The sequence below is a fragment of the Grus americana genome, chromosome 2 (assembly GCF_028858705.1).
Source record: "Grus americana isolate bGruAme1 chromosome 2, bGruAme1.mat, whole genome shotgun sequence".
NCBI classification, from domain to species: Eukaryota; Metazoa; Chordata; class Aves; order Gruiformes; family Gruidae; genus Grus; species Grus americana.
In genome coordinates, this window is record NC_072853.1 from 2,323,905 (window position 1) to 2,900,620 (window position 576,716).

General features: G+C 44.7%; 2 protein-coding genes and 1 long non-coding RNA gene across 4 annotated transcripts; 2 read left to right on the top strand and 1 right to left on the bottom strand.

Annotated features, from left to right (window-relative positions):
- Positions 1–11,207: 11,207 nt before the first annotated feature.
- ARC (activity regulated cytoskeleton associated protein) lies at positions 11,208–17,423 on the top strand. Its single transcript, XM_054817879.1, has 3 exons — positions 11,208–14,493; positions 15,079–15,247; positions 15,652–17,423. Exon 1 carries the CDS (start codon positions 11,716–11,718, stop codon positions 12,928–12,930), a length of 1,215 nt encoding a protein of 404 aa, XP_054673854.1. The 5' UTR covers positions 11,208–11,715; the 3' UTR covers positions 12,931–14,493; positions 15,079–15,247; positions 15,652–17,423.
- A 101,886-nt stretch (positions 17,424–119,309) lies between these two features.
- LOC129203420 (uncharacterized) lies at positions 119,310–121,327 on the top strand. Its single transcript, XR_008576021.1, has 3 exons — positions 119,310–119,397; positions 119,575–119,658; positions 121,200–121,327. It is a non-coding gene; the product is annotated as an uncharacterized LOC129203420 (long non-coding RNA).
- Positions 121,328–192,564: 71,237 nt separating this feature from the next.
- ADGRB1 (adhesion G protein-coupled receptor B1) lies at positions 192,565–476,397 on the bottom strand. 2 transcript variants are annotated; one of them, XM_054816237.1, is made up of 33 exons: positions 475,732–476,397; positions 394,563–395,483; positions 351,989–352,147; positions 343,459–343,566; positions 337,431–337,595; positions 335,739–335,903; positions 332,140–332,304; positions 329,641–329,805; positions 325,741–325,842; positions 324,061–324,167; positions 323,101–323,295; positions 321,989–322,057; positions 318,072–318,180; positions 317,045–317,188; positions 313,585–313,660; positions 309,278–309,380; positions 308,037–308,080; positions 279,540–279,681; positions 260,425–260,528; positions 252,647–252,749; positions 248,531–248,681; positions 244,213–244,282; positions 237,339–237,405; positions 232,549–232,634; positions 227,039–227,137; positions 219,077–219,248; positions 217,783–217,878; positions 214,897–214,951; positions 210,422–211,101; positions 209,119–209,154; positions 207,544–207,648; positions 205,697–205,750; positions 192,565–195,447 (listed from the first exon to the last, which is right to left on the bottom strand). In XM_054816237.1, exons 2-33 carry the CDS (start codon positions 395,308–395,310, stop codon positions 195,250–195,252), a joined length of 4,842 nt encoding a protein of 1,613 aa, XP_054672212.1. In that variant the 5' UTR covers positions 395,311–395,483; positions 475,732–476,397; the 3' UTR covers positions 192,565–195,249. The 2 variants fall into 2 exon arrangements, with proteins under 2 accessions (XP_054672212.1, XP_054672213.1); XM_054816238.1 differs by lacking the exons at positions 205,697–205,750; positions 227,039–227,137 and having other exon boundaries at positions 214,912–214,951; positions 279,540–279,678.
- Between the last annotated feature and the right edge of the window lie 100,319 nt (positions 476,398–576,716).

Below are 576,716 nucleotides of genomic sequence, written 5' to 3' on the forward strand. Positions count from 1 at the left end.
GTGGACAGGCAGGGGGGACATCCCGGAGCACAACAGCACTATCATGTTCCTATCTCATGGTACAAAACATGCCCCAAAAATCAGTGCACAACCCTTTAGCCCTTTCTCCCACACCTCCAGTAGACCTGTAATCCACGAAGGGATGACTTTGGTGGACTAGGTGAGTAAGACTACTCTTCTATTTCCTATGGATAAATACTGGAGCAATAGGTTTTTTCATATTTTTCACATCATCTATTTCATCCATGTTTCTAAATAAAGCCTAATAGAAGCTACATGAGTCTTAGCTGTTGGGTGTTTGGGGTAGGGTTGGGTATTTTTGTTTTTTTTTCTTTTGTTTTTAAAGAGTATCTAAAGAATGTGTTCCAGCTGCCTGGAAGGAAAGAGCCAGAAAGAAAAAGAGAACAAAGGAAAACAGTGGAGATATTTAATTGAGATAATTTTAGCTGTTCTAAATGCCACAGGCAATCTGCACAAATATTTGGAGAGAGCAGATGAGGAAGAAAGAATGAAAGGTTCTGTGCTGGTCATTCAGTCCCCAAATTAAGGGGAGGAAGGTGTCCTTTCAGAGATTGAGCAGGACCCTACCTAGTAGCTCTTCGGTAATTGCCTTTTGATCCTCCATGGTCTCCTCTGCACTCTACCAGACCTAACAGGGCCTGATGGGGAAACTCTCTGTTTATGGGGCTGAGCAAAGATATAAGGCACCCCTCTGGGTGAGTGAACAGGGGTGGCCAGCCTGGATGATGTGAATTCAGATCCCTTCTTGGTCTGGACCCTTGTGTCTTAGGTGAACACCTGATGAGGCACTTCTGGGTCTGTACAAGACTTGGTCTCTCCTTGTGGGATCCCTGTGCTTTGTGCGTGACTGAACATGTGCAAGTAAGGAGACAGTGTTAGCTTTTCCTGTGAGATATGGGAAATGGGGTATGGCCTGGGATATGCATTCCAAGATTTAAGACTGGCAGGTCTATACCTTGGTCTGGCCTGATGGATGTTTGATCAGTTATCCAAAATGGTAAAGCTCTTGCAGAAGATGGTTAATTATCCATGTGGGGGTCCAAGTTCTTCAGTTGTGAAGAAATCACAATTCATGTCCTCGTTAAAAAAGAGGTATTTTGAATGTGGTTTTCTGCAACTCCCAGGAAGGGCACCCTACCCCATGACTATTCTGGACAATGACAGCCTCCTTGTTAATACTGTAAGTGATAAGCATGATTTTAAGACACCCCCTTCCTTCCCCCAAACTAGAGCTTTGGGGTAGAGGTTGATGTTCAGTCAGCTTCTGCACAAGTGCTGGCAGAAACATGGGAGTACCCTGATGAGATTGTGTTGCCCTCACAAGCCTTGACATAGCAGAGAAATGGTGCTTTTCACATCTATCACATGCAAAAATTGGGGAGACGGAAGATTTAGGAGAGCAAGCAGTGGATGGGAAGGAGGGGTCAGCATGTGTTCATCGTGGGGGCCATAAAACACTAAATCTTAGGGTTTTCCCCTCCTTCACAAACTCCCTAAGCATCACTTCAAGAGCTTTCCTGGCTCTGAGCAAAGCAGCACTGCAGGTGCTTTCTCCCCTTCCCCAGTGCAGAGCCTGGGGAGGAGGAAAAATGGTTATAACCCCCCTGGAGCAGGCACCACATTTGGGGAGCCGTGCCCACAGCATTCCTCTTTTAGCAATGCCCCGGGGGTGCTGCCCTGGCCCGTTTTCACCCCCTGCAAAGCTCACCCGGCAAGCTGTCTCCCTTCCCTGTTTGCAGGCAGGTGGGGGAAAGGCAGGAGCGTGCGGCGGATCCGATCTCCGGCACACACGTTGCTCATCCTTTTTGTCTGCCCTTCTCCCTGATCCCACTCAACCCTTCTCCCACACACACCCACCCACCTCGGTGTCTCATTCAGGGATGGCTCAGAGCACTTCAGGTAGCCGCGGGGACGGATACGAACCTCTGCCAGGCTTCTCGTTAAGGAACCATTAATATGGAGCTGCTGCCTTTCCCTCCCCTTCCTCCCTGCAGCCAAACCCGACTGCTGAAAAACAGAAAATGGGGGTGTGAGGTGGGAAATCCAGGACACCGCATCCTCCCCCACAGCGTGGGCTGGGGTTTCTTTGAGAAGGTCAGTGGTGAGGCCACCGTCTGTGTCATGCATGGAGAAACGGCATCCATCAGCAAAGAAGCATTGGCTCGGTTGGCTGGATGCCCCTGGATCTCCCCCCAGATCCTTCCCTCTCTCTGTTGCAACATTCCTGCGAGGACCCATGGAGAGCTAAAGCCTATTGTGCTGGGAGCGAGCTGCCACCGCCTGCCCAGCATCCTCCGGTCTGCAATCAGGAGCCTTGGAACAAGGCAGCGCTGCCTGTCCCAGCCCCAGAGCCCTGCAGCAGGACCGCCTCTCCCCAGGTCATGTCTGCGGGACATTATAAAAATCCTTCTTCAGTCCTTATGGACCTTTCACTAAAATCAGGCATAAATAACCCTGGCTACAATTACAGCCTCTGATTTTTTTTTTATTCCCCCCCCCCCACCCCTGCAGTTTTGGCCTTGCTGAGGTTGACCATATCTGTGGGGGAAAATCTTCCCTTCTCAGCAGACTTCTATCCAGGTGGGACCAGCCCTCCTGAGAGACACCTCCATGAGAAGAAGGGAGATTGAGTAAATTCCCACAATCATGTGGGGAGGCACTAGCAAGGAAAAGACCTGTGTCAGGATCACTTCTGTCCCAGACGTTGCTTCTTAATCCTCTGTCCTTAAAGGATGCCTCCTTCCCTGTCCTTATCCTCCTCATACTGTCTCAGAGCAGACTGCAGCTCATGTGGGACCTGCAGCCCCTGCCCCGTGGACCTTCCAGGTCTCAAGCCTTAAAGAGGCCCCACACATATACCTTCACTTTACCTCCCCGATTTGCTGTACGTTCCCAAATACACACCTTTCTCAGTGCAGAGATGTGAAGCCTCTGCAGAGCTTTGCTCCCATGGACCTGATGTTCTCCAGCCTGAGACCACCAAGCAGTTGTGTTCAGTTTGGGGGTAGTGATGTACGGGAGAGCTCTGGCATTTTGTTGAAGTTTTTTTTGGTGAAAGGAAAGCTCCTGCAGAGCTTTACATAGCATCTCGCTCCCCAGCTCCTGCTAGCCCTGATCTAATATGTTTTTTAGTGATGTTTGGGGGCTCGTACATTTGGAAAGAAGAAATTAGTACAGTCTGTTGCTTGCTTCTCACGTTCCTCTGTTCCCCTTGAGCTTCCCTGCTGTCCCTAATTATCCATCTCTCATTTACAGGGACTTAAATAATGGAAATGGAAAAGCTAGTTGAATTAGACTGGGATGAGGATGCACTGAATGAGGCTCCCTTCCCTTCAGAAGTGACCTAACATTACCCTTTCTGTTATTAGTGATGCAGGCTCCCCATTACCACACGAGGCAGCTGCTCTGTTGTTATCTTGAGCCGAGGGGACACAACTTCTGCACTGACTCAAGCTGTGGCTCCCCATGGCTAGGAGAGATTAGCACTGAAAAGCAAGGATGCTTAGGGGAAATCCTTTGTTAACAACAATGCTTGGAGGAGATAAAAATAAGAAAAAATAGCTTAGAAGAAGCAGCAAAAGGAAAAAAGTTGAGAAAAGGTAAATTGAGTCACCACTGAACAATACAATTGCTAAAAACAGGTGAACGGTGGCCTAATTTATGGCTTCACGGTGACGATGGCTGTGAGAGCAGCTAGCTGAGAACAGACAGACGTCAGCATACAGAGCTCTGGAGACACAGGTTTGGCTGGCAACAGCAGCCACGTGTCCCACTGCGACCATGGAAAGGCCCTGTGTCCCTTTGGTGCCCTTTGCAATGCCTTAACGGAGCCCACTGCAGAGCCAGACACACATTCCTATAAAGACAGAGGCAGAACATCCTGTATCCCACCATTGAAGGAGGATGTTGATGGTCCAGAGGCAAGGAAAACATTGTCCAAGCATTACAAGAAACAAGCAAGTAAAAAATGTCCACAAAAATGAGTTATAATAATGCATTTAGTGTTTCCTTTAGGAATGTCCCAGCACTGAGGAGACCTGGGTTGAAACCCTAGTGCCAGATTAGGCAGAACATGGCTTTGAACCTGCCTGGGGTGTTGTCTGAAGACACTTCTGCTACCAAATCCTAGCCAGGTTGGCGTAGGCAGGTTTGAACTTGTTTTGGGATTTCAGTCTGAGTGAGAGCAAATAAAGCATTTAGAGGGGATTTATGTGTGCCTAAAGAGAAAAAAAAAAAACTTACCTACCCGTCTATTCAGTGAGGCAACAACTGATCCATGGTTCAGGCAGAGAAGAATATTTTTGCATGAACAGAAGACTAGACTACACACATTTGCAGGTGAAGGGATCTGGACCTGAATAATGAAAAAAGATCCTGCTTAGTGCGTCCCCATTATGAGTCTCTAACCCAGGTTAGGGGAATTAGCCAGAAGTTAATAGGGAATTTGAGAATAAGGTTAGCATGGATGTGTCCAAACAAACATGGCCTTTGTTGCCATTGCACGTCTTGGAGGATACCTACAATACATGTATAAAGAGGCTTCTGCATCCCCTCCAAATCTGGACTTGCTTTCGCTGAGCACTCCTTAGCTCCCTCTGACATTTCCCCTCAAGGGAACAGAGCTGTTGCCACTCAGAGGAGGGTTAGGACTATGTAATTTGATGGCAAAAAGGGGCTGTGGTGGATTCTCCATGGGTCTGTGACTGGCTACTAACAACCACAGCAAGACAATATTTCTGTTGTGGCCTCTCCTCCTCTGAAAGGCCCCCAGGAGGATGCAATAGTTGAATGTTGGGTTTGTGGGGAGGAGAGAGGCCAGCAGCAGGTGAAGTCAAGCTTGCCATGGGAATCTCCCATTGCTTCCTCCTCCCCACTGCCTGTGGCAGGGAGTCTGGAGCTCAGAAATCTTCCCATGATCCAGTCCAGCTTCACTGATGGAAAACCAGGCTCCCACCACCCCTAGTGCCCTTTTCACATCCCCTAGTCCAGGAGAAAACATATGTGTAGGTGATGAGAAAGTGAAGGAGGGGCTTAACACAGTCTCACCCGTGGGAACAGCATGATGTGTCTGAGGAGCAGGAGCAGGTAAGCTATGGGCCAGTCTGAGCCACTCTCTCCTCATGCGAGTAGGCGATACTGCTAAAGATGTGTGGCTGCACAGCTTCTTCTGGATCACCACATGATCAAGGATATGGTTTGATGACCCGGCAATCTGCCACCAAAAAGGACAATGTCCAATTTTCCCTGTGCTCCTCTACCATCACCGCTGGACCTCATGTCACACTGCCATGGGAGTGTTAACATGTGTTAACATGTAATCTAGATGACAGAAATGGTAAAGCCGAGCCAGGGCTGCAGCGCAGGGTGGGACTGGCTCTGTGGATCGCAGATAATCCTTAGCTCAGCATGGGCACATCATCCTGGCAGACGGTGGGGAGCACAGCTCTCCTGGACCGGTGGGACTCTGTCAGCCAAGCCACACTGGGAGATGAACCAAGGCTGTGTGCTTCACAGCCACCCCACCGCTTTTCCTTATTTAGCAGACCTGTGATTTTCACTGCTTACTGCTGAGGAGGAGTAAAAATGCACTAAATTCAGAAACTTTTACTAGAACACTTAGAGGGGCATGCTAAAGGGGGGAAGATGGGGCAGAAGAGTCAAGTGTCCGGCCAAATGTGGGCCAGATTCAGCTCTCAGCCATGTGGCATAAATGCAGATGAAATTTCAAAAACCAGGTATGAATCAGGCCTTTCGACATTGGGCTTGCTTATTTTGTTAGCAGCAAATACGCTCTACCAGCTCGTCAGTGATGTGCATGGGAGGAAAATGAAGTTCATTTGGAGATGTCGTTCTATTTGTGTTGACCTCATGAGGGTCATTACAGCCAACACCAGAGTTCAGGTTTTTGCCGTGGAAAATACTGACTCCTCCTTTGACTTAATTTAGCCTCAGAAAGGCTTGAGGAGGCAAACGCAGCACGAGGAGGCACTCATTAACATTTCCTCTTCCCAGTGAGGAAACGAAAATAACAAACATGCCATGAAATAAGAGGACAAAAAAGCTATAAAATACAGGAGATATTTTTAGTTTGAAAACAAAGCACTCTATCTTCCCCACAAAGTAGGGCTTTTCAGATGAAAAGAAAAAAGGAGAGAACTTACAGGTTCCTCCGCACCAAAAGGAGTAGCACTAATAATAATAATTATAATTATTGCGATTATTGTTAATATTGATAGCAGGCTCCCCTCAGTATCCCACTTGCTTCCCCACCCTCCCAGCACGTGATGTGTGGGTCCCAGCCGTGGAGGACAATGGGTGGCCAGGAACAATGCAACCACTGACGTGAACCGTGTTTTGAATGCGAAACTCTGCGTTGTGAGTGCCAGCTTCAATGCAATAAAGTGTTCCAGGGCTGGAGATGGATGAATAGAGATGTATGGTGTAAATTAAATGTGTTATTCTTTTTCTTCTTCTTTTTAAAAAAAAAAAAAAAGAAAAAAAAGCCCAGCACCTTGGTTTCCCTTAATTTTATTCTTAAACGTTAAGGGTTTGCTACCAAACAAATGCCTGGCCAGCTTTGTCTGTTAATCTACAGGAGAATCGATAGGAATTGAAAGAGCATGGAGGCTGAGGGGAGGGATTGTGCTTTCTTTTTTTTTTTTTTTTTGCTTTTCTTTTTTCTTGTAGAAGGAGGAAGCAATTCTGGAAGTGAAAGGGAAAATTCTAGCACAGCAAATATGGGATAACAGAAAATCCCTTGTTCACCAGTAGAAAAAACTAGTTCCTGCAAGAGTATGGGATTAATTGCACACTGGCCTTCAGACTTCTAACTTTAGGCACATCATATAGTCCTTGGTGAAAGCCAGGGTCCTCCAGACAGTGATTCAGAGAAGGAACGCGATGCACATCACAATGCTTAATTGGGGAGGGACCCTGGCATCACAGTAGGGTAATACAGCATCTAGCAGAGCTCTTCTGAGCATAAGCCACTAAAAGACAGCACAACTCAGCTGCACCATAAACTTTCCCAAGCCCTGGGATCTCCCCCTTCTCACCCACCCACTAGGTTCATCTGGCTCACAGCTCAGGCTCATCTCCAAGAAGTGGCAAGACATGACACTTGTCATAAGGTAGATCTGAGCTAAATACTCATCCGGACGAGGTGACAAAGGGACATCAATTGAAAAAAAAAAAAAAAAAAACCTGGAAAAAAAACCCAAAACCAAACTCCATCAAGTTTGCTCTAAGGCGAGGTGCAGCAAAAGCCCACATCCTGAATGGCTGCAAGGGGCAAGTCCCACCAGGCTCTGGGTGCATCGTGTCCTTGGCAAAGCACCGTTGTGAGAGTGCTCGGGAAGGTGCCAGCGCTGGCCACGACTCAGTGTCCCTTTCATCCGGTCCCCCTCCCTGCAGTGGGGTTTTCTGTTGCTGCTCGCTACCAAGCGCTCCTTTTGTCTGCCTGTAATTAGTCTGTTGGCTTTTCTCTTTCTCTCCCCTCATTTTTTTTCTTGGCCTGATTCTAATTACTGTGGTTTAAAACTTTTCAGGAATCTCTAGGGAGACAAGCCACGTTGACACCATCCCTGCTGAGCTATGAGATGTGGCTTTTGCTGTTTTTCTCTCCCTTCCTTGCTCCTTCACAGCTGTTTTGGAGGAAACTACCCATGCTCACTGCTCACCCTTTTTTTCCCTCCCTCATAATCACTTCCCACCTCCCTTTCTGCTCTTTTTGCCCCTCTCTTGTCTTGGACCTCCTGTGGCCACCCAGAGCACCACACACCCTGCAGTCTCCTCCATCCATCGCATCACCAGCTCCCCTGAGGCCAGGCAGATAATTTCAACAGGACTCTGGCTGCCTCTTTGTGAAGCCATGGGATAAAGCTGCTGTGGCAATGAGACCCTCCTCCCCAGCCTGCTCCACTCCATGACTCCTGTCCTTCCATGCCTGTCTGCCTCTCTGAGCCCGGAAACTCTCTGTCTGCCTCAAATTGCCTCTCCCCGTCAGCTGCCAGCACTCTACATCTCCCTCCTCCATTTGCTTCCGGCTCCCCTCTCTCCTCCTCCTCTACCCACGCACCTTTCTTTAATTAGAAATACAATGAAAATGCTTATCACTATGCCTTAATCAGCAAGTCATTCCCCAGCAGGTCCAGAAGGAAAACCCCCGTTTCTCCTCGTCTCTCCTGTCTCCCCCACCACCTCCGCAGAAGAAGAGCACACAGATTAGGAGGAGAGCTCTGTGGAAAGGTTGCTGAATGAGATGAACCTAGAGACCTGGACAAGCTGGAGAAAGGGCCAAAAGAAACCTTATGATATTCAACAAGGACAAATGCTGTGCGTGGGAAGAAAGAGTCCCTGGCAGCAATTGACTGGCTGGGGCTCAGAAATGGACCTGAGAGTGCTGGGGGACAGTAGGCTGAGCATGATCCAGCAGTTTGTCCTGGCAGAAAAAAAGTTATCCTGGACTGTGGGAGCATGAGCACAGCCATGAGATCAGTACAAGTGATTATCCCCCTTTACTCAGGGCGTATCAAACCATATCTAGCTGCTGCAACGAGGTTTAGGCCTCTTAGCACAAGACATTGGTCAACTGGAATGAGTTCAGCACAGAACATTGAGATGATCAGGGTTACAGCACTTGCCTGGGACCTGGTATGGAACTAGGGCTTGTCCATCCTGGAGAAGCAATGGCTTCGGGGGGGACCTAACAGCAGTCCACCCTACCTGTGGGGAGGGTATCAAGGAGATAGGCCCTTCACAGAGGTGGCTGGTGAAAGGACAAGAGACATTGGGCATAAATTGAGTCAAGACACTCAGTCTGGCTATAAGGAGAAAGGTTTTCCATCTAAGGACAGCCATGCAGTGGAGCAGGTTGCCCAAAGATTGTGCAATCCCCACACCTGTGGTTTTCAATATCTGAAACCTGAACTGCCTCATCTGACCCAGTAGCTGACCCAACTTAGAGTAGGAGGTTGAGCTAGAAACCTCCTAAGGTTCCTTCCAGCTTTAATAATCCTGAAATCCTATGACCAGACCTAAGCGCCAAATGAGGCCATTCAAACACTGATGAATCCACACACACTGAAAACTAAGGGAGAAGGAAAAAGAGGTAGGTAGCAGGGGCTGGAAAGCAACAGACTTGGTGGAGTAGGTTTTACAGCCAGTTCATCCCAGACTCTGGATTTTGATGAGACAAGGTAAGGTTGAAATCAGGTCACCTTGCAAAGTTAAATCCAATCTATAACCTGTCCCTATCCACTGGCGACCTCCTAAGAGCCATTTCTGGGGATCCTGGGTGAAAAGCTTTCCGGAGAATAACTTTGCTTTAATCCAGAGATACACAGATAGCACCGTCTCTCCCAATTCATGTGATCTCTTACTGGCAAGGCAGGTTTAAGGTGGACTCTGTGGGGCATAGAGACCGCAGCATAAAAGGCTCCAGATCTGTCCCAAACCCTCAGATGATTGATGTTTGACCATTTCTAAACACAGACACAGAAGCACAAAAATCTCATGCTCAGGAAAGCTGGGTGAAAGTGGAAAAGTAAGCAAGGCAGAGGGCATAGCTCTCTGCCGGTCATATCACTATCATTATATGTGTAGGGAACAAAGTGGCACTGGGAGGGTCTGCTGGTTTAGGAACCCTGCATTTGCACCCTCTGGCTTTTGCCTTCTTCCCCACCCACTGGCACTCCCCACCTTCAACCAAATCGTGCAATCCTTCTATGTCAGCTTGCTGCTGCTCTAAATAACTCTCCCATTTCCCCTGAGAGCTGTACAGCCAAAGCGTTTGTCTATGTGCCATCACCTATTAGGCACCAGACATGGGTCTTCCTGGAGCACATGGAAAAGGGAGTCCTGACCCCTGTCCTTGATGCCCTTAACCACCGTCTGTGTGCTCCAAGAGGACTCTGCTTTAACCAAATGCACGGGGTCGCTGAGACCTCCTTTCAGCAGGACCTCACTGAAAGACCAGCCATCTCCCCTGGATTTCACTCTTACCAGGCTGGCTACAGTCCCACCAGGACACATGTGGCCATGAGCCATGGGACTGCAGACCCATCCTAAGCCTCCCTGGCACACTGCCCACCACCCCGAGCGGAGGCAAAGCACCTCCCCACTGGCAACAGTCTTGAAACCCCTTTGTAGGTGATATTCATGAATCAGCATCCCATTGCTTCCGGCCACTGTCACTGAGAGGGGATGAGAAGCCCCGGATGTCCTCAGAGCCTCTCCGAGGGTGTTCCGGCGGGGAACTCTCTAGGATTAGGGAATCCTTTATCTCTGGCTTATATAAGACCCGGGGACTCCTTTTATGGTTGGCTTTTCCTGCTTTGTCAAGAGCAAAGAACAAATGTAGCTTCATCTGCGTTTGTGGGTTGGCTAACTGATTAAGCATCTGATTCAAGCTAAGTACGGAACAGGCTTTTGATGGGCGGATTTAATTTGGTGTAAAAATCAGGATGCCGTCCCCCTCCCTTACCGAATATTCCCAAGATAGCGGTTGGTCTGGTGCAATTAACCAGTGGGGATGACTCCCACCTACTAATGCTTTAGAAAGTCCAGAGTGCTCCAGTTTGTAAAGAAGTGACTCCTTTGAGCGTTTCCCCCCTCCTTTTTTCTTTCTTTCCTTTTCTTTTCTTTCTCTCTCTTTTTCTTTTTTTTCCCCCCCCTGCTGATTTACCACCATTTCCAAAGCATTTGCATTAGGAGTGAGCACACTGTGTGTGAGTGTGTGCGTGCACGCATGTGAGGGTGTGCGGGGGCCCGTGGGTGTCTGTCTTGGTGTGACACACTGAATTCCTCCTCATCTCCCCCCTCTGCAAGTCCTGCCAGGGGAAGCATGCTAATGATGACCTTGCTGAGTAAATAGTTGTGGAATGAATAAGTGTTTTTCCTGCAATCTGAAAGGCGGAAGGTGCGATTACTCATCCATCTATCCAACTGTCTCCAGCACCTTTCAAGTGCTTCTCGCGTCGAGTCTGGGGGCGTGAGCGAGGGGGTGGGAAGCGAGGGGAGGCTGCCAAGATCTGGGTTGCCACAGACACCAGCCTCGCTTTTCCTCCAATGAACGCTGCGCTGAGAGTGCGAGAGGAGGCAGGGCAACACCCACATGTTGAGCTGTGTGGGGTATAAGTAGATGGAAGAGCCTGGACTAGTGGCAGTTCAGACAGGGAAGAGAAGCAGCTCTTTGCATCTCTAGTGAAAGCGCTTTTGACTCGTCAAGTTTACCAGAGGAGAAATCACCGGGATTTTTGCAGCAGCTTCCAGCTTCTGTGTGCATCTCTCTGTGTTTTTCTCCAGCGAGGACTCTCTGCCTTTCGAGATTCTCAGCTCCGGACAAGCAGGTAGCGGGCACGCGTGCAGGGCTGGACTTCTTAGTCAACTCCTCTCCTGGTTCCTGGAGGATCCTGGCTCTCTCTGGGACACCCTGAGCACGTGAGACCGGCATTTCCACCTGGGCACCGGGAGAAATTTGCCTGCAACTCTCTCTGGGATCCACGGGGACCGAACAGCTCGCTCTGCGGTGATATCTGATTTGGTTGTGTTTGTGTTGAAAAGTCCTTTGAGGGGGGTTTAGAAGTCTGCGTGTGTCTTTCGGGAAGTGTTGTGGTGGGGTTTTTGAGAGCCAGCTCTAGCGCCAGGGCTTGCAACCCAGTTCTTTCTGTGTTTGGCACTCACACAGTCGGAGCCATGCAGCTGGATAATGTCACCAATGCTGGCATCCACTCCTTCCAGGGGCACCGTGGAGTTGCCAACAAGCCCAATGTGATCCTTCAGATAGGGAAATGCAGGGCAGAAATGTTGGAGCATGTCAGGAGGACCCACCGACACCTCCTGTCTGAGGTCTCCAAGCAGGTGGAGCGCGAGCTGAAAGGCTTGCAGAAATCAGTGGGGAAGTTAGAGAATAACTTAGAGGACCATGTCCCAACTGATAACCAAAGATGGAAGAAGTCCATCAAGGCCTGCCTGGCCAGGTGCCAGGAAACCATTGCCCATCTAGAGAGGTGGGTCAAGAGAGAGATGAATGTTTGGAAGGAGGTCTTTTTCCGTCTGGAGAAGTGGGCGGACCGTCTGGAGTCCATGGGAGGCAAATATTGTCCCGGGGACCATGGCAAGCAGACTGTGTCCGTTGGGGTGGGAGGCCCAGAGATAAGGCCAAGTGAGGGAGAGATTTATGACTATGCCCTTGATATGAGCCAAATGTATGCGCTGACCCCTCCACCCGGGGAGGTCCCCAGCATCCCCCAGGGCCACGATTCCTACCAGTGGGTCTCTGTGTCGGAGGATGCTCCAGCCTCCCCAGTGGAGACTCAGGTCTTTGAGGATCCCCGGGAGTTCTTGAGCCACTTGGAGGAATACTTAAAGCAGGTGGGTGGAACAGAGGAGTACTGGCTGTCTCAGATTCAAAACCACATGAACGGCCCAGCTAAAAAGTGGTGGGAATACAAGCAGGACTCTGTCAAGAACTGGGTCGAGTTCAAGAAGGAGTTCCTGCAGTACAGCGAGGGGACTCTGACTAGGGATGCTATCAAAAGGGAGCTGGATTTGCCCCAGAAAGAGGGGGAGCCCCTGGACCAGTTCCTTTGGCGCAAGAGAGACTTGTATCAGACCCTCTATGTTGACGCTGATGAGGAGGAAATTATCCAGTATGTGGTAGGCACCCTCCAGCCCAAACTGAAGCGCTTCTTGAGTTACCCTTTGCCCAAGACTTTAGAGCAGCTGATCCAAAGAGGGAAGGAAGTCCAAGGCAACATGGACCACTCTGAGGAGCCCAGCCCGCAGAGGACCCCTGAGATTCAGTCAGGAGATTCTGTGGAGAGCGTGCCTCCCTCAACCACTGCCAGTCCCGTGCCAAGCAATGGGACTCAACCTGAGCCCCCCAGCCCACCAGCTACAGTCATATGAGCTAGTCCAAGGGAGGCAGCAGTCTGGGTTAAATGAAAGGGAGAAGGGGGCATATTTAGGAAGCTTCTCCTTGGGGAGAGGTTCTGGCTGAGACGAGACATGAGGTGTGCTCAGTCCAACAGCCCATAGCAGAGGAATTAACTTTGCTTGTGGGGGGAGGGAGGCTATGGGGGAGAGGCACCTTAGGAAGTGGTTGCCCCCCTCACCTGAGCCATGCAATACGGTGGTGCTGGAGATACTACTTGCACCACTGTGGGGAATGGACAATTTTATGACATCCCTGACAAGAAACTAGAGACAATTCCCAACTTCAGAGACAGCCGCTGAGCACTGGTGGCTTTCAAGGACTTTATACGAGTACAGCAATTGGCTGAGGGTTCCTACCCATCTGGATCTCTCCTTCTCCTTCTCTCCTTCCTCTTCTGAAGAGCTGTCCCTGTCCTGAGGAGACATCTTTCTTTTGACCCTTGCCCATTCCTGATTTACCACTGGGCTTCTGTTCACATGGGAATCTCCTGTTTCAGTTGTTCCAAAGGATTGAATATACATTTTTTTTTCTTTTTAGAAGAAACTCTATGACTTCAGGAACTGAAAACTTTAAGAATCTGGGTTATTTTTAGTGTTTTTTGTTTCACTGCACCTAATACCTGCTTTAATGTTTTTCCTCTCAAGAGGCTCTTACTAGTTTACTTCTTGTCTTAGTTTCTGCTTATTCCAATCAAGGCCACTGCAGTGCAGAGGCAAATTTCACCCTTTGTCTGCACATTATACTGTGCATTCAGCAGGAAACAGAATTTCAAATTAAATTCTGAACTCATTTATTAAAGGGGGAGTCTGCTTCCTTTCAGAGAAGAGAGGGTGTCAGGGCGTAGAGAGGAGGCAATTTTGAGGGGGAGGGGGGGTAAGGGAAATAAATCCTTATACTTTGAATGAAAAAAACAAACACATCCTAAATCCAGAGCAAAATATCCCCAGAGCAGCAAACCGAGTCCATGCTGATGTGTGGAGACAACAGGAGCTTTTGCCATGTAAAAGCAAAAAGAAGTGAAGAGAGGAGCTGTGTGTCCCAGCACAGTTTCAACCTGTGCATCACAACAAAGAGTTTCTACTCACACAGACAGACTTAAAATGCTCTTGGAAAGCCTGGCACCCCTGTCCTGGAGCACCTGAGGACAGAGCATTGTGTATTCACAAAGAACTTTTTGCAACATCTCCTTGCTGTGGATGGAGACGGACTTGGACTTTATGACATTTTCCATGTTGAGACAGTAATGCTCAGCGTTCACCTTGCTTTCGCTAACACCTGATGATAGGACTTTGAGATGAAGCTGTTGTAAGACATATTCAGGGAGTTTGGCTCTTCAAACCTTCTTGAGGCTGGACACATCTTTGAGTATCATCTGCATTCACCACCAGACCAAATAAGCAACACCTCCGCAAGAGATGCAGCAGGGATGCAGCATCAGGAATGCCCCTGAGATGCTCCTGGCACTACTAGAGCAGTGACATGTGGCACTGGTGGCTTGGAAGGCCTTTGGCATGCCTCCTTCCAAGAGGCTGAAGGTAAGGCAGCTCTCTGATATTCTCCTCTCTGCACTCTTCAGACCTAATTTAGCCATAGCCCGTCCAGTAGGAACCTTGCACTGGGATAAAAAAAAAAAAAAAAAATCTGTAACGTGACATGAAGCATTGTAAGTGACAGATTAGGGTTGGGAGAAAGGGGAAGGGAGAGCCAACCAAAGGGAATAAAGGACAGTGAGCACGAAAAGTTTCCAAACAGGACAGTATCTTGCACTTTCTAATTAACATGGGGAGGAAATGGGAAACTTCTTCATTATCCCAGTCCAAGGACCTGCCTCGTGAAGCCCTGGGCTTGAGTCCCCGGCTGTGACAACACATCACAGGTCCATGCACAGCCCAAAGGAGATGCATGTCTGCTCTGCACCCTTGCTAGAAGTGAGTCAGTCTCAGGAAGGGCAGGGGCTCTCCTCTCACTTGTTCAGAATGAGTTAATTTGGCAGTGGCTGTCTCTGCAGAGAGAAGGGAGCATTCCTCATTAATGACCTGGGATGAGTGGTGGGGGAGTGGGTGTCATTGCTGAGGATGAGCTGGCCGTGCATTACAAGCATTTTCTTCTCTTGGTTACAGTGACTCACTCAGATCCTCCTCTGAGAAGGAATCACTTCACAGTGCTCGGGATTCGGAAGGAAAGCCAAAGAGAAAAAGCTTCAAAACCAAGGATTCAACATCAGACCTGCTGTCACAATCCTCAGCCACCGACTGCCGGATCCACTGTCTGAAGGAAAGACTGGCACTGGTAATTAATCACCTCTCATCTTACCCTTGTGGGCCTTTTGTAGCCTCCCCAGTGCCCTGCCCCGAGATATTGAATAGCCCAGGTGCAAATATCTATGCTGGTCTTGAGACCTCAGCCCCAATGGTTGCAAGAGGCTGGCAACATCAGATAGGTGGGATTTCAACTTCTTGATGTAGGAACCCAGGCACCAGCCCCGATAATTAATGTTCTGGGGACAGTGTGCATCACGCCTTGCTTTCTGCTGGACCCTTGGCAAGTGCTTAGACACTAATACCTAGTGGGACTTCCAGGCTGCAGAAATCTGGTGTGCACAGCTGAATATAACCCCATGTCCTGAGAAATCCCCTGTACTCTCCACTTGGGATATCTAACCTGAGGTGCTGCATTTTTTTTTTCTTTTACAGAGATCCCTGCTGCTGTTGCTGAGTTTCCTTCTCTGTGTCCAAGAGTCCAGCTTTCCCAGGGGAGAAGCAAGTGCTGCAGGAAGACGGAGGGCAAATCATGCACCAAAGAGCCTCCCATGCAGTGCAATTCGATGTTCAAGGTGCTGAGAGCCAGAATGAAAGGGGGAGCCACTTCCAACAGGGTGGAGAAAACCTGGTCCAGGTACTCCAAGAACAGAAGAAAGTGCTGAGAATGAAAAGAGAAACGAAGAGACAGAACAGAAGAACCAATTCTGGGATTTGGGGACAGCAAGGATGGTGGGCTTGTGCTGACTGTCTGTTGAGATGATACCATACCTCTGCAATTTGGGGCCACTGGGACTCACCTAAAGAAATCTTCACTAGATTATCAGTTAAAAAAAAACTTTCCTGATTAACTTTGCCAAATGACTGACCCTACCTAGGCTATGAACCCTCCATGCTGTTAATGCTGTAACTCATTTTTCCTGAGTTGAGGGTAGCTTCATTTCATGCGGGTATCAGTTTTCAAACCTCAAAGGGCTGTGGAGGTTCGGAGAAGCATCCTGCGATCCAGATGCTTGTCTGAACTGCTTGAGCCTGCACAACTGGGCGAGCTGTCTTGCCAGAAAGGAGAGTCTTGTGAGACAGCAGGCGCTTCCTGGATCTGCATGGGCCAGAGTTACTGCAAGAACTGGGGTTCTTGTGCTGGCTTTGACGTGACTGTTTCCATCCAGACCCAGGGAGCACAAAAGGTGTGCAAAAGACAACAGCTCGAACGAGTTGAACAAGACAGTTTTGGTTCACATCTCAGCTGAAGAGGTCCAGTTGGTTCCTCTCTCTTCCAGAGCCAACTGTCCCGGGTATGCGTGTGTGTGTGCGTCGCTGCGGGTGTACGTGTGTTGAGCAACCAAATCCACCTAATCAAATTCTGTCGTGTTTTGTTGCGTTTGAATTAAGCCAATGGGACCTAATGCGCATTCCAACAATGCTCAGCAAAAATGTCCAGGACTGGAAAATTATGTAAAACCACATAAAGGCAGACTTCACAGGCATCATCCCAAGGTCAAAATGATGTTTGATTTTGAGGTGCTTAATTTCCACAGTCCCTTTCAAGGGACTTGACTGCCTCAATAGACATTTTATTTTTCCATAGACTTTCCTGCCTTTTTAATAAATTAGCCTGTCTGTGCTACTTGGTCATTTGGTCCTGAGGTTTATACATTTTCAACTGGCTTTTTGGAGTGTGCAAAACTGAATCTCCTGGACTGATTTTATTTCATTTATTGCTCCTAGCAGATTGGAGCTTTACTTGTAGCACCCTGGTTTATATTACCAGCCTCTCCAGGAAGGACTGGTAGTTTATTTTCCTGGGGCAGAGTCACGTGAATGAAGATGTGTGTATGTGTTGTGTCTGTGAAATTTTAGCAGATTTCAACCACTGGATTTTTTTTTTTCTTAGGCAATTTTACATTTGACTCTGGCAAAACTACATTAGAGTTTTTATTTTTACTATAGATATTATTAATTCAACCAACCTTGTACAAAAGGCAAAGACATTGAAACTCTACAGGTTATAGGGGTTGAAGCCAAAAGGTCTTTGTAAGCCGACATCACTTGCCCTAGATCTGACTGTATCAGGCAGTTTATTCCTCATGTGTCATGTTGGAGTTACAAGATCACACTAAGCCACTAGAACCTGTCAATAGAATAGTGCTACACTCTATTTGCTATTGTAGCAAAGCCTTTTGTAGATTTATACAATAAAACTTTGAAATATCTGCTTCAATTGTTTTATGCCTTGCTTTCTGGTCTTTCTTTCTTGGTTCATGGGAGACATAAGTATCCACCACTCTCTGAAGATTTGGTCTTGTCACCCATTTGGGCTTTTTTGACTCATGAAGTTTTCTTTCTCAATAAAAGCAGATGATTGACATAAAAATGAAATGTACTGGGCTTTTGGAGAAGAGGGGTTGGATATAGAAAATATGGAGGAGTTTTAAGGGGGCTGTTCAGCATCTCAGATTGAGTCAAATGTAGCCCATGAAGCTGGGAGAAACAGTCCTTTGTGAGACTGTGGATTGTGCAGGGCTCTTGTTGGGTACAGCCAAGAAAAAAATCTATTGAAACAGAAGGCAATGCTTGAAAGGTAATATGCATGGAAGAGCTGAAGCAAGTCAGAGCAAGGTAAAGAAATCCTTAGGCCTGAATCAGGTCTACTTGATATCCAAAGGGACTTCAGCAGTTAGAAGAGCCAGCACACAGCAGCACAGAGATACAGGAACTACTATCGGGCTGGTGCTTTGCTGTCTGAGGCATTCCCCTAGAGCAAGGTTCTTCTCCATTCCTTGGGTTCATTACCTATAAAACACCTCTGGGTCATCAGGGCTGGAGGAAGGAAACATAGCAGGGGAGGTAGCTCAGAGCGTTCTAAATTGTAATGAGTATTTTTGCAATAGGTTGGGCCCATAGATCTGACCGTGGAGACCTTCAGTCCATGGGGATGGAGGGGTCTGCTCTGCCTCTGCAAATCCCTCCTCTTCTGAAAAGGTTTTGCACTCAGGTGATTTAACCCCCTTTCCTGCTCTATCTCTGATCTCTCTCCAATGAGGACAGTGTTAGGACTAACAGTCCATGGTGATGCAACTGGTAATGTACCCTGGGGGAGGTCAGCTGGAGAAACAAATGGGCTCATTGCTTTCACAACAGCCACTGAATGCCAAATGCACCTCCCAGATAACCCTTTTGGGCTCAGGTTGGAAAGGCAGAACATGGTCTGATGGCCAAAGATGCCTAGTGGACAGCTGCTGACCCGTGTGTCTTCACCTCTTTACAAGCTCATTCAACCACAAACTCTTATCAAGAGAAAGAAACCTTGAAGATGCAATTTGGGTCTGCAGCTGAACTCTGCCTTTCTGCCCTTGACTATTGTCATCAGTAAAGAGGTGAAAAACAAGCATTGAGGGGACAGACCAGCAAAAGAAGTGCAGCCACTGTCATCCCATCCTGGGACAGCATAGGAGAAACTGGGCAGGAGAGCAGGGTTAGACTTTGCATGGTCTATGGACATAGACAAAACGATGGGTCTCCTGCGATGACCAACCCAGTGCCTTGCAGAGCAAAAAGAAAGAGCTGCTCTGCTGGAGCTGCTGAGGTCCTCCAGCAGAGGGGGGCAAAACTCCACTGTACACTGTGGGAATTAAAATTAAAATATGCTGTAAAGAGAAAAAATCTGTCTTTGTCATCATCCATCCCCACACGGCCCATTCCTACAGCTTCAGCAATACAAGATCAGTGGTTGCTTCAGTGGACGAGGTCTGAGGGCAAAGAGAGAAGGGGTGACGAGGAGTCAATGAAGAGAGGTGAGGAGGACTGGCGGCCAAGTTACGGTGGAAGAAGATGAACAGGATGGGGATGCCCTGCTGAGGGAGGTGGGAAAGGTAGATGAGGCCGGGAAACACCTGACTGTGCTGGATAAACTCAGAAGGTTTCCAATTTTGTTCCAGAGCCTTCCAGATTTTAATCTAATAATTGTTATTTACTTTCTTTCTGACAGTTCCAAATGAAAATCTGTAGGGAGTAACTGGGCATACACCTTCAATTAACAAAGAAATGCCTTATTACTGCTCCTGGCTCTATCAGGAGGGAGTGACCTGGGATACACAAAACCCACCAATGGATTAACTGCCTCAAACTAGTTTGAACACTCTCCAAAATCAAAGTGGGAACCATCCCTGTGTTTGATGGGACATGATCCAAAATGCAGAGATATTCAGAAGCATCCTTCCACTGGTGGAGAAGGCATGTGGGGTCAAGTGCTTATAGAATTGAGAAAAAGTCATTAATTCATACTTGACTTTTTTTTCTTCCCTTCTCTATTTATCGTGGCTATACTGATGAACTTCTTAATTTGCTCCTTCAGGACAGCTTAAAGAAAGTGTTAAGATGGACCTTCTCACAATATTGCCTTCATATATGGAATATCCGTTCTTTTTTTTTTCTTTTCTTCTTTTTTTTTTTTTTTCTTTCTCTCTCCTCTTTTAATCAAAGTGATTGCACAGGTCGGTCATGTAAATCATATTTATTGACTTTTCAGGCAGTCATGTGTTTGTGCACAGCCTAACTGCTCCCCTGGAGCCACTTTTTCCAGCAAAGCAATGTGTAATTGGGGAGGCTGTGAAACTTTCATTATTGACACAATCAGCTATAATGGCTCCACTTATCACGTCAATATGATGCTCTGGTGAGGTCCGGGTGCTCACTTTGATCATTGAGCAGGATGTTATCTTAGACCTATTCCCACAAATGCTAATTCATATGAATTGCAGGCAGGTGACATGCTTTTTACAGCTAATATATAATCATTGAAAATTGAAAGGAGGATTGCCATGTGCAAAATCGGGCTCAATTCAGCAGTTTTAGGTGAAAAAAAAATGTAGGTTATAATTATCAAAGGGGCAGTCATTTTCATTACTTTTTAGGCTACACTTAGGAATTTTTAGGATCCAGTTTCTGAAAGTTAAACTGATCATGCAGTGTCAGTGGGTTCTTCAGTCTTCCCCTCTTGTGTGTGCATTTACTTCCAACCTGTTAACTTGTATCGTGCAAAACCAGAGACTCCCAAAGTCACTAAAAGCTTCTATGTTTCTGATAGGGAGTTGCTGAATAGAGGACAGTTGTTCCATCGTTCCCACGCAGGCACAGACTGAATGTGCTCAGTCAATATTAGATAAAAGAGTTGAAACAGAAGCCATAAGTCCCTAGAAAATCAGATTACATTCAGTCCTGAAGCTTACAGACCCACTTGCTGGCATAAAGTGTTTCTTTTCTTTTTTTTTATTTTCAAAAGGAATAGAATCTTGACATTTTCAAAATGAATCTTTTTGACTTTTTTGGTACTAAAAAGCATCATGTAAAAACTGATTTCAACTTGAAAAACCATGAAAGAAAGACAGAAAGAAAGAAAAAAGATGAGGAAACTCAAAAAAGAAATGGAACAAACAGTTTTGGAACTTGGAGGCATGTGCTGATTTGGTGCAAGAAGAAATCTCTCTTTCATTTTTTATTTTATCCATTGAGATATTTGAACAGTTTCACTTCTGACTTGATTTTGCTGCATTTTATCCTCTCCTGATTTGACTGTTCAACTAAAAAAACATCCATTATTTCCCTTGTTGCAAAACATACACCCCCTGTGCTACTACACTGCACACTTCCACGGCTCAGAATTTCTAGGTGTCACTGGAATAGTGTGAATCCTTTCCTAACCCAAAATGAAGTTATTTTTCCAACAGGATGGAGGAACAACCTCTCTTTGTAACCAGGATTACAGAGCTTATGTTACACGCTTGCAAAATTACAGATCCACTCACTGGAGGGCCCAAATTCACTGCCAATTTTGAGACCTGCTGATACCTGTGAATATTGAAATACTAAGATCAATTCAAGCAATTAGAGCCATTGCTCAACAGATGTAACCAAGCAAAAGGGAAACCATTGTAACTTAGAAAATAATTAGTTGTAAGATAAGAAGCTCTGGAACAATCTCATTTTAAACAGCTCGGCCTTGGAAGAACAGATGTGCAAAGATAAGAAAGTTACAAGGTGATCACAAAACCAGCCTTGAGGGATAAGGTATACGTGATACCAGGACTGAGGCTGAAGGCCCCCGACGACCACCCGGAGGTGCCAACAAACATGTGCGAAAGACATTAGCATATGCTAACGAGTTCCCAGAAAATCCGTGAATGTGATAAGCACTACTCGGAAATATACTGAATATGTATATTAACATAGTATAAATACTTGCTAGTTTTGTCTTTTGGGTGCACATGTTAGGTGGAGTTATCCCCCGTGCACCCAGTGCTGCAATAAAGAATGCCTGCTTTCTAAAACTTCAAAATAAGTCATAGAGAGTGAATTATTTTGCCACTTTCCGGTAACACCACGGAAGCCAAACTTAAGTCTGTCACCTCAAAGGCTGTCCTCAGCTTAGGCAGTGACATCGGTGCAGTACTTGAGGTAGTCCATGCCGATGTTCAGTTGTAGCCTGCCCTGGAATTTAGGGTCCATTTGTGCTTTCTTCATCTCAAAGTAGAAACGAAGGGAACAAGAACAACGGGAATTGCCAAGAGGCTCTGGATAGCGAAGCTGTGCATGTTGTGCTATAGACTGATGGTGATTGTGGTTTGTATTGTCATCTCCCACCAGCTCAGGATCTCAACATGTCCTATCCACCCCATGCACTCATCTAGCCCTCCATCCAGCTGGCTGTGTTGTGTCCCTGCATCACAACCATGGTTAAGGGGAAGATGACAACAGCGTAAAGGAGTCCTCAGAAGGCAGGCACAGTAAATACCAAGCAAAGCACTTTTTCCCCACCTAGAGTCCCCAGTTACCTGCATCTTGCCCAAAAATTCTCTGTAGAGACTCACAAAGCATTATGGGGATTTTTTCATGCCATATGGAGTAATTGATCCTGGAAACCTGGTGAAGAGAGGGCAATACCAAAGCAGGCTTTCTAGATAGCACAGGGGTTCCTTTAGCAATCTTATGGTGGAGGGAGGCCTGGGAGTGACCTTATGTACCAACCATACCCAGAGCAGGAGAGGAAATCCTGGGGTCATTCTATCCACATTCACGTAATTAGCTGGCTCCTGGGCTTGTTACAACCTGAAGTGGTCACCCTTCTGCCCCGGTCCCTATAGCTTAGCAGACCTCTCAGCAACCTGATGGTACCCAAAAACTGACTAACCTGCAATCAGTACCCCATCCAAAACCACACTTTCCACATCCGGTCCTGACCTACCATGCTCTACTAGGAAAACAGAAACAAATTTGCCCAAGGACTGCCCTGTGCCTAGGCAGCTTTTGGGGCTAGCATGGTTAAAGTACCCCTATAACAGTGGCCAACAGCACCCAAAGAACGTGACGGACACTAGCACATCCATTTGACATAGTAGCTGGCTAAATTTTCCAAGCAAATAACCCTCTTTCTGGTTACAGAGTAAGGTTTGGCTTTGACACAAGCCTGGAGCAAGACCTAACTACTGTATGCCTGTGACTACCCTTTTTAGACATGCAGACGACATGCTCTTGTGGTGACGTGAACAACTGCTGAGCTGCTGTGCACGTTCAGGCTGAGCTTGGACATTGAGGGACTTCTCCAGCCAGTGAAAGGCCAACAGCTCTTTGTTACAATCTGCATGCCTTCCAGTCCTAGTGTCACTGGGGACATCTGGGATGTGGTTTCCACCTAACACAGATCATTCTCATTTCATAGATGAGGAAACTGAGGCACATAGCTGAATTATTTGCAAGTGTTATAAGCAGAGAACAGTGTTTCCCAGGATAGCACCTCCATCACTGCTCTGTGCTTTCACTGCTCAGCTATCAGTTTCCTCTACCATCACTATCACCTATTTCTTATGGCCATTTAAGGTTCCTAAATCTCCTTGCAATCAAGTAGAAATTGGACTTTAATTTACCCTGTGCCAAAGGCCCTCATCTCTGAGTCCTCTACACAGAAGCTTTTAGAAAAGTGAATCCAGGCTGAGTCAAGGCATGGCTGTACAGGAAATTACTTGGAAGACTTTAAGGTCTGTATCTTCAATCTTCCTCAGAATTAAGGTGACCTTAATGCAGCGTGGCTCACTTCCCTTTGGCTTGATCAGACTGGCATGTCTGGAAATGAATTAACGCCTCCTTTGATCCTCATTAGGTTCATACACACCGACCATTTAGGCCAGCCTATGGTATCCACCGTAAAAGTCAATGCCATAAGCTTTCCTGCACATCTCTCTAGATGCAAATGTTACGATAGGTCTGGCACCTCTCTGCCTCTCAGACCCATCAGGAGGGCATGGTTTCTGAGGCTGGCCACATCTCTTAGTCCTGCTCAGGCTGATAGGCACCATGGCAATTGCAGACAGCTGCCTCCAGCATCATGGACTGGGCTGTGGGTCTTGGCCACAGGCAGTGGCATTCAGGCCATCAGTGACAGTCCATTCAGAAGTGATGGTCCCATGGAGAGCTGTAGACTATCCCTAGACTATCCTAACAAGCTATAAAATGGAAGCATTTAAATCTCCTTCTGTGGGACAGGAGAGACACTATAAAATCACAGAATCGTTTTAGTTGGACAAGACCATTCAGATCATCAAGTCCAACTGTTAACCTAGCACTGCCACATCCACCATTAAACCATGTCCCTAAGCACCTCATCTACACATCTTTTAAATACCTCCAGGGATGATGATGCCACCACTTCCCTGGGCAGCCTGTTCCAATGCTTGACAACCCTTTTGGTGAAGAAAATTTTCCTAATATCCAATCTGAACCTCCCCTGGTGCAACTTGAAGCCTCTTGTCCTCTTGTTCTATCGCTTGTTACTTGGGAGAAGAGACCAACACCCACCTGGCTACAACCTCCTTTCAGGTAGTTGTAGAAAGCGATCAGGTCTCCCCCCAGCCTCTTTTTCTCCAGGCTAAACAACCCCAGTTCTCTCAGCTGCTTTCCATAAGACTTGTGCTCTAGACCCTTCACCAGCTTCATTGCCCTTCTCTGGACACACTCCTATAAAAGTCTCCTTCCTATGTAGATGGTTTCTTCTTCCTTGTCTGTCAAAGAGAGTGCTGAGGGGACTGGAAGGCTGAAAATCTGCACAGAAATTGCTGGAAAAACAGGCATCCGATCCCAGCCAATATCTTTGCTAAAACCTACTACCAGCAAATTCTGCTCCCTGACACGATGGCCACTCTCCTGGGAACCACGCTATGATACCAAGAGAATAGGCACCTTCTATTCCTCTTTTCCTCTGAAAGTCAGACCCACAGGTGGCTCTCCATGACAAGATCATTCAAATCTTCCCAGGTTCTGCTTTGCACAGGGTATCAACTGCATCACAGTCATAAAAATGAAATACAGATTCAACCTTAGATCAAGCAAGCACGCACAGACTGACGCAACATTGCATGATGTACGTACAACCCAAGCATCTGGAACTGCAGACAAAGGCCATGAAAATTCAGGAAATGTTGCTTCCTGTAGGCTTTTCGTACATAAGATATGAACAGCTGGTAAATGTAATTTTTTAGTATATGTCACATAATCTATCAAGATCATGCAAAATCCATATTTTTTGCGACCGTTTTCACTATTTTTTGTTGCTTTTACCTTAACCAGACTAGATAAAGGGACTGGGCTTTTGACAGTCTAGATGTCACCTCCTGGACCAAGCTGGATGGCCCAAAAGGACACCACCAAGGGTCTCTGCAAAACAGAGGGACAATGGTACAGCTGATTTCTCCTGGAACGACACACAAGAAAACTGGGACGTTTGTCACCTGCATCAGCAGAAATCACTGTCTGGCAACCCTTCTAGCAAGAGAGTGGAGCTGTGCTGGCTAAAAATATGCAGTGTGAAATAGGGCCTAGAAGCAATAAAAACAAACAAGAAGAGTCCGCCTGGTAATATTATTTTTCACTCATTTTACCCAGTCAGCTCACCCAGAGATGTCTCTTCAGGGACCGGACATACTTAGTGCTGAATGTCCACAACCAGCATCACACCGGGGTCATGAGATCAGACATGAGGCCCATTCACCATCCAAGAAAGAAGTGGCTCCACTCAAAGGGCGCAATTCACCACAAATCATGCAATGTATTCGGGGTACAGAAAAAAAAAAAAAATCAAATTGTCTGGCCCTTTCCACACTGTCATGGCTTTCGGTGACTGCTTTTTTCTGCTTTTGTGGAAGATCCTTCCAAAACTACTCCCACAGCTCATTCCCTCACAATTCTGATTTTCAGAAGCAATCAAGCAGTTTTGTTTTTCCTTCCTACTCAGTCTCTTCTCTAACAATCAGAGTGCAAACTAGCCATTTATCTGCAGTTTTACCTGGCTGCTGAAATCAAGATGTGATCACAGACTCCAAAGCTGTCAAGCCAGCACCTTTTCCACGGCCTCAGAAAAGCTTGGGCGGGGGGGGAAATAAAAACATTTAAAATAAATAAAATAAGGAAACCCTGTAAAGCTCAGCCCCCTGCCGTGAGAGACTTTAATAAACATTCAGAGCTTGTTTCTATGACGCTGAGGCTCTACCTCTTAGAAGGTACAAAGTGTCAATCAGGATTGTCGCTGCTGGAAGCAGGGACCCAAGTCTCTATGGAAACGAGACGGAGGTGACGGTGCCTATGGAGAGGCTTTCTGCATAGATTCCCATCCTGAAAATTTATATTTGCTAAAGATATTAATACCTCTGTAGTTCTGGAAAAGATAAAAAATGTTATAGCTTCCCTGGACTGAAGACCCTGACATTGTTGTCCCCTCTCCCTCCTTCTCTCCCCTCTAGGTTCAGTCAATGAACTGGTTTTACTTATTTACCACCATATTATAAATGATTACATTATTGATGATGCAGGTGAAAAATCAATCTAATGAGTTTCCCTCCATAGAGGATGTCAGGATATAGCAAGGATTTGCAGCCTCTCAGGATGGATTTAAACAGGGAGGCACAAGCAGAGGGTATGCTTTGGGAACAGGCAAGATCCCCCAGTGCAGCATACATATTTGTGGGGGGACATGATAAAGAAGTCTCCATACTAGAAGGAATATTATATCATGACTGAATCCAGCCCTGACTTCTCTGAAACAAAGCTCCAAATTTGCCTGTTAGGCAAGTAATCTCAGGACCCCCCAGTATCTCATCCTGAGCATCCCCCCGAAGAGCATCCCTCTCACAGTTCCTTTGCTGCTGCTTTGCTTTTCTTGCCGCAAGCCAGCCAGGAACCAAAGCCATCAAAGCTGCTCCGTGGGTGGGTGGTTTCCCTTTCTCTTTTGTTGCTCAGTTGCTTGTTCTTGGGCTAGACAAAAAGAGAAATTGGTGAGTTATTCAACATCATAACTGGATCTGAGGAGCTGAAGGCCTGAATTTGCCACTGGAAGAAGTTAATGAGTTGTTCTGTGCTTGCCATTGTGGAGTCTGGGATCTGAAACGGAGTCTGGCCGTGCATGGGATTGAAAGAGTAGAGATGCATCTTCAAATTAAAAAGTTTTCACTCTGTAACAGCAGTAAATATGTTGGGAGCAGGACTGTGCAGTGCCAAGGGAGCATGAAGGGGAGATAGTGAAGAGTCAAGCGTCACACTTAAGCTTGCTAGATATAAAAAGCAGTGTGACGTGGCTATGACTAACATATAGTGAAGGTGGAGATGACTGTCCACTAGGACCTTGGCCCTGCTCCTCACAGACTCAGTAAGTCCCTGCCAAAACTGATTGAAAGTGAAGCAGGAGTTGTCATTCCGGGGGCAGTGGTTTAATAAATGTCCCTGCAGGAAATGTTGAGAATGTTGTCAACTGTGAATCCTGCTGCTCTTTGGTCCTGAGACACAATGAGTCATAACCCGTCTCCTGCTAAAACCTGGCAAAGACTTTCTTGTAGCTCATCCCATGCTATGAGAAGGGAAGTGGCCACCTACCCATTTGCTGTGTTATCTTCTGCAAGAATGCCAGATGATTTGTGCTACCATATCCAGTGGCATTGCAGAGGGAATTCTGGAAAACTCTGCTTCACTTGTTGGAGGATCACACAACCACAGAGACTTGCCAGATCATACTGTCCAGGTGCTTCAAGAAAACATTATTTGTTTGCCACACTGCAACTCACAGATCATGTTCTACACCATTTTTAAAGCTCTTCTACTGGTGGAGATCTCATGCTTTCTCCAATGAATTTGGCTCAAGGCTTCTTTACCAATGACTAGAGAGAACAAGATAGCCCCTCCCTGCTTGCAGAAACCTTTCCTGCACTGAAAGACTCTTACTGTGAAGGCTCATGGCACTGAGAGAGTTGGGGTTGTTCAGCCTGGAGAAGAAAAGGCTCCAGGGAGACCTTACAGCACCTTCCAGTACCTAAAGGGGCCTACAGAAAAGATGAGGAGGGTCCTATTTACAAGGGCATGGAGTGACAGGATGAGGGGTAATGGCCTTAAGCTGAAGGAGACATTTAAATTAGATATTAGGAAGAAATTCTGTACTATGAATGTGGTGAGACGCTAGACCAGGTTTCCCAGAGAAGTTGTGGATGCCCCATCTCCAAATTTGAAGTGCAGCACCAGTTTGGTGACACCCATGTAACCCAATCTGAAAACTGAAGCTTCGATGCTATAACTGATTGTTCAGCACTTTTCCCACACTCATTTCAAAGAAATCAAGTGTCATCAACCTCATTTAGCTCACAGCCCAGAAAGCCAGCTGTGTCCTGGGCCACATCACCAGCAGCGTGACCAGCAGGTCAAAGGAGGGGATTCTGCCCCTCTACTCCATTCTGGTGAGACCCCAACTGGAGTACTGCGTCCAGCTCTGGGGTCCCCAGGACAAGAAGGACATGGAGCTGTTGGAGCGAGTCCAGAGGAGACCACGGAGATGATCTGAGGGCTGGAGCACCTCTGCTATGGAGACAGGCTGAGAGACCTGGGGTTGTTCAGCCTGGAGAAGGCTCCGGGGAGACCTTATAGCAGTCTTTCAATAAGCAGGGACGGGGGGCTAAGAAGAAAGATGGGGACAGACTTTTTAGTAGGCCCTGTAGTGATAGGACAAGGGGTAACAGTTTTAAACTAAAAGAGAGTAGATACATACTACATGTAAGGAAGAAATTTTTTGTGATGAGAGTGGTAAACCACTGGCACAGGTTGCCCAGAGAGGTCGTAGATGCCCCATGCCTGGAAACAGTCAAGGTCAGGTTGGATGGGGCTCTGAGCAGCCTGATCTAGTGGAAGGTGTCCCTGCTCATTGCAGGGGAATTGGACTAGATAACCTTTAAAGGTCTCTTCTGACCCAAACCATTCTGTGATTCTGTGGTTCTATATCACCTCTCAGGGTGTAGTTTCAGAATACGGGAAATTGGGTGGCAAAAATTGGTGTAAAAAATTCCCATATTCCTTCCTATGACTGACGCCCTCTCTTTCAGATCCAGGAGGCTCCATTTGACTCCTTCCCTGCTCGCTCATGCCACTTTCCATGGGACCATGCTTTAAATAGTGTTGCTGCTGTGATCCAATCTGTTTTTATCGTATGGATTTTATTAATTCATTAAACATACTTACCGCACCAGGACTTTCTCATTGCATATCCCTTTCTTGTCTAGTCTGTTCTCCCACTCATCAGCCTTATTTTACACCCCAAAATGTCCTCCTTTGGATTATATAAAACTCTCAACTCCACTGAGACCTGCTCTAGGTCTCCTCAGTAGGTCATTAGCCAGAGACAGCATCAGCTATGATTTGGGGCAGTACTCGTCTGTACCCTACAAGCAAATCCCTCTGCTGCAATGGCGAACACCCCTCTTGAAGAAAAATGGACCTCAGAGAGTAAGCTTCTCCCTTCCTAAGGCTGAATTTCACTGAGGGAATTACATCACCACAGAGGACCATCACTGAAAATTCCCCACCTTCCACCTGTATCTGTTCTCTGCATAATTCAAGAATATTCTTCTCTCCATGATTTGCTGGGACTTTTTCTGAACACTGAAGCTGAATTTTTAACAAGTGCACTTTTGTGTGATGAAGCTGGAGGATTTCTCATACGGGTGAGCTCAAATGTTCGCTAGGGAATTATCTATACCCTAGGACAAGTAAAATAACACAGAGGACAACTTATCCCTCAGGCAGGACACTGCTGGGAGTGCAAGGGACATGAATGGGTTGAAGAGCTAATCAGATCTGAGTGCTTCCATGGCTGCTGTTGCTAAGGAGACTGCTTCCTTGGCATCTACATGATGAGTACTCCCCTACCATTAACTTCTTTAGAAATTAGTCTCCCAGGTACTAAGTGATGAGGAGAAAGTAAGTCAGAACCAGAATTTTAAAAGGGAAAAATACCATTATAGACTCCAACAAGCAAACAAACCCAAAGCTCTTTTCACATGCTTTTGATTAAGCAGGGTTTTCCACACTGCTGCTCTTGTCATGCGATGGAGTCTCTGAGTCAAGATGCAGAGTGAGGATGATGAAGGGAGATGCTGAACCACTTTTTTCTATGTGCACCAAATATATAGGTCAGTAGCTGAGCACCTCTGCATGCAGGTGGAATTCATGCCTTTTCTACTCTTCCCAGCAAGACATCTTAGTTAGCTGTGATAAGCTCAGGGGGCTAAGGGAGAGGAAAGGTGTCCACACATTTACCCTCCACTCCAGAGACATACACACATCAATAGAAAGATTCACACTGTGTGAAACAGCCTTTGGGTCAAGGTTTTGCTCCTTCCTACTTCTAATGAAGAGGTAATTACACATGTGCTGTAGGTGTGGGACTGACTATAACCAGCTCAGGACTCAGTAGAGATGTAGGACAGGTATGGCTGTGCCATCTGTGGGAGATGAAGCAACATGACTGTGGAGAAGTTACTTAGGAATTCAGACCTGAAATTGCACCACAAGGGGCTTTTAGACCCCAGAGAACCTATTTCTGTAAGAGGTTTCCCCAAAAGAGTCCTGGCCCTGGAATGCATCGGGTTGTCTTTTCCCACTCTACTGCTGTTACTAGCCTTTAGGCCAGTTCAGAAGTCTTCTAAAAAAGCAGCTATCCTGGTTAATAGTTTATCCCTAGAATTTTTCAACTTATCTGGAGTAACATGCTGAGCATTTTAGAATGTCTCTAACAAGTGGGTCCAAAGGCATCCTTAGAAAAGAGCACTTTGGACTCTCTAATGTATGTATTTATCATTTCTTTGGGTTTGGATTTTTCCAGGGAAAACAATGCATTTTTCTGCAACTTTAGCCTGCCTGGGTTTCCAGTTTTAATCAAACACATCCATTCTTTCACCTCTAATTCTCAGCAATAGTGACCTAATTTGCATTCTGCTCTTTTTCTATAATGACATAGTAAAAGCATTTTCTCATTATTTCCCTGACTTTATCCCCTATTATTAATGCTGTCATGATGACTCAGTTCTAGACAAGGATTTTTGTCTGAGAACTCCAGGTTCCCCACCAGTACCTGAACTGCTGAGCTGCCTGTTTGGTCTGATATGAGATGCTGCTTTGTTGACCTGTTGATCACATACCTTTTCTGCTGTGGATCTGCTGGGATGGTTTTCAAACTGGGAAAATGATGCTGAAAAGTCTCCACACACACCGACTCATGAACTAATCACAGTAATGCTGAAAAAGCTGTTTGTGTTCAAATCACAAGCACCCAGGCTGGCCATCTGGTGTCTCCTTCAAACCCTTCTCACCCTCAACCTGCTCTAAGTCAGATGATCTGGGAAGGAAAAATACCCTAAAAGTGACTGGTTTATCCTCGGTAGTCTCACCACAAGACTGAAATCAGCCTACTTGATTTTCACTGTGGTAGCAGCCAAAAAAATCAAATAGTCAAACGGGGGTGGCAGGATGGGTTAGGACTTTCCATTTGCTGACTATGCTGATAATTTGCCTTGGCTGAATTTGCTTTGATTGCCTGTGGGTATTTAGGGCATAACCCTCTGAATGCAATTTCACACTAGCACACCTTTGTCCTGTGCAGGACACGAGGATGTTATTATCTCCTCAGATAAATACACCTTCAGCAGCATAGGTGGGGAGTGGGTATCGGACAACATCTCCTGGTAGCTGAGATCCTTCATATATTGACTGCAAGGAGGACCTGGTGGAAGGAGGATCTTCATAGGTAGGTCGTAGATAGAAGATTGTAACAGCTGTAGGATAGGAGTAAGGTGGGCAGGCTACTGGTTGCTGCATGGCTTTGCAAAGCCATGCTCAGAAGCTCCTGGTGTTTTGCTTCATCCCAAGACTGGGTATTTAAATTATTCAGCAGCCCCATGCCAGCTCAGCTCTCTCTTTAGTGTGGAGACATAAAGCTAATACCAGTGGGCTTGCATTGCAGCCACACTTGAACAACTTATGACGAACTGCATGTAGCCAGAGGACCACTGGTTTCTCCCCCCTCACCCTACATGGAGGGAAAGAGGAAATAGTAGTTTGAGAAGTCAGAAAAGGAGGCTGAAATTTGTCTAGAAGTTAACCACCTGATGCAAATTAGACATCGCGTTTTTCTCTCTGGACAACAGAGAAATGCATCTCCCAAGGACCTTTTGTTCCACCTCATAAATTTACCTAAGGATGCAGTGAGTTTTGAAAGGTACCGAGTTCTCAGCTTTTCAGCAGCTAAACCTGGCTGAGAGAAATCCCATTCCTAGAGTCAGTTCCCATTGAAACAAACCCCTCTCTCTTCTTCTCCTACCTTGGCCTATTCAAACTGTGAGGTCATACAAATATATATCTATATATAGTACCAGTTGGTAGGAGGCCTTTATTTCTGCTAGGCCTCCAAGCACAGCTGTAATACACAGAAAGATGTCTTGTATTTTATAGTTTTCCTGTAACAAAAGATACCCTGCTTCAGATGCTTTCAATGGCTGCAGGACCTAATTAGTGGACTGACTCCTCAGCCTTTGACTCAGCTGGTGAAGAGGTCCTAGTTCAGGTCAGCCAGCGGCATGTGGGCACCCGAAACAAGAGAAAGTCCGTGATGTTGCACCGCAAATACCTAATATTCAGTCCTGGCTACGTGAGATTGCGAAATGGAAGGTGACTGGAAGCTTCGCACTCTCACTTCATTAGATTGCTTCTGCAATGTGAATGGATGTGCTCCTTGACAGACCAAAGCAATACATTTGAGGTGCAAGATGACAAACACCTAGTTCTGGCAGGGATTAAGAATTGCCTAGGAAAGTCTAAAACTCTCCTCTACATCCCTTTAAAACAGACCAGCCCAACTCTCCTGCTTGGAATTTTACAACCTACTAATAAAATCTTCCTAAATAGCCTCACAGGCTGTAGGCTTCCCGTTTTGTCTCTGAGGCATTCTTTGCTTCAGGGGGCTTTTATTTGTCTGTTCCTTTGAAGCTCACCGTCTGCTGCCTGTTCCTGTCTCGCTCTGCTCTCTCTGCCTGACATATGTGAAGCTTGAATACTTTCCCTCACAGATACTTCCTGCTTACTGCAGTCTTTAAAAATAAATCAAGCCAGGCAATAGTCATGATTAATGGCCTCATGCAAAGACAGAGCACCAGTCAGTAATCTATTACCCAGCTTGTCTATACCAACACTAATGGCTGAGCCCCCCCTTACAGTTATCTTTTCTTTTTTAGTATGTGTGCATTGCCTTTTTCTGGTTTTCTTTCTCAGATGTCTCCAGCAGTCCATCGTTATACTCTGAAACTCTTCCCTCCCTCCCCCTGGGACAGATGGAGCTTATCAAAATGATAAAGGGGAAAACAGGCGACATTAGTTCAGCTCTGTTAATGAAAAAGCATCTCTGGACTTAATTGGATATGTGCATGTGGAATAGGGCTGGCAGGAGAGAAAAGGGAAAAAGACATCAGGATGCTCCTTCCAGGAGGAGACAGGGGGTCTTACCCCAGTCCTAGGAACTATAACTGCTGTCTCTGTTCCCTTCAGAGCTGTTCACCAAAAAGGGTAGATGACAAAACCAAGCAGAGAGCGCCCCATGGATGCTCTCAAGTTGGACATCCCTTAGCAAAAAGCCTCAGAGCAGCAACAACAGCTGATAAACGATGTCATTTGAGAGCCTTGGACATCCCTGGCCGTGGTCCAGACCCATCATTTCTTGTTTGTCTCCCCGTTTTGCCTTGTCCTCAACTGGGCAGGAGAAAGAGCAGTGTAGGAGCAGATGGAGCTGCAGAGGGAACAGGCAAATCTTCCCTGAGCATGAGGCCACATATGGGCCACCACAGCAGGAGCTGAATGGAGCGCCTGAAGGGGTTACCTCCTTTGCTAGTTTTGCTGCCATGCTGCTTAGAAACCTTGGAGAAATAGCCTCGTTCCCCAGGTCTTCATTTCCTCCCTTCATCTCGTCTACTCAGATGGCTCTGTAGGGTGGAAGAGGACCTTTTCACTGCACACAAGCTGATCCAGCAGAGACCCGATTTTGTACTGGGCTATGAGATGGTCCTGCAACACCGCTAGCAGCAATGCTATCCCTGTCTGTAAGTGGAAGGACAGTCACAGACAGCAGAGATGTTTACATTTTATGATACAAAAAACTAAAGAAAATCCCTGGCTGTAAAAAGCAACAAAAAGAAGTAGGTCTGCTGTCCTTGAGTGTGACCCAGCACTATTCAACTTCACAGCCCGTGTTGGCTTTTTTTAGTGCAGCCTTATCCACCAGCCCCTTGTTCAAAGGAATAATTGTCATCTGGGGCTTATAAGGGAAGTATTAGGCCCTTCACTGGACGTGTGTTCTGGTCTTTCTTACCAACAATACATGCTGGTATGAAAAGGCAAAAAGGGGAAAAAAAAACCAAACCAACAAATAAACCCAACAAAAATAGACTTAGACTTTATTAGAGATATGTACAGAGGTTACCTAGAAGCAGCAAAGTGACTTTCCAGTGAGTGGACAGCCTGTGAGTTAGCAGAAACCAAGCAGAGCTCAGTACACAATAACTAAAGAGCTTCCATTGTTTTTAAGGTGATTTTGGTGGAGAAGACAAGAAAGTTAAGAAAATGTTCCTGTTTTGTCTCCTTTTCCTACTCATCTCCTCTGGAGAAAAATAAAATTGCAACACAAATGCATGCCACAGCCTAGATGTACTCAATTCTTACTGCAGATTTGGATTAAATTAAATTAAATTAAAAGGCAAATTTTGCCTTGTTCTGCCAAGGTAGCCATGCTCAGCTGGATATTGGTATAGTTAATATAACATCAAAGGGATCCTGTTTTGCAAAAGGCATTCCAGTCTAATGGGTAGGAAAAAGGAAGGACATGGAAACTGAAATGAAGCAGTGGCCAGGAGGTGCAAACTCATCTGTTAGCCAGAATATTCTTTCTTGGCTGAGTCCTAAACCAAAATTGAGTCTAGTTGCTGTTGTTTTCTGAGTTGTTTTCTGAGTTTTCCACAATATTGTACGTGTATGCTCTTTCAGCTTCTTTCAAGAGAGTCATTCAGAGTGCACAGTGAAAAGGCACTTAATAGTTAATCAAAATGTTTTGAAGACAATTGATATTCAAACTTACAAAATTGTTTTCGGTTTGGTAAATTGTAGGAAAAAGTGCTTAAGGGTAAGGTTTGTATTGAGAATCTGGCCTTCGAATTCTCCACTTCATGGTTTCTTTGAGGAGGAAGCACAGTCAACATGTAGGTGCACTAATGAGATAAATACGAACAGGAATAGTACACTCTGTTCCAGGCTGGATATAGACATTCTCGAGGAAAGAAAAATACATGTTGTGCTAATAATTTGTATGTCAGTACCCAACACACACTTCCAGCTGGCATCTTATGCGTACAGAGAGATAGGGACTGTTTGGTAGAAGGAAAGTTGGTAAAACAAATTATTATTGTTGCAGCCTTCTTAAATTTGTCAGATCTCAGAAGAAAAAAAATAATAAAACAACGTGCACACTATTTCCAATCTGAACTTTAGATTTTCGTCCCTAAAAATTTGTTTGATTATTTTTCTCTGCTAGGTAAAACTTCATCATCTTATGCCTGCTTTAACTAGTGAGCTTTCTAGAAAGTCTGCTATAAAACTAGAGTTAATTTTACATTAGGTGATGGTATGTCATTGTCACTAGCTCTTCACATAACATTTTTTACTCCAAATGGAGGAATGAATGTGAGCTCAGCTGGCAGTTACACAGAAGAGTCACTGATTCATGGCTTTCCTTGCAAAAAATATTCTGTGCTGACTCTTGGGAGTCAATTCAGTTGCCACCCATAACCTTCTTGACTGGTAAATGCAGGACAACACAATATCCTTGGTATTTTAAATGGTATTCGACAACTGAATGAAGTGTTTGTCCTCCACTGACTGCAACAGAACATTTATGAAAATATACAGCCAAAGCTCACTTCAGCTGTAAAAGTCAATAAAGGTAAATTCATTCTCTGTAGAGCTGAATCAGGGTGTTGGGGTAACATTATAACAACAACAACAAAAAAAACCACAAGAAAAATAAAAAAAAAGGTGGATTTGAATTTCATTTTGTGAACAAAGAGGTGGATTTGACTCATCTGCACTAGCAGAGGTCATTTTGAAGTAGTTCATTCAAAAGACCATTGCAGGTCATGGGCTTCGTATCTGAACTGTTTTTATCCAGCCTGAGCAAAGTGCAAAGCCAGAAAAGACTTGCTGACTTCATCACAGCCTCTCCTAACTTTTGCAAATTTTGGCCTGACCTACTTCATGATACAGGTTATTAAATTCTCCCAGCAATTCCTATATCTACCCAACAGAGAGTCCTTCTGTAATAATTATCTTTTGAAATACCCCCAGCCTTTTCAGAAAGACCTAGCCAATAGAAAAAGATATTCTGTTCCCATGGTTATTTATCCTAATAACCTATGTTTGTACCATACTTTTAGTCTGCTTGTATCTATGCTTCCAGGCCCCAGATTTGGATCCAACTTTACGTGATAAATGAAAGATCCCACACCCCACTGCTCTGCTAGCTCCCTCTGTTCCTCATGGGACCTGTCTTAAGTCCAGTTTAGCATTAAATTGTGGCCAATTGACCCATGCCCCCTACACCTCTTAAGGCAAGTTAGAGTGAAAAGTTACTGGGAAAACCTACTGGTTACGTATAGGATTTAAATCTCGTTGAAAGTGCTTAGCAGGAGTTGGTTGGAGTGGCCTTCAGGTGGTGCATCCTGTTTCTAATGGGAGAATGCAGATGAGTAAAAAGGGATGTCACTGCCGAGCTGTATCCCTCCCACAATAAATGGGATGTGAAGGAGGCTCTCCTGAATGCTTCACAGACCAAGCGCTGCACGGCTTGACACTTCCTGAACTTTGCTTTTTAATTGCATTATGTGATCACTGTCAGCTCTGGGCATCCCAGGTGTGTTCAGCTGAAGCGTAGCTCTTCCCCAGAACTGCTCGCCTCCGTAATAGCCCTGCCACCTCTCATTAGCACCTTCCCAAAGGTAATCCAAATGGACACCGCCATCCTGGTGCAGCCCAACATGGGTCATTTCCATGAAACAGCAGAATTCATTATGAATGAGCGCTGGAGAAATCCACAGCAGGCTGAAGATGCAGAAGCAAATGGGGAGAGACTTTAAAGCACACCTCATGCATCTGTAATACAATTGCTTGCCAAAGGGAATGACAGCTTTGATGTGATTTTTCTTTTTTTTCCCCTTGGTACAGTAAGTCCCAAGCTCCAAGCACAGCACCTTCCATAGGCTCTGAAATGAAGATGAAAGCAAATTGTAACTCAGTCGCAGGTTTGCAAAGAGGCAGAGCTCGGCAGCTGAGGTGGCACCATGCTTCGACATTCCTCTGGACTTTCCAGACTGAAAGTGTATTTTTTAAAAGGGAGGAAGAGGCAGTGAGCCATAGCTGCTCGTGGAGGAGGTACTTCTCTTTCCACTTATAGCCAAGCCTGAGTGCAAATTGCCTGTGACGCTACTAAGAAGCGATAAGGGAAAAGAAAATTATATATGTATATAATCTAAGAGGTCCTGTGGATAATTTGTATTCTTTAAACTTGCATATTGGGGAGTTTCAAGGAAATCTTTCCTGCTCTGGAGAGGCAATGATCCAAAATTATCCAGGCTAATCGGGTCAACCCAATAAATAAAGAAATACAAAATTTTAAAGTTCTTCCTCTCTACTTCAGTAGGGTCACATCATATCACAGGGTCCTTGGACAAAGACTTATCCCCAGGTGAGATTCCCTTGCATAACTGTAGATACTTTTGTGATTGTTTTGCTGTGTAATTGATTTGCATTGGGTTGCAATGATGTTAGACGTAGAGAGTGTGTAGCCTTTCTTTAGCATGCAGCTGGGGCAGCGGACTTCTTCTTAGGCAGCAAGTGAGTGTCCGGGGATAGTTTAAAGTGTCCGTGTGGCCTGAAAAGGGACCCATTTACCAGGCAGCTCTGAAAGGGACTTATCAGGAAGGAACATCCCAAGCAATTAACATACCTACTTCTCATTAAAATGTGTCGCTTCAATGCAATAAAAGGGAGCCTCAACCCCTACCAGCAAGGCAAAGGTATTGTCCAGGTGTTAGCAGTACTTACTGCCCGCACCAAGCTCTTGCTCAAAGCTCCAGCAGGAATTTTGCAATCCCCTCTCCCAGCCACCCTGCCCAAGTCCCGTGCCTGTTATTTCCAATTTGCCCATTGGGAAGCCAATGCTCAGAGCTGTTTCTCCGTCTTTGCTTTCAAGGGCACTATGCCTAAATTCCTGAGCTCCAATACACTGTCTCCTTGCAGAACAACATCTAACTGCATTGTTGACCCAGCAGAAAGTCAGGATCTTGCAGCTTTTTAGATACCTGAGGGTGCAGAAAGACCCACACTTGCACTGTTTTGCTTTTTTTTTAGTGCTAACACAGAGAGATGGACTCTAGGAAATGACCATTTCTCTCTGCTGCCTCCAAGTGTGGACAAAGCCAAGATCTCCTTGTGGATCTGTGTCAAATGCTTACCCCAGAGCAACAGGGCATCTTTTTTTTTTTTTTTCATGTTTGAGGGAGGAAGAAGGACAATCTTGGATGAGTTTAACACCTAGGGAATAAGCAGCAAAACAGTCATCTGCCACTTACTCCCTGTGTGGCCTATACGAAATGCTGTCGTACCCAAGTTCAGCACCTGTGAAAGGAGAAAAATATGTGATTCAGCTCTAACACATGTAAAGAAATGCATTGCAGACCTCTACTGCTTAGCTAGCCCCCTTAATAGAGGGAGAAACCCAGGCATTTTAAAACATCATTCATCTCTCACTTTTTAGCTGGCTACTTTAGGACGAGAGGAATTACCCTCTGGAAGTGCCTGTTGATTGCAAAGGGAGTTCAGGGTGACTGTCACAGATGGCTCCATTTGTCTGATGAATCTCTCCTAAACTGCCTCATTACATGTGCACGCAGAGCCCGGCACAACAGGGCCCCAGTCAGAGCTACATGCTACTGTAATATTTATAATAATAAAGAGAAGCTGCTGCTGGGTGCAAGCTGTGTGTTTGGCTGCCCTGTGTGGTAAACTGGTACCTCAATGCCGTGGCTGCTCCTGTTTGCATTCCCCTTGTTCACCACCGAAGCAGCCTTCACGGAAAGCCTGGGAGAACGTGCAACACAAACTGTACACAAAATATGGGCACGGTTTCAAGCTTGCGTTGAATGAGTTCATTAGGGCTTTGCAGGACTTCTCTGGAGAAGGTGGGCACCACCACACGCTCTTAAAGGTTTGTGTTCATAGCAGACACCAGCAGACAGCACATTTAGGAGACAAGGATCTTATCCACGGATAACAAATAGGATTCACTACTCACTGCTGCCGGGGAGCCAAGTTGGTTAGAAGTGGGCAACTCTTTTCGCCTTGATTTTGAATGATTAAAAAAGTTCTCGATGGTTCTGCCCTAAGTCTTCGCATTGACTTGGTGGGGTGCATCTGTCTGTAGAGTCCCAGGACATCAGTTTAAAGAGCAGCCCTGAGCAAGCACTTGTGCCTAGGCTGTACCAACAACAGGTATTACCACTACCACCATGTGAGCACAGCTACTCTTCCACGGGAGAAGACATAGATGTTGCCAGCTTGTGTCAGCTCCTTCCTTCCTGTGTGAGCTTGCTCCATGAACAGAGCCAAGCCCCCTCTCTTTTGCTTGCTTCTGCCTTTGAAATTCCTCCTCGAGCTACTGTTTATTTACAAGCAACTGTTGTACAAGTGCTGTTTAACTGCAGCACTGCCATTACCTCTCCGCTGTGCTCTGGGATTTGCTTCGTGGCATGGAGTAAACCATTCTTTTACTCCATTGGTCTCTGTGCCAAGCTATCTCACTTTAGCTCTCTCTCTGCTCCCCCATCGTGGTTCTTTCACTCGAGATCAGACCCACGCGCTTGGGCTGGTGGATGTGTGGTCTGGGCTTTATTGAATGAATCTCTCTGAACCTCTTATAACTGCTCCCAGCACACCGTTTATGAATATGCATATGCTCAGCGACTGCTTGCGATCTATAAAGCAAGACCACAGTGCCAGTCAGCAGCTGCTGCCGAGCCGGGTTCCAGCCTTCTTCTATAATTACACCCAGAGACGGGTTGTGTCAGAACAACTCTCACTCACAAATTAGGACGTTTCTGATTTTTCAGTCGTAAAGAGGGATTTCACTTATCATTGCCAGCAACGGTATTTCAGGCTTAGCATTACTCCCCTTTCAAAAGCGGTGAATAACAAGGTGCCTGTCGCATCCTATGCATCACAGCAGTAATACCCCAAAATACAAACAGTGCAGCAAGGGGCATGGCAGCAGTCTGCAATGAAATGACGTGACGAGCATTGGGCTGCAGTACTGCTGGGCTCAGTCAGCCATCGATAAGTTTGCTATGCCCCTACACCCACAAGTGATAAGACTTGAAAACAAATAAAAGAAATATTGACTCTACCTTTCATTTGTTAAGCCTGGAGGATTCAAGACAACGCCTATAGCCCAAGCATAGAGAGCCGTCTCGAAATGGTATCAGTCACTGACTATGGGCAATAATGTGCTAGGAAAGGACACAGATAGTGCTGCATCAGCTGCCTTGGATGTCACAGCGTAAAGATCAGCTATCTGAGCACTTATCTGACTGGGAATTAATTTTGGGTCCAAGGGCAGGATGGTAGACCTTGCATTTCTGTACTGAGACCTGAAGAGCTTCGCTTCTGCTCTGTCATTTCCTCAACAAAATCACTTGCTTGTATTCCAGCTTGTTTTGTTTATTTGCTTTCTGTGAGAAAAAGAGCAGAAGCTTCTTCCTTTTTCTGTTGTTCTTTTTTTTCTTTTTTTCTTTTTTTTTTCCCCTGAATTCCCAAGCTATAAGTCAGGCTTTAAAAAGAAGCGAAAAATTTACAAGGCTTAAGATTAAATATCAGAGTCGGCAAGAACAAAGTTGTAGCTATCTTTGGCATATGATACCCCTCTGTCCTGCCAGCTTTCCTCTACTCTCTTGCACAGATGATTGTTTATTACATCTGGAATCACAATCAGGAGAATTTGGGACTTCCAGAAACCTCCTCTGTTTTCAGAAACTGGAGTGATGAACAGCTGACTTTTGATTCAGGTGTTTCTCTGTCAACTTAATCAGACAATTTACTTAAACACCTTCCTATCAAAAAGGATGTATGGGAAGCATTTTTTGCTTCAGCAAACCAATGTCTTTCAGTGAAACACAGTTTTATCAGCTGCAAAAGCTGATCAGGAGAGCGCTGGCAAACTTGAATCCTCTTCTCTGCACTAGACAACCGTGGGGAACAGTAAGGACTGAACTCAAATTGTTTACCATGGGGTGTCTGATTGTACTGACTGAGTAGGGATTCAAGGTCTGGCCTCTGTCTTTGTCAGACTCATTCATCAGTCTCAAACTTTACACACAGTAGTAGGCTCTTGACATCTATTAGCCATTTGCAGTAAGTGGTCTGAGTACGGTCTTAAATACAAAGAGCATTAAATTCTGGCAGGGAACATGAGATCAGCGTATATGGATAGTAAAGCTGTGTATCTAGAAGCAGAATTCACAACATGATAGAAGAGCCAAGTTCAGACCTATTCTGGTTGGACTCAGTGTCCATTTCAGTTCCGGCTATGGACCATGGTATGATACCGTTCATCTACAAGTGATTTACACCCCTTTACAAATGATTGAGCCAAAACCTTTAGCAATAGATAAGAGCTGGAAATGACTCACAGTAATGAGTGAAATGACTGAGGTAATTTCATGCCTAGTTTGACAGAGGGTCATCAGGTGCTCCATGGTGATCATTACTTCACCATAGTCTAACAGCCTAAATTCGACTGAGCCCAGGTACCCAACTCTATTTGCGCTCTGAGTCAGACCCAAGTATGGAGTAAAATATAATAGCTTAAACCATCTTCAAGGTGTTTCAGTAGAGGTGAACCTCACAAAACTATCCATGCCAGCCCATCTGACAGATGGCAACTCAGCAATGCATTGGATGACACGCCCCTACTATTGATTTTAATGACCGAGAAGCAAAGGGTGCTATGTGTTATGCCAAGGCACTTCTCTTGATGTCCTGTTCTTCTATGGATCCTTTTTCACTGTAATTAACCTTCAAGGATGCATTTCTGATATCATCACATCGGTCTGGTCCAGAGCTATTTAATTTTGCATTTGCTAGTAAACAAGTAGAGACAAGAATTTCAGACAATGCTGTCTGCCATCATTTCAGTGTTTCAGAGCCACCCTTCATCTTCTTGTCTTTTGCTCCTAAAGATCTGATCTATGTTTCATTTAATAATAAGATTCACCCAGCCCTATGCTGCCCATTGTCAGATGAAAGTCTGCTTGGTACCACCAAGCATTCCAGCTTTGCCTCACTGTGCTTTGTTGTTTCATCTACCCCTGACTGCCTTGACAGCTTGCTTTACACTCAGTGCCACAGTGCCATGTCTGAGGTCAATGAATATTTCATCCCTTCACCTTAGACCCATTGTCCTTTTCAATATCCTAGAGATTTCAGGTTGCTTACTGTTCATTTTATCTTACTTACACATTAGCAGCTGAGTTTGGCTAGCCAGATCTTCATCTAGTTTCTGATCAAAGTGCGCTGTTGCCCTGTGCACAGTGGTATTTCACTTCGTGGATGGGAGCAGAGGTGCACGAGAATTTGAACAAATTTCCCTCCGTCCTTTGCTAGGAGGAAGTTAGAGTTCAATATACAATTTAACACCATTTTGCTATTATATGTAGCCTGCAACAGCACTGATTCTGAGGACTTACAAGTCTGTATGATACTGAACCAGAACAATGAAAGTAGTTCCAAAGCTAAATACACATCTTCTTGCTATCCTGAGCTACAAAAACCCATTGTCATCGAATTCTTAAAGCCTCGTACTTCCCAGGTAGGAGTTGTAGTGGTCATTAGCAGATTGCACTGACAGTTCACATATGGGTAATGATGCATCACTCACTGTACAAAGGTTTGTCATTGGTCCATGAAGAATCATCACAGAGCCAGAGAGAGCCCTGCTGGAACGCTGCAAATGGAGAGTGTTTTTTCTGCATGTTCTTACATACTGAAGAGCATCTCCTGAAGAAACATGCTTCTCAGCTCATAACATTCACCTCCACGGGGAAGATGACTGTTGCTGACACAAGAATCCAATGCATGGGGCCAAAACAAACCTGATCATGAGGTTTGCAGGGTGAATGTGCTCCTCCAGGTACCATCACTGTTAGTACATCCAGTCATCCCAGATGCTATCCCACCTGCTAATCTTTGCTTTGTGTCAAGGCTGGAGGAATATAGGTAGAAAACAGGTTTCTCATCATACCTTCCCACCTCAGTCACCCACTGGAGGTATTTGGTGAGGCTATATGGAGATCTGGACCTCTGGTCCTGAGGGATGTCTTTCCCAGAACAAGTCGAACAGGGTAACATGGACAATTTTGTCAGCTCCCCCACACTGAGCTTACACCAGCTTTAAAAGATTTACATGGCACTCACAGACGTGAGGGAACACCATCAGGGCAATGGAAGCCTTCTTGCTCTTTCTGGGGCCACCATACTTGAATCAGAGAGAGCAGGGATAGATGTTCCTCCCCCTCCAGCTCCCTCCCCCTTCCTCACTCCTTCACTTTTCAAGAAAAGCAATATGATCCCTGATGGTCCCCGGCCCTGCTGCTAACATCACCCTCTCCTCCTTGACCCACACTCCAGCTGCTGTTCATTTGCAGTTACAGTCCTGATCCACACTCCCAGCCTCTGACCCTTGTTAGCCCAAGCATTCACATCAGCACATTTCTTTGGGTTTCATCTCCTTTCCCAGGCTGCGTCTTCAAAAAATAGGAGATAGGGAAGAAAAAAAAAGGTTTTTCAGATGGGGATTGCTCACTATGTGGGTGGAGTTCTGTTACTTCAAGCATCCAACATTAGTTTACTGCTTAATGAGGTACCTAATGAAGAGTAGGTTAATTTTTAACCCTTTGAGTCTCTCTACTTTTGGATTTTTTTAATTTTCTTTTTTTTTTTTTTAACATAAATGCAACAACGTGTATATGAAATACGGTGGGAAAGGGCAGTTGTGTGCAGTGCCTTTAGTCTGAGGAGAGTTAATATCAGAATAAATACTACAGACACTCTCTGCCATCCATGCAGAGAGACCAGCAGCTCTCTTGTCCTAACCTAGGTCCCCATGACAGTGGGTTGAACTGCTCTCTCACAGTACATCCCTCTCACCAAAGATGATGGAAAGACCATGGATGATTTCTTCAGATCAGACACTGAATTTGTAGGTTAAGGAAATAACTTATGGTAGCTAATAGGAAATTAAATTAATAGAGACATCCACAAATATGGATGCCTAGTCACGGGCTATCCTTAATATAAAAACTAATGAGACAGCATAGATATTCCTGTTGGTTTACACTGCATTTATAAGTAGGCAATACCATCATACACAACAAGTATATTTTTCTAAGCTTTCACACTCGAGAGTAATCTGTAGAACCTAAGAAAACTTCCTCCAGCAGGATGCTACCCTTGATGCCTCAGGACAGCATTTCAGCTTGCAGTGTACCTGTTTCAGCCTCTGAAGAAGGCAGATCACAGCTCCAGCCTGTCATGGCAGCTCTTCTGGTCCTACATTTCTGACTTACCATGGAGCAATAACACGAGTCCTTGGTCATGTCCCATTGCTGATATTTGCTGAGTGCTGAGGGTGTGTGCCGTCTCCCACAGCACAAGACTACAATTTCTTCTTGCCTTAGACCCCTGAAAACACTCTCCTCCTCCTCCTGCACCAGTAAAGGATGCAGCTTGTGAAGCATCTCCCAGCCCTGTGGCTTGTTTCCCCCAGTATTTACAGCCTCTTCCAGTCTTTACAACACACCCTCAGAGCATCTCTCCTTTCTGGTTATGAAATAGCTGCTATTGGCTCTTTTCCCCTGAAAAACAATCCAAGCCCAGAGGGGTCTCTCGGCACTCAGTAGAAAACATTGCTGTCAAAAAAGTATTTCTAAATGCAAATTTAGACCCATCTCAGGTCTCTCCCTGCTGGGAAAAGCAGTCAGATCTCCCTTCTCCCCTTCATTACAAAGCCCTGGGCATTTCTCACACCTCTTCAATGGGGTTGAATGGGAGCTGGGAAGAGGTAAGATTTTCCCCATCACAGTTTTATTTATGAACTGGCAACGCTTCTACTGGCAGGAAGATATGCAACTGGGAACAATGGATGTCTTGGAGGGCTGAGTCAGGTCGTGTCTTTTCCCACCCTAGGTCTGCCCTCGCTGCATCTTCCTCTGCTCTCCCAGCTCCTCCTTCCTTTGCCTGGGGTTGCACTTGAACTTTCTCTGCTCCCCATGGTGGCACTGATGCAAAGCAGGTATGAGCTGCATGTTTTGCCCTCAGCTTTTCCTGGAAAGAGTACGAAACTATTGAGTTTCAGCTCAGCACTGATGTCCAGACTTACTTTTCTTTCCTGGTTCAAGTCTACATCTTTACCCTGATGGAGGATTTGAGTCTCTAGACTGTGCCTGGCAGCAGGACGTTTATTCTCTGTGGCTGAAAAAACTCATAAAACAAAGACTTGAGCTTGGGACAAGCTTTCTTGATCATGAAAACTCTTGGAGAATGGATAAAATGAGAATTTTCATCTCTGTGGACCGCAGAGCATTTTGGGAAGATCAAAATATCCTTTTTCCTCCCTCCTCCTCTGAAGAGATGACCTTATTTATCCTCATTTAACTTGAGAGAAAACTGAGACACTGATTAAAGAACAAGATAAAAAATAAAAGATACCTGTCTATAGAGCCAAGTAAGCAGAATTTAGACATCTATATTCAAGAATCTTTTTGAAAAAAAGGCTTGCTTGACTTGCCTATGTGCTTGAAATGTCTTGGTACTTAGGTTCTGGTGTCTACAGTTCATTAGTCACCTAATCCTAAGCTAATGAGAACTGAAAGCACTGACCATATTAGATGGGACCCAGATGAAATGGTCTTATAGTACCAATAAGTCTGAGCTTCATGAGGCATTTGAGCCTTCTAAGGGATGGCACTGAGGAACAGCAGTGACTGCACACTCATATCTCATGTGACCAGCTGATAAAAGACAAAAATTAAATGACTTTCCTTTTTTCTTTTCCCAAGACCTTTGTTTTCACAGAAATTGAACTGTCTGGTGGGAAAAAAAAAAAAAATCTCTTCCAGGATCATTTCTAGAAGAGTGGAGTTCAAACCAACAAACTTTACTCTCAAATTGGAATGCTAGTTTTATTTATCTTAGTTGCAAAAGACAAAACGAGAAGAAAATGTCACTTCTGAGTGAAAGGCTTCTTTTTCCTCTTGTGCTATTAATAAATCATAACCTAACTCATAATCATAACCTTTTTGCTAACAAAGCAACCAAAATGGCTCTGTAAAAATGCTTGCCTAATTAAAAAGGGAGGTTTCAAATGAGCTACAGTCATGGGTTCATCTGTTTGGGGACAGACAGTTCCACCGACCTGCTGCCAAGCAAGATGTCTTGTGGAGAGGTCTCTGCCTTGCTTCCCTGGGATCTGCTGGAATGTCTGACACATCAGTCTGTTGGCAACTCTTCCCTTTCTCCTTTTCCCATGTATTTTCGGTGGCCACTGCATAGCGACCTCCATGCAAAAAAGGGTGGCAGATAGGTGATTATTAACTGCAAGAATTAGTTTTTATTATGCTGTAAGCAAGGAGCCAGGAGGACTTGAGAGCTGGCTCATACATCTAGCGTAGGTAGGTAACATGGGACCTTGGACCTCAGGTGAGATGATCCTGTGACTCCATGTCCTGAGATCCTCTCTTCTCAACTGAAGTAGCGTGTGCTGGCTAGTTGCAGATGTGTTAAAAGAGAAAGGAGTCACTAATATCTGACAAACTTGTTGCACCAACAAACACCACCTTGAAAATGTTCTGCAACTCCCACCAGCGTTTCTTCATCTTAAGTACAGATTTAACAAAGGGTTAGAGTTTGTTAGTCCAAAACATGGAGGTATATGCATACACATGTACAAACACAAAAGAGAAATATTTCTATAATGCATAGGTAGGAGTTAAGGTGAGAACGATACAGCACAAAGGGAAAAAAACCCAAAAACAGTGCCCCAAAACAGTGCTACAGGAAGGAGCATCTTTGGGCAAGTCACAGGGATTAATCCTTCCTATTGTTTCTCTATCCATTTTCAGATCATAACTTTGCCGTTGTCTTGAGAGGGCTTCACACAACAAAGCTCTTAGTGAATTATGTTGCCATCAACATGGCTGCCATCTACCTACCATCTCTGTGATATCCTAAATGGGCAAGTCCCCTGGGGACAGGAGAAGAAGTCATGAGCCACAGCTGCAGCAAGGGGGGATGTAGACATGAGAGGAAACACCCTGCAAAACAGTCACTGCATAGGTGGGAAAGGAGATGAACATCCATGAGTGGAGAATTTAAGGAAAAGGTGGGGAAGGAGTTGAACTTCCATGAGCGGGGAATTTCAGGAAAAGGTTGGGGTAAAAGTTCTCACGCTGGAGTGGGAAGGATGACCCTTCAAGTTTTGATTTAGTTTTAAAACAAAAGACAAGCTTTGCAGTAAAAACAAGAATTGGCAGGTAAGTCACTGAATTAATTTGCTGTCAAGTAAAATAGGCCTAAGCATGGAGGTCATTTGCTGTTCTTATTTCCCTCCACCTATGTAGCTGCTTATTATTGTGACTGCAATGTGTGTGTGTGTGTATGTGTGTGAGAGTGTGTGCCAGGGTAAGAGGAAGAGGTCAGAGGGTTTTCCTCCTGCAGTCGTTTTGCAGATCCCCTTTTAAACCTCATGAATCTGTTCAAGAAACAGTATGTTAAGCCACTCCTCTGGGTTATTCCATGCCTTATTTCTGTGAATCGCAAGTTGAAAACAAGGAGAAGAGAAATAAGCTGGATTTACAAATTAATCACAGGGCAGTTATGAACCATAACTACTTTGAAGGTATGAAAAAGGTGAATGTGATGCTAATGCTGTATCAGGAGAGAAAATTGTTGTATAAAGAGAAAAGCGGTCAATGGCTCGATGTCCAAGTGGAGACCAGTGATGAGTGGTGTTCCTCAGGGGTCGGTACTGGGACCGGCACTGTTCAACATCTTTGTCAGTGACATGGACAGTGGGATCGAGTGCACCCTCAGCAAGTTTGCTGATGACACCAAGCTGTGTGGTGTGGTTGACACGCTGGAGGGAAGCGATGCCATCCAGAGGGACCTTGACAGGCTGGAGAGGTGGGCCCATGCGAACTGCATGAAGTTCAGCCAGGCCAAGTGCAAGGTCCTGCGCATGGGTCAAGCAATCCCAAGCACAACTACAGGCTGGGCAAGGAATGGATTGAGAGCAGCCCTGAGCAGAAGGACTTGGAGTGTTGATTGACGAGAAGCTCAACATGACCCAGCAATGTGCACTTGCAGCCCAGAAAGCCAACCGTGTCCTGGGATGCATCAAAAGAGGTGTGACCAGCAGGTTGAGGGAGGGGATTCTGCCCCTCTACTCAGCTCTTATGAGACCCCACCTGGAGTACTGCGTCCAGCTCTGGGGTCCTCAGGACAAGAAGGACATGGAGCTGTGAGAGTGAGTCCAGAGGAGGCCATGAAGATGGTGAGAGGGCTGGACCACCTCTCCTATGAAGACAGGCTGAGAGAGTTGGGGTTGTTCAGCCTGGAGAAGAGAAGGCTCCAGGGAGACCTTACAGCACCTTCCAGTACCTGAAGGGGCCTAAAAGGAATTTGGAGAGGGACTGTTTACAAGGGCATGGAGTGACAGGACGAGGGGGAATGGCTTTAAACTAAAAGAGGGGAGATTTAGATTAGATATAAGGAAGAAATTCTTCCCTGTGAGGGTGGTGAGGTGCTGGAACAGGTTGCCCAGAGATGCTGTGGATGCCCCTGGATCCCTGGCAGTGTTCAAGGCCAGGTTGGATGGGGCTTTGGGCAACGTGGTCTAGTGTAAGGTGTCCCTGCCCATGGCAGGGGGGTTGGAACTAGATGATCTTTGAGGTCCCTTCCAACCCAAACCATTCTATGATTCTAAGCTTTTGTATTTGTTTAAGCTTAGAGCTTATTGGGAATGTCACAAACCAGCCCATTCACCTTGACTCAGGCAAGATGAGTGCAACATGAAATGCATGCAGGAAAAGCCTGCAAAAACTGTCAGAGCTATGAAGAGGTTCTTTTAATAGAAAAGACTAGAAGAGCCTGGCTTGAACTGAAAGCTGAGTAGGAGTATGCCTGGTCTACAGACTCTTCCTCTAGACAAGCAGCAGGGAGGAGGAAGAATTATTTTAGCTGCAGGATAAAGCTGGCACCAAGACAAAGAGCTAAAAACTCATCTCAAATGAATGTTGGCTGGAAATGCAAACATTTCTAAGCACCAAAGCCAAAGGAAGTTTTGGAACATCTTCACAAAGCACCCAGCAGGTTTAGGGTGGCATGTGATCCACTTGTAAGCAGGATTATGAAAAAGCCATGGAGTTCAAGGTGCAGAAGACTCTGTCTAGTCATACATCTGTCTGAGAAAGACGTCTAAGCCAAATCTCTCTGGAAATACATGGGAGGAATCCTCAAGGATTTGGGAATTCTCTCTTGTCTTTTTCCTGGGTCCCATTCCACAATGACAGGAATCTTTCCCCAGAGCTGGCTGCATTTCAGTGCTGGGAGCGTATACGTGATGCTTAAAAATTTCCTTTGCAAAATTTCCTGGAGATGTGAAAATATAAACAGGGGTTTATTTGCAATCTATAAACATTTGTAGTCCACAGTTTCCCCATTCACAAGCTTGCTTGAGTTTACAGGAAACAAATATTGCAACAGTGTTTTCACCATTTCTTATTAGGATTTTTATAATGTTGCTTTCTCACCTTTTTTTTTTTTTAAAAAAGTAATCTAAAGTCCATTTATAAATTTTAAGAATGCTATTAGCAATGACAACAATAAACCCCTCTTATTTGTGTAAGGCCTGGGTAAACATATTCTTGCTGCTCAGAAGCACAGCGGGTACGTTTCTTCGGGGAGTATTGAAATAAGCCTCAGCACAATCTCTAACCTAACTAGCAAACTTAAACAAATTCTGCAAACTGAACAGTTTTATAGTTCCTCCAAGGCAGATAACAGTAAAGGTGATTCTCATTTAAGGTGACTCATCTGCACACTGGACCTACATCACCCCAAAAAACAAGAGTCCAGTCTGGGGAAGTTGGAGATGGTTAATATGCTGGCCTGTTTCCATAGGTAAATTGGCTTTTCAGTCATCGTGCTTACAGAAGGACAAGAATTCTTTTGCAATTCATCAGATTTGTTGGTTAAGCCTCTGCAAGAGCTAAAAAAGTAAAACCTGAACAGTTAAAAGGGAGGGTGGAAGGAGCAAGAGTCACTCACTGTGTGAAAAACCTGAGTAATTTGGTTGTCATTGTCTTCTGTGCAAAGATTACATCCACCACTGTTATTCAAAAATACATTTGTGGGGAGGGGAAGAAAATTTATATTCCTAAACCTACTTGCTGTTTACTGAGGGAAAAGAAAATGTTATAGCTAGGGTCTTTCATTGCCCAAAGCTTTGCATTCATCATCATGAAAAATGGGAAGGAAAAAGGCAAAGAGCCGCTTTGTCTGTTTTTTCTTTCTGTTGAGGGTGTAGACTTGGGGGGTGTGCATGAAATAACTCTTGCAATGTGGTATAAAATATCTAGTGCAATGAGGTCCTTTGCTATCATGCATGCTGCAAGAAGTCATAATACATTCCCTATTTGCAAACAAGAAATAACTTGACAAAACTCTCTAGAAAATGTCTTTGCTTTTGCACAATACTAAGAGGGATCCTGCCCACCTATGACTCCCAAGCACTGCTGCAAGAAAAAAAAAAAAAAAATTGAGGGATGGAAAATACCATTTTTCAGCAAATCAAAGTTTTCATGCAAACGATTCATATCTGTCAGAACTCTTCTAGTTTTAATCAAAAGCAGGAATGCCTGAGAACTGGATTTAAAAGATTTTGGAAAGAGATAATTTTTGAGTTTAAAAGGTGAGCAGATTTTATTTTTGGAAGCTATATAAAAAAATTACTTTGCTTTTCCAACACCTGAAGCATGGGTGAAGCATGTAAGGAGTTATGGAAGGAGGGCTTTTTGCATGGAAAACGAGGAAGTCTACATAAAGAAACACTGAATTATAATTGAGTTCCTTCCAAATCAAATTTATTCAGCTTTTCTTTTTTTTTCTTTTTCTCTCTCTCTTTTTTTTTTTTTAAATTCTGAATCCTTTTGATAGGGGGGAACCTCCAGAAATATAAGCTGGATTTGCATATTCCTCCTTACGTGTATTTGCAAAACCAAAATCTAACTGACAAGCATTAAAAGCAACAAATTAATAAAGAAGATAACCCAATGTTCTTTCCACTCTTTATATAAATAAATCCCTAAGATATGGAATGGAAATCTGTGGTAACATTCTCTGTAGATATAAGTACGGGGCAGTGAACATAAAGGAAGATTTAGATATAATCCACCATATGCACAATGACAGGTCTCCCTGGTAAGCCATCCACGCTGAGCAAAACCAGCCTTAACTGTAACTCACCATAAATGTAATGACACCCTAACATATGTTAAAATGCTCTGTAATACAATGCAGCATAAGTACAGAGACATACTGAATTGCCATGACACCAGATTGGGCAAAATCCTCTTCTCTTAGCAGATTAATGTATTAATTCTGTAATGAGCACAGTAGCAATGAATAATGCTTCTATAAAGACACGAGCACTGCAATGACATGCAAAATCATGACCTGTGCTGTGTTTCTCCAGTGTACCAATTGCTAACTCAACATAATTTATGGATGACAGTTGAATTCAGAGGTCCCACCAATTTTTAAAAAGATGTCTATCTCTGGCAAGGTTGGAGTGTATAAATCACATGGAAGCTTTAAATATCTAGCGTGCCACGTACAAGCACACATGCAGACACACAGGACAGTGCACATGCACACAGCACACAATTTCTAACCTTCCAAAATTTGGGGAGATTCCCAGATTCACACAGATTCACTCACCCCCAGACACAGACAGAAGCATACCTGGAGCTGTATGAAAGCACCATGATCACTGACGTGCACAAACAAGGCCACAGGTAGGAAAACACATATGTGCATCCACACATGTGCACACATGCTAACAGCTGTGCAGACCCCACAGATGGATTCCCTTCCATCCCACTCCAGCCCCAACATGATGTACAAACCCAAGCGCTGGCTCTTCTTTCAGTGGAACAAATGAGGAACAACCCTGGAACAGCCAATGTTGCTACACAAAGAACTGTTTATCAAACTACAGTGGGGAATTGGGGTCCTGGTGGTCACATCATTAAAATTCCCTAGAGCCAGCACCAAGGAAAAAACTCATATATTTTATTGTAACAGAGCCTACAGGAAAAAGCAAGACTGCAGGGAAAATAGTTGCAGCATTTCTTTATTTCTCTCATAGAACATTTCAGGGTTTCTTCAGAACCAGCACCTTTTTCAAATGAAATGTAAAAATATGAGGGCTTTGGTAGAAGACTGAAAAATGTCAAGCGATGGTTTGGGATTGAAGGAGAAGGAGGGCTGTTTGTTTTGTTTATTAAAAAAGATAAATCCCCTGAAAGGAGACATTTCTCATAGAAATATCACTTCTTCAAAACCAGCCAAAGAAGCCATTTTTTCCGGTATAAATACTGAGATCAGCCTGAAACTGGGTTTGAGCTGCAAGTGCCAGACCTACCTGAGCCACCGACCTACCTACCACCCAGAGAAACCATTTAACTCCTTAGGCTGAAGTTATGCTTTGCTTCATCTGTTGACTTTCACACAGCTCACCCTTACTCATTCACAAGCTTCTCTGGAGCCATGCCTGGACCTCCCACATCTCTGCAGTCCAGTTGCACAACCCATCTCCTGCTGCAGCCCCCATGCACCCCATACAACTGCCCACTGGAGGAGAGAAGGCAGCAGGAATGGCCAGTTTCTGGATGTGCCAGCTATCCCTCTGCCATATCTTGCCAACCTGATGGAGCACACAGGCTGCTCTCATGATTTTAAAAATAAGTATTATGGTTTCAGACATGAAGCTTCACTCTTCTCCTGGCAATGGGGAAAGATTCTCTCCCTCCTGGGGGTTGTCCCCGTCTCCTTATCTTCTTTGTCTCCATACCTCCTCCGTGTTTACCTTCTTGTAGAGGATGGGAGTGCAAGAGTACATGCTTGACACTGACCTGATAATGTCTGGTTTCCACCTCCAGTTAATGAATATTGCACCATCTTTGTTATTAGAGAGCCACTTGCTATTCAAACCCAGCTCCCCAGAGACCGTACTCTGCATGCACCGAGCAAGTCAGTTCTCAACCTTCTCCTCAGAGCGGAAAGCAGGCCGAAATGCCTCAAGATGTTTACTTGTAACACCTGAAGCTGTGGTTAGGAGCAGGTGCAACTAACCGATTTCTAACGTGACCAGTGTGGAGTTTACACAGTTTTGCTGGCCTGGAACACCAAAAATGGACATTATCCCCTTTTGTCTTTTCATCACAGAAAAGACACCTTTTCCAGATGGTTGCAATATCCTTCCTGATTTTCTCTCACCCCCTGGAAGCCTGTCAGAAGCTGTCACAGCAAGTGTGGTTGTGATCCCACCTGAACAACAGAGAGAAGTCACGGCATGAAGTTTTGTCTTCCCACCCTTCCCTGAACCTAGCAGTGAGACAAGTGAGTCCAGATTGTGCTCACAATTAAATAACGCTTTCTAGCATGGGGTTATCAGGACTGTCTAGTTAATCAGTTCAGTCGGGGCAGAATGCAGTCTGGTATGTAAGATGAAATGAGGGCACGCTATGATACGAAATAATGCCACAAAATGGGCTACATTCCAGTCCAGTCCACAACACTGCAATACCGCACACCACGACACACCTGGATGCAATGCAGTTTGTTACAGTGCAATATGACACGGCATATTAATGTGAGATACAATACACAATATAATACATATTTCTGTTTAAGCGTGAGGAAAATGGCAGATTTCCCAGTTCCAGTTCCTACCCTGCGTTTCCTGGAATTTCCCTTTCTTGTAGAAGAAGAAATATCCAAGATGAAAAGTGCTTCAAGACTATGGAAAAATAGCTCACGGGGACTGCGCAAGTGATGACGCATCGCAAAATGAGATCCAACGTGCAGCTGTGGGCATCACTGTCATCCAAGCATCACACAATTCCTTGATCTGCTGTCAACACCTTTCACTTCTTGATCATATGGAAGATGATTTAGATGCCTCCGTGCCCCATAAGCTCTGAAAATGCAAAGGATATCCAGAAAAGCTGGCATGGTGTACTTGTATAGGATGAAACGTCAGAGGGAAAGGTAGTTAAAAATTATAGCAGAAATTGTGAGGAAATGGAGGTCTTGCAAGCACTAGAATGGATTCCTCTTCTGGGTCCTAATTACGATTTGAAAAATCTCTGTGTGTTAATGAAGAACAGTCATGTCAAAATGTTGCTTGTGCCCATTGTCATTTAAGAGACTATCTTTCTGGTGAGAATTATTATAGGATATTAATGTGAAGTGTCTGAAAATCACATTGGAAGAGAAATTCTCTCATTGAAACTGGAGAATGAGGAGTTCATCAGAGAACCTGGTTCACTAGCAACATCGTCCTTTTCTCTAATGCTTTTTCTCCAACAACCTCTGTCCCTTTTACTTTCATGTGGAAAAAGGATTAACTAATTGAACTTAGACCCTAGTGTGGTTGGCTTTGACCCTTTAATTGCCTCCTTTGTGTCCTGAAAGTGTAGCTTTGCTGTCTGCAAGGATCTCCCTTCAAGGTGTTGCATCTAAGGCAGGACGTATATATCAGGCTTAGTGGGTTTGTAATGGTGAGGTGTCGTTCTGAAATGCTCTGGGCTAATCAGAATCGGTGTTTTGGACCATGCCTGCAAGTTTGACCAGAGTTATTTTATCTGCTCCTGAGACAACTGCCAAGAGTCTAGCAAGAGTCTGCCAGAGATCTGGCGACTTTTCATTTTATGTCACCAAAGACTACCAAAAAAATCTGAATTCCTTTGAATGTCCAGCCCACGATATCAAAAAGTTATATGGAAGTGAGACACAAGAGCAAATTTCTGGGCCTGTATCAAGTGTTCTGCAGGTTGTGCTAAATGTTCACCCACCACCATTTGCAGCTGGAAACCTCACAAAAATCCTGGCCAATAAATACGTAAAGGAGAGCACTCAGATGTGTCATTAGTGGTGAGGCTTAATAAAAAAAGGAGTTGATAAAACAGTTTTCAGGTATGTAAAAGCCTTTTGCTGGGACAAAGGGAACAGTCCAGAGCGCAGGTCCTCAGGGGATGGCCCAGGAAATGAGAAAATTTACATTCAAGCCCAGGAGATAAGCTTGAAAATTCTCAAAATCCTTTCATCATGAAGGCTAATGAAGCAGAGGAATTGATTATTGGAAAGGGTGGGAACTGCTTAGCATGGTAAGAATAACAGCACATCCTACGCAAGGGGATCAGGGTGGACCTAAGTGGAACTGACCGTGCCTGCAAAGCCTGGAATAACCGACCTCAGGAGGTACTCTACATCTCTCTGAATTTTATTTGATTTCCCCGGGGCTTTGATTGCTCTCAGTCTTCCAAAATACTTTTGCATGCTGTGCTCCTATGAAAACTGAGAGATTTAATTCCCTCCTTCCCAAAGAAGGTGCAGGTGCAGAAGGTCATACTGACACACGCAGGAAGGCCCATTTTCCTCACCAAAATTAGTGATGTTACCTTTTTTTTTTTTTTTTTTTTTACCCCAGAGACTCTGGATTATGGATTTTCCCCTCAGGCTGTTGTTCTTGTTCATGCAGACCAATCCAGCCCAAAGCCACTGTAACCATGCACAGTACATGTGAAAGCAGACCAATCACAGGGGTATAATAGAGCTAAAATAATGCATATTTTTAGCTCTCCCAGCCTAAGAAGACAATAATACATATCTGAAAAATACTAAAATGGCTCCTTTCCATTAAGAAATGGTGGGTGCTTGTTGCAGATACAATGTTTTAGGTTAGCTCATCCACCATCAGCAGGATTTCTGTTGCCTGCGTTCTCTCACTCTCAAGGGTGTGAGCATTTCCTAGCATCTGTACTTAGAATTTTTGGCAGTCAGGGTTAACTGCCTTCAGATCACCCTGAAATTCTCCTTTGGAGGTAACTAGCAAAATTGTGAAGTTTCCAAACAACAATCATTTTGCATTTCTCATTTTGTTAAAATCTGGCAGTGGGTAAGGCAATACTCTGTATCTCCCCCAAAGATGTTAAGACTAAACTTTTTTATGTTTTGGGGTTCTTTTTTATTAACAGTGGAAAAAATAGTTAAGGGAATGTAATTTCTTGTATACTGAGTTTATTGCAAAGAACAATTTAACGTGAGTTTCTTGGCTTGTATGCACATCTATTTTTATCCTTCTGTTCCACTTTGAACTCTGCTGGGAGAAATCTGTGCCAATATTGATTGCACCATGGCAATTTTCTACTTTGGAAATTCATCAAAATGAATTATAAAGTTATAATAGTACTAAACACGTTGCTCTTGTCCCACAAAACAGGAGAGAGACCTGCAAGCAGGTGGGATTCCCTGTTTACTGTAGCATTTATTAGCTGGCACGTCTCCTAGACTGTCTATGTTTAATTCAGGCTGTTCTGCTTCAATTCACTGGCATAAAAGAGACAACCATAAAGCATCAAACCACTAAGAGAAATACAGAATTTCATTTTCTGTAAGCAGTCACTCTTGTACGTGCTTCTTGGGGTGCACTGAGTACCGTGAAAGCAACCAGATATACATAGAGTTGGTAAACCAAGACATCTTGAGGTACAGCGGTCACCGTGGTCATATGTTTTATGCTGCTGTGCAGACAGCCAGAATTGCCACTCGGTGGTAGCACCCCAGCAGCATCAATGACATGCAAAGAAGAGGAAACAGAATTGGGATCACTAAAAACAGCACTCCTGTAAATGCTGGATTTCTTTTCTTTGTAGGAAGGACAGAGCAAGTCTCTGAAGGTATCATCCTTAGTTTTTTGTGCAAAACGACGAGTTGGATATTTTTGTTTATTTTGATAGACCAATGAAGGAGTAAAAAGAAGTTGGAGTAGGAACTCTGCTGCTTGTTTTTACAGAGGGCATGGTTAGAGAGATGCAACAATATGAGAGCATGAGAAACAGATGATTCTTTGGGCATACTATATCCTGTTACCTGTTGTGTGAATCACTTTTGGGTATGGCCTTTGGATGTCAAAATAAAGTACTGTTAGACTTCAAAAACCATGACCTTTCTTCCTTGCATTTAGAAGATGCTACAATATGAGCTTAGAGAAAGTTCTTTGAACACTGTGTATTCTCATTGAAACCACTCTAATCTACGAACGGCTCCACAGAACATTTTGTGTGAGCTCAATATAGGGAGACACACATAAGGACAAATTCTGGCCATTTCATGGTCCATCCTGTTTCATTCTGAGATGTTTTGGCCTGTGCTAACTAGAGTTTGCCCAGGACAAACCCAAATTCTGGTTTGGGGAACAGCACAGGCTAAGGACTGGGACCACTAGATGTTTTGGATAAGGTCCCCTTTGTTTGGGAGGAACAGTTTTTGGGAATACACATATGAGTTGCGCTGAGCTGAGTCCTTAGGGACTGAGAAAGAGTCCTGGTAGATACAACCTTGTGTTTAGAAGTACAGGTAGTTCCCCCTTTCCATATGTTTGTCCACTCTATGTACAATTCTCCAGCAGGTGATTTTGTTATTTAACATGGACCGGATATGGCCAGTATGCCACCAGTTAAAAACTTGGTCTTCAACCACTCTGGCTAGCCCTTTGCAGGGATGCTATCACCATCGAAGAGCAATACGCTAGTTTAGAAGATGTTGCCTTTAAATGAACACAAGTGGTGGATTATCTTAACTCTGTTATTACCTCTTCCTAAGACTGTAGTCTTTTTCAGTTCCGATAACCCTGACACAAGCTATCACTTTTTTGTTTGCTTGAGTTTTCTGAAGAGAGGATACCAAGGATTCAGTGGAGGCTTCCCCAAGCCAGCAACCAAGAGGCAGATTCTCAGAGTGAAGAGATACAGCTCACTGATCTCCATGCTATTACGCTCAGTTACACTACTGGATGATTTGAAGTCCCATGCTCAGCCAGATGCTACTTTTTAAAGATTTCCATTTTGAGATTAAAAATGTATGAACACTGAATCCAGGGGTGAGAAGCAAACTTGGTCCCCGTGAGTCAGCAAAGATGGGGTTTGCAGCTTGCCTGAGCACTCAGAAATCTCTGAAAGGGGGGGGGGGGGGGAAGGGGGTGGGAATGTGAGAAAGAGATAAAGAGAGAAAGAGTGGAAGAGAGGACGAGAGGAAGAGAGGAAGAGAGGAAGGAAGGAAGGAAGGAAGGAAGGAAGGAAGGAAGGAAGGAAGGAAGGAAGGAAAAGAGAAAAGTTTTATGAATGAAATGAAATGAAATGAAATTAAATTAAATTAAATGCCATCTGTATAATACTGCAGGAACCAAAGCAATTACTCCAGTGAATCATTATTTTTGCATTAGACCAAAGGGCAGTTTTCACGTGCTGGTGTCTCACAGGGGCTGGAGCATGTAACAGATGAGTCTCTACTACAACATGAAAGAAATTAAAAAAAAAGAAAAAGCAAAGCTCACAAAATCTACCAATTAAGACTCAACACAAAATGTACCAAGCTGTTAAAATTATTTGAGACCCATGGAGATATTTAGAGAAATAAACTCAAAACCATATACCTTTTCTGCAAACTTTTAGGTACAGTCTTTTACATGTATCAACACTATCCCTACAGGCTTTTCCAGCTAGCCCTCGATCTTCCCTACTCCACAATGTTGAGAATTATCCTTGAGCTACAAAAAGCAGATTCCTATGCTGCCACTAACTTAAAAACCCTGGACACCTCCTGTTTTGCCGCTTGGCTCACAGTCATAAACTACAGCTTTGGCACAGTTGACTTCAATGATAATAGACAGATGTCACTTGTCCTGATAGCATCTCAGAGAATGAGACTTGTCTAGCTGAGCAAGGAGAGGCAACCTGCTGACCGTCTCTAGAACATGGTAGAACTGGTGATAAGATGGCTGGAAGGGCTTGGAAAGGCCCTTCGGTGCCGATGTGATGGGGCCTAAAGTGAGACAACGTTTTGAAGTGGATTCTCCCAAACTTTGAATTAAAGTGAGGACACAAAAAAAAAAAAAAAAAAAAAAAATCATTCAGCTGTCTCTGCATCTCTAAAAGTATTGTTTTCCTGAACTCAAGTTAGATAAATATGTTGTTTAAACTAATATATTTGGATTTGCTGGGGAAAAGGGAAAAAAATTAGGTTTGGAAAAAAAGATGCCCTTCAACCATTGTCCTAGAAAACACAGGTCTTTTCCTCCTATCATTAGCCCAGCAGTTTCCAGTATTTTCTAGATTGCAACAAAACTGCATTTTGGGGTCCCTAGGGAGAAGCCTCTTTCCTTCCATATTTCATGAGGCTCGGTCACACATTTTCTGTGAGCTTCCTTGTTTCTGCTCATTCTTGACTTTCTCACCTGACCAGGTCTCCTCTGTTTTATCTCTGTTTTCAGTCCTCAGATGGAAGTGGAAGATTCCTTTGACAGAGTGTTCAGCAGACAATTAGTCAAACAAATTTGTTTTCTTCCAGCTTCTCTGCCCCAAACTTTCTAAGAAGCATAAGCACTGTGAACAAAGGAACACAAGAATTGCTCTTTCACACCAGGGACTCATAACCTCTTTAACATAACAGCCAGCTAGCTTTTCAGAACAGAAATTTTGCATAGTGTTGCTGCAGTGGCTTTTGTTTGTTGGACACCTAAAAATTATTCTCAGTTTTAAATATCCGTGTACTGGTTTATATCCCCACAGTTTTGGCTTATTCACTGTCATGCAGACTGGTCTATCATCCTTTCTGCTCATCGACTGGTTTTCTTGCAATCATTTCCCAAGTACCATTTCATGCTTTTTGGAGAATACCTAGTGGTTCACGCACACCACAGGTTGGACGACACTGATCTACCAATCAGCCAGACCTACAAAGTATCTGCTGTTATCTTCATAAACATGTGCATTACCCTCAATATGCAGTTATGTTTCTACTAGGATTTCCAAAAGGAGACTAGAGACTTGTCTTTCATCTTAGGAACATGTCTATCAAAGAATATATGGTTCTTAGTCCTCCATTGAATAGGACCAAGATTAGTGGTCAGAGCTTTTCTCTCCTATCATTTGATGGGCAGAGTGTAAAGTAAGATTTGTTATCCTTATTTGAAGAGGTAAATTATTTTACTCACCTTTTTGTGAGTTATCAAAAAAGAGAAAAAGAGAAAAACATTGGTATTATGAGCATCATAGTCAATGAAGTTTAGCTCCCTAGGGACTTGAGTCTTGTTGAGTTTGAAGCGTGTGGAAATACAAAGCCTGAGAACCTTTGAGATCTCTGTTCCATCGAGATATCTGAGCTGTGATTTGCAGTCCTTGCCAGAGTATCCAGGACTGTGGTAATACAAGACTGCAGACATTTGGGTCCAGATCGAAACAACTATAATCTAATGTCCTCATGTAGATGACAACCACAGTTACAGGAGATCTTGTCAGTGTAGACAGCAATGGTGAGACTGTCCAAGATCCCTCTGTATTCATCATAAAAAGGCCCTCTCCAGTGGGTCATTCAGCCCCTCTTAAATTTGGTTCTTCAAGCCCTTGGAGTCTATAATCTATCCAAATTATTCTGATTTGGAATGTATGTCATTTTAGTTACAAAAGCATCTAGACTTGGAGCAAAACCCAACCCCAGTGCAGTAAGTACTGAACGAACAGATTGTTCCTGCACAAAGCAGTTTGCAAACAGTGTTAAAAGACACAGACAAGCAGCCAGCCATGTTAGCACAAAAAGCAGTGATCTCAGCACACCAATTCCCCTTCTGGTACAGTTTTCTACGGGCATTGGCCGTGATGACCTCACTGAAATGTAAATAATGCCAGGGCTTTAGCAAGAAGATGCAAGCATTTTTGTGAATGGTCGATGTGGGGCATTACTTCAACTCTAAAATGCTGATATGAGTCTGAAATAGATTTATGACAAAGAAAGAGGTTTAATCGCATTTCATAAAGCCATGTTAGACATCTTAATTTTAGCTTTAGAAGCATTTGTTGCTGGTATCAGCATTCAGCATGTCAAAGCTTTGGTGAGATCTTGGCCACAGACATCCTGTGTACTGAGCATGTGAATAAGCAATTTTTTTTCATTACAACATTCTAAAAAAGTAGGTGATCACCAAGATCATCTAACTCCTCTCTCGTGTATCCACTTTGCAGTTGAATCTTTTAATGGCTTTGACTGTTCTTGTGTTTATTTGATGGACAGGCAGGGGGAAGACATTCAAAGGCTGCATGCTGCAATCTCCTAAAATGCAAAATGCTTCCACAAAGACGAAGGCAATCTCTGTTCTCCTGAATTTAAATTCCAGACAGTGAAATTATGAATAAGAAATTATAAATAAGAAAACACTACTAAGACAAAGGACTGTGATGTGCTAGAACTGTTGCTTGAACATTGGGCACAATCTCCATTGTTAGGGAATTTCAGAAGCGTGTTAGTTAGAAAGTCTGTCAGGAAAGGAGTAAGGAGAATTGACCTCGCCTTGGAGCAGAGCAGGGACTAGAGGACCTCCTGAAGCTGCCCAGTAGGCCTATTCTCCATGGGATCGCCGAGTTATTCAGGTTGAAAAGAGCCTCTGGAAGCTACCAGGGCACACCCCACCCCCAAAGCTACTTTGACACTGAATCAGGTAGCTCAGAGTTGCCCAAGTTCTGGTATGTCCAAGGAAGGAGCTTCCACAACCTCTCTGGATGATCTGTTTCAGTGTTTGATCTGTACCTTGTTTTTCCTTATATCTAGGTAGAATGTTCCTTGAGGTAACATGTATGTTGCCTCTCAACCTTTTGATGTGCATCTGCAGGAAGAGTTTGGCTCCATTTTGTCTATAGCCACCTGGAAGGTAGGTATAGACAATGAGAAGATCTACCCTTAACCTTTCTTTTACAGGATGAACAAAGCCTGTTTTCTCAGACTCTGTTACTAGATCATTTGCTCTGGCCCTCAGTTATCTCAGTGGATTTGCTCAAATACGTTCATGGTCTTCCTTGTAGTGAGGAGTCCAAAATTGGACAGAGAGTTCCAGATACACTCTCACATGTGTCACATAGAGGACAATAATCCCTGAGAAGGTGCTGGAGTAAATCCAAATCATATCCAAACACCTGAAGAACAAGAAGGTGATCAAGACTAGTCAGCACGGATTTGTGAAGGGGAAGTCATGACTTACCAACCTGATAACCTTCTACAGTGAGATGACTGGCTTGGTGGATGAAGGGAGAAAAATGGATACTGTTTATTTTGGCTTTAGCAAGGCTTTTGATACTGTGTCCCATAACATCCTCATAGACAAACTGATGAAGTATGGACTAGATACATGGATAGAGGTGGACTAAACAGTTCTTGTCCTCCGTGTACTTCAAAACGGTTTCCAGGATTAGCTGCTCCATCATCTTCCCAAGAATGGGCCTGAGTTACCCTTCTTGTCCTTCTTGAAGATAGGGGTGACATTTGCTTTCTTCTGCTCCTAGGAACCTCCCCTCATCAACATGACCTTTCAATGATGAGTGAGAGTGACCTTGCAATGATATCAGTACCCATGGGTGCATCCTGTCATGCATTTGTGTATATCTGGTTTGTCTAAGTGCTCCCTAACCTGATCCTCCTCCACTGAGGGTAAGTCTTCCTTGCTCTGGTCTCAGGAGGCAGGGATTCCTGAAGGCCAATCTTATCTACAAAGACTCAAGTGAAGAAGCCCTTGAGTACCTGGGCCTTTCCATGCTCTTTGTCACCAGAGCCCCTGCCCTGTTCAGCAGCAGGCCCACATTTTCCCTAGTCTTGTTTTTGCTGCTGATAGGCCTGTAGAAAATTTTCTTGTTGCCCTTCATGTCCTTCACCAGATTTAACTCCAGATAGGCTTTGATTTTCCTAACCCCATCCCTGCATGCTCAACCAGTGTCTCTATATTCCCCCTCTATTACTTTCACTGCATTCCTCAGCTCTTTTTTATTGATTTCTTCTGCAGACAGAGCTACGTGGAGATCTCCAACACAGGGGAGCACCACTCCAGCACCAGAACTCATATTTGATAGCCCAGCTTGCCAGCATTTTTGCAGCTATGCCAGCTTACATCACATATGGAGTCTTCTTCCATGTGAAAACATGGAAGGCAGGAAACCTCACTGCATGGAGCTGGGAGGCAGACTTGGTTTTGACGTTTCCCACCAAGAGGTCACAGACTTAAAGGAAAAAGGAGAGACACAGGATAAGGGCTGGAATCGATTTCTCACCTTGGGATGGAACGACAGGAGTGGTTTGTTCTGTGTGAATGTTTGTATAAAAGACCCGCTGGGTTTTATGCCATCTCGTCTATACCAAGAATGATACCTGTGCCACCCTGCACACCCAGAATTTGAGGTCTCAGACAGAGGAAAGGTTGGGAAATTCAAGGGGCAGGATATTTCCCTTGCTTTTCTTTTTAAATGTCTTGTTAAAGAAAAACTTCTGATTCACTTTTTTTTTTTTTTTGTGGGGAAAGATTCCTGTATCAGGACTTAATCATGCTTTGCTAAATCTTTTCCTGGTCAAAAGCATCACCACCATAATTTAGCTTTCAGCTTAATCATCTTGTCCTCTCACCTTCCACCATAGTGCAATATTTTCCAGCATGTAATGCCTCATGTCAATGCTCTGAGCCATCAGAATGTCAGCAAAGGGTGCTGGAGTGCAGATGTCAAAGCCTGACAGTCAAACCTGGAGCTTCGGGTTTACTTAGGCTTACTGGATCTATCATCTCTATCTCCATGGCCTCCAGGGCATCAGGTTTGTATTGTCATCTTAGCAAAGTGTTTAGGGTATTTAAGCACTGATTTGACAATACACTAAGACAGCCACCGCAGCTCAACCCTTCTGGGTTTATTAAATAAACTGTTCTACGCTACAAGGCTCAGTCCTGTGAAGCTTCTCAGAGTCCACCTGATGGGTTGGCCCTGGAAACCACTTTCCCTTCAGCACTGATACCACTTGCAGGTCCCTTTCATAGATAATAATCATCATTTTTGAAGCTCTGGCCTTTAGTCTTTCCAAGACTTAGCTGCCCATCTCCATGAGGAGGCAAAAGTGTCTTTCCTATGTTTCTCCCGTTTACACAGGCTGTAAATTTTCTGCTTTCCCAGGATATCTTTACCCAGTAACTATACTTATCGGACTTCTAGCAAGGATTGTTAACACCTCCGGCTTGCAAAGTCCCTGAACTCAAGATTGCTGGGCACTGGTCATATGTAACTCATGTTTCTGCCCAATACTTATGTTTCTTCCTGGAAATCTGCAGTTGCTCATTGGATTGTGGAGATAGGATACTGTACCAAAATGATGACTCAGTATGATGACTCTTACATTCTATAGTACCCAGACCTTGGATGACATGCTTGAGAGATGTGTTAACTACCACAATAACAATGATACAAGGTGCATATGTAATACATACACACATACGGGCACACTCAAGTTCAACTCTGAGATATTTCTCAATGGGCAGTAAAAGACAACTCAGTTTCTCATGCTCTGATTTATTCTGATGCCTTCTTCCTTTTCATCTCCATTCATCAAGGCTTGAATGGGATACCAGCTTTAATAGATGCTAATTAGCAATATAAACCATACACCATGCAAATCAATAGCAGAATAATACTGAAAAAAGCCCTGTCATAATAACAGTTGAGTCTGATGACTGAAAGGGGAAAAAATGCAGTAGGATTCTTAATACTTGAGTGCAATTAAGAAAGAAAAGAGAAATGATTATTTTCCTCATGTGAATTATAAGCAATTAAGCAGGGCATATAATAAACCTTGGGACTGAAATCACTTTGGCTTTCTTGTGTCAGCTCTTCTGCTCCACACTGTGTTTCAGGGGGCTGCATTAGCTGAAACACAGTTGGGTGTGTTTATTGTCAGCTTTTGTTTGATTATGTGCTTGAATAGGAAAGCACAGCTCTGACTAGCATAGATTTACTACAAGGAGAAGTGGAAATAGGAGACACATTCTGGATTCAGCTCATGGCCATCATTTCAGTGGGTGCAGATGTTTTGCTTTTGCTTGGAGGATTGGTATGTGGTAATTGGGCAAAGAACGGTAATTAGTCAGTCTGTGTGGGAGGTGATTTGTCTGGATACCACCACAGAGAGCTAAGGGAATAGGTCCCGTAAGGCAGAGAGCCTTGAGTAGATCATATGAACTCCCCTTAAGTTGTCTGGACAACTGGTTCAAACAGCAATGCCTGCACCGTAAACACCTAAAAATTGTGGTATCTTCTCCCCCCAACAAATCCTTCCTACTCATGTGAGTGGAAGTATTGCCACCCATTTGAAAAACAGGCATTTTCCAGGGAAAAAAGATCACTTCCGAACATACTATGAGATTACAGGTGCAAATCAGACCATATGATGTGATTGCCCATCTACAACCTGTCCTGTGACTGGATATGCACACACAACACGAAGAAAACAGCTGCCTTTTCTTGTGTTGTGACATACGTACATTTTTGTGGTGGTGGGATGATGGAGTAATTTAGAGTCAATAGGAACAGAACTAAAGAGCTGAAGAGAGCCCCGTTCAGGAGCCAGGCTCACCTTGCAACGTTTTCACAAGAGCTGTGCTTGTGGATAGGAGTGATGACCTCCCTTCAGCATTACCTGTAGTTACCTGCTGGATGACCATTATATTGGAAGAGTACTTACTATTAACTGCTCTGTGGTTAAAGGAGGTTTTCATGTCTTCAGGGGAGCAGGAGCAGGTTTGTCGGCCAAAAAGAGACCATTAATTGAATTTCATTTGGATACAAGTCTGTCCTGAAGTCTTTTGGTCAAGAGGGGATAAGTTTTTGACTTCAATCAAAGTACTGGCCATGCTGCAGGTATCAGCTGCTGAGATTGTTCTGACCTCAGGAAAAACACGAAATTCCTGTAAATCCAAATGTTAAAGCTAATCAGAAAAGAAACAACTTTTTCTGTGAAGCATTTCAAGGTGTTGTCCATTTAAAAGGTGTGAGAACAAACATGGTCCATGTGTGTGTGTCTGCCTGCCTGCCTGTCTGTCCATCTGTCTGTCTATCTACCTACCTACCTATGCAGCAATTTTTCCTCAAGAACTTCAGAAAATCTTCTATAACACTTTGCATCAGCTTGGGAGGGGGAACCTCACACCTCATACCATCAGAAAAGAAATATCCCCGGCCCCCTCTATCCAGCCTCCTGCAACCCAGATTTGGCAAGTATGATATTAATTTCCTATAAAACTCCCTGTGAAAAGCACCAGTTCCCTCTATATATGTGTGTGTGTGTATATGTGTGTGTATAAATATATATATGCATCTGTATATATACACACACACACATACACACATAGGTGTGTATATATATATTAAGTCAGTAAGGCTCTGAATAAATTTTTTGGGAGGATGGCTTTCTGCTGCAATGAATGTTGCTCTGGGGAGTTTGACCAATTTCCTTCTCTGCCATTAACTCCCTGACATTTGGCCTTCGTGGTCCTATTTCTGAGGTGGCTCTAAAATGGACTCAATGTGCTCAAAGCAGCTCTTGGAGCCCTCTTGCCTTTCCCAGGCATCAGAGTAGGCTCCAGCCACAAGTCTTTTACCGTACAATCCTTTTTATTAAAAATAAGGCTACAGATGGCGTTGATTTCCAAGTCAGCCACTGAAAGCCAAAACTATTTTTTTAATAATTTCTATTTAAGAAAAAAAAAAAAAAAGGATGATGAATTATGATCAGATATTCTGGGAAAAAAAAAAAAATAGATATTTCTGGAAAAGGCCAGAGTTCTCCACAAAAATATAAAGTGTTTAAAAAGACCATTATATAATATGAATGTCTACAGTGGAATACATTAAACTCTTAAGCAATTCAGGCTATACTTTCTTTCACTTCCCACTGCTCCTAATAATACTCTTTGTTCCACTCTAAACCAATCTTTCTCATTCTTTGTTGTTTTTACGTTCTGCAAATGCTTGTAGACAGTTCTGGTCCCCTTAGTCATAGATTAGACAAATTGTGCATATTGTTTCCTTTTAATCCTGTCTCCCTCCTGACTTTTTAAATACTTCTAGTTGTTCTACACCATCCTCTGCAGTTTACCCATACTTGCCTGATATTTTGATGTGCAAAACTAGCACAATTCCACAGTGGGAGTCAGATGACACTGGTACACTCAGTCCTTTCTGTTCAGTAGCAGTTTTGGGAGAAGTATCTCATTTCTGGTTGCACCAGAGCATATGATTTTGAGAAAGCTGTTGAAAATAGATCTCTAATTAGAGACAAGGCTTGAGGCATAGGTGATTCCTGGCAAAGGGCTGGTGTTTGAGTGAAGACATCTGCAGGGGCGAGGTGTCAATGGATCGATCTGGCCTCTCGCTCCAAAACTAGGTGGGTACAGTGTGTCTGGATGTGTCATCAGATAGGAAGTCAGGGACAACAGCAGCATTCCCAGTGCAGCCTGACCAAGACATAAAGACAGCCTTTGCATTTCTGTATTCACAGTTGGACTTGGGCCCTTGCAAGCAGCCAACAGTCTTTCCTTCCACAAAGTAATGTATTTGGCTAAAAGGAAGACTTTTTTTTTAAAAAAAACCCTCAAAGCTTGAAATTCACCTCTCTCCTGACATCAGCTCTGGATTCTTTCCCCCCCCCCCCCCAGCAGAAAATGTCCTTTGGTAATGCTGTCTAATGGGAGGTGCACATCTGAGACTGCACAAAGTGCTGCTGCATTGTATTTATGGAGAAAGTAAAGATGGGATGAGTCATGTGGTCCAGTTTCCTTGACTTTCAAGACAAACTGGTTTTCCTGCTTTTTATACAGCAGCCAGAGCACCTTTGTTTGCTGGACTCTCCTCTTTGGGAGGGGTAGAGGTCTCAAGAACTTGCTACTGATTTTTAAAATGAATAGTTAAAGAAATCTATGACCTGGGATTTGACTGCAATGGTGATAAGCTATGACCAAAAAGGAGCTTGTGACGCTGAGAACTATTTAAAAGTGGTCACTTCTCAGCTGGTTACCACCTTCCACTCAAAACACAGTAGCTGGCTGGGTCAACACTGGCTGTCCTTTACATTGGAAAGAAAACCTTCAATATGGTTCAAATTACCTAATTATACTTCCCTTTCCAACAGACTTAGCGTACATGTGGCCACTTTTTATGTCTCAGCTTAGCCAGGTAAACATGTATAATGGTTTCAACCACTCTAACATTAGTCTGATTGTACCTAGACAAAGCGAGCTGATGCAGCTCACTCACCTGGCAGAAAAACATTTGGTTGTTTTACCAATCTCTTTTTTACTGGCAGTTGAGTGAGCTAAATCAGATCACCAAGGGGACTGGTGAGCAACGTTCAAAGGAATCTGTAAGAGCAATGGGAAGAAGCAAGGGGATGTGGAAGGTTGCAGGACCTTCTTTGTTGACCAAGAGTTGATAGATTGCCTCAGGTCATCTCAGCCAACTGAACCCAAAGGAAAAGGAAGCAGTTGCCGCTGATAGCTACTGCTCTGAGATATGAGGATAACATTTCCACTAACAGCAATGCTCTGACGCTGCAGTGCTGTATGAAAGACTATCAATAAAAGACACAATCTCAAATAATTTGCAGCATAAAAATTATGATGTCACAGATGCATTAAAAAAATAAAAATAGTTTTTTGGGTTTTTTTAGTTTAATTTCACAGGCTGGTGCAAGGAGAGGCAATATTTACAGAGGGGAACCCAAGGCAGAGGGTAAGAGGGCTGATAAGTAAGTGCGGCCACCTTGAGATTCTCAGCCCAAAAGCAGAGCCCGGAATAGAGGAGCTGAAAGACAAAGAAAGAAGACTTGATGTGCTAAGGAGTTATAGGGGCAAGGCTGGAGGTTTGGAGGTAGAGTTGATGGCCTGATCTAGCCTGGGTCCTCTCTCATCCATCACCTGATTAGTTTTATATATATGTATGTACACCGTTATAGAAGATTTATAGTTATACTAGTATACATATATTATTACAGACAAACATTTCAGTATCCTTAAAAACTTTACCCTGCTAAAGACTGTCCCAGACTGGTAACAAAATAGGTTCAGGATGTCTATAATTATCAGCTGCTTCTGCCCACGTTCCTGACTGATGAAAAGCCATCACGGGCTGTGGTTCATATGGTCCTGAGCCCTGGCTAATGGGCCATGTTGACAGACAGAGGAGATTTGCTCAAGCTTGGCACTGCCAGTGTCCAGCCTCGTGCTTTTGATGGATGCAAAACACTGTTTCATCACTGTCCATCACAGGGATGTGGCCTTAATGACATGATCCATTGTCATAGGAGACAACAGTGCCAGAGAAGGGAGTCAAACACCAGGGAATTGAGTACCAACCTACCACTAAACTAATGTTCCTCCTGCCTTTTATTAGCTTAAAGACAGATATGGAAATTAAGAGCAGGAGGGCAAGTCAGGGGCTGTAGATGTTGACCTGAACGGTGTGATTGTCAACCCCAGCTCCTTGAGCTTTTTGAGGACAGGTGGCATCTGGATGTGGGTGGACTCTGGTGACTAAGAAAGGTGTTTTTCAGAGCTCCAGCTGGTGAGGAATGAGCTGCGTGAGGCTCAGAGTAGCAGATACAATGCCAAGGAGTTTCCATTGGGTAACCGGTCTACATTTGGATTGCTTTGTATGAGAATAAACAGCCGGCATAAAACAACCTGCCAACTTCCCATCAACACTATATCCTTTTAAAGCATTTTTTTTTTTTTTTTAACAGCTTCACATGCTCCCAGGCAGGATCGTGTAGCAGTTTTGAAATCAATGAGGCATTTGCCATTTCCCTCTCACCTTGCCCGCCTTTGGGTTGGCACCACACCACAGCTCAGGTTTTATGCCTATGGATCTCTCTTGCTCGATCACGAAAGAAAATGCCACTCCGGCTCATCCTGGCTGGAGAAAGGAGAGGGGGCAGGGAAGTCTCTGATTCCCATCCTGGCAGATTAGTCATGAACTCAGAAAGAGATTTTAGAGGATATGGGCAGCCACCACCTAGCAAGAGCAAGGGCAGAGCCACAGTCCAAATTCAGGCACCTTGGAGGAGAGCTCCTTCACAAAAGGGCACTCATTCAGAGGGACATCTCCAGGATCTTATGGAGCACACCAATCTGTACAAAAATTAAAATATGTGCTAAATACTCATCCCATATCCAGCAACTGGGATCTTAAAGCAGGAGAGAGGCCATAGCACTCATCTCCCATGTGAGATCCATGCTCGCTGGAGCTGTTCAGGAGGCAGCAATTGCCTGGGATTCTCTTTCAATGACTGGGACTTTGCAAGTCTGAGGGTGTCAGACTGTTACCCTCTATCAGCTTGGGAAGGTCCAAGCAAGAGTCTACCATTTTAGGTGTAGGGTCTATTGAATTGTATTTTTGTAGGAACCCCCTTTCATGAATTGTGGGGACCACAACTGGACACTGCACCAGGTGCAGCCTGACAAGCACTGAATAGAGTGGAATGATCACATCTCCATCTCTACTAGCAATGCCCCTGCAGATGCAGACCGGGATCCAACTTGTCTTTCTTGCTGCAGCGGTGCACTGCTTACTCATGTTCAGCTTGTTGTCCATCAGGACTAGCAGGTCCCTTTCAGCGAGGCTGCTCCCAGCCACGCAGATCCTGTACTGAGCTCTTTGGTTTTGTTGTCCCAGGTACAGGACCTTGCACTTGTCTTTGTTAAACTTCACACACTACTTGCCCACTCTTCCCATATGTCCAGATCTCTGTAAGATTCTTTCCCTTCTGACATGTCCACATTCAACTCGTGCTCCCACTGTTAGGCAGAGATATGTGACTTTAATTAGCTAATTCTTATTAAGAGAAAGACTTTATTTCAGAAGGCTCCCTCATTTTTTCATTCATTATTTGGGGGTGGGGGGAGCAGGGGTTTTATTTATTTAATTCTGTAAGACATGGAGGTCTTTAAGTGTTCATCAAGAGGTGTAATTAAGTCAAAGACACTTGCTTTCTGGTCTCCAGAGTCTTACCTGCACAGGAAGACAGGGGAGAGACCCCTAATTTTGGACGGGGTCTTTAAATCACAGCCCTGTGCAAACCAAACTGCAGAGAAGAAGTTTCCCATTTTTTTTATCACATGTCTCCACCTGAGGTACAAGTGCCAGAGGCACCTGTCTACACCGCTGCCCATCTGAACGTGACCAGGGTGCTGGGATGTCCCTGCCAGACACCCAGGGAAGCAGCCGGGGACAGCCAGCACCGGCACTGGGTTGTCTGTCTATGAGCATTGCTGCCCTCTCCTGGCTTCAGTGAAGATAAAACCAGAGGAAATCGGCTCAGGAAGGACGAGGGTGGCAGCAGGGTGTGCGGGGATGCAGGGCAGATGGGAGATGCACAGCCTTCTTCTGTTTTTCGGGGAAATGGGCTCATCCGTGCTGCCTGCAGATGCTCAGCCAAAATCATCACAGCCACCGGGTTCCTGCCATCCAGCTCTTGCTTCCCAGCATTTCTGTTGCTTCATAGGGACGTTACGATCTATTTGCAGAGATCTCCCAGGCTCTTCCAAGATGGGGAAACGGGGGCTGCAGGTGGTTCCTCATGAAGGTGGGACTTTTGCCTTGCACAGGTTTGCACAGCTGTCAAGCAGTGGGACTTCATAATGACTTCACAAGCATGCAGCAAGGAATTTAGAGGCTTTCTTCTGTCAGCAACTGCTCTCTGTCCTAGAATATATCTCTTCTCATCTCTGGGCTTCTCTACCTCAGTTGCTGAATCTCTACAACTGCAGGCTAAGGTCTAGAAGAGTAAATAAAATAAGATAGCATTTGTTCTCAGTCCCTGAATCAAAGTGTCTTAACAAAGATTTGGTCCATACGGACAAAATCTCACCCTCCTTTTCAACCTTAAATTAAGGGATCACATCCCTAGCACCTCCTGGGACTTATCTCTGGCCTGAGATAACTCACAAAGTAGGCCAGAACATCAACAGAGAGAGGTTGGCAGGGAAAAACCTTTGCAAAACATCCTGAGGGATTTGCTTCCAATGATGGAAGAGGAAATGTGGAAAGCCTTATTTGGGTCTGACAAGCTGTTGGCTCAGAAAAATCATACATTTTTCTGAACTGTTAACATGAATCTCTGGGAAGATGTGCTTGCTCTCCAACTCACGTGGCATTATCTCTGGAAGAGAATCTTCCCAATCAAGTGGCCTTGCCTGATGGAGAAATATTACTTGGTGCACTGTTCTGTGTCAATGCAGCATGAGTGAGGGGGGCAAAAGTGTCCTGCTGTGGTGCCAGATTATCCCTTGACAGTCTGTCCCTGACATTAGCTAGGTGATGTCCAAATCTTCAGAAAGTCAGCTTTCACCTTAACGAAGTTCACCCCTGTGGAAAGTAACTTGATTAACTTAATCTTGGAGACCCCTCAGATGAAAACCAAAGAGCTGAAATCCTCTCCCTCTCCTTTCCTTTGCAAGGAAAGAAATAAAACTAACATTTGGAAATAGGCACCCAGCTACACTAACAACCATTTTATCTTAAGTCAAGCAATTAATGCAAAGTATCCTACACACACTTGAACCCCACTGAATGAAGGCCAGTCAAAAGAGAAGATAGCTATTTGAAAAAGAAGAGAGGCAAGTGGATAAATGATAGCTAATCACATGAAGAATGAAAGAAAAATGAAAGGGCAGTTCTGAAAAATAAGGAAAGTATCCAAAACCTATTCAGGAATGCTTAGATTCTGAAGACCTTTGTATATGAGCTGGCATCTCTTGATCTGAGTATGAGTCATGTCCCTAGCCTGCAAACAATATTTTATCTCTCTGAGTCAAGTGTGCTTTTCCAGGAAAGTGTCTCCACCAATCCCAAGTAAAACGTATTTTCTTCCAGCACACTTGCTTATTCAAACAGTTTGTAAATGAGGGGAGAAAATTTCTTCCTGCAGCAGCTATAAAGACTTAGAAGTAATGCAGAACTGTCCACATCTAACAGTGGGTCAGCTGAAGCCAAACTCAGCTCTCTCGGGGTTTGCTCCTTTACCCACCGACACACAGAAAATGCCAAGTGCTTCTGTTCCTGGCAGTGCAGCCAGCAATCGTGATTCCTCGGAGCTGAAAATAGGCCGATGCTGGCAGCAGCTGATGCTTTTGCTCACAGTTCCCGACTGAGTGGGCTACCTATAGAAAGCAGATGGCCAGGGAGGAACTCCAGCAATTTGCTACAAAACAGCTAAAAGTCCCCTTCACCCACTGCTCTGAGAGCTCATGATTTCATGACACCTAGTGGGCAAGCCAGGCACAGTGACTTGTGTGGAAAGAAATCCTTTGAAACACATCAAATAAACTGGGATTAAATGGGCATTGCCATACAGATCCCCAGGGAAAGGAAAGGAAAGGAAAGGAAAGGAAAGGAAAGGAAAGGAAAGGAAAGGAAAGGAAAGGAAAGGAAAGGAAAGGAAAGGAAAGGAAAGGAAAGGAAAGGAAAGGGAAAAGAAGAAAAGAAGAAAAGAAAAGAAAAGAAAAGAAAAGAAAAGAGAAAAGAGAAAAGAGAAAAGAGAAAAGAGAAAAGAGAAAAGAGAAGAGAAGAGAAGAGAAGAGAAGAGAAGAGAAGAGAAGAGAAGAGAAGAGAAGAGAAAAGAAAAGAAAAGAAAAGAAAAGAAAAGAAAAGAAAAGAGAAAAGAAAAAAGGAGAAAAGAGCAGTTACAACCTCATCCTCGTCACAAAATCACAGAATCACAGAACGGTAGGGGTTGGAAGGGACCTCTGGAGATCATCTAGTCCAACCCCCCTGCTAGAGCAGGATCACCTAGAGCAGGGTGCGGAGGATTGCATCCAGGTGGGTTTTGAATCTCTCCAGAGAAGGAGACTCCACAACCTCTCCGGGCAGCCTGTTCCAGTGCTCCATCAAGTTTTTTCTCATGTTCAGATGGAGCTTCCTGTGTTCCAGTTTGTGCCCATTGCCCCTTGTCCTGTCACTGGGCACCACTGAAAAGAGTCTGGCCCCTTCCTCTAGACACACACCCTTTAGATATTTATAAGTGTCAATGAGATCCCCTCTGAGTCTTCTCTTCTCCAGGCTAAACAGCCCCAGCTCTCTCAGCCTTTCCTCACACCAGAGATGGTCCGGTCCCCTCATCATCCTCGTAGCCCTCCGCTGGAGTCTCTCTAGTGGTTCTTTGTCTTTCTGGAACTGGGGAGCCCAGAACTGGACACAGCACTCCAGATGTGGCCTCACCAGGGCAGGGCAGAGTAGAGGGGGAGGAGAACCTCCCTCGACCTGCTGGCCATGCTCTTCTCAATGCACCCCAGGGCACCATTGGCCTTCTTGGCCATGAGGGCACATTGCTGGCTCCTGGAGAGCTTGTTGTCCACCAGGACTCCCAAGTCTGTCTCTGTAGAGCTGCTTCCCAGCAGGTCAACCCCTAACCTCTACTGGTGCATGGGGTTGTTCCTCCCTAGGTGTAGGACCCTACACTTGCCCTTGTTGAACCTCATTAGGTTCCTCTCTGGCAGCTCTCCAGCCTGTCCAGATCTTGTTGAATGGCAGCGCAGCCTCCTGGTCTATCAACCATTCCTCCCAGTTTTGTATCATCAGCAAACTTACTGAGGGTATGCTCTGTCCCCTCATCCAGGTCATTGATGAATATGTTGAACAAACATTTTCATGGGATGAGTATTTAGCACTAACTGACACTGACAGATACAATGATACTCAGCTGAGCCCTCTTCAGCAGTCTGCCCTGCGTCCTGGTTTGAAGTAAAACTGAGCTCTCTGAACATGGACATCACCCACAAGGGCCAAAGAAAGGAGAAAATTTCCTAGAAGAGACTTATGGGCTTGTTTTGCCTAATCAGAGAGAGAAACCAAGATTGCTACCTTACAGGCAAATTGTGACATCAAAACATGTCACCAAAATGTGCAATGTTTCTGCATCTGGCTTTAGAGATAGATCGTAAAGAACTGAATTCATTTGCCTGCTCATAGGTTTGTAAACCATATTAGATTCATCTGCGCTAGTTTAGATGATTTCCTTAGGATGAGGTGCCTCGTTTCCTAAAAGTACTTAATTCTCTCCATTTACTTAAAATAACCCACCTCTAGCCATTTATTTGGATGAATATGTCAACATCTGGCCAGATGAAACCCATCTCAATGGACCAGAGCATGCAGACCTACCTGCTTAAGATCTCTGCAAGCTTTACTGTAGGACCGTGCTATCTTTTACTCAGCTGTTTAATGAACTTGATAGATGGTAAGGAAAATGGCTGAATGCAAGATGGATTTGCAGGTCTGTGGTCCTCCAGGGTTCTGCGGTGGAGTGGAGGGGGAGAGTCTAACCCAGATGCTGCCAGTTGAGGCTTTTTCTTAGCAGAGTAAATCAACAGTTTGAAAAAGATTCTGAAGATGTGAAGGATGAAATCAGTGATAAGGCAATACAGTGAATTGAGAGAGGTTCAGTTTCATGCTTCAAGTACCCCAGTGTGTGGACATCACATCTTGCTGTTTCTTTCTTCTGTCTTTTAGCTCTGTGAGTATCTCTAAATACCCTTTCTCCCTTTCCAGTGGCTTTAATATATATCCACACTCTTTTCTTTCCTGCTTAGAGAATTACTTACCCCATTCTTCATCCTCCTGTAAGGACTTAGGAGCAAAGAATTCATTCAACTGCAAAAGACAATTTTTCACCTCTACCCAAAGATATTCCCCAAACTACCTAATTGAAAGAATCCCACGAGCTCCTGTTTGCTTTCAGAGATCACCTCACTGATTGCTGCTATGTTGTCTTTCTTTGCTTTCTGAACCTGGCTGTTCCTTCCCGGATCTGCTCCTGTTCCGGGATTTCTGAGTTGTAGAGAAAAAGAAAAAAAATTAAACCCCTGACTTTCTCCTTTGAGCCAAACACAAATTAGGCAACTGAGCAGACAGAAATGTTCACTGGTCCAGGGGAGAGTGGATTTGTAATCTAAATTACTGTGGAATAAAAGCATCATCCCCACTATGTTCTCTAATTTAAACATTTTCTTCCCTTTTTGTTTGACTAATTCAGTTGCCTTTGGTCTAAGGGCAAGGAAATCTCATTTGCATATTTTAGAGGACATTAATTACAAGTCCTTTCACTTCAAACCCTGATACTCCTGCACAGACTAGGAGCCTCAGTCTGACTGCAGTCCGGGTTCCTCAGAGGGTCGTTAATTATTGAGCTTATTGAACTATACCTGAACATAATGAGCTCAGGAATGAGCAATGCCTCCCCGGGGGTGCAGCTGGAAGGAGAAGAGGGGTAGTGAGAAGGGGACGAGACACACAGCAGCAACCCCGCTTTAGAAGAAGGTGTGACTGTGAGAGGGACAGAACAAGAGTCCTAGCGGATTATTATTATTGAAGTGCCCTAATCCTGTTCCAGATTGCCTGTCCCACAAAGCCCGGGAGTCACTAGATTCAGGACAACTTCACTTTTTGGCTTTGTGCGCAATTGCCATGGCAAAAGGCTGATGAGACCCTAGCATAAAGTGCCTCGAGCATCCTTTTTCTTACCCAGGCCTTCTGCTGCACTGACAGGGGAAATGCAGGATGCTATTTGTCCCATAAATTGGCCTATGGTAAATATTTTGAGTCTTCGTAGTGCAGGCATGAAGTCTTATCAGTTACTGCATCTATGGAGTTGGTGGCCTCATGCACTGTTTCAGATGTGGTGTCCCACATTCCAGTGCTGGCGACCATTTGCTAGCTGACCTGTTGTATCATGTTATGTCAACAGTCACTTCTTGTGTCATATCTGTCCAAAACTTCTGAAGAATTTGCCTAGTGAAGAACAAACTCTTGCTTTTTTTCCTGTGGAGTAAGTCACCCTTCTTAGGTTGGTATTTTCTGGGCTCCATTGTAAGGTGAGGAATGGTTTTCAGAACAGGTTTAAGCCTCACCATAATGCTTCCATTTTTCACCCATGTATCTGGGGTTTCACCCTGCAGTTGCTCAGGCTCAGAGGTTACTTCTGGGCTGGTCTATTAAAAATTGCCAGCTCTGTTCTCCAGCTTTAAGGACCACTGCACAGAATAGGCTTATGATCATGATACAAACTTCCTTCACCCATTTCATACCCTGGAATTGTCTAGAAGAGTTTTAGCTCATGAAGGAAAAAAAAACAAACCAAACCAAAAAACCCCAACAAACTCCAAACATAAAATGAGCCACTCCAATAATGTAATAGGGCAGAAGATTGACTTCTACACTTTGGGAACATCACTTGAACTCTTCTCATGAAGCCTGTAGTCTGCTTGGGTTCCCTTGATTCAACCAAACCATTCAAACAAACTTGAGCTCATTTTGTGATACTGAAAAATATTCAAGCTCTCCCCTTTCTGGAGAGCTCCCTGGCTCTGATTATTAAATATTCCAATAAATGCTGGTGCAGAGTGGATGAGTCTGGACTTTAGTCTGGACCTGGAACCAACCTGACCCGACACATGGATATAGATTTTGTGCTGCAGGTTGTGAGAGATTTCAGTTCCTTAGGAAACTGCCCTATCTGAAAAGTTCACTTTAAGAGCCTTGCTCAATGCCATTTGGAAGATAGACCAAGACAGATGGAAGATGTCTTAAGAGGTCATCTGGTCAATCCCCAAGTAAGATAGGATCTACTCTTCTTGTGCTTCATTCTCCTCATTGTTAGAAAGTTTTTCCTGGAGATGCAGAGCTGGGTTTTTGGTGTCAATGACTTCTGCCAAGTCTCCTCCAGAAGATGGCAGAAGGCAGGACTTGCTCTGCAATGCATCTGTCCTTTGGCAGTGACAGTAAGCTCTGGGGTTTATTTATGGAGGTTAGTTGTGGCAGTGCAGGGAAGGCTGAGGGACATTTGTATGGCTGTCTGTGGATAGCAGTTAAATTTAAGGCTCTGCTGTGTTTTATTTATGGCATGTTTCCAGATGCCATGCATAGAAATCATTTGCTTAATAAATAATACAAATAAACAGACATCCAAGTGCCTTGTGCTAGCAGCCTAGACAGCCACACACTGAGTGACAGCCTGCCAGAAAGCTGGAGGTTTTCGAGCAGTTTTGTCTTGAGATCTTCCCCAGGCCATTACGGTAATGAGTGACCAAGGGATGGGCAATTCCTTTTTCAGAGACCCTTCAAGTATCACAGGGGCCAGTGAACAGCACATTACACTCAGTGCTAGAAGACATGGTTTCAGTGTCCTTTGGTACTGATGTTAACCTTGGGAAAGTTAGTCATGGTACAAAAATCTGGGACTTTTAAATATACATTTGAGCTAACCTCCCAGGGCTCTGTATTATCATTGCAGAAGTGGTTTATCAAGCCAGTTAGTTGGCCTGATCATAGGTTCCTAGCATTATTTTAGGTGCCTCAAAGTGTCCTGCATGGGCTGCAGGAGGGAATGGGTCTCCTCCTGGTTCTCTGTCCTGTTGACCAGCAATACATAGATGTATTAGCTATCCTTGGTTGCCTACAGTAAAAACTGGTGCCTGGGCAACTGAATCGTACTCAGTAGACTGTAGAGATTTATCTCATCCTAAACTAGACATGCACTGTGTCAGGTGATTCACACCCCAAACTTCATTCAGTTTGTTGATTGGATTGTCTTTAACTGTAATGAGAATGAAGATAATTAAGCGAATGGAGACAACTAAGTTACAGACACTCGAAGTTGTACAGATGAATCTTACTCTTTGTCTGTGCCTCAGTTTCTCAGCGGTAAGAGGAGATTAATAGCACTTTCTTATCTTGTAAAGCTAAATAAAAATGCCAAGGTATTCAATACTAGGAGAATGAGATCAACATGTGATAGCTTTCCTCTGTCATGACTTCATGGATTGAAATGACCCGTTGGGAGAACACCCCAGGTCTGGCTAAGAATAGGTGGATAGGAAGGTATTTTTAGCATTTCTTCCTCCTCACATACTTGCTCTGGATGGAGTTTCAGAGTAGAGTTTTTATTCCCTTCCGTCCCCTCAGAGAAGACACTATTTCTCCATCCATATGGATGAAGAAAGAGTCATCATGTCAGGAGCAGAGTGACAAGAGTAAATGGATAATAAATGTTTTTACATGAACTGTTCCAGCTATTGCTGTAGTGAAATTATTCCAGGAGACAGCAGTATCAGCACAAACTAATTTGTAATCTTCATGAGTGCATGTCCTGAACACCAAAACACATTTTAACACTGGGACAGGAAGAGTTTAAATGCTTCTGTGGAGTGTGGAAGGAGTGTGGGACAGAATAAGGAGAGAGAGCTTGCTGAGAAATCCCTGAAAAAATGAAGGACAGTGGATAGAAAGTAAAAACAGAAAAATAGAGGATTTTCTTTTCTTTAACATGTCATGTCTACTCTGTAGCCTTCTGCCTCTGTTTGAGCTAAATGTCTAGAGTCCCCAAAAATGGAGGGCTCTTCGGTGCAGCCTGTGGATTTTATGTCCAAAATTCAACATTCAGTGGCTCTAAAGGAAGCTTTTGGTAACTAGTTCAGATGGAGACCTCTATCTAAAACTTCAGAACAATCGAAGTTGGATATCACCTTTTGAGGTATCTAGTCCAAAATCCTGTTCCAACCAGAGCCAAGCAGTTCAGGTCACCCAATTATTTTTCCAGTCAAATATTTAATATCTCCAAGGATGGAGACTCTACAGTCTCTCTGGATAACCTGTTCCAGTGTTTGACCATCCCCAGTACGCCAGGGTCTTTTTTGAACTAGAGAGCCCCAAACAGGACACACTAGCTGTGTTCCTCATTCGATCCATAAGCAGCAGTAGGTCAGTAACGTGCCTGAGTCTTTGCAGGGTTACTCATATTCACTAAGGACTGTGACAGTAGAAGATATGACCAGTTCCTGGTGTTTTCCTTGCCCTTCTGGCCCTTCTCTAATGTTTGGCAGTGAATGGCAGCTTCTGTTGATAGTGTCATCAGAAAGGCCAAATAACTTTTTAAATATAAGTGTTTATGATAATTAATTGGATAGTGATATTGCTAGTCACTTTCATACACGTTCATTATCACTTGGCCTCTCTGATATAGGTTAAAACCTGGATGAATTTAAATTAATGGATGGTCTAAGTACCATTCATCATTGATCAGCAGAAGCCTCTGGATGCGTCAGAAGCAGTTTCCTTCACACCATGAAGGAGAGGGAAGAGAAAGTTCACACTTTAAACTTCCACTTCAAAATACTTAAAAGCCAGATTAGAAAGAAAGCAATAGGTGGTTTCTTTCTCAGCTTGAAACCTGAATGCAGAACAAAATAATCTAATTTCATATTTGAAGGTACAGCTCACTGAGTTATTCAGTAATCAAGACACATTTGCTGGCTTTCCTTCACTTTCATGTATGCATATATGTAAGTGTGTGCCTTAAATCACTCTAATGATTAAAGAAGCGGTCAAAGATTTGGCCAAGCTCTGTTCCCAAACCACCATATCCAGGAGGTGGTAGCCTGACTCCACTGACGTCAATCAACGCTTTTGCAGTGGCTTCAAAGGAGCAGGCATCTGCTCTAGTGTGCACTCAGGGAAGAAGAAACGCTTTGCTATTCCCCGGTGGGATAGAAGCGGACACATTCGTCCTGCTCTTTCGACCACTCTGAAGCATCCTGGCTGCTTGTTTATCCCAAGCTCGGCTAACTCCCATCCGTGACAACTGGTCTGGGAGAACTCACAGTGTGTTTCATACAGCCCCTCTGCCAAACTCTCCTTTTCTGACCAGTGAAGGGTGAATGTTTTCTTCTCTGGGTGATTAAAAAACAAAGAGAGGCAAGAAGAAAAAAACAGTGACAAGATGAAAGCCTGAGATGGTGGAAGAAATTCCTGCTGCTGAAATGTCTCTATGGTTAACTGTTTATGTGCTATAGACTTTTGTCTTGAAGGGGAAAATAGTCCCACCTTGGTACGGATATCAGAGCTTTTCACTTCTCCTGGCAGTGACCCCAGGGGGGAAAAAAGGAAAGACTACATCCCCCAGTTCAGAGCCACAGTGCCCATGAGACCAGAGCACTTCAACAACTGCCCTTCTGCTAAGGCTCCAGCCGCATGGCCGATGCCCGTGCTTACCTGCATCTACTCCCGTCTCTGTTTTAGGAAGACTGTGATTTAAGATCAGTATGAAACAGTGCACGGATCATCCAGCTAAGCTTAAACAAGCTGATAAAATCACCTAGGGCTCTGAGAAATGTGTCTCAAGGGTGTTGGTGACACCAGGGCTGCACCCACAACATAGATGTGCCAAGGTGGGAAATACGGTCACTCTGAATACATCTCCTGTCTGATGGGGCTGAGCAGCTTCCAGCACCAGACCAGTAGCAAACTTGGAGATCTCTGCTCAGCACTGCACTGGTGCTGTGCATATCCCACACAGAACAAAATACTGCATTTCCACTTCTTGGTTTTCCTTCCTGGGAAGACCAAAGTATCTTCTGCCAGCAGTCTAAGGAATGTTTTAGGAAACACTCAGGCTCCAAGGGATGAGTTTTGAGTGAGAAACTATTTGAGAATATGAAAGGTCCTGTGTACTGAGGAACTGGTCACTTTGCTCCAATGAAGTGGAAATAGCTTTTCTTTCTTGATGTTGTCTGCATTGGCCACCGAGCAGAAAGGCTGGAAATAGAGTCTGGAATTATTTGTGCTTATATAATCAAGTCACATCTATGCAAAATTGCTTCTTAATGACTCATCAAACTGCACTGTTTGTCTTCTCCTGCCGACCAGCTGACTGAGAGCAGTTGTTAGACCTCAGATTCCTCCCAGGCAGCCTCTATAAACCTTTTAGTTTTATTAGCTGTTTATAAATTATATCAAAATGCATCAGGCACCCGCGGTTGCGAAATACCGGCAGTTGCTACATATAATAAATAACTGAGCATTGGATGAAAACATACATATACATTTTAAAGTGCACCTGAGGCATATTACAGTCATTGCATAATATGTTTTGACTTAATAAGAAGATGCACTTTGCGTAAAGATAGTGCTTAAACTAGCTTTCACTGACTGATTTATTAAATGTAAATGTTTACACATCCAGTTTATGTCCTGGGGCTAGTATGAATAAAGTCAAAACAACCTTCTAGGGGGGAATGCATTTCACTGGGTAAGGTAAAATCCTCTTCACACTTGCAGTGATGTAAAGCTGACACATTTCTCCTGACCGCACTAGAACTGCAGTGAGTTGTCTTTGATACCAGAATGGTGCTTAACACAGGCAAAACAGATGCACGCAACCTCAAAATGCACATTTCTTTTCATTTTACAGACAAAATAATTAGATGTTTGAACAGCTACACGGGGAGATGATAGTTTCCCTATCATTTTATTTCATCAAGGTGTAATGACCTAAACCCCCCAAAAAAATGAGAGAAAAAGAAATCCTTTTACAGTCATAAAATCAGACATTATGGGCATGATTATGTGTATAGATTGTATAGATACATGTATATGTGTATATCTAGAGAGAAAGACCGAGAGACAGTTCTCAGAGGGTCAAATGAGATGAAACTAATCATTCTTGCTAACCCTGAAATCTTTGATTCTAGGCTGGACAAGGGAAGTAACTCTTTCTTACTTTCATGGAAAAGATTTGCTCCAGGTTTAGCTCGTCTGTGGACTTTTGAATGGATGGAGTCCAAATCCCTCTGGAGAGATACCCACTGATTTTGGCAAGGTTTCAGATTCAATTCAGTGTCACTAAATGGGAATTCAGAATAGGTTCACTTTGCTTTACTACTGATCTTTTCAGAATTGTGTGCTTGTCTACATATTTTGGACATGTGCTCGTACTTATACACTTAATGATGCCTTCCACTTCTGGATCTCAGATTACTGTACAGTTACGGATTAATGTCTCCTCTGAGGTACGTACAGTGTCATTAACTGTGCAGCATTACTCATCTTTATGTGTTAACTTGGTACAAATCTTTTCTCATGCAGTTGACAAGATCTGAGGTTAAGGACATACTGGTGGATGTTAATTAGAATCTATATGACCCCAAATTCATCAGCCCTTATCCCAACATTTTTATTTTTAATGATTTCTTTTAATAATTGGCTAATGCTTAGTAATTGTTTTAAATTGCTGAGATACTGTGATTATTAGTTGAACTGGTAAATCAGACATCTCCAAATTTTAAATTTCAAAACTGCTTGAGTTTTTCATTGTTTTTTGGGGGGGAGGGCAACATAATTCCATCATCCTCATTCTTTCTCTGCATGCTCAACTAATTTAAAACTCCCCACTTTGTCACTTTTTTTTTTATTTTTTTATTTTATTTTTAGGAAAGTTGCACTGTCAGAATTACCAGCTGGCTAAAGAGCCACTTACATACCCACTTCCCTCTGTGCATGAATACTATTCTTACCCTTCCTAGTGTAACATATCTCGTGGTGTTTTACTATTATTCTACCCTTTTACTGATTTTTTTTTTTAAATAATAAACCTCTGATTCCTCAGAATTGTGAGGGATATTCAGCTAAAACAGGGATAGCCGCTCTTCAGAAATGTCAGGAAAGATCCTAAACAGAATGAATTTCTCGCTGTGTAGGTCTCCAAGGTCACAGCCCTGCCTTGAAGAAGAGGCAGATGAGCACTGGATGGAGCAATAGATAAAAGCTGCAGGACTGTCACGGCGCACAAAGATATCAGAGCTAGCTTAAACCAGCCATGCAGCACAAAGCTAACAGTATCTGCAAAATCCCACAAGAAGGATAAATTAGCTCATGCATCGTTCCATCCTGGCTCAATTAATACTTTGATATTTGAGTTAATGAATTTAAAATAAACTTGAACACATCTCGAATGTGCTGGGATTTGTGGACCTGGTTCCACTTTTTAGCTCTCTGAAAGACGCCCTGTATGACCAAGTGCCTCTCTGTGTTTCGATTATCCCTCTATAAATGGGTATACTGGCACTTTTTTCAATACAGCACCGTGAGAATAAACTGTACATTGGCAGCATGCTTGGGTAGTCAATAAAGAGCAGATAATGCCTCAAGATAAAGAGGAGAGCAACTGGTTTCATAACTGAATCAGAGACATAGATCAACTAAGCCACAGTGGAGAACTGGTGTTGTGCTCAGGGTTGGTGGCCAGTTAACGAAATCAATATTTACATGGTGTTCTTATGAGTTTTCTTAAGCTTTCAGCAATGCCTATATATTTTGGAAATATGCATGGACTCTGAAAGTATAGTGACACACTGCTGTACTCATCTCCTGCCCTTCCAGTTTCTAGCAGGGAATTAAAGGTCATGAATGGTGCTCCCATGTATGGGTCATTAGATTGCAACTATTAAAAAACCTCAAGGTGAGACTTTATGGGAGAGGAAAGGTGAAGAAAAAAACCAAGAAACCAGTTTCAGTCATTTACACTCTTATACACACATACACATAAGCATCTTGTCTCTATGTCTTGTCCATGTCCAGCATGCAAGACACAAAGATGTTTGCATCCAACTGCTCTGCCCATGACAACACAGAGGACAAGGGGCATCAGTCTTAGCACACGACTCTTACCTCCTGGGTCCTTCTTTTGGTTGATGACCACATACTGGGTTTAAATGTGCCTTTTTATCCCTTGCAGGATATGAAAGGCATCAGGATCCGTGTCTCATCAGGATTTACTCACTCCTTTATCCCTCATCATGGGTTTCCAGAGAAGCTCCATGTTTAAGGCTGGGATCTGAATGACCGGGTAACCTAAGTGTCACTGACATTTGCCATCCTTACAGCCCTTCTTCCGGACTTTGCTCCTTTTGTTGCCTCTACACCTGATGTTTCCAGCCATTCTCCATTGAGATCAGTGTCAGCATTTCTATCACAGCTCTCTATGACAAGTCAGCATGTCATTTTTATTTTGCTGAGCAAAGTTTATCTTATCAGAGATACAGGAGGGGAGTAAGAAAGAGGCACATGGCTTCTCTTTCTAAATTCTTTTAGGTCCTTTCTGAGATGAGATATCAATCAAAAGTGACAGGAGGACCCCAGCTTCTCTGGGGCTCAAGATAGATTTTCTCCTTTGTTAAACCAACTTCCCTCTTCTGGGATGAGAATGGATAGCCTTTGCTGAAGAGTGTGTAGCACCCTCCTAACCCCGTTTCTCTATCCACTACTAAATTGAGCATGCTAAAGCATTGTTTGAAGATGGGTAAGAGAAGAAAAGGGGCCGCAGCCCAATCTCTTGCGTCATGGTGCTGCTGAAGAAGAGATAAAGCTGTGGTATCAGCAGTGGGCACAGACTCAGCGTGGTGGGTTGACCCTGGCTGGAGGCCAGGTGCCCACCAGAGCTGCTCTCTCGCTCCCCTCGTTCACTAAACAGGGGAGAAAAAGTACAACAAAAAGCTTGTGGGTCGAGATAATGACAGAGAGAGATCACTCACTAATTATCGTCACGAGCGAAACAGACTGAACTTAGAGAGGGAATTCATCTAATTTATTACCAAGCAAAACAGAGTAGAGGAATGAGAAATAAAATCAAATCTTAAAACACCTCCCCCCACCCCTCCCACCTTCCTGGGCTCAACTTCACTCCTGGCTTCAACCTCCTCCCCCCCTCAGTGGCACAGGGGGACGGGGAATGGGGGTTGCGGTCAGTTCAGCACACGGTGTTTCTGCCACTTCTTTGTCCTCAGGGGGAGGACTGCTCTCATCGTTCCCCTGCTCCAGCATTGAGTCCCTCTCATGGGAGACGGTCCTTCACCAACTTCTCCAACGTGAGTCTCTCCCACGGGCTACAGTCCTTCACGAACTGCTCCAGCGTGGTCTCTCCCACAGGGTGCAGACCTTCAGGAGCAAACTGCTCCAGCATGGGTCCCCCACGGGGTCACGAGTCCTGCCAGCAAACCTGCTCTGGCGTGGGCTCCTCTCTCCACAGGTCCACCGGTCCTGCCAGGAACTTGCTCCAGCGTGGGCTTCCCATGGGGTCACAGCCTCCTTCAGGTGCCTCCACCTGCTCCGGCGTGGGGTCCTCCACGGGCTACAGGTGGAATCTCTACACCCCCTCATCCTTCCTCCATGGGCTGCAGGGGGACAGCCTGCTTCACCATGGTCTTCACCACGGGCTGCAGGGGGATCTCTGCTCCAGCGCCTGGAGCTCCTCCTCCCCCTCCATCTGCACTGACCTTGGTGTCTGCAGAGTTTCTTACATCTTCTCACTCCCCTCGCCGGCTGCAAAAGCTCTCTCTAACTGTTTTATTCCTTCTTAAATATGTTATCACAGAGGCGCTGATTGGCTGGGCCTTGGCCAGGGGCGGGTCTGTCTTGGAGCCGGCTGGCATTGGCTCTATCAGACACAGGGGAAGCTTCTAGCAACTTCTCACAGAAGCCACCCCTGTAGCCCCTCCCGCTACCAAAACCTTGCCACGCAAACCCAACACACTCAGAGAGGTTGAGGTTGGCAGAAACCTTTGGAGGTTTTCTTGTCCAACCCCCCTGCTCAGACAGGGCCACCTAGGGCAGGTTGCCCAGGACAATGTGCAGACGGCTGTTGAATATCTCCAACATCAGAGTGCTGTACCCAGTCTTGCCCTGAGCAGGACTATCAGAGAGAAAAGGAAGGGAACTCATAGCTTGTAAGTTTTTCTAAATTACCTCTTGGTGGATATCTGATGTTTTCCTGTTGTACCACAGCCTGAATTGTCTACTCTGCAGAGAGCCATTTCCCCCAATCCCTTTAGTGGAAACACAGACTGTGAACCAGCTGCTGCCTTTGCACTGGGAAAACCTTCATCTTTAAATGAAGGATTATGATTCTGAGGTCTGAGATGTGAATTAAACTCTTGTTCCAGGAGCCCTGGCACAGAAGCACAAAACACCATCGTCTTATTACAGTTGGACTCAATGATCTTAAAGGTCTTTTCCAACCTAAATGATTCTACGAGTCTATGATTCTATTTAAATGTAGGCTGTGGTAGAAAGGGGCAGAAGCTCCATAAGAAGATGGTACAAATTAAAACCAAAGAAATTGCATAAAACCACGAAACAGCAATGGGAGACAAGAGAGAGAGTCTGATAACAGGGGAAAAAAAAAAAAGGAAAGGAATTTAAAAAACCACAACCACAAAAAATAACACCTATGGCATCTGCACTGTTGCTCTAAGCTGGTATCAAAACATCTTTCACCCTTATTAGGCTGTTGACAGACTCCGTGCTGGCTTGCTGGGATAGATTAGTGTTTGAGTTAATGGTGCCAATTAGCTACTGTTTACAGCCTGCCTGGACACGGATCTGTCTGGGAGGAAAACAGACCTGGTGGGTGCTGGTGACACAAAGTGCCCTGGTTTTTAAATCCCTGATGATTGCACAGAGGGATGCCGTCTCCATTATGCTCATTTCTGCCTAGACTGCTGTCAATTTACAATTAAAAAGAAGGACTTCATTGAGCTTGCAGTAATTCCAGGCTCTGCAAGAGACACAGGCAAGTCAGCCAAGAAGCCTGAACTACATACATTTTTTTTTTTTCCTTAGACATCAGGAAAATTCATAGGTGCTTTTTTTTTCTTTTCTTTTGTGTGTGTGTTTGTGTAGAAACAACTAACATCCTCCTCTTCCCCATAGCTCCTATCCCCACATTGTGTTGCACAAACCACAGTGTGTGCCAGATGTTTGGTGGAACAAAACAGGACTCTTTGCTCTCTGAAACGCACAGCATCTGCAGCATGATGCTATGACGATATGTCATCATCAACACTGTTATCAGCAATGTTATTACTTCGGACATCGTTCTTGGTATTTTTACTTTTCTGGAATGCCTAGAGTCTGACCTGTGTGGTTCCATTTGGATAAAATGTGTATTTCAAACACGAATCTTGTTAATTTCTTGTGTTGGGGTGATGCCTTGGATCCCCTGTAGTCAATGAACTCTCTGTGCAGCATGCTGTAAAAAAGTAGAAAGAGATATTTGTTACCCCAGTCCCCTGAGTTGCCTCCATGTCTCTGGTGTGTCTGAAGTGAAAAAGTGGAAGCAAGACCCCTCAGTAGAATATATTAGGACCCCCAAATCTTTCCCAGAGCCTCCCCTGTCAGGTACGTCAATCCTTTTTTTTTTTGTCACCAGCATCATGGGTCTCTCACAAGTCCCTCAAAACCATATTTCTCCAAGTGACATCATATCATTCCATCACCATCTTCATCAAAATACAGAAGATTGCCAAATTCATCCTCTGCCTCTCTTCCAGCAACTGAGGTTTCCGCAGGGCCCCTATGAATGAGTCAGGACTCTCTCCTTCTCTTTCCCCACAAGAGAACTTGTGTCCTCTGCCCACACCAGTTCAGGAAGTCCTACTGATGCCCCTTTGCTTTTGACTTTGCCACAACAGCTTCTGAAGAGTTACACTGACATTTCCCCAGGGACTAACTAAATTATTTACTTTTATTAGAGTTATTGACATTTTTCACCAAGAATAAGAGCAAAGACCTGGTCCTGACCTCCAAAATAATTCTCTAGCAGTTTCTTTCAGGCTGCAGGAGTGACGTCCCTCTGCATCTGTAATTTTCCCATGTTTTGTGGAGATATTCTGCAGTCTCCTCAGGTTTCCAATGCATGGATCCATGCCTGTTTGCACTCCTGAGTACACAACCAAATCTCAGAAAAGGTTGTCATCTCCTGGAAGGAGGGGCACCAGCCAGCATCACCTGGGCCATTTGCTGGCTGTTGTAGAAAAGTACTGTGCCACCCCTGTCACACCTAGACAGCCAGCACCCATTGAGTTGTGGGTCTGTGGCTTACTGCTGAAGCTCTGTCATTCCCCTGCTCTCGCTCTTTCTCTCTCAGGCTTGAATAAGTTGTGACTGATTTGTTTTTCACCCATTTCTACTTGCTTATCTGTAAAGCTGTCTAGTGAAACTGCTCAAAGACAAAAATCTAGAGGCTGCATGCAAAGTGAATTGTGCTTCTTGAAGAAATGGAGCGATAAGGTAGAAGCAGGGAAAAGAAAATTCTTAACAGGTTTTTTTTTTAATGGTTTTGTCATGGTTTAACCCCAGCCAGCGACTGAGTACCACACAGCAGCTCGCTTGCTCCCCGCAGGGTGGGATGGGGGAAAGAGTCAGAAGAGTAAAAGTGAGAAAACTCGTGGGTTGAGATAAAGAAAGCTTAATAAGTAAAACAAAAGACACACATGCAAGCAAAGCAAGACAAGGAATTCATTCACCACTTCCCATGGGCAGGCAGGTGTTCAGCCATCTCCAGGAAAGCAGGGCTCCATCACACGTAACAGTGACTTGAGAAGACAAACGCCACCACTCCAAACATCTCCCTTTTCCTTCTTCTTCCCCCAGCTTTATACACTGAGCATGACATACCATGTCATATACTATGGAATATTCTTTTGGTCAGTTGGGGTCAGCTGTCCCAGCTGTGTCCCCTCTCAGCTCCTGGTGGGGTGGGGTGAGAAGCAGAAAAGACCTTGGCTCTGTGTAAGCACTGCTCAGCAGTAACGAAAACATCCCTGTGTCATCAACACTGTTTTCAGCACAAATCCAAAACATAGCCCCATACCAGCTACTATGAAGAAAATAACTCTATTCCAGTCAAAACTAGCACAGGTTTATAGAGAGGAAAAAAAAAAAAAAAAGCAAACTCAATTTTCTAATACACAGGCTGTGTCTGGACTATTCATAGCTGCCAGTGAACAATAAAGGGAGGAAACGCAGTGAGGTGGAATAGACCTAAACACAAAAATTTTCCATACGTTTCAGGGCTCATCAGGGGCTGTTTAAGACCAGAAGAGATTCCTGCCTACATTCCCTGTGCAGAAATCCATGAAACATTCCATGTCTTCTGCCCTTATGTAACCAACTGCAGCCCAAGGTTAAGAAAAAGAGAGATGGCCAGAGAGGAAGGTGGAAGGAGGGAGGTGCTGGCAGCTTCAGGTGGTGCTTCTGATCTTCTTACAATGGTGAAATGGAAGCAGGAAGGCCTGGGGACAATTGCATCTGCCAGCAAAGTTGGTTCTTGGCTGCCGTTCCTGATCAGAGACTCCTCCTTCCCTGTTCTCCTGGTAATTACCCCCCCCCCCCCCGAACAAGTATCCCACTGTCAGTGTGTTATTTGTTCATTTAACACTGCCTGCCTATCTCCTTTTGTTTTTCCTTCCCCAGTTTCCACTGTATCTCTTCCCCTTGTTTGTCCTCAGCAGCTTTTGTTTGAATTAAATCTCTTTTATTTGGTCTCTGGGGGGAGGGAGGCTGTTCAAGCTCCGTTTGCCTTACAGCAGAGGCATAACAAGATGGGATGTGTTAGGCCAGTGGTATTTCATCCGTCAGCACTATTAACTTAGAAGCAGAGTCCTTTGATTTTCATTCTTTCCATGTTTCCTCCTCATCGTATAACTAATTCTTTGATTTTCCCTACATCACTAACTCAATTTTTACACATTGCCCCCCCCCAACCAATATTTTGCAGCATCTATAAAAGATATTTATATTCTAATTATTACTGGGGCCCTAGCATAACTTCTAAGGAGATTAAACATCAAAACTATTTTACATAGTGCTGCTCCTGTGAACAGCTGCTAGCAAAGGTTTATAGGAAACTTCGCCAGGAGCTTTGCTTAATCCCAAATCATACGGCCTTCCACATGGACTCAGGTGTATGGACACACCTGCCAACACATCCACGTGTTGGCATGCACGTGGATCCACGAGACACGTACAATCACGGTGATGCACGCATGAAGAAGGGAACGTGAGCGTGCGACTCACCGGCACAAAAAGCCAAGACCTCTTTGTGAAGTTTTCTGGTGTAGCTTTGCAGGTGAGAAGTGGGAAGGAGTGGCAACAAGGACGAAAAGGCTATTCAGGTAGATCCTATCAAATACCGTCTGTACCAGGATGAAAAACCTTTCCTCTTACTAGCTGCATTTCCACTAGAGGGCTGGAAAAGCAAAGCTTGTGCAACGTGCAATGATATATACATAGAAACCTCATTTAGTCCTTGTGCTCCTGCAGTTATGCAAACAAACCCTTTTTAATTAAAAAAAAAAAAGACTATTTTAAGTATTTCCTTACTTCATTTCTTAAAATGTCAGCCAGAAACCTTTGCTATGTGTGTCCAAGATGGCATTGCAGGCAGAACTTATATGACATCAAGCAGAGGTTTTGGCACATTGGAAAAAAAGCATTTGTGTGAGGCAGTGTCTCATGGGCCAGAAAGAGGGTAACATCTTCCTTATTGTAGACGCATCTCTCATTCCTGTCGATCCATGCAGCCATCCATGCATCTATCCATGTCCTCCAATGCTCTTATTCTGTCAACTTACCTATTAATATTCCTAATTATTTAAACAAAATTAGTTCCTACCATCTGTTTGCCTGCCTGCTCGTTCCACTGGGATTTGACTCCAAAGCTGGTGTTGCTGTTGTTCTCCTACCGAGCTTTCTGCATAAAAAAGGAGCTTTTGGGTACATTTGAAGCTTTTTTTTTTTTTTTTTTTAAAGGACTGTTACAGATAAACAAGTCTTCTTTCTGACTAGTCTTGACCACCTCTTTGAAAGTAAATGGATTCGAAGTGATGCTTTGGCTTCAGGCAGGTGCTATGTCTAACGTTAAATTTGAGGACAAGGAAGGCTGTTTATCTCCTAGGGGCTCTGGAGAAGATATCACTGGGAGCTACTCAGAGGCTGTATTTCTGAGCGGCTAAAGGGAAATGAGAGCAATGAGTGCTCTCATACCGTATTTCCTCATTTTCAGGGTTAAAGGAGTATCTTTATGAGGGCCACTCTCTTCACTGTTAAACTGAGCTGTACGGAGAGAAACCCTGTTTACCAGCAAGAAATAAAGAAGCGTTGCTAATGAATTGCTGCTCTATGATTCCTATTCCCTTAAGCCTTGCAGTTAATTATGATATTAACTGTTACTGTTATATTATGCTGACATTTAGAGTACTCCAAAATTGGCACAACGTGCAAAATGGAAGAATTAAACACAGAGAAGCTAACGAGTGATGCTTGGGCAAGGAGGGGGATCACCCTTTGCTGACAAGAGAGACTGGCTGAGCTTTTTCTTTATTTGCCTGTGATGTACAGCTTGTCAGAACTGGCAGGTTTTAAGCAAAAATGATACCATAGTGGAAGAAAAGGGTAGAGAAGGAGGAGATGCCATTTACATTAAAAAAAAAAACAAACCACTAACTAAATAAATCTATGAGCAAGCACTAAATATTCTTGTTTAGGAACCACACAGCTCAAGTTGATCTGTAAGAACTGCAGACTGTACTTTTTTTTTTTTCTCCCGTTCAAAGCAATTAATTTGATGAACGTGAACAAAGTGGCAGAGAAAAAAGTTTAACCACAGAAAATAATAATAAAAAAAAAACCGCCTGAAGCTTTTGAATCTTATATAGATTTCAATTTCTCTGCTCGCTTGCAAACTCTCTGCTGGTGAAATGTGTCTGCAAATCCTGGCAGAGGTGCCTGGTTCTCACCTGATACTGGCAGATGGCACAGGAACATGGTCTGCCAATTTTGGATGTCAAGGTAGTGTAATCACTCCTTTACTAGCTATGAGGCATGGTCTGTAGGGGAAAGTGGGTACTGTTCAGATGACGGAAGAAGGAAGCAGCTCCAAAACCAACATCCGTGTCCATAGTTTGCACAGCAGGTACCTCATGGTTCCCCTGCAACTGACACCTTCTGCGATAACAGGCAATTTTCTCCTGGCTGTCGGTGAGCAGCTGGTGGGCAGAAGTTTCTACTGCAGCTTGAAAGGTCCTGCGCTCAAATGCATGTTTCAGCTTATAAATGGTCTTGTGTTCCGGATGTCACAGGAGAATGTCTTTCCAGAGAGATTAAAAAAAAACCCAAACCAACAAACAACAAAATACTTTTCCAAAGGAAGAGTTCAAAACTCCTGTTTCCTGAGCCATGCAAAATTTGACTTGGCAAAGGTGAGGGTGTGTTATAAACAGTGATTTGGATTCAACACCCTCCCCACTGCCAGTGCAGGGAGACAGAGAGGTCCGTTGGAGGCTTGATGATACAGATGTTCCCCATATGGCATTTTCCCTGTTTCTAAGAGACATGGGTGGAGAAAGCAACACACAGAGTCTTGGGGGTTGAAAGGCAAAGCTGTACCTCTGCACCTCTCCTGCCTTTCTTGCCTCTGCTTTCCCTCTTGGTTTTGCCCTTCTGTGGTCTGACAGGAAGGAGGGAAGGAAGGAAGGAAGGAAGGAAGGAAGGAGGGAAGGAAGGAAGGAAGGAAGGAAGGAAGGAAGGAAGGAAGGAAGGAAGGAAGGAAGGAAGGAAGGAAGGAAAGTTAGCTCCATAGCTCCTTGCAAAACTCTCTGCCTTGTCTCAACCTCCTCTAGGCTGTGAAGCATCAGGCTGACATGGATATCTGCTGACATCTCCATCCTTGGTTTCCAGCTGCAGTCGTTCTTTCAGCTGCCCTGCTTCCCCTAGCTGAGATGTCACTAGAAGCTCATGTCTGGTCTCTGCTCCACAGACCATAATCCATGTTCCCACTATGTCCCAGACAGGAACATATCACATCTGCATATAGCCTAGTGTCACCACTGTGCTCTAGTCATTAAACATAGATTTTAATTTGCTTCAGGAAGATGAGCTTTCCAGTGACTGTGTGTTCAGGATGATGTAGCCCTAATGTGACCAACTCTGTTTCAGGAAGGTGTATTGACTGATTTTTCCCACCAGTATAATGTCAGAGAGGAGACAGAAAGATCAGCAGGGATTGGCTTGTTTATCAAATTCTACCCTCTGAAATTTGCAATTAACACCAGTTCCAGAAAGTACTTGAAAGAGCAGGTATGTAAATGAGTTATAGCAAAATACAAAGTTTAACCTGGGTTTGGACAGCTCTGAGTTCTCTTTACGATTTTACTCCTAGCTCTCATGTGACCTCGTTCTGCTCAGTTCCCTTTGCCAGAGTTTCCCCCCGTGTAAAAGGAAATCTTTACACTTCCATCCCTTCCTTGACACTTCCCACTTTGACATGTTTTCAGATGAAAAGTGCAATTCATTCTCATTGCTTCCCAATGGATTTCTATGGGAAGTCCAAGCCTTGCAAGAGCAGATTCTGGATGGGGAGTGTATTGTCTCTGGCTGAGATGGAGTTAATTTTCCCCAGAGCAGCTCTCATAGTGCTGTGTTTTACATTGCTAGCTAGAAAGGTGTTGAAAACACACCGGTGTTTTGGCTGCTGCTCAGCAGTGCCGGCACACATCAAGGCTGTCTCTTCAACATTCCACCCGTCACCAGCAGGCTGGGGGTGGGCAAGATATCGGGAGGGGACACAGCCAGGACATCTGACCCCAACTGACCAAAGGGATATTCCATACCATATGACGTCTGCTCAGCAATAAAAGCTAAGAGAAAGGAGGAGGAAGGGGGGGAGGGGGCGCATTCGTTATTTACAATGTTTGTCTTCCAGAGAAACCACTGTGCATACTGAAGTCGTGCTTCCCAGGAAGTGGCTGGACATCACCTGCTCATGGGAAGTAGAGACTGAAACTTTTGATTTCCTTTACTTCCGTGCATGACCTTTGCTTTTGCTTTATTTAAGTGCCTTTAACTTTTTCCATTTTATTTTCTCCCTTCCCTCTCCTTCTAAGGAGGGGAGTGTTAGAGCAGCTTGGTCCAGTGTTAGTCCAGCCAAGGTCAACCCACCACAGGGACATACCTGTAAGAAGTCCATTTCATCTTTCATCCAGTTTCCTGGAGTACAGTCAAGGATAGTGCTTTTGTGTGGATGCTGTGAAAGCCTCCATCCACCATGAGACTTTTAGCAGTCCTGCATGACTGCATCCTGAAAGGTCCACTGAGGAGAGCAAGGTACCCTTAAACAGTGGATGGAGCTGGATTGGGTCTACTGAAGGCAGCCAGGGAGGTATTTAGTTGCGTTTAGTGTAGTAATGTATGATACATCTCTCTAATATATTCCAGCACTTCTGTAGTGCTGTTGCCTTCAGCTCCTTATTCCCTGTTGTCCAGTTGCTTCCACCTTCCTACCTTCTCTGATGACTTCCCTTCAGACTTTATTTTGCTCTTCCTGCCTCCCTGTCCTTGCTTCAGTGGAAATGCAATTCACTGTCCCATTAAATTTAACAAAATTCAATGCAACTTAATTCAGGTCTGTTTTCAGTGTTTTTTCATTCAACTTGCCCTAATTCAATCTATTTCGACTAACTGCAACACAGTTAAATGCAATTCCAGGAATTTCATTAAAAATAATTTGCTGCAGAGGAAATAAATAGTATTCGCTCAAAACAAACAACAATCGATGCAATGTGATTTGGTTAAATGCAATTGCATTCAACAGAAGGAAATTAAATCAAAGCTATGCAGTGTATTGCAATTAAAATTCATCCCTGAAAATCAGGTCAAAGTTTAATTAGTGCCAGAGAGGTTTTGTTTAGCTTTGTTGAATGTATTTCTGTCTGGGACAAATTAGGAGCCCTCGATATACTTCTCTATAACACTGCCATTGATGCATCATTTTCCTCCCACATATTGCTGTTGAAAGAGTCATTTTACACATGTTGACCCGCGAGGTTACTTCCAACCCCATGTTCTTATGTTTTACGATTCTTTCTGTCTCGACAGCCTATTGCCTGGAATTGCTTCCCTGAGCCGCTGCGAACAGTGCAGGACGAAATCAGAAGCAGCTGTGATTAGGGCTTGCAAAATCCAACCTGAATGTTCAGGTCCGTGAAGAGGACGGACACCGCCTGTTTGGCTGGCCAAATATTCAGAGCTGCACTCCGCCACCTCTCTCTGCTCCCTCCTCTTGAAGAACAGAGGTGAGGATAAAAGGAAATTTATTTGAGAATTTTGAAAATTAATCTGAGTTGTATTAGTCCCCTGTCAGGAGAGCATCCTGCCTCAGAGATTTTCAGCTCAATCACTGCTAACACAGAGAAATGTCTCTCCTGCTACTTGTGCATGTGAATTCATTTATAGAAAGCAATGCTTGTGCCCCTACTTGCTAGGGAAAATAACAGGTCTGATGTGTACTTGCACCATTTGAGGTCCCAGCTGGTGCAGCTCCAAGATATTAGCCTGGAGTCTGTTCGTCAGCAGATTTAGGAAAGGGACTCATCTCATTTGACTTACATGGAAGTTTCCTTGTGAATGATTTGTCTTATCTTAAATTAGATACGGAAAACAACCCAATGTGAACTGCCTAGAAAAGCTTATTTCTCTCCACTGACTCAGAGGACTAGTTGAGATGTTAGATTACAGTTGCACAAAATGAATGGCATTCTGGATGCCTATTTTTCTTTATGCTCCCATTTACTGTTGGTTGAAAGGTGAAGATTCCATACTCTCCAAAATTTTTTTATGTATATATTATTTTCTTCTCTGACTGGACCAGACTTTGAATAATTAATTCAGAAATACATTTATGGCCTGAAAGAAAAATTGCAGCTCTATAATATGTATATTATGATATGATTAATATAATGTAATGCACAGCTGAAATGAAAAGGGAACATCTGAATACACTAAAGGAAAAATTATTCCATCTGAAATTGTTTCTTTAAAAAAATCACTAAAAATCATTGAAAATAAAGTACTCCTGCAATACACTTCAATATTGATGAAACAACAATTTCAGATGGACATTAGATCAAATTGTCTTCGAGTGGCTCTATTTACAGTGCTCTGGTGGAGCAACAACACAAAAAGCATCTTTTCTGAGCATTGTAAGAAAAGCTGTTTATTTAGAGAAAAGATCTGCCTCACTTTGTGGCAAAGGGGGAGAAAGGAATCAAGCAAATGCTGATAGCACTGTACAAATGACTTCTCGATTTTCTAGACTTCGAAGGAGCCAAAAAGCAAAGAAATCTACACTGCTTGATTTAGAGTTTTTCAGGCTCTGACGGAATAAAATAAAGGAGTGAAATACAGCACGCAATTAGGAATGGAACTGATGAGGTTTCCTTTCTCTCTGGTCTCTGTGATTCCTACAACCCGTTTTAACTCCCTCCCAGTAGCTCAAGAGGTTACTCATCTGCAGTGAATAGCAAGAAGGAAAAGGGTGATGAAAAAACAGCTACTCCGTGGTGTGATTTTCACAACTTTGCCTGCAAAATGCAAATAATAATTGCAAGGGTTGGCGCTTCTTGAAAGTCATCACTGTCCTCTTGCAGTCTTTCCCTTGCTGCAGGAGAGACTGAGCAGGCAGACGATGCTGCGTTACAGGATGGACTTTGTATTTCAAAACCAGACGACTATGACCTGTAGGAAATATTCCTGCGAGAACAAAGCTGTTGTGATCGGAAGGTTTTTGTGCTAGTCATAAGAAAAGGCTCTGTGGGGACAAACCAGCTTCACTGCCCCAGCACCAGTGTGGTGGCCACCGTTGTGTTCTTCTCCCTGAGGCAGACATGGCCTTGCTCCCTGAACTCCTGACATATAAAAATGGCACAACCTTTGGAGTAGATAGCTTTAGGCAAAAGCGAGCAATGTGACCACTGGAAGTTGCACAGGGTCGAACATCCCACACTCCCCCCTTGCTGCTCAGCATTGCTTTCCTACTAGTCAGTTACTCCTATAGTAAGACACTGAGGGGAGGTAAGAAGGGGTCACACTGTGGGAGGGTGGGAATCAGCAGGAGCAGGGGTGGGCGTAGAAGAAAGCAGATTTTTGGGGAATATTTTTTTCGGGAAGGTGTGGAGGGAGAGTTTTATGTAGATGACAGGTTCTGGTTTCTGTAAAAATTGAAAAAAAAAACTATTTAGCCAGGGAAAGCTGTAGCAGAAAGTGAATTCAGCTCTGTTTTCTGTTAGGAGATGTGTTTTGTGATGACTCAGATGGAAAGGAAAATTGCAAATTATGTCTGTAGTTTGTTTGTTTCCTTTAATTTTATTTCTTTTATGCAGTGATATACATGTTTTGTTTACTTTCTTCCTCTTTCTTCCCACTCTTGAATGAAAACTTACAAAGCTAGGACTTGGATTAAACTCCATAGCATGTCTTTCAGTAAAAGGAGAGGTAGGAGAAAAAAAAGGATTTCCTGAAATGCTGTTTACAAAGCCTTTGAAAACTTAGTTATACTTTTGCGGAATTCTGGAATCCTTTTGCTTTGCAGGTTTTTAATTGGGGTTTGAGCTCATCACACCTAAATTAAATACTGAAAAAAGAAAAAATAAAAAGCCCCAGCTTCCTAGAGTTACTAGGTAAATTGACACTGTAAAAAACAACTCAGGGTCAGACTGTACTCATTAGTTCTGCAAATTAGTGAGCTCAGCATTACGCCATCCAAAATGAAATAAGGTTAAAATGTGCTGGTTTAATTAGATTCTCATGTGCTAGGAAAAGTATTTTTCATGGAGAGAATCAAAATATAATGACTATTAGATAGACTCAGATTTCCTCCAACCAAATTGGACAAATTAACAGGGTTTTGAAGGTCTCTGTGCAATCTTTTAGCTGTGTACTATATGTATGTTAAGGTGGAGGGAAATGTTCTCTGCTGATGAAGACTCACCCATTTTATGGGATCAGATCAAGATTGTAAATCACATTCATTCCTCCTCATGCCAGAATCTCACATTTCTTTTGGTCTGACACTCATTATCAATGTAACTCATTTTCCGTTAGAAAGCTATTAGCATTTGACTACTTATAATGAGCTGTGCTGTACTAAAAGAGATGTGGTAGGTGCAGAAATGATTAATATGGTAAGGAGACAGGTTTGTAGTAATTATTTCTTACTAGGTGGCCTCAGGGCCTTGGACAAGATTCCTGTTGAGCAAAGTTCTGTACAAACATGGGACCAGAAGCGAGGTCCAATCATACAGCACAGGCATGAGCTGAAAGAGGGATGATTTCGGAAAACAACGTTGAACATAATCCCATGATTTGCAGACTGCCCGATTGGGCAAGAGATACCCTTTGAGTCAGGGTTTTGTGGGTTTTCCCTACTCATCCAGATCCAGTTCTTGTCCTTGGTGAGCCCAGGATAGGCACCTCTCACCACTGTACAGCAAGGCTGAACCCATGGAGGAGTTAAGAACGGGTAAGCTATTACCAAGGAGGGCTTCTTGCACGGTTGTGGTGGTGTAGATCAGCACAGGAGAAAGTCTGGTCCTCACCTTGTGTGTGATTGCAGTCCCACTGGTGTAGGGAGCAACGTGCTTTGGAGCAGCCTATTTCTGTCCACAGCATTGAAACCAGTGGAGAAAGGAGCTGGTTGTGTTGGAGGTAGGTGGCTTAACGCTCAGTTTGCATCAGGGAGAGAAAAAAAATTAGCTTTGGACAATCTAATCTCCCTTTCACAGCTGCTTCCACCTCCATCACAGTAGGCAGTCCTAAATCCTGTCGCCATTTGGTTAATGTGTGTGGAGGGGGTAAGCTATGTGTGAAAATGCAGAACCTCATGGATTCCTGAATTCCTGAGGTTCCTCCTTCATTTAGGTGCAATGCAGCCCCATGGTGACTTTTCCAGGTAACTTATCCAAAATCACCTACAAAGAAAATGTGATAGTTCAGTATTTTCCTTCTAGTTTATCCTTCATCGTGTACACTTACACAATAGCAAGTAACACATGTACTTCTTGTTTTCTCCCCTCTTAGATTAGAGCCACAAGGCTCACATCCACATAAGTATTTAGTAGACAAAGGATTTCAAAGGGGATTTAGCTCCTTAAATAGGAATTAGGTGTGTGGATTTCTGGGACTAATATACTACAGCACAAAGTGATTTATGAAGACAACAGAGGCTGGTTAATTGAGGAGACAGCTGGTCCTTTGATTTTTTGTGTGCAACTTCCTGGCAGGGATTCATCCACTTCCATTCATTCCTCTAATCTTTGTTTTCCTAGTCTTGTTTTTAAGATCTTTCCAGCACCCCAGCTATTGCTTCTTTCAAAAAGCTAAGTGCTCAACTCAGTACAGGGAATTCAGCTTCCTTTCACAGATCATTTTCCCTGCTTGTTCTTTGCTCACCATTTCAGTTATGAAATATAATTTTTTTGACCATCACTGAACATCCCTAATGCTCTGACTACAGCACAGGCAATTCTAGCACTTTTTGGTAACATCCAATGTCTATGAAACATGAACACCAGAGGAGAATAATGAGTTCATGTATTTATTGCATAGTTGCACCACTATTAGTTCTCGGAGATTGCTCAGTTTATTTTACACAGTCTTCTATGCAAACCCAGCCAGAATTTCCTGTCTTTTGGGGACTGAAGTTCATGATGAGTTCTAGGAGGTGAAACATTGAGGAGACCCTTCTGCAGCCGTGCTCCAGGTGCACATCATCCATGGAGCACATCCCTCATCCTTGCTCTGGGGTCTGGTGGTTGGCACGTCCCAGCACATTTCTCTTTCAGTCCTCATTTCCATTGGATGTGTACATGAAGACTACCCTGAATCAGTGCTATAATGACAAACTCCAGGTGCAGATCCATAACCTGGTGGCTTATCCACTGAATACTGCTAGTAGAATACCATTGGATTTGGTTAGACAGCTCATCCAAACTCCTTATGACGAAGTAGTGGGGCTTTATGGGGACTGAGATGCAAGAAGATGCTCTGACAGAGACTTCATGTCTCATTAGACAGCTTGCAGCCTTGGGTGGTTGCAGGCAGAGCAGAGCACGCTGCAGTGTGCATCCTCAAGAGGAGAGGGCAGTCACAGCTTTGTTCATAACAAATTAAGGGCTACTGCTGAAGGCTGAATGCTGTTAAACAGGAACTTCCTTTCAAGCACATGGCGAGAGAGCAAACCATCCCAGAGTTGGTTTGAAACCTAAAAAAAACTTTTTGAGAAGCTTGCCTGACCTACATAGTTCAGAATATGAAATCTTGCCTCAACAATATCCAGAAACTAGCCCAGTTATTTCTGCTTACACTACATTGAAAACTTTTTTCTTTTTAGAGAAATGGATAATCTTCCCCTAACTGATGGGAGAATTTTTCATGTCCACTGGTTGTCTGTTCCGAAGGCTGATTTAACTTAATGATTAAAGATATGCACCTTGACTTCAGTTTTACTTTTACTGACTTAAATGTCCAACCACTGGAACTTGCTATGCCCTTTTTTGCTTGACTCATGAACAAGTATCTGATAAGTAATTAGAACCTGTAATCTAGTAATCTGCTAAGCTTCATGTCACTTCTTCACTAAAGAAATCATGATCCTGATTGTCTGTCACTGAAGAGCTTAGTTTTCAACTTCAGATCAATCTCTCTGAACTCTTCCCAACAACACCTTGAAGGTCAGACACCAAAACTGAACAGAGCTCTCCAAAAACCAAATTTATTTGTACCACATTCACTAGAATCAAAAAGAAATCACGGTCTAACATTTTGCTTTTGGCTTCAAATTGAGACTTAAGGAGATGAAAGAAAAAGATTCAAGTTTTTTCTGTTGGTGCATAAAGGATGGAAAAAAATGTTTTTCTATACCCATGGTGGATAACATGGGAAGCCATGGACTTAAACTTCAACATAGAGGATTTGAGTTAGGAAAAGCTTTCCAATCTCAGGGAAGTGAAATCCTGGGATGAATCTCCTGGGAAGAACATCTCCCTCATCTGCATGTTCAAAAGCAGGTTAGATAGATATCTGCTGAGATGGGGGGGGGGTGTCTGATCTTGCCCTTGTGCTGGCATATGGACTGGGCTACTTCTCCAGCTGATCTTCCTATGGCAACACAATGCCTGTCTGAAATAGCATCCAAGAGGAGACAGACATTCCACAGTTCCTCTAAAAAGGTTTCAGCAGAGACTTCTTGGCTGTCGTGGGGAGTGTGTCTCTTGGCAGGGGACACAATCAAGGCTGGGTGAGGGCTAAGCCAAGGAAAAGTCCACCCAAGTATGGTGCTGACCACTACCAGCAGCTTGATTTTTGTGAACATTCACTGGGAAATAGCCAAAGCAAAAAGAACTAAAGTAGCTGAAACTGCTAATGCTGCAATTGGTAATTTATTGCTCTGAGAGGGCTTTGGACATCCTAGTATGCTCATTCAGGTGCTGCATCCACTAATTTATGCTCTTGGCTCCTCCACTCTTCTCCCAATGTGTCATAGATGTAATAGATGGATTTTTCATAGGCTGCATGCCTGCTGTCATGAGTGTTAGGCACTAAAACACGGGATGGCAGAGATTTCACCATGGACAGTGAGGTATGAAGAAGGGACTGGAAAAGGAGAGCGACAGAAAGAAAGGAGTTGCTGGAGGCACGGTGTTACAGAAAACAAAGTTTCATAGGACAAAACTGACCCCTAAGGTTTGGCAGTAGTCACAGGGTGGTGTGGAAAGAGAGTCTCTAGGGAAATCTTGCTTCCCTGAACCCCTGAATGGTCCATTCAAAGGCACATCTTCCGAGGTGCTCTGTACAAGACGGCACTGAGACGCACATGTAAAGCACAGACTGATTATTACATTGGGCCTCTGTCCTCTGCCCTTGTTCCCTCATACACTTTGACAAATTTTATTATGTTAATAATTTTTTTCTTTTTTTTTTAAAGAGGTAGGAGAAAATGATGGAAGCCGTAGCACTTCCTTTTCACAGAATCACAGAATCACAGAATGGTAGGGGTTGGAAGGGACCTCTGGAGATCATCTAGTCCAACCCCCCTGCTAGAGCAGGATCACCTAGAGCAGGGTGCACAGGATCGCATCCAGGTGGGTTTTGAATCTCTCCAGAGAAGGAGACTCCACAGCCTCTCTGGGCAGCCTGTCCCAGTGCTCGGTCACCCTCAGAGTGAAGAAGTTTGTCCTCATATTGAGATGGAACTTCCTGTGTTCCAGTTTGTGCCCATTGCCCCTTGTCCTGTCACTGGGCACCACTGAAAAGAGTCTGGCCCAATCCTCTAGACACCCACCCTTTAGATATTTATAAGTGTCAATGAGATCCCCTCTCAGTCTTCTCTTCTCCAGGCTAAACAGCCCCAGCTCTCTCAGCCTTTCCTCATACGAGAGATACTCCAGTCCCCGAATCATCCTCGTAGCCCTCCGCTGGAGTCTCTCCAGTGGTTCTTTGTCTTTCTTGAACTGGGGAGCCCAGAACTGGACACAGCACTCCAGATGTGGCCTCACCAGGGCAGGGCAGAGTAGAGGGGGAGGAGAACCTCCCTCGACCTGCTGGCCACGCTCTTCTCAATGCACCCCAGGGCACCATTGGCCTTCTTGGCCACGAGGGGACATTGCTGGCTCCTGGAGAGCTTGTTGTCCACCAGGACTCCCAAGTCTGTCGCTGCAGAGCTGCTTCCCAGCAGGTCAGCCCTTAACCTGTACTGGTGCATGGGGTTGTTCCTTCCTAAGTGCAGGACCCTACACTTGCCCTTGTTGAATTTCAGTAGCTTCCTCTCCGCCCAACTCTCCAGCCTGTCCAGATATTAAAAATGTCCAAATTTTAAAACATTTAAATAAAAATGCTCAGTTTCCAGTTCAAAACCTTGTCATTGTGACATGGTGCAGACAAAACCATAAGCGCAGTCAAAGAAAATCTGCTGGTTAAAATGTTCTAAAAATGAAACAAGTGCCAATAGCTTCACTATTAGTTTTGTTACATTTTGAAGAAAAAAGACAGCTATTTATATCTTTTCTATGGCCATGTTTTCTATTCCACAAGCTGTCCTGATTTTTTTTTTTTTAAGCTGGAAAAAATCAAACACGTTTGGTGAAGAAAGGGAGGAGGAGGAAGGTGGGATAGTGCTAACTAATGACAGCCTTTGGCCTAGAGAAAAAATGCCGGAGTACAATGTACTGAGGAATGAGAGGAGCTCAGAGATGTCCTCTTAGTGCGAGGACATTCTTTTTCCCACTTTCTGTCTTTTTTCTAAGAAGGGTTTATCCTCAGTTTTTTTGCTGACCTGATGAACAGCTCCTTTACCATCTCACCTGACTCACCACCCAAGCACCTGAGAGGGTTCCTGGCCTGTCCAGAAAAGTGCTACTGTTCAGGTCTCTGAGAATTCTCTCATGTGGATGTGTGATTCACAGAAATTTAGTTAAATTATTTTTTCCCCAGAGTAATCATATTCTAATCTCATAGTATAATGTCAAAATCCTTTGGCATTTATGCATGCACAAAAACCCAAGTGATTAAGTAGAGTTCAGTATTAAATTGCATCTGCATAATTGCTCTTTTCTTCTTTGTGTCTAGTTACATGATGCACTGTACAATTTTCAATTTTCTTGCCCAAGAAGATATTGTCACAGTGCCTGTGGGATGAACTGAGGACAAACTCAGACCCCTGAGAACAACAACTTCCTTCAAGCGTGCAAAGTTCTTCCTAGGCCTAAATTGAGGCTGCTTGAAGATGTCACACTGGCAGGAGAGTTTGGTGACCCCAGGCAATAGGAGCTTGAGTTGCATGCTGGGATCAGGATCTTCCTCTCACATCAACATCTTGCTGTTTGCCAAAGAGATTTAGGCATTTCATGTACCAGGTTCTGGCTGCTCCATGGGGACATTCATGGGATCATACATCCCACTAGATGCTCCAAAACGATGTCAGCTGAGCCATGAGAATGGATTTGTCACCACCAAGGGGTACCATGGCTAGTGCAGTCACATTGCTCAGAGGAAGCTTTATCACTGGACAAGATTTAATGAAAACATTTTGGAATAATTGGAGATTTGAAGAAAACTAAAGCAGTAAAGCATCTTTAGGAAAATGTATTTATCAATAATTAAATTTTTGTTGATTATTTGATACCTCCAGTGTCTCAGCTATTTCCTGAGGCTGGGTAATTAGCCCGCATGACCTATAAGCATGCACTGAATATTTCTTAGACCTACATCTTTCTCTTCCCCTTATGAAAGATGATTCTGAGACCAAACTGTGTTCCTTTCTTAGGTCAAGTTGGCATGACTCCCTCCCACCTCACTCTTCTGTTCACCTGACCCTTCTTCCTATGTGGTGGACACAGGGACATTACACACTAATGCATGGGGGGAGGAGCTCTTTTCTTTTCCCTTTCCCCCTTTTTAATTAACATTTCTAGCACATAATTTAATTTACACATTCTCTCCACTGGTTGGCTTCTACCGTTACAGCTCTCTGACAACAGATTGATAAAACTTAACCTTACTATAACGAGAAATATTAACTGCACTTAAAGTTTTGCAACTGTTCTCTTTCTTTGAGCATCAGATACAGACTAAAACTGGTTTAAAACCAGTAAGCTCTTCCACTCCAGAAAGCATGAGAAACCTCTATTTCTACAATCAGAAAATTCAAGCTGATTATTAGGGAGGAAAAAGCTTTTTTCCCTAGAGGGGTAAGGCAGCAGTGCAACAGGCCACCCAGAGATCTTGTGAGATCTCATTTCTTGGAGATCTTAAGGATATGACTCAACAAAGCCATGTCTGACCTGACCTAGCACTGACAATAATCCTGCTTCAGGTCAGAGGTTTGATGAGGGACTTCCAGATGTTTTGTCCAGGTAGCACTTTTGGGATGGGAAGTTCTAAACATCCATATAAGGATCCTAAGTAATTCAGTGTCAGGGTAGAACCTTTGGCTAGATATTCAACTATTGTGTGTCCTGAAGCCCTAGTTTATCACCATTGTAACTCCCACTCTAGGCTTTCCTATGTTTTCTTCTGTTTCACTGCCCATCAAGTTTCAGATACAGCTTACACCACCCCAGACCTTGGCTACAAATGAATGCCTTGGTCTATCCTACACCCTGTCAACTCCTGTTTTAAATCCCAACTGTTACACTGGCATTTTTACCAGCACTATCTAAAAGTGGCTAAGGGAAATGTTTCCTGTCTAGGTAGTGAACAGATATAGAGCAGTCCCCTTGCAGATCTCTACAGTCTTAATTTAGGAACCTAGTCTACCGTAGTTAAAGGTGAGAGGCAGCCACAACCAGGGGTGATTCAGAGGTGCCAGGAAGAGTGTTTCTGGGTATCTTCATCTGAAGGATTATCTTCACCTCCACTAGTGACGGAGTCTACACAACCAGCTTAGAGTCTGTGCGTATATTCCCCCCTTAAAGACATTTCTCTCCAGACCCCAGGCCTACAATGTGAATCCCTTTCACTGAGAAAGGCATCACAAAACCAAGCCTTGCCTTTGCTGCCAGAGGCAGCATTGCAAAAACAAGCCACAAGCCCATGGCAGGCATCTTACAGCAAGGTCCTTGTGTAGGATTGCCTACACAAGCCATTTGGGATGCAGGTTGGGGCTGCTCCCAGTCAGTGTTATAAAGCATTTTGGTCTGCCAGGCCTTTACCTTTTTTTGAGATCTAGCTCTGATCCCTTGGAATCATCACTTGCACCAGTTTTACAGCACTGTGCCCTGTGCGTGTGTGTTTCCATGCTATAACCAGTTAATATTTCCTCATATGAGGCATGTGTTTCTGTCATAAGAGCATTTGGCAGAGAAAAAAAAATGATCCCTCCACCCCACTCTGGGTTTGAACTTGAATTATCAACACACAGAGTGCAAGGCAGCAGCTGCACCATCATTTCTAACCACAAAGATTCTAACGACCACGGCCGTTTTTAATAATAAGTAGGAGAGTTTAGGGCTAATTATAACAGGCTGCCTAATTTCTATCTGGAGTCACAAAATCAATATTAACTCCTTGCTTCATTAAATAATTGCAGTTGTCAATAGCTGGAGCTGTTCCATCTGCAGGTGTGCTAAAACCGTGTTGATTTAGTGGTTATGTTGCTCCAAAGCCTTTTTGCAAGGAATGCAGCCATATAGTTGCCATCTCCTGCACCAGAGAAAGAGAAGGCATGAGGAGAAGCAGCATCTTGGGCTGCTTTGACAGAAACATGATTATGTGCTTGGGCTGCACTGAATAGGCTGCTGAGACAGATGCTAGGGAAGGAGACAGCTGATCAAATTTTCTTGAATTGCTTTAAAATGAGAACGCACTGTTGGGTAGTCAATGCATGTTGAAGTCTGTGCAACTGTGCTCCTAAGAGTGCCTAAACTGCATTGTCCTCGAAAACTCTAGTGACTGGTGTGTGGTCAGATCACTCCTCTCTTTGCCTCCACACCTGCAATATTGCATGGAGAGATGGAGGCACTAGCAACCTTGGTTTAAATGGGAGAAAGTTTTGATTAATTTGGCCAACTTCATCACAGAAGTAAAAGCAGCATTTGAAAATGGAACATGTATTCCATATTCTGGTAGCCCTAGCAAAAAAAAAAAAAAAAAAGAACTTCCAAGGGTGGCTAAATGACGAAAAATCTCTTTGAAAAACATGGGATTTTTTTCAGGTATTGCGTGTCTACTGGAAACAAGAAAGACGGATTAATAGCATGACTTGAAAACCTTCAATTGCTCTTCTCTACACTAATCTTTCTCAGCATTTGTTGTCTTGCTCCTACTGACTTGAGGTGCTCTAAATCTTTTTAACCTTCCCCTAAAATCCAACTGGATTTACATGTTTTTGCAGATATTACCCTTCCAGGATTGGTAGGAGACAGTCTAATAAGAGGAGTGGAGATAAGTAGATTCCCTACAGACAGCTGGAACTTGCTCTGATCTGAATGTGAGGAACAAACTTCAAGCCTGCAGATGACAATGCGTGGATAAGTTTGAACTGATTAGCTCCAGTCATCCTAACTCCCAGGAACCAGGAGTTCTGGAGGTGAGCACCATCAAGGGGAATGGCCTTAAGTGAAAGTGATGGAATGGCCCCACTAAGATGAAATATATTTCTAACATTAAAGTAAAAATGGAGATATCTCAGGCTGTGGGATGTTCTCCTCCTGGCTAGAGACACTAGAGGTTTCTGCAGTTTGTGCTGGTTTTCTGCTCTTGTGAAACCGAACTTCTTCATGAAAGCATTTATGGAGCTTCTTCAAGAGTCTCCCTTTGGTACTGAACAGATAAATGCCTCCCCAGACTGATCCAAACCACAATCTGTTCTCCTTTTGAGCTCCATGAAAGTCATTAGGGTTTCTCAAGATATTTACACTAAAGCGTAACAAACATCTATTAGGATTAAGTGATGATTGTAACAAGCTGAACTGCCTTACAAAATGGACAGCAGGGTCTATCAGCTTTCCATCTTCCATCTAGATGTTTATGAGTCTGTTTTTTAGCAGGACCAGTTGGCCAGGAGCTGCCTTCCTACGTAGATGTCTAAAAACCTTAGGTCGATTCCTTCAGGTCTGTACCAAGGCAGACCAACCATTTACTGTGAACAGAAGTCTTTCTTTACGGGAACAAAAATCCAGCAAAGCACTCTGTGTAAACAATATGAACACTTTAATCAAATTTTGACTAACACAGCTCCAACAAAGGAAGATACCTGACATTTTCAGGGAGTAGTTGTCATGTAAAGGTGTAACGAAGGAAAGTCAAGGAGTATCATGTTGGAACAAAAGAGACAAGTGTCACCTTAGCATTGACAGCTTGTAACAGCTAGTAAATATTCCCTAGCTATCATCTTAAAATGAGCGCTATGGTTGCTCCATTCTCAGTGTGCCTTAGGCAGCCTAGTAGTGAAGGGTATTAAAGCATCTTTTAAAATACATTTCCCCCAAAATTACTTGCCTTTGATGGGACCTTGAATAAAAAATGACTTGGAAACAAGGAGAATTATACATCTAAATTCAGCCGCTGTTTTGAGCTTTTTCAAGTGTATGAAATTGGAAGAGGAGAGTTCATTCTTCCCCACGGGGAAGGGGACTTGCCAGCATTACTAGCAGCTGATGTGCTTGGAAGAGTGGTTCATAGCTGACCAATATGTTTGCTTTTTTATTGTGCTCTCTAGCCGTCTACCAGCATCTGTCATCTTTTCTGTTGTGGATTTGGTTTGAAAAGTTTTTGTGGTAGAGGTTTTTGGTTCATTCTGCACGCATTCAACAGAGATTACAATATTCCCTGCTGTAGCTATGGTGTGTGACCAACAATCCTGTGATTAGAAGAGTTTATTATCAGGAAAAGTAGTTTCCAAGATCTGTAGTATAAAGATGGGGAGATACTGTGAGCCTTGCAATCTCTTAGGTCTTCAGGGATTTTAAAGAAAACAAAGGGTTGTATACTAGAGTATGTAGGTGCCTGTGGAGATCGATACAAGGATGTTACAGCGTGAGCAGCCATAGGAAATGCAAACATCAATAGGAGCTTGAGCTCAGAATAAGAGACTGGTGAAAGATGTTAAGAAGTAGAAGACAAGAAAGGGAAATCCATTCCTGGTAGTGAAGAGATGACAGAAAAAGACATATCTGAAGGAGGCAGAAAGACCACAAAGGCATTTTTACAGCAGATAAAGGGCATCAAAGACTCAAAGCTGGTGAGTGCAGTTAGAAATGAAACTGCAAGCGTCCACCATGTGGAGTGCTGCAATTAAGGAGAAAGAAGACTGCGTAGGACTGGGAATTGATAATCACGTCTGAAACATGGAGAAAGTCCTGGTATGACCCAGATCTTAAAGGGCAGAACCAGGTATACAGCAAGTTTGGGAGCATCTCAGGCATGATATTGCCTTACTTCTTTTACGTGTATGAGTAACTGTAGCTCCCATGTACTCTGAGGTCTGGGTGCAGGCTCTCTGTGGTTCCAGATCATTTTAATTATGGCATGGTGAAGTCACATCTCTTCTCCAACCAGTTTTCTCCATTAAAACAAGGAGTAACTGTGTCCTCTCACAATGAAGAAGAAGCCAGAGGAGACTGGGGAATGACTTCTGCAGGGTAAGGAGCAGGAGTCTGAAGACAAATACAAGGACACTATTTGGTGATTGTTATACAATATGAGTGAGGAAAGTTAAGGCTTGATTGATCTACATCTGGATGTAGTACTGCTGCCTTGTTTAGTAGAGTGGGTCAAATACTGTCCCTTTAAGTCCTCTGTAGGGATTAAGGGCAGAAGACCCTTTTACAGACATCAGCTTTGCAGGGTCTCAGGGCTGGTGAGGATGGCATGGGCTCTCAGAAGCTCTGTGAAGCTCCAGGCCTACACAAGCTATAGGGCTGTTGCCCTGAACATTTCTTCATGGGAAAGAAGAAAGCTGTAGAAGCAGGACTCCGGCAAAAACATTCTCTCCCCCTTGAAAAGGCTTCTGGTTAGATGCCATGTTTTGCTGTTTTCTATGGAATTAATATATAGTGTTGTGAGGGGAAAATGAAAACTCCCTGAGTCAAACAAATACACATACACTCTGTTAACCCTGTTGAGAGCATCGAAACACAATAAATTGAGCAAGGCCACTTGACCTCTTCACTCACCTTTCTACCATCTGGATTGACAGAACCGGGTAAGTGTCTGAAATAGCATCCCCAAGCTCTTCCCCCATGGGTATGTGATAGAAAACCAGGGAGCAACCAGCTCAGCTACACAGTCCTCCGTATCCTGGTTGTCAACCCCAGGCTGTGCACCCATCCAAGCCATGTGCTCCCAGCCTTGTCAGTCTTACAGGTGTGTCTGGACCCAAACAGCTCCTCAAGTTGTCCAAGCAGAGCTCAAAAAACGACACCGCGCAGCGAGCAAGGAACGAGCGTACTCAGGCTTGCAAGGCACTCGCACAGATGGTGCAATTAGGGAGAGCAGCTATGCTGCAGCGTTCAGTATGGTCACCCTCAGTTCCATATGTGTCCCGTCATCTGAAGTGGGCTGGCGGCCGGCCAGACATCCTCTGTGTTTGTGTTTCCCTGGCACATACCGCAGAAATAAGATTAAACAGCTCTCTGCTGGGGCTGCTGGATTCTAAAGGCTGGGTCACCTGTGAGACTGGAGATGAGGACCCTTACCTCCTGAGATCCAGGTAGCCTGAATGTGTATCCTCTCTGGGCTTGATTTACCATGTTTATTGCTTTGTGGGCAGTGAGGATCAGTGTGGATGAAGATGATGTCCCCCCACCTTTTGACAGCTGAGAGGTAAACTCCCTCGTATCAGTGAAATAGTCAAGGAATGACAATACAGTACAAAAATAGTGAACCTGCCACTTCTAGGATACAGATGACGTACAGCTGTGGAAAAAGATGAGGATTTTTGAAAGTTGTCCTGTTTCTTTTAATTTGGCCCAAATGAGAATGAATGAGTGGACACAACCTGTGGGCACAAGTTCTGCACCAGTTGTTGAACGCTCCTACCTTTCTTCACCAGGAGACAGAACAAAGCTCAGGCATATTTGCCCAGGTGTTTTAAAGAATGAGCTGATAATTTGCAAACAAATACGCAAATCCAGTCTGGCAGATGAAGCAGCAGAAGTGTGGACAAGGGATAAAACTGTCTGAGGGGGATGGAAATGTATCAGATGGAATTTCCTGAAGGAGAGTGACACTTTAGGGGTCAAACTGATTCAAAACTATTTAGAACCTGTGCGTCAATGCCACGGGGACAACTACTGTGAAGACCGACAACCAGACTGGGCACGCAGAGGCATCAAAAGTCTCATAGCACAATTTTCCATTAAATTCTCCTGTAAGCTGGCTGGTTTGTTCATTTGGCTATGATACGTTCTGGGAGTGATAAAAGCATTATTTGAGGATCCCAGGAGCTTCTGTGCTGAAAAGTAAAGGTTTCCATTGTGAATAGGAGGATGATGGTGGTGATTGCTCAAGCGCACATGTAAGGGCAAGCAGAATGATTCAGGGAACTCATGGTCTTAGTTATGAGGAAATATTACCCAGATGTGACCTTTTAGTTAGCACCTCAGATGAATAAAAAGACGCTTTGCTTCTAGAAGATCTTGATGGTTAGATCTCCAGGACCTTTCATAGCAGTAACTAATTCAGAAATAAGACCTAATGGGTGAAAGAGGAAAGAGACTGTCGCTATCCTCAGAGCAAATCATAGTGAATTATTTTGCAGCAAATGCCACCAAGACTCTCAGATCTCATACCATCCACCTCAGGAAAGCAAATGAGCAGGTTGGTGGCCACATCAGCCCAGTATGTAACTGCCTGGGACCTGTGGTGAGTTGGAGTTGGGTCAGACCAGCACTGCGAGGAGGTGTTCTCCAGCAGGAAGGGCTCAAAATGAAGTCCTGCTGGAGGTGAAAGTCACTGACCAACGCTCTGGGTAGCTGGTGCAGTCATGCCATTTTACCCCTACTGAAGATCTGTTCCACAGAGCCATTATCCTAAGCCATTTATTGCTGGATTCAGCCCAGGAGACGATGAGCTAATATGATCTTTTACGTAGGGCTGGCTAAAACACACCACACCATGAAGACACACCAGGTACTTTGCTTCCAAAAAAAATTCAGTTTATAACTTTCTCCAAAACCAGCAATATAATTTTTCTGATTTTTTTTTTCCTTGAAATAGTATTACTGCAAGGTGATGATCCCATCCTTTTCCAGAGACTATTACATTTTCTTGTGGAAAAAAACCCCACCACTCTGTAAACTGCAGGGCTGCATGGAAGTATCTAAACATAAAATATTATTGTATAAGCAAGGTACCAAACCAGACATAACAAGGTGAGGACTTGTAAAATAATAAAACTTAGGTGGGAAACCACTGAGAACAAAAGCAAATGTAAAAATGAGAGGATGTAAAAGCTGCGATGAGCGTACATAGACCTGGAACAGAGATGCAGATACTCATCTTTTTCAAGGACTGCAATCCAATATTAATAAAGCTTTTCCAGAGAATGAATCTGCTTTATGAAACTAAAAGTTCCCAGTGCAAATAAATATTTCCCATTGCTCACATGTTCCCTTTCCACAGAACCTTGTCTAACCTAGTAGCCACAGAGAAATTTCTTTAAAGATCAAAAAATACTTTCTGAAGAAAGATCTTAGAAGACAGTACAATCACCAGGTGACACCTGCTACACCATTATTCAGAACTGAGAAGTCAATGGTACTGACTTTATCCTACAACACCTTTTCACTTCATGCCTATAGGATAGGATCTGACAGGAACTGTTTTCTACATCTCAAAGTAAGGAGGAAAAGAAGACACCCAGCCACAGAGAGGCAATGGTCTGGACTGGGAAATGACCCCAGGTCTCCTTACTCCTGACCCTGTGCACTGGCCACTGCTCCAGGCTTCATCTCTGTGCTAGTGGAAATGGTGTTGATGATAGATTTGGTGAAAATCTTTCAAACACAAATCAGTTCTGGGTGTTTTTTTGACAATATTCATAGAAGTATTTTTATGTTTCTCCACAAATCGTCTTGGGACATAGTGGAGATTTTACCCTATCAGTTTTTTCCTGAGTTTTATTCCCCAGTTGTCTTAATGTCCACAAGACATGAAGAAAGTTACTGGTAAACAAATGCATCTCTCCAAAATCAGTGCATTGTGTTAAGACTGGTGCAGGGACTGAAAACGTGTTGGTTTCCTTCAACTTAGAATCCCACAATCCCCCATACCTCTTTCTTTGACTGCTTTACAGATGCTGCCCTCTTTGAAATTCAGCCTTTAGAGAGCATGTTTTGTTTCCTGAGATACTTAATGACTTCTGATCCCAGATAGCTACGTTTCTATCTGCTATAAAGTTTGATTTGAGCAGCCATCAGCAGTATTTGCAATTTAACGCATTGCCAAGACGTTTAATTGACAGTAACTTTCTGAACTCAGCAGTGGAATAGTGAAGCATTAGATGGGAGAACAATCTGTGGACAATAAGAAAGTGCTGCAGCCTTTCCCTATTCAGTTGTCTTGTCACTTAAAGCTGTCACTCAAAATAGCCAGTCATCTCTCTTCTCCTCCACTGACTTAATTGTGTTCACGTTGGAAAGGCTAATTAGCTTCTTGTCAACCACTGGCTCTGCCTGAGTCTTGAACAGGGGAGCTAAAATCAATTTATCTTTCCAACAACATACACCAGGAAGGGATAAGGAAGCTAGCAACAGAATGCGTGGCAGGGAATACTTAACTCCCTTAAAACAATTATACTGAGAGCTTGGGCTGGACTCTTGCAAGTCTATGTCAGTCTTTGATCAGGAGAGTCTGGACTGAATTATTCTATTTAAAAGAGAGAGAAAGTGAGGCACAAAGCAGATCTCATGGCCAGCCATCGGCAGAAACACGAGTTCATGTAAGTCGTCATGGGTAGCTCCATCAGCGCTGCTGCCTTCATTAGCTGATGGGGTTGGTCTAAGCTGTAGGTGTGTTCTTCTTGAGCTCAGATAACAGGCCTGAACTGCAAAGCCCATAAAGTAAAGGGTTTGCCGCTATGGAGAGCTGAGCATCCCAAAGATCCACTATGAAAGGCAGAATCCCCAGAGAAGTCAAATGATTTCCCCAAAATAACTATTAGATGATTATTTTTTTTTTTTCTTGAGGGACTTTTAGAGTTGGCACAGCATTACAAGGCACTGGGTTGTTGGTTTCATCTTGGGGAATTCTCTGAGCCCAGTGTGGTCTCTTGGACAGTTTGGGGAAAAAAAAAAATCCTTCTAACAGTCCATAGACAAAGACTTTTTTTTTTTTTTTTAAGGAAATAAAAGCAAATGGTCATTACAAGAAAAAAAAGAAGTTACATTTCATGGAGTGCCATGTATAACAGTAAAGGTTCACATTACCTTAAGTGCTTTCTCTCTGTTTTTGCTTCATTCTACAAGTCCTTCAGGAAAGTTACTTTAAGAAAAGACTGGTTTTGAGTAGATTACAAATACTGTTCAATACCTGGCTTGCCAGATCCAGGAAACTTCCCCATGCTATTGTCATTAAATTCAAAATGGGTATTAAGTCCAATTTTTGAGAATTTTTCCTACTGGAAGTCATTATTTTTTAGTGCAAATGTTCTGAAAATGGATGATTTTTGTGAGAATTAATTACTTGTTCCCCATATTACTCACCGTGGGCCCATTTTCCTCAAAGGAAAACAAAAAACCCTGTTTCCACAAGGCTTCAAAACAGTGCTTATGGAGAAATGGCCTTTCAGTTTATTGCTGGGTTCAGTTATAGCCCAGGGTAATAAAACCATTTCAGCTTCAGAAAGCAAAAGATCCTCACTGTAGTCCCTCCCAGGTAAGGCTCTAAAGCGAAGAGGGGACTTTGAACTGCTGTACACTTTCTGAACCCTGGAGCAAGGTGAAAGGTATCAGCCTGCAGGCAGGATTGCCTCCCCACTCTGGCTTTTCTTGGTCAGAAATCTTCAGATGACCTTCAGCTTCCAGATAGTTTGGCTATAGAACCACAGTTAGTGCAAGAAAACTACACAGGACCATTTACATCAACCTTTCCCCAGGTGAAACTTTTTCCTGTGCCCTATTTAGATTCTTCTGTGCTCTATTTAGATACTTCCACAATAGCTTGCAAAGGTGGAAAGAAAGAGACAGAGACATTCAGCTCATGCAAGATGCATGGTTGCGTTTGCTAACAGGAATGGTGATTGCCCCACTTATTTCCTCTGGAGAGGTGCAAAGTGCCACATACTCATTTAATATTATTTTTAACTTTGAGTGGGTGCCTGCATCGCATTGCTTTCAATGGGAAATGAACAAGTGTTTAGGCATTCTTTCTGAATAGGAAGGACCCAAGCCCCAGATCTGGGGATTTAGCTTAATTTGAAATACTTGTGAGCCCTGACAAATAAAGAATGGGATTTATCATTTTCTTTTTCAATTGCTCTGCTTCTGCCTCTGATGTCACTCACTATGACACATGGGATAGATCCTCAGCTTATTTAAGATCTCAAATGTGCACAGTCTCCAAAGGTTGTTATTTGATGCTGCTGTTTCTGCTTTCGTTTGTTGGAGTGTATAATTTAGGCAGAATATCTGGTACAAACCCAGACTTAGTGCAGCTTAAGCTCATTTACTCCCCACCACTCAAATTTCTCTGGGGAGGAGAGCCGCTGAGTGTATTCACAGCTCTGCCCTGAATTTAGACACACTGTGCATCTTGGATGCCCCCGTTCACCCTCAGTCTGCCTTCTCCCTTTTAGGCTACACTCTCCTTTGGGCAGATGCCACCAGTTGTGTTCAGTCCTGACACCTTTCAGGGTAGGATCCTCATGTAGACATTTAACTTCAGGTGTCTACAACACAGGTGTCTTAATCTGAGCCAGTTGATCAGGTTGCCAGTATGGGCAATGGAGATGCAGTCAACAGAGTGTAATTCACTGTGTGCTTCTTTTGGCTGACTGAAGAGTAGCCATTTGTTTCAGGATAAGCTGAATCATGCCCTAAAATCCATCATCTCCACTGATTTGCTCTCTGTTGACTACGAGGAGTGATTTGCTGTATGCATGTAATGTCTGTGTGTGATGGGCACGCTGTTAAATGGAATAAATTCTCACCCTTAAAGTCTTGCTCTTCAGCCCAGCGTCTGGCCAGGGAGGGGCTGCACACAACAGGCTCTGCGCATGACTTAACAACTACCTTGGGTTTCTCAAATAACCTCCTGAAATGAGTAGTTAGGTGGGTCTGGTGCTGCCTACTCTAGTGTGGCTGGAGAAATGCCCAGGTGAAGTACCAATGTACATTAGGTCTTTATCTGCTATGGAAAGGGAAAAGCATCTATCTCTCTGCTTGAGTGAAAGAGACTATTTAAACCAGCTGAAGCCTGCAAATTTGGAGAATTAAATGGCAGACCATGTAGGACTCACTTTACACTTACCTGCAGAAGCATCTGCAGCTACAAAGAGGTTATCTTCCCCGTGCTCAGGGCCCAGAAAGGACTTGTGGACAAGCTATGCTTCTTTTGTCCCTGCAGGAATCCTGTTGGCTGCAGATGGGTTGACCATGGCTAAACCTGATTTGAATTGCTGGTTTCCACCACAGCCCTAGGAGGTTTTCCTTCCTGCACACCATGCCTTCATGCACTCGCAGTTTCACCCTCTGAGCTCAGCGTTGGGAAGAATCAGGGGTCAGGCCCTTCAGTTAGTTCAGAGCTGAATTGGAAGTTGGAAGCATATCCTTTCCCTTCTTGAGCCCAGTGACATGTAAAGGAAAAAAATTCTTCTCATGACATGCCAGAAGCCCTTGACTTCCTTCCCTGTTTCAGTTATGTGAGAAACGTGGATGTTGTGTTTTAAGAAACCCTGCCTACATACCTGTGAAAAGCAGGACAAAAGGTGATTTTCAAAGTCCTTTAGGGATTGTGGTGGTTCGTTTAGTTCCTGCTCTTTCCATTTGAACACGATGGGGCCCAATTCAAAAAGGAATATTATTATTTCTTTTTCTATAGGTACCAGTCAGCTTTGATTTACCTAGATGGAGAGGAGTGAGGCAACTCTTTGTCTCCAGGGAGGACCACAGGAATCCCAGGAGCTCTAGGAGAGGACATCAGCAAGCTCTTCTCTGGACTATTTCTGGCCCCATATTTCATACATAAACCTTCTGGACAGATTGACCCTTGAGTTGTGAACCAACAGGCAGAAAATGTAAGGGATGAGCCTGGTGGTAACAAAACCAACCAGCAGCTGGAGGGGTCCCACCAAACAGCCCTCAAGGACTGATCACAGTTATTTGAGGCCTGTTGTCATGTTGACTGAATTCTGACGCTGATGAGGTGAAGCTGGTGGGGGTATACCTCATTTTGGTGAACTCTGTCATCAGAGGGAGTGTAACGTTCCCAGGAACTGAAGGATATCTACTTTTCAGCAGATGCAAGCAGTATCCTCCAACCAGGGGACATGGAAAGCTATGAGACCCCATACACCAGCCTATCTCATTTTTCATACCCAGGGCAGCAGAGCAGCTGGATGAAGTAGCAGGCTCAGTCCTGTATGACAGTAATTTATGCCTTGACATATGGGGAAACCTGGGCAATTTAGGATTCATCTACTGCAGATGTGACTTGCTCAAGCAGGACCCCACTTTTTGGAAACTGAATCGTCTAAATGACTTTGTGGATTATTAACTTGCTTTCTCAAAACATTGTCTTCAGTGCCTATGCTATAAAGACCTCTTTTGCTTTCTTTTTGTTTTATTTTAGATGATGCTAAAATATGCATTTTGCATGGAGCAGAAGCAGCAAATAAACTAAACAGCAGTATCAAGTAATACACCCGAGCTGCAACAACTGCTTCAGTGCTGTAACACAGACTTCCCTCCCCTGAATAGTGCTATGGTCTCAAAGTCTCCAGATCACTCAAGTTTCACCTTACTACTAAGTGATGAATACTAAAAATATAGTAATTATTAGTTAACAAATGGATATTTGATACCTATAATATAGCAGCGTCTTGCAGCTCCAGGATTTCACAATGCTCTGGATTTACAACGCAGAACATAAAGATACTCCCACCTTAAAGATGTGACCACCAATTTACTGTCAGGTGGGTGCAAAGCAAACAACAAAACAATATTGGCAAAATGGGTCAGCATCCACTGGTGGTTTTTATAACCACCTCATTGGAAGATCTCTCTACCTTCAAACCCTCTGTTTCACATGTTAATCTCAAATTTCAGCTAATAATGCAAACCATATCTCTTCTTGGTATATCCAGAAAAACTACTCCCACTCTTTCCCTTTCACTACTTGGTACAACAAGCAAACACACTCTGATCTGAGAGATCTTGTCAAGAGCAACAGACGGAGGGTCACTGAATGTGCTATGTTTATAATTTCTTCCCCCACTCCTTCCAGCGTTATCTCTCCCCCATCTAACATTTGGCAGAAGCCAGGGTGAAGAAGAGGACAGAAAAACATGATGGTGTTCAGGCCATTTTGGTGCTGTGAGGATATGAAATATTATGGTGCTGGAAAGATAGCGCAAAGGTCACCCTCCCTTCCTCTCTCCCACCTCCACTTCTGTGCCAAGAAATGCATTATAAATCTCTCCCTCATCTATAAATTAAGGACTGTTGTTTACCAGTAACCTCCTTTCCTCACAGAGTTATCAGCAGCCTTGCTTAAAACTGGATATTCGCAAACTATTAGGAAGTTTAATCTTATTTTCCAAAGGTGTATGAATAAATTACCACAAACAGAGATGGAGCAGGCAGCAGACGGGTACCCGCGAGTGGGAGGTGAGTGCCACATGCACGCTCTCGTGCTGTACTTTGATGTTAGTGCCCGAGGCTCCTACAGCTCATCTCTCAGGTTCCAATTCAGACAAATGCTGGGGTTTGTTATTATTATTATTTTATTTCCTGGTAATGTTTTGTAAATCAGAGTAGCAACATGATAACAGCCAGCTCAGCGCATTCAACAATATGTAAATATTTTCCCATGGGAAATGAGGTAGAAAATTCATGTCCACAGATTTCAAAAGGTCACTTAAGCATTGGTGTGTAAACACCAGCAATCTGCATCCCAGATGCCTTCAGCGATAATTCTTGTTTAGGTGCTCACCAGGCATGGAGACCATGGTAAGTGAGATGCGCAAATGTGAATGACAAAGAGATGGAGGGCAGACTGAGATGGAGAGCATGAGAGACCATGACACCGAACAGCAGAGGTGAGAAAGAGCTGAGCCACAAGAAGGGTGGTTCTTCAAACACAGAGTTTGGTGGTCTGAAGTTAAGCTAAAGGCACTTCCCAAAATACTCATCTGTGTATGTCACAGGTTTTTTCACTCCAGGGCATTTCCCACCTTTTATTTAAATATTTTCTGCCTGCTTTCTTACCACACCAGGTATGCAATCTGCTCTGGGGTGCAGAAGAGGTGCAGAAAAGGGACTACAAACCTTCAAGAAAATCTGCTCATGCATAATCCCAGTGGGCAGCTGCCTTGATTAATAGAGGCAACACAGTTTCACCCAGGCTCAAGGTACTTACCCCCAGTTCAAGGGATGGCTCCATCACCTCTGTAGCTTACCCTTTACACCACCCAGCTTCCAGAAGAGATGGTTACCATGCATAGCAAATACTTTGTGGGGTGACCTTCGTGCTATGGTCCAGATTCATGATAATTGTTAATTTTCTCTCTCTCTCCACTCTCTCTCAGCATACACACGGTATGTGGGCTTTCTCCTGCCACTTGCATGCCAAGGGCTTTTGAAAGCAATACTCAATGATGTCTTACATCAAGGTGAGTACAACAGAAAGGTTTTTTTACTAGCCATGCTTATTTGTCATCACTGCTTGACTTTGTCCTTCCCCATTCCTTGGTCCAAGAGTTGTCCGATTTACTTCTGATCTCTGTTTGGGCTTTGGTTACCCACAGCCTTCCAAGCCTTGTCCTTCACTTGAAGATACTTGGAATATAGTCCTCCTTTCTCTTTCCACTGTCAGTGCAGAAGTAACCCTGGATGTGTTGTCACTTTGCTCTCTAGAATTGAGCATCACAAGCACTTCTGTCTGCCCATTACTTTATAGAAGGTTGCTTTCTACACAGAATCATAGTATCATAGAATCATTTAAGTTGGAAAAGACCCTTAAGATCATTAAGTCCAACCATTAACCTAACACTACTAAGTCCACCACTAAACCATGTCCATTAGCATCATGTGTACCCTACAGAAGGATATATCTTTGTTGAAATGTTTATTTAGGGCTCAGATTGGGTCCATCAAGCTAAAACACCTCACCGTTTCATAGTCTATGTGTTGGCTTGAGCTAAGAGCAAGAGTGACTCACTGGGAAGGAAAACGCAGGCAGAAGACACTGCTAGAACTCAGTTCCTGGTTCCGAGGCTATGTAAAAACCAACTCATCCAAATTGTGTTCAAGAATACTCAAAGCCAAACTTGGACCTCAGAGTGGGGACATGAAGTAGGGGGCAGTGAGGGAAGGAAGATGCAGCTGACATTGAAACCTCATCTCTGTGACTTCTAGAAAAGCTGCAGTGAAATGGTGGTATTTCTTCATTTGGAGTATCAGAAGCACAGCCATGGAAAGGAACAAGGTATTGCATGTGACGATCTCAAGATCTTAAGAGCTGGGTAGGTGGGTGGATGGTCCTGAGGTCCAGGACAGTCTCAGCTATCTTTGTTTGTTTGTTTGTTATTTAGATGGAATGGTTAAAGATGAATCATCGTGGTTGGTGTTTCCCAGAGAGGAGAACGTTTTGCACTCTACATTCTGTACCTGATTTATTTTAAAAATTCTGCTGTGTTTTGACAGGGTTTATTTTGACTGACACATTTTATTTTCTTCATTGACTCCGATTTACATTTTCTACCCAGGTGGCAACTCATACCCTCTTTATGTTGTACGTCATTTTTTTTAAAGGCTATTTATTTGCAACTCTGAATTGTGATCTATTGCCATCATTTCTTCTAAAGCAGATTAAAAAGATTAAGAGGACTGATATGACAAGAAAGAGTGCCTCTCAGAGAGTGAAACCTTCAGCCTTCTTTGGCTGGATGCAGAATGTTGACTTGCAGGAGGCAAAAGATAAGAGCGGCTTTGTGTGTGCCTGTGGTTGGTGGTAGAATCTTCACCTCTCTGCTTCTGCTCACTGAGGCAGTGGCAATATTTCCCCTTGGATTGGCAAGGATAAATGTACAAAGAGGCACAGACCACTGAGTGGTGGTCCTGGGACCATAGGAGCTGAGAAGATGTGTGGAAGGTGTTGATACATGGACTCATATATTTCTGTAAGATTAATTTTAATGCTTTCTTTAATCAGGTACTGAAGTGGAAGTGCCTAAGAGAGTGTTCTTAAACAATGTGAAAATGTTACAGCATGTTGGTGGATACAAACCTTTGTCCTTCCATCGAGCTGTCTGGCAAAGCACGGCGCAGAGGACAGCAAACCCCACATCACTCCTGTGAAGTCAGTTATTATTGCAACAATTTCTGGATTGGGGAATGGGACCTCAGACTCGTTCAAAGTGACTAGCTTCAAGATTATACCAGTAATAAGTATGAGTTTCATGCAACCTGATTCCCCCTTCCTAATGTCCTGACAAAGAGCTTTTACATCCTTCCATGTAAGTTTTAAAATAATGTCAATATTGAACTAACATGCTGGATCTCTTGCTAGGCTTTTCTCTCATGATTTTTCCCCTCTCTCTCCTTTTCTCTCTTGACAGAGGTACATTTCTTTTATCAAAAAAATTATAACAAAGCTGGTAGAATTTATTTTTAAGAATCAATGTTTTAGTGATGGGGAGGGGGAGAAAAAAAAATATCACTTTTCACTCTTCTGCCTTTTGAAGGGAAATACAGAAAACTGCAAGTTACCTGCCCCGGAGTCAGGAGCGCGTCTTTTACCATACAGATAAAGAAGTGCCACAGGTTGGTCTCTAATATTTTCCTATCACAAACAGTCATTTTTGGCAGGCATCAGCCTTTGATAGCAAGTTTTTTTCTTGAGAACCCCTTTGGGCTGTATTGTACCCATTGCTGTACTGGTCTGACAGCATGTACCCCTTCCAAGACTGCCTTGATGGAGAATTATCTTCTTACCCATTATCCTTCTTGACTGTAAGACTTTGCGTTCATGCTTGAACATGTAGAGTCTCCCCAGTGCTCCCATGATTCTTGGCCACTTCGGTATCTTGGGAATGTAATGCTGGTAAGAAACTTCATACATAAAAATCTACTGTTCTTCAGCTCTGCCAAGGCTGGGGAGAGATATGAGACAGGGCAGGACCATCTCTGCTCAGCTTGGTCTACAGGCAGGTCCCAGAGCAGGCAGATGACCACTGCTGATTCGAGATTTCCACCAGAATCTTTGTAAAATGATTGATCAAATCCTTTTTAAGTCACCAAAGAGAGGCAGACACTTGCTCATCTCACAAACTTTCCCTTTAATAATATTACAGCAGCTGATGGTAAAATTAGAAATGGTTTTCATCCAACAAATGAAATACCTAGAAAGGAGACTTACTGTTTTTATAGCTTCAAACCAGGTTTGAAACACCATGCAGGCTGGGTAATGATTACATTTTCTGACTTCTTGATGAAAAACTTGGCTAATTTCACAAGTACTTATCCATCAGACATATCTCATAGCTCAGTGTTCAGTTTTACATCTACATCTATGCTTCTGTACTTCTATGTTCTTACAGCATAACTCCTAAAAAAAACCCCCAGTAGTGCCCTAGTTTTTCAGCTACTAAAGGAAAGGACTTCATCATACTAGCTGAAGTCTGATTTATTAAGAATTGCCTACAGGAAGATAAACATCAAACTGCTTAACAATTTAAAAAAGCACACAAGATAGTCGTATTGAGAGGATGCATCGTTACCTGGGATTCCTCAGTATTGACTAATGTGTGCCACAGTAACCTGATGGCATGTGCACTGCTGAAGTGAAAAGATGACTACGATAACATTAAGGATCATGTGCTGCAAATCTCTTCGTTATGGTTGTCAAAAGTCCCTGCAGAACTTGTTCCCTGTATTCTCACTCCCCTCCCAATGACAAGCTTTGACCAAAGGAAGCATATAACTGAATAAACTTTTTTTTTTTTTTTTTTTTAAATTCTGAGACAGAAGAGATCCTCTTGCAAAATATTTTCCCTTGGGATACATTAATATTTAAGAGACAGATAGAGGGAGAAATCCATTTTACATTCCTTCATTTTAAGACTAATTTCCTCCATCAGGATAAACAAAGGGACAGAATGGAAGAACTCATTTTTCAGAGCTGAATGAGTTTTGCACCAACGTCTTACGTGCAACAGCCCTCTCCAGAAAGAAAGGGTGAAGAAGACAAAGAGAGAATTATAAAGGCAGTTCATGAAAGAAAAATTCAGTGAGAAAATTAAGATCTGTATGAACACAATAAGCAGGAGGAAGTCTTGCAAGGTCATGGTGTGCTCTCTCCAGGACTGAGGACTCACAGCAACCATTGGATGTGAAGTAATGCAAAAAAAATTATTTAAAAAAGAACAAAACCAAACCCAAAAACTCACAAAACCAACATGCACAGACACAAATAGAAAACAGAAAAGGGCACCCAGCAAGAAAGCAAATGAGTGGCACAGCTTATCTCTGTGGGATGGCCACATTACTGTGCTGGCTGAAACACTTTATTTCTGCTCTGCAATGCACAATTGACATGAGTGAGGAGACACTGAAAGCTGCTGGCTTAATCCTGTGGTGGTATTGGTGCAGGTCTGAGGACTGCAGTATTATCAACTGATAATAAGGTTTTTGGAGAGTTTGCTAGCATTGGTATTGCTGGGTAAGGGTTGCTTCTGGGTGTAAACCTGCAGCCGCACAATAGAGTTGACTGCTGAGCCTGGGTGAGCGCAGACAACCAGGAGTGAGGATGTGTAAAGAGGCTGGGAGATGTAATGGAAAGGTGCAGGATCTAAGGGTACAACGCAAAATGCAGCATGAAAGAAGGAGAGTTGCACAACTAGCCCTTACATGTCATGGGTAATGGGAATGAAGGGAAAGGAAGAGTCCACCAAGAGAGATGGCTGTCTGCAGACAGCTGGTGAGTATCAAGCAAGATCAAAGTTCTACCACTTCATGCAACTTGTGTAACTTGGCCTTTCTTCATTGGTGTAAAATGCACTTTTTTTCAGACCTATGGAGTACCCTGGTGAAGTGTCATCAGAAACTAACCCTATGGAAAATATCTCTATTCCATGGACTAACAATTTCCAAGATGATATGGTGTCTTTCTGTGATTACCAAGTTTTTGCATAAATGGAAGAAAACCATCCCCACTAATTTCAAGCTTGCAGGAGTTAGAACTCTTGCCTTTCAGCTCCTATGAGTTGTTTTTTTTTTTGGATAAAAGGTTTGTGTGCTGGGGAACAGAAAGGAAGGAATTGGAATAGAGATCCCTCCGTTGAAAACTGTAGAACAGTCTCCTTTTATTTTCTTTCTGTTTTTTTCCACGTGATTGGAGTTTTTGTTTGTTTGCATTTTAATGACAGGGAACACTTTCATAGATTTTTAATGAGCATGCAGGTTTGGTGGTGGAAGAAGGTGTTATTTTTAAACTGATGAGAACACTGAAATTTTGAATTTTATCTGGCTTCAGCCAGTCCAACTTTAATGAAACTGTGGGCTTCTTTTAACCTGGAGAAAATTATTTCCACCCTCTCAGAATAATGATGAGAATCAATTCCTCCAGTTTTTCCAACTTCAGTATTGAGGAATATTTTGATTTTTCCCCATCTTCCAAGGTAACTCTTGGCAGTTTTTGTCTTGTTGCCTCAGTTTGGGAGAAGTGTGGTGTCAACATAAGACGTTTCACTTTCTATCACGCACTGAAATGTAGTACTGTTCGTACTGAAATGAACAAAAACAACAATAAAAAAGAGGGAGAGGTGAGGGAGGATACAAGCAAACGTGCGTCAAAAATAAATCTGTATTGAAAAGCTTGTTTACCATTTCTACATGGAAACCCTTCTTTTCCAAGATAGAAAGCTCATCCAGAACTCAGAAGCATATGAGATCTCTGCAAACTGAATCAAGAGGCACTGGAGTTGTGAAGGTGTAGAAATCCATGTCATATAGCACAACAGTGCTCTGGTTTTGCCTTGATGCCTGTCCTGGTTTTGGCAGGGATAGAGTTAATCTTCTTTCTGACAGCTGGTGTAGCGCTGTGGTTTGGATTTAGGATGAGAATGATGTTGATAACACACTGATGCTTTTAGTTGTTGCCAAGCAGTCATGGACTTTTCAGCTGCTCGTGCTGCCCTGCCAACAAGAAGGCAAGGGGCACCCAAGAAGCTGGGAGGGGACATGGCCAGGACAGCTGACCCAAACTGACCAAAGATATATTCCATACCATACGATGTCATGTTCCGTTTATAACTGAGGGTGGGCTGAGAGGTGTGTCAGCTGGGGGCCTTGCGTAGCAGCTGGGGGTCTTGCGCAGCATCGACTTTGGTGTGATGGCGTTTGTCTTCCCAAGTGACCGTTATGCTTCCTGGAGCCCTGCTTTCCTGGAGATGGCTGGACACCTGCCTGCCCGTGGGAAGTGGGGAATGAATTCCTTGTGTTGTTTTGCTTGCACGTGTGGGCTGGGAGGCTGGGCAGCTGGGGGGGTCTTGCGTAGCATCGACTCTGGGTGGGAAATTGTGCTGTTCATCACTTGTTTTGTATTATTATTATTATTATTATTACTATTATTATTATTATTTTTCCTTTTTTGTGTTTGTCCTATTAAACTGTTTTTATCTCAACCCACAAGTTCTCTCACGTTCACACTTTTGATTCTGTCCCGTCCCGCTGGGATGGAGTGAGCAAGAGACTGCGTGGTGCTTAGCTGCCAGCCAGGGCTAAACCACGACAATGCTTTTATTTCCACCATAATAGCACCCAGATGAATACACATCATGTTTATGAGTATTTTCTGAGGTGGCAGGAGATATAACTCACAATCTAGAAGCACGAAAGGTGCTTTTCAGAAGTCCCAGGCTGCATTTCCATGTCACATCCCTAGTGCACAGCATCCTTCTCATCTTGGGATAATTCAGAACTAGACTTTTCCCAGTGTATTGGCTGCTGTCAAAAGTTTCACCAACGTTCAAGACAAAAGCAGATGTCTTTTGAATTCTTCTTTCTCTTAGTATGCTAGCCTGTGAAACTGCAAAGAGTGATTTTTAGAAGGATTTTTCAAAGGATTGCAAGCTGATCTCTCTCCATCCCAGGCACTGGGACAGCAGAAGCAGCTGTAAGGGTCCTGTCTCAAAATGAAGCAAATACTGACACAACAGAGAACACAAACCTTTGAGCATCTGGAACATTTGAAAGTCTGTAAAGTCCATCTCAGAACAGGAGATCTGGAAGCTTTTTGTCTTAACAATAGAAAGCTAGAAAGTTACCTGATCACCATATGTAAGGATGAACATTTCAGAAGACTTATAGAAAATTCATTGTTGACTCAGAAGGTTTAATTTCTAGGAGGTTCGTGGCACATGACCCAGCTCACCTTTAGATGACATTAAGTGCATAATAGAGAGATCTGAATCTCCACTAGCAAAAAAAAAACAAAACAAAACAAAACAAAAACCTGAAGGTGTGTGCAAGCTAACAAAAATTAGAAACTTTGCATCTAGTATAGAATACAAAAGTGTTAAACAGATGGATATTGAAGATCGGTGCAATCCCAAGCACAACTATAGGCTGGGCGAGGAATGGATTGAAAGCAGCCCTGAGGAGAAGGACTTGGGGGTATTGATTGATGAGAAGCTCAACATGAGCCGGCAGTGTGCGCTTGCAGCCCAGAAAGCCAACCGTGTCCTGGGCTGCATCAAAAGCAGTGTGACCAGCAGGTCGAGGGAGGTGATCCTGCCCCTCTACTCCACTCTGGTGAGACCCCAACTGGAGTACTGCATCCAGCTCTGGGGGCCCCAGTACAGGAGAGACATCGAGCTGTTGGAGCGAGTCCAGAGGAGGGCCACGAAGCTGATCAGAGGGCTGGAGCACCTCTCCTATGAGGACAGGCTGAGAGAGTTGGGCTTGTTCAGCCTGGAGAAGAGAAGGCTCCGGGGAGATCTAATTGTGGCCTTCCAGTACCTGAAGGGGCCTACAGGAAAGACGGAGAGGGACTGTTTATCAGGGAGTGTAGTGACAGGACAAGGGGTAATGGCTTTAAGCTGAAGGACGGTCGATTTAGATTAGATGTTAGAAAGAAATTCTTCCCTGTGAGGGTGGTGAGGCACTGGAACAGATTGCCCAGAGAAGCTGTGGATGCCCCATCCCTGGCAGTGTTCAAGGCCAGGTTGGATGGGGCTTTGGGCAACCTGGTCTAGTGGAGGGTGTCCCTACCCGCAGCAGGGGGGTTGGAACTAGATGATCTTTGAGGTCCCTTCCAACCCAAACCATTCTATGATTCTATGATTCTATGATTCTATGATATGTGTGGTCTAGAATTCAGCTTCATGTTTCTAACCACTAAGGCAACTATTCATTGGAGAAGTCAATGTAGGGAAAAGTTGTTCAGCATTGCTCAGAATTTTTCAGTATAAGCAACTCTTAAAAAATAAGTGTTGTCTCCATCAGAAGGTAGTGGTTCCATATAAAAACTCATGGATGACTTCAATGCTCCACACTATGCCCCAAAGTCCTTTCAAGCTTTAAGATGTAGTACTTAATTAACTTTTCATTAGTTATGGACACAATAATTGAGATGAAGTACCTTCTCCAGAACCAAAGGATTTTGATATCAAGCAGTGTAAATTTCTGCAGAAGAGAATTATTTGCAGACATGATAATTCCTGAAATAACTTAGTGGTTGCAGGGACATCCCACCATGGATACTCATTATAAGTGTTAGTGTTCCTTCAAAGAGATCTCTGAGGTTTTTTTTTTTTTCTTTAGAGGGTCTGGCTGTGTACTTCTCTGTGTTGCTTTTTGTAGTGTAATGAAGAAGGTGAACTTGACGAATGCCTCTCCGTCCCTGTTCTCCTGCTCTCCAGAGACACATTGTCCACCTGTGGGGAAAGAACTCCTCCCTTTAGCAAGCCTGAGCTCGGTGTAACATGCATCATTCACTTATTTCCTCTCATCCTGTTACCATCTCAAGGTAGGTTATGAGTGCAGGTCCATGTGTTGGTGTTCCAAAGACAGAGAGCTCAACAGTTCTATACCCTAAATAAGGTTCTTCATGATGGCTTGGGAAGGCTCTGGTTTGCCAAATGATGACCTAAGTACCTGGAGTCTAATTTTTCCTGTTGGCAAAGAGGAAAAGCAAGTAGAGAGATTAATTTGAATTTGAAAATTTGAGAATCTTTTGATGCTAATCTAGCCTCCCTGATACTAAAATGAGATATTCACTTTGAATTTCAATGTCATATAACCATCTTGGCTGGTTGCCTCCTACTGACTCTCTGTGAATGGAAATCCCTCTTTGTTTCAGTCCAGATACAGGCATGAAAATATTTTCCAGTTGCAGTTGATCAGGGAAGCCAGGAAAGCTCTAGAAACTAAAGATTCCTTCACTTTTTATTCCGTGGGAAATTTAAACCTGCTTACTAGCCTAGATACAGTCTGTGATGACATTGCAAACCTGCTTAAGAGCATTAGACAGTATGCCAGCATTTATCCACTCAGCAATGACTCTTAATTCCCATTACATTCAAATCCCCATCTTTTGCTGCAGCTTGATTACAACGGTGATTAATTTTAAAGTCAACATATTTACCCAAAATACAACATCATTAAAAAGACTAAACATAAAACTGCATATTTACAAATATCTTAACTTGATGTGATTAAAACAAACAGCCTCCTCTATCCTTGTTTGGATATACGCAGATGAGCCCAACTTCTTTTTCACTTTTATATTTTCATGCCAATAGATGGCACTAGCATTTTCTCCATTTCTTAGTACAACGTTAGATTTCCATACAGTATCTCCTGCCCTTGCTCAGATTTTCAAAGGGTTGAATTGCTCATTTCCGAGGGGATGTTTTATCCTTGGAACATATATAATATCACTCCAGTTTTGCTTTCAGCTAGTAAATTTCTGCATACTTCATAAAGCCTCAATGCCACGAGACTGACTTTTTCCCATTGTGAAAACAAAATGAATTTAAAGTTTTCATTTCCATACTGATGGGAGAGTTCACCATGAAAACGCCTGTAGGGTCTCAATATAGGGTGCCTTAAAACTTCTATGGCTTTTACTCCATTATCAGTATGAAAATAGAAGTTGCTCCTTTTCAATTATATTTTTATTTGGAGAATGATCAGTGGGATGCATGAAAAGCAGAGATATTAAAAAGTGCGAATAAGATTCTGAGTTTATTTTACTCTCCCCATAAACTTGAGAACTGGTTAAGATTCCCTTTTCATACCATATATGCCAGTTCAGCTTTTCTAATTAAATCCATACTTTAGGAAAATGGATTTTAACATTGTAGTAGGTGGTTTTGTTTTTTTGCCAGTGTACAGTCCTCTTGAATTAAAGTAAAATTTGGCTAGTGAATGTCATCCCAAACAATTTTTTGTTTCATTTCCCTGTGCTTAGGAAAGGATGCTGTTGTGAATGGCTCGTCCAGCGCGAGAGAGGCTCAGTGGAATTGTATTTCAGAGGGTATCAAGAGTAAACAGGGTTTAAATTAAAAAGGCTATGCAGTTCATGACCTTGCTGGAGAATCTTTGTAGGAACAGTGTCATACAAACCTAAAAGCTTGCTCCCCCAGTTCCCCAGCTGCTAACAGAAGTGATATTTCTCAAACTTGTGAGGTTATGGTGAGGATAAAGAGAATTACAGAAATGACTTTCCCTTTTTCATATCTGCTACATACTGAAGAGGATTCAATGGGAAATTAGGTGAATCCATCAACCGGGACAGACCATGGAGTCTAATTAAAAAACAAGCAAATCTTCTTATATACATACATTGGTCATGCTCCCTCCACTCCCACCCAGTCTACATGGATTTAGGAAACAGCCGTAAGTTAAATCAATGACAGGTCAGCGACAGGAAAGTCCCCCTCGTGTTGTTCTGAGATAACATCAGGTTGTGGTTAATGAGTTATGACATGAACCCAAAGGAACAAGTGAGCTCTGGACCCCGTGACATTTATTCTCATCAGATCTCTGTATTACTGATAGATCTGCTTCAATATGTTGAGCAATTGTCAGCTGACCCAGGGCAGCAGCATTTTGAGTTTGCAATTTTATGCCTTTAACAATTGTGGTGTCTCCATTTGCTAACACAGAACTAATTAATATGCCAGTTAAGGCACCTGGGCTTTGACATGGGAGCAAGCAGAAGGTGCAGAAATTAAACCACTACAATTAATTATGTTTGTCTCTCAGAGTAAGGCATTGGTGTCCTGGGATTTTCTGTCTGTCTTCGTTCCCTTTGTTCATCTCCCTTACTGGTAATAGCACAACACTTGTAGAAATTAATTTGGTGGAAATTGATTAAAGGTGGACATTGTTTGCCCATGAAAGTAATTGTGTGTGATGCCTGGTCATGGGAAAGACATGCATATATAGATGCAGAAAAGTGCACATTAATCTTCTTCTCTTGAACTGGAAGTGTTAGGAGGTGGGTCAAGGAGCTGAACTCAGCCAGAAAGCATGGAAAGGAAGAGAAATAAAATGAAGGTTACATAGAAGGAAGGTGAGTTCAGCAGCAGTATCCAGCAAGAGAATTCCATAAGGCTGAAGGGTTACACCTGACTGAGCCAAGTCAGTAAAACCCATTTGTACTGGGTTGCAGATTTTGGTCTAATGGCTGTGCCTTGAGGTTTCTTGTAAATAATAGGAGTTTTGGCTTTGGCCTTCATTCCTCCTCCAGTCTGTGCAGGTAAGACTGTACTGTCCAGGGAACAGGTCAAACACATCTACCTGAGATTCATTCTGTTATAACCTGAGTGGGAACAGATTTTTACTTTATTTTTCCTTCTGATCTTATACCACTAGAAGATCAGTATGAGAGGAATCTCTCTGGACAGATGATTTCCCTGTTGAGCATCCCATCCTTGGTACGCCCTCAATGGGGGAAGGAGAGCTCTGTCTTCCTCCATCCAGTTTTCATCCAGTGAAAATGGAAGTAGGAGATGAAAGAGTCCAGGATTACAGCTGACACCAGGGATTACCCTTTGCAATTTGACATCACACCCATGAGCTGTTGCAAATGGTTTTAGCCTTATAGCCAAGTATTATCAGAGGCAGTTACAGATGAGCACTCAAGCTGTGTACAAGAAAACAGGCAAGTAAGGAAAGCCGATTTTAGAAAAGCACAGAGGCAAAAAACATGCAAAACCTAAGAGCTGAAATTACAGATGGGGAGTAAGCAGACCCTGTTCTGATAGCTGAGATCCCCATTGCCTAATAAAACTTCAGCAATTTTTCCATTACTAGTGGAGTCTGAGATCTCAAATGAAAAAGAAAGCAGAGCAAAAAGCAGAAAGAAGAAGTTGGGAATGCTGCAGCTCCATGAGGAATTTTAAAAAATTGGTTCATCTCTCTCTAATGTCATTATATCTTTCTATTCCTTTAATATCGGTTCTTTTCATCATCCAGACAAACTAATCTGAAGTATTTTAAATATTTTTTCAGACTACCATCTGTTTGCATAATAATTTCCCCCAAGTCCTTATAAGGACTGTAATAATCCCTTCATGTTAACTTTCATTATTTGATTTCCAACTTCCTCATCTCCAAAGCAGCGACATGGGGGAATATGTGTATTAACAAATTGCAGCTCCCAGGAATTGCTACTGAAAATAATAATCCAAAAAGCATAAGTTTCAACTATTTTTATCAGGGCAAGAGTATTCACATAGGTATGTTTCTATCAGCCTAGGTTGGAGTCATGAGAACATAAGGGCAGAGGAACTGGTTCAGACCAAGCACAGTAACCTGTCTCCAACATCAGACAAATCTGGATATCTGGGAGAGTAAGAACAGAGCAGGCAGAGATGATACATACTTAATTTTCTTCCATCCTCCAACCATTTTCAACTTCACACCAGAGCCTATTGTAGCTTATCCATTTATTAATCTGCTACAGGACTATTTTCTGAGTGTTCATGCAGCCTCAAAGGATGGCTTGAACCCAAGTTGTCATCTTGCAAGCACCAAATCCTTTGTCAAGGAGCTCTTCAGATCTATAGCTGTGCTGGTTTTGGCCGAGATACAGTTAATTTTCTCCATAGTAGCTTGCATAGTGCTATGTTTTGGATTTGTGCTGAAAATAGTGTCGATAACACAGGGATGTTTTCATTACTACTGAGCAGTGCTTACACAGAGCCAAGGCCTTTGCTGCTTCTCACCCCACCCCACCAGCGAGTAGGCTGGGGGTGCACAAGGAGTTGGGAGGGGACACAGCCGGGACAGCTGACCCCAGCTGACCAAAGGGATATTCCGTACCATATGACATGGTATGTCATGCTCAGCATATAAAGCTGAGAGAAGGAGGAAGGGGGAGATGTTCGGAGTGATGGCATTTGTCTTTTCAAGTAACTGTTACACATGATGCAGCCCTGCTTTCCTGGAGATGGCTGTACACCTGCCTGCCCATGGGAAGTGGGAATGAATTCCTTGTCTTGTTTTGCTTGCATGTATGTCTTTTGCTTTACCTATTAAACTGTCTTTATCTCAACTCATGAGTTTTCACACTTTTACCTGTCTGATTCTCTCCCCTGTCCCACTGAGGGGGAGTGAGTGAGCAGCTATAAGCACCTAAGCAGGGAGTGTTGCTTAGCTGCTGGCTGGGATTAAACCACAACAGCTTCTTTTGTTAAAAATCATGTCTTTTTGTTTATTTTTAATCTGGCTTCCAGTCACTTTTTTAATTCACCTAGTTCTAGCAGAAGAGATGGTGTCCAGTCAACCCTCATCCAACTTCTCTAAAGGCTTATGATCTTGTAGCAGTAAAAAGAGGGACACATGTTTCTCATGGAAAAGACTAAAAAGATGAGATGTATGCAACTGAAGAGCATAGTTAAAGGTTGTCATATGTAATAATCAGAATGGTTCAGGCAGGCTGTACTATACATACATCATGCAATAACCTGTCCAAACAAGGGGGACATTTGGACTTACTACAATATTCAAGAGAATACTTAGCTGAGTGAGTCTTCTGTTCTTATTCTCTGCTTCCCATAGCAATTAAAACAAAAACAAAAACAAAACACCTTCAAACTATTTTTCCCTCCTGTAAAAATGAAGATAATCCTAAATATGTCAGACCTGTGCTGAGACCACCAAAATGTACACATGAGACACTATTACAGCATTTGCCTCTGTCATACATGAAATAAAGAATGTGTGCCCTGTGCCCTACCTTCCTGGACTCCGAACTCGCAGTAATATGAGTGCTTCCACACTTCAGTAACATTACCTTTGATGTTCACTTTCTAATATTGGATAAAAGATTATATGAAGACTTTGCCTTTCAGATTCCTTTTGCTGTGTATTATAAATTTGCCTGCTCTGCAGAAGAGCAGAACAAGGACTTTGTCCTTTTATTCTAACTGTGAGACAATGTCAATAGATAAGTGTGTGTTAAAACTTCAAGATCATATTATTTAGACTTAATTCAATTAAACTTTTTTGTGCTTTTGTTGGCAGTTTTCTATTAAGGTTATTCAGTCGAACTCATACTTAACAAGAAATAGCTGCATGGAGTCTTGCTACTTAATATATAGGAGTGCTTCAACTGCCAAAGTCCAAGGTGAGTCAAAGGAAATGACTGCTCAGGTAGATAAAAGGACATGCCAGCAAATAACCAATCTCAGCCAAGTCATTGCTGCCAACCTCAAACAAAGATTCTTTTGTCAGTCAATTGTTTTATCTGTAGCTTCTCTTTACAGGTGCCCCGGCCAGTTGCAGAGAAGGGTGAAACTGCACGGAGTTCAAGAAATCTCAGCAGTGTAGCAAGGTCTGTAGAGCACCACGTATTCTCCCAGACACAAAATTTATCCTGGGCTTTAAGAACAGCAAATAAGTTTCGGAATCAATGTAAAAACCATCATAAAATATTATAGGAAGAAGTCTTACATTTCCCAAGAACATCTTGTACAACATCTGATACGACCACCCTCAGAGCCTACCTTGACATCAGATCTGAGCGAGGCTAATGAGCTTTGTATTTTGGATGTGATCTACCACCTGGAAGACACCACCTGGTCAAGAGAAACAAGCAAGATGGGGGTATCAGGTGTGCCTGAGGCCTAAACAGATTTTGAAATGAACTGCAATTACCTAGGACTCCAGCCTCAGTTTTCTGGACAGAAGAAAATAAACAGGCAGAAGCTGTTTGCACAGCTCTGTTCAAGAATGAAGCTCGCTAACAGAGAATGCCAGCATCTTCTAATAGCTGTGTGGGCACTCATTTCCATCTGAACAGACGCGGGCATTGTGGACGATGATACTGTCATGGACAAGCCTCCCAGACCTATTGGCATAATTTCTACCACTTTAAAAAGCCCAAGAATTTTCATGTTATTCATGTATCCAGTGAAGGTCATGTCACACAGGTGAATCTTTAAATTTAGATGGTGACGTAGAGGAGCATTTGTACATTATTATAGATGGTGGGTCCATGCGCTGGGGCTTAGAAAATCACTGAGGCAAGGAATACATCGACTACAGCAGGGAAAAGCTTTCAATACAGCATCAGCAAAAACAGGAATCCTTGGCTGCTAGCCCAGGTATATTAACACTATTGCCAAGTGCTGACCTGTCTGTAACAAAGACCTCTGAGTCTGCCACAAGTGTAGTTAATTGGATGGAAAGATCTCTGTTGATTTCAGTGGGATCTGCATCAGGACTCTCAATGTGAAGGGGGGGGGTCACTTCTGAAGTGACCTATCAGGGCCAGAACAATGTCATACTCAATCTTGGCTTTCATTTGCTTCAGATCTGGAACTGGAGCAAGCAATAAATATCTTCAAATATTAGCGAAAATCTTCATTTAAATGAATTTGGGATGTTTCTGCCAATAGACATTTGCAGTGGCTTGGTTGATGTCTCTGCAGAAGTATTTTCTGTTTACCCATGCATATTTCTATTCCTGAAAAGATTATCTGTAGGGATGTGAAAACAGTGATGTCTAGAAGCGTGCCAAAGACCAAACATTACAGACTTCGAAGTCCAGACACTGAGATGCTTCAGCCATCTCCAGGTCCCACTTTGTTAGTCTCGCTATGCTATTGCTTTTTTTTTTTTAAATTTTTAATTTTCTTGAAATGAAGATATTCTGTGATCTAAATGGAAAGCAGAAACAATATTACCTAACCAGTAGCCAACCGTGGATAGGCCAGGGTCATGAATAAACATACAGTCTGGGCTGGGTTTGCTGGCAATGGATGCAATGCAGGTAACACTGAGATCTTATTATGTCAAACCACTTTCAGTGATATGTTCACTGTGGCGCTGCTGCCCCTTCAAGCTCCATTTGAGTCTCATTTAATCTCAACAAGTTTAAAACTGATCAGAGAAGATATTAAAATTGATGAAGAGATGCTGTTGATACTAGAAAGAGATATTTCAACATGGGCAAGAACAGACAAATACCATTGCGTGATGAGTGCCAATTGTGTTCAGTCACGTACAGGATAGACTCTGAGAAATCTACTTGTCGACATCTATGCAGTATGCTTTTTCCAAAAAACCTGTGCTGCTTTGGAGAATGAAGAGTACTAAACAGAGGATTGTCATGCAGTCTCCTTCTTTAGAGGAAAGAATAGAGTGGGGAGAAAAAGAAAGGAATGCAGAGCAAAAGACTGTCCCAAGAAAACTGTCATGGTGAAGCATCCTGGTTTCGGCTGGGGTTAAACCACGACGAGAACATTGACTTATACAGAAGCAGATCAGGTAAATATCAAGGAACATATGCAGGGCAATAAACTCTGTCATAAAATAGGGCTAAAAAAAGAACTTCCTGGAAAAAGAAACACAGATGGTTTTATAGTCCTCCTGGCTCTGGAATGTGTGAATTAGAAGTTCTTGTCTCTACCACAAAGTATGTTAGAAACATTTTGTAAATCTCTTTAATTTGATTATTTCTTTGGAAAGTTATTTATTGACAATCTTTGCGCTTATGACCAGACTAGTAGGATATTAGGACATTTGGATGGTCCATCACCATGTTGCTGAAGACACTAGCTCCTGGAGCTTACATGGATCTTCTGTAGATTGTGGACAACATCAGACTAATTTGTGTGTGTGAGTGTGGTGTAGAGATTGAATGCTATGAGAAATGAGTAGCTTTAAATTTCTGTGTTTTGTGATCAAGATCTATATTGAATCTGCTTGCCAGTTTAGCATCTTGAATGCCCCTACTCATGAATGCTAAAAGAGTAATTATTGTAGTAGAAGGGCATTCTGTTTCACATTTCCAAGTTCATCTGTGATATGCTGTTAAACACAGATTGAAGTATAAGATGTTATTACTCTGGAACCAGGAAGAGATAAAAGGATGGCTATACCTGATCTGACTTTGAAGTGTGATTAAAAACAGTTAAGAACAAGAAGAAACGTGGTTCCCTGATGCTCATTTCAGGGGTAAAAAGTGAATCATAGAGTATAACAGAAGAATATTCTCTTATTAGCAGAAGTTATTCAAGGGTTTGATGGAGATATGCAACAGGGATGTGAATTGCAAGATCAAGTGATAGATCCAGGGCACCACAGTTTAAAATCCCATTGTGAGCTTCTTAAAATGCTGTTTTTTCTTACATGCACTGAGCACTTTTGAAATCTAAGGATGGAAAAAGCATTCACTACTATTATAAAAGAATCCTCAATAATTGATTCACTATGCTAATCCTCCTCCAAAATCAACCAACATTCTTCTTTCAGTCTCTGTTGCTTTAATCTAGTCGCAGAAATGTGAAAAATGCATTGCTTACAACCATTCTCAACAGAAAAAAACACCTGAGCTTCTCTTTCTAGTTTGTCGATTTGTTCTTAGTGTGTGTTTTCAACTATTTTATCATCTTCTTCTTTGATAAGTTTCAGTTTATGTTGAATGGGATTGTCTTCTGGCATTTTACTAGATGGCCCTGCCTTTGTGTGACTGGCATTCAAAAATGAAAAGCCAATCTTTTCATTTCCAAATTTCAAATAACAGAAATGACCTGGATGCAGGAAGATGGTATTTTTGCAGCTCAGTGTATTGGCAAAGTCTTTATTCGTGTGGTAGATCATCCATCACTTTCATACCACATTGACCACACCATGAGTATTGGACCTCCAATGATAGAATTCCTGTAAAATTTGATCATACAGAAACTTAGAGAGTGCACCCAGCTCTCCTCCTTGGGGAAAAAAAAAAAAAAAAAATATAATCACTCTTAAACCAAGGTAAGTTTTGCCATATTGAATCGGACCTGTGGTCTTCAGGTCCCTAGATTAGAATAATTACCTTAGTGAAGGATATAGCATGTATTTTTGTAGAGAAACACAGAAAGCAATCTCTTTTCAATGTATTGTCCTACCTTCATTTTTGCTACCTGAGGAAGATGGTGTGACTTTGTGTTGGGTTTGCGTGGCAAGGTTTTGGTAGCGGGGGGGGCTACAGGGGTGGCTTCTGTGAGAAGCTGCCAGAAGCTTCCCCTGTGTCTGACAGAGCCAATGCCAGCCGGCTCCAAGACGGACCCGCCCCTGGCCAAGGCCAAGCCAATCAGCGTCTCTGTGATAACATATTTAATAAGAGAAAAAAACAGTTAGAGAGAGCTTTTGCAGTCGGAGAGAGGAGTGAGAAGATGTAAGAAACTCTGCAGACACCAAGGTCAGTGCAGAAGGAGGGGCAGGAGGTGCTCCAGGCGCCGGAGCAGAGATCCCCCTGCAGCCCGTGGTGAAGACCATGGTGAAGCAGGCTGTCCCCCTGCAGCCCATGGAGGAAGGATGAGGGGGTGTAGAGATTCCACCTGCAGCCCATGGAGGACCCCACGCTGGAGCAGGTGGAGGCACCTGAAGGAGGCTGTGGCCCGTGGGAAGCCCACGCTGGAGCAAGCTCCTGGCAGGACCTGTGGACCCATAGAGAGAGGAGCCCATGCCAGGGCAGGTTTGCTGGCAGGACTTGTGACCCCGTGGGGGACCCGTGCTGGAGCAGTCTGCTCCTGAAGGTCTGCACCCTGTGGGAGAGACTCACGCTGGAGCAGTTCGTGAAGGACTGTAGCCCGTGGGAGGGACCCCATGCTGGAGCAGGGGAATGTTGAGAGGAGTCCTCCCCCTGAGGATGAAGAAGCGGCAGAAACACCATGTGATGAACTGACCGCAACCCCATTCCCCGTCCCCCTGTGCCGCTGAGGGGGGGAAAGGTTGAAGCCGGGAGTGAAGTTGAGCCGGGGAAGATGGGAGAGGTGGGGGGGAGGTGTTTTAAGATTTGATTTTATTTCCCATTCCTCTACTCTGTTTTGCTTGGTAATAAATTAGATTAATTCCCTCTCTAAGTTCAGTCTGTTTTGCTCGTGATGATAATTAGTGAGTGATCTCTCCCTGTCCTTATCTTGACCCACAAGCTTTTCGTTATACTTTTCGTCCCCTGTCGAGGAACGAGGGGAGTGATAGAGCGGCTCTGGTGGGCACCTGGCCCCCAGGCAGGGTCAACCCACCACAGACTTGCTGAAGTCCAGAGACCTGTCAGGAAAGCCTACATCCCAATGTGGTGATCTAAGCACTAGACCATACCTTTGGGTATCCTTGTTTTTTCTTTGTTTTTTTTCCCCAGGAATCTCAAATTTGGAGAAAAGCAAATAGTTCCCTTGCTGAGGAAGTCTAGCCATGGAAAAGGGCATATGTGCCTCTAGAGTCCATACTCTAGAGGTAGTAGGTATACATGAATAAGGCCACATCATTTGTCTGGGAAACAGTGACAACTCCCTGGAGAGCTTCATAAAGCATAGCTTGTGCCTATAGCACAAGTAATGTTGGGCTGGCAGCCACAGCATCTGCAGCAGCTTCTGTGGACCTCCAAACTCAACAGAAGCCACTGCTTTGCAGAAAAGCAAGTTCTAGCAACCATTAGACCAGACATATCTTCATCATTTTGCATTCATTGGGCCTCTGCTGCATTTTTTCCACCTCATCTCATCTCATCTCATCTCATCTCATCTCATCTCATCTCATCTCATCTCTAATTTATGAAAGAAAAATAGTCTGGCATGTCACTCAGGGAAGGTTGTTGACCCCTGTGTCAGACCATGCTGCTTTGCACATGCTGTACACACCAGGAACAGCTGAGTGGCAGCTAGCTGAGGGAAGCACATTACTGTTCACAGTGAGGGATGTACATCTAATACAGGAACTGAATTTGAAGACAATATAGGCAGGCTGAGGCTTCCCAGTCCTGTCTTGTGGGTTTGCAAATCTTTGATAGGGAAAATAAAAAATCTGAGCTCTTTAGTTTAATATTTGCCAAATAAAAGCAAGATGAGCTCTTGCTGCTTGGTTGGCAGAGCAAGGACTCGGTGATAGAACAGACAAAATCACTGAGGTGAGACTCCCTTCAATTGCACTTGCAAGTCAAGTCATGTATATGAATTGTCATGCTGTTATCATGTTTAAAGCCAGTACTGTGGATCCCACTTCTTATAATTTCTCTGCAAGAAAGCAAGAGCAAGAGCCCATTTGTCAGTTGTTTACTTTGTCAGTTGAACTATTTCCAACATCTCTCACTTTCTTCAGTTTCTTTAAGCAATCATGTGAATTTAAAGGATTTGATTGCAACTCAGACACCATTTTATAAGACCAGAAGTCATAAAGTAAACCTTATCAGCGTTGGTAGATACACTGCAAACCTTATTATATTTTCTGGTCCCTTTAAGGGTAGGCAGACTAGAATGGTTTGGTTGGGAAGAAGAAAAGTGAGAGAAAGGAATACACAGAAAACCAGGTCGGGCATGTTTAATTATAGAATCATTTAGGTTGGAAAAGATGCTTAAGATCATAGAGTCCAATTATTGCACCCTGTAGATTCACAGACTATAGGAATCTGCTCATCATGAAAATGCAAATGACTCATTCTGTTTGATCTGAAGGGAGAGAAAAAAAAAAAACAAAACGGCAGTCAAAGAGTTGCCAGAGTTGACAGGAGTAGTGTTTAAGCAGATTTAAGCATCACACACAACTAGTTTAAAATAGGGACTGAGATTTTTATATTAACTCAACTGTCATGTGAGGAAGAGAGGTATTCTGATGGGGAAAGGGGAAGAAGATGTTAGCTGAAGGCGGGAAGGGGAGGTAGTGTTAGTCCTATTGCTATAGAAAGGAAGGGATACAGCAACTCTTTTTCTTGCCATATGATGTTCAGCATACCTGAGGGACACCCTACAGTCATAATGGTCAAAGACTAAATTTCTCAGAAAAGGTATATCAAAACTTATTTGTCGCATGCATATTTGCTTTCAAACATGAGCATACCTGTTGTAGGAAGGATGGGACTTCGAAGGTATCTGTCTGAAAGGCCACTTTCTTGTGCAAATGGGAAAGGATCTCAAGAGGCAGCTCTAGGATTGTAAGGCAGGCAAAAGGATTATTACCCAAATTTCAGATGGGAATTAATCTCTGAATTTCATTGCTGCCATGCTTTCGTGAGGCAGGAAAATCACTCAGGCATAGTGCACCACTTTGGAGAGGGGCAGCTGCAAAGCCTGGACACCGTGCAAGTCTCTTTGGGGGTGTTGATGAGACCTCTGCCTCCAGGTGCCTTTCACCATTAGGGAATATAAATAGGACTCTCACTTATAGATTCAGATCAAATTATAAGAGTCACAAATCTCCACTCTTCACACCCCATTCCCAGCCTCTGGGAATTTGATTGCAATTTTATGGCCAATTGAAATATCTACAAGGATTTTTTCTGCCTTTCTCTTAACTGAGTCAGAACGACAGCTGTCAAAGAATTATTCAATTACAGTGTGACCATTTCCCTGTTCCTGCTCTGGAATATTAAAAGAAAACAAAGGTTAAGAGAGGTGATGAATGAGAGGAGAAGAAATAAAAGATCTCAGTCAAAGGAAAAAACAAACAAACAACTCCTCCCGTAATAAAAACCAAGTGGTTTTTTGTTTTGTTTTACTCTGGGCTTTTTTTAGTGCCAGACAGACCATTGCTATCGAGATTGCATTTAGATAGAATCGACCAATCATGATCATAAAATGATGTCTTCATCCCAAAGAGACTGCAAATCAGCATATAAATCAAGGAGAGTTTGGCACCTAATTTCCTCATGTGTTTCTTAAATCTTTCCATAGTGGGTGGTGAGTTCAGCTGCTGTACCACTGTGATATTTGGCTGCAGGGCATCAGGGCATGAAACCTCATGGTGAAGGGAACCACCAGTCTTGGTGGCACCTGAAGATCTCAGATACTCCCACAAGCATCTGATTTCAGTCTTATGAGCTAGCAATATCCCACCCAACTGAGAAAGCAGGGTTGTGGATGAGTTCTTCATAAGGAGGACAGATTCTTTCCTCAGTCCATGGATGGATTGGGTTAGGGTACCCTCCCTGGCTGGGTTCTTCATTCAGTCCTTGGTTTCAGTAGAATTCACATTGTAAAGCCAGAATGACATTTTATTTCTTCTCTGTCAGAAAGATGCACTAGGTATTACAGCAGGCCTGCTCTTTCATTTCCTACAGAGAAACCCTGCAGGACTATCTTGGGCAGCCTAAGTGGAGCAGACAGCTTCATAAACTCATTCATGATTGACTTGGCACTGAGCGAGCTTGTCAGGAGACATAGTTTACTGTAATCAGTACTCCCTGGTAGACTGCTGAGCTTGTCTCAAAATAGTCAAAACTCTACTATTGCCCATTTAGTGGCCCGGATGAGATAAGCAGAGTCTTTGGATGCTTTTGTGTAGTCCCTGACTGAAACCACACACCAAGTGAGCATACTGACCTCTGTTTTTTTCCTGGACATGTTTCAAATAGGGCATCACCTCCTTGCAGGTTGCCCTAGGCACAAGCATCTCTGCTGTGATTTCACTGGTCTAGGCTCCTGGTATTGCATTCTGTGTGGTGAGAGGAGGCAATAGCAAAATTGGACAACCTCCATATCCATTTTGCTAACTGATTAGCTCAAGAAAGCCAACTGTGTCCTGGGGTGCATCCAAAGAAGTGTGACCAGCAGGTTGAGGGAGGTGATTCTTCCCCTCTCCTCCGCTCTTGTGAGACCCCACCTGGAGTACTGTGTTCAGTTCTGGGGCCTCCAACATAAAAATGGTTCATGAACCTGTTGAAGCAAGTCCAGAGGAGGGCCACAAAAGGATGATCAGAAGGCTGGAGCACCTCTTCTATGAAGACAGGCTGAGAAAGTTGGGGTTGTTCAGCCTGGAGAAGAGAAGGCTCCAGGGAGACCTTATAGCAGCCTTCCCAGTACCTAAAGAGGCTACAGGAAAGCTGGAGAGGGACTGTTGACAAGGGGGAATGGTCTTAAGCTGAAGGAGGGTAGGTTTAGATCAGATATAAGGAAGGAATTCTTTACTGTGAAGGTGGTGAGACACTGGAACAGGTTGCCCAGAGAAGCTGTGGATGTGTTCAAGGCCAGGTTGGATGGGGCTTTGGGCAACCTGGTCTAGTGGAGGGTGTCCCTGCCTATGGCAGGGGGGTTGGAACTAGATGATCTTTGAGGTCCCTTCCAACCCAAACCATTCTGTGATTCTACGATTCTATGAATGTCCTGCAAAAAATGCCTGCAGGAGACAGACTGAGTCTTTTCTCCTCAGTTCTGCAGGCAGTAGGTTTGGAGGTGGAACTGGGGGGGGACTCGAGCAGGGGCTTTTTTTTCTCCTGTTATTCTCATTTCTAATCTTTACTTGGCATCATGTGAAGGATAAGGGCAGAAAGACAGACTGACCAAAACCTATGACTTCTAAACTGTGCCCTGCATCCCTTCTGCCTACCATGATTTTCTCAGGCTGTGACTGAGTTTACGTCCTCAAATTTGACATTTATAACTATATATGACAACATGAAGAATTGTTCTAGAACCAATTTTCTACCATCTGGGACATTCCGACAATATCTTTGTAAAACCCGATAGAAGGTGTATGGTTATGAACAGCCTTTAAATACTGTTGCATATATTGATAACATTTTCTGTAGACCTGTCCCTTAGCCTTGTTGGTATGAATTACAGACATATTTGGGTGACTGATCCACACAGCCAGAGATATGCACAGATACACAAGGCCAGAGCATCTCCCTGTTTTCCCCAGGACCTCATTACAGGTCATGGACATTTTATTCTGTAGGTAACTGGCAGCAGTTAAGAAATATTGCCACAGTACCTGATATCTAGTTCAGCAGCCCACAGATTTTAAGGCTGGATGGAGTAACAAACTCATCCTTTTAAACCTCAGCTGAGAGCCATGAAGAAATGGAGTCCCGGAAATCAGTAGGCATCAAATTTTTATCCAGGGACCTCTCGGTCTTGACCAAGGAATCGCTTGCAGGATGTCCATACTGAATCCAGCTCCACAGGGTTTTGAGTTATGAAAATACATCTTCCACAGGGCTGTGCAATTTCTCAGCCTCTGTCAGTTGACTTCCCATTGTAATTCACTGCACGTTCCTAATAAACAAAATGTTCTTGTTGAGAATTAACAACATGGGGCCCAATCCATGTGAAGGCAAACATCAGGAGTGTGAAAAATCCAAAGCATCTGGCATGCTTCAGCAGGTTACTGGGCTGCCCAGGCTCTGTGTCTCTCTTCTTCTCCGGCCTTTTTTCTTTTTTCTTTTTTTTTCTTTTTTTATTCTTTTTTTTTTCCCATTAGAAGAATATAAATAACTGGGTAGAAACAGAACATAGTGTGCCACTGTTCAGTCAATTAGAAAGGTTATGTGCCAAGAGAGCTCAAACAAGTGGGATAGGTTTGCTCAAAACCAGAAATTTGAAATCACTGAGTTTTAATCAGCCGAACAGCAAGTTTCACATAGCTTTGGGTCTCACCTTGGAAAAATGAGTAACTTATGTCTCTCGAACACTCTTCAAATTTGGGGTGGTAATGGGGATTGTAAGAGACCTTTTTTCCTCCCAAAGAAACATTTGCAATTTAATAGATTTTGAGAGTCAACAGAGCCACTGGAATCACCTATTTGTGTGGATCCATCCTTCCTCCACCCGTGGCCAGTGCTATTCAGCTACTAACATATTGGTGACAAACTCCCATCATTTTTCCTTATGGGTCTAAACATTTGTATTTCTTCTATTTACAGGCTGCCTGGTGCTCACAACTGTTATGGACAATGTTTTGCCCAAGAGTCATGGCTTGGGAATGACTGCTTTCATCTGACAGCCTGCATCATGTAGGTTCAGTTATTCCTCCAGCAAATCCACAATGCCATGAAATAAAAACTTCATCAAAGGCTTTCAAACAAAGAGATATCATCTCTGGCTTGGAAAGTACGTAGAGGGCAGATTGCTGGAGGCTGGGAGAGTATATTGGTGAGGCATCAGCTTTTTCACTCTTCTCGAAGCATCTGCTGCTGCTCACTGCAGGGGAAAACACAATGGAGTAGACCAAGCTTTTGGTCTTCCCTGGAGCATCTGTTCTTATGTTCAACTGTAATATCACTCTGAGGTACAGTAAGTATTTTCATGTTTAAATGCAATTATTTCATAAAGACTTCCTTCTTCTTGCAATGAAGTCAAAATAACCACCTTTTCTTGCAGGCGTTTCCAGTAACCCAACGTTGAAAGTTCAGTCTCTCAATTTAGGACTTGTCAAAAAACATTTTTTCTGGAGGTGCCAGTATGCACCCGTGCAGAAACACACACACACACACACACAGAAAAAAAAAAAAGTGGGAAGTTCACAGTAGCCCTTTGCCAATTTTTGTTTCAGTTAACTCCTGGAGAAATTGCCTCAGAGTCATATATCAAAGCCTAAAGAAAGTGTTCAAGTTTCCAAACTGTACCAAGGAATAGCCAGAAAAGTTGTCCCTTGGAGGCTTCTTCAAAGAGCAAATAAAACTCAATATTTATTCTTCTCAAGAAGAGGAGTTGAGATCAGACTAGGGTGGCTCACATCGTGGGAAAAGGGGGTTTGGAACGAAGGATTACCTGGAACAGCAAACTGCTATGTGAGCTCCAGGAAGCTGGGAGCATTTCTCCTGCTTTCAGAGCAAGCAGGGGGCTGGAGGAAGGGATGCTACTGGGGAATTGGACTTTCCAGCAATAGGCAGAGCTTCACAGCTCTCTGCTCCTCTCGATATCTGGCCAAGTGGTTCTCCATCACTCTGCCCTAGGCACAAGGGCTGCAAATCTTTGGCTGTTTTGCTGCTTCTGGGATTTGGCCTTTGCCTGTGCTTCATCCCATATGCAGCCTGTCCTATCTGCCTTCCTCTGCCCAGTTCCTCGAAGATCTGTTATTTGCTCTGTGCTGAAGGGGAGAATTGTTATTTCCAAGTGTCCCATCCCTTGATTTATCCACTGTTTTTTACACACACTTGCCTGGAAGGACCGCACTGTATTTGGGTATGAGGATCTCCAGGAAAATCAGTTAGCCTAGCAAAACAAGCAAGGGATTGACCTGCCAATATCCAGTCTTCTTCATTCCTCATCCCATTAGATATCTTCCAACAAAATACCATATTTCATCATTATTTTTTGTTATGTCAAATTAGTTCCTTCCTTCCTTCCTCATCCTCCCTTGTTCAGAACCAGTTATGCCCAAAATTCTGATAAAGCATTGCAATTTCATCTCACAAATCCTACAACCACTACATGGGAATGTAATTTAAATTATTTCTGTAATCCATGAATATATTACTGCGTCTGAAAGAGCTAGGATGGTGTCGAGAGGATTGTTGGTGACTGTTAGGTTCTTTATCTGCTAATTATAATGTAAGTCTTAATTTTTGTTGCAGCACAAAACCCAACACAGTCTGGCACATCTGGAAAACATAACCAGGTTTGGGTGAATGTGTGTTGCTAACCTTTTTCTGTCTGCACATGATATTAATTGGTTTTTTTCCTGGGGATCTCTAGCCCTTCAGCTCAAGTCATAACTTTTCACTCTATTTGTTTTACAGGTATTTCATTCAATTATGGTCTGTTGGCCCAAAAGACATCCATTACACACCCAAAACATAGGTCGAGAAATGACTGGGGGAAAAAAATGAAATGTTTCGATTTCTGAGCTTGGTTTTAAAGTTGTCACTTCTGCGTATAACAAAGTTCCTGGTCATGGCATTGTTTCACCATATTGAAAAGATATTGTGTGTGTTTGTTGGAGATTTTCCCATTCATCACATTTATTGTTTTTCTTGACTTGCTTTCTACCTGCTTCCAAAGAGATAAATGAGTCTAAAGGGCTGTATTTTAAAAGGAAGGAAAAAAAGAAGGGGAAAAGTAGAGTAACCATCATTGACCTGTAAACAATCTTGAGGGTCTTTCACATGAGGGTAGGACAGGAATAACAGCTTCAGAAACAGAAACTAGAAGGTTGCAGAATAGAAGAAAGAACTTCCCCCCACCCCTTGGATGAAATTACCATTGAATTGGTTAAAAATCTTCAAAAGGATGACATTTTTGAAACTTTTTTGAAATATCACTATAAAGGTGACATTTTCTAAGAAAATAGACTACTTTTTCTGTTTGATAGTACCTGAATATACAGAGCATGATACAGCCAAAATACTTATGTTGGAGGAGACAGGCAGAAAAGGAAAGAGTCACCAGCGCTTGTGTTCTCTATCTTACAAGTGGCAACATGCAAAGAGGGAAAGATGAAGGACTAGCAACCTGCACTAGTCCCTCTGGTAAATCTACCCTCACTGAACTTGGAAAAATAATAGGATCATAGTATAATCATTGCAAAATGTAAATGTTCTTGGTTATTTTTCTTTTGTCTTTTAATTAAAAACAAACAAAAAAAAAAAAAAGAGAGAGAAAGGAATAAACCAAGCTAGCTGCTCTGTTCAAGATCTGCTTCACCCACTGGAAATGGTTGCCTGTTCCAGAGTCTGACTCTAATCATCTCTCCCAGGGTAAGCCTAGATCTCTTCTAAATGCACACCTGGACTCAAGGTCGAATTTGTTCTGCACTTTTCTCATATAGTGCAGTACAGTAGACAGCAAACCAAATACCATGTGCTAATAACCAGCCATCACACAGCAGGGTCCAGCTGCCCAGCAGCCCACATCCAGAGAATCAGGTTCCTCTTTTAGTATCACGCTTTCTCCTACTGCTGGGAATCTCCTGATGTGCACATTTCAGCCAGCTAATTACTTTGTCCGTGCACAAAGCATGCATGAAAAATTCAATCACCAGCAGAGCTACATGTTCACTGGATATTCTTCACCTTTAAATACCATTTTCAAACATTTTTTTTTTGGTGTGTCTGTCCTTTACACAATGCCACAAATGTCTCACGTAGGCTTTTGTTAGTCTTCGAGAGGCTGTGCACATCATGCCTATTAGACCATTATCTTCTGCTTATCAGTCACACTCTCTAGTCCCTCATTACTACAGTTGCAGTGTTACTATAATTAGATTTCACATTTTTCAGACCTTCGTAGCAGTATTTTAGTTTACGAATTGAAGAGTTCGTTCATGCCAAAATGTTGTCTTTCGTTATCAATTTCTTTCTTTTTTATTTTTAATTTGCCCAGTGAACCAAAATATCAATTATTTGCAGAGCTCTAATTTAGAGAAGAAATTAAGAAATACATTTGTAACAGTGTGCTATTAGCTATTTAATCTGCTTAACCAATGCTGTGATGGATTCTCCACCCCTGTAACTCTTAAATCAAGAACTTCCCCCCCCACACACTTGTTATAGTGGATTTTTCTTATTTAAAAGTTAAGCTTTAGTATTAGCATGACTATTAGACTTGAAGCAGAAATTAGTTCTAAAAAAATCCTATTTCCTGTCTTGGCAGGCAGGAATCCAGAGTAGGCAATCACAGCACTCCCTTCAATCAAATAATCTGAGAAGTAGTTTACATCATTTATGATGGTGTTACATCTTGACCAAGTGTCCCCATATGCTCCAGGCACTATCGGTGTACGACCGCTGGTCCCCAAAACTCGGGTGATCCCTCCAGCTGTCTCTGACACCAGTTACCTTAAAGGTAGGATAGGCAGAAATCAGCAGCGTTTCCCCTGAAGTGAAACAGGAGACTCCATTGCCAAGGGCAGATCTCCTCTGATCTGTTTGTTTCTGTGGGGATCCTTTACTCCTGCTTTCTACAGCTTTCTCCTGAATTAAGACTCCTAATGAGCCCTAATGCAGCTGCAATTCAACTACTGCAGATGATTTTTCAGATCTGTCTCCCTTCTCATTCATGGTATCAGGGCTGGCAGGGCTGAAATATTATAAATTAGCAGCATTTCTTCAACATGAACTTCTCACGCGGGGTCTCAAGTCTGCAGGGTCTTTTCAGAACTGCCACAGGCTCCTCTGAGACAAAGGCAAATCTAGAGAAGCATTGGAAGTTCATAGGCTTTATGTCCATCATCTCCGTAAGACTTAGTTACTCCAGGCTTTCATTGTGAGTATACGGGGAACAGCTAGAGGCTCTCCTATCTCCAGGGAAATATCTAAAGTAAGAAAGATAGAACAGACACTTTTAGGATATGACTATTTTGTCTAAAATGAAAATTGAGGGTGACTAGCCCACGTGCAGAAGAGGTAATCAGAGAGATTCAGACTTCCTCTCTTAGTTGTCTGCCTGTAGAAGTACTCAGCAGATTTTTGGGGGGTTTTTGCTTTTTTCCCAAAAAAAATTATTTCCAAAATGTTTGAAAGAATAAAAGATCAGATTGCCCAAACTGAATGTATTCATATATCAAAGAAACTCAGATCATATAAAGTACATGGTCCAAATTCTTAATGTGTTGAAATGCTGCAGAGGTCTGAATGGAGATTCAGTATTACTGTGACTTTCTTTTTATGCTTTCCAAATCTGCAAAGGATATCTCCAAAGGTTTAAAAAAAAAAATCCTAAAAATGTTTTGCTAATTGTTCCATCATGATTGTGTACAGATAGATCAAAACTGAGGGAAAAACCTAGCTGTTCCTTAGTCATCATTACTATTGTAATTGTGTGCAACTTCAGCCACATCTTGTAAAATTGTAGTTCAGGCATCGTAGAAAGCTCTCCCGTGGATCAACAAGAATTTGGAAAGAGGTCTCTACTGTTACCTTTGACTGTTTAGAGCAATACACAGAGAGTTTATCAGGAAAGATTCAGAACTGAGATCTCTTGCATACCCTCTATCGCCACGGTGCGATCTCTCGTACTTGTCCCAGCCCTCGCTGCTGGCTCTGACCTGGAGGTACTTGTGCTGCTCTAAATCAAACCAGATTTTCAGATGGGATCAGAATCATGTCATGAACAAAATCCCAGAAGCTAAGGGTTTCTGTCAGAAAGTCATCACTCAGTCCATAAAGCATTTGTCACAAATCTAGCTGCTAGGAGCTTAACATCGGGTAGGAAACAAGTCTTTCCTTCAGTCATCCCAAATCTGGGTTTGATCAGGTTCAGTCCCAAGTCAAGTTCTGTGTTTGCAGGAGTGAACCATTCAAACGGGAGATTGCTGTTCCCACAAACTTCCAGCCACATGGTATCTTGTTTACCTTCAGCGAGGGACTGGTGGGAACTAACTGATCAAACTCGTGTCTACCATCAGTCCAAGCATGATAAGAAATGAAAAACCAAGCTTACCCAGTGACAATGCTGAGGATGGCACTCATAACTTCGTAAATATCCCATCCCTGTTGTGGGATTTACAGCTTGCAGCACAGCACTCTCCAGTCTGCGTCACAAAGATGGACACTAAAAAACTAAGTTGAAGAGAGTCAAACCCCCCCCCCCTTTTTTTTTTTTTTTTGAGGGAGCAAGGAGCAACTAAGATTTGATGAAAATAATATTTCTTTTTGTTGACTCTTCTCCTCCTCTTTGCTGAAAATATGATGGGACGGGAACGCAGAAGAGAAGCTGTGTTTAATAACTTACAGTACGGAGACTAAGGAGGCTTTGACCAAGGCTACTGCCTCAAGACACTGCTATCATGTGTTTAATAAATGTTACTAATATCACATCCTTAAAAGCCAGAGAGAGCTGCCCCTTCATTTTAGCCTGAATTTACCTTAAATTTTTATCCTGAGGTTAGTCAAAACTTGACCCAAATATCATTGTAGGACTCACAGCTCTCTCCGGAGTTCCCGTTTAGCAAGAGCTGAGTTCTAGGTCAGTAAGAAAACTTTTCAAATTTCATTAAGAAAATTTCCCATGTCTGCTCTTTCACTATAATTTCACTTGCCTCTGAAATACTGGAATTCACTCTTTGCTTGAGGCAAGATACAGGAACAAATGGACCACGGTCTAATTGAGTCTAATAAATCCTGTGTTCCTCAATAAAATATCATGCTTTTAGTCCCCCGTTGTGTCTCTGAAACCATGCTGTGCTTTTGAGACTGGAGAGCTTATTGGAAACCAAAAGTCCAGGAGGTTCAGATGCACAACAGAAATGTCATTTGCTTAACTACAACTTGGCAATTTTCACTTACAATTCTCAATAACTGACCTTATTTTCAATATCAAGTGTAAAATTATTACAAGGAATACCAGGAAATCACAGAACAAAAAATGACATTGTTTTCTCTGTGATTCACATCCCTTCTTTTGTTGTGTTTTCTGTGGTGGTGGTGGGTTATGTGAAGAAGATTAAATGATATTCTCTCCAGGGGAGTGTTTTTAATTATGTATTTCTTCCACAGCGGCTTTGTAACAGCAAGTTTCACAGTGTTTCACAACCCTTTGATGGGTTTATCCTCATCGAACCTGCATGAGCCCAAGATTTGGAATCTGCACTCACCTGCCTTGTTATCAGGACGATTTATGGTGAGACAATGGCAGCACCACAATTCACAGTAATTGGTCCAGTGGGAAATTCACCCTACAAGACTGCTGGTGAGAAAACCAGCTCAGACACTGTGTCTCACTGAAATCCAGACAGGCTGTGTAAAAAAACCTGTGGTGGCACTGAATTATGACCACCCAGGTCTTTCCCAAATCGCTGCGAGGTCACTGTCACCAGACAGGAGAACATTCATCACATTTATGACTTATGTTTGCCGGCACAGTAGTAACATGGCATATCTTTGGTAGATGTTAACAGCATTTTTTACCTCTGCCAGAACAGACATTAGCAAAAGTGATGGAGAAAAGGGAGCTGGCAGATCTAGTTGGATCAGTCTGAGGAGTTGCTACCCTACAGTTGTTTCCAGCATCCCCGCTGCCCTGGAATGAAAGACCATCCCCACCCATCGCAGGGCAAAGCCAGCCAGCTCCATCTAAAACTCCCCAAGCCCTGACAGGCTGCCAATAAATGTCATATAAGCTAATGAAGCATTTCACCAAGGGCACAAATATCTAGCAGTGAATTCTCCTCTCTGCAGGAGAAGCTGGCATGTATATTCTACCTCTCTGTTCTCCTCCACTGGGATGAAGCTCAAGAACAAATACTCTTCCTTGCTGCTAGGAAAACACCACAGGATCTTTGTTCCTAATCGTAACCCCTCTGCAAGACAGCGGTGGAGCAGACTTCTTTTGCTACACTGGCTACAAAAGCAGGTCAAAACCAATGCCACCAAGTATATAGGAATGGGAGTCTAAATATAAAACAAGACATTAATGAGGAACGGAGGTGGACGGGTAAACATCAGTAAACAATACTGTTACTTCAGCCTCCAGGCCGACTTTCTACCGTACTTATCTCTTCAGAGGAGAAGCTGGATGGTGAACAGCAGTATACAACACCCTACCCTGGTGTGAATTCCCCTAGGCTGCATTTCCAAGGTGTGGTTATCCATAAATGTTATGCATTGTTATGTACCTTCTAAAGCACAGGCCAGGGCATTTCCTTCAGCACAGCCCGGAAGAAGTCAAGGTTGCTGAGGTTATCAGCATGGCTCACCTGAAGAACCTCTATCCATCACCTCTTTCAACAACGACTGTGGGTTGCTTTTAGTGTACTTAGTGCAATCTGTAATAAAATCTCGCCTAGAAGGTACTTCATCCTCCGGATGCCTTGAGTACTTGTAAAATGAAATGACATTTGCATGTTTCAACAAAATATAGAAAAATGTCAGCTATACATGCTAATATAAGCAGGTAAGGGACAATTTAGATGATAGGGACAGACCTTGTGTCCAGTGCAAAATCAGATCTGGTTCATTATACCTTTTCCTGGAGATTCAGCGCAGGATCAGTGAGGCTAGGCTATTCCTATATCCAGCTCTTTGCAAAGCCACAGTGAGTATTTATGGTGATGGAAGGTCTTACACTACCTCAGTGACAATTGCATAAGCATGCAGACCTACTGCAGAGCACCCCACCAGCGCAAATAAGCTGCTTAGCCTGGTGCTCAGTGCAGAGACATCCCAAACGGCTCAGCAGAATCAGCTTGGGTTGGCCAAGTTTATTAGTTTCTGTTCAGCTCCAGCCATGTCTCATCCAAAATCCAATTCTGTCAAGGATCTTTTGCAAAAGTAGTTCGCATTTATTCTTCTCAAACTCTGCTGCATCCCTTAATAATCTTTCCTCTTTCCTGTCACTGAGGGAAACTTCTGTGTTTGCTTTACACGGTGGTGCCAAGAGACATAATTTTCACAATGCCAGATTTTACAGAGACCAGGAAAAAATACCTTGCTCCCCTGCACCACCCTACTTTTTAATTTCAGACAGACTTTAAATACTAATAATGAGTTCTTTGGAATCTGAGCTGCCAAAAATAGTGTGTTTATACACTGACAGTGAAAAGATGAAGTTAATGAACCTGAAGTGAAGTTTTGATCCATCACACTAATAACAGCAGCATCATTCTTTACATTTGTCAAATGCCTCCATTACAGTAACATCTCACAGTCATTAGTGCATTCAGCTCAACTGCCTTAGGAAAAATAGCCTCCATTTTATCTATTAATATTTAAGGGACAAGGAAGTTAAAGGACCTGTCAAAAGCCACGGAGGGCATTTGCGCTGTAGCTGGGAGCTAAATCCAGAAATCCCAATTCTTAGGTTAGCACTTTAAGCATATGACAAAATCCTGTTCACTTTCAGTCGTTAACATACAAAAAATACAATCAGAAAATGTCAAGATGCTGTGGTGTTGTCCTTTCTAAGATGTAGCTTGGCTACTAAGAAGACCAGACTGGAAATGTTTGTCCTTGGAAGAGTGCTTATGCTTTAGTATCCAAGAAGTGCTGAAGGACAGGAACAAAGGTGTTGCTTGGATATTTTTCTATAAACTTTTTAAGGCTGCAAGAGAGGAAACACTGATGGACTTTTGAAGACATGTTCAGTGGGATTCAACTCAAGGACAAGCCATGGTTATTTAGGTTTCTGTATGTTGTTATCAACATGTATGTCAGGTATCCAAGCTCCAATATACATCTGATCCAAATAGTCAGAGAATCCTAGACAACAGTTCAGTTCACCCTGAAATAGACATCATAGATAAGATCCAGTTGTCTAAACATAGACATCTAGTGGCATTTGCAACATCCTTGGATGTCTCTGATGGTCAAATCAAGCCTGCTGACTGTACTGATTAGGTCTTCACTCTATTTCAAGCTCAGATACCAATGCATATGTAAAAGGCTACTTGTTGACACCAACATTTAAGTATTTCTGCCTTGACATGAATACCACTTTTGTTTGATGCACCTAATTTCAGTTTAGGAAAGTCTAAGAACCAGCAACTGAAATAAATTCCTGAGTGATGACCATGTTCTTTCAGGCACATTGGGGGTACCTACTTGCTTTGAAGCATTTATTCTACTACTACTGAGCAGGTTTTCAGGCAGCGCACCTCCAGTTTGAAGGGAGCCTTAGCCTCTTTCCAGGTTCTATCTGGCAGAAGTTTCCATCTACAATCAGATGCTTTTAACTGTTGTGTAAAGGGCCACCACAACCTGGCCAGGACAGAATCCCAGGCTTGATGGACACTGAGTGAACTACTACATCTGTGGCTAGCCAGGGAGGACTGCTACCTAGAATTAAGCTCTCAAGTGAGTGATCTGATTTCCCTCTTATCAAAGATTTCCATTATGTCCCCTAGGAAAATGTAGGCCAGAAATGTATTGGCAAAGTACTCCATGGAACTGCTCTTTACTGTGAGGAGAGACAATATTTGCACAGGCTACAGCAAACAGCCCAAAAGTCCATTTCTGATGCTATGATTCTATTTCTGCCCAATTTGTGATGGCAAATATCTGGCCATTTTTAATTTCCCATTCAGAGGTGATTATCTAATGGTCACCTTCAGAGCAAATCTGCAATGAAGCTTGAATTCATACAGCTGGATCAACGGTGAGAAACAAAAGATCATGCTGTCATCAAGGCAGATGAATTGTGTATCTATTGTCCTTCACACTTCCAAGCTGGTCAGAAAACGGTAGGCATAACTTCTGACCAGTTCCTGCCTCTGCTAACCCATGATTCTCTGGAATGGAATCAAAAGAATTGCCCAAAGTTATCTTTTTTTTTTTTTTTAAACAAAACAAAACAAACAAAAAAAAAAACAAAACAAAAAAAACACAACCCTGAAATTTCAGTGATAAACTGGAAGGGTCACCAATTACCTGTTGGTCAAGACACTAAGTGACACATGAAGACTTGCGCAGCCTGGCCACATATATCCTCCCACTGCACTTCTCAGCTGCTGCTCTCTGTATTCTCATCTTCCCATGTCTGTTCCGCTTGCCAGCTGTCGCTGAAGATGACACAGCTTCGTTTTGCTTTGGAGAAGACTGAATATGAGGTGGGTACTTGGAAACTTTGGAAAAACGAGGTTTTTAAAAATATCTGTTCAGGAGAGTAGACTGTATTCATTTTTATGTGTTCTTTTTTTAATGTTAGTTTTTCTGCCACTCAGAAATTTTGGCAGCTGCTTGAACTCCACTCATGAGGGCTAAAATGCTTGCTTACTCTCACTGCAGTTTTATTCTCCCAAAATATATTTTAATATAGTTCAAATATAACTTCAAGGAAAAGACACTTTTTCCCGTTATCCATCCTGACAGGGTAAACTTAAAGGAGCAGGACTGAATCCAAAGAGATCTATTTCCCCTTCAGCACAATTTGGACTAATAAATGATAATGAGTGATATTTGCAGCTTGCCTTTCAGCCTTTTGATTGCGAAATAAGGGAGAGCACTTAGCCTCTGCCACGCAGGTGTTGAATCCAGCTGTTCACACGAGTGATTGCTTCAAAAGGCCGTTGCCTGAAGTATGAGTACAAAGCCACTTCCCATTTAGACACCTTGAGCACAAACGAGAGATCTGTGGATGGAGATCGTTAGCTTCACTCCACATTAAACCATTTGATGTATGAATGCATGAGTAGAGAGGCAGGGGGAAAACAGACCACTAAGACCCAAGAGACTTAGTAATTTATACACAATTTTTTCTCTCTGGAGAGTTTTGCTGTAGGCACCATATAGAATAGGATGTTTTTAAAAGGGACATAGGACATGAAATCCTATCGTCAACCCTTTTCCTACCAGTATCCACAATCCTCTAAAAAAAACCGTAAATCTCACTGGAAATCATTTCTCCTTCTTTGCAGGGGCAAAGAAATCTGACTTGGTCAGCCATTTCCCCATCCATGGATATGATGATCACTGAAGGATGGTCACTGAACGGTTCAGAAAGCAGATTTCCTGAATATATACTTTTTAAATTTTTTTTCCTGACATAACAGCCATGTTTCCTCTGTATTGCTTATTCCAAACTCTCCTGCCTCAAGCAATATACAGGCGTAGATGATAAAACTCTCTTCATTTCCCAAAGCTTCCTAGCAAAGTCAAATAATGTGTTTAATAATTACAACTACCAGTGATTAAGATACATAAAAAATAATACAGTGCCAGTATAAGCCCACAGATTGAAAGTAGGTATCCAGAGACCGTTGTTTGGACCTCAAAATTTTCAGCTACGCAACTAGGGACATCACGAGAAGCTGAACACTAAAAGATTGGACAACACAGGACTTCTCAAATGCATGCCCACAGAGCTGAGTGCATCCAAGTCCTACAAGCAGAAGTTTTTGCTGAACAGGGAATCTTGTAGGGACAAATGGATTAAGCTTAGTTGAAATTGTCCAAGAACAAAAATTAACAGCCTAAACATATTGAGCCAGAGACCAGAGTCAGCCAATTATATCTAAATATCAGCTCTATAGCTTCCCTTTCTAGAAAAAGGATTATTTGGAAGGGCACGTGTTTGCTGATTTCCTGGTTATTCAGCACCTAAGCTTGTAAATCTGCATTACAAGATTGTTCTGATTAGCTGGGGAGAGGTAGTAATCTCCTTCATTTGCTGAGCAAGGACTGATTTCTTTACAGACCTAAGCAGAAATTGCCAGCATCTCCCTCTCTCAGTGGGATTCCCAAAGCACCTAGGTGATCCGAGCAGCTTGTGCAGCAGGAAAGCACTGGATCCAGTCCTGGAGGTGCTTGGCAGAACAAGTACTAAAAATATCCTCAGACAAACATAAAAGGATATTCTGAGTAGAGGTAGAACACACTCACTGCCTGAAATAATAGCGATCCCTAACCAGTCCATAGCCCCTGGCTGTGTAAGGGAGATCCCAGCTAAGAAGGGCCTGAGGGAAGGTTTAAGGTAGCTTGGGTAAAAAGGACATGAAGTATAAGATGCACCACATTTGAAATGTTGTGGTATTAAACAAAAGGCAACACTTCCATAGGGTGTAAAGCACTGATCCAATGGCCACCGTTCTTGTAGCTTACAATGATGGGCTATCTTAGCTTTGTATTTTGTATTGTAGCTAGCGGTGTGCCCCAGGGGTCAGTGCTGGGCCCAGTCTTGGTCAACATACTCATCAATGACCTGGATGAAGGCACAGAGTGTAACCTCAGCAAGTTTACTGATGTGTGTTGGGTTTGCATGGCAAGGTTTTGGTAGCGGAGGGGCTACAGGGGTGGCTTCTGTGAGAAGCTGCTAGAAGCTCCCCCTGTGTCTGATAGAGCCAATGCCAGCCGGCTCTAAGATGGGCCCACCCCTGGCCTAGGCCGAGCCCATCAGCGCCTCTGTGATAACATATTTAAGAAGAAGAAAAACACTTAGAGAGGGAGAGCTTTTGCAGCCCGAGAGAGGAGTGAGAAGATGTAAGAAACTCTGCAGACACCAAGGTCAGTGCAGATGGAGGGGGAGGAGGAGCTCCAGGCGCCGGAGCAGAGATCCCCCTGCAGCCCGTGGTGAAGACCATGGTGAAGCAGGCTGTCCCCCTGCAGCCCATGGAGGAAGGATGAGGGGGTGTAGAGATTCCACCTGCAGCCCATGGAGGACCCCACGCCGGAGCAGGTGGAGGCACCTGAAGGAGGCTGTGGCCCGTGGGAAACCCACGCTGGAGCAAGCTCCTGGCAGGACCTGTGGCCCTGTGGAGAGAGGAGCCCACGCCAGGGCAGGTTTGCTGGCAGGACTTGTGACTCCGTGGGGGACCCCACGCTGGAGCAGTTTGCTCCTGAGGGTCTGCACCCCATGAGAGGGACTCCATGCTGGAGCAGGGGAACGATGAGAGGAGTCCTCCCCCTGAGGATGAAGAAGCGGCAGAAACACCGTGAGATGAACTGACCGTAACCCCCACTCCCTGTCCCCCTGTGCTGCTGAGGGGGGGAAGGTTGAAGCCGGGAGTGAAGTTGAGCCCGGGAAGATGGGAGGGGTGGGGGGAGGTGTTTTAAGATTTGGTTTTATTTTCTCATTCCTCTACTCTGTTTTGCCTAGTAATAAATTAGATGAATTCCCTCTCTAAGTTCGGTCTGTTTTGCTCGTGACAACAATTAGTGAGTGATCTCTCCCTGTCCTTATCTCGACCTGCAAGCATTTCATTATGCCTTTTCTCCTGTTTAGTGAATGAGGGGAGTGAGAGAGCGGCTCTGGTGGGCACCTGGCCTCCAGCCAGGGTCAACCCACCACATGATGATACAAAACTGGGAGAAGTGGTTGATAGACCAGAAAGCTGCGCTGCCATTCAGTGAGACCTGGACAGGCTGGAGTGCTGGGTGGAGAGGAACCTAATAAAATTCAACAAGGGCAAGTGTAGGGTCCTGCACCTAGGGAGGAACAACCCCATGCACCAGTAGAGGTTAGGGGTTGACCTGCTGGGAAGAAGCTCTACAGAGACAGACTTGGGAGTCCTGGTGGACAACAAGCTCTCCAGGAGCCAGCAATGTGCCCTCATGGCCAAGAAGGCCAATGGTGTCCTGGGGTGCATTGAGAAGAGCGTGGCCAGCAGGTCGAGGGAGGTTCTCCTCCCCCTCTACTCTGCCCTGGTGAGGCCACATCTGGAGTGCTGTGTCCAGTTCTGGGCTCCCCAGTTCAAGGCAGACCAGGAACCACTGGAGAGACTCCAGCAGAGGGCTACGAGGATGATGAGGGGCCTGGAGCATCTCTTGTATGAGGAAAGGCTGAGAGAGCTGGGGCTATTAAGCCTAGAAAAGAGAAGACTGAGAGGGGACCTGATCGATACTTATATCTAAAGGGTGGATGTCAAAAGGAAGGGGCCAGAGTCTTTTCAGTGGTGCCCAGTGACAGGACAAACTGGAATGGAGGAAGTTCCACCTGAATATGAGGAAAAACTTCTTCACTTTAAAGGTGACCGAGCACTGGGACAGGCTGCCCAGAGAGGTTGTGGAGTCTCCTTCTCTGGAGAGATTCAAAACCCACCTGGCTGCGATCCTGTGCAACCTGCTCTAGGTGATCCTGCTCTAGCAGGGGGGTTGGACTAGATGATCTCCAGAGGTCCCTTCCAACCCCTACCATTCTGTGAATCTGTGAATCTGTGAATCTATGAATCTGTGAGTCTGCGATTTTGCAGAACACAAGGGATCATCTCTTCGTGTCACCCTAGCTTCATGCTGGGTCAAATGCTGTCTGTCTTACCAAAGCCAGCCTAAAGCGGTCATAATCTCCATGCTATTGTGTGGTGATCCAAATCAGATGTGTCCTGGAATGTGATCCAAAATGACATCAATCCAGAATTAACAATCACAGCTTGATACATCAGTACTGAGTCCAGTTCTGTTGTCAACATCTTTAAACAAGATGCTGAAAAAAACCCAGAGTGTGTACAGAGAAAGGTGCAAAAATTATTTGAGGGCTGGAAAAATGCTGTATCGTGGGGGGAAAAAAAAAAAAGGAAGTCAAAGAACTCAATCTGTTTAGCTTAGTAAAAAGAACATTCATTAGAATGCATAAATACCTTTGTGGGGAGAAAATACGGAGTCATTAAAGGATGTTTAATGTAGCAAAGAAAGGGAGAACCAGAACTGATTGCTTGAAGCTGAATTCGGACAGACTCCAATCAGAAATAGAGACCTTTAACTGAAATGAGAGGGGAGATCACTGCTGAATTTGACAGTGAAGTGCAGGAGGTGAATCTTTGAATTGATCTAGAATTGATCTAGAAAACAGGGTAAAGGGATATGTACGAGTGGTGTTGGTTGCACAGCTCTGGATGCTTCCCTCAGGTTTTATTCAATGCCAGGCTCAGTAGTGCCAGGCACTAAGGAGAGAACTAAATGATGGATTTTGTCTTCAGGGCATTTACAGTCCCGTTATAGGACAAGAAGGATCCCACTGGAAAACCACAAGGAATAAAACAAAAAGTGGGCGTTGCGATGGTCTGTATCTTGGCAATTCCAATGTTCTGTTTTCATAAGTAAGCTCTGTACATATCTATTATGCATTTACTAATTACTGTGTGCCTTTCCAATTCCCCTGTAACTAACAGAACAGAACAAAATTGGAAAAGATACAGAAAAAGTCGATGGGAATTACCACAGAAGTGGAACAATCTCCTTGCAAAGTATGACTAAATAAATTAGGCTTCATCATCCCAGAAAATGAGACTGTTGGGAACTGACAGAGGTCTGCAAAGTCTTGAGTGGTATCAGAAAGGGAGCAACTGTTTATTCATCTTTTTCTTTTTAAAACAAAACAAACCAAAATGAAACAAAACAAAACAAGAATTATTGGGAGTTCTGAAATGGAAATAGCAGATGGCAGGTTCAAAACGAGCAAAAGAAAGTACTTCACACAGCAAAAACTTAAGCTACGGTATTTCACAGCATAGGACATAATAGCTGCTAAATATTTACACATCTTCAAAAATTGATTAGGCAAATTAATGGAAAAAAAAGTCAATCAGTTGATGACTACTAAATATAATAGCATACACCTCCAACTCCAGAGATCTCCATAGGGTAGAGCAGCATGTTGCAGCGTGCCTCTCTCTGTCCTCAAACTCTCCCCTTGGCATCTGCTGTTGACCACCGTTTTCGATGCATCCACACCACGTTCCTCAGACAATGTGAAATCACACTGCCTGTGCTTCATGGCTAATGACAGCAATGTGGGTGTGCTCGAGGTCACTGCAGGGCTTCAGATACCAGCTTAGAGGGGCTTCTGGTATTACCCAATAATAATGCTTTTACGTTCCCAGTCACTGCCAAAAAAATTAATTTGGAGATGGTTGAGCGCAGGAAACCTACACGTTTAGCTGCTTCTTGCCAAAGACAATGGTGTCATTTTGTATCAGTGTGAACACAGGTCATTGCAAAATTAGCACAACCCAGGTTTGCTAATGCAATTCTGTCTGGAAACAGCTGTAAAAGATGCATGGCCTCCATGCTGATCAAATATGTCAGAAAAGGGGGAGAATAATCTTCCCAGACAAAGGTTATGTCTAAACAAGAAGGCATTACAAAAAATGTTTATCTGCCCATCTATCAGGAAAAAACCACAAAAATACTCCATAAGTAAATGAAAGACATAAAGAAGTGAAAGGGAGGATAAAAAGTAAGTATCCATTTATAAAATATAGGCATATTCCCATAAACAAAAGTGAATCAAAGTATAAAACCTTTTCAATAAAAAGCTTAAAAATCACTAGGCATCACCCCCCTCTAATTATAATCACATCCTTTTGTCTTGTCAACCAACAATCATGATCTATCTATTAAGCTTTTAGGCTGCCTCACATTGCTAAAGAGTGGCAGGCTGTATAACATTTTGAAAATGAGCATATAAATAAGGGTTCTTATTATTTTTAAAAACAAAAGTGTGTATTGCAACATTGTAATTCTGTTTTTTTTTTAAATTGAACTGAACTGCAGCTGACAGCTCTTAGAAATTAATATATTTATAAGGATGCACTCCAAAGATCTGCAAGACATACTACTACCCTCAAATAATCCTAAATCCTAAGTCATTCTTCCCTGCTAATGCATTTTGCTTCCCATTATCAATGACTTATTAAGGAGTTGTTTGTGTCATTTGTATTCTCACAGAGTGTATTACAGATGGTTTATTAAAGAGTTATATAAGTCATCAATGTCAGGTTACAGTTATGCATTATTTTCTTTGCTCTTTTCATGAGCAGCTTCTCTTAAGGAAGATATTTATATTTTAAAAGTGGAATCCCAGGTCTGAAAGACTGCATCAGTTCAAGATGTGTACTACATAATGTATACTGGTTGCAACCCCTCCAGAATCTATTATTTCATTAATTCTGATCTAAAAGCAGGAACAACCCCTGTGATGATGCAGACTGACCCTTCCTCATCTTTCATGCCTGGCTGAGATGGATGCTGGGTGCGTTACATGATACAGCAGATGTGTATCATGAGAGGAAGAGAGGATGACATGCTGAGGTCTCTACTGGTGTCTGGACAATTCTTTTTCAGGGTGTTTTTCTAGCCCTTGAAAGCATAAAACACCTCCTGGAATTCCTTGGTGCGTAATGCTGCAGGATGAATCCAGCCTGCTTCTCTATCTAGATATGAATAGAAGAAGATTAAAGCAATTGGATGTCTACCTCTTTTACTTCTGTACGATGCCTTCTGGAGGCGAAGCCAGAGCCATCTCTTATCCCTGAGGACTTCAGTTTGAAATGCTGACAGGTCCAGGTCTCTGATGGCTGTCAGTAGATAATTCTGGGACTCTACTGAGGGACACTTTTAGCAGAAAAGATCCATTTGTCAGACTCCCAACTTGCTACAAGACTTGGCTGATCCATTAAGAATTATCTGCTATAGCTCCTGGCTCCAGACACCTGCTCAGCAAAGTGGTCACAGCAGGATGGGTACCTCTAGAAGTCCCTTGTCTGAGTTATTATCGAGGTGGTGATGGTCATGCAGGAACGTTCTGCTTTCTACAAATTATCTATGCTATAGCAGCCTTCACTGGTCTCCCATGCAAAGAAAAGCCATGAAGTATTGCCCTTGTGGCAATGGTAAATGACCTCACCTGTAAAGAATATGATTTATTTTTTTTTTTGCCTGCAACTTGCCGGTTATCACTTGGTTTATAGCTTGAAGCCTGAAGACTTACTTCCTTTTTAAACAGTGATTTTTAATTAACCTCACTTACTTCCAACACTGTGTTAAGGAATCCTGAAGGCTCTTTGCACCCTGCTGTAATACATATTTAAATTACCAGGAAGAAAACCGTATTGTGAATTGTGCTTATGCAGCAAAATGACTGTTTGTCAGAGCATATCTAGGTACAAACACAAAATGTCCTGGGTTCCTGCTGGGGATTTCATCAATAGGACTGGGACCCCTGTACCGTGTCTCCCTTTCCAACTTCCCAGTAGCAGATTGCTGCTGATTCCTTAAAGCCAGGCTTCCTTCCAAGAGAGGAAGCTGTGGCAAGAACTTTCTTCAGTAATGAGACCTGCAGGGAGAGAGTTTTTTTGTGCTGTTTAAACACACATTGCCTGTAACTACTAACAATCAAATTAAGTGGCACCTCTGTTGGAGTCAGCAGAAAAAAAAAAAAACAAACCCACAAGTTTCATACCTTCTGTCCACACTTTTTATGTTCTGCTTCTCTTGGGGGCCACAAAGTTCCCTCCCATCAACAGAGGAATGAGAAAGGAAACCCATAAATCGACTGCTCACATTCTCGTTTTGGTCTGCCACCTCGGTACAGAGAAAACATAGAGAAGCACAGAAAAGCAAATGCATGCAGCACCTAGAGAGCTGACTCTGCATTTCCCAAAGTCTTGTGTTGAAATACATTTCTCTGCTGGGCTGTTGCTTCTCCTGCTGCCATCTGAACCACAGCTCGGGAGCGTTACGTTGGAAGGGTCCACCTGGGTCATGATCTGCTGTCTCCTGGGGCATGTGGTACCATGTCATATGAGCCCAGTTGCCTTTCAAGTATTCAAGATTTTGGTTCTACTGGGATCCTATTCCAAGATTTGTCCCCTCTGATATCCAGGACTCATCCTTTAATTTCCAGCCAAACTTTCTTTATGGCCTACTTAGACCTTTTTCTTCTGCCACTGTTGATTTTTCCATCATGTAGCTCTTCTCCCTCTATGTTCAATAATCCTGGTGTTCTTATACCTGATAACTATAGACCTCGTTTTAGTGACCTAAGCAAGGTCAGATCTCTTTGTTTCTTCTTCAAGAGTTGAGCTTTTCATCCCCTGAAAGACCTTGATTCCCATTTTGCATGTCCTCAAGTCTGTATTATTTTTTCTTGTTCTTGGGCGATAAGACATATACATAGCATTTCTTGTATGTATTCACCAAGAACAGGACTATATACCACAGCTCTGAGAATTATTTCCACTAAAGAAACGTCTCCTAATACATCCTCGTCCTTGCTGGGCCACTGTAGTTGGGATCCTCCATGCAGTTTGAATTGCTGTCACTGTATGGCTTGGCTATAAAAATGCATCAAATAGAGCTGGACTAGGGTCTTCCTGGCAACAACGTTTAGGACTAAGTAAACCAGCATTTGGAAAATGGCCTGTCTCTAGTTTTTAACCATCTAATCAAAGATGAATTTCTCCTTGGCTGCCTCATATAAAAGCACAGGCAGAGATGGAGAATGGACCAAAGTTTTAGAATTCAGAAAAGGACCAGACCCACAGAGGTATTTTAATTTCTGCTGAAGTAAAAGAGAGTTAGGCATCAAATTGGCTTTGAGATTCTGGATTTGGTCTCTACACTCCAAGACATTATTTTGAAAGACATTTGCTCACATTTTTGAAAGCTCTTTTAAAAGCTTATCAAGCTGAGCACTGCCACAAAAAAGATCCTCCAAATCATTAGCCATTTTTAAAAAATATTAGCCCTCTTTATGGTGGCCATGCTGACACTGCTCACTGGGTATCTTCGGTGTGAGAAAGAAAGTAAAATTTAATATATCTAAGGTGAGGGTAGGTGTTTAAAAGGTTTTGAGGAGGAAAAGTTATTTAAAAGTGTGCATCATTTTGATGTAAAAAAATAACAGCAGTCTATGGAGCCCTTGAATATCCCTAAGAACGCAATAATATTGAGATCCCTTAGAATTTGGAGACAGGATGTAAAACATTAAAAGTACTGCTTTGCAATGAAGTATTGCAGGAGACTTGATGACACTGGCTCAGTCTTTTTCACAGTTAATGAGCAATAATCAATGCCACCATTTTCAGTGGTGAGGTGCTCTTTGCTGTCTCCCTACTTGACATCCGCAGATAGACTATTTCCTCCACGCTTTATTGTTTTACATATTTACAAAAAAATTAGGCTCCATCTGCAGCTTGTGAGGCTGCAAAAGGCAAACAATTCCCCCCAGATTGAGAGCAATAATAGGTTGTTCTCCATGCAAATTGGGCAAAGCAAATGCTGGGTAATTGGCTAAAAATGAGACTCTGATGATCTCTGTTCCAAACTGTCATTTAAGACAAACAAATGTATTTGCATGTGAGGAATACTGCCAGTGTACAGCTGGAGGAGTCTTAATAGTTGGGCTATCATGTATTGATTCAGGCTAGACGCCACCATGCAGATGTGGGGTGGCTGGTATGTTTGTGATCAAATTGAATTTGCTCCATACTTGTAGGGGAATTGGGGAATAATGGAACACAGCCCCCGGCAGCCCCTGGGGAGCAGAAAGCTTTTGTGCTTATAGATATCTTCAGCAGAAATGCAATGGCTATCCTTGGTCAGACTTAAGGTATGTCTAGTGATACAACTTGTCTCTGCTGACAGTCAGAGCAAACACTTAAGAAGGTTATAGAGTCGTATTTCCCTAGATATTCCTTCTTAGAGTATGACTTAGGGACTTTCTTTGCTGTTGAGGGACACGTGCTCCAGCCAGACTGATCAAAGCCATGTGCTGAGGCCAAGGTAATAAACCTGCTAAGGAGTAAGGTTCACATTTTCCATCTTTTTTAATGTGTTCACACATTTTTCAGATTAGATCTTGGTTGCAGATCACAGCCAAGGAGACCTTACATCTGCCCTCAATATACCTTGTAGATACTTCCCAAGAATAATAAAATCATCTTTCCAGTTCCCTGACTGCTGTTTGATCAGAAACAGGGATGCCAAAGGCTATCACTGCAGACCGCTTTGGAGAGGTGGAGGTGGTGTTACCCCCAAAAGCAAGGGGAAAGCTTCAGACGCAGCCCTGAGAGGCCGGTCTTCAGCAGAAACCCTTGCCAACTTCTGACCTGAAGAAACGTCAGGTGAACAACTGGTAGAGACAGAGGCCAAACAAATTTGACTAATCAGTCTATTAAAGCACCTACACTCCATCGCAACCAAACGTTCCCAGTTTCTTCTAATGAAGGCAAACCCAAAAAAAGAGAGGCATTTGAGGTCAAAACCTAGTGACAAGCAAATGAGCATCAGATGTGAACAAAGTCCACTCAGGAACGTATATCCTCACAATCTTTGGGGAGATGGTGCTAAAAGCACAGCAGGACACTTATCATGCCATGGGTAAGCAGACTGACCCCAATCTTAATTGGATCTAGGCTGACCAACCCTCTGAAACAATAGTATAACAACTTGGGAACGTGCACTGAATGTGCTGCTTTGTTATCAGCAGGCAGCTGTTCAGCTGTGATTCATAAATCCTCATCAGACGAAGAGGAGCCACAGAACGGACTAGTTTGGTCAGTTCGGTTATAAAACACCTGCTTGTAGCCAGGGATCGGGCAAGTTGCAATCGCAGAAGTCTAGTGCTGCAGTTAAGGTGAGTTAGCTGTTGTAGTTTTTCAAAGGCTTGTTTTTGAAAGGTACGCAACTTTGTTGTTGTCATTCTGCTATGGATTGCCTAGAAAGACTGTTTAAGTAGAATGAAAGCTTTCAGTTAGTGCAGTAGTTCTTTTTCTGCCAGGGATCCAGGTTCAAATATTAAAGCTCTGTATTATCTTATCCAAACAGACAAAATACCGTGGGTTTACATGGCACAAGCAGGGCTAAAATATCCAGGGAAACTTTGCTGCTAGAGCAGTGCAAAGGCAACAGATATCTGTTAGTCCTGGGACTGAAAAGTAGAGGGTGTTTCAAATTAAGAGTGAGGAACAAAGCCCCACTGAGTGGAGTGAGTCTACTTTCCTAAGCTGTATGGTGAAGATGATCTCAGCAAACAGTTCACGTTGATGCATTGTACAGAAGCATGTAGATGACAACACATACAGACTTACCTAGCAGACTGTTTGATTCTCTGTTCTGCTAAGAGATAGCGCTATTTTAATTCACATTCTTCCCATATTATCTGTCATCTTACCCTTCTCACCCCCTTCTCCCAGTGCTGTTTGCTGACAGCACTGACCTTTTGCAGCAACTCAAGCACACAAGGGGTGGACCTCACAACATGCAAAGACAGAAGCAGAGTTAGATTTAAGTGTAGGGATTGATCCTTGAAATACATCCTTGAGATACAGCCACGTTCTGTTTTTTTTGCATAATCATATGCAGCAAGAAGATAAAGATAATATGGAATAAATAAACAAGTGAACACGCAGTTAAATAAAATGAAGTATGCGTGTGCATGTGTGTATGTGAGTGTACACAAAGATCCAAGAAATAAATAACAAGCATTCATGAAAATAAATATTTAAGCAAAAGAAAATAAAAAATGCAAGGAACCATGTGACAGTCCCGCAGCTCGCTCTGAAGACTCTGATGATGTTCTCTAGTCACTTCTATAGGCTTAGTTTAGTGATTTACTCATAAGAAGGTGGACTTTAACAGGTTGAGCTACATGTCTAAATACAGATGCTAAATGAAGTCAGATTATGCGTGTACACAACATTTCACACTGACCACTTCCCCAGACCAGCCCCAGACTTTTGAGCCTGGTCAGGTGATACAAGGATAACAGCAGCATATTTCTGGTCTAAAAAGTTCAGAAATTGTATTTGTACTTTCTGTTCCTCTGAACTCCCCCTAATTCTGACCTCTCTGCTTCACAATAAACTCATGGAACTCAGGCTATAGCAGTATTTGCACTTTCACCTGTCCATCCAACATGCAAAAAAAAAAAAAGAAAGAAAGAAAAAAAAAAGAAAAAGACATAATTGTGGTTTATATAATCACACCTAATGTAACTAATCAAGTAAATGGACTACTCGCATTGACCTCTTTTTTTGTCCCCATTTAGTTAATACCTATGAATCCCTCAGCCTTTTATTCTTTAAAGACACAAGCAGTAATAAAACTTTATGCCCAGAGAGAATATTCTGTCTCAGCTTTTTGGCTGTTGGAAGGTATCCAGGCCAAGAGATGTCTCTCGGTTTTTAGGGTACCTAGAGCAATGACATCTATGTGATAATTGATGAACATTGGCACCACAGGGTGCACAGAAGCAATAATGGAGGACAATGGCATCATGTGTATGGCAAGAGCTATAATAAGGAAATTCTTGAAGATGTTGGAACAATTCATTCCTAGGGCTGTGTCAAAGCTTCACAGAGGCTTCACCCCAAACAGCAGCAGGAGCCTTACAGAGGAGATGCATATTAGAGCTTTGAGTCTACTCCCAAATCCAGACCTGGACCCAGATCCAAACCATAATCATTTAAATGAGTTCTATGAGACCCAGGACTTGAGGTCTTTAAATTGGAGCTATTGGGTATACTGAATATGATCCCTTTCAGGACTCAAGATCTTGCTCATGCAGCATGCATCCTCTTAGGATCTCCCTTTGGATCAACTTAGGCTCAGCCTTAGTTTCAACAAATTTATTACAATCTGTTCCATAAGCATTTATGGCTGGTTTAGCCTCAGCTACAGCCTGGCCCAGAGGTGTGTGGTCATGGCTTGCAGCAAGTTTAGGCCAGCTTTCAAATTCAGCCCTCACCATGAACAAATAATTTAGGATTTGTCATTACCTGTGGCAGAAGAGCTAATGCATCATAGAAATGTCCCTATTCCCCATTGAAAGCTGTTGACTACAGCAAGCCTGGAAACTGAAATGACATTGAAGGTCTCAGCCGTTCCTCTGACCCAGCACCCTGTCTAAAACATATCTTATCACCAAAGACAAAGCTACCCTAACAGAATCATGGAGATGTTGGACAAATCCCCTTGGCTGCAGTCTGCTGCCTTCTGAAAAGCCTGATGGAAATATTTGTGGGGAAATAAGGCCACGGAGAAACACTTGTTTTCCAGGCAATCGGATACCAGGAAAAACATCAGCGTAAAGCTATTTGTTATGCCTGGTTAAAATAGAAATAAGTCACAACAGCAGGACACACTATCAGACAAGAGGCCAAAGAATAGCACAAGAATTGTGTCACTTCTCATGCTGAGAAAACAAGCTGAACCCAACCTCTTGGTCTGTTTAAATCACAGCATTTCCATGCAGAGGCAAGGATTAACTGTTCCCTTGCAGATCTTCAGTACAGCAATCACGTAATCCCTCCACCTCCTCATATTAAAGATCTTATCTTTTCTATAGCTGAGGGTCAAAAGTTTAGTGACATTAACTTGACAGAATATTGTTCTTTTATTTATGGGAGAAGCTGTCGTGCTTAAGCTCCAGATGTAACTGCTGGAGCACATAGCTGCAGTCACATCTAACAGGGCTGTAGCCCTCTTCTCCTTCGTTGCCCTGTCTGCAAGAGTAGAGAGAAATACAGGGAGGGCGAGCAGAGCCTCTGTTCTGGATATTGTAGTGTTACAGTCATAAAACAAGTCTATTCTTGAAGCTGGATCTGTCATTCACGTTATAAACATTGAAGCCAATGTTATAGGCACAAAACTTGGAGGTCTTTAGATGAGGAATTGCTGAGCATAATAAGCACACTGCAGCTGCCCAGATTCATGCATAACTGAGCAGATCCAGGAGTAGAGGATTCAGGATCACAAATATTCCCATGATTCCCAAAGATTTCTTCAACAAATTTATCTAATGATGGCTACAGAGGTGAGCGTTCATGGGTACAGCAATGCCCAACTGTGGCACAGCCATGCCCAAAATTTGCACATATCCTACACTTGCTGAGGCAGTAGAAATGCTGATGGAAGGCAGAGGAAAGTGTTATTTTTTCATTTATTTTTGTGACAAAGAATTATAAAGTTGGGAGCGAGCCTTTGCAATGCTGGTCTATGGTCTTTCATCAGACCTGCCAATTTCTTCAGGTAAACTTTGAGCTGTCTCATGGGCAAAATGACTCCATTGCTGAAGACTTTTTAAACTAAATTAAAAAATGCACAATGTCTGTCTAGTTCAGAGTAAGAGGAGGAAAATGGACCATTTAAGGTGTTTCCTCATACTCTCAGGCTTTTTGAAGGTGGATAGAAGTATCTGCAGAGTATCTTCTGTTAGGATGGATATGGATATGTTCTTTATGAACATCAGCTTATTGAACCAAGCTGTGAACTGGACACCTGTGAGCTGTGAACTGTGAGACCTATAGCAACCACTTCTCAAGAAGCACAACATCGCTGCATGCTGCATAGCTGTAGTGATAATGTGAATTGTTCTTGCCTGTGCAATGGAATTTAATACATTAGGGAATCTGTCATGTCTCAAATTCCATGTGAAAGCTAAAAGGATACCAAAGACTATGACAGATTTTGTTGAGTAGCTGGTAGATCTGTCCTGGAGGGATAAACACTCTCCATAAAGTACCTGTGTACTTGTTTTTAAAAATGTATACACCCTTTAGTTCAAAGGAAGACACTGAGAAGTGGAGGCCCTTCTTTTCTTTCTCAAAGAATAATTTTCAGTGCTTTCTGCAGATGGTCAGATTCTGCATTTACCAGCTTGCCTTGGGGTTTTGCATCAGTGTGGGATCCCCCCAGGCAGAATTACCAGAGGTCATGGTCATCATTTCAATGATGAATGGGATTTCTGATGCAAAGCCCTCCTCTAAATGTTTATCTCAGTGACAGGGTACACTGAAGGAGGTGGTAAGGGGCTTAAGGACTCATGAAAACATGAAAACTCATGTTCCCAGCCTAATACAAATGAAGTAGCTCAACTGAAGGACAACATCACCCTGCTGCGCCTTGTCTTACAGGTTAGCACAGACCAAATCCACAGAGGAGTTTTGTCTAGCAGGATACTTTCTGAACCAGAACCTCCCAAATTGACCCCAGTTTTCAGCTCCTAACAAAATTGTCCTCTCCACTTTCATAGCTGCCTCAGAGCTTATTTCAGGTGGGTTTTTTTGTTGTTGTTGTTGTTTGTGGTTTTTTTTTTCCATATGACATGCCACTGCTTGGAAATGGTGTCTCTTCTTTTAGCTCCATGAAGGTCATTAATTTAGAGGCCAATTGAATCTCTGAGATTCTCCCTGCTTTTAATAGCTGCTTATTCAAATGCTACAGTTCTGCAGGTAAAAAGGCAACTGAAAGCTTTCTCTTCTCACCTTATTTCAGCAGCCAGCAACATAATGGAGAGACATGGGAACAGAAATCCATAAATACTTGGAATTAGAGCCAAGTATTGTCGCATCAATGGCCATTGCTTTTAATTCACCAGTTCCCAGAGGATTATCCCAACTGCTTCTTGTATGACCCAGCTTCTCTTTGTGCAATTGACTCAGCCCAAGAGGACGTTTTAGATGACATTTATTATTTACATTTTTATATCCCTTTGGAGATTCCTTCCCTTTCCACTGTGCCCCCACATCTTTCTTTTAATTTCTGTCCCAGCTTTCTCACTGTGCTGTATCATCATGACTGTGAGAGCCAGAGCTGAGGAATATACACAAGACCAGTGTTTTGAGTACTGCAGGAGAAAAACAAAAATGGAATAGCTCATGTGTTGAAATTTTAGCTATAACTGGGTGTACTAAAGTCTGCTCAGTGTTTGTCAGTGAAGCAGCTTGTATTTTCATGTAGACTTTCTTCCCAAAGGACTTTGTAGTAAAGATGATTTAGTGGGCAACACTCTTTCCTTATTCAGTCACAATGAAATAACATTTTGCTGGACATAGTGTTTTCACGATAATATAAGACCACGCTATTCCTAGTCTGCAGCCAGTTTGCCTTTTTTGTCATGCATCTCACAGTTCCATTTGCTTTCCCGCAGGTATGGATAGCAGCGTTAATTTTAGCTCAGAGGTGGCTGTTGTGAGGGGTAAGAGCATGTGGATGAGGAAGAGCATAAAGTTATCTAAGAGTAACTCCCAATTACAACTGAATGCAAAATGGTTTTCCGACTCTGAATCGTGTCAATAGCCTGTCTCCAAATCTTCCTGCCCTTTCCAGGAGTAACCCATGCATGTCAGTGTTCTTGAGTGAGGAAAAAAATAACTAATTTTCTTTGCTTGAGAAGTGGAGAAGTCACAGAGTCACAGACTGGTAGGGGTTGGAAGGAACCTCTGGAGATGATCTAGTCCAATCCCCCCTACTAAAGCAGGATCACTTAGAGCAGGTTGCACAGGATGGTGTCCAGGTGGGTTTTGAATCTCTCCAGAGAAGGAGACTCCACAACCTCTCTGGGCAGCCTGTCCCAGTGCTCGGTCACCCTCACAGTGAAGAAGTTTTTTCTCATGTTCAGATGGAACTTCCTGTGTTCCAGTTTGTGCCTGTTGCTCCTTGTCCTGTCACTGGGCAGGATAATGCCTTCTGGTGTATCGGCTACTCCTCCCAGTTTCGAATAGCCAACAAACTTGCTGAAGGTACACCCTGTCCCTTCATCCAGGTCATTGATGAACATGTTGAACAAGACTGGACTCAGTACTGACCCCTGGGGCACACCACAGGCTACAGGCATCCAACTAGACTCTGCGCTGCTTATCACAACCCTCTGAGCTCTGCCATTCAGCCAGTTCTCAATCCACCTCACTGCCCACCCATCTAACCCACACTTCCTAAGCTTGCCTATGACGATGTTATGGGAGACAGTGTCAAAAGTCTTACTGAAGTCAAGGCAGACAACATCCACTGCTCTCCCTTCATCTGCCCAGCCAGTCACGCCATCCTAGAAGGCTATCAGATTGGTCAGGCATGATTTCCCCTTGGTGAATCCATGTTGACCTCTCCCAAAAACCTTCTTTTCCTCCACATGCTTAGAGATGACCTCCAGAATGAGCTGTTCCATCACCTTTCCAGGGATGGAGGTGAGGCTGATGATTGGCCTCACTGGAGTCACTGGAGAGGTGGGAGAAGGAGCCTGAAATCTTTGCCTAACTGAAGGGAGGGTTTTCGGCCAAGGCAAATAGCCTCTCCTGGGTTATTCTGGAGGACCAAGTTGTCCCACAATCACTCTCTTTTTCAGCAAAGCTGTGTATCTGGGTATGATATGTGAAGAATCGACCTTTTTAATGGTAATTGGCAGATCTGCAGCACTTTCTAGCCAAAGACAATAAGATACTTTGCTACGTTTCACCCCTAATTAGGTCTTTTTGCCCATCCCTTAGTGGCAGACATGAAGATATTAAGGGACAGGTTGTCCCTCATGCACTTTGCTACCCCTGCAGTGCATGTTACGACAGCAAGAGATAAAAGTTTCCATTTCCATTTGCAAAAGAAAGGAGAAAAGAAAGACGTGGAGAATTTATGGCAGATACAGATTTGGCATTTCACCCCAGACCATTCCAGAGGAGTTTTCCAGAGCCAAGGACAGACTCAGTAGGGAAAGCCTGACTCCTTGACATCAGTAGGGCTGCTCTTCCCACTCATTTGAGTCCCCTGTCTTTGCACTTCCAAAACCTGTGCTCAGCTGTGCATCTCCACTCCCCGCTAAGATCAGGGCAGGACTGGCACAGAGGCTACAGAAGGTGCTGTTTGATGTCTTGGGTTTGTAGGTGGTTAATAACCACTAATTTTTCTGAGCGATATTCTTTGCTCACAGAGTGGGGCAGGAACCTAGGGGTGAAACATCTGTGCTTTGAGAAAGGGACCGATTTAATGTGCTTTCCCCCTTTGCCAATGCATGAATGGACACTGCAGTGTGCAAAATATCTCAAACCCAGACATCTGGTGTTCTGTGCAACTTCAGGCACGTTCAACATCTTCCCCTAAGTAATAGTTAACTCCTGTAGGGAACAAATACTGTTTGGAGAGACCTGAAGGGTAAGAGAGGCATCTCTTTGGCATTGAGATTCATTTTAAGTCTAGGTCTGAACTGCCAGTGAGGACGGACTGTCCCAGCGGGCAAGCAGCTGGGGAGGCAGCATGTGCATGTGTCTGCTAGAGCACAGCATGAAAAATTGTTTGTGGCTTCATCGGCACTTTCTTAAAAAGATTATTTTTGTTGCTCTTTGGAACAAAACAAAACAAAACAACAAAAAAAAGTCAAATCCAAAGGAAACATTTCAAGTCACTCAATGCTTTGAACTGTGGAAATGTTTCAATGAAGCTTTTTTTCTCTTTGAAAAATGAAGGAAATATAGAAATCAGAGTCTGTTTCAAACGCTAAATATCTGTTTCGTACAGGGAAAAATTAGAAAACTATTATCCTGCCTTTTCAGTTCCCTCTGCTCTTTCTTTCCATTGAAACTTCAAACACCCTTCAGGCTCTTTACTCATTCATAAAGCCAGGAAATTGCCACTAATTTAAAAAGCAAACTTATCAAGGAAATGTAAGAGGAGCATTAGCACACTTGATAACCCAATATCTCAGCGTCTATTCTTATCTACCAAGGGACTATTCTCATTTACCAATATCATTGGGGGAACCCCAATCCAATGCAGAAGATTTACTAAATATGATTTGGAAGCTATCCAGCCTGGCATGGGATGGAAACACACATCCCCCGGGCTGTCTACTGCAAAGTACCACTGCCGTTTCGATACCGCAGCCTCGTCTGAAGGCATTGATAGACAGTGCAATAATAGCACTTTGAAAACGATAAGTGGCACATTAAACTCTGCTCCAGTTCCTTAGCTCCCAGTGATAACAAGCATTCACCAACAAATATTAGTTACAAAGATGCAGCGCAACATGTGCCAGGAAATTATAGACAGAAAAATCAATCTCCTTAAATAATGTGAATGCAGCACTAACCCGAGCTCTAAAAGCCAGAACTTATGGGTTTGTGCCTGAAATGTCCTGGCAGAAGATAAAGATCTTATCACTTGCTGAAATGAGAAGTGCAACTTTTTAAGAGCATATTTCTGAACCCATGGAAGGAATGCCAGCATTCGTTTTTGGATGAAGGAATTCAGTATTCCCTTTTCTGCATCTGAAAACTTACGGAAGATGGAGATATTGTGTGTTAAAGCAGATGCGATAATTCACTGATTTGTGACTGGTAAATTCAGAGAATCGCCCCTATTTGTAATGTTTGTAGAGCCTATACTTAATGCAAGATGAATAAAAGAAGATTTTCAAGCCTTCCTGGACTCTACTGAATGGCTCAGCAAACTACTTCTGAATTTATAATTTGCTGTTGCTTTTCAAAATGCCATACACAAGAGAGAGGGAGAGAGACTCGGAGGGATAGTTAGCAAGTGGAATAGGTTATTGGGGAAGATGATTGAAGAATCTCATTGTGCTGAAGTTTTACTGACATTTCTTTCTATGGAAGGCAGCCTGCCATCTCAGCATTTCTCCTCTTCTTGAAGTGTCTTATCTCCTCAGCCATGTGTTCGTATGCTGTGTTAATGAGCATGATATATAATACATTTCACATAGAGCCAATGCAAACCTGATTTACAAAGGATGAGGTGAAAACTTGCCTTTGCGATGGGATGTGAATCCTAATGTAGCAGAATTTTCTGCAAATGCTACGTACTTGTAAATAATGGTAGAAGGATAAGAATAGACAAGTCAAGCCAATACCTGAGATGCATCTTAATTGCCTCTCTCAGTACAAACAAGCAGCGACACATGTTGCTTCTTGTGAGCTCAACTGCGCAGATATTTTAATGTTTTGGCCCAGTTTGTAAGAGATACAGTAGTTATGGATTATTTTTTTATCAGTCAACCTACCCCATCTGAGTTGCACTAATGCAAGAGGAAAGGCTAGTCTCGTCTCACTGGGATCTGTTTAGATACATCGGAAACATTTTTTAGACCTTTTGAGCTGGTTGTGTTGTGAGGTCTACTGAAAAATAGGCTTCCCTGAGCATATCGAAGAAAGAGGTATTCAGCTATATTCAGACTCAGTGCAGGTTTATAGATCCTGAGGGTGGGAAATGGATTTCCTTCCTCCTATTTCTCCATTTCACTTGTGCCTTTATTTTTCCTTCCTTTCACACCTGTTTCTAAAGTGTATTGAAATCAGTCCTGTATTCACTATTTCAAAAGTCGGACCACCCTGAGCAGTAAAAATCCTAAAGGATCTGTTTGCCCTTTGTTTTTTTAGATATGTGTTTTCCTACAAGCTCAAAATGAAGTTTTAGCAAGACAGAGTAACTTGAGATATCGGGCTACTCTTTCCTCTTTTATTACAGAATATTTTGTCTACCACTGCAAACAATGTTCTCCTTTCCATTAAGAGAATGAGATATTGACTTTTGACACGAAAAGATGTATTCAGCTCTTTGTTTATTGATAGCAACACATGCACTTTTTAAACTACAAGTCAGTAATTTAATTTCACTGACTTACAATAGCACAACACCTTGCTAAACATCTGCTGGGATGACTATGAGGGGAAAGGGCAGGGGAGATCTCATCACCTTTCCACCTTGCCATGGCCCTCTCTTCCAGTGCCAGGTATTTCTCTGTGCATTGACTAGTCTTTTGTACAAGTTAGGGCATAATGTCTCTTACTCATTTTTGGTTTGGATTTCAGTCTATCATGAAGGTGTCAGAGACTTCTGCAACATATGAAACAGTGAAGAATGTAGTCATCAGCCACCTATTTAAACAATAAATATTTGTTCAAGAAATACTACACGAGCTGCTCAAACTCTTTGGAATTGGCCATTCCAGAGGGCCCCATTGATGAATTTCTGCAATTAGTCACAGGATTGCTCTAATCGTAGCATTAAAGCAGGCCTTGTTTGGGACAGCTTGGCTTGAAAATCCCCTTTAGTCAGTGTACTGGGCCTGGCTAGGATGGAATTAATTTTCTTCATAGCAGCTCATATGGTGCTGTATGTGACCAAAACAACACTGATAGCACAGTAGTGTGCTAGTTTTTGTTGAACAGTGTTTGCACAGCATCAAATCTCTGTTACTCACTCGGCCCTCCCAGTGAACATACTGGGGGGTGTACAGTAGGCTGGAGGGGACACAACCAAGCAGGTGACCCAAACTAATCAAAGAGATGTTCCATACCATATAATATCAGCAACAAAAGCTGGAGGAAGAAGGAAGGGGTCACATTCAGAGTTACGGCATTTGTCTTCCCAAGTAGCCTTTACGTGTGATGAGGCCCTAATTTCCTGGAAAAGCTTAAGCAGGTGCCTGCCAATGGGATGTAGAGAATGAAGTCCTTATTTTGCTTTGCTTGCACATGCAGATTTTCCCTTAACTATTAAATTGTCTTTATCTCAATCCACATTTTTTTTTTTATTATTTTTTGCCCTTCAGATTCCTTTCCACAACCCACTGCAGGGGGAGTAAGTGAGCTGCTTTGTAGGTCTTGGCTGCCTACCAGGGTTAAACCACAACAGCCAATTAAAACAAAATAAATTAAAAAAAAATAAATTCAGTAGTTTCCTGATCAAGATTATGGTTTAAGGAAATCTGTTTTTTAAATAGGAGAACACAATACAGAAAAGACATTCATAAACTGCGGTGAATTCAGTGGAAGACCACTGATATGGTTGGGGCTGGGGCACTCGTCCTCTGCAGAGAGGCTGCAGGACCAGGGCTTGTTCAGCCTGGAGAAGAGACAGCTTTGGGTGGCACCTAGCACCAGCCTCCTGTATCTACAGGGAGATTATCAAGGAGACAACGAGACTCTTCACGGGGATGCACTGAGGGAGGACAAGGCATTAGCTGCAAGTGGAAACAAGGGAGATTCAAAGTGGATATAAGGATAAATTTTTCCACAATGAGGAACAGGATGTCTGAAGAGGGTTGTGCAGTCTGCATCCTTGGAGGTTTTCAAGATCTGTCTGGATAAATAACTGAACAACCTGGTATGACCTTGTAGCTGACCCTGCTTTGAGCAGGAGGTTGGGCTAGAGACCTCCTGGATCCCTTCCACCCAGAATTAACCTGTGAGCCTACTATAAAGTACAGACACTACGGTCTCCCACCTACCTTTCATAGTGCAGGAAAGGGTATTTTCTCTGAGGAATAATGGGTTTGAAATCTAATACAAAACACCACTCTAAAGCAAGTTTTCAGGACTCTGGGTCTTTGCTGCTATTTCATCAGAGTGGGTATTCTCTCTTATTTAGAGACCAAGCTCTCAGTTTCCTTAGGGTTTATTGAAACAGAGATGAAAACAAATGATAGCCATTAAAAGCTGAAATGTTCCAGCTTGCTATGATTCAGTCAACTGCTCCTATGACAGAGTATTGCCTAGATACTCAGTCAACAACCAGGACTTCATTTTTCCGAGAATTGTCCTTAGAAGCACACAGGCCAAGTTTTTCATCAACACAAGCCTAAGCTCTTCATGTAAGACTCATCTCTGCTGCAAGATGGGATGGCACTTAGAGAGACATAGGGCACTTCTTTCAAGGTTGTTGCAATACAAGGTCACTAAATATAGAGCATGAATAGATGTGCCTTGATAACCACTAAGTGGTAGCTTTTCTAGGAAGCAAAAACTTTAAAAATTATAGAGTCAGAGTTCAGTATCTGAAACAACAGAAAAAAAGAAGTGGGTGTGTTTCAGCTGGATTGGTACAAAGCTGAATGTTAAGTTGGTTCCATTTGGGATTTACTTTCATGCTTTCTTTACTAGTAATTGAATGTTTTGCTTCATTTTCAGGTTGCTAAAGTTCTTTAGAAAAATCTTTTTCAGCTAGAGGCCAACAGAAAAAAAAAAAAAAAATCTTTTAGAAAGGAGGAGTCAAAGCATTCTTCTACAGGAATTAGGTAGATATTTCCAAAATGTTTCAATGGCAAATTTATACCATACAGTGCATAACTTATTTACTGACTGAAAAGAATGACCTAATTCAACTCAATTCAAGCCATATAAAGAACAATTTTGATCCCTTTGGAGGTCAATTTTTGTCTTGATTAAAAAAAAAATAATAAAAAAAAAATCAAAACCACCACAAAACTAATCCCAACCTAATCCAAACCCCAAAACATCCATTCAGATATAGGCAGGAAGAGTTTAACCAAAAAGATATGCTGAAAGCTCAGTTGTAAAGACCTTGCCCAGTCATCTTGTCACTAACCGAAAAAGTCTAAATAAAAATAATCGAAACTCCCCAGAGCACCTTCAAAACATTGTCTTTGTAGACACACAAAGGTTGATCCTTTGCAGCATCTTACGGCTCCCTTATGTAGGACCAAATTGTGTCTTAGTTTAACGAGGCGAAAAACTTGGTAAAAAAGAAAAAAACTCTTTTGAGCTCTTACTGAGGTGTATGAACTTCCTTCCTACACTAACCAGGAAGAGAATTACCATCATCTGCATGAAAGATGTTTTCATCAGAAAAAAAAAAAACAACAACCAGGTAATAAAATTCAGTTTCCCCAACATATGAAAGCTACTAGAGCGTGTTGTATCATATACCGTCCCACTCACTCTATATAAGGTTTTTAATGCATTTCTTTTTTTTTTATTATTTACATGCACATTAAACTTTTCCTAGGATTTAGGGAAGTTTCTTTTAGTGCTCTTTCTTGCCACATCATCTGTAGAGCTCTTCACTAGTAAGCACTTGTTAAAGCAACCTTCTCCCACGTGTAACACAGCAATAAACTGCTAGAGAATGAGATGGTAAATCTTGATGCATTCTGAAAGAAATGGTGCCCTTGTAGGACAAGGGGAATTAAAAAAAAAAAAAAAAGAAAAAAAAGAGGACAAAATGTTTTGTTGGCTTTAATTTTTATTAAGAACACCTATATTGGAATTCAGAGAATGCGGATTTCAGAAAATTGCTACTGTAATTTGTTTGAGTGATGATAGGCAGCTGGGAAAAGGATACAGGCAAGGGAATGCTAAACTACAGGGAAGCCATAGGACCATTTTGCTAAAACCACAATTAATAAGGAATGATACGACCCGATGTTTAACCACCATCAATATTGGCAACTGGAGCATACCCAGGCCTCTCTTCGTCCAGAAGACTCACTGCAATTCCACATGGGGCTCAACAAGATTTCAAAGTGCAGCTGAGAAAGAAATTGTGTCCTGATGCACTGGAGTTGGACATGTGGGATGAATAAATAACTTTTTCCATTTGCCTGATCTCACATTAACCTTCAGTGCTGAAAACACACAACTTCATACCTTGAACTAAGGATCAAGCTATGAGCAAGAGCTGGCCAAAAAAGAAAAAAAAAAATTAAAAAACCCCAAAAATCTTTTTAAGGGACCATTTTCTCAGTATCCAGTGCAAAATGCAACTCATCTGTGTAGATGGAGCATGGTGTCTGAAAAACAAGACTCCAGGTTAGGTTTCCACATGCATCTTGGTAAAAACATGGAGCAACGCATCTGTTACAGAAACATGAACTATGCAGTTGAGGATCCCGAGCTTGGATTTACCAAAGAGGAAACAAACTAAGCACAGATCTTATTTCTTGTACAGAAATGCCATGACCTCATCAGTTTATTGCTTTCTGGTACTGGTTTTAAGCGTGCAAGTATGGGTCTGGCAGATCCCTCTGTAAGTATCAGAGCGAGCTGAAGTGCCCTCGTTCCACTGGAAAGCATCACTGGAAATTGTGTGTTTGATAAGAAGCACAGCTCCAGCCAGCTGGCTGATGCATCTTCCTCAATCTTCAAAAAGTTGTAATGAATATTTCTGCTTTTACAATTTTAATTCAGAAAACCACAGGGATGGATAAAAGCTGCCATGCAATTAGATTCTTCACTGTTATCTCTTTTTCTGGACACACCATTTTCAAGCGCCTACTGACTAAGACAGCTAGACATAGAGCCAGTACGAGTTGTAACAGAAAATAAAACTTGGTAAACTGCTGTTTCTTTCCTTCCTCTGCTTTGAAGAATCCATCCAGGCAACATTGCTCTATGTGTGGAGCATTGGCAGGCATCAGTACTATTATGCATTATCTTGCATATCTGTTTCTTAATAAAAGAGCAAAAACTGACTCCTTGAGCAAAAAGTCTTTGGTAATTTCTAATCAGACTGTTGTTCTAGAAGAGTTGGACACTTCAAGGCCAACCTCTATATCTAGCACCCCGTTTCTTCTTCAATCATTTGAACTCTTCTGAACCAACAGTACGTAGTTGCTAAAAAGCACAACTAGAGTTGATCACAGAGAAATGAGAAGGCAGGGTTGGACTAATTTCAACTACATTTAAGGAACTGCACTTTGTCTTCCTACAACCTGGTCACCTCTTTTAGAGTGCAGAAGGAGAAAAAAGGTGCATTTGGTAAGTGATTCAATTGACATATTTCGAGTGTCTATGTTAGGATGTTAAGGGGGCCTACAGGAAAGATGGAGAGGGACTGTTTATCAGGGAGTGTAGTGACAGGACAAGGGGTAATGGGTTTAAGCTGAAGGAGGGTCGATTTAGATTACATGTTAGAAAGAAATTCTTTACTGTTAGAGTGGTGAGGCACTGGAACAGGTTGCCCAGAGAGGTTGTGGATGCCCCATCCCTTGAAGTGTTCAAGGCCAAGTTGGATGGGGCTTTGGGCAACCTGGGCTGGTGGAGGGTGTCCCTGCCTGCAGCAGGGGGGTTGGAACTAGATGATCTTTGAGGTCCCTTCCAACCCAAACCCTTCTATGATTCTATGATGCTCCAAACTCCATTGCTGAGGTTCACGAGCTCTCTGTGGACTATCAAGGGAGTTTGGAGTCATCAGCTTAGGTGCCAGTGTCTCTACTGAATCCCATAACAAGTGATCTGCCAAAAACCTTGCAGCTGAGATTGCAGAACTGCTGCAAAAGGGCAAGTTATCCCAAAGTCCTGCTCCCAGGACCTCTGTACTGGCCTAGGATCTTGTCCCATCACCTGGGCTCTGATCTCTAAATACAAGCAAGGGGCTTTCGATTGCTCTGGAAAATGCCAGCTGGTTGCATTTATATTTACAACTCACCTTTGAATGCTCAGAGGAAACATTTCTGCCAGTTTTTCTTTCACATCAATATTTACAACTCAGTTGATCAGGGCTGAGGTGGTTTATTTCAGGGTGAGTAATTATACCAGGGACTTCGTACATGAAAAATTAATGAAAGAAGAAACTGATTCATTTATTTGATCTTCACATGGAGGTAGAAAAAAATCCCACGTGCTCTGATAAGGAAAAAAAAGTCCTGTTTAAAGCTGGTACTCATGTTGTGAGGGTAATGCCTTAATCAAGGGCAGCCGTAATTCAGTGTTCTATGGACAGTTTCATTCCTTGCTTCTCTGCTGCACCTTACTCTGAGCCCTCTCTAATGGAGTCGCTGATTCTCACATGTGGGTGTTGTCCTCTCCATCATACGTATGTGCACAACATGGCAAAGAAAAACCACACAGAGAATTGGCATGCGTCTTCCCTCTGTCCCCCAACTGATAGAGCCCAGGAGCTCTGTTCATCTCCCTGGCTCCAGATACTTGATTGAACTCAATTTTTTTTGATCAGGAGTTATTTAATAAGATTTTTTTAATTGGTTTTCCCTAGGTTTTGCATGGAACAAATTAAACCCATAATGTGTGCAGATAAATATACTGCTACCCCAGGGCTGGTATATCACACAGTGAGATGCTCTTTATTAAACCAATTTTTCTTTTTAAATCACCTTGCTCAAAAGAGAGCTAGGAGAGAAGGAAGATGCTCTCATGGCCCATAAGCCAGCCTGGAGACATGTTCCCTGCTCTATGATACTGTCCACAGTGGCTAAATATGAATGTACATGAGTGCAAGGGGAGCCGCTTATTTCTTTGCCTAAGTTCATCTTCAATCAGAGTGTATAGAAATAAAACTCTTGGAGCAAGACACATCTTCTAGGGCAGCGTATGGAGCTCAACAGCCAAACTCCTCTTACAAAACCCAAGCATGGCCGGGGGCTTAAGTGCCACTATATCTGTATTTTTCAAAGGAACAACCTACATTATGTTATTTTGATTGAGCCGGAACAGAGATGTGAGCAAGCCCTGGGACATTTGCATTGTCTGTACCCTTCAGTGAGCTAGAAAACTAGTTGCTCTGGTAGCTTCTTGGGGCCACTGCTGTCAACAGCTTCTTTGTATTTTTTGTATTTTCCCTGAAAGGCTGATTCCAAAAAAAAAAAAAAAAAAAAAAAAGGCCTGATCCTTTTAGTCATAAAACCCAAGCAGGCACCACCTGGGTTTTAAGAGCAATGGTCCCTCTTTCAGGAGCTAGGACCATAAATAGGAGGTGGGGCTCATTTAAGAAAGTGAGGTGAGAGCGTCTTTGACAATCATCTTGCCAATGTGGAAAGGATTGCTTTCAACTAGATATTTCGGGGGATGAACAGGTGGCAGTTGATTGAGGTAATTGTAGATCAGGGTACTAAGTACCTAGGGTAAGGTGATGGGTGAGAGAAGGGCCCCAGGAAAGATGAAAACATGTCACAAAATGATCCACTTCCCATGTTTGTGCACAAATGCCTGGCAAAGAAGCAGAGGAGACAAAGTTCTGCTGCGGGGTCCCCTCTGCTGCGCAATAACAGCATCCCTCAAATAATACTGGGACGGCTTGCAGGACTGAGTCCTGCAAGGGACACTAGAGGCTCCCCAGGAAAGGCAGGTAGGTTGGACCAGAGACCTTCAGAGGTCCCTTCCCACCTGCATGTGTAGGAATCTGCAGTTCTACGTAGAAAATTGCTGGCAGCCAATAATATCATTCAAGGCAGGTGATCTGTAGAAGATTGCACTCTTGCTGTACTGAATACACAAAAGTTGTTTTGAGCTGGGGATTAGGAAGATGAGAAAGGACAATGTGCACGGCCACGGCACAGTTTTAAATGTGATGTGCTTGATAATGTAGAAACGTGCCTACCTCCCTGATGGTCACTGGGCAGAGAGATAGACCCCTGCAGAAAGCAGCTAGCAACATGGACCTGAGATGAAAGTCCAGGACAAAGGGTTTTCCCTTCTCACCCAGACCACCTGCTTAGGGAGGATTTTTCTCATCCTCCTTTGCTGAGTCAAAGAAAGGCTCCGTTACAAGAGCTTGTTTCAAGTGAGAGTGAGTAGGAAATGAGAAATCAAGGAAAGGGTGAAAAGGAAGAAAACCTAGAGCAGCAAGGGACCAAGAAAAACAATTCCCTGATTTCACCAGCTTTGTGTCCCAGTGGGTTGGACAGCATGCATGCAAAGGGCAAGAGGAGGCAGCTGGACAATAGGAAAAGCAATATCCCACCACCACTGCATCCTGCAATTTGGTTAGCTACTGTGTCTGTCTGTCTGTCCAAGGGACACACTGCCCCACCATTAGACTATCTAAGTACCTGACTTCTACTGCATTTATCCTCCAGAGCTCAAAAAGAAAGAGGCGTGTTGTTAAAGATGTTTCTAAGCACAGAGAGAGAGATGTGACTGAAACAGCGCAGGGAAACCATCCACCTCAGCTGTCACTGTCATTTTACACCTGGAGTTTTGGTTGTTTTGTCATGAGAAACAGTAAAAGCAGGGATGGAGAGATGCAACAGGAAAACAAGTAATAAAGATAATGAGAAAAGATGAGAGGTCAAGAAAAAAGGATACAGGGGGATGGGGCACAAAGACAAAACATCTAGGAAAAAGAAGAAAGAAGACATGCACTGGCTTTGTTAGTCAATGTTACGTGGTAAATAGCCAGGATCTGCAGTGCTGGACAGATGTGTAGGATCCCATCAGAGAACAAGAAATTGAGAAAGGGAAAGAAGGGAGACAGAAGAAGAGAGAAGAAGGGAGAAATTAAAGCAGCAGCAAGTGAAAAATAATCAAAGATACATAAAGTCGACACAAAAAACGACTTTCATTTTCTCTTGCAGGCACTCTAAAGTGAGCTGTACGAGCAGAGACTTTAATTTGCCTCCTTCCCACAGACTCAGCCCTGCTGATTCATTCAACTCGGCAAGGCTACACTGCTCACTAACCTATAGTACCAATTTATATGCTAATCGCCTTCGTTTGTAAATCAAGGCAGTCTTCTCCAATGCCTCCCCCCACCCTAAATTCACTGGTACGAAATGCTGTCCATCTCTGTACACAGGGCTGGGAATTGCCGACTCTGAGACACAAAAGACATCAAATCCTAAATAATTGGATCATTGATGGAGTCCATCCTCGTGGATTATGTTGCTGTTTCATCTCAGCCCCTCACCTGCTCAGCAGGAGCCTTTCTAAAGGGTTTTATAATTAGTCAAGCCTGGGAAAGAAAAAAAAAATATCCCTCCTTTTCCTCTCTGTCCTCCAGTGTTCCCTGATTTTCTTCTTCATAGCTTTTCTTGGAAGGACAAGCTGGGACAAGGAAGGGACAGTGTTTGTTTCTTAGACCCCTCTTCCACTTTTGAAAGAGCCTACGGGTACTGTCTGTATCCAGAGGACAGGTTGGAAACCAAATGGGACTGTTAGTGTCCCAGATTATTTCCAGTCTTCTACTGGAGGACTCCTAGGGGACCAGAGAAAAAAGCATCTCCCCAGGGAAAGATGCCTCTGGAAAGCTTTGGAAAAACAAGAAGTCCATTTTCTTAACAGAGGTTAGGGTTGTGAGTCTGGGTCTCCTACAGCACTGCTAGATATTCTGCGGTGGGACAAACATGCTCAGTTACTTTGAAAAGAAAGTCTGTTCTCTTCCTGACAAAGCTTTCACAACCACTGGATTTCCACAGCCTGGTGAAAACAGGGTAGTTTGGTATGCAAAGGTTGTTACTTGGAGTAATTAATACCAGTCCTTAACACTCCAAAACTCCTAGCCAAGTTTCTAGCAATCAATACCAAAAAAAGGAAGCAAGTTACAGAGCAGTCATGCATTTTTACTTCCAAAGGCAGCTCCATCTCTTTGTGGAAGCCCTTCTTTCAATACATTTTTGTCCGGGATGCTTTCTTGCTGTCAGCTTCTGCGTTTTATGGCACCCAAAGGGATCCCCAGTTATTACTACTACTGTGCTGGCAGGAGAAACCCACTGCTGAGTCTCTAGACTGGACTTTTGAACTACTGGCCTTGAAGATGTCCTTTGGGTGAATTTTGATCAGTTTCCTCTTTTGAACGCAGTAACTTTAAGAAATCCTTCATTAACAGCAATGGAGGTAAATGCTTGATGAATGGTAAGGGCGGCACAGTGACATTCACATGTCCCAGGCTACAGCTCAAGGCACTGTGGTCCAACCCTGCACCTGATCACCGTAGTGTCCTATCTTCTAATTAGATTTTATTCCTAATGATTTTCTATGCTGGTTTGCTCTATTATTTCTATCTTAAGTCTGTGTGTTAATGCAATGAGCTGCAAGCTGGGCTGACTGTGGGCCAGGTAGGAAATCTGGGGCCAGCCACTAGACTGGGGCCACCAGCCTCAGGGGCTCAAGGGTCCTGGTGCCAGACACCGGGGAAGAGTGGGACCTGGGGGCCAACTGCTGAATAAACTAAGCCCAGCTGCTGGAGATACCCATGTTGAGTGGGAATATCCGTACAGCTTCAATCCTGCTGGGCTGGGGAGGAGGAAGAGGATGGAGCCACCCATGCTGAGTAACATGTGAGTGTTACATGTGTTTATGGGGTGCTGGTAAAGGCAGTGCTCTCCGCGCTGAGCTGTATGTCTGGCTGTATCTGTACTCTGTGTGTCCCTCTTCTCAGAATACCTGCTCACCTTCACTGATGCCTGGACTTGGGGATGCAGAGCTGCACAGGTTTCGTGCTGGGGCAGGAGGGATGCCCTGTCCTATAGCCCATTGGATGTGGCCACCTCTTAACATCTTCTATTGTGTCTTCAGTCAACTCCATATTATTATTTCCCCAGCTCTCCCCCAGGTTGGAATTACCACACTGCCAGGGAGAAACCACATCCTAACTTCCACCCTTAATTTTTCCATTTCTATCTTTATAATCAAGGACTCTTATGTCATCAGCGTCCTTTAGGTTAAGGAATTCTTGTTCTCTTTTGCAGTTTCCTCCCTTCAACAGCCATCAGCAACAGTTATAAACCTCTCGACATGGTTCAGACAGACTAAAGGAGCCAATCTCTCTCAGCCTGACCACGTGGTATCGGTTCCTCTGAGCTTTTGAATACCCCTTCTCAGTTTGAATCCCTCTTTGACTGTGTGTGACTGGTCTCACCACTGAGGAGGCACCAGGAGCTTGGGCAGCCCCAGGACCCCTGGATACCTGGACGCACACAATGCTCCGGAGTAATCTCACGAGGTCCTTGCAAAATGTCATCTCCTTTTCTTTATTGCTACTGGAAACGTCTTTCCTGGTACCCCATGAGCTTGGCATTTTATTTTTCTCTGATCGTTGATTGACCTGAATGCATCCAAACCTCTCTCCCTTGTCACTCCCATTTGTCGAGCCTCCTAGGCCGCAGCATAAGCTCTGCTCTTAGCTTGACCGTGTACTTTGTACTATGAAATATTACTCCATTCCTCTCCCTGTTCTCACCAGGCATCTAGTTCTCCTCAGATGATGTGTCAATCCTTTTCTGCATTGACAACAAATCAAAAAAGTTTTGCCTCCAAATCTTTTATTGGAAAACACAACTTTTTTGTTCTAAGGCTTCAAACAAATACATTAAATAAGACAAAATCTTCAACTTAACTGAGGAATGTGATTATTAACTTGTAGTCTTTTATCCCCCAGCACCTTCCTTATCCATCACTCACACGAATTCTCATTTTCTTCACCAATACCACAATGCGATACTCTGTGAGATGCTTTGCTGAGAACAGACAAATTATTCCGATCACAGACCTAAGCTCAGGGAAATCAGCTGTTTTATTTAAGAAAGATAATTAATTACTAGGGAAAAGCACTCTTTGGTTGACTACCTATGCAGCATGATCCATTTTCTATTTCCTTTTGTCTTTACTGGTTTTATAATGGGTCCAGAGCACTGCCTGACAATAAATGGTGGTGAACTTTTATAAACCAAGTTTATTTGCACTGGCCTGGCCTGGCTGAACCAAGAGCACCAATGAGGCCAAGCTTTTAAATTGCTTACTTTCATAAATAAACAATAGATGTCAGCCCTTCCCCATCTCAGGTCAGAAGAGAGCTTATTTCATGGGCAGCAATTGCAAACCAGCAATTTCTTCCAGGCCTTTGACCTCTTCTAGAAAATTCAGCAAAAGTGAGTGAGAGGATTTTATACCTTGAATTGTACCATGGCTTGGCCTAAAGGGCATCTGTGGAGGAACTGGGTGGTCACCATTTAGCTCTTCCCTCTGCTGCTAGATTTCCTGTGCTCAAGTCAAACTTCTCTGCCTTTCCTCTGTGCTCCTGTATTTCAAAGAGGTTGCCAGCCCTTTGAAGAGGATATGACCTCTTATCTCCCACGTAAATGCAAAACACCTATGAGTGATGGAAGCCTATGTTGGTCAAGGCCTCAAAGCTTGAGTTACAATATTAATAATAGGTCCAAACATGAGCTAATGCGAAAAAGCTGCCAATTATTTCAGACAACAATTGATCAAAGCCAAGAAACTCCTGATATGCATTAAGCGACCCTTTGATTGTCCATTCCCTGAAAACCCTCAGCCCACACAGACCAGGAGATGACAATTTGCCTTTTCAGTTAATAATTTCTCTTGAACAGAAACTCCTCTGCACTTCTGTTGCTTCCTGCAGAATTTGCCTCCTTCTTTCTCTCCTGCTTTCAAATCACTCCCAATATTTGCATAACTTTCTTCGGTCATTGCTCCTCCTCTGGAAACGTCACTTATCAAAGTGCTGCCGCGAAGTGTTGTATTTTAATTTTGAATTTCCGTGGCTTTGAAGCTGAAATTTTCCGTTAGACAAAAAAAAGAAAAAAAGAAAAGAAAAAAAAGCATCATCCTGCTGTGTACTGCATAAAGCACAGCTACGTTGCTAGCCGCAGCAGCAGGTCACTTTTTGCAAAACCTACCAGACATATGGGGAAGTGTGGTCACACTGGGTACTACCATGGGTGCCCAACAAACTGGGGAAGCCAAAACATGCGACGATTAAGGCATTTATGCAAAACTGATGCAAGGAAGCCTGACAAAGCTAGAAACTGAGTCTCCATCTCAGGACTCTCTGCTGAGTGTCTGCTCCATAGCAAAATCCATGTTGTGTCCTGTGGTGCTATCCCCAAACAGGAACCCAAGTTCGGTTTTCATCCCCGTGCCCTGAGGTCTGTGGTTTTCATGCCTGTCCTGATCTCTGCAGGAGGGCAACAACTTGCTGAGTTTAAAATTAAATAGTTCATTTGCAGCTGGTCACCCGTGGGAGGCAAAAATGAGCCAGTCCCATAGGATCAGGTGAGAAACGCGTTTGTGTTTTGTTTTTCCTTTGCTGAAGCTGGACTTTATTACCAGTCTGCTTGGTTGAGAAATTCAGTTTCCACATCATAAATAGAAAAAAGAAAAAAAAAAAACTAAAAACGAAAACAAAAACCAGACAAAACCCCCAACCAATAACAAAAAAAACCAGCCAAACAAAACCCAACAAAAAGCCTTTGCAGATGTGCAGATCGGACAAATGTTACTGCAGCTAATTAATTGCTGCATTTTGCTTAATTCACATTCTCTTTCTGGAGTGCACTGAGCACATTTCTCACATAAATCATAGCTGCTGTCTGAGTGCCATTTTCCAAGTCAGTTTGACATAAAAAAAAGTGCTATATTTAACCTGTCTCAATGCATTTTAATGGTTTTATACATTTATGGTTGTTTGCCTATGCATTTATGGAGTAGTGTGTGTGTGTGCATGGGTGTGTGTGTAAATATATATATATATATACACACACACACTGGTCTGTGTGTGTATGCACGTGCATGTGTCAGAGATTTAGGGTCAGAGTGCCGTTTTGCATCACAAATGATATTTCGCCCCATGAGCACTGTGTAGGACACGGTAGTGGCTCTCAGCGCAGGGTTGTACGTACGCTCTGAGCACTCCTCAGGCATGTGAAAATGCCAAAGCACTCCGAGCCCCACCAGAAAAACGCTTGTCACTACTGACTCTGCTTGGGACATGTTGAGTTTGATGATCAGGCAGGTACTTGCTTTCCTTTGGAAATCTGGATTAATTAACTGAAGCAATACCTTGGTGATGTCCTGTTTTCTGCACAATGCTCTAAGCCTTTAAATATTAACCTCCTCTGATGAACACCTGCCCAGCTGCTGCTGCTGCTAACAGAGCTGCAGGCATTTACATGGCAGAAAATTTAATTGTACTGACTTACATTTTCCTCAAATATGGCCTTTTACCTGAAGAACTTTAAAGACAGTGGGAAGTGGTGATGGTGAGGACTCAGCCCTGGTGTTTCTCTGTAGACGTGGAGTCATCTAGCGCAAGCCCAGGTGCAGCAACTGAGAGCAGCACACTTGCGCTTGGTTATTTCTAGAATGAAATCTGCAAGGGGTTAAAGCAAACAAAACCACCCAAACCTCACATAGGATTCCTCCCCACAGGCTGACACTCCTGCTTGTCCTCTGTTTCCCCCCAAAACGCAACATTTGTCCGTCCTTTCCCAATTTAGAAGTTAAAGGTGCTCTTGCAAGCTCCACAGGAGCCAAGAGATGTTGCTTTTCAAAGCAGCAAACAGCTGTGAAGCAGCTGGCTGGTGGGAACCTGATCCAGGGCTGTGATCTTGGGACTTCCTCTCTCAAGATGCCACAGCTCTTCTGGTTGTCGTGGTGGCTTCATGCTGTCTTCAGAAGCCACGTTCCTCCTCACTATTGTGCCAAAGCCACAGTGTCTCTGGGACACAGAAGGAGATGAGCAAGGCCCACCTCCATGTGGTGGGGCTCCACAGAGAGTTGTCAGGGTGGAGGAAGGCAGTTCAGGTTGCATGGTTGACTTGTCTTCAGATGAACAGTGAAGCGACTGAAGAGGGACTGAAACCTGACTACCTCATTCCCCTGGGCCTCGTTTTTGGCATTACTGCCATAACAGCTACTCAACTTGCTAACGAGCCAGTGTAATGAGTGATGTTCATTACTCAAACATAATACGCATACAATCAGCAGAGTGAGTTTCTCTATTGGCGCTATTCAGCATCATGTCCTAAAAGGATTCTTAGGTTTTCAAGGCCAGGAAGGAAGGATTTTGACCATTCAACATAAAGTCCCGCACGGTCTCAGCTTAGGAACTGTGCTTGTCTTCCATGCTGTCATCTCTAAGGCTTGGTATGAAATTGGCCTACCCAAGGGGCTTGCCAGCGTAAGGGAGCTTTCAGTCTCAGATACATAACAAGTTTTTTTTGGAAAACCATGAATGAAAATAGGTCTGAGCAATCAACACTTGGAGAGGTCCTCTACATGGATCCCCTGGGGAAGCCTTACTCAGAAGGCTGTTGAAAGCTACTTTGAAGGTGTTTTCTATTTGCTTGAAAGCTGCAAGGCAGACACTTCCCTGGGGAGGCACTGACCTCTTCCTGGGAGGAGTGGGTTGGGGAAAATAAGAAAAAAACCCAACAGTCATCTTCTTTCTTTTCTTCTTTGTTTAGATCTCGTCACAACAGGAGCTCAGGAACAGATATTCAGCTCAGGCCCAGATTCATCCTACCTCATCTTGGACACCTCAGATAGTAGCGTAGTGAGCCCAAACACTCCCTTCAGCCACAAAATAGATCGACTGCAGAGAGTAACCTCCTGCCCATGTCCCAGATCTTCCAGGAATGGTGTCTTGCTCCATAAGGGCTTTTTCCTATATGGTCAGCCCAGGGGAAATGTTTTGCATTTTCTTCAGTTTTCAGATTGGTCTCAATTTTCCAGCACAGCCATGTTTTCCCAGCATTGCAACCAAGAAGTATGATTTCTTACACGTGCAACGTACCATTTATCCACTGCCACAGCGGGGCTGTGCTTCCTCCTTGTGAGATCATGCTGTATGCATAAGTGTTCTCTCTTTGCCCCATGGCTATAGCCTGACGTGGCTGCAACGCAGGATCACGGGGTCATAGGACAGTTCAGGGGAACCTCAGGAGGCCCTTTCCAAGCTGAACTATCCTGTGACCCTCCCTTGCAGACACACCACATCATAACCACAGTGCGAACCAAAACCACCTGTACATACATTGATCTCCTCCATCTACCACCTCTGACAGAGCTGTTATTTACAGTCCCGTGAACACAGCAAGGGCAAGTGCTCCCTCCTTCCAGCTCTCTTTGATGAGAAGGAGCAGGACCTCCTGACCCATCTCTAGGGCTGTAATCCGAGGTTTGGGGTCTCCTGCCCTCCCAGCTCATCACGTCACGTGGTGCCTGGTGGTTACTATTTCCCTTCTGCCTGCGAATGCTATAGAGTCATGGTATGGGAGATGTAGGGTGAGAAACACCTCTGTAGGAAGGATGGAGAATGCTTGGGACTCACCATCAGGCACTGCTGATTGAAGAAGGGTTGGAACATGGCTCAGGGATGGGGAGACTGAGCTAAGAGCCTCTGGGCAGCCCCACACCTCTGCAATCATTTCAGATGTTTCAGGATATCCAATTCATTTCAGCCAGGCCAAAAGAAGTCATTACATCTGGGACCTACTGGGTCATAATGGCTTTGGATCAAGGCTCTGGAGAGCAGCAGCCTTGGATTCAATTTGACAGACCCCTAAGCCTCCTCCAGTCCTGCTTATAAGCCTAAAAACTGTCCATCAGATGATGGAGCAGAGTCGGGGACATAAGGACACATTTTCTTGGAGGATTTCAGCCATTCAAGGATAAGCACCAAGGAAGTGAATAATCCCTAGCTCAACTCATTTCTTGTAATCTTTCATGAGTGATATCCTTAACCCCCCTCGTGCACGGAGCCGTGCTCCTGCTCGCAGCCTGCCTGGTAATGCAGGAAGTGGCAGGGAGATCCAGGTGAAGTTGAGATTGGCTTTGCAGGCATGCCAGCAGGGTAGCATCAGCATCACCCTGGTCCCATTGGAAACTATATTCCAGCACTGCTGCCCTCTACCAGTAATGCTGCTTGATCTGTGTTAAATATTGGCCCCCTGACATCATATATTGGGAAGAGGGCATCAAGGCTTGGGCTAGAGATACCTGCAGAAAAGGAGGCTGCGCTGCACAGAAAAGGGAATTCCTCATGCCTTGGAAAAGTGCATCATAAAGGGAGGTATTTTTGGGGATGTCAAGAAGCTACAAAGCTAAAAGCAAAAGATGCACTCGTGGGGCAAGTTTGGCCCCGGGCTGTGGCTCTTTCAGAGTAGAGAGCCAAGGCGGCAGCTTGCGGATCCAGGAGAGGTGTTTCCCAGCACCCAGGCACGATGCAAACCACACGTGGGGCACGGGCGGGGGCGCTTTTAAAAAGCAGACATCGCTGGAGTTTACACCTCTTTTATTAGAAATAAGACACATTCATTTTGTGCTCTGAAAACTGTACAGAAAAAAAAAAAATGACAAACACGGAGAGGAGGGAGGGGAAGGCATGGCACGGGGCAGGGCAGGGCATGGGAAAACAGAATTAACCGGAGGAGCTGAGCAGAGAAAGTCGAATATCAACAGTTATTAAACAAACATTTATCTCTGTAATTACATAACACCGTTAATGTCTTGCAAGTCGGCTGGAGTGAATGGGTGAATGGGGAAGGTGGGAGAGAAAAGGGCAGGCTCGGTCGGGCAGGGGAAGGGGGAAAAAAAAAAGATAAAAGAATTAAAACACAGTAGAAAGATATCTGTATGCTAAAATTCATAATGTGTAATTATAATAATTACAATATCATACAACCCGGCATCTGAGGGAGGCCTTTGTGCTTTCCTGTTTCATAGAATAATCTAAAATTGAACAATAATATCACAGTTTTTATAAGTAATCAGTTTCCCTACTTTTTAACTATTTGAAAATTTTTTTATAATTTTTTTCTTTCCATCGTTCATATTACACAGTTAATGGCAAGGTAAATGCCACTGTCCTTAAAGATCAGTTACCCAGGTGGCCGAAAGGAAAGTTGAAGCGGGGATGTTTGCACATCAAGCAACATCTCTCAGTGGGGGAAGCACAACTGGGGTCAGTGATTGATTTGCGTCTTGTATCCATTGCTAGCTTTTTCCTAAAAATGTTTTGGTTTTGGTTTGGTCTTTTTTTTAAAAAAAAAAAACAAACGACCCAAACACACAGTAATAACTCAGACCCTGATCAAGCTTTACTACTGTCTGGCACAATCTGGCCACTCACAACCAGAAGTTTGTTGTCGCACGTCTCCAAAGCTGGGAGAGTTGTTCCAAACATCAGACAGACAGTGCTGGGAATGATAAAAAATAAAAAAAAAAGAAGTCTGCATGTAATGTCAGTGGTATATTTTTTAACGATAAAAATATTGCACAAGACTTGTGGGGGTGAAATGTAGATAACTTATTTTTTGTAAATAGCATTGAGAAATGTTTAATGAAAAAAAATTTAAAAACATTATTATTTTTTTCATGGTGAAATAAAAAGACAGTATTTTATGATGAGGAATGTCCTGCTCTCCTGATCAGCTCCACCTCTTCCTTCTTGTAGGACCACAAACCTGCTTGCTGACTCTGGGCAGCGGGGAGGGAGGAGAAGAGCCAGCGAGGGGAAAATAACCAAAGCCCAAACTGAATAAAACAAAGCAAAACATTGCAAGCCAGCGGCGAAGGGGCTGTGTGTTCCCACCATCCCAAACTTTCCACGGAGCAACTTGCCTTCCACCTTCAGCAGGTGGCATCCTCACCCCATGCCTGCGCAGTCCTACAGCACAGAAAGGCATTTGAAATGACAAGAGCCAAAGAAAAGAAAGGTCTCGGGTTTCAAGTTCTCTTTTTATTGAAGAAAAGAAAAGAAGAAGGAAAAAAATAGATTATTTTGTTTGTTTGTTTGTTTGTTTGTTTGTTTGTTTCCAAGTGGATGTTATTCATGTTGTCAGTTTGTCTCAATGTCCTAAGGCAACATCTCTGTATACCAAATATCTCCAGGTACATTGGCGCATCTGGCTTTCCCTCTTTCTCTCTCTGCCTTCCAGGGAGGGGCACCTTGGAATAAATCTGAGTCCAAAAGCAAGGAAAAATAACAGGAAAAAAAAAAAAAGGAGGATGAGGCCAAGAGGACCTTTGCAAGGCCCGTGCTGAGTTTATCTAACAGTCCATGAAACGACCTACATTCTTCTTGTTGGTCTGTTTTTCTAACACTTTCGACCCTCTCCCTGGAGACGGGGCGAGCAGGTTTTGGAGGTGGTCCTTTCCTTCCACGCCTGTCCCACTCCTTAGGGTGCGCAGAAGCTCCGCTCTGGAGGGATGAGAGGAGGAAGCCCCACCTTACCTCTCCACCTAAGCCACGGACGATGTCACCGCTTCCCCCTCCGGGCCCCGTGGGGACCCGCTGCGGGGGTGCCACCATACCAGGTCACGGTGTGGCACATAGGAGTAGGAATGTCTTCTTGGCCACCGCTTGGTGCATCCCGTCTCCTTCCTTCTTGGATGAGCTGGTGAGAGAGAGGTGGGGGGCAAGGATCGACAAGGGATGCCACAGACCCTCAAGGCTGGGTCTCCCCCGGGGATCTACGGCCAGACCGCATCCCAGCGAGGCTCCCGCAGGAATCCCTTCTTGTGGTCCGCAAACAACACTGATCTTCTTGGCCCTTCGCGGTGGCTGCCGGGCGTCCTTCCACACCTCCCCGTGGCACAGCAGGAAGGCTCCCGGCGTGCGGCAACAGCCCGAAAGCATCTTGGCAGGGTTTGTCCCCTGCAGCCCCTCCCCACCCTCTGCCTCCTCCTTGCTCTCTTCCAGGTTCACTTCTTCTCCAGTCCTACCTGGGAAAGCTCATGTTGTCCCTGAACCTACAGCTACTATACTCTATAAAGTAATATTCCCCCTCTCTGCTGAGAACAATACAAAAGTTACTCCGTCTTACCAAAGGTTTCAAAAGAAACCAAACACTTCTCTCGCTCGGTTCCGATTTAATTTAATCATTTCTTTAAAACGTAGTTTTGTTTTGTTTGTTTCGTTTGTTGTCCGGAAAAAAAAAAGTCCCTTTTTCCCTTTCCGCTCAGACCTCTGTCTGAAGGTCAATAATGTCTTGTCCCACCAAAGGGATGGTGGCCCCTGTTTTCTCCCATTCTACAGTTTTTAGTTCTAGGGGAGACTGTGCCACAGGTTCGATGTCCTTTTTAACCCATGATGGTGGGGACTGGACTTTCCTGATTCCTTCCCAGGGTCTCTTGTTTGGTGTCTGCTGTTTTTCTTGCTGCAAGGGGAGGAAAGCGTAGGAAAGGAGAGAGAGAGAAAGAAAGAAAGAGAGGTTAGTACCCATGCAACAAACACCATTTTTTCACCTCCTTCTCTTATATCAAAGGGAAATTTTTCGTGAAACTCCTAATCCAAAATAAAGTTGGGTTTCAATGAAAATGGCACTTCTGTGTAAACTATTTTCAGGAAGAAAATATAAACTTTTTTTTTCCCCACTGCTATCTCTGTGACCTAATGCTCAAATGCTTCAGCTTTCTGTAGAGGTTTTTGCCGCTTGTATTTCCACTGAAAAACTGAACATGGTTTTGAGAATTTAAGATCTTTTTCTACTTCTACAGAAAATCCCCACATAGAAATCCAGATTACAATGAGGTTTTTCTGAACATACATCGACTGCATTTCATATAGATGTGAATACATCCCTTATGTAGCACAGCTATTTATAGGCTATTTAATTGCAGCAAAACTTCCTAACTATTTTGCCAGTGAACCCATGCTGTTTGATGGGCTGGATCATCAGCTCTGAAACTGAAAGCATTTCCATCAACTCCGCACCAAGCCTTGGAGGCTTTATCGACTGCCGTTAGCCCAGTCTCCTGCCAGCATCCCACCATGGATATCAATCCAGAGAATATCTTTCAATACTTCTGCTGATATGCACCAAGATAAGACTCTGGGGACAGCTGAGGCTCTGTAAAAATGGGTGTATTCTTCAGCACGTATATGAAGGGGAGTCCATGCAAAGATTTTAAATTAGTTGTTCCACTAAGCTTCTTCCCCCCCCGCCCCCCACGAGTGATGCTTTTCACAGTTAATTATCGCCACAAAACACTCCAGCACTGGGTGAGAAAAGGCTTCCCTGCATGTGACAGGAGCACAGAGCCCTTTTGAGCCACTTGCCAAAGGGAAAGTGGCGGCTAGCGGAAAGGATGGGAGGAAAGGCAGCTGCGTGGAGGATGACAACAAGAAGAGAAGAAATCTGGGGAGATGGTGAGGAGACAGACATGCAGGTGACATGCAGCCCAGGACGTGTCACAGCTCGATGTTGTCACCGAAATGTATTGATTGAGGGGAGATGAAGGCACACGTAGACTGCGGTGTCACAATTGTACTCAGGGATGCTGCAGAGATTGCTGTAGCCCCGTAGGAAACCTAAATATCCATCCCTTACATGCTAATCCACCTGTTTAGCCTCTGATTTTGTCCCTTCCTAAGAGACTTTTGTCAGTCTGTTGTTTATCCTACTTCCATACCACAATGTGGATAGGAAAGGCGCTGTAGCATTATCCCTACAGGGACAGCTTTCATTACATCACCCAAGCCATGAATTCTGCATTTCCAAACTTTCACCCTTAATATAAAAACAAGGTGTGTTTGAAGTTGCTCCTGCATCCCTGCAGCTGCTCACAGGGAGAAGGCTCTGGGTGGGGTCATTTGGTGGCTAGAGAGTGGCAGATGTACGAACCAGGTAAACCTGGTCTTCTCCATGTGAAGTGAAAACATTCTGAAATTTTAATTCCAAGGGAGAAAAATAACTCTGTTACAGTCCTTTGAAAGAGATTTTTTTTTTTTTTTTAAATCAAATTTTGGAACAGTATTGTTCAGAAGAATGTAAACCACTTCAGTTCTTGAAATCTGCAGCTGAGGTTTTCATTAAACTCTATAGCACAGAGCTTTTCTTATGCTTACTTTATTCCATCATGTAACACAATGGTGATTAATACTAATATGACAGAAAAGGTGATAAAATTGTTGACTTATTCCATTATCTATTTTGCAACTTATTTAAGAACCACTGCAACTATAAAACTGAAACCTTTTTATCTCTGTGTGTGTCTTAATGAGACAAGTTTGAGACTTCCTGAAGTGAAACTTCTACCCACAGCATTTTTGCAGGCCATTGGCCTGCCATGAAAAGATGCAGCAAGAAGGTACACATAAAGAGAAAAGCACATATAGAGCAAAAAAATGGAATGAAATTAAGAGTTTCCCAAAAGGTGAAGGAAAAAAAAAAAAAAGACTTGGTCAGAACAGCTCTTCTCAATGAAAAACATTTTGTTTTCTCCCACAATTGCTGTAATGCCACAAGTTTTCTAAGTTACGATGTCCACAGCTGTATTATTTAACAGTGAGCAGCGCAAATGATCATATGCATGAAGTTCATAAATAATTCCATCTTTTCCCTCAAATGAAAGCTCTTCTTTGATGGCACTATTTACGGCCACCTTCAGCATCGGATTCTTCTATTCCCAACCAATATCTGTTTTAACCATCCCTCCATCTGCCACACTCCTGACCTTCAGCCTCTCCTTCGTGCTGTGAGGATGCACCCAGATCTGATGGTGTACACTGAACATGATCAGCAAACCTCAAAGTCATTCTTGTCATGGGCTGCTTTTGAGCAACTGAGCGAGAGCAGCTGCAAATCCACGTAGGGAACAGAAACTGGGAAAAAAACTACCCCAAAACAAATGATTATGAGCTCACATCTACGGCAATGGCCTCTGAGCAGACCTGTCACTGGGGAACAAGGTCTAAGGGGTTACAATAATTATTCAATGGCGATAAAAAACAGACATTAAATGTTATGAATTATTATAAATGGATAAATTAAGAAAGGAAGAGAGAATGAAATAGAAAACACTATGCCAGTGTATAACTCCACTCTGCACCTGCATCTTGAATACTATGTGCACTCCATGGTCTTCCTGATAGAAGGATATGGGGGAAGTGGTAAGGGTGGTCTGCTTACAGCCATGAACAAAATTATGGAACATGTTCTGTAGGAGGAAAGATTACACGGACTATGACCTTTCAGCCTTGGAAAGAGATTATGGATGGATGTGAAAGAGGTCTATGAAACTTAGTGGTTTGTTGACGGTAGGAACGGACTACTGATGGGAGAGATCATCTCTTCCAATACAAGAACTACAGAGCATGATGAGACACCAAGCAGTGCCTAGCCCAGAGTGAACCCCAGGAGCTGGTCCTGCACACAGAGCCCAGCTGAACAGCAGAGCACCTTTCCACAGTTCTCTGTTGATGCTGAAAACTGCCAAAGTTATAAAAACTACATGGAAACATTCACAAAAGCAACGTCCATTCAGTACTATGAAGTAAAGTGACACCATTCTGCATCGGGGGTCTCCGAGCACAAATTATGGGAGTCTTGGGGATCTCTTTGAAGATATAGTACTACATGCTTACCCTGCATTTTTATTTTTCCAAGCTGATTTTTACTCCAGCATGGAGATGAGACAGGAACAGACTGGCCTTGGGTCTGACCCCATATGGTTGTTTCAATCTAGCTTATTAGTGTGATGTGTTATCTAGCTATGACTGTGGTGGGCCTAGTGACTCCAAAGATGTCTACTTACAGTAAGAAGATGAAAAGGAGCCTCAGGAGATCAGCAAATGGAGAAGGGAGGCTTGCTTTCAGTTTCCAACTTCTCAGAAAAGAGTTAGACTTCTCTAGTGATGCTGTGAGTGGAGGTGCTATCTCAGGGGTGGGATGCACCACGGTGCACCAGCAGCTCACGGAGCTGTGTGCACAGACGTGATCTGAGCACGAGTGCAGAAGGACTCGGTGCCCGGTCGGATCTCAGAACAGGTTAAATGCAATCAGTTGGACTGAACTCTGGCAAGGACGCTGGGAGACAAAAGAAAATTTTCTCTTCTTGGCAGGAGACACCCTGGGAATCGGTAGTGGGCTCCTGGGAACAACACCCTTTTTCTTTCCCTCCTTATGGAAAAGGTTTTTATCGGGTCTTGGGCACTTGAACAGCATATAGAAACAGCCACTGGGCTCATGCTTTAACTCTGGCATTTCCCTCCAGCCCCACTGTGGGGCCTTAGCAATCCTTGCAGACAGCAGGGAAAACCTAGCTATGCACAGAAAAGAAGAAAAAAACCTGGAGAGAGGGTTGTGTAATCTGGCTGTAAAAAGGCGCCGGTGCTGGCCCAGGGCCTGGCACCTCGGAGACAGCCAGGAATGGCCCGAGACAAGAGCTGAAAGCAGTGGAGGCTGCTCTGCCAGTAACTCACAGAGACAGAGCCATTACTCTGGCCTGACACAGCCCATGAGCTTCTGGCTGTCGGGGACGGGGGGCGGAATGTATATCGGTTCCTGCCTGGTGCCAGGACGGCGGAGCAGACTGCTCTGTTGGAGGGGTGGGAAGGGAGGGAGCACCCGGACCCAAAGCTGGGGTAAAACCTGCTGCATAGGGCAAACTGGAGATCTTCATCACCCTGGTGGCATTCAGAGTCTCCTTCATTCAGCCGTGGCTTTCATTTTGGCTGCACATCTTTAAGGCAGAAGGAGAGGATTTGGGACAAAAGGCATTTAAGATGCAGTGTCAACAACCCCCTCCAAAATCCCTAATAAAGACAGGGGCAAAGTGCATTGAGATAAACCCCACAGCCCTTTCCTTCTAAAGCTAGTCCTGGCAGACTGCAACGAGTCGGCTCATGGTGGCTATGGAAAGGTGAGCTGTTCTGTGCGTTGGCTCTGTCCTGCCTTCAAAGGTCCAGGCTGGCTTCACCCAGAGTACCTGGATCCTAGTGCAACTCTTTTGCTTAGGAGCGGCATCAGTGTATTGCACAAATACGGCACGGGAGACTGACTGGCTGCTCTAAGACACAGTTTTCATTGCATACTTCAGTCAAAAATGATGAGAAGCACAAGCTGTTAAGCTGCATCTCCTTGTGTTTGTTTTGTATTCAGTTTTTTGGGTTTTTTTTTTGTTTGGTTGTTTGGTTGTTTGGTTTTGGTGGGGTTTTTTTAATACCCAATTTTTATGGTTACCCTGAATAATCTGAAGAGGAATTCAGTGCTTTCTACTGAGCACTCTGGGATAGCTCCCCTAGAACCAGCTACTCCCATGCTGTTTTCATTGCCTCTAGTGTTAACTTGAAGGATATTTCATGACCCAAATGGTCTCTCCCCATGACATTGATGACTCTTGGACCAGAATGAAGTTATTCAGAGCGTATAGCAGGGAATCTGAAAGATAAATGTGGCTCACGCTGTCTAATCTATCTTCGGATCAATGTCGATGAAAAGTGATTAGAAAATGGGAAAGCTGTCTTGTTTTTTTACAGAGTGATAAATTTTCCTTTCTGTGTTTGAAACAAGTAGCTGCAGGTCCTTCATTTTATGCTACTGAACTACAAAGATGATTTTTTTTTCTTTTTTCATTTACAAGAAAAGCTAAATAAAAAGAAGTGGATGACTGTATTCAGAATTTAATTTTTTTTTTTTTTTTGTGGGTTTAACTTGCATTGATGGAAATGAGTTAGCAAACCTCCAATACCCAGCATTTGTTGGATTACAAAAATGTCTTCTGCTTCTGTATTCTCTCAAGTTCAGCTGGTCTAACATGTAGGGGTTGCTGTGAGCCAAAGTCTTGTGAGGCCATGCACAGCTGAAGGTGAACAGGCAATGAATGAAGGAGCTCTTTCATAGACCCTATGGGGCTCTTTCCTTAGACTCATAAACCATCCCTTGCCTGAAGGTTTCAGAGAAAGCCCATGGTTCCATCAGCATGAGGAACAAGCTATTCTCCAGGTGATTCCTGCTGTTAATCCAGCTGGTTAACATACCATCCTCTTTTGGACAATTCATATGGTCTACTGAGGAGCCCACTCGGTGGACATGGAGGACTAGGTGTTCCCCAAAATGCTGAAATCATTCAAGGCTGCCCCATGCCTCACAGGGACACCTAGGGACTCCAGGAGAGGACCAAAAGCACCCAAACCCAAATTCTTTATAGAATCCTTTGGGTAACCAGTCCAAACAATTAGGAGCTGAAATCTGCTGGTGGAAGCTGAAGGGTTTTGGAGCAGCTGATGGCTGGTTAGCATCAAATGGCACGGCAGGAACTGAATGTCGACATGGAGGACACAGGGAATAAGAAGTGTCTTTGAGAAATTCAGAGTAATTGATGCCTGATATCTGGGACACGAGCTATCAGATGATCTACAGGAGGAGGTGACCTGCTGATTGATGGTATATTTGGACATTCAGTAGCTGACAGATGGTTTACGGCTGAATGAATTAAGGCTTGACGTCATTTTCATAACAGAATTTATTGTAGCAATTATTATACTTTATGTAGCATTCCTCCCTATAAAAGTTACCGTAATTGGTCTTTTAAAATTTGCCAGTTACCAAAGCCTTTAAGAAGTGCAGAGAGGATTAAACACGTGCCGCGGAGGAGATACCCTACTTGTACGTGGAGCTTCCCTTGCAGAGGGACACACAGGAGGACCACAGCCTCCTGATTTTCTAATTCCTCAGTGAGGAATGAGACCGATTTTGACACAACCACCACCATCTGAGCTCCTCCACACCCAGTCTCAGCCCATGCAAAGAGGTTCCCATGGACAGGAGACAAATTTTCCCACCCTGGAGCAGGGCTGCCGGCTCCCCAGCCAGCGAGCAAAAGGCCAGGTAGCCAGCAGGCAAGGGAATTAATTCTGTCACGCAGCAGAGCATGCCAGGGAGACACGCAGCCATTAGTAGGAGTGACTGCAATATTGATCAATATTCCTGTTTTCTCACTACTCTGTTAGATTCCAAAGCAAGTGCTGGTGGGACAAGTATACCCTCCAGGCGTTCGAAGAGGATAGCTAAGAAAAATCTTGACCTGAGAAGAGAAAGTGAGTAATCAAGCCAGAAACATTGTCTAGCAGGAGATAAGTAAAAAGTCATAGAATGGCAGAAAAAAAATTTGTATATTTTTTTCCACTGGGTTTTGGAGCAAGTGCTGGTCCAGGATCAACAGAAAGATAGGACTGGATTTGAGAGCTAAGTTACAGACCACGTCCAGATCCTGTATGTCGACTCCAGGACAGGGCTCCAGCCAAAGCAAAAGCCATTTGAGCTGCAGGGAGCTAAACGTAGCAAGTGGCTAATAAGCAAGAACGAGCAAATCAGAGAAATTTGCAGAGCTCTGTTCAGCACAGCTTTCACTGACCTCTGCACAAGAGCTGCTGTTTAAAAGGAATGCAAAGCCAGATGCTGGCAAGGAGAGAGGAATATGTATGTGATTCAAACTTCTCTAATGGAGCTGGATCAAAGGACTCCTGCCAAGGGGGAAGGCAGGAGCGTCACTTCCATTGCTTTCAAAGCTGGTGCTAAGAGTAGAAGAAACAAAGCCCTCGCTTCCTTTAAAGGCTGCAAAGCCTCCGCTTTCGTACCATGCTGTTGCAGAGCATGTGAACCCCTCCTGATGTCCAACCCAAGCACTGGAATTTCTTTAGCAATTAACTTGTGGGGAGGAGCAGTGTTGGAGATGCTTCACCCTGACAATAGAGAACTATGCAGCAAAATATTTCCCATGTGGTACAAAGTAGCTTGAAAAGAGCCACCGCCCTGCTTTAATGTGGATAGCTCTCAGCTGCAGGTATTTAGACCTTGGGAAGTGTGTGTATTTAGGGGGAAGCAGGGGAAAAAAATTGCATGTTAGAGCTTACACTCTGCCAGGTAAAGGGCAGACTTTTAAATGGGGAAACAAACTTATAATAAGATTTCCACTGATGGGAATTTTTTTTTTTTTTTTTTTTGGTAGCAATTGGGTAGCTAAAGAGCAACTCAAAGTGATGGGAGCAATTAGGAAGGAAGAACTCTGCTGTCTGAGGCAGTACCAACCTCACGTGCATCTGTTTGGGCAGCAAAATGTGCCTTAAAGCTGCTATGAGGAAATATCTACGATCCAGGTAGAAGCCACTCACTACTTACTGTAACCTTAAAAATGAAGACCTGGTCGATCCCAGACACTGAGAGTTTTTAATTTTAATCATTTAGGATGTGTGATGTGGATGGCCGGGTTTTTTGATGCAAATCCTTCTGTGCTTGTCTCCAAGCCTTTGGTTCCTTTCATGCTTCCTGGCTGCAAATAAGCTGTCTAGGGGATAAATATTCAACAAACACAGCTCATTCAGTTTTCTGCTCAGGGTCTACACCAGCTTCCAGTTTGGTCTGGGATAAAATGGAAGGGCAATAGTGTGCAACAACCACACACAGGCTGGTTGCAAGCCATCTGGGAGGAGGATGAGCAAAGTAAACCCAGCTGGTCCTGAGATATTCTCTTTAGATTCAAAGTCCCTTCAGGTGGACAGAGATAGTCTGTCCCATATTCCACCACAACAGGAGCAAAGGAGTCTTGCCTACAACCCTGTAACTTCCCTTTGAGTAAGGGCTGATTTTTCAAAAAAACATCTCCCTCTTCCTTGCTTCATCTGAACTTGAAGACTGCAAAAGAGAAAAATTACCATGGCCCATGGTAAGGTCATACAGAGATCTGTTAGTGCATTTAAAAACTGACTTTTCAACTTGCAGTCATCAGATCTTGTTGCATGTCTGTCTGATAATATCTTAATTCCCTGGCACTGAAAAGTTAGCTTTGGATAATAATGTCTACATCCCTGATTAGCTCATAAAGCCACAAATGAGTGAGATCCCTGGACTCTGCCACGGTGAACTGGCCTAGGCAAGAGCAGGTGGATGTGTGGTCCTGTATGCTTTGAACATGAATCCTGCTGGACAATGTGATTTTAATTGGGAATATCTGAATGTACTTCCAATGGGAGAACAATTATAGTTGAGGTACATGTATAAGAAAGTACATGTCACATGGAATTGATTTCTTGTAATAAACTGGAAAAAAACCATAGAAAAATCCCACTTTGTTGCCCAAGGAAGGACAATTCTGTATTCTTGTACTCTGAGACTCAAGTTACTTTAGCATTAGCAGTGTGCTTTGGTTTGTAGCAAAATAACTACAGCAAACACTGCTGCCACAGTGGTTCCTGGGAATGCATTAAACATGGTCAAGATTCAGATGTGGTTGGCGTTTCAGGCAGTATTCTGGTCCTCCTGATTGCCTGCCTCTGACATACCATCCTGGCAACACTGATCGTTAGCAAGTTGACGACAGGCCAACTGATGATGGCGGTGGGGATGCCCTAATCTCAGCGGGATGTGGATTAGTCTCCAGATCTTTGCTGCAGCAGTTCTGACTTGAACGGTGACGTGCGATGGCTAGCAGCAGCGTTGCACAGTGCTTTGCATCACACATGTGCTTCCACCGTGTGCCCTCCAGTGAAAGGGAGAAGAAAGGTCCCAAGGAAGGACTCCTTGGGCGCTGGGTGAGGGGAAAGCATTATTCACCCCCAAACCTGTCCCCATGTCTGCAGGATAAGAGGAAAGCCCAGAGGCATTTGTCAAGGCTGCCTTTGATAGGGGTTGCATCATTCTCACATCAGTAATGCCTTTCAGAAATGGACCTTGTAAAGGAGGACAGCTGAACAGCTCAAACACGCAGGAGTCCCTGATTATGTTTCCAGCTCTGCCAGTAACTACTTTGGGACAGTGGACAAAGGGCAGTCATCTTTATCTTTCAAGTGTACACTTATCCAAAGTTTAAATGTGTCAGGATACTTAGAGAGGAGGAATATATGTGCTGGTACAAACCTGCAGGTCGTTTCTGAAGATCCCTTTAAAATCACATTTTACCACTGAAGCTGGAGAAATTCTCAACACTAAACACATGTGATGGTTGAATTTTCAACCCCTCTTCCTAAAGAGACAGAAGATCTGTTTCTTCCTCCCATTCTTCTGTTGGTGCTTCCTTCGAATCTGACAATGTAGTAGCTCATCTGAGAGGAACTATGTATTTAGTGTTATAGGGCAACCAGTTTTGGCCAGTACAGAGAAGACTAGCGTTTACGTCAAAACCAAAACCCAAACCAATCCCTAAAAAGGGCCAGGACTATTCCTAGGAATTCCCAAAGGAGGCCCATCCTATGCAGACATTTAGTTCAAGTCTCAGCACCACCTTCCTGATCTTGGAGTTGAAGGAGGAGAGAGGAAGTGCAAGAAGATAAGGAAAAGCATCATACCTTGGAAAGGACTAAGGACAATAGAACGTGCTGCCAGGAGAGGCTGGGAAACTGCCAGGGCTGGAGAGAGAATTGGTAGCTTGACTTTGTGGTTGCTTATTTAAAAGGGAAATCAAAGATACAGCAATGCAAGCAGGTAGACTAGACCCAGTAAACATCCCTTCTGCTCTGTGATGCTAGGTGTGAAAGGGTTCGAGGGTGTTCCAGGATCCTTATGACCTTGTTCATGTCAACAAGGCAAGGAGTTTGCTATAGGTGAAGGAATGTATTTGGGTTCATGCGTCATGGAAGGGTTTGGGATAGGTCTACAATGCTCTTCAATGCAAAACAAAAGCCAGACTTACGCTAACGTTAGTTTTATCACTTCCACCAGAAGAAATACTCCATCGTTTTATAACCTAAACATACATAAAAGAGAAAAATTTCTTTTGTAGTTACTTTAATCCCTGGTATCTGCAGTTTGCCTTCTCAGGGCAAGCTGAAGATGGGGCATTATTTCCAGTGGGATCCCGAGAAGCAAACGGCAGAAAAAGGGGTGAAGAAAGCTATTTATTTTTCTTTGTACTCCTTTGAATGTTTTTAAACCAATACCCACTACTGACTTGCCAATAGCGATCTTTGCAAGCTCACCCTCTCAGGTTACATCCAAGGAAAAATCACAACTTGAAAAAGATTGAGTCAATATGCAAAGGCCACCTTCACAGCTTCTTTCCAGCAGTTCAAAGCTCTTTGATGCTGACACTGGCAACTTTAATTCTAGATAGATGCATCGCTGAAATGCTCAAAACCTCTCAATCTATAAAACCCTCCTGCAAACATATCACAGATTAGCTTTTACATGGTATTTAGGCGTTTCTGATTTTACAGCTGTGTCATACCTAAATAATAGAAAAAAAGCAGAGAGATGAAACTCAGTAAAATGCATTGGGATTCTGGGCTGACACAGGCTTCTTTGATCTGAACCTGCCTGCTAGATTCACTATCCCTCTCATTCTGTAACACTGGACAGCCCATAATAACACCTTGCCACACACAATAAAAGTAGGATTTGCTGGGACCACATCTCCAGAGCTCAGCACAGCATTGCTGTGAGAACTGAAAGCAGACCAAACGCTCTGCAGTGCTCTGCTGCCACAAAGAACCAAGCTAAACTTCTTGTTCAATCACCCCCTGAGCTCTGGTCTTGCCTCTAAGGGAGTCCCATCAAAATAAACCCAGCTAGTGCCTCCTTGGCCACGCCGCAGGTGACTGTGTATCCTGGATCTGACTTTGTTTGCAAATGATCAAGAATATTATAAATAGCTCACCTTGCCACTCTCCTGAGTGCAGGCACAACCCAAATTTCATTTCTTACTGCCAACCTGACCTTGCTGCTTGTTCTTCCCTTCTGCTGGAGTAGATACACTTCCTTGCAACCTTTTGGCTCTCGCTCAGGTGCTATCAGCCTGCCCTCCCTTACTTGCATTATAGACATCACTTCCTACACAGGCTCCCGATATCTGTTTCGAGTACCAAAACTCTGCCCCAATGAAAGGCTGCAAGGTCTTTCCCTCAGCTTGCCTCCCTCAAAGTCTCTTCTTGCCCTGAAGGTCTGCTCCTGTTGAGGAAAGCCATGTATATGGTGATCAGCTGCCACAGATACCCTCATGCTACATTTAATTAGCGTGCAGTCCCCAAGGAGTGCTGCCGCCATCAGAGCTTAAATCCCATTGCTGTGGCTTTCCTAAATAACTGTGCCCAACACTGCTGCCTTGGCCCCTGCAAGTGGGATGGAAGATTCCTGCTGTCCCCACCTTCTGCCCTCTCCCCTTTCCACCTGGATTTCCTCAAGGCTGTTGTGTTTTCCATTCCTAGCTATGAGTAGATGGATGTGGCACTTGGAGATGACCTGAACAGAGATGCAAAGAACAGACATGGACACAAGGAACAGAGACAAACAAGACAACACAGACTGCATTCACCACGAATGGGCATGAGGACAGACATTCTCCTTCTGGGCTGCTGACCAGCAGTGGTACCTCTGTGACCCTCTGTGTCCTGTTTGGTGCACATGTGCTTGTTGCAACATACAGGGACAGAACATCAAGGTAAGGCATTCACTGAGGGTTCCTAAACTTTCTTGCTTCTTCCCATGCTCCTGCTGGCACTAGAGAGCTCTAGAAGATGATGGTTCTGCAGGTGTCTGACTAACCTTGCTGTCCGTTGTTGGAGACTCCTTCTCCTTCTCTGCGTGCTGGAGTTTTCTGTTCAGGTCTTGGAACATGTCTTGGTGACGTTTTCTTGTGTGCATGATTTTCTGAAGCAAACACAAGGGCCACAGGTCAGCAAATCCCCCTCAGCTGTACAGAAACAACATGTCTTCCCACCAAAGTTACATACATTATTAAAAACTGCCTCTGTCTCCCTGCAGGTGCAATCTGGTGTGCCTAAACTACCTTCAAAGTTCACTGAGGACCCAGTGTAGCACTGCCTTTATGTTGAGGATTAGATGGTGGAAAAGACCAATTTTTGACCTTATGGTTACCATAAACCTGCAACTGCCAACTGTTTATGCTGCAGAATTTGTGCTTGACTGGAAATGTTCTACCAGCTTGACCTAGGAAGCTTTGCTGACCTTCTTTAACTGATATCTGACGCCATGCCCACTCTGTTCTCAGTGTGCCTCCTTTGCAAATGTGCTCAGAGCTTACCCAAACATGTAGGATTTGGGTAGAAGAAGTTCAGTCAGAGACTATTCCACAATTTCCTTCTCTTTGTATTGCGGCCCTTCTGCATTTCACTTCTACCTTCTACTGTCCAGAAGGAGAGACAGGACCAATTTCTACAAGGACTTCCCTTTGCATGTAAAAGCATGTTGAATACGGCTTTCTTGTATTCTGCCAAATGCTATACAATAGGAGGCGGCTCAAATAGTTTGAGACCAACTTGAAGGATCAGCTTAGATGTACCCACCGTGCCTCAATTTCAGACCAAGGTCACAACCTGGAGTTCTGAAGTGATTCTAGCATTAAGGCAACTCCTTGTGGGCCCTGAACGTGCCTCTGTTTTGGAATAAGCTAGCAGCTTTGAAGGGAAAGCATAGTTCTGCCAGGAAGGGTGCCATGATTGTAGTCAAGATAGCTGCATTAGCTCTCAGTAGCCCCATGGACCTTTTGTGGCAGACTGGCTCTTTCAAAGCTTTCTACTCTGTGCCTCAGATGTGAGGACAGACATTTTCCTATGTACAGTCTAGACTTCTTCCTCCCAGGCTGATTCTGTGAGGTTCATTAATAGGTGTGAAAGGCCAGGGTTGACAATGGGTTGTGACAGTGGGGATGTATTAGCTTCCTTTCTGTTAAGCAACAGATGTTGCACACAAACGGTCAGGCATTTCAGGCCACCAACCAAATGTACATGTGCTTCCCATACAGGAACGTGGTGCAGTCACCTACCGCTGTATCAGCTCTCCATAAGCATTTTGCTCACAGAGGAGACATTACAGGTCTTGGGCAAGCCAGCATGGGATCTTGATTTACAAATATTTACACAGAAGCTACTGCTCCATAAATTAAGCATGTACCAATATAAATCACCCATTTGTTTAGCTGCACAGGGTAAGCCTTACTAGGCATCCATCACAACTCTTTCAACCTACTGTTTTTAAACCCTTGAAGAAGCACTTGGGCAGAGGCAGCGCTCCTGCAAAGGTGCCAGGAAGAAAAGAAAGCAGCATTTCTTTTTCTCATCTTATCCCTAGAAAAATACTTTCAGAAAGGGATGTACTCACCTCAAAATCTAGCTCTGCATACCGGGATTTCCGCCTCTGGGTATTCAAAAGAAAAAGAGATGGGTGAAGGTTAGTAAATGGGTTGATGCTGTTGAGTAGGCACAAACTCAACCACACAGTAGAAAAAACAGGGAGAGTCATTCTCCTTTTCCTTCTTCCCACACCTTTAACCTGTTTCTCTGGCTCTTCATGATGGAAAGTGCCAGCCAGTTAGAGGGATCTCTACCAAAAGACACTGAGCCTTGAGGAGGGCTGAGCATGGGAGTGTGGTCAATTCAAGACTCTTTCCTAGTTGTGAGCTTGCAGGTGGTTCACAGAATGGAAAGCAGAGAGGCTCAGCCAACTCATCTATTGAAGCTTTTGAGCATCGGTCAGTCAAGACTGAAGTTTGGACAGCAAAGGCTGAGACCTGCTCTTGGACAACAGGCAAGAAAAGGGCCAGGTGCTGAGAAGTGACAGGACAAGGGGTAATGGCTTTAAGCTGAAAGAGAGTAGATTTAGATTCGATATTAGGAAGAAATCCTTCCCTGTGAGGGTGGTGAGGCACTGGAACAGGTTGCCCAGAGAAGCTGTGGATGCCCCATCCCTGGCAGTGTTCAAGGCCAGGTTGGATGGGGCTTTGGGCAACGTGGTCTAGTGGAGGGTGTCCCTGCCCATGGCAGGGGGTTGGAACTAGATGGGCTTTAAGGTCCTTTCCAACCCAAACCATTCTATGATTCTATGATTCTATAAGTGCAAAAACTAGAACACACATCAGTGTAAGATCTATGGTCTAGGGAAAACTGTTAAAATATGCAATGAGTTAATGACAGGTCAGAAGGAGAGGGCTGCACTTACGCAAAACCTCTGACATCCCACTGATGCTAAAAGCATTGTGAGGCATGCCTTAGGGACATTTTACATCTGCGATTGCTAGGGTTTTCTCATCTGTATCATGACTGAAGTCATCAAAATGGGAAACAGAGGCAGAGAATCGAAGGAGAAAAGGTAATGCAAGCCATGTGCCTTGCATTAAAATGAAGTCTTTGACAAGCTAACATTTTTATTTGACTTTGCATTGCCTGTAAGGCTAATGACAGTCCATCCAGCAATGGAACATGTCCATGGAAGTCTTGAGGGATTTTAAATGTTAGATTATAAAATGGTATCCCATGTCAGTGATCCCTCATGATAATATAATACTGGCAATGCTTGGTGGGCTGCATTTGGCATAAGGTGCTTCTCTTGAAACACCTAGTGTGGCCAACGTTGAGGGCAGGGCATCGTTCTCGTCTGAGAACAAGACAGTAATTCACATGCTTACCTCCAAGGAGCTCATGGAGAGGGTGGAGACGGTCTCACTCTTGGACACCACACCTGAGTTCCCTGAGTCACCTGTGTCACACAGGCTGTTGGGAATCTGTGACTCGTTGGAGATATTTTGTGGAGCCAGCTGCTGCTGTTGTTGTATCATGGGGGAACCTTGGACCTCACTGCATGTCATGGTTACAGGCTCCCGTGGAGGACTCTTGACAACAAAGCCTGGATCAGTAGCCATACTGAGGTGGATGAGCCGTGTCTGGGGCATCTGGTCAATATTGATACTGTATTTGCTCTCGTCTTTGGGCGGTTTGGCCCGTAAAGTAGACGTGTTGGTAGGCAGAATGACATAGCTGGTGTCCAGTGTTTGCTCTTGTGCCCGGGAAAGTTCTGAGTCCAACTTCTTGAAGATGTCCCCATCACAGATGTAGATGGACTTAGGCGGCTGGTTCTTGTCTTTCTTCAGAGTGAGAGTGTGATTGCTGAACTCATTCAGGTTGATGGCCCCCAGGTAGTGTGGTGAGCCCTGAAGATGCATCTTGGAGACATTGGCTGGAAGACTGTTAAAGTTTGATGACCCCTTCTGGTGATTGAGTTTCAATTTCTCTTCATCTGGCAGTGATGGACGCTTCAGTGTTCCTGTGATGGTTGAGGTCCTGCAGGCGGTGATGTCTTTATTCAGCACTAGGAAGACACATAAGTATCCTTAGTACTTCACCTATGTTTTTATTAACACATCAATACACTTACCACAGTCACACCATGCTAGCATGTTCCCTTGGACCTCTCAGAAAGAGGCTATGGTGGCAGAACAGTGGTTTATACTGTTGTTGGTTTGTTGTTTGTTTGTTTTTTTTTTTAAATCCAGGATGCTGAAGGCAAAACCAAAGCTAGGGAAGAAAAAAACTTTCTCATTTTGAGGGAGTTCTCTGTGATGGGAATTTTCCAACACAATCATGGCCAAATCTCCCAACTAGGCCAACAAGTATTGTCATATTGATAACAATATCTTGAAAAGCAAATACATGTATACATATTTAGTACACGTAGTATATGTAAATATATGAGAGATATATATATATATTACTAGCCCATGGGGTAGAATTCTTTAAAATAAAAGGTTGCTTTCATGTCAAAAATTATTTTGATTCAGAAAATAGTTAAAATGCAGCATTATCAATGATTTCAAATGTAAAGTCTTGTTTCGTTTTGTTTTGTTTTGTTTTAAACTTGCTGAACTGCCTCAGGTATCTTTTCCCTGGAATGGTTTCAGTGTCAATAATTTGGTATTGTGAAACACACCACATTTTGTTATGAATTTCTAACTGCTCTCCAAAAAGCTTACATTCCAGTAATCATGCCAAGCCTTTGTGAGAGCTAATTATTTAGTGTTTCTCAATTTCCCTTGAGGATAGAAAGGAGTGCCATGAATATTCCTTAATAGGAGAGGAAAACCTTAAACTGAGGACGAGGTGAACATGCCAATTAGGAGGTATATAAAGGACACACAGACACTCACTCCCACGCAACACTGCCCACAACAAGACACCTGCTTCTTTTCTAGGCGTAAGAATCTATTGCTCAGTTGAGTTCGGGCTGTAACAAAGACCTTAGGAAGATAATGACGTCAGCCTTGATGTCTCCAGGCGATGGAAATCACAGGGGCAAAGTGGTGAGAGGCTGAAGGCTACTTACCCAGTATTTCAGCACAGGAAAGGAAAAATAAATGCATGTTCCCCTTCACCCATCTCAGAAGGGGGGAAAAAAAAAAAAAAGGTCCTTTTACCTATTTTTTTCCAAATGGACTAGAAACAGGGATCTTTGGGGTAACCTGATACTATTCAGCTGCTCCACCTGGAACAGAGGCAGGACATGACAGAGGCATCCCATGGGACTGAAGACACACTAATTTTTCAACCAACTCATACAGGGAGCGATGGATGCTGAAAGAGCAAAGGCCCCCTCAAAGACTATAGAGCAGGCAAGGCAGGATGACAAGGAGACCAAGTAGAATAAAAGAACTTTTAAAAAGCTTTCAAAGATAAACAGACTGGGTGTAACTATGGCAGCTGTGGTCATCTTGACATTGCTAAGAGGACATGCTAGGATAAATCAGAGCATTACAGCGTATTCATGACATATACTGTGGGAAGATGTAACTGAAGTCAAGCCCTTCGTTTGGGAGTGTCAGTAAGGTTTATTGATTCAGGCTCTTCTCCATGCTCATGTCAGCTGCAGAAAGTAGGTTTGGAGAGGTTCGCCCTTGGCAATCTCCAAGCATTGGAGCAGAGCGAGAGTTCAACATTGAGCTATGGACCCAATTCTACCCGTGAATTTAAGTGAGGGGGTTATAAGCAGTATCAGGCATATCTCCAATCCGTTATTACATGAGAACTGGTTCCTCCAGGAGAAATGATGGCCAGCAACCAATGGGCAATTTCTATTTTTTATTATTCCATAAGTAGAATGCATACGATGATGCACCATATAGAATGATCTCTAAAATGGGGACTATTATTAACTACTTAGCTTGGTGTAGACTAACAGTACTTTATCAGAGGAGGAATACATCTTCAGGCAGACATCTACAAACAAATTGTATAAGCAATGGAAGGGAAGCCTAGCCTGTCAGCAGGCTGCTGATCCAGGGTCCTCTGCCCTGAAGTCATGTGAAACCAGTCAGCTCCTTCCTTTCCTCTGGGAAGCTCGATTTGGGAGCAAGAAACTTGGTAGCAGATTCAGAAAAGCTCCTTTATTGCAGGAGTTCAGGGTCTGCCTTGGTTTCCAGCAGAAAGTGGGCTGCTGTCTCCGTAGCTGGTTGTGTGTGCCAACACCCAGCCTGGATGCATGTTCATTGAGTATGTGTTCAAGTCAGACCCGGTCTCACATGCACATTTTTTGCACGTGATTTTTTTGGAACTGAGGTCTTCGGTGTCAAAAAGGAAGAAAGGAGACAAATGAGAAGAGGGAGAGAGACAGAAATTAGATTAGAGAGTGTGAGACAGAGAAACAGAAAGAACAAAATGGACAGACCCTGAAAAGAGATAAATGGACAGAAAGAGACCATGAAATAAGATATCACAGGGATAAGTGTGATAAATATACTGTGAATTTGATAAGCATAGGGAGAAGGAGGCAGGCAGAGAGAAGGACAGGAAAAGATAAATAAGATATAGATAGATATTAGGTAGATAAATGATAGTGACAATGATAGACAATACACAGAAACACAGTGACAGAGATAAATGATGACAGAGATAGAAATACATAAATAACAGGTACAGCACGACGGACAACTGAGGACAGAGATAAATAAGTGATTGCAAGATAGAGAAAAAGAGATGAATTATAGATAAATACATTAGAAGCAGATAAATAAATGATAGATTAGATAAAGAAAAAGATAAATGAAAGGGACAGGTAGATGTGCATAGAAAGAGAGAGAGAGGAGAAACAGAAGAAAGAAAAAAGGGAGAGAAAGGGAAGGAATGAAGAAGGAGGAAGGAAGGAAGGAAGGAAGGAAGGAAGGAAGGAAGGAATGGAGGAAGGGTGATGAAGACAGAGAGAGACAGAAGCTTCCCCATGATGGTAACTGAAGACACAGTATGTACTGTCCTTGGCTAGGGGAGATCCTGGTTTGGATGATGTGAATTATTTTCAAGTGCCAAGCAAGCTGCTGGTTCTCTTGCTTGGGAGAGCGGAGAAGTCTGGGAGGGTAAATAAAAGCCTAAATATCTACAAAGGGTAAGAAAAAAACCCAAGCCAAAATGGTCAGGCATGCCAGGACCAGGAGAGCATGAAACCTGCAGAGACACACAGGTAGCAAAGGAGAATCCAGACAGCACAGACACCCCCAAGGGAATGAGAGAAAAAGGAGTTACTGGGGAAAGGGACTGTCAACTCATGCAGATCTTCAGGGTCACAATGAACATGTGTGATTGAACACACAGCAGAAAGGTGCAGGCAAAGGAGGAGAGACCTGACCCACCTCCATACGTACAGGCAGCTTACAACTGCACTAGAAGTGTGCATGGAGACAGATGGAGTGGTGGGAAGGCTCTCCAGAGTCCAGACCTTCTCAAAGACACCTCTCCTGAGCACAGAGCTGTCTGAGGTTGGTGTGACCCCCTTGGGCAGGGGTTGCTAAAGCAAAGAAGGATCACAGTAAGAAGAGATGGATCCAATCTCTTCTTCCTTGATTCTCTTCTCTTCTCTGCCACCGTGTTACATGGGACATAGGTAAGAAATAATACCTCAGAGGCAAGGCTTAATCTTAGTTAAAAGGCCAAGAAAACTACAGGGAAATCAGATAAGCAAAGCATAGGGGAGAATTAGGGGTGTTGCTTTCTTTTGGCCAAGGTTAAGAGTAAGGGCAGCCCACGCAAGTACATGCAAGACACTGAGACACACACAAATAAAACAGAAAGGAAAAAAATGGCCTAGTTCAATCCCCAAACCAGGTCACTTGTTGATTCTCACCTGTGATGTGCTCACCTGATCTACAAGCCATATCCACATCCTTCTCAAAATCGGTCTGAAAGACAGAGAACACAGAGGATGTGGTCAAAGGGAGGTGGTGGGGGAAAGAAAGCCATTTGGAAAATGCAAGACCACACTTTAATTAGTGAGGCAGACACAACCATTGCCAGAAGAGTGGAGGAGAGATGTTTTGCTTGGGCTTTGAAACATGGCAAACAGACCGCTTTTTTCCACCTGTGGCTTTTGAGCCTCAGGCAGTGATAAAACTGTAACATTGCTTTTCAGCTGGATTTATCTGGTCATCCATACACTAATTCCTGGGCTGCCAGATTAAAGTATCGCCCTGGAACACATTCATGCACATTACTAAAAAAGAAGAGACCGGTTCCTGACCTGATCTGCCTTGGATATATTACCCCAAACTTAGTCTAAGTGGATTCCCCTCCACTCATTAAAGAGATCTGGGGATACTCTTGGAACACTTTATACCCAGTGGGCTTTCTTGTGATCTGTCACCAAGTCACATGAAGTGGAAACAAGTCTCTGCTTCTGAAACTCCTAGCGTATAAAATCAATGGTCCCTGCAGGCACAAAGACTGAATAACTTTTTCAGGCGGTCTGTACAGCCAAATGAAACTCCTTTCTTCTCCCAGTATGAGTTAATCCTTTTTCTAAACCTTTTAGCAGATAACTTTTCAAAGAACTGGATACACTGAGTCACAGCGGGCAATGAGTTTCCATGGAGTAATGCAAAGGCCGCAGACTAGCAAAAGGTGGAAGAGTTCACTGATTATTTCTAGTATCATTTCAGAAAGAAGGTACTTAGTATAATTGTATTAATGTGATTGAATGCATTCCAGTTTAATACTAAGAAGAGTGTGTTTATGCCCCTGGGATAAATGCTTTAATATTAGCAGGTTGCAATCCAAGATTTTTTTAAGAGCTGGTTGAGGAATTATCTCAACCATCTTGATGCTAATTTCTTAGTAAATTATTTGGGATATCAAATAAATCTGAAAAGAATCTAAGAGAAATAAGACTGAACTAACGTTTAAATGGGCAAGTGGGATGACACAGAAAAATATAATCTCATTTTCATGATAGGAGTTCCAGAAAAATGTAACCGAACAGCCTGTACTAGTTCTACTGATAAATAAATAAAAGATAGGTTTATATTTAATACCAGTCAACAAGATTTTGTGGAAAACAGTTCTACTCAGCTAAGCTTCTTTTCACTCGTTTGGCAGATTTGGAGATTATTGGAAAATGTGACGGCAAAAATGCCACCCTGCAAAGCTTTTGATTTCTTTGGTTATTTTACAACTCAGTCACTGTAAAATAACATTGTACCCCTCTAAAAATATCAGTGAGAACTTATCATTCACATCTAGATTCCAGAGCTTTTTGAGCCTGAATGTGAAAAAACTGATTGTAAACTCTCTACTTCTCAACACATCCATCAACGGTGAAGAAGTAAATGCAATCTCATTGCTAAAAACTTGTAGCTGACAGAATTTTGCAAGGTGGTTGATAATGAATGAAAACAGGGAGTTATACACAGAGACAAAAATCTGAAACTTCAGAATAATGCACTTGGGATGGTGACAACAGAATAACAAATATAGCATCCACATTTTTAAAGGATGCTGAGAGTCTGAAGGGCATGTGGAAAAGGACTATATCATAGAATCATAGAATGGTTCCAACCCCCCTTGCCATGGGCAGGGACACCCTCCACTAGACCGGGTTGCCCAAAGCCCCATCCAACCTGGCCTTGAAATCTTCCAGGGATGGGGCATCCACAGCTTCTCTAGGCTATATAAATAATTTGAAGGGAAATATCTTGCAGAGAGACAATAAAAAAGCTTCCTTATTGAAAGGAAGATTGAGACTGGATATGATTACGGTGTCTATTATTGAAGGAGCAAAAGCACCAGGCATGCACCAGACATGCTTTCTAATTACACATAAATAGGCATAGCAAGAATCTAAGTCTGAAAATGAGAAGACTACACATTTAAATTAGAAATGAGGCACCTGTTTTTAACAAACACCTATGAGGTGTGGTAGAATTGTGTATCTCTTGATGTCTTAATTTAAAGATTGTGCTGTCTGAAATCAGATCTTGTACCCAAGCACAAGCTACTTAGCTTAGCACAGCAGTGACTGGGGAAAAAAAACCCAAAACATTGGGATATGATATAGGTCTAATATTAACTAGACGTTTTTGGAACTTGTTAAAATCTTGTGATTGTCCTGATGTCCTTACCCCAAACACAGAAATCAAATGCTTCTTATATCATCTGCATCATAACACTGAAGCAGATGCACGATGATTTCTCATAGCTTATTCTTCCACGGCCTTATCTAGGCTGTTTGTAAAGGACTTACACAACAGGACCAAGGTTTACAGTGCTTAAACTATGTTCCCAGTGAAGCAATGTGAACAAGCGTGCTTTTGCGAGAAACAAATCCCTTTGAGACAGCATCTTTATAACAATGACCCAACAGACTGTGATTAAAGCAGTATTAAACTCCTGCCTCTTAGCTTCAGCTAGGACAAGGCAGCATGATGATGGGGACGAAAAGGTCTGGAAGACCTGGGAGGTATATTTTGGCTTTCTATTTTCCAGGAAAGAAAGGATCTCGCCAAGATGTCTGCAAAACCTGGTGTGTAAGTTTGAGCCCCTTAATATTAGAATGAAAAGAAACCGGATTTGTGTGAAAGAGCCTACACTGAGTGCTACATTCGTTCAAGTACAGGTTTAAAGGAAAAAAGAATGATGATTGCAAAATCTATGATGGACAGAGCCCTTTGTTTATCAGTTATGAGTTAAAAATGCCCAAAGGTCCCTTAATAATAGACTAGGTGGTAGTTTTCCCTACCATTAGCTGAGCGTGTCCGTTCTGAAATGACCCCCCTGAGTCTCCGTTGCCCTCTTCCTGACGATCTACTACTCGGCACTTCACAGCATCCTGGACCTGCAGGAACAAATGGATTTGCAAAAGTCAGAGTCAGACAGGAACACCAAAACATACTAAATTCTGCTAAAAAAAAAAAAAAAAAAAAGAAAGAAAGAAAAGTCCTTGGTAGATCAAAAGAACATGGATCCAACTTCAGTAGCATTCAGGTATTAATTCAAAATGGTTTACATGTTACATATCTCACATACTAACAGAGCAACTCAAAGGTTTTACAGGTATCCTGGGTCACTGCGTTGGTCACTTCTAGTTGTTGATTTATATAGTCAAGAATAAAAATGTTTTCTGTTTTGCACCTTGCAACACATTTACAACGGATGCTATTGCATAAATCATTATACTGGGGTCTACAATGTCTGATTATGATCTTATATCAGCTGTAATATGTATCTGATGCAAAACTCACTGAAATCAATGGAAAAAAATGTCAGTGACTGCAATGGGAGTTAAATGCAGGCCCATATTCATAATGCAATTAGTTGAAGGAGTCTCAGCCAAGCCAGTGGTGTAATTCCATTGATTTCATTGGCCTGACATAAGAAATTAATCTGTTTTACTTAATTTAAAGGAGCTGTAAGAAGATAAAATGAATATTGAAAAAAAACCCCTTTCCTGTCTCTGTTATTAACAGTCTATCCGCTCAGTAGGATGAAAAGAATAAAAGAAACATAAAAGATTCGTCCTTTTCTTCCCTGATATAATTTACCATTTTAAATCTCCACAGGGAGGCTGGAGAGAATTTATTAAATTTCCTTGCTTGATTATTGCTAGCTTTACTTTCTAGCTCAAATATCTAGGCACTAATGCCAACATACAATCATTCTGTAAACCTGGGTGCCAGTTGCCCCTCTTGAAATTAAACAAACCAATTGGTTTTTTTAATATTCCATTTTTGAGGTGGGGTGTAAATGTTCTGGAAATATTAATTTTGGTGTTAAACAAGCAAAACCTGACATGTCAGCTAATGTAAGATTGTCCCCCAAATTCCACTCTGCAATACACTCAGCATGACAACCACCGATTCATCCCTCCTTCCCTCTGACCGATGACAATGTCACGGTCATTTTTGTAGTCACTGTCTACACAAAGGCAAAAGTTCACAGGATTAGAAAAGCTACCAGTCTGACTGGACGTTCTTCAGATGTTTTCTATGGGAATTATGTTGGTTATATAAAAGAGAACGACTCATTCGTCTCACCTCCCGCCTTAGGATGCAATGGACCATAACGATGACAAAGCCCTCCAACGAGTCAAAGACAGCAAAAAGGATCTGGAAGAGTGCTGACCGCCGATCTGTGATTGCCAGAACTGCAGACATCCAAGTGAGAGCCAGGAGAGGTAGGACCACACAGGAGCTCCAAAGGGATGCCCTGTCAAGGGAGAGGAAAAGAGAATTCAGCTCCACTTCAGCCTCACCAGCTTCCATGTGGGATGCTAATTCAGCCTCCTGATCCCACGGGGCTTCAGAAGACTTCTTCAGCAAATGTATACTTGTGCTAGATGTCTTCTGAGCCCCTGTCACAGGGATGCAGGAAGATGCTTTGCACACTCGCGCTACCAAAACAGGTGACACACGTTTCTACGGGAGGGACTACTTTTCAATGGTGCAGTCATGCATAAAACTTGAGGTGGGGAGGAAGGATGCAGATACCTCACTCCCCCTTTCACACCCTTCCCACTCTATGTCACTAGTCCACAACGATGGCATTTCCCAAGGAGGGGAGACAAAATACGATCACTGTAGGTTGCCAAAGGGAAGGGGAACAGTTGCAGCAGAGACTGGTTTGTCACGATGGCTGTCGGTACTTGGGTTACAGACACTTGGACTTCCACAGCACATGGAAGACACCAACACTGGGGACATGTGCCACTGTTTCAAGTGACTAAAACGGACAAGCATAGAGCTGATGTGGAGACCGATATTTTGCTGTTGCTCCCTTACCCTACAGCTGATGGTCCCTACAACACTACATCAACGAAAGTCAGCAGAACTGATACCTGACCCAATTTTTCTGTGAACAGAAAATTTTCTGCTTTCTTGTGTGATCTCCCCAGCTGAATGCTTTGGAAAAAAAAATACAGTTGTTTCTACATTTATCAATTATTGTAAATAAGTTTACTCTTGGGTGGCCATTCTGGGTTAAAATAACTTAAGATTCAAGGCACTTCTTAATTCACAAGACAGAAAACTGGACAAAACAGTTTTCTGTAATGCCAGTACTGCCCCATGAACCTCCGCTTTATCTATGAATGATGACTCTAGAAATGGGAAAGCAGCTCTGTTCCTATGGACTATTTAGTCATTCAGCTCTCTGACCAAAAAGGGTCCCAAACAATTTTAACATCTTACTAGGGAGATTTTAAGCTGTCAGTCATCCTATATATTTGGCAGCACTGGTGCACCGAGAGTACCAGGAGAATTTCTCTGTGGGCTTTTATCTAACAAATAAGAGTAGACATATGCGCAGGCTGAATAACAAGTTGAGCTTCAAGATTTTTCTGCGTCGAAAACCTCAATCTATATACTAACAAACGAATACAGGCAACACAATAAATTACAGGACAGATATCATGACACACGTTTTACAGTACTTACATGGGACTTGCTTACCATTTTCTGATATATTATCATGTTTTTAATAATGTTTACTTGCTGGTTATGCAGGTACTGCTCTCACAGACCTCAGTGAGAGTTTTACCTGAACAAAGCTGGAGCTTGGACACAGGTATGGACATCAGGATGTAACGCCCTGGCTTCAGTTAAGTGTTTTTCAAGGATTGTTACATCAGTTCTGCTGTAATGACCACATACTGAAGTGACAGGTTATTTTTCATAGTCATAATGATATTCTGATTGCAAATATTTCTACAACCTGTCCAGACTCAGATGTGTTCCTTAGTGGTATTATTAATCAATATAATTTATACAAGGGAACAGGTAAATGGAATATACTTTTTTTTTTTTTCTTCAATTAAAACAAGCATTATGAGACTTCCATGTAAGGTAAGGGCCATGACATAATCTGATACCTTGTAATTTTATACAGGATCACAAACTGAATGTTCTTTAATGTCCAATATGAACTATAATTTCAAAGTATTATTAAAAAAAAAAATGCAGTAGCCAGACAGCCCTTAAACAACTCCTAAACAGAAGTTTTTATTCCATTTCTCCCTCAGTCCTCTGAAATCTGCCTCATTATACTGAAATCTCTCTTTGCTATCATTCGCAGTTGTGCATTAATAAAACTGGCTAAGCAGTAAGTGCAGCAAAAAAATCAGAGAGGCAGAAAAAACAAATTGAAAGATAAAGCTTGCTCCATAACATGCCACTCTAGCTGTGTCTTCCATGCAAGTATCAGCAAACACAACATGCCTGATGTATGGCTTGGTAGATGAAGTCATTCCAGTAGCAACTTGCGATTGTGATTGCTGGAAACCAGCAAAGTCAATAGCGGCTGCTAGAAAAGGTCTGTACCAGACAACTTGGCTTCCTGGAATTACCTGGTCTCCCATCATACTCTTAATACACACATACGTGTACGTTACTACCACCAATGTGCAAACAAGAAACCTGGCAACCACATCTGAGAATGGATCTGACCTGTAAATACGGGTCTGAACCAGCCATCTAGATTTGGATGGGTTTTCCATTCTTGAAAAGAACCACAACATCAGATTGACAATGATTTGGATCTGATCCAAGATCTACACGTGGATTTGGGGTTGTCAGGGATGCTGCTGAGGAGGTAAATTATGTTTCTCTTTAGCAAATGGTTAGATCTCAATCCACTGGCTTCAAAACCTGCTTAAAAAAATATGCAGGCACCAGATGCAATGATCCATAATGACAGTGAGCTTCCTTCAGAGCTCCTGCTATCTTCACGCCGGACTCAGTGAGTCCTTCCCAGCCCCTTGCTCCATGTGTCTCCATATGGACAAATTATTCAACTTTTTTCTGAGTTGAGACATCATGATGGACTTCACTATTGCTCCCAACATAAGCAACTTTTAATCATCACTTAAATCTCTGCCCTTCCAACTCAGATGATGAAAACAGTATTACGCCACATATTCAGCTGGAGTAAATCAGGATTTTCCTAACTGAGTTGTGCTGAGTTACACCAGATGGCCTTTCTGCTCTCTTTGTGATTCACCTTGCAGATGCCTTCTCAACAATATTCATCCCTTACAAACATTATGGAAATGTTGCTTGACACAATGCGTAATCTTTATTCTCAGGCAGCAGATAGCAACAGGTCACAGGAATATAACTTATTCTAATTTCACTTTCAGAGCTCTGCTTAGCTTTTGAAATATTAAATTCAAAGAAAGTTCCATTAAAAAAAAATCATATCAAGACTGAAACTTTAGAAGAAAACTCAGGGGAAGATAAGTGGGTTTGCTGTGACATTGCCCTTAATTCTACTTGCTGTGAGCTGAATTCATAGCAGAACTCATACTTCTGCCACCCTTCCATCTGTCCCTTTTTTAGGAGGTACTGTGCATCCTTAAAAGATTTCAGAATAACTTAACCGACCTAAGAAACTTCACGTTAAGTTGCCATGTGATGTGAAACGAAATGATGATTTGTTATATAATGACATTGTGATTACCTAATGACTCTTCATTATGGATTATCTACGATCAATGAATCCAGGATTTTTATGGCTTGAGACAAAGGAATTAGCTGGCAGATCCTCTTATTTGTCCCATACATGACAGCACTCATGATGAGTGACAGCAATATCAAGGGAAGATCATTACACTGCATTGTGGAAGCATGAGGTTGGTTTGTTGTGTGATGACCATGACATGACAATGTTACTCAGCAGTACAGTTGTTGTGTCACGTTGTTCCTCCCTACCGCACCACGCTACTGCTGCATTGCAGAGGAAAGGCGTTACTTTGGGATAGGGCAATGTCACAGCACAGTGCAAACAAATATAATTACAATGATGTGTGACAACATGGCCACATGATAACATTGTCTACAACTTAGCAAAGATTTAGCCTTATGAAAGCACGTAGCAGACCCAGCTCTGGCAACAAGCAGACGGTGGCCTTTGGTCAAAATGTCAAAAACTAGCTGTGGTTTTGTTCTTTAGCTAGCTGGCAGCCTTGAGAGTCTTCATCTTTGCAAAAGAAGCAGGATAAACTGATGGCACTTAGAGGACAGCAATGGAAAGAGAAAGAAAATGGTTTTGGAAACAAAGATCTACATGAAGCAAGATTAAGAGGTCTGCACCCTGACAAAAGGCAAGTGCAAGGGGACACACAGTACATGCCAACAAAGATGTAAAGGGCCATTATAAAGAGGCAAGTGATCAATTCTTCTCATTACTCAACACTGACAGGGCAGCCAGTACTATAAGCTAAAGAAGCAGCAGAAGGAAAAATATAATTCAGAAAGCAGCTCCTGGAGATGAGCTCTGGAGAGGGAAATGGTAGGTGGACTCAACACATCAGACAATGGGTGGCTCCTTGCATGTTGCACAGAGTGGCACATGCTGCTCCACTATTCTGATGAGCGTCCTATTCCTGCATCACAGCAGTTCTGCTACAGGAAACCCACAGCACAAGGATTAGCTTTATTCATTCTCTTGTGCTTTATCCCTCCTCTAATTTGTATTCCTCCTAAAAGCAAGAGTGTTGCCCCAATTTTAGGGACAGTTTCAGAGAAACTCCCTTTAACTCAATGCCCATGTAACCAAGATAGGAAATCTGTAACTAGAAAAGAGGAGGCAGTGCGCATGCTCTTCTCATGCACAGGCAACACAGAAACACAAGATATTACTTCTATTTTCTCCAAAAGATGATTCTTCTATCAGTTGCTGCAATCTGAACCATACAACTAGGGGAACGGGAAATCAAATGCCTCCTAATGAGACAGGCATTCATGGTAATGAAGTATCTACAGGCAGACTGCTTGACCCCTAATAAGGGAAGTTGTTCTTTCACAATCCAAGCAAGGACCTGCAGGGCTCAAGTATTATCCCCAGGTAAGGATACAATTTCAAATTCCTTGAACTATGAGAACAACACTCTCCTGAGGAACAGTCTCCTTCATAAAACCAGCCATGCATGGAAATACCGATTCACATTAGTGCTGGAATTACAATACAGGCAGAAAATTTGACATCGAAGACTTCCTGAAATGTCTTTGAGTCCAGAAAAAGAGCAAATCCCTTAGATGGGAGATTTGATACATGAGCTTCTGATGATGTAAGAGGGATGATGCATGAGAAGGGTCGTGAGGACTCCCTGACATTGACTCTTGGATGGGTTGCCTGCAAGAAGAATACACTGTGCTAGGGCCTTAGTCCTGGGCCAGTTTCTTCCCCATGGTCAGAACTTGAGAGTCCATATTTGCAATGCACTGCCTGGTAGGACTTCCTTCCTTCCTTCCTTCCTTCCTTCCTTCCTTCCTTCCTTCCTTCCTTCCTTCCTTCCAATAGCAGTCCCTGGTATCTGCAGTGGATCTCCTCATTCAAAGCAAGTACAAAGAAAAGGCATGCCCCTAAGTTATTTTTTCCCTATCTCAGATAATAAAATTTCACAGGTAGCAAAGGCAAATTAATTATAAGGCAGTATTTCACAGGCTGAGGCTACCCTACAGGCAGCAATAAAAGGAAGGAAATACGGGAATAGAGGTCTTCCAATGGCAAAATATGCCCGGCTTCTTCTTGAGAACAACCTCAAGGGAAGGGTTTTTTTAACCCACACTTGTCAAGTCTAGTTAACCCTTAAAAGGTCATAGACATTCAAAAATTTCCATTTTATCACTTCTGAAGTCAAGAAATTGCACAATTTCCAGTGCATATTTTTTCACTTCTGTCATGATGACTACCTGCTCTCCCATCAGTGGTTCACCACGTTTTCCCTCAGTTACACATCCCCTTCTCTGACCCCCTCTCTCTTAGGCACAGATATTACCACAGAGAGTTGTTCAAAACTTGTATTATTTCCAAAAGCCAAGAAAAAAGGACAAAAGGATCTATCCTTTCATGCCATGCTATTCCAGAAATGAGCCTCTGAAATCTATGGGAGGTAAGCTGGAGAAGGCATGAGCAACCCCAGCAGGAACAAGGCAGGAACATCCTCGATGTGCTCTCTAGCAAACAATTATTGCTAATTTCAGGTCAGACAGGAGCCAGGAATTGTCATGGCATCTGATTTACATTACAAGACTTCAAACTGAATGGCAAAGCTGGTCCAAGGTCTGGGATGAAGGCCAGCGGAATGGTAGCATTGGCATGAAGCATAATCAGGGCTTTGCCTTATTGACAACCCCATTTACAATAGATTTGGAGGAAGAAAAACAGAAGCAGTTCAGCTGCAGAATGAAGTGGACGACAAGGGTAGATGAGGGCTGCGTGAACTAATTCATGTATTACTCAGTTGTCCCTTTGCAAGGACAAGAGTATAGGACACTTCAGGACAAACAACAAAACCAGCACTGGAATTAACCATCTAAGGTATTCTATCTGCTGGGAAACAAAAGACTTATCCTCTTACAAGAGCCCTCCAATTTCTATCAAATTATTTAAATTAGAAAAGCAGGATAAGAAGGAGATCTGGATTTCATATCCTTTTTTTTTTTTTTTTCTGATTTGAAGATGAATCAGAACATGTGATTTATGATAGACCAATGTCAGACAATTTAGGAGAAGGATTTGAGATTGTTTTACCATTTAAATGAATTTACTATGAACTGAAAGCATCTCCTATTTGACAGTCTAATTTATTAATAGTAAAACTTCTGCTGGTTTAGCATTCCTCTGCAGTCGCAGGAAACTGAAATACAGTGACCTGCTAATTCCAGACTTGTGGTACGAATGTCTGGACCAATGCCATCTCACCATCTCAGCAGTGGACGCACTGTTGCAAAAGGTATGTAAACGACTTCAGCAGTCAAAAATGAATGAGATTTTGGGTAGTTTTTGTATCTCATAAAACCTGCTAGCTCTTAATAGAGGTGATTACATGTTCTCTTCTTCTAATGACAATTGGGGGTTTTTTTCAGAAATGTACTTTTTTCCCTAAAATCTTTAGGATTTTATATAAATGGCTCAGTTTTCAGAAAAAAATATTTCTACATTTTCTTCATATTATATTTCTACATTTTGAAATTTGGCACTCAGCTGCCTATTTTTTTAGATTAATTAAAGGTAAGAGTTTTGAAATTGCAAATGTCTAGATCTGAGACTGTTTCTTTCACACATTTTACAGTGTTACTTTAGACATCAAAACCAAAATATAGCATCACTTGGAAATGATGTAGATGACAACAAAATTTCAAAAAGGGAAGGAAGACGGACAAACCTTCCCTCATCGCTCTCCTCCCTACCTTAACCTTTGGGAAAAAAGCCAAATATATAAATAGGAACAATTTCTCCAGCAGAACAAAGCTCTGGCATTTTCATATTTTTTATATATATATATTTTTTTTTTTACTAACTCCAGCGGCATCTAAGAGATTTAATAGCATTTGACTTTTGTAACTCAGAGCTATGAAGCACTTTAAGATTTTGAGAACTAATTCCAAGTGCTTTTAGGGGTCCAAAAAGAGGCAGTCAACACTTATCAAATCAGAACTGCAGCCCTACGAGGTATTAAACTTAATTCTAACCTTTTATAAGAGAAAAAAAAAAAACACTTGGAGGTGATTCACCAACTCACTTAAATCACACTCAATGCTCTGCAGCCTCTGGAGTAAAAAATCCTCAAGCACATGCTTAAGTGTTTGGCCCCCATCCACCATCAAATTTAACGGGAACCACATCTTTAAGTCTGTAACTCCAAGGACTAAATTAAATGGGGGCATTAAACATATACCCAGCTTCAAACAAATGAAGAGTCCCTTTGTCTTCCATGGGCTGCTCACATGCTTAAATCTAGGCATGTCATAAAGTGCTTTTTGGGATCTAGCCCATCAGCTTTTGGTCCAGGGATGTTGCAGGAGCCCTACACTACTCATGGCCCACAGAATGAGGTCAGGGAGAGTTGGGGATGTGGGGAGGTGGGCAGGGAAATGGGGAGAGAAAACAAACAAGGGCTGGTGAGTGCAGGGAAATGAAAGAGGGAAATAAAATAAATTATAAAAAAAAAAGAAAGTGGAAAGAAAGAAAGAAAAGAAGTTGAAATTAGAGGAACTAACATGGCGTTACTGGTGGCTGTGGCCGAAACTTCAGCAGAAGAAACTACTCCACACTTGGAACATTTGAGCGTCATGCCGTAAAGGGGCACTGCCATCTGACTGCAATTAAAACCAAAAGACTGAAACAAAACAAAACACTTTGCTTATGAACACAAACGTAGAAAGGAAAGGGAAAGAGAAGCCAAAAGAAAGAAAGAACGAAAGAAAGGAAGGAAGGAGAAAGGGAACCAACCAACCATACCCAGTTTGAAAAGAGAAATGGAAGACAGGCAGGAATAAAACTCTCTCATCTGTACCACTCCAGATGTGGGAATTGGGAAAAATGTACAATTCAGAGACGTGTTGGTGCCGCTGGAGAGGGTGGAACTGTGTTGGTGAATGTTTTGCCAGATTCAGGGTGTCTCTCTCTGGCACCCACGGAAGAGAAACCGGTACTGCTCTCCCACTCTCCACCTCCTTATTTTGGTTCGTTTTTGAGAAATTGCTGTTTTCCCTCCTGGCCTTTTTGCTCCAAAACAAAAAAGGTGGCAGGGTTGTACAGTAGAAGGCAAGAAGTAGGGCTGTGGGGACTGTGTCTGCTTATCTTCTTTCCTACAGCAATGCAAGAGATACATCATATATTTTCTCCACTGGCCCTTTTGTGCTAATCCTCGCCTTGGTGGGGATACCCACGTGGCAGCTGACCAGGAGATAGGTCACTCTTTGGTTGCTTAATCTGTGATGAAGGACATGCAAATGGGACTCTCTATGTCCTGAAAGTCAAGCATGAGCTTGGGTGTTTTGTAAAACCATCAACCTGCCCTGAAGGGAGCCGGACTGGCTGACTACTTTTGAGACATTTCTTCTCTCAGATCTTGTTTTGGAGCTGAAAACATCTTTGGGATGAACTCTGAGACTTATTCACATCAGTTGCTCCCACTTTTTCTGGATGGGATCAACCACAGAACCAGGCCATTGTGGGCTGGTGGTATAAGGGGCTGCAGGGATCTGCTAAAGGGCATGTCCTCATGATTTTTTGAAGCTAATATGTGTTAACCCACCTAGCTAACCAGCCAGCTCTTACTCAGGAGCTGAGAAGCCACATTAGCTTGGCGTTGGCCCTGTTTCTTCCAAAAATATACTACTTTGTGTGCACTCTCTGGTTTGCACAGATAGACATCCACATCAGATCTGGCTTAGAAAATGGGCGGAAGTCTGCAAAACATCCTACAGACCTGTGTGCAGTGCCTCACATCAGAGAAGGCATGAACGTCACTGCCAAAGGACAGCAGGTCTGTCATTCTTGGGTGATGGCAGTGGCGCTGGTGAGGGGTGATGTTCGAAGGTACCAGACATCGGGGGTTTTACAGGCGTACCCTGCCTGGGAGAGAGATTAGGAAACTTGACAGATCATTTCTTAACTTTTATGGCTTTGTGTTCAGTCTCACTGCAAAAAGGACATCCCCATGAACACCAACACAGCATTACCAGTGGTCCTAGTGGCCCACTTTCAAATGGCTATTGATTGGTCTTTTAATTAGTTACAGTGACATAAGCCATTACACCCTTCCAGAATAATGGCTAAAGTATCCCACAGAAACTTTCAGCCTTCAGACACAGAGAAAATTAGCTGCTGTGTCAATAGATACATATCTTCCAGGAAGGATGGTGTAAATCCAGTGAGGACAATGGCTGAACCAAAGATAAAGTGGGTCTTGAGAGGCATTAAGTGCACGACCCTTAAAAAAAGACAGCTTATCCCCAGATCTATAAGCCACAAAGAACAGATAAGCAGAGACAGAGAGAGGCAGAGATAGGCAGCAAAAAGAAAGTAGATTGAATTTGAGGAATTTGATGGAAAACTATACCAGAAAAAACATGAATGACACTGAATCACAAAGAACTGGCCAAAAGACCACTATAACACACAACTGTAACTGCTTTTGGGTGTATTTATGCAGAAAGTTGTAAGCAGTAGGCACAAATGTGGATACATTTATATTCTAATTTGTTCTGGCTGGGGGCATGAGGTTGTTAATATGTTGAATTTCCGTAGCAGGTTTATATTGGTGCCTGTACGTATGAAAGGGTAGCTAATGAAATAATCACAGTGAATAATGCCTTCATTTAATTTAGCTTTTTCTGCTTCCTAAATATCCACAAACAGCTCACGGACTCATCTGGTGTGTTCACTGGAGCCTGGACTTTGCTACCTTTTATTGAACAGTGCTTTACACCACACACGGCCCAAAGAGCAGGAGCACTGCTTCCAATGTGAAACATTCCCAGATGAAGGGCAATCCGAATCCGTTCCTATTTTAATGTAGTTATTATCTTTCCAATTACTTTCTTCTCTATGCACTGACAATCCAGCTCTGTTACACCCCACCAGGGCAGTCGCGCAAAGAATATTTCACACAAGGTATTGGGGCAAAGTTTCTCAAGTCCTCTCTATAATCAACGGAGAGATAAAAGGAGTAAAGGTCCTCTAAGGGGCAAGTTGGAACAACTAAACAAGGTTCTCGTCTCTCTCCAGCAGTTACAGAGGAAGCCTAGGGAGATTAAACTCAGCAGGCTAAAATTAGCTTTTGTGAATATACCCTATAGTCTCATTCTTCTTCCCTGGCTGCGTGAACACACAAATGCTTCTGGAATAAACGCTGGCTGAATAAGTTTAAAATTCATTTTAAAGGTTCCTGCCTCTGACATTAAAACGTTCGTTTTTAGTAGCTGTCCCGTCAATAGAGCTCAAACGCTGTCGGTGCAGCTGACCAGGAACGGAGATTGTTCTGCTGGGACACACTTGCACAGTTTTCTCCCGTGCCCAGGCAGGAGTTGGGGTAGTTGTGTACGTTTCTCCGGCTGTCCAGGTAATCACGCCCAACTCTCTGCAGCCTGGTTTTGTGATATATCTATGAAATCATTGCCATTAGAAAGTCAGCGTTTTCTGACGGATGTGACAACAGTAATCATAGCAATTTCCTCCGCTAAGTATAGGGCAAAACCTATCGTGTCTCTGGTATTAGTTCACGGGAACTGTTAGCACTGATTTATTTGTGCCAACTGATCTGCGCTATGTGTGCTAGGCTCCTCTTAGTGATCAGCAGGTCTTTTTTTTTTTTCCTCTCTTTTTTTTTTCCTCTCTTTGTTTTTTTTTTTTCCTCTTTGTTTCTGTTTTTGCAACTCTGAACCATACTTCTTGCCTCTGCTAAAGGAAACACAACGTTTCTTTATACCATCTCCTCAGATCCAAACATCTCCAAGGCCGTTACTCGTTCTGATTATCTTCAGATCTACCTTCCAACACGGTTCCCAAGCCCAGGCCAGGAGCGGCTAGCTAAAGGGAAAGGGCACCAGAGCCCTCAAAAGTGCTTCCGCACTCTCAGCGGGTGCACTTCGAAAGGAGAACAAAATCATCGAGCACAGAGAAGGCTTAAAAGTGCTGCACACACACACACGGACACGAAAGAGGGGGGAAAAAAGAGAAAAGAAAGAAAAAACAAAGAACATCAGAAAAATTACTTTTTTTTTTTTGCTTTGTAGGTTTTGTTTTCAAAGTACAACTATGAATGTGATCAATAACCAGCTGCTATGTATTAAATAAGGTCATTCTGTATGCAGTTTAGATTAGAGACGGAGACACTGATAGTAACTCGCTGCTCTGCTAATCCAATAAACCATTTATTTCAGCGCTGACTTTCAAGTGCAATTATCTTGCTACAGACTCTGCCTGCAGTTTGGGTATTTTCTTGAGTTCTCTCTTTGTAAAGAAGGCATCATCCAGAATAAAGCACTCGCTTGTTAGCAGCTGCTTTAAGCAATGCGCCAAGGTCACTCCTTCACGTACCTGTTCAACCCAGCAGCAACCGACACCTCTGGTCATCCAAATGTGCTTAAGTCTCCTCTTATTATCACGACCCTGGCACTGCTCAGGCATCGAGATCCCCCTCTTTGCTGCATCGAGGCACAGTGCTGCCTAGTCACGTCAACACGCTGATAAAACACGAACCTTCACAAGTTCCTGTGCTTGTCCCCTGGCTGGGTAAGGGCTTGTTTCTGCCCTCGGTTTTGCTGCCATCACTCAATTAAAAACCACTTCCACCAGAACTACTCAATAGTGCAATGACAGAGCTATTGAACCTTGTCTGTACTTTCTGCCTCTGCCCTCTGAGACTCAATTTTAGGGCCCAAGGCTTCTGCAGCACTGCAGTGGATAAAGCAGCTTATCCTCTCTGTGAAGCCTGGGAGTGCAGCAAACAAGGCACCAGGCACCCATGCTCCCTCTGCTTTCACAGACAGGGTATATCCGGTGTCTTCTCCACCAGCTTCCTAAAGTTTTAGGTTCTGCCCGTAGCCATGGTGCAGTGGCATCAGAACATCTCTTGCTCTCCTTGTCTCTTCATAAACAACTTCTTCCTTCAGGAATACGATTGTTATCTGCAGTGATAAATCAAATGCCATCAACGGACAAGTGAGAGCACACAACCCTGTCTTTTCTAACAGCAGGTAAGGAGATTCTCTGATTGCAACAGCAAGCCAAGTAAGGCAATGGAAAATAACATACTAACAGCAGCAGCAGCCAGGCTGACCTGTGCATTTGATTTCACTCAGAGTGTCAGCGTGCCATTTCTGTCCTTTGCTTGGAGCATGGCACAGCTCAGGGATAAAGTCTGAGCAGGCTACAGACTTGTTTCTAGAAATGAAGATGAAGGGGGATCTCATCCTGCTGGAGCCAATGAAAAGGCTAGCCATTGCCAGCAGAGTCTGGAAGTAACCCAACAGGGAGCCCTGCACAGTAGCTGCCGACCTGGCCAACCCCTAGTGAGACCAAGGTGATAAGAACTGTGGAGTCGGCTCTTCAATTTACACTACAAAGAAAACCAGGTAACACAACCCCCAAACTTCAGGGATGGCTGTGGAGAAGATAAAGAACCTCAGGTGGCATCAGAAATGTTCTTTGCAGAAGAGGTTTCTTTACTTACCAGTCCTCCTCTTTACACATCCATCCATCTACTAATCTGTTCACTGCTAGACTTCAAAGACCTTTTCCTTAAAAGTATCACATACCTTTGCTGTCCTTCAGCCACCTGCCAGCCATTAGACAAGACTTCTCCCTTACACAGCCCATGCCATGTGCCACACTCGGCAATGATGAGTCTCTCTCTGATCCAGCTGCTGTCTCTAGGAGTTAGTGAGAAGAGTCACTTTGCTCTCCCTAATCTTTGGGAGGATACATCAGCCTGGGCTGAAGCCATTTTAACAAAGAGATGAACTTCTAACCTTCCTCCATAGTAACACAGTGCTGCTTCTTGGATCTTTTGCCTCTGCTGCACTGAATGACAAGGCAGAGAGGTTAAACCAACTGGGTTTGGGTTTGGTTTTTTTTCTTTCATTTTGTTTAAATCTGCTTTTGCTTTTTGTTTTTATCTCCAGTCTCTCTTTGCATTCCTTGCCTGGTTATTGATCACAACCTCGAGTGGTTAGGTTTTTTTTTTTTTCATTCTTTACTTAGATGTATTGATAAGGCATACCCTGCCCGTTCCTTCAGTTTCTTATCTGTTATTCCATCTTTGGATACAAGTTTGTTAAAAACCAGAATGCCAATAACCATGTTCACCTGTCAAAAGAGAAACAACACACAATTTTGTTCTCAAGTGGGTCAGGTCAAACCTGGTAGCACAGAAGGAAAAAAACCCAACAAGCTAAGTCCTTCCCATTTCTCCTGAAGCTAGGTAGCATAGTCACACTTCTGCAGGCCACCATCCCTTCTGTCGCCTCTCCACCCTGTCCCACCCACCCTGGCCATGCATCCGTGAGTTCAGGAGAGCAGAATGCAGCTGGCAGCAGATCGGAGAGGTCTCCATGAACCAGGACAAGACTGTAAAGTGCTCAGATTGCTGCAAGGCTGTTTGAAGCCCGATGCATGCTTGAGGTCTAGCAAGGCAAACTACAGGTACGAGAACAATTTTCCAGGATAATACAAATAGAAAGTGGCCAATACAGGGGACAGCAGTGGGTTGACACTGGCAAAAGTGCCTTCTGGAGCCTGTGCTACCAAAGCAGCAACATTAAGAGGATGGAGTGGTGCGCTGCAGACAGCTTGTCATAGTTCTTGCTCGGTGAACCAGCGCCACGGCTCTCAAAATGAGAGGTGGAGAGGCACTGGAGCAAGTAGAAACATCAGCCACTCTGGTGGGATGTTTTGAGAGATACTGCAGATGGCATAGCACACAGATTAGCCCTCTAGTCATTTCCAAAAAAAAAATAAATCAGTGGGCAGGTCAACTGCATGCAGTCCTTCAGTCGGCTTTGTTAGTGAGAGCATGCATGTCTGTATCAATTAGGTATAAATATTCACAGTGAAGCACGGACTGTGCAGAGCTGGGGTCTTGCAAAGTGATCCTAAATGCCTCGCTGTGCCTTTCTGACTGCATTCACTGCTGCCAGCTGCATCTGGTTTACAAACCTCATCCAAACCTCAGCAAATTCTGAATGCGATCACATTAGTGAGACACGAGCACCACACTCTTCATGGAGGCACAGCACTGATGGTGGAAAAAAGTGACACTCTCCTGGTTTTGCCGACAGTGAAACATCTGGTATCGGTAGAACGATGTGCTAGATGCTCTTCTGCATGTGGGGCTTGCAAAGAAATTTTAAGGCCAAATTCAGGGATGTGCAACATCTCATGTTAGCTGACAGCATTGGTGAGTTTAATAGATCCTTGAGTGGTGGTCCTAAGAGACACCTGGTACAACACATACCCCAAAGGAAGGGAGTTGTCTGCTCACACCAAGCCTCCATCTAATTACCTAAATCATTCTCAAGAATGAGCAGTCTTCCTGAGTTTGGATTGCTGGTTTCAGCAGGACATGACCCAGCTCACTAATGCAGAATCCACAGCTGGGAATAAATGGAAGATCTCACAAATAGCAGTTATTTTCTTTTGCATCAGCTGCTGGGTCAGTGGACTACTTTCCACAGCTGCGAGTCCATTTCTAGAGCACACCATGGTATTGTTTTAGAGAAACAACACTGGCAAGTCAGACGCAGTAACTCAGCCAAGGATCAGCAGGAAATCAAACCCTAGTTATGTGCTTGTGCTTGGAGGGAGAGCGCACTTTCAGTTCACTGATCCTTCTTCACTGTGCTGGAGGCCGGTGACTGCAAGGGATGCTTTTCTTTAAGATGCAGCAAGGCAGTAGGAAAGATGGGGTTGAGGTGTGCGGATTGGGCACAACACAGTGTGTATCTTCATTCATATCCAGCAGGGGAGATGACAAAGTGCAGCTCTGCAATTGCATCTCTGCAATTGTTTTAATAAATAAAAGCTATTTTATCCAATACTTTGATCATCATGATCAACATCCTCCTCTGATCCTAGCTCTGTTTCTTTACAAAGTCAGGGGTACCATGTGGACATGCTTCTAAACGCAGCCACTCTTAATAACATGCAGTGTAGCTTTACCTCCTTATCTCTGGGATGCTATCCAGAAGCAAAGACACAAGTCTGAGATTCAGCCCTTGAGATAACCAGTGCCCGATGACTGATGACTCTCTGTCCTGACTTCACCGTACCACGAGCCTCTCCCTGCTGAAACCCCTTGCCTTCAACCTGCGCACAATTATCACCAGGCTGCTTCACTGGAGTTAGGTGAGTAAAACTGCTTGCAACAGGTCTGCATTTCAGGTTGCCAGGATTTTTAAGTCTAAAGGTCAAATCTTTGCAATCATTCAGTGTTAGTGGACTCACTGCAAGTTGCAGATATTGCTGAAGCTGCAGGCCCAACATCTTAAGAATATTATTTTGAGTAAAGATATTCTCCAAGCCAAAGGCCTTTTTCCAATGTGGAGAATAGTAAGAGAGGGTGTGGCGGAAGAAGGTTACTACAGGTAATAGAAAAATCATGTCAGTAGGAGAACTGCAGTACGGAGATGCTTGAATGCCTTGGGAGCAGTGAGCACAAGTCCAGCCTGGCAGGGCTAAGGCAGAGGTAACAAGCCCAGCTGGAGCCAAGTCAGCTGTGTGCAAAGTTACTTGGATGTCTATATATCACACTCGTCAGAGTTTCAGATAAGAAAAAGCTTCTTAGCTCTGTCATAGAGCCCAGTCCTGCCCTGATCTGCTCACCCCTGCACAACAGCTGTATTGTCTCTGGAGCAAACCTGTCCTGAGAGCAGCACGGCTGCATATCCCCCTGCGCAGCCCTGCAAGAGCCAGGTGGACTGTCCCTCCATCGCTGGCATAGTCAACCTGAAATCAGGACAAAGCATGCAGAGAACAGACAGCTGTTCAGTCCTGTGGACAGTCCACACTTGAGAAATGTGTGTTCACCTTCTTGCTCTGCTGCAAAGTCACAGTGTGAATTTGGGCAACTTATTGAGATTATCTGTTTCCCAGGTTTCCATTTACAAAAAGGCTTTCAATGCTGCTGTTTCTCCTTCCCCAAGCTCCTCAGTATATATACCAACTCGGGCAGCATTCACTTCTCATTTTAGCCAGCAATGAGTCAGGTAGTCTAAACGAGGTGTGGAGGCTCTGTCTCTAGGTACTGAACAGAGACAGTCACCCCCGGAGATGATTCACCACTTCCTGAGATCAGCTGTATGAACCACCATTTGCAGCTGTTGACCTCTCTGTAAGGACATCTCCATTTCCAGCTTCGATGATGAGTGAAAACTGAGGTGCCAAATGGAAGCAGGCTCATGTGTTTTTCTCACACTTTAAACATGCTACGGAAAGAGGAAGGATTACTTCCCTTGTTGTTGGCACAACAAAAGCAAGATGGCTTGAGGCAGCAGATTGACTCCCCCTTCTCTGGACACTACCAAAGCTCCCTCCCTCCTAATCACTGCTGTCTGTTGAGCATTCAAGCCACTGAGCCAGAGCTATCATCTGTCATGTTGTTGGGGCAAAGAGATAGTTCATCTGAAAGCACTAAGCCACTTAATGCTCCTGTCAGTTATCCTGGCTATAAAGAAGACCCTGACCCCCGATCAGCTTTACATTACTGAGGGAAATCCAACTATCACATGCCTACAGAGATCTAATGACTGGCTGGCATGAGCATCTGCTTATCCTCACTTTTTGCTGGCTGCTATCTGAATGTTCAACTATGTCACAGCCCTACGCTAAAGAAAGACCCTAACTGATACAAGCTTGGCTTTACTATAGAGGAGGGGCAACTGCTGGCTTGTCTTTTTGTCATCGTGATGAAACGATGGCACCAAGGTGGTTTGATGTGCAATGACAGCAGTGAGAATAGAGGCAGCAAGAGCTTTTGTGTAGTTATTCTCCTGTAAGCCTGCTCCTGCTGGGGGGCAGTTAACCCCCCAGGCACTGCATGAAGCAAAAGCCTGATCCGGAAAAAGAAATTGCGAGCATCAACAACTCCATTCCTGTGGGACCCTCCAGGGCACTTGAGCTTTAGAGGACACACAGCTCCTCCACCAGATAAAACAATGGGCTGGAGAGAAACTGTAGACTGTCACTTACAGGTGAGGGCTCAAATGTGGCATTAAACCCCTCTGAAATTGCAGCAGGAGGGATTTCCTAGAAGACCAGCAGTTCTCAAATTTTTTGAACTCTGACAGTCAAGATTTCTCATGGCTGATGAGGCTTCAACAGCAGGGAAGCTTGATGAAAGGTATGTCATCTCTTGAGTGACACCTTCAACTGAAGTAATAGCTGGCCAAGACTGGCTTTGGTGCTGTGTTGGAGCCAAGGGCGAGGGAACAGTAGAACAGACTCCCACCATGCATGAGCTGGTGGGACAGAGTTTAGGAATGTTCACTTTAACCATGCCATCTCTTTGAACTAGAAGCAAACATGACATTTTTAGGGTCACAAAGGACGCCCTCAGCAGTGATTTGAAGACCTCTATTTCACCTGCAAACAAGAAAGCTGCTTACATGCACTGGCCATCTAGGACAGACCAGGAATAAATGCTGGTTGTGGAGGCACAGCCTGGTGTGAAAGCAACCAGTAACAGCAGTTTCTGAAGGAGTTAATGTCAGAGTTTTCCACCATCATCCTGCTCTTCCATCCAGATAGGGCAAAACCAAGGTAAAACATTAATCGGATGTCTAGGGGAATACAGAGAGGACAGAGGTGGAAGGCTAAGAGCTGAGGCATATTATATTTCAGAATCAAACCCATCCCAGATTGCTGGCTTCTAACACTTTTCTCTTTATTCCTGAAGGAGAAAGTTATTCAAAACACAAGTGGAAATAAAGAGGGGCATTCTTGGGTTGAAAGAACAAGGAAAGTGCTATAAGATAAAGAAAAAAAAAAAAAAAGCTTCCAGCCAAACTTAAATACCAAAACGACAGCAGCTGCCGGTCCCACGAAGGCATAGAGAAGACCTCCCTCTAACGACAGCCAGCAGCTGGAAAATGAAGAGAGAAAAGAACATTACCCAGTGGCTAGCATCACTGACAGGAGCATGTTTGCGTCGTCTCTTTGCCTGCAGAGCTCCATTTGGGAAGTGATACCCCATGGAAAAAAAATCTTAGACTTTACACCAAGCAAGTTTTGTTTCCTGTTTCTCCTGAACTTGCACAGAGGCTCATTTGCCTGGGGGTGTGCCTTCGGAATGGCATTGATTGTCGACAGAGGAATGCATGCAAAATTCATGATAGCGCTCTGTTTCAGACCAGGTCCTGGAAGCAGGTACATCAGTTTGCTGGCAAGATGATGCTCTTGTCCTACTCACTCAGGCAAAAGAACAGAAACAGTGGAAATTGTCCCTCGTTCATTTGCTAAGTGCTGTGCCTGCCGGGGGCTCAGGTCCAGGAGTGCAGTACATTTCTTCTCCTGGATCCTCCCTTTGAGCCTGCTGCCATGGGGAAATTTTACAACACAGCAGTGAGGTGGGAATTCACAGCGCTCCTTAAGCGGACGCTCCTACGGAAAGAGCTGAACACGAGGTGTGTGGTGCCGCTTCTGGAATCCAACTTGTTCCTCCTCCCTCACACCACCTGAGAAGGACTCCTCCTTTCTCCACTGACCACATGTGGAATGTAGGCTCCTAAACTGCCTGGTACCTACACAAACTGAGGGGTTTCTTCTGACCAAGTGCTGATGTCTGCCCTATTGGTGCCTGCCACAGAGCCAGTCATTCTTGATGACATTTCCAGAGATCCAACCAAAAGAGCACAGCAGTGGGGCTGTGGAGTCTCCAGCCCTGGAGACATTCAAAAGCAATTTAGACATGGTCCTGGGCAGCCAACTCTAGGTGATCCTGCTTGAGCGGGGTGGTTGGACCAGATGGCCTTCAGAGGTCCCTTCCCATCTTAATCAGTCTGTGACTCTGCGACAGTCATGAACAGCAGCACAGAGGCTGAAATCTCCATTTTGTGGGGAATCCAGCAATTCAGAGCATGGACACATAAACTAGGTACTTCAGGGCAAGAGAGGATGCAAATTTACAGTGTCAGCAACCCCATGGAAAGTTTGCATGCTTTGACATCACGTTACCCTGGAGAAAATGTGCGATGAAGTAATCCTGTTTCAGCAGTAAACTACCGTGCATTTACCACAGGAGAAGAGCAGGCAACCACAATGGAGCGAGGACTTTCTCAAAGCTCTTAACCCAGCTAACCCCGCAGTAATTCAGTTACGTGCCTGTACTCTCAGCAATATGGTTTCATTCTGCAGCAGAAGCAAACCGATGCTGCCTTTCAGAATCTCCCGGGAAACAAAGCCTTCCTGGAAACATTTCAATTTTGTTGATCAGCCTCATATGTTTTTGTATCAATTCTGACTTAGAAAAAATGTGTTTGTTTTTTTTTTTTTTGCCCCAAAACACAGAACATTTGGGAAAAGAAAAAAAAAAACAATTCAAATTGAAAATTGAAAGCAGGACATTCTGTTTTTCTCTGAGGCCTGCATCTTGTTTATTTCTAAATTAAACCTGTAATGTGTTAATTTAATCATTTCTGATTTCTTCCTGATAGCAAGTTGCTCTGTCACAAACTGTCTGAGCAGCTGTAATAATAAAGCAAATAATTAGCTAGGGAGGGAGGGAGTAAGAATGAAACTTTGTAGGGCTGCAATAAATGGAGGTCTCCCTAAATTCCTAATTTCAAAACCATTTTTCCCAGGGTCTCTTCCAACCGACAGCTCAGCTGAAGAAAGAAGCTGACAGTCCTGCACTCCAATTAGTGATGAGGACTTGGTGCAACGAGGGCTCTCGTTCATGTCAGGTCCCTGGCAGCCCCTCTTCCCCTCTGAGCATCGGGCTTTCTGAAGGCGAATTCACACATCACCAAGCACTGGTCCTTATCCCTTCTGACTGCCTGACCTCCCTGCCACAGCCTTTAATCGAAGCATTTCCAAGGCTGTCAAGAGGTGGTGGCTGACAGCAAGGGAAGGGAAAGGGTGAAGTGATATCCGAGAAGGGAAACCGACAGCAAACTCCAGCAATATATTAGTCTAGTGGAGATGCTTTCAGCCTTGTGCCTACGAGGCACAGAAATATTTGCATTTCACAAAGAAGTTCCCCGGTACTTGCCAAGGGATCTCTTCACAGATCTCTTAAACAATATTACCACTGGAAGGGAGTAAGTGAATGCTTTAACAATGCTCGGCAGCTCCAGACTACTATTTCTAAGTGGTGCTTCCCTGATTGACAGCAGCTCTTGTGTTCAACGCCAAAGACCTCTTTGCAAAACATCTGAACCTTTTGTGAATCTGCCACAGCAAAGATATGAGATAGATGGCTTTTGTCTTGGTCCTGCGAGGAGCTGACTTCCACCGAGACCTCCTTGACTACATCATACTGCTCTGTTGGCAACAGGTCTCACCTTGATGGTGTGCAAAATTAAGCAGCCCCAATGCAACAGCCAGCATATTTGTATAACTAAGACTACGGCTTGGAATCAGGGCTGTCCCACCAGTGTTAGTTTAGAGATTAATATAGAAGCTGCTGAGATACCCGTGGGTGACAGGAGCCCTGATGCAATGACACAGAAGGACCCCTGGAAATTTGCTGTGTCCTAGCACTGTTCTCAGAAAACTTTTTGTGGGCTCTCTTGTGGGGAAGGACATAAGTTCCCAGCTACCAGCAGCACAACCTCAATTACTCAGTTCAAGCTTTAGGAGGCAGTTTGTCAAGCTTTAGAGGTCCAGAGTCAGTCCCTGGAGTGCTGGCTAAAAGGAGGGTTATTATTCAAGCATTCAGCCTAATACAAGGAGGTGAGCAGTGGCGGGTCCTCTAGACCTCCATTATCTCTAAGACTTTCTTTGAGACTGGAAGTGTAGCCTGTACCCTACCCTAGCAGCTCTCCAAACAACTGCAAAATCTCCTTTCAAATGCTGTTCAGATAAGAAAAAGGAAAAATCCCCTTGTGTTCTCCTCCCTGCGTTGTAGACGGTGAGTTCATAGCACTCCAGAAGAAGTGTCCTGAGCAATAAAGGCCTCTGAGTGAATGGCTGCTGGGAAATTACCACTCAGAAAACAATGGAGACACTCCAAACACTGCAGTACATATTCAATTTCTAATTTTAATATCTACATCTCTTCTCATCTTACCACTCAATGGCCCAGTCTGGTTGACTAAAGGGTAAATACTAAATACTATTTCCAGCACTGTCTATGATCTCTCTCCATTACAACTTGAAGACATGGCCACCTTTCAACTGTTACCACTTTTTGTTGGGACAGGCCTCCATACTGCTTCTCAGTTGTGTTTTTCATCATTACAGAATAGCTTCGTCCCATGTACAAACAAAAGTTAGGACAAAGCTGGGCAAAATCTTGCTTAGGGCCCAGGCAGACCACCCCTGTTGGAGGTCCTTCCCTTAACGTCCTCTACTAGAGTTGGCCACCTTGTCTTTCCCTGTAGATGAACATTTTCAGTCAACATGACACAGAGACACACACTGTCCCTTCCACCAGTCTTGTTCTGGGAGTCTGTACCACCAAGATTAGTGCTGCAATGCCTTCAACACGTTGCAGCTGTCCCCAGAATGCTCTCATGACCATGTCCTGTTGATGGATGTCAGGGTTTCTCATCCACTGTGAGTGGGATAAGAAAAAAGCCTGATGTTGAGTGTCAAATCCGGTGCTCAGCTAAACATCAGAGCCCTGCTTTGTCTTAATGCCCATCTCCACAAGAAAACCAACGGCTGTTAATGCACGGACTCTAAGGATCCAGAAGTTGCGGGGTTGGAAGAAGCTTTGAAAGACACTGTGAAGTCCCTTGTGGTTTATCACGTCAGCTCTTGTCCCCTGCTTCACAGGGAGGGATGTGTTGTGGCTAATATCTCTCCTTACTTCTGCAGGATGGAAACTTCATGCCTTGAAAGTCTGCCACTGCCCATTTGAAATGCCCTGTGCATGCCCTATACTCACTCCAGCTAAACCTAAAATAGCCACTGAGCTCTAGCTCCAAGCTTTGCAACTACCTCACATTTCTGAAATGGCCAGAAACCAACAAACACCCTGGGACAAGCTTCGATCTAAGTCTGTATTCTGTTTATATGCCTTTAGCGTTAGACACTGTTAAATCTAGCTCTGAACAACCTCAAGTTTTGGAGTTCAGCTCTGAAATTACTGCTATGTAATACTGACTTTGCTCTAGAGGAGAGGTAAAACCAAGGGTCTCCCCACACATAAATGTAAGAAAGCTTTTATGCTTTTTGAGCAGGAAAACAGGGATACGTGTGAATGCACTGCAGTCTGTTGGGGCACCCTGCCTAGCTTGGTCCACACGAATATTTGCTTCACATTTTAAAATGCACCAATGTGCAAATGTAACTCCCTTTACAGTGATGCTCAGCACCATTTTACGCTCAGCATCACGGCTCCTGAACCCACCACACCATCCGCCTGGTGCAGCAGCGTGCACCCACTTGCCCCTCGCAGGACGGGGACTGCTTAACCAGCACTCAAAAGGACATCCACGCTGCGTGGGGCAGAGCTGGGCAGACACGCTGGCTTGAGTGTGTGACTGCAAATTAGCTCTGTTTAGTTCTGTCTCTCAGTAAAACCAACAGCAGGAATTGCAAGAAGATGGCAGGATTCTCTTTTGAATGGTGCCCAGTGACAGGACAAGGGACCATGGGCACAAATTGGAACACAGGAAGTTCCAACTCAATATGAGGAAAAACTTCTTCACTCTGAGGGTGACCGAGCACTGGAACAGGCTGCCCAGAGTGGTTGCGGAGTCTCCTTCTCTGGAGATATTCAAAACCCACCTGAACACAATCCTGCGCAACCTGCTCTAGGTGATCCTGCTCTAGCAGGGGGGTTGGACTAGGTGATCTCTAGAGATCCCTTCCAACCCCTACCATTCCATGATTCTGTGATTCTGTGATGTCTGATGGGTTCTCTATGCTTGAGGGGAACTGTTTCTCCTCTCACAACTTTGCTGGGACTCACCAGCTTTACCACGTATTAGGCTGTAGCATGGAAGAGGACAAAAGGAAGACTGAAGTGGACTTGCTGGAGTGTGAAGGTCCCCTGCTATTTCAGTGACAGGAACCCTGACAGGAGAGCTAGGAAACAGTGTTACTTGGAGTGCAGGTCCTCCTAGGAGCACAGGATCCCCTGCCATCCCCCAGGCAGCCAGCCAGCTCGCCGGGCTGCGAGGCAGGCAGCATCCAGCCCTTGGATGCAGGAAGCGACAGAGTCTTTAGGGCTGAAAGGAGTCAGAGGATTAGCAGCAAAAGGAGGAGAGGTGGTGTGGTTAAGGATCTCCTGGGTACGATGGAAAGTCAACACAGCCTGTTGGCCACCTTGACAGCGTGCCAATATGAGAGCAAAGCAGGAGTTCAGCAGGTTTTGTCACACGTTGACACCCTTTTCGCTGCAGTCTGGGAGGGTTTTGCTCTGGGGTGGGAAGATGTTGGCATGCAGTGGTCCAGAGCAGTGAAATAGGGTGTGCTGTCCTGCACGTTCCTCCCTTCCCCACCCAGGCTCTTTTGTGTGATCAACCTTGACCACAAAACTCTGTGGTAGCCCTTAAGCATTAATGGGAAAGGAGCTACCAAGCTTTTTGCACCAATTCCCACCAGTCTATAAACAGGAAAGGAAGCAGAAATATTTAGGACCTCCCTTGCATTCCCCCGATGCTTGTTTATTATGAATTGTTCTCATGGACTTGCATGGATTAAAGCACCAGAAACAGCAGACCCACAGATGAGCTAAAGGGCATTTGCAAATGGAGAATGCTGCTGTGCTGTTTTAATACTCCCCTGCAATCAAAATGCAAACCCTGGACCATTCGGTCGTGGGTGTGCAGAATATGGCGGGAACTGAAAAAGAGCAGGGATTCCACATGACATTTTCTCAGTGGACCTATCGAACCCTCACCTGTAGCTGGCCACATCTCCAGCTTTTGTCTTAAACATCGTTCACGTGGGATGCAAACCACTGGCCAGGATGGCTCTGGATAATGATGGGTTGCAGTAGAGAAGGGCCTGATTTATTGCTACATAAAATATTATCCTTTGGCTGCCACTATGCATAAAAATTCTAAGCTATCTTTTTCACAACACAGTGAAAAAAATAGCACTTCGTTTTTCTTTTTTTTTTTTTTTAAGTTGTACTAATGCTCAGCTCTGAGTGATTCCAGCCTTTCCTTAATGTATTTTTCACCTCTGCACTGTCTTATTCCATTTTTTCTACCCTGCCTTCCTTCCCCCATTACATGCAAATAAAAGTTTCCTAAAGGAAAATCCTATGGAATTAGAAAACAGGCAAATTCAGATTGCTTTCAAAACTTTTGTTTGAAAAACTCATGCTCATTCTGGTGCCTAAAACTGAGCCGAGCTATTTTGAAAACCTGGGACCAATCAAGCAAATGATTAAATAGATAAACTCAAAAGTTATTTTTCAATTTTTAAACATCCTAAACTTTAAATATTCCACATTTCTGCCTAAAAAAAATAAATTTAAAAAATCGCTAAGTAGGAGGTACTTAGATCAAAGTGATGTCATATATGCAATTAGTCCCTCTGAACTTGTTTTTAAAGGAATACACAATGCACCTCAGCCAGCTGATGGCTTGAGGACGTGCGGAGGTAGGATGGCTCCTTCCCCTCCCATCATCCCTGTTTACCTCTGCCATGGGCAGCACACCAGAATTTAGCTCCTACCCTGGCTCCTGCGGGCCAGTGACTGGATTTTGACAAAAAGGATAAGAGGGTGAGACAGGAAGGAGAAAGGAAAAAGAGCTCTTTTACTCACTAGTTCACGGTGCCGTACCCCTTGGCTTTAGTGAATCCCACAGAAATGGCAACCACCAAGGCAGGGAGCCCTACGGAAATGAAACAAGAGAAAATTGGTCATTTAAGCATATGTGCAGCTCTTCTCCCACTCAACCACGTAACATACCCCGTTCTTCCCAGTGTTATTCTAGCACCATCTCTCCCAGCCTGGGTCTTTGGCAGACAATTCAAGACCTTCAAAGCCAAAAGCACGAACCCTTGTTACCTCTGCTAATGAAGTAAATGCCATCAGCTGTAATCAGCTCATATCCTGCTGTGGTCTCAGCAGTTGTGTGCGGACTGACAGTACATGCAGCTGCATAAAATGTATTTATTTTATTCTTAGGTACACAGGCTGGCCAGGAATATATAAGGGTGTCTCCCAAAGATGGAATATTCAGCCACAACCCAACCAAAGAAGCTAGCAAGGAGGAGATTAAGGGCTATATTTGCTCTTAACTTAATGTATGATGAACAACCCAGGTTCAAATCTTGCCCCAAATCAGACAGAAAAGGAAATGGAAACTGAGTTCCCCCTATCCCAAGCAGGTCCCCTAAGTGCTGGGCCATGATCCATAATAGGGCACGTCCCTCTGAACAGCAATGGAGAAGAGCATCAGAACATCAGGTCTTTCTCCAAGCCAGGATACTTCTCTTGCCAGAGACTTGCTCCCTTTTTGTGTCCAAAAAGGGAATAAACTAAGAGAAACCAGCTGCCCTTGAGAAGACACACTTCATTACGAGTGTTGCAAAGGATGAGCGAGTTTTAGTCTGCAGCTGGGACGCCACAATGTACAAAGTACAATTTATCTTTAGAGTGTCATGAGCTAACAGTGCCAGCATGGGATGTCATTTCAGGTGTGTAAGGAGGTGAAGCTATGGCCTTGACCTTACTGCTAGAAGCTCCTATAAAATTAGAGTGAGAAGTATAAATAAAACCTGCTGGTTATTGTTCAACTTGCTGGTTATTGGCCTAAAACTCATAAAAAGTACTGAATTCGTTGTGTCCTTGAATGCCTAGGCACAATCAGAAGCAGCATAAGACACTACATCTTGCTAATAGTCTTCTGATCCTTCTTATGCCTGCTCAAGGATAAACTGCTGAAGGATCTAGGGAGGAGATTGGGTACCTTTCTGGTTCAGTAGCCCCAGCACAGCTCTCCCCTTTCCATAAAGAAATGCCTGGATATTGGCTAGTAGTATTCTGGTTCTTCAGCTACGGAGGTCTCCATGTGGCTTTTTATAGCCCTCCTGCTTCTGACATGATGAATTAAGCTGTCTCAATGCTAAAGATGGGCAAATCCCATTAAGAATTAGCAGGATCAGTAGCCATCTAGGATTAGTGCTTCTTGACAAGACCTTAATTCATGTGCTGTAGAGGTCACGGCAGGTGGCTCTGCAGAAGATGCTGTAGATCGAAAGGATGTGCAGACACAGCATCCAAACAATAACCCTGCTGGCAATGTGGTCACTCAGCAATACAAATCATTGCAAGATTGATTAATAGTGAGGGTCTGCAGCCAGCTGGGAGGTATAAGGCCAAGTTGGCTGGAATATATAGCATTTGAGAATTATCATAAAGGGAAGTGTTTCTCTTCCCATATGAGATTTCCAAGCACAGCTCACGTTTGATCAGTCCAAAGCCAACAGGCAGTGGGTTTAAAAGCTGTCTCTTTTTTTTTTTTTTTTTTTTTTTCCTTAACTGACTATTGCTCCTCTTGCTGATCCTCCTTCACACCTCATCTGGATATATCCTGGGTGCTGTATTCACTACGATGCCATCAATATGGCATCCCATGGCAAGCACACCAAGAAACCACATGTGAAAGGACTTTTTCAGGAGTAGAGCTTGATGCAAGAGGCACTGTGAAAGAGGAAAGTTGGCTAAGACTCCGCCAAAAATAGCAACTTGTTCTTCTCAAAGTGCTTCTCTTAGACGTGATAATTATGCAGAAATACAAACTCAGGCTGTGAAGTCATCAGATTACAGGGACTGTCTCGTACCGAGCCTGGGTAGGAGCCCCAGCTTGTGCTGAAAATGGATCTGTACGAGCAGCATTTACTGAAGGTGATAGCTATGCCATGGTAGCTAAGCCAAAGAGCATCACAATGAGGGGTGCTGTACTTCTCTGCCTTGGGACAGTTGGATATGATTAGATTAAAAAAAAAAAAAATCAAAACTTTTAATCTATCTTTTTATTACTTGAAAGAAAGTTATTCCTAACTGGTCTGTTCCATACACTGTGTGTGGTTTGTATCATCGGCCTTCTGGGCAGTCACTCATGCTACATAGTCGCTGCAAGGTTTTGGGGGCTTTCTGCTGAAAGAGAATTTTACATTCACAATTCAAAGTAAGTGTGTTAGAAACCTGTTTCAAAGAGTTTTGTATTGCCAGGTCAGAGGAGAATCAGGTCATGTGTTCATCATGTCCCACTAGAAAAGGTTGTCTGCTAATAACTAATAACTGTCATGAGCATCTGAAGACCCACTCAGAACCTGAGCTATGGCAGCATGAAAAATCTAGTCGTGAAAACTATGACACGGTCTGACAAAATTATTTCTTCTTTACTTGGGCTAAATATGAGACTGAATTGTTTCTAGGGAACAGTTTGTGTGTCTGTTCTAAATAATAATTAAAAAAGAATAATAGTAAAAAAAATTGTAATTGCTAAAACTTCTTTTTTTGGAAAGGCAAAGTTGCATACCCAAGTGGAGAACAGAAAAACAGGGAATAAACCTCACTGCTGATGAAAACCACCGTAGCTTCAATGAGCTACAGCTGACAGCAGCTGAGAACTTGGCAAAGACGTCTAGAACAAGGGCTTAGAGAAAAGCTAATACACAAAGGGGGAAAACGGGGAGAATTAGCCCATGACAAAGTGAATTGTGCTAATTATTTCAGATTATGCTCTTTAAAACATATTTTCAGCCTCTTTCCTCTTACAAGTGCCATTAATCCCAGCTCTACAGCTGAAGTCTAGCAGGATGCTAAATATCGGAGATTCCCTTGCTGTCTTAATAGGTGAGTGTTCTTCATTTCTTGTCCTAACCTATTCCAAATGGTTATCATGCATCATTTATCAGACAGTGCATCCTAGCTCAGAGATGACTACATTTTACTAGCAGTGCAAATTATGCTTCTACACATGTAGGGTGGTTGTTTTTTTTAATCTGTACAGACTACAAATGTGAATGTCGCTCAACCAAAATTCCCTTGGCTAACACACCCATCTGTCCCAGCTTTTACAAATCAGAAAAATCCCTTTTTATTACCTAGAAAAGCTATTAGGCTGTTGCATTTGATATCCCTGATGTTCCTTGAGTCACAGAGTATTTGTGTATAAACATATGCATGAACACACAGAGGCGCATGCAGCCTGTGCTTTGCACGTGTGTGGCTGTGCTCCTGCTACACACAAACACTATATTTCAATAACACAATTTATTTTCTGTTGTAAGCAAAAGCTAGGAGTGAAAACTTAAAGGGATGCAGGTGGTGGAACGAGGACGGCTCTTGATGTGCCAGAATAAATCACATCAGGGCGCTTCATAAGCATCAGAAATATCTTGCCTGGGGTGAAATGCTAGACTTCAGTAGTAAAACGAGACACTAATACAGCTCAGGCGCGGAACGCTTTCTCTCTCCCTTTCTCTTTTTTGCCAACTCGCTTTCGAGCAACTTTTTTGTTCAGTTGCTCCTTTCAAACGCACGCTTGTTATTGCTTTGAAAGCCCAGGTTATGGGTTTGCGTTTGTTTTCTACTACAGAATGCATCATTTAAGGCTAATAAATTAAACATACGGAAGAGGCAGGGGGAGAAAAATTAGTTACAAGCGTCTGCACCAATCTCATAGTTTATTTGTCTACAAAAGGCCCTGCTGCCATGGAGACGGGATTTCAGAGCTTGCTTCACTCTGGGTTGCACATAGAAGGAAATAGCAAAAGAGAGAAACGGAGAAAGCAAGAAAGAGACCAAAACCCAAGAGAGAGACCCAAACCCAGGAGAAACCACCCCCAGCATGCCCTTTGAAAACTCAACCCCTCTCGATTCATCAATTTTGTGTGACCCTCAGGTACACTGGGCAGCAGGCAGAACTTATGGCTCTTGCTCATGCTATTTTTAACAATCTCAGTCCTTCCTGACACCCCCGAAAGGGTTGCAAGCATCCTCTGCCAAGTCTTCTGCAGAGCATCAGTCCCTCTTATAGCCCGGACCCTCTCTGCTCCGCATACCGGGGTGGGCACAGTGCTTCCCCCCCTGCCCCAGGGCAGCTGCTCCAGAGACCCAGGATCCTCACCCCATCCGAGACACAAGAAGCGCTTGCGGATGATGCGGTTCCGTAATCGGCCCGTCACGGCCATGTAGGATTGCCAAGCCTCGGTCAGCACCCAGCAGAAAGAGGAGAGGAAGAAGAAGTGCAAGAAAGCCGCCACCAGCGTGCATATCACCTAGAGAGAGGAGGAAAGGAGGACACGTGAGAGGAGCAGCAGGCGGAGAGAGCAGAAGGCACAGAGAGATGCTTCCAAACCAGGCTCTGCAAGGCAAAGTCATGGAGATCAGGACACGAAAAGACAGTCTCACCCACAAGCTTTGACCTAGCGGAGGACCCATACTTAGGTACTGCATGGAAATCGGCTGCTCTTAAACATGAACTCTAAGATAAACCCAGGGTTCAGACTTTTGCTAAAGTCCGAGCCCGCATCCCATCCTGGTGCTTTCTTGGCTTCAGCAAGATATATTTATTCTCCAAATGATCAAAACCATTGCCATGGTCCTTTTGGGGAGGACAGAGCAGTTAGTAAGCCGTGCACTAATCTCAGCTCAAAAGGTTTGCAAAGCCCCATGTCGTTGGCAGCCGAGCCATAGAAATGAAATCGGAGGAAGGCAATTTAGACGGCGTCCCTGCCAGGGAAGAATCGTTGAGTGAAGGAGTTAAGCCGTGAGAGCCGGGTGAAACCATGGCTGCCAAGGGCTGGTAAGGACTGCAAACATGAGTGGGGCATAGTTGTCCAAGAGCATATAACTACTAGCAGACAGGGAAAAAAAAAGAAAGGAAAAAAGTCAACTACATTGGGAGGAATTTCATAATGGTGAGCTCTGCTACTTGGTGGGGAAATCTCTCAAGGGAAATGCAGGGAGCTTAAGCCATTTAAAATTAAACTGGGGAAAGTACTAGCAAATGCATTATGAAGAACAATCCTGTAAGTGCCAGGGAGATGGACTGGAAAGCTGACAAGCTCGTCTTTGTTTTTAACTCAGCAAGGCCAAATCTTTCACCGGTGCAAATTGGTGCCGCTCTGTTTAACTCTGCCAGAGCTGTGCTTAATTTCCACCATCTGCGAGCTGGAAACTGTGAATCAATGTACTCAAGAAGAAAATGATGGAAAGAAACTCCAGTGGCTCCTAAAGAGAAGGGAGAGCAAATAGACTTTAAAAATTACTCTGGATTTAAAAAAAAAAAAAAAGGCTTAAGGCATTCAGGGCAGGGGGAGGGGGAGGTTTATAATGAAGAATTTCTCTGCTTTGAGTTATATCAGGAAACATGGACTTTGGGTTTACGGTCAATGAACCTTCCTCTTTTTTCATCCACCAGCATCTTTTAACACAGAGCTCTCATGCACGGAGTGTCTTTTATCATGATTTTATCGGATTGCTCTCGATTCATACACTGGCACAAACGTTATCAGAGGTTGTGAATAAAAGTAAGACTGTGTGTTCTTTGAGACAGGAACTGTCTTTTTGTTCCATATTTGTATTTGACACCAAACCCCTTGGTATTCTGCCTATAAATGGATTCTGGATGACAGTTCAGTACAAATAACACAGCTCAATATGATAATTTCAAGTAATTTTCACATTTTAAAAGATTCCTAAAAAGGTGGTTTCTATTCATCAGCTTACAGACCTATATAAAACAGTTGCAAACACAGGATGCTTTCTGGAATGTATTTTAAGAAACTGTTATTTTAGAACTTTTTTTTTTTCTATCAGACATGACACTGTTTATTTTACCGTTTTGATTTTTTTTTTTCATTTTACCATTTTGATTTTGTTCTGCACCAACATGGTTCTGCCCAGTTTGCCAGCAGTTTGTAAAGGGGAGAGAAATAATTTGCTTTCCAACTTTATACCACAAGGTTACACTTTCCAGGTACTTTTTCTCAATCAGGTAGTTTTGATAGAAAGAGAAGAGAAGAGACGAGCACAACAGAAATACGCACATCTCAGCTGGGCCAATATAAACCCATTGCCTCAACTGAAACCAGGCTGTGTACTTGGCCAGCTGATGGGCAGGCACATATTTGCTTTTGCTACCTCTGCTGCAGGTTTTTCCTTCCTTGTAACAAAAAAAAAAAAAAAAAAAAATCTCCAGGAGGGCCTAGGCACAAGGATATGATGTCCCAAGATGCTGCAGAAAGATCTAGCAGAGCTTGTCAGTCTGTCAAGACCATTAGCCCTTGTTTTCCTTTAAGAGGAGAAATCTGTTTCTTTGCAGCACGTAGCCATGCCTTTGAGATATCGCCAGTTCATGCAGCATTCATTTCTTTTGTATCATGTTATTGCTGACTGTAATTTTTTAGCCTTTTCCCAGGCCTTTCATCTTCAAAAAGCTTAGCAAATCCAGGCATGGAGTCTTGCCTTTGAGGTTACACAGATGGAAATCAAGGGAGAACTTGGCATTTCCAGGGAAACTAATACTGTAGAAATTCTCCCAGTGTAACTGCAATTATAAATCAATCACCAACATTTTAAGACACTCCATTATCAATAATTGAATGTGAATAAAATCCTAATTTACACTCCTTCGCCTCTTCCCTGCATAGTTTTCTTTCTCTGTTCCCTGCCAGAGACTGTTTACTAGATGGTTGAGCGGAAATCCAAGAATAATCTTTCTATTTATGGTGTTTCATGCATATGTATGTGCAAAGAGCTAATCTGCCTCATGCAATCACAGCCGGGAGCTTTGAATCCCCACTAACAGCTCTGACAGTGAACACCCAGAACAATGTGAGAAAAAAGCACGAAGGAGAACCCGAGCTCACAACTGTGCTCTGAAGGAGGTAGGAGAGGGTGAAGACATCCACCTCCTGTCCTGGAGTGAAGAAGAATAACCAAAGAGGAGGTCCAGCCATGGTTTGCCATGTTGAGCATCCCTCAGGATTTCTTTCTATGGAAAGAAGATCCTAGCACACACTTGGGGTTGCAGACAACCCACCCAGGGAAAGTGAGAGCTCATCCTTTCTCCACCTCTTGTCCCAAGAAAATCGTGTTGGCCATGAAAGACAGCTCTGCTTTGCTAAGTTAATTTCTGAAGGGCACTTTAATAGGAGCTGAGCTGGCTGGCTGCATCTCTCCACACTTCTCTACACACATATGACTCCAGCAGCTGTAAAGCTTTCCCTAAAACATAACCTAGCCCTAACCCGAAGGGCTCTCCGTAGGAATGAGTCTCTGTGATTCATTAAACCCTGAGGCTTCTCTGCAGAAATGATTCCAAAAGTGATAACATGCTCTGGCTGCCAAAGTAGATGCTTGAAAAAACTGGCCGGTCACTGGTTGCTGTTAATTAAAAAACTAAATTTTGACTTCTGATTGCGACTTTGGCAGCAGGAGTAGTGAAGGACACTTCTTGCCTCACTTTTCTGCTCAGCGGAGTTAGGATGGCTGGAGCACTTGGGAAGACGGGAAAATGTACAACAGGAAAATATTAATGATGAGCAGCGATTTGTTATGCCAGACACCAATGGGGAAACTGAAAGTACTTTAGCAACAGGCACCTCTCCAGCTGGGTCTGTAACGGGGTAAGGCATGTATGTGCAACCAGTGCACGTGCCTTGAAAATCCACGTTACGTCTTGCCTTTACTGCTCGAGTTGCACCGTGAGCTGCAGTGAGCCCCTCGCAGCCCCTGACTCTGCAGTGTGCACAGCGTGTCTGGCAGCGCTTCCTACCCCCAAAAGAGGTGGTTTTTTTGTGGCTGTATTCATTAGCATCTGCCAAGTGCTTTAAGCTCAGAGTATAAAAGTTGTTGGAGAAATAAAAGTAAAGCTGAGATGTTGGTTTGGGGGGGTTTTTTAAAAGCCTTTTCTCAATCTGTCTTTCTTTGTAATTTTTGGAAAATAAAATGGTTAAAGCTTTGCAAATAACCATGTTTCTTCCCTGTGCCATGTGCCAGCTACTCTAGGCACATATTCAAAAATATCACATTGGTTTTAATCAAAGCCCCGAGGATGCTGACAAATTATCAAAGAGAGAGCGAGAGAGAAAATTGAAATCTGCCATTTAGTCGTGTCTTTGACATGTTGCGAATTAACAGATGGAGGAAAAGTGAGGAAGAGCTGCCTGAATGGATCATTTCAGTGCTAAATCAGAGGAAAAGCAAACAAACAAACAAAGCCCAACTGATCTCCTACCTTATTCCGGGTCTGGGTCTGTCCGATCAGGATGAGAGCGTTGGAGGAGATGATGGATAGGCAGAAGTTGATAAGAATGACAGAGCGTTCTGAGCGAATATACCTGCAGCAAGAGAAGAGGGGGAGGGAGATGCACCCTGTTACAACTTCATTAAGTTACCTCTGAAAAGCATCAACCAGGTGCAGGTTGCACTGGGCCAGGGTGGTAAGAGATTGCCCATTTCCTGCAGATCTTGTATGTTAAACAGACAAGAACGAGGAGAAAAGGGAGAGGGAGAGCTTAGGTGTAGTGCTCAGCCCACAGATCTCTCCATCCTCCCCCCATCAATGCCGGAGTTATGAGCATGAGTTAACAAACTAGGGGCCAGCCTGGTCCCTAGTGTGAGCTGCTCCTAAAACACTAGAGTGCTGCAAGTCTTCTTCAGCTCTCCTTACTTGAAAGGGGACTTGAAAAGGAGCTTGAAAGAAAACATACAGGCAACACATGGAAAGATTCCCAAATAAGAAGAGCCACAGGCATGCTGGCGATGAAAGCAGATTACGAATGCATGCACCTTCACAACAAAGTGTTTGTGATTCAGCATTCCCCTTTGTTTAACCTAACAACCCATCCTGAGGTGAGAAGACGGAGAGGTTTAACACTTCTCAAAACTAGGCCAAATAGGTAACTGCAGTTGTGGTTCTGGGACATTAGGGGTCCAAGTTAGGAAGCTGTTGCCTTCAGCACCTTGCAGGAACAAGCTATTTGTCATTTCTGATTTGCAATGTGCAGCACAGCACCAACTTGCTGCTGAGGTATTTGCATGACAATTAATTCAAAACACTGGCTATGGGTAAAATTTCTTTGAGGGCACTTTTATGTACCTAATAAAATTAAAAAGGTATTGCAAAAGTGCAAGTCCTCAAGGATTGACTCAGGACCTGACCATACCGACACTCATGCACGTGAATAATATCAGTGCTTCGGCAAGTGCCCTGCCTGAATACCAGATGAGTGAAGAGTAGACACTGGTGCTTATAGAAATTAGAAACAGATCTATTAATCAACCAGCTCATCCCTGGAGGCTAATGCAGGATTATTTCCTATATTCCAGCACATCAACTATTTATATTGGTAATTTAATTTCATTAACTAATTTTAGCAAGAGTGAGTTGGTCGTGCTTTGGCTGCAGAGTTTTGAGTTTCTGACTAGGTGGGCAGGAACGAGTTTACTGCATGTGTGTGTTCTGCCAACGGTAAATCTTTGCTTTAGACCTACTGAAGGCTGAACAATTTTTATTTTAACTTCCCTTTGAGTTTCACCTTTGGATAAACATGAACCTTGAGGATATGCTACCCTGGGTACAAAAAAGTCACTGATGCAAAGTAGCCTGAACTTGTACTTAGCCTGTTGGAAATCTGGTTTATAGGTCATTCTCCCTGAAACTCACCCAACCCCAGAACAGATTACAAAATTTAGGCTTCCAGCTCAACTAGAAACTGGGTTGACTGCCTGCAAAATGAGCCTCTGGTTCCTTTCATGGCCAGTCTGATCCCAAATTTCCTTATTTCATTGGGCTCAATACAATGCTGTGCATCACCTGGATCCTATTCCATTTGTGGCTGGAGGGTACACAGCCATCAATCTATCTACGTTTTGATTGTGTGAAGTAAAATATCAAGTCTCCATTCGGCAGCTTCTAGGGGATAGAAAGGGAGATTTGGTCTCTGTCTTAGCAGGAATGAGATGTAATGAATCTTCATAGCAACACTATGATCCAACTGGCATTAGCATGCACTTCAACGGTTTCCTCTGGTCAAAAAAGGTAAGAAATGAGTTGACTGTAAGTATAGTCTGTATGTGAATGTAAGAGAAGATAAACCAGCTGCCTTCAGACTTTTCCCCCCCTTAAGCAAACCTTTCCTTTCTCCATGCTTCCCTTCATGCACTGAGTGTTCATCCTGTTCCCCAGATCCCTGAACCTCCGAAGAATGAGACAGGGGTGGCAATGTGCAGGATCACAGAATCAGATTAATTTAGGTTGGAGAAAAACCTCTCGAGTTCCCAGTCCAATTCTCTGCCCAAAAAAGGGCTAATTTCAAAGTCAGACCAGGTTTTTTAGGGTCTTGTCCAATCAAGCTTTGAAAATCACCAAGAACAGAAATGACACCACCTCTCTTGGATTACTTGTTACAGTACTTAACTGCTCTCATGGTGAAGGATTTTTTTTTCCTTGTATCCAGTTGGAATTTCTCCTGCTGCAACTGGTGCCTCTAGACCTTTCCCTGTATACCTCTGCAAGCTGTTGGACTTCTCCATGACTCTTTCTTATAGCCTCCTCTTCTCCAAGCTAACTAAGCCTTGTTCCCTCTGCCTCTCCTTGTACATCACGTTCTCCAGCTTCCTAAGCATACACTGGACTTGCTCCAATGTCCTGACATCTCTCTTGTATTGAGTCCAACATTGGGCAAACTTTTCCAGATGTGGCCTCAAGAGTGTCAAGCAGAGGGGAATAATCAACTCCCTACACCAGTTGATTATATTCTTGCCTATATAGCCCCATATAACGTTAGCATTCATTGCTGCTAGGGTGCACTGCTGATTAATTTTCAAATCATTGATCACTAGGACTTGCAGAGCTTCCCCTGTGGAGGCATTACCAAGCCAGTCAGTCCCCAGCCCACCTTGGTCCACACGGTTATTCTGTCCCCGGTGCAGGACTGTGTATTTGTCTTTGTTATACCATTTCTCCAGCCTTTATCTCCAGTTTGCTGAGGTCCTTCTGAATGGTAATGCTGCTCTCCAGCATATCAGTCCCTCCTCCCAATTTGGTATCACCCACAAACATGCTGAAGGTGCATTTTGCCCCACCATCCAGGTTTTTAAAGAAGACATTAAACAATACTGGCCATAGTATCAACCCCTGTCAGATACAACCAGTAGCCAGATCCTGATTAGGCTTCAACCCTTTGACCATTACCCTTTAAGTCTGCATGAACTTCATCCAGCTATTAAGCTACTTTAGAAGCCACCAATCCGATGCACAGTTCCCTGGTCTAGATACGAAGATGCTATGGGAGACTACGTTAAAGGCCTTGGTAATGTCAAAGTATAGAACACCTACTTCTGTCCACAGTCATCCCATTACAAAAGGGAAACAAGTCAGTCAGGCACGATCTGCCATCAATAAATCTGTGCTGTCTATTCCCAATTGCTTTATTATCCATCATTTTGCCTGAAATAACCTTTATAACTACTTGCTCCTTAATCTTCCAAGGGGCTGTGAGTAGGCTGACCAGCCAGTTTTTCCCCAGATGCTCCTCCTTGCCCTTTTTAAAGACGGGTGTAACATTTGCCTCTTTCCAGCCGTCAGGAACCTCCCCATATGATAGAGTGGCTCCACAGTAACATCAGCTAGCTCCATCAACACCCTCAATGCATCCCATTCGGTCCCATGGACTTGCAAATGTCCAGCTTACTTAAATGATCCTTATCTCCCTCTTCCTTGGCAATGGGTAGTATTTTCTTCTCCAGACTCTGCCACTAGGTACAGAAACTTGGGTTCCTGGGAGCAAACCTTGCCAGTAGAACAAGGCAACGAAGGTGCTGAGTACCTTCACCTTTTCTACTTCCTTCTCCATTAGGCTACTTTCCCCAATCAGCCCTGGGCCAACACTTTCCTGGATAATCCTTTGGTGCTGACATACCTACAGAAACCCTTCTTGATGCCTTTCACATCCCCTACCAGTTTCAAATGCAGCTGAGGTCTGACCTTCCTAATTCAATCCTGCACTCCTGGGCAATGCTTCCATAGTCCTCCTTCATAGCCTGGCCTGGCTACCAAACGTTTCCTTGTTATGTTTCAGCTCAATCAGAAGTTCCCCATTATGCTAAGACGACCTCCTGCCATGCCTGCTTTTTTCCTTCCATTTCCTCTTCTCCAGAACAGGATGTTCCACAGAAAGAAATCACCATTACCAGCCAGAACGTCTGGTCAAAGAAGTCAGGAATTCACATCAGAGAAGGAAAAAAAACCCACAGAACTTGATGGGTTTTGCCAGAGGAGGGATCTCCAATAAAGGTAGAGCTGCTCCAGGGTGCTGTCTCGCTACCCCTTGGACGATACATGGACTCTGCCTACTTATCAAAATATGCTGTACTCAGCCACCAAAGCAGGGGAAAACTCACTGCAAATTTAAGGAACTTCTGCTCTGGTCTGGGTCCTGCAGGATGTGGGGAAGCCCTGTGCAAACCGAGACAGATGGAGAAGGTGGGAAAACCCCGCAGTCTGTCTCTCTGTCCCCATTACGCTCCCTTCCTCTCTGCAAACACTGACTCACTCTTGCTTTCTCACCGTGCGTACACACATCCTTCTCCGTGCAGTCACTTACTCATTTGTGCTACCTCCCACCAGGGCCACCAAGTGCCTCAGCATCTCCGGCAAAGGCAGAGTTTCTGTGTTTAAAGCAAGTGTTAAAAGCCCCTTGAGAGCTCATTGACAACCACTAAATCAATCCTCATCCTTTGATGGGCAGGGAGTGAGAAAAGCTCGCACTGATATCTTTCAGCGATACAGCATTTACCCAGCCGCCGCCAGCGAAAAAGGTCTGCCGTGCCCCACATACCGATGGGCTGGTGGAAGAGCTATTCGATAGTGAGCATTGATCTCCATGCTATGGAAAGGTCACTGATTCCAGAGGCTGTTGAACCACAGAGAGTTCAGGGATGGAAAACATATCAGGGCACTCCTGAAACACCATAGTGTCAAGGAGCTGCTTGAAAGGAGTAGTACCAACCAGCACTTAGAGAAACACGGTACTAAGTCATTTCACCTGTTCTGACCCTTGAACAGTTCCTTTTCTCCCCAGTTTTTCACTTTCATGTCAGTTTTCAAGAGGGAAGATCTTTTTATTTCAGTTCCCCCTCTTTTTTCCACATGGGTGGTGGAGCATGTGGCCCACACACAGATCATGTCTCCAGCCGTGACCCAGGACAGCTACTGCTGAGATGTAACAAGGTCACTCCACTTCTATGGCCCACTGTGTCACTGACCTCTCCATCGAGACTGCTAATAAGGCCAGAGATGCACCATCTGCAGCAGAGTTTTTGCAGCCATCTGTCTACTGGGAACTGGAGTGAGTCCACCAACAGGCCACCAACAGCCGTCAAACAGAAACAACGTCCAGTTTTCAATGAGGCTGTGCCAAATTGGCTGTGTCTGAAGTGATCGCTTGCATCAAAAAGCTCATGCCGTTCATGCCCATGGCTGAGTAGGTGCCACTAAGAAGCAACCATTATTTAGGGGTTTTGAATGGGAAGCGGAGGGTAAATTCATTTCCTCTCTGATATGCAGCCCAAAGCTGCGATCACCTCCCTTTTACTCTGCCTCCTTTTCCTTACCACGTTCCTTTCCTTCTTTCTCTCCTGCCCTTTCTTTCTGCTTCCCATGTATAAACAAACCCTAGCTGGGCAAAATTCTGGGAAAGGTTCCAGATTGTCAGCCTCAGTGAGCCTATTCATCACAAGTGTTTCATACTCAAGCTGAGCCTATGTATGCACGCTCCAGATGCCTTTGTCCAGAGGTCTGAATGGGAAATTTCCCGGCCAAAACTCCCTGAAACAGCTGAGCTCTGGTGAGTGCTCTCCGCAGAAGACCAGGCAGCTAGGGCACGAGGATTTTCTCCTCTACACGGTGAGAAAGGACCACTTTGATACAGCTCCTGTATTTTAGCAATGACAGCTGGAATAATACTGCTGATCCCACTTCTGAGCATTCCTCCAGCTGTTGTCTATCAGACTATATAACATCTAGGGCAAAATGAAATGGGAGCCAGGAGATAATGTTGACTTGAATATGATGTTCCTGAGACCATTAATAGGACAGCACATTCATGTCCAGCAGCTATGCCTAAAATAAAAAGGACACACAGAGTGCTCAGGGCTCAGCCATGGGAATGCTGTGAAGTTTAGAAAACATGAAAACATGATCTACAGAGAAGAAATGAAACAAACTCAGCGCAGCAAAGAGAAATTCTAGAGATCACTTGATCATGCTTTACAAATATTTACACAGAGAGACTTAGGATAGAGAGCCCTTTAATCAAGATATAGCTGGTCTCAGGATCACTTGGAAATGCACGTCCATCCTTGGCTAGCTCAGAAATGCCCATTCAAGCCTCCCATAAACATGTCCCCCCATTCATGCTGATCATTTTGGGCATAGGCATAATGCAAAGGCTGAAATGAGAAATTAAAAAGTGTGTATTTTAAACAGGGCAGGAAATTGACTTTACTGTCCTCAATAACAGTAAATATTGAGGGGCACACTCCTGGAAGAAAATACATCATGTTATTCCAAATGACTCTGGCATGCTCCAAACTGATTCAACCTCATGTCTAAACTTGGGTTTCAGATCCTGAACTTGTTTCTCATAGGAAAGAGAGGGTGAGGCTCGAACACTTGCTCTTTACTCCTCTATCCTAACTTTCCACTTGATCCTGACACCAGTGACACCAGTAAGTCACCTACCAGCGCTGCCCAGTGCTGCCCAGCCTGAGGAAAAGCAGGAGAGGACAAGGACTTGAGCAGATCCAATGATACCCCAGGCACGGAAAAACCTGAGTTCTAGATAAATGTTATTATGATCAGTCTTCAGCTCAGAGCACTTGCCATAATTAACTAGCCACTATGCACTGTCACAGTATCAACATAAAAAGATGCATTTTTGCTTATTTTTTACTCTCTTGTATCTTTCCTCTGTCAAAGGGTAGAAAAAGTTATCTCGATTCACAACTCTCAACTGAATTTACCCTTTCCTCCCTACTAAGAAGAATCACTTGACAAAATAAGAGCCTCAGACTGATCCTTTCTCCCCAAAGGGTCACCAATAATTTCCAAACAGTATATTCTCCGTGGCCACTGCATTTCAATTTCATGGTTATTCACCTGGTTCTGATTTTCTTTCTTTTGTTTAGCTTAGAGTCATGAAGCTCACAGCATGTTTGCCATGGGCTTAGGAAAGGCATGGGTCTCATAGTGTAAAGTCGGATCTTGTACGATACAGAATAGGAGGAAAATCCCATGCACACCTCGGGTCGTTCAGCTCATACAGTCCACCAAAACGTATCTAACGGGCATGAGCCAATGCGGGCCTTCGTTCAATAAAAATTTGCTGTCAAACCACTTCAGCGTCTATAAATGATACAATTTAATGTTGCACCTGAACCTGCTTATAGGTGTACAGGAGCTCTTTGCAATGGGATGTACTGAGGAATCCCATATGCATCTGAAGCTAAAGGCAAAACGTAGCTAAGAGGTTGGAGACGTATTTAGATCATGCAGTTTAACATCCTTAAGCTCTTGAAAAGTGCTGTCAGTTCTTCAGGACAGATGTTTTTCATAACGGATCATGGATGTTTTGATGTTATCAAAGACCCAACTGGGAATACCTTGAAGCAGTCTGCCTGCCAGGAGGCAGTGCATGTCCACCTCTCCGCGAACAAGGTTTCCTGGGGTATACAAAAGCATCCAAAACAGCACGTGGCTTTTGAAAATGGAACAATGTGACTACACGGGGTCATGGCACTAATTTGACTGTACTAATTTCTCTGGCACTAAAAGGAAAGAATAATGCCAACTAAGCCACCATGATGACTGTTTGCAGGACCCACTCATTACAAAACTGTCCTTCCTCAGGCACCAGACACCCAAAACAGGCGAGCAAAACCGCCAGGACCCATGTAGATCAAGAGACAGTTACTTTCCCCAACAAGAAGAGAAGAGAATGAAAGCCATACCTCCAAACAGAGACATAAATGATAATCAACAGCAAAAGTGTCAGCGAAGATACTCCACAGCCTACAATTAATGTGACAGAAGGCACCAGCACCTTTTCCATGTTCTGAAAGAGAGAAAGAAAGACATTAAAAAAAAAAAAAATGCTCAGCAAACGCTACCAGCTTAATTTCATGGCAAGAACTTTCCTCCTAATTGTCTGTGTCTCAACTCGCCTGACCTTCACATCACACTGCACATACAAATAAAGAGCAAAGAAGACCAGGATCTATTTCTGGTTGACCCAGCTTTTTTTTGGACCTGATTCTGCTCCCACACACACACCAGTGTTAAGTCTGGGTAACAACTCTGATACCCATGGTGAGGCAGGTGTGTAAAAGGCGTAGGTTGCAAGAGAAGGATCAGGCCCTTCATATCCAGTGTGAAACTTTAAAGATAATTAATGCGGCAATAGTAGAAGGCAGTGCCTACACTAGAACAATTACAAATGAGCTGTTCTGGGAATGGTGGTGATGAAGGTTGGAGGATGAAAAGAAGGTGAAAATCTTCTACCAACTACAAACATCCATCTGGAAAATGAGGAGATGAAGCAAGAGAAAAAACACAAGATGTATACCCTCCCCAGGGACCCAGTATCCAGTCATACCATCCATCACTTCACTACTCTTACACTGCTACAAAAGACATTTCTTCATATACAGAGGTCCTTACTGGAAAATCTGGTGTGGAACAGTTTTCCTTTCCTGTCTGAACACAAAAGATCTGCTGATCATCAGCTCTTGCAGTGTCAAGAACAAACACACATGCTATAACCTCTCCTAGTCTAGTTCTCTGCGTCACTGGGACTACCTGTGTAACTAGCCAACATCTGCCAGACTAATATCACTAAACTCCCACTGTTCTCAGCTTAGAGTGAGGATCTCGATCCCACTTGGTTTTCTCTGCTGCAGGCTTTTTTTCCGGCATGTTTCTCATTTCCACATCAGTGATCTCTGCTGGCATGAAGGCAGAGAAGCAGAGACCCACTGTGCAGCAGACACACGAGAACCCTCTATTTAGAGCGATTAGGCAGTATGCAGAGGTGTGGGAGCACAGTCAAGGTTGTCATTAGATTGGCGCACTACCAACACCTATCACTACAGCCATGGAGATGAGATGGTTTCTGACATAGCAAGGGCTTAGCATAGGGGAAAAGGAAAGCAATTATGCATGAATTTGGGAATGGAACAGGCAATCCCCTAAGGACTCCTCTACATCATTTTGTTGGCAGGCATGAGGCTGCTCAACCTGAACTTCCAATCAACAGGACACCACAAAGTTGAGGCTACTGCAGCTCTGTTCCAGGCTACTGAGCCTGCTGCAAAGCAAAATATATTAGGCAAGACTCACTGCTATGCTTATATGGAGTCCGGCCAGCTCAACACATGGGCACAGCAAGCATATGTCCATTGACTCAAGGCCCACAGTCAGCACAGGTTTACTCCACAGAGCCCACCACAAAGAGGAGACAAACAACCCTGATATATTGGGATCTGAGCTGAGTTGTCCCTTCACTCTGAAGGGCTTGGGAAGATCCTCCTTACTTGCATATTTTGACCAAAGGCACCTCTCACATTTTGAATCTCATTGGGAGGAATTAACAAAGAAAACATTGCACAGGGTTTGGATGCTGATCCTAGTTCAACTTTCTGATATTACATAACTGGATTTCTGGCAGTATCTTAGTCCTTTTAACTACCAGCAGTTGTGCAGGAGCCACAAGAATAACATTGTGTTGAGCCTCGCCAATCCATCCAGCAAGGTCCTGCATCTCCCTTACCTACAGCTTCCAAAAATGCTTCTGGAAAATATTTCAGCTCACATGTGGATTCTTCCTCTAAACTTCTATGGAGATTCGGATGACTGCGATTTTCAACATCAACTCATGTGACTGTATTCCCACCCTGAGAATTTACCCCTGCCAAATATTTGTGGAAGGCTAGAAGAAGTTTTTGGGAACTAGGTAAACAGAAAGTCATTTCAATGAAAATATCAACATTTTTATTCGTCTTCTATCAAACAAGATTGAAATTGGACATGTTCCAGGCACTGTGAGCGCTGAAATGTTGTATCCTGCTCCTTATAAATTGAAATGTGGAAGAGACTTTCTTCTGGGAACAGAAATCTCTTATTTAGTCAGGCACTAGGGTAGGGTATGGGAGAGAGATATGAAATATCCAGTATGAAGCCACAGTTTCTTCCTTTGCCACCTTTGTTTCCCCCCCTGAAGAACTCAAGTGGGCAACAGTCCTGTCCCACCCCAGAGATGCGTGGTCGTGATGAACACACAGTGAAGCACAAGCTACTCAGACATGGATTGCTCTTTGCTCGCTCGCTCCAAGCTCACTCCCAACCCTTCTTCTCTCCCTGCTTCGCCCTTACGGCAATATGAGTTCACATAGCACAAATGGTGGCCTGGGATGAGCATTGATTTTGACATTTGATTTAAGTAGGTCTCATTTCACTGACTTTTCATGGGTAACTGGATAAAAGTGAGGGAGGAGCTCCGTTAAAGCAAAAAAAAGCCTGACATATAACTCACTCCTAAACTATCCGTGAGCAAACAAGAAATGGAGATTGGATTTTAAGAGATGAGCAGACTATGTCCCTGTATCTCCAACTCAGTAATCCTAACTCCTCTCTCTCACATCCTCACTGACATCCTTCCACCCCTAACAACCTCAGGTTCTTTCACCCCCTTCCCCACCCCTTTTCCCACATCACCCATAACACTCTCCTAGATCCTCCGTCGGCTAAGTAAAGCTTGCATTGCGTGTACTGGACCATTCGTAGGTCAGATGTTTGCTTGTTGGCAAGGCATTACACAAATGCCGACTGGTGAAGTGGAAGCCACCCCAGTGGGTAATTGCTGGTGTCTATCTGCAGACCTTCCCACAAAAAAGACCCTGATCTGCACCTCCTTCTTTATACTTCAGCCAAACTTTCACAAAACCCATGCCCACCAGAAGGACTTTTCCTGAGGAGATGCTGTGAAGCTTATCCTTTGTTCCTACAGAGAAGGGATGGTTGGTTCAGCCCTGATGGGGTTTCTGTTGGCATCATGAGGGTGGGTAACTATAAAAAACACTGTCTTGCAATAACAGCTTGCTCCTTTGGGAATAGTAAGTCCTACAGGCTTAGGCCATGTAGCTTAGGATTCTGCTCTCTTTCTTCATTATTAAGGTTTCTCTGTCCTCCCCATCATCCTTTCCCCCTCCCCCACTTCTTCCCTTTGGCAAAAGAAGCATCATTTGTTTTATTCCTTCTGACTAATTAAACCCCCTGACAGAAGGTGGTCGGATGCTGTAGGATCTGAGCCTTGCGAGGGAAATTTCCTTGGAGGAGAATGAGGGGGAAAAGCAAGGTTGGTTTAAAAATAAATAGTGATACCAAGAGAAAACCATCAAGGCATTCTCAAGGTAAGAGAGAAAGCAGTTTTATGGGAGTTTCCCAGCACCACACCGAGGAGGAAACTGGTTGCCTGCAAAAGACAGGCTAGGAACAGGGTCTCCACCTGCTTGAACTGGAGACAGTCCCAATGGCCTGTCCCTCACCACCTCCCCATGTCTGCTGATGAGTGCCATCCAGAAGCACCCCGAAACACAGATGAAGCTGTGTGTGGTTGGAACTGGAAAGAAAATCTTGGCCTGGACCAAGAAGGAAGAGAGCAGGTCATCATGCATCCAAAGTCCTGTGATTCTGTCACCAAACATGACAAGGGAGTAGAGAAGCAATCAATGACATCAGCTGGGATGGAAATAATGAGCACTACTGCCTGGGGCTGCTTGCAGTCCTACCACCTCATCACTCTGCCTAGCAGGGCAGAAGGACGCTCCTCTTTTTCTTTATAATTTCACTTTGCTTCCTTCTTCTCTTCTATTTCCTTCTTTCCCTTTTTCCCTCATTTTTCTTTCTCTGCTTTGTCTTCTTTCCTCCCTTCCTTTGGCCATTTTCCATGACATTTTCTGCCTTTTCTTCTTGCTCTTAATGCATCTCTCTGGCTCTCCCCCCTTTACATTCTCTGCATTTCTCTCTTTCCTTCTCTTACTTTTTGCACAACACTGTAAAAAGCGACTTCATTCGAGTCGTGCTTGTTCCATTACCCTGCTCTGGCTCCAGGGTCAAACAGGCTCCAATTAGAACAAAGTCAAAAATGGTATTTCTTAATGCCATGCAGTTTGCCTGAGACCTTACAAGCAAGCTGTTCTTTCTGCTTTTTCTATCCTTGATACCGAGAAAGGCTGAACAAAGTCTTTATAGGTACAACATCATACAAATAAAGTAACCAAAAATTAAACCATTTACTTTGCTCTCAAATTAAACACAGGCTTACGAGTTTGGAATTTGAGGTGCTGGATTTGTTTGGTTTTAGAAATGTGTTAGCTATTCAGAATGGTTGCCTTGAGCTTGATTTCCTGCACATTTGAAATTAAAGACTCATCAAGTTAGAAAATCTCAAAAATACTGGTTGTGAGGGGCATCTATAGCTTTCTAATCCAATTTACTGCTTGGAGCATGACTACCACTAACATCAGGTAAGGTTGGCCATGGTTTTGTCTAGATGAGCCTTGGAAATTCTCAAAGATGGAGAGCTCCCATCCTTATGGTGACCATTCCAGGGCCACACCACTCTCCTGGTGACAGGTTTTTTCCTAAGGTCACACATGAACCTCCTGAGCTACAGTTTATTGCTCTTCTCCTTATTAAATCATCAGGTACGAGCAAGAGGATTTTGGTTTTATGGTTTTTGTAATTTCCCCTCTGATACCTGTAGGTTGTGATTAGATTGCCGCATACATTCATCTTTGTAAGACCAAGGAAGTCCAGCTCCCTCTACATCTCCTCACAGGTCATGAGCTCAAAGCAATGAGACTCACTTCACTCTTCTGACAAAGAACTGGAGAGAGTGAGTGTGATTCACTCTGGGAATTGCTCAGGAACCATTTTACTGTGCCACTGGTCTAAAGGCTTTTTATGATTCTTGAGAAGTTTTTTAAACCACATTGTATTGATTTCGATGCTGGCTGGACAACTCTTGTCAAAGCAGAGAGCTAGTTGTTAAAATTGCTGGAAAATAATGCTTTTAACAGTACTCACAAAAGTGAACAGCTTTCTAAGAAAAGGGGCGTACGTCAGTGTTGTAAAAAAACGACTGAGAAGGGCTGAATGACCATGGTCTTGTCATCTGACAAAAAAATCCTGATTTTTTTTTTTTTTAATCCCCATTCAGTCAGATTCTGGGTTTCAGGTGCAGGCCCTTTGTATATACACATATATACTGCAGTGGTGTGGTAAAGCACCAGCTGTGTACTCTACCCCAGTACAACCACTGGACAAAAAGGACAGCAGCCACCCAAACACCAGCAATCCGCAGCAATATACAGTATCTTCTTGGGACTTTGGTAATGAGTGATGCTATGACGCCTTCACCTGGGTTAGAACCAGGCTCTCGACACGACTCAGCTGACAATGCTGCCACTGATGCACGCGTTCACCTTTGGGGAACAGAGCTGAGAGGAGCAAAGCTTGCCTGCAGAAGGAGCACACAAAGGGAGCAGACCCACTGAATAACCAGGTGATGTTCGTACCCCACCATTCTCCTGACCATCATGCGGTGCTCAGTGAAAGTAGCACTGATGTCGAGCTGTCTGGTCATGCCAGGGTATGCCAGTTGCTGAAGCCCATGGTAAAACTATAGATACAGATGGAGTTGTTCAAGGGAAGGCTCAGTTTTCACCTCCCAGAAGACATATTTCTTCCACTAATTGCAAGACAAGGAGAGAGGAAGAGCAGGACTCAAGCTCTTTTTCGTGGACCCCAAAATATGGGCAGTAGCAAGGATTTAGTGAAGGCAAGATTGGGCCACAGCTGAAAGGAGGTTTTTTGGTGGGTCAGCATTATCAGAGGGATGACAGGGTTCACTCAACTCAAAGCAGAGGAGTAGCGAGGAGGCCATTTTTTCATAGAATCATAGGATGGTTTGGGTTGGAAGAGACCTTTAAAGATCATCTAGTCCAACCCCCCTGCTATCGGCACAGATAACTCCCACTAGATCAGGTTGCCCAAAGCCCCATCCAACCTGGCCTTCAACACTTCTAGGGATGGGGCAGCCATTAATCATCTGGGCAACCTGGTCCAATGTTTCACCACTCTCACTGTAAAAAATGCCTTTCTTACATCCGATTTAAATCTACCCTCTTTCAGTTTAAAACCATTGCCCCTCGTCCTGTCACCACAGGCCCTGGTGTTATGGACCGGACCCTGGCCAGCCGCTAAGCACCACACAATTGCTTATCACTACCCCCCACAACAGGATGGGTGGGGAGAATCAGAAGGGTAAAAGTGCAAAAACTTGTGGGTTGAGATGAAGACGGTTTAATTATTAAAACAAAAAAAACAAACAAACAAAAAAAAAAGAGCGGAAAATAGAGAGGGGAAAAACATCCCCCCAAAAAATAAGTGATGCAAAAGAAAACAATTGCTTACCACCAACCAACTGATGCTCAGCCAGTCCCTGAGCAATGGCAGCTCCCAGCAACCTCCATCCCCCCAGCTTTATATGCTAAGCATGACATCATATGGTATGGAATATCCCTTTGGTCAGTTGGGGTCAGTTGTCCTGGCTGTGTCCCCTCCCAACTTCTTGTGCACCCCGAGCCTACTCACTGGTGTAAGCACTGCTCAGCAGTAACAAAAACAACTCTATATTATCAACACTGTTTTAGGCACAAATCCAAAACATAGCCTCATACTAGCTACTATGGAGAAATTTAACTCTATCCTGAACAAAACCTGGTAAAAAGTCTTTCTCCATCTTTCTTATAACACTTTATATATTGATAGGCCACAATAAGGTCTCCCCAGAGCCTTCTCTTCTCCATCTTCTAACCTCTGAGGGAGGGGCTTTGAGATCCCTGCATGAAGATCACTTAATGCCATAATTAATAAATGATCTTTCTGCAACTTCTTTCTGGAACAACCTGACATCCTCCCCAGCTCAGCTCATGTCATTGCAAGACAGGTCCAGAGGATTACTACCTTGTTTTGCTTCCTTCGTATCATAACTACAGGCTTCTCATGTCAAAGCTAATAGTCACCCATTATCGGGAACGCATTTGTGGAGCTGAGGGCCCCTTTTATGTAATTTGGCCAGTCTAACAGACAATTCCATGTAATTACAGTACACAAAAATCACCCAGAGAGACATCTTAACGTGCTACTATTTATTAACAATTGCCAACTCTTCACTCGGTATCGAGTCTGCTCTCAAGATACAACATGGCAATCTGCGTTTAGTAAACAGCCTTGATGAAGCTCTCAGGGCAGAGGAGTGGTCACGCAGTCGCTCGTTAATACGAACTGTCAGGATAATTTCCTTCAGGCTGGCAGGGAATTACAGGAGTTAACAGTACGCATTATCTACCTGCCAGTCATCACCGCCATGGTCAGCTTGCTGCCACTCTTTGAACTACCAGACTACACTCTCAGTGCCTCAATTTCCAGTCCTGATATCAAGGAGGGATGGATTAAGCTCATATTAACTCAAAGAACCACTCTCCTCTTGCCCAGCCAGCTGTTCCCAAACATTTTCACTATCATTATTTAAAATATACAATACTTTATTCCCTCCCGGCCCCTTTCCCATTGCACTTTGCTCGGCCATGCTATTGAAATCACTGTTTAACGGGGTTTTGATGAGTAGCCCTGAGCCGCTTCACGTCACTCTGTGAGCTGCGGTTTGGGAACCAGCGTGCCGAGCAAAGGGACCACAAGTGAGGAGGTGGGGGTCTATTCCCACCTTGCCCGTAGGTCAACTGTGTACATGTGGCTCCATCACTTACGCCAATCTTTTCAAAGTCCTCTCTGTTTTAGATTGCAAACACTGGCCTTAACTTCTCAGGGGCCTATTTTGACCCCCTGGAAATGGAAGAGAATACTACTGCTCTCCATCTCTCTGCCAAAGCTTAATTCAGCTTAGATTTCTGATACGTGTAAATGCCTTAGGGTGTTCCTAGGGCTACATCAGGACAATCAAGCACCAGCATCTCCTTCTCTGCTGTGCAGTATTAACATGGGGAGGTATGGAGGGGAGAGAGAGGAGGGAGCTTTTGGATTAACTGTTTGTGAGCTGGCCAGATGGAGTATCTGTTTTTTAAATCTTTGCTTTTCATGCATATGGTAAACTTGCTCTGTTCCAGCCTTTCCCTTTCAAGCATGATGAAGAGAAAACAAAACCCTTTTCTACAATAAAGCTGGTAATAATCAAAATGGCCTATTCCTCTATGGGTACACGCTCTTTCCTTCTGAGACAAGGGAGGCAGAAGTGAACTTTAATCAGATTGTGCAGTACCACTGTCACAGGCACTGCTGGTAAGCAGCAAACCTCCCTCTCACTATATCAGTCCTAGCAAATAATATGGTCCAGGACCCACTCCATTGCATTGAGATGAAGTGATACGGTATAGATAATATTCATACAAAGTCACTGTTCAAAACAGAGGGGTCTTATCCATACTGCCCAGTGGACCGTTCATGGACCATGCCATTCCCTGGACCACAGCTGGACATCGCTAGCTGGCACAAGCCAAGACACAGACGGGGAGCATTATAACAATTAAATAGTAGAGACAATTACAGGACAGTGCTAGAGCCTTTGCCATGGAATTTAATTATCTTATTAGTTATATTATTATTACTATTACTAGCATTATTTTATGGTATGGACATATGGTCTACATTAAAAATGAGCCTTCTTTACTGCTCCTTTCTGCTTGGGGTTGTCCCTTCCCTGTACTACACAAAGAACAACCAGTTCAAAGTCCATAACTGATTTGCAAGCTGGTCCTTGCATTACCCATCTTGCCCTGGCTTCACAAGTGTGCCCTCATCTCTAGTAACTTCGCAGCAGCAGTGCTTAGCCCCTTGCAGGGAAATGTGGTGAGATTTACACACAGTTAAAATAAAAAACTCCATGGCAGACTGGGAATGGAAAATGAGGGTGGAATCCAGACTGTGTTTATCCTGATTTAAGCAGTGTTTTGGTTTCATGCCAGGCGACAGCATTTCACCAAATTATTCCAAAACAGCCCGCTGTTTGTTTTACTTTATCAGTGTCATGCTGATGAGTGATGCCAGACAGGCAGCTCTCCCCACAGCATGGGCAACGCTTGCCTTCCCCATGCCCACACATCCAGCCCTTGGGAGAGACCCGACTGAGGCCATGGTGTGCAGAGGAAGACTTCTGCCAAAGATGCTCATATCACCCTGCTGCGTACCACCACGGAGGGCAAACACCCATCTTCCCTTTCCCCTTCTAACACCCTCGCTCACTGAAGACCAGTCCTTAACAAAACAGCTTCATCCAAAGCACAAGCCATGAACACTTGTGCAAAGACTGCACAAGCCAGCCTTAAAACACCTCTTAAACACTGCCTTCATTCAGTCCCTTTGCAGATGTGATTCTGCATGTGTAGGACCCAGGCAGAGCTTCCCATCTCTCACTGTTCAACCACTGAAGATCCCTGCACGGGCAATGGCTCCTAACCCAAACTAGGGTTGAACCAACAGCCTTGAAGTAAAAGATGTTTCCAGTTCATTATCAGTCCTCAGAGGCTTTCAGGGGCTCACTGGCCTCTGAAAAAGAGACGAAGGGATTTCAGCCATTTAGCAGATGATCTGTACACTCTTACGAGGACAATGACAGCTTTGTTATCGTTACAAGCTAAAGGGTCCATGGGATTCAGTATGTTTCCAATCACCCTGTGCAATACACAGCTGGTTACTGGAGAGTTACTGGTGCTAATTCCCTTTACGTGGAACCGTGATCTCAAAGCAGCACTCAAGGAATCAGTTTCTGGCCCCGATGCCCATCTCATTCACAGCTGAGCGACTGGGAAGTAAAATTGTAACAGCCCCTGGATTTACAACTGTACCGAGCTGATATAAACAAGATCAAAACTGGCCCCAGTAGTAGGATATTCCCCATCTGGGGAATGGCTGACATGATTGCCATATTTAAAAGAGCAAAAAAGAACAATTTGTCATGAAAAATGAAAGCGTTGCCTTGCTTGTGGGAAAACAACAGAGTCATTTTGCTTTCACAGATTTATTGAATATATTCTGTATATCCTTTTGGTTAGTAGGGAAGGTAGCTAGTGAGCACTCGGGCTACAAACCTAGTTTTGACTGACCATTATCACGTACAGCATCATCCCTGTTTCCTGATTAGATTGTCCTAACATTTAGAGGGAAGTTTCAAGTTCAAATATTAATAATTACAAGTCTGACATTTGTTTTCCATGCATATTGCCCATTTTTGCTTAAAGATTGCCATTACTGCCAAAATCTGACAAGTAGGTTTGTCCACTCAGCTATTCATAGATAGCAAAAGTATGAAGGGCACAAGCCTTTCAGAAACTGATTCAATTTTGGTTTAAATGAGTAGACATTTCCCGTAAAAAAAAAAAAAAAAAAAAAAAAGACTTAATTTCCATGTCTCATTGCATGGCGATTCAAGAGCAACCTTAGCCTTTAGGCAGGGCACAACAGGGCTCAGTGGTGAAGCAGCTTGCCAAAATTACCTAAAAAGGCCTTTTCCAGGCCAAAGTACTGTGGAGATGGGTGCAGAATGAAATAAGAAAGACAAGCAACACTCAGCAGTTCAACTGACTCTTTAAACACAACGTGCCTAGTCCCTGAAGTGCTTCGAAACAGAAGATAATCTCGTTTAGCACTAATGCGCTGACTCCCACCCCTGATGAGCCCATGAAACCCAGCCTCCATCACCCACTTGTTACCATTTTCAAACAAGCACCTTTGTGATGTCTCCCACGCCATCCTCTGCCTTGGGAGAAGCTCCCCAAAAAAAACACCGAGAAAGCTATCCAGCTTTAAACCTCCTCTGTAAAACCCTGCTTGCTGCAATGCCTACAAAACAATCCTGACAACGGCAGATGTGCCACGACTTACTACGGATCGCGATGATTAATGCCCTCGCGCTGTTTACATGTGCCCCCACACCCGCCTGATTCCAAGCATCCTTGTATTATTTCAGCTGGAAATTTCATCTGTATTTCACCTGTTTTGGGTCGGGGTGGCTTTGTGGCTCGTTCAGCACCGAGCAGATTGAAGTTGTGCTCCACAGGCTAAGCCTCCCAGGTGATGCAGTGGTCCAAAAAACACATGATAAATATAAAATAGCAGTGGATCACCAGCTACATTTGGATACGGAAAGCAGGTAATGTGGTCTCTCCAATTGTTGACAGACCCTGTGATTTTTCCAAAATACGCACCCAAACCCACCAGGGCTTCCCCATCTGCCTTCATCCCACTCCTCCACCTCCGAGCAATGTGCCACACCTCTGCCACATTTCTTTCTTTTACTTAGCAAGAAAGGTGATCTCGTTTATAAAATTACAGGCAAGAGAGTGGGAAAAGACCTGACAAGCTCAGCTCCTCCACTCACCTGCCTCAAAACCAACTAAACCATCCCCAGCCTGTTCAAGAAAACCTTCGCTGACGGAGGCTAGGCTTTTGGTGCTTGCCTACCCCTGCAGCTGGAAGGTTTTTCCTTGTGCCTAAGTTAAATGTCTCGCACTGAAATTTGAGTTCAATCCCCAGCAGACACAGAAAGCAGATTACTCCTTTTCCACAGCTACCTTCTACCCATTTGAAGACTATTATCCTCTTTCCCCTCTGTCTTTTCTCCTTGAGAAAAGAGTCAAACCATCTCACAGAGTTCACCTCCGCTCACCATCAGCATGGAGGTACCATGCCAAATGTCTCTGACACATCATCCTTTCCCACACACATACTCCCACGCTCACGTACCGTACCAGTCGTCCTGCTTGAACACAGAGCAGAGCATCCCGGAGAGGTACCGCTCGCTCCCTTCGCTCACATTTCTGGCCCTCGATAGCTCAAATCTGCATGCTCTGAGTCTGAGAGCTGTTTTCTGAGCTCTTAGGAAAGGGGAAAGTGGGAATTGGGAAGACCCTGGTGTCCTGGCTTAAATCCACACCTCCTTTAACAGAGCAGTAAGCTGTGGCTGGTTAATAGGGCAGCTGTCACACTTGCTAAGCTGCCTTCATGGCAACAAGCCATTAAGCACCGCAGCTCAAAATAAGCACCAAACCCCTCAGGAACGCCTGGACACGCAGTACCCCAAACGTGCACGGGGAGTCTTTATTTTCAGCTGAAGACAAGGGACTAACCTCAGCCCTGGTCTGCTCCTGGGGTCACTTGGTTAATGCCAGCGCTGCTCTTGCCTTTACACTGAAGGGTGAATTTGGCTCGGTATTACTCACGCTGAAGCAGTGAATCCCACAACGGTTTTAAGCTCCCAGCCACTTGATTACGTTCCTCTCCCACGTCCCCTTCAGATGAAGAGATACAGGGTGATGCAGCATTTGCCTGCAGAAGAGTCACTGCCAGGGCTGTGCAGAGCTTGCTGGCTCCGGCTCGCGGGGGAAGAGCTGCAGACCCACGCTGCTGCAATCCCACCGCCTGGAGTTTTGTCGTGAGTTAAAGACCTGAGCGAATCTACAAGCGCAGAGCAGAAACTCAGCAGAGGAAAGCTGTCAGCTGTGAATATCTACCGAACTACCCGCTGGATCGACAGGCAGCTGAATCCACAGACAGCCGCGAAGGAGGTGAGATGCTGGATGACTGCTTACTATGCTGAGCCAAATCCTCCTATTATTACCTTGTATGCTACCTGTCTTCTTTTAATACATTCAAGTGTTGTCTCTCCTAGAAGCACAGAACTGAGAGGGATTTCCTGTCACCCTCGTCTCTGATTCCTTACCTACATATGTTCAAACACCAATCACTTATTTGCTGATGGGATCCTTTCTCAGATATCTGTGCACAGCATATAGCAATGGCAATCTCCATTCACGTCTCACACCCAAATAACAAACCCAGGGTTCCTCTGCTCCCTGGCACCTGGAGTGCAGCACAAGCTCTATCATTAAACCCTTTCCTCTAAAAATCCAACATAAATCATCCATACACTGACTCTGGGTCCTCTACAAACTCAAATGAGATTTAGCCCAAATTCACTCTGTGATGCATACTGACAGACTTCAAGTCAGTGATGACAAAGCAAACCTTTAAAAGCAGGTGACTTCCAGCAAAACGATGATGTAGGATCACAATTCAGCCCCCTCTGCCAAGAGGCCACATTTGAAAACTAACACAATTCTTTTAAGAGGAAGCTAGACCGTGGGTTGGTCCATTTGGCAATCTAAGGGCATCACACGTCCTCTCTACTTCCTAATCGCATTATGAGAGAGAGTGGGAGGGGAAAACTGTCTGCCCAGCTGGTTCGTACTCTATCTTCTCCATGCTATCAATGCCTGCCGAAACTCAGGGGGACTATAACGGGTTTAGTGAAAAGAGCATCCCTGATGAGCAAAGGAAAGACCAGCCTGCAATTCACAGAATCGCAGCCTGCTCCTACGGGCTGCCACAGACCTCAGGGAAAGGAACCCCTGAGAAAACACAGCAGCTGCTCCTGCTGTGGAACAGGAGATGGGCGAACCCCAGAAATCCCCAGCAGCACTTACACCGTAACCTTCCCTAATCTCAGCGTAAATCTCTCCTGAGATGAGCAGGAGTCCAGTTGGACTGTCCCTTCATCACTCCCACCTTGGTCTCTCCATATCCAGGGGGAGTCCAGAGGTAACAGCACGAATCCCCAGGAAATTTTAGGAAAGGTTTCCCATTCAAGAGTTCCACAGCAAAAGGCAAAATCAGCTCCTGAGAGACACTCTACGCACAGCAGCATCCTGGAGAGGACAGGGTGATTGCAGGAAGAGGTGCCAACAGCACAAGCGCGGGAGGCTTGCAGAGGATTTGGACCTCAAAAGCCCAAATGTTTGCAGCTCAGCAATGTTCGTCCTGGCACGGCTCTTGCTAACCGAGCAAACGGAGGCTCCTAATGCTCTGTCAGGGAAATGACAGCACTTGGTGCTTTCTGTAGCACCCTTCAGGCTTGGGGCACTGTGCAAATACGGATGCACGCAGCCTGGGTTGTCACCTGCAAGGGTGCTGCAGCTGGGGAAACGGAAGCAGAACACAATGAAGTGATTAGCCCAAGGTCACAATTTCTCTTGCAGGCACAGAAACAGCTCTGGCTGTACTTTAGCCAGTACACCAAGATACACCAGTCTAATAAACTCTTCCCCAGACCCCTGTACAAACTGGGAGTAGTTTGATGCCTTAAGACTTCGAGCTGGGCAAAACTGAGAACTTGCCTTCAGCAGAAAAGTCCAACTTTTGAATCAAAGGGTTAACATTGCAGGAGAAGCAGCATCATTATTAACGAAACCTGAAAAATATTGTAAACGTGAGAACTGGCTGTTCTCAAGGTATGCAAAAGACTTTGTTCTTATCCAGACTCCAAATCTCACGTGATAAACGATGTTAGAATATAAATGTTAAAATGTTCATCTCCAAATAAAGTGCTCCAGTCTTATCTAAGCGAAACACTGCTATAATTTTCCATCAAAATGTTGTCAGAACTGCTACACACTTACAAAATATTTTAATTCATTAACATCAACATTTTTTCAGAGGAAAAGCATGCTGCTGGAAAACCTGCATCTACTCCCTGTGCAAGTGAGGCCCTACAGAGTTTGGGGACTTTAAAATAACCCACTTTGTGTTTGTGCACTCTCCCTGAAGTACACCGACCTCCCATAGCACAGGGCAATCTTTTCAGAGGAAAGATCTTCAAGATACAGCAAGATCACACCAGACCTGCATGTTGATTCCCTTCCCACAGCCTGCTCAGCCAAGACGTAGGCTGAAACTCTACTCTCCATGCTTCATTATTTCCCCAGGGTAAAAATGATTTCTTCTCCTCTGCTGCACACACAACTTTGGGATATTTTCAGGAAAAAAAAAAAAAAAAGTGACTGTTGTGAGTTGAGAGAGGAGCTCAGAAGCTGTTGTCCCTTTGGGTTGTAAGCACACCGTGAAAGGTGCCTTGCATTCATGCAAACTGGAGATAACAATGAACAAATCCTCTTGCAACATCCTGGGATATCACAAGGTCAGGGTTGCTCACTGCGTACGCTCACCTGCCTTGCCAGCACGTTTCCGAGTCAGGTCTCTAGTTTGGTCTTCTACAATACACCCCACAAAAATACACAGGTGCTGTACAACCCTTCCAGCTGTCAGTAAACACTGCCGTGGAGATGAGATGTTCCACAAATTCAGCGCAGACATAACAAACTCAGCATCCATGCACGTTCTTGCCATCAGTACCTTTCGACCTTCGCTAACACTAGGAATGAGAGCAGAGCTCAGATAGCCCGACTGATCAGCCTCACCTCTGCGCACGAGGCTAGGGAGGAGGGGGGTGAGAGAGCAGAAAGCCCATATTTGTACGGTCTTACTACGGTCCTAAATGCTGTAAGAACCAAGCTTTAAAGCTTGACTGACTTTATAAAGTCCAACCATGAGCTGGTAGACAGTCGGGACAACATGAGCCAAACTCAGACAAGACAGCCAAGGAATGAAAGGCTCTCCTGAGCATCCTCAGGCTCCCACTCTCTTTCCTTCCCATCTCCAACAAATTGCCGAGACTGCCAAGAAATATTGGAAAAACACCACCACAAGACTTTTAATCAGACTGACCACGGTTTGCAAAGGTATAGTTCAAACACTTGGCTCTGTAATTTCCTATTGCCCTTATTCTCTATTAGCACTGCTATCATGCAGGTGTAGCATCAGAAAATGTCAATACCATTGCCCTACCAAGCTAGGCATGGTATAAAATCAAAATGAAAAGACAGCCCCAAAACACTTGTCTACCTTCCTTAATTTACAATGGTTTAAACTTTGATGATGGTCAAACAGCAATTGTGCCGAACCAGCACAAGAGACTGCCCCTGTCTAGTTGAAATAGCAGGGTCCAAGGAAAACTGGACCCAGAGAAAGGCTCAAATTTGAACCCCAGCTTTTGAGCTGGATCTGAACAGCTCCATCATGGTTTAGGGATGTCTGTCTCCAAAACCGATTCAAAACACAACACTGTCAGCCCCTAGCTTTGTTGAAATCAAGGAAAACTGCTTCTTTTTCCCACCACACAAGCAATTCTCAGGGCCCAGTCCAGGGAAAGTCTGTTCTTGGCAAGTCCAAATCGGCTGCCTGGGCAGCAACAGTCATCACCCACAAGCCTTTCTTGGCCCTTTTTCACTGCAAAGAAGCTGTGCCCATACCAGGGTTACAAATATTTCAAACTGCCAGGGCCAAAGACTCCAGAAGGGAGATTTATAGCAATAAATAATATTAATGACACAGGCGGACGGAGCTTCTTGTCCTGAGAGCTCCAAAAGCACATGAAAAACTGCACTATAAATGTCACCACTGCAGACACCAATGATGATGAGATGCCACCTCTGGGGAAGGGAGACAGTGTGGGCTTGCTCAGAATGACACTCGGTCAGGAAACCGAGGGTGGTACCACGAGGACCTGGATGAACAACACACCAACAGCATCAACAAACCCCGGGCTTTGCTTAGTGGGGGGACTCAGGAGGTAGCTAGCCCCAGCTTTCCTCCCAGCATGGCCAAAGGACTCTCATCCTGATGCTCATGAGTTGATTCCAGACTGGGAAAAAATAAGTTGTGAAAATGTAACCCAACCAGCAGCCAGAGGAGTTGGAAAGAGGACGAAGGAAGCAATTTTAGGCCTAAACCCCAAAGGAGCAGCTGAGAGGTTAGTTGCAGATATAATAAAGCATGCCTGGGGGAAGGAAGCTGCATCCTGCTGCAGCCAAGCCCACTCTCTGATGCGAAAATACTTGCATGGATGATAAAGGGCTTACTCCAACCCTGTGTTATCTGGATAACACTCCAAACACCTAGAGCCGAGGGAGTAGCAGGATCTGGCCACATCAAGTTAACCAATTTTTTTTTCCTAGCTGCTCAGCTAAATAATACCAAGCATTGTGTGAAGGTGTGATAAAGTCTTAGCCCTCCGTTAGAGAAACTTCTGCTTCAGCCAAGCCAAAGACTCCTTTCTCTCTTTCCACACTGCCTGGTCCTCTGCCCTCTTCCAGAAGAAGGCTCAGCAGAGGACCTTCACCAGCAGCTCAGCTGCATGCCTGGGCTAGCTTCATCTCAGGCTTTGCCTTACCAGTATTTCTGCAGCAAAAAATCACAATTTATTTTCTCCGACCATGCAGCTTCCCTAAACTTTGTCAGGACTGGGTTGCTCGCAATGACAGCACAGAGTCCTTCCCGTGCGGGACAATCGCTATGGTGGTCATCACAACCGCTGGAGCCAGACACTTAAGCTGCCGTAGCTTGGACTGAAGGGTGAAGCCTTGCTGCTGGCAGGACACAGCCCTGCAGGCTCACAGGGCAGGCACGGAGCAGCAGGGTACAGAGCTGCAGGAGATGGGTCCGGGCTGGCTCACCTGAGCTCAGCTTGGCCAGCTGGAGAAGGCTGGGTGCCACTCCTGGAGAGCACTAGCCCAGCAGGCTACCTCCTTGCCCGCTTAGTTTCACGCAGATCCCAGCCTGCCTGGTGGGAAGACAGGGAAACAACGACCCGTGGAAGAAGATGGGTACAGAGATGCCGGCATCGATGCAACCAGCTCCTTCCAGGCCCCTGCCAAGTAGGAACCCAGTCCTGGTCCTACCTTCGAGCATCCTTCAACCAGCGCACCTCTGCCAAGACCAAAAGCTCGGTGCGTCTCTCAGGAGGACCCCTAAAGAGGCTCTACCGGACACCCCCGAGCCCATTTCACAACGTTGTAGTGGCTGGGCCTGCATGGGGCCCGGGCAAACACAACCAACGCTGTGTCTTTAAAACCACTTCAGTGCAGATGTTGTTTCCATGGTAACTAGTGGACCAAATACATTAGTGTTTCTAATAATAAACCAAACCTTCATCTTGGAAAATGTGATTCCCCCCCCCTCTTAACACCATCACCCTTCCTTTCTTCCTTTCCCCTCCCCTTTCACTGAATTAAACCAGCATTTAACAAGCAAGGCATAATTAGTAAATAATTACAAGGGCCCAGTAACTCCCAGTGCCCAGGCAGATGGAGAAGTGCTAGGTGGAGGGGTGGGGGGAGGCTTTGCTCTATGAACCTGGGAACTGTCCAAAAAAGGGATGAACTACTTTAAAAAAAAAAAAAAAAAAGAAACAACATAAGGTGGAAGAGAAGAGCCTGAGAAGCCCCTTTTGACCACCCTGGTGTCGCCTTTGGTGCCCTGGCACCCGCCCCGCTCTCTGACTCAGGGTGCAGTCGCCCGGTGATAATTTCTAGGAATCTCGCACTTTTTTCCGGAGGCTCCATCCAAGACGCGGCACCGGCTTCGTGTCACCTACAGCGGACAAAACTTCGCAACTCTTCCCCTCCACGGTCCCCTATTCCCGAGTGGGGACCACTCTGTGCCCCTCCCCCCAAAAAAAGCGTGGGGTAACCAGAAGGATCCCGAGGCATGGAAGGGAGACACGATCGAGTTGCGGAGTGCGGAAGGGAGAGGGGCGGCGCAGGGCGATCCCCCCCCCCCAAAAAAAAAAAAAAAAGACACGTGCGAAGATTTCGTGCGTGGGGAGCCCACGGGAGTGAACACGCCCGGCGGGGGTTGGTCACCTCCCACGTTTAGCGGTATTCATATTCAAACGAACAGCGCAGGGATGGAGGGATGGGAGGAAGGAAGGGGGGAAGCAGTGCAGCAGCAGCCCCAATATGTCCGTGTCGTGTGTGTGTGTGTCCCAAAATCTGCGGTCAGGGTCGGGGGGAAGCGGAGAGGAAGGGCGGCGGTGAAGGGGGAGGGTGATGTAAAGCCTCACGGTGTGTCGCCACGGTCCCGGCGACACCGGACTGCAGCAGGGCTCGGGTCTGTCCCCGGAGCCCCTTCGCGCAGGTACCGCGGTACCCGAAAAGCCGCACGCCGAGGATGCTCCGCTCCATCCCGGTCGCGTCCCCTTCCCTCCCTCTTTATTTTCCCCTGTCCCCCGTGCGTGTGTGTGTGTCTCTGTGTGTGTGTGTGTCCCACACACCTCCTTCCCCTCTGCTCCTCCCTCCGCGACGCCGCCGGCGGGACTCACCATGTCGGGGCTGAGCTGGGCTAAGATGGCGAAGGCGGAGAGCCGGTCACACAGGCACTTAGTCCGGGAGGCGTCGAGCGGGACCGTTCGGCAGCCGCGCCAGGACCAGGCGCCGGGCGGGGAGGCGGAGGCGGAGGCTCTGCTGGAGGGAGGGAGGGAGGGACGGGGCGGCGGAGCGGGGAGAGAAGGGAGAGCGGCCGTCAGGGCGGGCGGGGAGCGGGCACCGCGCCCCCCCCGCAGCCTCCCACACACACCCCCGCCCCCCCGCCACCGTCGGCCACCCCCACCCCATCCCACCACCATCCCCCGGATCTGGATCTCCTGGTCCTGGTCCTTCCCCGGGTCTCCTGCCCTGCTCTGACCCCTCCATCGCCCCCCACCCCTAACACCCCCCGGGGCTGTCCTGCCTCACTGTCCCCATATGCACCTCCCTAACCCCATAGCCCACGTATCCCATACATGCATGCATAACTGTACAGCCTTGTCCCACACACCCACTATGTGGATGCATAACCCTATAGCCCTGTGACATACACTCCATATAAGGATGCATAATTCTATAGCTCTGTCCCACGTGTCCTATATATGGATGCATAACCCTGTAGCCCTGTCCCACATATCCCATATACGCCTCCCTGACCCTATAGCCCTGTTCCATATATCCCATATAGGGATGCATAACCTTATAACCTTGTCCCACACACCCACTATGTGGCTGGATAACCCTATAGCCCTGTGACGTACACCCCATGTAAGGCTGCACAGTCCTATAGCTCTGCCCCACATATCCCATATATAGTTGCATAACCCTATAGACCTGTCTCACAGACCTGATATACACCTTGGCCCCCCCATAGCCCTGTCCCTCACCCCATATATACCACCCCCCTCGCCCTACACCCCATATAGACATGTTCCTCCTCATCTCTCCCCCCGCCCCTCCATCCCCCAGCCACATGATTCACACAGGGGAGTGCACCCCCCCAATTACCCCAATATGTGACTCTGCCCTCCTCCCACCCCCTCCCCCCAATTATTCCACAGGTGCCAGCCCTTCCCCCTCCCCAGCCCCCCAGCTATACATCCCTCCTTCCCTTCTTCCCTCCCCCCAAGATCTCTGGGGTCAGGGTCTCCATAGGTCATGACAGGACCCCCCTCAGACCTCCTCCACACCCCCAGAGCTCCGGGCAGGGCAGAGATGTCCCTGCCTCATGGCCAGAGGGACCTCAAGAGATCACAGAGACTGAGTCCCTGCTCCTTCATCGCATCCTTTCAGGCTAGGGAAGAGCAGCAGAGCAGGGAAAGGCTCATAGGTGGGAAAGACTCCATGTGAAGTTGGCCATCATGCCACAGGTGGGGTGGTTTCATCCGGAAAAGTTATTGCAGCCCCATCTCCATGTGAGCACTAAGGGCTAAGCCAGGGAAAAGGGGAATCTCATGCTCTGCCTCATGTGCTGGGGTACAGTCATCACCCAAAAAGCACAGTCATTTTCCACCCATTGCTTCCTCATCTAGTCCAGACCACTGTCCTGAAACATGGTCACACACGGGGTGCAAATGTGGAGAGTAAGTCTAGAAATGCTATAGCTGGGGAGGTCAGGATAGCCTGGGCTTCACTGAAACCTGAGGCAGGATGTGGACGCAGAGCAAAAGGGCCATGTGCTTTCACTGGAGGAACATGGGTGTAATATATCCCCTCGCCACATCTGACCATCCTCAGAGGAGGGGACCTAGGCAAGAATGCCAGCAGCAAGCTCAAGGCAGCTCCAGATGGAGCCAAGCTGCTCAGCAGCCTTAGGTGTATCACAGATGTCCTGGACTTCTCCGTACTGCTGACTCCAGCAGACCTGCCTTGAGTTGCAGAGAAGTTTTTTGCAGGTCTTGACTCCATGCACATACTGACCCATTCCTCATGCAGGGAGACAGAGCCTCCCTCCACCTCCCTAAATCACTCTGCAGAAAAGCAGAGAGAACAGGAGAGGGTAACAGAGCATCAACACGTGCTGTCGATTCTGTTGTGATTATCTACTTGGATCCAATTTAACACATGACATTGAGCCTTCCTGAATTATCTCCCTTTTGGACTAAAGCATTTTTCACAGTAAAAATAAAAAACAAACCAAAATTAATTTTACTGTGGAAGTTGTCAGCAACACACAATCCAGAAGAGGTTTTTTTTCTGGTGCCCATTCAGGTCTTTCTAAATGTCTGGACCCTACTGCACGTCCATGCAGCTGATGGGACATAAATCTGTCTTCCCTGGACAGTCAGCTCCTCACATGTTCTTCACTGTGCTAACTCACATCATCTCTTGCAGACTCTCAGGATCAGGCATCATTCTCTGGTCTCTTCCATGCACCTTCTGCACAGCACCCTTGATGGAAGCGACTGAGCAATCCGAGGCCAATCTCAGAGGGAATACAAATTCTGTATTCTCCCCTATATGTACCGCCTATATTTCCAAGAACTGCATTAGCCAGTCGTTCTGTGTATTCACTGTCTCCGAGACAAATGCCTTATTTACGATGTGTACAAATAATGACAAATGCTCAGACTCTACCAACCAGTTATGTATTCTCATAGAAAGTATTAATTTAGCTCGACAAGATCTATTTTCCATAAGTTGATTGCTATTAATTTCTCTGTTTTAATGAGCATGCTATTATTCAATTATAATCATAATATTACCCACAATCCCCCAATTTTTGGATCCTGTATCAGATGGTGTGTTATTGTGCCGAAGACAGATGTGAGGCGGATGGCTCTGGAGCGAGGCGGTTGTGCTTACAGATACATGCTCTTCTCCAGATTTTGGGAATACTTCCACCCTTCTTTAACTACAGAGCAATGATTCCCTATTAGCCTTAGCTTGATCTTTTAAAACTCTTGCATGCAAAATTAGTCTGTCTTGTTTCTCTTAAAAATGTCTGACTTTATTAGATGATGTATAGCATGTTTTCTAGCTCCTGGTGTAATGAAAAGTATTTCATTAGCCTGGGATGTGGATTAAGTAACCAGGCTCTCTTCCAATTACAGAATACAGGCGTTTATTGAAATTTCTGCATTATTATAAATAAATCTGTCATTTCTAGCTAGTAACAAACCAATACCATTAGAATTTATTTTGGTTTTAGTATACTCTAAATTTTCCTTTTTATTCACTTTAACAATCTTGAACCACAAAATTCTTACATCTTTTTTTTTTCTCTCTTATCTGTTTCAGGCTTTTAATTTGTAATGCTTGCTATCAATTTTTCCTTTGTCTGTATCTCTACAACAGCTTTTACTTTCCTCCTAAAACAGACTGTTGTTGATTTTTGTAGATATTGGTTTATTTGTCTTTGCTTTTTTTTTTTTTTTTGTGCATTTAGCTGAGGTTTTTTTAGTGCTGTGGTTATCTTTTTCATTTATGGGTTTGTGGATATCTAGAAAAGTACTCTTAAAAGGGCTCCAATTATCCTTAACTTTTTCTGTTTAAGCAGGCTTTCACAACAGATGGACACACTGCAAGCTATCCTTCTTACAGCACTAAATTTGTGTACATTGATACACACTTACAACCCCTGCCCCCAAGCAATTTGAACTCTCTTGAAATGTGTGGATACAATTGCCTTAACATCACTTTCAATCCCAAAGCCCAGCTTTACTCATTTATCAGCTTTCGGAGTAGACTGGGACAGATTTGGGCCATGCATCAACAGAAGTAACCTCATCCAAAAGTAAAAAAGAAAAAGTAACAAAATGCAGAAGAAATCAGAAAGCCTACCAAACCAGGAAACCCCAGGGAAGGTATCAGAAAACAAATAACAATCCCCAGATGCTGCGCCTGGTCTCACACTCTCATGGCAGAAAAGCTGACAGTACAGCAGTGAATGCAATATCAGAATAAATTCTATCCAGGGCCAAAACCACACTTGGCACGGTCTGATATCCATTTCTAGATGCACGTACAGAAAGAGCACATAGTGATATCTAGGCAAAAAAAAAAAAAATTGTAATAGCCACCCTTTGTTCTTATAAGACTGGGTCTGATGCCTGCTTATTTGTCCCATTGGATTCAAAGAAATCAATTGGATCAAAGCCATCCAGTTTTTTGCTTTAAAAGCTGCTATAAATCACATAAAGGATGGGTGCTGTGGGATGTGCTGAGTCAGAAACTCAGTGTAAATCACCTCAGAAGAAATCCAACTATGCCATTTAACAGAAAATGAAAATCTGTCCCTCATTACTACCAGTGACTATTAATTGATTGTTACCAGTTATTAAACGACTCAGAATATTCAAATGCTGGGTGCTCCAAAGAGCATGCCCATTCCTCTGGTTTTAAGCTCCTCAGAAGAATAACTACTCCTCTCCCATCCTTACCTTCTACTTTGAAAATCTGCTTAATTACCTATTCTCTTTGCCTTGCAATCCTTTTGATACGAAAACATCTGTGCCCATTTGGGACATGTCTTGGAGGTGGGTAGGTGGTAGGAGGACATGCCAGGAGACTCACCAGCCTCTTTTCACTGTCCACGTGCTAGCACGTGGCAAGAGGCCGGCTGAGCTCAGCCTTCAGAGAGCTGAGCGAAGGTTCCTTGGGCGTTGCACCATCACAAGGGCTAGCTGATACATCATCCAAAGGTTTGCTCATGGCACCTAGGCAGGTTGCCACCATTGCCTTATTCCCAGTGTGATAGTATGAACCTTCATTCAAGCCTAGGTTCTGGATTCAGCCTGCGTTTCTTTATTTTAAAATTAATTTCTAGTTCATGTGGTTGCAGAGAAGCTCCTAAAAACGCATGACTCCTCAGTTGCAACTGGAAGAGTTCAAAATCCCAGCTGTATTGATATGAAAACTGGTGAATAATGCCACTCTTGTGATTTTTGGGTGGTCCTACTCATGGCTGCTGAATGTTTGAGGCTGCCCAGCAGCATCTGCTGCAGATGACATATTCAATACCACCCAGAGAGATCCGATGGGATCTCTCCATGGTCCAGGGAATCACATCTGAGGGAGTTTTGGTCTCGTCGGATGGAGACAGTGTTCTGCCCAGGCTAAGGTTCAGCCAGCAAGTATTGCTAAAAGTCTCATAGTTCAGGGCAGACTTCAAATCCTAAATGATTCGGTCACTGAATTTTGTAATATAAAGATTGTTTCACTGGGATCTGTTCAAATTATAAAAAAAAAGGATATAAAAAAAGGGGATATTGCATATTTGTATGCAAAATACTTTCATCATGGACCTGATTAAAAGCTGTAGAAGAAAATGGGATATTACTGAACAGGTCTGTAAGGGGAGGTACATGTGTGTGTTTATGTGTGCACGCCTGTGTGCACAGATGTCATCTGTAGATCATTACTGAGCCATTATCTTCCCAGCAAAACCTCTGATTCTGCAGAAAAACACACTGGGTTTGTAATGGAAAACCCATGCTCACAGCTCAGTGGCAAAGAAAAAGAGCAGAATTTGAGTTATTCACAAATATTGAATCCAGGTACACTAATAAGGAAGCAGAATTATTTCCAGGCGGTCTCGAGAGGGGAGGGAAGAAAGAGGAACTGTACTAAAGGGAAAACGTGGGCAGAATATTAGCGAACGGTGTAGTCAGACTGATTACAAGCCAGTCAAAGAGGAATTGTAGAAATCCCCAAACCAGACCGGTGTAAAAAACATTGTACTGGAAGGGGTTAGCAGAAAACCTGACAAGTTGGTTCTGTCTCTAATGTCTCTGGTCAGATTTATCTCCAGTGTAATTCCAATGATGTTCCACAAGAAAATGTTTCACCATATGTTACAACATGGCTATGAACATTATTTGAGCACTTGATGGGAAAAAGCAATTAAGCACTGTCTTGTAGATTTAAATAGGAGCTAAGCACATGCTGAAGGACTCTGCGACGTAGGAATGCTGTTCTGAATAGGGATTTGCACTAATGGAGAGCCTTTGTTGTGGGAAGAGGCATGGATCAGAAAGACATTTTTAAAATGGGGTATATGTTTGAGACTTAAATAATGTAAACGATCTCCAGAGGCTTCTTCCAACCTCAATGATTCTCTGGGTTCTCTGATACTTCTTGCTTCACATGGGCCATTCCCCTCTTGCTAACGAGGCAGGTCATGCAAGTGCTTGGCACGGGTCCAGCTGGCAGATTGATTATTAATTTGGAGAAAGAACCAGAGATGAAGTCAAAGTTAATCCTTTTTGTGGGATTCCCAAAAGCAATTTTCATTTCCAGCCAAAGGCTGCCCCAGAGCGCCTTTCAAACACTTTGGCTCTGCACAATAGCTCGGGACAAAAAAACGTACAATCATTTTGCTGCGGCAAGTGTGTCAGAGTCACCGTTTCTGCAGGACCTCAGGGTTGGATTAAAAAGTGGATGGTTCCCAGGAAAAATGGACATGAAAAGGTTTGCAACTTTTTTTTGGGGGGAAAAAAAAAAAAAGGCTGATTAAAAATAAATTAAAATCTTTGATTGCCTGCTAAAACACTCACAAAGGATCTCATGCCAGATAGGTAAAACACTGAAATAAATTAAACATTAAGCTAAATATGGGCTAAAATCAATCTTTAACACTCTAGCTACTTGGGAAGCTTTGGATGCTGTCAGTGCCAAGGCAGTAATCATGCTTTGGTTAGTTTAGACCTTCCTAAGAACTGAATAAAAGCTGCAAAACTGTTTCACAGGGGTCACCCTATTTTTCAAGAGATAATTCTGCCTTTCTGTGTACAATCCACTGATTCAAAGCCAGGCCGAGCTCTCAGTTATTTTACTGAAAATCCTGCGAGATATTTCACACATCCAGCAAGTCAGCCTAGGCTTACTGGAGAAAAAACCCTATCGTCCTAGAAAAATCATGCATTTATGCGTCTCTGAATTTGAAGTGCAGCACCAGTTTGGTGACATCCATGTAACCCAATCTGAAAACTGAAGCTTCGATGTCATAACTGATTGTCTAGCACATTCCCTACACTCGTTTCAAAGAAATCAAGTGTATTTAACCTCATTTAGCTTGCAGCCTGGAAAGCCAACCATGTCCTGGGCTGCATCCAAAGCAGCATGACCAGAAGGTCAAGGGAGGGGATTGTCCCCCTCTACTCTGCTCTGCTGAGACCCCCCTACAGTACTGCGTCCAGCTCTGAGGTCCCCAGGACAAGAAGGACATGGAGCTGTTGGAGCGAGGCCAGAGGAGGCCACGGAGATGATGCAAGGGCTGGAGCACCTCTGCTATGGAGACAGGCTGAGAGAGTTGGGGTTGTTCAGCCTGGAGAAGAGAAGGCTCTGGGGACACTTTACTGTGGCCTTTTAACACTTAAACTCTGCTCCTCAGAAAGATGGGGACAGACCTTTTAGCGAGGCCTGTAGCGATAGGACAAGGGGTAATGGTTTTAAACTAAAAGAAGGTAGATTCAAACTAGATATAAGGAAAAAATAGTTCATGATGAGGGTGGTGAAACACTGGACCAGGTTGCCCAGAGAGATTGTAGATGCTCCATGCCTGGAAACATTCAAGGTCAGGTTGGACGGGGCTCTGAGCAACTGATCTAGTTGAAGATGTCCCTGCTCATTGCAGGGGGGTTGGAACTAGATGATCTTTAAGGTCCCTTCCAACCCAAACCATTCCATGATTCTGTGATAAGGAAACTGAGGCACGCAAAGGAGATACAGTCATTTAGGAGGGCATTAATAGACTCTGGTCTTTGGAATAAGAAGTCACTTCTGAAACTACTGAGCAACATTGCCTTCCAGTCAATGCATACATCCATACATCCTTTGGTTGTGCTCCCTCGTTTCTTCTCAGAAAAAAAACACACAAGTCTCTGGAGCCACTCTAAAACTTTACGTTCAACTGTTGAGATCGCTCTGCTTCCTTACGAGTTTTGTTTGGCACTGATGCCCTTTTTCTCACCTCTACCCTGACAGCATAGACCTGGCACTGAACAAAACAATTTTTTGCTGGTAGGAAAGAATCAATAATCAGATTAGCAACTATTATTAAATTAGCTCTTTAGAAAAAACAATGAAAATGGAAAAAAAGGAAAAAAAAAAGCCTACTATTGATCCAGTTGCTTGGTGCAAGGAAAATTAAATCAGAGTAGATTTTTTTTTTTTTTTCCAAGGCCCCTAATTGCAGGTGTTTTCAGCTGATTTACTTCAGAACTGACACAAGCAAAATTAAGACAATGGTGGTTTAAGAAAACATTCATGACCTATGGGAAATGAGGGATATTTTGGATTTTTTTCAGGCCCTTTTGGTTTTGTTTTTTTTGAGGCAGGGAGGGAGGGACAGGAAGAGAAACTTATAAGGAGGTTAAAAGCAAGGCCTTTTCCCAGCTGTGAATTCATAATCGTGGCTAACTGAATTGGAGCATTTTGCAGGGAACAAGGTTACTTACTATCTGCAAATTATCCCCAGAAAAAAAAAATCAAACAGCCCATATGCAGCATCCAATCTGAAGCCTTAATTAACATAAACAATGTTAAAGCCCAAAAAGAAATACATATTACCATTGAAACAAAGCATATGGCTGGCTAAATATCCGTAAGATTATCTGGAGATAATCTTTTCAGACACCATAAATACAGCTGACGCTGAACTGTAATGACTCTCATCAGAAGGCTGTGCTATCCCACCGGAGAGGAAGCTCAGCACTTCCCAACATCGTCAGCCTCCTGGGCTTTAGGCTACCGTTTAAAATCCAGAGCATGTGGTTGATAATTAATAAGCACTCTCGCCCTTTCCATCCCTGCTCCACAGCTCCAGGAGAAGGCCTGAAATACAGACATAGTCCCTTGCAGATGAAGTTTGCACCATGCCTTGTTCTCCAAAGACCTGCCTCAGTGCACAAAGAAGGGTGGGATGGGAGAGGACAACTCGGCCACTGGGTCTGTACCCTGCGATTGCAATTTTCTTGCACTTCCCGACCAAACTTCCTTTGTAAAAGCAACCACAGGACAGATGTTTCATTGGGATGGACCCCCAGAAGGACCACTCTGCTGCAGGTGTCCTACCCAGTAAGCCACTGAACAATCCTCAACACGTGCCATGAGTTCAAAGCTTTGATACAAAAGACTCGATACCATGGACTATATAGAGAAGAACTGGAGAAACCAAAGACACTGTTGGGTGTTCTTGGCCTTTAAAATGGAAACAAATGTGAAAATCACTGTGAGGTGTCACAATATTCATGTTGCAGAGGAAATCAGTTCAATAGCTCCTGCTCACCGAACCTGGGGAAATATTCCTTCTTTACCCCAGTTCTAGTGGTTGCTTAATAAATAACAGATCTGATCTCTTCCACAGTATCACAGCTGAACTTACACACGACATCAGGAATTTGGCTTGAAGTATCATGAGGGTTTCTTTTCTTTTTTTTTTTTTTTAATAGCATATTTGAAGTCTCTTTGTCTTGTGGATTTTATCCTTTAAAAGGATGACATTTTCAAGCTCCTCTACAGAACCCCGTGAAACAGAAACAGAAAAGCCTACAGCTCCGTATAAGCCCATGACTTCATGGCTTTAAGAAAAAAGAAAAATCATTCTCAGATTTAGCTACACTGCAAGCACTGCTATCACCAGGTCAGCTCACCTGTCAGCGACTGCAGAAGATGACCTTGGACTACTTTCCACAGTAAACCAATGTTTTATCCCTCCAAGACTTTAGCCTCTGCTCTTAAACTCGCTATTGCTATCCAGGGCTAAAAGCATCGTTACGGCATTTCTGGAATCCCTCCGATGCAAGAAGCCCAGGCCATACCTCCTGATCTTATCTTTGGGCAAAGTTGCCCCATTGGAGTTTTTCTGCTGCGCTGGAATGTCAGAGCAATAAATAGTTCATTAGATATCAGGGTCGCCTTGGGAAAAAGGTGAAAAGAAGAGCTATTGTGAATGTAACGTAAACAGAGGTTGGGACTTTCTGAAGTTGACTTTCCCGAGTGGAGGGAAGTGTACCACTGGGACAACAGGGGAACGGAATGAGCAGTAAGATGACTGGTCTCATTATCATATAGGGCTCCTTTCCAACAAAGGACAAGGTGAAATCAGTGAGTGATATATCTGTCTCCCTCCCACCCCTACATGACATTCACAGCTGCTTATCCAGGCTTTGCAGGACCGTTCTCTCCAGGGGCAGCTCCTTGGGTGTCCTTGACTAGAGAGCGTGCATGGAAAAGTTTTGGCAGGTCTTGCAAAGCAGGAGCAGGAGCCAGGACTGTGCTGAATGGGCTGTCACCCACTGGTTGTACCACCCTGCACAACCCTCCTGAAACCGCCGGCTTTAGCAAACGTGTAGAAAGAGTGTATGTTCCAGCTGGACACAAAATTGTTCAGCTTACCCTCTCAGCTTTCCTATCAGCTTTGCAGCTGTAATTTCTCAGTTACCATGAAATGCCTGAGACGTTAAAGACTTGTGGCTGGTTATGCAGTCAGTCCTTCTCATGCTAGGCAGACTCAAACTGGATCATGGTCCGAAAGATTGGTACTCTGCTTTTCTCTTTGGAAAATGATGTGGTTCCACACCAGGCATTAATCCGTAGGTGGTCCATGCAATCCTCCTTCTCTGCCTTACACAACAGCCGGCCATCCTACGATCATTTCTGAGAAACTGGGAAAGTTTCCTGGTTACACAGAAAACGATAGCGCACCAAAGTGATAAGCGGCAGCCTTGTCATACGTACTGAAAACATTTCAGGGAAAATCCTCAGAGGAATCGAGCGCATTAGCAGAGTACACTGTTTTCTATGCCTGGACATCATGGTCCCATGCTCAAGTCTCACGGGAAAGGAGGCTTGGGAAGAAGAATGGGGAAACAAGGTAGTAAATGCTTTTGCTGAGCATACCAGATGCCAAAATAAATGTAAGACATTGCAGCCAGCAGTTAACAAGCTGGAAACGCTCCCTTTGGCTAGTCAAGGATCCACAAATGCACTCGCTTTAAAGGCAGGGAGAGCAATACCAACACCTGGTAAGAGATATCTCACATCTTCTTCAGGGTATGGTCAGGCTGCCTCAGACACGGCAGCATCTATGTCCTGTTCACTGTTCAGCACTTCCATCTTCTTAGATGATCTCAACGGAGCCTAAAAGGAGTCAGAGCTCCTCCCAGGACTTCAGCCAGAGCTCATGGGAGCAGAAGGATGGTTAGCTGGCATGGGGAGAAGGCCACTGCCATCATCCCGTGGCTGGTCACACCAAACCCTGGCAATGACAGGGCAGCAGGCTTTCCTCTGCATGTCCAGCTGGGGATTTTGAACATTGCTTTGATGTTTGCGACTGAAAGGAAAGAGGAAGGTGAAAGTGTGTTACAAGCTCAGAACAAAGAACCTGCAAATCCCAGCTCTGGTCTGGATCCCCTGTCACTTGTGCTCTTTTTCTTTCAGCCTTCATCTCTCTGATATGACCCTGGCAATCTTCATGCTCTTCCCAACTTTTCATGGCAAAGTCAGGGACAGAGACACTGACTGCCTCGTGTCTACCTATAGCAGCACTTCACAAAGCAGCAAACACACACCGCTGTTGATGTCCCAGCCCCGTCTCAAAGAGTACAGGAGGCCCCAGGGCCAGGTTGGGAAAAAGGATGGCTCTCTCACCACCAAAACACTAGCTCCAGGGTATGCTGCTTCTCAGAAACCTAAATCAGAAAATTTTAATGGCTGAATGCAGGGCTAGCGGATAAAGAGACAAAGAAAAATAAATCAGGCAGATGACAGAGGGGCTGGGAATAGGAGGAGGTAGCAGACGGTAAAAGAAATTAAATCAAGAACCAAATTAAGGTGCTGCAGGCAAAGATGAAGATGCTGGATTAAAGATTAACCGTAACCAAGAGGGAGATGCAGTCCTTTAAAGGTACAAATTACTTCGATGCACTTAGCAAAACCCCCACAAATCTCCTAAGAGTAAAGTCCTCACAGATGCAACTGGATCACGGTAACAGATATATCTGGACCTGGGAACTCTGGAGAGCTTCACGCTCCAGTGTTTCCAGCTGAGAAGGGGCATTAAAAGCAGAGCAAAGGCAATCACTCTAAAAAATGGAAAGCCATGTGTTGGCTGAGGCAAAGGGGAGGAGGTGCAAGAAATTCTCTGAGAAGGGCTTGGCACCGTACAAACAAATTCTGGGGGTATTTTGAAATTATTCTGAATCCAAGGGAGCTGCTGAGCTCTTTGGGGCTGTCTGTTCACTGAGCATTTCCTAATCTATCTCTTGCCAAATAACTCCAAAGGAACGGTGGGCGAGCTCGAAGTGGAAGCGCACCTTTCACACCTGATTCTTTGCAGCCGAAAGCGAGAGAGCTCAGCAAACATCCCCATCAAAGTGCAAGCAGGTGAAGCAGGTCACCCTTCAGCTCAGCCACTGGGCACAGAAGATACTTGTCCCATCACGGCACATTACGTGTTTGCACCATTTCACATCACCGCTCTGGGATTGCCGGGAGAAAGGTCACTTGTGCTTTGCCACCTCCTTTTAGCACAAGCAACGCACATTTTGCAGTGGAGCATCTAAGACCCATTTTCCGTAAGAGTAAGGAGGGGGTGGAGGAACTGGAGGGGGTCGTGGTATTAACATTTTTAAAACACTGAAATGTTTTTATCATGCCTTTCAAGCATACTAATAAGGTTCTCCAGGGCAGTGCAGACTTGTTAACGACTGTACAGACCGCAATAACAGCAGGTTGCTTCTGGCTGTGTTATCCTGTCTGTTTTGGTCCGACCCTGCTCCTCAGACAGACAGACAGAACTTTGAGCCTTGCTGTTACTGGTACAATTGTCCCAAGATCAGAACCTCAAGAAAACACCAAAATCAAAATCAAGACCCACTTCAAGGCTACAGCTGGACATCAGTGAGCTCTGAATCAGGCCCGAGGAGCGATCAGGAGTTCAGAGAGCCAGATGACAGCAGCAAGAGGCAGGCATGCACACACATGCACGCGGGGATGCTGCTCTGTAGATGAGAAGGTTTAGTCAGTGTGAGTTCAGGTAGTTGCACTTTTTTCTCTGCTGGTGCTTTCCTTTGCTCCTTCCTTTCCCTTTGGCCTCCTTTGCAATCCACAAAATGAGCTTTTCATGGAACCAGAGTAGCCAAGAGAAGCAGAGCTGTCAGCCCCTCGAATGAGTGGAACGCCTCCCTTTTTCCCAGTTCAAATTTTGGAAAGCAGCATCTGCCCATTCCTGAAGGTCATTTGGATCCTGGTTCAGGGATGCTGCATCGCTGCTCGCTGCCTCCTCATCATTATTCTGTGTCTGCAGCCACTGTAGATGTCTTTTCACATTATATGCTAGTTTTTTACAGGTTTGGGGAGGGAGTGGGTAAATAAAATGTAAAGCAAATCACAAAAGCCCACCCTGGTGGGACCAGTGTGATTTCTGACTTATGTGGGTGTATAAAGGAATCTACTAGAGGGTTTGCTTTGGATTTACATTAGCAGAAGAGGAGGAAACCTCTGGGAAATAAAGATGATGCTAATGCAGTGAGGGGGCTGGTGCACTAGTGGCTAAATAAATGCTAATAAATAAATGCTGATGTTTAAGATCGTGCTGCCCCCTCTCCTTGAACAACCTGTTCCCAGCCCTCCTGGGTGCTGATCAGATGGTTTCTCACCCGGGGTCGATGTAAACAGCTCCCTGATGGGCAGGACCCAGATCAATCAGAGAGAGAGGGCGAGATCCCGCACAGGGGCTGCGCTGCTCAGCCGGGAACAGAGCAGCAAGCAGAGAGGCGGCTGGATTCATCGATCCCTTTCAGCCCCGAGCCACGCTGCTGGGAACGGTACCTTGTCACAATTTGACATGCACGACAGCAGCGAGGACGCAGGGATGAAGAAAGCCACTGACAGCAAAGCTCGGGATCGTAGTGAAACTAGAGAGCAGTGGAGCAAACTTCCCTTCTCCAGTTTGCTAAAAGCCTGCCTGGACTGGCAGGAGATTGAAACACAAATCAAGCTCCAGACCTGCAAAGCTGGCAGAGGTTTTCCTGCTGGAAAATTTCCCCGCCATGCAAGCCCAATGGTTTTATGTAGATGGCATGGCTATTGTCGGGTCTGCTCTAATTCCTACCTTGGATCTGGCTGGGAGAAAAGACACGTCTGACCCACAGACATAGCACCCCAGCATTTTGCAAAAAGCAGGGATAAGGAGCAGGTGCTAAGCAGAGCGACACAGATCTGCTTGCGCTTTTCTCAGGAAAGCAGGTCATGGGGGAGGAGGGGGAGTCATTTCCCAGCTCTGCCGCTGAAAATGTATTTAACCAAAGCTACGCTGGTAACCAAACACTCTGCCAGCCCCTGGAACTCGTGCAAAGAGGGACTGCTATCAAAACCTTTTAAACCCACTTTCTGGTAATGAAAATGGCTTTTAGAGATACAGGCTGGTGGAAACCTCTCTCCTCCCAGCAACATTTCTTCATTAAGCTTTCTCCTCCTCCTCCCCATCCTGCCTTCCCTCTGTACATCTAAGCAACACAAAGGACAGAGTGCTCCCCAAGAAACGCAGACAGCGGACTTTATCTCACACCCCCAGCAATACCTCTACCCTCAGCCAACAAACGTGTCCAAATCGGACAGATGTTGCAGCATCTGTGCAAACTTGCACTCAACTGCCTGCTGTATTTTATGTGCTGAAGCTCAGCTGAGCTGCAGTGACAGGCTTTGGAGGGACTCAAAGAGTCTTCACCCGATAGGGAGTTTCTGACTTCCCACTTAGTAGGAAGACGCGGAAATACTCCTCAGCTAATTAAATACCTGCCAATTATAAGGCAGCACAAAGGATAACTGTGCTGGCTAAAGCAATTTATACTGAAAAATGCCTGTGCTGTCCTGTTTGTGGTTTTCAGCATTGGGACTGGCCTTTATTACCGAAATTGCTGATCGCACAGCAGAAGGTGCAGTCCTAGGGGTGAAGCGTCCTTTTTTCCTGACCATCCATCCACCCCAATCTGCCCAACAATAAAATGCACACATGCCAGCGCCAAACACATCTATCATTGCCTTCTTCCCTGGCAGGCTGATTGCAAAAGCCCTGATTCTGCACCTCCTGCGGACCTGTGCAGATTCCTCAGGCTCTGGTTCTGCGCTGCAACGTCCTTGCAGAGTGCGAACCAGCTTCTCCTAGTCAAAAGCACCGACTTGTGAAACAGCCTTCCACAGAGCCTGGAGGGAGCAGGATTGGGTCTACAGCTCCCAAGCTGGGAAACTCACAAGTACTGCTGAGACTAACTGAGATGTCAGGTATTAAGCCGATAACAACAAAATGCACTCAACCCTCCTGATACTGTCTTTCCTAAGGCCCAGGGGAGGCAAGGAACGTGGGAATAAGCCAGCTAGTATCACTAATGCAGATGAAATGCAGAATCACAGCAGGAAGCTTTTATCCTGGAAGCAGGAAGCTTTTAACCTGGTCTAGTGATGGGTGTCCCTGCCCATGGCAGGGGGGTTGGAACTAGATGGGCTTTATGGTCCCTTCTAACCCAAACCATTCGACGATTCTATCTTCTGGCTCAGCAGGGCTGCACGGTGCCAGGGTGTTGTCTCCAAAAGCCAAGCTGGCACCTGGAGCCAGGAGTTTCAGTGGGAAGAGATCAGCCTGGGCTTGCAGAGGTGAATAAGGGGGGTTCCTGCTGCTGCAGGAATGTTCCCCTCTCCCACCCTATCTGGGAAGGTGGGGAGAGAGGAACGTCCAGAGGAGAGAAGCAAATGAGCATCAGCAATAGGAGTTGTTCAGCTTTACTCAGCAGAGATTTTGCAGAGAAGGAAGTTTCTGGGGCCATCAGGGAAAGAGAACTAGTTGGGGAGAGAGGATCTGGAGATCAAAGGGGGTCCGAGTGTGTGCACGTGTGTGTAGAGGGGATGAAGTCATCAGGATTTTTAGTTCGACACTCAGGGGTCCTGAAGGAAAAAAAGGATTGGAAACCACAACGCTGAGGTGTGTGCTGGTACAGGCTTGCCGCATTCTCCCCAGCCCAACCAAATGGCCCAGCCAGCATTGCTGGCTTGTGAATCAAGGTCTTCCACACACAGTGAACAACGAGTAGGCAGCCAGGATAGGACGAAAGTGATGAAGCTGCTGGTCTCAGCCTTCAGCTGCCCAAGGGTAATAGAAACGAGCAGGAAACATACAGTGGATGTGACAACTCCCGCTTCATCCTCCTGTTTGATCTTTCTTTCTTTGCTGAGATGACAAACGATGTCAGAGTGAAGGAGTACTGCTCACAAGCTGGGGGCTCCCTGGCCACCTCTTCTGATAGCTTTCCTGGGAGGGGAGGCCAGGAGAACAAAAGTGCTCCTTGCAAGCCCTGTGTTCAGGGGACCCGAGACCAGGTCCCCACGTGGCCCCGTCTTCACAGCAGCAGCAATGTCCTGAGAGTTACTGTCAGTTTTGCTGCATTTTGAAGCCATCTTAACCGTGAAAGCCTCAAAAGCAAAGTGACACTTGTCATTTGACCTACAGTGCTCTCTCCTGCCTTTTTCGTTCACCAAAACTCTCCTAAAACATTAATCTGGGTAAAGGCAAATGTTAAAGAAACTTCAGAACTGTAAGTGACCTAGAAAAGGAGTTTTTTGTTCAGCTCTAGTTGCAAGAGCAGCGCATTGAAGGCTGTGAAATACTTGGGCACGACAGTAATAGGAGTCATGTAAGTCCTGTTTCACAGACTGCGGCAACAGCTCTTTACTGCTGCTGAAGATGTAACAGGCAGGACAATCTCAGCCGCTTTCCAGATCCCAGGAGGAGCCGGCAGAGCTGGCAATTAGCAAAAGCATCTTTTGCACTTGTAAACTGAATGAATCGGGTGGAAATGAACTGGGAAGCAGGGAAATGCCCAACACTGCGATGCCATTTCTAACAATACTTCTGAGACGCTGATGCCCAAGCGGAGAGAAACGCAGCAGCTTCAAAAAAGGGGGGTGGAGAGGGAGAAGGATTTCTTTTTATATCTAGGTGGAAAAAAAAAAAATCAAAACAACTATTGTCCCACAAACATAATACTCTTGAGGACACTGCGAGAGGATAAACCTCTCCATCATCTCTGCACTGTTCCTCAGGTGGGCACGGGGGTCTCCTGTGCATCTGCTCCATCGTGCTGAGCCAATGCCAGTTCTGAGCTGCAGGTTGTTTCTTCCCCTGCCCTGTTACAGGAGTCTCAGCCAAAACATCTTCAATCTCCCCCCCCATCACCCTAAGTTGTTTCTTTTGGGGATGGACAGCAGATTCTCTGCTGAGACTAATCAGTGCAAGTTTAATGACTGCAAAGATGCTAGGGCTGCAATACAGCCGCAGCCGTGTGTGCGCTACACCACTGCACTCACGCTGGCTCCCCATGTGCTGGCATGTGTAAATTACACCTTAGGCATCAAAATTCCCTTCCTTCCAGGTAACTTTGCAGCTGAAGGATGATTTTCCCAGCCAGGACCCAGATCTTGCAGTAATATTAGACACAGGCAGCTCCCTCCACTCTCCTTGCGTTGCCACGTGTGCAGCGGCTCCGGAGACACTTTTTCTTGAAGCTGCCTGGATTTTAGGTATTTGTGTTGCAGTGCTCTGCTTCGCTCATCACTACCAGTAACTAAACAGGCACATGCTGTTAAATGTCAGCAAACTCTCCAGCATGGTTTTGACCGATGCGTGGGACACACGGACTGGAAAGGGTCTGCCTGAACACAACAAACTTCCCGAGAGCAGTGATGCATCACTGCAGCTTTCTTTTGGGCCCATATGGAAGATCAAAGACAAAGATACCCCAGCTGACAGCCAAAGGACATGCAAACAGCCCTTTGCAACACTCGTGCCCCAGCCTCAGATTAAGGTTGAAACCGGAAAAAAAATCACATGCGTATTGATAATCCATGGTCCAAACCCTGTGGAGTGCCCTTGAAGCGGTCAGGAGTCTTGCTGAGGTCTGAAGGATGCTCAGCATTCCTTAAGATTTGACATATGAGCTAAAATCACCATTAAATAAATAATACGTGCAGCTAAAAAAAGACCAGCATTCTCCTGAATCCTGGCCTCCTCTGGGCTCCTGTTCTCCAAACACAGGACGTAGCTAACTTTTATTCAGAGCCGCCAGCACAGCCGTAAGAAAGGATGGGAGATCTGAGCTGTGGCTCAGCTCTGCTCCTCCTTGGTGACAGTGGATAAATCACTCCCTTGGTTTCTCCTTCCCCACCTGCAAATGACAGCAGTTGAGTTTTTGAGGACAGCCCATAACTCATCAATGCAACTATGACCCTTTCCATTTTGTCCCCTTGGCTAGCTGGTGCTAGCTTGGACACATTACCAAAAGCTGAGGGGAACTGATGTGCTTCCACCCACTTTGCTGCCTGCACTTCCATCCATACCAGAACGACTGTCCTCAAACCTGCAGAATTCACCCCGGGAAGATCTAGGCTGTTGCTGGGTCAGGCTTAGGGCCACCCTGCAAGGCACCAGGCTGTGGCAGAGGGTGAATTTGTTCCCTGGCTCTCCATCAGGGACAGGCAGCAACTCCCCTGCCTGACTTACCATCCCACCAACAATGCACATGTACATTAAACGACCTTCAGAGGCAGCTCTGGCCTAAAGCAGAGGGCAGCTCTGGGAGATTAATTTGCATCTTCCAAAGGGTCATTGCTGTAATTGAATCAAAGTATTTGCAAAGCCCTGAAAGTGTCTTGACAAGTCTGAAAATCATTATATGCCATGTAATGGGGCTTTCTGACCTGGCCGTGTCAGTTACCTTTCTTTCTGCAGTTCCTGACTGAGGGTTAAAGTGCATCCCAATAAATCCGATGGTCAGGGCAAAGAGGATCTGTCCTCTCTGGGAGCAGAGTTTTGCCCATCGCCTTCCAGGAGGGCTCAGCGCTGCCTGCCCCACGGGTCCACTCACCTCTGCTCTTCCTGCTCGGGCAGCAGGTCAGCTGCAAGACATTGATTCTCCCTGAGCTGGGAGAAGCTGCCGTGCCCCACATCGAGCCGGCTGTCGGAGCGGGATGGATGCTGCACGCGTTTGCTAATTTGCTCTGCCATGCGGCTGAGAGGCCACTGCTAGCTCAGGCAGCCGGTGGGATGCACGGGCTGCTGTTGCGTGCTCCGTCTTGCAGCAATTGCCCTGAGCCTCCCTGGTCCCATTCCGCTTCGTGAAGACTAAAATTCATGTTGCGGTACTCGACGCTGCTCACACGACCGAGGCGTGATGGGCAAAGCTGACACGATGTGAGCGCGTCTTACATGGATGACCAGTTCAATCATAAAGCTGATGTTTAGATAATCAGTTCTCAGTAATAAATAATAATACTTATTTTTGCTACTTACTATCACTTAACGGAGCTCCTTGCTCCTAAATTTCATGACATTTAGAAGAGCTGTCTGATGTTATTAGCACAGTAGACTCAGGGAAAACTGAGGCACAAAGCTTACACTGATTTGCCCAGACACACAGAAAGTTCATCATTAGATGAAGGCTGTATCCCAGGCACTGTGTCCTCTTTTCGCTGCTATGTTTTAGCGGAACATTTCATCTCCTAGCACGGTGCACAAGCAGTCAGGTGAAAATGAAAACAAGTCTTTTTGTCCTCTTTAAAAATAGGGGCAAACTTTCCCCATCCTTATTCACCGTGTGCCAGATCTCAGCACTTCCCCCCCCACATCCATCAGTCCTACCCACCCTTGAGCAATGACATGGACTTCCCGTGGGCTCCCAGCATGAAGAGCTCTACAAGGTATCTGGAACTGGAAGGGGCAATATTGCACCCCCCAGTCAGGATCTCCACTGTGGGGCAATCCATTTCCTGGGCTATGGAATACGCGCTAGTGGCTTTTTGTGGCTAATTCATAAAGCAGACAAGAGATCCACTAAGAATACTAACTCAGGAGGGTTTTCTTTAGCCCGATCAGTAAAGATAAAGAACAAATTCTCACATGGTTTTCAAGGGATTTTAAGAAATACCGAGACTCCCAAATTTTAGCAATCTAAAATTATTGTGATTATGATGCGTACTGTTGTGTTTCTGGCTTGCCTGCCGGTGCAGTTCATGGATTAATTAAAATATGAGGTATTTTAAGAAGTTCATCTGAACTTGCCTCAGTCTTGCAAGGAAGTTAAGCAAAGAAGTCTGATGGGGAAACAACTTCTTATGTTCTTGACAGAGACACAGAGGACATAACTTGCTTGAGCCTCTACCTAGTGCTGGTGGTCTGTGCTTTGGACAACCCCAGCCCCGAGATACTTGTGGTCACGACACACCTTCCTCACATCATGCACAGGCTGCTCTTCAGCCTTCGGCTTACAGCGAAGTCAAATAATGTTCCAGAGGATACAGACCTGTTATCCTCAGGATGGTGCTAGGATCTGCAGGTTTAGCAACAGAACCATTTGGGAAGTCCTGCTCTGGATCCAGACGGGCTTTCTTGTGTCCATAAATGGAGAATAGAAGCAATCCAGCAAAGATGTGCATGGAGGTACAGTGACTCTGCTCTGAATTTTACACTCAGATGATGCTGAGCATCCCAATAGCGCAGACGTTTGTCTCTTCTCCATGCACCTGAGCCTGCCTTGAAGTTGCTTCAAAGCTGCACCCTGTTGACTATTGAGTCACTGGAGTTAGGGCACACCAAGGATGGGCTGCAGGTTTCCCCCAGCCTCTTTTTTTCCCCACACTTAAAGGCCTGGAGCTGTGAATCAGAGCTCTCCACCAGCACATACAGATGCCTGTACTGTGTAACTTCATTCTCAAAACATACAAGGTACCACACAGACAAGCACCAAGTGAAATGCAGCAGAAATGCACCAGGGAGCGGACCTGGAGTCCCTTCATGCAAGCTGGGAAGTCAAGTTGGACTTCCACCACGTGCCACTGAAATCCCTCCGCAGCCCGGCACTTCTATGGCAGATGGCCACAGAAGGGAGGAGGGCACGTGGCTGCCAAACTTATCCCCTTCCCCCAAAGGGAGCACGAGCAAAGGGCATCGTGGCTTCAGAGCAAACAGCTGTAAATAAAGAGAGCAGGCAGGGATGCAGGCAAAATATGCAACCCCAGTCTGGCGTGCACAGCAAGCCGTACAGAGGTTTGTGTGTGCACATCCCCTGGCACACGCGGAGACACACACCCACACACACTCTATAGCTCCTGCATACGTTTAAACATATATTGTACACATGTAGCTGCATGCGTGCACTTTTACCTGGAGATGAATTGTACAAATGAAGGATGGCTTGTGTTAACAGCCTCATCTGGGTGCTTGTATGCATTTGTACACTTGCACACGTACTTCTGTGTTGTCCGCACACAAACGCATATATACAAATACTGCCTTGTACTTGCAGATACCTGCATACCTCGTATGTGCTTACATTCACACTGACACTCCAACACCCTGCAGCCCTGATTGTGCACAGAAACACACTCGCATGTGTCTGTACTCACACTCAGGCACCAGCACTCACTTGTTCCAACACATTCACCCTTTTATATCCTTGCACATATTTTGCACATGTGCCTTTATATGAATACATAGCACGCACACGTGTGGATGTACAAGCCGTCCTGAACCCCATGGTGCTCTGGCTCACAGCTCACACTCAGCACTGAGTTGAGGTTGGGAATCACCCCACCGAGCCCCAATGGTTCCCAATGGGAGCATCCTCCAGTCCTCAGTGTGTGGCTTCTGCCAGTTCTGTAAAGGGAATTAATTTATTCCATCCGTATTCTTGACCCCTTTACTAGGGAAGCAAGAGAAAAGCTGGAGCATTTGATTCAGAGCCTCTGAATCCTCTCTCCTCTCCCCCTTTCCCTTCTGTCGAAAGCCATTAAACCATGCTCTGTTGGCAGGCAGCAGCAGCACTGTATCATGCTGCTCAGCTTATCCTGCATCCTGTGCTGTGAAAGGCGCTGGAGAATAAGCCAGCTCCTGCTTTGCCAGTCCCACAGACAATACCGACTGCTGGGCAGCAGCTCAGCAAAGGCCAAAGAAGTGTGACTCCTCTCCTGAATGCGGTCTGCTGCTACCTTGTGCCAGCTGCTTTGGACTAACAGGGGAACTGGACCACCTCTTTCCTACAACATCTGGAAGTCCAGGTGACAAGGTGTTTCCAGGAAAGGGTGGCCTCGGGGTAAGGCAGATGCCTGGGAAAATAGTTCCCTGGAAGTAGTTCTGCTTGGTGCTTCCAGCAGCCTGAGAGTCCAGGTTAAGCAGGGAAGTTAAATCCTCGGGCTCTAGAGGTGTGGCTGGGTTTCACTGCATTAGTCCTGTTTCGTCTGCTCTCATCCAGGGCTAAAAAGGGGCTCCTGGGGCCATAATTCAATCTGCTTGGTTGCACACTGCAAGTGCAGTCAGACAGGCTGAATTAGGGGGTACTTTTAACTGGGTTTAACACAGGGGAACTAATGGGAATATTCAGATTAACCTCCCTGCATGTCCCCGTGTAGACAGGCTTTGCAAGCACAGTGCTGCCTTTTTTCACTGATATCCCCTCAATACCTCCACAGGAGGACTTGGGAAAGGCCGCGTTTGCAGCTGGAGCTAAAACTGAAGATGTTACTTAAGGGCAGCGGAGCTGGACCAGGGGTACTGGCAAACCCCAGCACAGACACCCTGCATGGGATCACATGAAGGGCACGTCACTTGCAATGTTGTTCCTCCACAGCTGGCTGGAGTGTTGCAGTAGAAAATATACAGTATGTCATGCATAGGTCCAAGAAGGATAGAAGTGCACTGACTTCTCATAGGGCACTGGGGCCGTAACAGATTTCCCTCTCTATCTGTACCTGAGGGGACTCATCCATCTCTGTCAGCACAGGCAAGCTGTGTTACTGCTTGATCTACAGCTCTGGCAGGGACATTGATGCACTAGGTGATGGACAGAAGGAAAGGGAAGCTGTTTCTAGACTTTAGAAAACTTTTCTCCAAAAGACAGGCACTGATGTGATGAGCAAAAAGTATCCATGAGATGCTATAGATATGACCCCTCCTCTGTGATACTTTTCTGGTGGTGACTGCTAGAAGAAATAGACTTATTGTACACGCCCTCTAAAGGAAACCAGTGAGTAACCACCAAGACTGAGATTGCATTAAAGTCTCAGAAGGCACAAAAAAGAAAACTCCTTGCCTTTCTCTTTATCCGGTGCACCAGAGGCTTTCAAAAAGTAGGGTGAAGCCCATGGACACTACACAGTGTCCTGCTCCTTGCGCTGCCTTGCACCATGCATCGGTGCATGACTTTCCTGTAATCATGTAGGACATGCAGTCAGGAGTTTGGACAGTTTGGGACTCCATAGACTGGACACTGGACATCCCACCCTGAAAACAGGAATTTCAGATAAAGCAGGTGCACTGCAAGACTCATGGGATGGCTGGACCATAAACATCCCAAGGAGCCCAATTACCCTACAGAAAAATTATGGTGCCTGAGAGACAATACCTCCTTGTAGGATGTTTTTGGGGCTCCTCTCAGTTGTTCTAGAGAAAACAAACAAACAAAAACACCCCCACAAACTTACTATGACACTGCAGACTTCTCCCTGTGGATTGCAATTCTGTGTGATCACCTTCAGTTCTGCCAGCCCTCGGTCCACACAGCTCTATCAACCATCCCCTTGAAGGACCAGTATACACCCTACACCTCCGGCAGTTCCTGTCTGAAAAGAGCCCACGAGCAGGACTGTCCTCAGCATCTGAGAATTATATTTTAGGATCCTATAAGTTTCCAAACGGGGACAGATTGATAGTCTACTTTGTTTGGCAGCATCATAAAACATTGCTCCGTACAGTTGCAAACCCTCAGGGGAGATTTCTGCCTGACCTCAGCTGAGCATCGGATCCAGCCCAGAGCCAGGAGGATGTGATTTAGCCTTGCCCCGCTAGCTGCTGCACTGTTCATCTTCTTCTTCATGCCTAACCTTGCTGCGCACGGGGCACCTTCCTAAACAGTGAGGTCTGCATTTCCTAAGTTAGATAGGTTAAAGGCTTTAATTACTGACACAGATGATCTTTCCCAAGGGAAGGTAAGAGTGTCCTTGAATCAAAACCACAGACTCCCGAGGCACTTTCTCTTCCAAGAGCAAAAAGCTTTTATGCAAATATTTTTGAAGGTTTGGAAGGCCTCTGAAGATCAGTTATTATAACGCCTAGCTATTATTATGCTCCTCTTGGAGACAGAGAAGCAGATCATACCTGGTGGCTGGAGCCAAGCAGAACCTCTAAGAGCAACCTTGTGGGATGAGCGGTCCCCTGGCAATGCAGACCTGCTGGATCCCACCTTCTGCAGGTACAGGACTGGATTTCACACCTGCATGGCACGATGCTCTCTCGCGCATTAATGAGCCAACATACAAGACCCAGCTGGCTGGCTTGGTTCCTGCTGTCACCAAGGCAGGGCATGCCGGAGGGGAGAACTAGTATTTTCCTGTAGCTGTAGCAGCAGACAGTCAGCTGAATCTCATGGTGTATCTCCAGATGCTTGATGGCTTGTGACTGTTCCTTTTCATCTCACAACAGTCCTCATCATTTGACCTGATCCCATGCTCAAAGAATGCCAAAAACCCAACTTAGGAGGTCTGAGAACACAGACTTATCAGCCCCATGGGGCAGCGGGACTGCTCTGTAACTAACTAGCCCTGCATCTTCTGCTGCAGCTATGAAGCAATGCTACCACCACTAACAACAAACTTTGGCAACTGAATCCCCATTCCCCTTGTCACATGGCATCCCTGTTGTGCACCAGAGCACGGTAGGCGAGAAATACAAATCTGGTGATGCACAAGAACATGAAAGCACATAAGATGATGGCATCCATCAACTCCCTCTGTCCTGTCCCAGCAGGAGAAAGAGGAAGTAGGAGACCAGATCCTGCCTGGGTTTTAACTTCAGCGTGGCTAAGCAGCTAATAATTACTCCAGATGAATACCCTTGGAGGAGAGCCAGAGAATCCCAAATCATTCTCCGATTTCAACTTTCAATTTACCCAGCTAGTGCTAAGCTCATTAATCATACTTGCAGCACCCAACACAACAGAAATTAGTCCCTGATCTTTTCCCCTCTTATTTCATGACATGAGGAGTTGGGGGCAAGGGGAAGAGAAAAGAGATGGAGAGGTGCCACCCACGAATCTTACAGTCACTCAAAGGGGTTGGGATTAATAAATCAAAAATCCATTATTAATATTACAAGCTTAAATATCTATCTAAATGCAAATGAATGAACACTCGGGGGTTCTTCCTCTTTTTTTTTTTTTCATTTTTTTTAAAGTAAGTGCTCTGTTCAACAACTGTCTTGGAGGAAGCACGTGGCCACATGAAAATTGTCTGTTCTAATTGCAGTTTTACAGTTCAACCCTTCACAGCCCATGGATTTTAAGTGGGCTTTAAAGGGCTGCAGCATGTTTTGGATGGGATTGAAAGCTCAGGTGGCTGCAGTTACAGGCAGGAGCTCTCATGTGAGGATTGCTTCTGGTTTTCTGCCTCTGTACCCGTTCAGTCACATCGGCTGCAAGGGGTTAAGTACAGAGGCTGGTTTACTGGAATCAGGTGGAGTTTGGATCCCCAAGATCCACAGCCTCAGATGGATGACTGAACATAGGGAAGGTCCCCCTGGCCAGCCACCCTTGGAGCATGGAGAGCATGCAAAGGGGCAAACTTAAGAGACGGCAGCGTCTGCTGAGCAAGCAACACCATGGCAGGCTGGTTTGGGCTGTAAGGGAATAGGGCAGGGTGAATAACAGACAGGGAATTGAAGCCGTAAAGCCATGAAATTGGTCAGATCTGGGAAATGGGATTTCCTGTGATTCACCCACTTGCACAGCTATCTTATGAAACTGATCAGTAGGAAAATCTCCAATTTAGGGAGAAGGGTGGGAGGAAGAAGATGGGAGCAAAGAGAGGAACCCACAGAAGTGTGGCTGAACCTCCAGGGTTTCCTGGATCAGAATCACCAGCACCAGATCTCTACCACGTACCAGGCAACAAACAGGTCCAAGGCGTAACCTAAAAATCCTTGCTCCAAATAGGAAGCAATTACTCAAAGCTGTGATGCAAAACCCCTGAGAACTCCAGAGTGCTGTTCAAGTTCGAGGTGAGCAGTCAGGCCTGGAGAATAGGGTTTGCATATTTTGCCTTTCGTTAGATTTTCTCAGGAGGCGACAGTGGTAGCAAATCAGCTTTAAAATGTTGCGCAAAACAGCTTGGCAGCTCCTGTTGCCAGAGCTCACCGAATCGGATCTAGCTTTGGAACAGCCCCTAGAAAAATCTGCTGACATCAGCATTTAGGACTTTTCCACCGCTTGAGATTACAAATGTTGGTTGAAAACACTTGCAGACATGCACACACACACCCCAACACGCACAGAAAGCAGAGTCTTAGCGACAACATTTGTGCAACCAATCTGCTGGGGTTTTGGAAACCATCCTTGACAACTGAACCACAGCATCGGTGCCAAGATATTGCCTGCTCAGCTCTTAGCTATAAGCCCATCCTTTGATGCCATGAAGATGCAAGGATTAAAGACTGAAATCATTCCTAACACCCCACACTCCCAGAGAGACAACAGGCAGACGAACAAGCTGCCAAGCCTTGGGAGCAAGTATATGGGGCAGACAGACCTCCCAGGACAAGGTGGAGGTGATGATGCTGAACTGGGCACTGTTTCATCTCCAGATCAGCAATGGCATTCAAGCCTCTCAAGCCACTTTCAGCCCTGGGCAACTCTTTATCTTTCTCATACCGGCATCTTTCAGTGCCAGCTCTGACAGATATGTCCCAACCTGAATGTCATCACTCTCCCTCAGATCCAACCACGTGCAAAACGGATTTTGCTCTTTTCTCACTCAGACTACAGTTAATTAAATCCAGCTCTGAGCATGGCAGGGAAACACCTCCATCCTTCTGGACATAACCCTCTCTCGAGAACCTAGAAAGCCAAGAACGAGACAGTGCAGACCAAAAGGGGCGTTGGTTCCAACTTCTGCCTTTACTTGCCAAAAAATGGATTTGTATACAAGTGCTTTAATCCTGTTCCAGCATGGAGAGGCAATAGATTTAGCAGAGCAGGCCAGTTCCTGTCCAAGCCTCCTCCTGCATCTGCCCACCTATAGACAACCCTCTACTTTGGGCTGACTAGAGGTACTCAGCAATATAATAAAATCCTATTTTAGTAGTTTCATGAAGGTTCACCTGCATCCTGACATGTGAGGTCAGCACAGGGACAGACCTTGCTCCTGCATCCCAACCGTCTTCTAATACTGGAGCAATTTTCACTACAACCCAGAGGGACCGGTTCTGCCCTGGGCTACAACATGGGTGTGATTTCACAAGCAGAGAGTCCCTCCAGGTTCTTCAGCTTTGCTTTGGATCCACTCATACATGCCAAATTAATCACAGACCAACAAAGATGGTAAGCTGGCTGCAAATATGTTGCCCGCCTATGTGTGTGTATGCTACTTAATGGAGCATAAAAGGAGAAGAATAGAATCATTTTTCAGGCACTGCAGGTAATGATAATAAATAATAATAATAAATGCAGGGGTATGTGCCAAACGCATGAGATCTCAAGGAGAGAAACTGACTGTAAGCAGGAAAGAAGTCAGGTTGGTCCTCAAACTGAGATACAAAAGTCAATGAAGTAAAAACATCATTAAATCAAACGCTTTGTATCCTTGTCAAGCTCACTCAGGATTTAAGACCACGCTTTCAAACTGCACTTTTTTTTTCTTTTAAGATACACACTCTCTGACAACTGCTTCTCATATGGGATTTATGGTCCTGACTCACTGTGGTAAGTTGGGATTTCTTTTTTTTCCCTGCTGACCACAATCACATCACTCAACACCTCCTGAAAAGCACCAGTCATTGCAGGAAACCTCACAGAAATTGTTTTACTCTATCACACTCGCACAACATGTACTTCACCACTGCAGGTTGTATTTGCAACAGCGGGGTCTGATTTTGCATTACTCTCCTTATGGTGCCAAATTTGGTGTGATCACCTAAGACCACCAAGCACTGCTGTGCCAAGCTCAATTTAAGAATATCTGTGAATGACTCCACAGTCCTGGGTCACAGTTCAGGTATTCCTTATGCAGGAAAATCCAAAATTGGAAGAGTCAAAATTAGAGACCACTTTTGCAAAATGTAAGCCAGAGTCCAAAATGTCAAAGGAAAATGCAAACACCCCTCCCTGTGAGCAGAGTCACGCATGAACGTCCCTGCTCAGACACTGAGAGATGTTTCCTTGGTACAGATACACGATGCTCCTGGCACACAGGGCCCTTCAAGGGCTGTGCTGACCACATCTAATTACAGATCTTTAAATATAATACCTAATTCAACTGGCATTAAAAGACAACGCAGTAAGAAGGGATGCATCTGTGCAAAGGAAGGAACACTCCCCGCCAGGGTGAAGGACTTTGCCGGCCATGAAGGTGGATGCAAGAAAAAACTAAGTAGAGAGAGTAAGTGGTTGTGCCAGACTGACACATCATTGCCAAAATTGTGATAATTTCACGCCACAAAACAAATGGGCCCGTGAGAGTAAAGAGAAACCCACAGAACTCACCCATCGTTTTCGTCCCACAGGATGCAGGTCTGGTTGGTGGTTCCCTGCGAGGAAAGAAGAAAGGGAAAAATGAAGGAAATCAGTGCTGTGCTGTTTATGGGGTATCTGGAGCAACTCGAATGAAATATGCAGGTCCTGTAGAACAATTTCCACTACTCTAAGCATGGTGAGTCTGTGATACTCAAGAAAGGCAGTCGCAGATCTGAGTCCTTGGAATAGCTTCTTTCACCCTTGGCTTGAGAGGCAAGAATAAAATGGGCCTCAGTTCGTTCTGCATCAACACCACTGCAGAAAGATTTGACTCTGCATCTTTCCTGACTCAACCTACTGATGTTCTTCCTCTTCCTTCCTTTCACACAGAATTCTTTTGCTGCTCCCTTCTGGAAAGTGATCAAATACAGTGTGTGTTTTTGTGGGACACAGTACTCAGAAGAGCCACAGCCCTGCAGGAGATGGTCAGGTGTGTTTAAAGCCCCCTGGAAAAGGTTTTCCATTGACTCCAGATGCAGCTTTCTTAGACCACTTTGGAAAATCCTTCCAGGAAACTCCAAAGCAAAGACATGACGGATCTAATATTCATGTTGCAGAGCCTCAGGAGGACATCTGAAATGGACAACAAGAACAGGCCTTGGGGTATGTAAATGTCCATCGCATATATCTGTTTAGGGTTGAGCAGGGGAACCTCGAGGGCATCTTTGTCTTTTGAAGCACTGATCACAACAGTGATATTCAAGTCTCCAGTTGAATCTAAGGACTGCAAAGAACATTGCAAGTATTAATGGAAACAACCTTTCCCCTCCCTCTTTCCCTCCTCAAGGAAGGTAATGGTTATAGCCCATTTTTTTAATGAGTGCACAGTTCTTCTCCCATGATCATGCCCCCAATGAAACACTGTGAATTTGGGACAAGCATGCCCGTATTCCCTGTGCAAGCAGCACTGTCACCCTCCTCCTGCACTGGCAATGCCTGAGCAAGGAGCACAGAGCAGGCGAGGTTTGCAAGGCTGACCCACACAGTGCCTCCTTGGCAGCGAGCAAAACCAGGACACCGACACCAGCCCAATATCAGGGTGGCTGTCAAGTGCCTTGGAAACCTGTGTTAAGGGAGATTGAAGGGTCCTGCAATGACAAAGAGGTCTCAGGAGCCCAGAAAAAAAAGCCTCCTTCCTTGTACCAACATATTCCTGCAATGCAGAAGCAAACACAGCTGTAGGATGGTGCAGGTTCCCAGGAAAGACTTACGTTGTACAGGTGGGAGAATTCAATTTCCAAGGGGGTGAGAAGAGACCGGGGAAATGGCTTCACAGTCACAGAGATGACTTTGGAGTTCAGAACAGTGCTATTCCTGGAAAGAAGAAGGAAAAGAGATGTTTTAAAGGGGGCTGAGGAAGTTTTGCAGAGCGGTGAATCCCACTGCATTCATCAGGGGTGGTACAAGGTTTAGCGTACACATTGCAGAAGGAGTTGGCGCCATTACTTTAAAATACCATCAAAGACCCTTGCTGTTGATGCATCCCATCCTCTGCCCTTTGATCTCTGCTCACAGCCACTCTACATTTATTCCTCCAGGAATCAGATCATCTTATAAACCACATTGGCCCGTAAAGCCATTAGACTTACAAGCTGTATTTATCCCAGTAATAAAACAGTCCTGGACCCATTTTATGGCCCTGACATGAGAAGACAAAGCTCATTTCATGTCCTTTCAAAAAAAAAAAACCCACTCTGTTTTCCCTCTCATAGGCTGGCTTAATCTGCACTTCAGTAAGCGTTGGGCAGTGGCATGGTGGCCTTTGACAGCTTATCCATGGGGCAACAAGCGATCCTGTCTAGTTCACTACTAGAGGCACTGGTGTGTATCTCCATCCTCTGGCGATCAAATGTAAATGGAAAGAGGCAAAACCTCGCATGTGGATGTCTAAATGTCTATGCCCAGACAAATACTCTAATAAAGCTTGCAGCCCTAGGAGATTTGACTGTCAGGAGAGGAAATAACAGAGGACATCTCCCCCATACCTGTGCTCCTGCTCCCTGGAAAGCCAAACCCTTTGTAGGCACTTCCCTGGACTTCTAAATATATGTGGGTTCCTGGTGCTTAAATAAGCAAAAGTTGTTTAAATAAGCAAAAGTTTTAGCCAGCAGTTGGAAATGCTGTCCCTCTAAGTTTACCACAAAGGAATCAGTAGATGAGTGGTAGCCCAGCATCAGGCTGCTCCCAGCTCTTCCTGCACCCATGGGCAAGGGAAATCTTTATCAAAATCTCCACCAAATCTACAGGCATTGGCAAAATCTTTACCTTACTTTCTGAGTCTTATCTTCCTTTTACGAAATAGTTACATGGAAAAGATTTGCACTTGCTTAACGACAAGTGGATTAGGAAAAAAAAAAATGAAATTAAAAAATCTTGGAATCATCCACAGATGTGTAAATGGATGCTCAGAAAGCCACTCTTCCACCAACACCAGAGGGGAACAACAACATATTTTTTTAGCAGGGTAAAGAAAATACATTTTCCTTTAAAAAAAAAGGAGAAAAGAGAAAAGAGAAAAGAGAAAAGAGAAAAAAAAGAAAAAAAGAAAAAAAGAAAAAAGAAAAAAGAAAAAAGAAAAAAAGAAAAAAGAAAAAAGAAAAAAGAAAAAAGAAAAAAGAAAAAAAGAAAAAAAGAAAAAAGAAAAAAGAAAAAAGAAAAAAAGAAAAAAGAAAAAAGAAAAAAGAAAAAAGAAAAAAGAAAAAAGAAAAAAGAAAAAAGAAAAAAGAAAAAAGAAAAAAGAAAAAAGAAAAAAAAAGAAAAAAGAAAAAAGAAAAAAGAAAAAAAAGCAGCAATAAAGCACAAATATCAGTCTACAAAGAAAGAGTAACAGAGAAAGTCAATGGGAGTAAATATCAGCCCTAAGCTTTGAAATGTAGACAGCTGTAGATAAGCTAAAAATGGGAGCTGCTGAAAGGTAAACACTAGTGCATGTCTTCATTAGTAGCTGGGTCTGTAAGGGTCACTTCTTGGTTCAGTGCTGTTGAATATTTGCATGAGCAACCTAGATGACACAGAAACATCCTTTTGAAGGCTGCAGACCACGTGAGGGTTGATGCAGTAAGCAAAAGACATAGAAGCATTTGATTTTTCGGCAAGTCGTTAGCACAGAGAAGCTATTTGTGTGCAGACTGTGAAGGCTGCTTAGTGGCCAGGTAGTCGCAGCCCAAGCAGAAGTTATCCCGGTGCATCCAAAGAGTCGGGGAAGGCATCTGAGCTTGGAGAGTGCAAGGTCTGCGTGCAGAGCTACAGGCTCTGCTCCGGGGAGCTGTGACCCAAAATGTACCCGAGGAGATTGACTTCAGTGAAAAAAGCTATGACAGAAAGGACAGAAGCGATCCTGTGCAGGAACAAGGAGATGAAGCAGTCATCTTCTCTCTGCACCCTTCCTTGTCAGGATGCCACTGTACCGTTGGGTTCAGTTCCACTTCAAGATGGGGAAGCAGTGGAGAGAATTCGAAGGAAAGACACAAAATTGATCCAGGTGCTAGAAAACCAGACAAAAGATTTTCCTTTGAAAGGCATGTCTGGTAGTTTGTTGCATGTGGGGGATTTTTTCAGTCGCCCACCCAAAGGCCCAGTGCCTAGAAGCAAAAGTCAGACAAATTCAGCCTTAAAATAAGAGACAGTCTCCTAGCAGAGAAGGTAATTAAACATCTGAGCAGCTTGCCGAGGGAGGTGAGGGATCACAGGGATTTTTTCAGGAAGAAGATGAGTTGTCTTTCCTAAAAGCATGTCGCAACCCAGCTTCTGGGAAGAAAACAAAACACATCAAGATTTGGCTCGGACAGGAGGTCAGACGAGCTCAGAAGGCTCCTGCGTGGTCGTAAAGAGTGTGCAAACAGCTGTAAACATGCTGTTCGGTCCACGGGGCTGTCAGGTGCCAGGTTGCTGTCTCTCCAACTGCTGCACGCGTTCTCTGCAGCAGTGCTCAGCTGGGACCAAGCACCGCTCACCCCCCTGGCTTGAAAAATCAGGCATCATGTATATCCCATCTCAGTAGTCACAGCTGCCAAGAACCACAGGGCTCTCTGGATCCGAGGGGACAGAGCAACGTGTGACTCAGATAAGGAATTGCTGCTTGGGGGAGGTAAATTGGGACAATTAGGAACAGCTCAGCTGGTGCTGTTTGCTGAGTTAAATCTACATTTATTTCTTTTGGGGAAAAAAAAAAAAAATCACTCTGTATTGAATCATTGTGGTCAAACCCAGGATCTGGGTCCTTATTGCTTGTGTGTACCCAGGAATAGCTGCTTTCCTTTGTGGTCAGAAATATTTTTACCCCATGGGCAGATGCTGTACAGCTACGTGGTTATTTAAAGACATTCCCCTTTTTCTCGCGGTGTCCATTTGCACAGTGAGTGGTGAAGTAAGAGGTGCTCTCTTTTTTTTCCTCTTTTTTTCCTTTGAATCTCCACAGGTGATTCAGGACTCTACATTTTTTTTTAAAGAGGGACTGTCCTTTAATTAAGGAACGTCTTAAATCAGATCTCCCTCAGGAAAGCTGTTCAGAGGCTGCGGCTGCTGCAGCTGCTGGTTATCAGAGCTCATTCACTGCTTGGCCAGAGAAAGCTGAAATACCGCTGGATCATTTGAGCCAATGATGTTTATTGCCCTTCTGATCTAATTCCCAGTGCTGTAATGGAAGATATTACAGAATACAGTTGACTGGCTTGCTAATTCCTCTCTGCACTCACTTGGAGCTCTTTCGCCATTGCCAGTGCTAAATCTGTAGGTATTTAAATGATTATCTGTGAGGAGAGATGCCCTGGTGTTTGTGGTAAATGGGCTCACGCTAATCAGTGCAGAACAGATTTAGAAGGTGCCTTAGGATGCTTAATTTACTGCCTCAGTACCAGCCTCGGAAAAAAAGAGCAAGATAGCAAGAAAGAAAGGGAGAGGAGAGAAGAAAAGGAAAGGGAGTGCTGAACACAAAAGCTTTGGTGCCCGAGGCAGTTTGCAGCGGCTGGGAACATGGTAGACATGTGCAGGCAGGCGTGCTGCTATGCTCCTCTCCTCTCTCCGAGCCTGTCTTCTGCCGTGATGCTCTTGGAGGGCTTGGCGTGGCTGCCAGCTCCCCAGTAGCTTGGGATGATCGCAACAGCTGAGCATCCCCCATCTGTCAAGCCCCCCCCAAAATCCCTCATGATGAGGAGGGCAGCATGAGAATCCATTCCTGGAGGGCAAAGGGTGGCAGGCAGCTGGCAGGCAGGGATGTGGCAGTAGCGACAGCACTGTGCGTCCCCTCATGTGTGGGGTGCACGGTGCTACACATGGATGGCGAAAACCTTCCTGCCCCTCCAGCAAGCAATGTCTGTGATGCAGGAGCCTGGCCCCACCTGAACATGCAGCATCAGTCAATGAGGGTCAAAACATTTCCATCGCCAGGTCACAGTCTGTCTCATCGCAGCCAGTGACCTTTATTATTTCCCTGGAAGACCAAGGCTCTGCAGCCAGAAGCAGAAGCAGGAAAGCTTGGTAATTTCCCAGCTGCTCGCCCTCCCCGGGTAGCCCCTCTTACCTCTGGAGGGAGAGGATGTTGCCCACGTTCCGGTACAGCACGGTCCCCACCACAAAAACAGAGGAGTCGTCCGTCTCTGCAGGACACCAAAGGAAAGGGAAGAAGACAACGACACTGAGACAATCGGTATGTCAGCTGTCCCCATGGAACACCCAGATGCAGGATTAAACCTTGCATGGAGGGGTCTCTGTTGGGGCATGGCCAGTGTCAGCATCACTGTGGTGGGATGCAGTGCCTGCTTTCACCACGATGGGTCTCTGTCAGTCCCAAGGAAGGACTGGGTGCCTTTGGAGTGACCTGGTACCCCAGGGGTCTGCCCTCACGCAAGGCTCACTCATCCTGAATGACCAGCCTGGTGCTCCCCCATTCAAAAATCCAATTAATCCCTCCGACAGCACCACAGCAGGCACATCTGCAGGGTGGAAAGGTCTCTTGCAGCCACCCAGAGGCGTTTAGACCTGTCCGTAGCTATTGAGCCATCAGAGAGAAGAGCTGAGCTCGGGCCGATGCGGGCAGCCGAGAAGGGGAGATGTCCCACTGCGCCCATCCTGACCCCACAACACGTGCACTGCCTCGGGAGTCCACGGGGGTCACGGTCCCAGATGAGCTTCTGAATCATCTGTGTGACCTCTGGCCACGTCACTTGACCTCCTCCTCCTCCTCCTCCTGTGCTGCCTCGCAGTGCCCAGCTGTGACAAGCAAGATCTTCCCCAGAAAAAGCACAAGCGACAGAGGCAGCCTTGCGGCTGAATTTTCGGGGGGAGAAAAAGCAAGCGGCTGGGTGAAAAGCAGAGCTGAGGAAGCCTGGGGAAGCGCCCTGAGGTGGGGCTTCTCTGATGTCTCGTACTGAGGTTGAACTTACAGTGCACCCGCTCCGTCAGTGCAGGGCAGACACAACTCTGCATGTCTGTCTTCTTCTGTCAAATTGGGCTCGAGTGAGGTAGGTGGTGAAAACGTAACTAGGAGAGACTGACAGACAGCCTTGCAGAGCAATTGCATAAGCATTGCTGCTTTTAGGAAAGCCAGCACAGTCTTTTGGCCTTTCCCACGAATCCCTGTGCAAACAAGGATCCTGCTGCATTCAAAGAGAGTTTTCCCTCTTTGTGGTCAAAGGATGCAATAGGGCATTTACAGAAGCAATGTGTGCTCCTATGAGACTGTGAGCAAGCAAAACCCTACGGCCCTCAGGCTGGGTTATCACAGCACTCTCCCAGGAAAACAAAGAATCCTGGTTGGAACAGAGGTGGAAGCCTTTTTCTTTTGGTCTGGGAGAGATCTTTAATAATGCAGGTTCCCATCAGTCCTGGTGTACAAAAAAGAAATCCTCTGGCATGCTGCCTAGCTGGAACAGCATTGCATTTTGGTCATGTAACATCTTTCCAGCGATGTCCACTGACCAGCAGTATTTGCACAGCCCACAGCCCAAGAGACACATCACCCAACTACATTAATTAGTGCTGGCCCACTGAAATCAACTATGCAAAGTCAGCTTCCATTAGTGAGGGGTCTGGTTTTGGTCTCACCGAGCTGCCCGTCTCCATCACCTTGCCCATGGTAGCTGCCCCTATTCTCTGTGGCTAAGGAAAGGTGAGGATCAAAACTGATAGACGTGTATCTTCCCTCTTAATCACTGAGTAAACCCTCAGAAAGAGACCACCAGCGCGGGATGCTGAACAATGCGGAGGCAGTACAGCCCTGGGTGGAACAGGACACCATGGAGAGAGAGGTGAAAACCGATGGGAAATTGATTCTTTGGGGTAGGCATCACCACGGTGACTACTGCTTAGGGGGCCTATAGCAGTGCTGTGTGAGGATGTTTGTAACAGAAATCTGGAAAACAGCTCAAGGTGGAAGTAGATGAGACCTCCCAGAAGAGCCCTCAGACGCAGAGCAGGATCAGCTCTGCTTATGTCTGGTGCCAGCGGTTTGTCCATCAAGTGATTAAAGGTTTCCAAAGGTGAAGGCTTCACAACCTCCTCAAACAAGGAGGTTCCTCAAACCCTCCCAACATGCTCCAACTCCTCCCAGGAAGATAATGCTGTCTTCAAGGCACGACAAAACACAAGGAGTGCTGGCCATGATCCTTGGTCTGCCAGTGACTCACTGTTTACCCTTGGGGGTGTCACTTAACTGTTCTTGGCCTCAGATTCCCCAAGGAGAAATGATGGCTGAGTTGTTTCCATCCCCAGTAGGGAAACCCGTGACAAGTGGTCCTGGTATGACAAGAAGAGGCCAAAGGTCTTCTGACAGCAACAACTCACGGTCTCCTGCCTCAGTGAAGGAGAACACAGCCTGATGCAACAGCCAGCACCCTGCTCTCACAAAGCCACTAGTGCCACACACAGCACCAGGGCATCCACAAGGAAAACCCATCACCCCAGCAACAGGCCCAGCTTAAGGTTCTGCTTTCAAAAACCCAGGACTCAATCCTGCCAAGTGCTGAAGTTCTCTGCTGGAAGATGAACACCTTAAGTGTGTTGGTTCCTGGGACTCACATCCAGGTAAAGGCTGGATGCTCCAGGAGAACATCCCAGAATCCTTCAGGTTTCCTTTCAGACCTGGCAGTGAGGCCAGCTTGGCTGATGCACCCAGCACTCCTGCCTCCACACTCTGGCTTGTACCCGTGCCCTGCTGTGGAGCCACTGACCTCAGTGATAAATGCCTATGCATTTCATTTCCGAGGGCAGGAAATTTCACACAACTGCCATAAAATTGCAATCTAGCAATGCTTCTCCATCCAGCAGACCCATCGTTTGCTCCACCTGATGTGCTGACTCCCAGCTGCTCCACCTTAGATGGCCCTATCAGGGCTGGATCCAATCTTGGAGGGCTTCTACAGCATTGTTTGCCTACATAGTCATGGTGATAGGTGACAGAACCATGTCTCCATTGCACCTGCCTTTCCAGTGGTGCTGGTTAACCATTCTTATACGGTACCTACAGAGACAAGTGCTGTTCATTACCCTTAATGGCAACCCAGCGTATTCAGGGAGGCATGACAGACTCATTTCAGCACCCAGCATGGCCTGCAGAGGATTGCAGGCTGAACTCAGCACCCACATGCATCAAAACCAGAGTGACCCAACAGACACAGGGATGTTTTCACTTTTTCCCAGGTTTAGAAGCCTTGGAAGAAGGAATTATTAATGTAGCACTGTTCTGAGTTTTTGTGCCAACTCCTGCTCCTTTCAAAATAAGCTGCTTATTTAGGAGAAGATATATATCCACATCCAGGCATGAAGCCTGCCCCTGAAATTTTACAAGGAGTTTAGATTTGACTTTTGGTCAGGCCATATCTGAAAGCCTTATTTGCACTCAGCAATGTTTTTGGTGACCAAGGTTTTGTGAGCAAATCCACCTCAGCTGGAAGGAGAATTTGAAGACCAGCCAAATGGAAGGAATCTCTCTTAGAAAATGAAGAAGAAATTTTCTTCTGGAGTGCTCTGGCTGTGCTGCTTACCTGATAACCCTGAAGACAGGATGCTCTTGGAGACAGTGACCTTGTCCTCCGAGTTCTTGGCCCAGTCCACCATGCCCCTCCAGCCTTTCATAGGGAAGGTGATGTCGGTCGCTGCATTAGCAGGCAGTTTGTGAATACCGAGTACTAGAGGGAAGCAAGAAATAAAACCAGTAAGCAACCTCAGTAAATTCACACATGCTGAAAAAACCCACTGGAGGCAATAGTGGGAATACAGCAGAACGAATGAGGCTGGATCTTGATAGCCATAGGAGTATATGTGACTATCTTCAGGTAATGTCTATGTATGAAGGAAAATGACACTAATTGCTTGTTCATTGCAAAGGACCTGCCTGCACTAGAGCTGGTAGAAGAGAGGTCAGTCTACTCCAGCGTCTTGTCTCCAGGAGTGGCCAGTAGCAGTTGCTTAGAGAAGAAGTGTGATAAAGAACAGAGCAAGACATCTCTTGGTCTGTCCTCCCAGCTTCCAGCAATCAGCAGGACTTCCTCAGCTAGTGGCTGTATCCAGACCATCAACTTTAATGGCCACCAATGGACCTCTCCTTTGTGCATTTTCCTAATCCCATCATGAACCCATCTGTACTTTTTGGCTTCTGCAACATCCTCTGGCAACAAGTTCCATGCTGTGATTGTGCATACAGCATAAATCAAATACTGCCTGCTGTTTGCTTGCTGCCTGATCACTTCATTGGCTGCTGTGCAGCTCTTGTGTTAAAAAAAATAAAAGGAAGCAACTAATTCTGCCCAGTTTGTCATCTGTTCTGCATTCATGGTTCTATACATATCTCTCAGATCTCTCTGTGGACATTTCTTCACAGTGAAGTCTTGACTTATTTGGAGAAAAGCCACCCCATATTTATGATCATCCATGTCTTTCCCCAGACCTTTTAATGTTCCACCACCTGCTGCCTTCCCTCCTTCCCTCCCCACAGCCCAGGTTATATATATTGCACTGTAATTACAGCTTCCTGGGGTCTCTCCCCAACATGGGGAGTGCAAATCTACTCACCCAGATTGTCCGTCACTTGGTAGGAATCCCGGAAATCTTTCATGCGAAAGCCGATGACATCAATGAAATCCTCCACAAGCCTGAACAACTCCTTGGCGTTTGGCCCTATCTGCAGAGAGGGGGAGAATAGTCAGTAGCACAGATACTGAAGAGCACAGAACGAGTTTGCCTGAGGGCAAAGGTTTCTGTCCTCAGATGTGTACTGGAAGCATACACTGGATATAATGGAATACTATGGAGCTGTGAAGAATGAAGACTAAGAAATCCTAAAAAGAATCCTAGACAAACAAAAAGAAAGGGGCAAAAAAAAAAAAAATGGCATGCATATTGATAAAATTTAGGGTGGAGGGTAATATCTCAAAGCAAAGGGAAATATCTGGGACTCTCTGGAGCAGCAGATAATCTATCCATGTCCTTTCCTTCCCTAGAATTACCTCTACTACCAACAACCCGATCCAGAGCAGATAAGATAATGCTGATGTTGATTGTGATCCTGTTCCCACACTTAATGCAAGAAGAGAAACACGCTAGGACAGACTCGTAGCAGCCATGATTTAATGTAGCTCCACATTCTTTCCAAGTCCATTGGCTGGAGTATCTGGCCCAACCCAGCTGTCAACCAGCCAGAGGCATTTGCAATTGTACATCCAGAGACATCATGCCAGGGAGTGAAGGTGTTTTCATGTTCACGTGTCGAAGCTCTGCCCTTTGTCAAATTCCGAGAGCCTTTCCCAAGCCTTAGACTTCCCTGATCCTCAGGTACTGTGATACTTGGTCTGAGAAACATATTTGGGCTACTTCTGATGGCATATATATGTTACCTACTGAGAGCGAGCCCAAAAAGCATTACTGCACCAGGATAGTTAATTTTGCTATCACTCCGCTGAAGCAGCCACACCAAAGGACCCACTATGGTCTAATGTTGATCCCAGGCACCAGATCACATAATTCCATCCAGAAAAGCATCATGATCTGGTTTTGTGCCTTACTGTTTTGCTGGAAGGATCTCACTCTCCAAATAACCAAGTTGCTTCTTCTTGGGCCCGGGCTGTCTTGGAGTTTCTCTGTTTCTTCTTTCCTGGCGTTTCACCAATGATAAAGACATTGGCAATAATTCTGCTTCGCCTGTGTTTTGCCAGGCTAACACAAAGCGGTTAAACAATAACTAGTTTTCCAGTGACAGATTGCATAAAAGATAATCCATCTGAAATGAATTGTGCTGACTACCTGTCTTTTCCTCAAAGTGCATTTGCCTACGGGGGCTTTGCAAATACCACGAGAGGCTGAAGAAAAGCCATTCAGCTCCTTAAGTCTCTTCTTTCCCTTTTCCACCACTTTCACAGTATTTTCGGTTCCTCACCATAATCCAGACCTCCTGAGGTGGCTGAGCAGAGGTGAAGGGACAGCTGGGGACAAGTAGGACAGCAGGATGGGATGGAGACAGAAGGAAGGTTGAGCTGTTGAGTGTACGGGCAAGGAGCACAGGGGTGGCCATGCATGTGTGTCTCTCTCTGTCTATCCAGACAAAGCTTGGTAAGACTAAAACCGTGTCGGGATCAGATCAAAAAGTCCTGCCAGTACAGCAGGTGTACAGATAAGGAGGAGAAGTGAGTGAGGAAGCTATTTTTAACAGTATACTTTTATATTCTATTACAGATTGAAATCACAAGGTCAAACTAACTCGAGGCTACACTGGTCATTGTCTTTCAGGCTTTTATCACATAATGGCCAACATAGTCTCCTCAAAAAAAAACCCATGGTAGCCCTTCTCTGACTACTTCTCTGGATTGATTTGATTTTTATTTTCCTTGAACAACACCTCTGCCTGGGAGGGATCACAGGGCACTGGGATGTGAGACTGCAATGAAGTTGGGTTTACTTTTAATGAGCAAATTGGGAGCCAAAGGCCTTGTTTTAAAAGAACTGGTTAATTTTGTGAAATATGGGACATGAGTTTGGTCCAGCAGCTTTGAGGCAGAAGGACAGAGACTGCTGAAACCTCTGTTGTCATCCAGTTCGTGAAGATTTCTGTGTCCTAAAGTCATGGTGTTGGGCTGTCATCTCGGTTCCCACTAAAATATACACCAGGCAAACACTCTCCCCGTGATGGTCCCACTCCTCGTGTAGGTTATGGTGGTGCTGGCAGCAGGCTGGACTGTGTCCGTCTACAGGTGCAAAGAGCAGATCGTACAGGGAAAGCCGGTGGGATCATGTTTCTACAGAGAGTAAGCTGCAGCTGTTTTTAAAGGGATCAACAGGGTTTCCCTGTTGTCATGACAACTTGACAGTCTCCTCTGCTCTGTGCTGAAGTATGTACATGTACCTGTAGGCTTGAAACTGAGAATTTGGTCACAGACTCACAGAGTCACAGTATGGTTGCATTTGGAAGAGACCTCAGAGGTTGTCTGGTCCAACGTGCCTGCTCAAGCCAGTTGCCCAGGACCATGCTCACATGGTTCTCTATCCTGCCTGGAGCCAGACCATGCCATCCTCTCATGGGAAAACACCAGATCTCAGGGAGAAAAGAGGAGAAGGACAGGTTCTCAGGGTGGAGTTCCTGTTGCACGAAGGTCCCTGTCTCACATTCTGGACTGCCAACAATTGGGCCAGCACCTGCTGTTAAGGGTTTTACCCAGAGGACTTCCCTGGTTGGTGTGAATATAACTGGATTCTGGGGTTGCATTTTGTGCTAGGTGATTTTCTCTTGTTCTTTTGGTATTTCCAGACCTCTCTGAGGAATTTTTCAGCAGCAACAGGTGATTAAAAAAATTTGCCATGTTCTGACCCATACCTCTGGGTAGAATCATAGAATGATTTGGGTTGAAAGGGACCTCAAAGATCACCTAGTTCCAACCCTACTGCCAGGCACCTTCCACAGGACTGATCTCGCAAAGGCTGAGTTATATTCCTTGTCCAGGTTATTTTGCGAGCTGAGATGGTGTTTGTGTTCCAAGGTGCAATAGTGAAGAATGGATGTGGAAGGAATGAGCTTTATCATGGGCCTATCCACCAGAGCTGCTGGTCTGAGGCAGAACTATTTCACTCTGATGCGATCCCCAAAGGCTGTAGTGAGATGACAGCATTGAGCAGCCCAAGGTCTCACAAGGGGAATGGCAAAGGGACAAGGAATAGGTCTGACACAAGCCCAAGCAGAGAGTTCAACTGGGGCAGAAGAGACAAGGGCCATATAAGACACAGAAAAACAAACAGCACCTTCCCCCAATACATGAGAGTTTAGCTACAGAATTATTCAGCAGAATCCCCAACCTTGAGAAGAGAGAAATAAAGTAAAATATAACTGAACCTTTGCTCAGTTCATGCTGAGCAGAACCAGAAGCTCAGCTGAGCAGAGCCCAGCTCTGAACTATGAAAATCCTGTGTCTCTTGCATCTTTTTAGTCAGGAACTTGAACCTGTGTAATCCTACTTCTTTATCTTGGCAAGAGGAAAGAGTGGAATTGTAGCAAGCCAGCGGGGTTATCAACTCCAAACCAAGCCTGACCTCTGAGAGCCATCCAAAATTTGGTATTCACCACCAGTCTTTCACTGTTCTTCATGCAGAGACACTGGCTTAGAGCTGAGATCCTGTGGCTCACTGAGTTACTCCATAAATATGACTCAGCCTGGCACTAAGCTCACCCATAAGACCAGTTGCATGAATCAGCTGATTGGCAGTCAACTCTGACCACATCTGACTGTGTCTGAGTTGTCTGTCTCTTTCATTGTAAGAATTTATCCAAGAACAACATTGGTAGATGGAGATATTTTGTGGTCTGTGGCTGAAACAGATATATGTTGCATACATCATGGGCAAGAAGAGCTAGGAGGTCATGTAGGCACTTGGAAATTCCCCTTGTCATGGCTAAAGCCTATGCTGAAAGCCTCTTTTGTTTCAGGGAAGGTGCTGAAGGTTCATACCAGCTGAGCTTCCTCCCATTTTTCCCGGTTTTCCTCAGATAAAAGATTGCTGATGATCTGGACAAAGTTCTGGAGAAGGGAGATAAAAGAGGAAAAAAAAGGTTGTTAGCTAAATGTAGCCCAGGCTAGGAAGGACACGGTGATGCGTGGAGGAACATGTGAGAATCAGCCATGCTCCAATATGTTTCTCATGATCTCATTCCCAAAAGGTCCCACAGCATTTCACAGGCCTGTGCCCCCAAGGATGTTAATGGCAAAACAGGTTGTAGTAAGGCATTTTCCCAAAGCTTTCACTTTAAATACTGTATCTGCTAAGGCGTTGGACTGGGAATATGTCTTGTATCCATTACTGAAGGTTTTTAAGAACAGATTAGGTAGATGTCTGTCAGAAACTGGTTAGAAACAGATAATATTGCCTTGTATAAATCCCTTCCTATCCTATTTTCAACTATTTCTGTTATTGCCAGCATAGGGAAACCTTATGATCCTCTTTAGTATGGGACCAGGCAAGAGAAACAGTGATTGATCAAGAGGGTGCTATGCATGGTAGTATCTTTGCAGCGCACTGTGAGAAGGAAGGAGATAAGATATTTCAAGAGCATTGATTTTTTTCTCTAGTTTTACCACCCATTGCAGATCCTGTAGGATCAGTTTAATGTTCCAAGTCACGGAGTGATGACCCGTCCCAAGGGTATATCTTATAGCCACTCTGCATGCAGCTACTGAAAGTAAAACCCTGGGATGAGAAGCCATAAAGACATTCTCCCACGTTAACATCCAGATACCCAATACCACAAGATCATCTTCCCTCTAGTCATTAGACTGAAATCCCTTCCAAATAATGTTGTCATATCAATTAGACTCCACAGTAAAGTGCTATGAGGTTAAAATAGGTCAGAGCAACTTTGGTTTTCAAGTTCTTATTTATAAGCCTGGGAGAAGCACCTCGAAAGGAGGGTTTCAACACAAAGACACTTCACTTGGGCAGAAAATACTCTGGCTTTTCATAAGCATTGTATCAACTCTGAAGGAGATCACCAAACCTTGAGCCCTGTGCATGCACACACACCTGTAACCTAGCTTTGGTCTCCAGGATACGCATCTCAGCTCACCTGCACATCCCCAGAAGTTGGGCTATGATAAGCCCTACGGAAGATCTCTGTGATGTTCCTGAGTACGTCGATGGTGGACAACAAGTCCCCACTGTAGCTGGTCCCATCCTGCGAGATTTCCACAAGGTTTTGGAGCACTTCTGACAGCCCATCTCCCATCAACCCACGCTGAGCTTTGGAAAGATGTTCCCTGGTCTGAGAAACAGAAAGAGACATGACACTTTAGGGACAGTCAAAGTGAAGTTAATGAGCTCAGTGAAGGAATTGCTGGGGGAAGGTTTCTGACCTTCCTTGTAATTCAGAGTGCAGATCAGATGAATCTGACAATCTTCGCTGGCCTGAGAGCCTGTGATATTTTTAAAATGGTAGGAGAACAAAAGTGAAATTTTCTGTGTGCCCACAAAGGAAAGGTTATGTGTAGGCTCAGAAGAGATTATTCTACTCCACAGACGCTATTCTATTCATAACCCAAGGCCAGCTAACAGAAGATTTTTTGCCCTGAAATCTTGTTTTCTTATAACCAATTTGGAACCATTTTAGGAAAGACTGTAGCTTGTCCTGAACAGGAGAGGGCAGTTGTCATAAAGGCAATGCCATTTTAAGCCAAGCCACAGGAGATCAGCAGAAATTCATCACAACAATGATTTTGAGACTAACAAAAAAAAAGTGGCTTATTTAAAAGTGATACAATCACAGAGATTCCTACTGATCATGTGATATGAAAAACCTGGTGGGACCGGGATTCTGCCAAGCTAGATATTAAAATGCCCAGGGATGAACCATCCCTTGTCGCTGGAGTGCCCATGCATCAGCAGTTAAGCAGACAAACAGTAACAGAAAAGAAGGGCAGAGCTGGCATCTCCCTTTCACATGGAAATGCTGCTTTCATTCTCTTTTGTAACTACAGCAATAGTTGGGGGGATCCCAAACCTGCTGAGCTGGGAAGTCAGTCTGCCTTACCATCATCTGTATGTTCCTGTAATCAATAGAAACACACTTGATGTATGTTGGAGGCTCCCAATAAGCTATCCCTTCTTCATCTAAAATGCATCTTCGAAGGATCAGCCCTGGAAGAGGAAAGAAACAAATATGGGAGTGAGGTTAGCAGGATGAAAAGCCAAGCACCTTCATGGAGGTCACCCAGAACTGGTCAATGCATCCATGTAGGCACACCTACCAGTAAAAAGGGCAGCAGGGGCATCTGCAGATGCCTGAACAACATGTGCAAACGTGTAGGAGAGATTATTTTTATTTCCTTCTCCTGCATTTTCTTATTGAGGGGTAGGACAGCAAAAGGAACTGGGAACGAAAACAAAACCTAACAGATTGGACATGGCTAGTCAAGGTGAGAGAAGGTTTCTTCTGTCCTGGAGGCCAGCTCTCTTCCTGGCTCAGGAAGTCCCACGAGCCTCCCCAGGTGGCACGGTCTGGTACTTGCAACTAAACCAGCCACAGCGGCTTGTGCTGCCTACGCAGTCTCTAGGAGAATAAATATCCAACAGCACCATCTTTGCATCAGCTGGAAAACTCTGAAAGCTGCTTGCAGTCCTCCCCCAGGCCTTTCCTTAGCTTCAGTCTACAGTGAGTTTTGCAGTGGTAATCACAGTCCTTTACGATGCAGAGGAACAGACATATCAGTGAGGAGGAAGGGGAGAGGCATCGCCTCGCCTAAGCAATTATGCTGCCATTTGCAGAGTCTGTGAGGAGCAGGCTTTCACAGAATCATAGAATCATTTTGATTGGAAAAGACCTTTATGATCATCAAGCCCAACCGTGGCTTTGCTGGGTCCACAATCCCATCGCTACTGCTAAATGATTCAGTGACCTTTCTATGGATACAGCTCTTCTAGGCTAGGATTTGGGATGACACTGACTGTCCTAGGCTGTGTGAGTCAAAGAGAGCTGCAGGGTCTGTCTGTATCCAACAACCTCATTCAAACAAAATAAAACCTTTATGTTCATTACTGACACTGCTGCCCCCCTTTGTGTTCTTCCTGAGAGTAAATAACATCCAGCTGAGGACAAGCTCCACCACCATCATGCCTCCTGGAGCCTTCTCTCCATTCCTTTCCACTCCTTGGGGAACATGTGGCCACGGTCACAACAGATAACACCTGGAAGCCCAGATCCTATCACTTCACACCACCGTGGTCAGACTGTCAACTTGAACACCTGAAGATACGTTTAGAGAGCTTTGTGGTTTCTAAGAAGGAGAGGAAAGCACCCAAGTGTGAGTAGAAAATGCAATTCAGATTTCCTACTTTCAGATACTAGCTTCTTTTATGGGCAGTGGAGAGAAATATAACGCCCAAGTCTAGAGGACTCTAATAAAGCCCTACCTGCCTCTGCAGAGCTATTTGTAGATAATGGGGAAAACATACCACAGTAACCCATAATTGCAAAGCTGTCCCAGGACTAGGCAGTAAGTGCATGGGAGACCATGTCAGATTCTCCAGTATGAACTAAGAAGTTGTTAAACAGTGAAGGACCACAGAAACCCACAGCTCATTTAGCTCTGAGTGAAGGTAGGGAAGTTCATTTGCTTGTCCACAGTCAGATTCTCCTCACCTAGGAGGAAAAGGATGAAGGATACTCTGAGGGTGGGCCATCTCCCTGGCTGAGGCATGCAATCATCCTTACCAGTGGCATTGCGAGGACACCGGACAGCTGCAGCATCCCCGGCGGGTGTCTCTTTCCAAACCACAGAGGCAAGACTTTCCTCATCACAGATTTCGTGGGGCTCTGCAAGGAAGGAAAAACTCCATTGGTAATGCCTCTTCCTCAGGAGGGACATGGACAAGGGAATGGAAAGAGGAGAGAGGGGAGCGTGGTCTGGAGGAGCACTGTGGTGTGAGCCAGGAGACCTGGAGGTGAACTCCCAGCTCCGCAGCTCTTTGGCACGTGGCCCCTGACAAAGCCACTTAACCTCTCCGGAATTTGCTCTGCCTGTCTGAAAACTGGGCGTCCATCCATCCCGAGGATTAGCTTGCTAATATGCATGTAACAACCTGGGAAAGTCCACTAACACGCTTGCCTTGCCTTGTGACAGCTCTTTGCAAGGAAGCTGTTGCTGCTACACCCTACTAAAGAGTTTTCTTTTCTTGTTTAATGGGTAGATGTCCACCTTTCGTGGGTGAGCTCCATGGCTCCAGACTCTACTCATTCCATCCTTCAAGGTCACCGCCTTCAGGGTTGGATGTGTCTAAAATGAGGCTCAGCATGAGCCTCAGTTGGATTAAGAATTAAGGAAAGAACAAGTAGGCGAAAAAACAAGATGGACATATCCCCTGGGTGGACTTCATTCAGGCCCTCTGTCTGCTGCCATCTCATGGGCAGACACAGGGAGAAGATCTGAGCACCAACAGGCTGGATTTGCATCAGCAGTTCATTTCCAAACACTGCTGCAGAGTCCAGGAGACTGCAGAAATGTGTTTTGAGACATCACAGAAAAAGCTCTTTGGAAAAAGGTTTTCGGATGCTTCTGTCTGTGGGTGGAGCTGAGTTGGCCCCAGAGTCGGTGGGACTTGGGAAGAAACATTCACTGCAGGAGAGCTTTGTGCTGGGAAACTCATTACCTGTGGCATGGAGAGAGCCATTTGGATGTTGTTAAAGCTATTTATCACTCCTGAGGGTGGGGAAGAGAAAAAATTATATTTAATGGTTGTTGATTACAGCTTTTATTTATTGTTAATGTAAAAGGAAGCTGAGTGCATGCCTGCAACTGGTCAGGAAAGGCAGGTGCAAAGCCAAAGCCAACCATCCATGGAGCCTGGCAGCTGCCTGCTGAGCTTCCTTCCCATGCAGGAAAGTGCTGCCCATGCCAGGGCCCAGCGGTGCCAGTAGAGACACGCCAAGGTTGTAGGGAAAATGTGCATCTGCCATAAAAAACAGAGAGAGGCCTTGAGTTTTCATGTTCCTCCCAAGGGAGCTGCAGGGCAGCAATGACCCTGAAGGCATCCTTCTACAAGGGACTGTGCAATGGATGTGCTTACATAGACCATTCCAGGACCTGCATCATGAAGCAAATAATTGGCGACTGACATACCACACTGCTGTTTTGGAACTACCCAACGTGGGGAAGGCTCAAACCGAAGGTTATGGGCATGGGCACATCCTGCTTCTTTGAAGGACTCATACAAGACCCAACAAGCTGCCAATACGTCACTGCTCCTGGAGTCAAGCTCCAAGACTGCGTGGCTTCAGCTCCAGATGCAGTTCAAAGACAGATTCCTCCCCAGTAGACACTGATAATGAACAAGTTACGCTCTCTGCTTGGAAACAGATGCTCCTTTCCCTGTTTTAAAATTCCCTTGTGAGTAATCGCTATTGTAATGAAATCCTGGAGGGCAAGCGAGGCCCCTGCTGTGCTCCGCACGTATGCAAAAATAGTCCCTATGCCAACGGCTTATGACTTCTGTAGATAAGGCAGAACATGGGTGGAAAAGTGGCAGTTTTATTTCCAACCTGTTGACAGGGAGCTGTAGGACAGCGAGCGGCCACCCAGCGAGCCTGTGGCAGAGCGAGGAGCTGAATGCAAACCTCCTGCCTCCTGGACCAGTGCTTTGGCCACGGTCACAGATTCTCCACATCAAACTGTGATTCAAAGGAGGGTTTGGGACATGGGGTGGGAAACTGCTAGCACCCTCAGCTACAAAGCAACAGAGCACATCAAAAAGCAGAGGGGGAGTGTGCTCACATCTGACCTCCCCTTTCTCCTCCTCTGATCTGTCAGACCTTCCTGGTTTCCTCACCCCTGCAGTCTCCCTGGGGACCGCTGAGGGATGCTGTGGATCAGAGATGCTCTTTAGAAATACACTGATTGTCTGGCGTTGTCTTGCCAGTGAGTGCAGAAGCAATTCCCAGGCCAGGAGAGAATCATTTCATCCTCTTTTTTTCTTCTTCTTCTTTTTTTTCTTTTTTCTTTTTGATGTTGCTTCGTAACAAAATCCTTTTTACCAGAGTAACCTATTTGCACCGGGAGATTTTAATAACTAACCCAATTAAGCTCAATTCTTCTGTTCAAATCAAATCATGCCAGCATTTGATACTTTCTTGAGAACAAATTGAGCAGGTTTATTTTTAGCCTCTGATGACTCCCCACCTTTTCCTTCCCTTGCAAATTAACAACTGCAATAAGACCCTTCTGGTTTTGAACCCTAGCAGGGCTCAGTCCCTGAGACATGCCTTTTCCTTTTGAGCACTGTGCAGGCATCAGCCCCTGTGGAAAGAGAAGAAAAGATTGGGCTTGTTCTGCCAGGGCCCCAGCTGGCACACACTGAAGCTGAACTAAATCTGCATCGCTCTGTAGACACCACCAGACAACCCGGTGCTAAGATTTTCTATGGCTAGGGAGAGCTTTGTGGCTGAGTTAGAAGAGACTCTCACACGCCACTGCTAATTGAGAGGCACAGCTTGTGAGGAGAGGTGATGTCTTTTATTAGAGCGTAACTGGAAAGAGTGAATATGCTGTCTCGGGCACACAGACTCTTCCTCTGTTATCTTCGAGCTAAAAGGGCTGAAACTTCCACGCTGAAGTGATTTGGATTTTATCTTTGTCTTCAGCGGTTTGCAATGGAGTCTGACGGTCAGTTGTCCTCAACATGGCATATCCGCTTCCAGAAACATCTGCACCAAAACTGCTCCCTCTGTGCCGAGCTCCAGCCTGTCTTTTGGGGACACCCCCCCCTTTTCACTAGGACTGCCAGGATACTGCCATGAGAATCCCTCCTGTCTCTCACTGAGCTGCTCTGACAATTAATTACCCTTGCGGTCAAAAATCAGGGCCTGTTATGATCGATGCAATCTGACTGCCAACATCACATAGGCCATTGATTCCCCACCAGCAATTTCACTAGGCGCTTCAACTGAGACTGAGAAAAAATAATAAAATAAAAATGGTGCACGGGCCTTTTTTCCTGGCCTCTTTGTACTGTGTGAGAGACAGACAGAAACATTCCCACTTGCAAGTATTTGCTCCTGCTTAGTTTTCACATTAAACCTCATGTTTTCCCCTGTCCCACAGCTCACATTAAGTCTTTTGCACCCTTTTTCTCAAATGGATGCTGCTCTGATGGCTGTAACTGGAGGAGGGTGAGATTGGGTAAGGCTCTGACAGATGTAGACACATCTGTCTTTTTTAAAAATTAAGTGGTGCGCAGGTCTCCCAGAGGCTAGGTAAAGGGTGGGAAACCACAGCAGCATCCTCAATACTCAACTATTTCATGGAATCAAGACTCTGATATCAGTTTTTGCTATCAAACAGTGTGTCTTTTCTTCTTATGACTCTATGGCAATGAAAAGATGAATAGCATTAAGGTTAGACTGGTGGGATTTACCAAATATTCAGTGAAATCGGCATGGTAACACTGATTTGGGCAAGAATTAAATCAATCCCTTGATGTCTTTTGTGCCTGGGTTATTGGCATGATCCAACTAGATCACAACACCTTGTTGCATTCAGCTCTCTGACACAGGATGCTCTTTCCAAAATCCCTGCCCCTCCCCATGCAAAGGAAAGCATGAGGGATCTGGAGTACATACCAGGACACTTTCTGTCATTGCATTGCTTATACTCTTCCTTGGGACCCTGGCAAGTCTCTCCACCGAAGAAGGGCCCGTAGCACACACGGTCACGTCTCTGGGTCCCACCTCCACATGTGGCGGTGCAGCTGCCCCATACTCCCCAGGCTTGCCACTTCCCATCCACTGGAGACAAAAAAGAGGAAAAAAACAGTCTGTCACATCCCAAACATAATCTGCAACAGAAGGAGGTGAGGTCCCAAGGTGAGCACTGGAACATAGAGTGAGTGGAGCATAGCTCAGTGGGAAAGGAGGTCTCCAGCCTTGAGTCTTTGATCCTCAACAGGCATGAAATCAATGTGTGTTCTTTTCCATTGCAGCAGCCCTTTAATAATTGAACAGTGTTCTTGTGTTTCTCCTCAATATCCTCATCCTCTGCAAAACCAGCCCTATCTCTTACCTTGGGCTCAGATTTGGAGCTGTGCTCATGAACGCTCTTCAAGTGGGCAGGGGTTCAACCTGCCTGGTAGCTGCGTCTGCCAACCACGGTCCTTAGCTTGAGTTTGGCTGGAATGTACAATGTTTGTGTGAAAACAGACCTTCCTAGAGAGGGGATTTAGGGAGACTAGCAGAGTCTTTGGGCAAGAAACCATGAAGAAGCATCAAATAAACCTCCCTCCAGCTGTTTGATTGCACTGCTGTTTCATGTGCCTTGGAAAGAGGTTTGGGGCATTATCTCATTTCATTGTATTTTCTCCCAACATCTTTACAGATTCAGTGCAAATGCTATTTCTTTTACGTTAACAATGGCATTTATCAAAATGCTACTTCTTTTACATTAACAATGGCATTTATCAAAGCACTATAAAATGTTAATTAGCCCTCACAACAAGCCTGCAAGGTAGAGAAGCATTCTCCTCTGCTGCATCACAGATGAGAAAAAACAGCTCAGTGACAGAACTAGAGCAAGGACCTAAGTCTGCTGATTACTATGTGGGTTTTAATTAGGAGCCAAGACATCATCTTGGGTCAAATAACTCCTTTTGAGAGGGTGGGGGATCCCTCTCTCCTTCTCCAAGAGGTAGAGGAAAATTATCAAAGAAAGGGTACAGCACCAACCTCTGGTGCTTTCTTTGATGACACTGTATGCAGTGGAATACATGACCAACATTGCTTTGATAGCTAACGCTGAAATCAGTGGGACAAGTTTGTCTAAAAAAGAGCGAGGCTCTTTTTGTCTTTGAAGATCTCCATAGGTTGCAAAGAAGGAGTGAGATACCTAAACAGCAAAACCTACTGGGGACCATGTAGGAAGGTCCAATACCTGCTTATGCTCTGCTTCAGATGGTGATGCTACCAGAGAGGATGGGGATTCCCTGAGGAAACAGGTATACCAGGTTGAAGAGCTACTTGTGTCTATGCTTGTGGACTGGAGAGAACAATACTTGCTCACCCGAGCAAGGTATGAGAAGTGCCTCAAAGAGCTGAGCTGTTTTGGCTGTCCCTGTTCTCTTGGAAAGGGGAGAAATACCTTCTCCATCTCAGGGGTCCATTCCTTCTCAGTCCTATGGGGATGGAGCACACAGGGAGAGCAAGGGAATGGGTCAGGAGAAGCATGACAAGAAAAATTAGCTGCTGATCAATCTTGAAGGGTTCTAGAAGTTCAACCTTTGTTTCCAGGTCAGAATATTTTCCACATCAGCTGACCCAATTAGTCCCTTTGCAATGGCTTCCCCCAAGACTTCTGCACAGAAAGAAGGAAACTGCACCTGCAACTCTATAGTGCTGATGTTTGAGAAATGCAGACTTCTGGTGATAGGTGTGCTCTGGTATCTGCTTTAATTTTCTTTACTTCTACATGAAATGGCTCTGCTGGAGCCCATGGTCTATGGTATGAAGACAAGGTGATTATTCTGAATGCAAGGTAGTGGCTACAACAGTCGGGGCAGCAGGAATTATTACTATTATTATTATTACTACTACTACTATTACTATTACACAGATGAGTAAAGTAAGTGACAAGTCTTAGATAGGCATGAATCAAGGCTTTGTTGTGCCAGAACTTGTCATAGATAAGGTTCAAAGCTCTGATACAATAGTGGTAGCTTCCCTGTTTACTTCAACTATAACTAGGAGTGGCGAACTGGTAGGAGAAGAACAAAAGAAAAAAAAAGAAAGAGGAGGCAAGTTGAAGGATTGTGGAGGTATGGAAAGGGTTTTGTTGATATTTTGTTCATTTTTATTAAACACATGCTGAAAGCTGGTATCTAAGGTTAGAAAGACATGTTCCCTAGGTAATCACTCACCTCTCTGGGGTCTCCTGGAGCATTTTTCAGCTACGGATTTTGGCTTGCATGGTCTGTTGGTATAACCCGCAACCTCCTTATTACTGCATTACTGCTGAAAACTATGCATCTCTTCCTCAGAGAAAATAGGAGGGGATTTTACAAAAGCCTGCCTGGGACTGCAGAGAAGGATGACCCAAGAGAAAAAAAAAAAAAAAAGTCATTTGTCACTGACCTGGACATTGGCGTAGGAAGCAGTCCCTGGTCTCCACCCAGTGTCCCTGGCATTCGGCTCCCCCGTAGGAGGGTCCATTGCACTCCCTCGTCCGCTGCTGGGTGCCGTTGGAGCAGGAGGCAGAGCAGGAGCTCCAGCTCGACCACTCATTCCAGTTGCCGTCCACTGAGTGGCCCAAAGAGAGATAACAAAACTGAATGTGAAAATCGCTCCCACTGGAAGGAGGCATGTGCAAGAGTCTCTGGCCTGTGCCTACGAGGGACCGAGGGAGGGGATGACAATCCAGAGTCATGGAGCATGAGAGAGGGCAAAGGCCATCAAGAAAAAGTTCAGACAACTTTGACAATGGCAATTTGTTGGGACCCTCTGCAACCTCTGACCGGTATGTTACAGCCTGGCAGGATGCAAGTGCCATAACATTTCAATTTTTATGTCCATAATCTACATTACACCATAAAAGTTGAAATTATTGATAATACGCGTTCCAACATAAAAGTCAAAACTATTAATTTTGCCGATTACAACATAACATCAAAACAGAGAGCATGGATCATGTTTTCACTGAAAATTTTGAAGGAATCAGTACATTACCATGACATTTCCCATTTTGGGCAATCAGCACTTTTTGAGGGAACCCATTTTTCACCAAAGTAATGCACAACTCTGCAGGGAGGGAACTTTCTCAAGCACTCAAATGCTCTGATTTTCAGTAAAGCACACGCAGAAACTTGAATCACAGCATTATTCACAGGAATTCATGCTGCTAGCTGGGAAATGCTTGGAGCGAAGGTGTGCTCCAACCATGGGCAGAGTGCGTGTGTGGTCAATGTACTTCTCTCACGGCTGAATTAACACTGACAGGCTTGATATGTCTCTACACAGCAATGTCTTTGATAATTAAATAGAGGAGGGAGGGACAAGAGAGGTTATGATAGGGACGGGGTTGGAGAGAAACATGAATACATCTTATTAGCATGGTACAGTGTGAGACATTCCCAAGAGTGGTGGTTACACCCTAATTGGTCCCTGATCAACAGATCCATCACCCAGTCTGCTATTCCTGGAGCACTTTTTTTCTCATTAGCAGTGGTCATGATGCTCTGCTTAGCTTTCCCTAGCTGCTAGCTCTCACTCAGAAAAACAACCTGAATCCCTGAAAAGTCTGAATTCTGGCTCAAATCACGTTGCTGTAGATGGCATCTCATGTTCGTTGGCTTTGTTTGTCAGTCCAAGAAAAATATAGGCAGCCTGGTCCCCTGTGTAAACTACAAGGACTCGAACAGCCCCAAATAATCCCCATTGCAGTTGAGCAGCTTTTTGTTCGCAAGCATGTAAAATAATGTCAAAAATATACAAATGAGCGACTGTTAACTCAGAGAGGGGGTCACGTGAGCTCAGAAGGTGTAAAAAACAGACAGGCACTGTACATCCAAAAGGTGCTTGTTTTTAGCAATCCAAGCTTGATGTTTTCATTGTGCATAAATTTAAGGCATCATGTCAATGCCTATCAATCCCAAGGAGGGGAAATACAAGAAGTGGTGACTGACAGATGATTCCTCTCTGGAAATGATCCAAAACCCCACAAAATAAATCCTACCAGGTATAAATTAGCATGGCTTTTCTGACTGAAGGTAGTGCTGCTAGTTTCCATGAACTGACGGTGTTTGGCTCTCATTAGCATTCCCCTATGTTGCAAAAGTGAGATTGCATTTACCAAAGTAAATGTTGCATGTACCAAAAAAGCTGCATTTACCAAAAAAGTTGAGTTTACCAAAGCCCTAGCTGCTGCTGTATTGATTGGAAGCTTACAACAAGTGTGAGCATTTGGAAGTGGGAAAATAAAAGAAAGACACATCCACAAATTACTCATTCAGTGGGGGACAGGGAACAGGTAATTTCCTTCGAGATGAGAGATTATTTATTCATGGACTGTAATTTCAAAGACATTTGAAAAATGGAGAAATAGTGATGGCCATGTTGCACCTCCAGCCACGTGCACTGACGTAAAGATGTCTCCCAGGCAAGATGCTGAGGGCTTTCCATCACAGCTGCAGCAAAGACTGCTCAATGCCATTGTCACACTGCAGCGTGAGTCTATCAAAAAAATTCATTGGAGTCTGGCTGGTGTAGTCTATGCTGAGACTGGCGTTGTCTTGCCCCTTCTCTCTCTCCGAGGGACTTGGGGCTCAGCCTGTGATATCTACTGCTCCAGAGGAACAAGAGCTCTGTTGTCCCTGCAGCAGATAATTTTTATCAGTTGTAGCAATAAATCCTCAGAGCGGGGTGGTAATCAGTGATATGACTGTCTGGTGTGTCAAGCGTTGAGCAGCGCCCATTGTTGTGCTTCAATGAGTCCCTCAACACTGCGCTCATCTGGCACTGCAAAGCCACTGATTTCCTTTGTGGCATTAATTAGAGATGAAGTCTTGCAGTTGGGCTGCTTGTCTTTTCCACCAATTTCGTTCGCTGCAGTGTATCCACATATTTATTTGTATTTAAATTAATTATGGATCAATGTTAACTCAGGGTATGGTTTATTGCCCAAGCAATGCCAGGTCTGACTTCTTCAATTTGTCTTTCTATGACAGAGTCAATTTGGTGTCTGGGATGTTCTTATTCGGAGTAGAGTCTTCTGGAGGGTGGCCAGAAATCCAAGAATAGTTACTTGGAGTGAAAACTGGGTGGGAAACGCCAGGAGGCTTCTCATAAACGTTTTCACAAAGTTCTCGACACTCCCACAATCCCTCTCCTCCTCCGGGGACATAATAATCTCTCATAATGATTCTCATTAAACTGGAAAAATGTCAGTTGACATTACCCTGTGAGAGGGGGGAACGTTGGGGAGCTCCCTGATGTTCAGATCATGTTCACCAGGACACTCTGAGTTAAATTAATGGGGACTCTGGAGTAAACCCAGGTCCTGCCTGGTTCAGGGGAAGGAAGCCAGAGGAGCACAAGAGGATTTCCAGTAAGAACCATTTGATTTTGAGATTTCTTTCTGGTGTTTCAAAGCAAAACTGGGGGAGAGACATTTGGAAGTGAAATTTATGGGTAGGGAAAAGATACTTAAAAGTATTAAAATATGGCATGGAAGGGTCTCAGGAGTCTCTCAGTCCATCTCACCACCCAAAGCAGAACCAAGCATAGAGAAAACTTGCATATGTAGTTAATTAATGCACGCACTTACACTGCTAGCAAGTAAAACTATTAATTAATTCCAGCCCAACAACACGCCCAGTCAGGCAAAATAGCCTTAAATCATTCACTGCACATAACAGGTGAGAATCTTAAGATTGTCTTGAAAACAGTAGTGACAGCTGAGCCATTCCAGATCCAACCCATACAACGTGTCCTCAGTAAGTTATTACACAGGGCAAACCTGAACCTAAGAAAACGGTGATCTGAACAACCCCAGAAAGCATCTCTGGGTTGCTCCTTCAATGTGTCCTTTCCTTAGAGAGGATCCTCTTCAGGACAGTGCAGACTGTGTGCTCATTCAGCTGAGACAGCTACAGACCCACTCGATGACCCATGTGTGGGTGTCTTCGGATATGGGGAGACCTGCTGGAGGGAAGGCTTTGAATCTCTAACTGCCTTACCTGGGCAAAGTGCAATGTTGCAGAACTTTGTTTGCTTCTCCGGGCCCTCGCAGGGGTTCCCACCAAATTGTGGAGGCTTGCATGTGCGGGTCCGATCCCTGTACCCTCTCCCACATGTAGAAGAGCACAAACTCCATGGAGACCACTCATCCCAGGTGCCATGCACTGCAATCAAAGCAGAAGAAGTAAGTTTCCTTCCCAAAGGAGGTCTGGAGAAGTGAGTGAGCCCACAGAGCACAGCACCTTCCTACCCAGAATGAGCTGCATGTGAGAAGTGAGTGTGGGAAGGCCAAGAACAAACCAACCCAAAATGTGCAAGAGGAACATCGCATAATTTTTTATGCTTTGGTATCAACACTAAGTGTCTGTTACTTTCCAGTCTGCTTGAAATAAATCACAATGCACTTTTAATTGACCCTAACTTTTCAGATTTTTGAGTCAAAAGAAAAGGGCATTTTTTGAGCAAAAGATGCAATTAGCTAGAGAGGAACAAAAAACCCACCACTCTTTGGGAAGCAGCATTACCACCATTTTGTCACTTCTTACCCTTACTTCCCGCCCTCAACAAGTTTTCTCATTGAATCATCAAAGGCCACAGCATTTTCAAGCTCTCAGAAAAGCTGTAGTCTGGATACTAATTACTATCATATGTCAGTGACACCACAGGGTCAAAGCTAGGAAGACTTGGAAGAACAAAATGGGATGGGCAACATGCTCCAGTAGCGCTCAGGTCATCACTGATAACTCTTAGAATTAGACATCTAAAGCCTTCTAATCTATATTAATCTAATCTCCAATCTAATCTAATCTAATCCGGCCAGGTTATTTATGGAAGGTTAGTCACTGTAATCTCTAGAGGCCAAATGTTACCAGAATGTACTGATATCTCTTAAGAGACTTCATCCCTTCCAGCTTTACCAGAGAAGCTAACATAAAATCAATAATGCTTCAGAAAAAAAAAAAAAAATCAAAAAAACCCCACCAGGTACTTTTCCAGTCCTTCATGAGTTGCTAACAGTGACTGATCCACCCGAATCAGGACAGGGTGTTCAAACTTAACGTTTTGCAATTGTCACCAGGCATCTTGCACGATAAGAGATAACTAGAGGAGGAAATGTAGGAAAGAGCACGCGAAAACAGCTTGGTGGCTTCACCATTGTAAGATTGGTTCTGAACAATGATGTTTCTGGTTGGGAGTCATGAATAACAAACCTGGTTAAATAGCATAATTTTTCAAAATAACGCCCAGGCTCCACAGATTGTACTTTTTCATTAGAATTGTAGAAGAAGGAGTACAAAAACAGAGACGATGGCTGGCTCAATTCATAAACATATGAGCAGCCTGAGTTTTTCATGCTGATTTTGCAATGGTATTTGGCACCGAGCAACTGAAAGTGTCATCTGGTGCTTCTCTTTCCCAGTCTGCCCCATGCTTGGAAACACCCCAAAGGGCCTTTCAGATGTCCTGTGTTCATTGCCTTTAGATAGCATGGAATTGTCCATACCATGCAAAACAAGTGCGCATCTAATGGTGCTTGGTCTAGCAAAGGTCTCTGTATGAGGCTTTAGGGTAAAAAGAGAAGGAAGAGGAAACAAAAAAAAATTAGAAAAAATGGAGATATCACAGGCAGACAGTCCTCTGTGCATCTCCCTTCCCCTCCTGCCCATGCATACATGGAGCGCTCAGCCCACCTGGGCACACAGCAGAGTTGTTGCACTGTCTCTGCTCCCGGAGGGGACCGCTGCACTGAGTGCTGTAGGAAGACGACACGCAGAACCTCGTCCTGGTCTGCCAGCCCTCCCCGCAGGTGGTCGAACACACACTCCACGGGGACCACTCTTCTGCCGCAGGGTCACCTGTTGGGGTTGGAGCAGAACGTGAGGACATGGCATCCTTGGTCCTTGGATCTGCAGGGCAGTGCTTTCCAAGTTGCACTTCACAAGTTGATGGTGATCTGTGAAGCTGTGCCATGTGTCCCACGTGTGGTGTGATGCCAGGGGATTGGTGAGGAAATGTGAGGGTTGACAATGGGCTAAAAGTGTTTTGGGAGTACTGTGTAGAGCTTTAACTCACACATGAAAAAAAGGGAAGGACACTGTGGAAGTATCAGGGCACTGGACGGGGAGGCTCCACCACTGACAACAAGGTGGTGTAGCCATTGCAGAACCGTGTGAGCTGGAGTATGTATCTACTCAGAGATAGTACTAATTAAGTAACAGTGATTAGACAGATACAGTAAATGTGTCCGTAAACTGAGCAGTCATAAGGATTCAGCACCTTTGCCTGCCCTCTCACAGCCCCTACCAATGCAGATTGGCAGTGGAGGAGCAGACAAAATAGAAGATCATATAATTATAGAATCATAGAATGGTTTGAGTTGGAAGGGACCTTAAAGATCACCTAGTTCCAACCCCCCTGCCACAGACAGGGACACCCTCCACTAGACCAGGCTGCCCAAAGCCCCATCCAGCCTGGCCTTGAACACTTCCAGGATTGGGGCATCCACAACTTCTCTGGGCAACCTGTTCCAGTGATGACAGTGCCTGAGAAGGACATTGGCTGAAGTAATCACACAGAGCTTTCTCTCGCCATCTCCTTCACCTGTGGAGAAAACCTGCTCTGAGCACGTGACATGTTCCCAGGCACCATGCAGTCCCTATCAACTGCTTACCTGATGGGGTAGTATTGGAAAGGCAAATAAAAGCATCCTGTTGAACAAGAGACGGGACTGCAAAGTAATGAGACATGTTCCCATTGTCATTAATATCCCTGCAGACAGATGGTCATGCCAGGGGTGTTTCAGCCAGGCCACAGCCTCCAGATAAGTCACCAGAGGTGTGACATGGGCAGGGAAGGACAGTTTTCTATTAGTTTCATAGGCATTAGTCTATCGTTGAGAAAATGCCTTTCTCCCCCAGAAGAAAACAAAAGCTTGCTCTGTTTCATTTAATGAAGCTCTGCATTGTTTGGCTTTTTAGGTTTTTAATGGATTACTAATAATTACACATGATAAACCTAGAACGTAACATCTGGAATGTATAGTACACACGCATATGGCACAAATAAACACCAACACATCTTAGAGGATGCATAATAGAGGGGCATATCCTTGTACTAACAAGTTCTTCAGAGCATCAGAGTGCACCATGCCACATCCTAACTAGATGCATCTGGCAGACTATGGATGATATAAGAAGGATCATGGCACTGGGTGCAGCAGGTAAGCATGACTTCAGGGGTCATTAAAACATGGCACAGCCTGAGCTGCACCCAGCTATTGGATGCGTTTTCTTACACCACCACCTCAGCCTGTTCGTAGAGCAATGTGGGTTATAAACCTGCTACGTGAAAGTCAGTGTCAGTACAGGAACTGTGATGGGAACTGTAAGGGTTGGAGACCTCCAAAAAACACAATACAACCTCAGGTGACCTAAAGCTGTGCACGTCTGACTTCTTCCTTAAGGTGGTATATTTATTTACTAGTGTCTTAAAGGGAATTATCTGTGTGCAATGAAATTTTATGCCAGACTTCAAATGTTTATGTCTCTCATCAGTCTGCACATTGGAATTTTTGGTAGTAACCTCTGTTATTCGTTACATGTCATGCTTTTCAGCACATCTACTTTGAATGTCTCCGGCCATTCAGGCAGTTGGTGGTTAACAATATGCCCACTAACTGGAGGCTGGCGAATCAATATGTGCAGCCTGTTGAAGGGAAAAAGTTTAGAGGAAGACCTGTCCTTGATGCAAAGTGGACAGGCTTTCATTCCTTCATTTACTGTCGTGAGTCAGAAAGAGGTGGAGGTAAGGCTGAGTCTTTTCCACCTCATCTATGCCATCACAATGATTATCATGAGACATAACTGCTTTTGTTCATTAAGCCAAAGTTGCTCAATACTGATTCTCCTTGCTTTTGCATTTTGTTTCATTAATCTACCCAACTAGTTCCAGTTAGATAAATGTTATGGACCGTTGGGCTTTCTCTGGGATGTGTAGGAGATGGTGTGTGTTTTGAGGCCTTGGGGCTTCAGGAAAACATCACTCCCATATCCTGTTTATTAAGCATTAGATCTACTGGTATACAGAGATCTGCCTTTCCAATAGGGAACTCAACCGGCTCTCAGACAGACAGTCCCGTGGTAATGAGTTCACCACCAGCAAACTATCTCTTTGGTACCATCATTTCAGCATTTGCCATCCAGAGTGTTCCAGGTTTCATGAGATGCCTTTTTGGCCCACAAATCCCAACCATTCCTGCTACCTAGCCTGCTTGGATGCTGCACCAACAGACGATGCCTTTGCATTGGTCAGAGAACCCCATCCATCAGTCTTGAGCAACCTCCCCAGTACTGCACCCAGCAGCGAGTCCTTCAGTGCCAATGAGCTGGCATTTTTTGGTAGTCAAACGCTGCCAGCTTGTGCCCAAAAGTCTATCTGAGAGGCCAGAGGTGGGACACGAGAAGCTTGCAGAGACACAGTGGCCTCCTCCATCAGCAACTCATGGCTTGGAGAGCCTGCCATCCCACCACCTTCCCGCTCAGACCTGACTGGTTTTGCAGTCTCCATATTCAGACAAGAGTTACTGTGTCACTAGAGGAATGAATGGCATCTTTGAACCAAGTTCAACATCTTCTGCCTCTTTCCCCTTCTTTATTATTTTTGGCCTTTGCCCTTTTACAGTAGAAATATCTATGATGAGAGGTAAATCTCCTCAGTTATAATCTCTCACATTGCACCAATCCCTGTTTTTTAAATCCATAATATAGTTTATTTTCCAAGTGCTGGTTACTCCTTTGGGTTTGGTCTCATTTTGAACTAAGCAATTTATCGCAGCCTGCTGGGGCACTATGTCCAGTCTAGTCTCAACCCTTGCAGAAATTCAACTGATTTTCAAACTGTGCCAGACCCAGTTCTGAGATGCTCTCAGGCATCAGGACAAGCTCTCTCATTCTCCACCCAAGAGAAGCAGAATATTGCCCATCACCAAAACTATGGATGAGAAGAATTTCTGCACCCCTGTGGGTCAGACTGCAGCAAATACAAATTACTGGATGCAATATCTTCCAATTATTTATCCCAGAAATGGATCCTGGCTCTGCTTTTTGATAAAAGGACAAGAGTCTGCTGTGCTTATTGGGTTTGAAAGCCCCCTAGTACAGCTCAGTACTGTCATATAATTAGACCTGCCAGAAATGCACTCCACCAATTTGGTCTTCATCCTCCAGAGGACAAGGAGCCGTACACTGCCCTCCATCATGACTGGTGCCTGTAGACAGATGTCTCTGCAGGATTGACCTTTGATTAGTCCTGTGATGCTCCAGGCTAGCGTGGGGATTAACAGGAGTGTCTCAAAGGAGTTAACAGTGGTGAAGACCCCACTTCAGGTGGGAAGGTGGCCCTTTTTTAGGGCTTGATGGTCCCACAGAGCCAGCTGCAGCACCTCTCCTGCAGCTGGAGAGGTCTCAGCAGGTGCCACAGAAGGAGACACGCTGGGCATCGCTCCACGGAGAGGTAGCGCTGCAATCCAGGATCCTTTCCAGGGCTTGGCCAGCCCTGAGAGTGTCTGAGCTGGCCTTACAGAGAGCTCAGCTGTCTGTGGGGTCCCCGTCAGTGCCTGCAGCTTCTCTGTGATGCTTCTTCCCTTGGCACTAATGGAGCAGCACATCACTGTCATCCTTTCGCCAGGATCCTTTTTTTTTTTTTTTTTTGGTGTTGTCCATCAATCTGACATCTCACCGTGTGCAGCCACTTCTTTGCTCACATCCTGATGTTGGCAAAGACCTTCTGGAAGCAGTCTGTGGGCTGAGCTACGAGGCTCCATGCCAGAGACCTGCTGGGCTGGATCTCACTCTTGTGCTATTGCTGGGAGGGACACGCAGGCAGCCAGCAGCGCCGCAGCTGAGAGCACAACTGTGCCAGAGCCTATGGGCCAGCAAGACCTGAGCACCAGGGCTGCAGAGGGCTGGCAGGAGAAAATACTAGTCTTCAACTGGGCAGGGCCATCCCCTCATCCCTAGTCCTTACGGCTGGCATCAGCTATATTTTGTATTTCATATTTTTCCCAGGTCTTGAGTGGATGTTAAGTGGCTTATACTCTACAAATTGTGTTAATTGCTAGGGAAGATGTGGGCTTTGCTTTGGCATCCCCAGCTAAAGACTCCCTCTAAATCCCTTCCTGGGCTGCACTCTCTGCCTGGTCTTTACATCTCCTCCATCCTGATCTGTTTGAACAGCTTCGCTTCGGTTGCTGCTCCTGGGACAGTGGCAGGAATGTTGCAAGCTTGCAGTAGGACAGTGAACATCTCCCAGCCCATGCTGCATTGAGGGATACCACAGCCCAAGTCAGCCATGCTACAGCAGTGGCTGTGACGGCAGGGAGTTAATAGAGATGTCGCTGAGCGCAGATGCAGTATCCAGCTGCACGGCAAGAAGAAATGCCAAGCTATAAACCTGATGGCCGAGCCACAGGCTGGAACAAAGCACTGGGGAAACACCTGGGACCAGGCAGAACAGGAACAACAGGACATCACAGGACCTGCCTTGGAGTGGCTTCTCTTCCCCCCCATTTGGACATGTGTGACTGAGAGATTGGGCTCGGCTTCACCAGGTTACGGCACTGCAAATGCCCTCCCTCTCCTGCAGCTTTTTGCCAGCCACCAGTGATCCTTCAGCCAGAGGAGCTGCTCCCACCGGAGGGAGCAGATTCAGTACAGGGTTGCAAGGAAATTCAGACAATCTCCTGCCTTGTATTGAAAGCCACAACCCCAGCCATTGCCCGACCACCCCTGGAGTCTCCACACCACAGTGCTGCTTCCTGACGCCGTTCACTGCTGCACACTGTCAAAGTCCTGCTGCGTTGCATGGAGCACGGCTAATTTACACCAGAATATGACCCACTTTCCCCTAAAATCTATTTCACAGCTCTGGCTCTTCAAATCACCTGCCTGAAGCCTTTCTAGACCACAAAATATTTGCAAGGTCACTGGATAACAATTTTAACCTGTAGCCAGGGTCAGCACACCTAGCTTTACTCAAAACCCATGATGTGTTGAGCTCCTGCCACGAAAGGCAGCTGTGAAGGGAGAGCACAAAACCTCTCCAGATTGGACCTGGCATATATTTAGGTTCAATATTACTATTATTATGATTCTTACATGTTATTCTCCTCCTATTGCAGGAGGGTGAAAGTTTCTGCTGCAGAACCTACTGGGTACAAGTCCTTGCACAGCATTAAAGACCCAGTCCAGAGGAAAGCAGTCCTGCTCTCCTCCTGCACATCTCCTTCTACAGTCAATGGGAAGGCATGACATGGACATCAGCAAAGAGGCTGTATCACAGTACGGTCAGCTTTGGCTTAATGAACCATGGCTTTTTAGATAGTTCAGACAAAGCAGTGACTTAGAAGTAGGCAAGATGATGAGAAGCAGTCTGTGAGAAGCATGTTCTGGTTAGAGCTTTGCATCTAACCCTTTTTGCCTTCTCTGGCTCACGGCAACAACATAAAACCCTGTAGGGCAATGAGATGAGAACAAACTGAGTAACGACTGTTTGCTCAGTGTGTGACTTGTTGGATGAGCCCACGCTAACCTGAGAGGAAAAGAGTTGGTTAGCTGGGTCATTGAAACAGCAAAGCGAGTCAATGCAGTCAGCCCAGCCGGGAAGTGCAGTGACCAGGCAGTGTGCCAGCTCCAGAGGCTGTTGCGGTAGGTCAGAGCTTACCTATTTGAGGTGCAGGGTACCCGTAGTGCTGCAGTTCGTCAGTGTCCTCTCGCTTTCTGTTATCTGTGGACCTCAGCGATTGGCTTCTGGAATTATAGCGTCCATTGGCTATGGCAAGGTAATGGGTCATGTAAATACACCTTGGTTCACTCTGCAAGATCTTTCACTACAAAGGTTACACGTATAAACAACAGCAACCTGCTACATTCGGTTGACACGACCACCTGCTTTCCAACCCCAGCACCCCTGGCCACCAGCAATCCCCGAGGCTTCAGCATCGAGCCAGCCTGCAAGACTCAGACTGGCTGGCAGGTCAACCCCTTGTTTCTCAGTGAGACTTGGGACCATGCATGATATGATCCCTTTTGCCTGGTCTTACATGAATTGCAATGATTTTCTAGGGTGTCTATACTCTTTGCTATATTTGTGGTGGATTTAGCCTTTTCAGATGCACTGACAATGAATCCCACCATCCCTAAGACTGTTTTGAGATCTATGGTGATGACTGGCAGTATTTTTTGGTGGAAAACTCTGCTTTGCCACCAACATCTACTTAGAGTAACCAGAAGATGCTGAGTGGAGCAGGCAGGTGACGGCAGGTGAAAAGGAAACGGATAGCTGAAAAGGATATCTCCTTCACAGACTCTACCCTACCACCAGCAACAGGGAGAGTTGAAGGTCTGGTATCAACAAAGTGACATGTACCAACAGAGTTATGGCTGGACACCTTTCCAGTTCAGGGGAAAGAGTAAAGCTGCTGATCCTGGTGTCTGAACTGAAAGTCTCCCACTGGTGTTGAGATCAAAAGGTGAATAATGCATCCACTGTAAAGTAAAAGCATTTAACTCCTGACTGACTGTTATCACCCACACTTCTGCCAGCTTTGCATTTGCATCCCATGTGGATCAGCCCTGAATTTGCTATAGGGGAAACAAAAATTGTCATTCTCCGTGGTATTGGGCATGTTGCAACCCTGACATGTACCCTCCCTAGTAAACAGAGAAACAACCAAGCAATAGCAACCAAATCCCACCCACCAGTACTGCCTGCCATAGAGCAGGAGAGCTCAGCTGACTCCACTGGAGTCATGCGGAATAGCAGAGAGCAGAGCAGAACCCGAGTAATCTGTGATCTGGCAACCAATTTGTTTCCAAACAGCAAGTACCAGACAGAGGATCTCTTTCCCCAAGGAGGTAAAACAGTCAGACATCTTTTCAAGAAGTACAAACTGCCAAGAGATGATGGTGACAAATTTGATCCTGGAACTCTGAGAAAATTAATAAAGGTTAATGAAGCTTCAGTGTGGTGGCAGGAGTCTTTATTGACATCCAAAAAGGGAAAGCAGAGGAGGGAGAGGAATGATTCAGAGTCCCTGCCAGGAGCCAGACTTTATATTCAGCAGCTTGGTTCACGGAAGAGGCCCATCTAGTTTGTGAAATTATATTGTTCCCCATTACTGTTGCTTGAGAGCAGGACTTAAGGAAACTAGGAACTGGGCACACTGACTCCTCCAAACCTTCCCAGCACCGTCAGGTGGCCAGCTGCTGGCTGGAGGGGATGGGATGGGGCGAGCACCCACCTGCGATCATCAAGGGAAAGGCACCCATAGCTGGATATCAGGACTACAAACATCCTGATATTTGCATACACCTCGGTTTTGTCTGGCTCTTTACTGGAACAGAAACGACCCAAATCCTATGTTTTTAGTAGCTACAAAGTCATGGGACTTTCCTATGTGAGATGCAATCTTAAAATAAATGCCAACCTCCTACTAGTTTTCCAATATCCAGTGTCTTGAATTTGCTTAGGGGACAGGTTAAATTAGTTCCATATTTGGGACACATCACAAACCCTTCTCCATTCCCATCACCCATTGCTGGCTATACCCACGCACTTTCATCTGCTTTAAGTCCTGTTTGTGAAAGCATACAACCACAAAACCGCACAAAATCTCCATCTGCAGTAAATCCCAAAGGTTTCCCAGAGATTTGTTTAGGCTGGGAGGAGAAACAGGGGCTGGGCAACAAGGGGTAGATGTGGAGCTTGGATGGCTTTGTCAGCTGCCCAGAGCAAGGAAGGCAACCAGGAAAACTTGAGATTGAATATCCCAGAAGCAGCCAGTGAGCATGGATGGATGGATGGACAGAAAGGAAGGAAAGATAAAAGAGGAAAAAGAAAGGAAGGAAAGATAAAAGAGGAAGAATAAAGTTTTAAATGCAACCTTGGCATCCTAGACCTCCTCTCACAATTATTTGGGCCCAATGTTGTTGGTATCTCCTAATGACTGATCATGATCTCAGAGGAGGTGCACCATTTCCTTTGCTCCCTGATGGATATGACAAATCTGTGCTGTTATTGCTCACCTTAATTAAAGGCAATCAGGTCTAGTGGCTGAATGTGTGACCCTTCCAGCTTGCCCTAAGCCTCCCCCAGCAAAGACTGGCTCCAGACTCGTGCTGGGGTCGCTCTGTTGCAGCAGGCAAGCTGCATCCCCTTTGGAAAAGTTGTTGCAGAGAAGCAGGTATGTCTACATTTAACACGGAGCATGGCTTAGATTTAACCTGGACGGTTGCCTTGAGTATATGCAAAAATTATACTGTGATTCTGAACAAAGCAGGGAGAAGCCAGGTCCCTTATGCACAAGCCAAAGTTGGTGCAAATGGTGCTTTGCTGTGGCTTTTATGCACCTGAACTTTATAGGGTGCAGACCATAAAATAAAAGCAATGGGGAACTGGTCGGATTTCAGGAGTCTGCTTCCCACAATGGCGTCAGTGGAGAGGAGTAATGCCAGGATCAAAGGAAGACCTAGACTTGATTTATATCCCAGCTGTCTAAATGCCGTGAGGATAGCACATTGTTGAAACACCCAGCACCTTGGAGAAGCTAGCATGAGGGCTAGAGAAATAATGTCTTTGGAGGGAACACACAGATGCTTCAACTTCAAGCGAAGGCAAGCACATGAGATTTTGGAAGAACATAGCTCAAATGTGGATAGGGAGGATGATCCTGCAATGCTGGCAGTAGTGGGAAGAGGAAGCAGGTGACCAATACTTCTAATGAGAACAAGTAATGTGTCAGACAGCACCCTACAACACAACTAAGGGGAAAAAAATGAATGCAGAGTCTTTACAGTGTTGTGGGCCAAGATTTTAACATCCAAGAATGTCTCATCAGAGCTAGATGCTCTTCCCTCTATACTCGCCCACCAAACAGGAGAGGTAAAGAAAATAGCAGGATCATGAATATTATTCAAGCAAACTGGGGTGGTGGGAATGAAAGGATGGACCAGAGCGGAAAGAGTGGAAAGGGATGATTAAAAAACCCCGTTGAAATGAGGTAAATGTATCTCAATGCAGTAAAATCAAAGGAGAAGTTGTTGTCTATGGAGTTTCTGGGGCATCTAGCAGCTGATAAAGGAGTAAAACTGAGAAGGGCAGAATGACTATCAACCCCTAAAACACGAGATCTCAGCAGATGTAGAAGAGGGTCATTTTGGAGGCCACTGGATATATGGCAACTGCACCAGCTAAAGAAATGGCCAAAAGCATTTCAGTTTGACTATCTGAGACTTGTGAAAATGTCACTGGGTGAGATATGTGACTCCCAGATATGAAATATCTGAATCACCATTAAAAGGGGGGGTCTAGGTCAAGTCCTTGTAGGCAGCAGCAGGTAGTTATAGGAGAAGGCACTCTTCCAGCTTGCAATGAATTCTAGCCTGGCCTGTGGGGAGTGATGATGCTCTCACACATGCACAAGATATTTCAGCTCGGTGGTTGCAGCAAAAAGGCTATTTTTAATGAAAATCAGGGGCGGCGGAGAATGAGACTGAGGTTCGGTCTTTTGAATGTCATGTGGAACATGCATTCCTTCACACCACTAACAGTTATACAGCTGAAGGGCCAGATCCTGAACCCGCTTGATGCTGGGAATCCAGCATGGATTGACAGGTCTGCACCGGTGTCACACTTCTGCACCAGAGGGCAGGATGTGGCCACCCCTTTCCCAGCCTAGGGGAGATGTATCTGCCAGATCTGCATATTCATAAATGTCAGAGATGGTTTTGTGTTGCCTCTGCCAGATGGGATGGCAGGATTTCAGCTGGCTCCTCTGCCGATTTTCATTCCCCAGGAATAAATGCAGGCTGCCTACATCTCTGATTGTTCTTGCATTTCTCCAGCACTGCCGAATTCCAGTGCCAGGGTCAGGTCCGTGACATCCCTCCCTCCTCTGGTTTGGATGTTGTCCTGCCATGTTGCGTGTCCAGCCTCCCAATGAGGACCCTCTGCGTGCCAGGTTGTGAGCAACCACAGCTTTTAGGACCGTGCAGCCAAGAGGAGCCACCGGAGCATCGCTGGTGTTCCCTTCCATTCAAAGGGGGTGGACCTGGAGAGCTTCTCTGTAAGCACTTGCCACCACACTCGGGTTGGCTTTTTTTTCCTCCCTCTATAAAACAGCAGCTCCTGGCCAAATCCAACAGATGGAGGAAATCTCCCGTCTGTGCCGGAGAGGAGATCACCGGGCCCTTTGCCTCTAGCAAGGAAAAATCAGAGTTACAACAAACACTGAATGTTGTCCTTCAGATTATGTCTCTTGAGCTGAACAGCTGCCATGAAAAATAGCTCTGCCTAAGCCAAGATGCTGTTACCAGACAAAGTTCCCTTTCCAGTTTGGGATGAACCTTCATTACAGTTTCTCTTCAGTGTTTTACAGCTTTGGGTTGTGCCCACAGAGATAACTTACCTGGCTTACTTGCTGTTGGACTTGGGTATGTATCCCTGGGGAAATTTAGCCAGATGAAGATCATCAGGCAAGAGAATCCATTACATGAAACGGCAGAGATGGTGGCCCAAGCGAGTGGAAAAACATAAAGCCCACATAAAAGTGGCACCTGTGGAGTCATTCAGCCATCCCTGTGCAGTGATTTTAACTAGCACTGTGGCCTTCAGATAACATGTTCAAACTCAGGTCTGGGAATCATGTGGCTATACCTATATTTTGGTGACCAAGCTGCCAGATGTCACACTTCTTGGAAAGGCCAAGAACCACCATTCCCACTGCTGCATACTGAGATCTGCTGAAGATAAACCTGAGGCAGCTTTGGAAGAGGAAGGATGGCAGGACCTGGAGAAGGTCCGGCTGAGAGAGCTGCATGAGAAGAAGGGTTAGATCCCTCTAGCACATTTGCATGGCCAGGCAAAATAAAACAACCAATGAAACCCTCAGAGTTCCTCTGCAAAAGTTGATCTCAGCTGCTCCAGGGAGCTGAGTGGCAGCACCCAAAGTTGTTCCCAGATGCAGTATCAGATTAAGACCTCTCCCTATTGCTGAAGATCCAAATAAACATCTAAAATGCTCTTGCTAATCACTCATCAGCTTATGAGCCACTTTTGCAGAAGCAAGGAAGGAAAAGCTAAAGGAAAGAGATGGATTTACCCTTGTGGGTGATGGTGATTTCTGTGTTATTCTAACCTAACTCGCTTGGTCAGGAGCTGATACTACTTTTTAGTGGTGGTATTAGTTTCCTGGGACAAGTTTCAATCTACCCCCATAGCACAGAGGAAAATATCAGAGTGCCCATCCTTGGGGTTTTTTTGCACGTTTATCAGGATTATAGATGGCTCCTCTGTCAAGGAAAAGAATTTTTTTTCCTGTTTGTTTTCTACTAGAAAATTAAGGTGTCAGCCACTCCACAATACCTGGAGAGCTAGTCAGGTATTATCACAAGCTACTGAAATGCTGCACAATTCAGGATAAATATTTTCTTCTGTCCAGTTCTTCTTTTCTTCTTCTTTTTTTTCTTTTTTCTTTTTTCTTTTTTCTTTTTTTCTTTTTTTCTTTTCTTTTTTTTTTTTTTTAATAAAATGAATTAGAATCTACTTAACTGCAACATATAATGAACACTTAGGAGAATAATGGTTCAAGTGGAAGAATGAACATCCTACTCATCCCTTACAAATCTATGAGCAAAAGTCAGTACAATAATAACGGTGACACATTTAAAGCAGAAGGATTTCTATTCCACCTTTAAATCTTCCTGAGTTTTGGTACAGATCACAGCAAAGTGAAGGAAAGGATGTGTGTAAAAAAATTAAAAGCCCTTCCTGGGTCAAAAGTGAACCTCTCTTGGGCATGGCTGCAAAGGCAACAAGGTACACATTCACTGAGGAACGAGTTCAGAGCCAAATGCACAGTTTTGGTAGATATGAGGAGACACAGGTTTATCTTGAGGTAGGACACAGACCTCAAGGTGTGCATGGGCAAGTCTTGAAAGATTAATTGTTCATATCTTCCCTCGAACGCTTTCCTGGTTGCCAGCGTGAAAGCACCACAAAAGGGCTCAGCAGTTTGTCTGTAAAGAGGCCCTTGGGAAAATTCATCAGAATTAACTTATTTCAAAGGGATAAATCAATTTCTGCTCCTCCATTCTGTGGGCATACTCTCTTTCCAAACTAGGGCCTTCCACTTAGCTCAAGATTCTTTTCCCAAATAAACTCAGCTGAACTAACCACACTGCAATTTGGAGCAAGAGTGGACTTGGTATGTAATGGAAAGAGGACAGGAAAACAAGTGAAATCATTTATTGAATCATAGCCCCCCCTGGGCACAATCAGGTTTTTCTGCACTTAGGATCAGTGTTGCTGAATGTCGTGTTCTGGAAAAGACAAGTGTTTAAATAGTCAGTAAACAGAGATTCATCCTTTTCTGTTGTGCTCTGCGCAATGTGTGGAGCTGGAAACCCAACCCAGACTTCCAGGCTCCATGGCTGCCCACCATCCCACTTCATCCATCCTTGTCACAGCCATCTCAGGAGATCTAGCATGAAGAAGAGCAAAAAGTTTTGCCCCTGGGGCAGATTGAGGGAAGATATTATGTCCCTTACTCATTACTGGTGAGGCTGGACCTGGAAAACTGTGTCCAGACTGGGGTATCCTAGTTCAAGAGGGATGTGAAGGAATCAAACCAGTCCCATGGAGGGTTTTGAAGATGGTTAGAGATGGGGACTGATGTCCTGCAATGAGAGTGTGGGGAGCTGGGTCCTCTCCTTGTTTGTCCAGCACAGGAGGAGCACTGTAAAAAGGTTTTTTTGCCTGTTGTCCCATGTGCCCCCACGTTCAAAGAATAGGCACGCCCACAGAGCCCTCTCTACCCACCCACAATGCCATCTCCACCTTCTTCTCCTTCACAGCATTGTCCACTAAGACCGACGTGGCCCTTCCTCCAGCTCCATTCAGACACACTTGAGTTCCAGAGCTGGACCCCCTTTCAGGTCCAGCTTCCAGGTCCCTGGCCACAGATGGATGCACTCTTACCCTCACTGCCCCAAGCCACAGCTGCGTTACGACTCCAAAGTCAACAGTAAGCGTGGGGGACATAGATTAAATTTCCCTAGTGTGGGCGAACCTCAGAGGGAAATTATCAACTGTGAGTCAAAGAGATGAAATTCAATATACTAGAAGGTTTCATTAAAAAAAAAAAGAAAAGAAAAGAAAAAAAGCCTAATTGCAACATGATTTAAATTTATGGAAGTGGTAAAAAATGCATGAAATCATTTTAGCCCTTATTAGAGGAATATATTTATGTCCCTCTGTTTGAACTTCCCCTTTATCAGGAGATACCTCCCTGCCTTTGAAGACAGCTGAACTTTCCCTAGTTATTTGACTAGTCGGAGGAGTTATTCAAACATTCTCTACTATGAATTTGAAATAAAAAGAAGGGAATAATTATAATCAGCCATTCGCTTGCATTTGCTGGGCAGAGCCTCTTCTGCTGTTGTTTCTTTCCTCTTCATCCCCCTCTCCACTCAGCTAATGCAAAAGAAGCACCGGGGATGAAAGCCCTGCAGGTCACCAGCTCCAGCCATCGATATCACTGTGCTGAACTGGCGTTGAGAATTTGTCCCCTGTCCTCTGGAGAAGAGGACCTGGAGAGAGGCTACATTACAGGAGGAGAGATGAGCATCTGCCAGATACTTTGCCTTGTTCAAGACCTGTGTTTTGTTTGTCTAACAGCCAGATCTTAGCACTGTAGGCTTCATTTTGTAAAAGAAAGGGACAGCAACACTGCTCTTGACTGGGAAGGTGAACTAAGCCAAAAGAGTATCATCTCTCTTAGATACATGCTTTACTTATTTGGGAGAGAGGGTCCAACTATCAAAGAAATGCCTTTACAGGTGTATATTTTGCCATCGGTGGCAGATTTATCACCAGCATATGAATACCTGCTTATAGATTCCTATAGATTAACCCTTATTTTTTCAGGTAAGGGTCTGGATCTGCAGGTGTTTGTGTTGGAAGACGTATGTCGACATGTGTGCGTGTGCATGCGTGACCGCGAGACAGGCAGGGAAGGGCAGGGCCATGCACAGCCGAAATCGCATGCTTTCCTGGGCTTGCTGCTCTGACATGACCCTTCAGCAGTTTCACCGTGCCTCTAGAGCATCCTTCGTTATTAATGACGACAAGGTCAGGCTCCTCCTGAGAAGAGCGACCCACTCACGCGCGTGCAAGGGAACATGCCTCCACTTACTATTGCACGCCTTCCTATTGCACAGCCGTCCTTCCTCCAGGACTCCCTCGCAGACAAGACCTTCGTTGGGAAGGGGCTTGCAGGTGCGCATGCGGGTCTGCAGACCTCCCCCGCAGTCCTTGGTGCAGTCACCCCAAGCCGACCATGAGTTCCAACCACCTGGGCAAAATCCAGAAAAGCCCCATCAGACTTGGTGAGAGCCCAGCACCCAAGAAGCCGAGGTGACACTGGCCCGGCAGACCCTACAATGTACCCACTGCCAAGCCCCCAAACTGGGATGTCTTTGAATGTGGTAGGGCTAGACACCACAGAGTAGCCTAGAAAGTCAAGAGATAGGAGGGGAAGGGAGAAGAATTGCCTTTTCATTGACTTCTCTTCAACTGTTCCACATCTATGAACAGGGACTTTGCCTCCCTGGAAACCCTGCTACATTTCTAACTAGTCCAGCTCTTCCTGTGCTTGTTGCAGCAAAGAAGTTCCCTACTCTGAGGAAACCCTCTTCCCATTTTGTGGCCTGTTGGCTCCTAATCCCAGAAGGCACTTGCAAAAACCACTTCAAGATACACATCCAGTATTGGTGAGGTCGTCTCTCCTCCCCATCTCCCCGCACAAACACAGGTGCCGATGTGCAGACAGCACCCACTTCCCCCGAAAAGGACACTCCTTTTCCCCTCGCCGCAGACACCACCAGCAACAGAGAAGCACTGCTTTCAAGGACAGCTTTGGTGAGGGAATGATATTCCCCTCCAGCACCCTTGCAGCACCCACAGGGAGCAATCTGGGAGCACCATAAGATGAAGGTGCTTTTTTGGCTTCACTTCCCAGTCATGCTCAGTGCTGGTGTCAGCAACACACAACTGTCCCCCTTGTACCACCAGCTGCAGCCCTGCAAGCTGATGGAGCCAGCAAACCCCTTGCTGCAGGGGTGATCTTGCCACTTGCAGAAGTGAAATGCTGAGCCCCTGCAGCCTTCTCCACCCTGTGTCTTTCCATGTGCTGCCAAGAACAACTGGCCCTTGTGGGATATCCATAAACAGGACTGTGAAGACCATCTCAATCTAGCTTGCTTCACACCGGTCAAAGCCTTGCAACAGGGCACCTGCAAGGGGAGCCCAGCAGAGCTGGGACTGGTGGTGTAAAAAGACAGTAGAGGATCTAGATGGTCTTTAAGGTCCCTTCCAACCCAAACCATTCTATGATTCTGTGATTCTATGATTTTTATGATCATCCAAGCCCTTCAAGTGATGGAGAAGCTGTCATATCCCTCACTGATCAGTTCACTCCTCATCGGCCATATGCAGCAAGCTAAAATCTACTCTGCAACAGGCCTTTGCTTCTAAGAGCTGGTGACTGCTTCTGCTCCATTGTTTGTCCACCTCATGGGGAGGAGCAGAGGTGGCCCTTACCCTAGAGGTGGCCACTCTCAGATGGCTGCTTTTCCTGCTGTGCATTCTCTCACTACCCTTGGAGATGCTTCAAGGTCCAAGAGATTCAGCCATTTGCCATACTCAGGCACAGATAAAAATCATGAGCTAAAGACATAGTTTTTGAGGAAACACTGGGAGAAAGGCAAATGCTGCTTTATAAAATAAAAATTAAATAAAATCCCTTTTCTTTTTCTCACTGAGAGTCAGAGATTTTAGATGCAAATGATCCATTTCAGCTGACCCAGCCTCTCTGTATTGCTATTTATGAGGCAATGGAAATTACAGCTGTCCTCTGAGCTGTGGGCTCCACTGCTCCCTACACACCCTAGGCAGGGCACCAGCTCTGTCTGGAAAAAAAAAAAGGTCCTCAACAGCACAGCTAGGTGCCAGATCAGAATATAGGGACATTACCAGCACCCCCTTGCACAGGGATGGGCAGATACTCATCCGTCTCCACAGCATAAAGCTGTGGAATTCTGTTCCTCCTCCCAAAACAGGGATCCTCCACTGCCACCAGCCTGGGTCTAGCTTTTTCTCCCAAGACAGAGTAAGAATAAACACATGCTCAGCATCGTTCACACTGCTGAATGCAGTGGAAGCTGCTTAGATACTTAACGATGAGAACAACATGGGAAAGTAGAGCAGGATGGAAATGCAGGCTAGTGAACCTGCCAGCAAGGTGCTCAGAGATCCTGGCAGCAGTGTGGAAGATGGAGTTGTTACTGGCACGCAATAAATATCTGACCTCAAAGAAGACTGCCTTTCCCTTGAAAGTCACTTTCTCTGCTGGTTCCTTTTCTAAACAGCATGGGGAAACAGGCTTGTCTCTCCCATTTCCTGACAGGAGACAGATTGTGTTTCAGTTGCAAGAGAGGCCATTGGCATAGTGGCAGGTATCCTGATGCCTTGCTCGAGCTGATCGATAGGATATCTGTAACCAGACATGCTTGGGAACTAATCAACTCTTTGCTTGCCCTTTTAAGGATGTCTGTCTTTATTCTCACTCCTTTGCAAATTAGGAGTGGGGCTGGGGAAGGGAGAAAGCAGGTCCACACAAACCTTAGCTTGCGATTTATTTGCTTTTGAGCCAAAATGCATAATTAGTCCCGTGTCTTAAAAGGTTATTTTATGTTGTGTTTGTAAGCGAAATGCAGACTGGTTACCCAAGCTGATTGTCTGTCATGGTGTACTCAGTTTGATGATGGGTTACTCAAACAGGTCTGAATTTCAGGATGCAGTCTATTATGATGACATTAAACCCCTAAAAATGTAAAGAAATAGATGTTGTCTGGTCTCACTACAGGAAAGAGTGGGGGATAGTGTAGGTTCCAGTTTTTTACTTCTTACTCTGCTTATCAGCAGCAATGGGAAAACCAGTCAAAAGTAAGGTAAAAACCATCGTGATCTCAAACCCATAACTGGAATGAGATCTCTTTAGGAGGTTGAGCACAGATAACTTCCTTCCTCTCATTCCTCAGTTTCCATCCCATTTGTGAGTGCTCAAGAGAAGCTAGAGCAGAAGTACCAGAGCACTTATTAAATCAACACAGACATTTATAGCCAAGACAAAGGTATTCCCCAGTTTATGGAGTAGTCCTTTTTTATCATCAGGTTGTCCCACGGTCCTGACAAATGAAATACTGCATGTTATTTATCCTGTTTATTGGCTGTCAGATAAACCTTTTGAAATCTCCCTTCTTTTCCTGGGTCTAGTCATTCGCTGTTTCAAGTGATTTGTCTTTTTTAGTGGTGCTGTAAACAAGCGGTTAAGGGCCTATTATATGAAGTTATACCCATCCCTTCTTTGAAAGGGGGGGGAAAAGTGCTGTGCCACAAGTAAAACACTTGGCTCTTCTGCCTGCTACCTGAAAGCATCTGGCTGGTGGAAAGGAGTGGCTGGATCACGACAAGGGAATGAGCTACCATGGCTGTGGAGCAGCTGAGCTGTGGCAACGCAGAGATGCTTTTGGCCCAGTGCAGGTGCTGCAGGAGAGATACGAGTGAGATTTTGTCACTGCAGTGGCTGCACACATGCCTCATCACTCAGTTCATCAGGATTGACTTGCTGAGCTGCAACCAGGGGGACAAACCTTCATGGACTACCCATCTTCCAGGCAACATTCATCCACACCTGTCTGCTGCACAATTCCCTCCTCTGTCCCTTTCTATATTTCAAGTATGGGGCTGGAGACCTTTCTGATGCCGGGAAGTGAGTAACCCATGTGAAACACAATGTGGAATTCCATTGAAGTTAATGGGACCCTTTGCGGACAGTCCCTTTTGCCCCTGGAGTCCCGTTTCATCAGCTCTCAACAACCTGCTGCACCCTGCTGATCGATGTGGGTTGAGTTGCCATCTGTCCTTAATCCAGAAATAATGAGTCTGCTGCAACTGCTTTATGAAGGATTTTTGCTTTTCAAAGGCACGGACTCCTGTGAAGGTCACATACCCAACCCGTTCCCACTTAGCAAGGTTTTGCTCAGCTACAGCCTTGCAGAACTGCAGACCTTTCTCACTTTGCTCTTTATTCCCTTGAACTGAAGTAGCTGTGGCTCACGCCTCCAGCTCCAGAGGTTCCCATCACAACCAGCAGCTATTATCCCAATCACATAGCAAGGTTTGGCTTGTATTTTTTATTTTTTGAGAATGCTCCTAGCCCCTAGCATGATTTTTGCAAAGGTGGTTGTTGCACGTGAGGTTGCTGCTCATGGGACTGTTTTGAGTGCCATGGAGACTGTCATTCAGGGAGACCTTAAATCCAGTTTCTAAAGGGCTTTTTGATCCTCCTCAGTCGGTTCTTATCATGATCACACACTAAACCAAATTACTTTTCACGCTAGGCTGACCCAGTACATTCCAGTTCTCCACAGTTAAATGGAGAAAATTTCAAGATGGTCAGAATCAACTGGCAAGCTCATATTTGGCATTTCTTGTTCTGAATCTTAAGCAGAGATGCCAAAAGAATAGGTCTTTCCTATTACAAATTAACCGAGAGCGCTCCACCTAGACTCCTCGTCCAAACACCCTTGATCTTTGGGAAGATTTGCATCCCGATCCGGAGTTTATCTTTGCAGCTGACAGCTGCGATGTGTCTCAGATGCCAGTCAATCATGCCTTTTAATTTAACAGCAATGCCTTAAATTAGATGGCAGTGACAACAGCAAAAACTAAGGAATCAACACAAAACAATCAATAGAGCACAGCAAAAGGGTCTTTGCTGACACACTACATCCATCTCCGATTTTGTTTTTTTGGACTTAGCCTTCCACTGACCCCGGCTGCAGACACTTCTTGTTGGCAGCTCTCTCAAACTCGTCAGGCCAGGACATCTTGTCTCTGAAAAACATGCCGAGACTGCATAAAGCTACCTCAGTTCTGTGTTTTACCACTGGAAATATTCGTGGTGGACCTTATATCACAGTATCTGAGGGCCTGAGAATCATCAGCAGTTCGCAAATGAGTAGAAAAAAATGTTATTTCTTATGCAAATAGGGAGAAGGATGCTGAAAGGAGATTGAGAGCGAGATTGTCTTACACCATCTGAAAGTTAAATTTGTTATACAATGGGGAATGCAAGAAAGCTACTCCACAGGGTTTTATCACTCTCCTTTCTCACTATGCTGGGAAAGAGCAAGTCCAGAAGGGACTATTTTGAAGACAGCCTTCTATTACACAAAGCAGTGATCTTTCCCTGGAGAGCCATGCATTCAGTTTGCTACTTCTGTGGAAGGAAAAAGATATTTTAGGAAGATGTCCCCTCCCCACGCCACATGCGATGAAAGCCTCCGGCGGCACAAAGTGAGTTGGTGGTGGTTCATTCTCTGCCCTTTCAAAAATAAATCCTATGTTTTGGGAACTTTGCTGTTTTGCTTATTATGCACATTAATATCAAAACTAATCACTCAAGTTCCCTAAAAAGCAAAATCATTCATTCCCGCTCTTGTGTACAACCTTCCTCTTTCAGACACCCCCATTATTGATCTAGAGGGAAACAAAATGAAAATGCTGGAACTTTCTTATGCCCAATGTCCATCTGTGTGTCATGACCTCTGTTAGGTTATTTGACTAATGACAAATCTAAACACAAAGACCCAGAGGTGATCAGAGAAACATGACAGGCAGAGGCACCCTGGTAACCTACTGAGTGAAAATGGACCATAATGAATGGACCACACAGAGGGCACAGCCTCCAAGGAGAAGGATCAGGCCCTGGTGTGAAACTCACTAAGGTGAGTCATCATGAAAGACACTCTTGGGAAGGCCATGCAAACCAAAGAGATTCGTTGCATAAAGGGCTGTAGGACTCATTGTCCTATAGAGAAAAGAGAATTTGGGGATGAGAGTTTGGGGATTGCATAAAACTTTCTTTGGGATGCTCAGGGGTGGAGCGGGGTGGGGGAGAAATCAAGGCTGATCCATGTACAAACCAGTAGCAAACTTCAAGCTAAACTAGCCCATGAGTAAGACAATGGAGATGCAAGACAGGAGCATTGATCTGCACAACTAGGATCATCTTTTCTGTACTGTGTGTGTTTACCTCCAATAAACTCTGTATTAACAACAGCCATAATCATACATCAGAACTCTCCACCATGGAAAGGAGATGGTTGGGGGTGAGAAAATGATGAAGATGCAATAAAAGTTCATGAGACACCAGGACAAGGTAACCAGGGAATGGCTGTTCATTGTCTTTTCCAATATTGGAACTGAGGGGTGTCAGATGAAACTAGCAGGAGGTAGGTGCAAAACCAATGAAGGACATAATTCACAGACACAGAGCACTGTCAAGCTGTGCAATGCTTGTCACAGCACGTAAAGGTACCAAAATTTCTATGAATACAAAAAGTAGCTCGGGAAATGCATGAAAGAGAACCCCACCAAAAACTATTAGATGCAAAGACAGCAGCTCTTGCTCAGAAGGTCTCTAGGCTGCAAGTTGCTGAGGGCTGGAAGGACGCTGTATGCTTGTCTTGTTTTGCTATTTTCCCTTGTTAGACACTACTAATGAGAGGATATTGGGCTGAAAGACCCCTGATCTGGCCAACAAGATGGTTTCTGGTGCTTTCCCAGTTGCTTGGCCTCTTCCTACCTTAATTTTATTACTATGACTCTCTTTCACGGAGATGTGCTCAGAGCCCAGACAGCTCAAGGTCAGGCCAGTATTCCTCACCACCATTCAAAAAAGCTGCTCAGATCACTCAATTCTGGGTACCCAAATAAGTGATGTGACTTTTCAAAGCTGCTGACTGGCCAAAGCTGTCATTGATTTCCGTAACATTCACAAGTCCCTGCAAATGAAGGTAACGAGGTCTGATTTGGACAAACATTTAGGACCAGCTTCAATCTCACCCTGCTCTGCAAATCACTTAAGGAAGATGGAAATGAGGCCAAAGTGCTCAGCTTTCAAGGAAACCTAGCATAAAGCTGTGCTTATTGCATGAATCCCTGCAAATGAAACACTAGGGATAAAGGGGGATTATTTCTGTGGAAATAGTGGGGGAGGTGGGCAGGGAAATGAGAAAGAAAATGTTTAGTCTGGAGCACGAGATCACATAAGACTGTGGAAAAGTCTTCCCCTAAGAAAGCCGTAGAGGCCTAATCATTTAACTTATTTCAAAGCAGAGCAGGCAAAATATCAGAGAACAGACTTGTGAAGAAAAATCCAGCATGGACCACCAGGGAGGAATGAAATGCTTTCCCGCCCTGAACGTCTCTGATACTGCATAAATCACATCAGAGCTGAGTTCACACACTATTTGCTTCTTCAAGTTATTGCAGACCTCGGTGCAAAGCACAGAGGGGACATATTAGCATAGACACATGCGTGCTTCTGTACGGTGATAAATATACGAACACATTAAAATCTAACTGTGTAGCCCAAGTTGATTGAAACCTTTCCTGATATGAGTGTCACTGTCTATTTTCATAAAAGCTTGTTCAAAAAGAAAATCAAAGAGGAGCATTTGTGAGATTTCCTTTCATGTTCTATCTGCCCTGGCTTGAAGTGCCTCAGTTTCACCGAAGTAATTTTCACCCTTCTGTATAAAGCACGTGCAGGACACGCCATAAACCCCTAAATGCAGTGACATGTTGTAACACCCAGAGCTTTGCAAGCCTGGTGCAATTTCGGCTTGTTTCCTGAATAGTATTTCCAGCTGAAGGATTTCTATGGTCCCCAAGACCGCAGTTTCTCAATCCTCCACGAGCTACGACATATTTCTCTTTGCAAGAGAAATGCTATTATTGCCTCTGCGAGATGAACCAGGGAGGTGCTGAAAAGCTGAAAGACTTGCCTGCAGTATCACAGGGCACCTGCTGTACAGCACAGGCGGAAGTTAAATTTTCTTAATGTAAGCATCTTACAGGAGGACATAGACTAAATCACCCAGGAGGACAAGCCAGGAGTCAGATGTCCCCGCCTCGGAGCAGTTTTGCCAAGGAGACGGTGCTCTGCAGACACTATTTGTGGCTCACAGCACTCCTGACTCCGCTAACTGCTCCCAAGACAGAGCCAGAAACGTGAACTCTGGTGCAATGCTGAGGCAGCCGCCTTGGCAGTTATTAAACCAAATATTTAATGACGTTTTGATACGCACAGCCAAACCCTCTTCACACAGGGATGTCAGTATTAAGGATTTTGCCTGGAAGGGGAACGGAGGCGGTTGAAAAACCACATGAAAGCACTCGGTGTGTGTGCATCTCCGAGGAAGGCTGGCGAACAAGCAAGTTGTCATCAGGCATTTCTCCCTTCGGTGTCCTCTCCTTCGCAGAGCTGTCGGTTACACTCATCCTGCAGTGGGAAGATGCTAATCCTGGCTGCCTTGCTGGGCAGAAGCTGCCTTTACCAGCTCATCTTCTGACACATCGTTAGTGTTTTTCATTGCAGAAGGGAGCAGGCTTTAGGCTTGTCTCTGTGTGTAGTTTCCGTCTCTGTCTCTTATTAAGACCCTTCGTCAAGAGGGGGACAGACAGAATGGTTGGGTCACTTGGGCAAGGTGAGTAAAAAAAACCCAGGGGAGTTAAATGCTGATGTGTGTCTAAGGGGTTAGGATGTAGAGCAGAGAGGAGATTATCTACAAGCCAAAGTTGGGGGTTAATAAGGACTGCATGCCCAGGCAGCTCAGGAGGTCACTTTGCTAAGAAAAGATACCCAGCAGCGTCCAAAGACAGTTCAAACAGCCCTTGGGAGAGATGCTGTCTGAACTGGACTGCTTGAGACCAAAAATTGCATTGTATTGATGAGCATCTGAGATCCTTTATTGGGTTGACCATTCCCACTGGGATCAGGAATGGCATTAGGGATTAGTGCCTGGGACCAGTCTGAGCGTGGTAGGATCCAGTTCCAGCCCTGACAGTGATGAGAGGAAATAACGTGGAGCTATGTCTGCACTTGAGGTGTCCAGAGTAAGTGATGGGGTTACTGTGCCAGGACAGGTCATGAAGATGAGCAACGAATCTGTCTGCCTTTTACCCTCCTCTGCCAGACCCTATGCTCCCAAGGGAGCAAAACAGAACTATGAAATAGGCAGCAAGATGCAGAATCTTCCTCTTTTTCAGGGATTTGGGGTCTTTGACTGGACCATGGTGGGAAGGGGAGGAAGCTTGCCACTCCAAACCCCACTGTGTTGGGAAAGGATTTCCCTCCTGGACGTGCTGTTCCCAAAGGTGTTAAACAGAAAAAAAAAAAAAAAAAAAAAAAAAGGAAATCTTTAAAGGCATTCATTATCTGTAAAATTGAAAAGATCAGATTAAGTTGAAATCCTGAAATTTTTACCGGATGCTGCCTTGGCCTGGGCAGGGTTTGCCCTGAGTTTGTACATGATCGGTAAATATTAGCAGTAATAAAGGATGTGCACACAATTTAGAGGCACTGTGTAGCATACAGGGCCAAATCTTTTCCTGTAAGCGATTGTGAACTGCAGAGAAATGCAAGCTTTCACCTGCACACAGGTCTCTGAAGGACATCTGAGGTATGCTATGAGCCTCCGAAACACCTCATAGCCCATCGCTTGTCATTTTCCACGAAACATATCTCTCTCTTCTCTGGGATACCAGTTGCAGTGGGCCATCTGGTAGGAGATCAGGTCCTTGGCATCACAAATCTTGAAGTTAGCCATGAAGTCTTCCATTCATTGGTCTTTGCAGGGTTTCTTTGATTCATTAGATGCTGAACAGTCAGTATTACCATTCTGCTTGCTCTCAGTCTGTGCTCTTCTGACAATTAATTGAGCACTATTGGTTGCTCAAAATAGTACATTTTGAAAATGAAGGAACTTTTTGACTTTGCCAGTGTTTAAGGTAGGAAACAGAAATCTGAGGTATAAGCAGATCCACCTTGGGAATCTTGGCTGCATATGAATGAAGGGGATTTACTATACAGCAAACACCTGCAGTCAGTGACAATGATTTCATCTGTGTCTCCCATGGGCAACTGGGACCACCATGGACAGCCCAAGCAGAAGGCAGAGATACATTCAAACCATTGGAGGAACCCAAATGAAAAGCTGCTACTAGATTGCTCCATGATAGTTTAAGGAGCCAGCAGCAGCAGTTCTGCATCTGGGATAATGACCACGTGGTAACCAGCATGCCTTAGCATCAAGGACAAGAAATCAATATAATCAATCTTGATCAACATTATAATTAAGAGGTTAATATTGATCTTTCCATATTGATACTAAGGTGTGGTGGGTGCGTGAGTCATTAGCATCGTTGCTGGCAATCTGAAGTTGGGGCACTATAAAACAGACTGCAGGCACAGCAGTTCACTCACAGATCCCTTAGAGACACTGGATTACAAGGATTAAAGCAATTCTCAGCCTGATTCATAAACAACTGTTCCCAAAGCCATCACCTGTTCTATCAATGGTGAGAGGGGATTACTCACACATGGCTGTTATGTCCCTCCAAAGTCCCAGAGTGACACGAGGAAATGCAACTCCATCTGGTCCTGCAGGCAGCAGACCTGTGGTCTCATACCATGTTTTTATCCTGAAAACTAAACAGGAGCTGAGCTTTTGTTCTTCAGAATGGCTTGATGCAGAATGGCCTGTGTGGCCATGTTACCTTGCAAGAGGTGAGGTGTCCCTCTCATTTCTCCTGTTAGGACCACTAAAAGAAAGCCTTTTCCCCAACGAGCATCTGAAGCATCTTCGTGAGCATTTTCTAACCCTGCTGAGAAAGACCCTGATACCCATAATCTTCAGCCAACCAAGATCAAGGTCTGTCCTGCTTAAAACCATTCTTTCCTACAAACAAATCTGACATGAGATTCCTTTGGTCTGAAGTCCTGCTTAAGAAAAGAAAGGCACAGTGGTGAGAGATTATATCAGCACAGATGAAGAGGAGAAGCCACGAAGGCTCAGCATTTACCCAGGCATCTGTAAATGATTTTTTCTGTTATTCATATTTGTCATTTATATTCCAGCAGTGTTAAGAGGCCTTGAGGAAGATGAGAGCTGTCCTGGGATTGGCACTCTACAAGCAAAACAGTCACAGACAGTCCTTGATCCTGAGAGCCTGCATTAGGTAGTGCCTAAATACTGCTGTGATTGGTACTACAGAGCGGGAGAGGTGAATGTGCATGGAGAGGGAAGAGGAGAAGAGTGGGTATATTAACAGATATACAGAGACTGAGACTACTTTACAAATTATTGACCGTACTTAGATGTTAATCATCGTGTGCATTAGCTATTTTTTCTATGAGAAAATGCAGACAGTCATCCCAGAGCTATAAGATTGTCTGCACAAATGGGTGGATTCTGAACAGACCAAGGATGTTATTTTCCTCCCAGCACATTCCCCAACACTGAGTGGAAATTAATCCATACAAGAATAGAGGATGGAGACTGACAGAGGAAGATTTCTCTGCATCCTTTTTTCCTTTTGTCACCGTTGGTGCTCAGAGGACTCAGGGTGGTTGGGTTATCATTGATTGCTAGCACTATTCAGGATGGAAAGCCAATACACCAGGTAATTAATTTTCCTCTAAGACTCCATAAAACTGGAAACATGGCTGAATCCTATCTGGATAACCACATGAATGCAACCCCAGGAGTGATGTTGAGCCCTGCTCTCCACTCCTCTCTCCGTGACTTTTATCTGAAGCCCTTATAAACCTGTTTCCCATGGGACAAAAGGAGCATGGTGTCAACCCCAGGTGAGAGCTGCAGCCCCCGCAGCTCCCAGACCAATACCTGTTTGACTTCAGTCTCTCTCAGCATGTTTTAGTTCTTTCATTTCTCTCTCTGCAGCTCTCCACACCACGTTTCTCATAAGTACCATCCAACACCTCCCCTAGAAATACTGATTGCTTGTCCAGCAATTCTCACTTAGGACTAAGCAAGCAATAATTAATAATTATATCTACTAATTACAAGTAACTGCTGAGTTGTTGTGTTGTACTTTATTTTTCTCTGTGGTCATCTGCGGTGGTCCATGATGGCCAAAAGCAGAATGCTGGGTGAAGGACAGATCTACATTGCGTGGCTTCAGAGGTTTCCCAGATGTCTCAGGTCGGATACATCTTTTTTGAGCACATCAATATGAGCCAAGAGCAACATCTACTGGCCGAGCTGTTTAGTAAGACCACATGTAGATCTGGCACAACCCACAGACTTTGCAGACCACAACGCATCTGTGAGATATTGTTAGTTAGTACTCAAACACAAGGGTTAGCACCGGCACTTCCCAGCTGTGGAAGTTGTCACCAAAACTAATATCTCAGCCCTGCACACCAGGACCTAGCTCATATCCATGCTTAATCTGAAATTTGCTGGTAAAGCTGGATTATGAGGAAAGACAGGAAGAAGGGACTTCACCTTCCAAAAAAGTCTGTCCAGGTGTGTTAAATTCAGCATCGTTATCAGCCCTTGTTCTCCCTCACCCTCAGCCTCTTCCTTCACAATCCTTCTCAGAAGGGAGTGTGGGAATGTGTGGGAATGAGAGAGAGAAATCAGTGAAGGCATACCTAAAAAATGGAAGCAAAAAAGAGTGTGAGTTCATCTTATTAGGAAGACCAAGTCTAAAACTCATTAATAACAGGCATAATTCATGCCTCCATTTCTGCAGCCTAGACGACAGGGCTGTTTGAGCATTGATGAGTGGACAGAGCTCTAAGGAACTCCAAATTAATTACACATAAAATACAATTTCCTACCCTCAGGAGAGCCACTTCTCCCTGCAGAGCAAGATTTAAAGGGAAGAGCGAAGCAACTTGATCCATATTCTGGGCTCACTGCAAGATCACATAGAGTCCTCCAAAGCATTGCCAGAGTGGGCGATGTCTCAGCTAGTTTTAGAGGTCTGTGGCACAGCTATGTCTATCTGAGCACTTCATATTTAAAGGAGGAAAATTAGCACTTTTAGAGAGTGTAGGCTATCTATTTCACCATCTTGCTTTAGGGTGAGATGATTCTCACCCCAGAAATGCCCATTTCTCTCTGTTGATTGTAAAAGGAAACCAGATGATCTCCTTAGACATCGAAGATGTCATTCGGTCAGAGGAATCCTTCTCTCATAGCATGGGGAACTGAGAGATGGCAGAGAACCATAAGTGGTTAAAATGAGCAGGAACCACAAACCAAAACTGTATAAAATGAGAAGAAATGAGCCTGCCTGCTGCAGGCAGGTGGTGAACTTGCTCTATATAGGTGTCTTGCCTGCTGACTCACAGCCACATCCAACTGTCCATTTGGCAATCTCCTTTCACGACAGGATGTCCAGGTGGTCCTTGCAGACAAGATTGAAACCAGGACATCTGAGGTCTGCAGAGAGCTGTGCCCTTTGAAGGGATAGGGACCAGCAGCATCAGAGGACACAGGACTTGCCTGACTTGGTCAGGCTTGCTAGAAGTCTGGTGCATGATCTCGGAAGAGTCATCTTCTCTCTGTCTCTGTTTTCTAAGCTAGCAAGGGTCCCTGGTCATGATGAGGACTATGATGGCATAGGAGGGTGCTGAAACTGGGAGAAGACACACAAATTTCACTCTTTTTGACCATGATCTATAGACATAGATCCCAGCTGGAAACAGTCCTGTGTATATTTTACTAAGCCTGGGGCAGCCCAAACCCCATCAGGCACCTCAGTCCCAAGCTTCATCCAGAAAAGGACCATAACCAAACCCACCTCTTTGGACAGGTATGGTACCTGTTAACATAAGCAGGTAAGATGAGGTAAGGCAGGTAAGGCAGGTTTATCTTCTGCTTGATTCTGGTCCACAGAAGATGGCATAGCTGAAACCATGTTGGGCTCTTTTATGATCCCAGCACCTCATGGGGAGGACAGGCAGGTTCTCACAGGGAAATAGTTCACCCAGCTCCTCCAAAATACCTCCAGGACCAGCACAGGGAAATGGTGGTTAGTACCCAAGGCCAGCAAGAGAGTTCAACAGGATCAGGAAGATCAGGATGCTCATTAAGGCTCATTTTACCTCTTCCTGAGGATGTCTGGCCTTATCCAATGCTTTGTGGGTGCTACCATGACTTCTACCTAGTTTCAAACACAAGTTTATAAACACGGCTTCAGCGCAGCGTTCTTGGGAGAACAGAGAAAGGCCACGGACAGTTTGAATCTTCTTTCACTCTCTGCCAGACTGTAATCTCCCAGTTACATCAAGTGGCACATGGAAGGTTTTAACAGCGAGTGTCTTCTTGTACGTGTGAAGAAGGAGTCCCCTTATGTCTAACAAAAAAGATAACTCTCAGCTACAGAAGCACAGGGGTCTGGTTTCAGCCCCATGCCTCCCAGCTGGCCCCTGTTTCTAGATAACAGGCTGAATCAAAGTGCTGCATCTAAGCAGATGGGATGGTTGAGGTTTCCTGATCCCTGGCTGAGCAGGCACACGAGGATGCACGCAGGCAATACGTGAGTGGAGGCCAAATAAAGAACAGAACATAAACCCAAGACAGGAGGGGCACTAACCTAAAGGGAAAGGTTGAGCTCTTGTGTCTCCTTGAATAATGCAAGGAGCAAAATATTCTGTTACCAGCCTAGGGAGCAGACAATTAAAACACTACTTGAAGCAAATGTCTCCTGACTCTAGCTCAGAATTTCAATTAGTCTGGAAAGTCTTATTGCACTTAAGTGCAGGTTAGTGACATTTCAGGAAGGAGAGATTGATTGGGAGATGGGTTACAGCTCAGCCAGCAGGGATCATGTCTAGGGGCCTGTCCTTAAAAACAATGTGTGATCTCTGCATGGCATTTTCCTTGTTTAGCTCTTTTATGTTTCCTATGAGAATGAATAATCCCAATAGCCAGAGCTGTGTCCCCTTCTTTCAAACACTGCCTTATTTTCTTTCTTGTTTTCCTCTAATCTTTTCTTCCTATTGCCTTTTTCATGCCTTCAAGCATTCTTAGGCGTGCAAACAGTATTTCCTGTGGCTCTTCTCTTCCTCCTAAAGTTATTAACCTTTTCTTGTCTCAAGACTTAGGTTCTGACTTCCAGGAAACTGTTTTCATACTAGTTTATCATCTTTGCAGAGCCAGAGAAATCAGCAGAGTGTCTGCTACTTTTTTGTCCCTGATGGGCAGTGACTTCTGGATTGCTGAATTTGGCAAAGCTGGTAAAGAAGAGGAGGGACATATTGCAGCAGTACTGCAGCATTACCTGACAAATTACACCTGCAGGTACAAGCTACCTCTCTCCATCTCTACTGGCTGCAAAGCAAAGTGGGAAAATACTCTCGACCAGCTAAAAAAAAAAAAAAAAAAAAAAAAAAAGAAGAGTTATTGGAAGACACCAAGTGTGCACCAGCAAAAGCCCAGTAGCTGACAAGCCCAGGCAGGACCAACCAGCAGGTCCTTTCACGTAGAAGATGCCTGCTATAGTTAGATGTGACTAAGATAACGACACTTTTTGGGAGATGTACATGAAATAGGAGCCAAACAGGGCAATGGTTACCAAGCACACAGATACAATAGAATTTTCCTGCCATAAATGAGTCAGTGTGGGAGACAGGGCATTTGTTTTGGCTTTTTTGGTTTGGGTTGTTTGTTTGTTGTTGTGTTTTTGGTTTTTTTTTTTTCATAAAGCATCCCAAAATTCATCTCCTTGCCCCAGTCAGGCCTCTTTTGTCACCATTTCTCATGCATCTATACACAACTGCACATACTATTAAAAACATCACCCAAACAGAAACCCTTCCAGAACAAAACACTCTGATCTAACACTTAAACTCCAGAAACAACCAAAAACTCTACCAGGGACACGCATTGGAAAAGATGAAGAGCAATATAAATAATCAGATAAGATTAAGTTTTCTGCTACAAAAAGCTGTAGATAAATGAGCCTCATCTGGACCCATGATGGACACATTGATGGACAAGCCAAATGTGTGCTATGCTGTTAGCGGTATCTTCTCTCAGAGATGGTGACTTTATTTTTTAATGACCATAAATGGATTTTTTTTTTTTCTCCATAAATCTGCTGAATTGGTTTCTGGATCCATGGACTCTTCAGTGCTGGCAGTGTCCTGCAGCGAGCGGTTCCGCAGATTCATGATGCACTTTCCTTGGCATGCTGGGCTCACCTACCGGTCAAAAAGCCCTGCTGAAAGCCGGGATGTATTAGCTTGGTAGGACACTAAGCTGTGTATATGAATTCTGGCTGGCCTGAAGGCAGACTGCAAAGACAAAGCTTTTACAAAGACTGTTTTAAATGCATCCCTTCCTTCAGCCACCGTGGAGACTGCACCAGCATGTGCTGGATCTGCTGGGGCAGAAAGGCTGCAGCTCCAGAGGCTCTGTATGTCTCTGGCTGGGCAGAAGTAACCACTGTCTGTGAACAAGTCCGACAACAAAGAGAGATGTGGAGGATCGATACCGATTCTTTTAGCTTTCTGTGACCTTAACTAACTCTCTACAGCATCTAAAGATGCTTTTGCACATAAATATCTGTATACAGCCATGTGCGTATCAGGAAAATACAACCAACTGTGAAGACACTTTTCTCCTTCACTTCCTCCTACATGACAAAACCCTCCCAGATAAAACTTCCTTAGTGTCAGTATGGTCATCTTTCAGGTATGGACTTGGGCAGGAGCTTTCTCTCAAGAAGAAAACTGGCTGCAGCAAGGCCAGCTCTCATCCTGCATTTTCAGTTATGGTCCCAAACTTTGCTCATGTGGGGTTTGTAGGTCCTTCCCACCCCTTGGCCATACAGGAGGGAGTCACACAAATACTTCTTACCTCAGACATGACCAGCCTGCACACAGCAGACCTAGCAAAAACCTTTCCAAAAAGCCAGCTTTTGCCTTTGGGAATGAACTTGATCGTGCTGAAAGGTAAATATTTGCCAAAGAAGGTCTTGCTGGGTCCTTCGGGGATCTCTGCACATACGGGTTAAATTACTGGTGCACTCTGCTTGGGAGCACAGGAGTAAAACATGATTTTTTTTTTTCACTAAATGGTGTTTCCTTCTCCCTTGGTCAGCTATAAGAAAGATTTCATTATTAGAGGAAACTCCATTTTGTGTCATCACTCATCCTTTCCGACGGAGCCATTCATGGCCCACATGAACCACAGCCGCTCAGAAACCACCCCAGACCCTCGAAAGCATCCTGGAGGTTTTCAAACACCCCTTCAACAGATTGTTCCTCTTCGCATCTGTGGAGTAAGATGGATCGATGGGGGACCCAGGAGGGCTATTTTGTCCATGAATTATTTACACCCACTGGGTAATAATTCATTTAGACTGGCCTTGTTTTACGCTTGTAATTTTTAATTCTTATAATTCCACCTCCAGCAAGCAGAGGCTCCTGAGAGCACTAGATTATATCTCAGCGGGCACACTCTCAAATGTATAAATAACCTCTCCTCTGCTTACAGCACATGGGAGATGGGCTGGGCTTTCAATGAGGTTAGGTTCCCCCCCCCACCTCGCTCTCTCTTAAAGGAATCTTTATCTCTGTGCAGCTATTCTGTAACATGCCTCTGTTTGGTAGCAAAAGCACTATTTAAATGCAAATGTTGACTTTTTGCCAGGGACTGGAGGGAAAATACTTGTCTAATGATGTCCTTCCAAAAGTGCAACTGGTGCCGGTTTTAAAGGAACTGCATCAGAAGGACTTGGGACTTTGGTTCCTTGCACTCCTAACTGCTTCTGCCAATGCTGTATTCTACCCTTTGAAGTCATGCCTATCTTTGCAAGAAAACACACACACACACATATATATATTTTGCAGGCTAAACTAAAAGCAAAGCATTCTTTTGATCTGATTCCCCCTTCCTCCACCCAACCTGTCCAAAGATGGAGGAGATGGGGCCACTGCACACTCACTCCAGTTCAAGATGTTTGAGTTTTTTCCTCATCTGTCTTGGACAGATGTTCCAGATGTTAAATGCCTGGGTGACAGGGACAGTAAGGTGACTGTTGGGCTGGGGTCCACTTGAAAGGGAAAGGAATCAGCTGGCAGGAGGGGGAATGGAAAGAGGAGATTCAGACTCAGGAGGTGGGTGAGAAGGAAAGGAGATGTGAGGTGAGTAGGAAAGGGAAGGGAAAAGATGCCTTCATCAGGGTGATTAATTTCGTCTGGGGAAACCCACTGTTTACTATTTTGTACCATTTTCCTCCGCTGAAATACTGATTCTTATTTAAAGCCAAAATTAGGCAGACCTTCCAGACATGCTTGCAAAGGTAAATAGCCCAGTGATGCTGAAAGAAGATTAAAGTTAGGCCAAACAGGGAGAGGGGAAGAAAACCCAAATACCCAACCAATATCCCCACAGAAGTGCCTTCACCTACAGCCATAGGGCTAGCAGCATACCCTGGGTTTAATTTTGGGCCATGTCCACTGTTCCTTATAATAAAGTTTTGTGTAGGAGCAGAAAGGGCTCAAAGCAATTGCAGACAAGGCTTGTCCTGTCCCCAGATGTGTGGGCTTCATCAGGAATAGATGAGGCAGATAAAGTGCATGGGGACCCCACAGTTTTCCTCGAACAGAGAGTGTTGGGAAGGGATGATGCACTGTAAGACCTGTCATACATGGGAGCTGTAGCACAAGCTGGAAGCTGGTACAGAAGACGTGGCAGTGGAGGGAGTAGATACGTCTGCATGATGCACCTCACCAGTCAGACCAAGGCTTCCCACATCCTTCCGCCACCTTCCCATCTCATTGCTTGTGCTCTGCAGGCTGATGGGTTTCAGTCTGTTTTTATCTGATGTGTTTCAGTTACCAAGGAGACAACGACCTGCAAGGGGGAACTTTTGAGGCATCCAGGGGAGGAAAATTGATGCAGATCACTCAGGGGTTGAGGAAGGCCCGAGGCCCAGAGCTCAGGAGCACGGAAGAATTTGCCCTGGCCCATGTGAGATGTCCCAGGAAGGCTGCAGTCTAGAGGATCTCTAAAGTACCATTTCAAATTAAATCATTCCATCTGTGGGATGAAGAAGAGTCAGTCTATTCTTAGCACCAGCTGGATAATCACGTCCTCTGGGAAATGCAAGTTAATAAAGTTAGAAATCCTTCGTTGCCGGCTCCAGTGGCCTATGAAGTGTTGGAGGTCAGGCCCAAAGGTTCAAGCAAAGCAGGCAGCAGTTTGGGGTAACAGACCCATTGCTGTGGCAGAACAACAGCACCAGGACTCATGTTGTCCTGGCTGTTCATCTGCTACCTGCCTCATCCCTCTCCTCTCCAGGACTCACACACAATAACTAGATCCACAGCAACCTCAGCCCAACACCATTTAGACCATCCAGCCGGGACACTGGATATGAGAAATGATCACCTTGTCTGACATCACCCTATGGCCCAATGAACTTGTTGGAGAAATAAGGATCGTGATGTCTGCACCCTCACTAAAGCTCCTCCAGCTGAGAAGAGCTAGACAATCAAGGCTTCAAAGCAATAATTTTCCTTAAATCAGAGATAATTTTTCAGAGCAGGGTAGGAAGGTTTGGCAACCTACTGTCAGTGTCCTGGCCTTCCCTTTCTCTTACCCTCCACGGTCCAAGTGACTATCGCCCTGCCCGGACATTTGCCCAAACTCAGATGGAGTTAAGAGGTGCAGCAGGAAGGGGAGGCTGGGTTGATTTGGAGGTCAGATGAGACACGTCCCCAAACACAAGGTTTGTGAAGGATAAAAAACCCCCTTGGCTGGAGCACTGCAGCTCTTGTTATTCCTGACTTGTCTTTAGCAATCACTTCCTGCGAAGCATGGGAAAGTACTGAGCCAGCACAATCCCTCTCCCTCCTTTGCTTCTCTAACTCTGAGACCCAGAAAGACTCCTTCCAACAGGCAGAGCTGCCGGCAGACAGGGTTTTTCATCCCAATCCCCACCTGATGATCAAATCATGACTGTGAAAGATGAGCGCCGAGGGACCTTGCTAACTAGCGAGAGAGATTGTTTAACGAATGTCTGCAGAAGTGGGTTAAAAAACAATAACTCAGGGGAAGGTCCTTCCTCCAGCAGCCAGGGAAGAGGGAAAACATATTTTAGTTCTGTATATTCTCCTCACCTGGGGAAGGCTCTGTAGCTGAGATGTCAGGTTTAATCTCTTCCCAACATGTATTTTGCAAATAACTCCTTTGTTCCTTTTTAAGTTCGGCAGCTAATACGCCGGAGCGGTGACAGTCTCCAGCAATGATTTAATGGAAGAGAAGGTAGGCTCCTCCTGTGTCGCCTTTCAGATGCACTCAGCAAAAAGGAGGTTGTGAAAAAAGATGCACTCGAGATGTGGTGACCCCACAGCAGGCACCCAGCGTTCCCCAAGCTATGGGTCTTCTCTCTTCAGGCTCCTCTACCAACAGACACAAGCAGAAAACAGGGCAGGGGTGGGGCTCTTGTAGGACCACATAGCTATTAACTAGCTAGGAGAAACCAACATCCCTTTAAATCTGAATCCTTGTTTTTAACAAATTTCAAAGGGAGAAGTGAGCCTTCAGAGCGCTGGTAGTATAGGACTGAGCCAGCACAGTGACACATGTTAGGGGAGTGGATTTTGTACCCTTTTTCAATAATCCCAAACACCCACAAGACATGGGAATAAATCTTTTGGAAAGGATGTGGTGCATCCCTCACTGATTTTGAAGAACAGATTATTAGGGATGGACTGGGTAAGGATTAGGGTTGGGTTGAGTAGCTCCTGCCCTAGGGATGGACTAGCCAGTCCCAAGGTGGCTCTTATTCTTGAGTCTTGATATATGAAATAAAAAAGGGCTGATCCCAGTGTTACAGCACATCTCAGACTTGTCTGGAGATAGACTTCTTCAGTCAGATTTTTTGCATTCCCACCCTGTCTGGGGGACCATGGGACCTGATTTTGGAGGGGGGAAGAGAGGACATGGAAATCAGATGTGCAGTAGTCGCGACAGGAGTTTGTAGCAATGGTGCACATTTTCAGCAGTTTATCAGTGCTATTTGTATGTGCATCAGTTTACAGGAACATCACACGGTTTGGAGACAAGTGGGAAGAATAAGTCATTCTCTGTCTAGCAAGCCTTCCAACTCAGACAGCCTGAAACACCCACAGTCCCTACCCAGGGTACCCCAGGCCCCATCTGGACTGTGCTTTTCAGGTAGAAGTTGTAAACCATTTCCCAAACGCCCAGCTATCCTGAAACAATACCGTAGGTGAAGATTAAAGGTCTGCACATGAGAAAGCTACCAAGATCGTATAAGATGAACAGGAGTTTCATAAGTAATGAATAAAATTGAGGAGGTTTTTTTGGTGGTTTTTTTTTTTTTTCTAAACTGCATCTATTCGTGGCTTACAGAACAGCTACACAACACAGCTGTGCTGAAAGGAGGACTATAAAGCTTATTCTACCCAGCACCAAAATGCAACTGATTCTGATGTGGAACACGTCAGCTGCCAACTGCACAGCGGTGTGGGGAAAGCCATGGTCCAGCAGTCATTGACCCGTAACTTTGATACACCGGGCAATCAGGATCTCCAGTTTGAAGATGCTTTTCCAGCACCTCTGTTCTAGGAGCCTGCTTAGGAGTAGGAAACCTACCCCCTTCTCAAAAAAAACCAAAACAAAACCCTCTAAAAAAAATCCTCAGTGTCATCTAATGACCAGCAAAGCTAAGACTTCAGCACAGACCCAAGCAAAGAGGTTTCATCAGGGCATTTGATGGTAAAGGTTCCCTAAGATACTTTTTATTATAATAAATAAATTGCTTTCTGACCCCAAGACAAATTTTCAATGGAAGCATCTGGGTTTTTCTATATTTTTGAGTGAAAGAGGGAAATGTTAGAACTCAATGTTCTGTGTGGGATATTCCCCCTAGACCCATTTTGGAAGGGAGCAGGAAGACAAGAACTGGGATTGTGTCACTGCTTGGGGAGTTAGGAGGAGAATTTTAGGGGGTTTAGAAAAATAAAAAGGCAGGGAATTTTAGATAAAACTTTTCAAGTGCATGAAAATATCTCCCCATGTCTAATTAGGAACTGGTAGAAGGTTGAAAAGGGAATGAAAGATCCCTGTGTGAACCATCTGAGACTCCAGAAAGAAAAGAAGCATTTACATCCTTGCACTTGGATTTCTGGTGCCCTGGGAATGTCTCAGTAAAAAGCCCATCTCATGGCAGACCCCTGAGGCAGAGGGGCAGCAAACCTCTTCTTTGGTCCTCTTGTCCTCTGCAGCTTCAGAGGACACTTCCACCAGCCCTGGATGGGAGCAGGCATGGCTGGATAGAAAGGAATACAAGGAAAAAAGAGAAAAAAAGGAAGGGAGGAAAGAGAAAAAGGTATCAAGAAAGAGAGAGAGAGGGAGAGAGAAAGAGAAAGAGAAAGAAAGAGAAAAATGCTTTTTCCTACTAACCTCCATCTGAAAGTCTTAAGGATGTTAAAATCCGTTATTAAGTGGGGAAACTGAGGCACAAAGAGGTTGCACGCCTTGCCCAAAGACACACAGGACATCCATGATCAGAGACCTGAAGCACCTTTCTGCCGTTGTGATTGCAGCGGGGCCAGGGAGAGGCACCGTGGGGGATGAAATCCAGGCAGTCCTCCACAGGGGGATGGATGCCGGGTCCCATCAGCGGTGGCCGTGGAGCAGCTGCATTTGCAGAGCCCTGGCTCGAGAGCTCAGCTCCCGGTTGCTGCGTCTCCCAGAGCGAGAACAGCATCTGCTTGGAGGAGCATGGCACAGCCAAGCAGAAAAAAAGGTCAACTGTTTCCCTCCTGTTACCCTCCAGGTTGGAAGAGGGGAGAGCTCTTCCCGGCACTGTGCAGCACCGCAGATCTTCCCTGGGCTCATCATCCCCCCTGATAATTATTCCACCAGGCCACACGAGGACACAAAGGCAAAGACCCCTTCGGGCAGCATGTAGCAGAAGAAAGCAAAGGGGAGGACAAGCCGCACGCTCCCATTCGCCCTGTCTCCTGGAGAAAAAGAAATCCAACCAGCCAGTCCCTTCCCCATGACCTGAGCTCACCCTCTAGTCCAGGAAACCTTATGGGCTGTGACACAGGACCAGGCTCGCAGAAGGGGGGTTGTGGTTTCTCAGGATGCTGAGAACGGAAGGGGACACTGCCGAGTTTCAATGTCATTTCAGGGGTCTGGGTTTTTTTTCCTGCTGTGTTGATTGAATGCGACAAACACATTCCTTTTGCAACGTGGTTGCATTTAACCAAATGGCAGCCTCTGTCCCTGGCTGAGATGTGGCATTTGGGAGGCCAGAGCTGTCTGTCTCAGTGAGACCCCACAACCACGTTGACCTAAGCTGATCATGGTAGACGTTTGGTCCCTTTCTGCTGTCCCCAAGCTTTACGGGGTGACTCCAAAGATGAACACACAGCTTCAGACCTGGCTTTCACCCTCTGACCCAGCCCCTCAGCCTCTTTTTATCTCCCTTGCTCCATGTACCCACTGCAAACCATCCTGCTCTGCCCACCATGAGCTGCCTCTCCAGCACTGTCATATGCATCACCTGCCCTTTACCTGTTTCTCCATGCTTTGGGGAGCTGCACTCATCCTCTGGAGCCCTTGCAATAGTAGAAAGTTAGGGCTCCATCTCTGAAGGGGCTCCAAATCCCAGCTATTCCCAGGTCACCAGGAGGTGGAGACCTTCCAGCTGGTCACAGACCGAGTGGCCAGCTGCCAAGTTCATCTCCTTGAAGTCCAAGCAGGTTTGGGGCAGGGTCACTCAGGCTCATGCAGAACATCTGCTGAGCCCCAGAAAAGCATCCCAGACAAACCCCCTATGCCATCCACCCCCCGCAGCCCCTGCTTCACAGAACCGATCAGCGCACAGGAGCAAAACCTCCCCTTTAATGTCCTAAGGTGGACAAGAGCAGTGCGCCAGGGACAGATTTGAGGCCTGCAGGAAAGAAAACATCGCTTTACACCCTGAGCGAAGGGAGAGCTTTGCTTTCAGCAGAGCATATGCCATCTGTTCCCGTCGCCCACAGATCCGGCCACGCTGCGCAGCCACGTCACCGCAGTACCAAACACAAGGCATTAGCGACAGGCTCCAGCAATGCAATGCTTAATGACCCCCCCATCCTGAACAGGATGGTGCTGCCAGGGCACAACTAGACAGCGGGGCACCCTGAAAAACATCACGCCTGACTTGGCATGATGCAGGGCTGGCAGCTCCAAGAAGGCGCCTAACGAAGTTGCTTGCAACCTCCCCAGGGATTTCGCATCCAAGCAGGGTGATCTGCAAGATTCAGGCAGAAGGACTAGGGCACACACAAGCTTGCAAAGCAAAGGGAAGACAGCCAGGTTTGGCTCACTGCTTCTGGCCTTGGCCCATCCCGTTGTCACCAGGAAATCCCTTGCAGACCCGCAGGAGGAGGCCTCCAGCAGCAAAAGAGCAGAGAAGCTCTTTTGGGACTGCAATTGTCTCTACTAGAGAGAGGAGAGACCTGGAGTAAAAGGGGCAGAGGAAAACCTGTTTCCGATGCTTCCTCCTCCAGCTGAAACCTGCTTTGTTCAGAGGGCTCCTGTATCCCTGTTTAATCCACTCTTCATTTACATTTAATTAGAGGAATGAAAGAGCCAATTAAGAAGATCTACACTAAATGCAAACAAAAGGGATTGCTGGTGACTCAGATGCAGGGGTAGAGCCAAGAGGTGGGGCTTTGCAGGCAGCTTAACCAGACCTTAAGGCAGGCTGTGGCCAGAAGACACCACACCATGTGTCCTCTTTTCTGAAAGTCGGGTGGGTACACCATTATTCAGGCCACCTTATGGATCCAAATTAAAACTCATCCCTGGTTTTCTCTCCTGGAGCTGGCTTTCAGCTGGATCGGTGAGCAGAGTCACTCGCCACGCATTGCAGTATCACTGGTGATGACATCCGGGGGACAGCAAGACCATGCTCAGGGAGAGGAGGCCAAAGCACCCCTCTCAGGGCCACTCCAGGATGAGTTTGAGTCACTTGGATCTCAAAAATGCACCAAAGGATACAGCTCCATGCGCATGGCTGTTGTGGGGGCTTTGCCTTGCACCCCTGGCGATTCATCCCACCTCACCCCATGACCCCTCCTGTGACAGCACGGCTGCCTGTGGGTCCACACAGTGCATCAGCCTATGTGAATGATTAAAAACACTCATTTTTTCCTTTCTTTTTAAGCTGGGCTAACTCCCCATCCAATTTTGCAGGTGGTTGCACATGCAGCTGCGCCGGCGCTGCTGAGGAAGGCAGGAGAGGCTTGAGCAGAGAGGAGTGGAGGTTTAAAAAGCCAAGCAGCAGCAAGAGGCATCACCTAAGAGGCTCAAAGCACACAGACTGCCACCAGGCCACCTTCAGCCTTGGTCTCGGGGCAGTCTCTCTGCAAAGGGTGCAGGCCACATGGCGTTAGGAGCACATGCCTACGCCACGGTCAGCTCCAGACTCCTGCAAAACACAAGCACTGGCAGCGTTGTGTCTACTCGTCCCAGTGCAAAGTGGATGAAGACCATGATGTCTCATGATCCAGACTTTCCACCTGCATGGCTGGATGAGAGAGGTAGGCTCATAATATGGGCTGGTGGACTGGGCTGTGTGAGCTGGTCCCAGCCGCTCCTGCAGCGTGCAAATCATGTGCAATGAGGCTGAACGGGCTTTCGACGCTTGTCCAAACCAAGCGTGAACAGACCCACGTGTGTCAGCACAAGCGTCGCCTTTCTCTCAGGGCTGGATCTCATTAACCCCAGATGAAGACACATCTCATCTGTTTTCCTGTGAGCCAGAGCTCATCGCCAAGCTCGGCTTCAAATTAAGACAGGCGTGTGAGGGGGTGGGCAAGGACTGCTTCTCATGGCAACCTTTTAATAAGGGGTCATGCTCGAAAGGAAGGGAGTAATCAGAGGGTGGGGAAGGCATACTAGGGATGATTGTGAAGATAGAGCAGGCAGAAGGATAATCTGAAGACTTGCTGAGGATGGTGTAAAAGCAGATCTCAGCAACCGTGAAATGGGAAACCTCCCAAAGGTTTAGACTTACTGATAGCCTCTTTTTAATTTTAATTCCTGTGAGTGATTTCTTTGTTTCCTTTAATGGTGGGCAAAGAGACAGCTTCAGCAGGAGGAATACTCTGGGATGCACAGATTTTACCAATTTCATCCCTGCAATGCTCTTGTGCTCCAGCCCTTAGAGATAGATCCCGCAGAAAAACCTCTCCTGGAAAGGGGATGGAGAGGAGCCAGCAAGGTCAGGTGGCTTTTACCAGGGATGGGCTCATATCAGGGCTAACTTGGCACCCTGTTTCAACCCAAAGACAATCACTTCAGTTACAGCCAGTGGCAAGGCTGCACTCGAGCTGAGATGCCACCCATAACCATTACTCGTCCTCCAAATCAACTATCCTTTCCCTTTGCTAAAGATCCTGATTACTTTCTCTCTGACGTCTATTTTGGGATAGGATGAAGCCTGCCCTCATACCCACCACCCACCTCAAGCAGCTCTTTGTTGACTGAGAAGGGAGCTCAGGGTAACTTGCCGAGATGTGAATGTCTCCACTGGGGACAGCTGGAGTTAGTCACTACAGCACACGGGAGACCAGGAGCTGAGATCCTCTGCTGCTCACAGTCAGAAAGACAACTTAAAACAGTTCTAAGAGCCAGGGCTTATGGCTTAAAGAGATCAGCAAACCATTTACTGAACTGGGTGTCCTATATATAATAACGGGGAGTGATCGAACTGAGCTTGGAGGTCTGTGATGCAATGGCACGTCCTATGATGTGCTGGTAAAAGAATTCCTGTCATCACATGATCTGCCCAAATCTGGGCTTTCCTTCCTCTCACAGTGCTCTCAGTAAAGTTTTGCAAGTATTGAGAAAGAATTTTCCCTTTGGACTCACTCCTCTTGCTGGGCTCCTTGGTTGCCTTCAGACTTTGTTAAACCACCTCCAGCTCTGCTGATGCACAGGAGAGGAGTGTAGATCCTTATTCACATAATAACCTTGACTTGCTCAGCTGTAGCTCACACCAAGAGAAGCAGCAAATGCCCCAGACATTACCGGGCAGCATACAAGTGAAAACAGTCCAGCATTTTCACCTCCACAAATGGAGCATCACAGAGGTGACAGCACCTTCAGAAGGTAGAACGGAGACTTCTCCACCAGACAATGTGTTATTAAGAACAGCCTACCTGTGTGCTATTCAATCCAGAGCCCTTCAACCCAGCTCGGCAGACTGACCCCACCTTTGCACCTTCACAGCCAATGGTGAACTCTAGCCCCTTCTTAAGATGGAAAAAAAAAATCAGTACTGGGCAGATAGCAAATGGGGTAATCTATGTGATAGATAGAGACATCCTCAGGGCACAGTACAGATTGTCACTAAAGCACTGAAAACCTACATTGGGTCATTAAAGATATTTTCTCTGTACCACCCACCTGCCTCATTTAATGTTGGACAACCCCTCTCTTTCTAGACGTCAAGCAGCCTTGATGCAAGGGTGTCACCCTCTTAAGACATGATCCTTTTCTGAAAAGAGAAGTAACTTTGTAACAAAACTTCAACCACAGCAAGTAGTGGAGTATTTATTAACTACTATTATAGAATCATAGAGTGATTGGGGTTGGAAGGGATCTCAAAGTTCATCTAGTTCCAACCCCCCTGCGATGGGCAGGGACACCCTCCACTAGACCAGGTTGCCCAAAGCCCCATCCAACCTGGCCTCGAACACTGCCAGGGATCCAGGGGCATCCACAGCTTCTCTGGGCAACCTGTGCCAGTGTCTCACCACCCTCACAGGGAAGAATTTCTTCCTTATATCTAATCTCAATCGACCCTCCTTCAGCTTAAAGCCATCACCCCTTGTCCTATCACTCCATGCCCTTGTCAACAGTCCCTCTCCAGATTTCAGATTTCCTGTAGCCCCTCTAGGTACTGGAAGGTGCGCTAAGGTCTCCCTGGAGCCTTCTCTTCTCCAGGCTGAGCAACCCCAACTCTCTCATCCTGTCTCCATAGGAGAGGTGCTAGAGCCCTCTCATCATCTTTGTGGCCTCCTCTGGACTTGCTCCTTATCCAGTCTTACTACGACCTGTCACCACAGCTCAGGGAGTGATGATGCTAGGCACTGAACATCTGTTTTCTAAGAAACTACCAATTGTTCTCAAGGTCTGAGTCAGAATAAAGAAAGAAAAGAAAAGGAGGATAAAACCAAGATTAAGTGCACCTTGTGCACAAATGACTTCACTTCTTCAAGCAAATGCAGGAACAGAGCACAGGCCTCCCTCTGAAGTTCTGGTCCAGCATCCTTGGGACCCCCCACAGCACAAGACCACAGCTAAGCTGGGTGCAGAGGCCTATGTCACACAGCACAGATGACATGCTCAGAATATAAAATTAATTCCAGCATGCTGCACCATAAGAAAACACCCACATAGAATGAAGTTTAATCTAACATTATTTTTCTTCTTTTTTTGGCAAAAATACCTAACTGGCAATACCAGATGTTTCGCAAATTCATGCATGCTGTCAAGTTGTTTGTCTTAAATAAAAGCAAAACCCATTGCAGAAATATATAGTCAATATTTGAGGTTTTCAACCCAGAAATATTAGGGAAAGGGACTGGTCCAAACCTTCCCTGCATTTTATTTTGTCAAAAACATCATCCAGACTAAAAACAACGCATTTGGTTTCCAGGTTCAGCAAAAGATTGCATTCAGCCCTAAACACAGCCCTGAAGTGTCCTTGATCGCTGCAGCTCTGCTTCCATCTTCACCCGTGCATCTTCTGGATGCAAAACACTGACCTCCTCTGCCCATTGCAGAACCTGGTGCTTGTCCAGAGGAACCAGTCCTTGCCAGAGGTCCATGGATTTACACCGTGCTCCACATTTATAGAGACACATTGCAAAACGATACTCAGGAGCATGTGGGTTATGGAGGGCCCACTGGGTAAATGACCCATGGCTGTCATTTCTGTGTATCTTCCAAATGTTTGTTGAGGAAATGTATGAGGCTTTTTACTTCTTAGTCCCCTTTCAAGAACAAACAAAAAAATATGTTGTGCCTCAGGCAGTCTTTTTATTATCTTACATAGAGTTCATGCAATAAAGTCTGTTAATTAAAACATGAATATTTAAAATGGCTTTCAAGAATGGCAGCCTTATCTCACCAGAGGGAAGAAGAAAGAAGAGGGGAAAAGAAGGGGGAAAAAAGTGGTAAAACACAAGAATGGCAGGAGATTGTTCATTTTTCCAGAGGAGCATTCAATTATTTAATTGCTGAATGAATGCATTTTCCCCAGCTGACATTAGATGTTCATTCGCTACGAGAGGGTCAGGGTCGAGAAAGATACGAAGGGAAGGAGCGGGGGCGAAGGCAAATAGGTAGAGTTTTAATTAAAATGTGAGGTAGGCAAAGCCTTCATTTTTGTCAGTGTTGCCTTTTGAAGCAGGGACTTCCTCAAGGCAATGGTCCTGCCAAAGCAGAACAGCCACGATTGTCCACTGCACTGAGGCTGCTCTGACACCGCAAAATGATTGGACAGATGAAGCTCAGCATCCCAACAGCTGCCGTAGAGTGGCTTTGCTCCTCAAAAGCATATCAAAGTGTCTTGGTGTAATGAGAAACAGCCCCCAGGATGGACAAACAGACAGGGCAATGGGGTGTGTGGGAGTCAGAGGTACCTGTCTGCATGTACAAACCAGCACACAACTGGACGCTTGTGCACAGATACCCACACCTGAGCTGGGATGTGGGGAGGCAGAGATGTTGAGGAGCAACCAACAGCCTCCAAAGCCACAAACCTCCAGTGAAACCCCCCAAAAAAGCCAGTGCGCATGCTGCAGGGATAGATGCTGCAAGCTCTCCCGTTGATAAGTCACATATCAGGCAGTGGAGAAAGAGCTTTAAGGAAGAGCTGGTGGTCCCTAGGAGTGCCCTGGTTGAACCCACCACTTCAGCACATACTGAACTTTAAGCAGATCAGAAGCCTTTTACGGAGCATGAGAAAACTGCCACTGCTTTCCTGTGGGAGGGCAGGGCAGAGGGAAACATGTCCCACCAGCAATGGGCTTAGGGACATCTTTGGACGACAGCAGTCTCAAAGCAAGTCCTTGCTTTGTCCCCTCTCAGTGCCAAGCCATGCAGGTTGTCCTTTCCCACCAAGCTATCAAGCCACACTGGGGAATCCATGAGCTTGCTTTGGCTCTTGGGGGATTAACAGAAGTTGTACTTTTTATGGGAAGGAACCCACAAGTATAAACAAAACCAGCTTCTTCCAAAATGCACCATGAGGCACTCAATTCCCAGATAGGCCTCATGGTGCATTTTGGAAGAAACATGGAAAGGATGAAGCATGAGTCAGCCTCTTGTTCCTGCTGTGAGTTTACACACTGCGAATCTCAACAGACACGCAGCCTAGCTTGTGGGAAGCGGCATGCCCTGTGTCTCTCTGTGTGTCTGGTTATGGGGGTCCCCACGGGGGTCTCAGCTCCTGGATACGTTCATAGGTGTGTACTGGCACTCACACAGCTGTGGAGGTGTGCAGGGATGGGGATGTGCAGTAGCTGTACATGTGCAGATGTTTGCAGACTCCTTTACGTGAGTGTGTACCCACCTCAGAGCATGTAACATCTGTCCGCTCAGCTCTATATATGTACATGCCTGTTTATTATCAGGTTTGCATATGCATGCAGGTAAATCATGCCCATTTGTATATCTGCCTGCCCAGTGTGGTTTTACATATACATATGTCCATATACATGCACACTTGGGCATCTGTGTATACACTCATGAGTGTATATATATATATATATATATGTATCCCTGTGTGAGTACATCCAAGTACAAGCCTGTGTATACGTGCATCTGACTCTCTGGATATGCACGGATGGAGATGCGTGCCGGTGCAGCTGTGTGCCTCTCCAAGCATCTCTGGGCAGGACCTGCCTGTGCATGGACAGATGTGTGCGTTTCAGCTTGCGGAGGGACAGGGTAGAGCAGGAGGCGGGGGCAGATTTTGTATTTCTAGTGACAAGGAGTGTGGCTGCATCTCTCAGATCAGGTCAGTGGGACACAGCCGGGTGACAGCATGGACACATGGACAGGCTGCCAGGTCTGGGCATGCTGCAAGCTCATGGTTGCACTCCTGAAGAGGGATAGAGGCTTGCTGGCTGCTGCCTCCTCCACTCCCTCCTCTCCCCGTGTTGATGGATGCTCTCAGTCAAGCAAAGGAAATCCAGCTACACTGTTTATATTTTATAACTGCTGCTTCTGGCTCTCCCCCAGCACCTTTTCATTTCTTTTCTTTTCCTAATGAAGTATTAAAACACGCGCATAGTGCCTGCCCTTTCCCAGACATTGCTCACTGAGAGGAGGTATCTTCTGAACCAGAGAGAAAAGGTGCAAGACAAATACGCCTCCATAAACCTTTGAAGCCTCCAGTGCTATGTATTGCGTTTCTCCCAAGACCTCCTGCTCACCCCTACCCCTACCCAGTCCCGCTCCAGAAAGACCCCCTCCTGCTGTGTGATCCAAATGTTTCCCCAGAGTTGTGACCCACACACCAGCTACTTCTGGCATTGCATAGTGAGGAAGATGCTGCAGAGCAGCCCTGCGGTTATGGGAAAGGCTAGTGCGTGGTAGGCTCGTACTCAAAGGGCTTCCACTCAGAGGGGTGGTCCCCTCCCATAGCCGCACACCATCAAGTGTCCCATCACACCACCTGGCATGAGGCCCCTGCCTCAGGAGGAAAAGCAGCTGATGAGCCTGGACAAGAAGTTGTTGCCTTTTTCTACCTGTCCCAGTTTAGACCTGCAACATATTCAGCTGGAAGTAAATGCTGAATGAAAAGTGAGTTAAATTGTACTGGAGAAGGTAAAAGGGACTGATTTCCAGAGGCAGAAGTAAACACATTTCACATATTCACCCATGTTTGTAACATGAAGAGTCAGGGGCTACTTGTTCTCCTAAAAAGTACATAGGGGCATTGATGTGTGTCTCTGAGAACCCATTGCTGCCCTCTGGAGACACTCAAGCCCCATGGATCAGGGTTGTGTTTGTTACCCAACACATATGGCAAACTCTGGCTCTCCCCTTGCTATGCTCTTGGGATAGCTCTCATTTGGCATATGTTCCTTTGCCTCCAGCACCCAGCACAGGAACATCGTCAAGCCCCAGAGAGAAAGTGCAACCCCAAAGCCAGGCTAACCCAATGGTTGTAGTGGGACCCTGTCGGAGAGATCCCAGGATGCCCACTGAAACACTGGCCCATGTTTCCTTTCCAGGCATCTCCCCAAAGAAAGATTACCACTTTTGTCTGCCTGATTTATATTCCTTCAACCACTGATGTTTGAGGCCAGTCTCAGCCCAATGATGCTCAGTTCATGAGGGCTTTTGGTGAGCATGAGGTCAGCCTAAGTGATCCCACTCACCAAAAGAATAGCTAGTACAGCAGTTATCTGGTTCATCTGACACACCGTCAAGGCCAGCAATGCTCCAGATGCATTACCTCCTGCCCAGAAAATGACTAGGGGAACGCAGAAGGGTGCTGGTAGCAGGACAAGCCCAAAGGTATTGGTGGAATATGAGGGTCATGAAGGATTTCTATATAAGCAGCAATGACAAGAGATGGGATTGTCGCAGTAGGGGAATACAGGACTTCACATCGCAGGAAATCAGGCTTCATCCTTTCCGCTATTCACAAAGCCTTGATTTTAAGAGTAGAAGGGACAGCGTGCCACCTTGCCTTCCCTACTGGCAAATTTGGGGCCAATACACCAGGCTCAGGAGTGCAGAAGAAAGAGGATTGTTATGTTTAAAGACTTGGAAAAGCTTTTAAGTACCCTCTTCCTCTGCCTCGCAGCAAGTAAAAGGCACCAAATTATGCCAAGGCAAAACTCCCACTGAACTTGTCACCAGCTCCAATGACAATAGGCTCAAAACATGGCACAGCTGAGCTGCCCGTGGGGCAGGGACACCGGGGCTGGTAGCAGGGAGGCGACTGTGCAGAGCAGCACGTTGCATGCAAGAGCTGCTGAGCGAGAAAAGCCATCCCTGCCCTGACAGCTGGTGGCATCCATCGTGACTGTCCCTCAAGGTCTGTTGTTCTCCTTGATGGTTCCTCAGCTGCGGTGGGTCCGCAGGGGCAGGTGGCTGATCTCCCTGAAGGGGCCTCCTGAGCTCCTCCATGGCTCAAAACCACAGAAGCATGAAAAGCAATCTCTTTAAATACCTCTCTATAGTTACCTGGGGACTTTGTGATCCCTGCATCTTTTCTTCTTCAGCAAGTATCCCCCCGGCAAGCCAGCTATCTTTCTGAGCAGCTCCTCTGCTGCTTGCTGTCTACCTTCCTGTTATAAACATTAGCAATCTCAAGTCACACCACCACTTGTTGACATTGGCTGACCCTAATGCACAGTAGCTAGCTAAATTTCAGGCCAATTAAAGAAAGTACGCCCAGAAGAGGGGTACTTGGAAGAGGAGAGTTTGGAAAGGTTAACAAGGCTGAGCATTTCATTTCTGTGAGGAAGGTGGTCAGCCAAGTTTAGATGCTTCATTGCTGGGTTATGATGAAAACATCATGAACACCTCTAGGCTGAATCACCCCGTCAGGGAGATGCTGGCACTGGACCTGACTCTCCACAACTTGGTTGCAGCATCTACAGATTGAGTGCATGGCTACCCATCGAGCACAAACTCATGGGGCTGCTCCCAAGTTAATCACACCAAACCCAGTAGAGCTCCCTGAAACTTGTGCTGTCCAATGCTTAGGAAAAAGCGTACAGCACAGCAGGAAGTTTTGTAATTCAGAACATTAAAATGAAAAAAAAAAAGAAAACAAAACAACAAAACCAAACAACCCCAAACCAACAAACTAGACAAAGGAGAAGGAAGGGGTATGAAGAAGGGCAGAAATTAATTGTCATCGGTTAGTTTTATTGATGTTCCTTTGATTGACCCCATGCAAACAGGACAGAAGCCAAACGCTGAAGAAACCCAGCTGTAAATAGCAGCCCTGGCCCATCTGCCTGGGCTTCGCTGCTGGGCATGGCCAGTGACATTTTTCAAGCACATGTTCATCCACAACTGGAATTCTGGTGCAGATGTCTCCTTAGTTGAGCTCTGTAGAGATTACTAACCCACTGATTTTAGGGAGCTTAGTCCCAATCCCAAATGAATAGCACCAAAAGCACAACTGGTACCATCCTCATGGACTGAAACTGTTCATGGGGACTGGACTGTCTCTCCCCTGGCAGTTCCCTACACCAGGACTATTTTGCCTGTGGGTGGATACACATGCACAGCATCCTTGTCTTATAGCCTGGTTGCCCCACAGGGCACTAATTTTAAAGTCAAAAAGCTCTGTGTACAACAACAGAGCTGTTTCCTTCCCCATCTGGGCTCTAGGTTGGGCTCTTACAGAGGTCTCTGATGACCAACCTGAACCTGCACTGCAGTTTTCCCCATGGCACATGCCCTGCAATGTCTTTCTTCCACACCTCTACTTCTGGCCACAGGACTAGTAGAAATGGGATTCTGCTCATGGTCTTGGTCACACCAGCAAGTTTAGTTGAAAATGGCTAACGGAGTCAAGTTATGGGAAGGGGACACCAAAACTAGACCTCGATTTCATCCAGCAGGCACATGGTACAGGATATAGGCCTACATATATGACGTGCACACAGATCATTGAATAATGCTTGTCATGTGGCTGGGTTTAACCTAGGGGAGCAGGAGGCACAGGGCGACATCATGAAGTCATCGTATCTTATGTCCTATCCCAGCCTCCAGTAGATCCTGAAGCAGAAACTCTGTGTAGGTCCTCTTCTGCATCAGTCTCAGGGTCTCAACAAGAGCTTAGGGGCCAATGACCTGCATCTTGGTCCTTCAGTCTTCAGATCCAGGAGCAGTACCAGTGAAACCACATAGAGAAGGCACCCATGCTCTTAGCTGTTTCTCCTGCTTTCAGTACCATATGCTGGACTTCGCTGTCTTCCTCTGGTTTGGGCACCTTCAACACAAAGATACCCAAACCCATGCCCCCAAAACTAACAAGTAGGGAAGGATCAACTTCCATCCAGAAAAAAAACCCCAAATATCCAGACTGACAGATGGCATCCCCCTCTTCATCCAGGCAAGGTAACAAAGCCAGGGACCTGCACCAGTAATTTTGTTCCTGCTGTAGGACACGGAGGGATCAGACTCCCTTCTATTTGACGGTAATTTCATCCCTGTGCTTTAGGACCATACAAAACCTCTTGCACGCACAGATCCACTGCCGTATCATCTCCACACACAAACTGTTACAGCACTTACAGGAATCAACACCAGCCTTTCTCTGTGCCTGTTCCCCATTGCTGGTGGCGTTCCTGTGGATCAAACCCCATGTATTGCAGGGACAACACAGCTCAAACTGCCCCAGAAACAATGGGACAAAGCAGCTGCCCTGCCAGGGCAGCCCAGTTTCTTCAGGAGCCTGGAGTCACAGTTTTCACCCCTCCAGGTCCTTTCTCTTCCTCGCTGCTTCTAAGCACTGGGAATATCCCAAGCCAGTAGCTGTTTGTTTAATGGCATGGACCACTCAAGACCTATTGAGAGCATTCAGCTTAATGAGGTGTGCAGCGATTATTGCTCTATCAAAACGAGAGCCAGGGAACAAAAAGAAATATATTTAAACTCAACAGATCTGCAATTCTGATGATGTGTTAAAGGACGTCCTTTCCTAGCCTGGTTGTCTCACCCAGCCGGAAGGCTGAAATGTAGGATATCAGTATCAGATTGCTGTCTGCAGCAAGTGCAAGAAGTGAGTGTACTACACAGAGAGGCAACACCTGGAGGTGACATTGGCAGAGCCACCCCAGGGACACACAATTGCTGAATCCTCGCCAGGTTAAAGTGTTACAGAGCCACACTAAATGATACCTGCTGAGAATCCAAAACCAGTTTTCTAACCTATTTAGCCCGAGCTTGCTTCAGTACTATCTTGGGGGGATGATGGGCTCCCAGGAGACAGAATCAGCACCCATAGATGTTGCAAGATTTCACTGATTATCAGAATGAGAAAAGGAAAATATGGGAGAAGAGATGAGTTGCAGAGGTGACAATGATGGTCTGGAAGAGGGTGAAATTTACTGCTCTGCCCAGCATGAAAAGAGACTGCTGTGGCTTAGAGCACCCAAGTCCACTCTCTGAGTACTCATGGATAAGCCTCTGTTCCAAGCCCGTTAGGCAAAGATCAGAGCCCTTTTCCCCTCCTGGATCAGTTGTCCACTAGATCTTCAAGGCAGCTGGACTAAGCCCCATCTCAGCTAAGTCCTGACTTCTCCCAAAGTCTATGGAAGCTGCATCTGGATAGAGGAAACCAGCACTAAAAAAGGAAAAATTCCCTTTCAAAGAAAACTGGGAGAAACCCCAGAGCTATATCCACCATGAGAGATAGGATCCACCAGGTCAGAGAGCTCAGCGCCAAGGAAATCCACAGAGGTCAGGCACCTCAAAGGAGCATCAGACACCTGAAAAGCTCCATGGATCCAGTTCTCCTTGGAAAGACAATGTTTTTCATTTTTCAGCCTACTTCCTAAATACATCAGAGATTCAGAGTGGGTGGTGAAAAGGGCCAGGAGTGTCTCTGTGCACTCTCCCTTCTGAGACATTAGCATCCTCATTCTCTTATTCAGCAGTTACAGTTACAAAACTAGACTGCAGATGTGATGATTTTGAATCTGGTGTCTGTGTTTCCCTGCATCTAAATTTCACCCTATATTCCCATACAAAACATTTTGGGGCAGCTGCTATGGGTCCTGAATACAAGAGGATATTAAACAATGGCAAATTAAAAAAAAAAAAAAAAAGTTTAGCTGAAAAACTGAGCCTTTCACTAGGCTGCCACTCATTAAATTAGCCATAAAAGTCCCCTCATAGCAATAATGGGAGTAGTTGCCTGTGAAACTCCCTCAGCAACTGGATGTAAATTCCACCTTTAGTCTCCCTGCTACAACAATAGTGCATTCAGACAGTAATTGCTGATGTTTCTGCATTGTGATCATGTCCACAAGCTGTTGGGTTCACAATGGAACTGATCAAGCTTTTTTTCTCATTTTTCTCTCCCTCCACATCTCCCAAATGGGACATCTCCATACAGATGCATGCACGAGTGAATTTAGTGATGAAACAGAGGCACGGACACAGGAAATCTCTGCTTCGCCACTCTCATACTTAATGCTCTCTGGCATTCAGTGATAGGACATGTGGGAAGGGTTCAAAGCTGCACCAGGGGAGGTTTAGACTGGACATTAGGAAGCATTTCTTTACCAAGAGGGTGGTCAAACACTGGAACAGGCTTCCTAGAGAGGTGGGCGATGCCCCAAGCCTGTGAGTGTTTAAGAGTCATTTGGACAATGTCCTTAACAACATGATTTAACTTTTGGTCAGCCCTGAATTTGTCAGACAGTTGGACTGGAAGATTGTTGTAGGTCCCTTCCAACTGAAATATTCCATTCCATTCCATTCCATCCTATCCTATCCTATCCTATCCTATCCTATCCTATCCTATTCTTTTCTAATTGCAAGGTCTTTAATGAGGAACACAGTGGGGCAGATCTTGCACAGATCACAGACATGTGAGTGTTTAAACTGAGTCAGGAACCCCCTTTTCACCATCCAGGAAGGAGTTACCCAGGCTTGCCTCATCCATAAAACACCCCACTGACTGCATGCAAGAGGGGCAGCCCCATCATCACTCCAGGAGCGATGAAGCGGTATCAACTCTTGCACACAACTGCTGATGTTTGGATTTAAGCAGGGGAGATGTCGAGTAAAATCTCTAATGCTTTTAGGGTAACACAGGAAAATTTTACACGTTGAGCAGAAGCCAGCCCTTCCTTGCCCCATGTTTTGCTGGTATCTCTCACCGCATCCTAGCTCTGCTCTCAAGGATGTACAGACTAGACAGCAGGGGCAAACAGATGGAGAAGCGGGAAGCTGGAAAGCAGCACACCTTCCCCAAACACTCAGCAAGTGCATGCCAGGAGGAAGTAGAGGCAATGAAAATGCATCCATCCAACTCCCTTTGCCATTTGGTTGGCAAATCCCAAAACAAGGCAAATCCAAAGCCAAACACCTTTTTCTGCAAGCTCAGCTGTTGTTTGGGCCTGGGGGACTCTTGCTGGAGAAATAGAGCCTGTGTCGTAAGAAGGAGCTGAAGAGGTCAAGGAGAGGTTTGAGACCCTGCCTCTGGACAATTACTCACAGTTCTTTATCAGCCTCTGAGCTTTCATGGTCACTAAAGCTCACCACAAACATAGGAAATGATTTATTGAGTTATTTCTGCCCTGGGGGAGATCCAAGGTGAGGAGCGCTGTGCCACAGAACATGATTCCTGCAGCAGGGAGGATGGCAGTTGATTCATTTATCTCTATGCCTCTGGACCCTCTTCCACACCAAGGACCCCCTTCAGCAGTCACTCAGCCACGAATCCAGGCAGAAGCTCAGCCCTGCTGAGATGACATCATGTTTCGGCCTGCAGAACTGGCCAAGCATGAAGCAAAGCTTCCCAACAACCACCAAGGTTTGGAGGACGTGTCCTGCAGTGAGATATTTATGGAGTTCAGCCTACTTAATGTAGCAGAGGTTAAGTAAAGTAGCAACTTGTTCATGGGTCTGTAAACGCCTCTCCAAACAGTAGAGAATGGATGCAAGATGACTTCTTAATCAAGCAGACAGAGGTAGAAGAACTTCTAAAGGCTGGAAGGTGAAACACCACTAAGAAACCAGAAGTGAAGTGATGAGCATGTGTGAGGAAGGAGGGTCTGCATTTGTTCAGAGCAATGGGGACAGCAAACCAATGGAAAACTATCAGGAAAGGCAGGAAATCACCCAGCACTTCAATAGACTAGCAATATCTTGATTCATTTTTTTGAGAACTAAGAAGCTCCATTTAAATCTCAGTTTCAAGTTCTTTTTTGAAATGAATTTGTGAAATTCTCTGGCCGAGACATGAAGCCAATCAGATTTGTTCATCACAAAAATACCTCCAGCCCTGGAGCTATCTACTTTATGAGGGAGCAAATAATGTATTTTAGGGGCACACATTTAAACCTTTTTGCAGTCAACATCTTGGATCCCTCCAAGATGGGGATATGAAGAGCAGAAGGACCAGAGCATGCTGGTTATCTCTTTGGGCCATCAAAATGTGACAGCACTGCAATGGCCTTCCAGGAACAGTGGAGACAAGACTAATTAGACATTCATTAAGTGCCTAACTCAGCACAGCACTTAAGCACACATTTAACCTTCTCTCATTACAGTGTCATGTCAGCATCCCTTTTAAAACTCCAGCTCTGATTACAGTGAAATCAGCTCACGTTTGAGAGGGTCACCAGGATTTTCAGACCATGAAGTCCCAATGCCCTGTGTTTCAGGAAGCTTTCCCATCTTCAGCCCCTTGGTCTCTTACCCCAAACTGGTGTGGCAGCCTATTCCAGGAATGCCAACTTGCATTCCTGAAAAAAAGATTTCACCTCTAAACATCAGGACCTACAACTGGTCTCTGCCTTCTTCCCATGTTGCTTGAGCCAGCCAAGGGACATCTGATGCTGGCCAAAAATATTTCCCCTGTTGAATTATCTTCTCCTAGAAAAAAAATGCCCTGTTCAAACCTTCCCAGAGCAGCAGCTTGTGGTAGGTGCAGCAAGGAGAGGAGGGGTGGGGGGTGGGCTGCTGCTGCCAATACATTTCCAAGCATTTCTTGCTGATCACCAGGACAAGCTCCATGTGCAGCAAGACACCGAAATATCTCCTGCCGCCTCTGCACCCTGACAGATTCTTCCCACCCCCACCGGCTGTAACCTCTGCAATGTCTGCATGGGACAGAGTGCAAAGAGGGTGTCTCACTAAACCCAGAAAGCAAATTTGGAGTGATCTCTCCCACCTCCAGACACTGAAGAACAGATGCTACAGGCAAAGCAGGGTCACCTTGGCAGAGTTACTTTGTGAAATCCCTCGTAAATGACCACAAACATCCCTATGTACCTGAACCAAGTGTAAACTCATTGGCCATGAGTGAAACCAGGCTGTCAGTCAGGTTTTTTGAGTGCCCCAGTAGCTCTGGAGCAACAGGGTCAGTACGTCCATTTCTCCACCATGGCCAGGAGATCTGTGGCCTGGGTTGGCAGCAGAAGTTCATCTCCCAGCTCTGCTCTTTGGCCACCAAAGCCAATGTCCAGCCCAACAGATGTATTTCTGGTCTGCTCTTGAGTGACTTCAGAGAACAGGGAGAAGACACCATCTAATCCAGCACACAGACACAAAAATGCATTCTCCGTCCTTCATTATACCAGCGCACAGGGATGGGGAGTGAACATTTTCAGTGGGATCTCAACCCACAAACTGTGTGAGCCAAAGCATGGTTGCTTCCAAGGCAGCATCTCATTGTGGCCTCTGTAGATTTGCACCCTTACATTTGCCTTGGAAATATCCCAGGTATAGAAGACGGACATCAGGGAAAATCAGTCTCCGCATTTTGGGGTGATATCTAGATGTCTGGCATTTCCTTATGTGCCTCAAAAGTCATCAGACTAGATTAGTACAACACACGATGCACCCTTGTTCAAAGACAAAAGTGTCAAAACAGGCCCAGAAACAACAAATGACTCAGGAAACAACAGGGGAAATAAATAAAAAAAAAAAAAAGCTTGCAGGAAAAAAATAAATGCTACAAATACAATCAGAACAACAATGACAGCAATAATCAGCATCAGCACTCAGAAATTGGGAACCCTATCAAAATATTCCACCCACAAAATGCTGTTAAGGGATCGCTGGTTCTCTGTCCAAATTGGATCTCGCCTCCATCTTCCTGATCAAGCCTTTGCAAAAATCAAAACAGACACAGTGACAGACAGAGCAGCACATGGAGAGGCCAGGCACCCTGCAAGCATCATTTCTATGTAGATGGCATCCCACCAGTGAAGATGATAATTCTGTATCTTCAATATGGAGCAGATGTGAGCAAGCCAGCAAAAAATTATCTACGTTCTCTACAAATATTTGACACCCAAAAAGGATTTTGATTCAGCCACCTTTGAGCCTCTTTCATATTTATTTTCTGGGAACATTCAAGCACTCAAGCTGGACTAGGAGAGATCTTTACAAAAGCCAATATTAAGCTTGAATGCTTCAGGATTTGCTGAAAATCTTATTTCAAATTTCACCTTTGGTTGCAATGAAAAAGGTCATGCTGCTTGAGTTGAATGCATAAATCATCCAATCAGCAAATGCAAGGCATGACACATGACTTAACGAAGCTCACATCACTCCGAGGAGGCAGCCAACGCGGTACTCCTCGCAAGCTGTTCACACAGGAGAAAAGGGCATTGCAAAGAAATCTGAAATCTGGAGAGCGAATCTGAGAGCTGTGTGCTCATAGCCGGGGAGGGAGGGAGGCACGGCCTGAAGAACTAATTTTCAGGATTTATGGCTCGGCTGTGTGCCTTCACGTATTGATTCACAGATCAGTGAGAAACAAAATCTCCCCCAAAATACACTGACGAAAGCACTAATACCTGATCATATCCTAATCTCTCAGCTAACGCCAGACTGAGGTCTGCAAGAAAATCACGCTGCACAGCTTGGACCTGTGCCTGGTAACCTCCTTCCTACTGCAAGCAAATTTAGCCTCCTTCCCCCCCCTGCCTTGAGAAATTCGCCCCTGATTGGGGGTGGCTGCAAAAGCCAGGCAGGAGCCCCAAAGCCCAGACCCAGACAGATGCCAGCTTTTTCCCGGTGTTCTCCCAGGGGGCATTTCAATCCAGCGCCTGAAGAAGATGAGACCTTGTGTTGGGGGTCTGCACCTCGCTGAGTTGGAGGCTCCCCTCCCCGCTGCCCAGATTCCTATTTAGCATCACACCTCCGCTTTACATAAGCTGCATGCTGGCAGGTGGGACGGGAGATGAGAATAAACACATCAGAGCGGATGTGACACAGGCCCTGAAATAGAGGATTCACTTTCAGAGCCCCCCGATTCCCTTCTGCTTTGAATGGCACCGTAGCACGAGTGAAGACTGCATCGAATCTCTGCAAGGAGCATCTCCCTCCCCAGACCAATGCCTAGATCAGACCTCAAGCGCATCTCACCTTTATTCATAGCCCTTCTTGTCGCTATGAATTTTTGCCGCTTCCACCTCCCTAGTCCCTTTCCAGCCCCGTACCATACTCAAGATCATCACCAAAACACTGATGAACTATCTGAGGAAGGAGTCCCGGCAAAGGCATCAAGTAATCCCACAGAAGCAGCACGGTGACTTTTCTTTCTGAAAGCCTCCAGAAGGAAAATGAGGCTGAGAACAAAATGAGCATGCCTTCTGTTGCCATTCCCTCGAACCGGACCTGAGAATTAAGTTTTTCCCATGAATTAAAATGGTTGATAGAGCTGCTGAGTGCAGCCCGCCTCGGGAGGTAGTTTGGATCCTGCCTTTTCTAGGACATCTGTAATTACATTGGAAAACTGCTTCCCCTCAGGTAAGACTCTCCCCTCAGCAGCTCTGAGGCTGCAGAAGTAAAACAAGTGAGGCACAAGCCCCAGGAACGGATGAAATGATTTGGGGTATATTTAGGGGAAGATGCTTTGCAATTCCAGTCGCAGGCTCACAAAGAGCCACCGAGGATTATCAGACCTGCCTATCAATTAGGAAATAAGGTTTTCATACCAGGCATCCGCAGACTCAGACACAGAGGTGATGGGGACAGTGTGAGACCCGGGAGAGGAGAGCCCAACCAGCCCTCCCTCCCAAACACGCCCAGCCGCCCTCCACTCACCCAGGAACTCCACTCCGCTGCTGTCCTTGGGGCTGCTCATGCAGTTCTCCAAGTAAATTCCATCTTTATAGCAATCTTCCTTCTTCCTCGTGAGCCCCAGGATCTCGCTGGCCTGATCTAGGACCTCCCCTCCTGAGCAAGAGCACGGGGTCTGCATAATGCCGCATGGGTGGGAGCTGCTGCTGATGGCCAAGCACGCGTCCAGCCACTTGCAGAGCATCTGGCAAGCGGCTTTGCTAGGGTTCCTGTTGCCCACCACGAGGTACTCCACCGAGAAGTCCCTCTCCTGAGCCTTTGTGGGTTTCCACCGCACGGGCCAGCTCTCCACGCCTGGTGGCGCGGTCTGCTTCATCTGGAGGAACTGCTTGTTGGACTGGAGGAAGGCATAGCGAGTGGACCCATCGCAGAGCTTCAACACATCGTCGAAACTCTCCATGCCCAGGTAGGTGCGGGTGGACTCCAGGAAGGAGTCGAACTGGTAGGTGCGGATGTGCTGGTGGTCACATACGCCGGTAGGTTTTAGGATCTTCATGTACAAAGTGTACCTCCGAGGGTCGGGGTTCTGGATAATCCAAGAGCAGAGAGAGGAGTTCAACGGGAAGACGGCAAAGGAGGAGAAATACCCAAAGAATTTCCCCTGGACCAAAGTGGTGCAGGGAGTTTGTGCCAGGTCCAGAGCGACCACGGTCCACACAAAGTAGAGTGGCGATACCAAAAGCAGGTTCAGGGCAGATCCAATGCTCCTCATCCTAGGTCTCTGGTCCTCTGGAACTCAAAGTAAATGTCAAGCAGGCGCCAGATCCTGGACATAACAGGGACCAGCTTAGAGGAAAAGCGAGAGTTTAAGAGGCTCTGGATCCGAAATCAAGCCAATCCTCCCATGTCTGGATTTGAGCTCCCTCCTGTGGCCATAAACAACACCTGGAAAAAAAGGGAAGGGAAGGAGGAGGGGAGAGAAACAGAAGAGATTTGGGATTTGGGTTTTTTTGGTATTTTGTTTTGTTTTTCTTCTTTTATTAACCCTTTGCAAGGCTGAGAATCCACACAACACCCCCGGTCCCAGCACATCTCATTGGGGGAAGGTGCAGCCCCATATCACCATCCCCATGCTAGGTTTGGGAGCGTCTCCATCCTCGGGAAGTCCTAACCCCCAGGAGGGGCCCAGCTGTGATTCACAGTGGGGGACAACACAGCTGTGACCCCGCTTTCCCAGTGCCCTCTGCCCATGCAATGCTCCTCTGCTGAGCTGAGCAGAGCCTTTGCAGCGATTTCCAACCATCTCCCCAAAGGAAACACCATTGATCTCTGGTTTAGGGGGGTTTCCACCCCTCTCCATCCCAATGGAGCCAGGGTGCTGGTTCAATGCAGACTTCAGGGGAGGGTGGGTTGGAGGTCAGCATGGGCAGCTGGGCTCTGCCTCTCCCTGTTCCCCCTGCCAGCCCTTTTTTGGGAGCTTCTTTCTGTCTCTTTTTCTTTCTCCTCCCTCCTCTTCCACCAAACCAGTGCAGGGGAAGGGAGTTGCTGTTCAGCACCCAACCCTGGTCTAACCCTGAGCCCAGACAGGAGGGCAGGGCTAGAAGGAGCTGTGTACCAGGTACAGGAGAAAAAAAAGGGGAGTGGAGACAGATTTAAAGTCTCCCCACATCATGCAGCCACTCTGCCTTGCACTCCTGTGTGCAGGACACCCCAAAGCCTGTGATACTGCCGCCAGGCACAGAGCATCTCCAGAAAGTGAGAGTCCTCCCTGCCACCCCAGGACCTCCTTCAGCCCTCAAAGCTCCTTCAGCAAAAGCAATTCTTGCATTGCCCTATGGGACCTGTTCCATGAAACCCTTTGTAGCCCAGATCACCTCTTCAGCCCAACTGCCCTGACCCCTGTGCCCCCCTCCATGCCAAAGAGACTCCTGCACCCTCTGCACTCTTGTAAGTCTCCCTCTTTCTTACCCCATGAAGAAGGCTCCCCTGTGCTCCCTCCCCCCCTTCTCCCCTATTTCCAGGGGAGGAGAAAGAGGGGGAAGCACTGTTAGTAGTAGGACTCCATTCATTTTCTACCCCTTCTCCGTGCAGGGTGCACCCCCATGTTTGGGGAGAGGACTTATTAACAAATGCAGGGCTTGACAGGCAGGAGGGTCAGACCCTGAGTGTGGGGCAGAGCTTCTCCCACTGCTGGGCATACAGCCATGGCTCAATTCCTTCTCACTCTTTCAGCCATTTCCTTTCCTGCCCTCTTGACTCACTCCAGGTAGAGAAAATCAGGATTTTCCCCTTGCGTGAGGCTTGCCCTGTTCATGCAGCACTTACTATCTCCAAAACCGGGCTGCTGCTCAATTTCAACAGGACAGATAGGACTCCTGGGAGGGAGGTTTTTCCTACCAATTCAGACTACTGTCTTGATTTCAGGAGCTTCCATGGTCCACAGGTTAGTGAAAAGCAAGTGCTTAGGGCACCGCATTGAAACCTGAGGGCAAGCAGCCCAACTCCCGAGATGCTAACATTGTCCTGGACTGCCACCCCAAAATAATTCAGAACACCTGGGATGTGTTTCTCCATAATCAGGGACCAGACTGGCACCTGGACTTTCACCAAGGTGAAAACATATGGAGAGGAGCACATGGTGTAAAGGAGGAGGGAAAACATCTCCACTGTAGCCATTGACCCTCCTCACAGCCCCATGGTGCCCACACTGCTCACCTCTAACCCTGACATCTCCCACCCTGCTGCCAGGCTCTGCCTTCCCAGACTGCAAACAGAGGAAACTTTCACAGCAGCCAAACAAATTCCCAGCAAATCTACAATTCAGGCAGCTAAACCCAGTCCCAGGAGAGGCTGAAAAGTAAGAGATGAAGCCCATAGACCATCCTGTGCATCTGGGAGGAAATAAGAAGCCAAATGCATCTCCACATTCACCCGCTGGTTTCTTGCCACTTTCTATTTCAAGGTTTTGTCTCTACATCACCCCTCTTCTGCAAAAGCCTTTTTTTTTTTTTTTTTTTCCCCTGGGGAGGAAAGAGTTAGGCAGCTCAAAAGTCAGATCTGCTATTTTCAAACTGTGCTTCAAATCCGAGCTTCAAACCACTGCAGCCTCTGCCAGCAGATTCCTGAGTGTGTGTTAGACCTGACACTAATCAGCATGGAGTCCAAATGCATTTTCACTTAAATTTTTTAGAAGTCAGGTCCCCACTCTTGACAGCGGTTTGCAGCCTGCAAAGCTCCGCAGTGCAAATCTCCCCGTGCCAGACTCCTGCCTGCCTCGGGGGCCGGATTTCAGGAACGCAGCCTGCTTAGCGGATGCAAAGCGGCGCTTGCTAGCAATGAAAACCACAGGCGTCAACCAAGAATCCTATAGATTTCCAGAGAGTTCATTCTGATTAGCAGGAGGGGTTGCCTGTAAATGACTGTCAGTGCCTTAAATAACAGCTTTGGTAAGTGAAAGGTGCTTGCTTAGTTGAGACTCTGAAAGGGACCGCTGGTTCACTTCTCCCCTCACTATAGGGCAGTGCCCGAGCAGCTTGTGCTGTTTGCAAGAGGGCACAGGCTTTGCAAAGCCAAAGTCTATCTGACCTTCACACCGATGAGCCAGCTAGGGATCATCTTAACCTCTGGTCCAGTCCGTGAAGAAACCTGCCTCTCCTGGTTGGAAGCAGGAGCCAGCGGTGCCTCCATAGCAACGAGATGATTAGGAGACAGGGCTTGTGCCGAGATCTGGTCCCTAACGGTGACTTCAATGCGTGGGATTCAGCCCAAGCGTCCTGCCCTCCTCAAATCTAATTTTTCTCATGCTGGCCACAACCCCACTACTGAATGAGGCTGCAGCGAGCACAAAATGCATCCCCTCTCACCACCCCTCTCTGGGAAAAGCACCGTAAAAGCCAACAAACTTTAACTAAACAGACCCGTTAATGGGACGCTGTGTTACGGTTGTTAGGTCTCAGAATTGATTTCCCCTGAATGCAGTCCCATCTGGAAGGTTTCACCATAAGGAACATAAACATATTTTTTCTCCTTCAACTAATCCTTGCCGAAGTGGGAATCTTTACTTAGAGCAGAAGAAGTGAACAGACAAAACCACCTCCTCGCCTGGATCTTTGGCTCAACATGTTTTGGATCTGGCAGGGAGGGAAGATGCAATGGGCAGTTGACCGGCTGCTGCATTTCAGCAGAGAGATCCATCTTCTACACTTTAATCCAGAAAAATCCCAAGGGGAACATATACCAGAGGTTGCAGCCTGCACCTGGGGACGTAATATTAAATGCGTGAAAAGACACATTATTCCAGTGTTGGAGACCACATTCCTATGGCATACAGGCTAATTTGCCCATATTCCCATGGTAGTTGCCACAGCTACTGTGTAGGAAGCTTGGCTATCTCTGTTATGCTGCATGCTGGGAGATATCCATGCCTGGTCCCATCCCTTGGTTCCAACTTGGGGAACATGCCACCCCTCCGGCCCTTTCCTTCCACTCCTGTGCCTGGGAGATGGGTCCAGCAGAGAAGCCTTTTCTGCAGTAAAGCTTGGGGACAGCAGATGACAGGTACCTTAGGCTGTTCATTGACTGCATTTCTCAAGGATAAACTGAAGGGCAAAACCACTGTCTTTGTGGTTGTGTCCCTAGCAGAAGGCAGGTGTTCATCCCAAGCAAGCCACAGAAAGAGGCTGACAAATTTGGTCCGAATGGCCCTTGGTTTCCCTGTGCATATGTTAGAGATGACGAAGCAGAGAGTTATGAAGACATGTGAATCACTGTCATGGCCCCTGCACCACCACCCCCACTCCCCCACTGCCCAGAGCCCTGGTAATTTTTTTTACTTCCTTACTGAGTATTTGCCATCCCAACCTGGCACCCACTGGGTGGGTTCAGAAACACAGCCAGAGACAGACCTCCACAGCCTAAACAAACCCAGGCAGGGACTGAAACGCAAGTTACACCTGGAACCTCGGCTGCCCAAGGGGTTTAGAAACCCATTTTGCACTTGTCCCAGTGAATTTTGGAGCCTGAAAAGCCATGGCAAGCTGTTGGGTGGTGCATCCTATCTTCCTGCAGTAACAGTAAACCAAGATGATCTCAGTCTGAGGCTGGAGTTTTCCACCACCCTCGTGTCCTTGCTTGCTTTCTGTGCACATCCATGTGCCCCAAGCACACCTTACACCCATCCCAGGGATACTGACTGCATTCCCTGCTGCAGGCAGCATGGGATGTGTGTGAGCAGGGAGGGATCAGGGCTTCCCCTGACTCTGCCTACAAAATGCACAAAATGCCTTCACCCTCTGCCTGAATATCCCCAAATGACAATTCACCTTGTCCCTCAAAGACCTTCCAGATGGACATCTCCGTATTGCTGTGTCCGACTTTGTGGCCGTGCCCCAGAATGGGGATTTCAGCTCTGCACGAGCAGGAGGAGCCCGTGAAGTGCAGGCAGCGCTGCAATGTGCCCTGCTTTGCAGGGTCTGTGCATTGCAGAGAGTCCTCCCACGCGAGAAGGGCAACCTCCCCACTTGTGCATCCACCACCTTCCTCGGTTGTGCTGGTGACACAGGAGTCTCGGTGCAGCAGCCTGGATCTGGCCAATGGAGGGCACTCTTAGACATACACACAAACACACACACACACACACTCTCTCCACAGAAAAAAGGGGAAAAAAATCAAAACGACTGCAGAGAGGGCATCCTTCCCCACTGCTAGGACCTCTCTGAACACCCTCACCCTGATCTGCCCCCACTAGCTCAGCCGTGCCCCAGCTCCCCTCTGTCTGCCCACCAGCTCAGATGTGCTGTCATCCAAGATTTACCTCCCTCTGCCTTTCTTTCTCCTGACCTTGGTACACAGCTGACATCCCAGCAGGGTTAAAACTGCTGTCATCAAGCTAATCTTCCTTTCCTGGGGCTTCCCATTTCCCTGTAAGAAGTCCCCAGATATGAAGCAAAATATCCCTTCTGCCAGAGGCAGAAAACCGCCTGGCCCCGAGAAGCTCAGTCCCTTGCCACTGTGAGAAAACACGGGAAATAAGTGTGCTCTGTCCTTATTTACAAGAAACTGATAGCAGAGAAAAGAAAAAAAAAAAAAGAAAAGAAAAAAAAGCTGCAACCACTTGGAAATTTTCTTTTTGCTACCGAGGTGAGTGAGCAAAGCACGGTAGAAATGCCTGGGGAAACACGGTGGCATCTGTCACCCGACAGCACATGGAGGAGTCAAGAAGGGCTCAGCCCCGCCTGTTGTTTGGCTGCAGTGGCTCTGCTGGGCTGCAAGGAGAGGAGTTAGCCCTGGATGGCACCTACAGAAGGATGGAGTTTGGATAGGTCCTGGTGCAGCGCCTCTTCTGTAAAATCAGTGCTCAAAATCAGGTTTTTGCTTCGTATTGTTTTTAATGATTCATTTTCCCTCTCCTCTGTTTTCTGAGTATTTACTTGACTCTGGCCCTTCCCAGCAACAGTTTAGCTATAGAGATTCATGTGTATTTTCTGGCAAAGCAGAATCTGGTGAAAACTAGGACCTGGAAGAGCAAAAGGATGACTTGGTGGGTATTGCAGGACTGGGAAATCCTTTAGGTCTCACCCTGACTTCAGTGTACATCCACTCTCTGGAGAGGCATTTCAGACATGGACCCCATCCTGGAAAGGCTGCTAAACCAGCTCCAGCTGGAGCTCCCCAGGTCAGGATCAGACCTGGTCAGATCTACCTTTGGACCAAATGTTGAGAGCTGAACTCAGACAAAGTCCCTTTGGGAAGCAAAGGAAAGCAAACAAGGGTCAGATAGGCAAAAGTCCAGCCCTGCTCCCCCTCCTGCTGTTCTCACTTGACAAAAACATGTTTCTGCGTGGACTCCTCACGACCCGGTACATTTGCTCCACCGCTGTAGAGACTGATGTACTGCCCACAGCCTCTATCCATCTCAGTCTCCTGAGTGCAGAGAAACCCTGATTCTCACCTGCCTGCTGTGTTAATAAATTGTATTTATACACACTAGCATCCTTCATCCCAAATTTCTCTTAGCTCCAACCTGGAAAGGCATCCGCTTTGGGGATGAACTCCAGCAGATGTGTAACAGCCTGCAGGAAAAGCATGAATAGGATGTGAAATATTTGATCATATGATGGGGATTGGCTTGTGGGGACAGAATCTCAGTCCCTTTTTGACTTTCAAAGGTGGGAAGAGGTGATTTGGGGAAAGGAAAGTCTGAGAGACAATATGTAGAAATCCATAATACTGGGATGCCCCAGGAGGCTTTTGAACACATTGAGGAAACTCCAAAGTCCCTGAACCTCAGTTGAACCATCCCATCTCTGATCATCTTCATCCTTGGCCAGATGGGAAGACACTACCTTGCAGAGCCAGAGGCCAAATTTTAATCCTGGCTCCAGGATTAGTGCATGCTCGCAATTAAGTATCTCTGCCAATCCATACCTCAATTTTCCCACCTGAAAAGACGGATGTAAGAAGCATCCTCTGCTTTTCTCTAGTGCTCTGTGATCTGAAAAGTCCCAGAAAAGTGCTGAAGATGGTGATTCATTTCCAACACACTAGGATTTCATCCCGAGATGAGATTAAGAACCTTACAGACTACGGTGTCCGCTCCAGATCACATTAATTGAAGATGGGCCCATAGCTAAAACTCTCAGGCAGGGATGTAGGCAGGTCAGGCTCAGTTCCTGGTTCTGCATATTGTTTTTCAGAGAGTGGGATCAGGAGACAGCTGAAAAGAAAGACTGGATCCTAGAATCTAGGACCCAGTAAAACTTCTGTAGAGAAAAGCCCAGAAGACAAGGTGGGCCAGATGTGCTCCATCTAGTCCCAGATGTGGCTGCCAGAGGAAAATGAGCCCAGGGCTCTGCAGCACCTTCTGTTGGGTCCAACCTCAGAGAGATGCTGTAAATGTACTTGGTGTCTTTTAAACATCACCTTGGCCTGAGCTACAGCTGTGTTTGTCCTCAACTTCCCTCTACGGGAGTACAGTGTTGCTGGCGTGGCCTGCTGGCACTACCACCAGGACTGGGAATTTGTCAAGAACTGCATGACATAGGAATGGGTTAGATGCCATTGCATAGCAAAGTCAAGAAGACTACAGGGTTCTTGGCAGAAGGCAGCTGATGGAGGTTGCAGTAACGTTACATCTTTCTCTGCCTCAGTTTCCCATTAGCAAAGCAGATTAAAACTTCAGTTAGCAGTGGTAAGGTACAGCCTTCTGTGGGTTTAGGCTGGTCATTGCTCCACACTGTTCCCAGGAATTTCCTCAGCCCTTGGGGAATACACAACTCTTCTGATGCCAGTGAGATTAACCTTTCCTCTGTGCCCACATCACCCATATCCTCTGCCCTAGCTCCCATCCACCCCCATCAGTGGTACCACCTGAGGAGCAACACAGATTGCCAGAAAACCCCTGAATTCTACACCAACAAATCCTAGAAAACTCCCACTTCCCCTGTTGACTTATTTCTGCCCATTAGTGCTCCACAGCCAACCCTTTGGGGCCTTTTCCCCTGCGTTCCCACCCCACTCCTGGGTGTGAGGGTTACACAAGAGGGCCTCTGAGGGCAAGGTCATCCTCACGAGCGGCAGAAATCAAGCGGGGGACAGACCACTTCTATCACTGCTCATTTGTGCTGGGAACTGGGATGAGATTGATTGAAAACTCAGCTGGAGGTTAAAAGCACTGGTGTTAGCGGGGGAGCTAAGTGGGAGCCCCCGGGGAGAGGGGATGTTTAGGGGGGGGGTCTGAGTGTGCATGGTGAGGCTCAGACTTGCATGGGCGCATGGGCAGAGTGATGGTTGGCAAACCCAGACGTGGGCTTTGCAATTCATTGGGTTGCACATGCACAAGCCATGGCTCATACACGTCCATCCCACATAAATCATATGCACCAGGGCTCACTTTCTGGTCCCTGAGGTCAAGAGCCTTGACATAGCTCATGTCCATGTGGCTAAATTGCCAATCCTCCAAAGTAGAACAGCATTGCCACAGTGCCTAATGCTCTCTCCTGAGCTGTGCCCAGGCATGGTCTGGGGTGGTGCTTGTTGGCTGAGGCCAAAACCTTGCCAGGAAGTGTCCTGAGATGTGTAGGCAGTGATGGGGCAGTGTTTCAGGCCATATCCTGGCCTTCTGAAGTTACTGGTGCAGAGATGGCTACTGAGGATAAAGGAAAAGCTGGTGCCTTGGTCAAGGCACCTGGAGCTCAGCTCCAGCCCCCCTGAGACTGAACACCAACTGGATTCGGCCCTTTGCCTGCCCTCTGGCAGGCTGGAGCTGGGCTGGCCAAGGAAAGCAGGAAAAGGGGATGAACACCCAAGTAGCTGTTTTTGCAACCAGCTCCAGACTAGAATGTGCACTAGCTCAAGTCCTAGTGCTTCTCCCAGCACCAGGAAAGTAGATTTGTACTTTGCTGTCCTCCAGCTCCTTACATGGCTGGGTATGATCAGAAACAGGGGATGACTACAACCAGAAGCCTTTGACCAGCCCTGGATGTATGGAAGTTTCAATGCGTGCTCTTTTTCTGACTATGTCCATGGCTTTGTGTTCTCTCTCAGTGGCTGTGCCTCAGTTTCCCCATCTGATAAACAATGGTGACACTACCCCAATGATGGGTATAGATTTCTGTGTTGGGTTTGCGTGGCAAGGTTTTTGGTAGTGGGCGGGGCGGGGGGGCCTACAGGGGTGGCTTCTGTGAGAAGCTGCTAGAAGCTCCCCCTGTGTCTGATAGAGCCAATGCCAGCCGGCTCTAAGATGGGCCCACCCCTGGCCTAGGCCGAGCCCATCAGCGCCTCTGTGATAACATATTTAAGAAGAAGAAAAACACTTAGAGAGGGAGAGCTTTTGCAGCCAGAGAGAGGAGTGAGAAGATGTAAGAAACTCTGCAGACACCAAGGTCAGTGCAGATGGAGGGGGAGGAGGTGCTCCAGGCGCCGGAGCAGAGATCCCCCTGCAGCCCGTGGTGAAGGCCATGGTGAAGCAGGCTGTCCCCCTGCAGCCCATGGAGGAAGGATGAGGGGGTGTAGAGATTCCACCTGCAGCCCATGGAGGACCCCACACCGGAGCAGGTGGAGGCACCTGAAGGAGGCTGTGGCCCGTGGGAAGCCCACGCTGGAGCAAGCTCCTGGCAGGACCTGTGGCCCCATGGAGAGAGGAGCCCACGCCAGGGCAGGTTTGCTGGCAGGACTTGTGACCCCGTGGGGGACCCCACGCTGGAGCAGTTTGCTCCTGAAGGTCTGCACCCCGTGGGAGAGACCACGCTGGAGCAGTTTGTGAAGGACTGTAGCCCGTGGGAGAGACTCATGTTGGAGAAGTTCGTGAAGGACTGTCTCCTGTGAGAGGGACTCCATGCTGGAGCAGGGGAACAATGAGAGGAGTCCTCCCCCTGAGGATGAAGAAGCGGCAGAAACACCGTGAGATGAACTGACCGTAACCCCCATTCCCCGTCCCCCTGTGCCGCTGAGGGGGGAGGAGGTTGAAGCTGGGAGTGAAGTTGAGCCCGGGAAGATGGGAGGGGTGGGGGAAGTCTTTTAAGATTTTATTTTATTTCTCATTCCTCTACTCTGTTTTGCTTGGTAATAAATTAGATGAATTCCCTCTCTAAGTTCAGTCCATTTTGCTCATGACAATAATTAGTGAGTGATCTCTCCCTGTCCTTATCTCGACCTACAAGCATTTCGTTATGCCTTTTCTCCCCTGTTTAGTGAATGAGGGGAGTGAGAGAGCGGCTCTGATGGGCACCTGGCCTCCAGCCAGGGTCAACCCACCACAATTTCCTAGGTAGCAGCTGGGAAAATAAGGAAAGACTACATCAGAGTCCAAATTTACAGCAACCCTGTGCACTGTGCTGTTTTTGAATGCTGCAGTCTCAGCACAGTTAAAACTGGATTGGGAATGTTTCCTCTTCTGACACCAGGAATTTAGCTCATAATTTTAGGCATTCAGTTCCCAATGCCCAGTGAGGATATCTTTAAATTGCACACAGAAAGACCATAGGATGGTATTGCTCAGATTTGCAATTTCCCTGTGCCTTCAGCAGGAGGAAGATGGAGATTCAGGGTGTGGCTACAAGAGACACCTGAAATACAGGTCCTTTCAGTAAAACCAGTACCGTGACCATCCCTTGCCTTACTTTCACTCTCTGTAGAGTGAGCAGTACAGGAGAACTTGAACTACAGCACTGTGATAGCAGTTTCCAACTGCTTCTAGACAATTTGAAATGAAAAGCTTTGAAGTCTTCTGATACCACACCAACATGGGCAAACAGGAATTTCCCAGTGGCATGGAGAGGGTAGAAATATCTGAGCTTGAGCAGAGTGTGGGACCTTTCTATCAAGTTGAGCACAGACCCTCCACAGAAAGTGGAGGGAATCAGGAATGTACCAAATCCACTTTAAAGCCCCAAGTTTCAGTGGGTTTGGATCCAGCCATGACCTTGAAGCAGAAGTCTGCAACCTGAACTTACAAAACAAAAGAATGATAAATATGTGCATTTCTAGAGCACCTTCTCTCCAAGGTCCTCGAGGGACATGGGGAGCAGCAGTGAATTAAGCCTCATGACGCAGAAAACCATCCTTACTGACCCCAAAGGCTGAATGCAAAGAAAAGGAAGTGCTTTTTCACACAGCTCATAATTCAATTGGGGACCTCATTGCCACAGGATGCTGTGGAGGCTAAAGGTATAAAAGAGTGCCAAAATGGATTAGAGAATTTGTGGAGGACAAGTCCATCAGCTGCTATTAAACACAAAGGTCTGGATGCAACTGCCAGTCTCGGAAGTGTCTACTCCTCTTTGTAGGAGATAAGAAGGTACAGCTGGGGGAAAAGCCTTTCCTTCAGTCTTTCATTGTGTATCCAAATGGACTCGGATGGACCTGGGTTGGGGCAATCCCCTATATCAATACAGACTGGGGGTGAATGGATTGAGAGGAGCCTGCAGAGGAGGACTCGGGGATACTGGTGGATAAAAATCGGACATGAGACAGCAACGCATACTTGCAGCCCAGAAAGCCAATTGTCTCCTGGGCTGCATACAAAGTAGCATGGCCAGCAGGTTGAGGGAGGGAATTCTCCCCCTCCACTGTACTCTGGTGAGACTCCACTGGGAGTACTGCATCCAGCTCTGGGGTCCCCAGCACAAGAAGGACACGGAGCTGTTAGAGTGGGTCCAGAGGAGGCCATGAAGATGATAAGAGAGCTGGAGCACCTCTCCTGTGAAGACAGGCTGAGAGAGTTGGGGCTGTTCAGCCTGGAGAAGAGAAGGCTCCGGGGAGTCCATACTGCTAAACAAACCACGGCCAGAGCCTGAAACTAAACAGAGTGTCACAAGTCACATCCACATCGCTAAACTCCCCTACCAAAATGGGTTGGCCTGATCCATGTTCTCCTGTTCAGTCTGCTATACCCTGCGTGGCGCCATTGCACTGCTTGGAAGAGCAGTCTTTGGGATGGTCATTTGCCCCGACCAAAACCTTTCTGGAGTGTCATGCCCACACCCATGCTGTGCCATGCCTGAGCTGACCATGCTGGACAGCAAAGTGTGCCTGCCTGCTCTGCTCCCTGGAGACCTCCCCTTTTCCTTGCAGACTCCTCAGGGCAGAGACTGCCTTCTAGGGTCTCCTATAACAAATCCTAAGATGTTCAAATGTAGATAGGCTGGCAGAGGGATGCAATCATAGCACAGGCTTTAACGAGCTGGATTATTCCTTGCATCTCATCTATCAACCTCATGACAAGCAGTTCAGGATTTGCATAAATGAGACAGATGTATGCTTTTCCCCTTTTCAATCTTCTCTCTAGGAACCCCTGAGCAATGTAACATGGGAGGGAAGACGGCTTACTGGTGAGGGGCAAGTCTGGGTGTTATTGGGAAGCAAAGGACTCCTCTCTTCTCACTTTCTTGGGCTTTGTTTAATCACAGGAGATGATGGAGGACATTATGGAGTGATTTGTAGCATTGAGAATGTGCTGGTTTGGAGTTGGGGCTAGTTAGCTGTCTGTGTACAGCCTTGATGAAGATGAAGGATTAAAGAAGGATGGTTTATATTTATTCTGAGAAGGGCTCGGGTAATGCTTCATCACAAGCATGACAGCAGAGTCTGTGATTTTCACATGCTCCTTCATTTGTATGAGTTTTCCCTTCTGCCTCAGACAACAGGCAGACAGGACTGGAGTGAGGAGCTGGAGGGGAGCTGGAGGTCTGCAGATAACAGGAAGAGCTTAGATTTAGATTTCTACCAAAGACCCAAGACCTAGGAGGGGACCTCATCTCAGCAATTCTTCTGCTTCCCATTTCCTCCAAATAAAGATTTTGAGACGGATTTTAGAGAAATCTCACCCTAAGGTAGCAACACGCACAGACCCAGGTGTTAGAGATCAGCCCTGCAATGACGAATCCATGTGTGAAGTCCAGGAACCAGCCTCAGTAAGCCAAGAAATGCAGGAGAGATGAGCAGTCGCCCTAGGAGGGTGCCAGGAAATGAGAATCATTGCCTTTTTTGCCCAGAGGGCATGTTGGCCCAACACAGTGGGGCACAATGAATGTCGTCAGGACATTACCTGGATGGCCTGCCACACCTCCACACTGGGTGGTGGGCTGAAATCCAGCACACGTTGGTTGTGAAAGCAAGCCCCAACCTCGTGCGAGACACAATGAGCAGATGGCCCTCCTTTTGTTCCTAAAGAACAGAATTTCACATGCCAACTAAATGCTAATTTGCCCTTTTGCTGTCTGTCTCCACAGGCTATGTCTATACTACTGAACGAAACAGAGCAGGGGCTGTTCTTTGGCTCTGGGACCAAGCATGGCACAGCTTGCAGCCACACACCTCAGCTCTCCTCCCCTGTGAAATGGGCTGGCCTCATCCCACAGACCTGCGGGAGAGAGTCCCTTGGCTCAGCTGTCTACCAGACTGTGTCCTGGCACCGTCTTGGGCCAGAACTGCAGAGGGAGCATGCAAGTAATTAAATGGTCTGGATGATCAGGGACCACACTCGTGCCTGCATTTAATCCCTCATTTATTTACGAGAATAGGCATAGCCTCAGAGGGAGTGAATGGACATGAATGGCAAAAGGATTGTCCTCTTGGGTTTCACTGGAAGAACTGAGGGGTGATAGAGATCTCCCCATGGGGAGCAAATCCAGGTACCACCTTTGTTGGTTCAGGTGGACCCTTGTGTTGGAGCCGCGTCAGTGGGGGAGCTTGTCTCTGTTTTACCCAGCTCTGCACATAAATTGGGAACTTTGGCCTTGAGAGAAGACTGTGAACCCCACCAGCCCCACCACTGCTGATTAGAGCACTCCCCTCATCACTCAAAGATGCCTCACCCCAACAACCAGATGAGGCAAAGTATCAATCCAGCTCCTTTTTGTCACGGCTGCCCATTGGCATCTCACAAAGGGCCGGTAAATGTGGATAGGATGGGTTGATCCTGGTTAGGCAAGCAGAAGCATCATGTTTGCTGCTGACACTTTTCATGAGAACTGGATTGCTGCTTTTTCTCTCTCCCTCTCCCTCGTTCCCTTCTTCTCCTTTGCTTTTGCAAAGTGCGACAGCGTGGGGATGAATCGCCTGATTGTGTGCTCCTCTTTCCCCCACCACACCGCACCAACAGCAGGGTTGGGGGATGGAAAAGGAGCCCAGCTGCTTCTTGTGGGCTGTTCTCTCTCCACCCACCAGGCACATTAAATCAGACACAAATTAACACCAACTCCTGGCATCCTTTATTAATCGGATTGGCTCAGTGTTAGTTTGCTTTGCTTCTATCTTCTATTTTAATATTTTTTTTTTCCCCAAGCCCACCTTCCTGAAGAGCATACCTAACAATAACAGCAATGCATTGGAGGGTGGGGATAGCTCTTGAGCTGTTACAGGTAGTGATCATCTATGGTTTCTCGAGCTTTAAAACATGCACCATGCCCCAGCAGGGGACAGCAATCCCTCGAATGTCTCATATTTCAGTAATCTTTTCCATCCATACTGCTCTCTAAGCATCATTCAAGGAGAAACCCCATGCACACAGTCACGAACATGATGAAATGCAGTCACCTTTAGGGTACTGTGCATCTGTCATTTATCATCTGATAAGAAAGTTATGTAAGATCTCTTTTCCTTGCATAGGAAATTGAGGTAGCTAAAATTTGACTGCCTTGTGTGGGACACAGTGGAGGTAAAAACATGACTCCTGTGTAGCCACAGGTGACCACTGTCCCCATAGGCTCCACCATGACTTAAACACAGGGAGGTGTTCCCACACCCTGGGAAAGTTGGTACCAACAGCGTCACTGACCCTCATCGTGATGCTCACTGATGGAGGCACACACACAACCTCATGGCTTGTCTTTGGAGATCTAAGAAACACAGTAAAGGGCTGCCATGACTGGATCTTCAGGAGAAGAATTGTAAGTACTCACTAACCTCCTTTGCTGCTCCCAGCTTTGAGGGACAGGAACACTGGAGCCTATGTCCTTCGAAGCCTGCTATCTACTGAGTTTTCCCAGCTTTGCAAATCCCCTGGTCATTGTGTGTCCTGCCCTTCTTATACCCCTGGTTTGTCAGTCCCCATCAGCAATATGCATGACGAAGGTGAGATGTAAGGAACAACTTGTGGGTTTCCTCCTGCAAGGACCATGCTTAGCTAGGGAATCAGCTGGGTCCTCTCTGCTATCTGTATGGCCATGTTTGTCAAGCCACTCCATCCAGCACGCGCCGTTCGGCAACTGTCAAACCTTTTGTGGATTTCCGTCTCTGCAATATTCGTTTCTTAGCAACTCTGTTTGCTTTTAGCAAAAACAAAATGTCTCTGCCTGTGGCATGCTATTTTGAGCAGAAACGGTGCTGTTTCAGGTCCACGCTAGTCAGAGGGACCCTGGTGAAAATGGTCCTGTCCTCCCACTCACTTCTAACAGCACTGGGTGAAATTTTTATTTGTTTCCTTGCTGTTTCACCTGCCGCAGGGAAAGCATAGCAATCCTGGATACGTATTGTGGCGAACAGCTAATACTGCTGCATTGCTCTTCTACGGTCCTTACCATTCTGGGGATCTTGAAGCATATTGTATAACTCAGGTAATAAAGGTACAAGTCAGCAGCAAATTTTAGAGCTGAATAAAGTTTCAGCAAGAAAATAGAGTTATGTGAACCCTGTGTACTTTATTGGAAATGTCTCTGGTCTCGCAAACTTTGATTGAATCCAGAAGAAGCTTTCCCAGCACATCCAGCTTAAGAGAAAGACCGCTGAACTTGGACGACCAACCACAGACCCTGGTAACCTTGTAAAAAAAAATTCAGCAACAGCAATTTCTCCCATTGACCAAAAATGAATGGTAAGAACGTGAGGGTCAACATGTCATTGCAGGATCCGTATTTTTCTTTTTTTTTTCTTTTCAGTGATAGTAGTGTCGTTTTCATTCCCACCAAAATGATACAAAATCAGTCACTGTCTAGTGGAAACTGGAATGACTGGTCAGCTCTACTCACAACTCCTCTGTAAGGTAATTCTTATTCTCCTTCTTGAGTTACTAGTAAGGGTAAGGAGACAGGAACTCGTGTTAAACAGCATCAGCACCTCCTGAGATAATGGTTTAGGAGTTCTGATTGATTGGAAACTAATACCAATTAAAAACCAACCAGGCAGAAGTGCTGTGTCACTTTACAGGCTCAGGAAGGAGCAGGATGAAATGAGAGTCCCGAAAAGCAAATGGGAAAAGTGCTTCAGCCCTCTGGCTAAAGGCATTTAGCATCACGGTAGGGGAGATGGATGAAGGGAAAGTGGGACTTTCACAAGGTGAAGATCAGCTGTGCCTGAAACAAAATTACCACCGTAAACTCTCCCACCCATCACAGAAAACTCATTTCTCTATGCTGTATTCACAGTTTGTGAATACCCTGCCCATACAACATATTCTGAACCACTCAGAATATTAAGGACAGGACAGAGATCTCACCTCACCAACTCAGCCTACCCCTGGCAGAAGACTCCTTTACTTATCTTCTCCGTCTCTCCATGCCCATGGGAACAGCTAGTCCCCTGCAGTATACTTTCCTGCATTTTATCCACTTTGCAAGTGACTCAAATAATGATGATTTTCTGTATGAATCAAAAAAATCTCAAAAAGCTGGTTAAAAACCAGGGAAGACGAGAAGAAAAAAAAAAAAAACCTTGAATTTTAAAGATCTGTATCTGGCAAAACTATAGAGGCAAGATACAAAAAGAGGAAAGGAGTTGACGTAAGATGGTCAGCAACTCCAGAGTTAATATCTTGAGGCCATCATGTCTCAGGAACCCTTAGTTAATCAGCAGAGTTAGAGACTGAACTCAAGCAGTGTGGGAATCTACTTGTATAGTTTGCAGCCATTTTCTTAGGAAATAAGTACCATCCGTCTTTGATTATAGATCCAAAGTTATTCACTGAATCCAAGAAGCCTCACTGACGTCAGTTGGGCCAGGAATCCATCTCTTTCTTCCTGACTTCAATGCCTACATATTGTTTTCATGCAGCTGTAAAGACCTCTTTTATGCATCTTCTTGATTTTTCTCTCGCTCATTCATCCTGATTCATCCTCCTCTGCTTGGAGCTCCTTGAATATCCTGTAAGAAGCCCACACACTCAGACATATTCTTGCCCAAGCCTACATCGCAGTATATTTGTCCAACTAATTTTTTACTGAAATAAAGTTCCTGCTTTGCAAAATTGCCAAGAGCAATTGTTTTGGTGAATCATAAATACTGCAGAAAGTAAATGTTGGTTCAGGTTGTTTGTTTCTGCCTTTGGCAGATCGAGCTGTAAGAATACATATATTCCTCAAGAAACTGAGATTTTAATTTAGTAAATAAACTACAATGGCAATGGCTATTTATCAGGAGACCCTTACATTTTGACCTGAGAAAAACCCACATACCTGCAAACCTGTCTGCTACTGTTGGATGATAATAAGCTCAACATGAACAGGCAATGTGCGCTTGCAGCCCAAAAAGCCAACTGTGTCCTGGGCTGCATCCAAAGCAGCGTGACCAGCAGGTCGAGGGAGGTGATCCTGCCCCTCTACTCCGCTCTCATGAGACCCCCCTGCAGTACTGCATCCAGCTCTGGGGTCCCCAGCACAAGAAAGACATGAAGCTGTTGGAGAGGGTCCAGAGGAGGCCATGAAGATGATGAGAGGGCTGGAGCACCTCTCCTATGAGGACAGGCTGAGAGAGATGGGGTTGTTCAGCCTGCAGAAGAGAAGGCTCCAGGGAGACCTTACTGCAGCCTTCCGGTCCCTAAAGGGGCTACAGAAAAGCTGGAGAGGGACTGTTTACAAAGGCATGTAGTGATAGGACAAGGGGTAATGGCCTTAAGCTGAAGGAGAGTATATTTAGATTACATACAAGGGAAAAATTCTTTACTATGAGGGTGGTGAGACACTGGAGCACGTTGCCCAGAGAAGCTGTGGCTGCCCCTGGATCCCTGACAGTGTTCAAGGCCAGGTTGGATGGGGCTTTGGGCAATGTGGTCTAGTGGAGGGTGTCCCTGCCCATGGCAGGGACGTTGGAACTAGATGGGCTTTAAGGTCCCTTCCAACCCAAACCATTCTGTGATTCTTTGAGGAAAGACTGCTTCAGTCTCAGCCTCTTTGGCATTGGTTTGATGAGGCTGCTTAAGAGTTGCATAGATCAAAGAGTCTTGGCTCTGTTAGGCAGGGACCAGATCTGATTAGATCTTGGAGAGTAAAACTTGTTTGGGACAGCAGGATCTCCAGCTCAGCCTCCTCTACCTGAGAGGAAGGACTAATGGCTACATCTGGTAAAAGGTGAAGTGCTTTGGCATGCACTCTGGGAGGCGAATCTGCAGCACATCATCACCCTGTCCCTGCCAGAGATCACCATAGCTGTGGCAGGGGTGGTGGACTAGATGTGTGCTTGCATCCCTACCTCTCTGCTCAGTGCCCTCGCTTCACCTGCAAACCAGTCTCTCCCGGCTGATGAATGACCCAGAGGAAGATGCAGGAAGATCTCAGAGCCAGAAAGAGAAGATAAAGTAGGTCGTGCCACTATAACTTGTGGATTGAACTAGAATATAAAAAGATATTGTACATTTTATCTGAAGACTTTTTAAGGAAAAGTGCACAAGTTGCCCCAAGACTTGACAAAATGGGGATTTTCAGTCTGGCTGAAAAGTGATGTAATGCTCTTACCATTAAGTTTTGATATTTAAGATGTAGGCAGGACCACCTGGAAGATACTCAGAAAGGGTTACATTGAACCTTAAGGCTACCTTAGATGACTAAAAGACAGAGGTACAAACCTGAGCTGGCCACTGGAGGCTCCTTGAGCTGTCCATGGAAGGAAACAGGCATCTGCAGAAGGGCAGGATTTTGGACAAACCTCTGTGATCCAAAGTTCTTAGTGTCTTGGTTAGTTCTGCACCAGCAGACAAGCTTTCATGGGCACATCTGTGAACCAGTACTGTCCCTATGCCTTTGGGAAGAGGCATAAGTTTCCATGGGCAAATTAATCAGCAGCGCTGCTCAGTGAGGACAATTCATGGGAAGACAGAAACTGGACACCAAAATAGAGATCCAGACCCCATGCCAGGACCACATGCCAAAAATCTTGTTGCTGAGCCAGTCCCTGACTAGAGATCACTCTAGGTCTGTTCCCAAGTACCAGTGGAAGATCGCTATCTTCTTAAGCAGATACAAATTAAAAGGCCCTATAAATTGTACTTTAATACAAATAATGTGTAAAGGTAACATTGTCATATTTCATAATATGGTGACTGTAATTCCACTCTTGTTAAAGAGCAATTGCAGTGTAATTATGATAAGTATGTTCTCTGACACACTTTAATACCACAAATACAAATGTAAAATAATTATACTCCATTACAACATATATTAGTATTGCAATATATTTTTTACGATAATGTAATAATATAATTGGTAATTATAGGTTGTATTACATGTATTAGTATTTTACATATGTGCACACACACACGCGCACCCCCCCTCATGTCTTGCAAAATAAGTGACTGAATGGTTCACGGTATGGCTGAGAATAAATACTGTAAACGTCACTGCAATGGTGTATATTCAATTCAGGTAGCATAGGGACACCAGAGAGCTAACACAAACCATTCACTCGTGCAGTTAATGTTCTTATTATATCAACAGAAATAATTATTGATTGAGCAAAAAACCCCACAGTGTAATTACATTTTAATTGCAATATAATTCTACTGTAATTACACTTTTTCCTATTATTTGGCTTGGCCAATAAGAATCAGATTAGTGAGACATTGTTCTCATAATTTTAAAAGATTGTATTATTGTGTAATATTGCACAATCTCCCAAGAGAAGAGGATTCATTGTTGATCAATTATTTCAACCTAAACTTGGATTAGTGTTGGAAAATTAACTATCAAGAACAACATTGCTGAGTAGCCCTCCTTAACTCTTCATGTTTCTAGTATCTCCAAATCACTGACACCCAAAAATCTGAAAAAAAATACTGAATGGAAAGATGTGATGCCAGAAGATGGGGCCTTACCCTTAGTTTAGCATTTTCTGTCAGCTTTTAAGGAGGCTTCTTTCCTCTCTATTTGAAAATGCTGTAGTGTTTAGAGTGGAAGAGGAATATTATTCTATCTAGTTCTGCATTTCCTCCCCAAAATCCTGCTTGATTCAGGACAGCTGCCTACACAGAGAGCATGAGAAAGAAGGTCATTCATGCTGATCCCATCTTACTCAAGATGCAATGCTATGAGCACCCCTGGGTCCCTCTGAAGTCAGTGATAACGGAAGATGTTGTTCCACAGAAGTTCTAAGGAGAGTAATGTTATTTATCTCGAAACAAGAAAGGGTTGGGAGACCTCACAGTTGACAACACACAATTATCTCATCATCAGCCTCAAAGCATTTTTGTGCTTAAAGCATTGGGATGAAGAATTAGTATCCTCCCTTCCTCCATTTCCCCTCTTATTTCCTATTAATTTAAAAAAAAAAAAATCAAACTCAATGAAAAAGTTGGAAAACGAATGAAATCCTGCATGTCTCCCAGATACTCTGGATGATACGGTAGCCATGGCAACAAGCAGTTCAACAGAAGTAGTTTACCTTTGCTTTTTTTCATTTTTGTCTTAATGTTTACATGAAATAATGGAATTTTTGTTTCCAGTTCATCTCCTGTATAGGCTAGTGATTACTGGTCAAAACATTTGAACAGTTTCTCGTGTTGTCCCTCTTGTTCATTACTTGCATGAGGGCACAACCAAGTCCCAGTTGAAATCAAGTTGACCATGAAGTTTTCATGGACTTTTATTACAACCCTGTAAAAAGCCAACAGGAGAGGAGGTTGGAAGATGGGTCGGAGACACATTCTGAACTGACTGGGCAGCGCACAACAGTTAAACACTGGGACTCATTGCCATGGCATGCCCTAGAGGCCAAATGTGCTGGTGGGCTTCAGGAGGGATTAAATGTTCATAAAGGCACAATCCATCTGTGGTTACAGAACATGTTTGTTCAGACACAGTTTCCAGCTCAGAAAAAAATACTAATCCTTAATTCAGTGACTGATGGAAGTAAGGAGCGTGCATCAAAGATGGAATTACTTTACGCTTACTCATTTTTGCTTTATTGTTCTTGTAGGCATCTGCTATTGGCACTGGCTCCATAGACCGTTGGTCTCACCCAGCATGGGCGTTAAGGAGTTTTTGTGCTCAAAGTCAAACCCAGCCTTCAAACTTCCCATCTGTCCTGGTGACCAGCGGTGTTGCAAAGCGAAGGGTGATACCAAGAGAGGGGCTGAGCCTGGATCAGCATTTGGCAAAGACTCCAGCCTCCTCCCCAAATTCAGGAAGGATCTCTGGTGAGATCCCGTGTCTGATAAATGTAGGGTAGGCTCTGGCCAAAGTGTGTCGTAAACCATACCGCTGTGCAGATCATGGACCGCTCATCTGGCAGTCTCTCTCAGTCTGGAGTCACTGAGTTGTGTCTCCAGATCTGGGAATGGTTTGTGAATTTTCACAACATTCCAGAGACACCTAAAGCAAGTGAGTGGTGTAGAAGATGAGCTCAGAGTCATGGCCCAATGCCTGCCACTGCAGAGGTATTCCAGCCTGGTAAATTTACTTGGGTTTCTTTTTTCAAAACTTAAGCTAATTTCAGGCCAAAAGTCAAAGCAAAAGTCCAGGGTGGTGAAACCAAACCCTGCAGGCACCAGATTCACTCAGATCCTCCAGGAAGACAGGGTTCCTCTCAACTACATGGAGTAAGTCCGGTAAAAGAACTGGAGTTTTTTTATTTTGCAGGTTTGTTGGTTTTTTATTGGGGTGTTTTTGTTTGTTTGGGGTTTTTTTGTTGGTGGGTTTTTGTTTTTGTTTTTTCAAAAAAAAAAACCTCAGAGGAGACACCGACAGGGAGCCTGGCTTATGCTGATTTGACTTTTTCTCACCTTGCCCAGCAGAAGCACTGTGGACACGCAAAGCAAAAGACCCCTTAGCCTGCCTTGCAGCTCCAGCTCTGCCTTCTCTCCCGGAGCATGCAGGCAGACTGCAGCAGCTACGAGAGACGGGCCAAGTGTTTTCATGCTTCTCCCCAGAGCCAGGAAACTGTGGCAGAGTCAGACTCTGTGCTAGGGTTTGGGCTTGCAACCAACGCTGACACTGCATTGCAGCACTAGGGAAAGTGGGGAGGGAGGAAAACTAACGTGCACCCTGCGGGAAAAACAGCACAGGCAGGATCCTGCTGCCCATCTCTGATGGGAATCCTTCTCAAAGAGGGATATGGTCCCATAGCACCTCATCACAAAAAGGCACAGAGAGAAGCCTAGTGCTAGCACGAAAAAACCCAACAAAACAAAACCAACAAAAAAAACCCCAAACTCCCAAATGCATAAGCCTAGCTGAGCTGGCAATTCTGTTTCCTTCCACAGTCACTGTGCTGCCAGTCCAACTCATTACTTTATTGAGTGCTCTGGGATACTCGGAGTGTGAGACTGTGCTCTTAGAAAATACACTGCCGTCCTACAGTCAATTCCATTCTTGTTCAATAGAAAGCAGATCAAGCTATTACAAAAGAAAACCCTGCCAAAACCAATAACCGTACAAGGCATGGCGTTATGCTAAGATGCTGCTTCAATAAATTATCAGCTAAGAAGAGTCTGGATCCTTTAATGCTCTGGGGATTCGTGGCTGCGCAAACCTATGTATGTTTACAGATAAATGCAGTTAAACAGATATAACGTATGTTATTGTCAGAGGATTCTCTGAGTAAAAAGGAACGGCACATTTAAAACTCTAGGTTAAAATTGGTACTTACCCATCACCAGAGGTGGAAACTGCCACATTTTAGGGACATGGTAGCTGAAGAAGGGAGAATCCTACATGTCAACACCCCTAAGACTATGTTTATGTAAAGGAAGATCTGTAAAGAATGATCTTTGCTGTGGATCCTTGGGACTCATGCTGTCAGGTCATGGTATATGCTGAAAGCAACCTTCAGAAGAGGAAATCAAACATTGGCTGGAGGGAGGAAGGAGATTTGGCATGACTGCAGACAGAAACTAGAAAAAAAATCAGGAGGCAACTTTCACCTCTGGGAGGGAAAAATCATTTAGTTTAATCCACTTGAAGAAGGACTGGACAAATGGATGGAGAACAGGTCCCCTAAGAAATATGAGAAGGACTTCTTTCCTCTCAGTACATGGTTAACACTAAGGTCTCAATGCCATGAGCCTTCCTGAAGGCCTTGAGGAGTCCCTCTACAGGGGGTGAGTTGTCTTCAAGAGTGTGGGTATTCGGTTTCAGAAATCATAACAGGGCTGATTCCCAAAGAAGAGACCTCAGGTCTTCCTGATGGCCTGACCCTTCCAAGTGTCCTGAGTTGGGACATCTGGTGAGCTGAAGCTTCTATAACCGAGACATTTCTGAATCCCTGGTGACCTGAAAAGTGGTCTGGTGGGGATCTGTGAGATAAGTTCATCTTCATTTAAAGGGACCCAATTTTAATCTCAGAACTGGGGCAAGAAATCAGTTAAAAACTGCCTCTAAGACCTCAAGGGTACTGCAGCTGGCTACAACATCCATCATCACGCTTACCCATCACTCACACTGTCTTTAGCCCTTTGAAATGTCCAGCATATCTTTAGTGCACTAAGCTGTCAAGACCATGCATTTTACTGTTACATCTGCAAATATTCAAGAGAGGCAGGCTAGGAAATGAGGAAAAGGAAGGTTAGCTATGAACAACTGACTGAATATTAAGTTGAAGAAAAAGAACATCACCTGCCCAAACACCAGCCCCACTTTTCTTCCTTCCTCAGTGGTCTCCCAGCTGAACTACCCATCAGCCTCGACTCATTGCCTAGCTGATGATCTCTGAAAGATTACAGCCCCAAGCAGTTATCTTGCAGGGAGTTTCCTTGCATTTCTCTGCACAGCCTGTAATCAGATATGAAGCTTTTTTTGGGATGCATTAGCACAAATGACGCTCTGCAGAAAGGAATTGTGTTGCAGCATCTGCTGCATGCAGACATAAGTTCTCCCTCCCTTCCTGGCTGTTGTTACTATTATTATTATTATGGATTTCATAAAAACATGACTTGGAGGGCCACAATTTGTCTGGGAGACACAAACTCTAAAAATGATGTATTCTTCCTTTCCATGTCTCCCTCGCCAGCAGTAGGATGTTGACATGATCGAATTCCTGTGGAGGAAAGAAGGGGATGGGGGAGGGGGAGCAGGCAGTGGGTCTAATGTGACAGTGGAATTGAATTCCCAGATCTTGAGCTGGAACAGAATTTGCCATCAATAGTGTTTGTAAAATGAAACAGTGCTGAAACATTGCTGCTGCAGTATTTGTTTAATACTGGAGCTTGCATGAATTCTGTTTATTTTTGCCTGTTGGCTAGCTTCTTCCTGAGAATCCAGCTTTAGCAAAAATGAAGGGAGTTGCTTTTGCAGTGCTGGAAAGATGCAGGTTTTTCTTCTGGGAGAACTTATTTACAGCAGGATCTGCTTTCCTGGGAAAGCCGAGATAGAACAGCTCAACTTCTCTGTGTCCTGGAGAAGTGCCATGGTGGGAAGTTGGCTCAGGGAAATTTGGAATGAAAAATGGGGAGTTTCATTTCTAGAGGACTGGCTTGATTCCTGTTTGGACCAATGAGGAAAATAAGGAAGTTTCTGTTTGGATTGGTCACAAGAAAAAGAAATTCTCCTTTTCATGGCTTCCTGATGGATTTTGTGGTCCTTCCTCAATTTCTGACCAAGTTGGTGCTTGCACCTCAGAAACTCCAAGGCAAACAAGTACTAGCAACATTGTTGATGACATTTTTCAGTGAAACTGAGAGACTTCTCCTCTGCCATCTGAGATCTGGTCTGAGACACACTGCTGAGGAAGGATGGATGGAGTCCAGCTGCTTTTTGCTTGTACTGTGTATTTTAATCTCCACAGCTTTCAGTCCCACACCTTTTGCAGACATGAAAATAAGCTTCTGAGCAAAGATCTTCTGCTGATATAAACCACAAAAACTCTATCGTATCAACCAAGCAACATCATTTCAAATTAACTCATTATTTTTTAACGATGGACCAGAGAGAAAAAGTTTCCTTTCTTACAGTAAGACGATACCTCTTCTTTAGCAATTCAAGGAAGGTACAAAAAAAAACCCCATGCCCCAGCATCCTAGATAGCTCTTGATCCCTGCAAAAGAAACAACCTGGCGTGACGCTCATACAACACCAATGAACCAAGCAAAGAGTGCTCTGGAGAGTCCTGCCTCACACGCTCTGGGATTTAACAGAAGTGCAATAATCCTAGAAAAAGAGCTGGTCATTTTCCAACAGCTAATGATGAGTTTGTTAGTTAATGGCCCAGATCAAAGCCCAGGGCAATTAATGATCTAACAAACCAGTCTATAAACTGGTGATAAAGACCAATTATAATATGTATCAACAGCCTTCACCAACGAATCACTTTTATTAGTCTTTTATTCCATCTGTAGGGTCCAGGACAAGCAAGGGGCTATTTCAGAAAATTGTTTGCTCCCTGGAAATCAATAAACAATCAACACCTGGAGTTTATTCTGAAAAAAAAATAAATGCATATGCCAGAAAACCCTCTAAGAAGGGATTTTTTTACCTAGAAAATAAATGAACCCAAAATATAATGTGATTTGCCTTAGACTCAGCTTTTCAACAACTTGTTCAAGGGGACTCTTCTGTTTCTTTGTTTAAAACTCTTTTTCTTTGTTTAAAACTCTTGCCAAAAAAATGCATAATGCTGGGGGAAAGCACACGTAAATGGAAACCCATTTCTGAGGTGTGATACTGACCAAATGACCGAAGTGAGCTCCTTTGCTGTGACAGCGAAAAGGCTTGTCTAAAATAAACATGTATAATGTCATTTTAGGAACTACAGAGTTCACAACAAACTTCATGGGTCCTTAAACAATACAAGGTTGGAAGAAAAGCATTGAATCATAGATAACATAGGGAGAGACCTACTGTATTTTCCTACCTCTAGAGGTGTTTCACACTGCAGAAAGCATCCATGAACAATGACCTTCCAATCTGCTTTTAGAAGCCTCCCAAAACTAACAGCCCAGTATGTGATTACCCATCTCTCTGAGAAAGCTCCTCTGTGTCTAATTTAGACATGTCACAATCTAAGCAAATGATTTTTTTTGTCTTGTAGATTCAGAGACCTATGTTATTTCCTTTCTTTGTCACAATTCCTCCTGCAACCCCCTATTAGGCAAACCAGTCTCATGTCTCCCTTTTAGAATGAAAAAAAATTCTATCTATCTATCTATCTATCTATCTATCTATCTATCTATCTATTCTTCAACTTCAGTAGTGTCCTAATCTAAACTTTGAACTCACCAGTTCGTAACAGAGCTCATAAGAAAAATGCCCCACCAGAAAATCCTAAAACTCTGTTTCCAGCTGTGCCAACAGGAGACACTATTTAGGGAGAGCACATACTTTTGGCCCATATCTCCTATTCAGAATCTAGAACTGCTGATTCAGAGGCATTAGAGGAGACTCTGCCAGGTGTCCCTTTCAGTATCCACCCAGTTTCATCACCAGCCAGCTTCTTCAGAGGACACCAGTGGACATCATACTGCTACAGTCTGCCCTGATGGACTCAACTCAAAAAAAGCTGTCAAAATATCTCAAAATAGCTGTCAAAAAAGAGTGTCAAAAATATCACGTGGGAGCTTTGGGAACCGTTTGAGCCAAGGAGCAGAACTTCTCCATCCCCTTTACCTATTCAGCCAGTTATATATAACTTACTCAAAGTATCTTTTTCCTACTGCTCCTTCTTTCTAGAAGTAAATACTACAGTGGATACTAACGCCTTCCCAGTATGGAAAAAATGGAGATGGGAATATGGACAAAGGGAGTTGGCTGGGAGAAAGAGGCAGTATGAGCAGGTGGTAGTTTAGAGGTCAACAGGTAGAGTTAAAAGGCTGCTAAAACATGTGTGTGTGTGCAGCAGGAGTGGGGTAAAAGAAACTCTTCCTCTGTAGGAAAACAACTGTGGCTGATGTCCTCTTGTCATAGGATGAGAAACCTGCATTCTGCTAAGGCTTATATGTGAGCCCCCTGCTAAAAGTATGAAGGGCTTTAACTCCAACAGTCAGCACATACACAAGATTTACTACTGGTTTTAATAGTAACTGTACCGGAGGCACAGAGACAGGAAGAGTGGTACAAGAATGTAAGCCTTCAAGCAGTCAAAAGAGAATGATAGCAATCTCTTAACAGTGATTTATTTCACCAACGATCTGCATCACCTTGGCATTATGAGCAGGTGACGATGGTGGTTTCAAGGTCTAGTTTTGATTTCACGCCCGGTTCTGCTACCAGCCTCCGTCTCCGGGGGCAGCAGTGGATACAGTGCATTGGTGCAGTCTGCATTGATGGCATCAGCCCAACCTAGCTCTGCCTGCTTGAACTGCACTGGTGTAAATCATCTCTCATCCCCCCACGACAATGTGAGTCACTGATCCTGGCACTTGGCTGTCTTGGCAGGTCTCCCAGAATTTGTTGCAGGGCGCTCAGCAGTCAGGGGATGCTTTCAATGGGGTTTGTGGGTAGAGGTATATTGACTTCTCTATGCGTTGGTTTCCTCATCAGTGGAACAAAGCTAATAACCCTTACCCACTCTTTAAAATAAGAAAGGAAAACCTTAATCAAAAAACTTAGCCAACTGTGGCGTATGTAATGCTTTGTGATCCTGTGGCGGAGAGGACTCTAGGAGAGAAAAGTCAAGTTATTATGAATAGTCTGCAAAGTCTCTCCTCCACATACCGTCGATTGGTTCACGCTGACTTAATCTCTCAACTCAGCTGAGCATCTGCTTGCCCAGAATTAGCCCTGGGGATGGGAAGCCCAATTCATATTCCACTTGCAACCTGCAAGGTGAGGCAGTGATCTTATTCACCAGCTGGAGCTGGTTAGAGGGTATTGTCTTGTTTCCTTTTTTAAACACTGAGCTGTCCTGCTAAGACTGTCCCTACTTGTCTTACTCCTTTGTTCCCTGATGATCAATTTGACTTCATTTCCTCTTCTTCTTCCACTGATTTACAAACCTTTATAACACAGCAGCTATGACTGCTGCCAAACTTTTTTTTAACGTCAAGTTCCACTCCTCACCACTCCATCTACTCTTTATCAATTAACTAGTTAATAACCTCCAATTATTCTGTAAATAAAAGAACGGATGAGCTGCCTCTGTTTAGTGCTTTCCTCCTGCCAAGCGACACGGTACCAAATTCACCAATTCACAGTCTTTGCAACAGATATTTTGATAGAACAAAATTTGTACCCTGGGATGATGTACCTTTTGCTGCTGCCCAAGACTGACCCATTTTGAACGCTTTGAGTAGAAGGGAGCAGTATTAGGATTGCCATTAGTCTTCTGAGCTTCAAGAGGTTAAAGAAGTCACAACAGAGCTCCTCACTTCCACAGGTACCTTTCTAACACCACAGCTTTTTGAGTAAGCCTGCAGAAGTGCTGTGATCCATGCTGTGCCACCAAATTTGGGGTGGGTGGCCATCAGCTTTTCTGTTTTGGACATATGCAGACCCAGTGGGCCAAGGTCTAGTCTCATCTCTACCGGCAGAAACAGGGTGACTAAAGAAATGTGAATGGGGTGGATATTTCTCTTTGAAACAAGCTACTGGATCGGAAGCTGTGTTGAAAGGTGGAAGACCAGAGCCTGTTCTTGATTCCCACGTGTGCGACTTCCTGGGTGCTCTCAGGTAAGTCCCTTAGTTCTGCGCCTTGGCTGCTCTATTAAAAAAATGCACTGTGGGGTACCAAGTCTTCCTTAGAGTGTCTCAAGCGATGCTTTAAAGTCTCACATGAAAAGCTCTGCAGGAGGGAGCAGCTGTTACTAGAAGAATCACACCAGCTTCACGCAGATGTGAGCGCTGAGTGGGTCTGCAAAGTCCCAACTTTCTCTGTTATCTGCCCTCTCAATAGCATTCCTATGGTGCCCTCCTGCTCTGTCACATAAGTCACTCGCCAGAAGGTCCCCAGTGCTAACAGGATCAGACTCACAACACTCAACGCAGGCAGGGAGTAGTGCAACTGTACGGATGAGAGCATGGATATAGAGAAGAGTTGAGGTGGGTACATTGTTGACATGGGCTCCAGATGAGCCAACATTTGATCTTGTTCACTGAGACATGGGTCATCCTCTTGTACATATGGTCATGGCTCTAATTATTCTGCAGAGATGGGAGATACTCCCAGATCTCAGTTTTGGATACTGTTCCTTGTGACTCACCAGCAAGGAGACGATTGCTTTCAGTGATAGAAGATCCACCCTGTTCTGTCCAGGGCTCAGTCCTCTCCCAACAGACCCCTGAAATTAATAGCAAAACTCTCACTGATTTTAGGAAAGAACACATCAGGGCATTAATTTCTTGCTCTCCCTCTACAGAAGAAACCATTTTCTCCTCTCTCTCCGGAACGGTTGGCGAAATTTTTCACCACTGCACTGATGGAAGAAACGACTCTACTTAATAGAAGCAGATGGAAAAAATATGAGGTCATTTGGTCACAAATGAAAAACTTGCCTACTCTAGTAGTTTAATGCCGAGTTTGCCTGGCCCCCTCTATGATTAGATTATTACTTATTCACTTATTCGTCTATTTAATCATATCAAGGGAGGGTGCCCTACATGACCCTTCTGGGTACTTGCTGATTCCTTTGTTCTTTTATTCTGCTTTTAACTGAGATTATTTCCATACAGGTTCCTTTCATAATGAGCCTTGAATTATTTTACTTTATCATCCATAAGGTGCTGTATGGTTTGCTGGTGTGTCCCTATCTATCTGAGCTATTCCTGCAGGACACGTTACTCTTAAGTGACTCACAAGAATCAGCCATTCATAGAATCCTGGATTTTAAGGCCAGTTGGACCCTTCTCTTTCTTAGCTCCTGAACGGTGATGGCCTTAGACATTACACTTTTCCTGAACTTTGGGCTGTTATAGTGTGTCTTTTAGAACTAATACAAATTAAATCGAGAGGTGCAAATCTTGTTAGGGCACTAAGCCCCAGGACACCTGGGTTTTCCTCATAGCTCTGACAGCTTTTTGCATGGAGTCTAATTTCAAATTTCCTTTTTTTTTTTCTTTTTTTTTTTAATTTTACCTCTTCTTCCTTGCCCATAAATTGGGGATTTCTCTGTTGAAGCGTGGGGTTTTTTTTAATCTAAAGATGAAACTAGTTGTGTAAGAGAGAAGTATCATGGTAATATGAAAGCCTACATGGGACACACTGTTTATTGATTTCTTGTGAAGTTGTCCCAGTGAACAGCTATTATTTCTTTAAAAATTGGCAGCATGTTTCCTGGTTGCATCTACCTCGTTTAACTAAGAGTCATTACATACAGTGAGGCTTCTTCCATCACAACACACCTGCATAACACATCCAAGAAATAGTAAAATTAACCCTATCTTACATTAAACAATACACAGGGAACAAGTTGCCTTGCTTTTGACAGTATTGCTTAGTTAGTAGCAGAGGGAGAAGGAAAATCACCAGGCTCTCATGACCAGTTTTATTGTTGAATCTTTAGACCACATCCCATCCCAAAAAAACCTGTGTTATGGTTTATTTATATTGTTGCTTAGCTTTCCTCAGTGATGGGACCAGATCAGATAACTTCTTGGGTTCTTTCTTACCCTCACACCCCATGTATTAAGATGGACACTTAGCTATGTTATAAAATCAGAGGGTCCTTTCAAAACAGCAAACAAATGCTAGAGATGAATATTAAATCTGCAATAGCACCGCTGCATCTCTTGCTAATAAAAGATGCAGTAAGCAAAACTCCATCTTGACTTCAGCTAACTAACCAGTCATAAGCACAGTTTAATCCAAGCACAATGACAGATAAAGCTTGGAAAGGTAGCTCACATCCCGAGCCAAGGAAAATGTAAAAAGTTGTAGTTTCAACTTTGGTCCAGAACATAGAATTTTGGACTGACACTCTTTTACATGACTGGCAGCTGAAAGCTGTGCCCTGAGAGGAGAGCCTGGGAAGAAAACATGCTCAAAGAAATTCCAGGAAAGCAATGAGGCACTTGAAATGCAGTTATCCTGCCTCATCTCACAGGCCAAAGGTTACTACCATTAAGATTTCATCCAACACAGGAGCTGTGATCTGCAGCAATCTCCATGGCCTTGGAAGGGACAATACTGGCTACAGGAGGAAAGAGTTGGAAAATGTGCCAGACACCTAATTCGCATTCATTGCACTAAACTGTGGCAGGCCTGGCCCTGGGAAAAGTTGATTAATAAATGCTAGAGTACTTTCCTCATAAATCTGTTGCTTTTATGGTATTGCGTGAGCCACGTGAGTCCCAAAACACTAAAACATTGTGGTGTAAGAACACCAGAGGCATGGAGTAGTGTTAGCATCCTGTGTTGGCACATGGTCAGTCAACACATTAAGTGTGCGTGTGACCATGTTTTCAGTTTCTCCATCCACAGTGATCCCACCAATTCCTGAAGAAGATTCCTGAGGCCAATCTCCAGACATATTTTTGAAGAGGAGTTTCAGGCCTTTCTTGGTTGTCTAGGTACATTGAACTAGGATGGACCGTGCTTCACTAGCAGATATCCTTCCAAGTATGGTGTACATACTAAAGCTTAGACTAAACTTTTGCTAACAGCCAGGAAGCTTATCTCTACTCTTCATCTCACAGTCAATGATACTGCACAATGGTATGTACACAAATATCTTGGAAAACTGCTGATTTAGAGTCTGATTATATCAAAAACTGGGCATGTATGAGAGCTACAGAGCTTTCTCAGCCCTCACTTCCCAATATCAGGGTCTGAAACTAATGGACATAGTCAGCAGGCACCCTATTTCCTAATTTTACCTGTTTTCAAGGTAGGTACCTCCATAAAAGCAAGACTGTAGACTCCTTATATAGTCAGTAGCAATCTAGAAAACAGAGTCAATGAAGAGTCATACATGATTCAGATGAAAGGTAGATACCTCTGTATTGACCCTCCAGATGGGTCACGGCAATGACTACCCTGGCAAAATTGTGTGATTTCTGGACCTTTGAGGTGTATAAGAACTCCAGAAAAAAAAAAAAATACTGCAATTTCAACTGGCATTTTACTGGAAAACAACCAGTGTATACTCACTGAGTATTTGACCAGTACAGAATGTGAGTGGCCGGCATGCTAGAGAGAGGTGTTTGTAAGAGTTTGTTCTGCAGTGACCAAAAATTCAAAAGCCCAAACTAGGAGGAGCCAACTTAGAGAGATTAGAGAGGATCTTCAAATTCAGCCAAAAGTAGAAGGAGCAGCCACCCACGGACAGGTGCCTGGAAGGTGGAAAAAAATCCCTAAGATTGACATCCTTCACAGCAGTGAGGTCCACTACTTTATGGGCCAGACCTGCTGTGTGCTGGGAGATGTGATCACAAACAGTGTTCCTCCAGAGCAATTTCAATTTTAATTCCTTCAGCAGGGTGGGGAATGAACATGCCTCTTTGCATTATGTTTATTCATAACACAGGATCAAAAACACGGTTACAAATAATATTCACGTCATGCTGTGTTGTTATTAAAGCCAGTGGGTTTTGGATGGACTGGGAGCCAAGCAGTAGTTAGGCAAAAGCTGATCAGAAGTCTGAGCAGCGATTAAAGAGCAAGTTTATAAAAGAAATGGGTAAATGATGCAAGGAAATTGTCAGGTGATGCAGTCATGAAAGGCAAACAAATAAAAACAAATTCAGGGAACAGCAATTTCTTTCTGAAGGCAGAAGAATCAACATGTCTAAAAGGAAAGTGAGGGGAGTGTAGAGACGCAGGAGAGGAGACAAGATTGTGTATTTCCATTCTGAGGAGAGAAAAACAAGTTGCAGACCAGACAGTCCAATGAGATACTTTATTACTTCAGCTTTCTGGCAATTTATCGTTGTCTATTTTTCTTCTTATTTTACAAAAGTACTGAATCCATCTCCTGTGTAAAGTGTCCATTATATAGAGTCAAAAATAACTTTCCAAGCCTGATATGATCTGGATTGCAGCAGGAGCAATGAGTCAAGCAAGGAAATATTTCTCATCTGCTGCTGCTCTTTCCAAAAACTGATCATGTGAATGTGTTAATCTGGACTTAACAGCATTAGAGCATTCGGTAACTGGGAATCTAGAAGAAAATAGGGTCAGAAACCCAACCTTTCCAAAGATTGAAGCCTAATGTTATGCCTTTTACCAAGATGGGTGAACAGGTTATGTTATCACAGTCTACACCTTGCCAACACATGAAAGTGGGAACAGCTTTCTGATACTACACTTAAACACTGATATCATCCCAGCTGATCTGTTCAACCTCTTCACTTTATCTTCAAACACAGGAGAAGAAAAAACCAGAAAAAATCAGGACATTACATAGCCAATGGGGTTTCAAATCTCGTCATTGTGAGAGACACCAAACATCTCAGGTTTCACTTTATAGAAAGTAGAAGGTGCAAGAAAAGCCTCAATATACAGGGATATATCAATGACGTAGCTTAGAAAATGATGGAGAATTGCTTGGAGGAGAATTAGCTATTATTTTCACACTTGTGGCTGTAGTCACACTAACCTTGTCTAATCTCCATTGCACTGGACTATTCTCATATGAGATGGAGTCAAGATGATCAAGCAGGACCTGCCTTTCTCTGGTGTATAAGATTCATTGGCTGCTGTTCCTCAGGTGAAGAGTGAATACATCTTGCGTGTCAATCTCAGCTCTGAACGAGCTCTGGCAAGTCAAAAAAGAGTGTTCACCACCTCTCCATGAAGGAAGGCAGAGCTATTTCCTCCATGTTGAAGACTGGAGCTTCAGGCACAGAGATGTGCAACAAGCATTTCAGGGTCACACAAGGGATCCTGAAGGTCAGCTGTAGTTTCCTGCTGTCTAAGCTAACAGTTTTCCTAGGAGACCCCTCCAAACCCTGTTTGGAGGATGTATGTCTCTTTGCAAGCTCAAAGAGTGAAATGGTCTGAATGGAAACAGCTGGGAACACAGGCACACAGCTCCAGGCTCTTTTTGCACTGAAAATACTCATTTGACTGTCATCTGTGGATACCTAACCAGTTACTGCAACAACCATAGAAATTAAATACATTATCTTGGCTTAAGAAGGAAAAAAAAAAAAAAAAAAGCTAACAGCTGTCACTTCAAGAGGGAAAAAAATAATAAACCTGGAACACATTTCTTTGACTCCTGTAGGGCCTTCTTTTACAGCAACTATCCTAGGCATATAAAAAAAGAAATTTTTCCTGCCCTGGGTAGAAGGGCATATCAGCCCTCCAGCTTCACTATTACGTCATTTAATGCCTATTGCCTGGATTAATAGGCATCTCAATTGAAAATACTTTTTGGAGCAGAACTTGGCTGCAGCTGCTTTCCTTTCTGGGGATCCCCTATGGTGCTCTATAAAGCAGCAGATTAAATACTGATGGAGCAGTGCTGGAAAATAGCAATTGCAGACGTGGTGATTGTTCACACTTATGCCTGGACATTAGATCTTGGCATCTGAGTGAGAGAATATTAGTTGAGGTGCTGGGGTCATGCTTTGGTATACCAGGACTCATATTTAGAAGGTATATATACAGCAGCAAACACCTTCACAGTGCTAAAGGTACATTAATTATACTTTCTGTGACAGACTATAGTCTTGTTGGAGATATATACACTGGTGATAGATACATCCTAGCCTTGAAGATCCAGGTGTTCCTTAGATTTATTAATGGCAGAATGGTTTCTCTTTAAACATAACCATTTTAGGAAGTTCAATGTAAAATAAAAGCTTTGTAGCAGCACCATTTCTCTTGGTTTCCCTGCAGATACCTAGCAAACTCTTATTTGTTTATAGAGACAGTCCCGGGTGAGCAGGTTATGTCTAGGTTTAGTCTGCCAGCTGGCTCTGGGGATGGAGGCGAGCAGATTTCTGTGCTCTACTCTGCTACATCTAGCCTTGACGAGGCATGTCCAGTTCTTCACTCATTGCCTGTGATGTGGCTGGTACCTGGCTATTACCTGTCACCACCAACAACCTGAAGTAGCATGAGGTAGTTTGGCTGGACACATGGTGGATTAACAGGAGTTTTCAGCCATACTCACATTCCTGGTCTAGCAAGTCCTTCCTACTGCCAGTGCAATCAAAGATCAGAGTAATGCTCCTCAGGGCACTCCAGTAAAGGTACAAGGATATCAAAGGGCTGGAGCACCTCTCCTATGGAGACAGGCTGAGAGAGTTGGGGTTGTTCAGCCTGGAGAAGAGAAGGCTCCAGGGAGATCTAATTGTGGCCTTCCAATACCTAAAGGGGACCTACAAGAAAGCTGTTGAGACACTCTTTACAAGGACATGCAGTGATAAGACAAGGGGTAATAGCTTTAAGCTGAAGGAGGGTAGATTTAGATTAGATATTAGGAAGAAGTTCTTTACTGTGAGGGTGGTGAGGCACTGGAGCAGGTTGCCCAGAGAGGTTTTGGATGCCCCATCCCTGGAAGTGTTCAAGGCCAGGTTGGATGGGGCTTTGGGCAACCTGGGCTAGTGGAGGGTGTCCCTGCCCATGGCAGGGGGTTGGAACTACATGGTCTTTAAGGTACCTTCCAACCCAAACCATTCTATGATTCTGTGATTTTATGATAACATTGCCTGACATCAGTCACCCCTATTTTCTCGCAACTAGCATCACAGAGTAGCACTTAAAACACTGCAGCATCCTGAGGTTGGACAGTAACCTTAAACTCTCTAGGAACATAAATGTATTAAGAAAAGACAGCCCCATGCGTTTTCCCTCAGGCTGAGAGGGGCCAGAAGACATTCTCTGCCTCTTTCAAACCACCATCATCTCTTGCATGGGAAGGCCACTATCCTAGAAACAAGCAGTTTGAGACCAAGTAGCTGTCAAGGAGAGGAATACAACAGTTTATGTGAATCTCAGAGCAGATCTAATACTAAACCCAGGCTTGCTAATCCCTTGTAAACATCAGCCTTGTCTGCTTTCGAGTAGGTAGGGGAATAGAGCAAAGACTATTTGCACTCTGTGTTACTTCAATCCGTGTAACGCTGCCAGAGCTGAGTCTGGTGGACTGCTGAAGCAAATGTAATGCAACAGGTCTCTGACATCTTTAAACACCTGTCCCATTTCCCTGGAGGAAACCGGGATCTGGGGCCCGTAGGGATGATGTGAAATGGCAGCGCGGGCATCCCAGAGGGACGTGCAGCCGGAGGCTCTTAAGTGAAAGCAGCAGAGAAAAGTTGTGATGCTGGGTGGAAACGTAATTCTCAAGGGTGTAGCAAGCTTGACTAAACAGCTTTTCACTCTGTCTCTGTTCACTCAACTGAGTCCACCCCCTGGCACCCTTACAAAATCCAGGAGCTCCTCCTGGTCATCCTGCTTCAGTAGTGTCAGTCTGCTCCTCACCAGAGCAACTGGCAGGAGATGTCAGGTTTTAAAGTGCATCCTCAGGATAATAGCACGATTGCTGTTCTACTTCTAAATTATGTATCATCCCCCGCCCAGCACTTGTTCCCCGCAGGTGTCTCTCGGAGCTGTACAAAGGCACTGCCAGCTCCACATTTGTCGTCAGCCTGGAGGAGTTTAAGAGATGGTCCCATCCCTCTTGGTGCTTCCAATCATTTTAAAAATAAAATCAGCTAGGTCAGCAAATTGAGAGCCATCACTCTGATGGTTTTCAGGCTAAGGAGAAGCAGGGACCAGGACTGGTAACCTCTCAGCTGAGGCAAGGTGACCTCAAGGTGATGTGGACAGGGGAGAATCGGCAGGAGTGAGGAGGGTTTTTTTTTTTTAAACCACTCAAAACAATCTTATCAGTTGTATCTCAAGCCATGTCCATCTGGATTTTGAGTCAAAAAATGGTTTCTTTTTGCACAAATATCTTTACTGAGTCTCTGTTGGGCTGTGGTCTAGCTCTGCCAGGATTATATTGGCTTTTCTGCAGCACAATCAATACAATTCTTTCCAGTTTAATTTATATTTTTTAGTCAGGTGAGAAAGTAAGAAGGTCCAAAAAGAAGCTGAGCAGTGAAGTAAGAGAGTCACAGTGCTTTTATGCCAGCTCACTGATGTCCATTTTTCATGTGGATTATGACCTGCGGTCCCCTTGCACAGCAAGACTGAGCTGGTTCAAAGCATGGCGTGACTTACCATGTGCCTCACTAGAAAAAAGGTCTTCCTTTCTTGTGCAGGCATGAACCGTGCCCCATAAGTGGTATGGACAGGGCTGAAGCTGAACTTATCTCCAGGGAGGGATGCAGAACTGGAAAAGGGAATTTAGCGAAGTTCCTTTAATGTGCATGATGAATGCCTGACCTGAGGGGACAGACTGCAGCAAGTGACCTTTGCGACATAAGGCCTTCTTCACCGCAGCTTGAATTATTCTGTGATCCTTGCAGAAAGGACCCTGGGATCTGTCATTATAGATTCAAAATGGCTATTAAACCCATCTGCCCCGGGCCTGACCTGGTTTGCTTTCTGATGCCAAATAGGTATCATGATCATTTCTGGAAGATGGGGAGCACCGCCCTTACATACACAAAACCTCTTCCCAAACATCTAACCCACATTCGTTTTCTCCTTGGACTCTCCTTTGAGGTGATCTTTCCAAAACACTGACCCAGTGACCCCATTCCCTCCTCCACCCCCCCGGCCCTGCCCCCAGTAGGCCTCCAATTAAATCCAAAATTGCCTCTGTACAAAAGCAGCTCTGTCAGCTCCATTCAGAAAGGAACAAGTGGCCTGAATAGCTTCGGGTGCATTGGAAACCGAGAAACAGTGTGGTCTTGTGTTAAAGTTGAATGGTGGCGAGGGGGGTGGTTGGAGGTTGAGGGGGAGCGTTGAATCAGTTAAAGTAATTATTGAGTCATTCGGGAGGCTGGGGAGGGAGCAGGATTCTTCCCAAACAAAGCCCTGCAATAGACACATAAGACATTTCACCCCTTAAGGAGGTCTTGGGCAGAAAAGGAAAGTATCAGGTATAAAGCAGCAATTTGTAGAAGTCAGAGCTATTGTGATGCTCTGGCCTCTTGTTCCTCTTTTGAGATGGTTGATCTTGGACCTAGCTCTTCTTCATTTATCTATTCGATTCAGAGAGTCTAATGCACTTCTGGTACAGAGGGTACAGCTGAGCGTATTTGCATGTATCGTGTAGACAAGAGATTTGATTGCTTCGTATGTCCTGGAGTGGTCAAGATGGTAAACTCAAAGAAATGCTGTCAGGATCATTACAAAAAGACCTCTATCATTTGTCTGACAGTTAATACTAATCTGACAGCCTCCTAAGAAAAGTACTTTGGGTGTAACCCAAGCCCTAAAAACTGTCACCCACCAACTCAGCAGGAAGACCACATCCACGTACGTGTCAGTGCTATCCATCAGAAACTAACCCACAGTGAGAGGGACGGAAAACACATCAATTTAAAAGACCAGGAAAGAAACTTTCCAGCAGGGAGATGAGGCAGCAGTCCAAAACCAGCAGTGCCTTTCTGCAGAGGTTCCTTTGCTGCTGCAGGGGATATGATCTCTCCTGGAGCAAGCTACGATTCAGAGGCAGGAAAATAGGCTCTGTTCCTCTGTCACAAACAGTGGTATACTGGTAGCGTTATATCCACTACAGCATGCCTCCCTCTCCTGTCAGGAAGAAGATCCCGAGACATTTTTGGAAAAACCTTTAGTAAAGAGTGTCCCCTTGATGCTCTACATATAAAAGCAAGGCATGCATACGAACCAGAGGAGACTGAGAGGACAAGATTTGTAGCAACAGGTTATTTTCTCTACTCATTCCAGGTCAGGAAAGACTGCCCAAGTGTTCATTTCCCAGTGTTCTGCCTGTCCACACTACAATGTGAGTCTCAAGGTAGAAGTTAGTGAGTAGTCAACTTCAGGTAATGATCCGATACAATTTGTATTTTTCCCTACTGAGAGATTAGGATTTCAGCATGCTTATTAGTTATTTTCACTTATTCAATTATTTGTTCCTTGGTGAATGTAATTTGTTTTTTCAGTGCCACATGCATTACAAATAGGAAGAAGAGCTATTTGGGTTAGTGATATCGGTCAGAGCAGTCACAGATTGTTGCTTCTGCTCCTCATTGGGCAGCATAAGACAGTCCTGCTGTCAGAAACACTCTTGTGTGAGGATAAAAATCAGTACATGTTAATTCTTTTCCCTTCCAGAATCTGTTCTTCTTGCCAATGAAATAATCACTGTGTTTATTCTATTTATTTGTACTGCAGTAGTTTCCTGAAGCCTGGGTCACTCAACAGAATCTGTGAAACTCCCATGCACTGCGCATGCCTAGCACGATAATCAGATATCTGCTGGGTTTTGTTTTAAATATGAGTAAATATTCATACAAGACGTTAGATTTTTAGGGTTTTGACAAGATTAATTCTCCTCCTTTGGGGTACAAAATCACAGCTTTGCAGAGCTGTTCGCTAGAAAATACACCAAATATATGAGACATACTTTTCCCCCTAATTACCCAAGTTAATAATAATCTCACTAAATTTCAGTGGAAGGTACGTCAAACATGTTCATGCACGCAGCACATAGCAGGGAACTGGCTAAGCCCAGAAATAGTTTAGCCTTATAGTCAGTCTATATTTGCTTGGATAAGCCATGCTAACACATCCAAGATGCTCCCAAAGTGTGAGTTGATCTGTACGGGATTTAACGGGATATGCTTACGACTCTGTGCTGTGCCAATGCAGAAACGCTCTCAGGTTCTTCTGAAATTGTGAGGTTTAACTCCCAAAAATTCCCTCTTGCTCCTCAGCACAACCTTGGGGCCCTTCTCCTGCTTGAACTTTTCTTCCTTGTATGGCATTTGCTCTGCTCCTCAGATTCATCTCTACAGCTCGGAGTTGATGCCTCCTCTCTCACAACAGCAAAACACGCTACTACAACCTGCTGAGTCACGGTTTGGCGCAGCTGAAGACAATGCCATCTCCTAGCAACGGTGAGATGATGCTAATGGGATTCTTGCACGTGCAGAGTTGCAATGGCAAGCACGTGCAAAAGCTGCCGGGGCAGGTTTCACTTTTGGATCCCATGCTATACCTTGCTCACAGGGCCAGAGGTTATGGCAAGATAAGGTTTTCATAGAATCATAGAATCACAGAATGGTTTGGGTTGGAAGGGACCTCAAAGATCACCTAGTTCCAACCCCCCTGCCATGGGCAGGGACACCCTCCACTAGACCACGTTGCCCAAAGCCTCATCCAACCTGGCCTTGAACAATTCCAGGGATGGGGCCTCCACAACCTCTCTGGGCAACCTGTTCCAGTGCCTCACCACCCTCACAGGGAAGAATTTCTTTCTAACATCTAATCTAAATCGACCCTCCTTCAGCTTAAACCCATTATCCCTTGTCCTGTCACTACACTCCCTGATAAACAGTCCCTCACCAGCTTTCCTGTAGGCCCCTTCAGGTACTGGAAGGCCGCAATTAGATCTCCCCGGAGCCTTCTCTTCTCCAGGCTGAACAACCCCAACTCTCTCAGCCTGTCCTCATAGCAGAGGTGCTCCATCCCTCTGATCAGCTTTGTGGCCCTCCTCTGGACTTGCTCCAACAGCTCCATGTCTCTCCTGTACTGGGGCCCCAGAGCTGGATGCAGTACTGCAGGTGGGGTCTCACCAGAGTGGAGTAGAGGGGCAGGATCACCTCCCTCGACCTGCTGGTCACACCTCTTTTGATGCAGCCCAGGACACGGTTGGCTTTCTGGGCTGCAAGCGCACACTGCTGGCTCATGTTGAGCTTCTCATCAATCAATACCCCCAAGTCCTTCTCCTCAGGGCTGCTCTCAATCCATTCCTCGCTCAGCCTATAGTCGTGCTTGGGATTGCGCCGACCCACGTGCAGGACCTTGCACTTGGCCTTGTTGAACTTCATGCGGTTCGCACAGGCCACCTCTGCAGCCTGTCAAGATCCCTCTGGATGGCATCCCTTCCCTCCAGCGTGTTGACCACACCACACAGCTTGGTGTCGTCAGCAAACTTGCTGAGGGTGCACTCGATCCCACTGTCCATGTCACCAACAAAGATGTTGAACAGTACCGGTCCCAGTACTGACCCCTGAAGAATGCCACTTGTCACCATTTTTAAGCAAACCCTCTCCTGGTTTGTCCTGCGACCATAATTTCCATGAATGACAATGCCAAGACAGTAAATAAATCCTGGCTAAATGCACCACCATAAGAAACCAGCAACAGGGTGCAAGCTGAGCTCCGCCTCAAAGGGAAGTTGCTTTATGCCTGTCTTGCAACAGGCAATTAGTCATAGACTGTTAATGACTTGGCTGGCCTTTGTGGGAACTACTCCCAGGTGGAATCAGAATCGCTGGAGCCTGAGTCATAGATGCTGTCCTGACAGAATTATTTTGTATCTCAAGGCCTGAAAAGGCCCATTACCTTGAAGCTGAGTTTGCATTCACTGCAGCTTTTGAAGCACATGCTCACTGCTATGGTGGGATCTTGCAGGTGCTTAAGTAGCTGTGAAAGAAGTGTTGCCTCCTGGTTAGGCTACAAAGCCGGAATAAGAAATCTCTGAGCATTTTCTGCCCTACAAGAACTGCGATCATACTGTTCATTGCTTGTATTTGGCAAAGCAGAGGCAAAACAGGGTTCATGTCTCATTAGCACTAAGATTTCAGTCGGAGCTTGGTGCTCTAAATAAGTCATGGAGATGGCCCTATGTATTTGTAAAGTACCCAATGAAATGGGGTACGGTTCTAGCCACAGCTTTTAAGCTTTTCCATGATACTTTTCAAAGTCCTTCCATTTACATCCCTTTCCTCCATCCTCTGTAAAGAGCAGAAGGGCAGGTTTACAGCAGTCATTCCAGTGAGCAGGGTGGAAGCAGGGCAGAGTACATACTTCCAATGATGCAAGAGCTGGTTAAGGAGTGAAGTTTTTCTGCAGATCATTCAAGTCATAACTAAAGACACAAGTCACCCTTTTCAAACCCATCCTGGAGCAGCTACTTTAACATTTTCCCAGCTTCATCTCTATTCCTGCTTGTCTCCACCTCCATTTCCCTCTAGGCTGTTCCTCCCCTCCTATGAGCTTCATGTTTGGTTCCAGTCCCACGTTCAAGATTTAGAGAATGATAAAGAATAGCGCTAGTCTAACAGGATGGAAAAAATTAAAACACTGTTTGTTTTTTTTTTTTTCTTTCTCTCCAGCTGTAGCCTTATTTCATGATTCTTTTAAAGTCATATATGAGGCACAGAGGAAGCATGCAAAGTGTGCAGGCGTTGTCAAGATAAACAAAATGCATTGTGCCTCTACAAGGTACCAGCTGACTGTGTCATTATCAGCAATGGTAATAAAAAATGCAGCTCTCTCACCTTAAGGGGATTTGAGTCACTGACATTTTAATTAACAAGGTTCCCATCTCCCAGCATCAAGTCTGCATTCTGCACAAACTTCTCCTTGCTGTAACGGATAGAGATCAGATGTCCTTTTCCTTTCATGGCAACAATGCCATGTGGAGATGATATGTCCTATTGTGTACTACACTGGAGACTCAAAGCAAAATGAGCAGGAGGATGAACACATAGCGGATGATGGTCTTTTCCTTCTTGGGGGCAACAACAAGAAGAAAAAAAAAAGTGGCAGTTGGCAGAAAGTGGGCTGCTGGCAGCCAGTCCACACCAGTCACACAGAATGGTCACAAAAACCTTGAGAAGTTTATCAAAATATACAAATCTAGAAATAAGTGAGTGGACAGGCTGTTGTAAAGATGGAAAACTTGGGCCAGAGCCTGGCACAAAGGTCTGGTAAAAAAATAATCTAAACCATCGAATCTATTATTCAGGGATTGTAGATGACTATGCCATACACCCAGAAAGTTGTCTGAAGTCATTTCTTCACAGCCTCACAGGCAACGAAACAGGCTGACCAACACATATGTCCTGGGTATCACACAGCTGAGGCAGGTGTAACTTCCCCTTGTTCTTCCCTGACATTAATTTCTGGAGGTACAAAATGGCACCAAAAATGTACGAAACTCACTTTTTTGCTGCCCAAGACAAGGAATAGTGGATCTATGGTGCAAGAAGAAACTGGAGATGGCTGGAAGGAGCCCTGGGAGAGAAGGGATGAAGGTGGCTTTGTCTCTAACAGAAAAGCCTATAGACAAAGAAAAGAGAGAACATGGGTATTTCCAGCATCCCTGCAGGTAGAATAGAAAGGTATATGTGGGATTTGTCTAGATGATACCAGGAACCAGGTTATATCCAGCCCTGCTACCAACCTGGCTGGCACAACACCTACCAGCTAAGATCTTCACCTACCCCTTCCATCAGTGCCACATGGGTAAAACCTGGCATTAGCTGACGATATGGAGCACAAACAGGAATTTAGGATGGAAATTCAATGTCTTTTTGTGTGTGCGTACCTTCTAAACTGTGGAAACTAATCACAGAAGGGGCAGCAGCTTCTCTGTCACTGGGAAATATTAAACTGAGATTGGCTCCAATTCTCCTGCTCAGCCTGAGTTAGGAGACTGTTTCAAAAACTGCTGAGTGAAGCTCTCTGCTCTGCTCCACACAGATGGCAGATCATCATGTTCCCTTCTGGCTTTAAAATGGTTTTGTGTAGTGAAGCCTAGGGGGTCTTCTATTCTCTGTAATGCCCAGCAGCAAGGATCTCCCTTCACTTAGATGTGTTTGGGAAATCAACCAGTGCATGAAAGGGAGAAATACAATTTCAGTTTTTGAAAGCATGGGGATTAGATGCATAAAAGTAACTATCTCCCATTCAGGTGTCCAAGAGGCACCTGAACACCTAGAGCCTAGATCTGGCAACACATAACAAAACAAAAAAAAAAAAAAAAGGGGGGGGGGGGGTTTAAAATGAGGAATTATGTTTTGTTGTTGGAAGTCCTAGGAGAAGGCAACAGAGCACAAAACATCTTTAAAGCACCTTTATTTGGTACATGTTAGGAAATCTCTTCAGCCAAAAGTTATCCCAGTTTAAAACTAGCCCAATTGCTTGAATGTCAAGCACCCCCAAGACTTGCCTGAACGTAATGGAAATAAGGATGTGAGAGCCCATCCTCCAAGCTCTTTTATTTTTGAAAGTTAGTTCATGTAGCCATAAGAAAGAAGATGACTTCTGCAAACTCCAACTAAGTGTGTTGGCGAGATCTGAGATTGCCCTTAGCCTGCCTCCTGACAGTCACAAAGCCCTTTTGTGACTTTAATATAAACCTGTACAGCACTTTCCTAACAACACGTTTGCCTCTGGGTATTACCTTGTCTCGACACAATCCATTTTTAAACACCAAAGCTGCCAGTTAGTGCAGTGTTGAATTGTGTGTCTGGAAACCAAATGGTTCTTCAAAAATAGAGAAAATTGTATTTACAGTAGCAGTTACTGTATCATCACTATCAAATGAATTTTTCAGATGTGGTCTTTTTGTTTTTCTTTCCCCACCTTCTAGCACAAAAGTCACCTCTCAACTCTGTTTCATCATAGTTCATGTTATAATTCCCTTTAAGTAAGAAGAACGTGGTTGTTGTTTACACAATGTCTTCTTTCCTCTCCTAAAACTTAACTTCATCCATCACGTCAGAAGACATTAACCTCCAGTTTGTTATTTGAATGCTGCTCTGGAGTACAGAGTTTTGTAGGAGTAACTTGACTTTGTAAATTTGACATAAGCAGCAAATCATGTTTGGTCTTTGAAGACCATTTGGGGTGTTTTTGAAAAAAAAAACATTTTTTTTTTGCTTTTGGGGCACAAGAAGGCAGTCTAATCTCTTTAACAGAGAAGAAGAGAAAGTCATACATGGATTTGGTTTTGACAACCTCTTGTGTACGCAGTAGATGAAGCAAGTGTGACTTATGGGACCAAGGCACTCTTGTCACTGGGTCCATTGCCTTCCTCCACATGGACAGTACCGCTAGACATGACCACAGCACCTAGTTCAGGCACAGCTATCCATTGCCAAATACACTCTTGCCAAAGCTCGATCTAGCCCACTGGCCACAAAGTGACAACCCTGAGACAGAAGTCTGTCTAAAATCCCAAGTAGATATCATAGGGAGGTTGAGAGTATGTGGAAGGTGAAAGCAAAACAGTTTTGACTGTGTCCTTTCCAACTTCATAAACACATGACAAAACATGCAACCAGGTAGAGATCAGAGAAAAATGGAAAGCCTCATTTCCTAAAATACTCTTTTATGTGGTGTCTGGGGTCTATGTCTAAACAGATTTGTGCACTGCTGGCATAGCAGGATGCAGAATAAGGTAAATACAGTGATAAAACGCCTTCACAGGTACTTCAGATACTCGGTCTCTGCTTGTATTCCTAGCACTGACCATGCTAGAGCACGAGGTCACTTGGCTGGTCTTTGTCATGAGACAGAATTTTTTCGACACAGACTCCCTGCGAAACCAGAGGTAAAAGAAAAAAAATAACAGTGAAAGCTATCTGTCATCTAAAAACGTGACAAAATGTTGGCACAGTGGCTCCCAGAATAGCCATTATGCCCCCAAATAAGATGACAGTACTTAAGAGCTGATGCCACAAGGTGGATGGAAACTTAGTTGAAGAAACAAAGGCCACGCACTGGGGAGGGGACATGGTGAATATGTCACTAACAGAAGAATCTGCTGGGGATTCCCTCCTTCCCCAATAAAAACATTCAGAAATGGAGTTACATTTGTAACTCCACAGGATCATCATATCTATCGCCTGCATCATCCAGTGATTTCTGCATTGAACCAAATAATTTGCAGTTAAGTTAGAGCCTGCCTTTCAAAAAGACAGGCAGCTTTGACTTACAGATCTCAAGCAATGGAAAATCTACCACTTCCCTTGGGAAGCTGCCGCAGCAGTTAATTAATTTTGCTGTTAAAAAATGTTTGCCATAGTTCCAGCTTGAATTTGTCTACGTTGCTCGAAGGAAGGATCTTCGTCAAGACTGTTAGCAATTTCTGGTACTTACACTCTACCTTCATAAGATCTTCTTCAAACACTTGATAAATGTTAGAGAAACCTCACAACATCCCTGTGAGACATAAAAATGTAATTATCTTAGCACGTTACATGGATGAGAACAAAGGGAGAGAGGAATTAAAATTCTACTCAGGCAAAGGTAAGAAGTGAATCAAGTGGGATTCCCAGGAAGAAAACCTGGCACCTTGATTCCCTGCTCCACAACACTGTCTCCTGCATCCATGCTTCAGAAACAGTCAAGGTTATGTGTCCTTCACAGCTCAGAGACAACCCCAGAGGGGATGATCTCCACAGTGCTGAGCACCCTCAACTCCAGGAAGAACTGAGGTCACCAGAGAGCAGGCAGGATCAGTCCTTCTTTGCTCTGGACCTAGCAGCTTGCACTGATCCATGTAGGAACGCATTTTTCCCCATGTTGTCACTTTTGATAACACAAGATGCTTAGTGGAGGGTCAGGCCTCTCCTCCCCAAACACAGCGAGGAATACAGAAGTTATTTTAGAAATACCGGAAATTTCCAAGACATCTCAGTCAGGTACATAATTCCCTCAAGTCCTTTAACAAAACCTTTGCCACTACTCTCTGTTAACCACCCTGTCAGTGACTGGTACTTTATGTCTCCACAATCATTTTCTTCACTGCTTATCCTCCAATGTCACCAGCTCTTCTCAAATGGGATTATATGACATGGTTGGCTTGATGACCTAGAAGGTCCCTTCCAGCCTTATGTTGTAGTAGAATATTAATGACTCTGCTAATTCAGAGCTGTCTGACCTCCACTCTGTACAGCCACAAGCAAGATGATCTCTCTCTCATTATAGCTGTCGTGTTCTCAAATAACCTCTTCATGTAAAATGCATGCACAGTTTTCTTTTTCTCCTTGCAATACAGTGATTTCTCTCTACCCAAAAAAGCCAGTCACTGTTCAGTTTATAATCTCTGTAACCGTCTGGAAAAACTTTTGGAGGTTATTACCTTTTTATTCCCAGCAACCAAACTAGGTATGCATCTGTGAAATATACAGAATTCTTAGTCTGAAATAATTTGACTTCAAATCTGGAAGGAATCTAATGTGCTGCATTTATCTCATATATCCCCCCATTCCAACTAATGCAAGTTAACGGCTTGATGAGCTGAGTCGGGGAAGCCAAGGAGGCCATTGCTGTTCCCTCAAATAAGGATGGCCCTCACTTGCCCTCAAGACGACACCTGCCTACCTGCTGTCTCAGAAGCTCACAAGCTCAGCCAATTATACCTTTTAGGTAATGCCTTGCACCTTTGTGCCCACGCACAGCAGAAACATCAGCAAATCACCCCAGGGTCTCCTGCCACCACTCAAAAGACTGCCCAGGAGGGTGGAAGGAGGTGAGATGTTGGAGCACACCATACCAATGCTGGTCCAGAGCCACCCCTTCAGAGCAATGCAGATAAGCCAAGGCTTTTTCATCCACTCAGAGGAGTTTGGAGCACACCCACCAACTCTCTGCCTCTTAGACCTCTTCGGGTTATCTAAGAGTCTAAGTGATGGAGCAAGCCTGTATCATGCACTGTGCAATCATGTAAAAAGTCTTCACTTTATCCAAAGATCTTGTAGGAAATGCAAACACAGAATGATGTTATATGGGAGGCAGTAATGATAAAAATAATAATAATAGATTTTTTGCAGACTTCTCAGTAGATTTTAGGGATATAAATTTTATGCCTTATAGATTCAGGCCTTTAGCCAAAGTTAGGCCAAAAAGAGATGTCAGGGAAAAAGGAATCAGATAAGTGTGTGTAGAAGGAAAAAATCCTATCACCTCTACCACACAGCAGTCTCAGATTGATTCATATTTCAAAATAGGCTGAAAGTTAAATTTAGTCTGACCAAGGACAACAACTATTTGCAATGATACAACATACTGTAAATCTTATGTCAGAGACTGGACAATAGGCAATTTCTCCCCTGGAGCAGTGTTTTGCTGGCACTGGGCTCATGTTCATGCTGAGGTTCCCACTTGTAGGTAAAATAACACCCTCACTTCCTTGCAACTTAATATTTGAAGCTTGGGAAAGATTTACCCCTACCAGGCTCACCATCTGTTAGCCTTCCACAGCCTCTTCAAACTTCTAAAGATATCGGTAATTTTCCTCCCTGTCTGTCAATTTTATAGAAATAATACTGCCTTTGCATTTCTCTCATGAAATATTTCTATTACATCATTTTACTTTCTTTGCTGCATTTCATGATCAATATTCTCATTAAAACTTCTTTTACAGGCAGTTCTTTGGCATATTCTGATTTTCTGGAGCTCATTCCTTAAACGTCTCCAGTTCCAAGCTCACGTCTAGTCAACCTCTGCCGCTTGCCAATAGCCTACAACTCACAAAGTCTTATACACACCCAAAAATCTTGCAGCTCACAGGGAAATCTGAAAGGAAACCTAACAGGGAAGCCACATGTCCTGATAGATAGTACTCGACAATGTGTATAAATCCTCATCCCATCCCAGGATGTAATTTTTTTCTAAAGAGGAGACAGAAGAATTAAAAAAAAAAAAAAAATCCAATTTTTTTAAAAAAAATCCAAATTAAAAAAAAATAATCGGATTAAAAAAAAAAGTGGGGCAGGGGGGGAATCTTAGAAGGATATTCCCTGTTTTCTTGGAATAGTGGAAGCCTGAGCCTTTCTGTGCCAAGGCAGTTAGACCAAGGTTGGACAGGGGAGAACAGTCTGCAGGGACCAATTGGAATAATAGAGATGAACGAGTCGGTTAAGTGAAAGGTCTTTTCCATTTCTTACCAACCATGATCGAAGGAACAAAAGCTACTGAAGAACAGGGCTCTGTCTTAGGGAGAGACCTGCTTATCAACAGGGAAGTATCGAGCACAATATTTTGTTTTAGTGAAATATTTGGCATGTCCTGCAGTGATCAATGCCAGAGCTTTGGAGAGAATGATAGCAATGGACTATAATTAGCTACGATAACTCCTTACAATAACAAGTATATTCTGGTTTGAATTATTCATTAACTACTGTTATTTATGGCAATTCCAGCCTTTCTTTTCCTCTGGTAATCTGGGATGTTTAGGTTTGGGGTATTTCTTACTTTATTCGGCCAGACACAATGTTTTAATTACTAGGCACAGGAATAAATAGATGAATAAGCTTCAGGAAAAGGGGGGGGGGAAGAGGGACGTTTTCAGCAAGAATCAAGTTTTCACTCATGGTGGGGGATGGGGAGGGAGCAACAGGATGTGAATTTCTATGTTCTCCATCAATTACATGTCTTTCTGACAATGCGGTATATGGACCGCCTAATTGGAAGCAGGAAGGGACTGCTTCTTTGGAAAGGACCAGGCTCCTCAGCTTTCTGAGCACGATTTCTCACCAAGCAGATGGAGGGTTTCAGCTTTCTCCCAAGGTTCCCCAAATGAAGTACCCGAGGAAGCGCTTGGCCAATGTTCTGCATCTGACTGATGTCTCTGCTCCCAGCAAATTGACCCAACGGCTGGGATTTTTTGCCTGTTTATCTCAAGAGATGTATTGTTTAGTTAAATTCCAGCTAGCAAAAGTGATGGGGGAGGTATTATGCATTAAAAATTAATATACATTGGCAGCCTAATGTAATGAAATCCTCTATTCACAGAACAAGTACAGCCAGGCACTTACTTACGGGGCTGCTGCTTCAGTTTACTGTTGCTCCACCTTCCATCCTTGCCTTTAGGATACTATTTACTGGGAGAAGATGTGGTCTCTGCCTTACTGCAAGTAGTACTACTTGCCTTTTGGCTATAAAAGTATCAGTCCTCCAGGAGCAAAGGCTCTGATCCAGCAAATCAGAAAGATAACTGCACTCTCCTTCAAAATCAATGGGTTACACTTATAATCAAACCAAACCAGCTTGCACACCTGATCCAAAGCAGATTGATGTTCATAGCAAAACCTCCTTCCTCCAGTCCAATGACTATCATTATTTTGACCAAGAATCACCCAAATTTATTTCTCCATGTCTTGGGTTTTGTGTGGCAAGGTTTTGGTAGCAGGAGGGGCTACAAGGGTGGCTTCTGTGAGAAGCTGCTAGAAGCTTCCCCTGTGCCTGATAGAGCCAATGCCAGCCGGCTCCAAGATGGATCCGCCCCTGGCCTAGGCCAAGCCAATCAGCGCCTCTGTGATAACATATTTAAGAAGGAAAACAAAAGAGTTGAAAAAAAAAAAAAAAACACTTTTGCAACTGGAGAGAGGAGTGAGAAGATATAAGAAAACTCTGCAGACACTAAGGTCAGTGAGGAAGGAGGGGGAGGCGGCGCTCCAGGCACCGGAGCAGAGATCCCCCTGCAGCCCGTGGTGAAGACCATGGTGAGGCAGGCTGTCCCCCTGCAGCCCATGGAGGAAGGATGAGGGGCTGTAGAGATTCCACCTGCAGCCCGTGGAGGACCCCACGCTGGAGCAGGTGGAGGCACCTGAAGGAGGCTGTGGCCTGTGGGAAGCCCACGCTGGAGCAAGTCTGGGCCGGACCGGTAGACCCGTGAAGAGGGGAGCCCACGCCAGGGCAGGTTTGCTGGCAGGACTTGTGACCCCGTGGGGGACCCCACGCTGGAGCAGTTTGCTCCTGAAGGTCTGCACTCTGTGGGAGAGACTACGCTGGAGCAGTTCGTGAAGGACTGTAGCCCATGGGAGAGACTCCATGTTGGAGCAGGGGAATGTTGAGAGGAGTCCTCTCCCTGAGGACAAAGAAGCAGCAGAGACAATGTGTGCTGAACTGACCGCAACCCCCATTCCCTGTCCCCCTGTGCCGCTGAGGGGGGAGGAGGTTGAAGCTGGGAGTGAAGTTGAGCCCGGGAAGATGGGAGGGGTGGGGGGAGGTGTTTTAAGACTTGATTGTATTTTCTCATTGCTCTACTCTGTTTTGCCTAGTAATAAATTAGATGAATCTCCTCTCTACATTCAGCCTGTTTTGCTCGTGACGGTAATTAATGAGTGATCTCTCCCTGTCCTTATCTCGACCCAAGCCTTTTGTTATACTTCTCCTTCCCGTACTGCTGGGGGAGGGGTGAGTGAGCGGCCGCGTGGCACCCAGCTACCGGCTGGGCCTAAACTACGACACTCCAGATAGCCCTCCAGTAATAAAAAACTTCCTATCAACAAAAGGTCATTTTCATGCAAGATCTTGAACCTCTATTTCAAAGGTTTTCTGTACCCAGATTTTACAGACCACTTGCCCTTCACAGTAGCTTCCATACAGAGCTGTGCTGAACTGAAATGCTTGCTTTCCAAGAGGTGAAGCAATCCCCACTTTGCATAATAAGTTGGAAATATTAATTCTCACCCTATCCTTCCTGCAGAAGACTGCCACATATCTCCCAAAATGGAATGAAACTAATCTAACATTCATATACTGAATTAATAGATATATTGTTAAGAGACTCTTGAAGTACCTGATATCTCAGCTACTGACACATGGCATAAAACTGTATGCTGTACAAAAGCCAACACGCACACACATATTCATGCACACATGCGTGCACACACTCTATGCATTGCCATTTATCCAGAGCGGAGGAAAGGCAGTGATGCTAAGACTGATACCCCAAGAGCGTTACTGGGTATTGCGTTTCTGGACACTTCAGTCAAATGACATCAAAAGATACTTTATATCAAAAGAGCTTTTGCAAACTTGGCTTTGAGGTCTGCCAGCTTCAAAGGTGATCTCTGTGCGCCCTAGAGACTGGGGATGGACATCAGGTTCTACTAACAAAGACTGTACCTTGGGTTTAGGGTTCATTCAAAAAAAACCAGTTTTCTGGTTGCATAATACTGTCCTGAGACTTGACACCTTTAGCGGAAAAAAACCATCCCTCACGGGATCCTTCCAGGTTTTCCTGACATTTAAGAGCAGTTGCTTGACTCCTAAAATGAGACAGAAAGGTGAAATTCTGGGGGAGCGAGAGGAGGAGTAAATCACAAGACCGCGTATTTAGGAGAGATCCCTGTTCTCACCCATGCAGAGGACGTGTGAATCACTGCTGAACGGTCTGCTGAGCTGACTGTGCATCTTTCACCCCAGCTGCTGCATTTCTCCATCAGCAGCAACTGGGGCAGAGGACATATTCAATAGCTACTGAATATAATTAAGTCTAATTGCAAAGTTAATTGTTGAGGAGGAGGTGGGGGGGGAGAAAAACAAACAGCGTGAAACTAAGTGAGGATATCAGAGCTCAGCGATCTGACATCCTCAAGATAAAGCTGAAATTCAACTTCCCTGCCCCATATTAACTACATCCCCCTGTGTACGTATGTGTCTATCACTCCTTGCTGCTCTGACTGGACACCTCTGACTGTGAAACCCCTCTCTCCCAAGGAAAGAACTCAGCCTCTTTAGCAGCTAAAGTAGGAAATGGAAAATATCTCAGCAGTCTTCACCTGAAAACTTGCTCAGGTTGGGACGCAAGGAGAACAAGGGCATCTTGGTACTAGAAGGAAATGATTTGACTGCAGGACAAGTCTGGCTGTTTGTGGGTTATATTCCCTGCTGATGTTCATTGCTGTAGGTTCATTGACCAGGACAGAGCTATTCTACTGCTACAGCTGCTAAGATATCTCTTAAATACTGCTTCTTTCAGAAATCAAGCTTGAAGTCTTCCAAAACCTAACCTACTATGACATTTCAAGGTCTCCAGTCTGAAGGAAAGTCCCTGGGGATATATGTCAAAAGTAGCATGGAGTGGGCTTGGAGACATACGAAGGAATAAAAAAATTCAAGTTTACTAGCACTGCTGATAGGGACAGGGAAGGGATATCCATTCTTGTGCTTTGGTGCTTATGTCTACCATATAACTTTTAGAGATTTGGGTGGAATCTGTGGTCCCCTATCTGTCTGTCCATGAAGGGTCACCAGCAGAGGTGGGATGCCAGCCCACCTGGACCTTCTCAGGGACCCAGCCTAGGCTTTGAGAGATGCAGGGCCACGGTTTATGCAGCTCACTGTCTTTGGTAGCAAACAGACCTCAGGATCACTGCGCAATGCTGAAGGGAGCGATGCCAAGCAGGGGATGCTGGGAATAAAGGGGTCTGTGATATGGCAGCACAGATTAAATGATTGTATTGCACAAACATCCCCAGACAGTCACTATTCTCTGATGCGACATTAAATATCAATTTGCAGTTGGAGTGAATTTCGTATTTATTCATGGGAATTCCTTCTCCACTTGACTTTCCATACAATTTTGGTGTTTCCCAATGCAAACAGCCACAAAGGGATTTAAGGAGGTAGGGAGGGAAAACAAAACAAAACAAAACAAAACAAAAACAAAAAAACACATTAACCATTTCTTACTCAAAATAAGCCAGGAGAGATGAAGGGCCAGACCTCACTGGGAAAGATATACATCAATCAGATTCTTCCTGTGTTTGAAGCATACAGTCAGTAAACATCTCACCTGTGTTGCCTGATGCCAAGTAGACTTGCACGTGTCTGCATGCACATGTAGGATGCTAAAAACTGGTTTAATGACCTTGTGACAAAGAGCTGGGCTTGCCTACATCCTCTGGGTTGTCACAGGAGAAGCAGCACCACTCGGACCTCTCCTGCAGGCATCCCTACACACATGCACACCCCAAACCCCAGATCTTCCCAAGTCCCCCTCTTTGCAGGGAACAACTGCAACAGGGCCCCAAAAGGCATAGTCATCTCCAAATACGTTCTTTGATCACAGCTCTGTCACTCAGCTCAAAGAGTAGAGAACAAGAAGTGCAGAGCAAGGTCTTCCCCACCAAGAGGAAGCAAACCAACCCCTTTTGTCTTATCATGTACAGCAACAATCACAAGATTCTGGTGCCAGCAACAGGACTGGAAGGGATTTGCATTGGGAAACATTGCAAAGCCAGGTGATTTTGTTGCAGAAAAGGGTTCTTTGGTTCCTCCCCCCCCAGCTGTTATTTTTTCTGTCGTTTTAGTATAATCTCTGGGGAAGCGAGGAGCAGGGGGGATGAAGGAAATCCAGCTGTTGCCATGGCAGCCTCTAGCTGGCCATCTCGCGCATCACTCGAGTTGCACAGTGCTGTTTCCCTCCAGTGCCAGCTCCTTGTTTCAGAGCAGAGTTTTCCTAGTGGGAATGGCAGAGAAGGAGTGTGTGTGCAAAGAAGTGAAGAGGAGGGACCAGCAGTCAGCATAGGATGGAAGGAATTAGCCTGGTAGAAGGACAGATTGCATGAGAGAGGGTGAGGACAGACCATCAGGAGTGAAGGTGAATGCAGTGATGGATGGAAAGCAAGCATTTAAAGGCAGAAACAGAATTAGCTTGGTGGAGACTCCAGGCAGAGACAGAGGTGTGCTCATCACTAGGAAATAGTTTAATTTGTGCTGACACTTGCCCAAAACTGGTGGAGCTTCCCTCGACACAAGAGCCCCTTACGAAGTACTCCACTACTTTCCCCCTAAACCCATCTCTGGCTTCTGCCACAAATAGCAGCACTGCACTCTGAGTTCAGTCTCTAAGTTTAGTCTCCATCACTTTTAGATCTTAATGCAGCCCAGACGTTAAAAATTCATTTTCTGGCAGTTCCCATTTTCACAAGGGCCTGTTCGAACTAATGACGTTGCCTCAGCGAGCACTTCATAAGTTAATCATACGCTATCGCTTCTCACTTCCCTGAAGATGGAAGCAGAGAAGTCTTGCTCACAAAGTTTCAACATTTGCGGCTCTCCTCGAAGACAATCTTCCAGACCTCTTCAGAATTTAACCAGCTACCTGCTGAACTCTTCAGGCATTAAGTGTGAAGAGCTCATAGCAGCGTTCCTGGGGACCAAGTGACAAAGGCTAGCAAGGAAGCTTCTACTGTCCTTAGTGCTAGAAGGAAAAACATACTGAAAGGGCTGGAAGGTCTCCCCTATGGCTGGCATTTATGCAGCTATGGAGGTCCACTAAGAATTTTCTCTGTCCACCACAGGAAGCCCTCAAAACCCAAGATTTTCTCTGAAGAAAACCCGTACAAGCTACAAAACTACAGTGAATCACATTAAGAGAGCAAGAGGAATGATGAGATGTTTAAAAATCTTAGGGCTGGGCCACAGCAATGAATTTTTTAGCTGAAAATGCCTTGACAGCCCTAAACAGACCATATTTAACACTACTAAGGAAAACCTGAACTGATGGATAGTGTTCATCTATACAAGGGCAAGACTGACCAAGCAGGCATCTGAGACAGCTTCTGATATCACTTTGAGAATTGGCAGCCCAGTCCATAACCAATCCCCAAAGCTCCAGTTCATTCATTTTTAACTACAGTGGGGGCTTTTGAACATAGTGATGGAGGCAATCACTTAGAGATTGAGTGGATGTGAACCCAGGAGAAAGACAAGCAATCGGTAAAGAGCTTCCTTTTGTGCAGGGTCATCTTTGAATGTATCAGGAAGGGAAGGCACTAGTCCAAGAGGAAGGAACACTGAAGTGGGAAAGGACTTGCAGGTCCCGTGTAATATGTGCTTCCAGTCCACGGAAGGTTTATTTTATCCTGTCTAAACAATTCATGTAATGGGCCATCCATTGCGCCCTCCCTTATTTTGCACTGTCAGCAACCTAACTCCTTCAACCTCATAACGAATCTTACAGATACATCCTGTCCTTGGACATTAGAAACCCTGTCCCTTAACTATTTCATCCTTACCCTTGCTTCCCAGTCCCAGCATGCTTTCTCCTAACAGTCCCGGCTTTGTTCAAGCTCCGATCTCTGGTGGCCCCTGTATAGAGATGGGCAGGTACTTGTGTATCCTGTTCTCAGGCTATGGCTGAGATCGAGGTGCACATGGCATATGAGACAGTCTAAGCAGGTTACACAGCTTCCTCACAGACAGGACAGGGCAGGGGGGTATTTCTCTTTCCCCAGATATCAAGAAAATGCCACGGTACCTCTTCTTTCCCTCCCCAATTCAAGTTCTCAATGAAGCATTCAGTCCTTCGCTCCCCTCTCCCCTCCTCCTCCACCCTGGGTTGCCACTTCCCACCCAACTTTTATACATGGCATTTTCTGAGGGTTTGGTTCTGGGTTTTTTTTCCTCACCTAATACAAAAGCTACAGATCTTGCTGCGCTGGGATATTTTTATATTGCCACTCTAACTCCTGCATCTCTTTACTCCTCCTGAGCGTCATCCAGCTACCTCTCCTTTTTTCTAAAGTGCATCTCTCTCTGCAGAGAGTAGCATCTTGCAGTATCTTCACTCGACTAGAAGTCTCCAGCATAGGAAATTAGCACCACCAATTATTCTAATACCCCTAAGCTCTTCTAATCCCATTGATGCTCTGTTTCAGCCTCCTCAAGCTGAAGGCAATCCACTGATTGTTTCTTCAGCTCAGCAATGAGCATGGGGCTTAGGCTTCTGTCTTCCTGGGCTTGTTATAACATATCTTTTGTCTTCAGAGTCACAAAAGGCCACTGATGAGTGTAATCATAGGGAAAAGCCCAGACCAGAGAAAAGTCCACAGTCAGAGTGTGAAGGAGTGGGTCAAGGGTCATTTAAATCGATGGCCACATACAGAAATTGCATAAATCTAAAACTATACTGACATGGGGATATGTGGTGTGATTTTAGAGGCAAAAAACAAACATTATCAGTGATAAAAGTGGATAGAGATGCTGTGCAATGAGAGGTGTTTCTGAATGGCTGTTCAGGAATGAGACACTCTCCTAAATGCAGTAAGGAAGGTTTTCTCTTCACATCAATTGTTTAAAGCATCGGAACAGCTCTTGCCACCTGCATTAGGACAGGAGAGACAGTTAGTTTTGATTCTCCACTTCTCTGAGCATGAAGTAGAGCCAGGTTAAACATCCAACTCATTCTAAGGCAACTGGGGAGGATTAAATAATAAATAAAAAGGAGATAAATAGCTTTTAGCATGCACGTGTTCGGCAGGAAGGTCCACAATGGACAGTCATCACAAAAGGGGATTTATCTCAGAAGGGACAAACTATTCAGATTTCAGTGCAGAGCATCCCAGTGAACCCCAGGAGAGGACAACGGGACACTGTCTGGCCTGGCAGCATTAGGAATTCCAGCCCTCCATGATGTTCGTCCTCTCCTTGCCCTTTGGAGGCAGGTGCAGTCACAGCTCCTCTCCCCTGGGATGGTTTCAGGCTGGTACGTCCTCTGCTGTGCCAGAGGAGGTCAAGATCTGTAATTTTCCATTACTGCTGCTTATCAAATGTCAGCATTCTGGCAACCTTCAAGAGCGTCTGTTCCCCTTGTCACCGCTGGGACCTAAAAAAGCTCTCTTCCTCATTCCCTGTTCAGAATTTACATGAGGGACTCAAACCTTGAGAGAGTTGTAGGCAAAAAGGGAAGTATCAAAGCTGTTGTCTGTGTCACCCCTTGTTCTCCATCCAATCTGGCACCTCTTCCCATTCTTCATCCAGGACACCTATTTCTTGCAAGTGATCGATACTGAAGAAATTGCTTTTAATGTTTTGAAGGATCCTCAGCATCCTTGGAGGAAACAAGCACGGAAATTACTGTGGCAGCAGACACAAGACATTTGGAGCTGCTTTCAGAGATCAAGGCATATATCAACTTAAAAGGGATCCCCTCTCTGCAGAGAGAATGAGACCTGGTACATCCTAAAGAAAAGAGGTGGATCAAGGAGTCCCTATTCGTAGACAAACTCAGTGACACAAACTTGATGGTTTCTTTATCAGGGAAGTCCTTGGTGGCTTTGGTATTTAGGCTGTAGGCTTTCCAAGGCGTCCACATGCTTATGAGACTTTTCTGGAGGACCTGTGACTAATGCTTACCAGTGCTTTACTTAGATGTCCGTTGAGTGTATGGGGAGCTACATTCAGGCAAGCCTGGATAAGAGGCAATCAGTCTGTAACTCCGTGGAGAGGCTGTATTCGTCCACCTTCCCTTACAGGTGGACAGAGTGTGGTCTACACTTCTCCTCCAGAATTACATGGACACTTAAAACAACTGAGGCCACCAACATTAACAGCATCTCAGGGGTATTGGAACCATAGCTGTGGCTTTTAGCTCATTTTGGCCACCTGTAGGGAAACAATTCTGTGAAAGCAGAAGTGCAGAGATGTGCAAATGGGCAATAATAAGTTGTTCTAAATTCCCAAGTCACCTCTTCTCATCAGGCTTTCAGCCAGAGGTCAACAGTGTTCATAAAGAGAGACAAACGGATAAAATTAGAGTTGAACAGTGGCAACCTTGAGTTATCCTTCCAGACAGCTTGGGTTCATGGAGAGTCTTGCCTTGGAAAGAGTTTACTGACCAAAATTTGGTTCTTGAATTCTCTGGCTCAGCTTTGATGCTAGCTATAAAACTCCTTTCACAAGGGTGGGAGCTGAAAGCCTTGGAGCAAGAGCACACTATCATCTGACAAAAGATGAGGTAACTAATCTTCTCCATTTGGATTTTTTTTCCTGACCACAGATGCTTTATATGGAACTTTTGTGATTTTGCTTATGCGGGGTGTGGAAGCCTCTATTTAGGTGAGCAGGGGAGAGATGGTGCCTTATCATCCAAGTGAACAAGATCAAAATCTAACAAGATTTTTTTATGTTTATCTGGTTTTCCTAACCCAGCAGACAAATGCTAAGTATCACAAATGCACACCAAGAAGAAAAAAAAATGCACGGAACATCGACGTCTCTGGCTGATACTCCAGGAAATTAGAAGGGTAGTTATTTAAGATGGATAGAAGGAAAATCCTTCATAAAAGTAATAAACCAGTAGGACTCACTAGTACAGGTCATGGGAGGAGAAGATACAAAGTAATTCTTCACACTCTGATTGGCCATTAATGACAAATAGTAATTAGTAGCGTAAGTAACCTTTAAACAGTGCTTTTAATCTTCACACATTCAGCTTTAGCAGTAGGGGTGTTTAGGACAGCAGTAAGGCTATTTAGGATAAAAGCATCTAGTTTTTAATCTTTGAGCTTTAGGTAATGGAAAAATCACTGTAGTGAAAGTGAATCTCCTTTTCCAGGTACAGGAAAAATCAAAAGTGTAGTGATTTGCATGGCAAATGCTGTTGCCATTCCAGCAGCTCTGCAGCTTGTGCCTTGCTACACCTTTATTTATTTATTTTTTTAAATCCAAGAAGTTTTTTCCATATCCCATTTTCAGAAATTGATTCTCATGCAGCCTTCAACAACATGTTCTGTAAATCTTCCAAATTCCTTATTATCCCAGCCATTCGCCTCTGACCACCATCCAATATTTTTTATCAATCTCTTCCTACAGATGGAGAATCCCCAGATTTCATAAATCTGGTGAGCCTGGGTTGGGGGGAGGACAAGGAGCAGGCAACAAATTTGCAACCATAGGAGTAATATATGGTCTCTTGTTTTCCTTCTTTGCTGCTGGTAGCTTATATTGTGTATTAATACTTTGATGATTAGTGAAATAGTTGGAAAAGTGTTCATCATCGAAAGAGCTGTAGGTCGACTATTTCATTTCACAAGATGTCTGTTTACCTCCTTCTGGTGACTAGGACTTGGACAGAGGCTGAGGGATGTCAACCTCCCAGCAACTCAGGAGGTCATGATGGAGGAGCAAGACCCTCAAAGACAGCAGTTAAAGATTTAGTTCTCCGTAGAGAGCTTCTCCAGGACCGTTGAGCCTGGGACATTGTGAAAAAATACCTTATTTGTTACCCACTCTTCGGCACTTGTCATATTTCTGTTCTCATCATCTACTCACAAAAGGAACAGAATTAAATGTGTGTATGTATATATGTGTATAGCACATAGGTGGATAAATACATCCACACACATGCTCCCAAGGCTGAAATAAGACTTCAGAAATCCAACATCTGTACCTGGAAGTGTTAGTATATAACCAACCTACCTCACAAAAAAACCCAAACAAACAAACAAAAACCCCAAAACCCCCAAACAAACAAACAAAAAACCCCAACCAACCAACTTGGAAAACTGCCTGTACATGTTATATATAGACTTAGTCCACTCTATGGGTGAAATGATCATGAGTCGTGATCTATATTTTATCAAATATAATGTCATATAGAATTCAACTGAAGGGATCATGAATATATAGCAGTCAAAGAAAAGAGAGTTCGGCAAAAATCACTGGCCTGAGATAAACTGTTATGAACAATTTTTTTCACAGAAATTCAAAATCTTCTCCTAATGGACTTAGGGGATATATATATACAGAGACAAAGAAAAAGAAAGAGAGAGAGGAAGAAAAAAGAGAGAGAAAGAAAAAAGAGAGAGAAAGAAAAGAGAGAGAGAAAGAAAAGAGAGAGAGAAAGAAAAGAGAGAGAGAAAGAAAAGAGAGAAAGAAAAGAGAGAAAGAAAGAAAAAAGAGAGAGAAAGAAAAAAGAGAGAGAAAGAAAAAAGAGAGAGAAAGATGAAATCATCATCATCATCATCATTATTATTATTATTTAATTCTTATTATTTAATTCTGACTACCTTTATCTTTCATTTTTCCCCAATCAGTGTGGAGAGCATCCACATTAAAAGGATTTCAACTTTGTCTCTGGAACAAGTTAGATTCACCCTCATTTCAAAATGCTTCTTGGTTCCCAGTTTCAGCAGAAGAGCTCAGGGGTTAAGAGATCTGTCATAGACTGAGTAACAATTTGCAGCCTTGGATTTGAAGTGGTTGCCTAGCAGTAAAAGACTCCTTACGTACCACTCCCAGTTGGAGTTGTTCCCTATTTCATATATATAGTTAGCTATAAAGATCATATGTAGGAATATATAAGAAGATATATTAATAGGAGCTCGCTCTTAAAATCAGAGTATTGAGTATAACTGGAAAAAGCCAAACCCTTTCAAAAGCAGTGGAGCATCACATAGAGGCACCGGCTCAGCCCAGCAAATCAGTGTTCGATACACAGCAACAGATGCAAAAAATCAACTTGTACAAAGCACCAGTCTCAAGGAGTCTTTCAGGATCATTTCTTCAGCTTGAGGGATGGTACTAAGTCTAGGTCATTCTTCATAAAATATCTTGCATTTTGGTTTTTTAATATCTATTTACATAGATAGGTATACACACACATATATATAAGGCCAGAAGAGACATTTTTGTTCATGTAGTTTGTCCTCAGGCAGAATGAGGCCATTGAAACTCACCCAAAAATTCCTGTGCTTAGCCCAGAAACCCGGGTTTAGCACAAACCCCACAATTATACCTTGCTTGTGTATTTTCTGACAGCCCCATGAGCCATTCAGCAGTGGTGACTAGCAACAACAACAACATCATCTTGAATGCTGTTTTTCCCATAAAAAAGCAGTAGAGATAAGCCTTGCAGAACAAAGACCCGTATTTACCCTCAAGACAGCGTCATCTTCCTTTCTCCTGACCCATCCCATAAGTTTGCAAAGGCATTGGCTATCACTTAAGCCCTTCCACATGGAAAATCTATGGCTATTAATTATTTTCTAGTCAATAGATCACAGGCAGAAGCCGGCTGGCTTTTACTCGGACTAGTGGAACAGGCATTGTATAAACTTTGGGTCTCTTTTGCCCAATTTATGTCAAGATTTAATACCCCTTATCACAAGCAAGGGGTCATGTCCTGCCGTTTAAAGCCAGCGCACGCCAAGTGGGCTGCCAGGATGAGCTGCCCGTCTCATCCAGTGAAAGCTGGGCTGAACTGAGACCTGTGCCTGAGCACAGCAGAGCGAACAACACCGCAATATGCTGCCAAATACTCACAGTGCATCTTGAGTGAGTTTTGCACAGAGGGCTTTTCTGGTCTAAGACACAAGATAAAGAAATTGTGCTAAATCCCCTTTTTTTCTTTTTTCTCTTTTTTTCTTTTTTTCTCTTTTTTTCTCTTTTTTTCTCTTTTTTTTCTCTTTTTTTCTCTTTTTTTTCTCTTTTTTTCCTCTTTTTTTTCTCTTTTTTTCTTTTCCTTCTTTTCCAGAAAACAGGCTACACTGTCCCAGTCTATCTGGCTTGGTTTGCTGAAAATTAACTGGTCATAAGGATTTACCCCAGTCTGCAACAGCTTTGACCCCACCATGCTGCTGGGAGAGACCCTTCTCCCTGCAGGTCAAAGGACTTCAAGTCTTGTCTTGGATTACAAGTGGAATGAGTTTAGGGGTCTCAAGACCCCTAAAAAGCCTTCTGCTCAGATCACATGAATTGGCCTGGTCTTCTCTCCATGACTGCCATGCCCCAGACCGTTTTGGAGAGCAGTGGTACAGAGGTGATCAGAGGAGCTGTGTGTTCTCCTTTTCTCCTGCCCTTTCCTGTCCTCCCCACTCCACCGTGCACACCAGTGCCAGGAGGACAGCATCTGCCCCACGTGTCTCAAGATGAACACCCTAGCCAAACCATAGCTCCCAGCTGGGTTTGTCGCGCTGTTCCCTTTCATCACTACCTGCATTTAGGACAAAAGCTGAGCCAGTTGCACTGACAGCTTTCTGCAGCTGGGACACCCCAGCCAGCTAGTGAATCCCCCCAGGATGCAAGGAAGCCACCAGCCCTGGGCATTGGACAGCACCTTCTCCTGTCCCTCCATCTCTGAGCAGCCAGCATCTTCCCGTTGCCCTCTACAAGGAGGAGATGAGACAACACCAGCACGAGGGAGGCAGGGGACAAGGATGGGCGGTGGCAGTCACTTTTCTGAAGATACCAACCTTCACCTTGCTGCTGACCACAAACCCTGCCAAGGGACGGTTGCACCATCTTCCCCCTTCCTCTAGCCTGGCTCCCTCCTGCCCCAGCAAAGCAAACAAGGCAAAGGGCTCTGTTGTTTCGGACCTCTGAGGGAAAAGAAGAACGAAAAAGCAGCCCATCCTCCCCGCCTCGCATGTGACGGGCCACAGAAGAGCAGCGGTGCTGCCAAGCCTGGTGACTAAGGCCAAAGAGAGAGGAGATAGAGGAACACAAGGGCCTGCTTGTTTGGGTTTTGTTTGGGGAGTTATTTGAAATTCAGCAGTGACTGGCTTTGGAGAACAGAGTCCACTCAGAGCCTCTCTCTTCCCATTCATCCCCCAGCCCGGCAAAGAAGGGAGGGGGGGATGTAGGCTGAGGAGCAGGAAAAACAACCAGTCTCCTTATAATAATGCCCGCCTGGTAGAGGCAGCCTCTGTCCGCAGGGAGGCATTTGAACCTAGACTGCATCGGTATCGGAGGGAAGTCACGGCAGGACAAAGCCTTGATGCCCACAGCAGCCTGGCATTGAAGGGACCTTTCTCCTTAGCAGTGTTTTTGGCAAGGCTTGCAACCTCCTTCATGAAGGTCAAATATTTTTTTTTTTTTCTCTGCCTCAGTTTCCCCAGGTGTAACAGAAGAGTAATACCGTCGGCTAAAAGCTGTAAGAGTAAAGTGACTCCTATGGAGCAGGAAAAAGCAGAAGATGAAGATACAGGTTGGGTAAAAACAAACAACGTAGCTGTGGAAAAGGCAACACGTCAATCTAGGATGCATTGAGGGAGATATTTCCAGATTTCCAAACATAAGCAAAACACTGTCTTCTTCCATATCTAAAATATCGTATTCATTTTTCGCGCTCAGGTTCAAGAAAGATGAACTCACAGTGAGACAGGGTTACAGAGCAAGACCACTAAAATGCCCAGGAGAACATAAGACTTACCAGAAGATACTAGCATATTTGGAAGGTGAACGGAAGACTAAAACACTGTACTTACATGCTGAGAAAGAAGCACCAGGGAAAGAAAGACTCTTTAAACTAAAGGGCAGTGATGCCATGAGAATAAACAGTCTTGATTTGGCCAGAAAAAATATACCCCAGTTGAGGTTTTCAGCCACCAGAAAAATTATTGTCCTGTACAGTCGATCATGTATGACTAACAAGGAAATGTCCCTGCTACCATGGAGTTGGAGTTAACTAGGAAGGCAGCTGGCTTTGGGAAGTGACCTCCTAGTTCTGTCCTCCTAGATGTAATGCAGAGAGATGGAAACATCTTCACGTCTCTGTAGCTTCCACCTATAGAACTCAGTGCAATAGGGGTCCTTTGCATCAATGTATTTCTGTACCCCGTGAGATGCCTCCTTGCTGTTTTCTCTCAGCCGTTTGGTGAGCAGCAACAAGCAACAGGATACAGATATTTTAAGGGTCCAGGGCATATTCCAGAGAGCAACCTCATCCTGATAAGATATAGCATGATGTTAACAAGCCAGGTCATATTCAAACCAGTGAGTCTAAGCCCAGCAGCCCTACTTTATCCTTTCTGAGCTATCTTGGAGTCCTCCTCCTCCTTCTCTGAACCTCAGACCCCTGGTAAACCTCTGGGGGTTGTTGAGCACTATGGTTCTGGGGGCATAAACCTCTTCTGCGTGCACTTACTTCCATCCTTCCTCTTGATGTCAAGGTGAAGGTAGCCATGAGAGATTAAATAATCTTGCTGAACCATCTCCTGCCCCCTTTTAACATGGTACGAATTTCTGCACATGAGCAAAACTGAATCCCAAGAAACAGTCACTCTGAATACAGTGACCCTTACTCCTCTCCCGTCTATATTATCCCATGATGCCCCTTCCCCTCAATCACACCTTCAGATGCCTCCTGCAGTTGTTACCCTCTCCAGCACAGGTACCACATGCATATTTGCAGCAGAGGGGTAAGGTTATTTGTCTTTGTCCACGTAGGTGTGACTCTCAGCCTCTCTCACATGTTTAAAATCTCACCTTCAAGTCCAAAGTTCCTGTTTGTGCATTTCAGTTGTCTAATTTTAGGCAAATTTAAATTTAGGCTTCTAAAAATAAGATTCTCGATCTCCACTTGCACAATGAACCTAAAGGACGTGCCCTTTCCAGCCAGGATGCTGATAAATGTGGCTACGGTGCCAGAGAGACCTTCATTCCCCGTGAACTGCTCCTTTCAGTTTCTAAGATGCTGCTGTTAGAGAGACAGAGCTCCTTGGAGACCGAAAGAAAAGATGCAGAGGCAAATACTTCACTCCCCATGGAGACTGCATTCTGTCCTTATTACTGTTTGGTAATCTCCTGGTTCTTTTGGACATACCTCTGTCTTCAGATTCTGACACCTTTGTGGCAGCTGTCATAATACCTGGTATTCTTCTGTGAAATCAGAATTCCTCAAGTTATGCAATTATAAAAGACAGATAACATTAAAAAATATGTACAAGTAGCAATTAAAAAAAAAAAAAATCCCAGCTGTCATTGCTGAAACAAGCTGGAGAGGTTGACCACAGTTCAAACTCCAGATTTAAAAAAAAAATTAAAAAAAAATTCTAAGCAACTCAAGATTTAAAGCAAACCAATTTCACAATTTCCAAATTTTTTATTTTGGCCATGTTTCATAACTAGGTGAGCAAAGGTGAACAGCACAGGACACAGATCTCTCCATTGAGGCCCATGCAACATGCAAACAAGATTGTGCAATTCACAATTAAACCCAGCCTGGACACAGCTTTTGGAGAAGAGTGCCTCCATCCCATGGGAGGAACAGCCACTGCCGCCACAGTGTGACCCCGATCAAGGAATGCGCATCCCCTCCTCACCCCCGCCTGGCACGGTGATTATTCCTCACCACTGCCTGCTATTTTGGTCCAAGTGTCCTTTAACACCTTGTTCACGTTGCTATTTTAGACTGGGTGTCCTGTACTACCTTGTTCTCATTGCACTAAAACAACAACAACAACAAAAACCCAATAAAAACCCCTAATTAATATAAATGGAGGCTGAAAATATGGATATTTCACTAAAGTCCTGAAGTAAATGACATCTTCTCAGGAGATTACCGTAGTGGACACAGGCACATGTTTTTTATTTATAGCTCTAGTTTTACTGCAGTCACTCAGTCAAGCATGGCCAGGACTGTATATAGTTAAATGCAGTTCACTTCTCCCCTCCTCAACTTTAAAGGGCAGCTAAACAGCTTGTCCAGAGTGTTTGCTATGAATTTTATGAGCACAACTTAATCGCAGAGATAGAAAACAGTTGCTCAAGAAACACAGTTGCAAGAGAGAGAGGCAGATCTCCACTTCGCTGCCCTCTTGGTGGGTGGACTGTAATATAGGGATGCTCCAAGGAGGATCCAGGCTTTCTATTCCTTTCGGAGCCCTGTCTCAAGTCTCCCTCACTTGGATAACATGCTCCATTCGTCACCGTTTGGAAGCCTCTAAATCAAGGCATGGCATCTCTCTATCAGGTTCACTTGATCCCTACCACAAAGTCACAGCATCCTTGCAGTCACTGTGGGATGAACCTACCATCCCTGTGCAGAGGAGCTCAGACACAAGATTGTAATGATTTCTTCTGGTCTCACAAGTGCTGACTTTCCTTGTCTCCCCCTCTCTGATGTTCATTGTTCTGCACTTACATCAAATAAGGCCAAGGTGTGGCTACAGCACCAGCTATTGAGATGCTCAGGGTGATGATCAGGTGATAAATTTGGTCTACTGTCTGTTGCTACCACCCCATTCCCTCTCTTCCCTTCAAAGGTCTCTCTCCAACCCTCATTCTCACTGCTGTTAAGACCCTTAGAAATGTTCAAAAGCTTTCCTGGAAGAAAAAAAAAAAATATATATCTTTCTCCTTTACCTCCTTTGGACTTTATTTCTCTTGCCTGAAATTTGCTGTTGAATTTAGAGGCTGTGTCTACATCACATTACCATGAAAGGACCCACACCAAGATGGTAACATCAGCTAACCGGTTGATCCCTTGCACCTTGCAATCACTTTGACTTACACTTTTCCCTGCAGACCACAGCCCTGTCCTCCTAACGTGTATTGTGGTAGGTTAGTAGAAGTCACGTTCATTCCTACCCACCCAGGAACAGATCTGAGCCAGTTTCATTCCCTACAAATTTGCGCTTTGCAGTCACAGATGTCATCCCTGACGTTTAGATCTACCTCAGTCTATCTGTTGGCTTGAAGCAAACAGGAGGGTAATCAGAATCTGCCTGACACAGCAAATCTATGGAGGAGAAAGGGGGAATCAATTTTTATAATACGTGTTTGGCACTACATAATAGATATAACTCTAAATGCAAGCCATAAAGTTGGAGAGGCTTATAAATTAAATCCATTCTGTCCCTTTTAACTAAAAAGTGACCTTACCATAGAATTAAATGTGGTTTTTATCCAGTGATCTATGGAGCTGTAAAAGTGGCTGATTGTTGCTGTGCGGTGTTATAGTACAGCGAGGAGCCCCCAGATAGGCATCTCCACACAGCTCAGCCCATGTGCTGCTGCTTGGTTTGCAATTAACACAGGACCACTGCATGGCTGGGGCTCTCACCCCTCTCCCTGCCAGAAGAAGGTGACCATGTCCGTGCTGGGAAGAGTTCCTGGCCAGGCTGTCCTCCAAACTGCATCCAGGCTTGGGATGGGAGAGTGCTGCCCGAGCAGGGCTGAAAACACATCAGGGTGTGTTCTAAAAATTAAATTGTCTGCAGAAATGCAGGGCAGTTTTTGGATCTGTGTCCTATCCCTGTTTAGTTTACTGGGCCCTAACTACAGCACAAGAGGGGGAGAGGATTAGAAAGTACCCTGGGGTTCAGTAAAATGCCACAGTGGTGAAGAAAAGGCGGGTGGAAGGTCCTTGATTGTTCATGTAGAGACTCCATCCCCCTGCTCCAATAATCATACAGGAGAGTCTGAAATACAAAAGACTTGACATTGGAATCCAGCCCAGAGGACACAATTTAGGATGTTCCTGAAGGCTTTTAAATGGCCAGAAATTATCAGGCTTTGTCTCACAAGAAAATATGGTTTCGAAGACTCTGCTGGGTTACAGGTTGGCATTCATGCATATAGGCTCTCAGAACCTGCAGGAGACTCAATGCTCTAAGGAACATAATCAACACAGGATTGAAGGCTGTTCGACTTCCAATCAGTACAGCAGTGAAGAAAATCACTTCCCCCATGCCACGGATGAAACAGATGCTCAGGAAAGTCAGTAGCGTGTTTCCTCATCGCTACTGAGAAGTGGCGCAAAGGAGGAGCCAAGATCCTTCTCGGCTATTGAAAGTCACCGAAGCTTGGACAAAAAAGTGCTGCCAGCTCTGTCTGTCTATTCTATGTGTGCAGTGGACTGCTGTTACCCTGTGAGCCACGAGCTTCCATCAAATGGCAAGTGTGGATTCAGGGGTGCAGCACAGATGGACCAACGTTATGTTGGAGGCTCACCTGAGATGCCACACTCCACTGTGCAACACATTGACCTCAACTAGTTGTGAACCAAGCCACCGAGTGCAAATCCACGCTGCTAGCTAGCTTACCCTTTGGCACACCCCAGGCTGTATGCAAAGTATCGTCCTGTGCTGTGGTTTGTGATTCCCACCTCCCTGTATGTCTGGATGCTGATGTCAACGGCTCCCTTCTCATTTCATTCTTTCTTTTTCTCCTGGACACCTATTATTTACTATCATTTGGGTTGATAGTGGCTTTTTTGTCTGCAGCTATACAGTTGAACAGCATAAGGATGGAGCCTGGGCTCAAGAACTGTCTGATGGCCATCCACACTACATAATTGGTACCAAGGCAATGCCAGGCACTATCCAGGGCACAGCATAGGCGAGGAACTATTACTAAATAAACCATATGATCAAAACTAAGCCGCAGGTGGGGAGATAGAGAGAATTTAGTCCCGTGGCAACAAGTTGCACTGTGACACTTAGTCAAAGAACAAGCCCTGGCACGTATTGTTGATTAACACTTGATGTGATATTTCATTGATTGCAGATCTGCAGGGATTCGGACCCACACACACACTAGAGATGCTGGCACAGCAAAGTACTTGCAAGGATTAACTGGAAGGAAAAGAAACTCTGACGGTGCCCAGGTAAAACCCACCTCCACTCCTGGAATGATAAGGAAAGAGATCTTAAAAACGTTGATTTTACAAAGCACAACAATGCTCAGCCTTAGTCAGAGCCTCTTTTAGCTATCGTGGTGCTAGCAACAGCATCATATTTACCCAGGCTTCCTCACTATTCTCTCACCTTGAATATTTACCAGTGTTAGAGCTTTTCTTCTTCAAGGAGAAGAACAATTAATGTTTTACTAAGCCTTGACCACTTTTGGAGTCTTTGCTATGGATTCTATGAAATAAAGGGAAATAACCATTGATCAGCAGCTGGTGCACTGGGCAGGGCTGGGCTGATGTCCTCCATCTCCCAATTCTACCTATCACACCAGAGCAAAAATGCCAGGCTCTGTGCTGTTACCATTTCAAAGCTATTTATGGCTAATGTTTGGTAAAGCCCAAATACTGCAGCCATCCAGGACCTGCAATGGATCAAGTGAAGAGCATCTGGAAGTCAAGACTCGCCAGCAAGACTCCTTGCCTCCAAAGAAAGAAAGAAAAAGAAAACCAAACCAACCAAACAAAAATTTTAAGCTTTGAAACTTCAATTGGATTTCCACAGGGAAAATCCAGCTGCTTGCATACCAGCTTTTTGTCAGCCTAAAGGTGTCCCACCCTCACTGCTTCTATCACAGCAATACCAGGAGGAACCTGTCAGACACCATTGTAGCAAAGAGGGCCAACTTCCCTAACTCATGAACCCCCAACTCAAATTTTCCTGAGGCTGAGAGTACCTAGGAAAGGGTGCAAAGGAACCCTTTGGAGATGGCAACAGCTCTCCAGGATCTTCACAGAGGGATAGGGCTGAGCTGGAGATGAAGCAGGATCCCAAGACCACCTGATGTTGACCTGATCTCTGCCAATGGTTCACTTTCCACCTAATTCAAGCCATATTCCAACCATCTGCCTCTGTGCTCGGGACCTCTACATTGGTCATGCTCATATTCAGTGCTGTACAACCCACAGTGATCAAGTGATGTAAGCCTGAAAGAGCTCATCAAGAAAAGCTCAGAGACAGCAGACAGTATTGGTCAATAATTTAGGAAGGAATAAAGCACAATGACGTTAAATGATTCGCCTTGTTGATGACCCAGGAAACAGCCAGGCTAGTTGCCACAAGAACAGAGAAAATAAGGGTTTAGGCAGAGCCCCAGCTGCCAGTATTTGATGAGAGCTTGGCGGTTGGACAGAACAATTACACCACCGAAGTCACCTTCCAGACTAGAAGCCAATTTGCACAGCTGAACCCCGCTTCCAATTATTCCTTCTTTGACTGTCTAAGGAGTTGTAGCAATCAGACCGACACTTTCAGAAAAGGACATCTGAGTGGCAGGATGGGCCACTGAGTGGAAAGTATGGCTGAGCAGCATCATTAATTCTCCACCCCACTTCTGGCATTTGCACTAGGGTGACTGATTTCTTCCCCCCTCCCCACCTTCCTCCTCCCCAGCTACAAATAACTTCCACGGGGAGATTGTGCTATCTGCTCTGTAATCAACAGCGAATTCAAAAGGGCTTAGCTCTAAAAGAAAACCTCAGAGGGCCAGCATTAAGTGGGAAACAAACACAGCATTTGGGTTGCAATTTGAGGTGGGAGGCTGGGGTTTTAATAACCACATCGCTACGGCACGCTGTGCACCTTGCGGTTCATAAACTGCCTTTATGAGTACAGGAGGTTACAGGAAGACTTTTCAGTCCACGTGAAAGGCAGCCGTGTCTGGTGTGGAGCATCCAACGTGTTCGGTTGTGCATGGTAGCTGTATTTAGCACCAGCTTTCCGCTGTCACCTGCACACAAGCAGAGCCTGGTGACCCACCTCCAGGACTGGGAAGAGTTGTGTCCTATTTAGATCCAACCATCCTTTTGGGCAAGGGAAGGGAGGTGAGAAGAAAAATCACTGCTTTGTCCCACATTCCCCTCACCACATAAAATGGAAACCATTGTGGTGAGCTCTTCTGTAAACACATTTGAGACCTATTCAAGATAGGGAAAAGAAAGGTGTTTCAGTTCCCTGAACCCTTTAAGATGAGCTCCAACCCAAGAAATAGTCTTTGCATCTGCTGGGAGCTGGTAGGAACCACAGCCAGCTTTACCAACCACCTTCCTCATCCCCAGCACTACATCCCACATAGTACCTGATGCTGGAGGTACTCTGGTGCTAACCTCACGGGCACTCTAGGATGGCCTTAGAGATCCTTTTGTGAAGATCTTTGTTACTAATCAGAAGTCCAATGTCATACCAAGCAAGGGAGGGATCCACCAGACATCAGAACCAGGAAGAAGGAACTGTTGCAGCTTGTGGTGGAGGATCCCTCCTTTCTACATCCCAGAAAACTCCCCTCAACTGCAGAACAAGCCTGAATGCTCAGCTTTTCCCAGGACAACAGAGGAGACTATTCACAACAAGGCTTCAGTGACAGAAGTAAAAGAAGCTAAGTATCACATCTTAGGACAAGGTGTGTGCACGTTTCTGATCAAAGATGCTGTAGCATTGCCACTGGCCACAACCCAGCCAAAAAAATCAGTGTAGGACTCCAGTGAGATGAAGGGGTATGGACATACCAGGAGGGTCCTCGTCTAGAAAAGTGGGATTAAGTCAACAGGACATCAAACCAGGGCTTTGTTCTAACACAGGGCAAGGACAGTCTCTGCTTCTTGAGGGGTAGTGAGGCTGTCTCACACAGTAACAAAAGGTTTTACTCTCACTCAAAACACCTCAGTGCCCTTAGATTTCAGCCCCCAGACCTCAGTTCCTGTCAGATTTCCTCCCTTCTGAGATACCAAGCCCAAAGTGTGCTGTCATACAGTCCCACCTTGGAGTTCGTCCTGCAAGACAGCCCTCAGTGTTTTTCCCAGGACAGCTTTAAACACCCTGCAGGCCTTCTGCTGACCATCTACAAGCCAAAGAGCAGCTCCTGAAGGCAGCTATGTCTAGTGGGGGTATCAAAATCTGCAGCACTCGTGTCCCATGGTCACAGAATCTCAGATGCTTGAGGTTGGAAGAGACCTCTGGAAATCACCTCCTCTGACCTACCCCACCATCTTTCTCAGTCTTGGTAGAGGGTCACGCTGTGGACTGAGATTAGCCCATCTGGGGGCGTGCTACCAAAATCTCCCCTTCCAGTGACATTTCCATGCCTGCAGACACTGAGGGGTGCCTTGGGTACGTCTACAAGCATGATAACTCTCACGGCACAGGATACCTTCCTGATACTTCCATGCATCCTACTTAACTGGATCCCCCAGCTAACTGGCATTTTGCTGGGATCTCTCCCGGCATCCCCCTTGCCCTCCCAGCCTTGCTGCGCTTCTGACTGTCACCATCTCTCCTGCTGGTAGCAGAATCATCTCCATCTGGAGAATCTGGAAGTCCCCACAGCATTGCTATCCCTATCAACATATCTAAAAACCCCAAGCTGTCAGGAGCCAGCAAGTCACACAGGACTGACAATATTTTACATAGTTCATGTTATTTTTATTAACAATGTACGTTCACTATTAACTTATTCATTCACTTGCCCTCGTGGCTGACTTGCAAGTGCTAAGATGGGTGATTGGAAGGGCAGTGCTGTGTCACATCTGCTGCCTCTACTGAGATGTGGGCAGCTCAGACCCACTGACCTCCTCTCCCATAAGCACCTATGTGTTTATCTACCCACGTGCTCTATGGACATAATCCACATGGTCCTTATCACAAAGTCTTACACTCCTTTGGGCTGCCTGCACTCACCAGAGCAGACCAGGCGCTAGATGTCTTTTGTCACACACTCTTCCTAAATCAAAACCCACACCTAGAGCCAGCAAAGTTCCCCTAGAAAGATGCTGTGCCTCAGGAACACTTGCAAGGCAGGCAAGCGTGTCAGACCTTTGACTCACCGTGTCACCGCCAAGCTCCATCCCAAGCGTAAGTGCCAAGACAGTTCAGCCCTGCTCACAGGGAAGAGATTCACCACCATTCACACATTTAACATCACCGACGACCTAACAGACAGCAGCTGTACAGGCTGCTAGGTTACAGGGATTTTTCTCTCCTCCCATCTCTGATTTCTGCCATAAAAAATCATAGGCTCTGCTGTAATTTTACTTCCATAAAGAGATATTTTTGGGACACATGCAAGAACCAAATTCCCTTACCATTGCCTGCATATGGCGGGCTTGCACTAAGCTCCACATACAGGGTGCTCACCCTTGCCCATTTCTTTGCATGCACAAAGGTGAAGAGCTTTTTGTCAGCAATTAACCCTTGTTTCAGCTCAATAGGGCTGATCAGATTGTAGAACAACATCTGAGAAGTGGAGATTAGCAGGCCGAGCTCTTTAGTACTTAAGGCATCAGCGCAGCTACTCAAAATCAGATTTCCCTTTCTTCACTGGCATTTGATTAAAGCCTTTTCAAGCAGTCCTTTCCAACTTCCAGATGCTTAAGTCAGGTGATAGAGAAAAAATCTTTTTGTGTGTGCGTCTGGGAAATGGCTACAGTGTGCATCTCAAACATGGTCAGAACTAAAATCATGCCCAGAAAACATGCATAAATGTGTGCGTATATCTGTGCACATGCGCTAATGCATAGCTTTGGTAGGGCTGCCCAGAGCACAAACATGCAAAGGCTTTAGTAGCATGGTTCATGAAGAAGGAAAATTCTCTTAAAGCAGGAGCTGAGTCCAGAAATAGATTGTGAGAGGATCAATTTTTGCTGCATACTGATTTATTCAAACCTTCCACAGTGGCAAAGCCCTCTATAACAAAATATCTGATTACAGGATTATGACCATAAATTCCACACACCCTCAAGCAATGGCCAGTGAATAACTGACTTGTTAAGGGAACGAACCTGCACAATGAATAAATCTACCAACAGGGCTTTCAATACAAAAGACCCCATTGGGACAAATTTCCTTCTGAAGGTGTATCGACTTTCATTTGCAGGAACCAGCAGATATTTGTTTCAAGAAGATAGCCAATGTTAGATTGCTGCTAAACAACATATAGTATAAACCAGACTCCTACCCCAGGCTTAATCTACTGGCATATCAAAATGGGCTGGACTATACAAAGGAACATTTTGCAGGATGAAGTGTTATACAAGGTCTCCTGAAAAAGTATGTGTTTAATCCAGAGGGAACCCAAGGTGGGTACAGGATACTTGCATAGTTCCAGACCCTCAGTTGTAGAAAGGTGTCAGGAAAATAAGGATTGAGAAATAATAAGAAAACATGACTCAGGAAGAATGTTTAAGGGTGGACATGCATTCACAATCAAAACACAAGAAGAATCGGTCATGCCTGGTGCTTGGCTGATGCTCTTCATCTCATAATCCCAAAAGATGTGTTGTTTGACCAAGTCCATTTGAGCAGCTGGCACGGAGTCCCACCGGGAAGGAGGAAGCCAGGCATCCCCATTTTACAGATGAAAACACCAAAGTGCAGAAAGACCACTGCCTAAATGAACTGTGACCTGAACCCCTGGCCTGAGACACATGGTTTGGCGGTGGGTGAGATCAGCCCTACATAGCCCTTGGCCCTTATCAGGGGTTGCACTACAACATCTTTTAAAATCAAGCCATGGGGTTTGGTGTTGGGTAGACTGAACTTTCAGTGGCTTGCAGAGCTGTAGGCATAAATGATCAGCTGAGAGGTCTGCAAGAAGACAGCAGCACAGATGGGACAGAGACAAAGTGTTTCAGCTCCAGATCTATTCTAGCATGGAAATCATGATGACCCCTGTCCCGAAAGCATTTAGAGAGAGATCTATGCTAATTCTCAATGAATATGGAATCGGTAGGTCTGCCAGGAATGGTATAGTCCTAATATCTGGCAGAGGGAAGAAAAAGAGCCATTTTGCAAACAGCAAGGACTTTGTTATAGGCCAGCTGAGCTTAAAAATTGAGGAAACATCTCCATCTAGCACAGCCAGCCTTATAACAGGCAGGAGACAAGGTAAGCACGGAGGTGGGAGTGCTGAAATCGTAGGATGAGGTGTCACAAGACCTGCCTCTGACCAAAACTAGATGCTCAGAAAAAGAGCTTGGCAATAATATATACTTATGCATGCATACGGCATGCACAAAATGGTGTCCTAAATATATGCAGGATTCCTCCGTCCTTTTCTCAGACCAAATCAAGTCAGCAAGCAGGAGCTCTACCTGGAGTAAACCACCTCCTTAAAAACTATGATGCTTGCTGGAGGATTTTTCATACCTCATGTACTTCATACATGCACTTAGGCTAAAATGGAGTGTACCACATACAATTACAGCCATCTGTTTCAATTTTTACCCCAAAATATTCCAAACTAGTAAAAAGTCTAGATTTCCTTACAAGGTCTCTGCTTGTTCTTCTTGCAGATAGGACTTGCTTTCCCCAATCCCCCTTGTCCCAGGGATAAGGCATGAAACCAAACACAGCAGAGCTTGCTGTTTAACAGCTCATTTATCATCAGCTGGTCACTCCTTGATCAATGTTTTATGAAGGGATATTTCAGAAAAAATACAGAGGCAGTAGGAGAAGGAAAGTAGGAAACCAGCCCTAGTTTAATATTGGTAACATTGGCAGGAGGTGATTCGCTCCAACAAATTAAAATCAGCAAATCTTCTCTCATTTTCTCTGACAGAGGTAACCAATTTAAATTTTTATAAAGGGAGCAGTGATGTGTGTCTTTGCGAGACAGACTCACCAATCTAGCAGCTCTCTGATTTAAAATATTATCTTTCTTTTCCTTTTTTATTTTTTTTCCCCTTCCCTGAGAGCTTCTTGGAGCAACATGACAGATTACCTCAGCATAATCAGACTAATACAAAACCCTCGCTCCAAGAGGCACCACGAGGAATTTCTGAGGCCAAGATGTGACGATGAATGGACATTCTGAAGGAACCTCATTTACTGCTCATTTTCTCATTTTTCCTTTTTTTTTTTTAACATGTGCTGTTGTGTTTTCTAGCCTCAGCACACTGCAAATCGTATTAAAAAGCCAGCTATCACACGGAATGCACGTAAGAGAAAGGGATATATGCTCTCTGCATCGGCTGACTTCCCAGATTGCTGCTCTCCAAGAGAGAAGTTTGGTTTCCAGTTGGTCATTTCTTACGTTGGAACAAAATGCCACCAATATTGGCTTGGGGATGGTGTGGTGGTGTGGAAGAATTGCCTTTTGGGCAGCAGGAGCGGTAAGAAGGGTTACAAGGCAGATGGGACATCCTGTACTGGGAAGCCGGAGGATGCTAAAGACCAAGATGACATCTGTAGTGGCCCTGACCTGGAGAAATGAGGATTGCCACAGCTCCCTGTCATGGTGATTTGGGACTTAGAGGGCTGGTCCCCTGTGGATTTGGGACCTGAGGGGGCCACACATGAATCTAAAGATAAAGAGTGCATCTCAAGTCAACAAGACTCCTGCCTCTCCAGTGCAGATGGGACACTGAAATACTGTTTTCCCTGGCAGATACATGTTTCAAAGCAACTGAGATGCAAAGCAGATCCCTGTCCCCATCTTGGCTGAGAGAACTGTGCCCCAGCCCCTTTCTTCCCATGCTTCAGAGCCCCACATCCCCAGCCCACCCAAATATATGGATGGGAATCAACCCCCATCAGCAAGTTACCTACACCTTAATCCGGTTTCACCCAAGCACAAGCATCCCCCTCCCACCCTCTTTCATCCCAGTGCCTTCTGCAAACCCCAGGCAAGCGGAGACCCCAGAGAATTTGGGGAAGGAGCCAGGAGAAGAACATAGGAGCATCCTGTGCACGGCCAGCACTGGGATGTGCCAGGGACCCCTGCGCTTTGTCTGCAGCCACATCGAGCTGTTCTGATATGTGCTGCGACACCAGGAAAGACAGTCTTCTGCAAACCTCCAGGCCAGGTGCCAGCTCCCTTCCCTTTGAAAGCTTGCTCGGGGATGTGAAATTTCTCCAAGGGGAGGAGGCGAGCTAGTTACAGAGACAGCCTGTCATCCATCTTGAAGAAAATACTCCTCTCTCTTTGCACCTATCCTAGAAAGGTGGCAATCAGCTTGCCGCAAGCCCAGGATCGGGCCCAGGGAAAAGCTTTGACTCATTTGTTTACCAGCTCAGGTTTCCTGGAGCTAATTAATGAGCCAAGCTGATACCCTGCAACAGGTATCGATGACAGGGGATTTCCTACACTTGAGCTGCGGGAGAAGGTGAATTCGCATCTATGATCACACTATTTCCCCCTCTCGCTCCCCAAAAAAGGGGGAAAGAAAAGCCATCTGCAGCCCCGCAGGCACCACGGGAAGCCCCTCCATCATCTTCCTCCCTAGGAGGAATGATGGGGCACGATCCCTGCTGGACGATACTCTGGGCTGACTCGCAGGAGCAGAGTGCTTGTGCACTCCGATATACACTTGTAGGAAGCAAGGGGTCGTGCACAGCCCCCGAACAAGCCCTTGGGGCTGGGGGCTGCTCCAGCCCCTCCTGGGCATGGGGCGAGCAGAGCTGCACATCACATAGTGCTTGCACTCCCGGGGAGAGCCCGGGAGAGCCCGAATAGCCTCCGCTTTCACAAGGATGCTGAGTTCGGGGAAAAGTGGGGCAGATAAAACATGCGGGGGAATATGGTCAAAAACAAGGCGGGGGGGGGCGTATAAGCCCATGGGAAGGTGATGCTCGCAGAGTGGGGAATAAACCCCGTGGGGCTGCGTGTTTCGGGTGCGCGGGGTGTGAGGCAGCCCTTATTGCGAGCCCCAGCTATGCGGGGTTGGTTGATTTTTTTTTTTTTTTTTTTTTTGGGGGGGTGGGGGGCAGCGCTCCCCCGGGCTGTGCCGAGCAGCCGTGCGCTCCGGGGGCGGCGGGCAGCGATAGCCGGGCTGCGAGCGCCACCTCCCCGCCGCTCACCGCAAGCCCCGGCCGCTTCCCGCCCCCCCCCACCCCGTTACCACAAGCAGACGGGGCTGGGGGAGACTGGGGGGGGGGGGGGGACACGACCCTGACACTAGGATGAGATGCCTCCCACCCTTTTGCAGCCTTTCCCGCCCGGGATTGCAAAGGGGACGGCTCCGATGCTGTGAGAAGGAAGGAAGGAGTGTGTGGGGGTGTCGCTAAGTTTGGGGTGATTGCAAAAGGGGCCTGGGCAGTGGGTGCTGCAAGGGAGGGAAGGGCTCTGTGTGTGCTCCATACTGCGGGGAAGAGGGAAACGCGGCTCTCCCTGGGGTGGCAGAGCAGTGGGATGGCGGGGGGGTGCTCCCCCCAGCCCAGAGGTTGTCTCTGGCTGCTCTTTGGGGATGTGAGTGGGGTTCAGGAGTCTCCACACACACATTTCCCAGATTGGGAAAGCTCTGACACATATCCCCTGCCTCAGTTTCCCCCGTGGAAGGGGAATAGGTGTACAGACCCTTCTTTAACTGAAAACCACCTCCCTTTGCAGACAGTCCTTCCCTGAGCCTGCCCAACTTGCTGGTCAGTTATGGGGGGGCTCCAAGCCTCTATCCCTAAACCCAGGGCTCTGCAACACCATCCAAGTGCTATGGAAAGGGCCAGGAGCCCTGCCCTGCCTCTTCCTTGCCCCTGCCTTGTTTCTGCCTGGCCTTCCCCTCCGCCCTCTGCAACAGAAAGGCTGCTGCACCCTGACCCCACTATAACCCATGGAGCAGAGCATGGGGTCCCTCGGTCCCCCCCCTGTCCCCAGCATCCCTGTGGTCCCCGTGCCCCTCTGCTGCAGCTGAGACCCACCAGGCAGGATGCCCTGCCTGCTCAGCCCCCTGCCTGCCCCCGGCCCCTGCCTGGCTCAGCCCCGTGGCCACCCTGTCCCCTGGCAGTGCGGCTTGGCTGAGAGCTGGTGCAATTCCTCAGCACCCTCTGAGGGTAAAAAAAAAAAAACCTCCTCCGCTCTGCCCTGAAACCTCCCTCTTCTTCCTCGGTGAGGTCTTGGGCACAGTAAGGACTGCGGGACCCAGGTTAATGAGTCATTAATTAATTAGGGACCCACTTAATATGCACGGGGAGTTGTTTGTTTCCTTTAGCAGCCCGGGCTTTGGATGAGATCCCAGCTCTGCGAAGCCTCCAGCCTCGTCTCCCAGCTGATAATAGATAATACAGATATTTCAGCACCAGCCAAAGCAGAGTCATCATCATTAATACACAGTCCTCCCTGCTACGCGGCGGAGGTCGCCAGTCAACTCCGTGGAGTGCCCGGGGCTCATCCCTCCTGGCTTTCCTTAGGCTTTGAGTGGCCAGGCGAGAGCAAACCTACAGCTAATCAACAGGTAAAGGGGCTGGGGGGGGGTGCACCCTGCACCCTGACCAACCCTGGGTACGCTCCCAGGGACCGCCGGCTTTCGAGGCGCTGTGATTTTCACTCTGCCGTGCAGGCAGGTTTTGGCATCTGTCAAAGTAGCTTCGCTCTTCCTCTCCCCCCCTCCCTTTCCCCTCCTCCTCCTCCCTCAGCCATCAGCTGTCAGCTGGCCCTGGCGCTCGCCAGACCCAGCGCTGGAGCTGGATTGAGCCTGAGCCCCGGAAAGCCCCAGCTCCAAAGGGATGCAGTGGTCAGGGATGGAGGGGGGGTGTGTGTCTTTTTCCCTTCTACCCCTTTGACCTTGCCTTGATAATCCTCCCACCACCACCTCCTCTCTGTGCAACTGATTCACAGGGGTTGTTTCCTTGGCCAGGGCAGGATTGGGGACATGAGCGTGAGTCACGATCTGAAGGTACCTTGCAGAGTTGATCTGCAACCTGTGCCTTCAGCTGCCGGGGACCGATGCCTTCTCTCAGCCAGGACCGCAGCACAACCAGGCTGAAAAGTCCCTTTGAAACCCCTACCTGCTCCCCTCCACCCCATTTTTCCTTCCAGCCTTGGCAGAGCCATGGCTGAAATACCTCTCTGCGAAAGTCTGAAGATGCATCAACAGCCACCCTCCATCAGCGAATGTCAGGCCGTGAAAGGGAAGGGGGCGGTGGGGGAAGAGGGAGAGACAAATTTTGCAATTCATTCCCACACAGGGTGATTCAGAACAAGATGCTTTGTAATTACGCATCCCTGATGGAGACTCCTTCTCTCTCCATATCCCCCCCCCCCCAAAGAAAGACTAAGCTGTGCCTGGGTGCCAGCATCCCCCAGAGCCCAGCTCCAGGAGCACTGTGTGCGTGTCTGTGTGTCTGTGCCATACTCTGATCTCTACATAGGCTAAAGGCTAATTTTCCCCTACAGTGTGAAAGCGGAGTGCTGATAAATGGCATTGGGTGGGGGGAAAACATTAGGAGCCCATTGCCTCCCCAGCCCTGGGAAGGTGCCACTCGAGCGGCAAAGCAAGCAAGGAAAGACACCCCCCCCCCCCCCCCGCCCTCCAAACTCTCCAAGGGAAAGGAGGAAGGCAAGGAGCTGGGATGGAGGCAGATTCATGCCCGGGGCAGGCAGCTGCCTATCCCTCCGAGACTTTGTTTGCCAACACTGCAGGCAGAGGAGTCCCGGACCCCAGGGCTGCCCGCGAAGGCACCGCGGTTTCCCAGCACTTTGCAGTTCAGCCCCGGCTGGCTCTGCAGCTCTCCCGCCGTGATCTCCCTCTCCCCTTCCCTCACCTGCCTACCTTTTCCCCCAGGAACAACCCAGTCCCCAGCTCTTTTCCCCAGGACACAAATGCATTTCCCCCCTCCGCATCCTGCAGACATCAATATTTTCCACTGCCGCTTGATGTTTGCCCACAGGACCCGCATGCACGAAAGTTAAAACTTCCCATGGTAGGGAGCGATTATGCTCTCTCTGTCCAAATTGCAGAGCAGAGGGGGCGAAAACATCCTCCGGGTGCTGTATCCAGGGGCAAAAGCAGGGGAGCGGGTGCCCACCGCTGCCCCCATCCCTGCCTCTCCTGAGGATGGAGAGATACACCCCCCCCCCCGCACTCAAGGCAAAGCGCAGCCCGGGGAAGTCGCGTCCCCCCTCTCCCTCCCCTCCGAGGAAGAAGGAAGGGTGGCCGGGAGCCCCTTACCTTGCAGAGCTCCCCGGGTTTTATATCCTCCTTCTTCCCTTTGTCAAATTCCAAATGGAAACCAGCAACATATCCAGGGGTAACCAGCCCAACATTGGGCAGCGCGTGAAGTCCAAAAGGATGGCAGAGCTCTCTCTCCCTCCGCTCCCTCCACTCTTGCCTCTACATATATATATACATACACACTTATATATATATATATGTATATATTAAACAGGAAAGGGGAAAAACAATTCCTAAAAGAAATGGAGATGGGGAGGGAGAAGAAGGGAGAACCTTTGGTGTCTCTGCAGAGAGGCAGGTGGAAGAGAAAAGCTGAAAATAATTAAGCCGTTTTTTGAGGAATCCTTAGGAGAGGGGAAAAACGCAATTAAAAGCCAGTAAATCATTAGATCCAAGCAGACAATCAAGTCTTCTCCTTTTAAAAAAATATACAGCAGGGTTCAGAGTAGCTTTCCCAGCAGCGAAGAGCGAGAATGGTCTTCTTCAGAAAGATATGTTTGTTTAAAATCCACTCGTCTGCTTTTCTTTCTTTCTCTCTCTTCTCCCCCCACTTTTTTTTTTTTTTTTTTTTTTTAAATTCTGCTTCTGAATCTCTCTCTGTGAAACTAGATCCAGTCTTTGTAGCCAGGGGCTGCATTAAGGATTACATCAGGCTTTTATAAGCTTTCCAGATCACACATTAGAGTGAGAGAGAGAGAGAGGGAGGGAGGGAGGGATAGGAGGGAGGGATAAAATGCACACACACATACACACGCACACGCACAGATCGGAGCTTTGTAAAACAGGCAGCTATAGGCAAGGACCCTAACTGCCACGGTATCGCATCGGGCATGCTCCGCTAGCCTATAGGAGGAGAGGATGGATGGATGGATGGATGGATGGATGGATGGATGGATGGAGCAGAGGAGCCAGAGAGAGCCGGAGTGCGTTGGCGTTGGTGGCCGGGCAGCGCAGCCTCCCCGGGACAGCTTAGCCCTAAGCGGGGAGCCAGGAGGTGAAGAGGGAGCTGGGATGGTGGTGGTGGGGATGGCAGGGGCTCTGCTGCCCCCTGAAAAAAAAAAACAAACCAAAACCAAACCCCAAACCAACACCTGCGGGGATTCAGCGCGGGAGACGTGCCGGTCGCCCGCAGAGGGATGCGCAGGGACACAGCTCGCCGCTCCCGAGCACCGGGAGGGAGAAGGGGCTGCTGGGGCTCCCTGGCTGGAGCTGGCAGCCTGGGGAGGGGGACAGGAGATGCGACAGGACGGCGGGGACCCCCGGGGCAGCTGCTCCCCCTGTGCCCCAGCCCGACAGGCAGACGAGGGCTGGAGCTTCCCGAGCACCCCAGCTTTCCACCCGGGCAAACGGTTTGCCCAGGCAGGAGACAGCAACAGCCATTAACCCTTGCTTATTTTATTTTTTTTAACCTCTTTCCTAGCATCCTCCCCAACTCCTTGCTCCATCAACCCACACGTATATGGGGGGTGGGAGGGGGTGGGGGGTGTCTCACACCAGTGCAACACCCCAGGGTGATGGTGGGGGGGGGGCAGGGAGAGTTTGAGCAGATGGAGGAGGAGGACATGGGCCGGTGTAAAAGGTACGTGCTGCATCCCAGGAGCTTTGGGGTGAAGGTGCTGCCTCTGGGTTTACAGCCTGAGGAATGTTCCCCGGTAATGAGGAGCCTGCTGAGCAGAAAGGGGGGTGTGGGAAGGGGATGGAGGGGAGAGAGATAAGGCTGGAGAAGGAGGGGGGAGAGCAGGGGGACTTCAGCATCCTGCCAGACTTCAGGACCTGCCCCTTGTCTTTTAACCCTTTCTACTCCACGAGGAGGAAACCAGCCCCTTTACCTGACAAAATCACCTCCCTCCCTGTTCCGCCCCCCCCCCTCCCCCCCCCCCCCCATCAGTGGAGGTGCACAGACCTGCTCCAAGGGGCAGAGGAAAAAATCCCAGCTGCCCTCACCCTCCATCCCTCTGCCTCAGGCAGGGTGAGGAGCATCCTATTCCTCCCTCCAGGGACTCTCCAGGGCACCTCCACCCCCTTCCCTTGGCCTTCTTCCCCTTTACTCCCTTCACCTCATCCAGCCCTTTTACCCCCATTTCCACACCTCCAAATCTCTTCCCCCTCCAAAAAAAAAAAACAAACAAAAAACAAAAAACCAAAAAAACAACAAAACCCAAAACTTCTAAAAGAAGGAGAAAGGGGGGAAAATTGTTCATTTAAGGAAGCTGAACAGCAAGCCCTGGCTGTGGCGGAGCGCGGTGAACTAGCTTCTCCTCGTCCCCAGCCAGCACTGCAGCATTGCTGGCCAAAGGCATCTGTGACATCTCCAGTTAAGCAGAGACTGGAGCAAAGGGGCAGCTGGGGCCTGAAATGCTGGTTTTTAGCCGACAGGCGGCTATGCTGGATTAGCGCGGTGCATGCTCCGAATGGAAATCTCTCCCTTTCTCTCTCCAGCCTTTCGGGAGTTTGTTTGGCTGGTTTGTTTTCCTTCAAGAAGGCTTCCCTGCTCTTCAGAGTCCCTTGGGGATTTCTTCTCCGCTTTTTCTCCAGCTTCTTTTTCTCCAGCCCTCGCAGGTGCGAGCAGGAGAGCGGAGAGCTTCGGTGGGAACCACTGGGTGATTGGCAAAAGGAGCCCGTGCAAAGCAGCATGTCCTGCCCCTGTGAGCCCCGTGGGGCAGCTCTGCCATGTCTTTGGGCTGGTGGGGGAGGAGGGGAGCACTTGCCTTCCCTGCCCTGGCGTTGAAGATGTCAGGCAGAGCAAGGTGCAGCCAGGTTCTCTCCTGTGTTGTAGGGCAAAGAAGCTCAGCACAAGGAAAAAGTATCAGAAAGGGATGCAGACGAAATTAAATGATTTCCAACCCCCACTGCTGCAACTGGGCATGATGGAAATCTCGTCTTTGTGGAAGTGGGGAACTGATGCAATGAAAAATTTCACTGCTGACCATTTTTATGCAGTCCTAGGTAGAGAGGTCCACGAATCCCCAGACCCTCATTTAACAAGAGTGTAAACAGGACCCATGCCATAAAATCATAAAGAAGAGAGAGTTGATATCCCCATTTCTCACTGTGCCCCCTCCAGGAAGAACTGAGGGTGAGCTGCAACAGTGAAGAGGGCATGTGAGGAGCTGGTCCGTGCAATTGGGTAAGGTAACCAAATGCAGTAACTCAGCTGGTCTCTTTGGTTTTGCACATCTGTGAAGTGATTTAAAGGAAATAACTTTACCATAATGCACAGGGATCTGTGAAACTCACTGCTGCAGGATATCCTCAAGGGCAGAGAAGTCCATTTGCAGAGCAAGAGATGCACATCAGGTCTCTTAAAGTCTGAGTTTGGACAGACATATACCCTTCCTTCCATCCTGCCAACATAACCGAAACATGTACTCCCTGGGGAGAATGGCCTATTTTATATCATTCTGCCTCTAAGTCAATTGGTTTGATCAGTCTTTAGGTCATTTTCCATCCTGACCCACTCACCTGGTGAAGAAGGGCAGCCCATGGATCCTCAAGAAAAGAGGAGTATGATGCTGGAGAGTGGGCCTGGGTGAGCAGCCGTGCCATGGAAAGGGATGGAGAAGTTGTATTAACAGGGTTTTTCCCCTCACCAGTCTCCATAGTTCCCAAAAGTGTCTCTGAAGGGAGTCACTGAGCCCACAGCACTGGGACACACTGAGATGTAAAGACACCTTTGCGTTGGTGGTTGTCCCTCCCACTGCCTTGCTGGGACTATACTGCCCAGCCCTGGGACAGTACAGTTATTTATGATACAGAAAGCCCTACAACAGAGATCCTAGCCCTGTTTTGCTTGAAACTATGCAGGTATAACCAAAAGGCCTGAGCTCAACCCAAACTGGCAACCCCGTCCCACCAGGATGTGGTACGAGGTCTCCTGAGGTTACTCAGGGCAGATATGGGTGCCATCAGGACCTTCCAGTGTCATTGCCAGAGGAAAGAGAAGCAGACAAGACTAGCAAAACCGGAGGTTACAAGGCACAACAGCTGGGACACGCCATCCCCAGGCCACCATGGTGGTGCTAATAAGGCCAACCCACCCATAACACTTCTCAGGGAGCTGCTGGGTGGGTTTGATGACAAACACTGTCTCCTTTGTGCAGAAACACAACCAAGAGACAGCAATCATTCTCCTCTCCACTAGACTTGTTGCCTTGGCTTATGGTCTGTTTTCTGTCTGGACTTTGCAGGTGGCAAGGCATGAGTTGGATCCAGCTGTATTTCTCCGCTTCTCTCTGACAGAGGAAAACAGCAATCTCAGTGAAGATAAGCAATCCCTCTATCCTTACGCACACTTTGAATTTAGACCATTCTTATTGCACAGAAAATGCCTCTTGTTGTCAGAGGCAAAGCTGGTCAAGATCAAAAAGGGATGGGACGTGTCTATGGTTAGATGCAACATCCCTGGGACACTGCAAAGAGATTTTAGGAGAAGGAATAAGCTCCACACTTCGGGGGCCTAAGCTGGTCTCAGACTACAAAGTACATGAGGGAGACATGAAATAAAGAGCAAAACATCGTCTAACTGCCCAATTTTTGAACCTTCTTTTGTAGCACCTAATACTGATGGAAATAGGCTGTTTGGGCAGTTCAGAGATGGTTTAGACTTGTTAACGTTGTCCTCCCACCTTGCGAAGGGAGGCTTCTGGTCCCATTGGGTTAGTATATCTGCCCCTAAAATCTGCTGGAAGCGTAATTGCAACATAGAGAAACTGAACCCAGTTTGTTGGAAGAGTCCCCTCCTGCCAGCGGCAGCCCCAGCCGTCAGAGATGTGAAAGAGGATGGCAAGAAAAAAAATTTAAAAAAAAAGCAATGTCTGGGTTTCCCAGGGGATCTGTTGGAAGAGGATAACTGCAAAGCAGGACAGCTTGTAAGTAATCAGTTTACTTCCCCTCCAGCAACAGATACCACTGTGTTTACATCTATAACACGTTGCATTGTGTCTGGTTAAAGATCTGCTTGAGAATTTCCAATTTCCAGGCAGCCACATCCTTCTTGCGAAGCATGACATAGAATAACTCAGCTGGACACAGGGCTCGAAAGGGATTTTCCCATGCCTTTCTCTTGCATGACTGCTGGCTTTCCGTTTCTACCTCACTTTTGTTGCTGTCATCGATTTTTTTTTTTTTTTTTTTAATGAATTTTCATTCCTGTTGCCAGCTGTGGTTTCTGCTGGCAGGGGCTGCTCAGTGAGTATTAATGCTGGCATCATCACATGTCAAACCCAGCAATCGCAGCCTCTCCCAAGTGCAAGAGGGAAAACTAATCCTTCTCACGTGTGTTATATTTATTAAGTGAAAGAATTGTCTGTGTTCACAGAATGCCTTTGCTCAAAGACCTCCATTCTTGGACAACATGCTGGGAGGCTTCTCCTAAACCAGGAATTTAGCATTAAACCCATTTTATAGAATTGTAAACTGAGGCAAGGCAACAGTCCCAGGTTCTCGAGTGACAATGTGGAAAATCCTCACTCCAGCCCTCTCCACTAACCAACCTGCTTTTTTACTCCAGGGCCAAGGGACAGTTCCATGAACCCTAAAAAAACGGATCCTAGTGAGGAGAACAAGCAGTAGCACATACATGGCCATGGCCAGTGATGGTGGCTGGAGCTTAGATGAGTGACTGCACTGTTGGTGAGGATGCGAAGCCATCACCAGGGTCCCAAAGTTCCTGGATTGTCAGGGGAGAGGATAGAACCCCACTCTGAAAGCATTTGTGATGCTGGGTCTGCCAGCAGGAGGGAGTGATGGAACCCCAAACCTATTCACAGCTCCTCTCTTCCTCCCCAGAGCTTTGCACTGATCCTGATCTTTCCTCTTCCACCCTCCCTGCCAAGGAAGGGAAGGGGTGGGAAGGAGATGATGGTGAAGTCCTTCTGCTGCCTTCCCACTCCACACCAACCACCGAGATTCACTGTCCACCTCCTTTCACAGACCTCTTTTCCTCCTTCCCTACAGCTCCTCCGCATGTCCATTCCCCCGACACACACAGTTTTGTGGGGATCAGAGGAGCTTTACACATCACTCTTGGCCATAGTATGGAGGGAGAGGGACCTCCTGCTCCTATGGCAAGGCCAAAAGCTTGTGGAGATCCAGGAACCAGTGGCTGAGAACCAGTAGTCTGAGGATAAAAGCAAAGTGCACTTTTGAAGTGGCGTGGGGGAAGGATATTATTTTAACAAGTGGGATGCTGTTAAAACATTGAAGATGTTTGTCCTAGAGGGAGCTGCGTTGTGCCTGCCTGCATCACGGTGGGGCACAGAGTGACGCTCTCACCAGCGAAGTCAAGACCTGAGCATCCCAAATGGTCACATCAAGGGAATCTCTAACAAGTTCTCAGCTCTTCCTTATCCTTGTTTGGAAACTGTATTCACAAGAGGGAAAGTGCTGAACACCTTCTAAAAATAGCAATGGTAGGAATAATTACAGCGTCTTTCCCCACAATAGCTGTTCGAACCTGCTAGCTACTTTTTAAAAACCTTGGTTAGCACAAAAGGTTTCTTTGATGGTGTAAAAGCAGATTCATTTGCAGGGCTCGCCTCGTGAATGTTTTTCCCAAGCGGAGCTATAGATGGCAGTACGTAGTATTTACGGACTTGTTTCCCAAGTAAATCTCCTTATTTTAGCAGAAAGCAAGAGAATTTCATTTCCTTGTAGTTACAACGCGCTCAGAATGAGAACTCCTAAATCAATGGAGAAAGTGGAAGTACACAGCAAGAAAAGCCTCCTCGCCTGAGTACTGGCAAACGGAGCTTGAAATGTAAAATACCTCTGTGTGGTATAGGATTTTTATCCCCTTTCACAGGGATGATACCTGGAGAGTTGAACAAGAAAACAATTTTCCGTATTGGAAAAAAGTTTAACATATCTCAACTGGCTGTCACAAAAACCTGAAATAAATTCAAAATGCCAGGATCACTTTCACGTACCAGCAACTAAGCATGACATGTTAATTTAATTCAGGCCAGTCAAAATATTTTACTTTGATTCCAACTTATACTTCCGCTTTGTAATTGCTTTAATATCACTAAGTTAGCTTTAAAAATTCAAAATAATTTTTAAATAATAATGTTTGGGGCTTTTTTTTTTTCCCCCCATAAAAATACCAACACTCCTTTTTTTCCCCTTCTTATCGTATGTTGTGGTTTAACTCAGCAGGCATGCTAAAGAAATATGCAACTTGTTGCAAGTTTCTTTCTTTTCCTGTTGGGTATTTGGTGTATCACAGTGAAGGGACTTTATTAATTGAGGTTTAGTGTACAGAAACTCCTAAGCTTCCTGACTACACAAGTACAGGTTTTGCATCAGATCTGCTAATGCCTCTTACAGAGTTGGGGCAAACTCACATCTTCCCCTCACTTGCAGCAGAAGCAATGATGCTTACACCTGAAGTTAAATAAAAAACTTTGACATGGAAAAAAAAAGTCTTCTGCAGGAGCACTCCCTCCTTCCACATTTAAAATTCCCCATAGCAATGAGCACGCTAAAAGGTGGCATCTCCAACAGTCACTTCTCAATAATCCTAGCTAGCAAATGACCAAACCTCTAGGTCATTGTGTTGGGTTTGCGTGGCAAGGTTTTGGTAGCAGGGGGCTAGAGGGGTGGCTTCTGTGAGAAGCTGCCAGAAGCTTCCCCCATGTCCGACAGAGCCAATGCCAGCCGGCTCCAAGACGGACCCACCACTGGCCAAGGCCGAGCCCATCAGCAATGGTGGTAGCATCTCTGGGGTAACAGAGTTAAGGAGGAAAAAAATAAAACCACCAGGAGCAATTGCAGCTGGAGAGAGGAGTGAGAAGATGTAAGAAACTCTGCAGACACCAAGGTCAGTGCAGAAGGAGGGGCAGGAGGTGCTCCAGGTGCCAGAGCAGAGATTTCCCTGCAGCCCATGGAGAAGACCATAGTGAGGCAGGCTGTCCCCTGCAGTCTAAGGAGGTTGATGGTGCAGCAGAGATTCCCCTGCAGCCCGTGGAGGACCCCACGCCAGAGCAGGTGAAGACACCCACAGGAGGCTGTGACCCCATGGGAAGCCCACGCTGGAGCAGGCTCCTGGCAGGACCTGTGGCCCCGTGGAGAGAGGAGCCCACGCTGGAGCAGGGGCAGAGTGTGAAGAGTCCTCCCCCTGAGGAGGAAGGAGCAGCAGAGACACCGTGTGATGAACTGACCACAACCCCCATTCCCCGTCCCCCTGTGCTACGTCGGGGGAGGAGGGAGAGAAATGGGGAGTGAAGTTGAGCCTGGGAAGGAGGGAGGGGTGGGGGAGGTGTTTTAAGATCTGGTTTTATTTCTCATTACTTGACTCTGATTTCATTCGTAATAAATTAAATCAGTTTTCCCCAAGTCAAGTTTGTTTTGCCCATGATGGTAACTGGTGAGTGATCTCTCCCTGTCCTTATCTCAACCCACGACACTTTCGTTATATTTTCTCTCCCCTGCCCAGCTGAGGAGGGCATTGATAGAGTGGCTTTGGTGGGCACCTGGCCTCCAGCCAGGGTCAACCCACCACACCTATCTTCTTGCCCCAACGTTCCCATCACCCAGCAACTATTTCCAGTTGGTTTACATGCAAAGATCCAAGTCAGCTTTTCACTGATGGCTGAAGAGATAAGCTAAAAAATAAAAATCTCCAAAAGTTCACATAATGGTGTGTTTCCAGCCTCTTTTTTGCAGATTCAAGTCATTGAAATAATCTCCCAAGTCTAATTCTTGCAAGGCCAAGTGCTTCCAGGCTCCCACAAAAACCAATGGAGTTGGAGAGTGCTCAACACCTTTTAGGATCTGTTCCTTTGGTGCTCACATGAACAAAAAATCTGTGGTTTTCCCATAGCTGTATTTGACCCAAGTATGTTTTTGATGTGCTGAAATTAAGGGCTGCTCCTGTAACTGTATAGCTCATTTGACCTAAGCATATTTTCTATATGCTGTAATACAAGGTTGATCCCGTAATGTATAGCTTATTGAATTTACCTTGGAAGTCCTTCAACAGAAGGAGGGATTAATCTGGAATAAGGGAAGAAAAAAAAAAAATTACTTTGAGACTAAATAAAGCATTCACCCAAACTCAGCCCCGTAACCTTTATTTGTTTGTTTGGGTTTTTTTCCTCAGATGTAATTATAATGTATGCTGGAACACAAATGTTTATGATAATGGAGAAGCCATTTATCAGACGGCTTATCACTGTCTCCTGCCATAAATCACTGAGAGCAGTTGGGACAAGCCTGGCTGTGGAGCCATTTGCTACCAGCATACAAGTCATTCTTCGATGATACATGTGTTCATAAATACTCTGCAGAGGCTTCCAGCAAAGTTCAAAAGTTCTGCAGGTGCAACGCTATTTCTAAACACAGTGACCTGTGATCTATTTTACTTTTTGATGGCAACGTGCTATTTTAGAATTTGCCTGCTCTCCTCATTGATTTTTCTGGGGCTTTCATCTCAGAGACCAGCTGTTTGCATTTGGCAGTACTCTGACTTACTAGCAGTGCCACCGCAGCCAAATTCTTCGGCCCCACACCACCTCTCTAGAGCAAGACAATTCCTGCACCCCACACTAGCAACGGAGAATGGCAGCACGTGGCGAATAAATGCTTTGACTCAGGTCATAAGTGAGGTCAGTGGCAGAGGAGGCAAGTGAACCCAGACTTTCCCAGACTCGTTTTGACCATAAATAACTGTGACAATTATTACAATGATTGAATTGTTTACCCTTTTTTTCCCTGGAAACATGCCATGATGTTGCATGAGTCCTCTGCTTCGTCTGTGTTGCCATCCTAAAATTTTATAGATTTTTCCCTTTGAATGGAGTTCAGCAACTGTTTTGTTGTCGGTATTCTTCTAGGGAAGACTTTTCTCCCTTCTCACAGCTGTTTCCTTTAATCTGAAAATAAGTCACTTTAGACAGAAAGAACATGTTTTTCTCCCTCTGAGTGTTGAACATAACATCGTGACTTGTGCGTAAAGCCTGTTTCAATTATGAGGAACTTTCTTCTGTCCTGTTAAACTTAAACCTCTGTGAAATCCATATGTACTCAGGGACAGAACAAGAGAACAAAATTAAATGTTTAAATAAGCTTAAGGGACACAGTCAAGTCATATTAACCTCAAAATATACAAGAAATGCAACTGTTGTATGGGGTTTTCTCTTCTGTTGGTTTGTGGGTTTGTTTTTTTTTTTCCTTTTTATTTTGAATGACCCTCAAGTTTTGTAGCCCACTTTACTGCTAGAAATGAATGAAACTGCTGCAGTTTGAGTGAAATCTAACTCATTATTTTCATTATGTACTTTAATGAAAAGCAAGACTATTTGCACTCAAGGACCTTCACTATCTTCCCAGCATTTCCCACCCCATCCAGGGGACACCACAGACTCCAGAAATGATCTCCACTTCTGTTTACAGAGGTGTTTCAGGTTTAGATGCAGCCCTTGGAGGCTGCTGGAAAATTTGGAAGGCACTCCGAGAGGCACATAAGAACCACTGATGTGCCATTTATGCAGGGAAAAGCTGCTTATCTGCTTTGGAAAACACGGGTGTAAGGAGATTAAGACAGAGAGAACAATCATGGTCCATAAGCGTGGCAATGGAGCAGATGACCCCGGGGCCATTTCCAGCACCAGCTGTATCCCCAGTCCTGCCTCACCTTGATCAGACTTGGCAACACAACCTAAAAGCCCACGTGCTGATTGCATTTGTCCTTTCCCTCTTCACAAGTGACATTTGCTTTCTACATTTCCTCTGAAGAAGGCTGTGCTATTCAGAGGCTCATTTAATATATAATGAACCATGTTTGTTTACTTACTTGTTTGTTTTCTTTCTAATAAGACTGCTTTTACATCAAGACCCACATTTACAGTTAGATATTGCTAATTTCCTTTCCTGTCTTCCTGTACCTCACCACACAAAAGTCTCGTAGGACTACAGAGAATGCCTGGAGATGGGGACTAGATCAACTGATGTAAATCTGGGATCAAGAGAACAGGCTGAAGCTCGTGCTGAGGTACCCATTGGTGCTGGAGCTATGAGAAAGCAGAATAGATTTCACTTTTAGTTTGGAGCAGGAGGTGAGAAATATGCCCCATATCAAGGGACACGTAAACCTTTCACACACATTTGGTAGGAACAGGCTTAGTTTTCTGCACTACCGGTGTGTAGGCACATGGGCACAGTCGTGCCTGGATGTTTTGTCTCAAGCACCACCCCAGGTTTCCTTCACCTCCTCCAGACTTTATCAGTGACTTCAATGCAACCCTGCCAGAGAAAGCCCAGGAGACTGTAAAAGGATTGATGAAATGGGAATAAAGATCTCCAGGGATGTTAAAACTTATAAAATCAGCAACTTCACAGGAGTGTAGGAATCACTTGAAATAATTGGAAGAGACTGAGAACATCCTACTCATCTAGTTGCATATTCCTTGCCTAACTGGTTTCTTTTTGCTTAGTAAGCTGATTTACTTCAAGCTGCATGGAAAACTCTTGGAAGTCACCGTGCTTTTCCTGGTGTTGTGTCGTGGTTTAACCCCAGCTAGCAACTAAGCCCCATGCAGCCACTTGCTCAATCCCCCCCCCAGCAGGATGGGGCAGAGAATTGGAAGAGTAAAAATGAGAAAACTCGTGGGTTGAGATAAAGACAGTTTAACAGGCAAAGCAAAAGCTGCACATGCAAGCAAAGCAAAACAAGGAATTCCTTCCCCACTTCCCATGGGCAGGCAGGTGTTCAGCCATCTCCAGGAAAGCAGGGGTCCATCACGCGTAATGGTGACTTGGGAAGACAAACATCATCACTCTGAACGTTCCCCTCTCCCTTCTTCTTCCCCCAGCTTTATATGCTGAGCATGACATCATATGGTATGGAATATCCCTTTGGTCAGCTAGGGTCAGCTGTCCCAGCTGTGTCCCCTTCCAACTCCTTGTGCACCCCCAGCCTACTCGCTGGTGGGGTGGGGTGAGGAGCAGCAAAGGCTTTGGCTCTGTGTAAGCACTGCTCAGCAGTAACGAAAACATCCCTGTGTCATCAACTCTGTTTTCAGCACAAATCCAAAACATAGCCCCATACCAGCTACTATGATGAAAATTAACTCTATCCCAGCCAAAACCAGCACATTCTCCACCCCTTATTCCATATCATTTACATCATGCTCAGGTACCACAGTATCCACTAAAACCTCATTAACCACCACCCCCTTCCCATCCTTTGATATAATACAAAGATATCATTCCCTTAGTCTGTGGACCACACCTGTAAAACATCTGTAAAATGTCTATAAATGTCCACAAATGTCCACAAAATGTCTACTGAATTTGTTTAGCCTATGACTTTTGGCTCCATCTGTGATGGTGATCACTCAGGACGGGAGAGGTGATGTGTTGCGTGGAATTACTGGGCAACGAAGCCAGCTCAGGTCAGGTCACTGCTGCACTTGCACTGCTTCTTGTGAGGCTTATCCTCCATTGGTTCAGGTGGTTCCTGCAATAGTAATTCCTATAATATACAACTCAAATCATGGGTTATAACAATTTAAAGGTATTTGCATTACAATCTCCACCTCTGGTCCCTTTGGGCCAGACCATCAGGTTTAATACTGCAATGAACTCCTCCCCTTGCCCCTGCTCCGGCTTGGACTTATCCACAAACTGCAGTCCCTTAGGGGTGTACCTGCTCCAAGTGGAGCCTTATCTATGAGCCACAATCTCTCCGGGGGTACACCTGCTGTGGCATAGACTTATCCATAGTCACAGTCGCTTTGAGGTGCACCTGTTCCAGCATGGCCTTCTGCGTGGGCCACAATGCCTTCAGAGATATACCTGCTTTGGCTTTACCCACAGCCACAGTCCCTTCAGAAGTAAACCTGCCCTGTCGTGGGCTCATCCATGGCCATACACTTTGAGGTGCTCCAGCATGACCTCATGCACAGCCACTGATGCTTCAAGGTGTATCTGCTGGAGCATGGGCTTATCCACAGCCACAGACGCTTTGAGGTGTACCTTCTCCAGTGTTGACTTATCCTCGGGCCACAATCCCTTCAGAGGTATACCTGCTGTGGCATAGACATCACCACGGCCACAGACACTTCAAGATATTCCTGCTCTGGGGTGGACTTATTCACAGCCACAGATGCTTTGGGGTGTCCTGCTCCCACGTGGACTCATCCACAGGTCACAGTCCTTTGACTTGAGTTCACACTGGAGTCCCAGCCTGTCCAGGACAGCAGCACAGAAACAGCAGCGGTGCCCTGGCCATCTGCCAGCCCAGGCGCATCACCATTGCTGTTATCAAAGTGTTCCCAGGCACAGCAGGGTAAGGTGATAAGCAGTGCAGCGCTACAGCATGCAGTGAAAGCAAAAAGCAACCACTAATGAGCACTAGACTCTACAGTAAGGCAGGCAAGCCCTGTGGCAAGCACAGGAGCCTGCCAATTAATAGCTAAACAGCAATAACAGCTATAAATTTGATCTAGCACATTGCAATCAAATCTGTTGTTATCTCAAACCCCTCGAGCCTCATGTTGGGTGCCAAAAAGGACATGTGGCTTTGCCCCAGCCAGCAACTAAGCACCATGCAGCCACTCGCTCACTCCCCCCCCCCCCCCCCCGGCAGGATGGGGGAGAGAATCAGAGGAGTAGAAGTGAGAAAACTCATAGGTTGAGATAAAGACAGTTTCCCCAGCTTTATATACTGAGCATGACGTCATATGGTACGGAATATCCCTTTGGTCAGCTGGGGTCAGCTGTCCCAGCTGTGTCCCCTCCCAACTCCTTGTGCACCCCCAGCCCACTCACTGGTGGGGTGGTGTGAGAAGCAGCAAAGGCCTTGACTCTGTGTAAGCACTGCTCAGCAGTAACGAAAACATCCCTGTGTCATCAACACTGTTTTCAGCACAAATCCAGAGCCCCATACTAGCTACTATGATGAAAATTAACTCTATCCCAGTCAAAACCAGCACATGTCGCTAAAATATTTGGTCCAATGCCACAACTGTAACATTTCTACACGCATGAGGAAGTGTGGAAGCCAGTCAATGGTGTCAAACTCTGTACACTGTAAATGCTTTGGGACAGAGACCCTCTTTCTGCTCTGCCTTCCTTGAAGATCTTCTGAAGGAGGGCATAGGCATGACAGAAATTCATGTAATATATCATTGTTTTGACACATAATCTGTCTCCTGGGTTTACTGCATTCTCCCAGGAGGGCTCAGAGCCTGTGCAATGTTGGCCATGACGTGTTGGTCACTGATGGAGACATTGATGAAGACAGAGCAGGGGCTTGTGTCTTCAGAGCAGATGATAGATTTTTGTTGCATCTTTTTGTAGCATAAACCTTTCTGTGGTGCACAGCCGGGGGGAAAAAAAAAAAAAGCAACGACAAAACAAGCAAACAAAAAAAACCCACAAAGAAACCAACCCCACAACCTGCAAACAAATGTCCTTGCAGTAGCAATGGTTCCACATGTGCACATAGGCATCACCTTACCTTTTAGAGAATAAGGTCATATTGGCATAGAAGCTCTACACAGCTGGGAGGTAGGTGACGATGGGTTTAGTCTTAGACTTGTGCACCTTCCCCATTTTCCAGCATGGATATCTCTTCCTTGATACAGATATAGACAAAACCATGAAGAGCAAATTCACCAGTGTGTATCAAAAAGGGCATCTGCATGTGACTTCCAGCACAGAAAGCGTGAAGCCTTCTGGCTGCAGATAGCTGAGATCTCACACAGCCCTTCTTATGCAGAAGGAGAAATGGCTGGCTCTAGCATTTACTTGCAAACGAATGTCTTTTAAAAGGAAAGGCTGATCACTAAACCGGATGACAACCCAAATCAGCCTGAGCTTGTAAGAAATTTTAAGCAAGCACAACACTATGCCACCAAACTGGTTTGGTTTGGGTTTTTTAGCAATTTCCACAAGAATTTGAAACAACAGATTTTATACTGATCTTCAGCGTCTCTCTTCATGACAATAGTGTGTATCTGCAAAGAGGAATCTTTCCTACCTGTTGAGTCAGACACTTTTAAGCTAAATATAACTGTGAAACACATGCAGATTATTGGGCACCCAGTGGAAACATCTCCAGCACAGAAAAACTCAGGAAAAATGCCAAACTAGTTAGTGACAAGCTGGTTTAAACACACGCTGGAAGGCCCACAGTTGGTTCCATCTCCCAGGCTGAGAACGCCAGCACTCAGAACAGGGATGGCTGGAAGACTCTCTGCAAGAGCGTAACCCTCTACAAAAAAGTTTATGGACAAGGTGGCAGCTGCATAATTAGCTAGTGTAAAAAGGACTAAGACTCTGATAACAGTCTGCCTTCTGGTCCTAACCATCTCTAGCTGCTTGTTCAAAGAAAATAAACACAAAAATAGAAAGGAAAAAAAAAAAAAAGCCACCTCAGACTAAGCTAGTTACAGCTCCTGCCCACAGGGAAGGAGGAAAAAGAGATTGTTACTTCTTTTAAAGTTCCTTGCTGTACTCACTGGGGGGGAAGCATGCATAGATGCCATGATGGGGCCTGTTTTTTAGTTAAATAAAGATGCTGCTCTTTGTCAAGCATGGTAGCACAGACAAATGAAGCTGCAGAAGGTGCTGCTGTACCCCTGCAGGCACCGTTCCAGAAGCAGTGCGTTCAGACTACCAAACCACCCCGCTTCAAATCAAAACTCAGACTCCAGTGCTAACCGGATTTGATGCATTTGCAGCATAGATTTCAACAAAGTCAGTTCCGAATATTCCTCTTCCCAAAAGTCAGAATAGAAAGATATTGTCCAAAAGACACATCTGCACACATCTGAAGGATGCATTACATTGTGCTCTGTCCCCAGTTCTAGCAGAAAACAAAGTCCAGACCTCCTGCTCAGCTGTCATCACTGATGCTGAGCTGGCTTTGCATAATTGAGCAGAGAGAAGGTTCCTCTGGCTGAACTTCAGAGGTGCAGCTCAATTGTCAGTTGATGGTCATGATGCAGTAGAAGCCCAAGAAATGGTTCATTCTGTTTCTGCAAGACTTACAGATCCATAGGATAATGCTTGTTTGCCTGACAGTGGATAAAACTCTTCCAACATTAGCAGAATCTCTGTCTAATGTACGTTAGCCATGACCTGGTTGTTGCAGTCCAGTAGTAGCTGAGATTGATCATCATCTGCAGTACATCAAGTCAGGTACAGGGGACTGTGATCCCTCAGCTGAGACGAGCTCAGCAGCAGCTGCTCCTCGCTGCGCTGGCAGAGAAGCTTCCCTCTGGCTTCCCTGGAAGAGCAGCATCTCATGGTCTTTACTCCAGACTTGGGGACAACGATGACCTTGGTGACCAGCCTTCAGCAAAAGGGTGTTGCTGGACCCTCCATGGTCAGCCGCTGCTAGGTGTGAGAGGGGCAGAGATATATTAAGGTGGGAGCAGTAAGCAAAACCTGATACTCACCCAAAGGTGGATATTTTAGAAGAGGCTGACAGAGAAAGGCATGGGGTTGGGGTTTTATTCATTCACACCCAGTGTGGGAAACACAGATGGGAAACCCATCTGCTTAAATCTGTCCTGTTATTATCATTATTATTGCTCTATTGTTATTTCTATTATGTATGTTATTTATTCTCAATTATATTAAAATGTTATCTGGAGATCTAGAGCAATTTCTGGACCCCCTCAGGCACAGATAGTGACATGCTATTTGCTAAACTGAGATGTGGGAATAACTGGGTTTTGGGTTTTTTTTTTTTTTTTTTCATTTTGCTGACAATTCCTCAAGGTAGGCAAATAAATAAATAAGTTGGAGGCAGATCTGAAAAGAAACTAAAAAAAAAAAAAGTATAAAATCGGCTAACTCAAAATGGAAAACAAACAAACAGACTAACAGACCCAGCATATCTGAGTTTAAATGAATGTTGTCTTCCACCCACAATGAATTTCTTCATGTTGTTTTCAAGCTTTGTAATGTGTTTCCTCAGCACAGTAGAAAAAAAATCTAAATGGAACATCAATTCAAATTAAAAGAAAATAAAAATAAAAAGGAAAAGTCTTTTTTTTTTTTTTAGGAGAAAATGAAAGAGAAATGTTTTGAGTTTGATCGTTTGCTTGTTTTTCTGCTGATTAAAAAAAAAAATCAACTTTCTTGTCAAAAATGGAGTCACATGGAGTTTCTGTTCAGTTTGGAATCTACCTTTTCCAACAAAATTCTTTCAGCTGGAAATTTTTGACTGGCTTATAGCAAGTCTCAAAATAGGCAACTCTGTGTCTGGGGAGCTGGAAATGCAGACCTGTACTTCAGAATGGCAATCCCCTCATCATAGTCACGACTTTAAGTTTTAAGTCACTAGCAGAGCAAGATAGCATGTAATAAAGAAACTGCTTGCTCTGAAATTGCCTAAAATTAGAGAAAAGTAACTTCTAGTGGGTTGCAAAATGCACCCAGTCATAAATTCAGTGCTAAGTTCTACACTTTAATGAATATTGTATGTTTCTATAATTGTCAGATACTTTGTAACTTTAGGGTTATGTATTATTCCAGTGTGAATCCATGAATCCCGCAGTGTTCATTAATAATGTAGATTAATAATTAAGTATTCAAGAATCTCTAATAGAGGAGTCATTGTCTGAAGTAGGAAATTAATCTTGTCAGAACTCTACTTTTAAACTTTCTGTGAAAGGATATCGATACGCCTTTCCCATAAACATCTGTTCAGTGAGGGGCACTGGAGGATAGGAGACTTTCATGTCAACCACCAAGTGCTAACACGTGACGGTGAGAGAAAGCTTTGATTTTTCTTAGGTAGGGAGAAGTGCAGAGCCGAAGTTTTGAACAAGCCACCAACCATGAAATTCTTTACTGAGCTTTAAGTATCTGAAAATCTAGGTATCTCATAAAAGACTACTCACCAGGGGACCCTCTCTGGTCAATGGGAAGAAGCTGACCTCTCCCAGAGGGTGACTGTCCCACCTGCCCTGTTGGTATGGGTTGAGTCACGATCAGGAAGAGCTGATCTCTGTCTGTTGCTCTTGAAACAGCTTAGGTCAAGCCTCTGCCTGTACCCTGTGTCATGTCAGGCAGATGAGGTGAATCCCACCTCTCCTTTATCAACTGTTTCTTGTTTCTGCATAGTTCTGCTTTGGGTTTATTTCTTCCTTAAAGTGCCAAGAAGATACACCTGAAAAGGCAGTATCTCCTGCACTAGATCTGCTCCTACCTGAGTTTATTCACCTTGCTGATGAAAACAAAGGTTTGGTCCTGTTACAACTGCAAAATCCTCCCATTTTCTACTGAACAAAGGACAGATGAGCAGTCTTTCCACATCTTTCTGAGGGCTGCTCTGACTGCCCATTAATTTTGCAAAGTGAGCCAGCAGAGATGGTTCTGGGGCACTGTCCATAGCACAGCTGGGCCAGGGGCACCTGCTCACACCTGAAAGGTTGACCTGTGAGAAGCAGCCTTGACTTGAAGGCAAAGATCATCTTCTCACATAGCATGGACAGAGCCCTTCACTTGCAATACCCTTTCTAGGTCTTTGGGGAGGGAAACAAAATGGAGAGGAGAGGAGAGGAGAGGAGAGGAGAGGAGAGGAGAGGAGAGGAGAGGAGAGGAGAGGAGAGGAGAGGAGAGGAGAGGAGAGGAGAGGAGAGGAGAGGAGAGGAGAGGAGAGGGGAGGAGAGGGGAGGGGAGGGGAGGGGAGGGGAGGGGAGGGGAGGGGAGGGAAAGGGAAGGGAAGGGAAGGGAAGGGAAGGGAAGGGAAGGGAAGGGAAGGGAAGGGAAGGGAAGGGAAGGGAAGGGAAGGGAAGGGAAGGGAAGGGAAGGGAAGGGAAGGGAAGGGAAGGGAAGGGAAGGGAAGGGAGCAACTCACATTGATGTCCCACAACATGGTGCCTGTGACACATCTGGCTGACCTTGTGTCCCCATGAGGGGTGTCGTCTCACTTCTTCCTTTGCTGCATGCTGTGTGATCTTACCAAATATTCTACAAATGTGGATTCCCATTCTGATCTTCCTGATAGCCCTTTCCAGCTTCAGCTGTGCCCAGGAAGGCAGGTTAGATGGAGCTGGCCAACTAAAAGGTGACCAAGACCAAAGACATCTCAGAATCCTCTGTGTTCTGACTGTAGAAACTACATTTCCATCTCATATCAAGTCCTCTGTGTTTTAGGTGCTGTGTAAATGTTTAATTTTAAAGTCTGAGCAAAAAAATCCAAAAGATCACCAGGTCTTCTGTCAAGATGCAACAGGGGACCTGCCCAAATTGTGAGAGCAACAGACTAAAACCCTCATCACCTTACTGATGTATTTCCCATAAAACCCTTTAAAGTCTCTCATGGCCAGCTGTGTGTTTGTGGCCCACTGCAACACCAGCTGGTGTCAGTAAAAAAATTAAAATAAGTAAATAAATAAATATCATCAGTCCCCAAATTTTTACTGCCAAGAGTTCAGATTTCTCCAGGCAATAAATACACACAAAAATCCACTGGTGTTAGCAACTGACAGGCTCAGGAAAGAGGATCAACCTCTCCCAAGCACTAATTGAAACTAGACAGGTTACTGCTGCTATCGCAGCAGCAATGTTATTGATTTTCTAATGGGAATGCTTGTCTCCTGAGCAAGGCTCTTGTAGAGATAATAAGGCTGCTTAAAAAAATGCAAAAATAAAAAATAATAATTGCCTCTCTGAGCCCTCATTTTATTTCACATTCAAAATCCAATTGCAGATCTTTGCGATAGCTAATAATTTAACGGTCATTTATGTACAGTTTAGGGTCCATTGTTAGCAACTTCGGAGCAAATAAGCCAATTAGATTAGCTGGATCTTGCATTCATGTAAAACAAATATATATCAAAGCAATTAAATGTGCAGTTTAATCGCTCCCAAACTATGAAGGAGACAGTTGCCTGAAGGTCCCAGCTCTTCTCGTGCCTCCCGCTTCCAGCTCCTGACATCGATGTAGCAAGAGCCATTCGCTGTGTGGTTTTGGAAGCGCTTATTTAGCATGGCAAGATGCACAAGTGAATTATTGACCTCAGTATTTCCCAAGTGGGGAGGCTGCAGCCCTGAGGGGAGAGAGGTCCCTGCAAGACGGTGGAGGCGGTAGCAAGACAGGGAGAATTTTTAATTTCTGTCTAAGATAAAGCAAAACCCTTGTTGCCCACATGCACTTCTGTCCCACAAGGTTTCATGTTCCCTCCCAGCCTTCTCCCACGTAGATGATTTACTGCTGCCGAGCACTGCTAAGGGCTGGCAGTTTATACACTGACAGGCAGAGGAGGGGAGACTGCAAAATATTTGAATTTTGAATCAGCAGTTGCTACTCTGAGAAACGAGGGCGTGATCTCATCCACCCTCTGGCAGAGACCTCGAAGGGAGATGAGTCCTGCGGAGGGTGGCTATTGCTTCTTGCTGACACATGGGTGATCCAGATAGATTTGGGGTCTTTCCATCCAGGGCTGCTCACAGCCCAGGGAGACCACTGTGCTCCTCCTGAGCAAACCCAGAGCCATCTCTCTGTCCTCCTGCAAGGCCAGTAGACATCTCTGCATTACTTGGCACTGATTAATCATGAAATTTCCTCTGGCATGTAACCACCCTCGGTTTAATGCTTCCTCTGCTGCGCCCTGGGCATTTATTTCCATTCTCATTATGTGGCCAGAGGAATTGATCTAGGTCAACATTATAACATCCCTAGGTAGTTACCCTGACTGCCTGCTGATGTGCCATCTCCTATCTGAATGTGCACCAGCTCTGAGGGTTTCCTACTCGAATGCTTTTTTCATTTTTTTGGTTGCTCTGGTATTGCCCATCCTCAGCTCATTTTGGTCTCTCTCTCAGCCTTGCCTGGACTGATCCCAAAGCTTCCCAGGATTTTGCAGTATTGCAGGAGTTGCTTTCTAAAATAGCAATCGAAAGGGTTTCCCATACCACTGCAGGAGTTTTTCCTGATTCCCACTTCCATCTCCGTCTCCATCCAACCCCAGGTATCTATGCATCTTCATTGCTAGAAGCTCTCTCCCTTGGCTGTCTACAACCTGTTTAGACATTTCTGCAGGCTGAGTAGCAAGGGATAAAAAATGCGGGGAAGGTTGCAAGCTTCTTTGAGGGAAGCATCCCATGGGAGAAGCCATCGTCTACATCAGAGGAAGAACAACATATTCAGCCAGAGCATCCACTTTTGTAGCAAGAACGACTTGCTTTTGTCATAGAATCATAGAATGGTTTGGGTTGGAAGGGAACTTAAAGATCATCTAGTTCCAAACCCTCTTCTATGGGCAGGGACACCCTCCACTAAACCAGGTTGCAGTAACCATGACTGGCTACTTTTCTGCACGGGGCAGGGAGATGAAAACACATCCTGTATCAGATAAGGGATGATCTTTGGAGAGCTTCAGAGGTCAGGATATGCACCTGGGGAACTGGGTGTCAAATTCAGATTATGGTGTTGCAATGGCTCATTTAGCGTAGGGTTCACCTCACCTGTGGTTTCTCCCTAAGTGCCTCATCACAGCTGGACTCTCAAGTGGACAGAGGAAGGCTGATACTTCCAGAAGGTATTTTGTTCAACACTGTAGACCATATCTTGTGAAATGAGTCTTCATGCTCATGTGGTTAAATGGTGGGAGAAGCAGCCTGTATTCAGCTACAGAGCCCTCAGAAAGAAAACCTCAGATCCATGGATATTTAAATGGGGCCATTTAAAGAATAAGGACAGACAAACAAGATCCTTTAGAGAAATAATAAAATTATACTTTTTTTTTTTTTTTTTAATGGACTATCTAAACCAAGGATACTGTGAAATCTACTGGGACATGGTTCACTGGTGGTCTTCTCCCATTCAGCCACAGAAAGTCTTTTTTTCTCCATGTGTGTCTGTGTATGTACATTTGCAGTTGCAAATACTGAAGCCAGATCCTCCTTAGACACATTTCTGTTCTTCAGCTCTAATTCCTCTCCAGATGAAGCTAAACCCTGCAACATTTCTGTTTTTTTACTGATGGCATCTGCCCAGCTTTGTTCAGGATGTTAAAACCAGGGGTACTGAATCAAGCCACCTTTCACGGCAAAACCCAGGCAACAAGCAGCTTCTTGCAAGTCTTGCATATCAAGTCCAAGTGACTGATTTTGGAACAGCATTATGTCAAGCTCTGTCCTATTTGTACAAGGCTTTTAAGGAGCTGTTGACTTTCTTCCTTCTCTTTTGCACAGTCTTTCCAACATTGTAATCTCAGCTGAGCCTGAAATGCTAGGTAGCAGCATTAGCAATTGTATCACTGCAACTGCAAAACTAGCAGTGCTCTCACCACTGCACCAAGACTAAGGAGTAGAGCATAGCTATGACACAGACACCAAATTTCTGCTTGGGCAAAATATTAAAGGAAAACAAAAAAATGTTCTTTGAGGTAGTATTTAAGGTCTGGTCTTATTCTTGCACTTATGCAGATGATTCTAACTAACTGAAACACTTAAAATGCCTCTTTTTACTCTCCAGACAGCACCTTCAAAGTCGGCTCCCCTGTATATACCTGCTTACCAACTGCAACACTTTTCAATACAGGTTATTTGGATGCTTCCCTTCCAGCATGAGGAAAAACAGCCTGAATCAGAGTCCATTCTTTATGGACAGATACAGTTGGTGATCCACAATGTAAGAGCAATGATAACATGTATTTCCATAGCAGCTTTCACCCAAGGGTCTTCAGAGAGCAAGTTTGTATTTCAGTGCTAACCTCCCTGCTTGTATTCACTGAAATTACCAATTCTCTCTCGTGTGAAAAGAGCTCATAGAAATGACTGTAGGTTTGGGTAACAAACCTTCAAGCACACCCTACAGCCTGATTAGGATTCACAAGCCCTGTCTCCTGGGGCCCTTCCAGCTCAGGGGAGATAAGGTTGTCTAGTAGAACCTGAAAAATCCGGTATTCAAGAGTCTGTTCGCAACTGATTTGGGGAATATCACTTCCTTGCTGGTTTTCCCTTTGGCAAACTAGGAGGTGGATGCTGCCTTCCTCTGCAAAGGTGCTTTGAGAGGCAAGAGCAAAATGTGCTGTATGAAATCTTGATGACAGTATTTGTGATACATCATTTCTAGGAAGGGCTTGAGACCATTAGCTGGTGGGAGTTTGGAGGTGTGCCCTATACTCAGCATTGATGAGCCATACTTGGTGTACTGTGTCCCAGTACTGGAGAGAGTCCATCAAGGGCCATGAAGATGATGAAGGGACTGGAGCATATCTCCCATGAGGAAAGGCTGAGAGAGCTGGGACTGTTCAATCTGGGGAACAGAAGGCTCAGGAGGATCTTATTAATGCATATAAATACCTGAAGGGAGGGAGCAAAGAAGATGGAGCCCTGCTCCATCATTGAGGTGCTGGATCACGTCCAAAGAAGGGCAATGAAGCTGGTGAAGGGTCTAGAGCACAAGTCTGATGAGGAGCAGCTGAGAGAACTGGGGTTGTTTAGCCTGGAGAAAAGGAGCCTGAGGGGAGACCTGATCGCTCTCTACAACTACCTGAAAGGAGGTTGTAGCCAGGTGGGGGTTGGTCTCTTCTCCCCAGTAACAATTCATAGGACAAGAGGAAACGGCCTCCAGTTGTGCCAGGGCAGGTTTATATTGGATATTAGGAAAAATTTCTTCACCAAAAGCATTGTCAACCATTGGAACAGGCTGCCCAGGGAAGTGGTGGAGTCATCATCCCTGGAGGTATTTAAAAGATGCGTAGACATGGTGCTTAGGGACATGGTTTAGTGGTTGGACTTGGTAGTGCTAGGTTAATGGTTGGACTCAATGATCTTAAAGGTCTTTTCCAACTGAAATAATTCTATGATTCTTTCCAGTGGTACCCAGTGCCAGGCCAAGAGGCAATGAGCATAAACTGAAACACAAGAGGTTCCTTCTGAACACCAGGAAACACTTTTTTATTGTGAGTGAGCACTGGCACAGGTTGCCTAGGGAGTTTGTGAAGTCTCCATCCTCGGAGACATTCTAAGGATGTCTGGACATGGTCCTGGGTAAGTGGCTATAGGTGGCTCTGCATGAGCAGGGAGCTTGGATCAGATGACCTCCAGAGGTTCCTTCCAACCTCAACCATTCTGTGATTCTGTGATCCCATGAGTCACTTGTTCCCTAAGGTGAATGAGTTCAGTGTCCCTTGTGTTACAGATACCAACAGAAGTGCATAACTCAGCCATCCCCTCTCTCCCTGCTCTCCAACTGATCTTGCTCTGAGGAACTCAGAAATGCAGTGAACCTATTGCTGAAAAGTCTGAATCCTCCCTTAATAACCCTTTTTTCTTCCTTCCTTCCTTCCTTCCTTCCTTCCTTCCTTCCTTCCTTCCTTCCTTCCTTCCTCCCTCCCTCCCTCCCTCCCTCCCTTCCTTCCTTCCTTCCTCTCTCTCTCTCTCTGTCTTTTTTCCTGAATTTCCCTCTTTCTTTCTCCCCCCTCCTCTTTCTTTGAACTTACACAGGTGTAAATCAGGGGCAGGACTACAGTTCAGTCTTATTCTCAAGTGCCATCTCACAGCACTCGGTATTAGGAGTGTTACCCATGGGTTTTTTCTTACACTGAGAATCATGTAACAAGTCAAAATACAGGTCAGCTAAAAACGATGTGAAACTTGGCAAGCACTTTATTAGCTGTTACTCTCTGGCTTCAAGATGACTTGGGGATTTAGTAAGTGGGTTAAGGAGTTTTCCCATCAAGGTCAGTGGCAGGAATCTGGTGCAAAGTGGTAATAACCACAAGGTGTTTGCATTTTCTGGCTTATAGGAAGCCAAAGAGTTTGGGTCTAGCTCCTGCTGCAGATACAGTACCATTGCAAAAAGCCTCTAATAATAAGCATGGAGGGCTATTTTTTTTACTTTTTTTTTTTTTTTTACTTTTTCTATTTACTGGTTGTGGGTTTTTTTCCTTCAGAGAGGACAATGTATGAATGAATGCAAACAGGACTGTTTCCTCCAAGACAGGCTAAGGAAATGGAAAGGCAGACTCCATCCTGATGGCATGTCATTTGTACTGTGCCTAGCGCCACGGGGCAGTGGTCCTTGGATGCTGTCCTTCATCTTTGCAAAGTCCCTGTGATTATGAATGTCCATGAAGTCCAGAGCATGTGCCCTACCATCATCTGGTTGAGTTTTAATACTGGAAAGACGTAGCTGGGTCCTTTTCCTATTGGAGATTCTGTGGAAAAATATTCACAGAACTGGACATTGAGGCTTTAGTGCCATCAGTGCTAAGAGATACTTTTCCAAACAGAAGTGTATGATGATACATGTTTCAGGGTCCAAGACAACTCAGCTAACCCTGGTTGTCTAAGATTAAGCAATCTAGCCAATGCTAAGACAGGTGGACACTTTCATTAGATGGTTGATCACCTTATTTAGACATGTATCATGGGATGGGATTAATCATGCTCTGGGATGCACATATAGAGGAACTGTTTGCAAGTGTTTTCATTAGCTGACTTGTAGACAACTTGCCTGGGATTCACCTTTTTAATTTTAGCTGTCCATATTTAGTATTTCCATCAGATGCCCATTGTAGTAATGGAGAATTAGTCAATGCATTCAGTGAGGGTAGGGATATGATTCATCGAACCTGAGAGAGGCACCTTCTTTAGGATAAAACAAATCTTGTCCTAAACTTCGTCAATGCCCCTGACTCACTCTCCTCTGAGAAGAAAGAGAGCCTGGGATGAATTGTTCAGTAGTCACTTCCCTTGTGGAAACCTACAAATAGTGGGACAAATCCCATCCCTAAAGATAAATCAGATGAACACCATCCCGAATAAATGAGATGAGGTCAATCTTCACTGCCTGGCCACAGAGATGTTACCAATGTGGTATCCAGATACGCTGAAGCACTTGTCCTCCTGTTCTAGTTGCAAAGCATTCCTGTTGTAAGGGCAATAACATCCCTGACAGTGAGAACTGTAGCCACTACTGCTGAATGCAAATGCAGAAAAGATTTTGGGAAAGCTCTGTAATGGTTTGTCTGCCTTAGAACTCTTGGACTTTTGGAAGCCAAGTTACAAACATAGAAATTAAATTGAAGCATATCCCAGATCTGTCTTGATTCCACACTGGCTTCTGGAGAGAATTGAAAGGTCCGACTTGACCTACAAGGTCCTACATGTTCCAGGTCCTTAAAATGTTAGATGTCATTCTTATGTGTCCACCATCACAACAGGAAGATGAACATGAGTTGAATACCCATCCGACTGGAAGAGGGAATAAGGTTGGTAACAGAGATTTCCTTCTGTGTACAGCATATTTATGTTCCAGATTATCTTGCACCTGTGGACCTGTCAGACCTGCTGCAAAGCTTACCAGCTTGACATGGGCTGGCACACCAGCAAGGCATGGGGCTCTCATGTGAGTTTCTTGTTTTCTGGTTTCCCTCATTTACTCCAGGGTCACATATGGCTTGGATAGATGCTGGAGTTTATTTCTGCCTGCACATCCAGATATATCAATATTAATTGTTCTTTTCAGGCTTTGGCTACCTCTTCTTTAGTAGAAAAATATGACTCAAGCAGTGATGACTTCTTGGTTCATGCCCACAAATCGAGACTGTGAACTCAACCATGGATTATTACTGCTCATTTACAGATGATCAGTTGGAAAGATGGAGATGCACTCAAGTACTGCTGCCAGCAATATGTTGATGAGCTCCACTGCCTTGCAGCAACACTTCCAACCCCACTTGTAATCTGTCAGGGTGCCTACAAGGAAAAGCATCTGGCTCAATCTCAACCTAGCAAGACTAAACGCATCCATGCTTTGAAAAAAACAATCAACCACCCCCCAACCCCCCCCAAAAAAAACCCCAACTGCCCCACCCCCCAAAAAAACCCCTTGAGAAACTCCCTTTATCACTAATTTTTTAGAAACTCCCTTTTTCACTGTGTACCAAGGACTTACTTGCATCTGCTTTTTATTGCAAGCACCACCTCATAACCTGACCCCTGGATTTAACACTACCTATAAAGCTACTTCATCAAGCTGGTCACTGACAGACATCCTTCAGTGAGCAAGAGTACCTAAGAGAAAAAGAAAAGAAGAAGGAACCAATACAAACAAGTTGCTATGGAGAAAATTAACAGAATGCTCACCATGCATAGCATGACTTAAAAAGCATAAAATGATTTAAATAAGGGAAAAATTGTGGGCAAAGTTTGAAACTGATTCAATATTTGAATTAACGTCAGATATGCATTCTTTTTGTCAGAGGAGATTAAACTTTTTTTTTTCTTGTTCCTATTATCTTTCTCCTCCTCTCTCTCCCTTTTCATTATTTTTTTTTCCCAATAAAATAATAGTCCAAAAATAGTAAGAGTGGGAAAAGTAAACTGGCAGGTATTAATTATCTGGACGGGTAGCAAAAGTAAAAACTGCAAAGCTCCATACTCTGGAAATTTTGGAGGGGGGAGAGAGGGGACAATCACATTTAAATATTTAACCCATTCAGTGATTTGTTTCGTCAACTTTCTTGTTCAGTTAGAGGAAAGAAAGATGGACATTGCTTGCATCCTTCTGTCTTGAACGCCTTCTGGCTTCTGCACCAAAACCAACAGCATTTCCTCTACGAACATAGCGCCAACTTTGGGAATTAGTTACTGAAGTGTTAAACACATCTTGGGCTTCTCTCTATATTCCCCACCTTCTCACAACTTCTCCTAAGGTTGGAGGAAGCTTGAGCATGTTCTGCATATCCTAAATCCTGCCAAAGCAAAGGGCTCTTAATCTTCCCCTTTGGTCCCCCCTAGGCCGTAAGAGTCTGTGCTCTAACTTTTATGTCCCACTGCCTTACTTACCCTTGCGTGATGCTATTCCTGTGCCTGAATGCCTTTGAGAAACAGGGCTTCGTGATACAGGTAGGAACACAAAATTAGGTTACTGTTTAACTCCTATTTCCTTTCACTACATTTAAAGATCATAAGCTTTTTTTTTTTTCTCATTCATAAACCCACCAAGATATCTTTTTAAATACTCATGAAAACCTGACCCTTACTCTCTGTGTCTTTCACCTTTAAAAATTCAAAGATTTTCAAAGCCACTCTCATCCACCTGATACAAGAAGTAGGGTCTATTGAAGGGGTCAAGTATCAGTTCCTTACCATTGCTGGTGGGAAATGTTTTCCCATAGACCCACGGCATGTCAGAGACATCCTGCTCAATGTACATCTACCAGGTCTACACAACTGGAACATTGCTGGGAAAGAATCTTCCCAGGGCAGTTTCAAAAGCCACAGATATTCTGGTTTTCCACATTTCTGGTAGGGAAGGCAAGAGAAAGGTCAGTTTTTTCTTTATACAGTCCCATCACTGTGCCTGACCTTTTTTGGGGGAGCAGGAGAAGTCAAGTCTCTATGACCTTTTCAGTTCTTGTTTTTTTTTTCTCCTGAGGCTGCCAAACAGGAATTCAGATGTCAGGCTCCTCCAGAGAAGAACCAAGAACAGGATCTGAATCATGTACTATAAATGCATTGATATTACCCTGGCTGAGGGCTATGCACTCTATGATCAAACATCATGTCATTACTGTCAGCCCTCAGTTAGAAATGATCTGGGGTGGTTGTTGATCAAAGGCTGGGACTGAACAAGGAACCAAAAAAATATAGGTCAACACCACAGAGGGCTGATTGCCTCAAAATGATAACCAGATTATTTTGTTAATTTCTCCGGAGACGTAATTGTGGAGGTCACCTTCTTTCAGCAACGCGTCTTCTCAATGTGTCAAAACAATTTCTGGTACCCTCTGTGGAATTGCCACCAAGGTTAATTTAGTGTCATAAGTCTAAATTTCCCAAGTATTTCCTCCTGGAAACAATAAAATACAATAGAAGCAAAGAATCAGACAAAATTAAAACATCCTAAGACTCATTGCATCTGTCTGTCTCATACTTATTATCTGTAAAATAACCCAAGAGTATTAAGGAGAAGAGGAATATGATTTGACATTATTAATATCATCAATCAATCTTCACCTATGCTGAAATGCACACATGCTCCTGTTCCTAAAGACAAGAATGTGCTTAAGTGCTTTGCTGCATTAGGTACATGAAAGCAAGTGACTGCACACTTTGGAAAAACCCTGTTACATGAATTTTCCATTCTGTTACTCATTAGCACATTTCACAGGAGAGGATAGAGCATGGAGTATTGATCAGACAGCTCCGGAAACACTTCATCAAGAAATGCAAGCTTTAAAAGTAGGATATATTTTTCCAGATTTTAGCAAAGAAGTTAGAGAAACCACCGGAGAAAATCACTGGCATGCTCCAATGGTTGACTGAGAAAAAGCCAAAGCACTAGTTGCCCTGTACAGCAATGCGGGAGAGGATGAATTAATTTGGTACTTTTTCTGATAACGCTTCAGACTGACATCATCTTTAACTTCTGCTTGTTCCTTTCATTACACCTGGCTTTCATCTCTTCCCTAGCCTCAAGATGAAGGTCCAATCCCTAGGCCATGTTGCCAAGTCCTTTTCACTAGATGAAAGATGAAACAAGAAACAACAGATGGATATAAACCAACAATGTAGTGCAAAGAAGTCATGAGACAATCTGGTGCAACCATGATCAACATACCCCTCCTTGCAGTTTTCTGCAGGCACTAATTTCTGTAGACAGCTGCTTGGGAAAGGTTCTCAGAGGTAGGTGTACCATAACACCCACAGCTTGGGAATCTCTGGGCTAGAGGAAAGAAGATATTTTTTCCCCTTATGTTCTAGAGCTCAGCAAAGTCCTACATCCTGCACTGCATACATCTCTACTGAGATGCTTTGCCACACCTACCTGCAGTCTCTCTCTGTCTCCCTGCAGCCTCAGTACTAGCAAGGTAAGCTGGAAGTCGTACCAGTAACATTACCACCACAAATGGCTGATAGCTATAGGAACCTCCCAGGAAATCTAAAAGAGAAAATTAACCCAAGCTGCAACAAAGAAAACCTGGTTCAAAATTATGAAAAGCTTTTTCAGCAGGACAGTAGTCAACCTAGGACAGGGCTCCTGAGCAACCTTCTGAGAGAGGGGAGTTCAATCAGAAACCACTGATCCATCCCTACTTGTGTCATAGCGTGATTTTAACTGTAAAATGCACAGTAACATCACTCAGTGCAATGAAAAAAAGACAGCTGTAAATGTTCCATGAACCCCATGATGATCATTTCTGCATTAAATATTGTTTGATTTGGCTGCTTGGGCTGAAAATACAGCTTGAAAGTCCTCCATGGGTTGGCATCCTCCTGTTCACCAGGACCAGGGCAACAGTGGCACATGATTAGGAATGGTGTCAGTCTTTCAGTGAGTGCCCAGAACCAGGCAATGAAAAGCTTGGAAAAAATATAGATCCTTCACCTCCAAAAAATTCACATGCTTTGCTTGAGGTTGTAATCAACTGCCACTAGCCTCATCTTTTGATCCGTGGGCACCTTCTGAGCTCATGGAAGATGGTGGGTATGCTAGCTGCTTTTCATTCAGAATGAAGGATGAAGCTATTTGCTATTTTCCTGTTTGGTGATATATGAAACCATAGAAGTTGCTTTCTGATGGTTGGCCCATCCCAGCAAAATTGAAGGTCAAGTTTAACCGTGGATGCCCAGGGGTTTTCCTGGAAACTGAGGAACAACACAATGGTGGAGAGTGGCTTGAATCACTGCTCAGAGCCTGGCTGGAGCAGAAAAACAGCAAAAGGAATCAGAGAAAGCAGAGTAAGCCAGAGAGAACCTGATACCATGGCCTTGTGAAGGTGCTAAGAGAGAAGAAGAAAAAGCTTCTGTTTATTCAAGGTCTACATGGAAGCTGGCTCAGAAATTAATTATTCTTAGCTCTTGGTTCCATTCCTTGAAAATACAAACATACCCCAAAATACACTCATCCCACTAGAAACAGCCTAGCAAAAGTCCCAAATACCATCTCACGGGTTCGGTCAAGAGAGCTTACATTGAGCTCTGGGGAGGAAAGGAAATGTGGCGAGCATTTCCTTCAGCTTAAATATGGCTAGAATCTCTTTCATAGACAGGGGAGTATCTCTGCACAGCTCGTTACAGTTTTAGACCATTGTGCAGACAGGCAGAAATATGCACACCACTACCAATTCACAGAAGGAGGTACTCCTTCCTTACACAAGGGACCCCTGCCTGATTGCAGTCCAACTGCAAACCTAGGAAAAAAAAAAAAAAAAAAAAGGTAGTTCTTGATTTCAACAGAGCACTGAAAGTATTGGAGAGTTTTTTGCAGGAGGTTTGGGGTGAGGAAGGTAAAAGAGCTATTTCAGATGGCTAATGTTCGTGAGGTCAACCTATCAGGAGCTATCTATTCATGAGCATTCATGGGACATCTATCTGTCTGCACTTACCTCTGAGTAAATAATAAGGTACCCAGATTAGAATACAGGAGCTGTAACGCAAGAATGAATTAATGCTTCACCAAAATACATTTTCTGAAGTGGCCAACAGTTACTGCATTGGGTGCCTTTATTTTCCCTATTTTCCCCAAACACTTCAGAAATTTTCTTACTTACTTCCTTATCTACAGATTGATGAACCATTTCATTTCTGTACAGAATATAAGGTTTTTCTGTTTGTCTCACTGTCTCTTAGAGATGCTGCTGGGAAGGGCAGACACAAAAGAGCTTTCTGTACTGGTTCTTTTCCTGCTTTCATAACCTAACACCTTTACGAGAGCTGCAAAACCCCAGAGGGTGTCAAGATTAATTTGAAACACTTCCTAAAGGCTTGCAGAGGTGCTTATGTGAGAGGAACCACTGCTAAATTTGCCACACACTGTACTCAATTTTCACCACTCCTAACCACTCCTTTTCCTTTCAAAACAGCAACATAAGTTTAATTTCTTTCGTTCAAAGGGTGTAAAGGCATTCACTGAAGACTAAGTGAATGGTAAAACTGAAATGCAAAAGTAATCTAAAAACTTAAAGAACTTAAAGAGACACTAAAGGGAGTTAAGCTCTTCGGTGTAGAGTAGAAACCTCTAGCAAAAAAAAAAAAAACAAACATGAAAAGTGATGCTGGGAGAAGCTAGAAAAGATAATGTCCCTACCTAAAATCCTTTATCCCATTCATGAATCAGGTGTCAATTCTTCAGGACTTGTTGAGTTTCTCACTGAAGACAGGCAGCTAAGGCAGTATGAAAGCCTAGAAAGGTCTTTTTTTGACCAGTAAAGATGAACTTTGATATTTGCATGGTATTAGCTTTTTTCATCCTAGGATGAACAACTCTTTTTCACTGTATGTATAGTTGAAGAAGAGACTCATGCAGAAACTCCAAAGCACTCGCAAAGTGGGTGTCCTCCTTCCCCTTTGCACTGGCCACCAGACACACATCAGGCTCAAATATGTCCGCTGTACTAAAAAAGAGCAGAAAACTTCTGCCTTTCCTATCCTGGTTATTGGTGAGACAGAGTCATCCATTTGGATGTTCAGCATTTTATCTCAAAAGTAGCTGAAATGGAAGAGTTGCAGTGAGGGGTTCATAATCAGGAGGGAAAACAGACAATCTCGCAGACCGGATAAGATCAGTCCAATGTCTGATAGCCCAGAGGACCACTAAACCACCTCCTTTCTTAAAAAAGTCAACCCACCTTTCCATTGGAGCAGCAGTTCCTACACAGATGATCCAAACACTCATTAGTACTTTAGGCCATGAAAACCCTCCCCAGCTGGTCCTCAGGACCATGTAAACCAGCACTATCAGCTTCAAGTTTGATGGAAAGGATGCATCACAGTTTACAAGAAATTGTGGTAGAGGTCAATTAAGCCAAGACATTTTGGAATTTTTGTAGTGAGGAAAATGTTGATATTCAAAGCTTTCCTTCCCCGGCACACTATAGAAGCCTGAAAAAAACAAAACAAAAAAACCCAAAACAAACCCAACCCCCCCCCCAAAAAAAATCCCCAAAAAACAAAAAAACACAAAAAACCCCACAGATAAAGCAAAAGCTCAGACTGAAAAAGTAAACACAAAGGAAAGTGCAAATCCCGGAAAAAAAAAAAGAAATATTCCAGAGACTCTATGAATCTCTCTCCTGGGGAAGAATCTAAGACAAACATGTAGTTTCCCTAAGCTCCAGAGTTAGTGGAGCAAGATACCCCAGATAATTAGACACTGAAATTAGGAATCTAGTCTTCTGCCTTAATAACATAAAGATACACACACACCCAAGGAAAAATAGCTTTTGGGGAGACAGGACTCCTCTGTTGCTCCACCGTTTGCAGGAGATCCTGGGATCATCTGAGAAGTGTTTCAGGTAAGCTCGTACAGTCACGTAGGATATGTCTGGGCCACAACAACTAGACTTTTGCTATTGATTTATGTGACGGTTACTCAGGTCCCATAATGATGGGACTGTAAAACTTAGAGACAGAGACAGCTCAACCTATTCCCCATTGATCATCTGCACAGTATACCAGAACGACTCAAGGTCACTCATATTTGGAAAGTTTACCTTGGTCATAGGTACACATGTATTGCTCTTGCTTCTGCAACGGGCAGTCTGCTTGCCTTTGGCCTTTCTTCCATCAAAATATTCAGGAGAAGCCTTTAAAGTAGCTTAAGATTTAGGAAAATCTTTTCAACCACAGTTTGCCTTGCACGAAACTGCAGGAAGATGCATTATCAGTAATATCTGAGGAAAGCTACTGAGCACTTTGTTCTGCTTCCTGTAGTATGTATCACAAGTGAGCAACGATCTAAACCTTGCCTGAGTAAGTGCCCAAGAAATGCTACCGAGGGCATTTCATCTTGAATTCTGAACAGAGACCAGAATCTGGAGAACTTCAGATAGTCCTAAGGCTGTGAAGATGACAACCAGAGCCAATAAAAGTATTTTAAAGTATAATTACAAAGAATCAGTGTCCGAGGACAGAAGCCAAAGAGTAAAATTAAAGATTCATTTCTTTTTCCCTCTTGCCTTGTAGCTTTGGAGGGCTACTAGTCAGATTGAAATGCTATTCCCCTAGAATACACCTTTTGGGGACTGGCTGCAGCTGGATAGGAAATGAACGAGAGAGACCCACTTTGGGGGAACAACACAAAACAGTATAAGGCAGTTTTCTTTAAGCACTTGGAGAAGAGCGGGCATTGTGTCCAAGAAGTAGTTTCCAGGTTCTAAGCAAAATGTGAATGTGGGACATAACGTCAGCAGGACTTTAGCTGATGAGCACGCTTCATAATTGATATCTTTCTTCTGTTTCATTCTGCGCCCTCGTTCAATCCAGCTGTTACTTCATTAGACCAAATGGTGGTGCAAATCTCTGTGGATAGGCTACATCTGGTGTATGAATAAGTAATTACATTTCTCTGTAGGCATCATATGAATGTCCAGGTAACTATGACATTTGGCATCTACGAAGAAGATGTGTTATCTAGGTCAAATTAAAGACAAACAAACCAGAAAAAGCCTTCTAGGGTCAAAATAGACCATGTTCAGGTCATCAACTGTTCAGAGGCTGTATTTTCTTTGACCTACCTCACTCAGCTTGCTGTTGGGAAAGAAGAGTGAAAGAGCAATAAATGCATAAAGGACGTTCTGACAAGTGTTCCATACAGAGACACTTCTTAGGGGATCATCAGAACATATATCCGCCTTACATCCTTTCAAAATCCATCATGTTTATCAGTTTCAAATTAACCTATTTCAAAGCAGATTTGGAACTATTACTTTTATTAATATGCACAAAAATAATAAAAAATAAAACCAGATCTTTAAAAACTTTAGACATTAAGTTGTAAATTGTGTCAAAATTATGATTAAACCTCTTGGTAGGACACAATTTTTTTGCAAAACCATAAAAAATAAAAAAAAATCCAAATATAAATCAATTCATAGAAACATAGAATCATAGAATTTTTTTTTGGTTGGAAACGACCTTTAAGATCATCAAGTCCAACCATTAACCTAGCACTGCCAAGCCCAACTACTAATTCAGAAGCAGAAGCTTCAGCCTTAGCCATGTTCTCTAAAAGAGATTAAACAATGAATGCCAAATTCAGGCACTCTGAGATTTTAGAAGAAGTCAACTCCAGATCTGACATTTGCAATTCTGACCCAGGGCTGTGTTTTTCAGAACGATATGATCTGAATTTTATGCTCAGAACAGTGCCCCAAACAGTCTGAACTCCATTCTAAAGAGCTCTGTTCTGCACTATGGAAGAAAAAATATTTCAGGCAAAATAAGATAGAGCCTGAACCTCTGCCTGAAATTCAATCTTACCTTTGCTGGAGGTCCTGAAGTTCACTCTCATTTCCCTCGCATACACATATGAATTTTTAATTTGGCAAGGAATGGTGCCTGTACTGCTGAGATCTGGAACTGAATTAGATGAGTTGAACTCATCTAACCAAACTTGCTTTTCTGCACAACATCAAATTGTCTGTTCTGGTTGCCACATTCTTGCTGTCTGCCCCTCTGTTAAGTATATTATGTTCACTACCATCCCTTTAATGATGTGTAAGAACTCATGGTCTGGACATCTGGAGATATGACCTTTGTTTCTCCTCAGCATCAATAACTCTGAGTGTGTACTACCAAGTTCTTCTGTACAGGAACATCGTGAAGATGGATGGATGAATGCTTGTGTGACATTTGTGCAGGGGTCAATGCAATTTACTGGGCAGGCTTATGAGAGGTAACTCAAATCTGATTTTGCCGTTATGATATCAAAAGTCATTTAGGTAATGATGACTCTAATACTCACACAGCACCTTCTGGCCACAGGTATACATGAAATTTCAGAGCTACTCCACAGAAGTGTGTATGTGAGTTATCTGCCTGCACGAGACCGTGTGTCTGCCACCAATAAAATGAATGAAAGGGCAAAGGCTCCTGAAATGCAGCTGGCAATTGCTCAGCAGCAAGCTGGCGAGCAAACGGGCAGACACAGTCCTCGTTAGACTGGAGGGGGTGGCAGGGACACATGGATGAAAACCATGTTGGCTCCTGGTTTCGCTAAATACATCAAGGCTCCCAAGGACTTCCTTTCCTCCCCTCACTAATTCAATGGCTAGAGAAAGTGGATCCATGTACATCATGAAATGAAGCCTTAAGTACCAATTCCCCACACTCTTTATTATACTAATCTGGATCCACCCATCAGCTGCTTTGCCAGCGACTTTCCCAACCCTTTTATTCCCTTTTCTGTACAAAGTTTTATCAATTTATGCCCTTGCTTATTACCAGCCTGACTTACCCCTGTGTTTATGCAGCTTGTAGCTTTGACCCTTCCAGCGACTTCAACGTTTGTGGCATTTTCTTGCATTAGAAGTTCCACAATCCCCTTTTCTGTTCCATACTCCCTTGTCTTTGTCTTTGCCTAGGTTTTTATTCTCCTAACAATCACCCCAAAGGGGTCAGCAACCCCAGCCCTGGTAAACCTTTTGTAAAGGACTTGAGAAACTCACAGTTGTTCCACCTTTTAAGTTTTATTGATCTGTGTAAAAAGCTCAGCAGCTCTGTTAAGGGTGTTATGTGGATGAACGCACACAACTGATGATTCCAGCCAAAGGAAGGGGGGAAAAAAAAAAAAAAGATGAATGTTGGATATTTTGAACTGGTTAATGGGTAAAAATTATACATGAAATCAGAACTGCACATTTGCTTCCAGCTTGCTGTCTCTTGTCACCATAGTTTGAGGACATTCCCTGCTCCTCTTGGAAGTGGGTTGGTTGGTGGTTCAAGAGAGATTTGAAGGTGTTTAAGTGCCCAAAGAGGTTCCGAGAAGCCTGGAGGAAATTTCAGGCCTGTTTTCACTTTGCATAACTGAGCTGCACATAAATATTAAGGATCCAATCTTTAAAGATACATCTGGAGATGTCTATGGGAGGAATCACATCATCTTTGGCTTCTTCTGTGTTCCATAGAGATGGGCATGAGAAGTGACTCAGATCTAAGCTGGGCTGAGTCACCTCTGAAAGATGCTGACCTTTTCTACAGAACACCTCAAATCCTCATCACTAAAAGGATAATAAGCTTCCCGTCCTTGCTTCTGTGTGTGTTCATCTTGTCTCCTCAGAACACAGGTTCCTTGGGAAGGAATTATCTCTGACTAAGTATTTTAAAGTGGCACAAAGCATAATGTAGGCAAATTTCGTTCAATAATATAAATTAGAAAAGCAACAACAAACACCCTGGAAGTTTAATAGTTGGGTTTGTGTCTTGAAAGAGTTGGCCTGAAAACCTGCCTGTCATCCTTAGGAAAGCTTGGGTGCATTCACCCAACCCTACACTCAACAAAAATATCGACCTCCACGGTATGTTTATTGCTACATTTTAGTAACATACAGAAACTTACAGCAAAATAACCGAGAAAGTAATTCAGGTGAGCGCATCTGAGACGGGAGAGTAGAGGAAAAAAAATACACAACAGGTCAATAAAGAGACAACTAATTGAAGGAACAAACTGAAACTAAATCAATGTAGGTCCACCCCTCAGTTGTGCTCAGAAGCTACTCAACAACTGAGTCCGCTATTGTCATGGTGTCACTGGTACCCACTGGAACATGATATTATTCAGCATAAGTATACACTAGACTGCTGTCATCAACAAGTGAGGTTAGGTGACCTATATGTTAGAATCATTTTATAGATGATTAAAAAAAAAAACCCACCTGTCCTTCAGATATATACACAAAGAATGTTCCATTAGGATCTTCCTTTTGCTTTGGACAATTTAGCAGTTACAACAGTTAGTAACTTAAGGAAACTATCAATTGTCTCTTAATCTCTACTCTGGAATAAAAAGCAAATCAATACACAATTAACTAAATATATAGTGTAACAAAAATACTCTTTTCAGCGCTAGAAAAACTTGAAGTGTAAATTTTCCCCAAGAACAGAGCCAAAGACCAAAAAATATGCCAATGCCTCTTAGCACCCAGCAACCAGCTTCCCCATGGAGGGTTTGCTGCTTCTGGTTTTATCCCATACCAGCCAGTGAAACCCATACCATTTTATTGTCCCCTTCTTCCTTCTGAACAACTCCTGTGGTCACTGTCCCAGGTAGTCCTTGCTGTCCTTTGCAGCAGGTCCACTACTGTCTTCTCTATTCATATTCCCTCCTCTCTATCAACATTTTTAGACTCATCTTCCCGGGAGAACCAGGCTGGTGAGACTGTGATTGTTTCTGCCTATTTGTGTCCCCAATAGCTTCTGAACTCTTTGGCTGATTTCAGAGAACTCTGAACAAAAACATACAGTTGGAGTAGAGTTGGTGCTCCCATCCAAAGAAATGACTGTTTCATGTGACCTTTTATTAGATAATAAGGAGTCCACATCTGAGAGGTATTATCAGAAAGGTATTATGAATGCTCACAACTGAAAGCTTTGGTGATACCCTGGGCCAATCATGAGAGACAAATCCAGGGGATTTCACTGATCACAGAGGTATGGTCTTGCAGTATCTCCCTCCAGTATTTCAGCATCGCTCACCAAAGGAAGGTGAAGTTTGCTGCCAGCTTAAGAAAATCAAAGACTGGTTTTGCGGTGCCCCCAAAAGAGACAGTCCCACTTGCTCTGGTATCTTTGGCAGCGTGTTCACACAGCCTTCTGTGTGTCAACTCCAGCAAGTGTGCTCATGCACAATGTCTGCTCCACTCACTGATCCAGTACGAAACCAACACAGAAAAGACAATAATTTTCAAACAGAAGAGGCAGAGGGAAGAATGAGCCCATCTCTGTTCACATCCATGGGAAGAACAACATGCCTTTGGTAGCTGTACGGCAGGCAGCAACTTAAGCCAAACGTGCAGTCACAAACTGACAGTTTCCTGCAAGCTCTGGACAATGATTGCTCTCCTTTTTTCCTAAAAACATGGATTTTTACACAAAGCCATCTGCACACACAGAGAGAAAGTGGTGGGAAGGAGTGCTTCAAGGTGGAGCCAGTACAGACAAAGGAGCATTAATGTGATCTCAGAACCAGTGACGTTTCATACCATACCTTCTCTACCACCAAAGTCACTCCATCACTCCCCCTCCTCAACTGGACAGAAAAGAGAATGAAAGGCTTGTGGGTCGAGCTAAGGACGGGGAGAGATCACTCACCAGTTACCGCCATGGGCAAAACAGACTCAACTTAGAAAAAAATCATCTAATTTATTACCAGGTAAAACAGAGTCGAGTAATGAGAAATAAAATCAAATCTTAAAACACCTCCCCCACCCCTCCCTCCTTCCCAGGCTCAACTTCACTCCCCATTTCTCTCCCTCCTCCCCTGCCGCGGCACAGGGGGACGGGGAATGGGGGTTGTGGTCAGTTCATCACATGGTGTCTCTGCTGCTCCTTCCTCCTCAGGGGGAGGACTTCTCACACTCTGCCCCTGCTCCAGCGTGGGGTCCCTCCCATGGGAGACAGTCCTCCACCAACTTCTCCAATGTGAGTCCTTCCCACGGGCTACAGTCCTTCACAAACTGCTCCAGCATGGGTCCCTTCCATGGGGCGCAGACCTTCAGGAGCAGACTGCTCCAGCGTGGGTCCCCCACGGGGTCACAAGTCCTGCCAGCAAACCTGCCCTGGGGTGGGCTCCCCTCTCCACGGGTCCACCGGTCCGGCCAGGAGCTTGCTCCAGCATGGGCTTCCCACTGGGTCACAGACTCCTTTGGCTGCCTTCATCTGCTCTGGCATGGGGTCCTCCATGGGCTGCAGGGGAATCTCTGCTGCACCATCAACCTCCTTAGACTGCAGGGGACAGCCTGCCTCACCATGGTCTTCTCCATGGGCTGCAGGGGAATCTCTGCTCCAGTGCCTGGAGCACCTCCTCCCCCTCCTTCTTCATTGACCTTGGTGTCTACAGAGTTGTTTCTCACATCTTCTCACCCCTCTCTCTGGCTGCAAAAAACTGCTGCTACTTTGTTGGGTTTTTTCCTTCTTAACTATGTTATCCCAGAGGTGCTACCACCATCACTGATGGACTTGGACTTGGCCAGCAGTGGGTCCCTCTTGGAGCCAGCTGGTATTGGTTCCATTGGACCTAGCGGAAGCTTCTAGCAACTTGTTGCAGAAGCCACCCCTGTAGCCCCTCTGCTACCAAAACCTTACCGTGCAACCCCAAAACAACACTACTGACTTTCCCATTGTCCTGAGGTGTCCTGTAGTGTAAGGGAGACAATCATGCTGTGCCAAAGGACTCGTTGGCTTGGAAAAATGATGACTGAGGGGGAACATGAGCAGGCTACAAAATCATAAGGGGCTAAGAATTATTGAATAAGGACATGATCATTTACACTCCCTTCTAATACAAGAAGACAAGGACACCACCACAAACACAAGGAGATACTTTTTCACACAAGCTGTGCTAAGCTTTGGCAGCTCTTTGCTGAATGATGCTGCTGGTGCTTGCATGGGTTTAAGTGTTTGGATAAATTCACAGGAGAAAAATCCACATTATGCTGCCTGGTACCATCACACCAGCTCTTGTTCAGAAGGTCTCTGAGCCCTGCCGGTGTTGTGGTACCCCAGGGACGTATTCCAGTGCACTTACTTTGCTCTTGCCCTCCCCTTGACATCTGCCTTGGCTGCTCAGGGCTGCACCGTCCTTTGCTCCAACCAACCACCGCAGTTGTGCCATCCCAGGGAAAGGCTTGTTCACAGATGTCTGAGGGATCACGCTACAGGAACTGTTTGATTTTCTGCTCCACACCATCCCCCAACATGTTTTGGGCTGTGCCCCCTTGGCAGTACCCCTGGCTCTCTCCCACCCTGCCCAGGGTTCTCTTTCCCATTCTCTTTCTGGGAGTAAAACTCCAACCCCCCCTCACCCCCTGCCTTGTCCTCCCCTTCACTCCCCTCCGTCCCTAACTCCTTTTGTTGCTGCTGTCATGTTTCCCACAGCATGCAGCCCACCTCAGCAAAGAGCCGCCAAACAAAGGGGCTGACGTTATGCTTGTTGCCCGCCAGCCTCTCCAAGTGCTCCCAGGACTTCGGTACTACAGATGCTGTGATTTTTTTTTTATTCCCCTCTTAACCCCTGTGGATTTTGTTGAACAATTGTCATTAGTGGGGAGGGATCTTGGTCTCTAAAAGCACTGTGAATCAGAAAGAAGAGTGTTAAAATTCAGAGCGGGGCTGTTTCCCCCCCTCTTTTCCCCCCTCGTCCCCACTCCTGCCCTTTACTGCATCTGGTGAGGCTTTTTCAGCCAAGGCAGGAAAGAAATGCAAGACCCATACAGGGATGCAGCAAATCTGCCCCACGTAGCTTGTGCCCACCGGCACCACCACCGGCTCTCCCACCACCCCACAAAATGACAAAGGAACCTTGATTACTGACTCACCGTGCCAGCCGAAGGAGGGGGGGGGGCTGAAAAATAATGCATTGCATTCATTTATAATAGTGGGCTCTTGAGTCTGCTGGGAGATTGGCTGGCATTTCGGCAGCTGAGGGGGCTGCCCCGTGTCTGAGCTGTCACACTGACTCACCTGCCACAGCAGCAGCTCTGAAAGGCACCTCGGGAGGAGTGGGAGAGGGAGAGGCAGGGGATGGAGGAAGACGCACACCCCACAGACAGGCGGAGGGAGGGTGTCTGCCCCCCACACACCCTCCCCTCCCAGTTCTACCCCACCGATGCACACCTTGTGCCTTTCGGGTGTCACTCTCCTCCTTCATTCAGAAGCAGGATAAAAACTCACTTTACTTCTCAGCCCCTCTCAACTCCCCATCCACATTTGGCACAGGATAATACAGCATAAGGAAGCCCAAAGTGAGAAATACACCTGCCCTATCTGACCTGTTGCCTCACTTTACCAAAGTATCATTTTTCAGGAGGAGAGGTCCTGGGCAGGAGCCCATAGCTTGCTTTTCTGGGTGCTGGACACAACCTTGGGACTGAAGCACTTTGCCTTCACAAAGGAGAGACCATGAATGTCCCTGGTCAGCAGCTGGTGAGTCATTGCAGTCCCTCACCATGAACATGGAGGCTGAAGACAAACTTTGAGGATGTTTCCACAGGAGCTTCAAAGTCCCTTTCCAGTATTCACGAGTGATTCCAGCATACGACGGAGAAAATCAGCATTCATCGTATTATCAACTACCTTTTCTCTTTGGAAATTTCCTTAGTGTGTTAGGACCACAGAGAACCAGCTGGCAGGACATTGAGTGCCTCTTCCTACCTTGGGTAATGCTCCGTCTTCCTGCCATCCTCTTCCTCCTTCCTTTTCCCCCTATTATTCTTCATATCATGTCTGGCCACTCCTCTCCCAGCCTGTTTCCATATATTCTTCCCTCCATCCTTGCTGCTTCTTCCTGCTTTTGCAGGTCCCCTATATGAAAACAGATTCCTGAGTATCTGCCCTTTGCATAGACTAACCATCTGAAAATAAATGGAGAAAAGGGTGATTACTCCTATATTTTTTTCCCCACTTTATTTCATGACTGGGTAAAAGATATTCATTACACCTTTTCCCACTGCTCAGAGACCAGCCAATTCCCTTCATCGTTAATGGCATCCTCAAAGGAGTCAGTTTCTGCTCTGAAGGTGTGTGAATGCAGCAGTGAGTGGAAAGGGAGTGCTTTGATAAAGGATTATCAATAAATCAGTAAGGAAGGATGAGGTAAAATGCCTCTAGTACAGGGACCAGAGAAAGGAACATCAGTGGTGCAGAGGGGTGATAGGTAAGAGCTAATTAGCAGAAAAATGTGTTGATAACCAGTATCATCTTTTGGTATTCCACCACCTGTCTGGCTAAAGTGCCTATTGCTCCTGCAATGAGCCCTTCGACTGCAGCCTGGGGTCACACAATGAGGTTTTCGTGTGTGTTTGCAGCTCCTAAATGCTTTCAGACTAATAAGAGTTATGAATGATAATTGATAATTGCTGTATACTGTAATAAACTTCCTTTCATTTCCAGACTTCATACAATCCAAAAAACATCTGAATCCCAAAGACATTATTATTCAGAACATTAAATCCTAAAAGAAGAAATCTAATAGTATACAAGCTGCAAACCACAGGACACCTATCCAACACAAACAAAAACACAATGAGAGGGAAGTGAAAGAAACCACTAATTCCGAGGAATTATATTTCCCCCTTCCAATAGTGTGAGCACATGTTGAAGCTGTTTTCTTTCTCCCTACTTAGAGGACTTCAGTGTTTGATTTATACCCTGAGGCCTTGTTTGCTGCCTTGCTTCTGCATCTGACTTGAATAGCACAGGAATGATCAGTGAAAGCTTGCAGCTGTTTCACTCCTGGCAAAAGGAAAAGGAAGGAAAAGAAAAAGGAAAGAAAGGAAAAAAGGAAAAAAAGGAAAAAAAAAAGAAAAAAGAAAAAAAGAAAAAGGAAAGAAAGGAAAAAAAGGAAAAAAAGAAAAAAGAAAAAAAGAAAAAAAAGAAAAAAAAAGAAAGGAAGGAAAGAAACACCACAAATGGGTTCAAAAGGTTGGAGAAGTGTTGGGAGCTTTATGTTCATTTCCAAGGGTTGCCCCTTTCATTTCTAATCAATATTGAGCTGGGAATAAATCCACAGGATTGACGTGCACAGTACATTAAGTTATTTCATTTTAGCTTGTACTAGAAAATCATTTCAATGGTATTCTCTGGTGGCTGGTACTGTTCCCTCCACCTCTGACACTGGATTTGGCTAAGAAGCTCTGCACAGAGGAAACAGACTTAAAAGCATTGGAGAAAAGTCAAAGTACAGAGCAACCCTTCAAAAAGAGGGAACGGGGGAAGATAAGGCAACCACATGGCAAAGGGAGAAAAAGGGAGACGGCTTTATGCTGGGAAGTGTGGTTTAGTGGCCAGAGGTCAGCTGGTTTTCAGTTGGGTCTACTTTTGTCTAGCTGATAATTTCCACAAGTGTTAGTGTCTCTGGCTTGCTGGGTGATGGCTCGAACCGCTTCCTCTCCAGGCCCCATTTTCATCTTTCCCAGTTTAGGGAGATGGGAGCTGCCCATTCTCTCCCCTGCTAACACCACGGTTTATATTGCCTATGAGTTGTTATCAAAGCCTGGTATCCCCATGTCAATATTTTAAATCCTTTCCCTGCACTGAAAAGCTTTTTTTAAGTGGAGGGAAGACCCTGGCTGGCAGCAGAATAGTTCCCTTTGATTAGCTCCTCATCATCCAAACAGTGAAATTTGCTAAGCAGAGTTACACTTTCTTCAAGGAGTCGCAGGTCAGGAATTTTCCTGATGCGTAACCAAGCTGGTTAGAAAGAATCTGTGATGCAGGTGAAAATCAGTATGTTTCTGAGACTCATGGATTTACCTCCACTGCCTGGTCAAGTGTTTCTCTGCATACTCTCTTCTCACAGCTTACATCTTTGCTCCAGCAGAATAACCTCCTGGCTCTGCAGCCATCTCCTATTCAGCATGGGATTGTGGTCATGCGTTCTGCACCCGTCTCTCTCTGCATTCATTCACCAATGCTGGCATTGACCTGAGGTCCTTTTTCAATAACATGTTGAGTGGTCTGGTAATATGAACCCACTGACTTCTGAATCCTGGACAGGCTGGAGAGTTGGGTGGAGAGGAACCTAATGAAATTCAACAAGGGCAAGTGTAGAGTCCTCCACCTAGGGAGGAACAACCCCAAGCACCTGTACAGGTTAGGGGTTGACCTGCTGGGAAGCAGCTCTGAAGAGAAGGACCTGGGAGTCCTGGTGGACAACAAGCTCTCCATGAGCTAGCAGTGTGCCCTTGTAGCCAAGAAGGCCAATGGTGTCCTGGGGTGCATTGAGAAGAGCGTGACCAGCAGGTCGAGGGAGGTTCTCCTCCCCCTCTACTCTGCCCTGGTGAGGCCACATCTGGAATATTGTGTCAAGTTCTGGGCTCCCCAGTTCAAGACAGACAGGGAACTACTGGAGAGAGTCCAGCGGAGGGCTACGAGGATGATTTGGGGACTGGAGCATCTTTCGTATGAGGGAAGGCTGAGAGAGCTGGGGCTGTTTAGTTTGGAGCAGAGAAGATTGAGAGGGGATCTGATCAACGCTTATAAATATATAAAGGGTGGATATCAAGGTGATGGAGCCAGACTCTTCTCAGTGGTGCCCAGTGACAGTACAAGAGGCAATGGGCACAAACTGGAACACAGGAAGTTCCATCTCAATATGAGGAAAAACTTCTTCACTCTGAGGCTGACCGAGCACTGGAACAGGCTGCCCAGAGAGGTTGTGGAGTCTCCTTCTCTGGAGAGATTCAAAATCCACCTGGACGCAATCCTGTGCAACCTGCTCTAGGTGATCCTGCTCTAGCAGGGGGGTTGGACTAGATGATCTCCAGAGATCCCTTCCAACCCCTACTGTCCTGTGATTCTGTGATTCTGTGACTTTCCAAGGAAATCTGAAGCAGCAGGACCATGGGGAGGTGACAGTGAACCCTTCTCCCTGACACAAGTCCTGAGCTGTGGGACCAAATTGCCATCTAATTTGCTGTCATTCCTTGCTTACAGATCTCTTTCAGCATAACTTGCTTTTTAAATTCTCTTTTACATAACATAGACACATCTGAATTATTACTCTCTGTCTCCCCACATACAAACTCATTTTAGTCTTTTCTGCCACCAGTTCTAAATTCTGAGCCTTCTCATCTACCTTTCTTCTTTTGCTGGTTGGTTCAAGCCTTAGTGTTTCAGGCACCCTTAAAAAAGAAGTAATGAATATGTTATGAGCTCACCTTATAACTAAGATAATTAAAGCCTCCATGGGTCCTGTTTCTACTCCAGCCTCTATGCTGTGCCTGACCTCCTACTTGCAGTCTTTTACCTGGTTTCCAGTTCACACATCAGGGGAAATAAATTCCAACTTCCCTAAATTAATGCTTTGAGGAAGTTTCATGAGACACAGAGACTTCTTAACATTCCCTGGGCCTGGATTAACCCTTCATGAAGCAGAAAAATGTTTCTTAGGTTAGTTTGCTGGATTGCTGGTCCTCCTCCTCTTGATCTTTGTTGACAGATGGATCTTGTGGTGTTTGTGGTTTTATTTTTCTGCCGGATTTAGAGCTTGCTCCAGAGGAAGCCCAAGGTATGAATGAAGTGTCAATCAGCTTCCCAACCAGGTGGCTTCTGAATAATCAAGCTTTATCCATGCATAACTAACTCACATTTAACAAGGATGTCCCGGGCAAGCGTGCCGGCAGAAAGCCTACCAAGTCACTTCCTTCCTAGCCCTCTCACCAGGATCCCAATAAGTCAATAAATCCTATGTTAGCCAACACGGCAGCAGCTACCAAGCACCATATAGGGATGCAAGAAGCTGACCTTTTTGCCTCCGCTGGTGTCAGAAGCAACGTAAGAAGTTTCTCTCCCACACACAGTATTCGACTCTCTGCTTCTTATCCCACTGGGAATGCAGGCACAGCACACGCCCCCACATGCATTGCAGTCAGTAAAACACACCAGGCAAGATGCTGTTACCTAGGCAATGGTTATCACAAGTCTCTGGAAAGGGAGTGGGGGGAGACATACAGGACAATGCGGGCTTGGGGAAGGAGAAAATGAAGCCACTAGAAGAGATCAAACTGAGATATCAGCCCTGAAATGCTGTGATACTGGCAGTTGCTGGTACCGGGAGACTGGGTGTTAGACCTTTTTTTTTTTTTTTTTTGTGATGGACAGAAAGACTTTGGCTCTTCGATTTCTCACCAGCCTGAGAAATGCCGCCAGCTTGTAGGTTTGTGACCTAACCTTTGCAGAAGGGCAGGCTGCTGGCCAGAACCCCTGTGGTGCCATGGCTGGCCAAGATTTGGACCAAGGCTCATCCTTTATGCAGCTGGACCTGAGCAAGGTCCATAAGGAGATGTTCCCTGAAGGTTTTTTTGTGTAGTCTCTCTTGCTGGTCTTCACCCCAGACACTGTCTCTCTAAATTATCCCCCAAAGGGGGCAACAATGAGTTTATAGCATAACCCTCCTGAAACAGAAACTTACCTGATATCTGTTTCCAGTGCGAGCTCCTCTCTCCAATCACTAGTGCCAGGCTTAAAGTCAGAAAAGTTGAGCCCAGGCATCAGTACATGGCTCACACAGGGATAACTCAAGAGTACAACTGCAGTGCTAATGAGCTCTTCCGTGAAGCCTCAAAGCCTTTCGGAGGCAAAATCTGAGCTATTTTATGGCATGTTCTCATGCATGTAAAAGGCATTCTGTACTGAAGTTGGAATGAAACAATGCCGCTCCAGCAAACCCACATAAGCAAGAATAAGACCAGCTGCAAACTCAAGTCCTGTGAGATGTTCTGTTACCCGATGCCATTTAATTCACTTTTCCTGGGTGTGTGATGTAAGCCAAAGAATTCCATAGTCCTCTCGTTGGATATGGGATGTAGCAAAACATCCCACGTGCAATGTTAGCTCGTCCAAAAACCCCTGTTAGCTCCCCTTGTGCTCACACAGTCACCATGACCATGGCGGAAGTTAGCAGTACACGAAACCCCAGCAGAAGTTTGCACATGCAGGTGTTGCATGGTAAGGATGGAGGATTTTAGTCACAGCAGGACTGCTTAAGTGCCTTGATGCATGGAGCTAGGTGGGCATGTGGAAGAAACAAGATGATGAAATTTTTCCCCTTCCTTTTCAAGCATTGCAAGGAGTGCAGCTTATGAAAATAAAAGAAAGCTTGGGAAGTGGGGGGAGACAATGCTCTGCTTGCAGGTTTCGTTTTCAGTTGCTTTCAAATCAACAGGAAGGGAAATTTGGAGAAGAGGACTTTAAAAAAAAAAAAAAAAGGAAAAAACCACAAAGCACACCACACACACAAAATGCCAATACCTCCCCTCCCTCCCCAGCAGCTCAAGTGTCACAGGGAGGGGATGGATTTTTCTTGCTTGCAGCATTTCCTGTGTCCGCCTCCCCACCGGGTCTTTGTGGATTTGTGAAAGGGAAAGGATATTGTGTACAAAAGGGACCAAGCTGCCAGGGCGGAAAAGCAATGGGGGAGGACCAGGGAGAGGGAAAATGGAGGAGGGAATAATAAAGGACACACAGATATCTTGCACTAAGTAGAGGGGTTTGGAGCATTTAAACATTTAAGCCCCTTGTTGGATTGCTTATTCTTCCCCAAAACAAGGTTGCTGATTGGTGGCCAAAATAACATTTTGGTGGTTACCAAGGTGGTGGAGAGAGGGAGGTGAGGAGGGAATGATGCATTTTATATGCATGGCTTGGAGGGAGATCCAGCATGGCAGAAAAAGGGAGGCCTTGTTAACACGGCGGTGGGGTGGTCCTTGTGATGGACAAACCAGACAAGAATCCTTGGCATGGCTCAGCACCACCCGTGCTTTGCTGTGCAGTAAGGCAGTAGTCCTCCAAGTAGCCCGGGGAGAACACTGGGATCCCTCCTGGAGTTAAAGTGAGCACAGACCAACTCGCAGCCTGAGAGATTTTGCAGGCAAGAGATTGCTTAAATTCAGGAGATCTGCTATAATCAAGGTCTACTCAATGGGGGTTCACCTCACCCTCTTTTAAACAGCAATGGTGGATGTAAAAGCAGCGGGACTGAAGTACGGGACTTGGATTTGTGGTATATGACCTGGACCAGGATTTTGGCATGTCCAGCAAGCCCACCTTCCAAGATGTCCAGAAAACCCCAGATCCAAGTCCCAAATGGCAGACTGGGAGATTCCTACAAAATGGTGCTAGAAGAGGTTACCCTGTTAGTGTGATATAGCTTGGAGAGGTATTTTGTTCCCAATGAAACCAGCAGTGTGGAGAAAGGTCTCTCTGCTGAGTTTTCTTTCTAATCCATATCTATTCCATGGTTGGGTACAGAACTTCAATCCTGTCTCACAGTCCAGCACACCGCAATTTGCCATGCCAATGAGGAACAGCACTGCATGATTGCAGAAGTAAAATTATATATATGTCCACTTTGGATTTTCTTCTTGTTGAACATTTCTTCCAGGGAAATTTTTTGGCTGTAGATAATCTAGAGAAAAAAACAGATCTTTCCAAGTAAGCTCTTGAACAGATTACTAGCAAAGGTGATAAATTCCTACCTAGAATATCACCCATTTCTGAGAGATAATAAAGGTTTGCTAGAACTTTCAGAGTCCCAAAATGCATTTCTGTACCATATCTGTTATACAGTGGTGATTTAAGAGTTTCTATTCTCTGTCATGAGTCACTTTGCAAAGAAAACTCTGGTGAAATATATACCTTAATTTTAATTCTAGGTTTGGAGCCCAGATGTCCTTATCTCCCTCTGCAGGCCATGGAAGATATACCTCACTCAGGAGAGGGATGCAGGTAACTGATCTTGTTTAGGCAGCAATGTTAAGTATGTAGGTGGGAAGCATGTGGTCCTGGCTTGTCCATACATGAGGTCCAGCTACCTCTGTTTGTGTTTAGCACGTACACCATCAACCTCAAATGAACCGAGTCAAGGCCAGATTGTGTTTTACCATTGACTTCTTCATGTAATACAGTACAAAGCACCCAGGACAGGGCAGGAGAAACAGAAATCTGCTCAAACAACTTATTCTAAAAGCTGCTTTACAGTCCTTAACCTTGATGTATGCCAGCTGTCTTGCCAAATGCTTGTATGTAATTATTACTCATACCGAGGCAACCCAGAAGTTGTCACCCCACCATTAACCCCGGACTGTGTGTTCTTTGCTTCGCTTGCAGGGCCGTTAAAGAATAAGAAGATGCTGCATCTATTCAAACATTTCCAACAAGCGCTGTGAATAAGCAGCCTTTGGTCCTTGCAGAGGATTTTCAGAGAGTGAGTCTTTCAAAGCGTAATTTATGGAGAGGGGTTTAGTGTTAAAACTGTTACAATCATCTTTGCTGAGCACAGTCAAATGGGAAAGGAGAAGCTAGCACAAATAGGAAAAAAACATCTCCAAAAATAAAGAAATACATAACAAATAATAGCAGACAATGTAAGTAAGTGACCTGTGAGTGGGCAAAGTATTACGTGGAAAGGCTTGTGTGAGAAGCAAAACCTCAGAAGATTAGAGGAAGGAGACTTTACTGCGGACATCTGCCAGGCTCTCCAGACAGTCCCAGAGTAGTTATGAAAGCAAGACACAAGAGTATCAAATCTTCACAACAAGTAGGCCAAACTGTTAGATTTCAAGCTGATAGGGGCTGACAATTTGCAGACATAACAGTTAGATTACTTACACCAGGAGCATTTATCATAATCAGCTGTGGGATGTTAGCAGTCCTCCAGGAGGAACAGAAAATATCAAAAGACGGATGCTGTCTATGTTTTTAAGGATTTCCAGAAAACCACCTGCTAAGAAAAAAATAATACAGCTGGCCAAAGACAGAAGAAAACACAAGAAGCATTAAGATGGGATCCAAATAGCAGCTCCACCTCTCTTATCAAAAAAGTTTTTTTTAAAAACAGGGAGGCTACCAGTTATCAGAAAGTCTCAGCTATGTCTAGTTGACTAACATCCAACAACATCCCTTTTAGACAAAGTATATCTGGATGTGGGATTAACCTCTTCCTTACAGGTTAATATTTTGTGAAAAATTATCATTAATTTCTATTTGATTGAAAGAAACAAAAAAAAACCCCAAAAAACAAAGAAAACATATTTCTTTTTCCCCACCCTCTCTCTTTTTAAAAACTGTTTTCCCTTTAATCAAAGACAAATAAAAAGATGCTGCCCTAAATACCAAAGATTTGGCTGGAGCCATTGTACTCTTAACATGTGAGAGGAGCTTTAAATTTTGTATCTCAAAGCCATGCTGCATGGTGACGCCAAAATATAAATTTACTTTCTACCACATACCTGTCACATCCCCCTGCCAAGGAAAACACACCCCGCACACCTGGAATCTCCAGTCCTCCTGCTCCTATTCCTCAGGCTGAAATCTCAGCTCACTAAGAGGATTGATCCAATGTATACATCTTTTTTTTTTTTTTTTTTGCTGATGTTGTTTTATCCCTTGTCTCTAGTGGGAATGTATTATCTTTATCTCTTTTCAGAGCACTCAAGATGAGGGGAAAGCTGTTGAAAATAAATTAGACTAAAATAAACTCCGATTGGAAATGCTAAGTACTGCATGTTCCTGCTTTAGGAAAATGAAATACTTCATTCACATTCCTGAAACAGGACTTGGGACAATTTCAAGTGTTGTGACTTTTTTTAAATCCTCCAAAAATAGTAAGTGAGTGTTATAAATTCTTACTTTTCTCATATGATAAGCAATGCATTCATTATTAATATATAGCAAAGCTTTCTTCTCTAACTACACATTTAATCAGAACTGGGCCTCATTAGCTAACATGTCTGTGTATTGCATGTGATTTTTGTCAAGCACCTTTTTAACTGGTCACTGATGACCACCTGAACACATCTCAGCTTTACTAAATAACATCAAGATCGAAATGTTGGTGCAGCTTCCATACATTTAAAGATGAATTTTGCTTTCTGCTAGAAGCTGGATCTAATCTAACTTGGAAGGGAATCTAAGTATTAGACCCCAAGCCTTCCATTTGACCAGTCCCACCAGATGCTTTAGCAAAAGAGATGGGGAGATGCTTACCAACATTCCTGGCGTCTGCACCATCCTAGCAAACACAGCCCCGAGTCACCACCAGAGAGTCTTGTCCTAGGTTAGCACCAAACATCTAACATCTTCACTGGTGCAACTTCTGACTTTGTTGGTCCCAGAGCTGTACTCAGGACTCTGAAGCAGGAATCGTCCAGAGATTTCTACAAGGTTGGACAGACAGACTGCATTTGGGTACCCAGAGGTGATGTGGACTCCACCCTCCATTTGTGGTCCCAAATTTATTCTGGTTAGAGAGCTCCTGTTCCCCATGCCTTTTTTCAAGGGATGGTATCCCTGTAGATGAATCTCAGGCAAAACAGTAAAGCACAAGAATATTTCATGCTGCCAGGACCCTTACCTCAAGGAACTACCTTCCAGAACCAGTCATAGGATTGGCAAGGGAAAAATCCAGGTATAGATAGAGCATAGAAGGTGAAGTCCTCTGGGGGTTCATTGGTTAAAGGGAAGTCCCTCTCCCTTAACTCTATTTGTCCCATGGAGTTTCTCCTCTTTCCCCTCCATTTAGCCTACACCATTTGGTCCTTAGACTGTGTCACCCTTAGACCCCTATCCCATCTAATTCCTCTGCCTCCTTGCTGTCTGCTTCACCTTAAAAATCTGTGCCTGGTCTGTCCTTCCAGGTCACACCCCCCCTCTAATTTGTTCTTCTCCTAAGTTCCCCAGCCGGTACTTGCAAACTCCATCCCTCTTCATATGCTGTTCTCTGTGTCCTTGTCCTGACTAAAAGGCCTCGGGATTACCAAGAGCTGCTGCCTCTTCTTAGAGCACCCTGAGACCTTGAAGCAGAAAGCTTTGAAGATGGAGCAGGGACATCTTGTTTGCTTTGAGGTTGCCTCTCAAGGGATGTAAACAAGGAGTGGGGAAATTAGAGAGCAGAAAGAACTCTGTGGCACAAAGACTCTTTGTCCCTTACACCTTTTCCCTCCTTTTTCCAAGGCTCCTCTACTCCTTTCTTACAAGACATAATGGGGAAGGGGAATGGTGTCACTGTAGGTAGACTATGTCCAGCTCCGTAGCTTCATAATATCTGTAGTAAGGTAAACAATAATGCACACGGAGAGAATTGCTGTTGAGATTTTGCTGTGTCACTCAGGATACTTGGCAGAAACCTAATGACAGGTCTGAAAACCTTGGGATGATTAAATTGTAATAAATAACACTAAGAAAAGGAAGTCTGTAGCTGGTTTGAATCAGTTGTGTTCTAGAAATGATTTGTTAAAAAGAGCTGAAAATGCTAATAAATGTTTTTAATAAAGTCATCACTTATACCAATGCCTTAGGTTATTCTGTTTAGATGTTCCACCTCCCCCCCAACTTTAACAAGGTGATAAGGGTGATTGTCCAAGCACAGACAAGGAGAAACACTGTAAGCAATACTGCAAAGTACTTCTTTTGTATCTCATCACACAGCTTCTGTTGTGGTACTCACAAGTTACTCCCATCTGATACTCTTTTTGGTAAGTGACAAGCTCTGACCTTTGAGTTTCTGATAAGCCCCATTGTTTCATTGATATCCAGGCAAACTTACCTAATTTTTCACTTTGGACCAGCTGGCAGGTCCCATTTAGTCTGTGGCTGGGGAGCACTCCAGGTTCTCAGACCTGTCAAGTCATATATTGAATAAGAGAGTCATACTGCTGACTCTCACCTTGTGTTACCCAGCAGCCTGCCTGGTGTATAACTCACTTCCAGCACTGCCCTTCCTCTGCACTGCGGCCGTCCTGAGCCCTCAACTGATGGTGCAGAGCAGGAGACAGCGCTGGGTGCTGCGGCTGGTGCAATGACGCCTGGCAGGACATGGTGCTCTGAAGAGCCCTGCTAAATGGTCTCGCCTTCCCTGCTGCTGCTGAGATTAAGCCTCTCTCTCTGCACACACCGAGCCGTCTATCTTGCCCGAAGGAGGAGAGTGGGATGGACAACAGGAAGGATCAAACACTGTGAGGTCATCAATGTACATACTGTTTTTCCCCTGTGCCAGAACTATGAACAGCCACAGTGACCACTGCTGAGTGAGCACCCAACAGGTTGACCAAAGATCCTCCCTTTTAGCTCCTCCATGCAGCCATGTTTGCTGTACTCACATGTCCTACCCCTCCAAACAGCAGAGACAAGCCTGACCATTCAGCGCTGTCCCTTCAGCCCTTTTCCCCTGGTTGTCCTGCTTTCAACCCTGTTTCTTCCCCTGGCAGCCCCTGTTGAGCCCTTCCTAGCCTTCATTCAGCATCATTCAGAATAACCACCTTTGATTTTACAATGATGAGATAGAACTGTCTCTATCTTCACTATTTGCAATGATGTTGTAGCCATGAAAATCTAGAGAGAAAGTCTGACTACCAGGAAAGATAGCTCAACTCCCGAGTGTAGGACATGAACACTTCCTTCCAACAAGTTTTTTTTTGCCTGCAGAATGCGTTGCCTTAGGTAACTGGACTAGCCTTACTTTGTATCAAGGCAAATCCTGAAGCCCTCAATTAATTTTTGACCAGTCTTTATGCAAGTAGACTGGACTGTCTGCTTAAAAGAGACATGAAAAAGAATCTTCTGAACTCTGGATTTTGCACCTCATTAGAAGGAGTGCAAACCAGGAGGAAAAGGAGACAAAAAAGGACAGTGAATCTCTTTGTTTCTAAAGTAGCACTCAGTACATTTAAACAGATTCATAAAGACAGCTCCAAAAACAAATGGTTGATTAAATTAAATTAGATTAAATAAACAAAAGAAACAAAGGGAAAGCACAGCTAAGAATTTGGCTCTGTGACTGGTATTATTAGTGGAGGAAAAACGGTTAATTTAAATTTTAAGAAGGATGCTATTTGTCAGGGTGGTTTCATTTGAACAGATCTATTTTGTCCGTGACACATTGCCAGATCCCCTCTTTGTGAAGCCAACAGGGAAAATCAGTGTTATTTTACCAGCCCTGTGCTATGGTGAGATTGGGACGTATTGACGTGAAGTTTTCCAACCAGAGCACTCTGGGCAGTATTTATTTCTGCATCTAAAGAGTTTTGTACGTGGGCAGCCCACTGAAGCCTGCTGAAGTCACTTGCATCTTGCTGTCCAAGGGGGTCCATGCTAGGATGTCAGAGGGGCAGGGATATACCACTTACAGCACCAAATCCCCAGCAGAGATTTTACTGGTGCCAGTGCATGTCAGGAACCAGTCATGGGTAAAGTGAAAAACCATTTGAGCCCTACAGATTCACCCAGCCTCATGATTCCCGTTTTTCTCAGCATCCCTGGTTTCTCAATGTATTTTCTCCATCTTCACATGATGACTGTGGAGTGTTTCTTTTCTTTCCTGAATGGAAACAAGGTGCCAACTGAGGATCTTCATTGTGGTATGTCCCTGATTTCTGGTTTACAAACCTGCCTTTTTCCCCTCAAACACTCAGCCATGGGGAAATGTTACTAGTGGTCCATGCTATTCTTTCTCCAACTCATCAATATTAATTAAAGATGAATCTACCAGCATTGATTAGGAAAATACTCACATTAGCTGCTCAAATGAACACAAAATGAAAATCAAAATGGACAGCCCTGTGGACCAGGACGTAACAGTCACCATAGCGTTCAATTCCGAGAAGCGAAAAATGAATATTCTTCATTATAAGCCACCCAAATATTATTCATAAGCAGCAGAATTAAATGAGGACAGATTTTCTACAGAATTGTGTGCACAATGTTTTGTAAACAATCCTACCACAACAGTCTCAGCTTTCCTCCCATGTACAGAACAATCTCCACCTACTGAGACACGCTTGGGACCTCCCCAAGTCCCAAGCCTGGCAATGCATCCACTTCTCACATCTCAACACCTCCAGCCCTCCGCAACCCTGAAACTCCCCAAATCCCTCCAGTTCTTCCTGAAAACCCCTGAACACCCATCCATACTTCCTCCAGCCCCTCTCATGTCCACTCATTGCCAATTTAGAAAGAAAGAGAAGAGGCAGCAATACCTTCAAGGGTGCACACACATTGACTGATGTGCCACCAAGCCAGGAGGAACAGCTAATTCTGGTTTTCATGCTGAAACTCTGTCCTCCACAGGCCCACAAACGTAGTCTTCTGTACATTTCTAAGAACAAATTCGTGTGACTGAGTCATTCTTTCAGTCTCATTGAAACTGGCAAGCGGATGGAAACAGTATTAGGAGGGAGAAGCAGGACTGACAGTCAGCTAAGACAGATGGACAGTTACAGTGTGATCACACTAAAAATGTGAATCAAGGTAAAGAACTATTGCTGAAATGTATCCAAAGCTTTAGCTACCTGTCAGTCCATGTTTAAGTGCAGTTAAATGGTTTTGAATCAGTATAACTTCCAGCGGGATTGTACGATGTGATACCTACAACTGTAGGCAATGAAAAGCAGCAGTGCCTTGTGCAGCCCCCTCCAGTTTGTTCCCAACTGAAGGATGCTTCTCTGCAGATCTCAAGGGTAAGGCAGGGATGTAAGCTGTTCTGATTTAACACTGCAGGCAGCTAAAACAACCACACAGCCATTCGCTCACTACCCCCCCAGGGGGAGAATCGAAAAGAAAAAAACAAGTAAAAGAAAAAAACAAGTAAAAAAAAAAAAAAAGGTAAAATTTGTGAGTTGAGATAAAGTTTAATATGACAGAAAAGGAAGATGATGATGATGATGATGATGATAGAAAAGAATATACAAAACAAATGATGCATAGCACAATTGCTCACCAATTGAAGCCGATACTCAGCTAGTTCTCAAGCCAAACTGTCTGCCAGCCCACCCCCCAGTTATATACAGAACATGATGTCAGATGGTATGGAATACCCTTTGGCCAGTTTGGGTCAGCTGTGTCCCCTCCCAGCTCCTTGGACACCCCCAGCCTCCTCGTTGGCAGGGTGGTGTGAGATGCTGAAAAGTCCATGACTGCTTGGCAACAACTAAAAACGTCAGTGTGTTATCAACATTATTCTCATATCAAATGCAAAACACAGCACTACACCAGATGCCAGAAAGAAAATTAACTCTATCTCAGCTGAAACCAGGCCAGTATCCACCCCTTATTCCATACCATCTACGTCATGCCCAGGTCCTGTACTTCCCAATATTTTCCAATTAATCACCACCACTTTTCCTGTCTTTTGATATATACACACAGATATCGTTCCCTTAGCCTATGGGCCATCCCTCTAAAAAGTCCATTAACTTCCTTTAGTCCCTGACTTTGGCTCCGTCTGTCATGACAGTCTCTCAGGGCAGGGAGGTGGTGTGTGATGTTGGATTGTTGCACGCTGCATCTGGAACTTGTGGCTGGTGTATCTGGTACAGCCCACGCTCACAGTCTGAGGGTTGAAGATGTCGATTTCAAAGAAGTTGCTGGGCACTCATTGCTGAAGCCAGTTCTGGTTTCATCACCTCTGCACCTTCCTTGGTTTCACCTAAGTTCATTCTTCATTAATGTAGGTGATTCTTACTGTAATATTGTTATGGCATATAGCAATCATAGCAGTGATGACATGCAATGTTAGGTAGGAATCAACATAACGCAATTTAAATCATTGGCTATTCTCACCCAAAATCAAATCCCCTTATGGTACACATCAGACTTCCCCATCCTTCTGCATCACCCACCAGGTGCACCCAGGTCCTTGAGTGAAAGCAATCCCAGGATGGGTTTGCCTTTGCCCGAGTCAGGAATAACCCAGACTGTCTTCCCCAACATAGTCTTTATGTGCACTACAGGAACTTTATCTCTTTCTACAGTACGTGGAAGTTTTGATTGGGCCGGGCCAGTTTGATTGGCAGATCCCCTAGTGTTGACTAACCAGGTGGCCTTTACTAAATGTGTATCCCAATGTTTGAAGGTCCCACCACCCATTGCTCTCGGTGTAGTCATTAGCAGTCCATTGTATCGTTCAATTTTCCCAGAGGCTGGTGCATGACAGGGAATGTGATACACCCACTCAATACCATGCTCTTTGGCCCAGGTGTCTATGAGGTTGTTTCAGAAATGAGTCCTGATGTCTGACTCAATTCTTTCTGGGGTGCCATGTCGCCACAGGACTTGTTTTTCAAGGCCCAGGATAGTGTTCTGGGTGGCGGCATAGGGCACAGGATACGTTTTCAGCCATCCAGTGGTTGCTTCCACCATTGAAAGCACGTCACTTGCCTTGGTGGGTTTGTGGGAGTGTGATATAATCAATCTGTCATATTTATATTTCAGCCATCGTCCTCCATACCACAGAGGCTTTAACCACCTGGCTTGCTTGATTGCAGAGCATGTGTCACATTCATGGATAACCTGTGCAATAGCGTCCATGGTCAAGTCCAGCCCTTGATCACGAGCCCATCTGTATGTTGCATTTCTTCCTTGATGGCCTGAGGTGTCATGGGCCCAATGAGCTATAAATAATTCACCCTTATTTTGCCAGTCCAGATCCACTTGAGCCACTTCAGTCTTAGCAGCCTAATCCCCTGTTGGTTCTTTTGATGCTCTTCAGCAGCCTGACTCTTGGGTTCGTGGGCATCTACGTGACATACTTTTACACCCAGCTTCTCTAGCCGGGCAGCAATATCTTGCCACAATGGGGCAGCCCAGATGGGTTTGCCTCTGCACTGCCAGTTGGTCTACTTCCACTGCTGTAACAACCCCTATAGGGCATTGGCCACCATCCATGAGTCAGTATCAAGGTAGAGCACCAGCCACTTTTCTCATTCAGCAACGTCTAGAGCCAGCTGGATGGCTTTCACCTCTGCAAACTGACTCAATTCACTTTCCTCTTCAGCAGATTCTGCAACTGGACTCCATACAGCAGCCTTCCACCTCCGATGCTTTCCCACAATGCGACAGGACCCATCAGTGAAGAGGGCATATGGCTTCTCATCTTCAGTTGGTTTGTTATACGGTGGGGCCTCTTCAGTACGTGTCACCTCCTCCTCTGGTGACATTCCAAAATCTTTGCCTTCTGGCCAGTCTGTGATCGCTTCCAGAATTCCTGGGCAATTGGGGTTTCCTATTTGGGCCCGTTGTGTGATCAGTGCAACCCACTTACTCCACGTAGTATCAATTGCATGACATGTAGAGGGGACCCTCCCTTTGAACATCCAGCCCAGCACCGACAGTCGGGGTGCCAGGAGGAGCTGTGCTTCAGTACCAACCCCTTCTGAAGCAGCTCGAACCCCTTCATATGCTGCCAATATCTCTTTTTCAGTTGGAGCGTAGCCTCGGATCCTCTGTATTCCCAACTCCAAAACCACAGGGGTTGACCTTGAGTCTCCCCTGGTGCTTTCTGCCAGAGACTGCAGGTAGGGCCATTCTCCCCAACTACGGTGTAGAGCATGTTCTTTACATCTGGTCCTGCTTAGACTGGCCCAAGGGCTACTGCATGGACTATTGCTTGTTTGATTTGTTCAAAGGCTTGTCATTGCTCAGGGCCCCATTTGAAATCATTCTTCTTCCAGGTCACTTGATAAAGAAGGCTTACAATCAGACTGTAATTTGGGACATGCATTCTCCAGAAACCCACAATGCCTAGGAAATCTTGTGTTTCCTTTTCACTAACTGGTGGAGACATGGCTGCTATTTTGTTGCTCCCATCCATTGGGATCTGATGGCATCCATCTTGCCATTTTATTCATAAAAACACCATGTAGTGCTGCTTCAAACACTGATGGCACCTGATGACAGTCTAGAACAGTGTGGGTCTTCTGTAGGTCCTACATCATCTCTGCCAGCCCTGTGTAGATGCCTTGGACACTTTGGAAACTCCCAAATAATGCAAAACTTCTGTGTATTTGCAAGTGAACCCCACCTCTAAACCTAGGTGAGACACATCACCTGCATGACACCTAAAGTTCTAGTGGGCTAAAGATTTTTCAAGCAGTGATAAAATCTTCCTGTCCTTTGCACAGTGCAAAGTACATGAGACTAAAAGTTAGGGTTGCAGATCTGATCACATTAATTTTAGTCGTGATAATAATAATAATTACAAAAACTCAGATGTTCAAGTTCAGCCCTTGAGAGACTGTGACCACAGAAGTCTAACAGCAAGAAACAGTCCCATCTGCTTTCCCATATGAAATTAGCTGGAAATAGTCTCGTTATCCATTTGGCCCAAGCATGTCATCTGAAACTGCTTCTTAACATACGCTTTTCAAAATATATTAGCTGTGGTTTACAGGGCTTTGGCAAAGCATTTTTCCACCGTGATTTGCAAAGTCATCAAAATCTCAATCTTCTTGAAGAATGCACTGATTTCAATTCAATGTTGCTTTAAAAATATTTTAGCATTTAGTTCTGAGAGTTATTCCAGTTGAAATATATTTTAGGATACATTGTTTATTCTGATTTATTTTATGTTATAAGCTTATTTATTATGTTTTATTTTATTGTGCATTTATGTTCATGTTTAATTTTATATTCACTTTCTTATTTTAATTCCATATTCTACAGTTTTATCTAGTAAAAATGAAATACTAGGAGTCAAACAAAAATAAATGTTGAAATAGTTTTAGTGATATATTCTCATTGACCAAAAACGTGATGCTTTTTTAAATGCACTTGAGAGGCAAAAATCAAAACGTGGCATTATATTTCAGAATACAATAGGAAAAAAAATAATCAGAACTACTGAATTTCTCATGAAGCTGAGACTTGATAGCTCTACCACCTCACTATACATGCTGATATATTTATTTAATCACCCAAATATAAAAGTTTCTTTTTTCTAATACTGACATTGGTTATGTCATTAAAAATTGATTTACAAAAAGTTTTGCTTTTGTGAATAAACACTCCATTTTGCTGTGATTTTTTTGAATTATATCATTATTATGCCTGCATATTTGATGTTGAATGTTTACACTCGCTGGTTGTGAATCCTTTTCAACCTGATTCTGGATATATCCTACTTGTCGTTAGAAGAACTAAAGAGCACACAGATACTGCGGAAGCATATGTAGCATTTTGCTATTCCTTATCCTCAGGCTGAAAACACTGATTTCCTCAAAAAGGGAGAAGCAGCAGAACAATGCAAATTTTGCTAATTAGCTATACACTGCAAATTCAGAAGAAGAAATAAAAGTCTGAGAACAACCACGCACTGACAATTGTATGAGATCTTTCCTTTGCCTGCAACTATTCCGCAAGTATTTAGTTGACAAATGCATTTGGTGAGAGTCAGAATTCATGCATCACCAGTGTTTTAACCAAAATGTAGGTAGTAAACCTACCTCCAGTTTACCCTTCCTTATGCTGCTGCCTCAGACAAAACCCTTTAAAGTACAGTAATCTGCCTTCCTATATCCCAATGAACAGAGCATTAGGTAGAGATCTGCTTTTGTTTATGATTGCTTTTTAATGTCTTTTCACTAGAGCAGATAGACCTGACGTCATTAAGCCTGTTGTTATTATATTTTGAGAGGATTACTAAACACATAATTGATATCAGTTTGCCTTCCGTTATAGATTTGGAAAGTTTGGTGGCATTTATATAAGCGTATATTCAAAATATTCTGTGAGACAAGAGAACAAAACTGTCTTATTTCATTACCTTAGTCAATGCTGATGTGCATTTCGGTTTGCTTTTGCTTTCCTTTTCTGGATATGGAACATTGTTTCATGAAACACTAAACTTTATGCAGATATTGAAAAGCCAATAAAGTTGAATGCTGAGAATAATCGATGCAGAAAGATGTCAAGGAAAGCCACTTCCAGCTGATGGGCTATTGCAAGGCCTTTCTAGGTCTCACTTTTTTTTCATATGCACTAAAGAATCCTTTTTTTTTTTTTTTTTTACCCCCTTCAAATCTCCCTGGAAATGCCCAGTTTCCCAAAAGTTGCTGAATAATGAGATAGTGGAGAACAGTGACGAGCGGCGTTCCTCAGGGGTCAGTACTGGGACTGGCACTGTTCAACATATTTGTCGGCGACATGAACAGTGGGATCAAGTGCACCCTCAGCAAGTTTGCCAATGACACCAAGCTGTGTGGTGTGGTCGACATGCTGGAGGGAAGGGATGCCATCCAGAGGGACCTTCACAGGCTGGAGAGGTGGGCCAATGCAAACCGCATGAAGTTCAGCCAGGCCAAGTGCAAGGTCCTGCACGTGGGTCAGGGCAATCCCAAGCATGACTATAGGCTGGGTGAGGAATGGATTGAGAGCAGCCCTGAGGAGAAGGACTTGGGGCTATTGATTGATGAGAAGCTCAACATGAGCCGGCAGTGTGCACTTGCAGCCCAGAAAGCCAACCGTGTCCTGGGCTGCATCAAAAGAGGTGTGACCAGCAGGTCGAGGGAGGGTATTGTCCCCCTCTACTGTTCTCTGGTGATACCCCACCTGCAGTACTGCGTCCAGCTCTGGGGTCCCCAGTACAAGAGAGACATGGAGCTGTTGGAGCGAGTCCAGAGGAGGCCACAAAGATGATCAGAGGCCTGGAGTACCTCTCCTGTGAGGACAGGCTGAGAGAGTTGGGGTTGTTCAGCCTGGAGAAGAGAAGGCTCCGGGGAGACCTTATAGAAGCCTTCCAGTACCCGAAGGGGCCTACAAGAAATCTGGAGAGGGACTGTTTACAAGGGCATGTAATGATAGGACAAGGGGTAATGGCCTTAAGCTGAAGGAACATAGATTTAGATTAGATATTAGGAAGAAATTCTCTACTGTGAGGGTAGTGAGACACTGGAACAGATTTCCCAGAGAGGTTGTGGCTGCCCCTGGATCCCTGGAAGTGTTCAAGGCCAGGCTGGATGGGGCTTTGGGCAACCTGGTCTAGTGGAGGGTGTCCCTGCCCATGGCAGTGGGGTTGGAACTAGATGGGCTTTAAGGTCCCTTCCAACCTAAACCGCTCTATGATTCTATGATTCTATGAGTCTATGATCTGATGCATCTTTATTATCTCTAATGATATACCTGGAGGTGTCTTCTCTACTTCCCTAGCAAAGCCCAGACCTCCACGTGAAGGTTTAACTTGTAATGCAAAGCTGGCTGTGAACGAAGCAGCACAGTGCTCAGGAAATCCTGTTGCAAAACCTCCATGTTCTGCTAGATCTTTCCTTGGAGTCATTTGGAAAGGTGCACCTCTTTATATTAGACAAAGAGGAAATGGGGAAAGACAGCAAAAATCACAAAAACAAGCACCAAACCCTCAAGGCAGGAGGGATATTGCACAGAAGCAGCCGTGCCAGCAGCAGAAACAACTTTCCACAGCTCAGAGGCTCAGCAAAGACTGACTAATGGAAGCAGCAGGGGCTTCCAGCAGCAGCAAGGACAGCTTAATGCAAAGGTTATTTGCGTGTCCTCTTTCAATCTCATTTTCCAGCCCGGGGAGTGAATTCCCAAATGTGTTTGACACGTTTCCATTTCTCAAAACTAAGCTTTTCACGCCAGCTGCCCTTCACTTCATCTGATCCATTGGAAATATTTCCCCAGAACAAGCCGGAATCACCTGCCTGCAGTAGCCCAGGAGGGCTCCCTCACAAAAGGCACTCAACTGTGCGTTAATTTGTGGGGACTGTTCGCTTCGGTCCCAAGCTGGTGCAGGTTTGGTGCCCTGAACTGTGAAAGACCAGAACTATTAACACTGATTTACATCCCACCTCACCTAGCAGAGCTGCATATTTGTATTCACCTCAGCACGTGGGAATGTCTCATGTGCTCTGAATCATACTGAACTATTTTTCACAGGAATACTGAGCATGCTTTTAAATTTACCACAGTGCTAATTTCCCATTTACTTGGATTTGTTAGGTGGAGGCCACTCATAAGTGTTTCCATTGCACTGAGTATATACGTAGCCTTTTGCTGTCTCCTACCTCCTCCTTCGCCTTGGTTTCTCTCATCTTTCAGAGTACTTGGATCACTGAGAAACCCAAGCAATCTCTCAGGATGCAGCCACGCTGTCAAGTAACTGAGGTGTCAGTTTATTTTCCAGTCCTGGTTCCTTAGGTGCAATTTGGATACAGTCTTCTCCAAAGGGGAGAAGTAAGGTGAAATCATAGAATCATTTAGGTTGGAAAAGACCTTTAAGATCATCGAGTCCAACCGTTAACCTAGCACTGCCAAGTCCACCACTGAACCATGACCCTAAGCACCACATCTACACGTCTTTTAAATACCTCCAGGGATGGTGACTCAACCACTTCCCTAGGTCACAATGACCACACTGAAGTCCTAACCCAGCACTGAGCAAATAGCTACTGATGGGGACAGTCCGTAACACTTTCAGAAGAAAGTGAGAATTCACTTTAATGACATGCATGTTGAGTTTTAAATCCTATGAGTTGGGGACTTTTCCATTGCCCGCCACCTTCTAACAAAGACTCTCGTATCACCTGTTCAATGCGTGAGACTTTAATTCCCTGAGGGGTGAAGCTACTGGTAAATCATCTATTTAACTAGGGGGAGGCTGACCATTAGAAAATGGTAATAAATCATCCTGTGATTTAAAATCTGTATTTAATTTCAGATACATGCAGGAGGAGGGGAGATGGACCATTAAGAAACTGCTATTTTGTTTCCAAAGCAATTGAGCAGCATGTAATGAGGACCAGCAGGGACAGATATTCAAGGAAGCAGCATGATTTCCTGCAAAATCGAATGATGGAAAGCAAACCTGTATGTTGCTGATGCCTCCACCCAGATGCCTTTGTGCTACTCCACTGGTTACATCTCCATTTCCAAATTCACCAAATTCCCAGGGAAAGACCCATACTGCAACCTCATCCATACTGTCACCTGGGAGCAGTTCTTGGAGGGAGCTATTGCCCCAACTACCACAGGTCTTGTTTTGGGAGGTAACTGAACTGGTGGGTTGTCTCCCAAGAAGCAGGTCCAGGAGTGCAGCAAGATTTGGGGATATCAGGACTTGGGAGTAAACAGGGGAGCTCAGTTATTTGATAGGGCAGAAAGCCTCCTATAATCCCAAGCGATTTACCCATTCAGCCAGCATAAGCACAGACTGAGTCAGGGGTAGTATTTGTTCAGAAAGAGGATCTGCAGGTAGCTGGACAAAGGGTGCGTGTATGAACCTGAGGGTTTCCTCCATCCTCACAGGAGAAAGGCTTTGCCTTGAGAATAAGAACACTGTAAAACTGAAACATCTTTTTTTTATTATTTTTTTTTTTAATTTTTTTTTTTTCTTCTCTGAGATGTAAAATGAAACTGCTCATATTATTTTTTCTCACAAAATACTTTCTTGTTCCCTGCCAAGGTGGACTGGAGAAGGCCAAGGCTTGAGCAAATTGAAATCACCAGGTATCTAACAGTCATTTCAGCTTCTCCATGTGGTCTTTTGCGTTACTGGGGTTTCTACAGTCAGGTTGTCATTTCGGTTGGTGTCTCCAATAATTTTTATTTCTTGAAAAAAAAAAAGCAGTGGATCCGTTCAGCCCTGTATTTATGGGGGCCGATCAGCAGTGAGATGGGAGAAGGACCTGTCTGGGCAGCCTTTGATGGGAAAGGCAAGATAACCAATATCAAAATATTCCTTCAGTGTCATTTCTTTTAACATATTCCAATTTTCCAGCCCCACTACTTCTGCATGAACTACTTCCATATGAACAAACGAGAAAATGAATAGGAGCTTCTGGTTCACGCATCACCACCAACTAGGGGATAGCTTCTGTGTTCAGCAGCTACCCACTCACATGATGTCTGAAGCTGTCTGTATATTATTCCCTTAAGCACCAGGAATGTTCCTATATGTCTAAATTCAGCTCAGAATTTGCTGTGGTTTGTGCAGCGATTAATGGAAGGTCTGAGCTTATTTCGTGCTGCCAGCGTCGTAATCAGTTTACTTGGGGATTCTCTTCTGGGATTAAAAATTTTGCAAAAATTGTTACGTCAGATACAGTTCCCAGGGGTACAAATGCCATTTTTGACATGATTAACTGAGGAAAGTTGCAATTATAAATAGACATACATGGGGCTGGCAGGAACTAAAAACTGTGCTACAAAGGGATGCTCAAAGCTTGTTTTTACCCAAATGACTGACAGTTTCTGTCACTCTTATGAGTACAGTGTTTCTTGGGCATTGCTCATAATTTAGCTGAACTCCTGGGACCGGGTCTTTTGCTAGTGTAAATTAGAATCTGTGCCCAGTTTGCATTGGGAAAGGCCAGTTGATGTCTTCACACCAAAATATTGCATGTTGCATTGCAAATTGCCCGACGCTTTAAGCAGAGATGAACTCCAACTTATTCCATTGCTGTTACACCCACTTTCATGTGGTGTGAAGTGCAGCAGATTTCAGGATATTTCATTTTAGAGGACTGAATTTTAATGAGAGTATCTGTTAACCTCTACAGTCCCAGCTGTATCAGACACACTGTAATTCAATACAAACTCACTCTGACAACTATCTGGTCTCCCCAAAGAAACTCCTGCCTATAGAGAAGTCCAAGAGGACTGTAACATCTCCTGCGTTGTTCCTCAAGCATCACATAAATGTGTCCTTGTATGCTGCTTGCTGGATGACACTGGACCTCTGGGGATGAGCAAGGGATGCTCTGAGCTTTGTAGAGTAGGTGGCCTTTCTGTCACCTCAGTTAATTCGAAAGATTTGTGTCTAGTTTAAACTTGAAACTACAGATCTCTTGCTGGGAGCACCAGTCAGCCCATGTATCTCAGTTGCCCGTGAGCTGAATGAGACTTTGGAGGTGCCCATCTGTATCCATTTGCTGTGGAGGAAATCTAGCTTTGCATCCAGAGGAAGGCAACAAATTTGGTGAAAGGGCTGGAAGGCGTGTCCTATGAGGAGTGGCTAAGGACTTTGGGTTTGTCTGGTTTGGAGAAAAGGAAGCTGAGGGGTGACCTCATGGCTCTCTACAGCTTCCTGAAGAGAGGAAGTGAGAAGGGAGGTGTTGGTACTTATAAATACCTAGAAGGGCAATGCCAAGAGGATGGGGCCAGACTCTTTTCAGTGGTACCCAATGACAGGACAAGGGGCAATGGGCACAAACTGGAACACAGGAAGTTCCACCTGAACATGAGGAAAAACTTCTTCACTCTGAGGGTGACCGAGCACTGGGACAGGCTGCCCAGAGAGGTTGTGGAGTCTCCTTCTCTGGAGATATTCAACACCCACCTGGATGTGATCCTGTGCAACCTGCTCTGGGTGATCCTGCTTTACCACGGGGGTTGGACCTCTCCAGAGGTCCCTTCCAACCCCCACCATTCTGTGATTCTGTGATTTCTCCTCCCTTGGATCCAGTGATAGGATTCATGGGAATGGTTCAAAGCTGCCCCAGGAGAGGTTTAGACTGGACATTAGGAAGCATTTCTTTACCAAGAGGGTGGTCAAACACTGGAACAGGCTTCCTAGAGAGGTGGGTGGTGCACCAAGCCTGTGAGTGTTTAAGAGGCATTTGCACAATGCCCTTAATAACTTGATTTAACTTTTGGTCAGCCCTGAATTGGTCAGTCAGTTGGACTAGATGATGGTTGTAGGTCCCTTCCAACTGAAATATTGTATTGTATTGTATTGTATTGTATTGTATTCTATTCTATTCTATTCTATTCTATTCTATAACCAGTTCAAATATATATATAGTAAATTTTCAATGGCTCAAGTCAAATTAGATGTGACCCACAACACAGCAGGAATTGCACTCCAAGACCCAGACGGTTCCTTTCCACCCCTCAGAGCTGGGCTCAACATGCCCTTCAGTTACTGATCCAGGGTTTGGATCAGCTGGGAGCATGGACCATAGTCCCACTGGGTCAGTGCACAGCCAGAGTGATCTCACGTCCTTCCAAAAAGCTCTATGGAAAGGTTTTGGAGGGATGATTTTATATCGAGCCATTTCTGTGAGCCCTCTCTGAAACAAAAAATTTCCACTGTCATTCATTTATGAACAACACATAGTATAATGTACCTGAGTGTCAGATGAGCTTCTGTGCTCTTCTGCAAACAAAAATAATAGCATCTTACACACAGATAAAAGGAAATGTAGGTGTAAAGAAAGCTGCCCAGCCCGTGGCTGAGATACAACAATTTCACAGAGCCTTTTTTCCTGCTTTTTCACTTCCAGGTCACTTCCTGGACCTTTACGCACATTTTCTTCCATCAGCTTTTGCTTCAGTCACAGGAAAAAAAAAAATGTACAAACAAAACTCAATGGCCAGGGTGATGCTGTTGAGCAGGGCCCGCTCTGCCAGCTTGCTATTTCTGGCTGGATCCTTTTAAACTTGTGGATGGCTCTGTAAGCCTTATTTACACTTATTTACTAAACTCCATCTGACAGAAAACACAGCAGCTTTTCTCCCCTCCTCTCCGTCGCTCTGCAGGACTCATGCAGGCAGAACCACAGTGCCCACTGAATGGCAGAAAATGTGACGGGAATGGGTGTGAATCCTTGCTGTTAGAGGAACAGAAGAGAAAAAGGAGCAATATACGTTCAGAAATTTTCAGAGACACCTCTCTAAGAGACCCCTGCAAACTCAAATGAGGACAGCGATGCTTCACACTGGGTGAATACAGTATCTTCTTCTGATTCAGGCTTTTTTCCTAGGGTGAAGGGTGGCTCACTTAGAGGTGGAACAGACCAGCTGTTTATCAACACAAAGCAACATCAAACACCAGTGCCAGGCAGCAAAGAGAAATTCTGCATAGAAATGTAATGGCTGGGAAAACTGAAGTGGGTAGGATGTAATTTCTCAGCAGCGTGCAGTCACAGCACCTGCAGGAACACCATTAATCCAATAAAAAGCACCACCTGCTTTGCTGAGCACCACCAGCATCATGGTATCTACCAGGCAGTCTGGAGTAAAAATAAAATGAAGCCAACGCACCCCCAGACAGGTCCTAGAGCAGTCCCACCAAATTTTTGGGTTTATCTCTGCAGAGTTCATCATGCATGGCTTGGATGAACTCCTACAATATGCTAGTCAATGAGCTCTTATGTGAGATAAATTCTTCCAATCCATAGCAGAGACTTTATGGCTCTTTCAGCTTTGAAGATAAAATTAAATTAACATAATCCAAGAAAATCCATTAAGAAAGGGCAACATGTACCATCACTAAGCCCAGAACAGCCATGAAGATCCTCATCGGTTCATCAGCAGTTTTCTTACCAAAATTCCTTAGATCTTCTCCTTTGCAGGACACCAGTGTCTACACACATCTCCCACAGGGACATTTGGCCTCCTTGTTTTTTCAGGTAGGTATAAATCCAGAGTAAATATGATTAGGGCAAAGACAAGTCACAGGGAGATCATTAAAAGTCTTCTGAAGAGTTAGTCTATCACTAAAATCACTTAAAAGTCAGGCCAAGGGTGGAGGACATCTGCAGAGCACAGAGGTATGGTTTTGATACGTACCTTTCCAACGTAGACTGCACCACCTTACCTCAAGAGTGACATTTAAACCTAGTTAAAATGCATATACATATTTTTAGCATATGCATATGTTTGGCACATACATTTGGCATATTCAGACCCCTCCCACAAGTCACCTCCAATTAAGCATTGATTAGCTGCAATATAGTCGTCCTTCTTCTCAGTTAAAAGGACGCACTGCAGACACTAATGAAATACCTTGGTGTGATTTACAAACACAAATGCACTTAAAACTGTTTCTCACTGGTATCCAATTTTGCACGGACCAAAGACAACTGATGTGTTGCTGATCACGGTTCCAGTTCCTTAATGAACACTTCCATCAATGATATAATTGCACAGTAATTTGGGGCTAACGTACACTTGGTTTTCCCCAGACATGTTTTCTTCCCTTCCTCCTCCAAGTTTTGTCAAGGTAAAATTTAAAACCTTTTCTGGATGCTTTGCTGCCCAGTTAGTGGAATCTCTCCAGCCAAATGTGGAGAAATCTAAAGTCTTGGACATGTCAAAATTACCAATGTGGTTTCCCTCTTCTCTCCTCTTTCTAGCCCCTCAGTGTGTGAGATCATTGTAATTTCAGCCAGAGCTGGTACTTACTAGTATTTAAAAAACATGATTACTTTCGGTCTAAGGGGCTTTGAGAGCTTCAGTGCAGCTTTTGAAATCAGAAAGACACTCCTACCTTCATAGTACAGTGACTTTCAAAGCAAAACAGTGGTTGGTGGATTTTGAAACAACTCCACAGCACACATTGCAACTCCACAGTACTCACACAAGGACAGCACAGTTGACTATGCACTGATACGTTAACCAATGCAGGGAATGCTGAAGGACACTCAAAATTATTCACCTGCAGTACTCCGTCACTGCAATGGTCCCTGGCATGGCTTTTGCCCTCTAGCAACTACCACCACCCTTTGAAGGTCATTCTTTGCACATGATGCTTCTTCTAGGAGACCATGTGGCAGCAGGACTTGAAGAGTCAGGAGCTTCCTCTGCTCTCCTGGTCTGCATCCACTTGGCCAAGCCGTAGGAGTTCAGGCACACATCACGAGTCATCTTCCTGGTCAGATCCCTGAGGACAGCAGACAATGGATTTAGTTTGAAAACAACATTGTACAATTTTTTAATAACCAATAACTAATGAAAGGTGCACTGGCCAGGGCAATTGTGAAGTTATAGAAATCACTGGAATAAATAAATAAAAAGCCCTGTTTTACCGGAAGCATTTCTGTAGTGAAACCAACTGCAAAGAGACGTGAAACAATCTTGCCAGTAATGGATAGCATTTATCATATTCACAGATTCATGGAGCCATTCTGCACACCTGAGGCTGCTAACAATGTGGGGGACGGGGGGAGTTACACTAAAGGCCAACATATGGCAGTAAATCTGGAATAGCTGAACACTGTGATAAATTCACGGTAATAATTCAGGACGCTTCTAGAAGAGTTTTGGGGCTGTGCCTCCCCTGTTGCCCTGTAAACAATCATAAATGTGGGAGATTAAAAGCATCTTCTCAGCGATGATTTACCTGCAAAAAAATGTGAAATTCAGTTTCAAGAGCAGATTTTTTGCAGCTAATTCTAAAAATTAGGCATCTACTGTAAGGCAGCAGAGACAGACAGTCACCTCCAGACACCACTTCTTTGAAGTGGGGTGACCCATCTCTGGAGTCACCTTGTTCCTTCCACTGATCACACAGGGAAACTAAGTAGTGTGAACATCATGAAGCTTGAAAAGGACAGAGTATTTCAATTACGAGATCACAGAAGAGAAAATTGATGTTTTAATTTTTATTTTACTGATTATTTTTACTGGAACTATTTGCCTTATTCCTGCAACCCTCAAAGGAACACGAGGAAATAATTAAGGCATAATCTCTTTTGCTTGGTAAAATATGGAGCAATAAATGGCTGTTAAGATTGATTAGGGGCTGAAGCAAAGCACAAGCCTGGGGTAGATTTCACCTTGCTATTTCTCAGGATGATGCAAAGAAATTGAAGTTGGGCCTTTTGCAGGCAAATCACATGCCAAATTGGGAAAAATAAACCCTGTGCACAACTCCTTTCCCTGGGGTGAGTCTGAACCATTCTGTAGTGTTTCTGCTTCGTGTTGTCCAGAAGAACTGGACCAAAATCACTTTCTTTGAACGGATGATCACACTTAAAAGGAAAATGAAACTGAAAGACCAAGGTGAAATATTCATATACATTGAAACATATGCTTTTCTGAGTCAGTCTGAAAAAACACTTCTGTCTGCCCCAAAGCAGCATCAAAGAGTTGTGGAGACGGGACTGATGCCAGGAATCAATGAAGAGGTTTGAGTGCCAGGTTGAAGTGCAAGTGGGGTGATGAATAACCCATGCAGGATGGAGAGGACACAAGGAATGTTGCACAGGGCAGCAGTGGTTCTCAAACAACACAGATGAAACTTTTATTTTCTTTCCTTTTTTTTTCCTTTCCTTTCACTTTCTTTTTTTTCCTTTCCTTTTCTTTCCTTTTCTTTTTTCTCTTCTTTCTTTTTCCTGTTTTGGTGTTTTTAAGAGTTAAGTTATTTAATTTTGGGAGAGGGTTCATCAGCTGCTTGCCCACATGGCTGAATACCTGCTTACCTGCCTCCTCCTCCCACTCTTGGGTTGGCTCCTGCTGCCCAGCTACCTGCCTAAAGGCAAAAGTATAAATGACAAAGGTAATGGAGGCTGGCAAGCAATGACCATCACTTCAGTTTTTCCTGACAGACAAACCATGCATTTGCTGCAAAAACAGGTGTGAGAAATAGTCACATGAAAATTTTGATGTTGAAAAAAAAAACCCTTTTATTTTTCCCCTTAGAAAATCATTCCAGCCAAGGGTTTCCCCCATTGCAGTGACAGAGGTGACTGCAAGACTGGCTGAGATTAAATTTAGAGATAGAGGATGCAGGAGTCACATCTGAACATGGGTGTCAGTGTGGCTGTACATTCACAGTCCCATCACTGATGGTGTCTGCTGTGTGATTTTTACACACCTGTATAAAGTACGCTGATATAATGATTCCCGTTTCGTGATCTTGATCCCGTGTGATCCACAAGCTCATAGTAAGAAGCCTGAAGGACATCTATGGGAACAGAGTGAACAGTGAAGTGTACAGTGTGGTGAATGTAAACTCTGATGGTAAACCAAGTCATGCTGCTAGAGCAATATTAACATGTGGCAGAGACCTGCTGGTCTGAAAAGTGATCTTGCAGCAAACAGTGACAGTCTGTCTTTCCCCCTTCTTGATCCCACAACAACCATAAAATGTCCTGCCTTGAAAGATTTTATATTTTGCTTGTGGAAGTGATGACATCCAAACCCAGAGAAAGCAGCTGCTGTAGAAGGTGAATATTCCTCAAATGCCACCTGTGGCTTCACATTTCCCTTCCTCGTATTCTTGTCATGTTTCCCTTCTTATCTGTAGGTCAAGTATTAATATAAAAAAAAATAAAGAGAAAGATAACTTTCTATTGATCTGGAAAATAAACTGGGAGCCATAAAGTGGAGAGAACAAAAAGTCGCAACACTCTGTTCGGGAAAAAAAAAGAAAAAAAGACTGCTGCGTTGCGTTTGAAAGCTAACTCAGCAACTATCTGAATCTGGACCTTCTCCTACAGGTTGTGGCAAAGGAGGAAGCTGAAAGGAGGAGGAAGATGCATAAAATAAATTACCTTTGAAAAATAAGTGTGTCCCAGATCAGAAAGGGTGAAGACACCTACGACAGGGAGGCTCAACTTGAAGCCTTCCTGGAGATTGATGGATGCAATCTTTTTTAACACAAGGAAAGCACTTGGATTCGATCAGTGGCAACTTAGAGATCTCCAAACTGAATCAATCTCCTGCTGTCTTCTTGATTTTTACCTCCTCCTCCTCCTCCCCCCCTTTCTGGTTCCCATGAGAAGCCCACCAGTAGCAAACAAGGGAGAGCCCAACCTGCTGCTGGTGCAACTCAGTTCACCCCATGGGTCTGGGGGGAGCTGACCTGAGTTGTCATCATGAGATTGAGTTGCACAGACTACACGCAGAGAAGAAGGCTCAGGCGGTCTGAGCTGATGCAATTTAATCCCTGAGAGGAGGGAGAAGCCTTGACAAAGGGTGTGGAGAGGTTATTACAACTTGCAGCTTTCCGTACACTCCTGCCAGACACATCTATCGCTTCACCTCACTGAACTGCATCATTTAAAAACCCTTCGACTCAGTGGTCTTTTAGTCCATATGGGGTGTAATTTAGCATTGACTTCCATTAACTTCAGAGGAGCTACACAAATTGTGCCAGCTGAGATCTGTCCTTCAATGGTCCATTAGACCCACTAAACCAGGTAGGAAACTGCTCTGTACATCAGACCCACCTTCACTATGCTCCTTCTCTACCCTTCTTTTATACAACATCCAGTCCACTACACTGGAGTTGTGCTGGACAAAGAAAAAAATCCATCTCTCTATTTGAAAACTAGGATTTGTTTTCTCTCTTGCTTTACTTACCCTTGAAGGCCCAACACTCTCCTGGCATTCTGAATTGGGGATTAAACAAAACCAATTAAGGAATGGGATACACGAGGAAAAGCCAGCCGACCTGCAGAGGATCAGAGAGATCATTTCCCACACTAGTGTCCACAGAAATGAGAAGTAATGAGCTGAGCCTTCCTCAACAGCTTTTCATAATACAAAGCACTGGGCAGCTGGTCAGGTGGAGGAAAAAAACCCCAACAAACCAGCCAATGAGCCCTCCTTTTTTCTTCTTTCCTTTTATTTTTAGCCAGAAAATGTGTTTAATCCAGGATGAGGAAATCTGTCATGTTGGGTAGATTCTCCTTACCACAGCAACACTCTGAAAAGGACAGGTACTCCAAATGGGTCACTTCTCCCATCAACCACAGCGTGAGCACCGCAGTGGCTGATTAATGGCATGGGGTAAAAACCATATAGGACAACGACGAGGCAAAACCATGCTCAGAAATGAAGCTGTGGGAAAAATGAAAAGGGTTGACTGTAATTTTCCATGAGCATGCAATCATGATTGCAGTAATGAGCCCATGAGTTCACAACTCTGCACTGTGTTTCTGTGCTATTTGCAACACTGGTCCCGTCTATGCTCTAAGATAGCAGGCTCACAGTTATGTTCAGTCAGTCTGTGAGGGTGGCAGGGAGTTCGGACAGAAACACATCACCTAAATTGTGAGTTTACAGAGAGAAGAATGTCCATGCAATGGTCACTACACTGGAGATTGTTTTAGCTGTGTCATGATGGCTTAGGGAAGGGTATTCATATCCCCCAACGTCAGGTATTTACTTAGATTATAGAATCATAGAATGGTTTGGTTTGGAAGGGACCTCAAAGATCATCTAGTTCCAACCCCCCTGCCATAGGCAGGGACACCCTCCACTAGACCACGTTGCCCAAAGCCCCATCCAACCTGGCCTTGAACACTTCCAGGGATGGGGCATCCACAGCTTCTCTGGGCAACCTGTTCCAGTGCCTCACCACCCTCAGTTGACCTGAGTCAACAAATGTCTGCAGTCTCCCTCTACAGTTGATGGTAAGAAACTATAGGTGGGTGTCTACCTTCAGGTGTCTATATCTGCACTGGTTTTCTGGCCTCCTATAACAGTGGAGATCTAGTCAACAGATTCAATACAGGTAATGCCACAAGTCTGTCCATGCGAGGGTAGATGCCTACATTTTGTCAGTTAAATCATGACCTGAACTTGGCTTAGTAAAGACAAGGTGGGGTGACTTGCTCAGATGGAGACACCAATACTGCAGATATTCACCCTAGGTCCAATGGTTTTCACCTGTGGAAGATTATTTGGAGAATGTGACTGGCCTGGGTGTGCTCTATCTTTCTGAAGAAGTGTTAGTTCATGCCAGTCACTCCAAAGGGGACCTTGAGTCATCAGTTGACTGATACATGCTTCTTATTTTGAACTCAGAACTGTGCATGAAGACATCATTTTACAATGAGACCTCATCCCTCTGACATCTGATCTAACACAGGCCACAAAATACCACTCAGTAATGATTTTACTGGGAAAAATTATTGCAGTTCCCTCCCTGCACATGGAAATGACTGTACTACCTGAACTGTTAGGTGTCTGCTGTAGCTTCTTAAAAGCTTCCAGACCCACAGATTTGACAAGGAAGGGTGGAAGGGTTTTCATCTTGAAATAAAGATTTTTATTTTTTTTTGACAAGACATACAATTCATGCCAGTATGACCCAACCACTCACCACCCAACTGAGTAAGACAGGAGTAAGAATAACCATTAAAAGACAACATATGTAAGAGTAGTAAAAGAAAACCAGAGGAGAGATTCAACACAAAATTAGACTCTGTGAAATTTGAAGTCACACAGGAACCTCAAGGTATCCTGGGACTAGATCTGCCCAGCTTTAAAGGGTAATTTCAACATGTAGCCTCTATTTACAAGAACTGCAGACTAATGTCCAGTGAGCGACATGTGGATTCGTGCTTATGAGCTGCCTGGCAAATACTTATGCACCTCCCACAAAAAACCTCTAATTAAATGTTAATTAAATGCAACACATTAAGTTTAGCAGACACTCCGCTGCTGAGTTATATACATACACTGCAGACATTCTAATGAAATACTTGACTTTGATTTACGAACATGAATGCAGCTAGAACTGGGTTTCGCGCTGGTATCTAATTTTGCGCGAAACAAAGGAGGCCGCCGCGCCTCTGCTAATGGTTCCAGCTTTTTAATGAATACTTCCCGCGATGATGTAATTACACAGTAACTTACAGGCAGGAAAGTGACACAAGCAGAGAAATGCCTTGCATGAAGGGAACCTCCTCTCCTGGCAGTGGAAAAAGATTTTGCCGGGTCTCCAGCAGCAAACGCCCTTTAGCCACCGCAGTGATCTCATTTCAGTCCTCATTGCTTTTGCTGCCATCACATAACCTATACTTTATCTAAAGGGAAAGAAACAGCACGTATACCTTGTATTGTGTCATGCCAGATAGAGTCAAGATGATGAAGGGCCACAAGTGAAAATCATCAAGAGAAAATTAGAGGTGTCATACATGTCAACAGGAGTGTACCCATTTATGCAGATGACTTCTGATAGAGTTTCTCAGTGCCATATTCACTCATTACACATACAGAATCACTAACACATTATTAACCTCTATTCAGCTATGTTCAGGAAATATACCTAATTCTGCCCCAAGTGTAGAGGAATCTCTAGATTGCCTTCTTTTTTTTTTTTTTTTTTTTTTCCACTTGACCCCTTACACTTCCAGTGCAGACATTGTCTGGCAATTTCAGAAAAGAAACTCTGAAATACTTCTCTTTATTCCATCAAGCAATGTGTAGCCTGGTATATGGGACAATTAAAACTCCACAGGATTTATAATATTGCTCATTTTCTCCTGGGATTTTCTGTGGAATTCTCCTTTAGTATCCAGAAAGGGAGGTAGATCCTGTAATGCCATGTATTACAACTCCTCAGTGATAATCAGTGTCTAGCACAGACAATGCATCCAGGCGGTATCCACTCTCACCACAAAATACACTGGCAGATGAACAGTCTTTTTGCAGGTTTCACATAAAAAGCCCTCCAAAGCTCTGAGACTACTGGAAGGTATCCACCTGCCAGGGAAGCCTCTGGTTCTTCTTCCCAAGGACTGTTCTTAGTTCTTGTGCAATGACTCACCCAGCCAAAATGCAGAGCAAATTGCCTCATGCTGAATTTGTAAGGCTTTAGACACAGGGATAATGAGCTCAGGCAGAGTTTGTGCTGCTGCACTGCTGTCAGTAACTGTATTGGTACTTTTAATCTTAGCTGAGGTATTTCTTCCCTCCACTGTGGCTATTTTTCAAGCCCATATCGCTTTCTCCTTAAAAATATATGGCTTATTCCTCAATGTGGAGAAGAGTATTGCTTTGCAAGCAAGCCCAGCAATATGGACAAGACAAACTTGAAAATAACAACCCTTGGTGAAGTGGTAGGAGGCTGAAGTCACTCGTGTTGCCATGGTACTTTGAGATTCCCAGGATGGAAGACATGGCCGAAATGCACATTACTGTCTCAGGGACCAAGAGAAGAGATCAGATGAAATAATGATAAGGAAAGGCAAAATAAATTACTTCTGTGCCTCCCTGAGGGTAGGCTGTGATGATTTTATGAATGTGAGAACCTATTCTTGGCCTTACACAGGTATCTGTGAAAAATGTGTCACTGTTGCATCACTGTTACATCCCTGTATGTGTACGCTGTCAAAAAGCGTGAGCGTGGAGAAATTTAGCACACCTGACACATTCTGCAGGAAGGCTTGTGGAACCGACCACATCTTTCTGGAGAGCTCTGTGTACACCGCAGCTAACTAAAGGACCAGCAAGGTCAGAGACTACCTTGGATGTAGTCCTAGAAAACCATCCAGGCGCACTAAATAAAACAGAAGCCAGTAAGCATCTGGGGAGAAGTGATCTTAATGCATTCAGATCAGAGATGTCGCCAGCAGAAGGCTCAAGCAGCAAAGCTCGGAACATAAGACCATAGGAAGCTTTACCTTAAACAGAGGTCCTTACCTCTGAGGAAACATAAACAGATATTGAAAATGAATATTCTAGCCTTTCCATAATGCTAAGTGGAAGGAAGGGAGTTTTCCTTGGGAAGTCCCCCCTGCCCACCGCAACAACAAAAGATGCTGTTGTATGAAGAAGGTGGAAAATACAAACTGGTAAATGTTGCATTGGCAATATTATGACAAAGCCTTTCTGGACATCCAGACACCTTACTAGTTAGCACAGAGCTGTGAGCCCATAGCTCACAAGCTGTGCCTAGCCTGCAAGAGATCAGACCACTCAATACCAATGTAAAGAAACTATTTTGAAGGTATTAGATGACCTATTATATATATCTCCTCCAGGATGAGAAGGTTCACACCAAGCAGGGCCTCTGCGCTGGGTTCAGAGGGCAGACAAATGTTACCCTCAGTCCCTGTAAACAACCACCTTTTTTTTTTGGCACGACTGGAGACAATGTAAAAGATTTGGATTCTTCAAGAGACAACTTACACAAGTTTTGGCTCCAAAAGAAATGGAGTCCTTCATTTTATTTTTATTTTTATTTTTCTGTAAAGGCAGCTTAATGAGCTATAAGCAGCCAGGAGTTGAATGTACCATTGAACTCATGAGCTCCACAGATCAGTTATGAAATTATGCTGATTATTTAGAAAATTGAGAAAGTTCTTGTCTCATGTTAGCCTTTGTGTCTTAAACTCGCCCCCAGCCACAGGAACTGAAAACGTTGAATGGCTGTCCATCTAAACCCTATAACTAATCCAGAAGTCATGTCTTTTTCAAAATATTCCTTGATTTCTGAGACTTATGGCCTGCATATTAAGCAATTCCATAAAGTCAAGGTGCCTTTTGTGCCTCGAAATGGTTAGTTCTTCTTTCCTTCACTACATGGAATGTCATCTTTGATTTTTTTTTTCCCCCTCCAAAGGCATTATAATATATAGGTTGATCACAAAGTGCTTAAAAACTGCATATACCAGATTTCACAGACATCAGAGACATCAGAAGGGAACAGGAGAGAAACCATACTTTGGTGTCTACAATAACTAGGACCATTCTCCCACTGGAACCACTAATTATGCCACTCTACCTGGAAGTCCATCCATTTCCACCCAAGCTTGTGAGAATGTAATATTTTCGTTCTGTCAGATTTCACTTAAATTGGCAAATGGACTCAAAAGTCATGAGATGGGAACACTGACAGGCTTAAGTATGCAGTCTCAGCTGACTAAGTCTAGCTGAGCAGAACCCATCAGTGGTGAGTTATGATACCCAGAGCTGCAGAGCCTGCCAGGACAAGAAAGAAGCACTGAAACACAGCTCATATTTGGGAGAGAAAAATCAAAACAGAGGTATCTGTATAATTAGGCTGAGGTGCAGGGAAAGGGCTTAAAAGGAGGAAAGTTTGCCGAAGACACAAAACTGGGAGGATATGCCACAGGGGTCATGCTGCCATCCAGAGAGACCCTGACAGGCTGAAGAAATCGACTGACAGGAACCTCATGACATTCAAGAAGGAGAAGTGTAAAGTCCTGCACCTGGGGAGGAACAACCTCATGCACCAGTACATGCTGGGGACCACCCAGCTGGAAAGCAGCTTGGCAGAAAAGGACCTAGGGGTGCTGGAGGACACCAAGTTGAACATGAGCCAGCAATGTGCCTTTGCAGCAAAGGTGACAAGTGGTATCTCAGCTCCATCAGAAAAAAACCCACATTACCAGCAGGTTGAGGAAGGTGATCCTTCTCCTCTACTCAGCACTAGTGAGTCCACACCTGAAGTACTGTGTCCAGTTCTGGGCTCCTCAGTGCAAGAGAGACGGTCATACAGGAGAGAGTCCAGCAAAGGCCCACAAAGATGATGAAGGGACTGGAGCATCTCTCCTATGAGGAAAAGCTGAGACAGCTGGGTCTGTTCAGCCTGGAGAAGAGAAGGCTCGGTCGGGATCTTATTAATGTCTATAAATATCTGAAGGGAGGGTGCAAAGAGGATGGAGCCAGGTTCTTTTCAGTGGTGCCCAGTGACAGGACCAGAGGCAATGGGCACAAACTGGAACACGGGGGTTCCCTCTGAACGTCACAAAACACTTTTTTACTGTAAGGATGACTGAGCACTGGCACAGGTTGCCTTGAGAGGCTGTGGAGTCTCCATTCCTAGAAACATTCCAAAGCCATCTGGACATGGTCGTGGGCAACCAGCTCTAGATGGTCCTGCTTGAGCAGGGGGCTTGGAGCAGATGACCTCCAGAGGTCCCTTCCAACTTCAAACATTCTGCATTCTGCAAGTCTGCGATTCTGTAAGGAGGAAGCCGGAGATCAGATTTTGAAGAGACTGATTGGCTGGAGAATTAAAAACCCTGACAGCCACAAAAAGAGGAGAAAGTCTAGGAAAATAGAGTAGTTGGTAACACAAGCTATTGCAGTAAACCAAACAGGAGGTAACTGGAGCATGGATTAAAGTCTGGACTGTGGAGGACAGCAATTTGCTATGAAAACGGTTGGGAACTAAAGGAAGAGAGAGAATAAAGGCTTTCCAACGGGGATGAATGGAGGTGATCAGTGAGGAGGAAAATGGCCACATTGATTTTTAGAAAGAGGAAGGGGTAGAGAAGATGGTTCATAACAGTAAAGCCTGTGTTAGGCAGCTCTGTGACATTTTTGCAGAATGCTGGGCAAGGGTCCCTTTCGCTGTCATGCAAGTGTCTGGAAAGAGATTCATGCTGTGTGGGGGGGACTGGAGGGAGGATGAGTTCCCAGAAATCATGAAGGAGCAGAAGTTAATTTCTGGGATGGATGTACTTTGGTACTTTTTCAGGATGCACAGCACAACTATTAAAAAAAAAGCAACTACAACCCAGCAAAACACCAAAGAAGAAGATGTATCATTGGGACAAGAGAGACATGGGAATTTTTGTGGGTGTTAAAATTGCTTTTTTTTCCATTTTAAGGAAGTAACTGGTGGTCGGCTCTAACAATAACACACTGAATCGTTCATGTTGTCCACAACCAATTATGCCCAGGAGCTAGGCATGCCGTTACCAATTTAATAACAGAGGTGTCAACTACCTGCAGACAACCTGTGATTAGGCTTGGCTTCATCACACCTACCTACGAAGTGGGCACCTACTAAGCTAGTTGGTCTTGGTTCCTTCCTCAACCAACGGAAAAGATCAGCACCTATAGAGGTGATTCATCTTCCTGTCTTCCCACATCTGATCTCCTCCCAGCTTATGGTGGGATGAATCACCCTACGACAGGAGATATCATTCAACTTCTAATAAATATTGAGGGAACCTACTTGACTGTCTTAACAAATGGTATAACTCTTAGTTGGCTAAAAGTATAAATCCAGCCTAGATGATGACTTGGGTGCCGTGGTGGCTTCTCTCCATCTGGGGCATGAGTTTTCTGGGTTCATGAGATGGGGATTACCCCATCATAACACTATCCCAGATTGCAGGAGCAGCTTTCAATCCAAAGAGAATCCCATCCCCACAGGAAGAGCATTACTTTATCCAACTCCAGCTTATAGCTCAGATCTCTGGATATTGCCAAGATATTTAGAGCTACAGGAAAGAAAAGTCCATCAACTTTTTGACAGTGAGAGCCAATGGGTTGCTTGTTTTTCCAGTGGTCATTGGCATGTGCTACATGACTATCACGTTTCGGGGAATGAGGGGAGACACTGAAGGCTTCAGAGACTCATCTTCACTGTAATTGGGAGATACTGATACATGAGTAATTTCCATACAAATGACCTTGAGGAAAATATTAATAATATGATAATGAATCATTTGCATACACTGCTGAGTATGTTAGTTCAAACAAGAGAGCTTGTCCAGAGCTCTTTGTCAGCAAACAGAGAAGCAGAACAACATTGCAAATAACTTTTACATTAAAAATCCCAGAAGATATATAATATATATATAATTTTCTTCTCCCTTCTTGATATAACTTTCCCTGTGGTGATTACATTTATTATGGGCATAGAAAGGACAGTCTCAAACATCAAATATGTGCTTTGTATGCTAAAAGGGCTAATTTCTCAAAACTGAGAAAAATTTTGAGAGAAATTGACATAAGTGTAGACAGGAAATTGTGAATGAAAATTGAGAGTCATTTAGGAATAATTTATTAGATGGCTAAAAGCCAAGCATCCGCAATCAAGACAGAGGATAACTTTGACTAAAAAAAAAGCATTATAATTTTCTGATGAAGTGAAAATATCAAGCAGAAATATCTATATATAGGCATGTTATCTTTGTGTCTGTGTGCTTTTATTATATCTAATTGCTTCCTTGCTTCTTCTGTGTACACATGTATTTTTTTCTTGTAGATGAATAAATATGTATTTATGTATTTTTCATAGAATCATAGAATGGTTTGTGTTGGAAGGGACCTTTAAAGATCATCTAGTCCAACCCCCATGACATGGGCAGGGACATCTTTCACCGGATCAGGTTGGTCAAAGCCCCATCCAACCTGACTTTGAACGCTTCCCATTAGAGGGCATGCACAACTTCTCTGGGTAACCTGGTCCAGTGTCTCACCATCCTCATCATAAAAAATGTCTTCCCTATATCCAATCTAAACTTACCTTCTTTCAGTATAAAACCGTTGCCCCTTTTCCTGTCACTACAGGACTTGGTAAAAAGTGTCTCTCTGTCTTTCTTATAAGCTTCCTTTAAGTATCGATAGGACGCAATAAGTTGTTCCAGGTACCTTCTCTTCTCCAGGCTGAACAACCCCAACTCTCTCAGCGTGTCCTCATAGGAGAGGTGCTCCAGCCCTCTGACCATTTTTGTGGCCTCCTCTGGGCCACGCTGCTTTGGATGCAGCCCAGAAGACAGTTGGATTTCTGGGCTGCACGTGCACATTGCTGGCTCATGTCCAAATTTTCATCCACCTGTATACCTAAGTCTTTCTCCACAGGGCTGCTCTCAATCCATTCATAACTTAGCCTGTATTGATATCAGGAATTGCTCTGACCCAGGTGCAGGACCTTGCACTTGGCCTTTTCATCTTTTTTTTTATTTACTTTACTTGGCCTTTATTTACTTATAAAGCTCAGATCACAGAGGCCACGCAGAAAAGGACAATTAAAGTTTTCAGAAAGAATAAATAAGGTTGCGAAGGAAGGTTTTTAAATATACAAGAATAAGAACAAAGCCAAGAATACCAAAGGCCAACAATCTAACCTTCTCAACTAATGGTGGTATGGAAGAAGAATAAGCATTGAATAAACATTTCTGTTCTATGTTAGGAGATCTCAACACTTGTTGAGATTTTCACCCTTGGTAATGTTAAGTTTTCATACACCTTGGAATCTCAGAGACATTTCAGAAGGTTCAGTAAGAGTTATGGCTACTCTCACACCCTAAAAGGGCAAACCTGAAATTATAGACTGCTTAACCTGACATCAATCCCAAACACAGCATTGAAATACAGCTGTTAGTTGGCAAAGAACAGAAGGACAGGCGTATAACTAGTGTCAGTCAACATGGTTGTGTGGGAAAGCAGCACTTCAAAAAATACAGTCTGATATCATTTTTTCAGGGCGTTTGCTAGAAGTTATTTGGGAGGAAGTACAGACATCTTTAAGGAATTTGGCTTAGTGATCACACAATCAGTCACTGAAGTTGGTAAGGATATCTTGAGATCATCTAGTCCAACCATCCACTCAAGCAGGGTCAACTAGAACAGGTTGCCCTGTACCATGTCCCGTCAGGTTTTGAATATCTGTATGGATGAAGACTCAAGTGATGGATGGCATTGACATTATGAAACAGTCCCAAACAGTACAATTACCACGTGAAATGAATTGTAAGATAGCTGACTGACAGACAGTGGGAAATCATTGTTTGATAGACCTGTTTCCAACAGGATTCTGCAGGGATCAGTCTTTGACCTCTACTGATCCTGTATTTTCATCAGCAGTCTCAAAATAAATATAAAATTAATTATTATCAAATTTACAGATGACAGTAAGTTGGGAAACAGTGACGGGTGATGGGGTTGGAGCATTCCTGGAGAGCATCCTGGACCAGGCAGTCAGCTTCGGCCATTCCAGTAAAATGCAGCTGCATCCAACCAAACGCCAAGTACAAAGAGCACAGGATGTGCTTGAACACAATGTGGTTTTCTAGCTCATGGGGGCTGTGGACAGGGTTTTGGGAGCTGAATGGCATTGAGTCATGATGTCCTAACGCAATGTTGTGGCAAGAGTAGCCTTTGGCTGGATGACCAAGGGAGAAGTGAGTGGGAGAGAAAAGCAATGCTATATTTACAGATAGAGTTGGTCAAGCTGGTACTGCTGAATTTGCGTCACTTTGTTGTCCATCCTTTTCAAAAGGTCACTGGAGATTCTGGAAAATACTGCACTATAAGTTAAGTTGTAGGAAAAGATTCCTTATTAAATGAGACATAAAAAGGTCATGCTGTTTATTAAAAAAAAAATAAATATAGTGCCTAGGTTGTGGCATAAATGTACCTGCATCAGAGGAAATTGTGGGTGCTCAAGTTTCTTTAATCTAGCAGAGAAAGGCAAAACAAATACCGAAAGCAGAAAGCCGAAGGCAGAAAGATCCAAATTAGAGGAAAGGCACACATTATTAATGGTGATTAATCACTGAAACAAACTATCCAGGGAAGAAGCAGAATCTCATCTCCTGATGTTTTCAGAGCAAATGTATTTGCTTTCACAGGCAGGATGCTTTCAGTAAACATATGCTATTGGTCTTGCTACAGGAGGAACCAGTAAAATTTAAGAAAGAGTTTAAAAAAAAAAAGTGACCTAATGACCCCTATTCTCTTATCTTTTCTTCTAAGGCTTGTATGAGTCTATGAATCTTTACCTAGTTAGCTATATTCAGTCATTACAGAGATAATGAGAACATCCTTGTTACATCAGAGTCCAGATACATTTGCATAAGATACTTCCAAACAAACACAAAAGTCTTCCAGAAAAAAATCAGGTATTAATTGACAAGTGGAGGGGGAAAGAAAAATCTCATTCTATCTCCCATTGATTTTTATTCCCATTTTGTTTTGGGGAGTTTTTTCTGACCTGGACATCTTTGATCTGAGACAGCGTGTGTTTCCACACCTGTCATTTTGCTTGCAAACCTTTTAAAAAATTGATATTCACTCAAATGTAAGTAAGATATTCTCAGCTTGCTGTTTATTATAGAAGTTGAATGCAATGCCTTATTTATTTTTCAGTCTGAGTGCTCAACATTGCTTAGAAACACCACTTTGAAGATGTCCCAGATGGTCACCCAAAGGTAGTGGACATCTTCAGTTTACTACGTGAAGAGAGTCATATTTTTGATAGCAGCACAGATATTAAGGGCTGTCATATAATATCTGTGCACAAGTTGGTTTATGTTAACATGATCTCAGAGAAAATTATATAAAGCCAAAAATTATAGCATCGTTATTATTATTATGACATTATTAAATAATGCCAAAATTAGCATTTTAAGCCTCTTTCTTTCCTTAACTAGCTAATCTCCACCCAGAACATTGCCATGTAACAATATACAGTGCTGAGGCTGGCAGACTGGGAACAGAATGATTCTGGGGGTTGGAGCATTAATTAAGAGCAAATGGATTCTGATTTATTCTATTCCCATTCATCAACACAGCTTAGGTGCTAGCTTTCTGATTTGATTTCTGCTGTTTACCTCAATTTCTTTGTCTTGTTAGTTGAGCGTCCAGGACTCCTAAGCAGTCTCCCACCTAAATAGTAGCCAGGCCTTGAATGGGTTCGTTTCCAAGAACGGATGAAAGCAGCACAGTCATTCCAAAATGGGCAAAGGCCAAAACATTCAACGCTCACAGCCAACTGCTCATGAACTGTCTACAAACCCAGAGTTATTGGCAGGCAGCGTATGGCAAATATGTTGCTATTCAGAAAACTGTGATCTCTTTGTGGGCCACTTTTAAGTAGATAAACGGACCAAATGGTTTGTTAGGAATTATATACGCCATTTCTATATGTCACCAGATGAGTTTCAGTGTAAAAGCACCAGTCCGTAATGATTAGTTAGCAAGCTGGATATGAGGAGAGCTTGGGCAGGCATTTTCAGCTAACTGGTTTTTAAATCCTTGCCAAGCTAAATCAAATTATGCCCAGATATCAAACTGTGCCTAATAAACACCAGTGCTGATAATGAGCACCTGTATTTTTCACTGATGTTTCTCAGTGTTGCAACAAAGATTCATTGGGAAGAGTAATTATTGTGACCGAGCATAACAGTGACTATTGCAATTGCTCTAGTAATTGTCAGCCACCATTATGCCATTGATGGCAAGTCAGATGAGGAAAATAGAGGCAAAAGGTTGCCACTGTGCTAAATACAGATCTGGATTCACATCACCCCTTGCCATGCTCACAGGGTATCCTTACTCTTGTTATCTTGTAGATACCAGCTTTATATCATCACAGTAAGTTTTGGAAAATTTCTTCTAGCTTCATGCCCTATAGTTCACTTCAGACCACATTTTAGCCCTTCAGTCTTGAATTCAGTGAAGCACCTTCCAACTTAGGAATATGGATGGACAGTCATCACATAAGCTGTAAGCTCCTGTCAGCCTCTTCATATTGTTTTATATCTATGACAAAACAACAGTTCATAGAATCATAGAATCATAGAATCATTTATATTGGAAAAGATCTTTAACCGTTAACCTGGCACTGTCAAGTTCAACCACTAACCCATGTCCCCAAGCACCACATCTACACATCTTTTAAATACCTCCAGGGATGGTGAATCAACCACTTCCCTGGGCAGCCTGTTCCAGTGCTTGACAACCCTTTTGGTGAAGAAACTTTTCCTAATATCCAGTCTAAACCCAGCATTTCAGTCAGTATCTCAACAACAAACGCTTCTGGTCCTTACCTGGATGGAGATGCACGGAGTTCTTTGAAAGGACCGTGCTACCACCAATGCTGGGGGTCCACCAGTCCCAGGCGTATCATGTACTGCCTTGGCAGTGCAATGGGGGGAGCACTGGGGAACTCAATCCCTGCAAAGACAACTGTATAGAACACAAGAATATAAAAACCCTCCAGCATTCCCTCTCTCTCATGCTATACTTTCTGTTTGATTGATGCTTGGGTGTTCACCCAGGCTGGAAGGTGAACTCTGTCTTCATGCTTACATAGCCTGATTTTAATTTAAAGTTTCTCTTTCTCCCATGTGGGTTCTTCTCCCTGCCCTGCTCTGTGAGTTCACTGGATTATATGAGTTATGCTAATCAGTCTGCTGCGTCTGTGCTAATTCATCATCTGGGCTCCAGCGGATGGACGGCTGTGCTCCTCACTCTGTACCCCACAGCCTCCAGCAGTCTGAAGGAAGAGGGTGGGGGGTAGGGCTAGACCTGCTGGGCAAAGGTGAGGAGGGACTAGTTGGCAGAATAGAAAGGGCAAAGGGATGCCCATTTCTCTCCACTGTCTTGGAAGCGGATCTCCTCTCTCCATTCAACTTTTCCTTGAGACACAACAATCCTCCTGAAGTCCAGTTTGAGGATGGGGTGCTGGGGAGCTTCTGAGAGCAGCATCAGTGTCAATAAGCTGTCAGGAACTTACCTTATTCATCATGGTTATTGGGTAACTGCCAAGGACCCTACAGTAATTCGGTTGAGTTTCTTCTCTGCTAAATGAGTTACAGTGATGAATAGTGTTTTCTGGGTAATTTAATAATATTAATGGGATCTCATTAGGTTAGCATTCATTTACATTCTTGAAGGTGTATCCCCTGCTGGCAGTCTTTGGAAAGACTGGGGTGGACAGGAAAAGCAATATCCTAATTCATTCACATCTCTAAATACTTCCAATAAGGTAAAGGTTTTAAAGCACTTTGTTGGTTCAGTTTATTTAATTTACATTGCTCTTTGTGTACTGTGGTTTTATTTCCTACACAGGCAGTAAAACCAATATTGTTTAGTCGAAAATGCCCTCAAGAAAGATATTAGAGTTAGAAATAGATATCAAAATGGCCAGAATTATTATTATTATTATCCAAGAATCAGATGATGCAAATGCAATAATTCACTCAAAATAAATCCGTCTTCTACCAGAGCACAAGTAACCTATCAGTATGAGATAAGCAGCACCGATAGCACTGGTAGCTGTCATCTCAGTCAATGCTCCAGTCAATGCTACTGAAAAGGGGACTGGCAGAAAGAAGGTATTCATACTGTTTGTTTTGATCTCTCTGAACGAGATCCTCTTTTTTATTTTCATTAAATTACATATCTCCCTGTGTGAAAGCCTCTTCTCTTTTTTGCCTCACAGGACACATGAAGGTATGAGTTACCATATAACTTTATAAATAGGAATAACAGTAACAGGGCAAAGAATCGTTCAAGAAGTGAAGGTGCTACGATAAGCCATGATGCTCCAGAAGATCCACAGTGGAAAAGTGAAGGGGAAGTTTAAGTTCAAACTCATTTTCAAAAAGAAATACCTCAAAATATGTTTCTGTCCTTCATGTTCCCACTGACCTCTTCGGTGAAGGTAGTCAGATCATAACATTGAGTGCAACTTAATTTTCTGGGCAAATGAGAAGCTTCTGCAGAATTTTCGTTGGGAGACTAGTGCAGAAGATATTAGCTTTCACCTACATGCTCCCTGATACTCGCCTTACTGAATTTCTTACAAATTTTCCTATTGACATCGTTTCTCAATAGCTTTAAAATAACCCTTACTTCTAGAAGCTCATACTACAGGCAACTGGAAAGTTCCTGATTTTACAAGGAAATTCTTCTTTTCAGTAAATATTTACTTCGCTTTTTGAAATAAAAAAAATCCTGAATAAAAATTGAAATTTCAACTTTTTCATCTTTTTTGTGTTGTATGGTGCTGAATATAATTTTGAATGGGGAAGACTTAAACAACCTATTTCTGTATTAGAATGTTAAAAAAAAGTGTAGACAAAAGAAGGCATATTTTTAATAAAATACGTTATTCGATAAAAATACTCCCACATTTTCATCACAAATTTCAAATAGAATTTTTTTACGCCAGCTGTAGTTTACCTCCAATACCAGAATAAAATCCCTATCATGCTAAAAACCCCCACATCCTCAGAGCTCATATTTCATGCCATTTTTGCACCAGAAGAGTGAATAATTCAGCAGATTGGAGTAATGAATCATTTTCTCATCCCAAGGTGGCTGCTGCTCACGATGATTAATACTGATTTATTTATTACTTGTGACAGTCTCAACCAGGTCAGGGCCTCACTATGTGACATACTGTATGGGATACAATGAATAAACAGTTCCTGCCCCAAAGAGCTTGCAGTGTAAGTCTTTGCTCTTTGGGTCCTCACCAGTGGATAACTGCCCTTAGTGCCAACCTTTACCCACACCAACCATGAAGAATGGAATGGAATGGAATGGAATGGAATGGAATGGAATGGAATGGAATGGAATGGAATACAATAGAATACAATAGAATACAATAGAATACAATAGAATACAATAGATAAATGGTGATGGGTGGAGGGGAGAAGATAATCTCATCACATAGAAATCTTGCCAGTTTATCCTACCTTTGATAAACACCAGATACTTATTTTTTTCAGCAACCTCACCTGGTAAAAATGTTTTTCACAAAGAAGGAAAGAGGCATTTGTAGGTTTCCTGACAGTGTTGTCAGGAGCTGCATTTACATTATTCAGCTACCCGTGCCTGGATGTGTTTAGGCTTTTTGACAGGCTGAAGTCCCTGGCCAACAAGGAACGCAGAGCTGAAACACAGGCTACGTGCAATCTCATTTCTCTGCATTTATTAATGAAGACCAATATGTTTTCAATATGAAGCCCACTGATCCACACAAACGTCATCAATTATATTATGGTCTCTTCACAAATAAAACAGTTTGCGTAAAGCTAATTCCAACCAGAAGGAGAGATGAGCACTGGACAAGTGTGAGACAATCAGAACCACTTCACCTTCTCAAAATAGAACGATGAACTGCACTTTCCAACTGCCGGCTGTCTAGGAATAGCGAAAAAGGGAAAAAAAAAAAAGAAAATAAAATTGATTATTCACTTCTAAGTGGAAAATATGGCTTAGGAGCTCACATTTTCTCACTAGCACTGAAGCAGCCTGTTATTATTACTATTACTATTACTATTACTATTACTATTACTATGAATTACTATGAATTACTATTCTTAATATAATTACATTAAGCATTAGTATTCTTGTTTCCCAAGCAGAGTTTACACAGGCCATTGTCAAACAAAAAGCATAGAGATATAAAAAAGAGGAAGGCTGTCTTTGTCCCCTGCTCTGTTTGGTCCGTGACACAGGACTGCGCTGATCTCCCTGGCATCCCTCCAGCCCAGCCAGATGCTCTTTCTACAGCAAATCAGGAGAAGGACGGGGTGGCTGGCATCTCTTAGAGAGATTGCTTTATTTCTCATCCTAACATTGCACTGAGCTATATCTCTTAACTCATCCAGCCTCATACATGACACCTATTAGTGCTGTACTGAGTGGCGTGCAATACTGTTTTACCCAGAGTCCCATCCTCCTGCCTTCCTTGACAGGCGCTTTTATCTAGTCATCTTTGGGGGGAAAAATAAAAAGCTCACCTAAATTCAAATTAGCAGAGTTCACTCACAATACTCTTTCTCATCCTTGTCACTCCATAACGAGGAATAGGATTTCTTTTCAGGAATCCTTTGCAATTTTGTCCCTGAAGGTGAAAATTATCTCAAGGCAGCCTGACTCACACATGGCCAGCTCACACGTAAGTGAAACGGTATCTGCAAGCTGGGATCAAGTCTTATCTTTAAAATAGGATAGGTTAGCTGTGGAAGGAAGTCCTCTTGTCTGTAGGTGATGCCCCAGTAAGGCATCACCCTGGAGGAGAAAGATAACTTTATCATTCAAGAGCATCTAGCCAAAAATATTCAGGAACTGTAACTACAGGGCTACACCAGCGATGCATCGATACCGGCAGAGCGTGTCTCCTCCACTGCTTCCCGCTCAAACAAGCGTCATTCATCATGTTGTCCTACACTAGGGAGGGACGATTCAGCACCACAAATGCCTCTAGTCAGTGATTACAATAACAGAGAAAGTAATTTCAGCCTGCATTTTCTACCAGAGAGCCCAAATAGCAGAGTTGTGTCAATTTATCGTGGACAATAATTTCTCCCTAAAAGAGAAACCGTGTTCCAATCTCATGTTCATACTCTAAATTTGGTGCGTCCTGTATCTTTAGGGAATGGATAATTCTGGGACTGCCTATTTGTTGTTCTTTATCTCATCTGTCTCCTTTCTCCACTATTCACTATTTCAGAGTTAAGATCTTTTCTGGTTTTAAGATTTTGTTTCTTCTAGGTTTCTAGGCTCTGGGGGTTTTTTTTGGTGGTTTGTTGTTTTGGTTTTTTTTTTTTTGGGGGGGGGGGGGGTTGGAAGGTCCCCAGACCCAGTCTCATCACTTTCCTCCAGAAAACTTCATCTTCAGACACACATTCAACTACCATCTTTATGCAAGGGCACAAAAAAATACTCCTCTTTGATAGCTACATTCCAAATGGATATCTCATTCTTTTTCTTTGACATCAGCCCATTAATGTCCCATTGTCAGCTCAAATTAAGCTAATTTTAAATTTTTATTCCAGGACTTCCTCCCTCTCCTGTACACTTCCGCTGAAAACTCTAAACACCAGCAAACCAACACAATGTTTTCTATTGTCTCCTTCCTTAATGTCTTTGGCAAACACGATTTTCTTGACTGTCATACAGATCCTGAATGTCTATCAGCTTCAGACTAGATCTGTCTCTGATCCACCCATCTAAGGTGTCCCTTGGTCTTGCAGACTCGCCTTGAATAATAACTGTACAATCTCACCTTTTGGGCCTCTGCTGCTAAACCAGTGGGCCAAGGTGTCTCTCATCTTCCCCAGGGCATTTATCTGTGCTTCCATCACATGTAACATTGTGAAAGTCACTTTCTGAGGTGATTTTAACACATCTCTATTGGCTCCACCATTTCTCCTTCCCTGTACATAAAAAGTACTGTGCAGTGCGTTAAACAGCATCCTGCTCCTCACCTGCCTGATCTTCTGCTATCATTTCTTCGGCAAAGTGGAAATTTGCTTCCTCATGGCCAAGATGTAGTCTTCTGCCCCTCTCTGGTGTGAGCATCATCTTGAGACCCCAGGAGTTACTGAGACCTGATATGGAGGACAGGATTCATCTCACCCATCTTGTGAATCCTATCATAGAATCATAGAATGGTTTGGGTTGGAGGGGACCTCAAAGCCCATCTAGTTCCAACCCCCTGCCATGGGCAGGGACACCCTCCACTAGACCACGTTGCCCAAAGCCTCATCCAACCTGGTCTTAAACACTTCCAGGGATACAGGGGCATCCACAACCTCTCTGGGCAACCTGTTCCAGTGCCTCACCACCCTCACAGTCAAGAATTTCTTTCTAACATCTAATGTAAATCCGCCCTCTTTTTCCTTAAACCCATTACCCCTTGTTGTATCACTACACTCTTTGATAAACATCCCTCTCCAGCTTTCTTGTAGGTCCCCTTTAGGTACTGGAAGGCCGTAATAAGGTCTCCCTGGAGCCTTCTCTTCTCCGGGCTGAACAATCCCAACTCTCTCAGCCTGTCCTCCAGCCCTCTGATCAACTTCATGGCCTCCTCTGGACTCGCAGTCATATAACCATCTATACCAGAGCTCATTGCTTAGAGGTTCCCTGTATAGTCAGTGGGGGAAAAAAAATAGATACTCCATGGTCTAACTGACCCACTTTATTTTGAGACGTTTATTCTTAACGACAAGAGGAATTGTACCCAACTCTACAATGCTCCATTGACTATATTGACTGTATCTCCCCCAATTAGTGTGGAGCTGAGGGTAGCTGTTTCCTGTGAAGACACCACACGTAGATGGAACCTGCTTATATTATCAAGTGTAAAAAGAATTTGTTGCTGTCAAGTGTACAACATTTTTTTTTTTTCCACCGTGAGGTGAAAGCATTTAGCTTCCTTGCAGGAAGAAGCCACTGGCAAGGTGTAAGCTCTGAATACCAATCCAGAAATAACACTTGAAGAACTGACTGCTTCCTTGGGAATGAAAGTGCAGACAGAAAATTTATGTGCATTCAGCCTGAGCCTTTTATTCAGCGTCCACAACAATTTCCACACAGGACATTTTGGGTTAATTAGGTCAGCTCAGATTAGTCACAGCTCTCTTAATGAATGTTTTTAAATAGGTTTCTCTTCTTAGGGCTGTATGGAATTAGTAAGACTCTAGTCAAAATACATGCACATAACAACCTTTTCTGGGCTAAGGCTTTAGAAAGTTTATTTAGAGAAAGCCATTAAAAAAGCCAAGTTCTAGTTCAGCTCCCACTGAGCACGAGGAAATAAATAGTGCCCCTGTAGCGCCTAGATGTGTCTCTGGAAGTAAACAAAATAAGGGATACTTGCCCTCTCTGCCCTTTGATTTCAGACCTCCAGACCAGACTGATGGCTGGTTGCCCATACACTCAGTAAAATGTGTCCATTATTACAGTCTGTAAAATAGAGCACTAAGGTCATACTGCCCTACAGAAAATACTCAGAGAAAGTAAAAAGGGTCTTTTTTTGTGGGTTTTTTTTTTTTTCTGACTGCTGTTTCATGTCACCCATGCCAGCCTAGACCCTCCATCCCTTGTCCCCAGCCATCACATTGACCACTGCAACTCAGAAACAGCTTGAACTGATGAAAAAGGTTTTGTGGGCTATTATAGCCCCATATCAAGATGTGATCCTTGTGTGTGTCCCAGTGCCATGGCCCACAAATCTGGGGATCCAGCTAACAGAAAACCTCTTAAGAGCATCTTCTAGATATTTGCAGGAGACCCAGAGGCCACTGTCTTCATAGTAGGGTACTGACACAGTTGGGAGCCATAGAATAGCCTTCAAACTTGGCTACTACCAAGCCAGTGCCATCAAAGACTCTCAATGACAATGGTCTTCCTGTTTCTTTAGTTGATCTTGCAGGTGTTTCAGCACAGCCAGGAGTTTGTCATGTATGCATTAGGGCTGGGTGAGGTTGTTGTGCCCATGGGTGCACTCACTCTGGATGGATATGATGGTCATGTCAGGTCTAGCTCTTGGGCTGTAGTGAATCTGCAGAGAAAGCTGGCCAGAGCTCTGTCATGCCTTCTTGCCCTTTGCCTCATCCCCACAAACAGGCAATAAGTGATGGTCAAGGTCATTTCAAGTGAAATTGCTGTGTCTCTAAACCAAGAACATCTTATGTATATACTGGCAGAGAAAAAGAATGGGGCTAGAAGAGCTAGTGTGAAGCTTGGGACACAGTCTGACTCGTTGCCCGTTTCTGTCCCCTCTGACCTTTCGGGTAGCCCATGCCTCTGATTCTTCTTGTCTTGCTAGGCATTCCCCCCAAAACCCCCTCATGTCTAGTTTTCATTGAGATAGGTCACCCAGAAACTGTCCCACCCAGAAAATTTGCCCCGACCCTCAGCATTGGCCTGAAAAGGTTGTGCCCATCTCATTCTCAGCGCCTTTTGGATGGAAAGAGGACATGGTGGCTGTTAGCACTTTCTGAGGTAGTGGATGAGGAGGTCTAGCTGTCCATCAAGCCATCACATCCCCTGCAGTCTGCCAGTCCACCAACACAGGCACCACATAGCTCTGTGGAAGAAGATCTCTCAACCTGAGAAGAAATGGCCAACCTTTGCCTCATTGTAGGTCTCCCTCAGGTTTTTAACTCCAACCATGTGATGGTTACAACTTTGTCAAGGCATATCTTAACATGTGTGGTGTAGAAGGGTATGAGTCTGATGTGTGGCTGAGGGAGGCCCTCCCGTTGAGTCATGAGGTTCAGAAAGGACCCCCTTGCTTTCTAAACTCCTTCTCAGAGAGGAGCCTAGGTGCGGCTAGGTCCAGTCTTAGTCCCAGACTTGGTCAACGGTTTATGTCTAAAGGATTATGTGTGTAGCCACTTATTAGAGTCAACGTTTGCCTGTCAGAGCCCCACCAAGGACTTTCACTGAAACAGTTTCGCAAAGTTGAAAAAAATAGGTAATTTATTGAGGCAACAGATATAAAAGTTTGGAATTGCCATTGATAAATGCACTTACTGCAACAATTGTGAGCTCAAGTTAATAGTTCAGCGCTTTTGTTAATGATAGTTTTCCCGGGGTAACATCCAACATAATTGGAGGCGCAGGTCTTACCAAAGAGGTGCCCCTGCTTGGGGAGGAGAGAGGTCCAGGCCCGTTGACCCATCTGGGTAGTTGGAGTTCTCATCCTCAAAGAAGAGGATTCTAAATGCCACATTTATACTTTTGGAGAGGTGGGACTCAGTTAAGCATTGTGTGGCGACGGGCCCTTAACAAGGTTTGTTGTGCAGTTGATCGGGGCTGGGAGGGACTTGGCGGAGAACAAAGGTGTTCAGTACAGAGCATCAATTGTCTGTTTAGTTTTACCAAAGTAACGACGAGCTGTGAAGGCTCCCCCTCACCCCAGGCATCACTCAGTTGACTGATGAGTAGACCGTCAGGCGCCGTATCTGTTAAGATGAACAAATTGCTCATCTCCTGCCCCTGTTTGGGCCCAGTGCTTATCAGTGCAAGATAAGTAAGTTGCTCAATCCCTGCTCTCACCCAAGGTGGATCCCCTCCCTGGGGTCCTTTCTGCTGGCTCATAATGGCCCTGTATTCGGCACCAACAAGCCTGGACAAGTGCAGCATCCCACAACATGTATGGGTAGTTACAAGTTCTCTTGCAATAACTATGGTCCTGTGCATACATTTTCCAAATGGAGAGGAGAAGGTAAGTATCCTCCTCCCTGGGTTACAACCTCATCTGCTGGGGATGCTGCGTGGAGGTGAATAAAAGAGATGATAGATTTTTTGCCTTTGCTGTGAAGATTTGAAGTGATTCACCATGAACAAAGTCAGGCTCAGTATTGTCCATAAACAAGAGACTCCTGGGACAGAGAGGGGGCAATGCAAACGGGAGTGACCCTGACTGCAGGGTGTGAAACAAACCAAGGGCAAAAAATTACTTTTTCAGTCTGATTTATTGCAGCAGAGGGAGAAGGCATCTGTCTGCAAATGACTCTCCTCCCAAATCCCCTACACACTTTGGGAGTCATTTTCACAGGAGAGAGTCAAACGGCTCAGATACTTCATGCCTGCCTTATACAACTGCTACAGGTGTGTTCACCACAATAAAATAACATCAAACAAAATGAGAAAGCATAATGAATAAATAAACCACACAGATATAAGATAGACTCATAGAATCATAGAATGGTTTGGGTTGGAAGGGACCTTAAAGCTCATCTAGTTCCAACCCCCTGCCATGGGCAGGGACACCCTCCACTAGACCAAGTTGCCTAAAACCCCACCCAACCTGGCCTTCCAGGGAGGGGGCATCCACAGCTTCTCTGGACAAGAACTGATGTTCCAAAAATGTGCAGCATACTTTATGCAGTTCTAAAAACTACAATCACCTCTATTGTGCACTGAAGTGGTTCCCTGAGTTCAGTTTTACATCTGTTTTGTTTAACAGTGGCTACTCTTATCCATCTCCTGGTAAAGGTGCACAGTCCACAATGCCACCATAAAACAGCTTGGGAGGGAGTCCAGGGGAGCAGCGGGTGGAAAGAAAAGAGGAATTTCTCCTACGTACACCAGACACAGGGATGTACTGGAGCCTTCTGGCACTTTCTGGCAAAGAGAAACCTTTTAGTTTCTGGAATGAATTTCTTCCTGTCTCACTGAATTGTGCACTAACATCAAAGTTTACAGGTTAAGCACAAAGCTGGGTAAACACAGATTAGATATTACAGTTCAGCAGCTATGTGCTAATCCCTGGGTGACATGCACGCAAGTGTCCAGGAAAGGTCTTCTGAAGCAGACCCCCACCCAAGTGCTACAAAGCCCACCCAAAGTTGCTAAAGGGGTCAGGCGCTGGATGCAGGCGAGTTGCACGAGCATCATTCCAGCTCCTGCCATGAAGCTGACGCCTCCCACCCCGTTTCAGACCTTGTGTTCTCAGACACAGCAGGGTGCACTGCCACCACGAAGTGACAGATTCAGGGAGACCTCAAGAATGCGGCTGGAAACATCTCAGGTGTGTATTTTTAGCACATTACGTCTGAAAACTCAGCTCTGGTATTTACTACCAGAAAGGCAAAGGAAGCATGGAGCAGGGAGAGGGGAAAGCAGAGTCTATCCTGGTAAGGAAGGAACAGCCATCAAACGATCACCATTCAGGTACCTGAGACCTGAGCTTCTGCCCCAGCTTTAGCATCTGCCCCTCTTCTCGCATCAGTAAAAATAAGGGAAGGACTGAAGCAATCTTCAGGGTAGTTGAACACAGAAATGGAAGTTCTGGGGACAGAGCTGCAGTCCCCTTAAATTCCCTCATAAGCTCATTCTGACTTTTCTACCCAGACTTCTGCAAAGGGCAGTAAGTGCTTTGCCCATCAAGTGAGTCTTTCTGTCCCTCACTCTGTTTGCTATTACTGTCATTTAAAGGGGAGTTTTCAGGAATGCACCTCACCACCAAAGACCATCCAGAGAGCAACTTTTGGATCATTTGTGGCCTGGGACTGATGTGATTTGAAGGTTTGGAGGGTTTTCATGCAATGGGGTGAAGTGTCAATCACCAAGTCAACAGCCAGAAGAGTTTAAGCATGGGAGAAGTGGCAGGAACAGGAGTGTAGAGAAGGGATGAATGTCTTGCCTTAGTGCACAGAAGAAAATGCATTAATTTATTTGAATACAGAAATGACCACAGAGCACCAGGCTGGTGAGCAGTCCTCAGGCACAACAGGGTTATAGCTGGTGGATCACTGGCACTCATAGACTAGCACAGAGGAGTCTCTAAGAAATGACTCAGAAAAACTTGTCTTCATCAGTAATACCTACCTATAAGCTTTCTAAAGTTCTGCACTCTGCTGGAAATGTTTTTAGAGGGCTATAAATTATTGCTCCCCTGGAGACTCACACTTTCCCCTGGGGTGATATAGGCAACAGCCTGTGGCCCGCCTTGGGATGTGCATCAGATACTCTGAAGTCTCAGCTGGGAGATGAAAGATAGGGAGAGACTTCTAAGAAAAATCCTGATACCAAGCTGGTAAAACCTTCGAGCCTGCTGTAAACTGAAAGAGTTTCTTGAAACTAGTCATAGCCAGAAGGTTTTTGGTGGTGATTCATGGATAGTGGTACGGCGAGAAAAACAGTTGTTTGGGGGCTTATTTCAAGTGGGTGGGATAAAGCCAGTGATGGAGATAAGGCACGAGGACTGGTGGGTACAGCAGTATCAGAGGTAAATGGGCCATGGGAGACACTTGGGAAGTAAGTCTTCTACTAAGTGGCACCCCCCCTAAAAACAGACTTTTCTTTGACCTTGAGAAAAACACCTGTCAGAGCCCCTCATCTTCCACTCTGCCTTCACTTCTCCTTGGTTATTAACCACCCCTGGAGGGTTCAGGAAGTCTTCTGAATACCTGAACCTCAGGCAGAGAATTTCAGAGCTTTGCATGTTAAAAAAAAAAAAAAGGTGACAGGAGGGGTGTGAAACTGAGCAACACATGCTATTTTGCTGGCTGAGACTTGATGTGCCTTGGATTCAGAAGCAGTCCTGATTAATACTCATCCCACATTTACGAAATTAAATTAGGCTGCTTAAAATTAAAAATACATATTTATTTTAACCAGCCTGGGTATTCTGAATGAACTGAAAAGGAAAGAGGATGGAATATTACAAATGAGACAATTAAGCAAAGCGAGCAGGAGAAATTGTATAAATTAGAGTCCTGTGATGAAACGGTGCTTTGATGCAAGGGAGGGGAGCTGGCAAGGACTCCAGTCACCAGAGATGGAAAGTGTCGGGGAGGGGTGGTGAGAAAGGAGTTAAAGAAGAAAGAAAAAAGATTAACTCTGAGAAAATCCATTAGTATTGATTTAAGGAGGTAATCAAGGGGAAACAGTCTCAAACGGACAGGATGGAGTGGTAATGGTAACACATGAACACTGTGATGCTCGGGGCCTCGCACAGCTCTTTCGACTGCAGAATTATCGTTATGCATGCACCCTTCCTGGAGGTGTTCAAGGCCAGGCTGGATGGGGCTTTGGGCAACCTGGGCTAGTGGAGGGTGTCCCTGCCCATGGCAGGGGGGTTGGAACTAGATGAGCTTTAAGGTCCCTTCCAACCCAAACCATTCTATGATTCTCATGATTCTATGAATTACACTTCTGGGAAAGCCATGGTCCAACCCTGGTACCTCCTGGCCTGGCTGGATTCCCAGCACCTGCCAGGTGTGATGAAGCTCCTGGGTATGAAACAGGATAGATCAGACCTGAAAGCTCTTCTCTTGGACAATGCTCAGGATGTAACCATAAGCAAATGAAAAAAAAGCAGGAGTGAAGGTGGTTGCTGCAGTTGGAAGCAAGCCAATGGGAGGAGAAAACCAGCAGCTTTCAGCCCAGCACCAGTGTGCTCGGCCAAAGATCGCCATTTTCGGAACAAAGAAAATTCCCAACAAACTCAAAAGTAAAACAAAGAGTACATCACTCTCCCTCCCCTGCACAGATCACAGACCCCTGTCACAGCAAAACACCTCTGCAAGAAAATACTCCCAGGAAGGATGCAGCTTTTCCAGGGAACAATAATGCCCCATTGACTTTTCTACATGGCATTTGGGAGTGTTTGCCTTTCCCAAGCTGGAGAAGACAAAGCGGTTTTCTACAAGGAAGAAAATGCCAGGGTGCTCTTGCAAGAATGCAGGCATACACACATAGCTTGACATATTCCCTTAAAAACATACCCTTGCTGCACAAAGAGCTCTCAAATACACACGGTTTATTGCTGTGAAGTAAGTCACAGTCACTGGGGGGGTGCAAGTCCTTCTAATGGGGGGAAGAGGGCATGGTGGGGAGCCTAGATCAGTCAGCCGAGCTCAACTGGACCACAGAGAGATGGGAAGAGTCTCTGCACTTTGTTGCCCATGAAGGTGACTTTAAACTCAAATCTGCCCACTTATCACCACTATTTTACTGTGTGGTTGTGCAATTTCAACGCGTGCCTTAAATATACGGTTTACATTCACCTCTTGAACAATTCAGCATAGTTGTATTTTGGTCACAACCAAATCGAATCTCTTTGGGATTAGTTTTTCAAAGGGAAAAATAATTGCCATGCAGAGGCCTGGGCTGTCATTGGAGGAGACTTATAGATCTCTGAGTAAGGCATGAGCTGGATTAAAGGAGTATATGGGTCTTCCATACAGATTTGTATTTCACCCACCTGACAAGTAGATATTTTCACCTTCCGCAAGTCCCACTGCAGCTGCTAGATCCTAAAGTCACATTTTCCACTGTAGTCAACTTTCTCTTTTTAATTGTCGATCAGGAAAATAGAAATCTCAGGACGCCCGGCTTCTAGTTCTGTATTGCTCACAAACTGCACAACCTGCCACTTATCAGTTTTTCCAAAATTCAAACTGGAATGGAGGAGATCAACTAACCAGTATATGAGCCTTGCAGACCTGTTTCTGTGAGGGTGATAAATCAACGAATGGATACCAGCATCTTCTTTGGTAAAGTCCTGACTACTTCCTATTTCCCAAACATGGCAGAAGCAATGAAGAGGTAGTTTCTTCACTGCAGATAGTCAAAGTTGGGTCCTCAAGGAGCCTGTGCCCAGCACTGTCTGCCTGTTTCCTTCCTGGGACATATTCATTCTGCCACTCTTGCTGCTTCCCTGGGTTTTCCCTTTCCATTTTTCTCACCCCTCCAAACATGTAATACTGATTTTGCAAATACTCCTACAGACACCCTTTATAGTCCTTCTGTACTTATTGGCATACGAGTGTTTGGGTTTTATTTTTTGGGTTTTTTTGTGTTTTGGGTTTTTTTTAATCCTGTGGATCAGTGACTTGGGAAGTAGATTCTGTTACCTCTAGCTGTGTCATAGATGAAGGGGCATTTAAGTCCTCTTTCTCTTTCTCTTAACAGATGGGTTCTTTGCAGACCTGTTAACTGTAGATCTAAGATCAAAGATCTGCTTGATCAGTGAACATCAGTACTGTTGAACACAACACTCACTTTCTTTCAGCTTCCTGCAAAATGCAGTTTAGCTATCTGCTGCAGAAATATATATATAAATATATATAACTACTATATAAATGCAAAGTGGTATTATTAAGGGGAGAAGAGAATTGCCATATCGATCTAAATAATATGCTGTTAACTGTCAAAGAGCAAGCACGCTTTCTGCTAACAGGGTTTTCTAATCCTAGAGGAAGAATAACAAGGCTGGAGGCTGGAAGACATTTAGCAGCAAATATGAAAATGGGTTTGTTTGTTCTCGTTCTTTGTTCCTTTAAACTCTGTGCTTTGCTGCATTCCTGTTTTACTAAGCTGCAAAGCACTTTCACCCTACAGCAAGCTCTAAAAGCAATTTCACGTGGCCAGCAGAGCTCAAGGAGGGAGGAAAGGGGAAACAGATTTACTTTTCTATACAGGGGAATGGAATAAGGCATGGAGAAACCTTGAGACAGGGAGACATCAAGAGCCAAGAATGCAGCTGCAGGTCTGCATCTCCTAGGGTCTGGCTTTCCCTCCCTTTAACTGGTTTGTGCTGATATATATTCATTTGGATATCTGGATATCTC

Bases quoted from the DNA above. Each gene is read 5' to 3' on its own strand.
- ARC (XM_054817879.1), top strand. From the start codon at position 11,716: ATGCAGCTGGATAATGTCACCAATGCTGGCATCCACTCCTTCCAGGGG.
- ADGRB1 (XM_054816237.1), bottom strand. From the start codon at position 395,310: ATGAGGAGCATTGGATCTGCCCTGAACCTGCTTTTGGTATCGCCACTC. The intron at 322,058-323,100 runs GTGAGCTGAGAT...TCCCTTCTCCAG, and splicing joins CAACTTCTGGGGATGTGCAG to AACTTTGTCCAGATCATCAG. The intron at 279,682-308,036 runs GTGAGTTCTGTG...CCCTCCCTCCAG, and splicing joins CTGTGGGACGAAAACGATGG to CAGAGCCTCCGCCTCCGCCT.